This window comes from Rhipicephalus microplus, chromosome 1 (assembly GCF_043290135.1).
Source record: "Rhipicephalus microplus isolate Deutch F79 chromosome 1, USDA_Rmic, whole genome shotgun sequence".
Taxonomy (NCBI): Eukaryota; Metazoa; Arthropoda; class Arachnida; order Ixodida; family Ixodidae; genus Rhipicephalus; species Rhipicephalus microplus.
Window position 1 is genome coordinate 127,080,928 of NC_134700.1, and position 576,716 is coordinate 127,657,643.

At 44.6% G+C, this 576,716-nt stretch overlaps 3 protein-coding genes across 3 annotated transcripts; all 3 read right to left on the minus strand.

The window, feature by feature from the left end:
• Nucleotides 1–194,440: 194,440 nt before the first annotated feature.
• Nucleotides 194,441–206,887, minus strand: LOC119177882 (uncharacterized). Its single transcript, XM_075887328.1, has 3 exons — nt 206,515–206,887; nt 196,707–196,853; nt 194,441–194,767 (listed from the first exon to the last, which is right to left on the minus strand). The coding sequence occupies exon 1, from the start codon at nt 206,885–206,887 to the stop codon at nt 206,516–206,518; it is 372 nt and encodes a 123-aa protein (XP_075743443.1). The 3' UTR covers nt 194,441–194,767; nt 196,707–196,853; nt 206,515.
• A 33-nt stretch (nt 206,888–206,920) lies between these two features.
• On the minus strand, nt 206,921–479,800 carry LOC119177880 (neural cell adhesion molecule 1-like). The gene is made up of 10 exons (XM_075887327.1): nt 479,402–479,800; nt 332,180–332,457; nt 324,037–324,211; nt 285,031–285,141; nt 261,325–261,528; nt 254,182–254,478; nt 244,047–244,352; nt 242,378–242,665; nt 229,662–229,790; nt 206,921–207,075 (listed from the first exon to the last, which is right to left on the minus strand). Exons 1-10 carry the CDS (start codon nt 479,508–479,510, stop codon nt 206,921–206,923), a joined length of 2,052 nt encoding a protein of 683 aa, XP_075743442.1. The 5' UTR covers nt 479,511–479,800.
• LOC142770962 (uncharacterized) lies at nt 348,459–362,942 on the minus strand. Its single transcript, XM_075872703.1, has 3 exons — nt 362,405–362,942; nt 361,208–362,366; nt 348,459–348,517 (listed from the first exon to the last, which is right to left on the minus strand). The coding sequence occupies exons 2-3, from the start codon at nt 362,025–362,027 to the stop codon at nt 348,459–348,461; spliced, it is 879 nt and encodes a 292-aa protein (XP_075728818.1). The 5' UTR covers nt 362,028–362,366; nt 362,405–362,942.
• Nucleotides 479,801–576,716: the final 96,916 nt, after the last annotated feature.

Here is a 576,716-nt window from a genome sequence, read left to right on the forward strand (position 1 = left end):
CTATCTCTTTAGTCTTTAAGTGTCTTGGTTGTTCAATGCATGCGACTGCATTGTAGTGCGTATTGTTGTCTGTGTCCGTTGTTTCGAGTGTGGCTGATTGTACTGTGTAGTACGTTGTTTGATTGGTGACATATTGTCCTCATCTAATGTGTAGTGCGCATTCTTGTGTATGGTTTTCGATCTGCCATTATTGAGAATATAATTGTGTTTTGTTTATCTACTCTCGGCTCTGACTTGTTCTTTGGGCCACAGCTGGCGTCCACTGGCGCGCCAAAAAGGACCACTTCTAAATTGTCCACGCTTTCGTGGTGCGGTTCGGGGGGCCGATACTTCGGCCCTTGGAATTAGCCCGGCGATCGCCTCCCTAATTAACGGGACCTGTGTGACACCTGGTATTGAATGGATGGCCGAAATTCTGAATACACACGCAGTTGAAAATTCCTGGAAACATTTCGTGACTCCTTTAAAAAATAATTCTCGCATCCTAAAACTTCATTAGGTAAATTTTCAATTGTAATCACTACAATCTTCCGTACCTGTGACTTTACTATATAACATTTTGCGAAAGATAGTTTGCCTAAACCATTCTTCCTCGTTCTTCTATAAATTGGGCAAATTCAATTACCACTGCAAGTAAAAGAGTAAGGTACAAGGACATCACATGGGCTAAGCAATCAGGTAGATGACTGTTCAGCCTAGCATGCAAATACAACTAATTTATTCCCTTGAGGGGTCGAAATCACACAGGACCACAACCAAATGGAGAAGAAAAGCAAGACGATGGGGCTACAAAATTTGACTTAAGTCTCTCTTTTTTAGAGAAAGTAAGGCAAACAAAAAAATATATTGTATGTCTGCCATTGTGACCTACATACATAACGTTCTCATTCTCTTAAACAGATAGTCCAGCACCTAACTGTTTCTAATTCTCTTCGATGTTACGTACAGTCGAATATAAGCTGGTAATAAAGGCAGCATATGCCTTTATTTTTAAATCATAAAATAATGCAGAATTGGCATTCACCTATTTGATGTCCTGTGACACGTTATATTCATTTTTGCCATCCTCACACGTGAACACCATCTTTTTTAAATACGTCTATAGCAATTCTAAACAGATTGTTGCACAACTATGACTTAACCAATTTATCGTTTCATTGATACTTTATTCAAAATACGAGGCACACATCTGATGATCTGTAGTAGCAATACTTATATTTGAAGCTTTTCTTTTAACTGAGCTTTCTCATTAAAGCACCACATTACTCTCGCCACTCTCTATACATTACATGGAAACTGTTCAGTGGCCACACTGTTGATTGGTTTAGCGCTGTTGTGAGCGCTAGAAACGCAGTTTTGGTTCAGGAATGTATAGTAATGTACAAAGTTTTCACACCTGCCTATAGCTCCGTACTTATGCTACTCATATCTATTACATACTGTTAAAGTATTGGTGCTTCAAATGGGATAATTATACAATATATCTTAGGGCTATAACCAGTTTTCAAGTTTCACAGCTGCCTATTGAAGGTTTCGTTGTCAATTTATTTCATATTTGTGTCCTACGTGGAAAATTTGGCTTACATAAAATTTGGTGTTGGTTTATATCAGATGGTTGAGTTCACGCGAAGAAGCATGAAGCTAAATCTTCCAAGGCAGATCAGTTGGGAGTGTGAGGGAGAATCTGAAAGCTATCAGAAGACCAAAAGAATAAATCGTTGGTTCATATGCATGTAGAACCAATGTCAAGCGTTATCATGTACTGTTTTTTTGCAGCTGAATATTTTATTTAAACATTGCGAGTATATTCCAGCAACTCCCGTGGGTAACTAACGTTTAAATTAAGACTTATTTTATATATTGGCAAAAGGGCAGTGCGCATCAGATAGATTCGAATTATATCATGAACATAAGTTCACGTGGTTGCATAAACTGGTTGCATAAATAGATGTGATATTTTCTGGAATGGCATAGTCTGTGTTAGATTCACAAACGAATTATCTCTTCTAGTAGGCTTGGTGGCTGTGTAAAGCATCTACTACAAGTAGCGTTAGGAGCCATTTCAGGTTGCCGATGCCAATAAACTCCCCATAAGTACCAGTGAAACATATCTCATATGATGGTAGCATTGTTCCTCAGATGCAAACAATGCAGGAGCTCTACGTATTTATTTTATAAGTTCAAAACTGTGATGTAAAGGCTATATATGAAAATATACAAAAATCTCAAATAAGAGCGTATAGCTATTCCGCAGATATGGCCATATATGACAGTATATAAAGATCCAATATAAGCGTTAATTAAAATTGGGCAGATATGGTCATATAAGGCCTTATATGAGCCCATATAAAGATCCCATATTATGGCATATTAAAAATTGGGCAAATATAACGATATAAAGCCTAAGGTATCTTATAACGCCTTATATGTTTATATTTTCCGAATTGTTAAAATATCATTATATGAATTATTTAAATAATTCTAGATGCGTGAATTTTGTTAGGGCGATCATGATGCGATGAAATATCGCTACACACGCAATATCAGATGTGCTAATTTTATAGAAAAGCAGAACAAACTGCGTTGCGATGAAGTGCACACCTGCGTAACCCTCAAGGAGAGACCAATGCTTCACAAGAGCTTGCTGCGTCATAATATTACATTTGGTTCACTATAATGGCAGCAATTAGCTAGCCAAAAACAAACCTTGCTGTTGGTTTGAAGTGGCTGCTTTGCATGGTCTGTTCTTTACAGTAGCTTCAAATAATACTGACCGCTTTTTTAGTATGCGTGACTGCAACGCAGAATTCTTTAGTTTGATTTCATATGGAACGAGAATTTCTTTTTGTGTCTACCGAGGTTTTCTGCAGCATGAACTTCATAAAACATCGCGGTAAAGAGACATCAGGGGCAACTATTGAATCAACGTTGATTGTTGTGATAGCTGTCCTCAGAACTCGTAGTGTAATATCTGTGCTAAGGAAGACCGTTCCACCGGCTGAAACCGTTGGAAATAAAATTTACATTAGCGCTAAGTTGTATACAAATATATATATATATATATATATATATATATATATATATATATATATATATATATATATATATATATATAAAACGAGCCCTTGCGTATACACTTCTTTCCTCAGTTCATTAACGAGGGTCTCGTACTGGCAGACTTAGTGCCTTTAGGATTGTATACGAGGGACTATTGGTCAGCTGCCTGCTCGTAATAAGTTCACGTGCTACGTGACGCCAAACAGGCTCAAAAGAGTGTACCACACTCGCCGCCATGGCTACTGGTGGCGCTGACTGACACTCCCACGTTTATATTCACATATAAACCCAATAAAGTGGCTGGGGCGATAGGTGCCGTGGTAGCTCATGGGTAGAGCATTGCACGCGTTATTCGAAGGTCGCAGGTTCGGATGCTGCCCTTGGCAAGTTATCTTTTCACCAACTTTTCTTACTTCATATTTATCTTACAATTCGGTCTAATATCTTCCCCCATACTTTCCTTGGCATTATTGTCTGTTAGATCTCACTAATCTGTGTAAAAACACGAAACAACGAGCCCTTAAGTATACACGTCTTTCCTTAATATATATATATATATATATATATATATATATATATATATATATATATATATATATATATATATATATATAGAGAGAGAGAGAGAGAGAGAGAGAGAGAGATTTATTCGAAGGTCGCAGGTTTGGTTCCTGCACATGGCAAGAGTTATCTTTTCACCCACTTTTCTTTCTTCACATTTACATTACAACTGATCTAATAACTTCTCTCCTATAATTTACTTGGCAATATTGTCTGTTAGATGTCATTGTATTGTGTGAAAACACAGAAAAATGAGCCCTTAGGTATACACTTCTTGCAGTTTTATATATATATATATATATATATATATATATATATATATATATATATAAGAATAACTTCGGTTGCCGCAAGGTTATAAATATGAAAGTAGATGCGCTTTCACATAGCAACTGTTTATTCTGCCAACGTTTTTATGGGAGCCCCGTCTTCTTCAAGGCATATTATGCGTTGAAAAAGAAGGGGCTCCCGTCGAAACGTCTGTAAAATAAACATTTGTAATGTGAAAGCGCATCTACTTTCACACTTTCACACACACCCACACACACACACACACACACACACATAAATATATACATATATACTAAACCGTCTATAAGGTTGCTTTTCACATGTTACCACACACGCCCATCAAGAGCCCACTTTTATGCTCCTGCTGTTGTGATTTCTGCTTTCAGCGCGGTAGCGTTAGAGAGCTCGTGTCGCAGAAATTTCACCGTCGACGACGGCACCATTGTTTATGAGCATGAACTCGTTCGTGATCGAAAAGTCAACACAGGCATATAAAACAAAAACAGGCAAATAAAATAGGCAAATAAAACAAAAAATAAAGTTTCGGTTCCATTGAGGATGAAACCCGGGTCGTTCGCATGGCGAGCAGGCGTCCTACTACAAAGCCAAAATGTTACTTACAGCTGCTTAGGGAAAAACACTACATAATTGACATGTAGTGGAAAGAGTCTCCTTTACGCATTTTGTTCGACAGGTGTCAGGAAGAAACAAGCCCGTTCGGCGATTTGTAGCCGCATTTTAGAGGCTGTCAACTACGTCAAAAAAAGCCGGGATAGTGCAGCCATCGTCACTAGAAACACACAAAAACTTAAAAAAAAAATCTGAAATTGAACAACTATGTCCATCTGGCGGAAAACATATCTTGGCTTGCCGGATGCGTTGATCAAGCAAACAGCAAACACTAGATAATGTGCTGCCATCTGTGAGGCATTTTGATACTTTTTATGGCCTCCGAGATGGCTAGTGTACGACGGAAATCTTCGAGGCCATGCGACTCTTGCCTTAGATCAAAAACCTACGTACCATTCGTACGCGCACGTTGTTACAATCTATTTACGTGTGTGTGTGTGTGCGTGTGTGTGTGTGTGTGTGTGTGCGTGTGTGTGTGTGTGTGTGTGTGTGTGTGTGTGTGTGTGTGTGTGTGTGTGTGATAATAACATAATAATAAGTATGCATTAGTGGTTGAAGGGCGCACTATGGGCTGGAATTCGCTATCGGGTTCAAATCCTAAAGACGAAGCTCAAGGGTCCCGCAATTTTTGTTGATCTGCGAAAGATATGCACATTTATAGCTTTTCTTTCTTTCGACGACGCAAACCTCTCAGCCGCATCTGGTGACCTTTAAAATTGATGACCATTGTCTAGAAAAGTGGTGGTTTCACCACAAGCTCCGTTACTTACAAAGTTACTGTTTGTGCTTGCGTCACTAGTCGAGAAACCGGAACGAAAGTCTATATTTTAGAAAACTTCCTTGAGCAATAAGGCTTCGCGCCAATGTATCCAGCCACTTTTTACTCCAGCTGTCTTCTCTGTTTTGTTTTGTTTTGTGTTGCTTTTTTGGTGTACTTTTGGGGGAGCTGATAGCAGTTAGAAATTGTGTAAGAACTCTCCAATAAGGATACTGGCTCTGTCTTGCGCATATGTTTGCGAGCTGCAGTGAGCCTACAGTTCTGTAGATCACGATGAAAACAGCCTAAAGACAGGTGTGCAAACTGAAGTCAAAGAGAAAAGAATGAATGAAGAGCCGTGAAGATGTGTCCAATCATGGATGTAACAAGAGAAGCACCGGCTACATACGTAACCGTCAGAAATGACAGGGGCGTCAGGCCACCTAAATAACTGTAAATTTATAGCCCCGAGAACGTCATATACACCACACGAATTCAGTTGCGACAGTTTATAGTGCCCCTTTGAGTCTCGTTCTTTCACCACATCGTGTGGCCAACGACCAGTGTTGTGCACCGCTGTATATCTTTGTCTGCTCGTCTTCGTCTTCATCATTTTTTGTTGTTATTCTAACATGTGCGCTGTTCGCTTTTATCTATGAAATAATGGTCTGAGAGCGTAAGGCACCTAATGTAGAACTGCGATTCGTAAATGACTTGATCCTATTAAACCAAGCCCTCCCACATGCCAGTAACAGCCCCTCTCTAATATCTCCCATGGGGGGAACACAATTTCAAGTCAGTCACCGTCGATGAAACAAATGAATGAAGTAATGGAACTGTCGTCGCGAACTTTTTAAAGGGGAAGCATTTTTTAGCAAACTTTGGCGACCTTGAGCGTATCTATCTATCTATCTATCTTTCTATCTATCTATCTATCTATCAATCAGTCTATATATCTATCTATCTTTCTATCTATCTATCTACCTATCTATCTATCTATCTATCTATGTATTTATCAATCTATCTAGCCGGCTTGCGTTTGGGGGCTCTTATGATCACCGGATAATTTTGGCGTAAACCGAAATTGGCATGCGACGGTGAGAGGGTTTGACGAATTTGCCGCGTTGGTCAAAACATGAATAATGTCACCTTCCAGTCGCGTACGTCGTGGAACACTTCCCGTCAGATAGTGGCACATACCCATAGGCGATTAAGAGCCACTGATATGCGTGTATGTACCACAGATGATTGACACTTAGTATCTACAGAGGAACGACGAGAACACACATGAGCAATTTTAACGCACGAACATTAAAAATACCTTACATCGGTATTGTCAAGCCGACAAATGCAAAGGATAAATGTCAGGGTACCAGATGGAATCAAACCCAAGCATTATACGAGGCAATCAAGAACTCTGCCACAGAGCTACGCCAGCTTTCGAAACTACTGTTTATATAGACGCTAATTATAGTAAAACGCCAATGGTGGTTGCAGCGCTGCCTATTCAATTTGATAAACATTACATATTTACTCCTTTGATACAGCCTTCACGTCGGGTTATCGTCAATTGTGGTTAAGTACCATGCACTGAAGTTGGTTTATGTAGCAGTGTCCAGGGCCAGCATCTTCGCGAGCATCGGCGCTTCATATCAGCTTCTGGTGCTGCTAATACGCATGTTTTTGTTGGCATTGTTGTACAAATGGAAACAACTGGTTATATAAGCATCGGCATCTCTTCAAAATATACCTGCGAATGCGGCGTTTTTACATCTTTTTAGTGTCATTTCATGACGTGTAGATCATTAAAATATGTGACACGCTCACATTCACTCCTCAAGCTTCGCATAATATCGATTTTTGAAGTACGTGAGATTTGCCGATTTTTTTCATCCTAAGTTCATACTCTCACAGTTTGAGATCAGCCATAATCATCATCTTCTTCTTCAGCGTGTTTACGGCCACTGCAAGAATGAAGGAATGAGTGAAAAAAGGTTACGCCATATCCACGAAGTGAATGATAGTTACGGAGCAGGCTTCATACATTGAATCCGGTAAACCATGATGTCTTCATTCATCCGCTCGATCACTATACAAAAACGTCACGCTGGAAGTGTGGTGTGATTGTATATACAAGTTATGCAGAATGAATTGTTATACACTAATTGATGCACAGTGTACACTATTAATTATAATAGTATTAAAAACAGCTGGCCCATTAATATTGCGAAGTGCCATGAAACTCACGCACATATTTGCCAACATAAGTATGCAACCTCGCTCACCCTACACACACATTTTCAAAGCACAAATAAGGCGTCTCTATAACTTTGCCGCACCGTCTTTTCCTCTCTATCACCAAATAGCAAGTGGCTTAGCAGGCTGCGTTCATGCCTGCCAGTCTGTCTATAGGCCCAGATACAGTGGAAATCCCCTGAATCAATCTAAGCCTGACTGAGTGCGTTAATCAGCCGAGTGAACGCCCCATCAGTTTTCGATGGGTATCGCCGAATAATCTCCAAGAGAAGGGCGGAGTAGCTGTCATATTGATCCAGTGCATCAACAGAAAAGCCTCCTGTGTCTTGGTACTTGTCTGCTAATCGCTTAATTGACGCTATCGAAGGCCCATCTTAGTACATTGGGACACTCAGTTATTCCTTGCTGCCATCGCTAATTGAGCGAAGACTGAATGTCTTTCATCAACGAGTGTCCGTGCCTGCCTTTAACCATAAGGATGGGATTGGGTGCTGGCTAGTTAGCAGTGCTTACCACGTACTAAGTTAAGCAATGGATGTGGCTTGCAGCATCATATTATGCTTACAGTTCGAAACGCATATAACCACTGTTACTTGTAGGGGTACCCGAATAACGCAATACAGGGTAACGTTTGACGTAGGCGCGTGCAAAAGTTGGACAAACAAGGTATTGTTGACGTGGCGTTTCTTCGCGAGAAAATGTATAAAATCAGCCAATACAGAAACGACTAGCTGGGCGTCACTTAGTAAACGTCAAAAGAACAAACAGTATTCAACAGAGCCAATTGATGGCTACTTTAGTGGGGTCAGTCACTCCCCAGGATGAAATATCGCACATGTTGCGGAGCCACGAACTTAACGATCATACTCTGGCCGTATAGAGTGCCCGTGAACGGGCCGCCAAGCTACGTTTGACGGTCTCTGCGTGGGACGAGCCGCGTGGTTCGAGGTCTCCCATGCGTCTTTGCTGCACCAAAATGAAGTCTCCATCATCATCATCATCATCGATGTAAATACGTTGGTGAATGTTGAATTTGTTCCCTTTCTACCTTTATAGTGTCATGTGAGGGTATAAATTGATAGTAGATTGTATAAGAACATCTTTAGGTTCCGTTATGAATACACTGTTTTCAATAAGAGCACCCAAGAAGAAAATACGGTGGATAACTCGTTATGAGTATACTTTAGAACAGCTTACCAGTGCTAAAAAACAATGGCGTCTTTAGCATGATCGCAATGTTTGTGATTGGCCTTCATAAAGTAGGTATATTTGGTCACCTTTTGAAGTTCTCCAACACAAACCAGTGTAGATGAGTGGGCACCAGCAATTCCATGCCTCACGAATGGAAAATGACAATGATAGCATTCATGGTGTCGTACAAATACTTGCACTTCAATTGCGTAGATTCTGCAAATGCGGCTCAGTAAAAAAATTCTTAGGGCAGAGGAAACGCGAAGAAGAGCATCGAGGTTCATTATTCAACAAAAAAATGTGGAATTTCGCCGCCTCTCTTAACAGATGTTCGAGGACCATATTGTGAAACTTTAAAGCCATAATGAGAGCGCATGGCGGGACGTGGCGGAGCACTTTATCAACCAATGGCGAAATTTTTATAGCATTCTTATTCACAGAGTTTATTGATTATTCTAAGTGTGCAGCACTTGAAGGTCTCGGCCTATCGTATGCTGTCAAGTCTTTGCATAATGCAGGGAAACCACGTATAACATATTCGTCTGTTATATACTGAGCGCGGAAGTGTTCTTACTCTTGATGATGACATTAGCTGCGGAAGACTTCATGGCCCGGGATGTCGTAAGAAGCTGTATGCTGTCCCCGTTAGACGTAAGACACGCAATGCCACGTATAAAAATAAAAAAAGAAAGCAAGTGAGAAATAGAGAGAAAGCGAAATAAATGTAAAAATTAGGAATGATACAAATAAATATAAAATAACCTCAGAAAAAAGACACAAACGGGACCAGAGAGAAAGAAAAGAAGATGCGAGAAAAATAAAACAAGGAGAAAAAGTTGGCAGATCTCCCGTATTGTGGAAATTGATGATATGCGAAGCACAGATGAAGAAGGTTGGTAAGACACTTTGAAATCAGCACTACGTTATGAGGTGAACTTAAATTATGCTGTACACAAATACCATGCCAAGATATCATGCTCGGATATGTAATTTATCTTCTTCATGTATTTAGGCCACGTGATACCAAATTTAGCATCGCGTGGCATGATATGTGGAGCTAGTGGACTGGCCGCAAGCACGCCATGAGCGTAGCATGTAGCCATGTTTTACATCACACGCATGTTATCATTCTCACTTTTGGGTGCGTCATTGACCTTAGTCGAATATTCACGTCATGCGATACCATGTTTGATATATGTGGAGCTAGCGAAATGGCCGCGAGCACGCTATGAGCGTAGCATGTACTCATGTTTTACAAGACACGCATATCATGATTATCGTGTTTTCACGTGACATTTGCCTCCGTCGTCTATTCACGTCACGGGATACGAAGTTTGGCATATGTGAAGCTAACGAAACAGCTTCAAACCCATTTTGATCATAGCATCTAGTCCTGTTTTACATAAAACGCATGTCATGATTGCCATGTTTGAAAGTGCAATTTACCTTCGCCGTTCATTCTAGTCACATAATATTGAATTTCGTATATTTCAAGCTAGGGAAAGGGTTGTGATCGCATCATGACCACGGTATGCTGTCATCTTTTAACATGACACTCATGCCATGATCATCATGTTTGCACAAGTCGTATATCTTGACTATTTATTGACGTCACGTAGCACCAAATTGGGCATATGTGAAGCTAACAAAACAGCCGCGAATGCATCGTAAAGGTGACATGTAGTATTGTTCTTACAATACACGCATCTCATAATTATCATGTTTGCACCAGTCATACAATTTCGTCATCCATTCACTTCCGTAATATGAAATTTGGTATATGTGAAGGTAGCGTACTGACCGCGAGAGCATCTTGAGCATGGCGTGCAGTCATGACGAGTCATTACATGAAAATATAGACATGCATGTCATGATTTCTACGCTAAGGTCTGTCACTTAGGTTCATGATACAATCATGTCATACCATACCAGTTTTGCACTATGTCAGTTGAACGAAACGCCGCAAGAGCAGCAAGACCAGGACATGTAAATCATGACATTTATGACATACATATCATGATTTTTATGTTATGACTAATCAACTATGTTTCTCATACAGTCGTGTTCTGCCATACCGATTTTCGTATCGATATCATTATCGAGACGGCCAGAAGAGCTAAAAGCCGCTGGCGGCTAGACAGGCAGACAGATAGACAGACTTACAGACAGACATACAGACATACAGCCATACAAACATACAGATAGATAGATAGATAGATAGATAGATAGATAGATAGATAGATAGATAGATAGATAGATAGATAGATAGATAGATAGATAGATAGATAGATAGATAGATAGATAGATAGATAGATAGATAGATATGCTCAAAGTCACCGAATAACTGCTGGCCAGCTCCACACTACCTTCAATCTTGAAACAAATAGTGCGAAACTGCCTCATTTCACACTCGCGTCCATAGATTTCAATAAGTTAATAATAAAAGTTCGTAATACATTGATTAACAATTAATAATAAAGCACCTCAAAGTTTTCGTCACGATCGTCGTCGCGGTTCAACTTTAACTCTTATGTGCCTCAAAAGTTTATAAAATCCCACAACTCACCACTGTTTCATCTATCCTTACAGTCACTTGAATGTATGTTGTTGCTGCCTAAAACATTATATGCTGCTTATAGCGGTGGCGTAACAACCGAAGAAAGTTGCCAAGGTGCTTAAGCTTCTTACTGAAAGCCACAAACACAATTGTGCTTCTCTATAATAAAACCATTTATTTGAAACTTCATTTCTTGAATCATATCTGTAAAGTGATAGTGCGTAGTAGTGGTCGTAGCGGTCCTTAAACGAGAGAAAAAAGGAGACAATTTCTGTCTACCGGATTTGGCCCCCCGACTACGCTTGTTGTTGTTGAGAAGAGAAGGGGATAAAACGAATAGTAGAAAGGTAAATAAGAGGGAGCACTCACCCCACATAAAGAGAGAGAGGAGATGAAGAAGATATGGGGCAAGGTCGAAAGAGTTCGAGGACGAATGGTCGATCGGTTAGAGCTACACGGCACCACGATATTGCTAACGATGGGCCGATCGGCGAGAGATATGCTGTCACCGGAGATATTGGATGATACAACCACTGAGCACGATATCCACCAAGCAAGTTTAGCGTAAGTGTATCCGCAGGGAGTAAAGCAGTATGCGTTTTGTTGCGAGAAAAACTGGTGCACACCGTCTGTTTCGACCATCTCTAGGTCTAGCGTTAGTGCAGATGAAACATCCTTCTCTTCATGCCAGTTCTTTGTTAGACGTAAACTACGTATCGCAGGCAACCAATGCGTTTTTCTTACAGCCTAGTAAGAAGAAAAAAGGAAAAATTGGAGGAAAGGGAATGCAGAGATATCCCGCATTCCTAGAAGACGAGGAGCACCAGTGGTTAGTATGCCGATGAGCGTCCTTTGCCGGTCGCTGACTGGTATGAAGGGAGACGTCACTCGTACTTGATCGGTTTTTGTTATGAATGCAACCTTACACCATTCGAAGATGTCATGTGATGAGGTTATCATGTGACGTCGTGTTATGATACGTCTAGTGGCATAACGCTTTTTGGAGATTTCTCGCTTCAAGATGACCTTTTATGATGGTGTCACTACGTGTGCGAAATTTCTTTCATCATTCGTGTTGAAGCTGAGGCCACTGGACGCCGGTGTCGATGGTCAATATTCGCGATCAATTACGCATCTGAGGCTTTCGCTCTAATAATTTCGCTGTTCGCACACGTTCTCATTTTATTACGCGTCTATTGGAGCAAAAGCTAGACTCTCTGAATGCAGAATTATTGTTCATTGTGTGTGTAACGACTGATGTGCGTTCGACTGATGTGTGGTTAAGACTCAAAATTGGAGACATGCACTTTGATATTCATTAGGACTCTCTATTTCAAAATCTGTAATTTCTTTACAGCTTAAAGTTTGATACGTGCGAAAAACACCTCCGACTAAAAAATAAAGTAGAAAATGAAGGTCACCTTCACGTTCCTAACGAGGTTTTCACGAATGTCGGTAAACTCATATTACAAACCACTCGTAGCTATGTAAAAAAAATGATGTCGTCAAAGCAGGCATTATTTGCTTTCTTCACCGACCAGTTTATATATATTCATGATGAAGTACCACAGTTGCTTTTCCTGCAAAGCAAATGCAAGAAAAACGACTTCATATTATGACACTTCTTAAGACATTTTACTTAATAGCAGTTGAGTCCCAACACAACAGCCGAAGGTGCGTTGCCTGAGCAGCCTGTGTGCTGCCTATCAGGTCACCTTGCATTGCTTATTTGGGCCGGATACAGGCCCACCTTACGAGCGTGTATAAGACAGCCCAGCTACAAGGTATAATAGGTGCTTTTGGCAGATGCCTGCTAATCTAAAACAAAAAGAGAAAAAAAAACAAGTGTAGGTCACTGCACGGACGTTTCCATAGCTTCGGTGAAGCCCCTATTCCTTTTTTTTTTTGTCGGCATGATATAAAGTGTGCCGTCTGCATGGATAACAAACCTTGTATGAGCTAATAGGGGCCAAGTCCAGGCCTTGCAGGAAGTGCGCTACGAAAAGAGGCAGACTGCCGGAAGACAAACTCTGCGGAAGACTTTGTATAGATTCCATCGCGATGATGTCGTGGTTTGTTAGATTTCTCTTAGGCCGGAACGCTTTTAATATTAGCCAGCATAACAAACAAAGCGTTATCGCTGTTATAAAGCACACATGTGGGCATATTCGTTCGACGCTCGACAACCGTGTGATGCGGGCACGATCTTTGCTGAGCTGTGTAAAAGTTTGGGAATTCTTAAGACTCCCTTTTAAGAGTTGAACGCGATAGCGAAATCCAGCCCCGAGGGCACCCTGCGACTTTCAAGTGCATACTTACAATGTGTTTTGTTACAAACACACAGACACACACACACACACTTGCACACAAATGCGCGCACGTGTAAGCGCGACGTATTGATAGTAATGCAGTGACTGTGCAGTGTGACCACTTAACTCTGCTATAATAGCGCTCTGCTGTAGTGTAGACACGTTTCTCATAATGTCTCACAGCTGGCACACAAACATACACGCACACACGTGCACGTGCGAATGGTACATAAAGGTTTTTCATCTAAAGCAAGACTCACACGGCCTCCAAGATACATGCCACACACTCTTCATATCGGAGGCTATAAAGAGTCTCAGAATGCCTCACACGTGCCAGCACATTATCTAGATTTTGCTGTTTGCATGATCAACGCCTCAGGAAAGGCATGATATTTTTTTCTGCTAAATGTACTCAGTTGTCCACTTTTATAGCTGTTTAGAAGTACCGTGTGTTTTTTAGCGGTGATGGCTACACTATTCCAGCCTTTTTCGACGTAGTGAGGTTACCTCCCAAATATGCCTAGAGATATCCGAATGGGCTCATTTTTGTCGTGACATCAGTCAAAAAAAATGCGTAAGGAGACTCCTCCCACTACGTCACATTCCCACTATACTCCTTCCAGTACATGGCCCGAAGCAGCTGCAAGTAACATCGTGGCTTTGTGGTAGGATACCTGCTTGCCACGCGAACGCCCCCGGTTCGATCCTCCATAAGACAGAAAATTTTATTATTTTCCTTATTTGCTTCTTTCTCAATGTTTCGCTCACGCACAATTTTGCGCTCTCAACAAACAGTGGTTACGGCAACGGCGGAATTTGTGCGACACGAGCTCTCTAAGGCTATCGCGTTAATAAAGACGTGGCGCGCAGAACGTTTCGTATCAGTAGGGCAGTAGCGCCGATACCCTAGCACGTTGCTGGTATATTTAATATTTCGTCCTCTCGCAAGACTTCTCAAAATGTATAATGCGGATCGCACGCTGACGTAGCCACCCTGACCAGGGTGTATATAATATCAAGTATAGTTATGTTTTTATGTGTGCCTGTTTTTTGTATGTTTTTCGATTTATTACTTCATGTGCACACATCCCAGTGCCCCTTAGCATGGCTTCATTACACCAGCCCACGCAGACGTCTCTGGTTTTGACAGAATGGTACGTAGCATGAAACGTTGCCGCGATACGTGATAGGCGTATTCTTCAAATTAATAAAGTGCGGCCCCCACCGAGCCTCGAGATCTCACGCACTGAGCCGTAGCCGATTTGGTGGCCGCTTTCACTTCCGAGAGCGAGGCGATGACATTGTCTTCAGGACAGCAACAACTGGAATGGTCGTTGGGTGATCGCCTGACCACATTCAACGATGTTACACAACAATACAGACTAAACAGACGCAGATACCCACCACCACACAACAAACTGAAGAAAAGACAGGCCGTAACTCTGAGGTTATTACAGACAAATACGTACCCCCGCCCGGCGATCCTACGCCTGCGTTATCTTCACCTATACCCGACGGACGCGTGTAAAATGCGCGGGGAAAGGGCCGCACGGCGGCACATGCTTTGTGAGTGTGCTGGAAAAGTTAACGTTGCTGTTGCCACTGCCTTTGCGGCGCATGTAGACAAAGACGAACTCTGGGGCCGATTGCTGCTGCTACCACCGCGCAGGGGCAGGAGTGGTGGTAGCAGCAGTTGTGGCAGCACTGTTGCCAATGGTAGCAGCGGTGGTAGCACTGTTGCCGATCGGCTGCATCAGCTGCACTGCCGCTGGGAGGCGGCACTCACCAGCGACGAGCTGACCAACCAGCTTTGCGCCGTCCAGCAAGCTGAAAATGCCGCCTGGGTCCAAGGACTTCGAGTGGTTACCTGAGACATCGCCATCATAATCGAAGGAGAGTGGGGAGTGACAGGGGTTAAGCCCCTCTTCTCCCAACTCGCCCGGTAAAACCTGCCGCACTTTAAATCAAATTTATTATTTCATTTATTCAGAAGCAATCAGCATGCGGGTTCTCGCGTGCTTAGTGCCGCTTATTTCTACGCCCAGTAAATTGTAAGTAGAAAAGTGCAAATCACTATTATATATTTAGATCGAAAGAAAGCGTAATCGCTAGACTGGAAAGAATATTCGTTAGGGGAAGACGATGAAACAAATTTGATTGAACCGTAAAGAACAAATCCTTAATTTGCTTGTCTTTTTTATTCCTATTCTGAGAATTTTGAATCGGAAGCAGCGCAAGAAAACTTGAGGTTTAGCGTTGCCCTTTACTCCGACTTCAACAAAAGGACTTCGCTTTTACTTGATTGATTGATACGTGGGATTTAAAAACCAAAAATCGCCATACGATTACGAACGACACCGTAGTGGAGGGCTCCAGAAATTGTGGTCTTCTTGGGTTCATTAACGGGCACCCAAATTTGAGCACGAAAGCCTACCGATTTTTTGGCTCCATTAAAAATGCAGGCGCCGCTACCGCAATCAGATCCCGCAACCGGCGGGTCCGCAGCCGAGTACCTTGGCCATCAGACCACCACGGTGGGGCTCACGTTTACTTGTTTTTATCAGTTTTGTCTCATTGAGGAATAAGTCAGCTCCTGTTCGTCCAGTTTACAACGCGCTAACAATAATAATTCAAGTAGGGGTAACTAAACTGAACAAATGGCAGGGTAGCCCGAGGGGCCAGATGACGTGCAAAAGAACATGAACACATTCCGCTTGCATGCAAAGCGGCAAAGGAGAGCTATCGCGGCAACACTCCTCCCCATGACTCCTACACTTTCTTTCTATCCGGTGATTTCTTTCATAACATCACTAAATAAATGTTTTTTTCTGTGTGAAACGGGCTTTATTGACGTAAGTAGTACTTGCACAGCAGGTCTATTGATGTGGAAAGCGGGAGGTAGCAACGAATCAAGGAATCGCAGTGCTCGAGGCAACAGCTCACGCTCGGCTCCTCTCGCTAAAGGCGTGACCCTCTGTGGCACATAATCTTTTCCTCTCTACAATACCCCGGCGACGAAGATGAACCATCCTGGCAAGTCAAGCTGCCAAGAGTAAGAGTGGGTCGTGATAGGGCTTGAGACGACTCACGTGGACAGTCGAACGACCAAGGCATCGCCTGTCTGTAGATTGCGTGACCGGTTCGATCGCGTGTGTGACATGAGATCGACGTTCGACGACGCGATAAAGACCATGAAACTTGGGGGCAAACTTAGAGAGAAAACCTGGGGAGTGGAAGGTCAGTCGGAGGCAGAGGAGCGAGTCCACGCAGAAGTCTCGACTTGATGGTCGTGGTCGTGGTAGTATTTTTCGAGTGCTTGCTTGTCCGAGGTGCGCGATCGGGCCAACTGACGACACTCATCAGCGTGGTGCACGATTTCAGAAAGAGGGTTGAACTCTGAGACGTCGGCACAATACGGCAAAACGGTGTCAAGGGTGGAGCATGGCTCACGCCCATATAGAAGAAAGAAAGGTGAAAAGCCTGCGGTTGACTGCGTCGCAGTGTTGTACGCATAAGTCACAAAAGGAAGAATGACATCCCAGTTCGATTGGTCGGAATTGACATACATGGCGAGCATGTCTCCTAGCGTTCGGTTGAAGCGCTCAGTTAGACCGTTGGTCAGCGGGTGGTATACTGTATATGTGCGGTGCATCACGCGGCATGCCCGAAGGAGTTGTACAAGTTTGGATAAAAAGACACGCCCTCGATCACTCAGTAGTTCACGTTGTGCCCAATGACGCAGTATGAAGTGTCGCAAGACGAAATTGGCTACATCATGCGCACCAGCCGTAGGTACTGGAGCTGCTTCACTATACCTCGTTAGATGGTCGTCGGCGACAAGGAACCATCAATTCATTCATCTTTTCTCCGCTTCGACCGACTCCCCAGCCTGTACGAGTACCAACGACACCATTTCCAGCAACACAGCAGTGCTATAACAGAAACCCTTGGCGCACAGTTGACTATCGCCCGATCTGTTACGCAAGCGGATATCCAGGTCACGTGGCGCGCTTCTGTCGCCGGCACTTCGCAAAGGGCCCGGCTGCAGCTCCGAGGTACTCTGACTACTATTTCCTGGCCCCGTGCAACGCACGAGAACTGCCCCGTCAATGCGACCGACAATCAGTGGAACGCGACCCATCACCAACCGAACTAGAGCGCCACCCTGCTGCCGACTACCGACCGTTCAGTCCCAGTCGCTCATCCTCACCACGCCGCTCCCGTTCTCCGTCCCCTCTGCGTGGCCGACCGAACCCCGTAGAGACAGAAAACTGACTGCCGCCGCTTCGGAGGCACGAGCTGCGAAATCGTAGCATTCTAGTAGTCCTCGCCCGTCCCTAACAGACGTTCTGTAAGTGTTTGTTGAGGGTCTACGAACTCTTGCGCTTGTTGACATGGGTGCTGCCGTATCTGTGATGAGCCAAAACTCCGCCGTTTCATATGAAAAGTAACGACGACGCCTTCTGATATTTTGCTGAATACCGCGAGCGCGCAACCAATTTGACCAGTAGGGGCATATATGGCGAGAGTAATCATTCAGGACGTCCTGTACAACATCAAGTTTCTCGTGTTGACCACTTGTTCCCACGACGTGATACTTGGATGGGATTTTTCGTCGCGCCACCACGCCGTAATTGACTGCGCTCGGGTGCAGTTGGAATTTTTCGTGTTTTCTGATGCGCCATCTACCTACAATGAGCGCATTCACCTTGGCAAGCTTCTTGTTCCTTCTGACATTGATGTTCCTCCTCTTAGTGCCATCGTTTTCCTCGTCAATTGCACTGAATTGTCCGGCTCTACCATTGTGTTCTCCCCATCTGACGTTTTCTGTCACCGGCATCGTATGTCTCTGCCGTACGCCGTTCTGCCACCTCACCAAGATACTTCCAGAATCGTCGTTTGCAATCCTAGCTCATGCCCTCCAATCTTGAGAGCTCACAAAACACTAGGCTATGTCGTTCCTGTTGATGCCTGTTGAGTCCCACGACCCTGGTGGCCAACAACTTCAACTGAACACTGTTACTTCTCTTTTTACATGGGATGACTACTCCTCGGGTGTTTTCAATCGTTTCATCGACAGCAAGCTTCTTTCGGATCAACGGGACCAGCTAATAACTCTTCTGCATGAATTCCGAGATTAATTTAACATTTCTCAAAAGGCACTGAGTCAAACTAACACCGCCGCTCACACAATCCACACTGGAACGCCCCCTCCTTTGTGGCAACGCCCCTACCGCGTATCGCCAAAGTAACGAGGTGTAATTGCAGAGCAGGTGGACGATATGCTTCAGCGCGGTGTTATCAAGCCATCTTCTAGCCCCTGGCCTTCACCTGTTGTGCTAGTGGGGAAAAAAGACGGTTAGATTATATATTGTGTTGACTACTGGCGACTGAACAAAATTACATAAAAAGGTGTATACCCTCTACCCCGCACCTCGACCACTCCGAAACGGGGTTTATTGGCGTAAGCAGTACTTGCACAGCAGGTCTATTGATGCGGAAAGCGGGCGACAGCAACCGACCCAGGAATCACAGCGCTCGGGGCAACAGCTCACGCTCAGCTCCTTGCGCTAAAGGCGTGACCCTCTGCGGCACATAATCTTCTTTCTCTCTACAGTGAATTATTTTTAATAGCAGGCTCAGCAGTCGCAAGTAGTGAAAGCGGCGCTGCCGCAGCGTATCACATTGTTAGAGTGCGCACCATGGAAGGGACGGGGAGTTTCTGCCACTTGCCGCAGGTGCGCGCTAATAAAACGTTTGCCTGTAACACGCTGTTTGCTGCGTTTTTTATTGTCGCGACTCTGTGACAGTAAAATGTGGCAGAAAAAACAAACGCCATTTGCGCAAAATGCAGTCGTTCAATATTGATCGCTGATTGCGACAACGCCGTCATATAAACTTTGCGATATCAAAACCGAAAATAAACTTGAAACAATCTGAACCCAGCAATAACTAGAAGGACGTTATCGACGTCGTCCCTACAAAGAAAGTTTTTCGCGGCAGTTTGCGTTGATGACAATGGCTGGAAATGAAAGATGAACTTGCACGAATACAAAACTTGGAGAAACGCTGTACTCATCTTTGCTACTGCTTTTTTCGTTACAAGACTGACAACTCGTGCTTCCACCCGTTTTTGTCACTCCTAATGGAAGCGGTTCATTCAAATCTGTGTTTGCGGAATTCCCGGCCTGTCTCTTCTCAGAAGTGATTTACTGAAATGACAAGCTTCAGCGATGCTCGGAACTCCATCAGTAAGACACGCAACCTTTTCTTCTGTCTGCCTTTTTTTTTCATCTCTGCCACCCATACCCAAAAGAGAGGCATCTCCGACCTCATTTATTTCTACTCGTTGTGATGCTTTGACGTCAGTGGTCTGTCCCTTCTTCCTGATTTTCACCTTTCAAGTTTATCTATCAGCTATGATTCCAGTGCTTTCCTATGTGTCTTCATCTTGAGTGTCAACGTCTTTCGCGCCTAGATGGTGCCGTGTCAACGTTGGAAGACTGGTTTTACACTGGTGGTCTTCACTGAAGCTTGAACCATTGCCGACAGAAGAAGTGTGAAAACAGATGGGATCGATTTTTTAAATGTGAAGCATTTCTTAGCGAACTTCGGCGACATTGAGTCTATCTATCTATCTATCTATCTATCTATCTATCTATCTATCTATCTATCTATCTATCTATCTAACTATTTATCTATCTATCTATCTATCTATCTATCTATCTGTTTGTCTAGGCGCCTGTGACTTTTCGCTCTCCTGGCCGTGTCGATAATGGTATCAATAGCAAACTTGGTATGGCATAACATGACCTTATGAAGAACATATTTGACTAGTCATAACACGGAAATCATCACATGTATGTCTTGAATGTCATGAGTTACATTTCATGCTCCTGCAGCTCTTGCGATGGTTTCGTTCACATGGCATGTTGCAAACATGTATGTATGGTACAGCGTGATTGTATGGCGAAAACAAGCGACAGACCCTAAGATGAAAATCTTGACATGCGTGTAATATAACAGCATGACTACAAGCCATGCTACTGATGCGCTCGCAGCCATTTCTCTAGCGTCACATATACCAAATTTGGTATTACAGTAAGTGAAGGAATGACGAAAGTATGATACTGATTCAAACATGATAAACATGAGATGCGTGTCATGCAACAACATGACTGCATGCTACGCTCATTATGTGCTCGCGGCCGTTTCAATAGCTTCACATGTATACACGCAGTATTACGCGACGCGAACGGACTACATAGGTAAATGACACATCAAAACATGAGAAACATGACATGCGTGTCATGTAACTACATCACTAAACGCCACACTGATGATGCACTCGCGGACGTTTCGCTAGCTTCACATATGCAAAATTTGGTATTACGTGACGGCAATGGAATATGAAGGTATGTGACGGGTGCAAACATGATAATCATGAGATGTGTGTCATGTGAGAACATGACTACATGCCACTGTCAAGGCGCCAATACCTTTCAACGTGATGCGGGACGCGTGCTCAGTGGTGCTCATTTCGTCACGTCACGCCGGCGTTGCCACGACAGGCGCCTGTCCTGCCAGATACTCGCAGGCGCGCGCCGCGTTGCGTTGCTGTCAGGCATGCGCGTTTGAGCGCGTTTGGCGTCCCTCCATCACGAAAAGAGGGAGACGCATTATTGTCTATGTAACGCATCGGCGCGAAATGCAGCATGTCGCGTTTCGCGCCAGTTGCCGTCGGGCTGCGCCGACGGGTGATGGTCGCACTTTGCGTCAGACGAGTGCTCGCGTTTTGCTAACGTAGCGTCGCTCTACCCAGCGTGCGCGCGTCAAGGCTACATTGGAGTACATTTGGCTCCTTGTGACATGCTTACGGTCATTTTTCTAGCTCCACATATACCAAATGTGGCATTACGTGACGTGGATAAACGACAATCCTAAATGACACGTCCAAACATGATAATCATGATATGCATGTCATGTAAAAATGAGTACGTACCATGCTCATAGCGTGCTCACGGCTGTTTCCCTAGTTCCACATATAGCAAATTTGGTATCACGTGACGTGAATACATGACGAACGTAAACAACATATTCAAACATTGTAAGCATGACACGGAAGTTACATACGGCATCATTTACCTCCACCTCAAAACGTTGTGCTGTATTTAAGGTGACATTTCAACAATTGTCATTCCTGTTTCGCATATCATCGAATTCCACTGTACGTGGGACCTGCGAATTTTTTTCAGCTAAATATTGTAGCTCTTGGACACATCATCAATATTCACTGAAAATATTCAACGACGAAGGAATGGTGCGAATTATTTATTTCTTGATTCGTGCTTAGGTGGCGTGATTTATTGTATACTAAATATTCAGTTTCACATTTTTTCACTATCAAAGAGAGAATTTTTTAACTTTAAGAAAATTTATCCCACTTGCACGCTTACGGTTTCAAAACTATTTTTTTCATATACTCACATTTACAGGAAATGCGAGTGTAAATCTCGGTAATCTCCGTTTTTTAAAAAACCTGTTTGTGGTGTAATATTGTTTTCTTCGGAGTTATACGTCGTAAGCAAACAAAATAGGTGTGTTCTGTAAATTGGTGAGATATTTATACCCGGAACTAATATAGGTACGTACGTAAATTTGTATTTTTACGTAAAAAAATCTTCAAAGGTGGCAAATTTCGTGTAACGATCCATGTAAAGAAATAACAGCACATCCACAGAGTGAATAGTGATCAGTGGGGCCATGCGTACGTTCCTTCATTCGTCCGTGTGTCCATTCGTTCATGCATGCGTCCATGTGTCCGATCATGTTCGAGAATACAGACGGCGGCGTGCGGGTAACACCGACGAGACGAGAGCTAAGGAAGCTGAGTGCAAGTGTCTTTAACGCGCCCGCCACTCAGCTTCGTCCATGCCCCATCGACAATCCGTCATGCAAGGCGACTATCTAGGAGACTGAGAGAGGCACTCGTTCTCTGCGTACTCAGGCAAAGAGCGCACCACAGCCATTCGTAGAGTAGCGGCACTTCAGAGAGTAGCGGCAGGGTAATGCCATCTCGCAAATGAAACAAGAAATGGTCATCCATTTATTTTTGCCTTCTTTTCTCTCTCGTCTTTTCTTCTCTTGGTTATATGTGACCCGTGACAAGGTTAGACTAAGAGGAGCTCCGCCCCTAAAACGTGAACAATCTATCTTCATAGCACGCTCAGAACTTTACCTCCACTGCTGTAATGCCTCAGTAGCTATTCATGTATAAAACTGTAATGTTCTGCATAAGGTACATTTCCTGAAAAATATTCATATCCGAGAAGCAATGAAGCAGAACAAAATTAGTTGATTGAATTTTATTCTAATTACTCATTTGAATACAACTTTTATATATTTTGAAAATTTATGGGAAGTTTTATCGCCATGACGTTTTATAACATTGCTCTATAGCCAAATTCTGAAACTGATTTTCAAAGTCTTGTCCAACCTTGAAGGAAGGAAACAACAAAAGGGAGAAGGCAGGGAGGTTAACCAGAAAGACATCCGGTTGGCTACCCTACACTGGGGGATTGGGGAAGGGGACAAAAAAGATGAGAAAGAGGGAAGAGAGGAAAAAAAGGAGATACTGACAGTAACTTCACTGCAGCATGTAGAGCTGCACCACATATCAGAGTCGTTCACAGAAGCCCGTCTTTCTTAGGAAACACAGCAGGGCTTTGATAGCCTTGTGGGCTGTTGAGGAATGTCGACGTTGCGGTAATACACCAGCACTGAGAAAAACCAATCATCCAGTCAACGCATTGCGTTGGCAAGTACTTATCTGTCTGAGGCAAATCGAGGACAGTGGCACAGGAGGTGTTCAATATTTTCATCGGTGCCGCAAACATGGCATGCCGCGCTGTCCGTTATTCCAATTGACGTGGTATAAGCTTTGGTGAAAGCAACTTCCAGCCAAAGGCGATAGAGAAGCGATGCTTCACGTCAATGTAGGCCTGCGTTGTAGTGAAGGGTCAAGTTCATGCAGTCGTGTGCGTCGTATGCTTGGTGTGTTCAACTCAGTCAGTGTGTGACTGTGGGCCAGTTAACGAATCTGCCTCGCTGTCTCCACTCTTGAAAGCGGAATCGGAACGCTGTTGGATTCTTCTTGTGATGTGCGAGCAGCATGATCCGCCGAATGATTTCTGCTTATACCACAATGCCCAGCTATCCATTGAAAGACGATGTCGTGGCCTTTTTGTATTTAGAGGAGTTGAAGTTTCATGGTTTGGTAGGTCAACTGGTCATGGCATCCGCGTTGGAGAACTGACCGCAGGCACTGTAACGCTGGTTTTGAGTATGAAAACACCTTGAAGAAAAAGATGAACAGGGTGGTGAGCCAGTTCTCAGACCGATTTGCTACGCTGTTCTGGGAAAGAGGGTAAAGGCAATAGATATGATAGATGATATAAGTTAAAAAAGAAATAAAGAAGAAAAACAGAACAATAATGCATAAGACGACGCTGGTTAAAGTATGCCTTGGAAACTAGTGGCCCGTAAGTAACGCAACAATTATTTGAAAGCTTTCCGTGCCGAGGACGGTTTCAGCCAGTTTCATTAGACATTTTTCTCTGACAATAGGAGATTGTCAAGTATATCGAAAACTTTCGACAGTCTTTACTTGGTACATTGAAGCAGGTGCACACACACACAGAAGATGGGTGAGTGTCTCCTCGCAATTGCAATTATCACGGGCGGGCTACTGGGGAATCTAATCTGAAACAAGTAAGCATTCGCTAAGGCCACCCGGAGTCACAGACGGCACAGAAGCGTCTCCTAAACTGTAGTTATCCCCGTCGTAGGACTTAGCGGTAGACTCGGGGCCAACTTGTGAAGACGTGCGTTGGTAAATTCCGCTGAGTTCCACTGTGCGGGTGTCTTTTCCCGTGCAAGCGAATCATGCCGCTTTAAATAATCGGTTATTACTGTGGTCGGGCTGTGGAATGAAGAAGGGGAGTCGTAGAAACTTAGCCTAATGGGCAGAACGAACCCTTGGCTTCGCGGGTCGAATGGGACACGTGCTGTGGTTTGCGACAATCAAGTAACTGAGTTATTGCCGTGCGCAACGGAAACAACAATGCATAAACTTAAGTTAGGTAAGAACGCATCCACGAAGGCAGTTTTATTCATGCCGAATAAACGAAGTCCACAGAACTTAGTGCTTGCAGAGTGAATAAAAAGAAATCTCGGGATCACTACTTTGATTCTAATTTAGAAGTGTATGCGGGTCGTATGGTCACGACGTGACAGCAGGCTGGCGCGTCGCATGTGGCATGGCACCAGCCACATGCCATGGTTATGCCATGCAAGGAGGCATGGCATAACCCACACCTAGAAACTGCTGAGGGCTATACATGGTGTACGTGCCGTGTGCACAATTTCGCTGGCGTTGAAAATCTAAAACAGAAAGTGTTCGTAGCAATTAAACTTTTTGGGGTGCCGCCAGCGTTGTTTCATGTGACCATTCATCTGAACGCACTTGCAGACACTGGACGTGATGCATAGAACAAGTAGTAGTAGTAGTAGTAGTAGTAGTAGTAGTAGTAGCAACAGCAGTACTAGCACAAATCAGTCGTAGTAGTACTAGTAGTATTGAAGAAGCAGTAGTAGAAAAAACGCTTAGAGCGATGCCGCTACTCCTCCTAGTAGAAACCCACACAGAAGTTTGTTCGTCCGTTTAACCTTGAAGCTCGGCCAACCTATCTTTTGTCCTCATCCTACTTCATAATTGTGACGTCATAGTGACGGACATGCGCAATATAGGTTTGTTCTTCTCTTCCGCGCACCCCTTTTTATTGGTCGGTGAAAGTCAGCGGCAAACACGTGCACACATACCTTAGACCCCAATTCATCTTACACTGCTCGTGAGCCGCGAATGAACATAAATGACTACTGATTCAGCGGCGTCCCGCGAGGAGGTGCCGATGAATGTGACAGCTCAGCGGCATGCTTTGCGTGGTTGTTATTGCTATCACTTGATAGTTTTGAGGTTACTGTAAGGGATCAGGCCCACTTTACGGATATAATATGCTCAAAGTGTTCTACTCCGCCTTACGAGATATGCGTAAGAAAACGTACAGCACGGGGCCTATGCACTACAAAAGGAGAGCTTCTACTGTGCCTTCAAAATATTCTGAACATGTGACCTTTTCTTTTTGAGTTTTGCACGTGTGCGCTGATGGGGGAGTGAACCGTTCGTGTGGGCGTAGTAACTTAGCGTTTTCGGCGTGTTGGTACAGTGGTGAGCACCATTAGGGTGAACACGTGAGCGCGTGGCTGACGGCACTATCAGCGCCACATAACAGCCATCTTTGGAAACATTGCACATGCGCAGTATGTGCTTTGCGAAACACTCTTTCCACCGCGCGCATCACGTCATCGATACGCTTGTTCGTCGTCTGCTAGCCGCATTTTGTGTTCGCTGAGCTGATACCTTCTGCATTTCAAGGTCCATCTGGATTGAAGATTGGTGCGTGAAGGAAAAAAGTGAGTGTAAGAGGGATATTTATTAAACTTTTTATTGAAAAAAATTGCACTGTCGCATATCTAGTTAAACAAGACCATGAAAACAAATATAAAAAAATTCCGCCATATCCACGAAGTGAATGATGATGAGTGGGCGAAGCTCCGGAGGTAAACCTGGTAAACCATGAATCCTCTGTACATTTTGCCCACTCGATTTCATTACATCGCTCCCCCTAGCGTACGTCGCCGCACTAAATCGAACGATTGCCTTCAACCAATGACACGCGCCATATGTGACATCATTCCTATTTTATAAGATCTCGCGTCTTTCATCAACTACAAGTACCGCTTTCTAGTTTAAAACATCTTGCATCTTTTCATCATCAGCTACAAGTACCACCATCTAGTAAACACTACAAGAACTAAACGATAGGTGGCTACATACAGGAGACGGTACCGCCATCTAGTGAACACTGCAAGAACTAAACTAGAGGTGGCTACATACAGGGGACGGTACCGCCATCTAGTGAACACTGCAAGAACTAAACTAGAGTTGGCTACATACAGGCTACAGGGGACGCACAGCCCACGCCCTAAGGAGCTTCGCCCCTAAAACATGAGAAAATCTAATAGCTAGTCATGTGACCACTTAAAGCAACGACTGCAGCTATTATGGACGGTAACGAGTCGTAAAGTGATCGAACATATTCCTGATCGGCTTTCAGCCTTTCCCACTCGTTGCCGACTTGCGCCCACAACTGGTCTGAAGTCGCGGAATAAAGGGGCTTCCTTGCCAAAGAAGCTTTCAGACGGCCCCACACGTTTTCTATCACATTCAGGTCCACTCCTTTCGGAGGCTATTTCAGTAGCTGCATGTGCTGCTCCACCTGGAACTCCTTGCCAGCCCGCGCCTTGTGTAACGGTGACCGGTCCTGTTGGAACAGGTAATCACCGTGTGGGAATAAACGGCTCGCATATGGCAACAGCACATTGTTCAAAATGTTGCAGTATTGTTCCGACGATAAGTGTCCACGTATACGTTGCATGGGCCCTAAACCATATCTTGAAACAGCACCCCCCACGCTCACACTCGATCTCACACAGGCAGAAACACCTTGCACGTTGTCTGGGTCGTTCCTGCGTGGCATTTGGACGTTAACTAAAACAATTGCTTTTCAAAGCAGGAAGTTTCTCTCACCATGTGCCTGGTAGTCTCCAAACTCGCAATCTTCGGTCTTGTCGCGTCAAAAACGTCGACTCATCCGACAAGATGACGTGACCCCACTCTTCTGGTGTCCATGCTTCGTGCAACTCAGCGAACTGCCGTCGTGCGTCCTTTTGTGCCGCCGTTAGTAGTGGCTTCTGCGCTGTGACACGACTGCGGAGGCCCGCAGTACGCAGGCGATGTCGAACAGTGGTGTCCGAAACGTTCAAATCGAAGCCCTCGCGTATTGCTGGGGCTGGCGAGAAAGGGTTACGAACAGCAGCTGCAACTATGAGGGCGTCTTCATCGTCTGTGGTAGCTTTAGGGTGGGGCGCACGTGGTGTATCCTGAATGAAACCTTCACACTTGTAGGCTTGAATTATCCTGTTCACAGTCATCAGGGGCCTAATAACTAAAGCGACAATATACCGCTGGGAATAACCCTAGCCATAATACGATCTGGCGACAAAATGAACGGCTGCAAATGATGTTTGGTTGTTTTATGTACGGCGTTGCATGCACAACGACTTTAAAGGGAACGAATAGACCCGCCCCCATAGATATACAAGTTTTTTTGTCTTTTTCTGTTCAAGCACAGATGTTTAAAGAATTCTTAAAAGGCAGGAAGCATGGGCTTAGAAAACATTAATGTGGCTAGCAGACAACGAACAAGTGCATTCATGACGTCATGTGCGCGGTGGAACAATTATTTCGCGGAAGGCGTGATGCGCATGCGCAATGTTTCCAGTGATGACCGTAGCGGGGTGCTGACAGTGCCGTCGGCCACGCGCTCGCGTGTTCACCCAAACAGTGCTCATCGTTGTACGTCATAGTGTAGTTTTATAGCGCACAAAAAAAGAACACCAGGACAGATCAAGGCGTGGCAGGCGCTGCTTGGAACAATGTTTAATAAAAATTGATTAATATTAGGGCTTTAACGTCCCAAAACCACCATACAAATATGAGAGACGTCGTAGTGGAGGGCACCGGAAATTTCGACCACCCGGGGTTCATTAATGGGCACCCAAATCTGAGCACACGGGCCTACAACATTTCCGCCTACATCGGAAATGCAGCTGCCGCAGCCAGGATTCGATCCCGCAACCTGCGGGTCTGCATCCGAGTACCTTAGGCACTAGACCGTCGTGGTGGGGCTTTATTAAAAAAAAAGGAACCACATACATAACAACATCGCTATTCAATCATTATGATCGCAAGCACTTTCCAAATCCACATACCTTTCCATTCACATATCACATTCGCATTTCATAATGAACAAATCAGCCGTTTTCGGTCTGCGGGTTACCTCATGCAGGTGTTTGTTAGTCTGATTGAAAGCATTTTCAAGTTTACCTCGTCAAATTACTACCGCCAGTCAGCCTAATTCAGATACGGGAATACTCGCAGTAGTATCGTATATCTACAAGTTATCACACCGACTAAAGAAGAAAACAGCGTGCGAACAATAAAGTAGTTTCTGTTCCCACCAAATTGCAGAGCCCATGCAGACTAACCAGACCTGGTTCAGCGAACAAGCAGGCATACAGAAAAGGAGCATAGAAATAGGTTTAGAGAGTACAATGGCGCCGTTGTGCACAAGCTTTTGTTGACATTAGGAAAACGTTATGTGGTTCAAAGAGGGTGGTGTGCAAATAAATGTTGAAAGAAACACCGCTACATGATGAAGAAAAAAAACACAATGGTTTTGTGTATGCTTGCCACAGGCACTGTAGTAATTCAAGTGACAGTGCAAGTGACGATGTGCCTACAAAGTGTACGCAAATTTTTAATGAGTGTTTATTTGCCGGTGCGTGCAGAGATCATCTGACCCACCAAACAATTGAGCTTGAAATGATTGATAGGCTAGAAGATAAGTGTATTTTTAAACGGCAATTCCCCTTTCATGTAAGGAGTGAGCTTATATACGGGAAGATATGATGTGAATTCTTGAAGTGTGTGCTATCATGACCATTGCAAATCGGTGTTGCTTTAGTATATGGTTGCATTTTTCTGGAATAAACGTGTCAAGATGCACCTATCCTGTCTTCATCTATCCGCGTATTTTTTTTGTGCTAGAAAACTACTGTGTGTCTGGGTATCATGAATAGCTGAACTGCCCACCACTCACAAATCGGTCGCATGCACTAGTACAAGACAGTCTGCATGGGAAACAACAAGCGGTCATTTGTGACCATGCCGTGTACTGGTCATGTTCTTAATGCTGTGTACTGAGCTATACGGTGTGCTGTTTGTTATATACGTTGCATTAGACGAAATATTCAGTTAGTCAGAAATAAAAATGTATCTTTTTTTAGATTCCATTCTTGTTTCGTTCACAATACGCGGGAAGCCAACGCCTCAAGAATCAGTCGCATGCACCAACAGCACAAAGACTCTGTTGGAAACAACAAGCGGTCATGTTTTCAAAGAAACTGCCAGCTCCCTGCATGAGCCTGCGACTTGCGTATTGTGAAAACTATCAATGGGACCACGATAACGCAAATATTTCCATGAAAGTTCCTAGCCCAGCTCGTTCATTTTCTCGTTTTTTATTTGCTCCGTATTCTCTTAAATTTCTGAGCCACAGAATTGTTGAAAATATTTGCTTTGATAATAGCAAGGCTATTTCGGAAAATAAGGCACACTCTAATAATAACTTGCTATCGGATGTACCCCCACTGTCATTTTGTAGTTATTTCAGGGTTTTGAAAAAGGTTTACAACACACTGAGGAAAAAAGAACGTGCCGGCGACAAGGAATGTATATATATATATATATATATATTTAAGCGGCGGCCTGAACGGAGCTCCAGGGATGTGTTCTAGAAGATGCTGGGGTGTCCGAGAACGGGAGAGGACGCAGGAACCGGGCAGCACTCTCCACCACTTGTAAGATGGCGTCGAGTACACTCAAGACTCTCCTTTACTGACTCGAGTATGTTCCCCACAACCTAAACTTGACTGGTGATGATCAGTATGTACAGATGAAAAGACGGGGCGCATAAATAATGCTCACAATATATATATATACATATATATATATATATATATATATATATATATATATATATATATATATATATATATATATATATATATATATATATATATATATATATATATATATATATATATATATATTGCAGTGGGAAGAATGGAGGAGATGGGCAAACGGGCAGAAGACGCGAAACATTTTCTTTTCTCAATTCTTCTCAAAGTGAGTGGTTGCTTTGATTCATGCTCGTTGCTGGAGGGTGACTTTGTTACATCGCCATCGCTCGGTGAGCTTTCATTTGGCGATGCCCCAAGCGGCCCGAGATTTCTTCCGGGACGGGACAAGGCGAAATAAAAGTGTTCCATTGTTGCGAGCTGGGTAAAAAAATCATAAAAAGCAATACCCACTAGCCCCGTTCAAGCTCTGGCCTGAAATAAGCAGTTTATGAAGCCGTTCTTCAAGCGGGCATTTCGAGAGGAATGATGAGCGGCCATGCATCATAAAAAAAAGACGCTTGTATGTTAAAGATACACGTTTGTGTTGTACGTTACCTTACAGATGTATTAGCACGCGCACACAGGCACACGTGCACACAATATTAAAATGTCAGATATAACAAGAAATGTAAGAAAAGCAACCGATCAATGTCTCCCCTTTCACCAACTAATCCGCTATTCATTCACCTGGTAATGACCTAGCCATGCTAACTATACCGGCATGTTTGCTTAGGTCAGCGGTGCCTGATTCAGTGTACATCCATAAAAAACAGTAGATAAGAGACACTAGAGTGAGCGATTCAGGGCTAGATATTGATTTTCTCCAAACAGTGCATTACGCGCACCAGCAGTGTTAGCTCTTGTTGCGGTCCACGTTGAATAATACCCGTGCCACATGTGCAGAAAAAATGGCATTTACCCCCGAATGCCTTCAGATGTATTGCCATTCGCGCGGTGCCACACGGGCGAACAAAATGCATTCATCCGAATGCCATTCGAATGCCATTCGCCACCAAATGCCTTCGCCCGAACTCAGTTGACTGAGAAATGCCTACTCTCGACGACACAGCTCGTGAAGTGCGATTTACCTGAAAGTATATAAAACAAATCATATTGAACTAAAAATGAAATTTCCCGTCTTTTATTTGCACTAAAGTCTTAAAAAGGTGCTTTGAACGTTATACAAAGAAAATAAAGTATTGATAATGAAACGCTTGTCAAGTTTAGCGAAACTTTGGCAAACAAGCATGCAACACTGGTATTTTCATCGCCATCGCCATCGAGTTCACTTTCTCCGTGACTCAGGTTGAAATGGTTTGATATTATTTAAAGTTCAATGTCCTAAAGCTGGCGCATAATAACTCATCTCTGCTCCACAATTATTCGCTCTTGAGCACGATGCTTTGCACGGAAACACACAAGTGCTGCCGTGAAAAAAACGAACTCTGCGAACACCTTCTGAGAGATGCGACAGGTGCGATGCATGCGACAGGCGCCATTTTCTATTTACGCTGTGGATCTGACTAGTGTTGGCTTAGGTTGCTACGGTCGGCTGCAACGTTATAAAACAAAGCAAGAAACTAAAACTTAGGACAGCGTAATACGCTTATTTCTACATTTAATGAGTCTTCAAGTCAAATTTCATTCGCTTTGGACGTGTAGCAGCGCCGGCGAAACAAATGTCATTCGAGAACTGAAGGCCTTCGCCACCAAATGTCATTTTCTATGCCCGTTGCCCGTGTGGCACGGGTATAAGAGGTACATAGGTCAAACAACCCAGTAGACGTTTTTGCCCATCTTAAGGCACAGCGCTGGGTCCGTTTTACCCTTCGTTCTGTTTATTTGTGCACTCAAAAATGAAATATGATGTACTGACATGCCCCAGCATATGCGCTCTTGCAGTAAAAGGCCTCGTGAAACCGTGTGTACAAGAGCCTAGTAAGAATGCACACATCAGTTTGTTGTTACGGAAAATGATGTCAACAAAAAAGTTACGAACATTTCATCTTATGCGTCAATTGTTTACTAGTCATTTTTAAAAAGGATGCACAAAATAATCGTTTTTCTGCCTTGATTAAGTCTGTCAGAACGCATCTTTCGAAATTGCAGTAGTGGCACACATCGCTGTCTATTTCAGCCATCTGAAAAAGAAATCGGCATCTTTTTCACGCTTTGAACTATAGGAAAAGAATAAATAAATACCCTCGAACGCGCGAGTCGTAATCGCACTACTGAGAGAGAAAAAGTGCGATGAAGCTATTGGCCATTTCAGTACAGCATATTTAACATGCGAAACATACGGTTCGTCTAGATACGCCTACGAAACTGCACCTAACTCATTGCCTTTTGTTTACCGAAAATACTGTCCTCAAATTAAGCCTTAATTTACTTTTTTTCTACTAAGTGTAGCAAGTATATTGGACACTGTATTTTTATAGGTAATGTAATTTTTGCCTGTCAATTAAACATTTTCTGAGCGAGTCAAAAAGAAATTAATGGCTAACCTTGGATTGTGTTTACCGAATTTTAATAAATACAGCTCAGGAGCAGGATATTCAAGCACTATGGCATTTAGTCGAAATCATCTATTATGCAAGCGTGTTTCACAATTATCAGAAATGATGACAAACTTTTTGCGGGATATATAATGCAGACTATTAGTGACATGTTATAAAAAGCATCATGATACCAAAATGGTGTGTTTTGATAGCGGTTTCCCATATATATGCGTTAACTGCTTTCTACGCGTTCTAAGCAATTTGCTTTCCTTTTCTTTATTTGAGCAAATTGCTTTGTAAATCTTGAAAGAAATTGCGTATACTAGCTTCACGGTTTCTAAATGTGAAGCATTTCGTATCGAACTTTGAGCGTATCTATCTATCTATCTATCTATCTATCTATCTATCTATCTATCTATCTATCTATCTATCTATCTATCTATCTATCTATCTATCTATCTATCTATCTATCTGGCAGCCTACGAATATTAGCTCTCCTGGCTGTTTGGATAATGTTATCGGTACCAAACTTGGTATGGCATAGCACGATTGTATGACGAGCATACCTGCTCAGTCATAACATGAAAATTATTATATGTATGTCATGAATGTTGTAATTTATATTTTGTACATCTGCAGCTCTGGCGGCGGTTTCGTTCAGATACCATGCTGCAAAACTGGTATGGTATGGCATGAATGCATGGCGAACACAAGCGACAGACTCAAACATGAAAATTATGACAAGCGTATAATGCAACAACATCATTACATGCCACGCTCATGATGCGCTGGTGGCAGTTTCGATAGCTTCACTTATAGCAAACTCGGTATTGCGGAACGTGAATCAATGACGAAGATACAATACTGGTGCAAACACGATAAACATGAGATGCATGTCATGTAACAAAATGACTACATGCTACGCTCACAATGCATTCGCAGCCGTTTTGCTAGCTTCACAGGTACCAAACTCAGTATTACACGACGCGAACGAAGGACGTAGGTAAATGACACATCCAAACATGATGATTCCGAAATGCTTGTCATGTCACAACATGACTACATGCCACACTGGTGACGCGCTCGCGGCCATTTCGCTAGCTTCACATGTGCCAAACTTGGTATAACGTGACGCCAATGGATGACGAATGTATGTGACTGCTACAAGCATAATCATCAGGAGATGCTCGTCTTGTGAGAACATGATTACATGACACAGTGAAGGCGCCAATACATTTTGACGTGACGTGGTGCGCGTGCTCGCCGGCGTTCATTTCATTGAGTCACGCCGGCGTTGCCACGCCAGGCGCCGGTGCTGCCATATACTAACAGGAGTGCGCCTAACTGCGTTGCTTTGACGCATGCGCGTTTCAGCATGCCCGGCGTCCCTCCGTCATGAAAAGAGGGAGACTCATCGTTTTCTAGGTAACGTATCGGGACGAAGTGCAACATGTCGCATTTCGCACTGGTGGCTGGCGGGCCGCGCTGACGGAAGTGGTCACGCCTGGCGTCAGCTTACAAGTGCGAGCGTTTTGCTAACGTAGCGTCGCTGTGCCTAGTGTGCGCATGCGTCAACGCTACATTGGAGTGTATTGGGCCCATCATGATGCGCTCAAGGCACTTTTTCTAGCTCCACATATACCAAATTTGGTGTTCCGCGACGTGAATGGATTACTAAATATATGACTGGTGCATACATGATAGTCCTGACACGCGTGTCATGTAGGAACATGACAACATACCATGCTCATAGCGTGCTCGTGGCCGTTTGGCTAGCTCCACGTATACTAAATTTGGTATCACGTGACGTGAATAGATGATGAAGGTAAGCGATACATCCAAACATGATAATCATGACATGGAAGTCATGTAGGGCATCATTTACCTCCATCTCGTAACGTTGCGCTGATATTGAAGTGACATATCAACATTTCTCATTCGTACTTCGGGTATTATTAGTTCTAACTGTACGTGGGATCTGCCAATTTTTTCACGTGGGAATTTTTAGTTGCGTGGTTTAAAACACGTACAACATAGTAAAAAATTGGCGACAAGCGGCAAAAATGGACATAAGAAGAAAACTCACGTGAATTACGCAAAAGACGCCAACAGCAGTAATGCAGATCGCCAACTATTTTGATTGCGTTTGGGTAGCGCCTGCTTTTAAATAAATAGGGTGACTCTGATCCGTCACAAATCTAAAAGAAAATTGTTTTATAAAAAATGGCAGCATATCCACGGGGTGAATAATGTGGGGTGGAGCGAAGCATCCGTCCATTCATTCGTTCTTGCTTCCGTCTATCCAATCGTCTATCTCTGTGACTGCCCGTGCGTGCGTCTGTTTGTGTGCCCGCACGTGTATGCGTGCGTCCGTCCCTGCGTTACACTATGCATCCGCCCCTGCGTTCGTTCATGTGTCCATCCGTCCGTGCAGCCATCTGGGCATCCGTCCATGCATCTGTCTGTGTGTCTGTTCGTCCATCTAATCAACACTCCAAGTACCACCATCTCGCATTTGTTCATCATATATTCCCAATATAGAAGCACCGCCACCCCGCGGACATTGCAAGGGCTAAACGAGAGGTGGCACGCTCACACTTTCTCACGGTTTGCGCTTCGTGTCTACTTCCCACCTTTAAGCACCTCGAGCTCATGGTATAACATAGTTCTCTGTATTCATGGCACTGCGGCCCAACGCTCTCTACACCTTTCTAAAACCAAGAAGGGTACGCCCAGTGATTATAACATAGGAACCCTTTCTTGTCAGACAGTGCTCAATGTAAATGCCATTAGTTGCGAACGGTGAATGAGAGACAGGAGAATTCGGCTTTTAGGTAACGCGCATGCTGCAAATTTTTTAATGTTCAACAACGCACTGGAGAAATCTCCCATCGAAAGCCCCTTGCCGGTCAAAGCGTAAAACGTGTTACGTACTACGACGAGGGATGAATGGGTGCCGCTTTAAGGAGCTTCGCCCCTAAAATAGGCTAGCTAGCGAGCACGGCAAAATCCTGTAAGTCCCAGTAATTAGCCTGTCACATACTCAGAAACAGTAATAAAGAATGCCAGGCATCTATAATGCTTTTCAGCTTTTATATTCTTTATAAAGCAATGCGCCAAGGCAGGGCGATAAGAGGGAATAAAATCAAATCAATCTTAATTTATTAGGATGTGTGCACGGAAGATGCGTACCTAATATTCGGACCAGCAGCCTGCGTGTCTAGTTGCTTGTACATTAGAGAAAAAACATAAAAGTTATATCGCAAATGATGACCATCAAAATGATTGTTTTAAAACATATGGAAGTTTTAGAAATCTACGATCTACGTATAACATAGTGGTTACATCTCAGTAGAGAAGAAAAGTTGAAGCTACGCAACGTTTTTATTTCTACAGTCGCAATTTTCCAGGTTTGAGCTCCGAAAACTTCCAACGATCGTTCACTGCAGTCATTGTTACAGGGATGAATATACAGGAAGACTAACTTTTCAAATAGTCTAGCGTTACAGATCATGTCGAACGCCTTTCCTACATCGAAAAATATTGACAAGGCAATTTCCTGCTTGTTTATATTGGTGTCAATGATTTAGGAAATTGTTGAAACGGAGGTTACAATAAATCTGCATGCTATCAAACCATGCCGCTTCATGAAGATATTGCTATGGTTTAGGAAAATGCATTTATTTGCAGCGCAATGAGTTTTTCGAATAGGCTATTCGTTGTACTGAGAATAATTATTGGCCTGTAACTACGTGGGTGGTTCGTGCCACCTTACTTGTGCACTGGAATGACCATACAAACTTTCAATACGTGTGGGTAACAGTTCTTGCTTACTGCATGATTGAACATGAGGTAGAGGGGCCCACACATATCACTCTTGTGTTTCAAGATCCTACCCTGAATGCCATTGCGTACAGATGCCTTCTTTCCAGATAACTTTCATACGATTGATTTTACTTCAAGTGCTATTTTGCCAAAGTATTTCATGTAAACCTCCCTTCAAAGTTAACAGAGTCGCGTGGTTTGCATAGTCAGCTCATTCACGAAATGGTCGTCACACATCAAGGTCGCTTTGTCGATTCTGGAATCTTTAGAGAAAAGAAGCTGTGAAAGATTCTTACATGTAAGCCCTGGTGCCCATGATTTCGCGATAACGTTTTAGCGTTGGTTCATTGAACAGCTGTTCCACAGGAACACTGTTGCATTCGCGTCCACAATTGAAGCACATGCAGCGAAGTATGTTTTTCTCAGGTGCGTTCATAGCCCCTATCAATAACAGCATTCATTATCCACGAAATCCAAGCAAAGAATATAATATGAAAACGAGCCGCACTCTAGACTGCACTGAGGGATTCTGAGCAAGAATGTATGGTGCGCATCGATATTTGCTGAATGAGCAATACAACAGGAATATGAATGCATACAATAAGTGTTGAAATGTCCGTCAAATTTTCGCGATTGTGAGAGCTAATAAGTATTGTGAAGCTTACTGGTGAACTAAATTTCAGGTCTTCATAATTCATGGTGTATTGTTAACAACCTAGAAATTATTATTTTCTTGCGTTAATTTCTTTTTCTCAACAGTAAGCGGGCCGACGAGCATTGTCATCAGTACACTGAGCCCTTAAACATGTATTATCCGCATTTTTCGCCCTTCAGCACCCCGCCGCACGCAACGAGCATTCCGAAGAACTAGACTGGCCAAGGTTTCGAAACGATAGGGTGCACCTAACCGAGTCAAGCAGTTTGAAAGACTCCTCAGCCAAGTTGCCAAAAAGGGCTGCTGAAAAGGAGTCCATTTTTGCCTTCAGCAACTATCCGAGGGAATGAGTCATTTGTTCATCTTTCCGATAGTTCTACAGGAAGAAAAAGGAAGGAAAATAGGAGGAAAAGAATGGCAGTGAGATTAACTAGCCAATAGGCAGCCGGTTTGCTACCATGCGCATGGGAAGGGGAGGCGGAGATAAAAGATATAGAGCAGAGAGGGAAGAGAGATAAACACAGCACATTCGGCAGCACACGCGCGCACCCTCAGTCATTGTCCAGTCTTGTCTTTCGCGGTGTGTGACATTGCTGTAACAGCCGCTTGTTCAAGTCCATGTCGCGTAGGAATTTCAACAGAGCTTTTGTCACCTTCTGTTGCAATGTCTTCTCTCGGGCACTTGATAGAATATTCTCCACAGACTTTTGGCTGTTGTCGATGCGCGCAAGAACGGATTCCAGTGACTATCTCTGGATGTCATACAACCGACAGTCGTACAGGATGTAGTGTAGCGTCTCTTCGCAATGACAGGCATCGCAGAGAGCGTTGTCCGCCATTCCTATGACAAAGTAATAAGATTTTGTAAATGCCACTCCTAGCCATAAGCGATAGAGAAGGGTGGAATCTCGTCGTTCGAGCCCAGTGGGCATGCGGAGAGCCATCAAAGAGGACATGTGGTGTTGAGGATTCGTCTCGTTGCTTGGTGGAAACCATTATAAAAACGTGACTTTACGCGAAAGTCGTCGAAGATTACTGGCTGCATCGGTCCGCGAAAGTGGTATGGCTTCTTCTCGTGTTCCTGCAAGAGCTGCCTGCGCGGCAGTATTGGCCTGTCCGTTTCCTATGATGCCGCAGTGACTTGGCAGCCACTGAAACGTCACATGATACCCTTTCTCGTGTGAAGTGTGGAGAAGGCATCGAATTTCAAAAACAAGCTGTTCGTACGGCCCACGACGCAGTGCTGAGAGCACAGATCGTAGGGCAGCCCTTGAATCGCTGAAAATCGACCATTGTTGCGGTGGTTCCCAATTGACCACACAAAGTGCAGCGCGCAAAGCAGCTTGTTACGCTGCTGTAAATGCCGTGGAGTGGTCAGTCCTAAAGCTGATGGTAACACCTCTTGCTGGGACAACTACGGCACCTGACGAACACTGGCGGTTCGTGGAGCCATCGGTATATATATATATATATATATATATATATATATATATATATATATATATATATATATATATATATATATACACTGCCCAAGTGTTTCTCGTGCAAGAGAAGAAAAGACAGTTGTTTCAGCACGGGCGATGAAAGCTAAGATTTCCTTCAGATCCCTGGTACACTAAGATGCGCTGTGGGTCGAATGAGACACCAAGAGGGTTTCGATGGTTTAGATGCAGAAGTGAAGCCCCAGGAAAGTTTCTCGTTGTACTTCACAATCATTTTAGCGAGCAATGCTTGGCGCCTATCTGAAGGCAACAGTGCAAGGTGATGACAGGGAGCACGCGCAAAGTGTCTGATGTGCGTTCTCAAGGCTTCTACAACAATGTGAGTTTGTATCGAATAGTCGCCAGCAATTGCAATTGTTGCCTCTGCTGCCGTACATCTGGGAAGACCAAGGCACACTCTCAGGGCTTGGGCTTGTACTGCTTGTAGAACACGAACATTGGTCTTGCAGGTATTGCTTAGCACGAGCAAGCTATATCTCAGGAAACCAAGAATTAGGGCTCTGTAGAGCTCCATCATTGCGTCTACTGACATCCCCCGCGTCTTTCCCGCCAGAAACTTGAGAAACCGGGAAATTGCGGTCAGGCGCTTCTTCATATAGGTCACATGCGGACTCCAACAGAGGTCCCTGTCAATAATTATGCCCAGAAACCGGTGGGTTCTGGCGTTAGAAATCGGTCGCTCGCCGACGGAGATGACATAAGGGGTCATTGCATTGCGAGTGAAAGCCACTAGCGTGCATTTTTCTGGTGATATGTTGACACCTTGTTTTAAGAAGTAGTTGGTAATCATAGTTGCTGCTCTTTGAAGAAGGGAACGTATCTGAGGACGTGTGACTGCCGAAGTCCAGACACAGATGTCGTCTGCGTATATTGAGACTTTAATGATACTTGGCAAGTATTCAGCAAGGCCAATTAGTGCAAGATTGAATGCCGTCGGGCTAAGAACTCCGCCTTGAGGAACACCCCTGGAAGTATAGTGTCGCGTAGTTGGGCCATCTTCTGTTAACACAAAGAATGATCTTGCAGCCAAGTAACTTGAAATACACCGAAAGACTCGACCACCAAGGCCAACTACCGCAAGAGCACCCAAAATTGTTTCAAGTAGTGCATTATCATACGCGCCTTTCACATCTACAAACAAAGCTGTAGATAGTCGCTTACGGGATCTTTCGTGCTGAACGTACGTACGAAACTAGATGAACGACATTGTCAATGGAAGAGCGGTCGCTTCGAAAACCAGCCATAGAATACGGATAAATCTTGTAGTATTCAAGATACCACTCCAGGGGTCTTAGTGTCATCCATTTTATTATTTTCCCTTCGCGGCTGGCCTGTGCTATTGGGCGGTATGAGGCAAGTTAGAGTGGGGATTTGCCCTGCTTCAACACGCGTAACAAGCGGCTTACTTTCCAGTCGTCAGAAACATTGCCATCCTGTCACGAGATGTGGTAAAAGCTCAACAGTTCTCTCCTGACACTTTCCCCAATGTTGCACGAGGCTCGGTTCGGAACACCATCTGGGCCTGGAGAAGTTGAACGCCTGCAGAGAGCTAGTGCCACCTCGAGCTCCGTCATTGTAAAAGGGAGGTCCATGTGGTAGTCATAGGAACGGGGGATGTCACCTTTCACTAGAGAATCTGGACGAGTGGCTTGGTTGGCGATCGGCGCACAGAAATCTTCTGCGACATCGATGTATTGCCTCCCTTGAAAGAGCGTGAGCGCTTTCAATGAAAAACGCTGTTTCGTAGGGTGACGCAGACTTTTCACCGTTTTCGAAATGTCTGAAAGTGGCTTGCAAGGATCTATTGACTTGCAAGACGCTGTCCATCGTTCTGACGCTAATCTATCCATGCGAAGCCGAATCTTGTTTTGCTTCCTCCTGGCTGCCCTAAGATCGTGAATTGATTTTTACGCCGATACCGACGCTCCGCCCGGCGTCGAAGGGCTCGGAGTCGCTCCAACTCTATATCAAAGTCGTTACGTGTGGAAGATATCGTCACCGTGCGAGTGGCATTTTGCATTGTGCTTTTAATTGTTTGCTCTAACCCAGATCATAGGTCCTCGCTGCAAGCATCTTCCATGTCAGATTTGAAGTTGGTTCATTGGATTGCTTGAATGGTCGTCCGTGGACCACAACCAGACAAGCCTTTGATGTTAAGGTAGATTGGAATGTGATCGCTTCCTCGTTTCTCAACTTCTGGAAACCACTTGACGTATCTCGCGAGGGAGTCGGAGACAAAAGCAAGGTCGAGAGAGCTGCCGTATGTCACCTTTCGAAGAAAAGTGTGGCTACTGTCGTTCAGGAGAGCAAGCCCATAGTTGTTGGCGATGTTTGCTAACCTGCGTCCTCTTGCATTTGTCCGCGAACTTCCCCGTGCGTGGTGGTGCGCATTTAAATCACCTATAATGACCCAAGGTGCAGGACACACTCTTAAAATAACCACTAATCTCCTGGAATTGAGATTATTTGACGGCGATATATGGGCGCCTATGAGAGTAAACATGAGTTTATCCTTTTTCACGGTGATGCAGACATACTGATTGTCATCGTGAGGTGCAGTTGGTTGCACAACATACGTCAGTTCACGACGAACAAAGACGATGATTTTGCTGCACGCACCGTCTGTTGAACACATGAAAGCTTCGTACCTCGATAGTCTTATTGGTTTCGACAAATTGGGTTCACAAATGATGATGAGTGGAAACACGTTGGCGCACTTCAGAGTATTCGCCTGACAGGCGTCTTCGGCATGAGGTTCTGCGCAACAGGGACACAGTCGTGAGTCGGGGCAAACGCCCGTGACGTGTCCTTGCCTGAAGCACTAATGACATTGAAGAGGCTTTTGGATGAATACATAGTTCTACAAATAGTTCTACAAATTTGCATACGACACGTGGTCCTGTGGTGGATGTACGACACGATCTCAGGACTAAACTGGAGGGTACTTCCTTCCTCTGTTTTGTTGTCTTAGAGTGTAGCAAAAATCTTGCAAATCAGAATGCTAAATCTGTTACTCTTTTAAGAGAACCCAACTGAAGAAGCTTACCGTGTCAAAACTGCCGCCCAACAAGGAGCTTCATGCTGAATATGTGATGCTGAGTTAGAGCACTGACTCGGTGTTCTGGTGGTAACAGTGCTGCACTGATCAACCAAACGTCGTAAATTTTAATCTCAGCCACGGCAGCCACATTTAGAGATAGGCTAACTGCTAAGGGTTTGTGTGCTTAAACTTTTGTGTTTGTTAAGAAGCTCGTCTAGTCAAAGTCACTCAAGCCCTCTTCTACGGCAATACTCATAATTATATTATGTTTTTCTTTTGTAAAAGCCCCTAAAACCCAACAAAAAGGCCTAAATATAATGGCAAGCTAACTCAACATAAGGATAATAACGTTGTTTTTTGAGGCTTTTGTGAATGTTTCAAAATAGCGGGCCTACCACACCGCGGCAAACACTGCAGATACGCGGATGTGATGCGTGCAGGACGATGGAAGCGCCAGCTTGAAGAAACGAACACATCTTGTCACTTTATTCGGTAAGGTAATGCTCCACGTTCGCTATAGTACTATATTAGAGTTACTAATTGGCAGACTTAGTTGTTCTGGAAAGGAGCTGGTGACGTGCGAAATAAATATGATAAACCTGAGCGTCCCTCGTAAGGCCATAGTGTATTATTATAAGCACGACTCTCTTACTCAACGTTAATGCGATTTACCTAAATAATTTACAACACTTAAATCAGCTTGGCCTCTCTTTCAGAAATATAGTACTTCTCACACTTTAAAGTGGCGCGATGTATTCCTCCCATAAAACTTTTCGGCACTCAGCGCAAGGTAGCGGCATTTATGTTGATGTCCAAAATCTATTCCCTTATGCCTCTTGTATAATTGTTCACCCAGGCAGCCTGTGTCAGCGCTTCACATTAGCGTTGTTGACCATTTCAATTTTTCCGCAACGTATCCCTTCGCATACTACAGTGCATATTCTCTGCTGGTTCTTCGCGGGGGATCTATCTTCTGTACCAGCGAGCAAGAAGTTCAAAACAGCACTTTGAAAAGTAAAGTCATCTTTGTCACTCCCGAAATGTTGTGGGAAAACAAGTTGTTTAAGCACATCGTCATGTATGTTTCACGCCTTGAAACTCCAAAAGCTTGGGGCTAATTGTGGTATACGTTCAGCGTTGAAAACCGCAGCTTTCGTCACAGCGCATGAGTGCTATGACAAGGGCGGAAGCAAACTTTTGGCATACTTAAATATCTACTTGGCCACAATAGGCGCAGTGTGTCTCATCGAGCGAACTTTTCTGCGTGATTTCCCCGGAGTACGCTGCCGAACGGAGCTGTGGCATCTCCGTTGCTTGCGATTTTCTACAAGAAGCACGAGTGGTAATGTTAAAAAAAAACAAAGCGACGTTTTTGTGACCCAGTCTAATCTGTACTGTATTTACCTGAATGGTAGGAAAGTTAATACACAGTGTAGTCGGTAGAGGTAAACGAAAATCCTATTATCAAAACAGTCACCTAGGTGCAGCCTTGGTGCCACTTTCGAACGGTAACCAATTTGAACAAACCCGCCAAATACTACCAAAACAGAGATTAGTCTATCGTGAGCTTTCGGTACACCCAACATTAACCAAATCTGTAAACAACCCCGGAAGCGTTTTCAATAGGTAAAGTCGACAGTATTGTGATACGGTGATGCTAGGCTTAGTGAAAAAAATAAAGTCTATTTGGAAGCCAAGGGGAAGTAACAAAGAATAATGACACCGATATCACAGTCAAGTGTTTATCATGAAAAACTTGACTCAGTCAGCGGGTATTCCATGAGACAAAATGTCATGATCACTGCACGAATGAAACGTCTGATTTCCATTGGGGTCCAGATACCAATGCCACGTTTCACCATTCTGAGTTCTTTCTCTTCCTTACCTTGTTTGAAAGTGTAATCGAGGCAATATTAGTAACTGGCGCCACAAATGTTTCGAGTAAAGTGAGTACTTCCATTAACGAGGGCACAAATATTACTCATACGAGTGAACTTTCAGTAAAAGAGAAGAAAATCTGAAGATGAGGGCTTTGAGCATTATTTCAAAGTGAAGCAATTGCAATTTTCCGAAAATATTTTTCGTCCCTACTTTGACAGCGGAGGTAGCTAATCAGCATCAGATAATACACTAATCAGTTAAAAATTCCTGAAGCCCTGTACTGGACTCAACGATTTAGTACAATACTTCAAAACTTCGCAATATTGAAGCTTCGGGATTGGCAGCACACATTTTGCTTTTCTTCCAACACCAACCGCAGAATTGTTGTGAATATAGCCACTGTTGGTCAGTGGCTTTGGTCCTTCTTTTCAAAGGCCCCGCGTGGAAGAGACACCAGTTACTTGTAAGCTCGAACCACTGGGCCATCAGATTTTCTGCTGAGGCCTATTGAGGTTTCTGCTTTGAAGTGACCGAGTGGAATTAATGGGGTACTCCCGTTTATTATGTATTCGTTTTGTTTCGTCTATTCTCTTGCTCTTGCTGTTCACAGCATTCTTTTTTTTTTCACCTTCATTCCTTTTTCGCTCAAAAAAAGGTAGAAAATCGTAAATTTCAAGTGGCTGACGTTCCTCCTGTAGAATGGAAAGTTGCGGGAGTTGTAATGCTTGAATCAGTGAAGCTGCGCTAAAGACGCCGTAGTGAGAGACGCCGTAGTGGAGGGCTCCGGAAATTTCGACCACCTGGGGTTCTTTAACGTGTACCCAAATCTGAGCACACGGGCCTACAACATTTCCGCCTCCATCAGAAATGCAGCCGCCGCAGCCGGGATACAAACCCGCGACCTGCGGGTCAGCAGCCGAGTACCTTAGCCACTAGAGCATCGCGGCGGGGCATGCGCCACGTTGTTATAAGCCATCACATGCAACTCTCCGGTGCACATTAGGCCACTGTGCTCTACGTCCGGCATCTTGTGCAAAATTTGCTAGTTTAATTCACATAAATTAGCTATAGTTGTTTTGGTCAGATACTTCTTTTCTTTTTTTCAATAGATCGAGGAGCATGGGACCAAAAACTCGAGTGATTGGCAAAATACCGAACCAGTCACAAGTTGGCAAAGCAGCAATACATGACAGACATTCATACATGTAGAATGAAAAATACACTTTACAAGTATAAAATGGCACCAAGTACGAATACAAAAGTTATGAAACAAAACTCCACAAATAGAGAGCGAGGGAATACATATGTATCATGACTTGGCATGAACACTAAAAGCAAAAATCAATAAGTAGAGTTACCAAAATTCCGGGAGAACTACTATTCGGGAAAGTGAATTAGCTGGGCGAAGCATCCATTGTGAAGATTTTGATAATTTAAAATTCCATATACCTACAGCACTATTCCATATACCTACAGCACAGGGGCGTGAGGCCGGCACCAACTAACCGTGCCACTCACGCATTTTTTTCTGCTAACGCAGGTTATCTACTGCTCTGCCGCAAATGCGCATCATCGTAATGGAAGCGCAAGCACTGAGCGACATACATCGGCGACTACACTGTGCAGAGCCGAGGACCGAGGCCAGGACGACGATTGCGGTGTGTGCCCGGGTACCCATTTTGGACAGTGTTAACTGCCGATCAACTTCCTTCGTCTTCGTATCAAGCGCTGTTACAATCGTGCAAACATTCCGGTCTTCGCTCCTGAAGTATTTATCTATAATTCCGTAGTAAATCTTCTAGATTGAAAAAAAGATAATAGTACATAAAAGCATACGAAAAGAGCCAAATGGCACTTTCTTACCGCAGATCTGTATAACACTACGGCTTTCCATCAGTTTATGTAGAAACATTTGGCATGACTCTGCATGTGTCACCGCAAATGTTGTCGAAGGACGATAGTCTTGTGTATGGGGGAGTGAACAAAACGTTTATTTGATGTTCTGTGCAAGAAAATTGGTGAATCGTACTCTGGAGGAACTGCGTTAAGAGTGCGTCGAGCGTGTAGCGGAGGCGAACGAGCACATCGAGGCACGTTAGACATGAGCGCCATCCGGCAGTTTTCTTGAAAAACGAAGGCGTGCGCGGCCGCGGAGAAAGATGCGCGCCAGTCTCGGAGGTGTTAAGGTGTAGAACGCAAAGCGACGGGCAGGTGCCACCACCGTGACATCGTAGCTAAGGTCCCTAGATGAAACAAGGTAGCGCCACTCATTGTTGTCGAGCCGTCCTCCTCACTCTCTCGATTACTCCTCTTTTTCTCTGCCATCCGCGTCTGTAATTGGTGCATTACTAGCGCACCATTAAGTTACTAGCCAGTGGTCAGTGGCTTTGGTCCTCATAGGTGGCAGCACATTATGTAGCGTTTGCTGTTTGCTTGATCAACGCCTCTGAAAAGGCGTAATATATTTTCCACTAGATCAACATAGTTGTCCATTTTTAGAGCTGTTTGAAAGTTCTTATAGTGTATTTAGCGGCAATGGCTGCACTATCATGGTCTCTCTTGACATATTTGGATGCCCTTCAAAATGCGCCTACAAATATCGAAATGGCTTGTTTTCATCGTGACCCCTGTCGAACAAAATGCGTTAAGTAGACTGCTTCTACTACATGGCATTCATGTACTGTTTTTTCTCGAAGTCGCTGCAAGTAACGTCGTAGCTTTGTGGCAGGACACCTGCTTGCCACGTGAACGGCCCGAGTTTGATCCTCAATGGGACAGAAAACTCCATTCTTTAATTTACTTGCTTCTTAGTAATTTTTTTCGCTCACGGACTATTTAGCACTCACAACCAACGGTGCTGACACCGATGGCGGAATTTCTGCGACATGAGCTCTCTAACGCTGTTGCGTTAAAAGGAATCAACATTATTCAACAAGAATACTGTAGGCCTATGTGCAGGCCCGTAAAGAAAGTTGTTAGAATAGTGTACATTAGCATGGGACTAGCAAAACAAAAACAATATCTAAAGAACAATGCTTCAATAGATAATGCTGCAGTAATGCATCAGGAACATCATCCAAAGGAAAAATTTTAAAAGTGAAATCAGCATCAAGAAGCACTATACATTTGCATAAGCTCCTGCAAACATTTACCTCATGGTGCATATGCCTATGTACAATTAAGAAAAATTTCAGTTTTGTAATAAATTCATACACAGATCGACAATCAATAATTCCATTTGGTAATGTATACCAAGTTTCAATAGCCCAAGGAAGAAAAATAATATTTAAACGTGTCACATTTGGCCTGATAAGGCCTGATACGTTTATTATGGCAGCTTCTGACAGTGTGACAGTAAGGTGTCTGCACCTAATCTTGTTTGTTTATATTCATGTGGTTGACTTGCAAGTTAGCCCGCGTCAATAGGAGTCATAGTCTATAAGAATATATACTTTTCGAGGCTGTATTATTAGGAACTTCAATGCTTTTCCCCGCAAGGTAAAGATACCACGAAAATAGGCAATACAGAGGTTTATGAGCACGCAGCTCATATACTTAGCATGGCCGCAATGATTTGTGTGGGAACGCATCAAATTTCATAAAGCGCTATATAAAGTCTACAATAGAAGCGCTATAAATGGCATAATATTCATTCATAAGCAATAAAAAAGCAGCGTTGTAATAGGTGTCATTTGGTCCAGATGGGAAAAGAAAGCGAGGCAAGTTATAAAAGTATAATTCGCGTGGTTTGTACATTTTGAGAGAAGTGACAACGAGGCGACAAAAGCAACGTACTCTTTCTGATAAAAATCTAAAGATTTTTTTTGCTCCGTTTGCCTTAAAAAACCCTACGCCAACGCTGTGCCTCCCCAAGGCTACCTTCGCTACTCAAAAGAGGAAACGAGGCAGCACTGCTTATCACGTTGTATGGGCGGTCTGTGTTCTCACCTGCATCGCAAGTAGCACATGTGGCCTTCGCGTTCGATTCGAACTCGTGTATGCGAGGGCTATTTCATTGCACTTGTTCACTCTTTGCGCAAGGAAATCTGGAGCACTGCCTATATTTATTTTGGCACGCACGGTCACGCATTTATAGGTTTTTGTCATATTCCTGATTATATTCCGATGTTTGTACCCAAAATCATGGTGCCATTTCCGAAACTAACTTTCATGGCTGATGTGCGGCAGCATTCCGCGTTCTATTTGCATTGGCGGAGTCTATTTGCTTGCTACTTATTCACATAGATAGAGATTGAACCCTTTTCTCACATTTTTTGCCCACGGTTTCTTGCTTCCTCCCAGTCGCGCAACATTGCCTTCAAGTTTTCCATCGCCTTTTTGCTGCTTGAATCAGAGCTCAAGGTATTTGCTCTAACGCACGGAGGAATGCATCTCCTTAGCCTTAACGGCACGTTTGTCTCGGGCCACTTTTTGCCGAGTGCTTCTGTGTAACATAATGTTTTTGCCGCTTCATGCTCAGAACTTTCGTTGAGGTGTTCCTGGAGTGCTTGCACAAACTACGAATAGACGGCATGCCGCTCACGCTGTTCAATGCGAAATATTCTCTTCGCCTTTCTGCTTCTATTCGCGCGCTTAGCCTGCGTGACTGCCGGAATACCTGCCACCACACGTGCAGCACGTTCGCGCAATCAGAGTGGCATGCGAAGATGTTTTCTGGCGAAGGTTCTTTCGTAAATTTATTGCACAGGTTATTGAGAACCAACAAGCTTTCCTGCACTTGTCACTGCTTCTCTCCTGATTAACATAACGACCAAGAAAATGTTAGTAGGAGGGGGGTAGTTAGAAAAAGAGGGTAACAACTCAGAGGGTACGATGGGAGAGCTTAATTCCGTCCCGTGGGCCTCAATGTTTACTCATCAAATGCAAGATGTACGTGTGTTTAGAAAAAAAATGTTTAACAATTTCGAGTACTTCATACTCGTTAGGTGAAGCAGAACAGTGTGGCGCAAAAAATATTTAAGATGTCCTCTTGTGCGCAAAGACGTATTCAACGTGAAAGCGATCGTAATCCCTAGTTATCTCCTTCAAGTCAGTCATGTTAATTATACCCTCCTCCTCCCAAGAGTTAGAGTACTTATAGTAGTTTTGAACTTCCTACGAAATGAGCCAATCTTTAACGGGCCGAACATGTTTTGCAATGGCATCCCAAATTTTGACATATGATGTTGCAGTGAAAAGTGGGTGTTTCGTTCTTGAAATATCGTTGCCACTAGGCATAGTCGTTGTTTTGGCGTTGAAACCAAACTGAGATTTCCATAGCACTGAACAAGCAATTTTTTCATGCACTTTTTCATAGTTAGTGCCGCTGATGTATAGTGAAAAATGCTACAGAGACCGACATGCACTTCGCAACCATAGCGTAAGACACATCATCGATGGCTGAACTTTCGTTATTGTAAAAAAAAACTAAGGACGGTTTGATATGCTTAGTGGAAATCGTAAACTACAACCGAAACTTTCTGCTATATAGTTTCACATATTTAGCTACAATGCAACTTGACAGAATAACAGCAGGAGTGAAATCAGGAGAACGTGCCATCACCGCCTACTGCTTTTATCCAGCAATTAGGATTAACACAGGAATCATATAAGCTTGACTATACAAGAAATAATTTTCGAGTAAGTGTTCTCAAAAAACTTGTCTTCATCAAAGTTTAGACGATTTTTCGCAGCTGATGTGTCCAACCAATTTAGATGGCACCACCACACCATGACCGCCTCTCTAAAGGGTCTTGTGGCAGCGCTGCTCAACGTGTTTACATTGTTTTTTCATTGCTTGAATTTACGAGAGTAAAATCAAGCACATGACAGCCCCGGAAAAATAACATGGTGGCACCTTTGGACACAGTTTTCTTCCGCTTTAAATTTATCACGTCACCGTTCTGCGCTGTGTGGCCCGTAAGCTCGCAATCAACGCATTTATTTGATTCTGACTTAGGTCCTTAAACTTGGAGAGCAATGGACAAGTCCGTGTTTGCTTAGTTTTTACGATTGATCGTGAAAGCGTTGGAAACAAGTCGTAGCAGGCATTGCTAAATAAACACAACCAAACTCAGCAGCAAAGACAGAACACCTGGTGCTTTTTTTGCAGCGTGAGATGACTGGAAGGAGCACTTGATTTCGCAATATATTTGTCTCTATGTAGACAGTGGCTGAGTAGCAAGAGTGACTTCGGATTGAAGCGGTCGGTCGTTTTTACATGGGTGCTTCTTGTTGGCTTCTTGTTGGCTCACTATTCATGGCACTTACAGTCACGGCCGCTTCGCAGACCCAATGCGTTGGCAGCGGCTGGACATCTGGCTGGCAGAAGGCCAGTCACTGTCACGTGATCCAATATGGCAGCGCCCATGTGCCGCTGTGGAAACTTGTCTATGCAAATTTCTTCAACTGGCAGCGACTACGTATGTATATGCGTTGGTTGTATCGCGATAAGTTATACTGGGAGGAAACTATCATAAAGCCATCGCATATTGCCACGCATGTACACTGCTGATTTTTTGAGTGTTCAAGTTGCACGCACACACACGCTTAGTAAACTTCCACCAAGAACTTACCACGATTTTTTAAAAGCTTCGTGATTGTATGAGCTCATTCTGTCAAGATTAACCCAAAACGCGGACGCTGAAGTTTATTCAAGAGATTACGAGATTACCAGTGACAACACTGGATGGTTTCATGACCAGTGCATAAGAGACAATGCATTGCGGCGATGAACACTTTAGTGATGGCAGACGTTTTGCTCGCGGCTGTCAGCATACAGCTCGACTTGCATGTGGTTTTACCATTCGTTTTTTAGCATCATTTAGTCTTAAGAAAGAAATAGGTTAGCGAGTTCTGTTGGAATCTTGTTCACCGCCATGATTGATATGATTGATATGTACGGTTTAACGTCCCAAAACCACCTTTTGATTATGAGAGACGTCGTAGCTTAGGGCTGCGGAAATTTCGACCACCCGGGGTTTTTTAACGTCACCCAAATCTGAGCACATGGGCCTTTAACATTTCCGCCGCCATCGAAAATGCAGCCGCCACAGCCAGGATTCGATCCCGCGACCTGCGGTTTAGCAGCCGAGTACCTCAGCCACTAGACTAGTGTGGCGGGGCACCGCCATGACCATGCGACCATAAGTATTCGCTGAGTACTTAGGGTTTTCACGTATGATACAGAGAGAGCATGCTGCGCATTAGTTTTAATGAATGAATGAATGAATGAATGAATGAACGAATGAATGAATGAATGAATGAATGAATAGATTTTATTTAAAGTCCAGCAGTTTTACCGGGCAAGGTGGGGGAAAAGGCGATAAACCCCTGTTTCTTCCCCCTTTTCGTTGATTATGATGGCGGTACCTCAGGTGACCGCTCGAAGTTTTAAACAAAAAATAATTCTCAAACTCTCCCAATAGTTGTAAACGCTATCATACAGGCATGTTTTGCTAAGAAGGTTGTCTAAGAACTGTAGAATGGTTAATAGGTGGGGTAAATGGTGTATATTCAACATGAAATATTGGGACCACAAACTAACGCGACTTATTTGTGTCCGATTATCTTGCGCTTCCTATGTTTTATTATGAGTGTGTCTCATAATATTAGTTGTTTTTGCTTCTTGTAGTAACATAATGGCACTCTTCTCCACCCTATCACACCAAAAAATTTCAAAATAACATGGCACTACTCCTATTTTTGTCACGCACCTTGTTCTTTTCAGACACAGTTCGGAAGAGTGAACCCTTAAAAGAAGCTTTTGTTTCTGGAACAAGCTTTTTCCTTTTCTAATTCTTATAGCAATCATCATATAGCACTCTCAGGCATGTGGAACCATCTCTATTCTAATAATATCGCCATTTCTGCAGATGGCACAGTACAGGTTAATAGAGCTTGTCGAAATGCTGTGCGTGTAAAAAGCCACCAAAAGCCGACTATATATTTTTCTTGAGTGGGTTATCCTATGATGCCGTCTCTGTGAAGTCGGGGTTAGAGTGATGGTGTGTTGCTTCTGCCAGTGGACCTTAAAGTATGATCACCCATTGTCGCCTCTATCTCCGAGGTCTCATTTTGTCAGACATGGCAGAGCAAAGCACGGCTAGGTGTAGCTGGGTGTCGAACCCCTTCTCTCCCCTCGTCTAGCCTCCCCTGTTGTCTCTGGTTTAAAGTATTGCACCAAAATATGCAACAAAGTATTGGCTTGTACTTACCGGTAATCGAAATGTGAGCACAAGGTGTTTCAGCAAAGACGCCACTGGTGTTTCAAAAGCATGACTGATGTTTACCACCGTGGGCTAAACGTACATCTTTGCTGTAAGAGTAAGTAAATAAGAAGATCTAAACAAGAGACGAGATCATTCATTATCATTACATTATTTACAAGCCTTCGAATTATTCGTATATCCATGAGATCTTGAATTCAGGCTTATCGAAACAAAGGAAAATGTGTGAACTGTTGCTTTGTTTTCTTATTCGTGAGTAAATCTGCAGGTATTTAGCTTATGGGCACTACCAATAGAAAAATGAACGTGGAATAGTTTTTCAAGCAAACGCATCGAGAGTGATCCAAGTCAGCGGCATTGTCGGCATGAAAGAATCCTGTCAACATGAAGGCATAGTTTTCTGTATGGCGTCAGAACTAATTCGATTAGGGCACCGATATAGCAACCTATCACCTTAAATATGTCGTATATATAAAAGCATTGAGACAAACAGTCGAGTGAATTTATACTTACAAAAAGCTTGATAAGAAAAAATTGTTGGCCATTCAGGTACATTGTAGAAGTGGAAAGAAGTAGTTCCTGAAGCTTTGGTCAGTTGATGCTTCTTTGTGAATGCAAAAAAATTCAATGAAGCAGCTACTTTTTAAAACAAAGTATTCGGCACGCATAAGGTTGAATACTAGAGAGGCGAGTTTCTGAGACCGGCAGTGGTGGCAGCTCAGAGAGATGCGTGGACGTTTTGACTGTTCGTAGTTTAAGGAAGCTTCGAGAGTGAGACTTGGGAAGGTACGAGGAATAGCAAGAGAAAAGAAATCATGTCCACAATCTTTCCTGGGCGATCCTTTGAAAAGTTGCATGTATTCTTCAAGTTTGTTTGTACGCACTGACGCTGACAGGAACGATGGGGGGACATTCCGACTGCTTGGCTTGCTGAGTGGAAGAGCGGCCGCCGAGCTATGCAAGATGCAGACAGTAAACCGCATGTGAGATGGATTCTGGAAGTGGGCACACTCTATACAACTGCGTGATCAGCATGCTCTGATGAGCCGGTGTTTCAGCGTGCATGCATCTGGTTGCTTTCTTCTCTTTGCACTCGCATTCGTAGTTCCAGTCTTTTTGCTGGTAGCCTATATGTGTGCGTGTTTTTAAATGCGAAGCATTTCTTAGCGAACTTCAGCGCCATTGAGCGGACCTATCTATCTATCTATCTATCTATCTATCTATCTATCTATCTATCTATCTATCTATCTATCTATCTATCTATCTATCTATCTATCTATCTATCTATCTATCTATCTATTTATCTGTCAGCCGCCTACAACTTTTATATCTCTTGGCCGTTTCCATTATGGTATCGATACCAAACTTGGTATGTCATAACATGACTGTATGAGGAACGTATCTGACAAGTCACAACATGAAAACCATGATATGTATGCCATGAATGTCATGATTTACATCTCATGGTCCTGAAGCTCTTGCGGCGGTTTCGTTCAGATGGCATGTTGCAAAACTGTTATGGTATGACATGTTTGCATGGCAAACACGAGCGACAGACCCTAATATGAAAATCATGATGTGCGTGTCACGTAACAACATGGCTCCATGCCACGCTCATGATGCGCTCGCGGCCGTTTCGCTAGCGCCACATATACCAAATTTGGCATTACGGGACGTCAATAGATGTCGAAGATATGCGACCGGTGCAAATATGATAACCATAAGATGCGTGTCGTGTAACAACATGGCTACATGCCGCGCTCGTGATGCGCTGACGGCCGTTTCGCTAGCTTCACTTATACTAAATTTGGTATTGCGGAACGTGAATGGATGACGAAGGTATGATACTGGTGCAAACATGATAAACATGACATGCGTTTCATGTTACAACATGACTACATGCTACGCTCATGATGCACTCGTGGCCGTTTCGCTAGCTTCATATGTACCACACTCGGTATTACGCGACGCAAACGGACGACAAAGGCAAATGACACATTCAAACATGATAATCATCTAATGCGTGTCATGTAACAGCATGACTACATGCCACACTCATGATGCGCTCGCGGCCGTTTCGCTAGCTTCACATATGCCAAATTTTGTATTCCGTGACGTCAATAGAAGACGAAGGTATGTGACTGGTGCAAACATAATAATCATGAGATGTGTGTCATGCCAGAACATGAGTGTACATACCACAGTCAAGGCACCAATACATTTTGAGGGGACGCGGTGCGCGTGCTTGACGGCGTTCATTTCGTCGCGTCACACCGGCGTTGCCAAACCAGGCGCTGGTCTTGCCATATACTCGCAAGCGCGCTCCGCGTTGCGTTGCTTTGACGCATGCGCGTTTCAGCGCGTCCGGCATCCCTTCGTCACGAAAAGATGGAGACACAGTGTTGTCTGGGTAAGACATCGGCGGGAAATGCAGCATGTCGCATTTCGCGCCGGTTGCCTTCGGGACGCGCCGACGGACGCTGGTCGCGCTGGTCGCGCCTGACATCAGATAGAGTGCTCGCATTTTGTTAACGTAGCGTCGCTGTGTCCATGCAGCGTGAGCGTTCGTCAACGCTACAATGGAGTTTATTGGGCCCTTCATGATGCACTCGCGCAATTTCGCTAACTCCACATACAACAAATTTGGGGTTACGTGACGTCGTTATGTGACGAAATATATGAATGGTGCAAACGTCATAATTTTAACACGTGTGTCATGCAAGAACATGACAACATACCACGCTATTAGCGTGCTCGCGGCCATTTCGCTAGCTCTACGTATACTAAATTTGGTGTCACGTGACGTGAATAGATGGCGAAGGTAAACGACACATCCAAACATGATAATCACGACACGCAAGTCATACACGGCATCATTTACTTTACCTCGTAACGTTCTGGTGATTTTAAAATGACATATCAACTTTTCTCATTCGTGCTTTGCATATCATCGATTCCCACTGACGTGTGATCTGCCAATTTTTTGTGTGTGTGTTCTTATCACACGTGAGTTTGTTCCACGCCATGGCACCCCTATAGCTGCTTGCTAGCGTCTGGTTATCTTGTATGTCGTTTCAGCTCTGAGAATACCTTTGAAAGCGAAAGGTCGTTGCTCCTGCTTGTTTTGTTACATTTATTTTATTTTCGGTAAGTGTCGTCACTTGACACAGTATAAAAGAACCGGCCCCAGCGCTGATTTCCAAGAGTTGTTGTTACGCAGGAGCATTTACGCTAAGCTCTGGCACAAATATATATTAGATGCCCATAGCCTGCACATGTTATGGGCGTTTCATGTAAGCATCGCAATGACGACGTTGCAGATCAGAAAGTTCGCGTATTAATTATGAAGCATTTCTTAGAGAACTTCGGCGACTTTGAGCGTGCAAATCTATCTATCTATCTATCTATCTATCTATCTATCTATCTATCTATCTATCTATCTATCTATCTATCTATCTATCTATCTATCTATCTATCTATCTATCTATCTATCTATCTATACGCCGACGACTTTTAGCTCTTCTGGCCGTTTTGATAATGGCATCGATACCAAACTTGGTATGGCATAACATGATTGTATGAAGAATATATTTGACTAGCCATAACATGAAAATAAATGTAATGATTTACATTTCATGGACCTACAGCTCTTGCGGTGGTTTCATTCACATAGCATGTTGCACACAATCAAAGGCCTGCTGTCACATGCACTGCCCAGGTCTTCGATTGCGCTATCACAAAAAGAAACAGGTTTTCTTCATAACGTTAGCACACGTGTTGTTCATGGTGCGTTGTGGCGATGATTACGTAGTTGTTAAATCGATTCTGTTTTCTTTGTTTTGTATTTTTCTCTTTTTTTGTCAGATACTGCCCAAGTATATAATGTGCAGTTCTAGCAAATAAATCTTGTTGTAAGTCAGTGCCGCTGTCTGTCTCCTTCTTTCTTTTGTTTCTCGTTATTGTCGCTGTTCTTTATGTGATTCATGTCGTACCAACTCGCCCAAGCAACCACGGTAAATATGTAACGTACGTTCAATTGATATAGAATTTCAGTATATGAAAATGATTTTGGATGTGTTGTTACTTTTGTTTGCGAAATAAACCTACACTTCAAGGTTAGTGCACAACAATTTAGGGTTAGTGTGCAAATGGCTCAACAATTACTGTTTGCTCAAAGTAATACTGTTAGTGCGTTTCATAATTTAGAGAACTTGCAGAGAAGTAGTGCAACAAAAGTTAACGTTATTAATTAATGCTGGCACGGCGTTTTTACGATATTATGAGGAAGATTATTTTTTAAACTAAGAAGCAACAAGCAATGCATAAAGAAATAATATCTCCGAAAAACGTCCAAAGCCGAAAAAACAAAAGAGAATGAGGAGCGGTGTTTCAAGTTTGACAGTAACAGTGAACCTGTCTCCATGTCTCGTTTTCATTGCAACAGAGGACGGCACACACGCACGCTGGACGTTCATCACAATTATAACGTGGAAAAAGAAACTACCACACTGAGCTTCAAAATGAACATACGTTACTCTTATTTGGGGTTTTTTACGTATGTTTAGGTGCAATTGAAAGCATAATGACTTTATGTTCTTCAAAACGAAAACGGAAGCACCTGTCTGACATCGCCAGGGAATCGACATATTGACACATTGAAATTAACGATGACTTGAAAACTTTTTCCATCGTCACGGTTAGTCATCCCCACCTATTGTAGACTGTTTTTCTCACAGGGTTCTCTAACGCTGGATTGAAAACACTTTGCCTTGTAGTTACTTTAAATGAAGTATTTCCACTTCCCATTTTTCTGGGAGACATAAAACATACAAACGTTTATGAGCTCCAAGCCCGGAGATTTTTAGTTTGAGTGAGAGGAAAACCTCCGACATTCGTTTTAGCAGCATCTGCGGTGAACATTAGTGATTATTAAAAAATACCCACTTCAGTTCAACGTGAAATGAAACGACCTATATGTATACCAATGGGCAATCATAGAATATTATGAGCGTCGGCCTTTCATAACAATATTCTTGCCTCCTCTCGTTCCTTGGGAGACATTTCTCCACTAAAGTTACACTTCTGTATTTAAAACAGTTAACAGAAGAACAAAAAGGAGCTCTTAGCATATAAAAATACATCAAGTACCCAGTTTATGCAGGAGGGAGAATAAAGATGAAAGAGTGGAGCAGGTTGTCAGAAGATTTATATATTAGTGAGGTGCGATTGATTAGCCTTCATGACTTATTTTTTTGCGGCTCACGAATGAAAAGGCAGTTTTAAAAGTACCCTTTTAAATTGTGCCTGATTATGTTTCTGAAGCTAATGCTAGTGAGCGCAAGCTGTATCAAGGACACCTAAAAGGAATGACCTGAGTAATTACAATGCTATAAAAGAAAAAAAAAGAGTTGGACCAGGAGAAATCACTAGGTGGTTCGAATTTCATTGAGACACCATTGAGGAGGTCGTTAGTGGCCACGCCCTTCGAGGCGCAGTGACACTGCTGCCTTATTCGGCACTGCATCAGCCCTAAATGAAGAAAAGTAAGGTCATCGCTGCTCTTGTGACTGGTGCTGGCTCTGTGGCGTTGCAGTCACACTTGCCAAAACTAGAAACAAATCTTCAGACTACTACAAGAGTACGCATTATCATTTCTATTTTCGCCCCTTTTGTCAGCTCTAGGAGTAGCATACATCTCACGCCTGCTTATTCCGGCTTAAGCTTGGCGAATACAGTGATGCACTATCTGCAGTGGCGGCGTAAAGTACGAAGGCGTGCCTAAACTTTCTCTCTCACAGTTTGTTCACAATAGCGCTCACCCGTGTTGCAAGACAGCATTATCACTTCTCAAGTTACGCTGCTCAATTTAAATTTACGTCTCACCCGAGAAGCCAGAGGGTTCCTGGACTAAGGAGCCCTCCCACCTCAGGGTGACATCGGGCATTGCTCGGAACACTGTTTCAAAATAAACGTTTACTTCTCTCTCTCTCTCACCCGAGAATACACAGAAATAATTTTTCTTGTGACAACATTATATTTATAACTAAGAAAATGTTCACCTGTGTTTTTTACTTCTTATAATAAACTTTCACCGCAAAGCTTTCTTAACTTTTTCCAGCAGTTCGCATGCCTCAATCCCAATAATGTTCATTGGAGAGTTTAAACAGACTCGTATAATAAAACACCCACTCTTGGCAAGTAAACAGCAAACTGAAGGTGTGCCAAAACATTTCAATGCGAAATGCATTCGTTGTGTTCTATTCTAGCCCGCTTCTTTCACAAAAGCAGGAGACCGATGAGTTACCGACTAGATTTTCACACACTTCCACTCAGAGCAAAGAACGCATTATTATCAGAACAGAAATACAACGCCTCTAAGAAGCAACGTTTAAGATAATCACTCAAAATATAGTAACACTATCAAACATAATACACCTCAGATTGAGCGTGTGAAGCGCTCACTCTCAAGTTAATTCAGCTGCCGTAAGGTAATGTCAGGTCCAATCTCGATGCATTTAAATTTACAGCATCATGAAACCGGCTCCATGAGGGCTTTTGTTCTCATATGAAATAAAAACTGTTTTTTCCTTGGTGTTTACCTTCATAATAAAGTTGATCATTTTGTTTTACAATCTGCATATTTCCGCACAATTTGTGAAAGCTTGTTCTTTTCTATTTTGAGATGTTGCTTGCGCAATTACGAACACAGGACACTGCTACATACGTCAACTCTAGCACGTGACGCCTAACTACATTTGACGTCAACCCTACGTGATGGCTGTCACCAAAAAATACATATTGATTGTTATGTGGGGTTTAACGTCCCAGAACCACCATATGACTATAAAAACCGTAGTGAAGTGTTTCGTAAATTTCGACCCCCTGGGGTTCTTTGACGTGCACACAAATCTGAGCACACAAGCCCACAACACTTTCGCCTTCATCGACAATGTAGCCGCCGCTTCCGGCGTTTGATCCGGCAACCTGCGGGTCATCAGCCGAGTACCCTAGCCACTAAATGACCACTGCGGTCCTGATATCAAAAGAGTACTTATGTAAGTTTTATAAAATCAGATTGCCAGCAATGCAACCACAACAGACGTTTCACGATTATTAGGGTCTAGTTGAAAAGCAGTTTGGAAGCCTAGCGTGGCTCTGCAGTAGAATGCTCTATTGCTATGCAGAATGCTTGGATTTAATTTGTGCTGGGCCCTGACGTCTATTATTTGCATCTATCGAGTCCACGCTGCCGATGTCAGGTATTTCCTAAACCTTACCCCTTAAGATTTCGCATGTGTGTTCTTGTCGTTTCTGGGTAGATGATAAGTTTCGACCACCTGTGGCTCGTGCATGCCCGGGGGTATGTGCCATAGTCTGACGGGAAGCGTTTGACGGTGTACGCGACGAGGTTGTGACATTATTCAAGTGTTTACAACCACACCTAATACGTCATACCATCTTACCATCCTATACTAATTTTGGTTCGCGGCAAGTTAAGGCGATGATCACGAGTCCATCAAGTTATCAGCGGCTAGATAGATAGATATATTGATAGACACGCATACAGACGCCACAACTGCATACAGTACGCAAATAGCTTATTCACATTTAAAATTCACTGCGTGCACGGTAACTAAAAGTGGACTACGGGTCTTTGTGTCCGATCAGAGTGTTCTGTCAGTCATTGTCTATAAGCAGTAACTAGCGTGTTCCAGTAGGAAACACCAGTCAATCCCTGCGTGCTTCGCACCTCCCTGTTTCCTCCCCGGCACAACGCCGTGATAAGCGCCAGCGTCAACGCCACTAACTGAGTAAGCATTTGCGCCCGCTGCTTCACATCTAAACACAGTTCCGTTCAGTGAAAGTTGATGTAATATATTAATTTAAGGGGTTTTAAATGCGAAGCATTTCTCGGCGAACTTCGGCGACTTTAGGCGTATCTATCTATCTAGCCGCCTACGACTTTTAGCTCTCCTGGCCGTTTGGATAATGGTCCTGATACCAAACTTGGTGTGATATACCATGACTGTATGAATTACATTACTCACTAGTCATAACATAAAAATCACGATATGTATGTCATAAATGTCATAATTTACCTTTCATGGTCCTGCAGCTCTTGCGGTGGTTTTGTTCACATCGCATGTTGAAAAACTGGTGTGGTAAGGCATGATTGCATGGCAAACACAAGCGACAGACCCTAACATGAGGACCATGACATGCATGTCATGTAACAACATGACTACAAACCACGCTCATGATGCGCTCGCGGTCGTTTCGCTAGTGTCACATATACCAAATTTAGTGTAACAGTACTTCAATTGATGCCTAAGGTATGGACTGGTGCAAGCTTGATAATAATGAGATGCGTGTCATGTAACAACATGACTACATGCCACGCTCAAGATGGGCTCGCGGCCGTTTCACTAGCGTCGCGTATACCAAATTTGGTATTACAGTACGTGAAAAGATGATGAAGGTATGTGATTGGTGCAAACAAAATAATCATGAGATGCGTGTCATGCGACAACGTCACTACATCCTACGCTCATGATTCGCTCGTGGTCGTTGCGCTAGCTTCACATGTACCAAACTTTGTATTACGCGACGCGAACGGACGACATAGGTAAATGACACATCCAAACATGACAATCACGATATGCGTGTCATATAAAACATGACTACATGCCACCCTAATGAAGCACTCGTGGCCGTTTCGCTAGCTTCACATATGACAAATTTGGTATTACGTGACGCTAATGAATGACCAAGGTACGTGTTTGGAGCAACCATCATAATCATGAGATGCATGCCATGTGAGAACATGACTACATGCCACATTCAAGGCGCCCATACATTTCGGCGTGACGCGGTGCGCATGTTCACCGGCGTTCATTTCATCGCGTCACGACGGCGTTGCCACGGCAGGCACCGGTCCTGCTTTGACGCATGCGCGTTTCAGCACGTCCGTCGTCCCTACGTCACAAAAAACTCACAAGCATTTCCCCGAGGGTGAACATGGTTAAGTGCGAATGCACGGGGTGATGCTATGAGGGGTATTTATTAATTATGCCTTTATGGTGTAGGGGTTATTGGGAATCGCAATTTGATCACTCGGGGGAGTTTACGTTAACTCACTGGCGAATGCCAACGGATTTTAACTTTACTCCCCCTCATAGCATGCGAGCCCCGGACGAGCAAAGTCCAGGGTTCACACCCTCTCCCGCGCAGCACGTTCACTGGCTCGAACGGCCGGCTTCGGGAACGTCCACTCGCCGTTGACGCTTGACGCCGGCCTTCATCGCCCTTCTCCGTCTGACGCTTGCGTTGTCGTTCCGCTTCTTGGGCCGCGTTTGCGGCTCAATGCTGACGCCTCATCTCGGCCTCGCAAGCGCGCAGTTCACCATCCGCTGCACGCTTCGCCCGCTTGGCCTCGGCCTCGCGAGCGCGAAGTTCGGCATCCTCTGCACGCTTCGCCCGCTTGTCCTCGGCCTCGCGAGCGCGCAGTTCGGCATCCGCTGCACGCTTCGCCCGCTTGCACTCGGCCTCGCGAGCACGCAGTTCGGCATCCGCTGCATGCTTCGCCCGTTTACGTTCGGTCTCACGAGCCCTTCGCAGCGCCGCCTTGTCTTCCAATGTCGGCGAAACCACCGCGGTACCGTCACCTCCAACGACGGGTGCAGTGCTGGCATTCAGTTGTACTGCATTCGTTGTTGATGGTAGCGTTGCCTCCGGGACATCCATCGCACGACCCGCTCTCGACGGGAGACTGAGAGAGAAGGCGGGCGCGCGAAAGAGAGGGTGCGTGCGCAGCTGCAGCGAGCGAGGAGAGCGGAGGAGCGAGCGAAGGGGGATATCAGCGTCGCGTCCGTGGCTTATTCGGTTGAGCGTCGCGCTGCGGCCCGCCAAGTCCTCTTTCTTTTAAAGATAGAGAAAAGACTGCGGACGCCGCCGACGGCGGTGGATGGTTTGGGGTCGCTTATAAAGTGTATTCACACCTAAAAGAGGGAGACGCAGTGTTGTCCGGGTAACGCATCGGCACGAAATGAAGCATGACGCATTTCGCGCCGGTTGCCACCGGGCCGCGCCCACGGACGTTGATCGCACCTGGCGTCAGACTATAGAGTGCTCGCATTTTGCTAACGTAGCGTCGCTGTGCTCAGCGTGCGCGTGCGTCAACGCTACGTTGAAGTATATTGGGCCCTTTATGTTGCGCTCGCGGCCATTTTTCTAGCTCTACATATACGAAATTTAGTGTTACGTGACGTCAATCGATGACAAAATCTATGACTGGTGCAAACACGATAATCCTTATACGCGTGTCATGTAGGAACATGACAACATACCACGCTTATAGCGTGCTTGCAGCCGTTTAGCTAGCTCCACGTATACTAAATTTGGTATCATGTGACGTGAATAGATGACGAAGGTAAACGACACATATAAAAATGATAATCATGACACAAAAGTCATGTACGGCATAATTTACCTCCACGTCATAACGTTGTGCTGATTTTAAAGTGGCAAATCAACATTTGTAATTCGTGCTTCGCATATCTTCGATTCCCACTGTACGTGGGATCTGACAATTTTTTTTCTGCTGGTAAAAACACAAAGTGATGACCACGCCCCTCTCTGGTGTTACTTCAGGCAACCACCCTCCATAAAATAGGCGGCTGGATCCACCTCGGATAGATAGATAGATAGATAGATAGATAGATAGATAGATAGATAGATAGATAGATAGATAGATAGATAGAGAGATAGATAGATAGATAGATAGATAGATCGATAGATAGATAGATAAATAGATAGATAGATAGATAGATAAATAGATAGATAGATAGATAGATAGATAGATAGATAGATAGATAGATAGATAGATAGATAGATAGATAGATAGATAGATAGATAGATAGATAGATAGATAGATAGATAGATAGATACTATTAAAGTGGCTGCAGCACACAAACAAAGGTTTCACATTTGTTAGACGTTTAGTTGGCCTTCGCTGAGGTTATTGTGCACTCAGCTGGCCTTATCCGCGCTTGTGCAGGACCTATACCTACACAGCTTCGTATGACGCATTTGTCATGAAAAAAGCATGAGTGACTGAGTCTTTCGATCAAGGCCTTGGTCCTTTGCAAGAGTGGCTGTGCGTTTTGTACATTTGCATGTATTTTATGTCTTCCTTATGAGGTGACGTACAAAGCGACAGTGTTGCGGGCCACAGCACAAAGAAAAAAACAAACCTTCTGCAACTGGCAGCAAAGTAATTAGAGAAGTAATGTAAATGAAGAGGTTTATGAAGATGACAAGACCCATATAAGGATCGTACCCCCCATAAAAATGCTGCAATTGTGAATAAATCTTCGGTGCCTACATCACTCTGTTATTAATTACATGGAAAATATTAACTGTAAGCGCTCTACTTCTGACCTTAAGTTACTATCGTGATCATGAATGTAAGGTTTCCTGAATTAGGTATTTAGTGGGGTGATTGGCGTCTGTGAATATGCAAGTGTTACCCACTGTGCAGATTCGGTAGTTTCTTTTTGTACCTGCTTTGTGAAGAGAGGAAATGGCGCTTCGCACCGGGGCAGTACATATCCGCTCAACATTCTTGTTCACGTTATCCTCATTATATATCGAGTTATTCTCAAGAATTAATTGCTAAAAATGTAACTTGAAAACATATATGAAGTTTGTGGTGGGAACACGTCACTGTTAGTTCACTTTTTCTGAAGAGATACATTCTTTGTGCTTAAATTTATTGCTTATTTATCAATCCTTTCTATATTTATCTATTTGTTTCAATACCCCCAGCACCAATTCGCATTACAGCGGAGGAGCATTTACAAAAGGTAGAATACAAAAACATACATAGTCAGCCAAACAAATAATCAAAGTCGCCTCAATCACAATCTGCAACACAAATTCGTATATAAATAAAAACTGTAACACAGCCAAAAAATGCAACACACTACTTATAAAATGAAATAAAACAAATAATTTGAGATAGTAAAGGCAATGCTAGGAGGCAGTTGGTTCCATCCTCTGATTCTTTTGGTAAAAAATCATTTTGAAACACGTCCGTCATGCACGCGATTTTTCTTATCTTGAACCTATGGTCAACACAATTTAAGACATAGTACGTTGCAAGTAAATATTCCACTGTATTGATTCCGACTTAACAATAAAAAATAGCATAAAAGAACCCAATTTGAGTTGCGTAAAGAGATTTTCCACAGTGCGTTTATTTAAAACTTTTCAGATGTGTCAATGGAGCGTTCATAGCGAGCCAAAACGAAATAGACTTGCTGTTGACCGTATGAACTGCGTGTGCATTGAATAACTCAAATTAGTTGATAATCAACCTTTAAAGAGTTCTGTCACAGCTATTGGTATGCAAGCTTGTCATGTACAAGTATTCTGACTAAGAATGGCCTATTGCGCGACTGCTAAAACTGGTGTCTATAGGTCTCTGTGCGCGTGGGAACGGAGGCTTTTAGCGATATTTCTTGCCAACGGCACAGTAAAAATGATCTTTTGTAAACGTAACCCACTTTCCAGGAAATTATGCATTGTTAACGTTACAGTGGTTAAGAGCTCGGTCCACGTGCAGACACTCTACACCAGACCTCACTTTTGGAAAGAACTCAAACGAAGCTAGGTGGGAAAATTCAGGCACTGATGTAGGTAGCGATCACTATAACGTGCACATTTGTATAAAAATTCCGAAACAACAGACTAGAACCTTTCGGTGCACTGACTGGGACCTATTTAGGAAAGCTACAGCAAAACAACTTGAGTTAGAACTCATACAAACTGGCAGACAGTCTTTCCAGACCTGGATCAACCAGCTCGCAGAGGGCCTGCAGGAGGCCTCCAGAAATATTACGACGGAAGACAGCATAGAGACCATAGATAGTAGTCTCGCACATCTGATCGAGGCCAAGCAATCTGTCCTGCAAAAATAGAAAACACATGGACTAAATCGAAAGCTCAGGAAAAAAATAGCGTTGCTGAATAGTCAGACAGAGGAGCACTCACAAACCCTCACAAAAGAACGGTGGGACGAAGCTTGCAACCAGGCAGACGGTAGAGTCAAACGTGGGGGCAGTTGGAACCTCCTCAAACACCTATTGAACCTGAACGAAACTAAGTCTAACAAGCGAACGGCCATTGCGAAACTAGTACATCAGGCGAACCAGTCCTGGACTCAAGAGGTAATCATGCAGCAGCTTGCGGGAAAATATCTCCCGCTGAAACAACCGCGGGGAAGCGATCAACACATATAGTACTCTGGACCACCGCACGAGAAAAAATGGACCGTGATTTCACTGAGGGTGAAGTGCGAGCTGCCCTTCATGGTCTTTTTAGCAGATCGGCAGCCAGATTCGACGGCATTACAACCAAAGTGCTAATGAATCTAGACGATGACTCTATCACTTTCTTGACGGATCACTTCACTGACTTATGGAAAAAAGAAGAATATTTGGAGGATTGGAAGTGAGCCAATACTATTCTCATACCCAAACCAGGTAAACCCCTCAGCCTAAACAAGCTCCGTCCAATCTCACTTATGTAATGCCTAGGTAAAGCTACGGAACACGTCATTCACAACAGACTCACGCGCTACGCCGAACAACATCACATACTCCCATATAACATGATCGATTTCCGTACTGGGCTGTCGACTCAGGACGCCATGCTCCTGATCAAGCACTAGTTCATACAGGTTAGCCCAGAGCATGCGATAGCACTCCTAGGTCTCGACGTCGAAAACCTTTTTGATGGCATAGAGCATAAGGCCAACATCGAGGCCTTATCCCCGCTGGGTGTGGGTGAGAGGCTTTTCCGTATAGTCAAGTCGTTTCTTAGTGGTAGACAAGCGAGCCTCACACTAGGAGAATTAAAATCTAAGTTGGGGGCACTGGGCAACATAGGTACCCCAGAAAGAGCTGTGCTCTCACCGATGTTATATAAGGTAGGAATGACCAGAGTTGCGAGGGACTTGGAGCAGATAGAACGTATACACTTCGCAATATATGCCGACGATATAAGCATATCGAGCACCAACGGAAACATAGGCCAAACGTAGACTAGGCTTCAGGAAAGTATAGACATTGTGAAAATCACTCTCGGCGAAATGGGGCTAAATTGTTCGGCGGCGAAGACAGAACTTTGGTTAGAAAAAAAAATGATGTCGGGGTTGAAGACCCAAGGGCTATGTCCCAGGTGAGGGACCCAAGATTATCTTGCGCTGTCAGGACGGATCTGCGATCAAGCAGGTAAAAAACAAAATTAAAGTTCTAGGCTTCTACATAGAAGCGGGAGGTAGCAACTTCACTGCCATTCAGCATATTTCCAAAAAAACTGACCAAGTACTCAGGCTTCTGAAGAGAATCACCAACTGACTCAGTGGCCTTGGTGAGGACAGCGCTCTATGGTTACTGCACACCTTCGCTCTCTGTCACTTCACCTACGTGGCAGGTCTCCTCCAATGGTCGCAGGCCGAGCTGAACAAGTTCAACACCATTATCAGAAAGTTAGTCAAGGATGCCCGAGATATACCCAACAGTGAGTAGAATGAGAAACTCGTGAGCTTAGGCGTGCACAATATTGTGCAAGAAATGGCTGAAGCGCAACAGACGGCGCAGTAGGAAAGACTAACGAGGACACGTGCGGGTAGGCTGATACTCAGGGCAATCGGGTCAGTCCCCAATAGATCGACGAAACCGAAGGAGGTCGAACTGAACGCGAAGCTGACAGACGTGATCAGAAACACTCCCCTGCCGAGAAACATGCATCCGGAACACTATGTCAGCAGGCGAAAAGCGAGAGCGAAATCTTTATTGAAAGAAATCGAAGAGGTAGGACAACAGGCGGCCGTCGTGGACGCAGCCTGGGTGAAAGGCCAAGAGGCCTACACGGCTGTGGTGGACAGTCAGGGACAGGTACGGGGCGTCGTGACTATACTCACTAAGGATTCCACGGTTGCAGAACAAGCCCTGATTGCTTTAGCTATCAGGAACAGAAAATGGTCATACATCTATAGCGACTCCAAAGCAGCATTTACGAGCTTCGACAAGGGCTATGTCACTGGGACTGTGGTTAAACTTATGAACAGAGGTCGTCCTATCGATACTGAAATTCGATGCTGTCCTGCTGATATGGGACGTAACTCAGGTGAACCTCAATGAGGTGACGCATGACCTAGCACGAAGACTTGCTTGCCGTGCCAGTCAGAGCCGATCCGACGCCCACTACCATTACGGGAGCAATAAAGATAGTTTAATCCCTTAAAACGACATCACAAAATATTATTACTTGGGGCGTAGGCAATTCCCACTGCCACACGCAAAATTGAACAGGGCCCAGGCAGTCACGCTACGTTTACTGCAAACCAGAGCTTACTCAACTCCGTTTTTTCTTCATAAAATTCTCCCTGACAGTGAAATTCAAGACACGTGTGACGCGTGCGATGGCATAATTGGGATCAGACACATGCTGGCGGACTGTCCCGTGACTCTCACCGACCCTGAAGAACAATGACTTTACTGGGAGACAATGGTGCGTAGCGCGTCTTATCAAGACCAACTACTGGCAGTCCAGAAGGTCCACGATGACGCCATAAGGCTTAGCCTGGCGGTACCGACGTGGACGGGGCCTTCCTCGGTCTGAAAAGACCGGGCTTCAGGACACAATTGAAGTTTTGTGAATGAATGAATGAATAAATTACATTATATTGTGTAACTATGTATGCGGGTATGTGCAGTTCCTCAAGATAACCATGCCATGTTGCGACATCATTCACAATAATGTTGCCAGCGATGTACGCATTCCAGTCAAATTTACACTTATATTACTCGAATTGTAGATGGTGGAAACAAAATCATGAGCTATTCTTAAGTTTTTTTTTCGTTTTGATTCGTGAGCATTGCACCCTGCTTTGTAGAAGCAAACTAGCGAAAAAAATTTCTCTGCGTGTCCTTATCAAGACACACGTAATTATAAAAAGAAGGGGAACGCAGACGAAGCAAGACGAATTTATACGCAAGAAAAATTCGAACGTGGGCTCATAAATCTCATAACACCCTTGGAGTTGGAGATATGCAGCTGTTTTTTTTATTTGTGATTGTGCAAGTTGTAATTTATCTTTCGTAATTTCGCAAGCGTTAAAATGAGAAAAATACAAGACAAGTATATATACATCAATATATTTGTGAAAAGTACAATAGCACAAAACCCATATTTCCCTTGTGTAGAGTTTTCGATGAAATAGAGCACCTTCTGGAAGGAAAAAAAAAGAAAGTGTTGTCGTATCGTTTAAAGAAAACAGCTTTATGACGTAACCACGATTAGTACGAAGTTATTTACTCAGAAAGCATGCAATGCGCTATGTTTTCTGAGTTATTACGATATTTATGAAAAAAAGGTGCAAAGGTAATGAAAATGATGAACTTACCTTCACATTTAACCAAGACTTGTCTTTCAAGGAGCCTGTTAATCCTGATAAACAATTCGCACCTTAAAGTCACCACGACCATTCGTACTGCTTTTGGAAGAAGTTTTGAAGGAACTCTTGCCCGCAAGCATGGGTGTTCATTCTTTTTTTCATACGAAAAGTTGACGATCGCCAATCCAGCGGCGTACGCACGCACACTCACACAAAAACACTTCAACGTCCATCCACTATTTCGCCACGTACAGCGCAGTAGATTCCTAAGAGCTGCGTGATTATCTTGTGTACATTGGAGCAGTAGTTGAATACGAATTAAGAGCAAGAAGACTCAAAAGTGATAAACTCAATCAGCACTGCACCCATGACTCTGTCGAGCAAAAAAAGCAACAATGGCGCGGATAGATACAGTGCAGGCTTGACAATGAAACATACATTACTCCTTGAGACATTAAATTTACGCGCTTTTCACTCGAACTAAATTTTCCTTAGCTTATTAGCAAACGACGTTACATTATTTTAACAATCATTGACTTAATATATTACCATACGACTGAATGTCTCCGCAAACTATTTTCTACGTCGTTACTTGAAATGGGCTGCAGCACTATCTTTCCTGCTGTGTCGACTGACTGCTGTAGGCCACGGCAGAGTTGCACGGCACCTACGTGCGCTTGTTCGAACAACGTTCTTCGGATTTGCCACCCGTCCAACAGCTGCACCCCGTCAACAGCTGCCACCTGTCTAACTTGCCAACAGCTGCACTGCAGTCAGGCGAGTTTTTTGGGACAATGGACGTCAACTTCCTCCCGCGGGCCCAGAAAGCTGCCGGTGCAGGATCTGTGAGACAGGTATTCCGTGGAGCTGAAATCACTGCTTCGTGTACGCTGGCTACCAAGACGCGTTCCAGCCGGATTTTCATCTTACTTTTCAAGCATTTAAAATAATACCAATATTCTATCAAGTAATAATCAATCAATCATTTTTAACGTATCCATGAACAACCATAGGGTCTTCCATGCAGGCGCGCGCAAAAATAAAATGAAAATAAGAAACAATACATTACAGACTGTTTACAGAAAAGCAAATCAATAAAACGAGCAAAAACGAACAATCGAAAAGAAATCAATGCACAATGGTAACAACAACTAAAAGCGTAGATATTTATGGAATGGGACTAAAAACTTTGAAATATACACAACCGCGCAGAAGGCTTCCTGAAAGACGGAAAAGTGAAGAAATGAAAGAATCTGTGCTGGTGCAAATCTACGTTTGGACAGGGCAGCCCTCACTGACAAAAAAATTACTGTAGACTATGAAAAACATAACAAATCAAGAAAGTTAACGTCAGAGAGACATGGTATTCTGTGAAGGATAGAGTGTTGGAAGAAGCAGGCAGGTACATGTAATGGTCGATTCTCTCTGGATAACTTATGTGGAGTTTGAAAACTAATACAACCGAGAAGGGCAGAATATGTCAACCTGAACTAGTTTGTAAAAAATAACAGCTCAGCGCGATTTCGTTGGCCGTTAAGTGATGACAATGATAATATTCTAGCAGTGTTGAAAAGATTCTAGTAATATGATGGGGTTAAATGCTTATGATTTTTTTCTGGTCTCACTCAGTGGCGTTACTGCTGGATTTAGAAAGGCCATTCCAGATCAGATATGCATTAGTACTCAAGTTGAGCACGACATATCGCGTTGTACAATTTGTAGAAGGCTGTTGGAGAGCCGGATTCTCGAGAGATATTCCGCCAACAGGGAGAGAACGAAGGCCTCACATGGCAGCACATTTAATGCAAGTAGAAAAAGTCAGCAAGCTATCAAAAAAATTCCAAGATCACTGATCTCAACCTTACATAACGACACAATATTGACAGCGTATGGAATAGAAACGTTGGACTTTTTGCGAGATCTAACAATAATAATAATAATAATAATAATAATATTAATAATAATAATAATAATAATATTAATAATAATGAAAATACACAATTATCATTATGAGATGGCCGAAAATATCTGGCCACATTGAAGAAAATGCTAGTGTCCGGGTGCCCATGAATCTCTATACGCGTGTGTGTAATTGCGCAGTTTGGTGGGTATGTACCGGCATACATACTTTATAGGTGAATGCACCACAGTGTTGTCTTGAAAGGATATGTTCGCAAGTAGTTTAATTTATTACGCGCCTGCACAGCAAGGTGCTGTTCACATAATGTTGAGTTTGGCTTAGGAATCACGCCAGCCCCCAAAAATGTGTCATACTAATTGTACTCGCAAGGCAATGTTTAAGCTAATCCAGATTATGGCACGTGCGCATTAGTGACCTCGACCAAGTAATGACAAACCCACACAAAATAGAACGTTTGTAAATTCGGCAGCCTACGTTCAATGTTGCTATAAAGCTTCTGCATTTCAATACATGGCCCATTAAATATGTAGCACGTGTGAATCAGTTGCATCTTTCTTAACGTATTTGTTTATGACGTGAAATTTATTTCACGCTTGCAAACATTACACCAAATTATTTGTTTACTAGTGCAATTATATAAATTTCAAAAAGTTTACTATGCACACAGCCAAGAACATTATGCGTAGCCAAAAGAAACACAAGATGTATTTTTGCAATAAATTAGTACAAGTTCCAAGTTAAATTTGATCATAATGGTGCCTGCAAGTCGCATTCACATAAGTTCATTTTTTTTTTGTTTTTGAAGATACTCTCCTAAACATTGCACTGTGCATGAAATTATGGTAAATAGCCGCTAAAAGCAATCGCAGATGAGGGATCAACAAGATTAACTGATATCCCTAATATGAAGAGAGAATATAGCCATCAAAGGCTTGAAATAATCAGCATTCTTTCCACCAATGTGGAAGCTAAAAATGCATTGAAATTACTATTTCTTGCTACCATTCCAAAAATTGGAATAATGTAAACAATATAGGTTGCATGCATTTCGTTTTCACATAATACTATTTAGGATTGCTCTATCTTAATAGCGAGGTTTGGGAACTTCGCTACGTTTTGTGGCTCGGCACGATTCCTTCCTTATAAAACATGTCTGCTCTCGTACACATTATTTACGTTGTAATAATTGCAACTTATTGTTTCAAACCTAAATGTCATGGAAAATTTACAAGTTAAATTACACGAATGCATGAATAGTTGCAACTATCACGTACACAAATCTGACCTCAAATTTACGTTTTTTTGCAAGGCAGAAACAACATATATAATTAATTTTCTGGTTGTTGTAGAAAATAAGCAGGCCACCTTTGTGTAGAAATTGTTGTATATTACAATTCACGTAAAAGTGTATGATCATGGTGTTAAATATATACGTGGTTCATACCATATAAGGATCCACTTGATATGGTATATATGGTGCGGTCATGCCTTGTAAGGCCGGATTTGACTCCTTATATGGGCCAACCGCGTAATATATGGCTGTATATAACCCCTTACATGAACAGACTTCACCAGATATAAATCCGTACATGGTAAATGAAAGCCACATATGCTGACATATATGCTTATGTGTGGCCACATATAACCTAAATAAGTGTCATATGTGGCATTTCCGTAAGGGTACTTCTTTCTTGTTAATAGAGCTGATAACTCTCTTTGTAGCTGCGCGCCTGCAATATTGTCCCGCTCTGACCTTTGTCAGTTGTCCATGGCTGCAATGTAGGTTGGTTGGTTGGTTGGTTGCGAAACTTTGTGGTCCTGCAAGGCGCGCGTCAGCGCGCAGCGGGCGACTGCCACGTCGGGACCGTTAGGCCAAGCCTATCGGCTGCTCCGCGGGCCTGCTGGATGGCCCAAAGTTGTTCGGCCTCCTGAAGAGGGAGCTGCATAGGGCCACCTCCCACCTGACCGATGTAGTGTTGGGGTTAGTGTACATTGCCTTGCACTCCCAGAGCATGTGCGCCAGCGTGGATACATCCCCACATGAGGGGTAAGCGTCATTGGGGAACACGTCAGCATAAATAGCGTGAAGGGATCTCAAATTGGGGTACTTGTCGGTCTGCAGTAGTCTGAGCGCAAGGGCCTGTGGCCTATTAAGACTTGGATGAGGGAGTGGATATAGTCTTCGCGCGAGGTAAAAATGTTTTGTTATTTCGTTGTAGGTGGCAGGCGCATCGCTATTTTCCACAACCCAGTTGGCCCCGAATCATTGCCCGGAACCGGCGCGGTCGGTTAGCGTGCGCGCGGCCTCGTGGGCAGACTCGTTGAGGTTGGGGAGAGCGCCTTGGACCTGTCCAACATGTGCAGGAAACCAGATCAGTACGTGGTGCTTGATACCGTCGAGGCCACCACTCTAGAGCACGCGGAGGACTTTCTTGGAGACTACACCACGCTCGAAAGCACGAATAGCTGACCTAGAGTCACTGTAGATGACCTCCCTTTCACCTTGCAGGATGGCCAGGGCGATGGCCACTTTTTCGGCAATCGTCGGATCGTCAGTGTGAACCGATGCGCAGTTGCTGATTTGCTGTTTGGAGTCGACGATGACTGCGAAGAAGGCATGGCTCCCACAGTACGCTGCCGCGTCGACAAAGCTGACGCCGTGCTCCTCACTGTGAATCTGCTTGAGAAGAGTGGCAGCTCTAGCCCGTCGCCTACCACGATTGTGCTCGGGATGGACATTCCTTGGTATCAGTGCCACGTTGACGAGGTCGCGAATCTCACGGGGAACCTGTCTCATCTTCTCGTCCACTTCAGCCGGAGAGTGACCGAGCTCTCGGAGTATATGTCTGCCGGTCTGGGAGCTCAAAAGGCGCGCGAGCTGGGCCCGCTCCTGCGCTTCGGCAATCTCCTCCAACGTATTGTGTACTCCGAGCTGGAGCAGGCGCAAGGTGCACGTCCTGATCGGGATACCGAGGGCCCGCTTGATAATTTTTCTGAGTAGGACGTTGATCTTGTCTCGCTCAGCACGCTGCCAATTGTGCATGGCTGCGACATATGAAAAGTGGCCGAGCACAAAGACATTGACAAGGCGGATTATGTTGTCTTCCTTGAGGCCTTGGTAGCGGTTGGCCAACCGCCGAACCAGCCGAAACGCGTTATCCGTCTTGGCGACGAGCTTGAGTATAGTCTTGCCGTTGGAACCATTGGACTCGATGGTCATGCCGAGGACCCAAATGGAGTCGACTCTGGATATTGCGCTGCCATCTCCGGTGAAGAGCTTGATATCACTCTTCGAGATCAGCTGCCAGTTTTTAGGCTTGGGCCCTCGTCTAGTGGGTTGGTAGAGGAGGAGCTCGGACTTGTTAAGGGAACACCTCAGGCCTGTGGGACGGAGGTAATCTTCCGTGGTGTCTATGGCCTCCTGCAGGCAGCGCTCGACTTGCCCATCGCTGCCACCTGTGCACTAAATGGTAATATCATCCGCGTAAATTGTGTGGTTAATGCCTTCGATACATGACAGCCTCTTGGACAACGCGACCATGACAAGGTTGAACAGAGTGGGCGATATAATTGACCCTTGTGGCGTGCCACGCGAGCCCAGCTCGCTCTCCTCAGAGACAAGGTCTCCCACACTGAGTGTGGCTCTCCTACGGGTCAAGAACGATTTGACATATTCGTAGAATCTGACTCCAAGGCCGAGCTCAACAATCGACCGCAAGACGAAAGAGTAAGTAACATTGTCGAAGGCTTTCTCTGAGTCGAGGCCGAGAATGGCCCGCATGTCTCAAGTGTTGCAGTCGATGAATTGGTGCTTGAGCAGCTTCATAGCGTCTTGCGTCGAAAGCTTGTCCCGAAAACCAATCATGGTGTGCGGGTAGAGCCCATTTTCTTCCAGGTACCGAGTCAACCTATTGAGGACCACATGCTCGGCTACCTTTCCCCACGCAGGATGTGAGCGAAATGGGGCGCATGTTGTCCAAGTTGGGTGGCCTCCCCGGCTTGGGAATGAGCACGGTGCGCGCGACCTTTCACGGGTCGGGGACCTCGCCGCTCTTCCATGCCTCATTGATGACTTCGGCGAGGTAGTCGTTTGACCGGTCGTCCAGGTTGCGCAGGGTCTTATTAGTTATGCCATCGGGGCCCGCGGCAGACCTTCCATTGAGCCCGTGGAGCGCCTGCCGAACCCCTTCGTGGCATATCTCGGCGTCCAGTTCAGTGTTGGTCGGTCCCGAGTACTCAGGGTACGTTGTTGCGGGGTTCGAGTCGACAGGGAAGTACTTTTGCACCAGCTGCTTCAAAACCTCCTCTTCTTAAGAGGACTGCTTGGCTTCGTGCATGGCTCGCGATAGTACGCTCCGCTGGTTAGTTTTGGTGTTAGTCTCACTGAGCAGGTGCTTGAGCAGGTTCCATGTTTTGCCATTACGCATCTGACCATCTACCGAGTTGCACACCTCGTCCCACTACTGCTTGGAGAGAACGCGACAGTGCTCCTCGATGGTCTTGTTTAGGTCGGAGATTTTCTTGCGCAACCTGCGATTGAGGCGCTGGCCTTTCCAGCGGGCGAGAAGTGGCTGCTTGGTCTCGAGCAGATGGGCAAGGCGGCTGTCCATTTTTTCAACCGGAAGGTCAGTACTAACATTCTTCGTGGTACATATAACGTCCTTTCTGAACTGGCTAATCCACTGCTTGAGGCATGGCCTGGTTGCAGGTAGGGGTCGGTCGTTGCGGACTTTGCGAAGCTGGTCGCAGTCTGTCCAAGAAAACTCCCGTGCCCTCTTTCGGACCACTAAAAACTGCGTCACCAGGACGTAATGGTCGCTACCTAAGTCAATGTTCGAGTTGGCCCACTGTACATCGGGGAGATTCTTGACGAAGGTCAAGTCGGAAGTCGAGTCTCTGCAGGATGAGGTGCCCAACCGAGTGGGAAATACTTTGTCAGTGATTAGAGTCAGGTCCCTGTCCGTCGCGTTCTGCCACATTTACGCGCCCTTGCTGGTATTGTACGGGTAGCCCCAAGTGTGGTGCGGATCATTAAAATCACCTGCCACAACGAGGGGGTACGGACCCGCCAAGCTGACGGCCTTCTTTATGAGGGCCCTGAAGCGCTGTCATCGGTCTTTAGGGCTACTGTACACATTGAGAAAAAAGATGCTGCTTCGGTTCGAGCTGCGCGGCAGAATCTTGGTCATGACAGATTCGGCGCTGCTGGTGGCCATTTTGATGTCGTGAGAGATGTGTGTGAATAATGCGAAACGGGCTGGTAACCAGTCAGTGTGACGTTTAGGGTTAATATTTCCTGAAGCAGAATGACGAGGGGTTTTCCGCTAGAGCATCTAATGTACTGCTGCAAGGACGCCTTTTTACTGGGGAAGCCCTGCAGTTCCATCGCCAAATGAAAAATGTCTCACTTGGCTTGGCCATCTTGGTGCTCTTGTGGGCTGGTGCTGCCCTCAGATTGGCTAAGAATAGCGTGGACGATGGGGCCTGTAGCGCGAGGCTGGGGTTGTACGACGGCGGTTGTGGTCAGAGCGGGTTTCACTACGCTTTCGAGAAATGACTCTACCTTGGATACTCGGTCGTTTTGCGCGGCCAGGGTGATCTGCAGTTGTGCGAAATTCTCCCCGAGCTTATTGATGCTTTCACTAAGCGCGGATAACGTGTCTCGAAGCTCAGACCTGACTCGAGTCGCTACATCTTTCTGTTCGTAGGCGACGGCCCTTTTCTTGGGAGCACTTTGACCCTCACTGCTGCAGTCGCCGCCGGCTTCAGTGCTGTGCACCTTCATGGGTAGGGGCATTGTATCGGCGACGCATGCGGCTCCGGGCTGCAGTGGTGGGTTCCTCGCGTTCTTAATCTTGGCAATTTCGGACATAAGCCTGTTTATGGTTTCCCTCATCGCTGCGTTCTCGCGTTTCAGCTGGGAAATCTCGCGCGCTCTCTCCGCGTGCTCTGGGAGTGACCCCGACAGTACCTCAGCAGACCCTCCTCGGACCGTGTCGGCCCAGGTTATAGAGCCCGATTTCTTGCTTCTCGCTGATACCCCGCTTGGCTGCTGTTGACGCCCGGTAGACCTGGATCGAGACCTGAAGCGGCTCCCAGATCTGTAGCGCCGCGCTCCTCCTCGGGACAAGGAGCGGCTCCTGGACGGGGAATGGCCCCTGGAATGTGACCAAGAACGTCGCCTGGAACGGCCCCCAGAACCGCGTGACTTCTGGAAGTCCTGCCCATCCGTGGGAGGTGATGGTGGTGCCGTGGCTTGGCCTTTATCGGTGGCGCAAGACTTTTCCCAGCGCCTTCGTCGCATGACATACGGGATCTGAAATCTTTGTCTACAGTCCTTGTCAGCCGTGAGGTGTTGCCCACCACACAGCCTGCACTTGGGGGTACACATGTGTTGTGCGTCAGGATTTGAAGCCCCGCAGCCCCGACATGCGACATCGCCTGGGCTGGGACACACAACAGCATGGTGACCGAGCCGACCACAAGCGTAGCAAATATCTATTTTCTCGCGATAAAGCGAACATTGCACAAGGGTGGGGCCATAGCGTACAAACTTTGGGACTCTATGACCGCCGAAGGCGACGATTACCGTACCGGTGCTGCCCATATGCTTGGCTGCCAGGGCGAGCAGATTTCTTTCATTTACGATCTTGTTGACAATATCATTCGGACTGTCGACAAGTGGAATACCTCGGATCACGCCCTTGCACGTTGAATGAGGGGCGGCCTCGTAGGCACTGACCTCGTATGTGCGGCCCATGACGACGATCCGCCGAACTTTGACGCAGTGGTTGGCATTTTCCCTTCTAGGTGTGCTGGCAACCATAATATTCTGCTGCACGTTGGGGCATAGCGTGTCGCCCCACAAATCTTCTGCGCAGATGCTTGTGGCCGCCAGGATTGTATCAGCCACCACGGTGCAGCCGGTCTTGACAATATTGAAGCCTCCGCGGGGCCTAATCACGATCTTGATATCCTTCCTGGGGACTTGGGGCATCCAGGCCGCGCGGATAATTCTAGCCTTCATGTTATTGCCACTGTTGCGGCCTCGCGGGGCCTCGGCCGTTGTCGACTTCGTCTCGTTGAGAGTAGCACAATTAGGATTAGCGCCTGCCGAGCGCGCGACAGCTCTTCTGGCGCCTGCAGACTGCCAACCTCGGTCTTGTGTCACCTTTTCGGGGGTTATGTCCTCCCCCACCACCTGATATTCCTTTTTTTCTGAAAATAAGCCCTCAGAAAAGCAAAAAGGGCACCCGGGAATGGCGACGCGGCTGGCGTCGCGCCGGCGTGGGCTTACCCCGTTAGGCTTAGCCCAGGCCGTGGCCAGCTCCGGAGAAAAAACGTTCCAAAACGTAAAAATTGTCCACTCACGCAGCAGGTTTTGGTATCAAAAAAGTCCTGGCACTTTCGCTGATGCGACACAAACAAAGCTGAACGCGCACTCGAAAAATTCACTTGAATATCATTGTAGGAAGCAGGACCCACTCGAAGGTCGTATGAACAACACAGACGCCGCCGCAACGTAGGTGAAACTAAATAATACAAGGCCATACACCAGCCTTACGAGGTTGTCTTCTCCAAGTCCCTGTTGCCTATTGGCAATCCTTCTTGTCTGTCTGATGGCATCTTCAGTGTCTTTGGAGGGTCTCGTTAGCATCAGGTTATTGGAGCCGTTCGATTAAATGGTCATACCCAGAACCCGTAGAAAGTCCACCCTGTGAAACATGCTGCCCTCACCTCTCCTGAGAGGGATGCCTACGCCATCTGCTGACTTCCACATTCTTGGTTTAGGGCCCCTGCGCTCGGGCGTGTACAAAATTATTTCTGATTTCCGCGACGAGCACCGAAGATAGGTTGGTTTTAGGTAGTCCTCCGTGACCTTGATATCTTCTTGTAGCACAGTCTATATTCGTTGATTGCTTACTGCTGTTGCCCATATGAAGATATCCGCATAGGTAGTATGAATAATGCCATCGACTTCGGGGACTTTAAGACTGACCAATCTTCGCGGTGTTAGGGAGAGTTGAGAATAAAACTGAACAATGTGGCGTCCCTTTGAAGCTAAGTTTTACCGGATCCGAAGCAAGACCACCAATCATAAGAACAGACCGGCAGTGAACTTCATTCAACCGGAGGAGTTATTGCAAGACTTTCTAACGAGGGGCCGTTCTAACCGCTGGCCACGCCCACGTAGAGAACAGAACGCGGTGACGCTCCGCCCGTCCCTCAACCCTCTAGACTACGTGGATTTGTCTGCTGAGTTCCGTATTTCTTATAGCCCCTAATCATAAGAAAGAGCAGAAGAAATAAATATAACAGACCTGGAGTATAATTTATATCAAAGGGAAGAACAAGGCGTCGTTTGAATTGGATTGAATAAACAATACATTATATTCTCCGATGCAGTTACGATTCTCAACATGAATTAACTACCGAGGCCTTGGAAAACGCTCTCACCTTTGCCCACATGAAAGACATGTGGGCAAAGGGTGGGCGAATTTTTCAACCAATGTCATAATCAAAAACGCCCACGTGTCTTTGCTGACGTTATGTAATTTACAAAACATGATGTGAGAGGGGCGCATTGGAGTGACATTGTCAGTGTAATCTTGCCTACCGAGCGCATGTGTAATGCTTTACTTTCGTTTTTAAGACTGACCCTTGGATTCAGAATGAATGCTTAGAATGAATGGCACAAATATTCTTCTTAAGTACCTCTTATTTTAGAATGGATAAAAACATACAGAGCCGTAGCTCAACAAGCCTTCCTAAAACCTAGCACTCATACAAGCACGCGAAGACACACAACACATACACAAACACACACAAATATATTTGTGGGGTCTATATAAGCAAAAACACAGCAGAATAGTCGTCTGCACTCGCCTACAGATAAATCCTCCTTGAGCCGTGATCACCACATCCGATCTCAATTTCCTCTTCCCTGTAATGATTGATGATACGCATGGCCTACATTGATGATAGATGGGGCTCTGCCTGAAGTTGACCTCTAATTCCTTTCGAGCGTCGGAAATTGTGAAGTATGGCGACAGCGCTTTCGGATAGACGATAATTTTGCGGTTACCGGGAGCTACATTAGGATAATGTTATAGGTCATTTAGATGTTCGACGTATTGTATTACAGTGCCGGTTCACTCTTCACACATCATAAGCGAACAACGAACAAGAACATCTTTTCATATATGTTTTTTTTAAAGTTTACTTGTTTTTACACTCCCACTAAGATAAACGAGATTATCGGAAGCAAATATCAGTGCAAGTGTTTTAACGTTTTTTCTGAACTTATAGATACTCTGTCGATGTTTCTTGACAAGTATCAATACTTTGTTCATTTTGAAAAGTTATCTCAAAACGCCATTGTAGGCTCAGTTATAACTATAAAAGTAAGCGTTCATCTGAGCCGCTTTAAATATGGCGAGTGGCCCATCATTTGCTCTTGCTATATTTGAGACACTGTAGCTGGAACCTTTAGTACAATTCGCGCATTCTGCGCATCAGAATAAAAAGTAATAAAAGTGGGATGAAATGCTAGTTTGCAAGAAAAATGGCATACTCTCTGAGAGTAGCAATGAGATCAGTCAAAGACCTGCGTTCTACCTGACTCTCTGCTGTCTTTCTTCGTTCTGTATATTTGTTGCCTGGATGAGGCATGTTTCTTTATCAGAACTTTCACTTCAGCTGCCCATACAATACCATTTTATATACAAAAAGAAATACTGAAGAAAATACAAATGTGCAAGAACGCTGAGTGTTGCTAGAGTTCGAAGGAGATATGCTATCAGTATATTGCAGATGACGTGTCAGGAATACAGTACTATCAAGAACTTTATTTAGCAATTCCGAGAAGTACGACCCCTGAGGGCGACAGTGCCGGTTGGTCTGGCGTGGAGACAGCTAGAAATGCATAGAGGAAAAAAATCTGGGCACCTCAAGCAAGCGCATCATGCCGAGTAGGAGAAACACTAGAAGTTTTGTTACCATAATTCACCTGTTACATTACCCTCTCATGCAGATAAATGAGTAACAATGCGTGTGTACAGCATATACAATGTGCTGTCATGGCCTCAACTCCGGATATGCCGCTTGTCGACATTCACGACTTGGTTTTTGCGGGCCAGAGAAATTTGATTGATATGTGTGGTTTAACGTCCCAAAACCACCATGTGATTATGTGAGACACCGTAGTTGAGGGCTCCGAAAGTTTTGACCACCCGGGGTTCTTTAACGTGCACCGAAATATAAGCACACGGGCCTACAACATTTTCGCCTCCATCGGAAATGCAGCCGCAACAGCCGGGATTTGATCCTGCAACCTACGGGTCAGCAGCCGAGCACCTTAGCCACAGGGCCACCGCGGTTGGGCGGCCAGACCATTTAACGAGCGCTTTTATTCATTACGAAAAGATAATCTTTGGTCTCGAACGCACTTGTTCATTGTACTGAGTAGTGTAATTGTTAACACTGAACAACAAACAATAGACTAGCCCAGACCATAAGGTTCTTCATCCCGAAAAAACAGAGGCTCACGTTTACTGCGGTTTTTGTGGCATGGGCTGAAGAAAAATCTAGGTCACCCCTCCGTGGTGGTATATTGGCTAACGTAATCGGCTGCTGACCCACCAGTTGCAGGATCGAATCCCGGCTGCGACCACTGCATTTTCACTGGAGGCGAAAGTGCTGAATACCCATCTGCTCACATTTAGCTGCAGGTTGAAGAAAACCACGTGATCGAAATTTCCGGAGCCTTCTACTACCTCGTCTCTCATATTCATGCAGTGATTTGGGGCCTCAAATCTCACACATCAATTATTCAAATCAAGTCAACACCACTCGGGAAATTGCGCATGTTGGAGCACTATGGATTAAACCTGAAATAGTAATATATAAAAACAATCATGACCTGAAGAAGGTCTCTACCGTTGTGGGGTCCCGCGTGTTTTGTAGGCGCCAAAGAAGCTTGCACAGTTTTTCCCTCGCGCAACACAGATGGGTAGCAAAAAGACAGGATGCTCAACGCAGCCCGCCTCACCCTTTGTAAAATGTGCACAAGGAGCCGTGTACGACATACCACTGTGTCGTGGAAAATCATTCATAGGACAAAGTGGTCACTGACTTAATGGCATAATAAGGTAGAATAAGCAAAATCTAAATAAAGTAGAGGGTGATCATCTTTCGTCTAACTGCCCAAAACGCACGTGCGAGTCGATATTTTGTGAGGCCAAAACTCTGGGTTGTAGTAGGAAGAAATCAACTCGTGAAATTCAGATATGCATCATATAAATATTAAAGGAACTACCTGGGTTAGTGGCACGTCTATCTGCATGTCGAACAAAAATGCATTTCTTTTTACATCAGCTCTCGCAGCCTGTTAAGTGGTGTCGCCTTGGTATGTGCACGCCGCGTCAGCATATCACTGCGTTATATATTTCATTGAAACGTTTGCAATAAACTAGTTGTCAATGACACCTGGCCTTGATTTCGCATATCTTTTTCCGCGCTAAAATCACACTTTTTCCAGAACTACTAACCTGCTTGGGTTCTCGGTGCAGGACTCAACCGTGCCGTAAGGAAACAAAAGACTGCACGCAGAGCAATGGCCATTTCGATGCAAAGACGAACACCTATCGCAAGCACTGTTGCTAAGTGGTCACTGCGCCATAATTATTTCTTGTGCGAGTCAGCAAGAGGCCCACTACTATTGTGTAGGACACCACGAGAACTTTCGCAACTGTTCACTTTGTCGGTGTATCTGCAGCTCAATAGTATTCAATACATCGGAGCGCATTGTGGTGGGTGACCCCTTAAAAACACATACTTGTTGAACAGATGTAATCTTTATCACCTGGCGCGATTATACGCTCATGCCACGCATTATATGCTGTGCTAAGGACACTGCTTCAGCTACATGACATTCACATAGTGGTTTTAAAATAATTGCGGTAAATAGCCCGTTTCGCTGAAATTCCGGCATTGGTGTCGGCATCGGCGTCATTCGTTGTGAGCGAAAAATTACCATGTTGTGCCGGACCAAAAAATCGTCATATATACAAATAAAATCAGTAAAAAATGCCAGGCCTGCGCGTAAGGCACAGCACAGTCACAGCGAAAGCTAGAAGAGCAGTCTTTCAGAGCCTTTTCGAAAGACTCATTGGCTAACTATACTGCACGCACACTTGCTTGATAGCCACTACAACATAATTAATAATTTTTTGGTAGTAGGCCAACATTCGTTATGTTATTTTCGTCATTCTTCTGAAAAGTGTGGTTTCCGTTAAACACTTGCAAGAAATTTTGTGCCAATTTTCGACGCTGTGTCTGACGACGATGGGGAATTATGCCTGATGCGGGTATCGGCCAAGGTTAATTAGTGAACAAGAAGAAGCTTTTGTAATAGGTTCGAGCATTGGATGACCCATTCAATATGCTGTTCGCATTGTGCAACGACTGGCTGTGCTTTGGCTGTTTTAAAACGCTTTATAATCGTATTAACGTGATCGCTTTCCCGATATCAAGCCTGCCTAAGGCAAGTTGGCCACAAGTTCCAAGCAGCGGCTTGGCTCAGTGGTTGAATACTGAGCTGACACCCAGTGGACCCGGGCTCGAGCTCCACTTTGGCATAGCGCTAGGTTTTTTTTTCTGATTTCATGCGATGTGGTTGCGGACAGCTACGCTGGCGCGTGACCCGAGTCGTGATCTCATAACAGCTTTCGCTGTAATAATTTCTGTGTGCGAGTGAGCACCGAACCCAGGCCCTTCGCTTAACAAGCAGGTGTTCTACCGCACAGCGTCGCGTCTGTTTGGAAACGCAGTGAATGTAACGTCCTATGCTTGAAAATGCACTGAAAATAACGTTCATGCTTCACAAACACACGCGTCCTCTATATTGGCTTCAGAATGCAGAAACTAATATCGCAGTGATATTGTAGAAAATAGGTGTACACTTAAGAGCTCGCGTTCCTGGTCAGACACACGAATGATGAGATCTTAAATATACACTTCATTCCTTCATTTATAACGAAAGTATTGTTCTGTCAAGCTTGGCGACTTTAGGTAGTATACCATGGATTATCGGTCCGCTGCCACATCGTAATATATTCACGTGCTATGTGACGCCAAACAGGCTGATAAAACGTGGCTTCTGGTGGCGCTGCCGGACGCTCGAACTTTTATTTCACATCTATGCCCCGTAAAGTGGGCGGGGGGGGAGGGGAGGTAACCACTATAGTCGCTCAGTGGTTAGAGCGTCAGACTCTCTTTACGGAGACTGCAGGATCGGTGGCTGCCCATGGAAAGTCACTTTTTTGTCCACTTTTCCTTCTTCAATGACTTCTTATAACATCCCCTATACTTTCCTTGGCATGATTGTCTGTTAGACCTCGTTAACATTCTGTATGACAGTAATATTGGTCGTGCAAGCGTACACTCCCACGGGGCGGTTGACATGTGACTATATCATAATGACTTTGTTGTTTAACTGTGGTCACCCCATAAAGAAACCACACACATCACTGCACGTATTTTCTTGAAAACTTGCAGTGTGTGGATACTATATTTCGAAAGATTTCACCGCTTTGTTCGACGATTAGAGCATGCTACCCATAACACAAAATGCAGTCATATGCGAAAGCTTCACTGACGCAAGCCATTTTAAAGTTATCAATGCGACTGCGTCCAGTAATTTACAATTTAAGCTTTTCGATTGAAATCATACAATAAAAAGTATAAACTAAGTAATTCAAATATAAACTAGGGACACTATATCACAATCGCATTCAACTCCTAAAGGCGACGCTAACGGGTCCCCTAAATTTCTTTTTTTTTGGGGGGGGGGGGGATTCTGCAATTATTGTGGCTTTGTGGTAGAACGCATGCTTGCTACGCGGAAGGCCTCAGTTTTATCCTGACTCGGATCCGCACATTTTTGTTATATTTTGTATTTGCATATTATGAATTTTTCGGTCACGGAGAAGAGTATTTACCTCTCGCACTACTAGTACCCAGCAACGCTGACACCCACGCCTACGCCGGAATTTCAGCAAAAAATCTGTTCTACACTATTCCGCCAAATTTCTTCTTTCATACAAGCCGCATACATAGGATTAGGAGAGAGCATTAGAGACTCACAAAGCAGCAGTATATCCAGGCATCGCTTCCAATTTACGAGAGTGTAGCGACCTTTCACGGTAGGCAATGAACTACTTAATTAACAATCAAAAATGGCTGGCGCAAAGGGACTTTCCTGCAGTATTCAATTGTTTCGTTGGCGCTTTCGTTTATTTGGACGGTATTGCTTCGTTTATAAATTTCCTCCACTAACCGTGCTTTCGAGCCAGCCGGTGCTCAAAAGAATGGTTGACGCTGTGCAGTTTTCTCATTTTCGGAGGGAGTATGTGACGTCTCTACAGGGCTTACCGGCTCACTTGGTTATATCGTATCTACTCACTTAAGCCTCTCTTTGAAAGTAACCTTGATGCGATGGTTCACTGGAGTGACATATTAAGTCACTTGCTCGTCACAGGCTGCGCGTACATTTAAATTAAAAATAGCAGGACCCAAGCTTAGAGGCAAGCTGACTAGGATATTGAGGAGGCTTCATACGGTTGTAGAGAACGCACACACAGGTACCAAGGGCACCTATTAATTCTGTCACCACTTGTGCCGCAGGGCCTGTTCTGTTTTTTTTTTTTTCCTTTTTCAAGGGAAACGTACCATGTCGGCCTTGGTGTATACACTGCTAGAGCTGACGTTGTTTTCTTTCTTATAAAGACAGTCGGCAGAAAAAAAGGGAAGAGTTAATGTTCTCTACATTGCTAAAGGTTTTCTTTTTAGTGTTTTTGAGTCTCCGCTATCATTATAACGTATCTCTTTGTTCAGTTTCAAATTGTTTCCTATTCTTTACATAGACGTGTATTTATTGCTTTTCTTGTTTTTTAGAGGCCAGGTTCACATTAACCTCGAGAGCGTCTCTTGTTTTATTTTGCAATTGTCTCTCTTCTTTACTGGTTATAAAATTGAGCAGTTTTATGTATAAACCTCAAATACTGATTGCCATGATAACTCCCCGCTCAGTGTATGGCTATACATTTCGCTAGGTAAAAACTATACATTTCGCTAGGTAAAAACTTGAAACTGTGCGTCAACGATTCTGATTAATTTGTCGATACGTTTTCATTTTAGAAAAATTGAGTGTGTTGGTGTAAATGTGAAATGTCGCCGAGTGTTACGTAGCTATTTTGAACGAAACGGTTACTGACAGTGTGATGTGATCGTCGTTTCTCATCCGCTTTACTATGAAATATTACACTTTGCGCGAACAGAGTTCTTGCAGATGACGACGTGACTTGATTTCGGTGGCCTAGAAACAGGTCACGTCTACGGTATTTCAGAAACACGGTAAAACTTCTATTAGAGAATGCGTCAATTGCAGCGCTAGAGTCCAGAATTATTATTGCAATTTTGTTTAACTTTTGTCAATGTTGGGCAAGCTCCATTGGAAGGTCACGTATACGCTCTTTTTCACACAATTTCTGCATTTTCATCAAACAACTTGACTCTCTTTGCTTCGCCGTTTTGGGTGAAGATGAGATCCTAGATTGTTTTTTATTTTGTTCACTCTATAAAATTGAGAGTTTGACTGCCGTACGATAATAACATGGATACTCGGGCGCGCTGTTTTCGGGAAAACGGAATAAATAGGATCAAATTCAGCCCGACGTAATTTAGTGGTATTTTCTTTTATTGAAATAGTCTGCCATATATGACGTTGGATGCGCTTTTCTTCTACGATTGTTTTGACTGGATGAATCATGTACTATTTGTCTTTCGCTGGGAGCGTGAAACTCCGCTGCGCCAAAAGGTCGTTTTCGCCATGCTCGAGACTGACATTGACCAGGAGCGCGCACTTTCTGCAATGCCGTCGTGGGCCGCAACTATTTCCAGTGATTGACCGTCTAGTAAAAAACCCTCAATAGTTTTGTTGCTGAGTTAGGAAGACACAATTATGGCAATAACCGGAAGATAGATGAAAGTTAAGCATTTGGCCCTGTAAATATCTCAGAAAAAGTGAACAGACTAACGTAATGCAGGAAAAGCTTGTGCAACTGGTTCTTTTCCTAAAATTTGTATTACGAAAATTTTTTTCATTTTTAATGTACTGTGTCGAGGTTATAAAGTGCAGCGCAAATGTCGAGCAGTAGCTTCACAATGGTGAATGAGATAAAATGTGTGTGAAAATATAAATATTTTCAAATTCCCGTTCTTCCCTCCATGTTTGTGCATGAGCTGCGTTATATAAATGAATGGCCGCTTCTCATATATCACCAAGCTTATCACGGCTTTTCTTCTAAAACGCACTGTATCTAATGAAAAGTATTTCAAATTGCACAACTTTATAAAAAGGCGGCGTAATAACGAATTCTCTCGCTAGCCTGTTTATTCACGAAAAGAGTACGTAAGCACCGAGTCTAGCTACCAGTTACGTAATTGAAAGTTGTCAATTGTGGGCACTTTGTGTAACACCAGAAATCCATTGCTTCAAACACATAACATTTGTAGCAGCTCATCGTCAAAGCGATGTAGGTGGCCAGAATTTGATGGAAGACAAAAGGTTACGGCAGTGCGTCAAGTGTTTACTGACCTATCATGCACATATTCGTAGACTGGAAAACATTCAGTAGATATATGATGGCGCGTTTGCCTGATGTGCTGCAGGTGAAGCCAGTGCCTAGTTCATGAGAACCCATCCAACATATGAAACACAATCGTGCTTCTGATGTAAGACTTCTATAAATATTGGCAAATAGGTCAGTCATAGAGCGGAAACCACAATCCCATCGAAGGCGTCACCAGTGTATCGGACGCCTCTGGTGGCGTCGTGTTGTGATAGCTCTCAATCGCATTGCACTATCTCACACCAGTTTGGCGTCACATCAAGCGAAAAGCTCCGCCTCAAGAGTAACATCAAATATTAACGTGCACCGTGGCCATAATTCGACTGCGTGCCACAGTTTTGACAGTTTCAAGGTCTGCTGACTACGGCTAACGCGTGTCATCTATTTCAATTACACGTGGTTTTCCTTGTCAATGCACTATAGGAAGTCATTTAGGGTTTACGGCGATCCTTGATTTGTGAATGAAGTGATATATGTTTTTACCACAATTTATATCCCGTTCTTTTTCACCGGAATGTAAAGTGGTGCTGCCCAGTCACCCATCTTATTTCGGTCTCAAGATTGTCTTCCGGTGATGTTTTATTGGTCGACAAATATCACTGGGGCCTCGTAATGTTCTTTTAAGCTGTTCAAATAAATTACTATGTTATAATATGCCTACTTTGTTTGTAAGACGCATTTATTATTATCACTCTTCACACTTTGTGCTTGTACTCCGTGCTTTGGAACCATGTGAGCCTATCCTCCTAGGTACATTTCATTGGAGGACATTACAGACAGTCATTTGTTGTTTTGTTATTATTAGACTGGTTGCTGTTCGCTGGTTCTTACCCATCAACCCTCTCTTTGTGCATCATCAAAGTCTATCTATCTATCTATCTATCTATCTATCTATCTATCTATCTATCTATCTATCTATCTATCTATCAAGCAGCCAAATTCAGAGTGCCCATGTCAACCTCCGCACCTTGCAGTAAACCAAAGTTAGTGTGACAGGCTGTTCATAGCACAAATACCGCATCAATGTCATCGCGTTCGTTGTCAATCTCTTTATTCTTGGTACATGTGGCCTATACCCGTATTCCAGGGCCCGCGGGATATGGGTATGGGCCACAAGTGAATGACAGTTTCTATCTACCCAGGAATGGCGAGAGCGACATTCGTAACCCAAATGCGTGAGCGTTAAGAAAAAGTGCCATCAGCAGCGATGACCCGCTAGACGCAATGAATAAATATTAGGGTACTAGCAGGCGTCGAACGCAAGATTTCTGCGTGGCAGTCAGGTACACCACAGAGCCACGCCAAAGCTTGAAGTTGCGTTGCATAAAGATATTGTGCATTGGCAATGTTGGTGAGATGTCAGTTGTGGCTGCAGTGGTGGCAAACTGAGATTATAAACGTTGCATATCCACCCCTATTATGCACGCGTTCCGGCGGGTTAGCTTCATTTGTATATACTTGGGTGCCACACACTGAAGGTATTTTATGCAAAACTAGCCCAAGCCACTGCCCTTACATCCTAAAACACTATTATCAGCTTACTTTCTGTGGTGCTGGTAATACCATTGTTGCGGTGGGCGTGGTCCGGGAATGTAAACAACCGGTGATATAAAACAAACGCCCCCTCTTCCGTGTATTTCTGTATAGACAACATTATTGCTTATCTCCAGCGTCATTTTGTGAAGATAAACAAGAAATTACACCACAGTGAGCTTTGTTTCACATGATTTTCATAACGTCGATTTTTATGGTGCATGGAATTTGCCTTTTTTTTTAAACGAAAGCTGTAATGAGATCACAACTCAGGTCACGCCCAGTTTTCCGGCCGTCGCTGCTGCTACCGCCGATGTACGTAACCACAACGCGCGAAATTAGAAAAAAAAAACAAGCACCAATGACTCGATGGGGCTCTAAGCCGGGTCCGCTCGGTGCGAGCCCAGTATTTCACAACTGAGCCACACCATTTTTTTAATCTTACATGAGCCCCTCTGGAGCTTGGGACTTGTTTTTCGGGACTTATTGGCAAACCTGCTTTAGGCAGGCTTGATGTCAGGAAAGCAATCGCGTTTTTACGGCTTATAAAGCGTTTTAAAACAGCGAAAGAACAACCAGACGTCGCACAATGCGAATAGCGTAACGAGTCGGTCGTCCGATGCTCCAACTCATCAAAAATCTTGTTCTTGTTCCCCAATACCTGGGCGCATACCCACTTCAGGCATAATTCCTCTTCGTCGTCAGCCACTGCATGAACAATTGGCGCGAAATTCCTTGCAAGTGTTTGGCGGATACCACACTTCTCAGAAGAATGAAGAAAAAATAGCATAGCGAATGCAGACCTACTATAAAAATATTAATAATGCAATATGGGGTATGAAGCAAGTGTGTTTGCAGTAGTTACCCAATTAATGCTTAGAAAAGGCTCTGAAAGGCCGCTGTTCGAGCTTTCGCTGTGACTGTGCTGCGCCCTACGCGCAGGCCTAGCGTTTTTTATTTACTAGATGTGTATGATTCCCAAGCTTTAATCATCTGCCTATCAGTTCTGAAGAAGCTGTTTTTGATGATACGCTACAGTGGAGGTTCATTTCTTCTGAAGCGTGTTGGCATCCCGAAAGCTGATGTAGCTCATTGTCACCAACCGTAAGAAAAAAAGAAACATCCAAACAGCGCAGCACCGAGACCGCATCATGTCGTACTTTGTTCCAACTTTTCTATTTCACGTTGCGTCTAGTAAGTACAGTAAAAACGTGTTTAAGTCATTGTTACACGATAAAATTGTTCTCAGATACCAGAAGGCAAGTTATAGGTGACCACTTTTTGAAGCTTTCCGTAACCACCGGCTATTGGCTAATTTCCGCTGCGATATACTATCGTAACCTCAAAGATGTCACTTAAGTGGTGAACTTGCAAAAATTACCTTGCTTTCAAGAGTATCGAGTTAGCAACACTCAGAAAATGATTTTTCAATAAACTTTCACATTCAATGCACAAAAAGCAGGGCAAACCTTTTTAACAGCTCTTTTGTTCAATGAGCGAAATATCCCGGGAAACCAAACCATCCTGAATTAGCTTTGTAACTCTGTTGCTATATCAGAAATGCAAACATGAAACAGCTAGCACTTGCAACGTTGCAGAGTATCGCGAAAAACTTTTCAAGTGAAAAGAGCCAGCGATGCTATCCGTTTTTCGAAACGCCGAATAAGAACACTGAACAAATTTAACACAATATTTTTTATAAGTGGTGTACTCATTTGGGGCAAAGTCTTTTTTCGTCTTATAGCATGTATATCAAAAAGCACTTGTCTTAAGTGCAACCGGATTATCAGGAAACCGATTCAGAAGGCTAATCAATGAACAAATTTCGCCCCTACTAATGTACCTTTCAGTTGACGTCAAAATGATTTCTTCCTTCTTTAGTTTTTGATGCTTTTTTATACTGAAGAATTATCACGTTTTTTGTTCAATGGGACTGATGCATTATGCTCTTTTACGTGCTCCAAAATTTTGTTGCGGTTAACTTGCACTGTGACGTTGTTTCGTATTACTTTATTTGTGATGTCGATTCAAGCCCCGTTACTCAAGGCCTCTGGGTCTGTAGCGTATTTTAAAATAAATAACAAAACAAACAAATATACACTATTTTTTTTCTTAAATGAGGTACACTTTGGTCCCAACACAGTGAGCACAAGCATACGCACTTGCACCATGACGTTCAAAACATCCACATTGCTCTATTGGCATAAGCATGTTCACAGGAAAAATCCTTTAGGATATAGTGCATCCAGAATTTTTTTTCATTTAAGCTATTGAAAATCTCCCTAAGACGTTATAATAATGGGCTGGGAATGCAGAATGAGCATAAAGATTTATTGATTATGTCTGATGTCTTGCTGTCCTTACGGCAAAAGGCATTAAAATTTTACGACAAACATGTCGAGAGGTCAAGTTATTACGATGTTCAATAGACATGCATAGTGCAAAGCGGCTACAGGCGAACTCTTTGGTGACTTGCTTTGTAAAACCGCAGAGTCGTTCGTGTGGTTCTCTGGGCTGATCAGGCTAGCTTCCAACACACTTTCTTTGATACATCTTGCGCACTGTTCCTGATTCTGAAGACTTCGCCATACCTTTGGGGAGCTTCTCGATGGGGCTTCATGATGAGCCTTCTCTCAGCGGAGCGCAATTTCGAAATACCTAATCACATGAGTGGTTACGGAAAGTCGTAAACACAAGAGCCCCTTCGAAAAAGTTATTACTGTATAGTTTTGGACCGACACCTCGAAGTCAAAACGTTGGCTGGTGTACGCACTTTCTTCTTAAGCTGCATGCGTAAAATATGGACATTTTCAGCTTTATTTTGCCACCAGCGTCGACGTTGGCTTCACCGTCATTGACCGTATTACTCTAAATATGTATAATATAGGAAACGCAAGAAATAAAAAAAAATATTTTAGAAAAAAACTCCCGCACGTGGAATTGAACGTCCGACCTCAGAATCCGACCTCTGAAGTGTGAGGCCCTGGCCACTGAGCCACGAAGGAGCACCTCTTTCGATGTTCAAACGGCAAGCTATTTAGAACTACCGCTTACCGCAGGCGATGGGAACCTCGGAAGAACTACTGTGTTTTCGGCATTACCTGCGAGATAGGGCAATGAGTGCGCGTCGCCACCACGACGCAGTGACGCGCAATTCACCCCACACGCCTGCGCTCACTCATCTTTGGTGCGGACGATCCTACGCCTTGGGTTTTCAGCGGAACAATTTCGTTGTAATTACCGGGCGCACAAAAGTCACTGCACTCGTTGCAGTCTCTGTTTGCGAAAAGGGCATGCTTTTCAGGCAAAGTAACAACTGAGATACTTATTCGCGTCCATCTGTACCTTTGAGCACGCTTCGTGCGTCATCTGTGCGGGAAAAACGTGGTGAACGTTTTGATCTGCATGACATTTTTCACGTGACCTTCCGATTAGTTTCAATCGCGTTCATTACTTCGCTTTTGCGGCAAAGCGGTGACTTTTTTATTTCTCTGTCTTTTTTTTTCTTTCTCTTCCTATGTTCACTCTATTTCTGGCATTCTTCTTTTTACCTTTCTCTGTAATTATGCTGTTACCTATCAGAATTGTTGCATCACACGGTGGACCAAACAGAGCACCTGTTCTTAGACTGAATAAGCAGATGTATATAAAAAAGTACGAAGGAACTGAATGCAGATTTATGTTTATGAAATTTATCAGTTAGCTTGACTAACTGTCGAATGAACAGCTTGGCCGTTGAAAAATTGTTGGTTCTGTTTTCCCAAAATTTGTTCAGGGTACATTAAACATGAAACTACCAGATTCTTGAAGATTTATTTGTAATGTTCTAGAATCATGTTCAACCATATCCACAACGTCAAAGACTGCAGGCTGCATGCGTTGTTTTCAATATTTTTTCTGATTTTACAATATTTTTCTGAATATCACTTAAAACAAAACTTTGAGATCACTGAAGATATATTTGAAGATTGCTTGCACTATTATGTGCTTTGAGCATATAATAGTGCAAGCAATCACTATTATGTGCTTTGAGCACATAATAGTGATGTACCAAAACGGACAGAGGACACCACACCCAGTGTCGCATTTTTGTGCTGATAATAAGCAGCTGGCGCTCACAAGAAGCGCTAGTTAAACAGCGCACCCAAGAGATGACATCATACTATGTGAAAACATCACGCATGTCCGACTAGTCACGCATGTCCGACATCACGCATCACGCAACATCACGCATGTCCGACTAGTCGTCGCCACATATTCTGCGCAGAAACCTATATCTGACAATGAAGTAAAAATAATAACGTCAAAATGGACAAGTGGCAAAGTTTTATGTGGCATGGTGAGATAGGGTGCATATATTATCGTACATGCGTTATGCCTGTTAAAAAATGATGGATTTTATCATCTACACTCAATCATGTTTACCCTCAGGCACTACATACAGACATAAACTTTCAATTATGAGATCACTAGAGAAACTTTCAGTCAAACTTGTGAAGAGAAACTTTCACTGCTGCGTGTGTTTTTTATGCAGGCTTCCTTCTAACATGTCGCTTTCTCTTTGTTTGTATGATACTCAACTTGTACAGGCCGGCACGTGGCATGAATGGAAGAGTGCGAATTCCGCACATGATCCATTCTCGTAGTCTGTCTGTCATTGTTTTTGCATTTTTTGTATTCACAATTCCTAACCCACTAGATATGGAAATTCAAAAGACCAAGCATCAAAAGACCTACATTTATAATCAGTATTCACGCACCAAGGTATGCGTAGACTGAATAATAGCGGCTTTCTTTATCAAAGACATAGCAAAGAGAGTAATTTTGCATGTTTCAGCCATTTCTGCTTCTGTTTTAGTATTTGACCAAAGTTCGTTGAAAGGAAGAGTAGCCGTATGTAGTCTAAAAAAAAACACCCAAGTTTAGTTTGCATGAAAAGAAATAAAAAAAATTCAATACCGCGTATAAGTTCAATGAAGTGGCAATCAAGCTATCAAGCACAGAATTATCGCAAGCGCAGTAGCAGATAGTTGCTCTGCACTTACTTCACTTGACATTCCAGTGCACCTCTTCAGTATCGCTTTCCCTTGGTGGCAAAACTGTGAATTTTTACATCCGAGCTTTAAATTGCAAATCTTTTTTTTTTGGTCTATCGTAGGTGACACACAGCTCTGCGTAAGACCGGTACGTTGATTACATTCGCATACGTAGTGTAACCATGACCAGTAAAATGCGCTCCTTCATTCGAGATGATTAATCGGAGCACGCCAAATTGCCACAAGACTACCATACGTTAAACATGACTGTCACTTCTAGTGTCATTGTTTTCCTCTGATCTGAAACCTACTAAAAGTTTATTCAATAATTTAAAGCGTTTGCTTAATGGGTGTGAGAGATAGTCTTGAACACCCTGATTGCCAAATGCACGAAAATTCACTGAAGACTTTCCCAGTAAGTTGAGTAGTTGAGACACAAAAAGTAGACAGTAGAAGGAAGTCTGGAATTAATAAAAGCAAAGCTTCTTGTGATCTGAGGCAGTCTCTCGTCTCTCCGGCGTACCCACTAGCATCTCCATTATCGTATAATAGATGGAATTGTGTGTATATGTCCTTGGAAATATACCTATACGGCTCTAGCGGTTTTCGTATAGTTAGCCGATGGACAGACAGACAGACAGACAGACAGACAGAAAGACAGATGGACGGGCGGAAGCACGGACGAACAGACAAATGGATGGGCGGAAGCACGGACGAACGGACGCATGCACAGACAAACGGACGCTTCGCAAAAGTCATCATCATTCACTCCGTGAATATGCTGCAATTTTTTTATGTTATGACGACGTCATGTTTTTATTTTTTTTTCCTTTTCAATCTTCCATGAAGCACCGGTTTTGACGAATCTCATTTCTGGTAGCACACGCTGATTGGTTTTCAATGACCAGTGAGCCACTGTTCCCGAGAGACCAGCATTCCTCGTGGCCATGAGCAGACAGACATCTTTACAAGGCAGATGTTTTTAGGGTTGTAGAGCAGCAAACAAATAAACGTGGTTGAGAATCACACACACGATGGAAGTAAACTCTTCGTATGCTTGAAACACGCCTGTTCGTGGTTCTCTTTCATGAATAGAAAGACTGCGTTTAGTATTTCGCTGTTTTTTTACCTTTTGTAGGTGCACGTGTCTATATTGATACGTTCGCTCGATAAAACGAAACCGTGTCGTGGAAATATCATTCAAATCGAAATGTCTGATGCCCGGAAATGATTTTTCCAAACACAGATCGGCTCGCTTCTTCACCTAGGTGGCCAATGTTAAGAGGGAGCTATGAAGTGATGCAAAAGAAAATATGAAAACCAGTCACGTATTTTCGGGAGAGGGCGATCAAAGAAACCTTGTTTGTTTGTGTGTGTGTTTGTGCGTGCGTGCGTGTGTGCATGCGTGCGTGCGTGCGTGCGTGTGCTTGTGTGTGTGCGTTCGTGCGTGTGTGTGTTTGTGTGTGTGTGTGTGTGTGCGTGTGTGTGTGTGTGTGTGTGTGCGTGCGTGTGTGTGTGTGTGTGTGTTTACGTTGGGCACAAGGTCGTCACAGAGAATTGGTGAACGCGCTTTATCATTCATGAGAACCCATCTGCCATCTGTAGACGAAATGCCTTCGCCGAGAAAAGACATTTCTGTTCTGGCCCACGGAATATAGCTGTCGACAGTGACACACAAGCTTTTTACCCTGAATGTCACAAATACGGACATGCATTGTTCAACCCCCCCCCCCCAAAAAAAAAGGAACTGTGCTTTTTCTCTTACTGTTTACCCTAGAAGTATTGGAGGTTTATACTGCGATATAATTTGCGCAGATACTGTCAGTTACGTACATTTCTTTAGCTGTTCAGAGGGCTTGTAACTTTGTGCTACCGGTTCAGCCAAGGCTTTGTAACTTCATCCTCACTGGCAGACTGTTTTTGTTTCTTTTTAGTAGCCGTGCTCTAGTTTGCGTTAATTCAAAGAACTGCTTCGCCATGTTGGCAGAATATACTGAATAACACTGATGATAGTAGACCTTACTTTTATTTCTTCATATTGCTGATACTTTATCGGTATCAATTTTGTTATTTTGCCACATCGGTGTATTCATTCAGCACTTATACTTTGTTCCAGCCCTCGGTAAATTTATTGCAAGTGGCATTATACATTTGCAGCTCAGAATTTCGTGCTGCATTTCACACTAGAAGCCAGGTCAACTGTAGACCAAAAGTACTAACTTATATGCAACAGACCCAAACCACAAACTTGGAATGCTACAACCAACCTATGTATGTATTGATTGATTGATATGTCGGGTTTAACCTCCCAAAACCACCATTTGGTTATGAGAGACGCCGTAGTGTAGGGCTCCGGAAATTTCTACCACCTGGGGTTCTTTAACGTACACCCAAATTCGAGCACACGGGCCTACAACACTTCCGCCTCCATCGGAAATGTAGCCGCCGCAGCCGGGATTCGAACCCGCGACCTCCGGGTTAGCAGCCGTGTACCTGAGCCACAAGACCACTGTGGCGGGGCCACTTATGTATGTATGAGCCTTAGGTTAGACCGGAACGAGTTACGTACCAAACAAACCAGGTTTTGTTTTGTTGGTGACTCTCTGTTAATGAAGGTGGGCATCGGAGCTATATTAAGGCACAACTATTCGTGTAAAACTTTAAAAAACAAAACTAGGAAAGTATTTTTTGCCCGACAGAGACAATATTTTTTCAATGCGTTTGTTCCGTTTCAAAGCAAAGGCCTAAAAGAACCATTCACATTTCAGACAAGCAAGATAACTTGGAGACCTGATACGTAAAAAGTCTAGACTGCAAGAGTTATCGAAACCTCAAAGAAAACCAAGAAAAAAGTCGTCTATTCTTGCGAAAAAGTCGCGGGTAAGGCTGCGTAATAGGCGATGTGCGAAGGAACGCGTATAAGGACTAGCACTTTTGTGACGAAAAGCTGTTGCAACCGAAAATGAAATGCGAGCGATGAGTACATATAAATCGGAAAAGGGCCAAGAAAAGCAAAGCAAATGGTTCTCCACATGTGCGGACAAGCCGATGGTAATGTACCAATATCCAAAATACGACTATTCTATGACGTAAGTTACACGCGAACAAAACAGTACAGGTGCTTTCTGTACGCGACCCTTTAGTAGGTTGGTTCCTAAAGGAAGAGACTTGTGTTTTTTTTTTCTGCCTAATTTGTCAACCTGGTAAAGGTGACCATTGACTCCTTGAATGTCGGTACAGGTAACTGTTTACTTAAGCACTGGATGAGAATACGTGGAAGTTACTGCAGCCACGAGGGATTATATTTATCTCTTTTCGTCGTGTTCTCTGTTTATATTGGCGTTTTGTCCGCGCGCGTTCGTTCTGGCAAAAATTGTCAAACATTAGTGACGAGCGCCTTTTCGTAAACACGAAAGTGAGAAACTTCAACTTCTACTAATATAGAGATTTAGGTCATTCCGCGACAAATGTCCCAGACTTTACGGCGGCCACCTCAAATGCTGTCGGAGTTAAGCCTCTGCGCATTTATTGCCTTTAAATAATCATAGTTGTCGTATATTGCACACACAAAGTTTGTGATAAAGTGAGGAATCTCTGTATTGCACCTAGTACCGTCTGAGTGTTGCCGTTCAAAAAGGTTATTCTGGAACATCGTTTATTGTACCAGTAATTATTTCAGTATCGATATTAAACTATCAATTTTTTTCGTTGTTTGAAAGACATTTGCCTTAAGTGTTTGAATCTACAGTATAGTAATGCGACTTTTCTGCAATAAATGAAACAAGAAATATTGCCAACTTTCCCATTTTGGGCACAGCCGCTCCTTTACGAAAGCAGAAGAATGACACTGAATCGCTACCGCTCACCCACCTCTTCAAAAGACGAAGCAATGGCGTGCCAAAGTTATCTGCACGGAGCTGTCACAACTTACCTTTTCGTGCAGTTTTCGTTTCACATTGACATTACAATTACATTTAAAACATTCCGCAAACACTGTTTTGCATCAGCATTACTGTCTTTATTTCTCATTGTTTGTTTCAAGTATATTAGGAAAGTGTGTAAATAAGAAAGCGGTGAGTTTGCCGTCTTCAAAAGCATCTTAGGGTTATCAGATGAAACTAGAATGGTGTCGCCCATTGGCAGATTTGGAGTGCTTCCGGAAGCACTTTTTCTGTGCCACGGGAAGGTTTTTAATCCTCCTTGTATGTTCCAACGGCAGCTCCATAGCTCATCAATCACAAATTCCACTCCATGGAACAACTTTTAGGGGCGAAGTTTCTTAAAGCGGTACCCGTTCATCCCTCGTTGTCGTAGTCGTAGTCATAGTGTGTAACCAGTAATACATTTTCACCTGCAAGGTGGTGCCGGTGGGAGATTTCTCTTGTGCTTTGTTGAACAATAAAAAGTTCGCGCCGTGAGCGTTAAATAAATGCCGAATGCTCCTGTCTCTAGTTCCCCATTAGCAGCCATTGGCATGTACATTGAGCACTATCTGACAAGAAAGGGTTGCTACGTTATACTCGCTGGGTGTAACCTCCTTAGTTTTAGAAAGGTTAAGCGAGCGTTGAGCCGCAGTGCCATGGATACAATGAACTAGTATATAACCCGAACTTGAGGCGGTTAAAGGTGGCAAGTAGACCCGAAGCGCAAGCCGTAAGAAAGTGTGCGTGTGCCACCTCTCGTTTAGTCCTTGGAATGTCTGCTTGTGGCGGTGCTTCTATTTGGGGAATATATGATGAAAAGATGCGAGATGGTGGTACTTGGAGTGTTGAATAGATGGACGAACGGACACACAGACAGATGCATGGATGGACGCATGAACGGACGCAGGGGCGGATGCATGGACGAACGCAGGAACGGTCGCGCGAACAGATGCACGAACAGACGGGCGGATGGACGCATGGACGGTCACACAGACGGACGCATGGGCGAAATGAAGCAAGAACGAATGAACGGACGAATGCTTCACCCCACACTCCATCATTCACTCCGTGGATATGCTGCCATTTTTTTTTCTCCTCCATGAAAATCGGTCGATTTGACTGAAACTCGCAAGAACCCCACCCCTTGGCACGATGCCAACTGTTGGCGCACTAACAGGTGTCGGTCACACATCGCGTCAGACTGTAAAGCACTCACGTTTTGCCAGCGTAGCGACATTTGTGCCTAGCATGAAAAATTATGCAAGAAGGGAGACGCGCGCGAGTATCGCCTTCATTTTAATCTTAAGGACGGGGGTTACGAAAAGGCCTGTCTCCCGGCCCACGCCACCTTTGACCCCAGCAGGGACACTTTATGAAGTTCCTTCTCTCCATCTCATTCTGACCAGCCCTAGCTCAATAGGTACAGGCTTTCTGCAAACAGGACATGGTATTTAGCAAAATAAATGCTTCAATAACCTGTTAATTGAAGATATAATTGAGCAATGAAATAAAAAACACTCAAATGCGAGGGTCACGAAGGCTCGTCGCTTCTTCGTGTTCTTCCCTTTTCTTCGTGCTTTAATTCGCTGCTAATTGACGACTTTAGAAAAGTATCAAATATACCAGCAATCAACATGACGATCAGCATCATCAGCCTGACTACGTCCACTGCAGGACAAAGGCCTCTCCCGTGTTCCGCCAGTTAACCCGCTCCTGTGCTTGCTGCTGCCAATTTATACCCGCCAAATTCTTAATCTCGACTGCGCACCTAATCTTCTGTCTCCCCCTAACCCGCTTGCCTTCTCTGGGAATCCAGTTAGTTACCCTTAATGACCAGTGGTTATCATGTCTACGCGCTACACGCCCGGCCCATGTCCTTTCCTCTTCTTGATTTCAACTATGATATTCTTAATCCCCATTTGTTCTCTAATCCACTCAGCTCTCTTCTTGTCTCTTAAGGTTACACCTACCATTTTTCTTTCAATTGCTTGCTGCGTCGTCCTCAATTTTACCTGAACCCTCTTTGTAAGTCTCAAGGTTTCTGCTCCGTAGCTAAGTACCGGCAAGATACAGCTGTTATATACTTTCCTCTTGAAGGATAGTGGCAATCTACCTGTCATAATTTGAGAGGGCTTGCCAAATGTGCTACACCTTATCCTTATTCTTCTAGTGATTTCAATCTCGTGGTCCGGCTCCATGGTTATTACCAGCCCTAAGTAGACATAGTAGTTTACAACTTGAAGTGCAATATTACCTATCTCGAAGCGCTGCTCTTTTCCGAAGTTGTTCTACACCACTTTCGTTTTCTGCAGATTAATTTTAAGACCCACCTTTATGCTCTCTTTGTCTAACTCCGTAATCATGACTTGCGATTCGTCCCCTGAGTTACTCAGCAATGCAATGTCATCGGCGACGCGCAGGTTACTAAGGCACTCCCCCTTAATTCTTATCCCTGTTTCCATTCTAGGCTTCTGAAAACCTCCTGTAAGCATGCGGTAAATAGCAATAGGGAGATTGTGTCCCCCTGCCTTACATCCTTCTTGATTGGTATTCTGTTGCTCTTTTTATGAAGCCCTATGCTAGCAGTTGATCCCCTCTAGATTTCTTCTAGGATGTTTATATATACTTCATCGACGCCCTGATTCCGCAGTGTCTGCATGACGGCGGATATTTCTACTGAATCAAACGCCTTCTCGTAATTTTTGAAGGCTACGTATAGTGGTTGGTTCTATTTTGAGCATTTCACTATTACCTCATATATAGTATGAATGTGTTCGATTGTTGGGTAGCCTGTTCGAAATCCTGCTGGTTCCTTTGGCTGATTTATTTCTAATGTTTTCTCCACTCTGTTAGCAATTACCTTTGTATATAACTTGTATACTACAGAGAGCAAGCTGATCAGCCTATAATTCTTTGAGTCTTTGTCATCTCGTTTCTTATGTATTAAGATGATGTTAGCATTCTTCAAAGACTCTGGTACTCTTCCCGTCGGAGACACCTAGTAAACAGGGTGGCTCGTTTTTATAACACAATCTGTCCTCCATCTTTCAGCATATCTAATGTTACCTGATCCTCACCAGTAGCTTTGCCTCTTTGCGTGCTCTCCAGAGCTTTTGTGACTTCTTTCATGATTACTGGTGGGGTGTCATCTGGAGTACTGCTAGTTCTTATAGCATTAAGGTCGTGGTTGTCCCGGCTACTGTACTGATCTCTGTAAAACTACTCCGCTAACTTAACTATCCTATCCAAATTGGTAGTTATTTTGCCTTCTTTGTCGCTTGGTGCACACATCCGATTTTTAACAATCCCACGTTTTCTCTTCACTGCTTTGACGCTTCCTCCGTTTTTCAGAGCGTGTTCAATTCTCTCTATGGTATACCTTCTTACATCGCATAACTTTCGCCTATTAATCAACTTCGAAAGCTCTGCCAGTTCTATTTTGTCTGATGTACTTGAGACTTTCATGACTTGACGCTTCTAAATGAGATTCATCGTTTCCTGGGAAAGCTTGCCAGTGTCCTGTGTAACTACACTGCCTCTAACTTCCACTGCACACTCCGTAATGATACTGGTCAGATTATTATTCATTGTATCTATGCTAAGGTTGGTTTCCTCACTAACAGCCGAGTATCTGTTCTGAAGCGAGACTCTGCATTCCTGTACTTTCCCTCTCAGTGCTAGCTCATTGATTGGCTTCTTGCGTATCAGTTTGTGTCGTTCCTTCTTCAAGTCTAGGCGAATTCGAGACCGTAATATTCTATGGTCACTGCATCGTACCTTGCCAGCCACTTCTACATCCTGCACGATGCCTGGTTGTGCACTCCCTATAAAGCCTATTTCGTTCTTATTTTCACCATTAGGGCTTTTCCATGTCCACGTGCGGTTTTCTCGTTTTCGGTAGAAGGTACTCAAAATCCGTAAATTATTGTGTTCTGCGAATTCTACTAGTAGCTCTCCTCTGGCGTTTCTAGTACAGATGGCATAATCTCCTACTGCCTGGTCTCCAGCCTGCTTCTTCCCTACCGTTGTTTTAAACTCTCCCATCAGTGTAGTATACTGTGTTTTTACCTTAATCATTGCCGATACCACGTCTTCATAGAAGCTTTATACTGAAGCGTCATCATGGCTGGATGTATGAGCGTAAGCCTGCACCACCTTCATCTTGTATCTTTTATTCAGTTTATATACAATACTTACCACCCTTTCATTAATGCTACAGTATTCTTCTATGTTGCCAGCTATGTTTCTGTGAATTAGAAACCCCACTCCCAGTTCTCTTCTGTCAGCCAAGCCCCGATAGCAAAGAGCGTGCCAATTCTTTAGCACCGTATAGGCCTTACATGTCCTCCTAACCTCACTGAGCCCTATTATATCCCATTTAACACCCTCTAGCTCCTAGAATAGCACAGCTAGACTTTCCTTCACTGGATAAGAATTTTGCGTTAAGCGTTGCCAAGTTCAGGTTCCAATGGCAGCCTGTGCAGATTCAGAGATTCTTAGCACCAGCTGCTGCGTTGCAGATCTGACCGCCGCCGTCGTCAGTTGCTTCCAAGCTGCTGGGGACTGAGGGCCATGACTTATTTGACGTATGCATGTCGGAGGTAGTGGCCAGATACTGCACCAGGGTGGCCAATCCTTCTCTGGTGAGGGAGTGCGTTCCCGGTGGTGGTTACCGGTGAGGCCAAACCTCAGACCTCTTAATGCAGTTCCATCACCACGCGGATTTTTTTAATCCGGTTAGGAACTCCGTGGCACTGAGATTTGAACCACGGACCTTTTGCATGTGAGGCGGATTCTCTAACCTGTACGCCATCGCCGCTCGCTGTGCTGATTGATGCTTTACGCCAACCAGCAAACAGTTTTGTTATAACCTGTCGTTTGCTCCAGCGGGAGAGCGTGTGTTCTATTGGTGGATTCCCTTTGACTGCATTTCGCTAGACAGAAGTCCACTGGCGCAGAGTTAATCCGCCATCCTAAATTCGCCAAGAAATTTCACTAAAACATCAACAGATACTTAACAAAAATTGAAAAAAAAAACTGATGAAAATTCTAAAGTGTGGTTGGAAGATTTGACGGTTACGGTCACAAGCGTAAAGTTCCCATGTGTTTGAATAGTTGGCTGTAGGTTTTGTGGCTTGTCAGCCCACGGCGGCTACCCAAAAGCACGAGCCGAGACGTCAGAGTCAAAATGGCACATGCAGGGTGCACGTTTTTTTGTCCCCCTCTTCCCTTTCTCCCTTTTTTCTTTCATCCCACTCTCCCTATCTCAAAAGTGCTCATTGATGCTTTACGCCAACCAGGAGCACCGTTTGCAACCGGTGCTGTTGCAGGTGACGACTAGCATAGCTGACTTACAAGTTTCGGGCGTATGTGACCACTGCGACGTCACAAAATTTCTAGATCACTCTGCATTCGCTATGCGTGGCAGTTTGCGGAAAACGCGTTACATTTATCAATTCAGATCCGAAGCGTCTTACAGGCCGAGCTCAATCTTGTGTGTGGCATTAATGCGCATGAGTTCTCTCCTATGCTCCCCCATTTCTCGCCTCGCAACTAACGCAGGCGGCGTCTCGTAGCCAACGCTCACTCTCAATTCTCTAGGTGTCCCACCCCACAGTGTCATGCACCTCCTCTCTCTCCTAGAAACGCTGATGTGGGCAGCGTGCTCTAGGCTCACCTCCTCACATCATGAGCGTGCCTTATAGTCACGTTGTTACATGACACGCATGTCATGATTTTCATGTTAGTGTCTGTCGCTTGTGTTCGCCATACAATCATGCCATAGCATACCAGTTTTGCAACATGCCATGCGAAAAAAACCACCGCGGGAGCTGCAGGACCATAAAATGTAAGTTATTACATTTATAACATACATTTAATAATTTTCATGTTATCATAAGTCAATTATGTTCTTCATAAAGTCATGTTATGACATACCAACTTTGGAATCGATAACATAATTGAAACGGCCAAGAGCGATAAAAGTCGTAGACGGCTAGAGAGATAGATGCGCTCAAAGTCGCTGAAGTTTGCTAAGAATTGCTTCGCTTTTAAAAACTAAAGTAATGCCAACCACACCCCTTCACCTCTACTCGCTATCAACACTGGTCTGGGAGTGCTCTCTAGGCGTGACTCACCCATTCGCCCACTCAAGCAGGCATCTGCCTCAAGATAGAGGAAGAGTTGGCTGAAAGGCTTATGACATGCATAGACGGCTCCGTCATCCAAGACACACGCTCGACCACAGCTTCCTGCGTTATGTGAGCACTTGGTTGGACGGCTTCCTGCCGTCTATTTTTCGTAGCCAGCTCTGCCGCTGCAGAGACAACCAGTCTCCGCCTAGCAGTTGACCTCCTGGCACAAAACTTCCAAAGTGCCTCGTGGCTTGTGCGACTACGTGCCTCGTGCGACTAGAGTATAAAGTTGGGCATGTTGGTAAGACATAATTAATCGACGTAGCGCGTTTAGAAACATAGGACAAGGGAAGGGACAAAAGGGAGTGCTTACTTCCAACAAAATTTTATTTCGAGGAGCGTACATATATAAGCTCACGAAATTCGAATACAACAGACAAACAGATGAAAAACCCTCTATTGCCATGCGCTAAAAACTTATGATCTCAAAAACGACAATTCTTTTTCACAAAGACCGAAAGAAGGAGTGCTGACGCAGTTCAGCCCTAATCTACTAATCTTTTCTGCTTCAATAATCTCCCTTGTCACTTTATTTCTGTTTTTTTATGATTACCGTACCATGAAAAAGTGGTTTGCAGCCACACGTGCTGCAATGTAGTGCCAAAAAAACCATCTCGACCATTTCTTACGTTGCAAGCGTGTTCGCGGAGCCGGGCGTTCCCTTGTCCTATGTTTCTAAACGCGCTACGTCAATTAATTAGTCACGTGCAACTCAACAGCTGTGCTGCCGGCCTTTGCGAAGCCGTAACGGGCACGCTTCGCAACGCAGGTGCTCGTCACCAAACTGCATGCCCTCCATCTCAGTGGTGTCGATGTTTCTCTGCATTGGCTCCCATCTCATGTAAGAATCCAGGGAAACGAGCAGGCTTACGTCCCGTCAAAAGAAGCATTTCACTCCGCTGTCCCTGTGTGCCATACCGTGGTCGCCTCAGACTTTTCGAGGCTCACATTGAGAAGGCTGCTGCTACGCTGCCACTTTGACGATTGTGTAGCAAAGGTGGAACTACCAACCCGGCTGCCTCACCGGGGTTCCACCAGGAGGGAGAGGTCCCGGCTACTTTGCTTACGCATTGGCTGCTCCTGGCCGGCGGCCCGGTGTCATCGGCTTGGCAGGGCCTTTTCCCCTGCGTGCTCTGCATGCGGGGCAGATGAAACCATCGAGCACCTGTTGTGTGCTTGCCCAGCGCTTTGCACACAAGCTGGAGTCTTGCTCGCCGCACTCAGTCGCCATGACCTGCCCATGGCTACACAGAGGGACCTTGTCTTTCCTGCACGGCATCACACCCAGGTCTTCAGGGCAGTTCTTCGCTTCCTTGAGGACACTGGACTAGACAACTGGTTATAGAAGCCGCCCGCCACGTCCTTGGTCATGGACGCCATTTCTCTTCTTCTCTCTTATTCACACTTTGATGCCCTCTTCCCCTCCCTCTCTACAGGCGCTGAGCCGTGCTCCCAATTAGGGCTGCAGATGTTACGTCTTTCCCTTTCCTAAACTTCTCTCTCTCTCTCGCAACGTCCACGCAGGCAGCGTCTGTCCTCGACTGAAAAAAAATCGGCTGATTGCGCTGCGCTACCGTTCACTGGCCACCCCGTATATATAGGCATTGAGTTGTGACCTCTATATTAACACCAGTAGCATCTCCTTGCTTTGTTAGTAGCATCTCCTGCGCTTTTTTCAGCAATAATGATTCACAGTATCACGTTATATAAAACTCGACTGCTCGTTCTCCGGGGCGGACTCAGTGGTTAAAACCGGAATGCGGGTCTCTCTGTCCAATTAGAATGTTCCCTCTCTCATTGCCCATTAGCAGCGATTCCCATGTTGCAGTAGGAAAAACCAATCCATAACTGTTTGCTTTGCGCCTCTCCATGTTTCCGTCCTGCGCAAGGCCACAATTAGCACCAGCGTCAATGCCGTGGCTTGTGTAAGCGGTAGCGCCCACAGCTTTGCATCGTCACATGGGTTCCTGTATCAGGGGATGGTGTAATTTTCCCTTTAGTTTCCGCCTGAAATGAAGGTAGTGTCTATGGATTCTTCATGACACAGCCTTTCATTTTGACTGAAAATCTTGGCAGCCATTATTGTTCACTATCTTTGAAACATTAGTTTCACAGCAAAAACAAAATTCAAACTGATAAAATTGATCTCAAACATATGTGAATATTTTGTGACACATTGTTGAAGAAGATTATAAATGAGCCTCATAATAGCGGAAACACACAAACAGCTGTGCACAAGAGTGTGTACTCTATAATTTCGCAAGAAAGCTTTTCAGCTTCGCTGGATTCTCCTAAGCTCATTGTAAAAGTGGTCTAGCATTTCTTTCTGTACTGCACGCCACTTCATACTATCTATATATCAATCAATCAATCAATCAATCTATCTACCTATCTATCTAACTATCTATCTATCTTTATAATCTAATGTATTTGTGTGCAAGTAAGTGACGTTTACTTCATCCTTCGTATGAAGTGTATCGAGGGCTTCCCAGCGGTGAATGAAAAATAGAAAACCATGATACGAGATGAGGTTCACTATGTGCCTGAACCTCAGCCTAGCGAGCTGACAAGGAAAGTTGCAGACGTTATTACTTTGAAGTTTTGCGGTAGTTGCCTGCTTCTTTGCTTTTACCCGTGTTTCCTTGGCGTAGGACGGTAGCATATCTCGACCTTGAGCCCGATTTAATCTTCTGTGAAGTCTTTCTCCTGTATCTAGCTTTCAGGGCAACATGACTGAATCATTAGGAATATGGAAGTTCACAATTAAGTGACTAGGAGAACATCAAGAAGACTGATTTTTTATTCAGAATCGCTCTTTATTTTTTTTTTGACAGAGTGGGACCCCCTAGGTAGAGACTCTTGCATTAAATGAGCCCTGAAAACGAAGTAGCACCATTTTGTTTCCGTATTATATGGCGCAAAAAGAGCGGCCGAGCTATTGAGAAGTTTGTGAGCACAAGGAACAGAAAGAACATTGTCTTGCGTGCCGTAATTGTGCGCTGAACTTCCGACATGCTTGCCTGCCCTGACGTGCTCTCTTTCCCTTCTTTCCGTGGGCGTATTATCAGGACGGCTCTGTGCAAGAGTGGGCTGTCAGCACAGCACACGCTTCACTGTTAACCCTCCCAACCCGTCTCGTTCGCGTGATAGCTCGAGGCAAGCCTTTTGCTTTGACAGCGTCTGCAGGGACAGTGATTGTATCTTTACCTTCCTGTTTCTTCTAGAGCCACACTTTCTGAAAGCAAAGCTTGCACTGGTAGAACGTCAAACAATACGATAACTTTATATGGATCTCTTCAGACTGCTGAAGACGGCAATATGTACATCTCCCATACAATATTGCAGGTGCAACTCACGTTAAAAAATTACTGCATGAGTGTTTACCTTGACTTTTACGAGTAGTTTTCTTTCTTTTTTTAGATTATGAGATAAAAAACATTCATATTGTCGCGGTACAACGCGAATAAAACACAGATACACCTTGGGACGACGAAAGCAGCGTGTCCTCAACAGCTCAGTCACAAGATCCTCTACTTCAGCCTCGAGAGAAGCTAGAGGCCCACTACCTCGTGCCCACTAAATGCCCCATCATCGTTATCGTCTACATGTAGACACGCGTCATTTGCCTCTCTCCCAAAGAGCATCGCCCCGATGCGCAGTCTGTAATGCAGTTTTTTTTTCTAAATTAAAGTATCATGCGATCACTCGCTGACGTAGGGTTTCATGCGGACTACGTGAACGAGTTCAGGATGGTGCTGGCGACGCCTTGTACTATACGAACAGTCGGGAACAACTTCGTAAGTGACATCGCTCAGTCGTCGCACAACTAGGTACGGTCCAAAGTATCTTCTTAAGAGTTTTTCGGAAAGTCCTCGTTTTCGTATGGGCGTCCAAACCCATACTTTGTCGCCAGTTTGGTAGACGACTGTTCTGCGGTGAGCATTGTAGCGGCCTGCATCGTAGTCTTGCTGCTGGCTGATCCGTAAACGTGCAAGTTGCCTAGCTTCTTCTGCGCGTTCTGTAAACGTGTCGGCGTCCGGGATGATGTCGTCGCCTTCGTGCGGTAACATTGCATCTAACATGGTTCGTACTTCCCGTCCATGAACGAGGCTGAAAGTTGTCATGCGGGTCGTTTCTTGCTTGGCCGTGTTGTATGCAAACGTTATGTAAGGCAAGATTGTATCCCACTTTTTGTGTTCGACGTCAACGTACATCGAAAGCATGTCTTCAATGGTTTTGTTTAGACGCTCTGTCAGCCCGTTCGTTTGTGGGTGGTATGCGGTGGTCTTACGATGCGTTGTTCCACTCAGCATCAAAACATGGTCCAAAAGAGCTGCTGTAAATACGGTTCCTCTGTCTGTGATTACGACGGTTGGTGCACCATGCCTCAGTACAATATTCTCGATACAAAATCTTGTCACCTCCGCTGCTGTACCTCTCTGGATAGCCTTTGTCTCGGCATAACGGGTCAAATAATCCGTCGCGACGATAACCCATCGGTTGCCTGCAGTAGAAGTAGGGAGTGGGCCCAAAATGTCCATGCTGATCTGGTGGAATGGAGTCATTGGGACCTGTACGGGTTGCAGGAGGCCAGCTGGTTTTGTTGGCGGTGACTTGCGTCGCTGGCAGTCGAGACAGGTACGAACGTGGTGCTTCACGGCTGTGGTTAGTCTTGGCCAGTAATACCTTTGCTGTACCCTGGCCAACGTTCTTGTGTAACCCAAGTGGCCAGAGCTAACCTCGTTGTGGCATGCTTTCAGTACTTCGGTGCGAAGGGATGCTGGGATGACGAGCAGATAGGCAGATCCCGTCGACGAAAAATTTCTTTTATAGAGTACTCCGCCAGGTAAACAAAATGATGACAATGCTCTTGCGAAAACTCTTGGCACCTTCCGAGATCTGCCATCCAAGTAGGTAATTAAGCCAAGCAACTCAGCGTCGTCTCGTTGTTGCTGCGCAATGGTGGTCGTGTCGAGGACACCGAGAAATGATGTTTCCTCCTCCTCGGGTAGGGTTGCCGACTCAAGGGGTGAACGGGACAAACAGTCGGCGTCCATATGTCGCTTCCCTGACTTATGTACGACTGCCATGTCGAATTCCTGCAGCCTGAGACTCCAACGCGCTAATCGGCCGGTAGGGTCTTTAAGATTAGTTAACCAACACAGTGAGTGGTGGTCGCTAATTACTTTGAAGGGGCGGCCATATAAATACGGACGAAATTTCGTAACCGCCCATACCACGGCGAGACATTCCTTCTCAGTCGTGGAGTAATTAGCCTCAGCACGTGTTAACGTTCTGCTTGCGTAAGCGATTACCCTTTCTGCGCCATCTTGCTGGTGCACAAGCACAGCTCCCAGACCAACATTGCTAGCATCGGTGTGAAGCATCGTAGGGGCTCGCTCGTCGAAGTGGGCAAGGACTGGGGGTGTTTGTAGTCGCTGGCGAAGATCGTTAAAAGCAGCTTCCTCTTCGTTATTCCACTCAAAGGTGACGTCTTCTCTTGTTAGGCGAGTTAGTGGTGATGCTATGCGTGCGAAGTCCGCGATAAATCGTCGATAATACGCGCAGAGGCCGAGAAAGCGTCTGACAGCCTTTTTATCGGTCGGCATAGGCAACTGTTCTACGGCTGCGATTTTTTCAGGATCGGGACGAATACCAGCATGACTGACGACATGACCAAGAAATCGCAGCTCTTCGTAGCAAAAGTGGCACTTCTCAGGCTTCAACGTCAGGCCCGCGGACTGTATGGCTCGTAAGACCACCTCAAGTCTTTCAAGGTGCTCGTCAAACGTCGCGGAAAACACTATGACGTCGTCCAGATATACTAAGCATGTTTTTCACTTCAACCCAGAAAGCACGGTATCCATGAGTCTTTGAAAGGTAGCAGGGGCTGAGCACAAACCGAATGGCAAGACCTTAAATTCATATAACCCATCTGGTGTCACAAACGCGGTCTTCTCGCGGTCTCTCGGGTCCACCTCGATTTGCCAATATCCACTGCGCAAGTCCATTGAAGAGAAGTATCGAGCATGTCGAAGTCTATCGGGAGAGTCGTCTATACGCGGTAGTGGATATACGTCTTTCTTGGTCACCTGATTTAGCTTCAGGTAATCCACACAGAAGCGCAGGCTGCCGTCCTTTTTCTTAACGAGGACTACAGGCGACGCCCAGGGGCTCTGTGAAGGCTGAATGACGTCATCTTCAAGCATTCTGTCTACCTACTGTTGTATCGCTTCACGTTCTTTTGGAGCCACGCGATAAGGGTTTTGGTGAATAGGTCTCGCCGTTTCCTCGGTAATTATTCGATGCCTGGTTAGAGGCGTGCGGCCAACTCTTGATGTTGTCGAAAAGCAGTCTTGAAATTTGGCCAGTAACTCAAGGAGTCTGCGTCGGTCGTCTTTTGGCAAAGTAATGCTAACGTCCAGAACAGGCGCTGAATCAAGACTTTGCGACTCGTCGACTACCGCCAAGCAGCCTTCGGCATCTATGACATCGTCGAAGTAAGCGACGGCCGTGCCTTTAGGAAGATGCCGGCGCTCAGCACTAAAATTGGTCAGCAGCAAGCCCGTGCGTCCAGCAGCAACTCTGACGATACCTCGTGCGATAGAAATACCGTAGGTGAAGAGCAGCGAGCTTATTCGGTCCGCAACTCCTTCGGCGTCAAACTGAGCAGCGGCGGCCACAGAAACAAGCGTGCATGACCTCGGAGGGAGAACCACATCGTCATCAGTAAGACGCAGTTGGTTTGGTCGCGCCTCTGGGGAATTGGGTAAGCCCGAACTGTTGCAAAACGTAATCAAGCTCTCTGGTATGTTGATGACGGCACCATATTCCCGTAAAAAGTCCATGCCGAGAATTACGTCTCTGCTGCATGCGGCGATAACGACGAACGACGCAGTGAAAGGAGAACCTCCGATGTCAATTCTTGCGGTACATCTTCCTGAGGGCATCAATAACTGGCCTCCTGCTGTTCTTATATGAGGGCCCGTTCACGGCGTCTTCACTTTTCTGAGGCTGTCGGCGAGATCCTGACTGATAATGGAGAAGTCGGCACCAGTGTCGACTAAAGCTGTCACTTTCTGGCCGTCGAGAAGAACACTAAGGTCAGCAGTCACAATTTCATCGTTTTCACGGCTTATCGGCTGTATGGCGTCGTGCTGTGGGGGCTTCTTGTCGTTATCTTTATGGCCTGCAACCTTGCCCCCGGAGGTCGCCGCTCTCAGTTTCCCCGGCGCGGGCTAGGTGACCTTCTTGTATAAGGGTTCGCATAGGTGCGCTGGTGCGACAAAGGCGAACGCGCGGGGGACGGAGAGCGGGACTGACGTCTCGGACCAGGAGGGTGAGCAGGCATTGCCTTCTCTGCAGTGGTAGAGCTGTCCTCAAAGTGATAACGGGCTCCACAGAAAGAGGTGTCGTCACGGCGCGGAGTATATTCGTCGTTGGCACGTCGACCGTCAAACCAAGGTCGTTGAGGAGGGAATGAATCACCTCGATGCCAGCAATGACGGGCAATATGTCCTGCACCTCCGCAGTGAAAGCACAGTGGACGCCTGTCCACGGTGCGCCATGCATCTGTTTTCCGGGTTGGTGGACGCGTCGATGCCCATGGGGTGGCTGTGGACGGCTGGATATATGGCTGTAGCGTAGGTGGTTGATGCAGTGTCTGCTCTTGCGGCGGATACGAAGGGGCCATCGGCACCTGGTGGTACAGCGTCGGCATAGCGGGTGGTGGAAGTCGGAGAGCGGCAGCGTAGCTCATAGGACGCTCCTGAGCATCAGCACTAGCCGTAGACAACGCTTGGTGGATTTCATCGCGTACGACTTCAGCGATCGATGCGATGGGATTTTCAGCAACAGGATTCCGCAACTTCTGCAGTTCCTTGCGAACTATCTCCCTAATCAAGTCTCGCAAGCAGCTCTGACTCTCAGACGTCATGGCGATAACATTGATTGGGACATTGCAGGACATGCGGTCATATTGCCTGCAGCGTTGATGAAGGGCCCGCTCGATAGCCGTAGCCTCCTTAATGAAGTCAACCACGGTAGTCGGAGGGTTGCGCAGTAGCCCAGCAAAAAGCTGCTCCTTGACACCGCGCATGAGGTAACTCAACTTTTTTATCTTCCGTCATGTGCAGGTTAGCTCGTTGAAAGAGACGAGTCATGTCCTCGGCAAACATTGCAACGGTTTCGTTGGGTTTTTGAACCCGTAGCTCCAATAACTGCTGCGCACGGTCCCTTCTATCGATATTGGCAAGGTATCGACGAACTTCTCTCGAAAGTCGGGCCAAGCTGACAGATTGCCTTCTCTATTCTCATACCAAGTACGAGCACCGTCGTCAAGGTAGAAATAGGCACGTGAAAGCTTTTCCTGTTCCGACCAATGATTTACCTTGGCAACACGCTCATAGTGGTCAAGCCAGTCGTGAACGTCTTCATGGGCACCGCCACTAAAGTGATCGGGAACGAGGGGTTGAAAGAGGGTCACCTGATATGGTTGCGTCGGAAAGCTGCCTTGGGGCACCTGTTGCGAGCTTGCGTTGGCCATTGGTTGAGCTGTGCGGTGCCTAGCAGGTTCCGGCGAGTGAGTCAGCTCTGGCGCGAGGCCTCGCAACCGTCAACTAAAGCGATGCACCGGTGTTTCTACAGGTGACAATGCGTTTGGACTCGATGAGCGGCTCCCAGTGGGCGTGTGGAGCATCATCAGACAGGGTTGCGGCCCAGCGCCTCCACCAGTGTCGCGGTACAACGCGAATAAAACACAGATACACCTTGGGACGACGAAAGCAGCGTGTCCTCAACAGCTCAGTCACAAGATCGTCTACTTCAGCCTCGAGAGAAGCTAGAGGCCCACTACCTCGTGCCCACTCAATGCCCCATCATCGTTATCGTCTACATGTAGACACGCGTCAATATATTAACTAGGAAACACCACTAACATTGTATTGTTTACTTGTCAACTCGTCGCCCACACCCGACGATTGCTTCACGCCTAGGGTGAGGTCCTGGAATAAAGAACCCACCAACATTCACTGATTATACTTTATCAAATAATGTTTCCGTCTTTTCGAGCAAGTGTTATCATGCTGAATCCTGTATAACCGTCTGTTGCTACAGACTGTTTTTGTGGGCTCTTGATGTATTATCCTGTTCAAAACATCGAAAGTACCCTAACTGAAAACTGTAAAGTGTGAACTGATTTATTCCAGAGCATGTTTGTAGAAAAAAAAGGAGTAACACCGACAGTCCGACGAAAGTAGGGGCCACACTCTGTGGTGGATACCTTGATCGTTCTTCAGACGCTTTGCCTTCAGTCATATCTGACCCACCTATGCATTTTTATTGGTTTTGCTCGTCTTGATTCCAGGACACAATCTGCTACTCGCAACGTGTGCGTCTAACCTTAAGAGACTGGTTTACCACAATGGCAAAGTCTCCCAAACATTTCTGGTTGACCTGCGCCGAGCGGGTAACAGTTATTGCGACTGAACAACGACATTGTCAAAATAGACAAATAAGCGCGCATTGCACTGACGTTAAAATAAAGCTACACTAAAGGTATCACGTTGATGCAGTGTGTTCTATCTATCTATCTATCTATCTATCTATCTATCTAACTATCTATCTATCTGTCTACTTATCTATCTATCTATCTATCTATCTATCTGTCTATCTATCTATCTATCAATCTAGCTATCTGTCTGTCTATTTATCTACAGGTGAAAATTGCTGTCCCGCGCTGCTCGAGGAGCAGCCGCCACCGAGATACTGCCATAGCAACCTTCAAAGTTCTTTACACCAAGGCTCAGGAACAGTGATTTCAATACATTCATAGCGGCCAGCTTGCGAAATATTCGTGCCTGGTTGAAAACAAGCCAGGCTCTCTATTAAAAGGAGGAAGCGTCTTAGGCATATAGCGCTGCTGTTAATCACCGCTAGCAAAGCACAAATGTCGGAGAGAAGCTCTTTGACAGGAGTCCGAGTGGTTCCTAAATTTTTAAGGTGGTCTGTACCTTTTTATTTTGCCAAGGTAGGTGCAACGTGAATATACTGGTGGCTGTTTCATTTGAATAGTACCTGAGTCCTCCTCTCTCAACAAATAGAAATAATAGTGGAGGTGCACTTAGTAGACCTCCGAGATTCTGCCGGTGCTGCTGCTTCTCCTTCTCCTCCTCAATGGAAATAGTTATGACAAGGAAGCAAACCGAAACATTTGTAAGGCATGATAACAAGCCTTACAAACATAAGGCTTGTTAGCAAGCTAAGCCTTAGCACCCTTACTCTCCTAAACGTTACATCTGAGCCTTACTGTTTATGCAGTTTGACGTTACTCATAGCCCTTTAGGTGCTTTCACTTTTTATTGCCCTGGCAGACATTTATAGGGACACTCTCAGTGGAGTTCTGCCCTCTCTGTCACTGTAAAAAGCACAAAAACGATGTCGGAGCAAATAAATGTGATGCCAGACCGAGTATTCATTCCAGCGAACCATCGCTTCCCAGCCCGCCGCCTTGGTCGATTGCACCGAGCACTATGCATGTGCCAGTAATAATGGTAGTGAGCTATTTGTAGACATAATTAGCCGCTGGTGAAGCCATATCTCAAAGGAGCGTAAAACTATTCTGAATTACGCAACACTCCCAAATTTTCTTTGAATTGAAAAACTCCCGTTGAGACGCGCATGAAAGAGTGGCCTCTTTGTAGCCGTTCTTGGCGTGGTTGAAAAACCGAAAAAAAAAGAAAAAAAAAACGCCAGGCACACGTAGCACTAGGCACCACTTCCTGGCAAGAGAATCACTGTGGTTTGCCACATACTGCTGTTTAAGAGAAAAATAGTTATCTAAGAGCATCAGGTTTTTCATAGTCGACACATGCACTGCACAGCTTAAACACAAAGACAAAACAGTTGTTTGTTCGCCCATGTCCTGTGTGTATCAGTACGTTCTTTTCGATTGTCTTTTGCGCTTCAGCGGGGTGCAGCAAGTTTCAAGCTGCCTTAGTTCTTTATGTTTGCCATTTCAAATAATTGTCGCTACACCAACTGTTTTGATCTTGCAGCCAAACCATTCATTTTTTAAGTGCACAGAACTTTAAAAGGAGAGGATATCGTATGCTGGCCTCGTCGCTTGGCATAGGGGTGAGAAAAACACATGCAGTGTTGCAAGTAGTAGCATATTAGGCATGCCCTCACACCTGGCAGAAGGCTGCATTCTCTGTTCCTCAAGCTCTTTGACGATCATTTACAAGAGAGAGAGAGTGAAATGGAGAGGATAGACAGAGTTTAACAAAGCTTTGGCTTGGTTGGGTTCTGGTGCGAACGCACCATGTGCAACGATGGCTAGAACTGTTCATTCAAGTGATTAGAATGTGAATAGCATGATGATATGTCTTTTTCTTTCTCTAAATATTCGTCATTTTCTCCTTCGTCTCGCTCTTTTTAGACCTTCCCAGCGTCTTTAACGATCGAACATGTAAGCATCCTTCAAAACAATAAACCAGCCTCCTGTGTCTTTGTAGAAGTTTATTTTCATGAGCCTTCAAACGCAGACTCTTGAGAGCTGCTGTCGGCCTGGCAAAACGTTTTTCACCAAGCTCATATTCTCCAGAAACCTTTTTCAAAATTTTTTTCAGTAAAACAATGTCACCTTTTTATCTCATAAATATTTCAGATTGTGGGTTTCAGTATTGCATTAATTATTTTTTTCATATAGTCGTACTTTCGTCAATGCCAGCATACTTTAGTAACCTCATCGCGAAGTCTTCACACCTGTAGAAGGTTGTGGTCCTATGTTTTTTTTTTGTCTACTCCAACTTCTCGCTTTCAGCCAATCAGATATGATGGGCTCAGAAATACCACTTCAACATACGTAAGTGGTCGGTTGTTCGTGACACCTTTAACTTCACAGACTCGGATATCCCTCTCTTTGACATGTAGTAAACAAAGACCAATCACGTTTCGCAGAAATGACATAAAGCTGCGTATGAGCCGTTCGTTGAGCCCCCCCCCCTCAACCATTGTGCATTTTCGGGAATGAATTGCCACTTCATGGGTGGCTGGCAATGAGACTCCTGATTTTCTCACTTTGTAGTGTCGTGTCAACATTGAACTCTTTGTTAGCTGTCTTGAAATCCTTTGCAAAGTCGCTGAAGATGGCTGAGCAGATCCCTCTTCTTGCAATGAAGTGTTGAAAAGCTCCCCGAAAACTTTAAGCTTAAGTGTCTTCAGCTGTTTATAAGAGCACAGTTCTTGTAGCTTCACACCTAAAGTTTATTATGTAAACCTCAGTTGTCTCTCCCTCTGTTTCATCTGCTTGCAGACGACCTGTGATGTCTATTCCATCTATTTCAAAAGGCGCAGTCCTCGTTACCCGGTCCGCATGCAGAGGAGGTATCTCTTCTCGCAGTTGTGCGGAATGATACCTTCAGGGTATAATGCATGTTCTAAGGAAATCTTTTACTTTTTTTCGTCTTCCGAGTACCCAAAACTTCGTTCTTGTACAGGCTAGTGTATCTCCCACTCGACCAAGTAATGTTTCTTCATAAACCTATTCAATCAGTAGTCTTGCTAAACTAATTTTTGAGGTATTAAAATTGAATGCTTTTCGTTAAGTGTTATACTTGCCTTTTTAAGTCATTCTTTGAGTCTCAGTATGCTTTGAACACCTCACATAATCTTATTTTTTATGTGCACTGGCGTTCTTCAGTTCTTTATCAAGTTCCGCATTCTGTTCCTTCTAAATAATACAGGTCTCCATGGCCTCACTCTCTTCAGCTGTTCACCTGATCTCTTGTGGTAATGCACATAAGAGGTGATGGTGTATTTCTTTGACCTATTAGTGTAGTCTATACGTGGTACAAGCTGTACAGCAGATAGCTTCCATAACTTCAGTACGATTACGTTTAACCAGAGAAGTTTGCTAATTCTCAGCTAATTGCTCCTTAATATTGGCTTTGATCCTGTCGTGGCAAACAGATAAATAGTCAGCTTGACACAACAAAGAACGGACTCGCGCATTATTATTGCAGTTAGATGAACGCGGTAACGCAAACCACGCGTGGAAGCACGTGAAAAATAAAAAGAGAAAGAAAAAAGGAATAAGAAAGCAAAAATCAATAAACAGCAGAAAACACAGCAAATATTAGGAAGGTGAACATAAAAATAATAGAGGACAGAAAAAAACTGCGAAATACAAAGGCGGCTGCTTAGCTTCACTCTCTTTTAAGGCTAGACACTACTGGGGTGGAATGGCCTTAACCTTTTTGCTGTCAGCTTGTATTGGCTACGTGGTACAGTCAGAAGTAGTGTTCAGGCAACTTGTCTCTTGATAGTCGCACACATTTTCAAGTGCTCATAATCAATTCATGCACGATTTTAGAAACGTGTATGCCTTTTTCAAAGACGGAAAGTAACCGAAATTATCTATGTTTTATAAAATCAATAATAAACTACATATTGCTTTTTATTTTAACGGTACATTAACCATTCACACTTTCTACTTGTCTTTGTGATTGCAATGTAGCGGCTGAAGTAAATATATTCGGAAAAGATGCAAAACTTTCAGTAACATTTAGAGTATTATCCTTTCTTGTTCTCGGCCTATTGCTTTGTTTTGAGCGGTGAAACACATGCGCTATACTCGTGTCCTTCTTAGGCGTGCTAACTTAGTTTTCTCATTTGCTTTTCATTTCTTGCAGACATACTTTCATTTCTCATTCCTGTACATTTTCTAGCCCAAGTGCGTCATGTGCATCGCAATCCATCTCACACACTCACAAGTCTGCCGCTCCAAGATCCAAGGCGTTTGCTTCAACATTTTACTGCGTGTTTTTCTTGTTTGCATTCTATGTGTTCATGGCTCGTATGTTCTGGCTGATGATCCGACACAATTAATCAAACTGTGGCTTCTGGTGGCGATGTTTTCAAAGAGATGGTAGGAAACTGTGAGCTGACGCGCTATGATAAACTTCCTAAGCCACTCCAACGCTGTAGCAACACCTCTCATATTGTTAACGATAATGCTGGCTATTGCTAACGCTTGACTGGAATCGCCTCGTCATCCGTCGTTTGCCTCTACGTCGGGAGTATGGAAGGAAAGCTTGCAGGTTGCGCAAATTTCCGCAGTACCATTGGGTCATTGCAACACAGTCTGTCTACTTTGATAGAAACAGCAACTTTATGACCACCTATTTATTGAAGAGGCATATTTCGCTACTTTGTGACTCTCTGGTAAAGCCGCCTTCATATGGCGTCTTTGGAGAGGCTCAGATGGCGCGAATCACTGATGTGTGCTGCGGCATGTTGAGCGAATCCTGTGTGTTTATGTTTTGTTTCGATTTGCAGCATATTTGCTTGATACATTGGAAGGTTTTTGCAACAGGTTTTTTTCTGCCGCAGTAATGCACACCTGTGATAGTTTAATAAAAGAATAACGAAAAACGGAGCAACAACAGACGCCGTAAAAAAAGTCGTTCCTATTTACTACCTACATGACACACAGACTTTGCAAAGTGCTAGGTTCACAAAGCGTTAGCTTTATATTCTTCGAAAATATCAAGTTTTTTTACTTCCAAAACAGAAGCATACTGAAGGATCCAACCTCGCCAAACATCTGTTTTTGCCTGTAAAGAGTGCACCACGTTCATAAGTGCATTTTCGCAAGAATATCTGGGGCCGTATTCACAAAGCTTGCTCTTGGCTGCGCATTTTCTTAGACAAGAATTTCTTTATCTCGAGGGATTACAAAAGCGTGGGTACAAATTTAACTTATTCGGCACTTGAGAGAGCTAGGAGAACACACGATAGCCGATAAAACTACGAGGAAAGAAACACGTGTGTGCCGATAATAGCAAAGTAGCACCGAGAGTGTACGATTACAGCTAATGATTTGCTGCATCTCAGTTTCAGTTCCGCGAGTGTCTGCTGCAGCGCTTACGCGATGCCGCGTTGTAATAGACGTCTGGGTGTGCAGTGCAAATTCAAGTGCTTGCGTTTTATCAATGACCGTAACTAAAACAGAAATCGCTCGACGGCCTTCAGAAATTATCCATTCACTATCTCGCCAAGTACAAGTATACCAACACTCCAGGTGCACCACATCAATAAAACCACGCAAAAATTTATTAATGCGATGTTTGAAAATGTGCCCCAAATGTCTTCTCCTGTTTAACGCGACCAGTTACCGTACATTCTGATGAAGGTATGCTGCTACTCAACTAATGCCATGTATTCGAGCACGGTATCAATCAATCAATCAATCAATCAATCAATCAATGTTTCTTTATTAGCATCAGAAGTGTACATTGTAAGTAAGTATGCAGGAGGAGGTCCCAAGGTAATAAACCGCAGGCGGGACCTCCTATGTTATTACAATGAAAAAGCTAAAATATGAATATCGAAAGAGCAAGTCACGGAACATTTTGAACTTTTTTTCTACAAACAAAGCAAGATATCAAAACTTAACAAAATCTAGCAGTTATACGTTTAATAGAGACTTTTTCAATTTCCTCCTAAAAACATGAATGTGCATTAAGTCTTTCACATCATGTGACAAAGAATTCCATAATGAAATTGATGAAAAAACAATGCTCATTTTTCCATAATTAGTGCGAACTTTAGGTAATAACAGGTTATGGGCGACCGCGAATCTAGTATTATTGGAATTATCCAACAAGGTAATAGGAAAGATGTCGATAGTGAGGGTACGGTGGAAAATTTTGAAAAACAAAACACACACATTGTAAACGTACATTTGGGAGATCGGTAATACGTCAAGCTGGCGAAAAATCTCATGTGATGGCGCTTGACGTGAAGCGAAAGTTATGAGTCGAATTGCTTGTTTTTGCAATACCTTTAACGGCGAAATGTGCACCGAATATGAATTACCCCAAGATGTAATGCAATAACTGAGATGACTGTGTATGAATGCATAATACAATGCCTTCAGAGTTTTGATGTTAAAACACATTCGTGACTTGACCAATGCCCTGATAGCGTACGAAATCTTTTTACAAACAGAATTGATATGTTGCTGAAATTTCAGATGTGTGTCCATTAAACTCCTAAAAATGACGTATGATCACTTAAAGGAATAACTACTGAGTTCACATTAAGGTAAGAAATAAATGATAGTTTTTTGTTTGGTGAATAAAAAAGCATAAAACAGGTTTTGCAAGGATTAATCAACAATCTATTACAGTTGCACCAGTCAACAAGACAATTAAGGTCAGCTTGAAGTCTTGACACGAAAGTCGCTAAGTCCAAGTGATGAGAAAAGAGAGTCGTGTCATCAGCGTAAAGTAAACAAGAAGAATAATTAAGGTAACGTGGTAAATCATTTATGAATAATAAAAATAATATTGGACCCAAAATTGAACCTTGCGGAACACCTCTTGTAATGGGGTTGGGACTGGATGTAAAATTATCGACCGAGACCACCTGCAACCTATTAAGAAGAAAGCTCTGTAATAGCGTTATTGCGGGACCAGTTATGCCATAGTACTCGAGTTTGCGAAATAGAATGAAATGATCAATACTGTCAAATGCTTTAGTAAAGTCGACGAAGACAGATCCTGCGATGTTACTATTATCAATGAATGATCTGATTTTGTCAGTGAAACAAGCAATTCCAGTATCTGTGGAAAGACCAGCCCTAAAACCAAACTTGCGGTGAGCAGTGCAGGTGAGCATTGCGGTGAGCAGTGCAGGCCATGTCGGCCACCTGCAGTTTTGCGCCATCTGTCAAAGCGCGCAGACCCGAAATAAAGTGCCTAGAATATACTAAAATAATCTAGCCACCCACCCTATGCTCGTGAGACGTGATCGACCAGATAAAGTAACAACGCTGCATGCCTATCGGTCGGCTGACCACAACAAATACGTATCGGCAGGACGGCAGAACTTTAAAACAAAAATGTGTTGGTGTAGCCACCAACCCTTTGCGGAAAATGTAAGTTCTCTTGCCAGAAACGCGGCTATGGCTTATTAAGGCTCGAACAAGCTCGACGTGCTGCAAATGCCGGCGTTGATTACCTTAGCAGTGGCACATAACAAATATTGGCTGGAAGCTGAGTCCTTGGCTGGAAGCTGAGTCCTGGAAGCTGAGCCACGGTCTTGGCGATAGATATCTAGTACCGTCGCCGGGGCAACGGCTGTGCGCCGTTGTTACTTTATGTGGTCAAACTCCTCTTGCAAGGTAGCCGAAGCAGCACATAGCCCCATGCTGAAAAGGGTGGGTTGGAGGGGGGTGGTGAGTGGTTAGCAAATTTGTTGACTTTCGTTCTAAAGCTGCTTGATTCACCTTTGCCGCGCTAGACCGGTGCCCGCGAAAAAGTGTGTTGAGATTTACAAGGGGCTGTTCGCGATACTGGGACACTTCACATTTTGCTCAGTTTCTCATGCGTTTGTACACCGTCAAATTCGGAGTACCAGTATAATTACCGACGTATAAATAAGCTACTGGCAATCATTTGAAGCAGTGTGTGACATTTATGCTTCTCTACAGAAATAAACTAAATTGTGCGCCAATTATTTTTCACCACCTCTAGTTCTCGTTTTTACTAATCTTCCAAATTTCAAGCTCACAATATCGGCAGATTGATATTGAAATTCTCAGAGTTTGTCAATTGATTTAACAGGTGCAGTAAACGCTAATATCGACTTTATCATTGGTTCCTTAGAGAGGTGGTTCAAAATACTACCTTCATTGAAATAGTAATAAATACTATGCTCACACTACATAATTTAGGTTATGTTGAGTTGTTTATACATGTTTTTTCTCTAAATGTAAGCCGCATTTTTTATAGTGCTCCAAATTCGCTATGTCATGATAAAAATGCATGTTCTTTTTTCCATAACCGGCTCCGAACTTGGAATTTAGTGCTCCAAAAGTAACATTTTGCTGCTCCAAAAATTGCTCCAAATGGTATTTTGGCTGTTGCACCCCGGTTTTAGCACGTCAGCAAATGCCGGTTGGGGTCCAAAGATAAAGTCTGAGCTCAGAGTTTTGTTACAAGCATGAAGCAATGAAGGAAATAGGAGCAAATGGGAATGCTATACAAAGATTAGCACTTGACTCTTCAGATTCAATTTCACAAAACGAAACACTGATTAAAGTCAATGTCAGTGCTGCTGAGAGTGAGTGGGTTTTCGTGCTGTCGGTAGTCTCAACGAATAGAAAGTGCTGAGAGCACACCACGTAAACAAGCCGTGTAGTGATATTGTTACGAGTAACTTCTTTAATGATCTATTTACAGCGCACAGAACTCGACGAGTAAGATGGCGCCAGACCAGCATCCAACGGAAAAACCCACTTCGTCCTCCTCTTTCTTGCAGCCGTGTTTAGCCGCATTTTCGTATCATAACCCCCGGCGGTAGAAGTACCGTCCCGGTGCTAAATTTACGCAGATGATGTCGAAGGGGGGTAATAGGGCTTTAGCCGAGCCACGTGAACGGTGTCGCTCGGAGCTGACGATGACTTTGTGGGATCAGTTGGAACAATCTCGTACGTGACGTCTGTCACTTTGCGAACGATACGGAATGGTCCAGTGTAGGGCGACAACAGTTTTTCCGACAGTCCCACACGCCGAGTAGGTGACCAGAGGAGCACGAGAGAACCCGGAGAAAAGTGCACGTCCCTATGGTGAGAATTGTAGAGCTGTTGTTGGCGCGCCTGTGAAGCCTGTAGACGGTTACGGGCGACTTGGCGCGCGTGGTCGGCGCGGGCAATGGCTTCACCAGCATATTCAGTGGCCGCAGGTAGTAACGTGTCTAAAGGTAGAGTTGGGTCCCGGCCATATAGTAGGTAGAAGGGCGAATATCCGGCAGTGTTGTGACGAGATGAGTTGTAGGCGAACGTCACATACGGCAAATGAATGTCCCAATCGTGGTGGTCTGGCGCAACGTATTTGGCAAGCATATCGGTTAGGGTCCTGTTAAGGCGCTCCGTGAGGCCATTTGACTGGGGATGGTACGACGTAGTAAATTTGTGCTTGGTATGACAAGACCTCAGGATTTCATGAACGACAGCTGATAAGAACGTGCGACCACGGTCGGTGAGAAGTTGACGGGGAGCACCATGCACTAATATTATGTCGTACAGCAGAAAGTCCGCAACGTCGGTAGCGCAGCTGGTCGGGAGTGCTCGTGTGATTGCGTACCGCGTAGCGTAGTCCGTGGCAACAGCAATCCATTTATTTCCGGCTGTGGAGAGTGGAAAAGGGCCCAACAGGTCGAGACCAACTCGGAAGAAAGGCTCGTTGGGAACGTCGATCGGCTGAAGGTAGCCGGCTGGGAGGGCAGACGGCGTTTTGCGACGCTGACAAGGCTCACAAGCGGCGACATAGCGTCGAACAGAGCGGGCAAGTCCAGGCCAAAAAACCCGACGTCGTAATCGATCGTACGTGCGAGAAACGCCCAAATGGCCCGTTATGGGAGCGTCATGGAGTTGATGCAGCACAGAGGAACGCAGGTGCGCTGGGATGACAGGAAGTAAGTCTGATCCGAAGGAATCAAGGTTTCGGCGATATAGGATCCCGTCTTTCACCAAAAACATTCGTACGGACGGGTCGCGTGGCGTTGACTCCAGTTTGTCAATGATGGCTCGTAAAGAAGCATCCCGACGTTGCTCTTCGCCAATGTTTAACAGCTGCGACACGGAAAAAACGTCCGTGATAGCGTCGGTATCGGTTGCTTCGTCAACAGGGTAGCGGGATAAACAATCCGCATCCTGATGTAATCGCCCTGTTTTGTACATTACAGAGAACGTGTACTCTTGAAGGCGTAGAGCCCAACGAGCGAGACGTCCCGTGGCGTCTTTCAGGGAGGCTAGCCAGCAGAGCGCGTGATGATCCGTGACAACACGGAATGAGCGCCCGTACAGGTATGGGCGAAACTTGGCGACTGCCCATACAAGGGCGAGGCACTCGCGCTCCGTGATGAAATAGTTGCGCTCGGCTGGAGATAGTAGTCGACTTGCGTAGGCTATAACACGGTCGTGTCCGCGTTGTTGCTGCAATAGCACAGCTCCAATGCCGTGTCCACTGGCGTCCGTGTGAACCTCGGTTGGGGCTAATGGATCAAAGTGAGCCAAGATTGGTGGCGTTGTAAGCAGTGTCGTAAGTTGCGAAAACGATGACGCTTGATCATGGCCCCAGGTAAACGACGCGTCTTTCTTCAAGAGGTCTGTGAGTGGGCGTGCAATTGTCGCAAAGTCCTTAACAAAGCGTCTGAAATACGAGCACAACCCCACAAAACTGCGGACATCCTTTGTGGTCCTCGGAACGGGAAAGTTCGTGACTGCACGAATTTTCTCTGGGTCTGGACGCACGCCTTGGGCATCGACAAGGTGACCAAGCACGGAAATTTGGCGACGAGCGAAGTGGCACTTGGAGGCGTTAAGCTGGAGTCCGGCTTGGCGAAAAACGTCCAAAATAGCTGACAAACGATCGAGATGCGAGTCGAATGTGGGCGAAAAGACAATAACATCGTCAAGGTAACACAAGCAGGTGGACCATTTCAACCCTTGAAGCAATGAGTCCATCATTCTTTCAAATGTGGCTGGTGCATTGCAGAGTCCAAAGGGCATCACCTTAAACTGATAAAGACCATCAGGAGTGATGAATGCGGTCTTCTCGCGATCCATCTCGTCGACGGCTATCTGCCAGTACCCTGACCGAAGGTCAATAGTTGAAAAATAGGTGGCACCGTACAGGCAGTCGAGGGCGTCGTCGATGCGAGGTAAAGGGTAAACGTCTTTTTTGGTAATTTTGTTAAGGTGACGGTAATCGACACAAAAGCGCCATGTTCCATCTTTCTTTTTAACAAGGACGACTGGAGACGCCCAGGGGCTGCATGAAGGCTCGATAATGTTTTTTGCAAGCATTTTGCCAACTTCATGTTGTAATATTGCACGCTCCGACGCCGACACACGGAAGGGGCGTCGGTGAATGGGGGTTGCATGGCCAGTATTTATGCGATGGGTGACAATGGTCGTTTGGCCTAAAGAGTTGCTGGCAAAGTCGAAAATGCTACGATAGCCCTCAAGAACGTGGCAAAGCGCTGAAGCTTGCTCAGACGTGAGGTCCGATGACACCATTCGCTCAATGTCGGCACCCCAAGAACGTGATGGAGTGGAACCACTGACTGAGCTGCAGCAATCGTCAACTCTGAAGGGCTCGACATGGTCATCTTGGAGAGCAGTAATTTTGGCCAGGGAGATACCCTGTGGCAGAACTTGGGTGGTGACTGAAAAGTTGACCAGTGGAAGGAAGGTGCGGTTTCTCTTAATCGTCAGAATCATATGCGGCACAGCAACCCCATGCGTAAGCATCACTGCAGGAATCGGGGCCACCATGTAATCACCATCAGGTACTGGCGGCGTGGAGGATAAGTCGACATGTGTGACGGAGTTAGGAGGGAGACGCGTGAAATCAATGCAGCAGAGGCTGGTTTGCGGTGGGCTAGGCGGGTCGGAAAAGAGGGGTAAATCGAGATGGAGAGAGCCAGCTGAACAGTCTATGAGGGTAGAGTGCGTGGCTAGAAAATCCATACCGAGAATGAGTTCATGAGGGCAATGTTCGATAACGGCGAAAAGAACGACAGTGCTTCTCTCCCCAATAGACACTCGCGCAGAGCACATGCCAAGAATTGCGGCAGTTCCTCCATCGGCGACTCGTACAGCTCGGTTGAGGGCGGGCGTGACAACTTTTCTAAGTCGGCGGCGAAGGTTAGCACTCATAATGGACACATGCGCGCCAGTATCTATCAACGCACTGACACGAACATTGTCGACAGTAACGTCCAAAAGGTTCCGGTTCGTTGTTAACGTTAATCGAGGATTTCTTACGAAGGTCGTCCACGCAGCTCCACCTCCAGAAGCTGCACGGCCTAGTTTTCCGGTCGGAGATGCTGCGAATAGGTCGGGGAGGCAGCACGGCGTTGTGGGGGCGACCGGGACTGACGACGAGCAGGGGACGGTGACCGGTCGTAGCGAGGTCTGCTGAGAGGTGCTGTAGGAGCGGAAAATGTGGTCGGCGTTGATGAAGAAAGTGATGGGGACGATTGGCGAGCAGAAGTGGTGGGATACTGAGGTGCATAATGGGATGGTGGAGCCCAGCGGCTGCGGCAGTGACGTGCGATATGACCAACGCGTCGACAGTTGAAACATATGGGCCTATCATCAAGGGTACGCCATTGGGACGGATTGCGTTGTATGAGAGGAGCAGAAGGGGGACGAAAAGAAGGTGCAGCAGAGTATACGGCAGGTACAGGATGTAGGCCGACATTCGATAGCTCTTGACGAACGACGGCTTGTATCAAAGAAATCGTGGTCGGGGAAGGCGTAGGCGTCGGTAGTGGCGTGGCTACCGGTTGTGCTGCCTCGACCTCTCGACGAATGATGCGTGTGAGGTTGTCACATGGAGGGGCCTGGTGGAAGACGTCGTCACACGAAGAGGTGGCCGCTGTGTTCGGAAGGCGCACGATGTTTTGGGCTACACGGCGGGCTTTAGCTTGTTCGAGACGTCGGCATTCTTTAAGGATGTTGTCGATGCTCGAGATGTTGTTAAAAACCAGCAGGTTGAAAGCATCATCGGCTATGCCTTTCAAGACGTGGTTAACCTTTTCGTCTTCGGACATGGACTGGTCGGCCTTGGAACAAAGGGCCAAAACGTCAAGAATGTAGGAGACGTACGATTCGGTAGAAGACTGGGCCCGTGTGGCAAGAGTCTTCTTCGCAGCGAGCTGACGACCAGATGAATCGCCAAACAGGTCACGTATCTTTTCTTTGAAGAGATCCCAGCTCGTTATGTCGGCTTCGTGGCTTTCAAACCATGTTCGGGGAGTGCCGTCCAGGTAGAAAAGCACGTTGGCGAGCATGAGCGTGGGATCCCAGCGGTGAGTTGCACTGACGCGCTCGTACCGCTTCAGCCAAGTGTCGAGGTCGATCGTACCATCACCGGAGAAAGTGCCGGGATCCCGGAGGTGCGGGAGTGTGACGTAGGTGGTGGCTTGGATTGACGAGGGCAGCGTAGAGGAAGTACCAGCAGTCGAAGCAGTCGAAAGCTCACCGATGGTGCGACCGCTGCGCGTCTCCATCGAGGTACAGGGGTCGTCCACCTCCACCAATAATGTTACGAGTAACTTCTTTAATGATCTATTTACAGCGCACAGAACTCGACGAGTAAGATGGCGCCAGACCAGCATCCAACGGAAAAACCCACTTCGTCCTCCTCTTTCTTGCAGCCGTGTTTAGCCGCATTTTCGTATCAATATTTATCCAAATAGCACGCACCAGCACTCGTAACTGCGCCGTGATGTTCAATGGTAGCAGCTGTTGAAAGTTTCCATATAATTGCCATTGCAATATTTTATTCTAAATGAATGGCTAGGTAAATCGCTGGACAACTCAAATGGGTTTAACAATGATTGTGGAACAATAGAGTATTGCTCATCACAAGCATGAAACTCAGGCACTCCAGAATATGCAATGCTTCAAGCAATGATTTCGTCACCAGCCCGACTAGTCCCTCCATGTACACTGCAGTATTGACCAGGGGCTCCCCTGCTGCAGTCGGTGAATATTTGTTACTCCTCAGTGTCACTGTGTGAGACTCTCTTTCTAAACACCTCCTCAGTGACTGCACAGCATCATCTATAAAATCTTCATCATAGACTGACTGACTGATGCCCTAATAAGGTGCTATTAGAAGCTGTTTGGTATGCAAAACATCACACTGCATTGTTTTAAACTTTTTCTGGCCAGTGTTTTTCTCGGCAGTGATGTAAGATGATCGATGGTACTACTTAATAATGTAACACTTCTCTGGACAACCGAAGAACTCTTCTATATCATAACACATTGCCCTACCAACTGAACCACTTCTGCATTTACCCTGTCTCTGCGTGCTTATACTGAGCAGCACCTTGCATAGGTTAAAAAGAATTCTGCGGGTCATTCACACTCACTCATAAAATATATTTTTTCTTTAGGCCTTACTAGTAGACTCAGACTCGCGGCTCAATGCAAGTCTGACAAGTCTGGTGAGTCGACTTCCGAGCCCGTTAAAATATCATGATCTTTTCCACACATGGTTTCAATGCTCCTTAATAGCAATATGTTGTATAATTGGTGCTCCAGTTGATGATCTTTTCCACACATAGTTTCAATGCTCCTTAACAGCAATGTGTTGCATAATTAGTGCTCCAGTTACAACCTTTCAATCTCAGACCATTATATAGTGACTGCAACCCAGTAAGGTAATCTCTATTCAAAGAGATGGCGCCTCATATACTTTATGAGAATGTCCCGGGAAGAAATTCACTGGAGCGCATGTCAAGGAACCTCGACTCCCCCCCCCCTCCTTGTAGTCTGGCCTTTCAGCTATAAATATTGAGTCGGTGCACAAATGCTTTTGCATTGAGATATGTGTGAGCTGTGAAAATTGAGAGCTCAAGGCGCAATTTCATGCAGAGGGAGGCCGCTACACTGCCACGAGACACTGCAAGGTGCCAGCTGGAGCACCTATTATGCAATATATTGCTTTTATGGAGCACTGAAACTATAGGTGAAAAAGATAATCATATTTTAACGGACTCGTAAGTTGACTCACCAGACTTCGTCATTGGTCACTAACAACACAAAAACCCTTCACTCTTGGGAGCACTTACATTTGCTTTAACCAGCGTTTTGTTTTGTAGAGTTAAGTGAGATTGAATCCAAAAGAGGTAACTGCTAATATCGATTCTCAATTGCTATACTTCTTGAACAAGGGTGCCAATAGTTGCCATTTGCACCCTGGTTCGAGGAATATTGACATGACTCATCCATGCATAGCAAAATAAAGGCAAAGCCTTGAAATAAATAAGTTTCTTGCATGCTTTTCTCATAGCACTGTAGCGGCTTCCACATGACATTGTGTCCTGAGTTCTCATTTTTTGGGGGGCTTTTGCACCAGCATTTGGTGTGAAGCATGCTGGCTATTGCGCGGTGCCTTCTTTCAGAGGAGGGTGCAGGAGCATGCATGCTTCAGAGAAACAGCTATTGATAGCTCGTGTAGCTGCAAAGGCCTCATTAGGGGCTGTGCTTGGGCGCTTCTTTTTTAATGCTGTTTAAGTGCTCATTTGTGTCGGCTGTGGTTGCATGCTTGTGTGGAATCGCCTTATTTTATGGCTGACTTAACTATAAAATTTTTTTGCTTTTCGGGGGGCAGCACCCAGTGAGGGGACTGCCGCTTACAGTTCTGGCCCTCATAAATAAGAAAATAGGCAGCTGTGCTTTTTTTGAAAATTTTTGTTTGCTGTTGATGCATTAATACTCATCTCTACCTGTTCTACGACATTCCTCATGCAGCCTGAATATGCCATTTACACTCCTGCTGCTTGCACTTATCTTTTTTATATCCATGTACTGTATTTGCTCACATAATAATTGCATTTTCTTCATTTTTGGATAGTTTTTTTTAATTTAGGGTGTGGTTTGTACAGTGGGTAAAGTTTTGGAACAGGTCGACTAAATTTAAAACTGGAAGCTGGAATTGTGATGACTACGTTGTGCCATAACAAAACCATATCAGGTTGAAGAGTTCCTACCTTCATGTCACAGGCACATGTTCGCATTGCCTTGTAATGAAGAAGCCCTGAAAAGCCTTTCCAAGTAATCATCAAATGTTTTCATTACAGAAACTTATTCATCCCAAATCGACTGTTGGAAAAAATTTTGCAATCTGCGAAGTACTAGCGGAGCTACAGGAATTCGTCACATGCTTTACGTACTTTCTTTCACCTTTCGTTCGAGTGAGCTCACTCAAAGCCACGCAGGAGGGGATGACTGGGGGATAAGAAGCTATGCCTATTAGCAACGTGCGTTCTGAACTTGAGCTCTTTTATTTTTATTCCCCCCCCCTTTTTTTTTCTTCAAACATGGGGCTTCTTCTCAGTGTAATCACGAACAGGTGCACGGGCATGTGGCAGCCTCCGGTTTCGGTTGTACACATTGCACTTGAAGCGCAGTCAGTTGAATTTGGAGCCTTATTTGTTCAGGGGAAACAGCGTTTTTCAGGTGACTGATAATAAATTATGAATAACAGGCTGCGTGTTGCCCTATTATGTCTGTCTCACATGTTCTCAGGTGCCTCGACTACCCACGGCAGCATTTTCTGACCATGCTCGAAAAGTGTTGCTGGGCCACTTAAATTGCTTCATGGAGAGTGTTGTGTATACTATACTGAATTTGTGAAATGCCCATTTTAGCATGCCTAATTCCTGTATATCTGCCATCTGCTACACTTGATAAGAACAATTTGAAAACGATATAAGTGATGACAGTAGATGATCGAGGCCCTTAAATTGCTGGACATTAAATGTTACCATCAAGGCACTCGAAAAACAGGAGGAAAAGCTCTCTCTGGTGCAAGTGTGCCCTTAATTGGCTATGCTTTATATGGTTTTGCCTGCTTCAACATCATCAATGTGCTTGAAGAACAAGAAGAATAATTCTCTGTGGCACGAGTGTGCGATAAAATTCTCAACTATTTCTGGTTTTCTCACTTCTCTTGAACTTTATTGTTATAGTATGTGTGCCAAAGTGAATTCTAATATTGAAGTGTGTGTGCAGATTGAATATTTTTTAGAAATTTCTCGAATACTTCTAGAATTTTTTTCAAATACTTCATGTGAAATTCTAGAAAAAAGTTGGAGAGGCTTCGAAAGTTTATTCTTATGAGATGAAAGTCTTCCTTTTGGCAAAATTGATAAGTGTTGGTAGGGTGGCCTTTTGATGTTGCCTTATAAAGAATAAGGCAATGCACAATTGAATTTATGTATGCACGAATGTGTTTATATGCACGATTCATGCAGCCGAAGAGTTGATCAAATTTCAGGTCAAAAACCACTATAAATAAGCCCTTGCCTCTGCCACACCTATCATCTCCTTGTTAGAATCAGCCTTTTCTAAAGTCAGTACATTTGTGACCGTAGCAGAGCCAGAAAGGCAGCTTTCACGCAATACGAGTGTGATGAGGTGAAACATATTAAAAATTTGGAGGGTCCCTTTCAGTCAGACATTGACCCTATTTTGTCTCTGGTAAGTTATAATAGTTCAAATAGCAAAATTTGCAGTACGAATTGAATCAAATAGCAAACATTATTCAAAAGATATTCAAAAATATGAATATTTGCGTGCCCCTACTTATTGTTTACTTCATATTTTTCACCCCATTTTTCGTTCTCAGTAGAAAAGACATGTGCCCTTCTAAATGCTGTGCTAAGGCCACAGATCACAACTCATGCATGTGCCTAGAGCTCCACGCACATTCTTCTGTGAGACCTTCTATTTACCTGTTTGGAGTCAAAATTGTGGAACCTCTTGGATCAATTTTCACTATTGAAACTTTGTTCTTTGAAGTAGTTGTGCTAGTAAGTTTTAAGTGTTAAAGCAATAATTTGAGAGTGAGTGTAACGATGTTAACTCTCACACAAGAGAAAACGATCACAGAGACATTTTTCCCCTGCAGATTTATTTGAGAGGCAGAAGAAGGAGCAGTGGGCTTGGCTGCGGTCGTGATGCAAGGAGGCCACAAAGCTCCTGTGGAGTGTCCTTCAGCTTCAGAACAAGAGCCTCATAGTCGCCCCGTGTTGGAGTATTTGTGCATCAAGAGGACAAACAGGTGCCCCTGAACGGGGCCCTGACAGTGAGAATTTTGGAGGTTGTGGCTAGTGATTATTGCTTAAAGAGGTACTGACGCAAATTTTTGTCTTGCAATATTAACATTGTTGACAGCCTATTAGTCACAATGTTGCGGATTGCTTGCTGCAGCATGGGACAGATGGACAATTGCTGTCTGTTTATTACGGACTAGTTTTTTCTTGGCCCAGCTCTGAGAACACGAGCCACGGAATGCAACAAATGCCAGCTAGTGTGCTAAATGGCACACATAAACGGGGCTTCCAGGTGTAAGCACTTGCACAGAAGATCTATCAATAGTGAAAGTGGGCGGTGACAACCGACACCGTAATCAAGGCACTGGGGCAAACAGCTCCCACTCGGCGCTTCTGGCTTAAAAGATGGCCCACCATGGCGTATTGTTCTTCTTCCTCCTTACACACAGAACACTGACGCACTTCCGTGCTGCCTGCGTTATGTGCTCACATTCTTTTGCTGCTGCATATGCAGCACAATGTCGTTGTCGTCAAATTGATCGTTCTCGTTTGGGTGCAAAGATTTTCTTGGGGCATCCTCACGTTCCACATGTTTACATTAGGCATGGACACAGCAGTCACCGAATCGTAGCCTGCTAGCACAAGTGTGGCCAAAAGGCAACAACAACTATGATGTCAATAATGTAGCTGCGCCAACTCTGAGCTCGGCAACAATGGTGGCACCTGGAAGTTGGGACTTAGCTTCAGGTCACTTTCAGTGATTCAATGATGCGAGATGCGGCATATAGCACTGGTTCAGGCACGCAAACTTTAATATTCATATAATTGGTCGTCTGAGCTATAATTGTTCATCCAATTTGTAGATATACGCATGTTCAAGGGAATCGATGTCGCAGGCTATATTAGACACAAAATTTTGTGTCAGTACTCTTTATGGTATTTTGCTTTATGTTTTAACTTACAGTAAAACTAATAAGTAAAGTATTTAGTAAGTGCTACATGTATTTGCCGAGTACTGTGAAAATGGTTTTGCAAAATTTGTGAATCGGCCAGCAGATATGCATGCACCTAGCAGGCTGAGAAAAATAAACACACTTCCTTGCAAAATGTTTAATCATATAAATTAATTCGAGGATGCAAAAATATTTGTCTTGTTTTTCTCAAATGTCCCGACACTACACTATATACAACACTTCCACCCCTTTAATAAACTGCACTTTCGAAGCACCATTAAATTGCCCATTGCGGCATATTCATATTTTTTACACTTTATAAACTGGCATAGCCTTATTACCATGCTTAGGCAAACATTACTTATGACCCTTACTACTTGCCCAAAGTAACCGGGGTTGTTCTGCTGAAGGACTTGTTTTTGGGCTAGTTTATGCTTGCTTAAAATTATATGGTGTGTGGTTGTGTGTCTGTTCTCTCTTCTTTGCACTATATTATGACTTTCAGCAGGAACCAGAGAATTCCTCGGACCCCTATCACCAATATTACCCACAAACCCTATAACTCCTGTATGGCCCATATACCCCATATGCCTTATAAGCCCTGTATCCCCCATATGGCCCGTAATCCCTGTATCCCCCATATGACCCGTAATCCCTGTATCACCTGTATCCAATAACATCGTATGATATGGGTCCTATCTGTATAGGATTTTTCAGTAGGGTAGAATGACGTCGTGGGTCACTCATGCAAGCACCGTTAGTTCAGCTCGACACGTTTGATTTCCTACAGAAAATAAAACAGAACTAACTCCAACCGGGCTCGACGTTTCTCCCCCTACTCCGCGGAACGTAGCGCTCTAATTCCAAGCAAACATTACTTTCGTTCCAAGGCGATTTTTAAAAGACATGCTCATTATGGAAACGGCAGCACCGGTATCAACTAGTGCAGCAGTACTCACATTGCCTACAAAAACACTCACTTTGTTCTCAACCATTACAACACAAGGGGGTCTTGCGGAAGATGACTTTGTGGCCTCGCCCCCATTGGTCGCACCAGTTAGTTTCCCAGTGGTGATGGCGTCCCCGAGCGGCGACGCGGAGACGGGGATCGCTGTTGGCGTGCGGGTGGTGGGGTAACGCTATGGTCGGAGCAAGGCGAGTCAGAACGTGCTGCGTGTTGCCGTTGGAAACAGCCGTAAAATGGTCGAGACTCACCAGCAGGTACATAGTCCCCGGCGAAGTAGACCTCGTCGGTTGATAAAAGCCGGGCAATGGTGGCCGAGGAGTAAATCACTGTGATGCAGCTTGCCTGCATTCCTGGTTTTCGAGTGGTCATTCACTCCTTCTTTCAAACCGATCGGTGTATTTCGGGCGAGGCTCAAAGTAGCTCTGTCGCATCCGAGGTACCAGTAGTTCACGGGGCTGTTGGTCGAATGCACGCTGATGGCAGACACCAGCGGTGTCCACAGCTTGCAGTTGAGCAAGTTTTTCCTTAACGACTCGTCTTATAAGTGAAGAGATGTTGTCCTGCGATGGAAGGTTGACACTTGCAATCGTTGGCACATTATCAAGACGTCCAAATTTCGGTAGGACTCTCCTCCTCTTTAGTGCTCCAAACGCTCGGCAGTGTCTCCTTAGGTCGGAAGGTGTGTGTAAGTCTTCCTTGGTGATAAGAAAATTGTACACGTCTTTCGCGATTTCCTTGAGCAGATGACCTACCTTATCTTCGTCACACATGGTCGCACTCACGATTCCGCAAAGCTTCAAGACGGCCTCGACGTAGCTGGTGCATGTTTCGCCAGGTAACTGAGCTCTGCGTGAAAGCGTTTGCTCCGCCTGCTTGACCTTAGCTGTTGAATTACGAAAACACCTCTTCAGCTCGTCCACGAAAATGTCCCATGTGGTCAATACACTCTCATGGTTGTCGAACCAAAGAGACGCGGTGCCGACGAGAAAAAACACCACGTTCTCGAGCTGCTTAGCAGTGCTCCAGCGGTTCCTGCGACTCACTCTTTGGTAGTGCTTGAGCCAGTCGTCAACATCGTCATCCGGCTGCCCCGAAAAGGTCCTCGGCTGACGTTTCGGCATGCCGCAGCGAGCTTGTCTTGGCGGGTGAGCGTGTTGCTCATAAGCAATGAGGTTGTTATGGCCTGCTCCCGCGGGATCCATGTCTGGTAGCTGCAGTGGCAAGCCTGCCAAGCGTCTGCTCCGTCGCAAAATCGGTAGAGCTGGGTCGTCCAGATCAACGTACCCGGCACCTTCCACTAAATTGTGACGAGTGACTGTGTTTATTTAAAGATGAGGTGAAATGGCGTTGTGAAAGAACAGCGTACTTCTGAGACAGGCCTAAAACGCTTCACCCAACCATAGAGTCCAAGCGCCGCTCCACTACTCTTCTTCTTCTTCCACGCCCCGTAGGCTCGCGCATCTTCGTTTCAATATTTTTCCCCTCTATCCTCTGTTGATGCAAGAGTGCCCAGTGCCGAAATATCAATATCATACCTGGTATATTACTTTTCACATGTTTGGATAATCGATCAACGGTCAGTCATTACAATGTTTTAAAGAAAATCCAGACATGCAGCCAGCTAATTGCTAGCGTCCAAGTTGACTGTCTTTGTTAAGACACGTTTTCGTGCTAACTTGATGGGAATAATTACATGCAGCAAGGCAAAAAAGCACGGTGAATAATTTTTGTCTTCTCTCGCAACCTGTCATGTTGCGCGCTTCAGTGTAATGACGCTGGTAATGGTTAAAAAGAAATACAGCTGCCAATGGAGTTCTCCTGAGAGTGTCTCCGATCGTCCAGGGCGGAACGAAACAATGGCAAACTGAATTGAGTCATAGAGAGATCCTTTGCTTTTGCATCCTACAATAAATATTCAAACCAAAGCTTATTTTTATTAACAACAGTTTCAGTACGGATGAAAGGTGTATGGACAAAATTTGTGTATTCAGCTTGAGTAGGTTTCTGCCCTAATAGTAATTGCCAACAGGTATTATAACATGCATAATTATCGCACATATGCACAACCACGGGTAATAGCTTGTTTGTTCTGGTTGAAATTGATACGTTGAAATTGACATATTCGACCAAGGCAATGTGTACAAGGTATGCCAGGTAGAGGAGCTATGGACTAAACTAATCTTTGCTGGTCGGTTTCTTTTTACCAGATTTTTTGCTGATGACTGTACGTTGGCAAATAAAACAACTCCTTCGAATGCGCATATTTTGTGTATGGTTAAATTTTCTTTTATGCAGTAAAATAACAACGTTCAACACACATACAAACAGTGACGAAATGTGAAGCGAATCGTCATCCGGCGGAACAATCAGAAACCCCCACGAAGAACTTGGTACTGATATTTTCCATCAGTGAACTCCCACAAACAATAGAAACTGGCTATACTAAGACACCGATCAGAACCTACATACCAAACTCTCGCTGATGTTACCAGTGTAAAGGGTTCGGCCATGGCTCTCAGAGCTGTCATGGTTCACCTGCTTGTGCGAAATGTGGTGCCAAGGTGATGTCTCAGACAAACGTAATGAAACCCCACATTGTGTAAACTGTGACGGACACCACGTGGCATCTTCATCTTCTTGTTCATTGTGGAAAAACGAAAAAGACATTATTCAACTGAAGTTCCGCTAAAACGTCTGCTTCAGGGAAGTGTGCCGAAGGTGTTCGGCTTTTCATGGCGCAACTTATGCTGACGTGGCACGTAAGTTGGCAGCGTCGCATAACCCTCCGGCACTACCTAGGCCCACGCAAAGTGAGGTGTGGTGGCCACCCCCGTGGTGGAAGCAGCGAAGCCTACTCCCCCTACCAAGCCAGAGACTTAGACGACTCTATGGTCGTCTGGTCTACACACCACATCTCATCAGGCGAGGTCGCAAATACGCAGCAGAAGCTCGTGTACGCTCTGTTTACATAACTCCACATTTTCCACTGCACAAACTTGAATTCCGTTGCTTGAAGGATGAACTTCCCGAACGCTATATTGTTCTAGGGGACTTCACTGCACATAGTAGTCTGTGGGGGGACTCTCATTGTGACGCGCGAGGTCGCCTAATTGAGCGGTTCTCTTTCGCTTCCGGCACCTGTCTCCTCAAATGGAAAGAGCCTACATATTACAACCTCACTAACAATACCTACTCCTCCATAGACATAAGCATTGAACATCCATCGCTCCTACCTTCACTCACATGGAAAGTCACAAATATTTCTTACGGAAGTGACCATTTCCCAGTAGTCTTGAGTACACCAATACCATATCAATGTCCGTCACAGTTTTCCAAATGGCTCACTGAAAAAGCCGATTGGAAACAGTTTCGAAAAGATACCCTCTTAACCTGTGCTCACTTATGCGCATTAAGCATAGAGGCTGCCGCGGACTACTCCGCAGCTTTTTAATAGATGCCGCCACCAAATATGTTCCTCCAACAAATGAACTATCTGTCAAACAACGTGTCCCTTGGTGGAACATCGAATGTGAAAAAGTGCGTAAGAAACAAAACAAAGCGTGGAAATCGCTCCGAGAATCACCGGTGGCCGAGAATCTCACAAATTTTAGGAACACAAGATTCCATGGTAGGAGGATGCACAGGCAGAGAACAAAAAAAGGTGGTAAAAACTTTTATCAGGCATCACATCATATACACATGAAGGTAAGGTCTGGAACAGCTTGAAAAGGGTGGAATAAAAACAAGCATATGCGCTCCCTCCGGCAGACGGACAAGGTGATAGCTTGGAAGACCAGGCAAAGCACCTAGGAGCACTCTTTGAGCAAGTTTATAGCTTGTCACGCTACTCTCAAGAGTTCCAATTGTGTAAGACAAGAGTGGAGAATCAAAACCTAGAGACCAAGTGTACAAAATACGAGGCATACAACCAACTTTTCTCGCTAGCTGAACTACAGGCATCTCTAAACTGCTGCAGCACCTCCACTCTGGGGTGTGACTGTGTGGTTTATGAATTGTTGAAAAACCTACCTCTCGAAACGCTAAAAACCTTATTTTATCTCTACAATGCCATCTGGTTTGCCGGTGACATCCCCTCGAGCTGGAAAGAAGGCATTGTTATTTTTATTTTGAAAGAATGCAAGCATCCACCCTTCGTTACCAGTTACAGGCCCATAGCGCTGACAAGCTGCCTATGCAAACTTTTTGAAAAAATGATAAATCGCCGATTCGTGCAATTCCTTAAAACAAACAGCCTACTTGATCCGTACTAGCATGGGTTTTGTGAAGGCAGATCAGCCATTGACCACCTGGTACGTAACGAGGCACAGATACGGGATGCTTTCCTCCATAAGCAATTTTTCCTATCTCTCTTTCTCGATACGGAAAAAGCCTATGACACCACAAGGCGCTTTGGAATATTGCTAGACCTCTCACGCTTAGGTGTCCGAGGTAATATGCGGAACATATTTCAGAATTATCTGTCCAATTGCACTTTCCGTGTTCGAGTGGGGAATGTCTAGTCTTGAACCTTCGTACAAGAGACGGGAGAGCCGCAAGCTGCTGTGCTTAGCTGCACACTTTTTACTCTAAAAATGAATACCTTGAATACCTGTATTCCATGAAACGTGTTCTATTGCACATACGTCGACGACGTGCAGATAGGTTACAAATCATGCAACATCGCAATGTGCGAGCAGCAGGTTCAACATGGCTTGAATAAGTTAGGCAAGTGGATAGACGTAATGGATTCATCCTTAACCCACAAAAAAGCACCGGCGTTTTATTTTCAAAAAGAGAGATCTCCAACCAGATTCAGACATTGGCCTGCATGGTTAGAGGCTAGCAGTGAAATCTGACCAGAAAATTTTAGGCATAATTTTGGAGAAGAAACTAACATTCATTTCTCACATTAAATATCTCAAAAACAAGTGCCTGAAAGCAATGAATGCACTCAAGGTTTTATCGCGCAAATCGTGGGGCAGTGATAAAATATGCCTCATGAATCTTGATAAAGTCTTATATGCACACGCCTTGATTACGGGGCGATCAATTTTCAGTCTGCAGCACCAAGTGCACTCCAAATGCTTGACCATGTCCACCATTTGGGCATCCACCTTTCTACGGGTGATTTTCGCACCAGCCCCGTAGAAAGCGTTTACTTTGATTCAAATGAATGGTCACTTGATCTGGAGCGAACCTACATGTCCTTTGTATATTTCCTTAAGGTGAATGCAGACAAGAAGCACCCCTCATACTTCAATAATAATGATTTGTCGAGCTCTATTCTGCTTCAAAACAGGCTTTCGATGCGGCAGCATTACTCAGTTCTCCTGAAGGGTCTATCTGAGCAAACTAGTGTGTGTCTTGAACACAGTTTAATGGCTCCTGTAGCATACCCGCCACCGTGGCAGTGGCAAAACGTATACTGCGATGTCTCTTTCCTAGAAGTTACAAAACACGCGCCCAATGCCCATATCCGAACATACTTCCTGGAACCTAAACACAAATACACGAGTACAAAGTTATTTACAGATGCATATAGATGTAACAATTCTGTGTCCTACGCTATTGTGGGCCCATCCTTTTCGGATGCTGGCCCTCTATTATCGAGACACAAGTATCTCCCCAGCGGAAGCTTACGAGATACTTGTGGCCGCTAAGCACATCAGGCAATGACAACTACAAAAAGCAGTGATTTATACGGACTCCCTCAGTGCGGTAAATGTTCTGCGAACTCTTAAAAAAGAGCTGTACTCATCTCACTTTACTCTATTTTATGCAAACTCTACACACTAAAACAAGATGCCATAGTGTGCTGGGTGCCAGGGCACCATGAGATCCAAGGCAACGTGATGACTGATGAGCTTGCTGCATCTGATCCCCGAAAGCACTGCCACTAAACCCTAGTCAATCTCGGCCCTTGATCTTAAACCATCTCTCAAGCAAAAGCTCAGAACTACTGGCTGATCAAGTGAGATAGACACACACAAAACAAACTACACGTTATTAGGCCGTATCTTGGTCATTGGCCGCCAGTATCGAAATCAAGTCGTACAGAGTTACCACAAAAGAAGCTCTGAATAGGACACACATACTCGACGCACTCATACCTTTTGTGGGGTGGCGATCCACTATTGTGTGACAGATGTAGTGAAGCTTTAACAGTTCTTCACAGTTTAATACAGCGTGAACAATTAGACACTCTAAGAAGGCAACACTTTCCATTACCCTACCAACAACATATACTATTACACTTTCCTACGTTCGTCGGTAGGGAACCACTTTTCACCCATAAATCTGTGCTAGCTAAAAAAGCTATGTTCGCTTCGATTATGTAATAAACCCAAGCATGGCATAGCGCTATCTCTCAAGACAGGTTGCTGCTGCGGTGGCAACATTTAAAAGCACTTGCCTTACAGCCCTTGGACACAAGGGCACTGCTGAGGCACTTGTGCAAGTGCCAAATATGTTCACACATGCTTTAATTATCAGAACCTTTCACTACCCATTTTTACTATACATCTCACGTCACTGTCAATACTTCATTACTCCCATGTTTTACCCACTTTAGTGCGAGGAATTTCAAGGCCCTTATACAGCCACCCAAGATAATCATTGTTTAAATCTCGTCTAATCTGGCGCTATTCGGCCATCAAATGGCCCTTGCACCACAAAACACCACACATCATAACTTGATTCACACAGTGAATCACAAGCTCGAGAGCTCAATAAGGAATCATAGTATTCGTGCTCTTTCGAAATCACGAGCTTTTCAGCCTCAGATGATTGGAGTTTCATTCATAAGCTGCGCGCCTTCTACTATCAACATTCTCAGTTGGCACTAGCACAAGTGCCTCAGCAGTGCCCTTGTGTCCAAGGGCTGTGAGGCAAGTGGTTTGGACGACGACGAAGTGTAGTTCTGCCGAACGCTGCCTATTTTGTTTGGTGTTTTTTTGTGTGTGAATTTAAGATTTATCCGGGGATCATCGCTCTCCGGTGGGCAGCGATGGATCCAGACCCCACCGTACGCAATCCGGACTTGGCATCACCTTCGACGTCCACATCAAGGAAGCGCAACAGCCGGGAGGACGACAGCACCAGTAACAGCACTGAACTGTACACGGCGAGTAGTGAAGACAGCGACGACGATTTCATCCCTGCAGTGAAGCGTAAAGCTAAAAGGAGAAAGGTCGGTGCGTCTTCACCAGCTAGCGTCTCTACCGTGAAGGCGGCGTGCAGTTCTGAACGCCATACCATACTTTTCGTTCCTGTCGACTCTTCGATCAACCTGAAGAACATGAACAGGCAAGTGATATCAGCGCGTCTCGAAGCTATCGTGGCTAATCAGATAAAGCATATTAGACTCAACCCACGGAAGAATATCTTGGCCATAGACGTTGAGCACCCGGCTGCGCTACATACTATGCGAACTGTCACAGAGCTTGGAGGCATCTATCTCAGAACTTACATTCCGCAGCATAGTGACACGACGACGGGCGTCATTTATGACGCTGATGTTTCCATACCAAACGCAGACCTTCCTTTTCTGATAAAGTCAGCTACTGGGGCAACGGACATATTGCAAGTATGCCGACTTGGCAAGTCCCGTTGCATCAAGGTGACCTTCAGAGGTGATTGCATCCCATCACATGTAAAGGTTGGTCATTTTGGCCACGTTGTCCGACCATACATCCCAAGACCCCTACAGTGCCACAACTGTCTAAAACTGGGTCATGTTAGTGCTGTGTGCAACAACAAGCAAGCATGCCCACGTTGTGCCGGACCCCACAAAGAAGAGGCTTGCCAAGCGACTCTCCTAAAATGCAGCAACTGCAACGGGAACCATGAGACCTCGTCTAAAGACTGCCCAGTACTGAAGAAAGAGAGGAGCATTTTGAGACAAATGGTTGAAGACGGATCCTCACGAAAGGAAGCGGTAACGGTTGTTCAACGACGGCACTCCCGTCGACGGCTGTGCTTGAAGAAAAGAAAAAGCAGTCCTGTGCCGAAGGTACCTTCACTTACGCCACCACCGCCACCACCACCGCCGCCACGACCACAGAGACCTCCCCCGCCCCCGCCACCAGGTGGGGTACGTCCAGAGGTACAGGAAGACACTGTGGCGCTACTGAGAACATCCGGCTCTGACTGGCCCACTTTACCGCGGGTACACGTGTCTACGGAACCGCAATATCGACAGTCAACAACGAATATGCCCCCAGCAGGCAGTCTGTCCACCCAAGAGGTACTAGTTTTTTCTTTATTGAGGTCGTTCATGAGTGTTATTCGCACTCTATTGGATAGTCTACAGATCCCTGCCGCTAAATGCGCACTGCAAATCTTGGACACACTAGAACCAGTTCTTGCCGGACTTCAGTTACAAGTTGGCACACCATAGACCACATCAGCCTTTCCGAGAAAAAGTCAAGCGTGCTTCCATGATTCAGTGGAACGCAAGAGGTCTACAGTCAAGAATGCCTGAGTTCAGACAATTCAATTTCGAAAATAAGTTTCCCATCATCATCATTTGTGAACCGCATTTTACAAAAATACCTCGACTGTCGGGCTATGAATCGTTCGTTTCTTCATGGTGCATTGAGCGAAGTCAAGTTGCTGTGTACATCCGTAAAGAACTAACTTACGTTCTCCAAAGAGTAGAATCTGACAATGGAAATCACTACGTGTGTCTACATGTTAAAAAGAAGTTCTCGTTTACGCTGATAGTTGCATATATAGCGCCGTCACGTCGACTAGATCAACAGATATTAAATGGTATATTTGCAATGACCTTGGATATATATGGGTGACTTCAACGCCCATCATACATTGTGGGGAAGCATCAAGACAAATCGAAAAGGCACGAACCTAGTTGATCTCGCATCAGAGCACGGGCTTCAGGTGCTGAACGATAGCAGCCCTACTTATCTCCGAGAAGTAACTTACAGCAGTTGCCTGGACTTGACATTAGGGTCGCATAGCATTGTCATGAAAGTCCAGTGCTTCACAGATATTGAAACACATGGCAGCGACCATATCCCAATGTACGTGACAGTCAGAGGTCTGGACGATTCTCCTTCCCCTGGACATTCAAGACTTATTGACTGGGAAGAGTTTCAGATATCAGTGGAGAGCAAGTGCATGCACGAACCGCCGGAATCCATTGAAGAAGTGATTAGTTGTGCAATGGAGACTTCCACAAAGATATGTCCGAAAGAATCGAGACGCACGGCTCTCGACCAAGAGTTGGAACAACTTCGAGCGGTCCGCGGACGTGCCGAAAGACGATACAGACGCAAGAATTCTATCTCTGACCTCAGATAATCCAGACGCATTCAGAAAAAAATCCAGCGTCGAATGCACAAACTTCATGAACAACGGTGGAAGAATTTCTGTGACTCGCTAGACCCTCGAAAGCCCATGTCTCCCGTATGGAGGACTCTTCGAGGTATTCACTCGCATCCGCCACAGCTTCATTCCTTCGCCGCTCTGGCGCTACATCAACGTTGCTCACAGCTTGATGTTTCTGGTGAATTTTGTGCAACGATCGCCGGCGACATCTCTATACCGATCAATCTATTGCCACAGGATGTCCCAGTCGCACGAGATCAGCAAATGGAGATTGCATTCCCAATGGAAGAACTTCATGCGGCATTGAACACACGCAGACGCTCATCGTCCCCAGGTCCGGATGGAGTGACCTATACTGCCCTACGTCACCTAGGCCCGAAGGCACGGCGCTGCCTCCTGGAGATTTTCAATAAGTCTTGGCATGATGGAATGGTGCCTGATGAGTGGAAGTGTAGTCGCCTGGTGCCTTTGCTGAAGCCCGGAAAGTCTCCATTCGATTTCGCATCATACCGGCCTATAGCACTAGCAAACTGCGTTGGCAAGGTCATGGAGAGGATGCTGCTTACACGCATGGAATGGTACCTGGAACATTGTAACATCTATCCTGATGCTATGGCTTGTTTTCGACGAGGTCGGTCCTGAGTTGATAGCATTATTGACTTAGTGACCTCTGTTCAGCACCAGAAAGCTCAGAAGCGGCTGTCGGTAGCTGTGTTCTTAGACGTGAAGGGTGCCTATGACAACGTTACCCACGAGGCTGTTCTCAATGCTCTTGAAGCAGCTGGACTTGGAGGTCGTGTCTTTTGATGGGTAAGAAGCTACCTCACAAAGAGATCCATGTTCGTTTTCACTGAAGTTGTGTCTACGAATACGTATTTCACAAGTCGTGGGGTGCCACAAGGCGGTGTTTTGAGTCCAACTCTTTTCGACCTGGTTCTCGTGGGGCTCACAGAAATGCTACCACAAACGGCTTATATAACTCTCTACGCTGACGATATCTGCATTTTGGCGTCCGGCGTGACACGGCCTCAAGTGCGCGCAAGAATACAGAAAGCGGCATTAATGACATCGACATACCTTCGCCAGCAAGGTTTGACTATCGCCACAGAAAAATGCACAGCGGTGGCAATTACACGCAAACCGATGTCTTTCTACTCACTGTGCATCGATGGCAGATTATTCCTATATAAGAGCACTCATAGATTCTTAGATGTCATCGTTGATCGTGACCTAACCTGGAGCCCGCATGTCGCATACCTGAAGAAAAAGCTCATTGGCATTGAGAATGTATTCAAGTTCGTCGCCGGAAAATCACGGGGCCCATTCGTGCACTCCATGTTGCAGCTTTACACAGCCCTTTTTCTTGGAACTCTCCGGTACAGCCTTCCTGTCTTGTCCAACACGTGCAAGACTAACATCCGTGCACTGCAAAGCGTAATGACCAAGCACTTCGGACATGCCTTGGCCTTCCAAGATGCTCATCGACAGTGTCAATTATTGTTATTGCACAAGAACAACCGGTCACCACGCATATCATTGTCGAGACGCTGAGAGCGCACATTTGGCATTTATCACGGCTACCGTCACATCATTTAGCGTGCTTGACAGCTCGGAGGCCCCATTCTTCGTACTGCGGTATTGTGACAAAACTTCAAGACATACTACCGCCTGGCTTCAAACTTGCGATGCATCCAGCAGCTGCGCTATGGAGTCTCCGCCAACCTGACGTGCTCTTATCAGTTCATGGAATTTATAAGAAGGCACGCATGTCAACGCTAGCCTTGAAGCAATTGACTTTGCGTCTGTTGGATGAAAGGTACTTCGAGCGCATACATGCTAACACCGATGGCTCCACTAATTCCAACAGCTCTACAGGAGCAGTGGTTGTTCTTCTGAAAATGTGTTGCTTCAGTACAAGTTTTCTCACACCACGATGTCGACAGCAGCAGAGCTCGCAGCACTTTAAGGTGCATTAAAGTAGCTTCTTCGGCAGCAACCTAACCAATGGGCCATCTTTTGCGACTCCAGGTCAGCCTTACAGTCACTACGGTTTGTTATGCGGTTTGTTATACCGTATATCTCTCCTACAATGAAATACGCAGGGTTTCTCCAACACGCACCTGTATTCGATCGACCCAAACTTGCAACTTCGTTTGCCATCCGGGCTCCCACGATGCGCTGAAACTTTGCTGTGTCGCATGAAGTTGGGCGTGGCATTTACGAATTCGTACTCTCGTCTTCTTGGAATGGCGAGCACTTCGGCATGCAACATCTGCTCCTGCGAGGAAACGCTTGAGCACAATCTATGCCATTGCCCAGCATACCAGACCGAACGACGTATTATGGAAGCCAAGATCTGTCAGCTGGATTCACGGCCGCTTACAGAAGAGAAGATCCTTGGACCTTGGCCGACGTCTTCCCATACGCCCAAAGCCACGAAAGCCCTCTTGTACTTTTTAAGGACCACAAGACTTCACGACCGCTTGTGAAAGAACTGTGCGAGACCGTGCTGTGTAGTCTCAAGCTGACTATTCATGCTTCTCTTTCTTACTTCTTTTATTTTCTATCTCTTTCCGTTCTATTATTCTCCTTTTCCCCCACCCCAAGTGTAGGGTAGCACACCGAGCCAAGCTTGGTTAACCTCCCTGCCTTTCCTCTCTATTTATCTCTCTCTCTCTCTCAGTTATCTCGCAATTTACCTCTAATGCAGTTCAATTATGTGTGATAGTGATAAAGCTATCCACGGCAAGCAACCATGCTTGCGTTTTCAACGCAAGCATGGTTGCTTGCGTTGCTTTCGTTATTCGAGAGCACAAAAGTGCCTAACCACCCGTTAGGCACTTTTGTGCCCTCGAAGCTACCAAGCTACAGTCCTTCCAGATGAAGCTGCCATGCATGCGTCCAGGTTATATATTTCCAGGTCCGCTGAATGATAACAGTGCCAGCAATGACATAGACTTGGACATTCAGGGAGCACGTGTCCTTCCTATTTTTGTACAAGTGCCCCAAGTCATGAAGAGGCTTGATGTGCCAATGCGTGCAACCGATCCATCACACGACCTTAACAAGATCTGAGATTTGTAAAGGGGCAAAAACGATATATTTAAAAACAATCGTTAAAAGCACTCACTTATAATACTCATTTGACGAAGCTATCACTCCGTCAAAGAGATCAAATCTTCTTAATCACTTTGAAACACACTAAAGCGCCATGTAAGATATACATACTATAATATATAGTGAAGTATAGCGCTACCACAACGGTAATGGTCTAAAGAACTAATTTTTTAAAACAACAGGGATTCCTGAAGTGGAACCGGGCTCCTGGAAAACAGATTCACATTAACTTGCCAACTATCATACTTGGTGAACAGACAGGCTCATCTTAAAATTCAAACAATTGCTTGCTTATATCAAATCACAAAAAACTGCTGGCGTATTTGTCCCCCCATCCATAACATATGTATGTATGCAACAGTAGTAGTAAATTTTTCATGCTTGAACTTAACACAAGGAAACATTACAATTGCTGGGCTGAAAACTTGCACATGTTATAGTACTACGTGAATAGCAACAAATTTAGTTCCGCAGGGTCAACTCACCGATGGCAGCATTTAGCAGTTGTCAGCGTCATCAGAGACCAAGTGTGCTTTAGAGCCAACAGGCAAAGAACATTTGCAGACTGGAAGCTGCCTTGACACATCAATGAGAGGCTGGCCAAGCATGCACGTCCTTTGATATAGTGTAAGAACTGGTCATGAACCACTGCTGTCACGGCTATACTGCCGTGCAAAACGGTGGCCAGATGATCTCGAAAACCTTTAGTTAGCCGGTACTGACCTACAAATTTATTCAAAGCAAGACACCAGTGAAGTATTTTTATTTGGAAAAGAAATGACAACAGGGCTGCAACCCGTTTACTTCGTTGGTTCATATACGCTTTTTATCGTAGAGAATTTCATTTCTTTCCTTCATATCAGCTGCTCTCAAGCGCTGTGGCTAATAAATGGGTGCATTTTGGCCCTAAGTGCAACCGCTGCAGTTCAGAATATTTTAAAAGAGTAAATTAGTTCATAGTTGTGCCCTTTTTGTACATATAACACCAATTTTCAATAATTACTGCTTATAGCCTGCACAATGAAGAGAAATACAGTTACACGACATCAAATATGTAGCCATTTACGCATCAACAGTGATTACCTACTAGATTTAAAATAAATGACGCGTTATAAGGCGTCAATATAGGCTCGCGCATTTCTCACAAGTGCTCATAATGATTGTAATATTTCTCTCTCGATTTTCGCTGTTTCAAATATATTTTCTTGCCATGAAACTTAATCGCACGTGCGACTTGTGTGAGGGTTTTTCATTATCAGGACATTTCTTCATAGATATAAAGACTTTCTCTGGAATCACACTGCCTACAATACAGACAACAATATCACAAGACATACATACATACATACATACATACATACATACATACATACATACATACATACATACATACATACATACATACATACATACATACATACAAATAATTTCAATGAAATGTCTGCACAAATGTTCGAAGGGCAGACGATTCCAGCTAGGTGACAGCCAGAAATGCTTGAAACGTAGTGGCTTCCTCAGCTGTCTAGACAGCCTGAACTTTGTCAACAAGGACAAAGCTGTGCTGCAGCGTCTCCCAGCGTGCGTTATTGGTCGTTATATGGCCATGATATTTGCTTCAAAATCTATCACTTCAAATTAAAGAAATATGTCACACAGCATCACATGTGTGACTCATATCAGAAGAGACGCATGCTTCATCTATGAAATACCTAACCTAGACATTCAAGATTTTGATAAGCAACCATTATAACATTTACGCTTCGAGTATGAGTGCTCAACGGAGCTCTTCGCAACATCCATGCCAACTTGGTTCTAATATGAAAACGACACAACGTTATACTTGACTGCCTTGGTTACATGCCTTAATTTTTACAACTTCGCGTTGCCGCAGTTGCATAGGTGTTAATGTCTATGTTGCACGTCGTTGTTTTGTGACCGTGCCTATGTGTCCAAAAAGCCATCTTGGTGTCACTTCCCATTGCACTCTTCAAAACCGAAGTACCACGGCACGCTAAAATGTCGTCACCAAATAGTTAGAAAAGCGCTGCTGTATCAAACTACGCTTCTGGTCATGCTAAGTAGGTCATTAGTTACTTTATGCCCAACATCAAAAGTTTGTTTTGGAGCTCCTTGAAAAAAAAACTCTAAGCAAATAACTAACGCGATTTCTTCATGAGTTCTTGAGCATCACGAAAACATTTGCACTGATTTGAAATATCCCCATTTTTAATTTCATTACTTCTGCCCTGATATATCACCAACTTTTCAATCGCGATTACTTACTGTTTTCAAATATTAAAGAGCATGCACACGGCCAATTCCACATAGTTCTCCGACTAGGTGCCACCACCTATTATATAGGTGCTTATGCACGTATACGCGTAAACACATACACACGCACAAACACAAATCTGAAAATAAATGCTGGCGCAGGAGAAGAATGTTGATTGTCCTTGCCTGGTTAACAAAGATTACTTGCACTCCGAACTATCCGCCTATTATTTAACATTCTAGCACACATTTTGAAATACCGATCACATTGGGAAGAAAACATTAGATTTGTTGGTAGTTGGGGAGTGAGCTAGTTTTTATACAAAAAGAAGTATTAGAAATGTCAAAGCACGAACACCTCAAAAATACAGACACACCTCTGCTAGTATTAGTATTGGTGGTGTAATCCTAAAACGTGCTCCAATAAATGTGTTTGTCGTACGCAAAACATATATTTATCCAGAGGGGCAAAACTCATGGCAATTTCTTTAAGCGTGTCCTATACGAGAGCCTAGTAAAACGGGAATGTTTTTCAGCTCATGGAATTCATTGGGCTGCAGTTTTCGAAATACCTAAGTTTACAGAGCTGTGCATAACAATGTTGAAAATTACATCAATATAAATATTTTTCACGTTTTTATCGTTGGTGCTTAATAACAGCAAATAGGTCATAATGAAAACAACTAAATGGTATACATAAATCAGAACTAACCAACCATGATGTCAAGAGAAGTATAAGGGCTGCCATCGGAAGTAATCGTAAGGTAAATGTTAAGAATGACAAGTGGACGTAAAGACAACTTGCCACACGCAAGGTCCATAACTGCGTCTGATGCCCTGACATTAAGCTACTCTGGCGGTCATCTTCTCGGCCACCTTGAAGGATATATATGTGCATTGAGATGCGAGAGCGTCCGTCAGCGCCACCTGTTGCCCTTGAGGCGATTGCACAGCACTTTTTGAGCCTGTTGGCGTCTCAAAGTACGTAATACTATTACAAGCTGGCAGGTGACCAATAAACTCTTGCATACCTGCGCGTAACTTGCCACGAAATTATGCAGGTGACAACATATCTCTTGGCTTACTTTTCTGCTCTGCCTAGGAAGATTCACTTTCGTGCTTCTTCGCGTGAACCGGAATCATCTGAAATAAACCAACACAAAATTTTATGTGAGCCAAAATTTTCATGTAGGACACAAATATTAAAATCAATTGACAACGAAACCGTCAATTGGCAGCTGTGCAACGTGAAAAAAAATCACAGCATATCCACGGGGTGAATGATGCAGAGTGGGGCGAAGCATCTGTCCGTTCATGCGTTCGTCTGTGTGACCGTCCATGCGTCCATCCGCCCGTCCCTGCGTGCGTCTGTTCGTGCGCCCGCACGTCCATCTGTGCATCCGTGACTGCGTTCGTCCATGCATCTGCCCCTGCGTCCGTCCATGCGTCCATTCGTCCGTACAGCCATCCGTGTGTCCATTCATGGATCTGTCTGTGTGTCCTTTCGTACATCTGTTCAACACTCCAAGTACAACCATCTCGCATCTTTTCATCACATATTCCTCATAATGAAGCACCGCCATCCAGTGGACATTCCAAGGAATAAACGAGAGGTGGCACACGCATTCTTTCTTATGGCTTGCGCTTCGTGTCTACTCCCCACCTATAGCCACCTCTAGCTCATGGTATATATTAGTTCCCTGTATTCATGGCACTGCGGCCCAACGCTTGCTAAACTTATCTAAAACCAAGGAGGTTACGCCCAGCGAGTATAACATAGCGACCCTTTCTTGTCAGATAGTGCTAAATGTACATGCCAATTGCTGCTAATTGGAAATGAGAGACAGGGGAATTCGCCTTTTACTTTCTTTCTGCTTGCGCTTTGTATCTACTTCCACCTTTAACCGCCTCGAGTTGATTGTATATACTAGTTCACTGTATTCATGGCACTGCGTTTCAATGCTCGATAAACCTTTCTAAAACCAAGGAGGTTACGCCCAGCTAGTATAACATAGCAACCCTTTCTTGTCAGATAGTGCTCAATCTACGTGCCCATGGCTGGTAATGGGGAATGAGAGACAGGAGAACTCGGCTTTTTGTTGACGCAAACGCTGCGAACTTTTTATTGTTCAACAACGCACAGGAGAAATCTCCCATCGGCACCACCTTGCAGGTCAAAACGTAAGACGGGTTACATAGAACGGCTACGACTACGACTACTACGAGGGACGAACGGCTGCCGCTTTACGGAGGTTCGCCCCTAAAAACTTAGTACCAAGGACACAGTGGGCCTTGAGTTCAAGTCCGCTGCGCGCAAGCCCACTTCTAACCACTGCCGAACGCTGGTGCTTGGACTTTCTGGCAAACTTGCCTTAGGCAGGCTTGATATTGGGAAAAGAATCGCGGTAATATGAGTAACAAACTGTTTTAGAACAGTAAATGAACAACGAGGCGTCACACACTGCGATTAGCGTAGCGAGTGGTTTGTTCAATGATGTGACTTTTTCGTGATGCTTCTTAATATGGTTTGTCTGTATCTCCCAAGGTGTGGTTTTCGCAGTTACCTTCTCTGGTTTTCTTCTCAGCTATTGTGATTGCTTAATTGCTGCTGGGATCAATGGAGTGGTAGTGCTTAGTGGCAAAATGTTTTTTAAAGGAAAAGTTCTCATGCACTAACTACATAAATGCACCCAAAACAGTTGATTTTAGTTTAAAACAATCACTAAAGCCTCAGACAAACAATAAACTTGAACTTCAAAAGAATAGAGTGTTTAGCGAGTTGCTGCTTTAACATAGAAACCATCGCGAGGTGTTTCATTTTGCTACGCCCTCCCTATGGTTTCTATTAATAAACTTAACGTTCTTCAAACATATCGTTGAAACTAGTGTCAGTTGAAATTTAATACAGTGCTCTTACTAGAACTAATTTCTAACAACTTTTCTAATAAACGTTCTGGAGTGGTAAAGGCCATCACACTGTGCTCACAAGTTGTCGGGACATGGAAGAAACTAACGAGTCGTCCCTACCAGTGGTACGATTCATCTTGGTGGAGACCAATAGTGCAAAAGAAACCAAACCAACAACTTCGTTTTCTTTTACCCCATATTTCAGAAGAGAATGTACTTATTCGCTTTATTTATCATGAAAAGAGCCGTATCAGACAGAAACAGCAAAGATTCAGTCGCCAGGAAGAAACTCGCTCGCATCAGAGTCAAGGAGCCTGGCCTTTACCCGGCCATCTTCCCATATAGGGTGCTTAGTGGGCGGTCTGGCCATTCGTCAATCCAGCACTTTTCCCGAACTAAGAAATGATGGCGCGCTTTCTCATCCCTCGTCTTTAGCGAAATGAATTGCCTGAGACGAAAAAGATGTGCCTTCTAGTTTTCGTGGACACCGCCTGTTTCCTGTTCCCGCTCTTACCTCTAGACACGAGACTTCATCTCACAACTTCTTCGTCCGTGGTTCGCACCAGTGGAATGTTTTATTTTATTGTAATATTTTTTTATTCTGCTACTGTAACGCTTCCGATATCTCTGCAGCAGTAAGTGGTGGAGCCTGTCAAGATTAAGAAGGAGCTATGACACTTACCTTATCAAAAATAAACGACTGGAGGTCAAACTGCACCATCGTCATCACCGGCCTAAAAATCCCTTCTTTCATTCATTGTAGAAGAATGGTCAGATGTAAAGGTCATCACTTCTACAACAAACACTTCACAAAAACAAAAAACAGTGGCAGGCTGTTGAGAATTTTGCTTGCCTGATTTCGTTGGTTGCTCATAGCGAGGGCACACTAGCCGTCTACTTGGACGAGCAGTTAGCTGAAGCCAGTCCAGCAGTGTGTCGTGTGCCTTTCTGTCCTCGTGCAAGTGGTTCGCAGGAGCCCCCTCTTAGGGTGTATTGCCCAAAAAAGGGGCTCTGACGCTTTGTGGCTTCGTTACATCTAAAGAGGCTCCTCCAGAGTGCCACGAAACCCTCAACTTTTAACTTCCACATGAGAACAATCATAATCAGAGGGAGGGGGTGGGTTACATGATATGGCCTTAAGATACTCTCAACCACCTCGCGCGTTCGCCTGCTTTGTTTTTTTTTCTTTATTGCCGAAGGCCACCGCCATAGATGTAGGACTACCAATGTTACATGGACTTGCGATTAACTCCCGGCGTCCCTCCGCGAGTCGCGTATAGCACCCACCGACTGTACACTGCATAGCGCCCAGAAGCGTTAGCCGTGTAGTCACGCAAATCAAGAACCTGGCATACACACTCTTAGAAAAAGGGTGGTAGTACTTGCTAACTTTGAGGTAGTAATAATTCGTCACATATGTTACAACCCTGATAGTAAGCGCAGTTAGTAACAGCGAGGGTGGTAACAGTGACTACCCTTGCTGTTACTACCAGCATTTAGTAACTGTTATTCCCCTAGCCGTTAACACCCATGGGTAGTACCTTTTAAAGATTTTAAGAACGAAAGTAGTGACCGATACTACCTTGTTTATTCATTTTGGCATATTATTTCTCCACCGCTAATGTTTGCCAATCAATGTGCTATTACTAGACAACTTCAGGTTGTGAGCGTGGTGTGTCATGAACGCGAAGAATACACAGACCTAACAAGTTCACTATTTTTCACGCATACGCGTAGTACGAAGTACGCATGGGGTATATATAGCTTCTACTTTGCAGGGGCGTGTCTGGCACAGGGGAGCACTTGTGTTTAGGAATTAATTATAACAAATTTAAAATTAAAGCACTACATTATACTACATGGTTACGTATGTTTGGGGACGTTGCACAAGGCCTTTAATCAGCCTTGATTATAAAAGAATTGTAGGTCATATTTATTGATTATAAATAGGTCACAAAAGACAATATCATGTTTACATATCTCAGTTGCGTAATTTAAAATAAAATGTATTTCTTGATCTATAGATATCCTCTGCGCTATTTTTAAATGAAAATACATCGAGATGATGCCTCTCATAAATGTTCAGGATCGGAATCACACTATTTTAGAATAAATATTGTAGCGATGCTGACGCCGATAGGTTAAAAAAACAAGCGTCTTTATTAGGGCGAACTTGTGCCCACGATTCTAAAACCTATGGTCGTCAAGTTCGAGTAGCCGAGTGGCACAGATCCGACTATCTTCCTCTTCCTCGTTGTTGGAACGTACGAACACGTGGCGCATGCCAGCCGAGCCGGTTCTTGCTGGTGCTGGTGCCACGATGATTGTGGCGGGCTACTTGAATGTGGCGAACCTGTCGCAGCATTGCCCCCCTCCTCAGACGCATCATCCCGATGCTTAATACAGTGAAAAGATACACGCGCACTCTCACTCGTTTTTCGACGATCTGTCATGATAGGGCTGCATGCGAACTACGTGGACCACTTCCGTGGGATTTCGGCGTCTTGAACTCACGTGTCCAGCAGATCTAACTTCATAAGTGACGTTGCTGATACGGTTGAGTACTTCATAAGGGCCGAAGTATCGGCAAAGAAGCTTTTCAGAGAGTCCGCGGCGGCGCACTGGTATCCATATCCACACTTTGTCACCGGGATGATAAAGTGTGTCACTGCGTCGCTTGTTGTAGCGACTAGAATCGACGTGCTGTTGGTGGCGTATTCGGTATCTTGCCATTTGCCGTGCTTCTTCGGCTCTTTGCAAGAAGTCATCTAAGTCAGGTGGATAGCTGCTTTCGTCCTGTAGTGGCAACATGGCATCCAGCGGGGTGGTCACTCTTCGGCCGAATACTAGTTCGAAAGGGGCAACGTGGGTTGTTTCTTGAACGGCTGTATTATATGCGAATGTTACGTAGGGTAATATTTCATCCCACTGTTTATGTTCAACATCAACATACATTGATAGCATGTCGGTCAGAGTTCTGTTGAGGCGTTCGGTTAAGCCATTTGACTGAGGGTGATACGCCGTTGTTCTTCTGTGATCGGTATTTGTCATGCGCATCAGGCATTGCATTAGGTCTGCAGTAAATGCGGTGCCCCGATCCGTAATAACGACGATGGGCGCACCATGTCTGAGCACTATGTTTTTCACTAAGAACTTGGCGACTTCGGCAGCTGTCGCACTGGATAGAAAGTCAGTTTCAGCATAACGGGTGAGATAGTCTGTGGCTACGACTATCCATTTCTTGCCTGCACACGATGTCGGCAAAGGTCCTAGGAAGTTCATGCCGACTTGTTGGAATGGGGCATCTGGAGGGTCTATTGGCTGGAGAAGGCCGGCTGGTTTTATGGGTGGAGTTTTGCGCCGTTGACATTGACGACAAGTTTTCACGTAGCGCTGCACTGATGCGAGCAACTTAGGCCAATAGTATTTCAGGCGATTCCTGGCGAATGTTCGGCTCACACCCATGTGTCCAGATGTTGGCTCGTCGTGGCATGCGTGCAGAATTTCCTCTCGCATGGCTGTAGGCACGACAAGTAAAAACGTTTCACCATTAGGTTCGAAGTTCCTCCTGTAAAGGACACTTCCTCGAAGGCAGAACGCGGAGAGCCCTCTGGAGAATATGCGAGGGACTTGAACGTCGAGACCCTGCAGGTGTTGTATAAGTGCCAGCAAATCCGGGTCATCTCGTTGTAATTGAGCGATTTTGGAGGTGTCGACAACGCCTAGAAACGGGAAGTCTTCCTCTTCAGGTACACTTGGATCGACGGGAGAGCGGGACAGGCAGTCGGCATCGCTGTGTTTCCTTCCAGATTTGTACACGACCGTAATATCATACTCCTGCAGCCTAAGGCTCCATCTTGCTAGTCGACCTGACGGGTCCTTGAGATTTGCCAGCCAGCATAGAGCATGGTGGTCACTGACAGCTCTGAGCGGTCTACCATAAAGGTAGGGTCGAAACTTGTTTATGGCCCAGATGACTGCGAGGCACTCTTTTTCAGTTGCAGAGTAGTTTGCCTCAGCTTTTGATAGTTTGCGGCTGGCATAGGCTAACACTTTCTCTTGACCATTTTGCCACTGGACAAGGATGGCGCCGAGGCCGACATTGCTGGCATCGGTATAGACTTCAGTGTCGGCTGTCTCATCAAAATGGGCAAGTATTAGTGAACCCTGTAGTCGTTTCCTTAATTCGTCAAAAGCTTTCTGTTGTTCGCTTTCCCACGTGAAGGGCACGTCGTCTTTTGTTAGTTTTGTAAGAGGTTCCGCAATCTTTGAGAAGTTTTCCACAAATCGTCTATAATAGGCACATAAACCCAAAAATCGACGCACTGACTTTTTGTCTCTGGTGTAGGGAACCTCTGAACAGCGGCTGTCTTTTCGGGATCGGGACGAACACCATCGGAACTAATGACATGTCCAAGGAATCGCAGCTCTTCGAAGCCGAAGTGGCATTTTTCGGGTTTGATTGTCAATTTTGCTGACCGGATGGCTTCCAATACTGTGCGTAGTCGCTCTAGATGTTTGTCGAACGTTGCAGAGAATACCACTACGTCATCCAAATACACTAGGCATGACTGCCATTTACATCCGGCGAGGACAGTGTCCATCATTCGCTGGAACGTCGCTGGTGCGGAACAGAGGCCGAATGGAAGCGCTTTGAATTCGTAGAGGCCATCTGGTGTTACGAATGCCGTTTTTTCACGGTCCCGCTCGTCGACCTCTATTTGCCAATATCCGCTTTTCAGATCTAAGGAGCAGAAAAACTTTGCGGATCGCAACCGATCTAGTGTATCGTCGATACGTGGCAAGGGGTAGACATCTCGTTTAGTTACACTGTTCAGTTTTCTGTAGTCGACGCAGAATCTAAGTGTGTTGTCTTTCTTCTTAACGAGCACTACAGGAGACGCCCATGGACTATTCGAAGGCTGGATGACATCATCAGAAAGCATCTCCTCCACTTGCTTCTTGATAATTTCCCGTTCTTTCTGTGACACCCGATATGGATGCTGGCATATAGGCCTCGTGTCGTCTTGCGTTATAATTCTGTGTTTTGTGATTGACGTGCGCTGGACCTTCGAGGTACTTGAAAAGCAATCAGAGAATTCTTTTACCAAGGCGTAAATCTGTTTCTTCTGACTGTCCGGAAGGCTCTGATTGACGGTCACGGTTGTGTCGATGTTGCAGGCCACTGGTCGAGTGGTTGATGTCGTTAAGCTGCATAGTTCAGTCGCCATACAGAAGTCGTGTAAATAGGCGATAGCCGTGCCTTGAGCGATGTGTTGAAGCTCATTGGAGAAATTTGTGAGTAGGACATCTGCACGGCCATTCGTCAAGTGAACAAGACCCCTAGCTACGCAGACACCTTTGTTCAAAAACAGTCCTACATTTGTATCCGCTATGCCTTCGCGGTTGTACAATGCATCATTTTCTACGAGCACCATTATACTGCAGCGTGGCGGCACAGTTACGTCATCATGAACAACGCGTAGAGCAGTTAGGCGTCGTTCCTCAGATTCCTCCACAGGTATAGCTCGTTCAGTCGAAAACGACACGCTGGACCTACGCAGGTTAATTACGGCGCCATTAGCTCGCAAAAAATCCATTCCTATAATGAGTTCTCTTGAACATTCTGGCAGCACAATGAAATCGGCCACGTAAATAAAGCCCCGTATTTCAAGTCTTGCAGTACATCTGCCAAGGGGCGTAATAATGTGACCGCCTGCCGTGCGTATCTGCGATCCACTCCACTGTGTCACAACTTTGTTTAGCTTTTTCACCATCTTGTGACTTATCACTGAATAATCAGCACCGGTGTCGACTAAGGCATTCAGCTCCCATCCTTTCATTCTCAACCGCAAATCTGAAGTAACGTTTTCGTTGCTGCACCCATCTACCGGAAATACACCGTCATCACTCTCAAACCAAACTGGAGGATCTTCGCAACTGACGTTATCAGCGGCCTCACCTCCACAGGTCGCTTGCTTCAGTTTTCCGGATGTGGACTTGGAGAGCGATGACCAGGCTGCCTTGAAAGTGTACGTGGGCTGGATGACCGGTAGCGCATTGGCGATGGTGACCGTGACCGGTGTTGGCGTAGAGTTGGCGAGTTCTGGCGCGTCGACAAGTACTCCTCAATCTCCGCTGGTCGTTCGCCGTTTCGGGGGCACGGTGCATATGACGGGAAGCCTCTTAATCCAGCCTGTCGGTAAGGACAGAATCTGTACAGATGACCCGCTTCCCCACAATGAAAACACAGAGGCCTGCGCTCGTGATCACGCCAGACGTCACTTTTCCTGGGCCTACGCTCCACATAGTGATGTGTGCTACGTGCTCCTGGGGGCAGATAGGTAGCTGTCGGTTCCCGTGGACGAGGTGCGCTGCGTGCCGCAGGTGGGAGAGGAGTCGTCGCCATCGCAACTGCTACATTGCTGTGTACCGTGGGTTGTCTGACAACCTCAGAGTATGTTCGGATAGGTCGAACCGGCTGCAGCTCACGCTCTGGCTCTCGTATCGCCTGCCTCAGTTCGTCACGAACAACGTCCGTAACAGATAGTGCAGTTGAAGTCTGGGGCATATGCAGTCTGCTCAGTTCTTCTCTGATAACTGATCTAATTAGCTCTCGCAGGGCTTCAACGTCGTTTCGCACGCCTCTGGGGAATACCTGTGCAGATGCGCAGTTAAGATTCCGGTTGTACTGCCGAGCCCGCTGTTGCAGTGTTTTTTCGATGGCCGTCGCTTCCGAGTAAAACTCTGCAACCGTGCTCGGGGGGTTGCGGACGAGAACGGCGAACAGCTCTTGCTTCACTCCGCGCATCAGATGGCGCACCTTCTTATCCTCAGCCATGTTGTAATCCGCACGCTTGAACAGGCGGACCATGTCCTCAATGTACATAGCAGCACTCTCGTTCGTTAGCTGGTTCCTCGATTGAAGAGCTGCCTCCGCTTTTTCTTTCCGGTCTATGTTCGCGAACGTAGCCACTGCTTGTCGTCGAAATACCTCCCAGGTAGACAACGAGGTTTCATGGTTCTCAAACCATGTCTTCGCGAAGTCTTCCAAGGCGAAGTATACGCGACGGAGCTTCTCTCTTTCGTCCCATCCATTCAAGCTCGCTACTCTCTCGAACAGGTCCAACCAATCTTCAACATCCTCGTACGAGTCGCCGTGGAAAACTGGTGGCTGGTGCGGTTGGCTAATGAACACTTGTGCCGGTGTTACCTGGCTAGTCATAGTGGTGGCATCCATCGTTTGAATTCCCCTTGGTGTGAAGTGAAGAAGACCGAACTCAGGTGAGTCACCTCGAAGACGGCGACTTGCCTCTGGTGTACAGGAGTCACTTCCACGGGGTTGATACGCTGGTCGTCGGAGCTACGCTGTCTTGAGCTCGCGGGGCTTCGGTTCATAACCCAGCACCTCCACCAGAAATGTATCGATGCTGACGCCGACAGGTTAAAAAAACAAGCGTCTTTATTAGGGCGAACTTGTGCCCACAATTCTAAAAACTATGGTCGTCAAGTTCGAGTAGCCGAGTGGCACAGATCCGACTATCTTCCTCTTCCTCGTTGTTGGAACGTACGAACGCGTGGCGCATGCCAGCCGAGCCGGTTCTTGTTGGTGCTGGTGCCACGATGATTGTGGCGGGCTACTTGAATGTGGCGAACCTGTCGCAGCAATATTCAACAGCCAGGTAGCAAAAACGTAGTAACGAGGCAAAAAAGTTAGTAACGGTGTCAGTTACTACCTATTTATTTCCAGTTAGTGTTTACTAACGTAGGTAGTAAACAGGTCGCAAATTGTTAGTAACGGTAGAAGCTAGTAACTGTTTACTAACCTTGGTAGCAAACATGTCGCAAAAGTGTAGGAACCTTCTAAGTAGGGTAGTAACCGCTGCAGTTACTACTTATTTGCTACCAGTTGCTACATTTTACTAATTTTTTTTCAGGAGTGCAGAGACCCGTTTTATTTTTAACTCAGTAAAAAAGAAGGCAGGCCAGATGCACAGCGAAACGGCCAACTGATCGATCGGTCGTAAACCAACGTTTAAATCCTCGCCCACAGCCGGCACGAAGCGACACACCTTTTGCGTACCAAAGCGCATTTTTCGCGTTAGATCAGTGGCAAATCACCGCGTATAAAAAGCGTGCAGCAGCTGACCGACGTAACGCGAGCAAACTCATGAGCCTCGTACAAAGCGCCGAGAGAGAGAGAGAGATAAAGATGCAAGGAAAGGCAGGGAGGTTAACCAGACGCACATCCGGTTTGCTACCCTGCACTGGGGAGGGGATAAAGGGGAGAAAAGAGGTTGCAGAAAGATGAGAAGGTACACACAATCACGAGCACACTCGGGGAGCACACACAGTTTACTGGCGGTCGCTCAGGTTTGTTGACTTAAGGTAAAGTAGCAGTGCTTTAGTTGCTTTCTGCGCAACTGAGGCAGATGCCCAAGGTCCTAGTATCTTCTGCACACAAAATGGTCCGGGGTCAAGTCGATTCAAAACCTTCCGTAGCTGGCATCACTGTGTGTCGTAGCAAGCGCAGCTGCACAGGACGTGTTCGATGGTCTCTTCGTCTCCGCAGTAGTCACATGTAGGAGTGTCTGCCATACCAATGCGAAAGGAGTACGCATTTGTGAATGCAACACCCAACCGAAGGCGGCATAACAGTGTCGCATCGGAGCGGCAAAGGTGTGATGGTAGCTTTAGCTTGAGCGAAGGATCCAGTTCATAAAATTGACACCTTTGGAAGCTGGTAGACGACCAGAACGTGCGTGTGAGATCTCGAGCCAGCAGATAAAGTTGTCTTGCTGCATCATTCCTTGATAGAGGAATCGGGACTACACGGGTTTCATCATGGGCTGAGCGGGCTGCATCATCGGCTAATTGATTTCCGGTAATACCGATATGTCCAGGCAGCCATTGATATATAATATCATGCCCTCGTGCTAGAGCTTCATGATGGCAATGTCTTGTTTCTTGTACCAGTTGGTCATGGCTTCTCCTATGCATGGAAGACTGCAAACTCTGAAGCGCTGCCTTCGAATCACAGAATATGACCCATTTTCCTGGACGTTCTACAAAGCGCCGAAGTTCTCAGTAATGTCGCTATAACCGTTGTGAACGTTCACAATTCAGAATTACAATTTCGATATGTGGATGTGGCGTGCGATGGCTTCGCAAATGTAAAATGGAATCAAAGTTTGGTTGTGCAAGCCAGTATATGAATTGCTAAAGGGGGTAAAACGGGAGTGGGTTACAATCATTCTGGCGGCTCTTGTAACCTCAATGTCCTTCACAGAAACGCTGTGTTCCGCGCAGTCAGAGTTGGCCGTTCTGATTGCAATGCGTGGATTGTGTTTATTTTTTTGCCAAGTCATTCGTAGAAATTTTCAGCCACTTGTTGCGCTTTTGGGGGCTAATTTTCTGTTTTCCAGCAAGTTTAAATACTTTAGTGACAGTCACGTTTGCAAATAGCCCTTCAGCGTTCAACAATAGCGCGTTAGCCGATAAACTTGAATAGTTGAGTATTAAAAATTAGCGTTGGGGGAATCGACGAAGTTTTTGATGCATCAGAATTTAATGAGTGGAAACAAGATCGGGTGAAAGGTTTAAAGTTAAGTATGTGTGTTCGTTTATTGTTGGTTATATTTTTGCTTCACAAAATTATTAAACTAATTTTTTGAACTCTCCTTCGTATCCGAGTAACATTTTCGTACCACAGTTTTAAAAATATACAGGAATGTTAAACAATTATTATATTTATGGTGGTCTCGGACCTATTTAGTGGTTATTCTCGCTTTCTAGCTCGCTGAAATTTGGCAAATATAGCCGGATCCCAGTTTCAAAATCTCTGTGCTAGACGAAAGGAACGTTGCAAATCGTTTAATGAATCATATGACCTTTTTTATGTTTTTTTAAAAGCTTCTGAATGAAAGGACAGCTCTAATGCCACGTCACATTATTCTCAACACATCTAAAACACTATGGGCATGTTTATTCTTTTCTCACAGTTGCATACTACTTTTTCTTAATTAACGCATTAACGCGAGAAATATATTCAAGAAAATATATTCCTGCAACTTAAAATTTCGCACCTGATTACGCATGGTAATGAACGTATCCAGAATCGCATATCTGTAAATCCTGTGTTTTACAGGTGAAGCACGCACTCGCCACTACAGAGTGTGATGCTGGCAGTGTTCAAAAAAACAAAAATACATACCTACAAAGCATTCAAGACACTGGTAAGAACAGTGAGCACAGAGTGCGCTAGACAAGAGAGGAAAGAGATGGATGGCGCGTGCCGCGAGGATCCTAGTTTTGTTTCGCTGGAATAAATGGCGGCGCTTAGGTGCGCTGCTCCATGTCTACAGGCTTTCCCTTAAAAACGGTTCATGTTATAAAGAATTCTTCAGATTTTACAAACGCATGGCGAAATTAAAAAGTTTGATTACATGACTCCTCGCCACCTTTCTAGTAGCACAGGTTATTCGGTGACAATAAGAAACCCGCATTGTTATCAGACACTGAGTAGCGCCACTCCGAACGTGATTTTCATGCCTTCTGTTGGTGTGCGCTGCAGCAAGGAAGGTTGATTGGAGTCAACTCCACCGTGCTTCGTTGTACATTGAAAAAAAATGTAATTTTGGCATGGTGAAGCTTCATGCATTAATAATTCTCTGTTCAGTTGCTCTGACCTTCAAGCGAAACAGGCATTTGTGGCTAGAGTCCGGGCCGCTGCAGCAGCTAGAAGGATACCGGTCTCCATACCTCTCACTGTAAAAATAATCATAAATATTTTCCATCACCACCACCACCACCACCTCATCACTTCGCTTAACTAATAAAATTGTTTCCAGAAAACATATTCAACCAACCTGTGCTCTCACTTGGCCCACGTGGTGTTAAATATATCCATTTTTCTCAATAACACACTGTCTTCCAGAATAGCTTACGCACCTCATCCTGCAGGTGCGAGAAATATTTTCAGGAACGCAGAGCAGACCTCATTATTATATATGACAAATAACCAAACAAAATAATGTGAATCTCCTTCTTTATGATTTTTCTTCTAATCTATCAGTGTTCATGCGTTCATGCCCTGATAACTTTGGCCCAGTGAAGGGTGAAGGAAGTATAAGAAACAGATCATATTTGGTGTCGCACAAAGTTCTGATTTGAAGCATCCCTTCTCAACTTAGCATCGTTTTCTATGCTGCACTAAACGACAGGTGACTTGAAAAGAGCTTTTCATCATTACACATTTTTCTTTGCACTTCCGTAAATAAACAAAAATAGGTCACAAGTTGTGTCGCTCAAACGTTCTAAAAAAATAGAAATGAACAAATGATCAACATACAGGAACCTGAGGCTAATAATCTTAGTAGACGCTGTAAAGACAGGAATAGTAAAACGAGGACTTCATTTGTTGTATCCCTTTTCTTTCAAGAGTCTCCTAGTCTTTCTCTTGAACACGGTACGTGTACATTATTTGCTTCGCTTGGCACTGTATAGTCCCAAGAGAACGTAAAAAAATGTGGTGATTCGATGCAGTGTGGTCCACTTGGCAGGCAAAATAGGGACGGTGATGTACAAGGCTGCCTGAGACGAAGTATTCTGTCTTGCTTATATCAGCTCCCTTCATTCTCCCGAATCCGCGTTTCTCTGGGCGAATGCTTGTGGAGATTGCCGCTGAATATAAATGAGCTCATTACAATGCAGCAAAGTTCCGGTGTTTCACGGTTTTGTTTTATAATGTCCTACTTACTGTTCATTTATTTTTTCTCTACGCACAAATCAGAGTCAAGGAAAGAAATCAGCGGCAAGATATGAGGCACTAATGCGAAATTCCAGAATAGCTGCTACTTCGACAACAAAGGTAACGCTCATTTGTTCCTGATAAACTCGCATACGCTTGCCCCGCTTGTTTGCTTGAGTAGGAAAGCTTGTGAGAGCACTCTTCACTCACATTTTTTCCACTTGTGTTTGTCGTCCAAGACATTATTCAGTTCGGGTTTTTGTATTAAATATAAGCACGCTTATGCATGTGTTACCAGAAGTTTCTTATGAAAAGCAATATATTCTGAAATTTATACATTGATTAGACCTAAACTAGGTGACGCTTGGTGATAAGTCACCCGTGAATAGTGCTATTTCTACGTCGACGCTTGTTTATTCAATAAATTTTTCAGCAGAACTTGAGGACAAATATGAGAAGGCTTGAAAATGTTAGCCGCTCAGGGGCATCTTTGAAAAATTTCTCTATAGTTTGAGTAACAGTGGAGCCTATCATGCCAGAGACCATGCAATGTGAGAATATGGAATGGGCTCTAGAAATGCCAAAGGTGAGCAATTAGTTGAGTTTGCAGAACGCAATGGTTGACATAGCTTGAATACCTTCTTCAGAAAACGGCTTAACCGTAAGTGGACGTGGCGAAGTTCTAATAGCAAAACTAAAAATAAAATACACTTCATTCTGTCCACACACCCAAAAATGTGCAAGAAGTATAGGTAGTTAGGAAGATGCGATTCAGTGACAATAGATTAGTAAAACTTCGAATTCACCTAGATTTAAAAACCAAAGGCATGAATTGATACGCAAGAAGCCAAATATTGAGCGAGCGATGATATGGAAAGTACAATAATTCAGATTTTTGCTTCAAAGGAGATCCAATGCTCTAAATGAGGTAATGGAAGTTAGCATTGACACAATGAATGATAATCTTACAAGTATCATCCTAGAGTGTGCAATGAAATTTGGTGGTATTGTTACTAGACAGGACACTGGTAAGCTATTTTACAAATTGAAAAAAATCTCATTGACAGACGACAAACGACCGAAGCCTCAAATTCATTCGACAATACAGAGCTAGTGAAGATTTCGAAAGTTATCAGTTGGCGCAAAGTAGCCGACATCAGCAGGTACAACGTCGAGAGAGTTCAGCAGGCTGTAAAATGTTGCAGAAGCCTAAAAGATGCAAAGGCTGACTTGTGCATAGCCAAAATCGAATGTATGCATTAAATGACAAGGAAGGCAATCAGGCTAAGGATCCCTCAAGCCATCATTACGGCTTTTTTCTCCGCCTCCTGATACACTGTACTGTGACGAATCAAATGAATACATAAATCAATCATTCAAACGATAAATCAATCAATCACTGTCATCATATGGACAGCATAGCTGATGTGGCGGAGGAGTTCTACGGAGTATTGTTCAGAGGCCAACACAACGAGGATGATATTGTGCGACGCAATAAAAGCCCAGAATAATTCAAAATCCTTTGGAAGAGGAAGTAAAAAAAGCCTTAGAATAAATGCAAAGAAGCAAAGACGCTTCGGAGGATAACGTAGCTACAAACTGGCCACTTTATATACCAGGACCTTGGAAGAACGCCAACATCATTTTAATTCATGAAAAAGGAGACCAGAAGGACTTCAAAATTAACAGTCGATCAGCTTACTGCCCGTTCTCCATAAATTATTTACAAAAAGTAATTCTGATAGAAATAATGCCACATTAGAGTATAGTCGACTAACAAACCATCCAGGATTTGATGAAGAATACTCTAAAATAGACCATATTCATACTGTCAATCAGGTAGTATAAAATGCGCACAATACAACCAACCCCTATACACAGCTTCCATAAATTACAAGGAGGCATTTGACTTAGTCGAGACATCAGCACTAATGCAGGAACTACGACTTCAGGCCATCGACGACCCCTACATATACATACCGGAAGAAATCCAAAGTTGATCCACAGCCACCATAGTTCTCCACAAAGAAAGCGACAGGTTCCCAATAAAAAAAAAGATGTAAAGCAGAAGACACGATCTCTTCAGTGCTATTCATCGCGCATTTGCCGAAGGTTTTCGGACCTCTAGATTGTGAAGTGTTAGGGAGTAGAGTTAATGAGAGTATCTTAGCAACCTGTGATTCGCTGATGACATTGCCTTGATAATTAACTCAGGGACAAATTATAGGTCGAACGATTACTGAAATGAACACGGAATACATCAGAGTAGGTCTAAAAACTAATATGCATGAAATTGAAGTAATGTGTAACAGCCTTGGCAGAAAAGAGCACTTTGCAATAGGTGGAAAGACACTGCAAGTTTTAAAGGATTATGGCTACTTAGGATAGGTAGTAACTGCGGAGCTTAGCAATGAGAGTAAAATAAGTACAAGAAAGAAGAAAGGATAGAACACAATAGGCAAGCATTCTAAGCTGATGAATGTAGTCTGCCACTAACCCTAAAGAGGAAGGTATATAACAGCTGCGTATCACCAGTACTTACCTATTGAGCAGAAACCTGGGGGCTTACAAAGGGGATTAGCTCAAATAAAGGACGACGTATCGAGCGATGGAAAGAGAATTGATAGGTGTAACATTATTTGACGAGAAGGGAGCAGAGTGGACCAGAGCACAAACTGAAGTTAGTGTTGTCATAGCTGAAATCAAAAAGAAGAAATGGAGATGGGCTGGTCACGTAGCTTGTAGTCAGGGTTAGCGCTGGTTATCAAAGGTAACTGACTGGATTCCCAGAGGACGAACAGCAGGAAAGAGATACAGAAAGTTAGGTAAGCCGATGAGATAAAAAAAAGTTCGCTGGTGTTGCGTGCCAGCACAACGAACAAGACCGGGTTGATTGGCGGATTATAGGAGAGGCCTTTGCCCTTCAGTAGGCGTAGTCAAGTTGCAGATGATGGGGTGTCTCTCTGGAAATGATATGTTAAGACTTCGCATACTGAACAGCTTTGTTTAAATGTGAATTATTTTCCTTCTGCATTACCTATCACGACTTAAGTTCCTCAAACCGTTTCCAATGCTTCCGAAATACAATGTTGTTTTTTCAAGTCGTAATACATTTGCGCAGCAATCATTGAACTTCCAATGAAGGCGGAAATGTTGTAGTCCCGTGTGCTAAGATTTGGGTGCATGTTAAAGAACCCCAGGTAGTTGAAGTTTCCGGAGCCCTCCACTTCGGCGTCTCTTATAATCATAAGGTGGTTCTGGGACGTTAAACCGCACATGAAAACAACAACAATAATGGAAAAGCTAATATTACGATGAAGGCGCTTGTTGTGGTCGTTTACTGTGAAAACGATTTTTCACTCCTATGAGGTCTACATGGCACTTAACAGTCATTTTGTCTGCATAATCTATACCACCATCCGGCCTGCTTGTGTTTCTACTGTTAGAACTCTACATTTGGCATAAAGTACATGTTTCAATGGCAAATATTTGTTAACGCGCTGCAGGCACTTTCAGTGTTGTATCTACTTTGCCATCTACGTCGAGCTGCTCTCGTTATCGCCTCTTTAACATGGGGTACAACAAAACTGGTATAGAATAACAGGGTGGTTTTACGAATACGTCCGGCAGGTCATGATATGAATAGTAAGAAAGCCTTTCTAGAACGGTGCCAAACTCTGTCTTGCAAACACGTCTGCCGCATAACCGTACACAATGGCCCATAATAAGTGGGTATGAGCCCCAGCTTATATCTACCTAGCAATTCCGAGAACTGACATTCGTAATGTATTTGTAAATGTAGCGCAAAAGACGTCGAAAAGGAAAACAAAACGCAGTTTGTTTGTGTACTGTGTATTTTGGGCTGCATTTAATAATGAGATATTACCTACTCATCCAGCATGACGCCCTTGTGAAGTTCGTAGTACAAATGCGAAAGCATTAGCCCTGCCACGGTGGTCTAGTGGCTAAGGTACTCGGCTGCTGACCCGCAGGTCGCGGGTTCAAATCCCGGCTGCGGCGGCTGCATTTCCGATGGAGGTGGAAATGTTGTAGGCCCGTGTGCTCAGATTTGGGTGCACGTTAAAGAATCCCAGGTGGTCGAAATTTCCGGAGCCCTCCACTACGGCGTCTCTCATAATCATATGGTGGTTTCGGGACATTAAACCCCACAAATCAATCAAAGCATTAATAAAGAAATCTGCTGATTCCAGGTGTGTTTGGAATTGATGCAATCCGTATCATGCGGAGAAAGGTGGTTGTGTTCAAATTTTATATTGAGTTTTACGTTGCAAAATGACGCTTAAGATATGTGTAGTTGTCGTACACACATATATATGCTAAATATTCGCATGTTTATTGTTGCGTAACGTTGCCAACAGCGACATGATATTAGCAACAATAGAAGCCACACGATTATACGTAGCGCTTGTGCCAACAAGGATGGTGGTCTTAGACACTGCTAGAAAAATGAGGTTCAGTGGGTGGCGCTTCACTACAATTATTATTAACCCGGTGTGGCGGCCGTATGTTGGGAGTACGTATGTACTGCTATCCATCGCGTCCATATAGTGAACACTCCAAGTACCGCCATCTCCCATATTGCATATCCTGCGGCACGTACCCGCTATAGATCGGGTATGTGTCACCGGTGGCTATATGTACGACAACAACGGAGGAAGGACAGACCCACACCCTAAAGAGCTTCACCCCTAAAACGAGGCCGAGCGCCTTCCTTAATGTATAGTTTAACGGGAGGCTCTTCAGAGGAAGTCAGTTTGTTGTCAAACAGCTTAGAACATTTTTGAAGTAGGGCTTTCAACTGCGCTTGGACAACATTTACACACGCTGCACTTTTGGTGTGCAAAATAGACACGCCGGCTTTGCGGAATTCCTCTATCGTATGTAGACCGCAGAGCAGTGGTCCTTGACAGTCCACCACCACTAACGTACTGGTATATGTCATTGTCTCAAACTTCACGTCCATCGTTATCCTGCCGATGATATACAGGGGCCCAAGAAAGCACTGGAGGCGCAGGGCATTATATGTGAGAGCTGACTACCACCTTCTTTGTCTCTCGTATACACAAATTGAACTCACACTCACCGACGAGCCCGTGTCGATGATAATTCCTAGTTTCTGCCCTCCCCACGTCAAAACTTTCTCGAGAGGCCGTGAGACGTCTCTGTCAGTCGGAATTTGTGCCACCACGGCAAGCATAAAATTTCCGCTTTCGCTTTCATGTTCTTGTTAACTTATGTACCTGAAGTCCGGGAAGGACTCCTGTTGCATATCCTGGCCGGTTGACCTTCCCTCCCACGCTGACAGCATTCAGTGTTCCGATGACGGCACACGTTGGAATCAAGCGGTCTGTCGCAACGTTCACGCAGTTGGTGTCTGCCTTCTACGTTGTTATTCGGCCGCCGGGCCTTATATCAACGTATTCGCGGCAGGGCGTTCATGGTACCACTTCCGTTGCCCACGCATGTCTTTTGCACGTGTCATGTACGTCTTTCTGCGCTTTCTAGAAGCCCTCAGCCTTTTTCAAGCTCAGCTTACCTGCATCAATGAAAAATGCCGTGCGTCAACGTCCCGACTCCCGGATTTACGAACGGTGCGTTATAGTAGCATACGGCACATTGTAATACCAAAGTGGCGGCTTCCGGCTAACCGACCAAGTCTCGGAATGAACTCTCGCACAATCTCGCCTTTTCGGTTTTGGATAAAGAACGCATAACTGGCTGTAATTTGATTAGCTTGTTGGTTGTACTTATTTAGACATTCCCCAACCTTTTCCTATATCTACTAGAGCTCTCGGAGCACGTCCTTGTAATAGTCGTGCAACGCTGTCGCTAGGCAAAGAAATAAGCAAGGCACGGAGCTTTCCGGGATGCATGTGTTGCTTCATGTCCCTAAAAGAAGGCTTCAAGACGTATGCGGTACGTAGCCTATCTTCCCGCTGCTCCACTGATAACTGATGGGCGAGATTCCATGCCTTCTGGTTGTCAGTTTTCAGCACAACGTTTTAGCAGAGTAGTATTCCATCTTCGTCGCCACCGAAGTCACGTAGCTGACACAGGCCAGGGCCACAAGCGAAACGGGTTTATTCCTAAGACATACGGTCATCTTCTTCGTCAGTCTACGAAGAGCTATGTGCACAACACAGCCCGCAGATCTGCTCAGACGCAGTTGCACCATTATTGCAATACAGTAACGTACATTTAACTTTCGAGGCTCATTGATAAGTGCAAACAAAATATATTTAGTTTCAATTGCGTTAAGCTGCAACTTCTTAACTTTAAGCCAGCAAGCCAATGCATTTAGATAGCCCGCCGCAGTGGTGTAGTGGCTGAGGTACTCAACTGCTGACCTGAAGGACATGGGATCGAATACCGATTGCTGAAATTGCATTTTCAATGAACGCGAAAATGCTGTAGGCCATTGTGCTCAGAATTCGGTGCACAATAAAGAACTCCACGAGGTTGAAATTTTCGGAGTCCTCCACTACGGCATCTCTAGCAATCATTTGGTGGTTTCGAGACATTATACCCCAAATGTCAATCAATCAAGTTATTTATATATCTTTCTACAATCCTTTCATGTTCAGACATTGACAAACCAGCGAAAATTGTAGCTGCCCCCAATTTTCGCAGGAATACCGAGGCTGATTTCATTTAATTCTTTTACCTTGTGCCCTTTTTCTCTTTGCATGTGCTTTCCCTTCATCGTTGCACCAACGCGAAAAATAATATGTCGCAAGTGAAGGCAATGAAAACCGCCCTGGGGTAACTTGACAAGAGGTAAGAATATTCTGCTCACATCTTAACCGATAGGTCTTGCACTCAACATAGTTCATCATGTGGATTATAGACATCGCAAAAACAGTCTGGAAAACATGCGGTGGGCGAAGATAGCATGGGCTGTAGATATACTATTGGCAGGAGGAAGGAAGGAGGATTGAGTATAGTTTCCAGAAGGTAATAATTAACGCATCTTCAATGTTTTCTACAGAAAATTTGCTGGTGTAATTGGGCGTCGAAGAGCCAGATGCCGAAATAAAAATGAAATATGCTTCATTCGGTGTGAAGAAGCAGGCATTGTACAGAATATAGAAGTAGTTGGCAGTATTCGATCTATTGCACATAGAATGTCGAGATCTCGAATTCACGTATAATAAAAAAGCAAACACAGAAAGTGATACGCGAGATGCTAATGAATGGGCTAGCAATGAGAAAGAAAGTATAGGAATTCAGGGTTTCGCTACTAAATAAATATCTGGCCCAATCGAGGAAACCGACATTAGCATTGACAAAATGAACGATAACTTGAATAGTATAATTTTGGAACGTGCAATGAAAGAAGTGCAGCCAGTCATTAGACAGGACACTGGCAGGCTATGCCAGGATACGAAAAACGTTATCCAGAGATATCAAACAATGCAAAAGAAACAGACAAAATATAGCAGGCGGAGCTTTTCAAGGTAATGATTGAGCACAATGTAGACGACATAAGAAAGTATATTATGGAGATAATTGAACAGCCGCAAAGAGTGGATGAAGCTTAAATTCCGTGAAGCCAAACCTGTGCATAGGCAAAGATCAGATTTATGCATTAAGGGAAAATCATTGAAAAGGTCACGACAAATATAATAAAATACTGGGGAGTTTCATGAAGATCTCTACGGCAGCCGATACAACCAGAATGATATTGTAAGAAGGAGCAATAGTCGAGAGGAATCTGTCATCCTACCAATAAGGACAGGGTATTGACGTATTCGGTTGGGCGTTTGCCAACGCTCTAGAGCACTCTTAGAGGTGGCTGTGCTTTCGGTTAGTACAATTAGAGTGCTCGGGCTACCTTCAATTGGCTCTTACGGAGCGTTACTCTCTGACTGAGTGAGCTCCGTCCCGTTCTGTCTTCAAAGTGATAGCGTGGTGCGATTTTACCGGTAGGACAGATCACGTGACACAAGCAAGCAAATCAAGTGGCTGCTGGCAGGTGAACGAGGTGAACAGCATCAACAACCCAACCTTGGGAAGAAGAAGGAAAGAAGGAGTGAATGAAAGAAGCTCGTAACTTCATTTCGCCTTCTAAATAGAAGTATTTTATTGAGTTCAGGGTCATTTTACAGTGCGTATGGTGGGTGAACTATCTCCAGAGTACAGAGTGGTAGCTATACATCGCTGACTTGTTGTTTCACTATGAATCAAGTTCGAAATTGCCCCTCAGTGGTCCCGTGCTGGAACAAGACCGGGTATGGGGGACAAGGAGAGGGTGCTAATGCCAAGCAGAGCTCCGCTTATTTATCCCGCTCGACTTCAAGTTGCCACAGGCGAAGCAATGGTAACGACGTCCCCTACGGAGAACAGCGAGGCCTCGCAGTGTAAGAAGGGGCGGGAGAGGAGGAAATGACGCCACATCGACATACACCCTTAATTACCTGACACAGATGAATACAGAAGCACCCAAGGAACACGAGGGAGATTACACAACGGTCTCGCATCACGAAAACTAAGCTGTGGGAACACCGATAATGTTCAGACCAATTGGCGACAAAGACTTTTTCTGGAAGGTTAATTTCAATCGCGTGGCAATAGAGGTAATCGCTGCAAATAATGAAAAAGCGCAATCGTTAAAGTTCAACAAAGAGGAGAGTTTTTGTGTAGGAGTACGGTCTTTGTATTCAGCAAACAATTTGCTGTTGATCAAGAGTCTGGCTGGCTTGCCTGTGCATGAGATGATACCTCAGTCTTATATGAATACCCTAGTAAAGGTAACAAGTGTTCCACTTTATTACAGTGAACATGACCTACTGCAGTACGCCAAAGATGTAGCAGTTATCTCAGTCACAAGACAAAACAGATTAGGAAATGAAGATGGAAGCGCCACAATGCAGCCCATACATAATGTGTTGCTTCAGTGCATACATGACGTTCCATTGCCAAAAAGAGTTGCTCTCGGCTGTACAGTTCATACTGTCGAGACATACATTGAGCCAGCTGTAAAGTGCTACAACTGCCAGCGATATCAGCCTAAATTTTCAGGTGTCATTTTAGACTGGAGAGTAACATGGTCGCCTCATGTTGATGCCCTGGAACAAAGAGTGCATGAAGTCACTTGAATCCTCTGTCATCTCTGCGGGGCTAAATGAGGTGGTACTACAGAGTCGCTGTTGGCCCTGCACGCCACGTGGATACGCCCTATTGTGAGTTACTCCCTGCCTCTACTGCATGGTTTTCCAGCCTCCACTGAAATAAGACATCACTTGTAATTGACAATGAGCTTGAGGGCGAGTGTCAGGTTGCCACGGTGAACTTACAGTTATTTGGTGTATGATAAGCCTCGACAACTACCGTCGGCAGTACTGTGAGCTAAAGATACATCTAGAAATTTATTTAGTATTTTCACGCTACATAAAAGTCATTTTTTATCTGGTGAACAACCACAAAGGACGGCAACGCGACTACAGAATAGTTTATCATTTTGCGCAGTAGTAGGTCCCGGACAGAAACAATGTAAACCATCGAAACCATCATCGAAGCTCACGGTTTTGAACGTTAATTCGAAATTGATGGCATACCGAAGAAATCAGGCATGGCGGCTCCAGTGGTGGCAAAGATGATGCTTCATCATTTTCATGTGATGCACAATGAAAAAACGAAGATGTATAAATATGGGCCATGCACTGAAGAAGCGTCAGCTTGTGGGGCCTCATACCCGAAATTCAAGAAAAAGAATGCACAAACTATTGCACAAATCTTCATCAATGACATCAGAGTGGTGGCTCGAAGCAGTTATCTTAATCTTCGAAAATTCTGTCACATGGAAGTGGGTGGTATGCATGGGCAGCAAAGCCGCCTTTCAGCTAATGAGACATGCGAGATCACCTCCCAAAAATGGCGAACTAGCACAATGTATTCCAGAAACTTCAACATGTGCCTTGGCACAGGGTCATAACATTGTATTCCAGCGAATACCCCGTCCTATTGGACTAAATGGTAATGAAGCGGCAGACAGCCTCGTGAAGAATGCATTAAACGAAGGACGGGATTGCGCAATTTTTATGTCTGGGTCAGATATTCGACATTTTATAACGTAACGAGCTAATCACTGTTCTATGGAGAAGAGGTTTGATAGTTTTAAGGTAAACGAATCAGTACTTAATGAAGTTGATCCACATCGAAAATTTTCAATTAGTTACAGATCTTTTACGACACTTAGAGACATTAACCAACAAACTTCGAATCGAAGTAGCATACAAAAACAGCTTCCTGCGCAAAATAAATCGATGCAACTCCCCTGAATGTCATTGTGTTCGTGAAGAAGAAAATGTTCACCACATTGTTTTGGAGTGCGTAAAGTATCAAATGGATAGACAAAATTTAAGGAAGACACCAGTAAGTTTGGATAGACGGCATTTCGTATTGCAAAAATTACTCAGACCATGGCCTGAGAAACATCTTCAAAAAAAAGGCGAACATGTTTCTGACAGACCTATTAGAGGAGACAGGGCGGAATAAGTGCTTGTGATATACAACCAGGAGTTGATATATATAAAATATTGTGTTAGTGCATGTACTGAGTGTAGGAATAGAAAAATGCGCGTGTGAACATTTTATGACAGTGTGAACTGCTGCAAGCAAACTGTACATTGACATGTTATTTCAACTAGTTTCACCGTGGTATTATGTGTTGGTTTTTCTTAGTGTTCATTTTCGGGTATAATTCAGTATTATTTTTTTATTGTTTTCGGCTACAGAACCCATTGATAGAAATTAGCCAAGTGAATATGGATCTCAACCTTTTCAAAATAAAATAGTTAAAACAAAACAGAACAGCCCCAAAAGCACCATTTCTCAATGCTGCTCAGGAATCTTTACCCGGCGGCTTCCTGCGCTCGCTGCACGGTGGCGCTACTCATTCGCTGCCCTGAGATTGCCGACGTATTCGATTGGTAAGCTGCCTGTTGTGCTCTGATTGCAAGCTGCCTCGGCATCTGGCGACTCGGAGCCAGAGTACTGGAGTGGCCGGCCGAATACGCCATAAGTAACGAAAACTTTAGAGGGAATGATGCGAAGAGGCGATGCCAATGGTGAGTATAAGGCAACATCAGACCTGTTGAAAGATGGAAAAGAGATTGCGCCAGAAAAACAGGCCACCCTGTATAGGAAGTGACTCTTGACGGGCAGGGCACCAAATTTTTCCAAGAATGCTGGCATCATCTTGATGTGTAAGAAGGGGTACGTAAGTTGCCTGAAAGATTACACGCCTACCAGATTACTGTCTGTTGCCTACATGCCATTTATTAAAATATTGCTTATAGAAGTAAGACTACAAAACGGCTTTATCAAACAATGCCTAAAGAGTATTTTGCACGGGCTACTGAACAATAGACCACATTCATTTCATCAGTCAGGTGATACAAAAATGCACGAAATACCGCCAATCGAGACAACAACAGTGGTACAGGCACTAGGTAATCAGGGCATCGACGAACCCTACGCAAACATACTGAAAGAAATCTACAACGGATCCAAAGCCGTCATAGTCCTCGATAAAGAAAGTGGCAGAATCATAATAATAAAGAAGGATGTAAAGCAGAAAGACACGATCTCTCCAATGCTATTCACTGAGTGTTTAGAGGATGTTTTGTAGGCACTACATTTGTAAGAATTAGGGAAACTGTTAATACAGATTATCCTAGTAACCTGTAATTCGCTGATGACATTGTCTTGATGAGTAACTCGGGCACAAATTAAAGCTCATGACCACTGAAGTCGACATGGAAATGAGAAGGGTAAGCTTTAAAATTCATATGGTCAAAAATGTGCAACAGTCGGAGCAGAAAACATTTTAAACTAATTCAAAACTTAATTTTACGTGTTGCGCTATGACGCTTCGCTCGCATGTCAGTAGTAGCAGCGACTACATAACGGAAGCATTTCGTGAACTTGTTCAAAGATGTTTTATAAAACCGTATTTTGTATTTTACCCATTCAGATGTATAAGCAATGAAAAACGCGTTGAACCGCGGAAAATGAAATCGACTACGAAATGTTTCACCTCAAGATAACTTTCTTGGTTTCATGAACTGCGACATCAAATCCAGGCTTCGGGATAATTATCCTAGTATCTATGGGTCAGTTTATAACTAACTGGGCCTGAACGCCACATTCATCGATAGCTCTTTGTGCCACCTGAGTTCAAATACTTACGCATATAGTCATAACTGCGAACATTAGAAACAGTGAAACATATTTTGTCAGAATTCCAGGGAAACAGAGAACAAAGAACTTGTCTGTTGAAAAGGATCTGCTCAACCCCGGAAGTACCTTTATATATCGTGACAATACTTGTACCAGTTTCATCAAATTCGCACAATTGTCCAGTTTGAGACCACCTTTTTTTGTTCCTTCGGACGTTACTTAATTTGATAAACTCTGCTTACGTGAAAGATATTAAGTTTACCATCTCACCAATACACCTAACACAACACATTGCCTATTTTCATCTTTCCTTTTTTCCTCCCCATCGCTGTATGTACTCAATCACCCTGCTCTCACATTTTGCCTACATTTGTGTAAGGCGGCAGAGTTATGTGTACTACAAGACAGAGCGTTCTCTATTTTTATATGATTGCGTACTACAGTCTGGCATCTTCCTGTCTTGCTTACCGCGTTGGTGACGCGACGCAAACGTTTACTAGTTTCACTAGTGGAGTCGAGAACGTCATTCTTTTACATGTTTGAGAACCTGTGTAAATCGCAGGTAAAAATCAAGCATAGGCCAACTGAAAAACTGACATCATAAATGTTTTGAAGCATCAGTAGACGCGTTGCATTTGTGGGAAGAAAATGCTCTTCTGCGTGACCCTGTGAGAGCATGAGCACGTTCTCATGTCTGCGCGGTGGCAGTGCCATCCGTTGAACGTTACGGAAACTGCGGAGATGCATCAGATGGCCTCGGGATCAGGATACTTTCACGCACCTCGTAAAAATGAGCCTCTCCAAACATTCTGGGCTTCTTGTGCCATCTGCCGACAAATGAGAGAAGTAGGCATTGATTATTTTTGCATTGCACGTGATCCTTTTTTTTTCGATTCTCCTTCGCACAATGGTCGTTAGGTGGAGCCGGGCCCTGCAAAATGCCAAGCCCATCGATTCCCGCAGAGGGCAAAATAATCAAATGTTGCGAGTCATATCCAATTGCGCTAATAATGGAACTACTTATACGTCGTTTCACGGTCGTCTAGGTTTCATTGCCTTTTTTTTCCAAAGGCCCACGATGTACCGAGTAATTTTTCTTTGTTCTGAATGCATTCAGCAAGAAATAAAGGCTTAGTTGCTATGTATAATGTTTGCAGCAAAAATAAAGGTTTAGTTGCCAGGTATGTCATTTTGAATAGAGCAAATAGGCATTGCCTTTTTTGTAGTAGTTGAAGATTTCTAGATCACCCTGATACACTAAAAGCAGCAGCCTATAGGCATAGGTTGTGTTTCGGTGACATAATTATTTCAAATGGTACGGTTGTCGTTTTCTTTGATGAGCATTACTCAGTTTCGTTTTAAGTCAGCTTTTGATAAAGCAATGCGAGCTTGTGCGCCAGACTAAACATGCCCCTGCGAGAAGAGCGAGCTTGTCTAAACCCTGCAAATCATGCCAGCTGAGACACTGCCCTGACGGCACTATTTCTAGCTTGAAAATGCCACGCTCTAAATGCTTGCTGGCTACCTACAAAAACGGTATAACCACGCACCATGTGCGGGAGCGCACCATGAGCAATAACACACTGCTTTGGGCTTAAAATGTACCTTTCATTATGCGACATTTTTTTAACCTTAATGAGATTTTATGATCATATATCTGACACGAAGCAAAGCTCATAGATCTAAGAGAAATAATATTTGCTTTATTCTGACACGTGGACATTGTACACTTACACATCATGCTATATGCCAGCGGGATGAGGCGAACAGAACCAGACATGACTGTTTTCTAACTAGACTAGCAATTCGGCTCGAAAAAAAAACTTGAAACAGTAATATAATCTGCTAGAAGCATTGGGGTACAGGGGAGTTCAAACAGATTTTACGAAGATATCACGGAAGTCCAACACCAATTGAAAAAGAAGTTTTATGGCAGAAGTACAGACAAATTCAAATCATTCCTCAATGAGTGTTTTCAGAAATGGAAAGGTAAATATTCAAGTTTGGCTCAAAGTGTGCATACCTTACAATTAAACGAAGTAACACAAAATTAAACAGAAGACAATGGAAGCGGAAAGACGCAATCGCATGAAATAAGAAAAATCAATGATACTTTCTATATTTGTGTACTTCGTGGGAACATTTCCGTAAATATATCATTACTGCTAAGCTTTGTTGCATCAATCAAAGAAAACATTTCCCTATATACGTAAATTGAGTCGGCTTCAATAAACGCTCTCAATGCATTTCTACATATTTGCAACTTACCAGTCATAGCTAATACATTTAGGGATAAGATGAAGCGTGCACAGTCGGGCACTTAGCCTGTTTTTTATCCTCTAATTGCGATTGGCCAGACATGGAAACAAGTTACAAACAATAAATTGTTTGTGCACGCCATATCTTTTTCCTGCAGCGTTCTCGTATGCGCCCTTCCTAATAAGGAATTACCTATTTATTCATTATATAATAGTGATATTGTAATTAATTATGTTAATATTATTATTATTATTATTATTATTATTATTATTATTATTATTATTATTATTATTATTATTATTATTATTATTATTATTATTATTATTATTATTATTATTATTATTATTATTATTATTATTATTATTATTATTATTATTATTATTATTATTATTATTATTATTATTATTATTATTATTATTATTATTATTATTATTATTATACATTCTTGAAAAATTTCCCCAACCGCTCAAACTAACACTTTGTATTTTACTAAAAAAAGCAAATTTATTCAGAAAAAAATCGTCAAAACGCCCAGATTCGTCTTTAAGCGAGGGGACTACGTTAGTTTGTCTTGTCCACCATAAATACTGGTCACTGGTAACAGACAAACCCAATTTGATGATGAGGTCGATCAGTTTACGAAACTTATGTTGGCCAGCATGCGGAAGTTCATTCCCAGTATACACTTAATCATTGTAAATATCCCTCCGAGTTGTTATCGAAAATTATAGGTGCACTGAAACATAAAAATCGTGCACAAAAGAAGTATAAACGTTCTCCATCAACTCATTTGAAAGAAGAGTGCTTTCCTTTTCGGGCTCTTTGTACACGCCTTTAAAAGCGGGATCATAGTCTGCATATTTCATTTTTAGAAAAAAATTGCGCCTGACAGGACAGTTGAGTTTTGAAAATATGTGCCCAAACGGTCTAGCGAAAACGGTGAGTCCTTCTAGATACTGGACCCAAATGAACTAGAAGTTCAAGCCGTTGCTGACTGTTTCGCCACGCAGTTTTCCTCTGTTTATAAATCCCTAGACTATGTAGGTGGCAACGGTTGACATGTTAACGCAGTTGGCGCAGCTGATGTTTTGTCTCTAGATGAATATCTCATTTCAGAATGCATTAGGCGCCTTTAACCATCCTTTTCAGCTGGCCCAGATGGCATCCTCTCTGCCATAATAAAAGCCTATGGCAGTATACTTGTACTTGTATGGACTACCATATTTAATAAGTATCTGCATGCTTCAACTTTGCCTAGCATGTCGAAAACTGCTCGGGTTTTCCCAGTGTATAAGTCTGCTTGTAAAAGTTACGTCTCGAACTACCACCCTGTTTCTCTTCTTAGTGCCACTTCAAAATCTTTGAGCCTGCTCTTCATAAAGTATTGTCTTTTGATGTAAAAAACTAATTATATGTGAATCAGCATGGGGTTCTCTCTTGCTGATCAACTGTCACTAATCTTGCCAGTTTCAGGATGCAAGTCTTCACGCATATAATTCGCAGAGAGGAAAGGTGGACGCTATTTACTGTGACATTAGCAAAGTTTTTGATGTAGTCACCCATTCGCTGCTTTTTGAATAAGCGTGCAGACTTAAATTGTTGATTTTTCAGTTGTAAATCTCCTCCATAGCTATCTTCTTGATAGATCATGTTATGTGGCCGTTCATGGCCAAACGTGCTCTTTGATTAAATGGGCTTCCTCAAGGGTCAGCACTGAGCCCTCTCCTCTCTTTATTTGGTGTTAATGATGTTTCTTCTGTCATTCGAAATTATTCTTTTCTTTTGTATGCCGAGGACATAAAGATATTTAAGGAAATTCATTGAGTTGTCGATTGTCGCTTGCTGCAATCTGATTTGTGTTTTTTTTCTGAATTGTGCAAAAGCAATTACCTCTCCCTAAATATTTCTAAAACCAAGGTAATTACTATCGAGTATCCCTCAAAAAACATGTAGTGTGCCATTTTAATATTCTGTTAATTCTGTGTCGTTGTGTAAGATATGTGGGATCAATGATATCGGTGTTCTTTTTAATAGCACTTTACAGTTTTCTGCTCACCCTAGGCGTGTTGCTTTGCGGGGTGTTCGCACCCTAGGCTGTGTTTGCACATTGTCTAGAAAATTCCGTTCTCCTGTGCCCTTCGGAAAATTGTACACCGCGCTAGGCCTTCCTCAACTTGAGTATGCACCTGCGATCTGGAAAGGCATTCCTAATTCCAGTACCAACGCCATTCAGCGAGACCACAAAGAATTCCATTCACAACCATTGTGTTGCTGGCGATGACTCTGGATCTCGTTCTAACACTGCTGGATTATAAACATTGCCATAACTTTGCTGCCGACGAAATCGCTCTGATATTTTATTTCATATTCTTTTCTATCCTTTTCATATCCTTTTCTGTACTGCTCAACTGTCTTAATTTCCGAAGTCCACGTAAGCTCACCGGAGAGAATAAACCTTTTCATGTAACCATCTGCCTCTGTGAACATTCGAAAACTGACAGGATACAACATCTTTACAATGTTGACGTTTTTCAAAGCTCGCAGTCGTTCTTCTGCTCCGAGCTTTGCACTTCACTTGCATAGCCTCGTACACTGTTGACATTTTTTTCTGCCAGTATATAGTTGTACATGGTCAATTTTATAACGCTTTTCTTTTTTGATATTTTATTATAATAGTTAGTTTTCGTTTGCGTCTGTTTTCGCTTTTTTTCGTGAGCCAGAACAAAGACCTCATGGCTGTTGCTGGGCACAATAAATGAAGGTATGATTGATTGGTTTGATTTACTATTATTATCATTATTATTTTATCCTCAGCCGTTCATTGGTCACATCTTACTGACAACCCAAATCTTGATGAACAAGTTGAGGAGTTTACAGAGCTTGTGGTAAATAGCACGTGTAAGTTTATTCCGCAATATAAACATAAACACCGTTTTATAGACCTAAACAAACCCAGAAATACCCTCACTGGTTCTCCCCTGAACTTATAAGTGCCCTGAAGCAAAAGAATGGCGCACTTAAGAAGACTAAATGTTTTCCATTAAGCAAGTTGAAGGAAAAGTTCAGTTTTTTTTTCTGAACTCTAAGCGCAAGCATATACAAATATTCTCACAGTTTATATATTGCATTATTATAAAAACTCGCTTCTCACTGGCCAGCTGAGTTTGGGAAGTGTGTACGCAAATGTTCTAGCAAAAGTGGAGAGTCCTTCAGAGTACGGCACTCAGACGGTGTTGAAGTCCTTGCTGTCGCTCACTGTTTCGCAACGCATTTTTCATCAGTTTTTAACGCCTCAGATTCTAGGACTCATATAGGACAACAGCACAAGGTAATCAGCACATCTAGCGGTCTGTCGCCGGATAAAAAGCTAATCTTTTTATGCATTAGCCGCCTAAACCATCCCTATTGTGTAGAACAGAAGGCTTCCCTTTCACCGTAATAAGCCTTATTGGAGTATAATTGCCCTAATGCTAACTATAATATCAAAAAACTACCTCAACACTTCCGCAATTCCCAGAATGTGCTAAATGGCACGTGTTTTTCTAGTCATTTCTTGGGCCGCAAAACTGATCTTTCTAGTTATCGCCCAATTTTTCTACTGTGTGCCATGTCGAAGTCTTCTGGACAGGCTGTTCACAACGTATTGTATGTTAATGTAAAAATTCATTGATTCCTATTCAACTACGGTTTCTCACTGGCCGCTCAACTACCACATTTGTTGTTAGTGTGAAGATGCAAATCTCCCCCCCCCCCTATCTTTCAGAGAGGACAGGTTGACGTAGTGTACTGTGACCTAAGCAAGGCTTTTGACATGGCCAGTCAGTTACTATTTTTGGTCAAACTTGCGAAGTTTGATGTTGACTCGTCTGTTGTGAATTTCTTGCAGAGATATCTGCTAAATAGATTCTGTTATGTTGCCGTAAATGGCCAAATGTCTGCTTTGTACAAAGTGGCTAGTGGAGTCCCTGAAAGGTCAGTATTACGCCCACTCTTATTTTTTTATTTACATAAGGATGTTTCTTTCGCCATTGAACTTTCTTCTTTTCTCTTGTATGCGATGACATTAGGATATTTAGGGAATATTTCAGGTAACAACTGTCGCTTGCTCTAGGGAGAATTGTGTTCTTTCTCTCAATGTTGTGATGACAATAACCTTTACCTGTATACCTCAAAGACCAAATTCTTGAGTGTATCTTGCAAAGCGAAGTTCGGATTCACGCAACATTGCATTACCAGCCATCATCGGAACACACCCTCCTTAAGGTTGTATTTAAAGGACAGACGAATGACTGCTCAGCACTACCAGCTGCTTTACATGCACTATAGACGCTTTTCCGCGGCTAGTTTTCTAAGCAAAACAAGATGGCGTCACCGCACAGAAGCGCTATGGATGCGCAGCTACTCGGAGGCGCGGCCGCGGTATGGTATGTAACGGATGATGCACTGCAGACTACAGCGACAAACGGGCGGCACGAACTATGCGAACACAAGTGAACATAGCAAGAAAATTTGTCTCGTTAGCAGTTTGCCAAGCACGGCGCGCTGCCGAGCGACGATGTGAGATTGTGATACACTGGCGCCCACTGCACTGACTCTCATGTCAAAACTTGACCGCTGCGCCCGGCTTGCAGGCCTTCGAACCGGGAGTGGCGGTGGTGAATCGGCCGGCCATCCGCGACGAAGGAAAAGTGGAAATAGAAGGCCGTTAGATCACGTGTTCAAACGCAGCAGCGCTCGTTCACCACTGCGGAAAACCGCCTATAAGTGCATAAACATTTGTAGGAGCTTGCTCTTTTTGCTGGGGGTTTGTCTCGTCACTGCGCCGGTGTGTACGCAAGTGCAGATTGCTCCCGCTTGAGGTGGAGCTGTGCTCTTTGTTTCAATAGCGCTCTCTAGATGGCACGTCACCGCTAAGTCGATGCTCGCTCTACTCTCGGCGCGAGCTTGAGCTTTTGAGTTTGGTAGGAGACTGCTGGGTGGTCGCGCCTATATACAGCACTTGCTCTCGGCACGCTTCCTTTTTTTTTCGCTGTACATCGCTCAGTGATGAACACTGCAGGAGCCGAGCTGGCGACGTGGAGGGCTGGCAATGCGGCTGCAGCTCGGGCTCGTCCTCAGGACCCTTCTCGAACTTTCCACTGCATTTTATATTTTAAGATACTCTGGCTTTATTCTTTTAGAATCACAAAGACATTAAACTATAACTAAAACGTTCCTCCGAGCTTACGTGATCCGTAAATAATCTCTTGAACAAAATGTATAAACCCCATCAGTGTGTGAGTATCTGTATATTGTACATTTATTTGTAAATAATAAACATTCTGTATGTAACGTGTATAAACAATCAGACCACAACTCTCAAGTCACGTTTCTATATGATGATAATTGACCAAATTTACTCAGGATTCATGATTTCCAAGATTTAACCTCTCGAGCGAGCTCCTTTCTCCTATTTCACTTCGCAGATATGGGGGAATTTTTTTTGTGTTGCTTTCTATTCCTCTCTTGCTGTCTCTGTAGTTGCTCTCTCTTCTTCTATACGTTTCACTCTTTCTTCTCTTTCTTTTTCTCTTTTTCGCTTTTTTTTCTGTCTGTGACACACGCACTCCTGAAGCCTAGCTGCTTTGCTGCACAAATGCTACAGCACGTACGCGCCACGTAATTTGCACAAATGACACTACTCCCCACACTGGTACACTAAAATGTATTAAAAAAAACGAAGAGCCAACAATGATGATCATGCGTCTCAGGCTGCACCTTCTCTTAGTGAGCATCTGTATAGACTGGTTGGGTGGGATTTGAGCGCGAAACGGTTCATGATGCTGGTCATTTTCTGTATATGACATACAGGAAATCTCGACCATGACACCTCGACCATAACAGCGTCATACAACTTGAACACTTTTCTCTATCGTTCAACAGATTTATTTCACATTGGATGAGCGGTTGCTAGTAACGTGATTTATACATTATATAATAAATACTTGAACATGAGAGGGGTATTGCAGTTCGATGCGACATAATGAGCTCCTTCAACGTCAGTGTTACCTTAATATGGCAGCACTTGTGATGAGGTAAATCAGAGGCGTAATACCATAGGAGTGATATTCAACGCTGTTAAAAAAAGTGCTGACTTTCCGTGCCCACTGATGCACCTTCATGGACTACTGCAATCTGAAGTGTGTAAATCTAACTGTTCAGGCAATAAACTAAGAAATATAAGATTTCAATGTTTAGATTTAGCTAGTTGTACTAAAAACAGGGAGCTTCCTTTAGAATTTCTCTTTTAGGTCAATGTGTGAATATGATATTCTGTAAACATTGTGGTAAACGGAAACCACTGCTGGGCAGTATTGATGATAAATGCATCTTAGATACTGTTGAAACAAAGAAGAGACATACACCTGTGTTGTCTTGGCGTAATACATTTTTTTTATTTTGTGCTCACGAGAAGTCTCACCTTACGCCCGCTTTCTCACACGTCTTGTGTGCAACACGGCGTTTCGCGCGAACGTATTACGGCGGCAGATTCAACATCCTCCCAGGGCCGCGGCGTGGTCGCTTGCCTCCAAAAGGTACACCTGATGAGTGGCACGCCTGGCCGTGTGAGAAGGCATTCTTGAAATATTTTTCGAAGTTATTTCAGCCTCAAAAGGCTCGACCAATTGCAGAACTTCATCTTCAGTGCAGGGGCTATCTCGTCATTAACATTCATCAAGTCACGAACACGCATATGGGACAAAAACAATGGCTCAAATTATGATCGGGGCATCAAAGAAACTACTTTTCTTTTTTTTCATTTTGACAGTGCAGGAAATCATCTGGTAGTTCATGCTGGTAGCCGCACGACTTGCTTGCTGTTAACGAGGTATGATGGTTCCAGTGCTCATAGACCAGTACTCTCCTCGTAGTGTTGCGTTAGAGGAGAGTCATGTACTATCATGTCTCGATGACATTGAGACCTGAACTGGATACAACCTGCAATGCGAATGACAGTCTAAAGTTCTGATACCGTCTTCAAACCATTGGTGGAAGTTGGAAAGCGTACATTGCAATAGATTTGCTGCCACCTTAGCTTTCCGCGCCTCCTCTCATCAATGTTGTGACTCGACAATGATGAGTTACGAGTTTGGAGGTGCCATCGAGAGGACACGTACTCGCTCAAGACCATGAATTGGCACGTAGCAATGGTGATCGTGCTGTAAGTGCTAGGGTAAATGGTAGAAGAGGCAGTGTCGCGATTTCTATTGCCTTGCGGCCCGCTGACGAAGTGGCATCCTCATGTAACCCTCCTTGAGACTTTCCACATCGCCTTGAAACAACTCCGGAATTGCGTTGACTTGCTCCCCATCTTCTGTTGATGGCCTCGCAGAGTCTGCGACGTCTGTTTCAGTCGTTGTGCGCTTACTGCAATGACTGCCTAGTTCTCTGGCAATTAGTGCATCACTATGTGGCGCGTAACAGCCAAGCACTCTGCAGACGGCATGCCATGGCTGTCCAAGCTACCGGCCTTAATCTGGGTTTGCTTATACGACGTTCAAGAGCCTGGATTATGGTAACGATCACTCGAATGGTTGAATAACAAGCAGGCTATAATGTGATCTTTAATTATATCTTTTGAGTTATACCCATTGTCGGGCACCTGTACTGTGGCAGTGTAGTGCTCAACCAAGATTGTTCCCGGGTGGCTTGCTTCATGGCACTGGCCGAGTGAAGCTTCAATGTTTCAACGCGTATTAGCTGGGGGTGTGTCTGAATGATCCCCTCTTAGTGCCCCGAAACCAGGCACCTTATGGTAATTGGTGCTGAAGGCGGGTGCTTGAAGCTTCGGCAAAGCATCTTGAAGGCCAGCTGCTCGTGGCCTATTGTGTTCGGTCAAGGTTCTATCGTTGTTTTGAGAGTGGGCATGTAGAATGAAGTTTCTGGAACCATCACTTGTTCATGCGAGTTGGACTGGTTGGCTTCACCTATGGTAGAATACACTGGGGCACGCATACTCATTGCGGATCGGAGTCCGTGGATGGCTTTCATCCTTTTGTAGTGGTAGGGCAGATCACCAATATTGGCTCGTCAAACTCTTCACCGTCGAGAGCGTCGGCGATCTGATTCTCAAGTTCGGCTACAGCTGAGTCTCTTTCACAAGCCCGTCGGTGAGTTCCTGCAAGTCGGCGGACGGCGGGAAGGTGTCTTGCAGAATCTTGTTCACCTCGGACAGGAGTCGGGTATCAGCACAGCGAAGGATGCCTCGACGCCTACGTAACCGGTCCATCTTGGGAACGTTTCGGTGTTGAGGATCTCAGCCTCTTCGAGGCTTGTCAGCACGAATAACGTTGAGATGGAGATGAAGGTGACATTCTTTCTCCCTGGTTAAACACTTCATTTGCTTTATTTTTAATTGGTGTTCACGAGCCTTGCGTTAGCTTCTTTGCATGTCTTGTGCGCAGCATGGTGTTTCTCGCCGACGTATTACCACTGCGGATTCAATAAATACCTATAGATATACTTTTGGGGGGATCTTGCTGCTGTATCACAGTATTTATTACAAAACGAGTGTCATAACTTGAATTACCGGCACATAAAGCAATATGTCGGGACATACGATACGAGATACTGCAAAACAGCGCCATGCGAAAGAAGGACCAACTGCTGAACTCCACTTCTTGAGCTGGTAAGCTGATAACGCTCTTGGTGGTAAAGCAAATGCCATTGGTTTCATGCAGTTGTGACTGAGCACTTTTTTTAAAATATTAGTGGCTCTATTTACGGAGAACAACCTGTATACCTAATCACTGTGGCGGTTTAAAACGCAATCACCATGGTATTTGACATGGACAAATTTGTTTTAAATGCCAATAATTTCTTAGCGAATTTTGGCGAGTTTGAGCGTATCTATCTATCTATCTATCTATCTATCTATATATATATCTATCTATATATATATATATATCTATCTTTCTATCTATCTATCTACCACTTAAGTTTGGGTGCTCTCGGGGTCGCCCCCTTAAGTTGGCGTGAACCAAAATTAGCATGGTAAGGTAAGATAGTTTGACGAATATGACGTGCCAGTCAAAACATGAATAATGCCCGAATCTCGTCACGTACGTCGTCAAACACTTCCCGCCAGACAGTGGAACATACCCAATGGCGGGTATATGCCTCAAATATGCGGGTATGTGCCACAGGTGATCGACACTTAGTATCTACTCGGGAACGACGAGATCACATATGGGCCACTTTAACAAGCGAGCGTTAACAAATAGACACTTCGGTATGGTCGACCCGACGAATGGGAAGAACAAATGTGAGGGTCAAAGCTGGAATCCAACCCAAGCAATCTGCGTGGCAGTGAAGCATTTTATTACAGAGCTACGCCAGGTCTCGGCACTACTTCTCAAATAGACGCTAATCTTCATTAAACACCAATAACGGTCGCAGTTCTGTCTACCCAATTTTAAATAAACATTACATGTGTACCTCTTTGACACAGCCATCATGCCGGGTTAACGTCAATTCTGGCTAGTTGCCATGCACTGAAGTTGTCTAAGTAGCAGGGTCCAGGGCCGGCAGCCTTGCGAGCATCAGCGCTTCATATCAGCTTCTGTTGTTGCTAATACGCACGTTCCAGTTGGCATCGTTGCCCAAGTGCCAACAACTGGTTTTATAAACATCTTGAACTTTTCATCTTATGTCTGTGCGTGAAACATTTGTACATAAGTTTAGCATCAATTTATGACGTGTCGCTCAATACCGAAATTGCAACACTGTCACCTTCTCTCCGCATGCTTCGCATAATGTCGATGCCTAGGTACGTGGGATCTGCCGAATTTTTTCTGATCCAAGTGACTAATTCTTTTCTCATTTTCACAAATGAACGGGTTCTCGGAGCTTGAAGTGGCCATTGGAAAAGAGCAGTGGTATATGACTCAATATGAAAAATTTATTGTTACAAAATTACCATATGATTAGGAGAGACACCGTAGTAAAGGGCTACGGAAATTTCAACCACTTGGAGTTCATTAACGTGCACACAAATCTGAGCACACGGGCTTACAGCATAACATTTTCGTCTCCATGGAAAATGCAGCTATCTTAGCCGCAATTCATTCCTGCGATCTGGGGCTCAGAAGCTGACTCAACCACTGGACCACCACGGCGGGACACAACAACGATATACTGCAGCGTTGTGAGTCAATAGGATACACCCCAGGAGTGTCTGAGTGGCACAATTCTCTAGCGGAAGATATCCACTAAGATTGCATGTTAGTGAGTACGTTGCTAACGAAGACACTACGCGAGATGAATAGTAGGATAATAAAACTTATTGCTGTTTCATGTCATAAGTGAATTGTGAGCGCTGACTCTAGTTATCTTCATCACATAATGAATTACAGATGAAATCGCTGCCAGCATTGTTGGTGCTCTATACCTGCGAGTTGATGAGGTATTACGTAAACGGTAATGCCCGGTAAGCCTTTTTGTGAGTTTCCTACAAGTACATGGCAATCTTCTAACCGATCACTAAGCAGAGCAGGGACATTCATCAATTACAAATAATAGGTAACCTCTAACTGCACGTAGCACGTAGGCAGGATAGCCGCCGGTCATTGAAAGTAACTGACTGGATTCCCAGAGAAGAAAAACGCACGAAGGGGAGGCAGAAAGTTAGGTGGGCTGGTGAGAATAAAACGTTTGCAGGTATAACGTGGCAGCAAAAAGCACAAGAGCGGGTTGATTGCCTGATCACGGGAGAGGCATTTGCACTACAGTGGTTGTAGTCAGGCTGCTGTTGCTGCTAGTGATACTGCTTCTGATGATGTTGATGAACAGCACTGCGTAAAAAGAGCTGTGAAGAAATCCTACTAAATCGCTCCAAATTGAAAATAGTATGTCTTGCTCAAGAAAGACAGAACTTTGGGGATGCAAACATATGTTTCAATACAAATTTAAAAAGTTGATATCCGTTAAAAAATCTTATAAGTAAACATTTTCCTACGAATGTCTGCTGATTTTTAAAATCAATCTATAATTTCGAACTTGCCAATGTGTCGAAGTACCTTAAGATGCATTTGGGAAGGGTCGTATTGCGTACAATATTTCCGGAAGTATCAAACAATTTTGACCACACTGATTACAGTTTGTGGCTTTGTTGAGCCATGGTTCGTTGGCGATGAGGTTCCTGACTTAGCTTGACCTACCTGTAACAATACGCAAGCCTCCCATTGTAAGCTAATTTTATTTTATAGTACATCCGCAAAGAAACATTGCTTCGCAGTACTTGGAAAACAATACTCTCATTAGCTTCTTCAAATTAGTCGTTTGCTTCATTATGATGCAAAGTTTTTCTACTGGCTTTTTGTATTGTAAGAACAGTGCATAAATTTTAAGGGCTGGTTTTTCTTCTAAAGGCTTACCATTATTGAAAAATAACAGAACGTAAAGCCAAAGAAAGCATGGGAAATGCTATTTGTTCTAACTGTGATATAAATGAAGAAATAAAGTGAAAGAAAGATGACTTCTCGATGAGCGGAAGTGAACCAAAATATTTGAATAACGTGTCCGATGCTTTAATATTTGAGCTACGGCAGTGATCATCTTCTGTTCCAGTTGATCAGGTAGGCCTGTGCATTTAAACCTCCGGAGTTAATCAGCGTCACTCGAGCTATGCTGGTGTGTTTAGAAAAAGTTGTTAACGATTTAGAGTACGATGTACTCAACTATGGGAGAGCAGAAAGCCGTCCCGTGTCTGGTAAACTAGAAGCAGAAATGCTGGTGAGCGCGAAACAGTCGGTTTTTTTTTTGCCTCCTGGCATCACGTAGGCCATGATCCTATTACGAGATGTCACCTGAACAGTAATCTGTCACAGGTTACTGCAGACAACCCTTCCACTAGCTGTACCTTGCTTTCTATAAAAAGAAAAAGATTTTTAAGGGACTCTAATAATTATTGACACTACGACGTGCCAATATATGCTATAATGATGCCCTAATAACGAGGACGAAGGACTGACACAATAATATTTTATAAAAACTTACCGTTCACATTTATGCTTTAACTTCAATATTGTTCTTTCTAATTTTTATTTCTTGCTAGTTTCGATTTCCTGACAATTTACTTGTAGTGAAATGGCCACAGACCACAGCGATGGAAACTTACCATTTGCTGTGTGTTCATGATGTATCTCACAGCCTTTTTTTCATGTAAGTTGGACAAGTCGATGCATGCGTTCCAGATTATGACACTGGTAGCCTTACCCAGTGAAATTAAATTTGGCTCGATGTTTTGCATTCTTTTTAGCGCACGTAAGGGTATGTCTCTACCTTTTCTGTTTGAAAAGAAGTTTTCGTTGCAGCACTATATTCATACCACTCCCCACGAAATATGGTAAACCTTCGGCCTAAAAAAAAAAGGCAGATCCCACGTACAGCGGGAATCCATGAAATGCGAAGCACGAATGAGAAAAGTTAATATTTCACTTTAACATTAGCCCAAAGTTACAAGGTGGCGTTAAATGATGCTGTACGTCACTTTTGTGTCATGCGTAGCATGTTTAGATGTGTCGTTTACCTTCGTTATCTATTCACGTCACGTGTGACCAAATTTTGTATATGTGGAGCTAGCGAAGTGGCCGCGAGCACATTTTGAAGGGCTAATTATTATACTCCAACGCAGCGTTGAAGTGTGCGCACTCTGGGCACAGCGACGCTACGTTAGCAAAACGCGAGCACTCTATAGTCTGACGCCAGGCCCGACAGGCACGACCAGCGTCTGTCGACGCGGCCCGACGGCAACTGGCGCGAAATCCAACATGCTGCATTTCGCACCGATGCGTTACCCAGACAACACTGCGCCTCCCCTTTTTCGTGACAGAGGGACGCCGGACGCGCTGAAACGCGCATGCGTCAAAGCAACGCAGCGTGGCGCACGCCTGCGAATATATGGCAGGACCAGCAACAAAATGAACGCCGGTGAGCACGCGCACCGTGTCACATCGAAATGTATTAGCGTCTTGACAGCGGTACGTAGTCATGTTCTCACATGACACGCATCTCATGATTATCATGTGCGCACCAGTGGCTTACCTTCGTCATCCTTTGGCGTCACGTAAACACCACATTTTGTATAAGTAAAACTAGCGAAACGGCCGCGAGAACATCACGAGTGTGGCATGTAGTCATGTTGTTACATGACACGCATGTCATGAAATATCATCTTTGGATGTGTCAAATACATATGTCGTCCGTTTGTGATGCGTAATACCGAGCTTGGTACATGTGAAGCTAGCGAAATGGCCGCGAGCACATCATGAGCGTAATATGTAGTCATGTAGTTACATTACACGCATCTCGTGTTTATCATGCTCACACCAGTATCATACCTTCGTAACCCAATCGCGTTCCGTAGTACCAAATTTATTATAAGTGAAGCTAGTGAAACGACCTCAAGCGGACCATGAGCGTGGCATGTAGTTATGTTGTTACATGACACGCATCTCATGATTAATATGTTTGTACAGGTCACATACCTTTGTCATTCATTCACGTACCGTAGTACCAAATTTCGTATACGTGACGCTAGTGAAACGTCCGCGAGCAAATTATAGGCGTGGCATGTAGTCATGTTGTTACATGAAGCGCATGTCATTATTTTCATTTTAGTGTCTGTCACTTGTGTTCGCCATGCAGTCATGTCATACCATACCAGTTTTGCAACTTGGCATGTGAACGGAGCCACCGCAAGAGCTGCAAGACCACGAAATATAAATCATGACATTCATAACATACATATCAGAATTTTTATGTTATGATTACTCAAATATCTTCTTTATACAGTCACGTAATGCCATACCAAGTTTGCTATCGATACCATTATCAAAACGGCCAGGAGAGCTAAATGTCGTAGGCGGCTAGATAGATAGATAGATAGATAGATAGATAGATAGATAGATAGATAGATAGATAGATAGATAGATAGATAGATAGATAGATAGATAGATAGATAGATAGATAGATAGATAGATAGATAGATAGATAGACTCAAAGTCGCCGAAGTTCGTTAAGAAATGCGTCGCACTTAAAAAAATACAGAGGCGTGGAATACAGTGGCGGCTGCATATTTCCAAAGACGAGAAATTATTTACCGGGCAACATTTAAAACCCAAGCATATTACTACAGTTCAGGCTACATTATTGGGGGAATGCATGACAGGTCTTTTTGCGCAATATTGTTAGCTATTCGCAGTCGCCCCACTTGTTCTAGATATTCGTGTTCATATCAAGAACATTTATTTTCACTTGGTCCACTGCATAAAACTATCGCAAGGCTTCATTCGATATCTCTGATAACGACTCCCGCCTTGTGATTTCTTGTCGGAGTGACACAGAAAAATTTGTGTTTGTAAACAGTTAAAGAGAGGACTTTACCCAATGGTAGTACTTTGCTCCAAAGGCATTTTTTTTTGCTGTAATTGTACTGATCACTGCAAGCGTTTACTATATTTTGTGACGGCTGTTTTTACGAAAATGACAATTCTAATAATCAAGTGTCCAAAATGAAGATTCACACGCGCTACTTGCATGTTCTGAAGACGTCTGCGGTAAATCCTAATAAATATTGCGACAAAAACAGCCTTCTGTGGCGCATGACACTACTTGGTATCATAATGCAAGCGCACAAAGAAAAGGAACGTAATTCCTCTGCCACTCGGCACACATATTGTCATTTAAAGTGATTGTAATTCATTTTTAATGTCATTTATTTGCTGTCACACGGCAAAAGTAATGCCATTCGATGAGAACACCATTTTCTGTCGAATCAGTTTGCGAAACCTCTTCGCATTCGATTTATATTTGAATAAACAGTCTCAACGCCGGTGACGTTTAGGAAGATGTCTGTTAGGCTATCTATACGCAACTTTTATCAATATTAAACATCTGCGTCTTTACTAGATTAACCGGCTACTGGTTTATGATAGTAAGCACGAGCGCTTCTAAAAAAACTACTCTTAACTGCAGCAGCTGGACGCAGACCATTTTTGATTCTTGCTCTGTTGCCGTTGTGTCCTGTATTGTTGATTCTGATTGTTTGATTGCACGTGTTGTGACCAAAGAGGTGACTACACGAAATCGCTGCCGCCGTCTCATTTCTGCTGTCGTGAAATCAGTCGTGCGCCCCATTGTAGCTGATTGTAATCCCGCTTAGTTGTGCATATCGTCGGCCGTTTTGGTTTTCGAGTGTGTCGTGCAGCTATGGCAAGCTGGGTAAGACGGTCACGTTTATGTTTTAGGAGCACCTTTTTACCCAGAAAAATTATTTTTGTGTATACGCGCGTGTTGACTACAAGTCTCAGTGCATTTTTATTTCTCCCAAAGTTGGGAACTCAAGAGGGCTAATGTCATGTTCATTATTTCAAAATAAAATTTATTTTCACCATGTGAAAACATGCAGGTAAACTGACGTTAGGTACATTTATTGTTATTCGCTCTAAATGGCATTATATTTGCCGTGTGGCAGGGGTACAAGATAGGCAGGTCATTACCAACGCAATCGTTGCCGGTTTTAGTAACAAAGCGTTTTTTTTTCTTGCACCGTTTGGTGCCCTTTCGTGCTAAGGCGTTTCAAGCTGCCTTCAGAAAAACTACGAAATTAATGCTACACGTCCGTACTTTTTATACTGTTAATAGTGTTGATGAAGATAATTTGTGGGTAAATTAGAAGGATTCAAATGCCACTGTAGCTTTCATCGTGTTTATGGCACTACAGCTTTCATTAGTTTTAGTACTATAGATTAGTATATCTTGACATTTCGGAAAAAAAACGAATTGTTTTGTGTATATATCACGGGTCTTGGTGCTTCCACCAATCATTCCAGCCTTCTGGCATATATGTTTACAAGCTTCGTTGAACATGGCATGTTATCATACAAATATTTTTATTTCTGAATAAAGAAAGGTATCTTTAAAAATCATGCTAATTTTCTCTTTTCTTGCTTTCTGGAACGTCTTTTTCTTTATGCCGCAGCTGTGAAAGTCCAAGTTAAATTAGTTCAAGAAAATGTATGTCTTGTAAAAAATACAAATCACAGCTTTGCCTCTTTCAATGATTCTGTTGAACAAACGGGTATCTGGAAACAATCTAGTAATTCTTAATCCTGTGAATTTTTAGTTTCTTTTAACACAATACTACTTCATCTCTGCATTATCTCGCGTTTAACCAATAACCTGCTGTAATAATTCAGCAGCTATGTGAAAATAATTTTTTAGAGTACAAAAAGTTACCTCATTGTAGTTAGTTATCATTGAGCAAAATGCATTGAAGACGATTGTCAATGTAGTTTTCTACCAGGCAATGTTCTTACTTCACGCATTCATTGTTGATTTGATGTATTCATGACTGAGTAAAGTTCTGCTCACAAAGTTTCAAGCTATATTTGAAATATAACAGTTGACTAGGCGTGTGTGTTGAATTGTCAAAAGTTTGAACAGTTGTCATGCATCTCTGTTTGAAATATCAGCTTGAAGCAAAACAGTATATACCAGCTATGTCTTAGGAGACATACTCATCTGGACTTCAGCTGACGTGCTGGCTAACCTGTTCGGCTGACTTGCCGCAAATGTAATAACTTCAAAGCATCTGTGAATAGGATGATTACTAGCATAGATATTCACCATTTCTATCAATGTCTAAAATATACACAAAATGAATAGGAAGATGCATGAACAAATAAAAGTGTAAAACACATGATAATGTGTGTGCAGCAAATATTTTAAAATGTCACCACAAGAACAAATATTTTAGTTTTAATTATTTAGAATGTTTCATAGAGCAATACTTACAACGGAGCAGGTATGATAGGATAGTTCGCAAAGTTAGCTTCATGGTATAATAACACTCACCTTCCTTTATTAGGAAAACGAAAACTCGATTCACAAATTAGTGTTTATATTCCGTTCCTTGCGTAGAGCCAGTGACGGAGACGGTCTGGTAAGTACACTATTGAATTGTGAAAAAGACGAAGTCTTATTGGCTGATACTAGAAAAAAAAACATGCACACAAACTTCTATTTACGTCTATACAGCACCGGTTGTCAGTTTGGTGTTGCCGTCCGTGTATGTACGAAATTATTTATACTATATACCCAAAACAATTGTCGATTCCAAAACACGAAGAAACATGATAATTAGGTATGTCACGAAAACGCTATTCACCCAACACGCTTTGTCTAAGAATTAAATATAATAAACATGAATTTGAATAGTGCACAGTCTCTGAGGGGAGTTCTGTTGGTTTGTTTTGCTACCTACTTTTTGTTTAGTAACGCGCACAATATAGGGGGAGAAGAAACAGTTGTGAACCCAAACTCTGGCATTCTACGGAGGTGTTTCTTTTGCTTCAGTCTGTTTGCTTCTACTCGTAACTGTTGTTTCTTCACCAACATCCATGGCAACACTTTCCTGGAATTCATTTCAGTTTTGAGGATGAACTTCCAAAACGTAACGTCTATCACCGGAAGAGTTGTCCATTCCTTTAGTCTATTTGAATTTTTAGTTCACTGCACACAGATCACCACTCCGAAGGAGCTGTTGCTTTTCAGTTGCTTTCTGTAGATATGCCCTGTCGCAAGACGTCTTTGTATATCTGTAAAGAAAATATGGCATGATTAAAATTAGTGAAAATTTCAAATTGCACAAGAGTAGGAATGAATTTATCAAAGGGCTCCGTTAACAACATGAATTCATATGTAATTACTTGCCCATGCGCACCTTCTCTAAGTAATTAAAAATGAAGAGCACGCAAACTCTGCTTCATCGCTTAGAAGGCAAACAGAAATAAACTGCTTGTGTACCGTAAGTTCAACGCACTCGCGTGAGGTAAGGTAGAGATTCCCAAATGATATGTGTGATTTCAAGCATCAGGTATTCCTCTTCAAAGTTGAATGCTGGTAGGAAAATACGTGAATAGAAAATTGCTGCTTGTAGTTTTTTCACTATTTCATTAGAATCAAAATTATTTATTGAAGACAAAAAAAAGGTCGAATACGTAATAGGTATATGCAGAAGGAAGTGTCGTAGTTACATATTGAAATGGAAAGTTTTGTGAATTATAACAAGATTATTGAAATAAGCAAAAGATTTTTTCGGAAAATAATGTGGTTTTGTGCACACAAAAAACAACATTAAAATGCATTTTTTTGTTGTTTTGCGGAACTTCTGCTTTTATAGCAATTATGGTAAATGCGTGACACGGCCTTTCATGCACTGTCGGGTTTCGCTATCTCAGACAAGGCTCTCTGCATTTTTATTTTTGAACAAAAACAATAAACAGGAAAATATGTTGCACCATTTGAGAAACTATTGTAGAGCGCTAAGACCCATCTGATTGGTGTATGAAAACGAGGAAGGACTAAATATTTGAAGGAAAAGATAACAGTTCACAATTGATGCAAGAATGAGCTCACTGAAAGCCTAATTAAATTAATATCCATCACATCGGCTTATATCAACATACGCGAATCTTACTAGTAACTGTTGTCTAAGGCCGCGAACACTCACTTTCGCGACCAGCGTTGCAAGAAGCCCAACATGCGGACAAGTTCAGTTAAGGGACCTTTTGATGGTGTACGCGGCTAATGGCAATAATACTAGTGTATAACTGTGCCATCCTTCTTTTTATTTTTACCTGATTAACGCATAATACAGACATACGCCTTCGTTTGTAGTGAGCCGAACAGTGTCGCCACCGTCAATTGCTTTTAACAGCTACGCAAGCCTTCAGTTCGGCTTAGATGGTTATCGTCCTGGAAAGGCTTCGCTCATGATGCTATGCAATTGAAATTATTTCCACGTCGTCTTTCCTCATACCCTTCTCCGTTAATGTGGCTGCAAACGTTTTTCCAGTGGTACTTGCCGCTTTCGTGCGAACGCTTGCATGAAACCATAGGGCGTTTTAATTGCACGTTCGCCGATTGCTATTTGCTCATTCGACCATGCACGTCAGAGTAGAAACGTGCATCTGGAGTAGGCAATACGTCATTACCTCTACTCAGCCGTGTTACGGTTATGCTGCGGCAACAATTCAGAGCAATACTCACTCATTAGTTTTAAGCGTTTTCTGTCAGAAGTTGCCCTAATGTTTCACATTTTCCCCGTAAAGTATTGAGCCCACTCCGCAGAAATGGGGCTGGCTTAGGGCCATATTTTTTGGGTGGGCCATTAGCATAGAACGACCAGCTGTACTAGTTCCACTGTTAAGAATATCAAACCTTTAAGACCTTCTAATGTCGTTGCTGACATAGCCTTGTGAGCTATATTAAAATTTCATGTATGCTTCGATTGAAGAGGTGAGTGTAAAGAACTTGAAGTGGATATCTTCTAGCGGTTCTTCAAATAAGCATTGAATAAACAGATTTCTTGGATATGAAAGAGCAACAAGAAATGGAACTCATTCAACAGAGGAGTGGATATTGATTTGAATATTTCTGTTTCCGTATTGCAGCTTCAGCAACGCGAAGACGAAATGCAAGCATAAAGGGTGAGCACGAAAAACTGCGAGACAGCGAAAATCGAGGACCGCTTACCTACTTTCTTCTCAGAGGTAGCCTTTCGCAGTGTTTCTTTGAAGGAAAAAAGAAGGAGTGATCGCGGATGATGAAATAGTACACACGGGAAAGGAGCTTCTTGAGCGGCGATAATACTTCAGAATAAACGCATAAGGCACCTTGTTTCTGCAAAGAAGAAAAGACAGAAATGAAAAAAAAATAATTACAATCTTAATACACATCTATTATGAAGAGCGTGTACTCGCAAGAAATGGTAAAGTTTGCAAGTGAAATAGAAAAACAACGTCAGCATTAGAGTACCAATGAAAGTAGAAGTGGAATCTATAGAAGTATTGAAGTTTCGCCTAACTGCGATCCATTCATAACATTAGCAGTGTATTCGATAGTCAAGTGCACTAAGGTTTGTAGTCTTATTATTCATGTGCAAAATCCTTAGCATTTCAGCAATGAGGAAAATAATAGGCATTGTTATCTTTACGCTTGGGCCGACATGGTGCAGTACAGACATGAAAATGTCCATCCCCTATATTGAGAAAGGTAGCAAAATATTTTGTACTTGCATCAACCTACGATTTAGAAGTCATGTTATTCTTCAAGCTATGACAACTATAAGAAAGAGGAAGAGTAAAACTGGAGAAAAAAAGACCACTCAATTCTTGGCCGATTCCCTAGAGTGGGTGGGTGGCGCCACAGTCAACAGGTGAACAGGAGCGAGAGGGAAATCAAGCTGACTGTATGTGTTGGCTGCGGCAGTGCTTCATTTTCTATAAAGAACCTTCTGTCAATCATAAAAGGTGCTTCCAACTGAGTTCTGCGCAGCAGCACACTGTTTTATTACAATTGTAGCAGCCAAAAAGCTAGCGGACTGGTATTGTTGCCGAAACGTGGGTTGTCACTGAATGCGCTGAGGGAGGAAGGAAAGCAGCAGTAAAAGAAAGAGACTGCCAGAGATTCGAGTGGCTCACCGAGTGCTGTTATGCGCGGATGACAAAAACGTTCACAAGGACTAGGCGTACGGAAAAAAGCACTACGATGCCTGGGCTACCTTCCATGTTGCAGCACAGAGGGCACATCACGAACATTCTGCTGTTGTTTCCGATTCATTTTATACAAACAGAATTGTACGCGAAATGGAGAACATTTGACCCCGTGAGCGGTAGACGTTACCTTTTTTGCAGAGAACATCATCAGTTGTATTGAAATAGTTATTAGATGCGTCCAGCTAACGTAGGTGCCACGCGTGGATTCGCTACTGATGCAAATTTTGCTAGAAGTATGAGCAGCAATTATGCCACGTATCACTATCAGCCACTGATAATTGCCATGCCACTAAGTTCTGCAACGTTCGGGGTCGCACCTGACATAGTATATTTTGACGCGCATGTCCTTGATGATAATGTGTCATTCCTATTTTCATGTGCTGTGGAGAAAGATGATATATCACACCAACGACACATCCACACAAATATACGGTCATCCTTTTTATTGTTCCACTGCACGGGGTAATAATCCCACCTTGCGTTTCCTTATTTTTTACTCCTACTTCTGTTTCAGTATGTTTCGTAAGGTCGTGTAACTAATATTGCGCGTAGCAGGAAGTAAAACAAGAAACGAAATGCGTCGGCTTTGGCTCAGGCACCAGAGCTATGAGAGAAAGCAGGCAACATAGCGAGCGACAATTTGACACGCATCCAGATCCATTGGATAACAAGAAATCTTTCTACCGTAAAGCGGTGACGCACAAATAGACATGCAAATGGAGTCGCTGTAAAGCCATTACTCCGCGTGACCGCTTCAGACGTAAGGGGAAGAGGCACGGCGGGAGTCCGGGTGGGATACGGGCTTTTCTGCGGACGTTGTACTTACCGCAAGCAGATGCTAATGTGCTGGCTTCTCCTATTAAAGTCCCGCTGTGAACGCAATTTTGGCGCTTCTCGGCTTTCCCGTTCTTTTTTTGTACATCTTTCATGCACGAGGCGACCCCCTTTCCATCTCTCAGTTTTACTAGGGTAGCTCCTGTAGATTAAACCCCCACCAATGAAAAAAAAAAAAGAAATGTGTACAGGACACGGTTCGTCACAGTACGGTGTTCTCCCCATCTGGCCCACTAGCTCGGAGCATTAGTTTGTGTTTTTGTCTATTTCCATGCTACGTTCTATTCGCTCGGTTCACTCGAAAGCGACATGAGCCTGGAAATGAAGGCAAACTCCCGAGTAGCCAGCTTCCAATCTCCTCTCTTCTTTATTCCCCTGCTGAACAGCTTGAACAAGATGAAGGCGGCCCGACGTGTTTCCGCTGAACTGGTTATTCGCGCTCAGTGGGTGACCGCAATTTGCTCAACTCCTGAGCAGTTTGGTGGACGTGGTGCGTAATGGTAGGGAAAGCAGATGCCTACCAGGATTACGTCACCTATATTGTTCAAATGTATCCTTTCTACCCCAGCTTGTAGCTGTCGTTATTGCCACTTTCGCGCAGTGATTCAGACGCATGTCGAACGAATCGTGTACTAGGTGTGGTTGCTACATTCTGGCGTGCAATACGTCGTTGCTAAATAGGGACACCTTTATTTTTCTTTCTGGCGCCTACGTCCCTGAGGTGCTGGTAACATACATCATTTACCTAATAGGTCTTAGCGACAGAGCTTTAATGTATGAATGTGTTGGAGAGCTCCTTGTGATTCTCATATGGTAGCCATTTCTAATGAGAAAAAAAAACAGGAACGAGACAGATATAAAATAGAATGAGCATAGGTCATTATTCTTTTGCCGTAAACTGGTGTTTTTGCAAGTGCTTTTGATACATGGGTAATCGGGTTCAAATTCCGCCACGCCCAAAAATTTTGTTACGTTAAATTATTCTTTTTTGCTTCTCTACACTCCTCTTCTCTACTCCTCCTCTTTTTCGTTCTCCAACGCGTTGCTCGGCAACAGTTTGTGAGATAATAACTCACGGAGGTTTCTACGATTACTAATTTGGAACCGTTGTCATTTTAAACAGCTCATCTATTACATGTACACAATCACTCCAGGAAGAAAAAGTAGTAAGCCTACATACAAAAACTCCCGCTAAGTTTCAGCCTTTGATTCGAAAAGTGATTCCAAGAGAATATGAAGTTTCGGTCATATATGCGTCTATACGAAATACCGCAACAACACACTAAGGAATCAACTTTCTTTTTCTAGCACAGCAAAAAATTATCACTGATACCACGTACCGCCGTGAAACTGTTTGAACACATGGTCAACGAGCGGCTTACCACACACCTTGTAGAACATAGTTACTTCCTTAACACCGTGTTTGGCTTCCGCCGTGTGCTCTCCACACAAGACGTCCTATTCCAGTTAAAAGAAGAAATCGTTCTCCATTTCAGCAAACACAAAGTCATCAATTCTAGCTCTGGACGTAAAAGGTGCCTTTGACAACGTGAGTCATAAAGCCATCCTCCGTAAGTAGGAAGACATTGGCTGCGGCGCCAAAACATACGCCTTTATGCTCGTTTTCCTCACCAACCCTGCGGCTACGGTGGAGATAGGCAACATCCGGTGCAAGCCTTTCCCCTTAATTTACAAAGGTTTGCTGTAGGGTTCACTGGTCTCACCCTTCTTTTTCAACATGACGCCTCTCAAGCTTCCCCTCTCATAGATACTGTCCCAGGGATACAACATGCGTTTTACGCTCATAATATCGAAATGTGCACAAGAGGAGCAAGCTCGGCTGAACAGGAGAACCGCCTTTAGGAGGTGGTTAACATCATTCAATGATACCTCAAGACCTGCGGTCTTCTGTGTGCTCCTGAAAAATCCTAACTGTTAGTCCTTGAGGCACGCAACCGGAGCAGAACACCACGTTAGCATGTACCGAACCCACAAGTCTTTGTTATCTTACTGCAGGCTGCTTAAAAGACGAACACTTGGGATGAAAAACTAGACGGACACAAGCGCAAACATTCAGCGCAAGCACAAGCCCAAGTGTTCGTCTTTTAAGCAGTGTACAATAAGATAACAATGAATAGCTACCAACATGCCCAAGCACATACTACAAATCTTTTTACAAGGCATCCAAATACTCCAAGTAGACTCGCTTCGATTCTTTGGGCTCCATATATGTAAGGACTGGTCCGGCTCTGCTCCCCTACCTCGGCTTTAGAACAGAGTCGCACATGCTCGCTCACCTCATCTGACTGGCCAACCACCGCAGTGGCTTCAAGAAACATGATACCCTGCGAATAGTACAAGTTCTTCTACATAGCCGCATAACATACGGAACTCTTTATTTGAATCCAAAGACAGCGGAGAAACAAAAACTGAATTTACTTATACGAAAAGCCATGAAGATTGCCCAAGGACTGCCTCAAAATGCTTATGCTTCAACCGACCGATTGCTTCAAATGGGTGTTTACAACACATGGGGAGAGCTCACCAAACCACACCTCACAAACCAGGTCGAGAGGCTGAAGCTCTAACCCACTGGCCGAACAGTCCTCCGACGCACAAGATACACACCCGTCCTAGAAACAGACAATGAACAGAAGTGCAAGATACCATCGCAGATCCGCAAATGCCTGGAAGTTAAGTACATTCCTCGCAACATGAATCCTGAACTTCATCGAGGAAGGCGACTTACAAGGGTGAACCACGTCCGGAACAATCACAGCAATGACCGGCAAGCACGATACGTGGACGGTGCCAAGTATCCGAAACGTAGCGCTTTCGCGATTTGCGCCACAGGTCACAAAGGGGCGTCCCTAGTGAAAGCGACTACCCTGCCAAACGCGCGGATACAGCTGAAGGGGCCGCTATAGCACCGACCACCCATACGAGCAACAATCTCATAATGGTCTTTACAGGCTCTCAAACAGCGACACGCAACTATCTCAAAGCAAGAATCTCCACGAAAGCGATAAAGTTTCTGAACTTTTATTTGACCAAGGTTAAGTCCATCAGAATTAGTGTCAGCGCTAACTTGAATGAGTGCGCCAAAAATTATGGCAAAAAAGGAGCCTTTTTATAGATGTGCTGAAGGCTGACTTATCGGTTTCTTCTGATATACGAAGAAATTGGTCTTTTATTTAATTTGTACCATATGTAAAGGCATACGTTACATTTTTTACGTGTACTGGCCACCTGTATTCCTTCATGTGTTTTTGCGCTTGTCTTTTTTATAATTCGTATGTTCTATGCATGTTATTGTTACCCCGTGTATATATGAAATAAGTCATCTCATCAAGTTCACTTATACGCTCTTAAGTACAATATTTCGTATTTGTAGCTCACTACACATTTTCCCATGAACGGAAGATGAATATTTTAAGATAAATATGTGCGCACGAATGGGTTAACTGTTCCTTTATTCTTGTGTAAATAGATAAAATTAGATATTTGATGTAGATTATAGCCAGATCTGTGTAATTTGCTTGTTGGATTTTATATGCTGCGACACTTAGAGGAACCTCCTTAAGCCGCTTTTGCTTTAGCCTTTTCTTTCCGTACGAGAGTGTCCTTCTTTCTCTGTGTAAAGGCAAACGTGTGAAATATGGCATATGGAATCCTTATTCCTGCTGACGAAAGCGATAGAATGAAAAGCTTCCTCAAACCTGCCACTGTGAAATTGAAAACAAAACGAGAAAGCTCGTTGCTTTCGCGGTTCTTCTTCTCAGTAGCTGAAATAATAAGTGGGTGTGCCTGGAAACCCTGTTCTAACGAGCATACTGAGAGAAATATGAAACTGCAGACTCATAACCAGAGCCTTGTTTGCAGTCTTTCTTTCTCATTTTTACCACCAACTTTCTATCTGTGATCGCGAAGCCGCAATATTTCAGTGCCAGCTTGATTATACGTTTTTCTTAAGGGCATCTACCCAAACATTTCTCGCTTCATAATGTGCTCCTCACGTTGCACTGTAGCTCATCTTCCATCCTTCTGAGACTGTGATGGTGATTTCCCACCCCTGCCGTGGACATCACTAGCGCACAGCACCAGATAAGCTTACCGGACCCTGGCACCAACATCTCCCAAGAATTTGCGCCGTAAGCAAAAACCAACCCGGAAAAATAACGCTTATGATACGGTACAAAACGCCCTCCCGAGAGGTCCTCAGAACCTGGTGGGCTGCACGGTAGCTCGAACAGGCAAGCGTCTTTATGTACCTGAAGTATTGAGCAGTTCAAATTGGTAAATGATAAAGTTCCGATTAACAAACAAAAACTGCACAAAATTAACCTAGAAAGAAAGATTAAGGTGTAAAAAGAAGACTCGTATTCACGTAGGCGATGCAATAACGAACACGCTATCCCGGAGTACGTCAGTAGTGCTACACAACGCTAATCCTGGGAGATAAGAGTGTGGAGGAGCCTGGTGCGTCAGACCGCGTTTCGCGCTAGTCCATTTATATAAGTCCCCTCGCTGCTTGATAAATGAAGCGGCCTCGCGCGGCGCACCAGCAAAGTGCAGAACGGATCGCAGGGGTGCATATTTTGAGTGTGCCACTGTGTGTAGTCGGCGAGATGAGTCGTGTTCATGCAAAGCCGCATTAAGGGAGCCCACAAACTTACCGTTATGGTTGATTCTCGCTACGCGGCCCGCGCTTTTCTCTCTCCCTGGCCTTCTCCGTAAGTATACGTTTGCTCATTAAAATTTATCTTCACAGTTCTCCCCCCCCCCCCCCCGTGTTTATGAATAAAAACATGTCTGAACATACGTTTTAGGTTCTCGTTTTTAACTAATTCGGTTTGTGCGATGTGAATAAATGCTCTTCATGAAGTAACATAGCTTCACATATAACATAGATATAACATATAGCAGAGCTGGAGATATGAAGAACATCCTATGGATAACGGGCACTGCCTGCTTTGAACGGCATCCGTTGCAGTGATGCGAATTCTACTGTTGAACATAATTCTTGGATTTGGCGCTGTTTCTTTCCTATATTTTTTTACTCAACTATGAAATCTGAGTGTAAGGTTTTTGTTCACCCGTCAAGTCACAAGCGCATTACTCACCAAAATTTTTATGAATACTGAGAATAATATAACGGCTCCTAAGTGATGCTTCAAGCAGACCTATTCTTTATTTGTATTTAAATAAACATTTTGACACATATTTTTTACTACTTTTCGTTAGCAATTTTACGGTACAACATGACTCACTCAATAATTTCCTCCAAAACTCTTGGTCCCCTCTAATGTTTATCATTAAAAGTTTGTGTCACCGAGCATGCTGAAAAAAAATTCATTTCACTGAATAGGTAAGATATTTCTCAAGCAGAAAAGGTGCCTTTATCTCACAACAGTGCTGCAAACAACACTGTCTAGTTTGGATAGCGTTATCTGAAACATAGCACACTGTGTCCCAGTCACAATAAATTTTGAATTACCCCAAACACGGTTTAAATGTTGCGCAGATATCTACAAAAACAAAAACACAAGAGACTGTGATGCACCAGTAAATATATGCTTTGCTGACAATATGTGTATATCACGAAAAATTGCCGTGCGCTGCCCAGCTTGCCTCGAACCTCCTACCATTCACCCTGTGCTCTTGAGCTTTCAGCATGGCCAACTATCGCACTTTTCGCGAAAGATGTATCTCGTGTATGTCATTACTTGCTGCGAGGCACATCTGTTGAAGTAGATGCATTCATGGAAGAAAATTCACTGTATTTTTGATTCCTCATTGCATCGAAACCTCATTTCAACTAACTTTATGAGCAGTACATGTATGTTTAAGGAATGTTGTCACAACAACCGAGCTGATGACGCTAAAATGCACGGTTAACCACATTTTGAAAATGCCTGAAGATAAAGATGAGCGTGCACAATTACAATATGACACTACACACAAGACGTTCTTACACGCTCTTTACTCTCACTCACAACTTATCGAGTCCAGAATCACCTTTTTTATTTACGGAACTATTCAAAGATAATCTTCATTGTGCACGCACACCACACTTTGGAATGTACTAATTCACACTAGCGGCATAGCTACTCGGCAATTAGCACAATTTCTTTTCGAATTTTTAACCTTCTTGCAGCTGTCATTACTATTTTGAGCAGACACCCTTATCTTGGGAGATTTTAGCATACTGAATATACTTACTTTTGCCAAAGACTGACAGAAAGTGATCGTTACGACAAGGTTTGGCACTGCTTCTAACAAGGGCCCAAAAAATGGCGAAATGATGGCAATTTAAAAGTATATTTACTTGTAAGAGTCAATGGAGTCGTTGAGATCCAATATTCTACGTTAAGAAGTTTTTTTTGTTTTTTTTAGACAGGTGCGCTGGAAGTTCAACAAATATTTCCTATTGGGCATACTCCCGAGTTTCCAGCTCATAGTGCTTAGAATAGAGACGAATGAAAAAAAATACCTGTTCAGGTACTTGCAAGCACACCATCTAGAGGCGTTGCTCGAATATTTTTTTAGAAGGTTTGTACCGCAATTATGGATCTAGTGCATGTGCTCCTATGTCTGCGCATGCAGAAAGCATGTAACATCGGGTAGAGAACTTTCGACCGCACAATTGATTGACTGATATGTGGGGTTTAACGTCCCAAAACCACTATATGATTATGAGAGACGCCGTAGTGGAGGGCTCCGGAAATTTAGACCACCTGGGGTTCTTTAACGTGCACCCAAATCTGAGCACACGGGCCTAAAACATTTCCGCCTCCATCGAAAATGCATCCGCCGCAGCCGGGATTCGAACCCGCGCCCTGCGGGTCAGCAGCCGAGTACCTTAGCCACTAGACCACCGCGGCGGGGCTTCCACCGCACAAATCAATCCTTTAATTAGACCATGGATGCTAACTGATCTAATGGCTGCTATGAGACTACTAATTGTCTACGTTGGGCTTATTATGAATGTTCAGTGGTGAACTTGGTAGCCTTAATAATTATTTGGAATTTCACCCAAGACACCGCGTGATTTCCCGTAAAATATTAAATAGCTATTTCCTGAACAACAGTTATGGGCAGTCCAACGGGCCCGCGACGCAGCATAGAGACTTCGTCTTTCTATTCTGACGTGGGAGCGGCCTGCAACGTACTAAAGCGCGTTCCAAAGGGCCCATTAAAGTCCATTCATTCCTGCAGTTCTCCAACAAAAAGCACATAAAAGAAAAAAAGCGTCAGCGCTTTTTACCCCCTTTGAAGCTCTAGGTCATCTTTGGCAACTGGCTTTGAGTGACGCAACATTATTCGCTAAACTGAATCAATACGCGCTGTAATAATAGCTCATTTTGGCCCGTGCCTTTGTCCTGAATCCTGTCTCAAGACTGCAACACTCGCAATAAAATATTCTTCAAGTCTAAAATAGCTGTTTTCTCCCTGCATGTCCTCACTATTCCTCCAGCGAGCTTCCCGTTTCTTCCACTCTCCTCTATTGCCCTCCATTCGAACAGCATGTGAAAACATCTTTTTTGCCATATGATGGCAGTCTTGAAAGAAGTCCAAATTATCTGTTCGTACAGTGCAAGTCATCAACGATTCACAAAAAAGTGCGGTATAACACATTGGAAAGTTCAACTGACCTTATTTCAGTATTTTTATCGTCAGCGTGTGTGTGTGTGTGTGTGTGTGTGTGTGTGTGTGTGTGTGTGTGTGTGTGTGTGTGTGTGTGTGTGTGTGTGTGTGTGTGTGTGTGTGTGTGTGTGTGTGTGTGTGTGTGTGTGTGTGTGTGTGTGTGTCTCACCTAGGTCGTTTTGTTTTCTCGAATAAATCTGCTTTTGCTGATTGGCATCATCACTACCATGCAACTTGCTTTTTGTGTGTGCGTCAAATACCTTCTTTCATTTGAGTCTGTCCCGTAAGTCGGTGTGGGCTCGTACCTCAAACTCCATAACCGGTGTCGACACCTCCATGGGTAGCCGCCACTCTGGCAGATATGACACAGGCGGCCTGCTGCTGATGCTGCGGCTGTTGCTGCTGGAACCGCCGATGCAGCTCGAGCTCGTGCAGCGGCATGTGCGGCACGAGGTGGAGGTGCTGCGGCAACCGCCGCTGGGGTGGAGGCTGGCCCGCATGAAACGAGGCCAGCGCCACAGCCTTTCGTTCGGGAGGCGTGTGGCCCGGTGCAGGCATCGCCGCGGTGAGCGTCGTGTGGCGTGCCGACGTGTCTGACCACCAGCACGGTGGTGCGGACATGGGCGGCTGCTGCTCGACGGCACGCTCGGGAGTCGCCGAAGCCGCTGCGTAAGCCATGGCAGCAGGCGACGGTGACTCCGGGCTTTCCCGCTACGTGGTCGTCTCGCGGGTGATCCAGTAGTCGTCCGCCTTGCCGTTGCTGTGGGATCCTTTGCAGCTGCCCGACTTAGAGCCCACTTGGGGGTGTGACTGCTGCTGCCGTTGCGACTGGTGGTGATTGCTGGTCTTGGGCGTCTCTGGGCCTTCTGTATAGGGGTCGAGTGAAAGTAATACACCCGTTCACCATGCTTTCCGCACCAAAAGACAAAATATAGACAAAAAATTGTGAAATATAGCCTGAAAGTAGCGATCTTGAGGCGAAGGCCATAAAAGTAGCCAATATTAGCCCCTCTTTATTAAAACTTGTTGGGCGAACTGCCGGGTTGTTTCCAGGCGTAGTTGGTTTGCGCTGTCTAATTTCTTCTACCAACGTGTGTCTGAAAACAGCTACAATATTTTGTGTTACATGAATAAATGTGAGAATGATTCAGTAAAAGATATATACTTATAGCAAGAACCTGTGAAGATCACAGTGGCTGATATGAAGGCATGCATTGTAGACTTGGCATTCATATAATACTAAATGGCGAAGTCTAATTAGCTGTTGCAAAATTGATACTCTCCTAACGTGTATTACATGGCTTTTCTTCAAAGGCAAAGATAGTGTAAATGGGGATAGTGTAAAGGAGTACTGCACGGGTGTACTCAAACTCAACGTTTTTAGCATTCAAGCGTAACTTGTAACCACTTTCACACTCGATTCGCGCTACGCAATCTCTATTATTCCTCTGTAAGGGCGAATAAAATTGCATCAATTACAGGCTCAATAGGCAGAAGACGGTGGTCTGGCCCCTACTTCAAACCAACACCTGTCTTATTCCAGGAGACTACAGACGTTATCACCCACACAATACGATGGCAAATGTCAACTATCAAGGGGAAGGACAATTCTGAGACCCATTCTGTGCGCTTACCCTCAGGTGTCCCTAGAGGGTCGCAAAATAAGCAATGCTGAGCAGTGGGGGGTCGTACTGCCAATATCGAATCCGGAAGAGAATCTCTGGGCCGTCCAGCTGGACCAAAACGTCACCAGGACCCAAGGGCTACTGGCGGTCGTTTAGGCGAGGACGAGTTCCCCGCCTAAAGTTATTTTTCTTTCTTGCGTTCGATGACGACGTTGGAACAGTTACGAATGTCAGTTACAACACGTACTTAATTTTTATGAATAACACAAGCAGTTTGTCAGATATCTTATCTCTAATGTTGACGAGTACAGAGCGTCATGAATGCGGAACGATTTCTATAGCCTTGTGAATTTCCAATTACAGTTAAAATTTGGGTTCAGCAAAACAACGCCGGCGAAATGAAGCCGCAGGAAACACTTTTCCCCCGAGTAGCAGCTAGGCATCCGCAACTCTGTTTTTGTTCGTTCAGTTAACCAAGCGCAAAATGCAATTTCAGGCGCTGGGAAAACTCCCATGTCATCATGACCGCATGCAAAAACGCCAAAGGCGGAGAGGGTAGAAAATATTGGAAATTTCGTACAAACTGAAGAAAGTAGTATGCAGCAAGTACCCGAGCCTGCGAACCTGGCCTTGAACTACGTACGTGTTAAGGCAGTGAACAAAGAAGGAAACGTCATAAATATTTTATTGCATGTACCACATCGGCATCAGATGAAAAAAATGCACTGGGGGTTTTATTATATGCAAATATGTTTGGCGTTTATAAAGATGCTTAAGGTCTTCCTATTGTCGAGGGGAAAAGTGATGGCCCACATGAGGTGCTTAACGTTAGCAAAAGTGTGATCAGATAGGTACTGCTGATAAGCAGAGGATCTGGGTCTTCAACATAGTTTAGTAGAAGAGCCATGCGCCCCTTCTCTATTAACCTTTTAATATAGCTATTGCAACCAAGAACTGCGAGCAGATAGATGCAAATTGAAGTGGTGAACACGAACAGATACGTAGTTAAGGAGGAAATAAATGTATAGCAAATATGCACAATCATAACAATCTTTCTGAGATTGGCATCCACTTCATAGGAAAAAAAGATATACCATGAAGCAACGACAAATTCATGACCCCTGAACACTTTTTAATGCGTTTTCCTAGCACAGCTAGAAATGCAGCTGGTGCAGATTGAAAAAAGCAGCTGCAGCAGCTAAGTCATATCAATGTGTCCACAACTTCAGTTAGAACATAAATATTGCTTTATAGATGACGTCCTCTCTACAATATGTGATAAAAAATGAGGAAACGTGAAGGCATATTCACGTTTTTCTTATTTGCAATATTAATTCATGTACATATCCACAGTTGAGATGAGCTTGCTTCGTTCAATAAGAACGGAGGAAAAAAAGTCAAAACAAAAGGCCCGAAATAAAGAATAAAACTCGAAAAACTAAGCGAAAACTTTCTCATTCTCAATAGCCATAAGCCCCCTACACTTTAAATTTATTTTTTAATGAGCGATCGCAACTTTATGAAAACGGCGCTCCTCTCCACTCATTTAAGTCGAAGAGATCTTGAACGAAAGTCTTTTATCGCACACTCTGAAAGGACGCGATTATAAGTTTTGATGGCTGATAAATGATTATTGCACAAATTTATTTGAGCGACGGAGTGCCGCTGCATTCCTGCGTAAGTGCTGATCTCCAGTGTGGTGCAAGAATTGAAGCCAAGTCGCAAATGTACTCGGCTGTGTTTGAAATGTATTTGGAAACGCGTGTCAAAGATCGTCCAGACTACATTGTCAAGCATTACTCTGAGAAAGGAAACACGACAGAATTGCCACCATTACGGATATGTTTCATCGCGAAGTGTACAGTGAGTGAGGCGAGAAATGCAGGTAACTGCTTCATATTTTGTGTAATGTCTGCTCGCTTTCAAAGGCTGTCAAGACGTAGCTAATCCTATCACCCATCACTCAGTTTAATGAATAGGCTACAGAGTTTACACAAGGGCGTATACACACCTCATATACTGCATTCATAAAACTATTTTCGCAAGCCGTGGTTTCCCTTTGTGCAGGCTTCAGTGCTCGAACTATTGGAAAATCTGCCAAGAAACTTTTTACATCAACGAATCTACTGAAAGCGCCCGTCAAGCTCCAGGATTTTCCAGCAGGGCAGTATCAATCGCGCCCGGCAAATTCGATCTCGTCTACCGCTTCACGATATGAGTTTGGCCAATTGAGGCCTCGCAAACAATGGTGTGTGCAAACAAAGCCCGCATGCAATATTCGGTGCGCTTGCAAAGCCAGTGCTGGACCAGCCTAGCCAACGTTCGCTAAGGTGCGTTACTCACTGTAAGGTAACTCATTAGAGCAAAAACATTCAGTGATTGCCCGCTCTTTTAACGTCTCGGTTGCGCTACATTCCCGCACTCGGGACAATATCTCGCCCGCAAAGTACATGTCACTTTTTTTCTGTTCCTGCCTTGGAAGCTTCAGTTAGTAAATTAAGGTTTATGCAAACCTCTCCCCTAGACACTCCGTCAAGACAATGGTGGTATTGGAAAGAGAAAAGAAAAGAAACATATGAGAAAGCTTACTGAATTTTAAAGTTTAGAAGAAGATCTACGCTTGAGACTAGATGTCCAGCATGCGGAAACACATCACCTTTCCCGGCGGGACCTTTTCAATTAAAGTAGCGGCATGGTTTCTACTCGGCGACCACGACCAAATTAATTTAATCCAAAAGCGGCCACGTAGAAGCTAGTTGAGATGAAGAGAGAGCCCTAGTCACGCAGGCTCAACGCTCGAGTCAAAACGGGAGCGGCTGTGGCCTGAGTGTGATGATGTTGACCGGGTGCACCGCGAAGTTAGAGTGCAGGACGGGCAAGAAGAAAATAAAGAGAGAGGCAAACTATGGTGGAGGGCCTCACGCTTCTGCAAACGAATTCCGAAATGGAGCGCCGACTCGACGAAGAGAGGTGAGACAGGAAGAAAAAAATACATACTTGGGACGTCGCGTATCAGGCACTGAATGCTACACTGAAGAAGCGTTCAGTCGAGGAGCCCGTCCAGCCCCGTGAAATGGCAGAGATTGGGAAGAAGAGAGACAAGAAGATAGCGAAACGAAAGGACAAGTTACATCAAAGAAAAACAATGTACGAAAGAGGAAAAGGAGGAAGTCGTGCTAAGGTGCGTAATTTTCTTTACGAGTCAGCCCTGCGGCTCTCGCTTGCGCAGTAGCGAAAACTGAGAGTGTAAAATGAACGATGAAAAAGAGTTGGGGCGCCTGAGTGCTCAACCATCTCCCAGCGCAGGTCAGGCCTCTTCTCTCGTCGTAAAACGCTCAGTCAGCTTCGTCTGTCTTCCGAGCTTCTGCTGAGAGGATGAACGAAGTTGGTAAAGGGCGGAACGGGAAGCCGGGGTGTCATTGTTTTTTCTTATTGTTAAGCTTTCCCGATTTTCGCCCTTTTTTCTTTGCTGGGTGACCGCGGATTTAGAAAATTATATTTACTGCAGTGTTTGTGAACCATTCGCATCGCTCGCATGAAGCCTTCCATTTTTAATCTTGTTTCGTCCTCTTTAGTTATCTCTCTTTTTTTTCAACCACCAGGATAAAATCTAGTTTTAATCTCGCAGTGATAGGCCCCCTCCCGCACCATCTTCGTCGCTGCGCCATAAACAGAGTTTACTTTTGAAGCAGCAGCGCCATGAGCCTCTAAGTTCACACAGTGTGAGTTCACTCCTTTATTTCGTCTTCTCGAGTTGCCGCGTCACGTCCGAGAGAGGTCTTCGCTCCAGCTATAGGGTAAACGCGAAAACTTCAGTTCTTGCATATAACGACATCGAAAAACGGTCTCTCTAAGGCACTCAGGCTGAGGGGGAGAGATAAGGCATTATAACTAAACAGTAGCTTTGATGCGCATAACTAATTGTGATTGTTGTGATAGAGAAGAGCCTGACACCGCCGTTGCCCTGGTTGAACACCTCGTTCTTTTTGTACTGCGTGAACACAATCAGCCCGGCCTTGCGCTTGCTGTTTCGGGCGTTTTGCGCATCATGGCGTTTCCCGCCAACGTTTCCCCGTGGCGGATTCAATAATGTGCATTAACGTCAATTTGTGACTCGTTTCAGAAGACGGCTTTGATGCGAAAACCAAAGAATTTTAGTGCGGTTATATACAAAGTCGAAACCGTTTGATGCTTCGCCAACTGCAAAAATATACAGTCAACTACGAGTGCAGTTTGAGTGCCCTTTCCAGTACCATTCCGAGTACCGAATCCCTAAAGCTACAAACCCTTGCCTCACGTGCTCGAGCTCTGTGTTTAGTGTTTGCATGAGCGCAGGTGCAGGTTACCCTATCACTTTGAGCCGTTCACATTGGGCCGTTCATCTCCTTAATTTGTGACCACTTGTTGAGTTTTCTATCAAATACCGTGGCATATTGTGTGCTTGTTGATGGTACTTTGCACGGGATTCACAATACGCTGTGTGTCAGTATATGTAAGAGTTCCAGCTGTCATAATGGTTATACCCTATTCATGGGTGTCAATAGTCGAGATGGAAATGTGCCACTGGGTGTGAACGTTGGTTAACCGATGTCAAACAATGCTATAGCTGGAAAGCATGAATAAACGTTGTACGAGCAATCATATATAACTACACAACAGGCACTATTTCCGCGCAGGCAGTATTTCCTTTGTTGTCATACTTATTTCTAAGGCAGAGTGATCGGCCAGGTTTTTCTAATTTATTCTCTAATAAAATGGATTTTTTTCGAAACATGTAAGTCTTGGATGATGCATGGCCAGGGTTGTACGTGATCAAGACAGGGGTAATATTCTATTGCGAATATATCATCGGCATGCAGGAGTGGAAGGCCATGTTAGTCTGGCAGAATGACACTCGAACTTCGACGTTATGACCAACGTGTCGTTCAAGACACCAGGATGGTGAGAAGAATGCTCGTTTTAGCTAACAATTAGTAAAAAACATTTCATTAAGAGGCATAGAATGAACTCACAAAAATAAATATGTCGATAATTTACGTTTTCCTTTAGTGCAGAGGATTTGAACATTGCTTAGAGAAACATACTTGTCAAAAACCCAAAACGTTTACCTTGCTTAATTTTTGAAACATACATGCAAATATTTCCTGTGAACTCCATCTGTTAAAGCTCACGCTATTTTACGAAACCCTCAGTCTAATTCATCACCTCGGCTAAGCTTACCCAAACGTGAAGACGAGCTTTTTTTTCTCCTCGATAAATTCTCGCCAGACGCCGCCTACAGAAGCCTTTCTGCTTTTCAAGTCACCTTTCATGACCTTCGCGATTTGAGGCATTGCAAAGTTCCTGCACCAAGCCTGGTTTCACACCGACTCCGAGATCGGCGCATTTTTGACTAAGTGACAATGTCGTGTAATGACGTCCCTTTGTAAAGTCGCGTAATATGACGGCATGTGGATGCCGCAAATATCTGCGATCTGTCACCTCTTCGTGATGTCAAACGGCGAAATCACCACGTGATGCGCATCACTCATGTTGACACAGCCAGCGCACGGGATGACGCCAATTGTCAATTTTCGTGTTTTATAGGATCATCTAAGGCTTTCGTCCAAATATTTACACTATATGGTCTCTGCGTATTGACCTCGCATTCAGGCTTACTCAGCGTTGACGTTCGGGTGTTGTATATTCTGTGCCGTTCGGAAACTTGTGCACCAATTGGAACACTAAAGTAATCTGGTTGTTTGGCCCGCATTATCCTGCTCACTCACTTCAAAGCACTCGCATAACTATCCTATTGGTCTAAAAATAGGGGAAGGGTCCGAAAACGATTTCAGATAATGACATGTAGGAAGGAGTACGAGGGAAAAAAAGACAGGCATGCATTGCAGGAGTACATATTATGCCAAAGAATAATTTGCGAAATAGTTGCCCATGCCATTAAGTAAATAGGTACCTCTGTCGTGCATGTAGTCCTTCCCTTGAATTTTACTCCAAATGACGCTAGTTACTGTTCGTTTCCGATTGATCTAGGCGGCTGCCCTCGGTTATAAGAACAGCCGTCACATTCAGTGATTAAAATTCAACTTTTGTTTTTCGTTCAAGAACGCGCGGGTTAACAAGAATCTCGCAACTGATGTCGAAGGCATGCTTTCTCGCGAATAGAAGAATATGTACCACAATGTGCCAACAAGTTATTCGGCAAAAACTGTTAGAGAATGACGTGTATATTGCATGTCCTAATTTTCATTTACGTAGCAGTCGCGGGAAGATGGAATAAATAAGCTTCAAGCAAAAAGGCCGCAAAAAAAATACTTGGAATTAGGAAGAGGCGAGCCCCAAACCCAAACAAGGTTCCGCACATAATGTGATTCAGTGATGATCTAAAACGCTTAAATTAGGATATGCGGCGGAAAGAGTATAGGAACATCATAAAAACACGTCAACTGCGATGTAAGTTGTAACGAAAACAAGCACTCTAGACTTAAAGTAACAAAACTAAATGAAACGAAGTAGACATCGGTTCTGTGATCACTTCTCAATTTTACCAGTTCTTGGGCAGTTCATAACAGTGCGACTAAACTTACAGATTGAAACGCGCATACTTTGCACCATAAGTTTTTTTTTAACTGCGCTTTATATACTGCGTTTTTTATATCTTTGTTTTTTTTCGATTTTGCCCTATGCAGTATTATGCCTGCTGGTGAGCGAGTCCTTACATAATGTTACATCACACATTGCAGGTACCTCGAGACATCTTCAAATGTCTAGATTTCTCATCTACTGCGTAAATATGCGTACCCGCATTCTTTTTACGATTTTGTACTGATACTAGTTAAAATTAATACTACAGCGTGTAAAACAGATGCAAGCCATATGATGCCACTTCGTTCGCATCATAATGTCGAGTGCACTAAATGCTTGGTTATTTCGAACACTTTTTTTTCTTGAATGACGTACGTATAGGCCACGAAGTTTCCTGATGACACACTAGAACAAACTTTGGCTTTGTGTGTCCATGGGAGATGCAACGCATGACACTTCAGCCAGCATGATAATGAGGGGTAGTACATGGATTCGTCTTATTTTCGTTATTTCGACTCCCTTTGGCTTCGCGGGGCCCATAACCGCTTTGTGACAAGACAAAGTTCAGCAAAATGCTCAGTAGCTCAGTTTGACTTCACAACCTTAACATTTTAGGGTCCTCAAGACCAATGAGCAAATTAAATTTTCGAAGCTCGCTTCCTTTGTTTAATAATTTATTTCAATGTACAACAGCCGGAAGAAGTATTCTGTATTTCAATAGTGCGAAGCGAAATTTGTATTTATATGCATTTTCCCGGAGATATAATTGGGAGACTTGTTGAGATAATCTGGTGGATGTTACTTTATAGGGTGTGATGTAGTTGTTTAGTGAAAGAAATCATGAACAGTGAAGATGGGTGCAAAAAGTTTAAAGATTGAGTGTGACGACGAAAAAAAAAGAGGGGTGAGCTGAAAGGTATCAAGATGAGAACTAGGTGAAAAATACCTGTCGTAGCGACGACAACGCGTTCTGCTTCCTTCTACAGGGCTTGAATTTTTTTCATGTGAGATATTTTGTGGGGACTGCATATGATGGAGCCGTAGTCGAGTAGTGAATGAACGAGGGTTTTGTAAGTCAGGAGTCTTCTGTTAGTTCGAGCGAAATGTAGAGTGCGTTGTAGGTACCCTAGTCGTCTGAGGAAATGGCTACATATGACCTCAATAGGATGTTAGCAAAACAGTTCCTTCGTGAAAAATTAGTCTAAACATTCGTATTCACATGTATCTTCTAGAGGTGAACCAATACTTGAATAAGTACAGAAAAAGAAATTGAGCGATTACTTAACGACATGAAGGCTATTTTATGGAGCTTATTACATCTGGTTGGGTTAAATCATCACCATTTTTCTTCAAAACTATGATAGTAAATCTCTGAATTGCTTTTTTCACACGTTCCAAAGTTTTGAAACTCAGCGTAAAAGACTACTGAAAGAACCTCTTTGAATAATGGGCTTAAATTTGACACTTCGTGTAATTTTTTTTGTTTATTACTACCACACTTAGTTTTAGCCACACAATCATTATCGGCGCTGTATTTATTTTGCTACGAGAAGCTAAAGTGTTTGAACAATGAGTAAAACTGAATTCAGTTTCTTTTTTGAACATTTATTTTCTTCATCGCACATGTATATATATATTTATTTTAGATGTTTTTCTTTCAATTTTTTTATTATAAATAGGTTATAGTGTTAAGGATTATTGGCTAAACTAATAATTCTTCAACCTGTTCCTTCAGCAGGTGCACTAAATTCCCCGTCTGAATGAACCATTTGATTCATGGTCTATTCTCGGAGGTGAGTTCACGAAATATTTGAAAAAGAAAAGGAAGTTCATATGCATCTGTCAAGTGTCATACGACGCATGAAGTGTTGAAAGCAAATCATGAAGGATGGAGTGATTATTTGGCGTTTCAATTGAGTGGTACAACACACACTCATTAGCGTACATGCGGAATTTGACAGGAACATAAAATGTAAGAATTTAATACAATTGAGAAATTGAAGTGGGCCTAATATTGAGCCGTGATACACGCCGGACGTTACTCTGAAGCAGATAGCTGAAAGGACTGAAACTGTACACACTGAGATTGATTCGACAGAAAAGGAGAGATCCTGTACTATATGATAGGTGGTCAAGAATGGCAGTGAGATTTTTTGTTATATTGGAGTCTGGCACACTATCAAGTGCCAATTTCTCAAAATCGGTGAAGATCACGTGAATTTGTGCACCTACTATACAATTTGTGATTATATCATGAATATGTTTACGGAGGTAGGTTAGGGCACTGTAATCACAATGAAATTCATGTTGATCATGACATAAAATGTGATTTGACACCGCAAATTTAATCACGTGTTCTGTATATTATGTGTTCAAGTATTTTGCATGAATATATATAAACGACATTGACTTATATTTCAATAAGGCCTGCTTTTTTCCAAACTTCAAAAAGGAAGGATTTTTCAGACATCTATAATAGATCAACACTCGAGATTGAAAGGGATTTTGTAAAATGATGGTAAAATGGCGACTAGTTCACGTTTATTTCTTCGGTGATGAACACGTTGTTTATTTTTCCCAGATTACTTATCTTTCAGGAATCCAGTTAATGTTCTTGTTCCTTGATTGAAAACAAAAGAAATTGAGAGTGCTTAGATGGACCATGGTCTGCTTAGATGGACCATAGGTAACACAAATAAAAAACGTCAATGGCCCACAATGAACTTTGCAGCAAACGCGCTCAGTTTGCAACAGAAGTTTATGTACAGAGAACTTAATGTCATTGTGCAACCCCTGCACGTCTACCTTCGTCTCTATCAGTTTTTATAACCACATTTTTGTGACTTCAATGGTAAAATGGAAGTAAAAGAAACATAATCAAAATAAACTGAAAAATTCATTAAAGAGTGCTAGTATTGATGTTGAAGGTTTTTAGAAAAATGACAGGGATGTCATCGCAGGTTACCAGCAGTAGCTGGATAAGGCACCCCATTGCCTCGATTAAGAGACTTCGCAATCGGGTTAGCGTCTGGATCGCACTTGTAGCACACATCATCAATAAACACGTGGTCGTATAGTCTGTGCAAAGAGGAGCAACTTTTGCGGTACAGTATGGTTGCCTCCAATAGCTTTCTTCTGACAGTCGGTAGGCTGTCTGAAAAGTCATCTGATAAGCGTTGACCAGACCCTTATAGCTGACATGCATATTTAAGGATTGAAGCTTTCAGAAATGCAGAAGATTCGATTTATATATATAATGATGCCGGTGCCACCTGGAAGAGCTCTGCCAACTCAGAACTGGCTAACCTCCCTGTCCTTCCTCATTTATTCCTCGTCTCGTCTGCCAACTCAATGACATTTTTCGATTTGTGGGCAATCCATGCGGACTGTTTCCGTGAAGTTTTTCCAAGTGGAGTTGACCTTCGTCCCACTGTCATCATTTGGAGTTTCCGCGATTATTACATGCCTGTAGCGTGAAATTAATGCGGCACAATCTGTTTTCCAAGTCAGCTTACTGACCCGTGAGCTGGATGATCTTGTCACTAAGATACTCTGTGGTGCTCTGTAATTCATCTGTAATTTGTTAAGAGATACCAGACACACAACTTCATCACTCAAGAGCAGAACGACGTGACTAATGAGCCTTGAAATCAAAAGTGAAAGAAGAATGATTGACTGAGCAAGTGATCTGGCAAAGAATGGTAAAATCACATCATAAAATGGAAATATTACCTTTCGATCATTTACGACAGCAAAAATGACACTTGCGTTCATGACGTCATTCACTACACCTTGCACTTTCATATATTGTGAGCGCTGATTGTGTTGCTTATCATTTTCACTTTCACCTGCGCATACAAAGCACCGTGATCATCATCATCGTAGCGGCTCGCTGCTTGTTCGGTTGCTGGCTCGCGCGTCTGGGTTGACAATAAAACGGTCGCTCCTTCGTACCTGACGTCGTCTCACAAGTGGTGGAGCGTGCTGTGATTCCCAAGTCCTCGTGCACTACCGGTCACCCCTGGAGCTCCGATCAGGTCGACGGCTGTGCTTGCCAACAGTGATGGCGCAAAACGACCCACCCCCTACCGCCTTCTTCGCACCACCCGCTCAGCCTGCTGGGCCTCACCGCACCGTGAGTACCTCGCAACGAGACCCTCCAGTGTTTTCTGGCCTTCGCGGTGAGGACGTAGAAGAATGGCTGGACAGTTACGACCGTACCAGTGCTTGCAATTACTGGGATGAGGCACATAAGCTGCGCTATGTACCCTTTTATCTGAAGGAGGTTGCTAAGACGTGGTATCATAACCACGAACGCGACTTTCCTGATTGGTCAGCATTCACGGTGCAGCTGCGTCAAATATTCGGCACTTCTACAGGACGCTCTGAGGTAGCTAAACAGAAGCTCGCTACCCGCATCCAGGGGCCTGACGAATCGTACACATCGTACATTGAAGACGTTCTGGCCCTCTGCCGCCGCGCCCAAAAGGACATGCCGGAGGCCGATCGTATTCGGCAAGTAATGAAAGGCATCAACTCCGTCGCCTTTAATGCTCTTGTCATGCAGAGCCCGACAACAGTTCAGGACATTATTACCACCTGCCAGCGCCTGGACGCACTTTACTCAATGCGCCTTCCACACGCCTCCTATGACACTCGTCTTACTGGCGAGCATGAGCTGCGAGCTCTAATTCGCACCATAGTGAGAGAGGAACTTCACAGCCTTGTTCCTGCCAGCGCACCGACTTCACCTGCCCGCTCACCCCCTCCTAACCTGCGGGAAATTATAAAGGACGAATTGGCGTCGATGACGAGCGTCGCACGTGCCCCGCCGCCTGTGCCCTTACATGTGCCTACGTATGCCGAAGTCGTGTCACGGCCTCCTCCACCTACTCCACCTGTAACTACGGACGTCGTATACGACCATTTGGCTGCGATGGCAGCCAAGGCACCACCACAACCACACTTCCCTGCCTGGCGCCCTACGCGCCCCGTCTGTTACTACTGTGGCATAAGAGGACATATCTCCCGCTTTTGCCGTCGGCGCCAGCAAGATGAACGACGAGGTTATTCTTCGTACGAGAGTGACCGGGCTGCGCGGTCTGACCCCTACGTTCCAGGAACCTACATTCCCTCGTCACGACGTTCGCCTTCGCCTCCTTTGTCCCACGGTGAACCTCGTTCTTCCCGCTCACCCCGCCGTCGTTCACCATCGCCCTTCCGCCGTACTACTTCGCCTTTACGTTCTGCCCTGATGCCCCTCGACAGCCACTCGGAAAACTAGCAGCTGCAGTTTTTGGAGGAGAAACTGCCTGTCGTCGAATTGTCCCAATTCCTCCTGCGCGCCCTGCAAATTTACTAACTGTTTGTGTAGAAGGCATTTCGGTTGACGCACTCGTGGACACTGGAGCAGCCATTTCGGTCATTGATCGCGAACTATGTCATCGTCTACGAAAAGTGCAAACTCCATATGTTGGTCCGGTGTTATGTGGTGCTAATGAAAATAGAATTTACCCTATTGGACAATGCACTGTTCGTGTTCTGATCGACGGAATTCGTCACCATATACAATTGGCTGTGCTTTCTTCATGTGCTCATCCGATTATATTGGGCTGGGACTTCCTGTCAGCCGCTTCCGCTGTCATTTCGTGTGGTCCGCCCGTTATTCGCATTACGGACACTGAAAATTCTAGTGCTTACGATTTTTCGTCGCCTCACCTTGTTGCAGCTGCAGACTTTGTACTGCCCCCGGCCCAAGAACGTATCCTCACCATTAGATCCAGCGATACCATTGACGGTGACGCAGTGGTTGTCCCCGATCAGCGCTGCATTTTCCGAGGAATCGCCATCGCATGTTGTCTAGTGCGGTTTTCGCGTGGTCATGCCAGTCTCACCGCCTACAACACGACAACAGAGCCACAACTACTGCCAGAGGGGTCCACTGTTGCCAGCCTTATCGACATAGCACCGGTATGTGTCGTCACTGTATCGTCTCCGCCGTCAGTCGCTAAGTGTACGCCACCAGGAGGCTCATCTAATGCGCTTAAAGCCACTTTGAGTCCATATCTCACTCCAACGCAAACTAATGACTTAATGGCCCTTTTAACAAAACACAAGACTTGTTTTGACGTTTGTTCGGATGGCTTAGGTCAAACTACGGTGACCTCTCATCACATCGCCACAGACGGTTCTCGTATTATCCGCCGTCGCCCTTACCGCGTGTCGTCTTCAGAACGCAAGGTCATCGAGGAACAAGTCAATGACATGCTCGCACGCAACGTTATCAGACCTTCCACAAGCCCTTGGTCTTCTCCTGTTGTCCTAGTTAAGAAAAGGGACGGATCAGTGCGATTTTGCGTTGATTACAGGGCACTAAACAAAATTACGCGCAAGGATGTATATCCTATGCCTCGAATTGACGATGCACTTGACACCTTACAGGGTGCAGAATATTTCTCAAGTCTCGACCTACGATCTGGGTATTGGCAGATCCCGATGCATGAGTCTGATAAAGAGAAGACAGCGTTTGCTACTCCTGATGGTCTCTTCGAATTCAATGTGATGCCTTTTGGGCTCTGCTGGCTCGCGCGTCTGGGTTGACAATAAAACGGTCGCTCCTTCGTACCTGACGTCGTCTCACAATATCAATATTTTCATCATTTTTGCGCTTTACCAGACTTGCCGCATAACACAGTCTCAATCTTCCACTTACGAACAATGCTTATCGAAAACGATTACTACAGTTTTCAAATATCAATACCTACAGTGATACGCTGTAATATATAAAAGAAAGCAAACGTTTCTCCTGTGTGCCTGAGAAAATGCTTTCTTCGGAACTATGAAAAGGCACACTTCCACGTACTTTAGCTACAAACACTGCTTCATATAGTTTATATAGTATAACTGACATAGTTTACATACCTTCATGTACTTATATTTCGTGTATATCATACATCCAGTCTTTACCTTTCACATAGCATGTTGCACTCTACTGCAATGCGTATATATTAAACTTTTTCTTGTTTACGTCTTCCTCTATAATTTCTTTTTCTTGTAATCATTGAAGCATTCTTTATATATCTGCGTTGTTTGAAAAAGAAGTTCCTTTAAGTGCATACTTATTTAGACCCCTACTTGCGAGAAGCTATGGGTCTAACCATTCTCCACTATTTTCATGTACGAATGAGAACTTGAAACAAAGAATGATCCTTTGATTGATCAATTGAAACTGAAAGTTCACTGCCAAAAGTTTCCGAGTCACTTTCGTTACTTCCCACAGTCACACCAGACAATGATGCAGGCAAACCTGTAGCAGTGCTAAAATTTCACGCTAACTTATCCTTGTATGCCCTGGAGCCCGGCTTGAACAGAACATGACCACTCATGACCACGTTTATCCTAAGCAAACGCCGGAAAAGAACAGCACTCAATGCCATGACTGATTAGGAAAATCCGTGTACTACCTATCACTACTGGTTTAATGCTCACGTGGTAATTGAATACTCACATCGCCAGAGTTCTCTCTAGTAAATATTGTAAAAAACTATATGGTAAAACCTGCATTGCATTTTACAGGGGGGGGGGGGGGCGCCGCGATCATGCACCGGAAAAGGAATGTATGTCCTTTGTGCAAGACGACATAAATTGATATTCTCGTGAAGCTTCAAGAGCACCAACCGAACCGTTCTCATTCATTTGCGTCTATCGTAGACACGTTTGATTTGTTGTTGATTACACAACGGCAAGGTTAGAGTCCGATACGGCCGCACTGAAACACATCCGCAATGTAGTTCATAGACTGCCGAATAACGCATGCTACGTGCGAGCGTATTTGGAATCGCGTAACTTCATCTGCGCAGTGTTGTCATATACGTCATATGTGCGCACACATATTTGCACAAACAGGATGTCCTCTGGATAATGGGCTTGCGCTGCTCTAAGAAAACGATAAGAGGAGTGCTAGGCGGGGTCCACTCGCGCGCCATTCGCTCGCTGGCACGCTCATCTTGTCGCGGTAATTGAATTGGTATTTCTCTTCTTCAACGCGCGAAACGGACGACATCACAACGGCCGCTGCTCGCCTAGCTGCAACCACGCCTGGAGCGTATCACCAGCGAACAGCGTGGCCTCTCGGTTGGCGAAGGCGGAATGAACGAAAGAGTTATAATTGCGCTGGAAAGAACCACTACGATCCAGATGCGCCTGTGCGAGAGAATGGAAGAATAAGCTCTTACACGAGAAGCTGGTGCAAAGGGTTTGAAAGGAGTTCGCGATTAACATTACTTCTTTGCACATTTATGTACCGTTGTGGGAATGCTCTTAAAAGAAGCACGCGAGAACAGTCGCCGACGCGCCTCGTTCGCGCAGATTAATGTTTCTCCGAAATTTTGGGAAAGCGTGGGCAGACTTTCTCTGCTCGCTGGTGGACAATTATCCTAGCCCCGCCCTCATTTATGACGCGCCCATGCCAGCGCTGAATTATTTCTACGGTCATCTCGCTCAGTCCGTTTTGTTTTTAAACGGTTTCCTGGTGACAACAGAACGCAAATGCACCAACATTTTATTCGATTTTGTTGTTATTATAGCTGCAGCTGTAACAGTAGCAGTAACTCTTTTTGGACAAACGAGCGTTGGAATATGCGGAGTGCCACAAGTTCCGTTGAGGGCAATAAAAAAAATGGGGCTTTCTTTGTGCAGAGGTGATTTTGCAGCACTGCTTTAGAGTTATGCGGAAAAGCCTGCTCTCTAAGAATATAACGGGATTATTTTTAGAAATTTTATCACCAGTTGGTGCTGAAAGTACGGGTTACATGTCGTTAATCAGACTGGAGTATACTGCGCCGCTCAACAAACAATGCCATTCGTTGCGTTTGTGCTAACGTAACGCGATTATCCTGCATACGACGGCGATCTGAATTTGCGCTGGGCGTTCCTTAGAGAACGCGTACTAGCATATGATGCATATAGCTCAGGAAGTATTGCGAAAAAAAAAAACGAAAGCATGATCGGCGACGGGACAGAGCGACTTAGTGAAAAACAATTAGTGAATATGAAGCGAAAAATTGAACATTTTTATGCATCTCCTTGAAGACTGGAACGATATAGCGACATCCTGTCACTAGTGTGCTTAAGGCATACTTTTTAACCACTTAGTGCATTAGTGTATTAATCCCTTAGTGCATACTTTTTATTGTATATCTGACTCGAGAAGTCGAAATTGTGGATTACTGCGAGGTAATCGATAAAGTTCAGAGTGGCTTGTGTCGGTAAAGCTTGCACATGCGGCTGCATCCTCTGTAATGGGTAGCACAATTTAAACAACGGCTCATTATGCGCGCTAAATCTTTTCAGGCTTGCTACACACCCACCACGTAGCCTTAAGAGAATAGACGCCGTAACGTGTGTGACTTTTGAAGTGGATGACTGGCTTTAAAACATGAAGCAACTATGTGTGTCACATGTTCTGATGGACGATGGCAATGTGCGCTTGTACAACGCATTACTATACTGTGATAATACCTGTTGTGTTGCGAAACATATATGCAGGACACGGGTGTTTGTATAGCATGACCGTTGCCTTCCCAGTACTCACAAGAAGAGAAAGGTATTTTCACTGAAATTTTAACCCGACGCGTGGCTGCATGATATAACACATGCTTGCCATGAAAACCACGCAGGTTCGATGCGCAGTCGGACAACAAAATTTTATTACATTTTATTTGCATCTTTCTCCGATTTTCGATCCCGTACAGCATGATGATTTTTTCGCTCACAAACAACGACGATGACGCCGCCACCGGAGATTAGGCAAAACGCTCTCTTTAACGATGTCCCTTTAAAATAATTGTGTACTCTCACACCACAGGGGTGATTAGAGTTTGCCGACAGTCATTCTTTGGCTCGACGAAGATATAAACGCTAAATATAGTCAGTTTAGTGCAGAGGTATTGGATATAGAATGACGATTCAAGTTAGTTTTTTTTTTTGTTGCCCCGGAAAGACGAGAGCTATAACAGGCACGAATCAGTAGAAAACGAAGGTCACTACCAAAGACAAAAGAGAAAAAGCCGATGGGGAAAAGGACAATTAACTGGCAGTGTTCTATAGAATTCTGACAGAGTCTGTTTCTGTCGGACGCCGACGCAGCAGGTCGGTAAAGACCATGCGTACTTTCTCTCCCGAAGTCTCTCAGTTTCATCGTTCTTGGTCCCCACATAACGAACCATGCTCCTTATACCTCCGCTGCCCCAAACGAATGGCAGATGAACGCCATTCTGACATCCCTCAAGGCCAATCTTTGAAGCAGGAACAATTGATCAGTGGACGGCAGAACACGTGTACCTTCGAGGCAAACAAGACCATCGAAACGCGGAAGTGTTCTGCGCCTCGTAGCTATATCGGGAAACATTAAGGACCTCACGCTTGGCCGTCAGCGAAATGAAAATTGTCGCTCCTTCTGTGCCAGTCTCCGCGAGTACGCGCGTGTTTGAGTTACAAACGGCTTCACGATTATTATGCACAGAAATATTTCTTCAGACATTTCTACGTGTGGTAAAGTCTTATTGTTAGGACAAGCCTGTAAATGAGAAAAGGCAGCCCACTTAGCACAAAGAGTCATTCTTTACTAGCAGATTAATTTATACGGCAGCTCTCCCAATATAGCGTTGTTTGATGCTCAAGCTAAAACGTCGCAATGAACGCACTACCATTTCAACAATAAATTTCATCGACTTTGGCTGCACGCACACACATACGTGTGCGCATGCACAAGCACACTAGAGACTGAAACGTTGGGCACTATGCAAATATGCATAGATAAAATTTTAGTATAGAGAAACTTGTAACTTATATTGATTGCCGTCGAAGGCTGATAATCAATGAAGTGTGTTTAATTGTTTCGGAGGCTGACAACGCTGCATATTAGCTAAACAAATGTTTAAAACACCAGCGTGTGAAAATAAATGGTCTAATTGCAAGAGGGGTCTGAGCTATCACACACCGAGATTTAAGAAAACCATTACCCCACTCAACGGAAGCCTTGCGCAGCGGTTAGTTTTTTTTTTTTCTGAGAGCGTGAGCAACGACCACCATAATAGACCCTTTCGCTGCTCACAATAACGGGCCCTTGATGACATCCGGTTTCGTGCACCGATGTGCTTTGCACCGATGTGCCTTGAAAGCATCGGTAGAAAATAAAAGCTTTCGAAAATATCCCTGTGAATTTATAGAGTTTCCTTAACTTATTTGGCAAAATATATTCGAATAAATGTTTTTGTGAGCTATATAAAAGTCAAGAAAGATTCCCTTGCACTGAACGCAAATTTCTTTTTTTTGGAAAAACGACAGAGAGACTTTCCTTACCTTTAAAAAAAACTTCAAAACCTGCTTTCAGTATCGACACTAGGAGCTGGTTGATGAGGTGACCAGAAGGTTTTTGGAATACAATGCTTTTAACCTTGAAACCGTCTTTAAGTGCCAATTCCTGGCGTTTCGGTCTCCGGTTCCCGGAACAGCCTTGCAGAAGGTCGTTACGCATGACTGTTCATCCGGCCCATGTCCGTGTTCTGGTTCATTTTGGCGGCATGCTTTATTACACGGCGCTGCCCCGCCACGGTGGTCTAGTGGCTAAGGTACTCGGCTGCTGACACGCAGGTCACGGGATCGAATCCCGGTGGCGGCGGCTGCATTTCCGATGGAGGCGGAAATGTTGTAGGCCCGTGTGCTCAGATTTGGGTGCACGTTGAAGAACCACAGGTGGTTGAAATTTCCGGAGCCCTACACTACGGCGTCTCTCATAATCATATGGTGGTTTTGGAACGTTAAACACCACATATCAATTATTACACGGCACCTGTCGACCGCACGGTCGACACTCGCGCGCTCATTAAAAAAAAGTTGAGTGGCTGTACCCATTGGTCATACTGCAAGTGAGAAGCTGCTGGTAGTTTTTTTTTTTGTTTATTGCTTTCTATTATGAACCTACATAAATATTTCACTCGATAAGTACTGTTCTCATAACAAATGCATTTGTAAGCATTCCAGAAAAAAAAAACATTAGGCTGTTCATTTTCAGCGAAATACGAATTGTGTGGTGATTTTTACTGGCTGACGAAGAGTGCCTGTAAGTGAAACGAAGTGACAAAACAGCGGTGGCAACCCGGCAGTAGAACATTTTATTATAGTGACTTTGAGAGAGCCAGAAATAATTAATTAAGAGAAAAAAACGAAAAAACCTTGAATACACATGCCATGAATGTTTTTCTATTTCATAAGCTTTATTTTCTGCCAGTAAACAACTCAGCCGATTCGGCGGACCCCATGACAAAGTTGTGAGAATTTTCTTCATGCGAATCAGTCAGCGGCTAGCTTTGTATACTCCATTTCTTTTAGCTTTAAGTCGAGCGTTATGAGGAGCATCGTGGTGTTCCTGCGTATGTATTGGATATGTGCACAGGACAGTATCAGGCACGTCGACTATACAGATGCGTTCAAAGGGTACCTTATGGTGTGACGTAGCGTGAACACTAATGTTGCGACAGAGGCGTCGATTTTATCGAAGTGCATGTTACGGCGCGATGGTGTCAACATAATAAATAGTATTCGTTAGCGTACTCGCCCGAAGTCGAGCAACATTTGACTACAGCTTGTTGAGTCATGGGGGTACCAGATGGCGAAATCTTTAGCTATTGTGCTTGAGGGGCAGTCTTTTTCGGCGTGAATTCGCCATATGACTGTATTAAATTTCAAAAAAGCTGAAGACAAGTGTATGCCGTCGAAGCATTTTTTTGAACTCCGTTATAAAATCGGTTGCTGTGAGGCAAAACAGTGGCCGCTGCGCACAAAACCTAAAGTTATGGCCGACTGTACATATATCCAATGTTCATTAGACAGCTATAAAATTGGAGCCAGTGCTAGAATCACATGCAATGTTCACCTTATGTCTGGCCCATAAGAATACATTAGGAATGCTTGTTTCTCTGTTTTACAATTAGGTAGCCTGCACTGCAAGCACAGTTCACTTGAGGTCTCGGCTGCATAGAATATTTTTCCAAAGCAGTTTCCCAACCTAGCGCGGTTTCATGGCAGAATAATTGAATCCTACGCAAAATTCCTGGCTTCAGTTTTTGTTGAAGTCCTGATATTTCTTTGCATTAGTTGTGTAAACGTGATTCATGCAAAAATTTCTGGGCGCTCTCATGTTTAAATAACCGATTCCTGTTCTTGTCATTTATATAGAAATGCATAACCATACAATGGCGATTGTAGTATATGGGTATGTGCCAGACGTCATGAGAGAGAGAGCGCTTCCAAAAATTTTCTGGTTATTCAGACAGCCACGTTAATCCTACCTCCTATACCTACAATTATGATTTTGGTCGATACTAATTTAAGGAGGCAAACACTAGAGCTCCCAGGCATAGACAGAAAGATTCATATCTGTAGATAGATAGGTTGAAACATTCAAGTACTTTGGACTTGCAAACAAATGCTACGCATTTTATATTAGTTTCCGCTTATCAAGCTGCCTGAGATGCTACACATATACAGGAGTGAAACTGTCAATGGATCACTGACCATTTTACCTAAATATTTAAATTGTGCCAATGCCATCATAAGAAAGTTACTGAATGCTACTTCAATGTGCTGGGGTTGATATATTCCTGCTAGTGAGGTGTTATTAGGAGAAAGCTCAGCTTATCACACTAAACTCCGCATTTCTCGAACATCGACGTTTATAAAGACATTTCTCGAGGCTTACGTGCATTACGCCCAATGCATCTGTGGGCATCGCCCCACCATGATGAAATAAATTGGTGTGCGGTGATTGATAACTTGATAACTGACTCGTAATAAATAATTGACGTTGCTGTTGCCTGAGTGATCGGTTCAAATGATGTGCGTCCTCCCAGGTACCTCAACTCCCGTTTCCCCTGTTAGTCGACGAACCATGACAAATAGAAAAATTCCACTAAATTATTTCGTATTTTCGCAGTTATTCTGCCCACTTACACCAGTTTACAGACCATTGACACATTGTGATGTCAGTCAAAAGGACTGTGTTTTATTTGTTGCAGGTAGACGAGGAATTACCCAATGTGCATCCGTCATTTACATGACGCGTAGAGAGACCAGATTCCTGGACAACACGTGCACTCAGGTAAACGAAATCGCTTATGCACATCATCATCAGCTTGAAGTAACACGTGAAGGCATGTGCGTTTGTTACGGTCGGTTTGCTTCTAAGTGCAATATAACGAGCCCGGAAACCACCGTGTGAAACGACTGTCCACAGACCGATGCGTGCTGCCCATGTGCTCTAAACAGGAGTGGGCAAACCTTCGCGACGTAGGCTACTGTACATACCTAATTTGAATGAACGGCAGAGCTTGCTCCATGGGTTGGCCGTAGTAGATATGTGCCATATGTTACACTATTTGAGTGAACACTGCTACAGAAGCTGCTCGAGCGACTCCTATGACTCTTTCTGCTGACGGGCCCCTTTTGTATGGCCTTCTTGTTCACTTTGTTTCTTCTTTTGCACTAAAGTAAGCAGAGTATTGTTAAGTAAGAATATACGAAGGCCAGGTTTTTTTTTCACTAATCTGGTTAAAAAGCCAGTCAGGGTTATTTTGGTCATTTTCTCCATAACTTTGTTCTCCGTCGGTGCGCTCACCACTCTGGCTCACCAATATTGCAAGATATTCGCTATTTATGCCATAGATGCCGAGAATCGTGCTGTAACAACAAAGGTTTTCAAAGACTGTTCACCGCAAATATATCCACAGCATTTGGGGTAATTTATGAATTATTCACCAGCATGTGATTGTGACTTTCAATCACTGAACACGAAAATTTCTCGATTTAGAAATTTGTACTCCGAAAGAACGCAAAAACGGTAACCAGTGATGATACTTCCTTTTTTTATTTCTTTCTTCAAGATGGAATTACCTTATGCACAAATATATGGTCTGGCTTATTCAATTACTTTCTCAGATATGTTGTGTGCAAGGTCAAAAGAGTGCACTTATCATACGTCATTCATTCGTATGTATAATTTTTCCTGGTAACTTTTTATTCCTCGTTTTTTGTAATAAAGAAGACACACGTCTTATTTTCGTGTATTGCTTCACGGTTACGTCTATATAATGGCAGAATAGCACAAATAGAAGGGTTTTTCAGAACACAAGACGGTGAAGACTAACCGACAAAAGTGGAACGAACAGGTGAATTTCAATCGCGCTTACCTTCTTCTTCGTTTCTCTTGTTACGCAGCCGCAGCGCAATTACGATGCACAGCGGCAGCAGAAAGAGCACTGTGACCGCAGAGATGAGCATCGTCAGCAGAGTCTCGTCCGAGAGCTGAAGTCTTGTTCCTGCGTTACGGAGACGAGCACATCAGGATTTGGTGTCAGCGAAGCCTTTTACACCCCCCCCCCCCAAAAAAAAAAACATTACCGAGTTTTCGTTTTATAGGAAAATTGGGGCAAGCTAAGGTTGGTGAGTGCGCACCTGGTGCAGCCCAAAATGTTTTAGCTTTTTTTTTTGTTCTATCTCACAACTTTCGCATTGACCCTACCTAACTGCTTCCTTTTCAAGTACTTTTCCACGTGTTGAAACGCCGGAATACACAATTTGCTACAAGCAACAGCAATGGCCATGCGTTGACAAGGAAGCAAGAATAAGATCAGCTGCGTGCAATGAGAATTCACATCGATAGTCGCAATAAAACATGAGATTTCCTAATCAGCAACGACTGAACACCAACTTTCATACGGTTGCAAAAACATGAAGTGTTGAAAAACGTCGCATGCAAATACGTGCGTGAACTGCACACCTTGGAGAGGCGGTTTGTGTACAACAAATTACGTCGTTCAGGTAGCATGAGAAGCCAGCGCTGCCCAGGTGACTCGCCTATACAATGCGAATGCGCCAGTTCACGGTCCGGGCGTAATTTTTGTCGAAGCGGCCTCATCAATTGTGAGGCTCAAGAACGGCTTTCAGCTCTCCCATAGTAGAGTACTCACTACTCTGAAGCAGTAACCACTTTTTCAAACACCTTTACACTATACGCCACCCTGGTGAGCTGGGTATAAGAACCAGCTAGTAGTTGCTCAAGCAACACTGAGGTGGCATTCGCCCCAGTGACAGCTGTTTTGAGCGAAAATATCACATTGACGTCGTTGGTATTCGCAGCTCTTGCACTATATATTACAGAAACTGCTTCGCAAAACGATTTTTTTACGGTGCGTTCAACGGCTAGCGTGCATAATTGTTTTAATTGTAATGTAAGCGGCTAACGCTGTCTTTAAAATAAGTGTTTGAATCTGATGGTGAATCGTGAAATGAATGTCTCAGGCAACCTTCATACGAAAGGCCAATGCATAGAGAAGAATAATGGTGTTAGCAGAAATTCAAACATGTTGCAGTGGTCGTGCTTTAACGAAGTCGACTAGCCATCATCTGCAGACCGTTCGCAAGCTTGCGGTCCACCGTCGTCTAAGCCTTATACTTTAAACAGACACCTTTGAACAACCTGGTTTCCGACGCGACCGCTCTTCTATTGACAATGTCGTTGATCTAGTTTCGTACGTTCAGCACGAAAGATCCCGTAAGCAACTATCTGCAGCTTTGTTTCTAGATGTAAAACGCGCTTATGATAATGCACTACTTGAAACCATTTTGGGTGCTCTTGCGGTCGTTGCCCATGGTGGTCGAGTCTTTCGGTGGATTTCGAGTTACCTGGCTGCAAGATCATTCTTTGTGTTAACAGAAGATGGCCCAACTACGCGACGCTACACTTCCAGGGGTGTTCCTCAAGGCGGAGTTCTTAGCCCGACGCTATCCAATCTCGCACTAATTGGCCTTGCTGAATACTTGCCAAGCACCATTAAAATCTCAATATACGCAGACGACATCTGTGTCTGGACATCGGCAGTCACACGTCCTCAAATACGTTCCCGGCTTCAAAAAGCAGCAACTATGATTGCCAACTACTTGTTCAAACAAGGTCTCAGCATATCACCAGAAAAATGCGCGCTGGTGGCTTTCACTCGCAAAGCAATGACCCCTTATGTCATCTCAATCTGCGGGCGACCGATTTCTTACGCCAAAACCCACCGGTTTCTGGGCATCATTATTGATAGGGACCTCTGTTGGAGTCCGCATGTGACCTATATGAAGAAGCGCCTGACCGCTATTTCCCAACTGTTCAAGTTCCTGGCAGGAAAGACGTGGAGGATGTCAGTAGACGCAATGATGGAGCTCTACAGGGCCCTGTTTCTTGGTTTCCTCAGATATAGCTTGCCCGTGCTTAGCAATACCTGCAAGACCAATGTTCGTGTTTTACAGGCAGTACAAGCCCAAGCGCTGAGAGTGTGCCTCGGTCTGCCCAGATGTAAGTCAACAGAAGCAACAATTGCAATTGCTGGTGACTATCCGATACAAACTCACATTGTTGTAGAAGTCCTGAGAACGCACATCAGACACTTCGCACGTGCTCCCTGCCATCACCTTGCACTGTTGCCTTCAGAAAGGCGCCAAGCATCGTTCGCCAAAATGATTGTGAAATACAACGATAAACTTCCCTCGGGCTTCACTCATGCATCTAAACTATCCATACCACCTTGGTGTCTTATTCGACCCACAGTGAATCTTAGTGTACCAGGGTTCCAGAGGAAATCTGAGCTTTCGTCGCCCGTGCTGAAACAACTGTCTCTTCTTCTTTTGCACGAGAAATATTCAGACAGCATACATGTATACACCGATGGTTCCACGAACAACCAGTATTCGTCAGGAGCAGTAGTTATCCCAGCAAGAGGTGTTACCATCAGCTTTAGGACTGACCACTCCACGGCATCTACAGCAGCGGAACTAGCTGCTTTGCGCGCTGAACTTTGTGTGGTCAATCGGGAACCACCGCAACAATGGTCGATTTTCAGCGACTCAAGGACTGCCCTACAATCTGTGCTCTCAGCACTGCGTCGCGGCCCGTACGAACAGCTTGTTTTCGAAATTCAATGCCTTCTCCACACTTTACTCGAGAAAAGGCATCATGTGACGCTTCAATGGCTGCCAAGTCACTGCGGCATCATAGGGAACGAACATGCCGATACTGACGCACGGGCAGGCCTTGAAGGAACACGAGAAGAAGCCATACCACTTTCGAGGACTGATGCTGCCAGTAATCTTCGACGACTTGCGCGTGAAACCACGTTTTCACTATGGTGCCCCCCAAGCATCGTTACGAATCGTCAACACCACCTGTCCTCTTTGATGGCTCTTAGCATGCCCACTGGACTCGACCGAAGAGAAGCCACCCTTCTTGATCGCTTATGGCTAGGAGTGGCATTTACAAAATCTTACTCCTTTGTCATAGGAATGGCCGACAACGCTCTCTGCGATGCCTGTCATTGCGAAGAGACGCTACACCACATCCTGTGTGACTGTCCATTGTATGAAATCCAGAGGCAGTCACTGGCGTCTGCTTTTGCGTGCATCGACAACAGCCAAATGTCTGTGGACACTATTCTGTCAAGTGCCCGAGAGAAGACGTTGCAACAGGAGGCGACGAAAGCTCTGTTGAAATTTCTACGCGACACCGACTTGAACAAGCGACTGTAACAGCAATGTCACACACCGCGAAAGACAAGACTGGACTATGACTGAGTGTGCGCGCGTGTGCTGCCGAATGTGCTGTTTCTCTCTTCCCTCTCTGCTCTCTTTAATCTCCCCCATCCCTCTCCCATGCGCAGGGTAGCAAACCGGCTGCCTATAGGCTGGTTAACCTCCTTGCCTTTCTTTTCCCTCTATTTTCCTTCCTTCCTTGAACAACCCGGTGGTAGTTGACATAGCGGTAGTTCCGTTGTTGACATGAAGTATGTAGTCAGGAATGAAACATGCGTAGGTCATCACTGCTTTTCTAAGAGTCATCGTCTTCTATGGAGATGTTCACGTGACAGTTAGATATAATACCTCATTAACACAATTGCGACGCGAAAATTTCATTTATACTTTAAATTGTCGCTTCTTAAGCCGACGCTTTGAAACTTAGTACTGAAATTCTATTTTTTTCCTTCCTATAAACGTAAGTAATCGTAACAGCTCGCGTCACAATTGAGTAAATACGGTGTGTGTAATATTCGGCGCAATGTTTACGCTACCTAAAATTTCATGTGCTTTCTTGATCATTTTAAACGCATGTTTTAAATAAAATACTTCCGATATTTTGCGACTATGCTTGCGACTCTTTTGCGAATACTTGCGACTATGCTTGCTGTCGATTATTTTTTTCCTGTCATTAAAAACTTTGTGGTTAAGGAATTTGTGAGTACAACAATAACGCCGGTCTTAAAGCTTCTTTTTTCTCGTTCGATCATCGCAAACAATGGCACGGTTCACCTTAGCATTTGTTTCTACGCCCAAATGTTTCGGGCCACGCTCGACAGGGCGGCGCTCCATGTCCGCGGAAATTCTTGCGCTGGTTCCCCATAGTGTGCCAATCGTGTCCCGGTCAAATATAATATTTTATTAGCAATATTAGTCAGGAATTTCTCCTAATATTTAAAATAAGGTATATAAATACACTTCGGAAGCATGCGGCTGACGCCTGTGTTGTGCCAGGGACAGCGCTGTACCACCTCGCCAAATGCGCGATTGCTCTTCCTATTGGCGCCTTTCCGGCGCTGCGTCGCTACACAATTGATGTGGGAAACAACGTGACGGAAGCCGCTGTACATGACACGTATCTGAAGCACCGTAACAATCGGTAAGTCGATAAAGCGCTGGCATGTCACACACAAAACTTGCACATCTGCCAGACAAGATTCTGTTCGTACCTGGAAAGCCAATTGATTGCTTGATATGTGGGGTTTAACATCCCACAACCACCATATGATTATGAGAGATGCCTTAGTGGAGGGCTCCGGAAATTGCGACCATTTGGGTTTCTTTAACGTGCACCTATATCTGAGCACAAGAGCCTACAGTATTTTCACCTCCATATAAAATGCAATTGCTGCAACCGCGATTTGATCCCGCGACCAGCTGGTCAGGAACCAGCTACTTTAGCCACCGACCACCACGGCGGGGCTACCTAGAAACCAGTACATTTTTGCATCGACAATGACATCGTCGGAAATTTCGGTGAACGGTAAAGTAGAAAGTCTACGAAGAGGAATCACGAGGTGTCCGTGCTGAGCTCTTTCTATAGTCGCACGCCAGTGGAGCTGCAGGAACAGCCACCGCTGAGCAGTCACGACAGTGGTGGCGGTTCTTCACAGTCTCCCCCACCTCTCATTAACAATGAGCGTTGCTCTTCCTTGTAAATAAGGGTAAACTCACGAAACGTTAATTATCGAGGTTGTCAAGCGATTCTTGAAGAACGGAAACATTCAACTCAAGATAAAAAATGATGGCGTTTTGCGAAAAAAACGCGCACTTCTTTTATAGCAGTTAAGCGAGTTCATTTTAGCAGAAACTTGGTAAGAGGAAGTTGCCAGTTAGAGATGCGTGTAAGGTAACCATATAATTCAGCTACGTTGATGCATATAAAATTACTCTATTATCAAAGCTTTCGTTCTTGCCCGAACCACTGATAAATGTATCGAAATAATACCATTATTATTGCATCAGAATGGCACGTGTTTGCTTTGAGAATTGTTCCTTCTCTATGTATTTATATTGATACAAAAACGCCGCTAAACACGGCTGCAAGAAAGAGGAGGACGAAGTGGGTTTTTCCGTTGCATGCTGGTCTGACGCCATCTTGCTCGTCGGGTTCTCTGCGCTGTAAATAGCTCATTAAACAAGTTCCTCGTAACATTATTGGTGGAGGTGGACGACCCCCGTACCTCAATGGAGACGCGCAGCGGTCGCACCATCGGCGACCTTTTGACTGCTTCGACTGCTGGTACTTCCTCTACGCCGCCCTCATCAGTCCAAGCCACCACCTACGTCACACTCCCGCACCTCCGGGATCCCGGCACTTTCTCCGGTGATGGTACGATCGATCTCGACACTTGGCTGAAGCGGTACGAGCGCGTCAGTGCTACTCACCGATGGGATCCTACGCTCATGCTCGCCAACGTGCTTTTCTACCTGGACGGCACTCCCCGAACATGGTTTGAAAGCCACGAAGCAGACATAACGAGCTGGGATCTCTTCAAAGAAAATATACGTGACCTGTTTGGCGATTCATCTGGTCGTCAGCTTGCTGCGAAGAAGACTCTTGCCACACGGGCCCAGTCTTCTACCGAATCGTACGTCTCTTACATTCTTGACGTCTTGGCCCTTTGTTCCAAGGCCGACCAGTCCATGTCGGAAGACGAAAAGGTTAACCACGTCTTGAAAGGCATTGCTGACGATGCTTTCAACCTGCTGGTTTTTAACAACGTCTCGAGCATCGACACAATCCTTAAAGAATGCCGACGTCTCGAACAAGCTAAAGCCCGCCGCGTAGCCCAAAGCATCGTGCGCCTTCCGAACACAGCGGCCACTTCTTCATGTGACGACGCCTTCCACCAGGCCCCTCGATGTGACAACCTTACACGCATCATCCGTCGAGAGGTCGAGGCAGCACAACCGGTAGCCACGACATTACCGACGCCTGCGCCTTCCCCGACCACGATCTCTTTAATACAAGCGGTCGTTCGTCAAGAGCTATCGAATGTCGGCCTACATCCTGTTCCTACCGTATACTCTGCTGAGCCTTCTTATCGTACCCCTTCTGCACCTCGCATACAACGCAATCCGTCCGAATGGCGTACTCTTGATGACAGGCCAATATGTTTTAACTGTCGACGCGTTGGCCATATCGCTCGTCACTGCCGCAGCCGCTGGGCTCCACCGTCCCATTATGCAGCTCAGTATCACACCACTTCTGCTCGCCAGGCGTCCGCAACGCTTTCTCCATCAACGCCGACCACGTTTTCCGCTCCTACAGCACCTCTGAGCAGACCTCGCTACGACCGGTCACCGTCCCCTGCTCGTCGTCAGTCCCGGTCGCCCCCACAACGCCGCGCTGCCTCCCCGACCTATTCGCAGCATCTCCGACCGGAAAACTAGGCCGTACAGCTTCTGGAGGTGGAGCTGCGTTGACGACCTTCGTAAGAAATTCTCGATTAACATTAACAACGAACCGGAACCTTTTGGACGTTACTGTCGACAATGTTCGTGTCAGTGCATTGATAGATACTGGCGCGCATGTGTCCATTATGAGTGCTAACCTTCGCCGCCGACTTAGAAAAGTTGTCACGCCCGCCCTCAACCGAGCTGTACGAGTCGCCGATGGAGGAACTGCTGCAATTCTTGGCATGTGCTCTGCGCGAGTGTCTATTGGGGAGAGAAGCACTGTCGTTCTTTTCGCCGTTATCGAACATTGCCCTCATGAACTCATACTCGGTATGAATTTTCTAGCCACGCACTCTGCCCTCATAGACTGTTCAGCTGGTTCTCTCCATCTCGATTTACCCCTCTTTTCCGACCCGACCAGCCCTCCGCAAACCAGCCTCTGCTGCATTGATTTCACGCGCCTCCCTCCTAACTCTGTCACACATGTCGACTTATCCTCCACGCCGCCAGTACCTGATGGTGATTACATGGTGGCCCCGATTCCTGCAGTGATGCTTACGCATGAGGTTGCTGTGCCGCATATGATTCTGACGATTAAGAGAAACCACACCTTCCTTCCACTGGTCAACTTTTCACTCACCACCCAAGTTCTGCCACAGGGTATCTCCCTGGCAAAAATTACTGCTCTCCAAGATGACCATGTCAAGCCCTTCAGAGTTGACGATTGCTGCAGCTCAGTCAGTGGTTCCACTCCAACAAGTTCTTGGGGTGCCGACATCGAGCGAATGGTGTCATCGGACCTTACGTCTGAGAAATCTGCAGCGCTTTGCCACGTTCTTGAGGGCTATCGTAGCATTTTAGACTTTGCCAGCAACTCTTTGGGCCAAACGACCATTGTCACCCATCGCATAAATACTGGCCATGCAACCCCCATTCGCCGACGCCCCTACCGTGTGTCGGCGTCGGAGCGTGCAATATTACAACATGAAGTCGACAAAATGCTTGCAAAAAACGTTATCGAGCCTTCATGCAGCCCCTGGGCTTCTCCAGTCGTCCTTATTAAAAAGAAAGATGGAACATGGCGCTTTTGTGTCGATTACCGTCACCTTAACAAAATTACCAAAAAAGACGTTTATCCTTTACCTCGCATCGACGACGCCCTTGACTGCCTGTACGGTGCCACTTATTTTTCAACTATTGACCTTCGATCAGGGTACTGGCAGATAGCCGTCGACGAGATGGACCGCGAGAAGACCGCATTCATCACTCCTGATGGTCTTTATCAGTTTAAGGTGATGCCCTTTGGACTCTGCAATGCGCCAGCCACATTTGAAAGAATGATGGACTCATTGCTCCAAGGGCTGAAATGGTCCACCTGCTTGTGTTACCTTGACGATGTTATCGTCTTTTCGCCCACATTCGACTCGCATCTTGATCGTTTGTCAGCTATTCTGGACGTTTTTCGTCGAGCCGGATTCCAGCTTAACGCCTCCAAGTGCCACTTCGCTCGTCGTCAAATTTCCGTGCTCGGTCACCTTGTCGATGCTCAAGGCGTGCGTCCAGACCCAGAGAAAATTCGCGCAATCACAAACTTTCCCGTTCCGAAGACCACAAAGGATGTCCGCAGTTTTGTGGGGTTGTGCTCATAGTTCAGACGCTTTGTTAAGGACTTTGCGACCATTGCACGCCCACTCACAGACCTCTTGAAGAAAGACGCCTCGTTTACATGGGGCCATGACCAAGCGTCATCGTTTTCGCAACTTACGGCATTGCTTACAACGCCACCAATCTTGGCTCACTTTGATCCATTAGCTCCAACCGAGGTTCACACGGATGCCAGTGGACATGGCATAGGAGCTGTGCTATTGCAGCAACAACGCGGACACGACCGTGTTATAGCCTACGCAAGTCGACTGCTATCTCCAGCCGAGCGCAACTATTCCATCACGGAGCGCGAGTGCCTCGCCCTTGTATGGGCAGTCGCCAAGTTTCGCCCATACCTGTACGGACGCTCATTCCTTGTTGTCACGGATCATCACGCGCTGTGCTGGCTAGCCTCCCTGAAGGACCCCACGGGACGTCTCGCTCGTTGGGCTCTACGCCTTCAAGAGTACACGTTCTCTGTAATGTACAAAACAGGGCGATTACATCAGGATGCGGATTGTTTATCCCGCTACCCGGTTGACGAAGCAACCGATACTGACGCTATCACGGACGTTTTTTCCGTGTCGCAGCTGTTAAACATCGGCGAAGAGCAACGTCGGGATGCTTCTTTACGAGCCATCATTGACAAACTGGAGTCAACGCCTCGCGACCCGTCCCTACGAATGTTTTTGGTGAAAGACGGGATCCTATATCGCCGCAACCTTGATTCCTTCGGATCAGACTTCTTTCCTGTCATCCCAGTGCACCTGCGTTCCACTGTCCTGCATCAACTTCATGACGCTCCCATGACGGGCCATTTGGGCGTTTCTCGCACATACGATCGGGTACGACGTCGGTTTTTTTGGCCTGGACTTGCCCGCTCGGTTCGACGCTATGTCGCCGCTTGAGAGCCCTGTCAGCGTCGCAAAACGCCGTCTGCCCTCCCAGCCGGCTACCTTCAGCCGATCGACGTTCCCAACGAGCCTTTCTTTCGAGTTGGTCTCGACCTGTTGGGCCCTTTCCCACTCTCCACAGCCGGAAATAAATGGATTGCTGTTGCCACGGACTACGCGACGCGGTACGCAATCACACGAGCACTCCCGACCAGCTGCGCTACCGACGTTGCGGACTTTCTGCTGTACGACATAATATTAGTGCACGGTGCTCCCCGTCAACTTCTCAGCGACCGTGGCCGCACGTTCTTATCAGCTGTCGTTCATGAAATCCTGAGGTCTTGCCATACCAAGCACAAATTTACTACTTCGTACCATCCCCAGTCAAATGGCCTCACGGAGCGCCTTAACAGGACCCTAATCGATATGCTTGCCAAATACGTTGCGCCAGACCACCATGATTGGGACATTCATTTGCCGTATGTGACGTTCGCCTACAACACATCTCGTCACAACACTGCCGGATATTCGCCCTTCTATCTACTATATGGCCGGGACCCAACTCTACCTTTAGACACGTTACTACCTGCGGCCACTGAATATGCTGGGGAAGCCATTGCGCGCGCCGACCACGCGCGCCAAGTCGCCCGTAACCGTCTACAGGCTTCACAGGCGCGCCAACAACAGCTCTACAATTCTCACCATAGGGACGTGCACTTTTCTCCGGGTTTTCTCGTGCTCCTCTGGTCACCTACTCGGCGTGTGGGACTCTGAAAAACTGTTGTCGCCCTACACTGGACCATTCCGTATCGTTCGCCAAGTGACAGACGTCACGTACGAGATTGTTCCAACCGATCCAACAAAGTCATCGTCAGCTCCGAGCGACATTGTTCACGTGGCTCGGCTACCTCGGCTAAAGCCCTGTTACCCCCCTTCGACATCATCTGCGTGTATTTAGCACCGGGACGGTGCTTCTACCGCCGGGGGTTATGATACAAAAACGCCGCTAAACACGGCTGCAAGAAAGAGGAGGACGAAGTGGGTTTTTCCGCTGGATGCTGGTCTGACGCCATCTTGCTCGTCGGGTTCTCTGCGCTGTAAATACCTCATTACACAAGTTCCTCGTAACATTATGATTACAGGGACAACATCTCACAACATTGCACAAACGTTGTTACATTAAGATTACAAGCAGAAAAAAACACACATGACAACCATTGATAATATAAGGAACGTCAGCTATTCCAGGCAGATGTTAGAAACCTTAACAGAACACACCTTGTTTTAGTAGGAGTAAGTGCCATGAGATACAACGAGTGAATTAACGCTATCTCGCACTCGTCATTGCATTACTGTGATTTATATAAACCGCAATGCAGACAATTGATCTTGCGAAATTCCTTCGTGAAACAGCTCATAACACCTGCCATTTTTATGTCCAGGCTAGCCGGATATGAATAAATTAAACTTGTTCCACAGGGCGTCAAATTGTAAACTAGCGGATAGCGAGTGTTGTATCCCTCTCGTCCACCCTCCGACCATCCACAAAGAGATACACGTACACAAAGAATTGCTTCCCCGTCTTCAATAAAAAATGAAGATGGCGACAGTGACCGGACATGACTTGACTGTACAAAACCTTGACGCTGTTACCCCGTAAGTCATTTTTTTATTTCATTCTCTTAAAAATAGGTGTGCTTTCGTAACCAATTTTTACGCGAACGCCACGTGGCACTGCGATTCGCGACGCTACCACCCAGTAGAAACGATAAATAATGCTCACAAAGAAAGTAGACTCTCTTCTAGCTTTCAGTCCGGGAATATTTCATTCCGTCGCCGGGTCATATTTCACTGGCGCTCGCGCATTTATACGGGCTGAGCGCCTTTTGTCAGGCGAATACCAGAAATCGATGTGATACGCCGTTGCATTTGAGGGAAAAAGTGGAGAAACGAAATTGGATAAGCGAGTTGAGTATTGATAGGAGCTGACCCCTGCTGAATGCAATCGCATAGGCGTATTGACTTCTTTTTTCTTCTTCTAAAAGAGATTCGAGAGACGTCAGCAAAGGTTGCGAGAGTCGAAAGTCTGGAACGCAGCATGATACGAATTCTTAAAAAGGTTACGTCGCCGAGCAGTTACGATATATCATAGCGCTGGAGTCATAAATTGTACTCTTCCCTCCGGACGTTTCCATAAGCGGGACGCTCCAAATCGGAAGCGTTCGTTGTCGCGGGACTCTTACGCAACCGTCATGACAGTGCCATTTAAAGTAAATAAAAATAAGTAAATAAGTATCCTGGCTTACGGAGCCACATGCGCACAAGAGGAAATTTGGGCACTGCGCATTACAAAGGATTGCATAGTAATGAACAGCTCGTACATTAGAGTGTTAAATAAAGCGACCTTAGAAATCCAATCACCGACATAGAAATATAAGGACTACTACATTGCTTTTTGTTATAGCGCATGAAAGTTAAACCTTCTCTAAGTGTCAATTTTTTGCAGAGAACTGAACTCTACAAACCAATGTCGATGTGGGAAGTGTGATTACAGCAGAGGAAATAACTTAAGCATAAATCCTACGCGCTGGAACTTTGCTTCCGACGTTTTATGAGAATAATGTGTGCCTACGTGTTGACGTCACTGTGGATATACCTGCCAGAATTCGAATTTAGTATTAGAAATATCTCTGAAATCTGCTGCCACATGCATGATACCACACTTGAAACGCGTTAAGGGTCGCGCAGAAAAGTGGTCAACACTTTAAATTGTTTTACCCATTTTTATGTTTAGAATCAGCGGATTACAGCCGCCTATGAAAGGAGACACTTCACAACGTACAAATTATCAAATTATTGCTTGACTATTGCATTGTTTTTCTTTTCGTACTGGCAGCTCCATGACATCCTTTTCATGCGCCTTCACACTAACGTTATGTTTCGTTGCTTAACGGAGCAGAAGTTCTGTTTTTGTGAAACATAAGTCTTGTTTACGATTTCCGACCGATTGTGATCTTGTACACGATGACGTTTCATTTCGCGATAGTATCCGAGCGTCTTCTGGCCAGTCACTCAACTAGCGCACACGTATGCATTGCTCACAAACACGCAAACATAAAAAACAGAAAACACATTGTCAGACCGAATGCGTATAGCACAACATATCCGCCAATATTTGTGCATCGAGAACCTTTGGTATGCCGGCCGACCACTTTGGGCATTCGGTGATCAGGAATTCAGGACAGCGGCGCCATAAAAGCGACAGAGACAAGCAACTCGTGTGCCGAGATGCCGTGTTATTGCAACGGGACTGCGCCAGCAGCGGGGTGACCGCCGCTTTGACTCCGTCCACTCACCCTGGGGCACGACGAGAAAGACGCACGGCTGCTCCTGGCGTCCCACCTCGTTGCGGGCCCAGCACAACAGCGTACCATAATCGTCGGTGGAATGCGCCGCGTAGCGCGCCGTGCTCTGGGTGCCGTTCCAGTGGACCGAGTCTAGCTGGTGGCTCTGCAGGCTCGAGTTGAAGAGCCAGAGGAAAGTGACAGCCGCCGGGTGGGCCTCCACCTCGCAGGACACGTCCACTTCCTCGGCGCGTGCCGCCGTGTACACCACGCGCTGGTGGGATCGGCAAACCGGAGAGTCTGCGAGCCGCGGTGTCAGTTAGCACATTTTACGCCGGGACAGCAGAGCCGGAACAACAGTTAGCAGTCGCTGTCTATGGATTGTTGCGGAGAGAAGCTGGCAAGACAAGTAATAAACAACAAACAGTTTGCATACAAACGCCTTGAAAATATTTATACCGCTAGACGTATAGCACAAAACTGCCAAATAGAGAAGAGAAATGAGCCTTCAATTGCCTTGAAAAGTATTCACTGCAGTCCCGGCATTGTTCCGATTTCCAGCGTTTTTCCACAGCGATGCTATAACCTGCATGCGAGTTAAATATACAAGATCCAGGTGTGACGCCTCATAGTTTACAGGTGCATTTTCAGCTAGATTGACATGAACCGGTGGACCAAAATTCAAAAAGAAAATATATCTGCTTTGTCCAGCTGGGGTACCTGCCAGACTAGTTCACTACATAATCACAAAGTCCTCATTTACAACTTCCTTACTGTTCCTGTCTGTACGCTCACTGACTGTTCACTGTGCGTTAACCGGCTTACTTTAGCAGGAAACATCTAACCAAGTGTTCTAGTATGCTGTTTTAATTTTTGCAAGTAAGAATAAGTAAGGTAATACTTGGAATATGCTTTGGTTTACAATGTAGTCGTCATCATACTAATAAATGTTTTCGCACTTTAAAAATCATCATTTTTTACTTCTTTTTAGCGCTTCTGCTATTTAGCTACATGGCAATGTGACTCTCTACCATCTCCCCAAAACGACTAGAGAAAGACTATTGAAACACCTCCGATCAATGAAGAGTGATAGGTACAGTCATCGTACATGCGCCACTCACCATGCATGTATTAGCAAGCACTGCATATGTACGTGGACCACTGGTGCAGCCACACGGCTGTATGCGGTGTTCGCACCGCCCTCAATCCTTCCTCACAACCCCCAATAATTCTGTAATTGTCACAATTTGCAAGTATGTATGTGTGCGCACACATACACAGGAACTAACTTGCTCTCTTCAAATTAACAGATTGCGCGAAAAAAATGACACCTTTACAAGCAAGGGTACCGAGAGAAGCACTCATCTTTGCTCCCTCGCTTGTCAACGTGTCTTTTTCACGCACGACCTTATCATTTCAACTATGTCGAATACACTGGGTCCAGAAAGAGTTTTACTACAACTCACTCCTATCTCCGCAAAATGACTTCTTTTATATGCCCCTGACTGGAGCAATAAATACCCACTGTATCCACAGCCTTATCTGACCTCGCATTAAGCCGCCACTCACGTGGGGTATTTCTTTTTCTTTTATTTGTTGCAGTCACTTCTAAAGATATTGTAGTCTGCCAAGTTCTCGGTTTATCAGGCTTAGCTGGTTAATCGAAAGTACCACAACGTACGTTTGACGTGTACGTTGACCTCAGGGCTCGAACCCACGCCTTCGGAGTTCGCTCCAAGACACGAGTAGTTTCCCGAGTGACTCGTGCCGATGTTGCGAATGACGAGGTTGTTGCGCGTGGGCCGCTTCCCGCCGAGCATCTCCACGGCCGTAGGAGCGGGCCGCAACTCTCGGCCGTTGAACATCCACTGCACCTCTTCGACCGCAGGGTTGGCGTCGATCACACACTGAAAGGTTACGTCCGTCCTTTCACGGATGTTGTCGAACGACATCTGGTGACCGAGGCGGAGCTGCACTCTCGGTTTGTCTGCAATAGAGGAAGGCAGCAGGGCTCCGCTGCGTCACTTTGGCCCAGAACTATACAGTCAATTCTAGTCAAGAGATACTTTGTACCAAGCGTACTGACTCTAAACTCGCTTGTACTTGCTGCCGAATGCTTTGTACTCGTGCTAAGCGGTTCAGCAAATGCACTTTGAAATATGTCACGTAAGTGTAATGGTTGAGGGCTTTAACTCCAAAACCACGATGTGAATATGACAGACGCCGTGCTGGAGGACTCCTGAAATTCCGACCTTCTGGTGTTCTGAAATGTGCGCCTAAACCTAGGTACAAGTGTCTCAAGCACTTTCGCCTCCATCGAAACTCTATCCTCCGTGGCAGGGATTCGACCTGCGACCTGCGGGCCAGCACTCAAGCGCCTTAACTATGACACCATCGTGGCGGGTAAAAATATACTGTAAGAGCCCCTGCATATGATTACTGTGGTTGCTGCTCACCACAATGTCGCGGGCTCAATCCTGGAAAAAATCAATTTTGCCTTCATCAGCCCTAAAACAATTGAGCTTGAGCCATCTGCACGAAATGTACAACAACCACGTGCACATATACACCGATGGTTCAACCATAGCGTCTGGTTCTGGTGGTGCGGTGGTGATTCCAGCTAGAGGAATCACTCTGCGAATCAAACTGTCACATGTCACTACGTCCACAGCGGCAGAACTTGCGGCTTTGCGTGGCGCCATAGAGTACATCAAATCCCAAAGACCGAGTAAACGGGCTGTGTTTTCCGACTCAAAACCAGCCCTACAGAGCATGCAGTCAGTCCTTCGACGAGGTTGCCATGAACAATTAACTTACGAAGTTGTCAAGCTCGTTCACCACGTCACAGAAACAGGCCACGAGGTCAAGTTTCAGTGGCTTCCTGGCCATTGTCGGATCAGTGGCAATGATTCCGCAGACAACGCGGCTCGCACATCGCACCAAGAAGAAGACACCCTTTCGATTCCCTTGTCAAGGACTGACATTGCAAAGCAACTTTGTCACCTGGCACGTAGTCTGAGTCTGCAGGAGTGGAACACCCCAAGCATAAGACATACGAGACTATACCAAATAAACCCTGGACTGGAACTTCGACCTCCATCCGGACTTCGTCGACGTGAAGCTTCACTTCTTTGTCGCCTTTGGTTGGGAGTTGCTTTCACAAAAGCATATAGAACCCTCATCGGATTGACCCACAATGCGGAATGCGACGTCTGCTGCACCAAAGAAGACATCGACCATCTGATATGCCATTGCCCTCGATTTGCCTCTGAAAGACAGAAGCTTTCGGACGCACTGCGACAATTAGACGATCGGCCACTCTCTGTGCAGATGCTACTGGAACACCTTCATCGCCTTTCGTCGGCTCAAAAAGCAGTCAAAGCTGTCGTGTGCTTTTTGAGGACTACAGGCCTATGTGACCACCTTTAACTTTTGTGTAGTGCCACCGCTGCATACGCGCCAGCCGATTGACTGACAATCCTCCTTTTTTTCTCTCTCTCTCTCTCTCTTTCTCTTCTCTTTCCTCTCTCTCTCTCATCTTTATGCCCCCTTCCTATACCCCCAGCGTAGGGTAGCAAACCAGGCATGTATCTGGTTAACCTCCCTGCCTTCCCTCTTGTTGTTTACCCCCCCCCCCCCCATCGTGGCCGTGGATTTTAAATTCTAATTCAGGAGAAATTCTCAAGGCCTATTTGTGTGCGCCTGTGTACGCTAAAATTATCCCGAGCTCTTAATTACGGCGCCTGACGTAGCCTGAGCCCCGTCGTGGCGTTAAACCCGATAAGTCAACCAGTGGATTACTAGAGCGCTTCGTTAAGGTTTTATAACCATATACTGACTCGGAAGAACACACACTAAAAACGACGTACAAGAAAAGTACATTTACTCTAAGTTCGGTGAAGAGAACGTCTAACCAACTCGCATAATTATTACTTCTTTCCAAAGCGTGGCATAATTGATGTAATGGTGTTCTGACGTGAATAAGGTCACTAAACTATTCTATTCTCCGCTCTGGCACGGGCGTTCTGGTGGACGCATAATTCATTACTACTTGTAATTATGTTGTACTCATAGTAGCTCACATCATGAGTTATTCTATGCTGGAGAAATTTTAAGCGGGGTGTATAAATCACTATGATTAGTATGGGAAAAGGTTGAACACAATGAATGAAAAAAAGTGAAACAAGTGAATGAGTCATTCGTACGTATACTTAGTGCCTCAGTTTAATTTTTTTTTTTGCGAAAGCTCACTTTACTGAGGTTGTGGAATATAAAAAGGATTCGTACTATTATTTTCAGTCTTATGCTGCTGCACGTGCCTTAAGATAGCTTACCACTTGATGGGAGCTTTATGTTTTATTTACTTCCGTCTACTTCGACATTCACAAACAGATGGCCTTTCCACGAAGCTATTCCCCATCTCCATTGAACCTACGTATGCATCAATGAAAAAGTTTACAAAATGCGAAAGAGTGCGAGAGAGCGTAATTTTAATGAGTACTGAAGATGCTAGTCATGCAAGATGTCTGCCGTGCTTTACATTCAGGAAGTTCGGGAAAAAAAAACTGGTGAATCGAGTGCTTTAAGGAGTAAAAGCGTGGTGCGCATGAATATTCCTCCTCGGAGACGAGACGTGTTTTTGACAGGACGTCTCTGTTGCGATTCTTAGAGAAGCCAGAAAAAACTTCCGCGTTTGCGAAATTCTGGCGGTCTCACGAATCGCTACACAGCAAGGTAGTATGTACGCCCTGTGATAACTTGCGTCTTAGAACAGCGCGTCTCTAAAAATTTCGAGCTGCAGTACATAGAGCCACTTCCGATATTCTGTTCGAGGAACGCGACTACCATTAGTATACAGGTTCATTAGTTGTTCTTCAACGTGGAACACAGAACGAAATACACGTTCCGCTTTTGTATGCTCCTCAGTTGCTCAGTAAAAATTGTGTATATTTATTATTATAATTATGTGATGGTCAATAGTATAACCATAATTCTTTATTTCGTGGATTATGTCAAGTAGCGAACGAGAACTGAAGCTCGTGTTTCCTAAAGATGTATCAATAAATTAGATACTGAAAATTTTATCACAAAGGCGCAATAATAGCCTTATCATGAAAAGTCATTCTTAAGTAGGAAGGTTAGAGAGGGCAAAATGACAAAATACTTTTGCTATCTTTGAACAGAGTAAAAAGTAATGTACTCCCGCGTAAAAAATGGCTACACCTTGTTGTTAAAAAAAAGCAGTATGCACTAAGCGAACACGTACTTTATTGACTCGCAGAATAATTTCGGTGGCCGTGCTAATGACAGCTGCCTTGATGAAAATTCTACATATTGAGTTCAGTATAAGTTCTGTTCTTTAAAGAAAGAATTACATGAGATTTCCCAATAACTAAACATTTTTATATGGGCTGAAATATATAGGTGAACCTGAAAACCGAGTGAGACAAAAATATTTGTTTTTTATGTGGCGTAGTACACAATCCGGTCAGACAGTTAATGTCAACCTCACAAATGACTGATGTTACTCTATACGTCGGTCATAAAAAGAAGAAAAGTGGATGTTTCTTGTTTTATTCTAAGACTACAAATATTCGATTCATTTTTTATGATAAACAAAAAGGATGTAGATGTTGATGTTGCCATTTTGATAGCCTAGACAACAGTGTAAGGTACAAACAATGCACCATGGCTTGGACATATTTCATATTCGTAGGTACGCAGATGTCAATTTTGTGCCACACTCATAAAAAATGTGGAAAAGACTTTCGCTTCGTCAACTCCAATTGATCTATCTTATCTTTTTTTCTGCTGTAAAGAAGCACAGCTTTAAAAATGTGTACGATGCTTTCACCCAACACTGACATGGGATAGCTCTACTGCCAAAAAAATGAGCTTTTGTTCCACTGAATGATACAATACAAATTAGTTGACCAACAGCACAGAGCAAAGTCTGAAATACTGTCTGTAAGTTTCACGCGCGTGATTTGCAAGCTTGCTATTTCAGCGAACATATTTAAGTGTAAACAAGCCAATAATCCCTTTTTCGCCTAATGTAACATTTGTCCTGCCCCACCCCGTGAGCTAGTGGTTATAACACTCGACGGCTAACCTCAAAGTAGCGGGGTCAAATCCCGGCTTCGGTGGCCCTATTTTCGATGGAGTAGAAAAAGTGCGAGGCCCGTGTACTAAAATCTAGGTGCATGGTAAAGAACCCCAGATGGTCGAAATTTTCAGCGCCCTCCACCATGGTATCTCTCATAAATATGTCGTGGTTTTGGGATGTTAAACCATTAACAATAATAATGGTAAAAATGGTATTGTTAGGACTTTGTTATATTTGGAAGGTCGCCTTATCTTTTTTCTTTTTCTTACCGTTCATTCCTTACCCACCAGAACTCGATTGTAGGGTCTTTTTGAACATAAGTTTCATGCACCAGCGTGGCTTCTAACCAGAGAACCTGTGTTCAATCCCATGAAATACTAGTTATTTCAGATGCTAAGTAGAGGAGGTTTTGCTTGGGGTTGTGTCTGTATGTCCCTAAGGCGTCCGTTCCCCCACAACACATGTTCCAACTCTAGCACTCCTCCTCCTCCTGTGAAGGTGGCGCTAGCGCTGCTTCCGCTTTCGTTATCCTCTCCCATTTCCTCTATCAGCTATGGGTGTGCGCTTGTATATACAGTTCAACCCCGCTACAACAAAACTGGTAGGGCAAGGAAAAAATTTCGTTGAAATGAGAGTTTCGTTGTAGTGAAATTGAAAATATATTGCTCACTTGAGCTTGCAAAACAAATAGAATTTTATTCCCAAGAATTCAAAGTGCCAGCTGCTTCCTTAACTTTCTTAGCAACGTCCCAACGTGATTCTCACACATGCATAGAGACTCCATGTTACAAAACATGGCGAAAAAACTGTGACAATAGCTTTAGTGAACCGAACAGTCGCACTAACATGCTAACACCAGCAGCTGTCCGCCGTCAAAATACGGCAACGCCGAGATGAAAGTGCGGTATCGCGCAGTGGGGATTTATGCCTCATACTATGCTATTGTTATTATCCACTAGTTGCAGCTGGCTGATTTTGTTGGAGACAGACGAACACCCGCTCTCACTAGTGACTACACTGGCCAAGTGCGAAAATATCTTAAGTCATTAGCAATGATAACGGCATTTTTCCGTGACTGCATCCAGCATCAGCATGCACGAAACCCAATGAACTGAGAGACTGAGCTTCAGCTTCAGATGGTCTACGGCTCAGAAGCAGGGTGGTGGCAAAACTAGGGTTGTCTCATTGCCATTGTTGTCAATCAATGGTGGCCCGCATGCTCATTAAACAGCCGCGGCTTTTGATGGTTCCAACGGGCATTTTAGATTTCGAAGACAAGATCGTGTATTCTAAAAATAAATCAAAATATTTGAGACTGTGACGGCAATGAATATCCGAGCGTAGTATTGCATCTGTCAATTTTATTGAAGCCGAACGGCAGAAGCAAAAGTGTTAGTTGTGGCGAGAATATCTATGCCTTGACTCATATGAACCGCTCATGGGGAACCGAAAATGTTTCGTTGCAGCGGAAATTTTCTTCGAGTGGCGTTCGCTGTAGCGGGATTCAACTGTGATTCGGCATGCCGCTTACTCCCATAGCACTATCCATCAAAACTGCGCTATGGACGTCAACGTTGGCGCCAGTCATAGCTGCATCGGTAACGTAAGTCCCGGCAGCAATGCAACCAGGGAAAGCATTGGCCTAGGCAACACCGCTGAAAAGAAGAGGGGTCGGGAAGCAGAACGCAAACGGCAACGCCTGCAGACGGACCCGCAACTTCGAGCTCACGAATCTAAATGTAAACGGCAATGCCGACAAGAGAATGTCGAAGCTGCGAAGTAACGTGAAGCCAACGCGCAACGAAACCATCGAGCCAAGGACTCCGAGACTGTGAGGCAACGCAAAGCCAGAATGCAATGCAGCGGAAAGGCCGATCCGAAAATCACGAAGCGACTAGGCAATGCGAGTCTCCGGCCAGGACATCGAGGTGTTCGTGACAACTACAATAATTGGGAACTGACTGAGCGACCACGCCACTCAAGTGGGGCTTTCTCAAAGAGCACTACAGATGCGGCAGTGTGTGACACCGACTTTGGTTCAACCACATTCTGGGCAACGTCCGTAAAACGCAGAACGAACAACATCCTAACTCCGCCGTTGGCGTGCTGCAAAGAGCCACCATCATATGCAGAAGGAGTGTGGAAAGACTCTTCGAGAAGGCTATTGTGCAATACAGTGAACACCAAAGAAACGCACCCTTCATACTCGTGGGTTATTTCCCCTGGAGTTGCTGAATACGAATTGGCTGGTCTAACACACGATACTCGTGTACAGGATACGCTGTTTATCGTACGACCACAGACGTCCAGATGTCAGATGGACCTACCACCAATTACTATACCTGCCATGGCGTCCCTCAGGGTGCCGTATTAAGTCCCACTTTATTTAACCTCGTAATGGTAGGCCTTCGTGAAATTTCGCCAAGTACTATCCTCATATCCATATATGCTGACGATATTTGTCTATGGACTACGGCTGTAACTCGTCTACAAGTACGTGCAAGAGTCCAGCAGGCTGCCACCCTGACATGCTCATATCTCTGCAAACAAGGTCTTTCCGTCTCAACGGAGAAATGTGCATTGGTTGCGTTTACTCGCAGAGCCATGACACAATACCCCATTACCATTAATGGACAAAATATTCCATACCAGAAGAACCATCGCTTCCTGGGTGTGATTCTTGACAGGGACCTTTTGTGGATTGTCCACTGATATTACCTGAAGAGAAGTCTAACTTCCATCGTCCCTATAATGCGGTTCCTCTGCGGAAAATCTTGGGGCACATCAATATGGTCAATGATGCACCTATACAGGGCACTATTTCTGGGGTTTTTGCGCTACAGCTTGCCGCTACTGGCAAGTACGTGCAAAAAGAACATCCGCACCCTCGAAAGTCTGCAAGGACAAGCACTACACGTGTGTTTAGGATTGCCGCGATGCACCTCAACCTACGGGGCAATTATGATCGCAAGAGAGCATCCAATTCAAACATACATCACCACTGACAATCTGAGAGCCCACATAAGACACCTTTGCCGAGTTTCTGGTCATCATGTTGCAGTGTTGCCACTTCAAAGACCACAATCGATGTTTTCAAAGATTATTTCTGCCCATAGAAAATGCCTTCCTTTTGGCTTCACTCCAGCAACAAGACCAGCGTCGCCTCCGTGGTGTCTACAAAAACCACAGGTGCGCCTCGCTATTCCGGGAATAACCAACAAGAGCCGTCATTCAACAGTGGTCCTCCGACAGGTGACATTGTCGCTACTCAACAAAAAATACGGCCAGAGGACTAACATTTACACCAATGGATCGGTCTCGGCTGATAGTTCCACAGGTTTTGTTGTCATCCCGACGTACCAGGTCACTACAAAGTTCAAACTGTCGCATAGGACAACATCCACAGCAGCGGAGCTCGCCGCCTTACGCGCTTCTATACTTTATATCGCGGAAGCCCAGCCTCAAAAATGGGCTGTGTTCTGCGACTCCAAGGCATCGCTTCAGAGCTTGCAATCAGATTTACGACAAAGGGTGCATCAACAACTAGTGAATGAAATACGAGAAGTACTTCACAAAGTTTTATCGAAAGGAGGTGACGTGGTGTTTAAGTGGTTACCGGGACATTGTGGTATTGTCGGTAACGACCTTGCTGATAATGCTGCCCGATCCGCCCACGCAGACGCCCAGACAACCCCAATTACATTGTCGAGAACCGACGCTGCAAGGGGCCTTCACTCGTTCGCTAACATCATGTCGGAAACTTGGCTGAGTGACCCCAGTGTCGGGAACCACCACCTACACAAATTGGACCCATCGAGAAAACTTCAAGTTCCATCAGACCTCTCCCGCCAGGATGCAACTTTAGCGTGCCGCCTGTAGTTGGGAGTAGCTTTTACGAAGGCGTACTCCTTTCGCATAGGAATGGCGGATAGCTCCCGACGTGAATCGTGCCACACTGACGAGACAACAGATAATCTACTGTGTTCATGTGAACGTTTTGCGAGCGAACGCAACTTGCTACGCGTAACGTTAGAGACAATACACAGTAGACCTTTCTCCGAAGAGAAGATCCTTGGTTCATGGCTGTACGAATCGCAGGCCAGCAAAGCGACGCGGGCATTGCTAAGTTTTCTAAAGACGACCGGACTACGCGACCGCTTATAAGCGTGCAATGAACAAGGTCAAATCTACACACACGTTGCCCTTCACTTCTCTCTCTCTTCTCCTTTACGCCCCTCACCCCTTCCCCCAGCGCAGGGTAGCAAACTGGACGTGCGTCTGGTTGACCTCCCTGCCTTTCATTTCTTTCCTTCCTCCTCCTCCTCCTCCACAGACCTCCAAAAACCATTCGGACTCGCTCGCTGCATTTCGTGCCGACTGGTTGTGCCCCCACGATCTCCGACGACATCGCCTGGCCGACTGGGCTCCCCCTACGCCATCTTCTGCCACCGAAATGACATCTTGCTGAGCGGTGCACATCCTGGGACTCTTAATACCGTGTCCATCTTTCCTGTCTCCTCTTTACTTCCGTCGCTCACTGTCCCTGCGCCTAGCTCTCTCCTTCCTCTCTCTCTATGTACCTTTTAATCCTATCTTTTTAATCCCTCCTTACCCCCATCCCTTGCGAGCTACTGTTGAGGTGTCGCTCTCCGATGCAGACAGTTACGGGGCTCACTTTTCTCTCCTTTTCCCTTTAGGAGTCACATAAAGGTCACATAAAAACATTCGAGAATCGTGCATATATTTTGTATTCGTCAAGTTTACAGTAAAACCTTTGCAACATCCCATGGAACAGCATCAAATATTGAAGCTATCTTTCACCGAGAAAAAGGCTGACGCTGGGACTTAGGCACGATCTCTAAATTGAAGACGCAGCAACAACACGAACTCTAGAAATTGCGTATGCGGCGTCTAAAACTAAGACGCAACAAGAACACATACAACCGTCTCTCGCACTTTATTTCTCATACCAAAATAACTACACCATCTCCGACTAAATAGAACCACGTGGGATGCGAAGCAGTGATGGGTGTTCACTTAGCGGAGCGATGAATACCCACAAGGTAATACACACAATAGACGGGGTGGAGTGGTACATAAGCGGCACAAAGCATATGCACCACTCAACACGTAAATAAAACATTCCCAGAAACATGTAATTGTAATAACAATGGAAACCCAAGTGAACACCATTGCTGTTTGGAATCCTCACACGGTTCCCTGAAATATGAGAGTATGTATTTTTTTAGAAATGGTATTTTATGACGTGCATGGTCTACGCCCCTCATGGCGCTTGCGACGGGGATCACGACACCACACAACGCAGGAAGGAGTGCCTGAAGGCCTGGCCATTCATACTCACTGCAGCACGTGACTCGGCGTTGTGTCCTCTCCAAACGGAAAGAGACGGCGTGCCGCTTAGCCTACACGCCACGCGCTGACGTTCTGCAACGCTTACACATGGTCTAGTTTTAGAAGCTACGGTCTAAAAAAGTTCTTAGACTTCTCAGAGATCAGAATATTCTCGTCGGAGACTGCTGAGACCCAAAAGAGAGCTAACCCGTTTTCCTAAAGAGAGTCAAACGCATCGCAAGTCGGGACTAACAAAAAATAAAAAAACTCACATAAACTACACTTTTATATTGTACCATGCGTCCCACGAATGCCACATTTTCGCTTTGCGTGCTATGCCGCTGCTTCCCATGCTTACAATGCACGCTGAGTTCCCACTGGTCCTCGCGTGCACTGTTCCTCAAGCGCGGGTTCTGCGCGCGGCACACTAGCATCTGGCCGTTGTCGGAGCGTTGAGGTGAGAACGCCACCACGCTGGTGGTGAGGTTCCCGTCCTGCGACACGTGCACGAAGGTCTGGTTCAGCCGCTCGCTGCTCTTCCACCAGGTGATTTCCGGCGGCGGCCGCGAGCCCCAGACCTCGCACAGGATCTCGGCTGTGAGGCCCGACGAGATGGGAGCCTCGCTCTTGCGGATCTGCACTGAGGTCGGTGCCACTGAAAAAAAAACAAGGTAAATAAAAAAGGGTTCAAAAGCATTCAAATCCGAGAAGCTGGCTGAACAGCCAAGCTGTTCAGCGCACAAACCTGAAGTAACGCAATTTTTGACAGAGGTATGAACTCCGTTATCCTTCTTTCAGGCGTTAGCCGACATGTCAAGGTTTCCTTTAAGAGGGGGCATCGAATTGTTTTGTAGTTGGAATTCTAGACGTCAACTTTCTTTGCCTTTCTAGGCATGGTTTTATTACATTGCTAAAGAAGTCGCGATATCTTTCATGGATTGTGTTTTCTTAAAACTTTTAATTTTCAATTTCAGCAAAACGCACAAATACGGTTCAGATATACTGGCGTTTTTTAATCCTAGATGTGTGACACAGTGCTTACCGGAGCCCTGAAACACTTTTCAAGTAACAATGGAATGAATTCACTGCAAGAGCTTATTGCCTCACGAATTCAACACCACAAAAATTTTAAGAATCTGTCCAATGCAAGTGCAGTTAAAAAGGTTTCGCATGCTGCAATTGCATTCTCTCTTCTGTCGTTCCGACGAAAGCGCTGGAAGCTAAACAGGGAAAGTTGGCAGGGCTACAGAAAAACGTCACGCAAGCCTCGCGACCTTGAGAACTTTTTTTTTCTTCCAATGCGCCGCTTCTTCAGTGTGGTCGCACATGCATATTTTTTGCAAAGCTTGGTGCACAATTAAAGGCCTTGCTTTCAGTTGTCATACCCGTGGTTCTCATACACTGTCACTTGTCACAACATATAGTCCAGTAATATGCCCACATATGCCACTGTAATGGGGCTAGCCCTATACCTCCGACAACCGAGACAGAAAGATAAACTTGTTTTTTATTAGTTATTTCAGGTGTGGTAGATGGTACCTGTATCCCAGCCCCTCCTTTCCCCTCTTTGAATAACCCTTTATAGATGACCGTAGTGTCCAGTTGGCTTCCTTTTTCTAGTTTCACGAATCGCGCAACTCACTAACAGCTGATGAGAGTGTTGCTCTGCGGAGGCAAGACGGCAGTTTCTAAGCCTAGTGTGTACTTGTACGTGATGTTTTGCAGCTTTGGTGTCACTTCGCACTACGCACCTATCTTGCCATATCTGCTGAGGTACATTCTTTATAACCTGACTAGAAACGTTGGAAAGTGTTTGATTGTAGGCGGCGCCACTGTTGAGCTTATTTCCTCTTTAGGTTGAGGCTAGGGGACGATGTATTTCGCCCGACTTGCGTTTGGTATTCCTCTAGATGTCTTACTGGGCTTTTTAGTCCGTGGCTGGGCTTCTGATGTCTCTGCTGTAGCTGTTTTGCTGGGGAGAGGTTGAAGTCTGTATTACCTTAACTAATGCATATCGTCACAAAGAAGAAAAAAATTGGGTGACCCTTAGGCTTCACCTTCAAGAATTGAACACGATAGTGAAATCCGACCCAATGTCTCACAATGTCTAAGAGCTGGCACACAGACACACACACACACACGTGCGCCCATGAAGGGTACATACAGGTTTTTGATCTAAAGCAAGAGTCGCGTGTCCTTCAAGATACACGCCGCACGCTCGCTATCTCAGAAGCCATTGTTTTACAATGCCTCACAGATGGCAGCACATTATGTAGCGCTTGCTGTTTGCTTGATAAACGCCTCTGGAAAGGCATGATATGTTTTCCGCTAGATGGTCAGAGTTGTTCATTTTTCGAGTTGTTTGAAAGTTCTTGTGTGTTTTTAGCGGCGATGGCTACACTATCCCGGTATTTTCGACGTAGTTTTATGGCCTCCGAAGTATGCCTTGAAATCTCTGAATAGGCTCGTTTTCGTCATGACAACTGTCGAACAAAATGCGTTACGGAGACTCCTTCCACTACATAAAATTTATGTAATGTTTTTTTACGAAGCAGCTTCAAGTAACATTGGAACATTGACGTAGGACACCTGCTTTCCGCACGAACGGCCCGGGTTCAATCTTCTAAGGGACAAAAAGTTTTATTTAGTTGGCTTCTTTCTCGATTTCTCGCTCACCGACAATTTTGCGCTCAGAACCAACGGTACCAACGCCGACGGTGAAATTTCCGCGACACGAGCTCTCTAACGCTTTCACGTTAAAAAGCATAATAACGCATTGAACCACGGTAAAGTATCATAGCATTGTGTAATATGATTGCAGAAGTTCATCCTGCCAAAAAATGTTCACACGCACATGATTGTACTTTTACTCACAGTATATTTACTAACACATCATTTCAGACATCAAAACACCTATCTGTATATCACAAGCGCTTATCCAGTCTGGTGTACAGTAATAACTCGTTCAGGAAAATATTCACTTCTCAGGGCATGGTCCAGTGAGTGAGTGAGATTGTTTTTAATAAACATAACCTGAGGAGGCGGAGAAGGGGCCATTCCGACCCTTAATTCAGCCTGGAGGCTTCGCCCAGGATGGCGCTGGCAACCGATGCTTGTAGCAATGTCGCGGGTCCTCTGGACCGCCTGCAGTTACTCCACCAACTTTGACTGACAGTACTATATATAAACACCAGCTTCCTCCACAAAATAAGTTGCTCCAGCTCACTGGAATGCCACTGTGGACCAGAAGATGAAAATGTTGGTCATATTCATTTGGAGTGCGTAAAGAACGCAAATTTGATACGTTAGAAAGAATTTCATTTAAACATCCAGAGAAGTGCCACCCCTGGAAGGAAAACATTCAAAAAGAAACTAGCAAGTTTGGAAAAACAGCCCCCCCCCCCCCCCATAGTGAAGGAAATACTTGGATGATGCTCTCTTCAAGAGCAACGAATACAAGCAGGGCATGGTCCAAGTACTTTCTTTAATGTGGGGGGCCGGCTCTCCAAACTTGCTAGTTTCTTTTTTTAAATTTTTCTCTTACAGAGTGGCACTACTCCGGATGTTTAAATAAAGTTCTTCATACCGTACCTTATTTGCGTACTTTACGCACTCCAAAAGAAAATGACCCCCATTTTCATCTTCTGGTCCACAGTGGCATTCCAGTGAGCTGGAGCGATGTATTTTGTGGAGGAAGCTGTTTGTATATGGTACTGTCAGTCGAAGTCGGTCGAGTAATGGCTCAAAGTGTTGCGGGAGATCTATCACGATTGAAAGTTTTCGGTGCGGATCAATTTCATAAAGAAAAGATTGCTTTGACTTAAGGTCCTTGCATTATAATATTTCTAATACCCAGCCCAGACATTGCAATTGCACACTCCGTCCTTTGTCTAAGCCTTGCTTGGCGAGTACGTCTGCCTCTTTATCACCTTTAATTCAATACGAGTGAGCACCCTTTAAATTCAATGTTGATACCCTGCATCCAGGCATATTTCACAATTTCAGCAACACAATCAGCGATTACACCTACTTTTTGAGGTGACCTCGCACGTTTGATTAACTGAATGGCGGCTTTGTTATCCGCGAATACTACCCACTGCCGTGTCCCTTGAATGTCGCAGATAATCTTCCCAGCTTCCTCAAAAATAGCCACTTATTTTGATATCGTTGTTGAAGTTTTGTGCGAAAATATATACATTCTCCTTTTTTGAGTTCTTGTAAAAAGAGCACACAGGCCGACGCTTCTTCTGTGCAAGACCCGTCTGTATATTTATATATCTTCATCTTTGCATTGGTCCTTCTATGAAAATTATCAAGCACTTTCTGTACCCCTGCTAGAGGCGCCATGTCCGCTTTCTTGGGAATGCCATCTAACGTTCAGAACCAGCTGAGTCCTAGGTGGTTTTGATGATTTCCGTTGTTTATACGCTGGTACCATTGCTTGGAATGATGCACACTGTCCTGTAGCTGAGTTACCGTGCTGTGTTTCGCTTCACCAGATAAAGGATGGCTGTGATACTGTGTGAAAATTCTAAATAAATTTCTAGGTGTTTCTCGTCATCGGAGTACTATCCGAGGTGGTTGTCGAGCTTCTGCATACACCAAATCTCTAGAAGACAACCATGGCAGCCCAAGACAAATGCGCAGGCTTTTTGCATATAGAAAATGATGTCTTCTTTCGGGGCAGGCTGAAAGTCCGTGCAGCTGAAGCAGGGAGTAAGTCGCCATGAGGCAGATCCACGCAACTTGTAGGACCCACAGCGGCTTTGTATTACCTCCCCCTTTAGCCGCGCAAAGATGAAAGAGGATTCGAATGGCTTGATTCAGTTTTTGTTCAAGAGACTGAATGTGAGGCGGCCGTATTAATCTCCAGTCTAAAATCACGCCTCAAAATCCATGTGTTTTACCATTTGAATAGGCTAGTTTTGCAGAATATTCTGGAAATATCCAGGTTTTTCTATTGTAAATCGTAGTATGGCTGTATTTGCCAGACTCAGAGTCACACCTCTTCTTGTAAGAAATTGGTCGACATATGCTACTCCATCTGGTGAGGTTTGTTGTATATGCAAACACGACGAACCGTACGTCCATATACTTATATCTTTAGCATCTACTGAACATTTGACGTCAGGGTGAAGACTGTATGGAAGCTGCGCCATGGCTGTATTAAAGAGAGCGTAGGAATCAGCATGCTGCCCTTTGGCACTCCTTGGTTGACTACATGTTCTGACGTTGGGTCCTCCTGCGCAACCACAAAAATTTCGCGGTGATTCAGGAAGTCAGTGATCCGACGCAGAATTTTTTTCCTTCAATTCCTGCAAACGCTAGACCCTCTAAAACATGAACGTGGGTTACTGTGTCATATGCTCGTTGGACATCAAGAAATATAGCAACAGTGATGTTTCCTCGTTTACGTTGGTTTTCCACATCTCGTACCAAGTCCAAAATGCAGTTATTTGTGCATATACCTCTTCTGAAGCTGACTATGCTTTCTGGTAGTGATTTTTCTATGTCTTGCCACCATAAAACTTGTTCATTGGTCATTTTCTTTGTTGCTTTCAAAATACGACTTGTATACTTTGCTAGCCAAAACGAAGGTGCTATTCTGGACACTGTCGAATTCCGTCATATTTTCCAATTACGTAATGGCGGCATTTTAAGCCAATGAAAGAGGTCGTGGCAGCTCACTTGGTCAATCAGCATTGATCAATGGCAGAATCTGACAACATGGGGGAATTCGACAATGTCCAGAATAGCAACCAGAGTTCAACTTCACAGGGCTCTTTCCTGGCTATAGCAATGATGATGCCTTTGATACCATCCAACTTTCTCGAAAAAATTCTTCTTTGCAACTTTCTGCAAATGTCTAATAGGTGTAATTTTCCTTTCTCACGCAAATTTGCAAGTTCGGAGAAAGTAACCCCATCTGGTCCTGTTGAACTTGTTCGCTTCACTGAAGACAGCATTTAATGGAGCTCCTCTGTTGTGAAGTTGTCGTCCTAAGTTTTTTTTTCATTCACATACCCTAAGGACCCATGCCAGGCAATACATAAGGGGGGGTGGGATACAGTAAGCGGGGTGAGGGGGAGGTTACGTTGGAAGAAATATACAGTTGGTAACACCGGCATAAGCAAGGCATATAACAATGAAACCCTATCTTGCACAAAGCAATTCGGAAGGTTCAGATATACAGATGAAATTTTTTAAGCAATAGTGAGTGAACTTTTCGACATTTCTACAATCACATAGTGGTTTTTCACACGCACAATATTGTGTGGTAAATCGTTCCAAACACGGCTTTAGCACAACAGAGGCAATAGTAATAAGAGATGTTAAAACGCGCATATAGAATTAAAACTCTGAAGGCGTGGTCTATAAGCGACAGTTAGCGATGGGCAGGCATATGTAGTTTTATTAAAAACGACTGATTATAATAAAGTTGGTGAAAATGAGTCATCAGGGCCAGGAATCTCCTTTTCTCAAATAATTGGAGACTCAGTTATGCTTGGATATTAGCGATGTTCGAATGACGTAAGTAGTTTCTGGTTAAGAATCGAACATCTTTACTTTAAACTGATTCAAGTTTGTGTTTTTAGTATATTTGATGTGGATTCCAAATGAATGAAGCATATTCTGTTTTAGACCGAACAAGTGAGATGTATGCTGTAATTTTTGCATTCCAGTTTGCTTGATGTAACTAGCGCCTATAATGAATACAAATGTTCTCGATGCTTTAAAAGTTATTGCTTCAATGTGGGCATTCCATGACAGGGTCGGCGGAAAGATGGACGCCTAAATACTTTACTGATGAAACGTGTTCTATTAGCAATGCATGAATCATGAACTTGCCACACAAAGCTTCGTTACAACCAATGAGGCCGATTTTTTTGGTGAGTTATATTAACTAATTTGGACGGCCACTCCATTGCTCAATATTGGATCGCACAATTCTTCGGCAATAATGCGTTCCCTAACTCTTCGAGACAGCGCAAGAGCCTGGAGTGGTCTCGATTTGCCGGAGGGAGCATAGCATGTTCCAAAATTGAGTTGATGTAGTAAATGGAAAAAGGGAAGCGCAGAGTTCTGGATACCTTTTCGTCGAAAGCTTCTGCAGTTGATTTTCCATTGCAGAACATACTTTCTGGGAAACCTTGACATCTTCCAAACTTTTCGATCTCCAATATTTTCTTTCAAATCTGCGTCGTATTGCACATTGCACAACAACACCCTTATCCAGCGTCATCATTCGCAGAACACTCTTGATTTCTAATGCACGAGTAGCTTTCGTTTATTTTACCTTCGCTGCATAATACATACGTTTCTGCGTCATAACAAGACTCAAGATTTGGCCCCTGTATAGTTTTCGAATGACTGTTCAATTTGTAATTCTTCTTATTAGGTTACCTCTCTTTTTATTCAACTTTAAATATATTATAAATAACATGAAAAAGGATCACTGATCCTCGTTATCGTTGTATAAATAAAGGTTATGGTAACTCACGGTTAAGTTCCAGTGTGACGGTGACTTCCATGGGAGTGGACACGTTGTTGGAGGAGACGCACGTGTACGTGGCCATGAGGTCATTCCTCTGCAGGGACGACAGTGTCAGTTTGGACTGCTTTACGTCTCCCGCGACTGAAGTCAACGTCTTGGTTGGGAAGTAGCTGCCGTTCCGCTTCCACGTGAGCACTGGAGAAGGCTTTCCTGTACGTAGAAATACCATCAACTTAAATGGGCTGAAACATCACCGTCGCGAGTTCACAGAGTAGAGGGGTAAAACACAAAGAACACAGTCTCATGGACATTTATCCGCACGAATTTGTTCCAACATTCTAGATACCACTCGCATGCGTGAAAACTTCGAATGTTCTTTTACATCGTGTTCAAAATGCCAGTTTTTATAATTAGCTGTATATCAATTTTAGTAAATATATTAATTAGCTGATTGCTTGAATTATCCTAGCTGGCTTACATACACTAACTACTAGAGACTCTTTTGGAAGACAGAACATGCAGAAACCAGTAGGTATATTCATCTTTATTTTCCAGTTGTTCATAACAAGCAACGCAGAAAACCGATAATAATAAAATCGAAACAGAAGTTTAGCGTTGTACGAAATATGTATCGTACGAGCGATATATGTTTTTCGGTACAGGTAGACGTCCTGTACTATTCAGGACCCATTCACTTTGAAACTACTACTCGTAAGGGTTCGTGTTTGTTTCGTATCATTTGTCGACGTATCTCTTCTTGTAATAAAAGTAGAATGACAACTGTATTTCATGTTTGGAGAATTCAGCGTTTTTTAGCAAATCAAGTATTTTTGTCCATAATATTCATATAAAACTGTCACAAATATCCCGCATACAAGCTGTATTCTAGTTCAGTAGTCTCGTATTTGTGTTTGGTTTATTCTCGTAAAAAATCAGTGTCCCGTAGCAGTGTTGCCTTGATTGAATTTGAAATCGTTTATTTTTACCAGCTTAAGATATCTAGGTTGCGGGAATATAACAAACAAAAGCCGTCCGTGGACAACATAAATACCGTACAACCCTTTCATTTTATTTCGCATTAGCAATATTACACGAGGACTTATATTCCTTGAAGAAGGCCGTAAAAAAATGAAACTGTACGATTCCTAGTTGTTTAATTATGTACGTATTGTACAGTGAAGCCTTTGTATTGGTTGTTTGAACGTGATGCTTGTATACTAACCAACCCTTTAAGGGTTTGGGAGCATGATTTGGAGCTTTTTTTTATTTGAGTGAGACTTCGGTGGTTGTTGATACTCCGATGCTTTTTTTTTGTTTGTATATATGACTGAAACTTTATCTGTACAAATTACGTACCGGGATGATGCCTAAATTGTTTTAAAGAAAGTTATTAATGATGCTTGTTAACAAGCGCGGTACAATGGAAGGGATATTTTTTTTCGTAACAGGTAAATAAATTCCAGATTGGTGTGCATTGTTGCACCCGATATTGTTTAATAATAATTCAAGTTTGATTGAAGAAAGTCCAGTATATATTAAATGTCTATTACATTTAGAGACAATGTAGCGTAAACGACCTTCTGAACACGTTATTTTGGTTACATTTATAAGGACGTAATTAACATGATTATCTTATTAGATGTTTGCTGTGATGATGACACCCAGACATTAAAAAATTCTTGGTAGTTCAAATTACATGAATAGTACAACATGTCTTGTTGTGGAGGCTTGACTTTTTTGTTGGTTAAAATATGCCTGCTTTTGTGTTGTTCACACTTATTTTAATTCAATTTATGTCGACCACACATCTAGATTTTTGCTTGTAATGTTACACTCTTACACTAGGTCATGAGTATTGTGAGCATTTGCGATGCGCTTCTTGTCATCTATACATTATCATAATTATCATGATTCATCTGGAGTTCTGTCCTGTTCTTCACCGAGTGTCACTGCTAGCATCGTAGGGTGTGCGCGTACTCTGCTTCAGACTGCCCATTCGCTGCTGGGTTCATGAGCTGAATAAGCGCCGTCTGAACCACCTGACCGCACTCTGCCAAGATGCTCTGAATGCCTTCTACCCGTCACACTAGCACTCGCCCCGCTCGGTATTCTATTACTGGGGAGATCGCAGCCACATTTCTTGTTTCTGCCAGAAGCACCAGCAAGACGAGCCTCGCAGCAGTGTCTGACCCTGCCCTGAACACAGGTAGCCCAACAGACCCTCCCGTACTGGCTTCCACATCTCACGATGCTGCGTCAGTGAAAAGGCAGACCTAAACCCGGATGCATGTGGCGCACCACTAAAATCTACTGAGAGCATGGCGTCATAAAGAGGCAGCCAGCGAGATGACCAGAAGGACCAGAAGAAAACAAAAAATCGTTGTCGGATATGCCGCAAAAAGGTCGGCCTCATGGGCTTCCAGTTTCCCTGCGAGGGTCTCTTTTGAAGCCTCCACAGTTATTCGAACGATCATGACGGTACGTTTCACTAAAAGGAAAAGAGTGCTCAGGAGATCCGAAAGAACAATCCTATGGCCGTAGGGGACAAGATCTAGAAGACATAAGGGCCTGCATCACATGTAGAATGCTGCATTTTTTATTAATTTTGGGGCAGTGGGAAAGAGGTCATGTGCTCACAAGAAGAAGCACATAACGAATTCCTACAATCCCCTGAAAAGAACAGTCATGCCATACACGTAAACATTAAAGTTTCCTTCAGGGTTAATATTCATGATATCGTTCAGATAAACCTTGAAAAGTCGAGGCCCCAAAAATACTTCCCTCTGGTACTTCACAGTGGGCGGATATGGCATTAGATGTTAAAGTGTGTATATCAGGGGCACATTTAGCAAAAACATCGACGTCGAGCTACTAGAGTTGAACCCAAAAAGAAGCTTACTTTATGTTTTCTTTGAAAAGAAGGTATACAAATAAACCTAATTTTAGCTTCTAAGTTACTTTTTAATTTTCTTTGTTTTCTGGCTTGCTTTATAGCTTGATTTCTCCCAACACAGTCAGTGGCAGTCAATCTCACCCGATCTTATAACGCTCTTGTGCCTTCGTGATATGTCAAACGGCATTGAGTAGACTTAATCAGGCCACACAGTCGCTTGTGAAAGCTAGACCCATTTCAAAAGGGGTATTTATGAGGATTCATGTTACACAAAACACAATTTAATTCTGTCCTACACGAGTGCCACGTTGCTTTCACAATTTGTGCAGACACAATTGCTAGTAATCTTGATTTATACTAGTTTCATAACCATCAAAGCGTATTCATTGCCATACCAGGCGTCTTATCGTCTTTGAGGCTACGATTTATGAGAAAAAAAATTGGCAGATCCCGCGTACAGTGGGATTGAATGATATGCGAAGCACGAATGAGGAAAGTTGATATGTCCCTTTAAAATCAACAGAACGAGGTGGACGTACGTTATGCTGTACATGACTTCAATCTAATGAATATCATGTTCGAACGTGTCATTTGCCTTCGTCATCAATTCACGTCACCTGAAACATAATTTGGTACATGTGGAGCTAGTGAAATGGCCGTGACTGGGCTATGAGCGTAGCATGTAGTCAAGTTTTACATGACACGCATATCATGATTATTATGTTTTGACCTTTCATTTACATTCGTCGTGCATTCATGCCAAATTAATCCCAAAATTGGTATGTGTGGAAGTAGTGAAACGGCCGTGAGCACGCTAAGAGCGTAGCATGCAGTCATGCTTTACATGACACGCATATCATGATTGTCATGTTCGGACATGTCATTTACCTTTGTCATCTATTGACGTCACGTAACACCAGATTTGGTATCATCATCATCATCATCATCATCATCATCATCGTCATCATTATCAGCCTGACTACGTCCACTGCAGCATAAAGGCCTCTCTCATATTCCGCCAGTAAATTCGGTTATACCCGCAAGCTTGCCCCGCCGCGGTGGTCTAGTGGCTAAGGTACTCGGCTGCTGACCCGCTGGTCGCGGGTTCGAATCCCGGCTGCGGCGGCTGCATTTCCGATGGAGGCGGAAATGAAGGAGGCCCGTGTGCTCAGATTTGGGTGCACGTTAAAGAACCCCAGGTGGTCTAAATTTCCGGAGCCCTCCACTACGGCGTCTCTCATAATCATATGGTGGTTTTGGGACGTTAAACCACACATATCAATCAATCAATACCCGCAAGCTTCTTAATCTTATCTGCCCCCCTAACCTTCTCCCCCCTAACCCGCTCGCTTTCTTTAGGAATCCAGTTAGTTACTCGTAATGACCAGCGGTTATCCTGTCTATGTGCTACATGCCCGGCCCATGTCGATTCGGTATATGTGTAGCTAACGAAACGGCCACGAGCGTATCAAGAGCGTGGTTGATTGTCATGTTCTTATATGACACGCTTGTCATGATCATCATGTCTGCACCAGTCATATACTTTCATCATCTATTCAGGACATGTAAAGTCAAATTTGGTATATGTGGAGCTGGCGAAACGGCCACGGGCGCGTCATGAAGAGTCCAATAATTTTCAACGCAACGTTGACGCGCCCGCGTGCACGCTGGGCGCAGCGACGCTACGCTATCAAAACGCGAGCATGCCGCAAACGTGTGCCCATGACACTACACGGCTGCTATTGCTAGATCGAGAGAACAATTATATGGTTTCCATGAACGTCAACACAGCACATCGATAGCGTACGCAGCTTCATGTCAGCAGAATGAGACTTACCTCGAGGCTTACGTCGTACACGGTATTATCACGGGTGACCCGAGAAATGCATTTCGCAGTGACTCGGGCGTCCTCGCGTTCCGTCGTCTGCTCCACATCATAAACTTGACTGACTAACTTCACTCCTTTTGTTACATTAGCTTCTCGGAAGTGCTTCTCCAGCTCAGAGATCTTTATGTAGCCACACACCCAGGTGGTACATTGCGAGGTGACTGAAACGCAGCGCGCGCTCTCTGAACGAGCACTTAAGCGAGCTGCAGCGAGTTGAAGGGAAGAGAAAACGTGCGATATGCATCATCGATTTCTACTTTTCTATTAAAAAAGGCGCTACCTCTCCAGAGTCGCAGCGCCACCATGCGTTGCTATGGCTTCCTATATGGCAGGCAGATCGGCGCCTGGTGTGGCATCGCCGGCGTGACGCTACGAAACTGACGCCGGCGCGCACTCGAGCCGCGTCACGTCGAAGTGTATTGGCACTTTCAGTGTGGCAATTTGTCATGTTCCTAAATGACAAGCATCTCAAGGTTGTTTTCATGTTTGCACCAGTCACATAGCTTCGTCATCCATTCACGTGACGTAATACCAAAGTTGGTTTATGTGAAGCTAGCGAAACGGCCATGCGCGCCTCATGAGTGTGGCATGTAGTGACGTTGTTGCATGACACGCATGTCATATTTATCATGTTTGGACGTGTCAATTACCCTTGTCGTTCGTTGCGTCACGTTATACCGAATTCGGTACATGTGAGGCTATCGAAACGGCCACGAGTGCATAATGAGTGTAGCATGTAGTCCTGTTGTTACATGACACGCATCACATGATTATCATGTTTGCACCAGTCGCATGCATACCTTCGTCCACCATTCATGTCGCATGATACCAAATTTTGTATATGTGAAGCTAGTGAAACTGCCGCAAGCGCATCATGAGCGTGGCATGTAGTCATATTTTACATGACACGAATCTTATGATTGTTAGAAACACACGTACCATATTGTGGACAGTGAAGAAAGAAGACGACGTTGAGAGAAACTCACGTGGAGTTTATGCCCTGTGTGGCGTTTCGTAGCCTGTGTGGCATGTGTTTTATTATGTATAAGTCAATTGTTCTTTGATTACATCCGTAATACCATAATTGGTGTGTGTAAGGCTAGTGAAACGCCCGCGAGCACATCATAAGTGTGGCATGTAGTCATGTTGCTGCATGACACACACGTCATGATTTTCATGTTATGGTTTGTCGCTTGTGTTCGTCATGCAGTAATGTCATACAATACAAGTTTTGCTGCATGCCAGGTTAACGAATCTACTGCAAGAGCAGCAACACCACGAAGTTTAAATCATGATATTTCATGACATGAACGTAATGATTTTCATGTTATGACTACTCACTCATGTTCATCATACCGTCATACAGTCATGTTATGCCATACCACATTTAGTATTGGCACCATTATCTAAGCGACCAGGAGAGCTAAACGTCATAGGCGGCTAGATAGATAGATAGATAGATAGATAGATAGATAGATAGATAGATAGATAGATAGATAGATAGATAGATAGATAGATAGATAGATAGATAGATAGATAGATAGATAGATAGATAGATAGATAGATAGATAGATAGATAGATAGATAGATAGATAGATAGATAGATAGATAGATAGATAGATAGATAGATAGATAGATAGATAGATAGATAGATAGATAGATAGATGCGACTAAAGTCACCGAAGTTTGCTAGGAAATGCTTCTCATTCACTTGCTGAAGTGCTCGCATACAACGAGTGCTCCCTGTGTCGTTTGTGAGAGTAGATGATGCAAGTCAATTTTCGATCGAGCAGCGCTTTCTGAACAGTTTCTCTAGTTTTTCAGCACGGGAATATCTTTTTCCGTCGCAACAAAAGCCACGATATTATTATGAGGGACACCATATAGGAAGGGTTTCACTAATTTTGACCAGCTGGTGTTCTTTAACGTGCACCTACAATGCGTAGTACACGGGGCTCGACCGCCTTCATCGATATGCAACCACCGTGAGTGGGATCAAACCCGTGACCTTTGGGCAGGCAGCCGAAAACGGCTGGCGCTGATCCAGCAAGGTGGACGCAGTGCTAAACTACGTTAGCAGAATAAAGAAGTTTCCTTTCGCATTTCAATTGTCTTTGGCGGCTGCACGACAGACGTATAATATCTCAACAGAAATAATCAAAGCTTTCTTCATGTCCCTGGACCCAAACTTCGTAAGCCTCACCACAGACAGAGATGCACCTTCTAGATGGTATGAACACAACACATGATTATCCGGCCACTGGTTTTGTTTATTGTGTGTATCCACATAAGTATAATTGTGGTTAGGGTTATCGGCTGTTGACCCGAAGGCCACAGGTTCGATCCAAGCTGCGGCGGTCACATTCCGTTAGAGGCGGAATCGTAGAGGCCCGTGTACTCTGCGACTTGCGCCATCGCAAGGTAAAGATCTACAAGTTGTCAATTTTTCCACAGTTTTCCACTACGGCGTCTCTCATATTTGCATCAGGGTTTCGGGACATAAAACATCAGCTATAATAAACATTAAATTTGGTTGATTGTTTTTTTTTATTTAACATATACAAATTAGGTTGTTTTATAGTTTTTCAGAGTTTTTATCAATGCTGTTTCAATAAAAGTGGTTTCTTGCTTGTGCTCGTCTTCTGCCCTGTCTGCTATGTTCAATGTCCTTTTTAAAACGCTGTACATCCATTCATCCTGGCGTAGCAGTTTTCGGAAGATATCAATATTCGATTTTTATATATTTACGTGAGCCATTGTTAATAGTTCACTTGTGTCGTGCTTTTGAACCCAGGCGAAAGAAGACACAGCCCGAAGGTCTCTGCCACAGCTCTCATTTTAGGAAGAACCCTCTATATAGCAAACGAAAGAAAGCCTAGGGACGTATTGCTTCTCTAATGCTTGCCCTTTAACTGCTTTGAACGAGCAGATCTCGTCCTGCCAAAACTGTCACCAAACTGCTTTGGACGAGTAGAACTTGTCCAAGCAGAATAGGTGTTCCCCTCTAGCGTTCAGGTGGAAAAGTGTGCATTTACGAGTTACAATGCGCGTCATTTGATAGATGGCAGCATTTTCTCGGGAGCTTAGTTTTCTCCTGCAGCTGAGTTCGGTATTTGTATGAAAAGACGGCGTGTGGTGGTGGCGACCTATGCATGTATAGCTGGCTCATGAACGCGAAAAAGAAGCTATTTGGATTTGTTGTCCCTTGAGAGTGGCGATTATTTGAGTACATATATTCATCCATCTAGTGTCCAGAAGTGCAGACAGTGATGAAGGTGAATGAGTAGCTCCTCCAGTGATGATGAAGACAGCTTGGACGTGAACATTGCGAGTGCCCGCCAGTGAAGTCGCCTTGCGTTATTCCGCGTTTTGAAATTTTTATCCAACCCCGAAGATCCAGGAATAAAATGCGCCAAGGGTGCTTAGCCTACAAAAGGGAAAAAAAAAGGTGTGACGTGTGTAGCTGTTTTGTTAAAAGTTTCTTTTTATTAGCCCCACGTAGCTGCTATTCTATGTATTGTCCAGAAATAAGGTTTACGCCGTTTATTTACAAAGTATGTGGTGAAAAACGTTTTCAACACCGTCTAGCTACTTTTTAGTACAATCAGAATTGAAATCAGCAGTAAAAAACACACTCTTTGAGCACCATTTTTTTAGTGGGCAGTTAAGGGGAAAAATACCTGTTCATACAAAACGCAGGCAAGCTTCGTGTTGGATGCTCATCGTCTATCTCGGCTGCTTGCCCCATAATTGAGCGCGTTGATGAGGAAGGAATGTTCTTCAGGAAACTAAATAGTTCCGGCACTGAGCGGAAGCAAGAGGCCTATAAAAAGGCTATAAAAACGAACAGACTAAGAAGGCTGTCAATTCATTCTTAATGGAATTTCCGGCAGTCTACACGGTGAAGGTAAACGCGTAAAGCAGAAGCTGTCTTTTCTACATACGGTTAGCAAACTGGTTTCTGTTCAAGAAAAACACTTTTCCACCTTCCGCAGGAAACATGAGCGCGTTCTTTGTGTGAAACGGATTTCTTTTGAGGGAGAATTCAATGTACATAAATGCTCAATAGCTTATTCGGGAATTTTTTAGTACCTAAGGAAGTGAGGCTGAAATGAGTGTTAATGCAGACTAATTGTTAAACCCTTTCTAGCACTGGTACCGGAAATACATTGAAGAAAAATCGTGTTTTGTATCAGTGTTGACTCATAGAGGGCTGCTACAGCTCTCTGCACTTCTACCTAATTTATCCTAGGCTGAAACGTCAATCAGCGTTATAGAAAGCGCGCTCAGTAAACATTGACGAAGTGCTTGAGCATCGCCTTCATGGACCAAACGCAATAGTGTATTCTGTTTTTGGTGGATGGACCAGTCATGCCGCAAGGAAACGAACGCTTGTGCACGTATCGTTGGCCTTCTGAAGCTATCCTATAATGCACACAGTAAGTACAGTTGCCCAGTGCCCACTGGGGTATGAAACTTCCATCTGCGAATCAGTGACGGGCCCAATGCGCGTACTTATAAGGCCACACGTGAACCTACCACACTGCAGACATTTTTGATGCCTTTGTCGATGACGACGACTAAATATGTCTCAGCGTTTTGCAAAGGTTCTGCTACTAAAACATTCATTCGTTGCGCAATTCTCTTCATTTGACGCCTGGCGCAATTCAACAGGTTTACCACGAAATATTTTGTAGGTAAAGCGTACTACTCCTACGACATTCCTACGGTGTGTTTTCTCCACACATTGTAAAGCAGTCACAAGGCTCTGCAGTAGCACACATGCTTTCTACGCAGAAGGCCTGGGTTCCAATTTCCAACAAAACGATTATTTTCATTGTTTATTTTATTGGTATCTTTTCATATCGTTGATTACGAGCAATGCTGACTTTTCGCCCACAACCTACGGACCTGACACCAACGTCGACACCAGGATTTCTAACCGGAAGTCTCCGTAGTACTGCGGCATTCCCACTTTGAGTGTTTATTCTGTACAATGCTGCACATATGCACACAGGGTAGTGCCCCCTGAGGGCGAAAACACTTCACATGAAACCGAATCTGGCAACAACGAAATCAGAACCGAAACAAACACTGTCGAGCTATAACGGTCACGGGGCGTTAACACAGAATGCTTTTTGTGTGATTGTTTCGTTTCATGGGTTGACTTAAGTATACTTCAGTTAACACTCGCGCTTCCTTTGAAAACCCTGTATGCTTATGAAATCACGCTTGTGTCAACCAAAGCACTATCTATAAAAAAAAGGCATTTTCAGGCTGGACATTTCAAGCAGCCTGTGCATGCCGACCGCAATGCCAAATGCAAGCACGGCCTAAAAGAAAACGACGACGGACGACGGGACCCGGAAACGCGTTGGATTTCCTACGAAGTAGGTAGCTGGAATCAACGAAGTGGGATGATGTTGCACGTGGTGGACGTAGAGCCCTGGGAGCAGCGATTCCTTGATTAAGCGTTAGCGGTGAAAGACTCGTTTCAACGCCGCCGTTAATGAAAAAGGAATCAGGAATTTCACTTTGCCCGGCGCGTCGTAAGAACGAACCAACTCGCTCCGAATACGCATTGGAGAAACGGGAAAAGGAGATTCGATTTAAAAAGAGATGATAGAAACAATCCACATAAAGGAATGAGGGAATACCGAGGGTTCACCAATCTTCTTTTTGTTTCTGGCCTTCCTCTGTGTTCCATGTAAATTGTAATTTACTGTTCTAGTGTCCATGTTTTACGTTTATATTCATGGTGAAGCGCGAGAGATGAAACATTCTCGCTTGAATTAAAATAGGCCAGTATTTCACTTGAAGTTCCCGGCGCGCGACGGTGTCAACCCGGCCTGAAACGTGACTTGTTTGCCTATAAAGAAGGGGAGTTCTGGATGCCTCGAACGTGCGAATGAGAAAAATAGAATCAAAACGCAGATCGAAGAGAAAGAAGGTGAGGCAGAGAAATGCCGAGGAACCACTCGTTATTATTTGAAAATTGCAGCGTCCTTTTCTCGCCTCAACCCCTGTCCCTCTCGTCACCTTCTCTTTCACAGTGGGCTGCTCCGTCGACCACCAAGTGTCTTCGGTAATAAGGTTTACCGCTCGCATTTCAACGACCAGTTGCCACGCTCTCGCCTTTGTGTTTACAAAGCGAAACAGAACAGCGCGCCAGAGAGTGGGAGGTAGACTTTGTTTGCATATAAAGAAAACCATTCTGATCACGTTTTTCCAGGCGTTTGCAGTTCTTATTTTATTTTGTTCTCCTATGGACCACCTCGGAATAATTAAAAGGTCACGCTTCATTTCATGAACCATTTTTTTTTCTTTTTCCGCGCTCTCCGTCTTTCATCTCAGCGCGTAGTTTAGCGAGTACCTGATTCAGACTGACCCGATTTTCGCCTTGTCGCCTTGTTAATAGCGATTTTGTTTGTGTGTGTGTGTTGCATGGATGCACCGCGCTAACACCTGGTTGAGCTCCCAGGAAAAGCACCGCACGTCTTTGCCGGTGAGCTAGATTATATTTTTTCTTCTTTTTTTCGCTTTGATTCATCTTTTTATCGAGCTTCGCGAAGTGCGCTCGAGTTGTTTGAACTTTGTCGCGGAGCATTCGCATTTGTGCGACACTGCGCTTGATGCTATTAGCGACGAGAAAAATGCGTCCAGAGCGCGTGTCATAATATTGAGGGTTAATAAGGCATGATTTCTGCGTACGAGAGAACGGAAAATAAAATATGATCAATAGTGGCACAGTGTTGATGCATGCTAATTTTATCAGGAGGATCGATCGAAGAGAACATGTTATAAAAAAATCAATAGGTGTGTGCTTCGTATGGTAATGAGTTACAAAAGTGTGTTGAACAACTTTTGTAGCATCGTTTTGTGTCATTTTCTTTCTCCATAGGAAGGCGTCAAGAACGGCATGGTTGAGCAGCATGAATTATTCGTCAGTGCATTCCACAATCAAGGTACTTGCATCTTCGCTGTCACGCTTTCGACGCACTTTACGACGCCCTTTTTTGTTTATCCTTCCCAGTCACAATGAACTGTGTGAGAGTTAAGTTTGTTGGCGATGTTCAACGGCACGAGTGCCGCAACGTGCAACGTTTTTGTGCGCTGAAACTAACAAGAAAATTCTTAAGCTCCTGCGTTGCCGTTTGCTTCCATGGAAGCCATATAACTTTCTCTATCACTACTCCTAAAACGGGTGTTCATGTCGAGCTTGCTCGGTTCCCTTATATGGTATTGGTTGCCGATGTCGCCCGCACAAATACCACTTACCATGCAAGGGGTCAACTCGAAGACAAGTTCTCTTTTAAGCGCTGTGCTGAATTTATTTTGCTCTTGTGATAACGTCTTCATAACCACGCTTTTACTGCTGGTATCTCCAAAATGTGAAAGGTTATAACTTTTCGCCTAAAAAGTTACAATTAACAGCCAAGGCACTGGAAAATACCAAATTTAGTATGAGGTAGGTCTTTGTAGCCTACAAGGAAGTTAGCGGGGTGTAATACGCTTTTCGCCACAGGAAAAAGAAACGTACTTCTCGGACGCAATGAAACCTGAAAATAAAACTGCTTATGCAAGATGTTCGAACGTCGCTGGTTGCCTGCGTTGTCGGTGTTGAGTTAAAACTCAAAATATAAGAGACCACGTAAGAGACGACGTAATGTTGCTGTCAGTTTTTGGGCAAACCAGTACACGATGATTTTAATATTCCTGTTGGGATAATCAATGCTAAAACACTTTGGCTTATTGTGACAAGTTAGCTCACTTCTAATGCACTGTCAATGCATAAATGAGCTGCTAGTTATGCTTTGTCATATAAAATTGCTTTGCTGGTCGAAATTGTTCCGTTAATGTGAACATATACCTTGACGAATTTGGCTATCCTCTGATATTGTTACGGGAGAGAAGAGACGCTGTATTGACGAGGCTGTGGATGAAATATATTTCAAACCAGCAGCAGTGGCGTGACCGGCTGACTAGACTGATGCTGATGCTGATGCTGATGACCTCAGATGGATGGCGCTCACTCACAAGGGGGATGGGCCAAGAACCGGGCGGCCGAATACTTAAATAAAACTAATTTGAAATTAAAGCCAATCTGAAAAATTAGTTTAGAGATATAACAGCCAAAAAAGTAAAGTGTTGGCTGAGCAAGCGGTCAAACCATCTCTTGTTCCTGACAGACATCGCTACGAATTATAAACTAAAGATCTGAAAAGTTTAAGGTTCCCTAGCACGGTAATCTTTTAGTTACTGAGCGGAGACCACACTTCGTCCTCTTCTTCTTGCACACACGCGCATCGTCCCTCAAAACGCCAACATGCATGTAGCAATATCATTACCATGCCGGTTTTAGATCTCGTGTGCGGATTATTTTTTTTCGCTTTTTCTTTTTTGTGTAATCAGACTCACACCAATACTTTTGCATTGAAAAACAGATTGAGTGTAGTGCAAAAATAACTTAAACTATTTGTACATGTGAAGAGTAGACATGTTTTTTTTTTTTTCATCTGCATGCAAAGTGTATTTCTATAGGGAAGAGACTATCAACTATCTATGTCAAGATCTTACGGCCTCAGGCAAGAGTTCTGGACCTGTTTGTTACTTTCACTGCAATAACAACCTGCATCAATATTATCTAAAAGTACGGCCATAGCAGCGCGGTTACTTTGATCTTCACAAGGCTTACCAGAGTCGGAAAAGGTTACTTCGCCGCTCACACCACAAGCCGTATCTTCCTGCACTATATGGTTTGAGCTTTCCACCACGAAGAAGCTAACGAATGAAGCCTCCAAGCAATTCGGTTCCGCGCAAGCGGCTTTCGGATAACAACTGTGTATCTAGGAATACCACAAGGTGGCATCATCTCCTATTCCTTTTTCAGCTCTTCGTTTTTCAGCCACCTTGCTAAGCATAAACAAACAGAGAGCTTTATTTTTTTAGTTTCTCTATGATAATTCCACTGCTTTATTTTGAAGCGAGCTTGTCTGCCGTGAGCTCCAGCGGCTGATGCGAGTGTGGTCGAAAGAGCAAAAGGCGAATCAATTGAAACTTTGCCGTTTCCATAAAGCAACACGGAAACGTCGAGTGCCTCAACTGTTCTTCCGTCTTGTTTCTTCTGTCAATTAATCCTTCTCTCTTGAACTAATGCATTCGTTTTGATGAATCCTAACTCAGTTCATGCGGTTTTACGTACATCTTACGTAATTTAACTCTTCGTCTTAAACATCTTGCGTTTGTTCGGATTCCATTCTGAAACATTTAGGCTGCACCGCCAACTCAAGCACACATGTGTATAGCCATGGTTCCGTACACCCTGCCAGACTAGGTCGTGATAGATTCAGGTTGAGTTTCGTTAGTGTGGGTTTTCGCATTTGTTTTATACTCGACAGGGTCGGTACCGTGAAAAGTCGTCGAGCGAATCAGCCATTCTACGCCTAAACTTGTCCTTTCGACGCGAGATTCCAATTCCACATGGGACATATACGGGCACCCGGATAGGCCAGAATGGTTTGTCGTTGCGACTTTTCATTTAGAGTCCTCGAGGGATACTCCCCGTGGGTCCACCTTCCCTACGCCGTAGCCGCGGCTCAAACTGCCATTTATCATTCGCCCGTCAAACATTAATAACGGAACCCCACGGAAGTCGTTCCCCAGGCTCTTTGCCGTTCCCAATTTTTCCCTCGCGTTTCCTTCTCGGGCTGCTGTTCCGTTATGCGGCTGCGCTTCTTTGGCGCCTACTTTGTCGCAAAGGTAACTGAGTTCATTCACTTATTGCCCAGGATTGCCTCTCATTCCGGGCGGCGAAGCACCGTGTAGCGTGACATTACTCGGGAAAGTCCCGGACGTGCAGGCACACCCATCCGCCGACTTCAACTGCGACTATACTTTTTTTTTCCTTTGAGCTTGTTCTAGGTCACGGAGAAAAAATTGTGCCCTCGCCCTAACTCTAGAAAGGCTGTTGGTGGAGGAAAAAGAGCTAATCTTGCGAGGACCAGGCGTGAAGGATTCTTTCAGCGACTACGCGTAGTGCCGAGAACGGCCTTATAAAATGTTTGGCTTCACACATTTCCCCCTCACTTCTTCGCAATATGATGAATAACACATGAAGTTTATCGATCGTGAAATCCCTGTTAAAATGTAGCCAAGTTGGCGTGAAAAACATCGTTCCTTAAAACGTGTACGCGCGGACGGATCAAATTACACAGGATACATTTTCGTATTTCCGACACTTGAAGATTCGTTGCAATAAATCAAAACTCGCGCATCAAGCGCTGGGTGACCAACACGATAGCATCATTTACGTGAGTAGCTGAGAACACTTGGGCACGTTAAAGTTATCCGCCGTTCACCATTCTCGTTGAACTCTGTTGGAGTATAACTGCATATGACAGCACGTGCCATGCGAAACGACGAACATGAACAGAGAACACTTGTGCTCTCCTTTTGAGTTCGCGTTCGCCGTAACCACTGGTGTGCACCGTCGTGTGCTGCAGCAATGAGCCAACCGGCCCACAAGTACACGTTAATTAATAATATAGAGTATTCCCGCAGTTCGGATAACAACAGGCAACATTCTCTAGAGAACCAGCGTGAAAATAGCACATGGCAAAGAGTGTGTTACTTAAACAGGACAACCGCTGACTTTTAACTGAAGTTTTATTGACAAGAAGGCTCTTATAAATGTTCGAGTAACCAACAAAAATTGCGAAAAAATACAATGAAAACCTGTGCAAAGATACGAAACTACTATGCTTGTGGGCAACTTTTCTTGGCAATGCAGCGAAGGCTACAGAGACTATTCACGCGTATCCTACCGCTAATGGCTGTAGCCCAACAATTGAGCCCATATTTTTAACGCGAGATAAAAAAAAATACTGCATCCATTCTTTTATATGTAGCTCTTGGACACAGGACGCAGCTCACACCTGTAAGATATTCATATTTTTTCAATTTATCGAGTGTTTAAACTCGTGAGAAAGCTGTGTTTTTGACGTATAATTGGGACGGCTGCGTCCGCATGAAGCGCTGATCGCGCACAGCCATTCCATTCCACAGCGGTGCGAAATGCATGTCATTGGTATGTGCAGAAACTCCCCCTTGTAAGTTTGGCTTCTTTGCCAAGAAAATTTGTCTGCAGAGAGAGACGCAACTTTATTAAAACAAAAAGTCCGGCGAGTTGATCAGGGATCCGGGCATATATCTCCGCCTAGATATCGGCCACGAGCCCTTGAGCTCTGGCGGTGGCCTCGGCCCGCTGGACGGCTCACAGTTGGTCTAATTTGTCCGCAACTATAAAAATATCAACAATCACTGGGGCCTGCTGCACCAACCCTGGCATCTCAAGAAGCAGAGATTTCGGTCGGATGGCTAGCTTACGCACTCGCTCCTTTTACGCGCCATCTGAACAGCATCACAGGTTATGCATGCATGCTCATCTCTAATCCTATCCTGAACTGTGGTCCTTTAAAACTACACAGTGCACCCACACGTGCTCACGTGTAACGCCAGGAAGCCATTTTTGACAGTATGAACGTTATTGGCGTGTTCCCGTAAGCGTTCGTTCAGGCATCTGCCCGTCCGGCCCACGTAACACGCAACGCAAGACAATAGGATTCTGCACACCACGCCCTACACACTGTCGACAAACTGCATCCTGTGCATGATCAGGCATTGTTTACCGCACCTCTTTACCGAGTAGGCCCTGTTTGCCAACAGGGACAACTTCTCAGGAGCACGGAAAACCACTTTCAGGCTGAGGCATTGTTTTATTTTCTTAAGGTTATGATGTGACACAGTACATACATGGAATACCACCAACATTTTTCACTCTTTTTCGAAAAGGGTCACACTGTTGTCCCTTCTATTTTCTGTCTCCCTGTGTTATTTTCGCCCTGTTAACTTCACGTATGCACAACCAACAAGCCCAGTCACTAAGGCAACATTCATTGGCCCATGCACATTCAGGTGACTCGAAAGGTAGGGTACGGGAATGACGTATCACGCAAGGAGCTCGCTGAACCAGCATCTACCACCTCTGAGCTGCATCAGAGGTGAAGCAGTCAAGGCTTAATACCAGTCTTGACTGCTTTATTTACTTTATAGGGGCGACGTGGTGTACATAGGCGCAGACGCTCAGTTGAGAAATGGCATGTTTGTCGATATTTTTCTCTGCAATACAGCGCGTAAGTTGGCTTTACACCCTAAAGAGTGACACCCACCTCCCTATTCCCATTTATGTGTTTTCTAAGCGTACTTGAGCAAATGAGCGAAGAGGTTTGTTGTAGGTGAAATCAAATATTTTTTTGCGCTACATAGTTCACGTTTTTTGCAGGCCAGCTTAGCAAACACGACTAGAGAATGTCGCTCATCTTTCTGTGTTTCCATGTTTTTAAGTGGGCAAGAGGCGAAAGTATACGGATGACGATGAGCATACCCTCTAGTTTTCCCGAGCACTATCGAACAGTATCGATTACTCGAGCACAAGTGTGGCGAATATAGGGGAGGCCCTTGTATATCCAATACAATGTATTCTCACAAGGTTCTATTAGGAACTAAATATTACTTAGTTCAACATTAATCAATATTGTGAAGTTATATTACGTATGTTACCTTCCTATATTCGCGCTATTAGCCTATCGGCATTCATTTCCTTCCTACAAAAGCTGCAATATCAAGAATGCCACTCTCTATACAAATCGCCACCTGCTGTAATAGAAACACTACGTTCCTGCACGTCATCACATCTGTTAGGCTTATGGGGAGCCTTTTAAGATACTGTGGCCTCAACTGCACTCCCGAAGGTATTAGTAATATCGAAAATATTTTGCTAACCCGGATAGAAGGCTAAGCATATGCTACAAAAAAATAATAAAACTTGAAAGCAAAACGGCACACCTCATTTTGTTTCTTGAGTGTTACTTGGGTGTAGGCTCCTACCGTTTCTCTTAGCATTAATTTTGATATACACCATCCATAATTGGCACTATGCGACTGTGACAAAGCCCCCTTATCCGCTAATACGGCTCACTGACGAATGAAGAAAGAATCCACTATGACGGCGGGAAAGCGATTTCGTGGGGCGATTGCTATCTGCGCGAACATCCACCAGATTATCCTTCCATTAACGGTTTACCGCGAAAGTTCTTCATCAGAGGCGAGCGCATTGCGAAGTGCACTGCTCTTCGGTGTTAATTCTCACCGCGTGCTGATTTTTTCGCATCCGGGGTGAACCGGACTGGCAGAAATGGCTCAAGAGCCGTGGACGCCCATTGGTTTTTGAAATGAAGTAGGGAATCTCGTATTTCCAGCTGCGCGTTTCTTAGATAAAGCGAACAATGTTCCCATCGAGTCGAAGTAATAAAGTTTTACTCCCGCTTCTATCGAGTGAATGGCGTCCCGCATGATTCCAGAGCCTTTTCCGGTCCGAGAACGAATGTCTGCTGATGCTTCCATCAGTGTTGGATATCCGTCTTTCCTAAACTAGAATATTTCGCTATGCTGGAAGCTTCTTCCAAATGCACTTCTATTTTACAATTTCGCTTCATAATCTTCATCCCCATTTTTCCTATATTTCTTTCTATATAGATTGCGCTGGCACATGGTATTATCTTTTGAAACTGTCAGGCATGTACTGCATTTAAAAAATTTCAACAACGCCTTTTGTGCCAAAACACAGATATTTATGCTGCTGTTTGCGTTGAATTCTAGTTTATGAAAACTAAAGCTTGAGAAAATAGAGTTGAGTTCAGAGATCTCTTGCAGCTTAAAAACTTACGAAGATATCTTGGCAAACTGGTTGAACTTCTAGCAGACAGAGCTTCGTCGACTTCAGTCATATGTGTATTTGCTCCCTCTATACCTAATTTACTCTACTGAAACTCTGCAGCTATTTTTTTCTTCTATAGGTCGATGTATAGAGCTTGCTGGACCTCTGCGAAAGCGTTCTGCCCCCAAAGTTGTTTGGCAATACCTCCAGCATAGGAGACTTTGTCAGCTTCCTGCCCCTCGCCTTGGTTTCCACTGCCTGTGGTGACGTCACAACGTGACGTCACTGTTTATGAGCTCAGTATGGCATGATGCTGACGTCATATGGTGACGTCATTGCGTAATGATAATTTTTGGATCTCTCATGTCGACACCACCGTCGTGGAACATCCGTCAGTCTCCTCATGTGATAGCCTGTTCAAGAGGACGCTCAACAGAAAGGACGATTTCTCGCGTATTAGTAAAAAAACAATTCCGAAATCCCCCACAACATTCCTCTTGACACAACACGACGGCATGTAAGTGAGAGAACGCACGAAAAGAAAATGTGGGTGGACACGCTTCTTGAGATTCCCGTGCCAAATACCATGACGTCATAAATTTCGATGGCACCTACTGGGTCCTGCGTATGTTATAATTGGTAAAGGTGAAGCAAACTTTCATCTGTGGATGCCATGGACCTAGCTAACGAAGTTTCAGAAAATTTCATTACGCCATTGTCACAAAAAATTAAAAATAAATTTTAAAAGTTGTTACGTCATGCGCGGAGATTTTGGTGGTACATTCAAGAGTAAAATTTCACCCTGATGCTCTCTGATAAAAATGAACTTATGAGAGTCAAACTAATAGCATTAGGGTTATCAGAGTGCCGCTTATCAATCTTAACTAGGTTACTGTTTTCTTTAGTGTCCGTTTAGGGCGTTCACCTTCATGATAGTAATATTGATGATAATAATTTTCTTATTTATAATAATATTATTACTGACTTGTTAATAGCTTTATGGATTTCACATGCCAAAAGCTTGATAACACTAAAAGGCAGACCGCAATTGGAAGTGTGTGCAATTTCTGAATTCTCTGTCTTTTTAGCATTGTTCTAAACTGAAGAAGTATTTTGCGACGTCATCCTAAACCACAGTAACCGTCTATGTCTTGTTCACTGAATTCATGAATATTACTTTCTTACTTGAGCGTTCCTCGCGGTAATTAGGCATATACACAAATTTTCGCAATATAGACAGCAGAAGAAGACGCGTGAATAAAGTAGTGGCACAATTTGTGATACATCTAAGTGAATTGCTGGGCCAGTCTGAAAAGCTTCTCTTACGTTGAATTTACCTACCCCGACAATGAACCATGTAGAGGCTTAACTGTTCATCTCTCATACTGCCAACCAGCGAGTGCTCTTTGATGGGGTTGAAGAAAGGAACGAATCACGCAAAGAGGTTATTCAGAAAGACATCCAGTTGGCTGCCCTACATTGACGGATTATGAAAGAGAAATATAAGGACGAGAAAGAGGAGCACAGACGAGAAGGAAAAGAAAAAAAGGCAGAGAGGAACTTGACAGAACCGAACGTGCTGCTAAGTCAGTAGGACCCAATTTTAAGGCTTCCCCAAAAATAGTCACCCAAATTATCCATGTTTCACTAAAGTTTTGCTGTTTTCTTCTATCGCTGTGTTCAATATAATTAGGATTCCGTGGCTACATCTTCTCACAAACGTTAATTTCTTTTTTTTCTAATTTCACAAGTTTTAGTTCATGAAAACTTCATTATAGTTTTGGCATATATCTCTAATTTCTTGTTTCGGAAAACTTGGAAGGAGTCAGGCTAGAAATGTGCTAACGTTTAAGAGAAATTCAATGCGAAGATTCCAGACTTGAGGTAAACACACCACTTACAGGAAGTCATTGCGCACTCAATGAACAAGGGTGAGCAAACCGACGAATATAGGCACAATTGCCGAGCAAAGAATTCCAGTCCATCACAAGGGCCAACCAGTCCATTGAGCTGTATTGCTTAAATAACAGTACCGAGTGTGCTTACTTTGCATAGAGTCTTGACGGGCTGCTGTCGTGCACTTCAAGAGGAGTGGACGGGATGAACCAGCCGCTATGCATAGCTTTTGCTGCGGCAACATTACGAGTGTGATGGCGTCAACGCGTATAAACCACTTCAACCACGCCGAGCACGTCGATTTGTTTGCTATGGTGTCGGCATTTCTCCATTCAGGGCACGTAGCGCGCGAACCAGACGAATGAAAATATCGTACGAGTGTGTAATTGTTTAGTGTGCTCGTGCACCACAATTTATCGCTATGGTTTTTTCTAGAGGGAGAGGAGACTTGCTAGCTTTCCAAAACATGTTCTTTAGTGCGTGAATTCCACGACCTGGTGTTGTTTAAGTGTCATAAGCCAAATGCAAAAAAAGCGAATCCAGCTAACGAAGCCTGGACTCATGAAAAAAAAGATTTTCTTAGCTCGGACTTCTGTTTTATACAATCATGACTGGACATGAATTTATTCTCATACTAGTGAGAGTCGAGGCTCCATAGCTTTCAGGTTTGCAGAGTGTGTATTCCAGACGGGGAACTTTATATTGGTTTCTCGCCGGGAAGTCCGAATATTTTTCATGAAACTACTTGCCTGAATAAGAAAATGCTGTTTATTTTTGTGGTAGGCTATGTACAAGAAAGATTTTCTAAGGGGCCAATTGTATCGTTATTAGTCACGTTTAGCGTGAACTTAGTGTTCTTATACTGCTAGTATGCTCACGGGGAGCATGACTGTTAACGCTAGAAAGTTGTTACTTCAAGAGTAACCATGGATATTTTTAATTATAACTACAACACGACGTCCTTGAACTTCAGTCTTGGCGTTTACATTGAAACGTTATTTATTCTCTATAACAATCTAACACCAATCACAAGGGCAACATTTGCAGTACACAGAAAACATGGGGGAGCGAATGAACGCAAGATTCAATCTGCAGGAAAGTATTTACCTCACTTGAATGCTGCGCAACAATTTTCCGCACCGATGAGTCAAGTACAACATGAGGAGGCACAATAATTCAAACCCAGATGATCGAAACACAACCAGCGGTTGCCCCTCCGTGTGACTAAAATAGCTTCGCATTAGGGCCGTCATCCAGGTTGTGCACCCTCTCCTCTGAAAAGGGGAGGATCAGTTTTCTGCTTATTCGTTAAGTTTGGTCATCATCATTGCCCCGCCACGGTGGTCTAGTGGCTAAGGTACTCGACTGCTGACCCGCTGGTCGCGGGCTCGAATCTCGGCTCCAGCGGCTGCATTTCCGATGGAGGCGGAAATGTTGTAGGCCCATGTACTCAGATTTGGATGCACGTTAAAGAATTCCAGGTGGTCGAAATTTTCGGAGCCCTCCACTACGGCGTCTCTCATAATCATATAGTGGTTTTGGGGCGTTAAACCCCACAAATCAATCATTGGTCATCATCATTATGAATAGCCGGACGACTGATGACGTCAGTTTATAATGCACGTCCATCGGTGTAGGCTCATATGCCTTCAACAAACAAATGGCGTGGCCACCTAAAGATGTACCGGGCTGCATAATCAATAAACTGATTTACCGAGAGGTGAATGCTGTTATTGTGGCTGCTTAAGGAATTACTTTTTGCGCAAGATATGCTTCGTGACTCAGAGTTTGTATTTTTGCAATGACAGTTGCACAGCAGTCTGCGAGCTATAAGTAATCGCATTACCTCGGCTGTGATTTGTGGAACAACCAGCTGTTGACAGCACTTTCTTCGCAAGAGGGGAAATTCGGGCTAGTTTGTAATAGTTCATTTTCGATAACTCATTGCTCAAGAAGGACGCAGACAAAGTACAAGACAACACAAGCACTCGTGTTGTCTTGTATTTCGTCTGCGTCCTTCTTGCAGTGTGAGTTATCGAAAAAGTAATTTATTTATTTTGTATTATGCTTCAGTTTACACCATGGTAGCGCAATTTCAAACCAAAATTAAGCGTATTGCAGAGGATAATGCTAACGCAACGAAGCGTCGGGATTGTGTCAAGATTGTAGTTGACCGTGGCAAATCCGCCTGAAAGTCACTACATCAAAGTTTGTTAATATGGGGGGGGGGGGGGGTGTAACGTCCCAAAACCACCATATGATTACCGCATCAAAGTTGGTATTTAGTAGAGACTGGAAGGTTCAAATGGGAGGGGCATGCAATTCAAACACGGACACCTCAAGTACTCCGAGAAATGCCCACATGAATAACTCCTGTTTGGCTTCACTGTGCGCAAGTGGCTAATAACCATTAGGCCGCGCGCTTCTGAGTCCCACCATCGCCCACCATAAAACAAACCCGCAATATAAACAGATCATGAAAGCAATAAAACAATTCCGCAGCCCAAAAAAGTGGAACAAAAAATGAAAAAGGATACCGGATGTTCGTTAGGCGCAGAACCCATTCTCATATCTGCACCGCGACACTCGGATACATCGTCGACGCTGTCCTCCATGTTGTCGGGGGCTTCCTAACTCCCACCGCTGAAACCGCGCTGGCGACTCGGTGCTCAAAGTGGTGCCTAATTCTAAACCGCGCCTTTGCTTAATGGAAGGCATTTAGAATGCGCTGCGCCTCGTCAAGTTCCTTCTCCTTCTCTCCAAGCACTAAGCACCCGCTGTCTCTCTGCTACTCTCGTAACACGCTCCACTCGCAAAAAGACCACCGAGTGGCGATGCAACACACGCTCTCTCCAGAAATGCCATTTTTTCTCCTCCCCCACCTCCTCGTTTACAATTCAAGACAACAACTCATCCGCGCCGCTCACTGCCATCCGACGCCTCGGCTTGACTCGGACGCCACGTGTTTCTCCGCCTCGGTGCTCGTCTAGGCGCATCCCAGGAGGCGCGAGAAACTGCCCCCGTTAAGAAAGGAAGACGCGGAGACGCGGCGGTGGTGGCGCGGATGTGGTTAAAGATGTTGCACGCCGTTAGCGCGAAGACGACTCCAGCGGCCGCGTTTCTTCGAGAACTGGATCATTAGCACTAACGTAGCGCGTTCATTAGGGCCGCGTGCTCAGTCGCTGGTGTGACGAGCTTCGCGCCAGCAGCGATGCCGCCATGCGGCGCGTAGGTGGCGGGGGCGTCAGGGCCGAGACTCACCTCCTTTGACCCGGCAGAGGAGTGTGAGGCGAGATCCCTCGTCGTAAGGTCCCACGGTGCCGTGCAGGCTGCGCCCGGATTCATCCACGATCACGGGCAGCTCCGGTGGCACTGCGTTTAAAGGAAGGGGTTGACAGATATTAGACGGGATGTGAATGATGAAGAGAGGACATAGCGAGGTTTATTTGGCCTGAACCTGTGGCACGCCCACGATGACCGACCATGAGGACCTCCTCTAACACGAGATAATTACTACCATACTGCTACGGCAGCTCCACTTTGTCGAATGTAACTTGACCATCGCTGTATAGTGTTCGTAAGTGAGACACGAGATTCACGCCTACATGCTTAGATTATTGTCATTGGTCGATTTCATCCCTACCGGGAATTTTATTTACATTATTACGCCGACGTTACTTAGCAAAAGTTCAGTAAGCCAGTACCTAATTGTCTGAGATTTCAGAGCTCTAATTACCAAGCGGTACATGTATTCAGCGTTTTTTTATTGCCCGGAATTCCGCAGCTCTAATAACCAAGTGGTACAAGTATTTGAAGTGTCTCACATAGGTTTTACCTTTTGTCTGAAGCTATTTTATTTTCTAAAAGCCCCGTGGAATGATATCAGTCATGCTTGTTACATTTATCACCATATTTCAATAAATTGTGGCATATTCACTAATATATTGGGGACAATATCAAGCAAACGAGGCACGTACACACGTGAAGCACAGGAAGAATTTTTCCGCCAGCGTTCACTAAATAATCACAAATATAACGAAGTACACACCGTCCATGCTGCAGAACTAAAACAACACATTCAAGCATTTTTTATAATTAACAACTAAGTATAATTAGGGCAGAGGCTGGCATAGTATTGGTTCAAATTCTGCGACAATGAGCTTGAGACCTTATGACAAACAAAACTGGAAGTCCACTTAAACACAGTGTTCAGAATGTACACCTTTCCTTTTATTTTGTTAACAAGAGATTGGTGTTGTTAACAAAAGCCATGGGCCCTTCTGTTGCCGGGCATGTACCAGTAAAGTAAAACATTGCTGCCTAAATAATGAACGAGTAATTAAAGAAACAGAGCACGGCGTACAGTATAGTTCAGGCAAAATTTGCCTGGTGTTTCGGCTCTGTTTAGAGGTTTTTGGATCAAACTCAGTTTCTCTAATAAAAACTTAAAAATAATTTAAACTATATAAAACTAAACGCACTTAGAGCTTGACTATCTAGTGCTGAATGTAGTCAAGGCAGGCTGATCTATATAAAATTGAAAAATGAAAGGACCAAGTATTAAGACTGATAAAAGCTCAAAATATTGAGGTCACTTTGCCTTTCTTAGATTACTTTTAGGTACTGCTGATAGAAGATTTGCGTCTATTATGCCATGTTCACCGTCTTCTGAATAATTTCCGTCTCTATATTACTTTTGGCGACCGGATGGCTTTGTGGCCCCCTTGTTGCATTTCATTATCTTCTTAACGTATGCTTTGCTGCTTCGAAAAATAAATTACCATGTATATAGTCAGCCCATTCAACTAATCAGCAACAAAATATTGACTTTGGCTCCTTCTGTACTCCTTGGCTTGTTCTTCTACTAATGCCAGTCTACTTATCGTTCCTATAGTTGACAAGAAAAAAAAACAAAATCTTGCGCACTTTACACAATTCGCGGAAATTTGGCGACATCTTTAATGCTCTGGCACTACTATAAACTGAATGAAAGTTAATGCTCGTCTTCATCCCGTCTCGACTCCTAATCTAGTTTTGCGATACGTGATTATTTAGTATAACCATTACCTGTGTTATCACTCACCCCTAACTCTCAAGGTAGCCCAATCAAGTTGAAGTTTTGGTTGGTTGGTAAGTTTCAGAAGTTTAGTGTCGTCTCAAAGCGACTCATGCTATCATAGGCGCCGTATTGGAGGAGTCCGGATGGTCAAAACATCACATAAGTGTGGTCTTCTGGAGCCCTGAACTGCTATTTATCTCATATCTTGAAGCTAAACCACCCCAGGCAAGCAGTCAAGCAAACGAACTAATTGTGTGGTCTGTGCACGACCACTTCAAGCTCTCCACCTCTATATGTCAAGTCAGTGAACTCAAAATTTGTTTCATCACCGTCCGCAAGCTTTCAGCTCGCCACTGCCATACATTTCCTGAATCAACCTCATATTCCCCTTGCTGAAATCATAAAACATTTCTATATTTTTTTGTCTCTTTCTTTTTCCTTTCCTTCTTTTTTTCTTTTGTTCATGCTTCCTTTCTATTTTTCTCTCCCTCTTTGTTTTTACCTTCTTTCTTTTTTCTATCTTTCCTTATTCCTTTCTTTCTTTCTTTCATTCTTTCTTTCTTGCTTCCTTTTTTCCTTTCTTCCTTCCTTCCTTTCTTCCTTCCTTCTTTCCTTCCTTCCTTCCTTCCTTCCTTCCTTCCTTCCTTCCTTCCTTCCTTGTTTCTATAGTAGCAAGCTCTAAGCAGGCTTCGCCATATAAATATCCCCATTGCAAAAAAAAAGCTTTCAAGGTAACCTTATTAGAATGTTCTTCTGTTATTTCTGTGCTTCAAGAAACACATATGAGTCATTGAGTCAGTGCTAACTAGTGCTGGTGGTTAGGAAGCTAATAATGCCCCGCCGCGGTGGTCTAGTGGCTAAGGTACTCGGCTGCTGACCCGCAGGTCACGGGTTCAAATCCCGGCTGCGCTGGCTGCATTTCCGATGGAGGCGGAAATGTTGTAGGCCCGTGTGCTCAGATTTGGGTGCACGTTAAAGAACCCGAGGTGGTCGAAATTTCCGGAGCCCTCCACTACGGCGTCTCTCATAATCATATGGTGGTTTTGGGACGTTAAACCCCATATATCAATCAATCAATTAGGAAGCTGGTAATTTCCGCGATACCACCACTCCATCATAAATAAGAATAGACGTCAAAATATGCTAACATAAAATTCGAATATTGATCACAATGTACAAAAGCGAGATGGGGGCGTGAAGGTTTCGAAGCTCATTATTTTTACGGCGAAACATTTACATGTCCCATAAAAGATGAAAATCAGTCATCGGCGTCGTCAACACGAGTGTTAAAAGAAATCATCATTTCGAGATGACGCCCCTATAGGGCCTCATTCAGATGTCACCTCTATAAAATATCTATCAGGTCATCACGACGTCGTCATGACGTGATTAGTATAAGATGACATCATTATGACGTCAGGACGTCAATATTATAGTCTCGACCTGACTTCACCACATGGCATCACCACTGAGTCAAAGGTGCGCCAATCACTGAGGCGGTTCAAAATCAGGTGACGTGCGAAAATCTCGCTATGTTTCTGATCTTGGAGGCCGTGCAAAGGCGCTTTAGGGAAAGGAACCTCTCAGAGGTTGCCTAATAAAAGGTCAATGCATCGATTGATAATCGTGTTAGTGATATGCATGACTTTCATTATGAACGAATATGCACCTCATTAAGCTAAGGGCTTCAGAATTTTGAGGCTGAATAATGTCAATTCGCCACTTGCTGATAATGAATATGACTGCTATGTCATGTAAAGGTATGCCTAAAACAAATTACACGACTCTAGCACGGAAGCAAATTCTTTTTTCCAGAAATGCCGTTACAAACATGTGCCGACTAATTAGTAATCACGCTCTATACATGGTATTTCTCGTGCTTAAACACATATAAAGATACTTTGTTCAGTTGGTCGAGAATACCGAGTAGAGAACATCCCTGCATGACGCGGGACATTGAAAAGACTATTAGTACACAACAACCATTTTCATAGCCAATAATTACCTTAGATCAAGCTTACGGTCGAAGTTACCATTAACTTATATACCAGCTATATCAAAACTACAATTGATAACATTGCTGAAACATTCGAGCCACCTTATATCAATTTTGCACAGTATGTCTCATTTAACGCTCTAAAAACAAGTGAAACGCGAGGTTTAAACTGGGCTCATTTGTCAACTAACGCACGTGAATATATCGGAGAAAGTGTAACATGTTACCTGGAACGCCAGGGTTTATTTAGGAGAAGTAGATTGCTCAGATAACAAATGTAAACCGGTCTCCATTTGTATCCTAAGTATACTATATTGTTCATATAGTGCATGCTTGAAAATTCAATAATTCTCGCTTTCTTGAGGATATTGAAGTGCGTGATCTTTTGCGTGATCTTCTGCGTGAGCTATACCGAAGGTTTCTAAGTTTGTTTGTTTTTTTATCCGCTGACTCCTATTGAGCCGTTAAGAACCTGGGCAAAGACAAGCCGTCATGCAGTCGAAATGTCGAGGCTTGTCACCAAATATGTACAATGAAAGGAACTTCTCTAATCCTACTACATGTGCAATGTGATATTCAGAGAACCGACGCCTGTGCATGATGTTGTCTACACTCTTGTAAGGTAACTCTTTTTTGTGGTGACTTTGTGTTCAACAGAGTTACACTTGCAATTATTTTTGATATTATGTGATTCTTCGCACTTACACTGATGTGATTATAGAATGCGGATCATATTCCAGCTTAGTTTTTTTTTATGAGTGCGTCTAATGTACAGGCAGAAGCTGCATCATATCATGATAACTTCACCGTAAGCAAGAACTAGCCAAGATAGGAGTTTCTTTGGCATATCAGCCCCCGAAACTCGCCTGACCCTATTATTTACTCCCTGGCGCCGAGTGAACTCGGCACATGTCGTCGTAAAACGCCCCCTGCTTAATGACGGAGTTTATGAACGACACGACTTTCTTAAACTCCCAATGCAGTTTCAGGTCACGTGGTTAAAAATCCTTTTTTTTTGTCGTGACGTGCGTGTGTGTATATGCTTGTGTGTATGTATGGGCATCTTATTAGCACGTCGGTGTGAACACCATGCAGTGGCTTATATGGCTGACTGACCGTGTGAGCATCAGTCAACAGGCAAAAAATTATCATTACAGCGAAGATTTTCAACGACCGATTGGTGTTTAGTGTGAATGTTTCAAGCTATTTCGCACCGTTGAACAACGCTCGACATCAGTCCGATTCCTCAACAAAACGCCGCGAATGTCTCGCTTGATACCGAGTTACAAAAAAAAGTTTTAAGTATAATTTAATGGTAACAAAAGTAAGCTGTTTAGATCGTCAGCGATTGCTCGTGGAGTTTCACCGTCTAAAGCTTCGAAGCGGTCCGCAGCAGGCTTCGCTTGACTACGGCAGGTTGGCCGGTATAAACCGATGTGAGAGTTGCGCTGGCGACGCGCTCACCCCGACACTGCCGACGGTGGCTTCTCAGAGCATCACCGGCATTTCACCGGCTGACATATCTAAGCCGTAAGAAGGCCTCGCTATGCCGTCGGTGTAAAGCCGGCGTCTAAGTGAGCTCGTTCTGCGCGCCAGCTGCCGTGGCGAGCTCTACGAGCTAGCACCGAACACCAGCGAAGCAAAGAATCGGTATCACAAAAAATAAATGCTTCTCCGATTAATAACAGTCTTCTGTGCATTGCGACCGAAGCTGTCCAATTACTAACGCGAAGGCAAGCGCCAAACGAGGCGGAGACACACAGAGCCGGCGCACGGCATGCATGCCAATGCAATGCATACGAGCAGCAATAATCGGGACTGCGATCCGTCTCGTTTCTTTCGCTTAAGTCCATCACTCCATAGCTTAAACTGTGTGGATAGCGGACACCTATTTTGCTGCATGGGAATAATAACGAGACGAAAACTGCACAGCAGCGAGCATTTTGTGATCGCCAGCTGTCATTATTCGCATAACCGTGCCGTACTCCTTAGTGAGGCTTAGTCGTCGAACGCGGTAGCGGCGGTGTATCTCGGTTCATCAATGGAGCTGCTGAATGTGCATCGTTGAAGGGTTAATGCACAGCCGCTCGGGCTTGGTGCACGATTCAGTGCATTTTACGAACTCACACAGTACTGATAATGCAAATTCAGCCCGTACGACAAATAACTTACGCTATAGTTGAAAAGTGCTGATTATTAGGCGGGCTTAGAAAAAAACGCATGTGTGTTTATTAGCTTACATAAGGCCACCGCAAATTTATACCTACGCCGTGCGTGCTCATTGCTTAATAATTAGAAGTGTCCCTCCAGAACGACCTACATAGGAGGTCAGTATATGTGCCTCAATATATATATATATATATATATATATATATATATATATATATATATATATATATATATATATATATATATATATATATATATATATATATATATATATATATATATATATATATGGCACAACGGGAGCGTTGTCAACAAGGATCACTACTCCCATTACCGTGCATGTTCATATCCCATACCTTCACGAAGACTAACTGGCCCATTGAATTATTGCTCCCACTATATATATATATATATATATATATATATATTTATTTATTTATTATTTATTTATTTATATAGCCAGTCGTCGGGTATATTACCCGATATACCCGACGACTGATGCGTGGGTGTGCATGGGCGAGCGGCAAGTTGTGGTGAGTGTGAGAGGTGTAATATTACGTGAACGTTTTGTGCATGTTTGTATACTGTGATCAGCCCCGCCGCGGTGGTCTAGCGGCTAAGGTAATCGGCTGCTGACCCTCGAATCCCGGCTGCGGCGGCGGCATTTCCGATGGAGGCGGAAATGTTTCAGGCCCGTACTATTTGGGTGCACGTTAAAGAACCCCAGGTGGTCGAAACTTCCGGAGCCCTGCACTACGGCGTCTCTCATAATCATATGGTGGTTTCGGGACGTTAAACCCCACATATCAACCATGTACTGTGATCAATATTATGTGCTTCGAAGGTAGTTGAATTAAAGTTCCGTTTGCGCTTGGTATGGCTGCGGACGTGAATTTTTTTTCTCTCAGCGGATGTAAAAATTTACTCCCATAATGACCTGAAAACGTCCCCCGGTGTACTTTACTCCCATACTGACTTGACAAACTTCCCCGATGGATGTAAATAAAACCTTTCTTATATACATCCAAAAAACCCCTTCTGTTGGGGAGTAAATTTTTAGGGGCGAAGCTCCTAAAGGCGTGGGTCTGTCCATTCCTTGCACGTATGTATGTATGTATGTATGTATGTATGTATGTATGTATGTATGTATGTATGTATGTATGTATGTATGTATGTATGTATGTACGTATGTATGTATGTATGTATGTATGTATGTATGTATGTATGTATGTATGTATGTATGTATGTATGTATGTATGTATGTATGTATGTATACGAGACCGCTTGCCTATACACTTCTACCTTTGCCAACTGCCCACTGCCTCGTCTTTGCAAACATTTCACTACTCCCATTACCGATTCAATACTTGACCGACCATAAAGCAAATACTTAGTCTAAAATAAGCAAAGTAGTCTAAAATGCAAGATGGTCGTGTACTTGTATTCAGGTGCACGTGAAAGAAACATAGATTGTCCCACTGTGTCCATTCCTTGTTTGTGCGTGACCGCCTATTATAAAATCTTTGCAAACTGCCCACTACTTTGTTCTTGCAAACATTCCCCAATGCCCCATCATCAATCCACCACTTCACTGACCATAAAGCCATCAAAATGAAGGGGGAACAACAACAATGTGTACCTACTCCTTACGAATAATAAAATTTCTTGTGTAAATATATACAGTGTTTGTCACGTCTTTGGTAATGTCGTGGGCGATATTTGTGGATGCTTACCGGTTTAGTGATAAAACCCTCCAGCGCTTCGGCCCACTCGTCATCATCAACTTCGTGAATATGCTTTGATTTTTTTAGTTCCTCCGGACGGCGTTTATAAAACCCCATCGGGGTATGCGCTACAGGACAAGTCGTTTACTGTTATCTCGGCTTATTTTTGTTTACAGTGTTTATTCTTTCCTTTGTCCTGGCCTTCTATATCATCTCGAATGAACCATCGTCTACACTATTTTCGGTAGCCATCCACAGGGAAGAACTATATTGCCGCTGATACGAATGTGTTAGAAAGAGCCAGCTATTTTTTTTCATCAAGTACTTTGCGAGAACACCATAGACAAAAAAGTACATCGCGTTGGTTAAAAAAGCGTTGAAGATGCTGTTACCTTGCAATAGACGTCGTCTGGCTGCTGGTGCTAATGATGACATATTGTGAATAAAGATTTCACATGTAGTTACGGCCAGTTTCAAGGTAATCAATGAAGTGGTGATTGTTCACTCACTATACAGTATATTTCATTAGATTTTTTTCAGTTCTGTCAAAGTGCATTATCGTCAACCTTAATCTATTATTTTTGGTGGGTCATTGTGCCACTTTTGTTCAAACTTTATAGTTCTTTGAGCTGTTGTCGCGTAAACTGCGGATGCGTGAAGAGAAGTAATGTAAAATAGCGCAGAGCTAGCGCCGAAGAAAGCCGTTAAGCTCTTGCAGTGACGTGTCACTGGTGGCCTGGCGCTTGACTTGCGGGATTTGGCTCACTAGTCTCTTCGTCCCGACTTTTAGAACAATCCCCAACTTACCGTGTCTGGCGCAAGTTGATTCTATTTTAGTCCTGCAGATTCCTCAGTTTTGTTCTTGCACGCTATCGTTTGCCCTCCTCGCCCATCGCCTCCATTCCTTGGCATCTATTTTGATGTTGTAACAGACTAACTATCATCAGTCCTTTTCATGTCATTTTTTTTCTCTTCCCAGATCCGTCCATTTCAAGTCGACTGCCACTGTTTGTTCTCTGATCCACTGTTGTCTTCCGAATGCTTAGGGTTATGCCTATCACTTTTGATTCAATTGCGCACGGGGTGCTTCTCAGATTTATTTGAAGTTTCTTTGTTTATTTCTAGGTTTTTACATTATGTGTACAGTTTATGTTTTTGTGGCGTCGTCTTTGCCCACAAATATATGTCATCAGGCTTTGTCTAGGAGAAGTGCGTGCTTTCATACGACATTGGTAACTCCATTTTGCATTTTTTGGGTGTCTGGTGTCTTAGCTCATGGCTGCATCTGCAGAGAGCTGATAGACGGAGCGGACAAGGTGAGCTATTGTGTATTCACTGCGACAAAGGCATTACATATTCGGCACTGGCGCCGAGAGCTTATGGGGCTCGCATCGACGTACGACGCTGACCCGGGATATCTTCAGTCGTTGTCCCTCGTCTTCGCACAGCTTGGTTCTTTTATAACCCCAAAAGACCCTTGCATCAGCCAGTAGTTCAAAGCATCCAATCATGAACTGCCGCTGACCGCTGGCTTGAATCAGACCCGTGGGTAAAGGGGCTTGCCGCGCATTCACCGCAAAAGATGCTGTGGATTGCATCAGACTGTCACCTTGGTTGATGCCCCTTGCATCAGACAGCTCGCTCGCTCATTTTGGCGCTGGTTGCATAGCCAGTCTAGCGATGTTGATTCCAGTTACATTAGACGATACCAGCTTGAACCCTTCGCAAAAACAATGCAGTTCCGGTTAGCCTCCCAGGCATAACACCTTATATGAATTTAGTAAACACGACATTCATGAACGAAAACGAAGTAAGATCACTCGTTAATGGGACTTATATATTTCGGCTTGGAAAAAAGAATAGTCTCATACGCACGAAATTGTATAACCGCAAAAAACAACTGAAAGTACATTCAAGTACTATAACACTACAATTCACCTACAATGCATTTATATACAGACGAAAAATAACCCAAACATTCATCTCAATCATAAATGAAAAGATTTAGAAACATCCAAGACAGCGACCACTGTTAGAGGTGTCTCTGGTTCTGGTATAATAGAACCTAAACATGATCAATAGGCATCCTTTGTCAGATAGGAAACTCCACATGTACTCGATCGGAAGTAAGTGGTTGCTTCATCGTTCAACACCGATGCAAGCACTGAAGCAGAGTGAATAAAACAGTGATTGCCCTTGGTGATTTGAAGCTGTATGTGAAACCTCCGTGGCAGTTCAGAGGTTAATATGCGGCGCTGTTAAGCTCGAAATCGTGGGGTTCGTTCTCGGCCATGGCGGAAATATTGATATATTGAAGACATATATGAACACCCGTGATCCGCGATAAAAAGTTCCGGGTTCTCCTATTGTTTCGCACCTTCAAGTCGTATCGTCATTTTGACACCCAACAGTCCTGAACATGTTTTGTTGATGATTACGTGTCTTTTAATTATGATGCAGCCCTGGGTCGACTAAAAAACAATCAGTCACACTGCCAAAAGTATAACGTTCTTCTTCAAAAAAAAAAAAACGTGATTGAGACAACACGACAAAAAGTGCACCATACCTCGAAAATAAAAGCAAGCAAACCAAGCCCAAACAAGCAAGAACGCATTACTATTTTATCGGACAAAAAAATTACAACCGTGCCTTGTAATGCTATCAACAGGGTGAGCAAAGTGGCAATTCAGCGTTTGCTCAGATGGGCAGCCAGTACGGTCACGCGGCACCCCGCCGATCACTCTCCCCTATACATTCGCCCGCAGCAGAGCAATACCGACAAGCAAGACAAGCAGCAGCAATCCATGACGCTGCGACGTTATACAGCGATATAGGTGGGTGCTGTGGAGAAGGGGGGACTAGGACCTTTTTATCCATCTCGCACACGCTGTGCATGGTCGGCGCCATCTGTTTACGATGGGCCGCAAACAAAACTGGACTTCTGCGCTACCCTCCACAGTGTTCTGTCTGTGTGTGCCCTTATATATGTTCGCTCAGCAAAGAAGAAAAAAAAAAGCAGCGTCACCCTCTCGGCTCGATTGTTGCTTCACAGGCCATACGGTAAGAATGACCAGAGCTCGTTGCCCTCTTTATGGACTTGATGACAGCGTTTTCAACGCTGAGTTGGTTGCTGGGCAGAATCGCACCATTTCATTTATTAGTGCTCAAATTTGTCGAAATACGACGCAGAAAAGGGATTTCGAATCGGAGTGCGCGAGATTTTACGTCATCAAAGGTATAACTAGTTGCTTTGTTTTGTTTTTCATTGCAACGTCATAAGAAACATGTTGCTTTTAGGCCTTTGTGGATCGCACCGCTCAACGATTTCAAACATTAGTAAACACTGGCTAACGTTAAGAAACGGCTGTAAGCATTATTGGCCAATACTAGTAATACCCGTCAGGGAACCTCTAACTTGTAACATTGCGTCTTCAATCACGAAGCTATTTAACAAAAACACTGCCTATCTTGTTTAAAGATTGTTTTGCGTATTGACTAGTGTTCTGTTTTCATGGCCTGCATGGTGTCTCTTTCTTTGCAATTCTAGTCAGTTCGTTAGTGCTTTTGCGTGAGGCAACAAACAGCTTGAGGAAACACAGTTTACATACCATAAAAGCTTTCATTTAGAGATTAACTATAAAGTAAAGCAGTGATGATTGTCGCACTGCGAAACATAGATTCAATATGACTATTAATATGTACCTAAAACTAATCGGTTCCTTAACACTAGCTATATAGGTCAACGTCACTGTCTTAGTTTTTGGAAAAGTATTCAAGCTATTGGCCTGCAAAACACTGAGGGTTGGAATTAGCGATGAACATTTAGGTAGCCTATGATTGGCACGTGACATTGTTCAATTAATTTCAGTACTGGTGTAGATGTTTTCCAAAAAAGAACCCAGAATCACAGCTGAAACGTTTTAATGAAGTAACAACGAAGCTAAATACTTGCTGTTACCCTGCCTCTATAGCATGTGTACAGAGGCACTTGTCAATTATTTACATATAAAGGACCTAGACCTTGACGAATACACTAAACAAAATTTGACTTCACCGCACACGGGTGTAATGAGCGATGCTATTGTCGTTTGACATAGTGCGTCACTGGCGGCACCACTAGTACTGGTATATGAGGCAGAAACTTGCTAGTGAAGAAACGAATGAGAACTTCGGGTACCCAACATGCGCAAGCTTTGCGTACCCGACATGTCACAATGGGCACTTTCAGATAGGCAATAAACGCCCTCTAAAAACAGCACCACACTCCACTGCCACTTGAGGTGAAACAGCTTTCAGGGGATGTCTCTTCATAATATAAAGGAGGTCTTGATCGTTACGTTGATATATGCACGTCACATTGATGCCCGCATAGTAACAGGTGGCCACGAATAAACCTATCTCCACATAGGCTTCCGTGCGAAACGCGCTGATGTAGGCGGGAAATCCACATCTGTTTGATATAAAAAAGTCATAGATTGGCCCGGGAAGAGGCATTGGGGAAGGAGGAAACAAAAACCCTCCTGATAGCACCAAGACAAATTTATGCAAGTTATGGGGGTCCAATTTAAAAAAAAAAACTTGGTCCTCTTTCAGAAATTGAGAATTCAGGGGTCGTGACAGCGCTAGTGTTGGAAAATGAAGAAATGTATTTACGTAAATTTTCCAGTCACTTCTACTTTAGCCGCTTGCACCGCCTTAGCATGAACGTAACAGAAACGTATGCAAAGACCCCCACAGTTTAAGATTAGGTGCACATACGCGCTTTTATATAGTTCAAAAAAGACGTCAAATGAAGCATTTGCGGTTGCCTCACACATGACGACTTGCACGTTGCTTTCGAGCGGCAAATGCATTATTCACGGCAGGACAACACCGAAATTCGAGAAGGCAATTTCACTTCGCCATGCTTCGCTTTCGGTCACAGTTGTCATGGTTTCAACAGACATGACAGAAACCAGGCAGCCAAAGTTTTGTAGGACAAAAAAATACAAACGGCCTTAATAATAATAATCAGTCCCTGTTTGGTTTTGTGAAACTGTAAAATAACTATTCCTGTATTTTATTCTTTGCGTTAAACGTGGTATTGTTTGTTTTCTTATCACAATTGATACAGTTTTAGTATCACATTGTTTTAGCATCACATTAGAGACATCGCCTTCAAGGTGCACATTATTTATTCGCAGGCTCCAAGATTTTCATGGCGGGTGGTGGGATTTCAACTACAGATATACTGTTAAGCTAATGCTGAAGTCCGTGACTTCACAAGTTTTATTATTTAGCTTTCGTTTCCTTATTACGATATCAAAGAAGTATTCCAATAGACTGGTTACGTGCGTGAAAATTATTGCCAATGTTCAGGCAGTGTTTCATTAGTAGAGTGGGGGCATGAAACAAAATATGGGCAATGCCACCTTGCGGACGATGCTAATATTTATTCTTGTAGGCTGTCACCGACTACAGAAGCCTATTTTCATTTTGTTACTGTATGCAATTACATTCTGGCATGTACAACTTTGCGATAACGCAGCGATTTTCAAGAATACTGTTTGGGAATTTAGTATAACAATCTGCTTCATCCGTACATCATCACCATCACAATGCGTTGGTTATGCATCCTCATCGTCGTCGCGTATAAGCAGCATTGTGCGTTCCTTGTAACGACTGGCTACCTGATTTTCGGGTCAAATAAAGGTCATCCGAACAAAGATCTCTCAGTAACTTCACTTAATTGCCCTACTATTTGCTGCAGTGTAAGCTAGGACGAGTTCACAATAGCCGCCATCGCCGCCCGTTTTCGTCGCAGTTTTCGCGCACATTGACAAAGATACCAAGATTAGGTTATTCCTGGGAACTCAGTCTCTTCGCGTTGAAAATACCAGAAACCAGGCCATCGCATCAATAATTTTTTTGTAAGGGTGGGTGAAGACGCTGCACAATCGCCATACATAACGAGAAATCACGTTAATGATATGTGATACTACATGACCATATGCGTACGCAGGGTTCCCCTTCAGGGGGGGGGGGGAGGGGGTGGTTGAAGATTAGTCACAGTGCTGCCTCCCAATCAGGTCAATGTCTGGGACTGGCTATGCACCACCCCCCTCAAGTTGCCCCCATCCCCCATGCGCACACCTATGTGGAGGCGCAAAGGTAGAATCCCTCCTGGTGTCACACCATGTCGGTTCCGCAACGAGTGGGAGGCGAAAAACAAAGGCACCAGCCGTAATTCATAGTGCCACAGCGCATGTGTCAGGATTTGATATTTACCCATTACCCATTGTTATGTGTGCTGAAAATACTGGAAATAGAAGTGACACTTTATCAATCTTGGTGCGTTTCATCAAAGTAATTACACACACATCTTTTGGTGTTTCATTAAATTTTTTCATCGCTTTTTGGAAAGAATTCTGTTATAAGTTCATCCTTAATGAAAACAAAAGTACACAGTTCTACAAAAGTACAAGAGGTCTACCTTATCATAGGAAACAGACCAAACCAGCGTACAATACAAAGTTGAATATCCACTCGAAAAAAAAAAAAACGAGAACACAACAGGCGTACAAATGTGTCGATTTGCATCGCCTGCGTCTGACGGCCGTACTGACACATTTCCGCGCCTATTCGTCGGACTCCGGTGAGCACGCAAGTGCGAAAAAAAAAACAACCCGATCAAAACCTTCTTTGTTTCCCCTTTCACGTCACCACACCCGCCATCAAAGTAACAGCGGTCGGAGCCAGTTTCAAAACCTCCTCCGCCTATATAGAGCCTCAGAAGCAGGCGTCGGCATCTTGTAGAGACACGTGCATTATAGCAAGTGCAATCTGCAAAGGATGATGAACGCGCAGTGGCGCGCGATAAGATTTTGAAGGATGCGGAGTCTATATATATATATATATATATATATATATATATATATATATATATATATATATATATATATATATATATATATATATATATATATATATATATATATATATATATATATTTGTGGCCGTATGAAACACCGGCGATTGAAACAAGGGCTGTTAGTGACAAACGAGAAGCAGCATGCTCATTGTTTTTCACGGGGTTTACTGTGCAAAACAACAAAAATAAATGACCGAAAAAAAATGACGAAGGCTAGACGCGACGGGAAAAACAAAAGTGCTCCCGGAGTCGCCGTTTTATCTCGCTGGTGCGGTCCACGCTGAAGACGATGTTGGTATAAAATGTAGGCAGGCGGCGATGAAAAGGGAGCTTTGAAGTGGAGAAATATTATGGGCGGAGAAAGAATAGTGGATAGGAAGATTGCAGAAAGAAAACAAATGGAGCCTCACGCCTTAGAAACAGAAGCAAGTTGGCGAGGAAAAAAAAGAATAGGACAAAGCCTGCCTTTGAAATATTTACAAGCTTACTTTGTTCTCGCGGCCACATGCGCCTTTTCACCGTAAAGGGCGATCTGCTATCGCAATAAAAACACCAGCGAGGAATCGAATAAAGATTCGCGTATTAGAAAGAAGGTCTCATGCTGCGGGGCTTGCGGCTATTGAGGCGGTAGTGTTTTCCATTCTTGAAGCGTCCTACTTGGTCGGGCCGCGCACAGAAGGAAGCACGATTCAGAGATTCTCTTTTCTTTGTACCCTCCTGGCACGCTTACGTTTTCAGATGGTGTTGTCTACCGTCTATTTTCTGCCCACCGATGCCCGCTGTTCGGAAGGGCAACATTTCAACCAAGCTTTTGCAGCGAATCGAATGACAAAAACGACACAAAATATTAGTAACCGTGGACCTCTACCCCGTGCCACCGATCACCACCAACAAGGGTGGACCTCCAACCACGCACACTTCTCCGCTCCGCAAAAGCCTTCTCAGAACACTCTTTATTGTTCCTGTCTACTTTGTCTTCCTTTTTTTTTGCATCGCCCAGAATTCCAAACAGTTCACCCTGGGAAAGATGGCAGAAAAGTGGAAAAATGAACTCGTTGAAAGAGTGAGACAGTGGCCGTCTCCGCTGCCGAAGCAAAATAACTTTGGCCATATCCTCGAAACGATGGACGCTGTTGAGTCACTCACTCCCTTTCCTGCTCCTCGGCGTGCTATGAATCCACCGAGAAACGCTTCATAATGTGAAATACGAAAAAAAGCGATCTACAACGCGTACGAAATCTACGAGAAGACGATGAAAATATTGCTCACATAGGCATCAACGCGCCTGTAGATCGCACGAAGCCGCGCGTCCGTGTGTGTGAGAAGGAAAAGCGTGAGAAATGCGCGGACAGATAGATAGATGTATGGAGCGAGCCCGCTGACGTGTTTGTGGTTCAAATGGGGTGTTGTTTGATCGATCAGCCACGCGTGGAGTCTATTCCAGAGTCCTCTTTTTCGCGAGCCCAACGAGCTCTTTCCAATTTGGTCTAGCCCTATCTCGCGGTATACTTGTGATACTGACTTCTCTTTTTTTTTTGTTGTTGTTGCGTTTTATTGTCCCTGATATATCTGAAAAGCCTAAAGTTAGAGGTATTGAAGTTTGGTTACTTCGAGTTGCTGAAGTTGGGCTACTAACTGGGGCCGGGAATGTTGCAAAAACACTGACTTCAATAAAACTTCGGCTTATATAGAGGCCGTTGAAGAGGATTTTTTTTTTTTTGTCGCAAAGTTTCCGCAATAGTGAAGGATACGAAGATGCGGCGGGTCAGTGGCCTTGACGTTATTTTTTTTATTTTCCTGCAATTTTTTGTGGCGCTCTGAAGGCAACGTTGAGTTTAAACTTGAGGCCTTTGAGCATCACTTGAAATCCGATGGTTCTTTCTGACGGGCCGAGGAGAAGTGCAGGGTAAAAAAAATACAAGCGTCAAATGTCTCCCCCGAGAACTGCGGCTGCAATTTATTTGTTCTAACCATCGCTGATCTGCTGGATCGATAAACTAAAGACGCGTGCAAATCAAGCAAGTTAGGAAGGCCAGTCCTTCTATCCGCGTGTGTTTCTGTCGCTTTAAGAAGAAAAATGGTCATGCTTGCAACATAACTCGAAAAGGAGAAAAATGTTCTCCTTGGTGGAACAGTGGCTGCGGGGTTCGGGTGCTGACACAAAGGTCGTGGGTTGGATCCCGACCATGGCGGTCGCATTTCGATGACGGCGAAATAGTGGAAGCCCGCATACTGTGTGATGTCAGTACACGTTAGGAACTGCGAGATCATCAAAATTCCTGGAGTCCTCCGAAACGGTGCCTCTAAGATTTACGTGGTAGCTTAGGCTTGTGAGGCCCCAAGTATTATATTATTAAAAAGGAGGAAGCAGGGCTGGTTTGCAGCCAAGATCCTTCTGCAACCTGCTAACCTTCCTCATTTGGTACATTTACACACTTCCTACAATGATAGGAATGTCCTATGAGATTTGTGCAAGCGGAAGGTGAGCGATCAAGAAAGGCAGCACCAGAAGTTATATTGTTTATTGGTACCTGAATATTGAGCCCAGTAGTTTGACGTAATGTAAATATGTATTATTAAGTCCTAACTACCACATCATTGGGAGAAACACCACTGTGGGGAATTGTATGGATTAATATTGGCTACGTATAGGCTCATTAACCCCTAAATTTAATCATGGTAGTGTTTATTTTAATTTGACATTTTTCGAAAGGTGACCATGTCGCCTGAAATCCAACTCTTTGTCTAGTTTCCCTTTTGAAAAAAAAAAAAAGATCTAACTTTTTTATAGAAGAAGTTCTGATGTTATGCCTCTTCTCACGCTTACAACAACAAAGGGCTAATGAGTGGCATAGAAAATTGTACAACCAGTAAGCAGACCCCTACAGGGCGTTCGGCATACTATGGTGAGAATGCGATGACATTTGTTGTCCTTCTATACACCAGCGTACAGATACGTAGACAGGACATGGAAGCTACGTACCCCTATTCTAAATACCAATCAGCCTAAAAATCGATTTCAAGAATTGGCGTTACTTTATTATGCTATAGGAACGTGGCTAAAGGGCAATGGCTATGAAAAAACATCTATACTGTGCCCAAAAAATGCGGAGTTTTCTAAGGTTACTCCTTAAGGTATGAGTCTAACCATACTGCGATAGCAGTTATATGAATACTGCAGCTGAATTTTCACCATCGCCATCACTGTAGGTTTTCTCGTAACATTAATTGTAACGGCCACATCGATGCATAGCCCGACGCGTCGCGCGTTCTACTTCCGAGTGAAAGTGGGCGAGGGGTATCGACGATCGTTGCTAAACTAGAAAGGAAACACGCAGGTCATCTTCGGTGTCATGGCCTCTGAAATTAGCGCCAGCAACGCGCCGTTGAGCCAAGGCGCATTGCTAGAGCTAGACTCCGAGGCCACGTGAGCGCGCGAATGGGGTCATCTCAGAATGTGCAATGCTGGGCGTGCGTGGCTCTGACCGGAACTGTGAACACTCACCTGCCAGGCGTAGTCGACGCTGAACGTGGCTGCACATATTGATAAGCACCAGCAGACATAGCAAACTGGTGCACGTACAGTTCTTTCATCGCAAAGTTTGCGTAGAAGCTATGAGCGAGCACGAACGCCGCTGCGCTTGCTGCCGCGACGGAATCTTCAAGGGACAACGTTCTTCTTCAGTGTCGCCATGCGGAACACTAGACGAATGAGCTACTAGCCTTAACTCGCATAATATTTCGGTTTGCTGTCATTGCATACATCACTTCCGCCTTGCGGTGAGACCGTGGCTTCTTTCGGATAAGTTCATGTTTGATTCTTTTCAAGACACATAACGGCTTATCTTATCTTTAACTATTCTAGAAATGCGAACAGTGCAAGTGCTGTTATGCGAGAAGTCGCGGCGGTGCACAATTAGTATACACTAAGCCTAGGAAGTTCCTCTGAGATGTTGATAGGAAGCCAAACGGAAGCTGCCCGTTTTGCTGTCGTGCAGTTCAGCCCACAATAAGCATCCTTCATGAAGAATAGTAAGCATTTTGTAAGTTTTGCTTAACGTTCATTTGCATATACAACACACAGACAAAGGTATGAACACGTACGTGCCAAGCTTTTGAAGTGGCCTGTTGGGAAGAATGTTCTGATTTCGAGAAATGTTGATTGAATGCGTTGAAGCAAAGCCGTCATCAAGCAAGAACATCAAGAATTTTGATGATGGAGATGCTGATAAACACGTTAGTGGTGAGTGTGACAAAAGATGAAGAAAGAAAAGGTAATTATGATGAGCAAGCCGAAGCATAGTCGTTAGAAAACCAGAACCTCCTGAGCGATGATAATGAAGAAGATGAGAGTCACGTCTATGATTGCTACAATAAGTGTAGATAATTCGGAACAAGTCCAAACAGAGCAGTCTGCAAGCAATTGTGCGATGAAGGATGACTATAATAGTGCTTCTTAAGAACTCGTTCAACATGATGATAAAGGAAAAAGCTTTCTCTACTATAACGCTGAATGACTTTAAACGCAGGCTTCGTCGAAAGGTACCATGCACAGAAAGGAACAATGTTTGTCTTAGTGTGACTGTCGCTTTCTGCATAGACACATGCGGAGATTTGTTTTGTTCATGAAGTAGTCTTCCTGGTTGTCAGAGAATTCTATGTCTTGCGTCTATGCAATTTATTATTACGTTGATGCGTGCATTCGCTTCTCCTGATGAAATAAAATAATTCTAGAAGTAAATTTTCTAGAATTTTTTGGCTTCATCAAGGGAAGCGAAAAAAGGTACTTTTTCGATGGCCAGTGTGTTATCTGTTGGTCCCCCTCGTTTATTCTTTGCACAGTTTCGTTTTCTGTAGCGCAACCATTGCATCCACATCACTACGTCGCAATAGCACGTGCTTTCCACTTTTTGTGCTACACCAATAGATGGTGCTACTTAAACTGAATTACGCTTCTAATGAATATGTCCTTCTCACTTAATGAACTGAAAGCGTATATATGAACTCCTTTGGAAATTCATGAGTGTGTTTGTGTCCAATTTGCACCTTCTCACTTACAATGCAATGTCATTTTATTCACTCGTGCTTGCAGCTGCAGCTCTGCACACCACTGCAAAATCAGTTGGTTATGTTCTTGCCTTGCATGAAGTAGTAATCTGGCTGCTGCATCCTGCAGGAATATCTACCAGGCACATCTCGAAACTGGTCCTCTGTTTCGTTGAAATGGCCAATGGGCAACTGCTCGCTACCTTCACCCAAATCTCAACGACGCTCAGTTTACTGTGGTGTTTCGCGGCAGTTAATGGCTAAATGAACGACACCATACCTTCCATTTGCTTATTTGTTGCTGGCAGCAACACAAAGGCGTAACTTTGCGATGTTCGATTGTGTCCACAGCGCTTCCATTCTCTGCTGGTTATCTTGTTGCACCAAAGGATTTGAGAGATGGTTGTATAGAACATGGTCCATATCCACAGATTTGGGTTCGCGAGTGAGTTTGTTGTGTCCAGTCCAAAAAGTCATTTGTGTGAGTTCGTACACAGGTTGATAACGTGGTTCTTTTATTTGTCAAGAAACGTTCTGCATGTCAACAACTGACCCAATTTATAACATCGATTTGATTTCCTCCCACCTATGGGGTCACTCTTCATTAGCTGTTTTTTTTTTTATTGTTAGGGCACTGTGGTTTAGATAGACTCTAAAAAAATCAGACGAGCACTCGCCGGTAAACTTTCTGACGATTTGGATTGGTCTGATAAGCTCCAATTTGAAAAAAGGTCATTTTCAACTTTCAAAAGTCGTTTTCCAGGGTGATAATGATAAAACGCCCCTGCATTAGCGGCAGTAACCTTGTACAGAATATTTCCATCCATTATATCAAGTTTTGTCCTTGCAATACTAACAAGCACTGGTGTTTTTTATTCAAGTATTTCGGTGCTTATGTCTACATGGGCTAGCATGTTCAAATTTTTCATACATTTGAAATACACTTTGTCAGATATCAATTCACCTAAAGTTTCGGAGTATTGAGAATAGCTCTAGTAAGTGGTCCCTCATATTTTCATCGAGAAGACCAGGCAGGCTGGGAAAAAAAGGTTCAGAAGAACATGACTAGTTTGTGCTCCACTGATAAGTACACTTAGGTGAGTTCATAGCAGTGCACAAGAACAGGCTTCTCATTAGGGCTGAAAAATCGGGAAGCAGGAAAACATTAAAGAATGGAAAAAGAGAAACATCCACTGCTATGCAACGCATTTTAATTGAAAAAAACTGATAAAGAGACATTGAAACAAGGTATACGATACAAATTTAGATGCCGAACTTCGAAGAATCAAAAATTTATGTGAAATTAACTCTGAGAAATGCCGAATATTCAATAAGAAAACTCCGTAAACGATCTTCCAGATATCAAGAAAAATAAACTCTGAAAACGAAGATAAATACTTAGATATACGCGATTTATTTGTGAATGAGCCAAATGTTCTCGCTATAGCTCGCAAAATGTGTTATGTTATATCACTTGCGTGCCACGTATTTGCATATGAGATGTGTTAATCTCGAAAAAGTTAGGTTTGGCGGGGGACAGGGGTGGTGATTAGAAGATGTTACACTAGCTTGTTTCCAGCGATGGTAATTCAGGTGATACTTGTTAGGTATACTTACGTTCATGGAAGCTGGCACAACACGTTAATCTCAAGCGCACATGTAAAGTAATTCAATCAATATCATTTGTACCAAGCGAGAGCCGTGCCATCAGAATCCGACCTACTAGCTGGAATCGTGCCGCTGCAAAAACTAACAATAAATCTCCAATATGAGTTGATAGCTGTTTTTTGATATTGCTTATCTGACAGATAAAGCAACATCCCTGTCATTGAGCATCGTGGTGTGAAGGTTTTACTGGCCTGACTGACCACTAAATTAGCCCCTAGAGGTTATAATTTGTGTCATTGTTTTAGCAGTAAGTCCTTCATGTCAAAATGACCGTCGGTGCATTCATATTATAACGCTGCGACATGTGTGGCATTAAAGATGAGTGGCGAGAAAAAGCGACGAAGGCGGCGAATAGGCGGTGGTGGTAAAGTGGCCTCTGTAAATAAACGAAATGAACTAACCAAAGAGTTTCAATGGCAAGATTGAATGCATTGCCTCCACTTACCTGTGTGCCATTATCTAACGAAAGCACCATAGGGGCCCACGCGTTCTAAAGCGAAAGAAAAGACTCTTGGTAATCATGTTTACACACCCGGTGTGCTTTAGAAACATGGACGATTTCGCGTTCGTGTCATAATCGCGAGCATTCACTATCGAGGTGCTAGTCCTGCTGTAAGTCTGTAACAAACGTGTATACTAAATGCAGAATATCATTCAAGGCAGAGAGCGCAGAGTAAATAAAGCTTGCTTTGTTTACTCTGCGTAAATAAAGAGTAAATAGAGTAAATAAAGCTCGCAGAGTAAAGAAAGCTCGCCAACATGCACCCGAAGGTGAAAGTACTGCAGAGAGCGTGAGTGTTGCGAACGTATCTTCTTGGTGAAGTGCTTCTCGAAATTGGAAAAAAAAAGAAATGTGAACCCCGAAACGGTCTACAGCTAAGTGCGACACTTCAGCAGTGGTTCACAGGGGAAGGGAGGGTGGTAATAGACTAGAGAGGAAAGGGGAAAGAGAGAGCGGGCGAAAAGACAGAAAAGAAAGGAGGGACACACAGATCGTCTACTAAAATCACGGGGTGCGAATTCTCTAAATTTGCTCACACAGTCCGCTTCCGTCAAGACAGTCCGTGAGCCGGCGCAAGTGCTGAGATGCGCATTTATCGGAGTAAAGGTGTACGCACATTTTCAATGCACCGCCTTGGATAACATGCTGCGTGAACCTGATGCCATGCAGACGCGTATGCACCATCGCATAGGAAAACTAATTGTGTAGTTTGCGCATCCAGTGTTAGTGCTCCTTCAGTGTATGTTATTTTTTCTTTATGCAAAAAGAGAATGATACCGCACCACTCACGATGATCTAGGAAATGATGTCTGCTCTTGGAAAACAAAAATAGCTGCACTTTTTTTAGAGCCGACAACAGGCGTGCTACTGTAGAACATATCGTGTAAAATTGTATATCATCATTCCCGTTCAATTCGTATAAAGAAAGAAATCACATTGAAAGGAGCAGGTAGGTGTTTTCTTAAAGATGCTTTAGTGCTGGCAGAAATATTGTGAAAGCGGAAAGAGAAAAAAACAGTACCAATAAGTTCCAAGCATAACTACTACTAACTACTACTACTTATATAATAATATAATAATAACCTAATCAATCCTTCATTTAAATTGCCCCGAGAAGACCATGAGGTCTTTGTACGGGCGCACTAATAATAATATTTGTAATAAGAAAAATTATCAGAGTTCGACGCCTCATGACGATTCATGAGGCAGCGTAGTGGTGGACTCTGAAAGTTTCAGCCACCCAGGGTTCTGTAATCTGCAACAAAACCGACGGACACGGGCTTTTTGCATTCCGCCTCAAGCGAAACGCGGCCGCCCAGGCGGGCGTTTGGTCCTGCAACATTCGCGTCAACAGTCAAGTACCTCAACAAACATACCACGATGGCGGGTCGTTCGAAGCATGAAAACATGAAAATCCGTAACTGTTTACTCAGAAAGCAACCAACTGAGGTGAGCAAGAAACGCAGAGCTGCACAGTAACTTAGAAAACTCAGGCGTAAAACACACAGAAACAAAAAAAAGTTACAATGATGGAGAGCATAAACTGATTGCCTTATTTCAAAATGCCTTTTAGATAGCCTTTTAGTTTCGAAAAGACATGCACCGAAAACAAGCAGTAGTCGTTGTCCACAGCCTTGAAACATGCTTTCAAAGGCAAACTGTGGTACCCTGATTGCACGTACAGAAATATTGTCAAAAAAGTAACTCTGGAGCAAGTTAAACAAAAACTACATAACAAAGTGATGCACTCATCGTATGAACGTCGGGGCAGCGAATAGGAAGGCAGCCACTGAAATGGAGATCATACCTCCCGCGCCTCACTGCCAGACGGAACACAAAGACACTACGACGTTTTACGTAGGAGCACTAGCACACCACAGCCCTGCGAACTAAACATGTGAACGTATGTCTCGTAAAACCACACATACGTGTAAAAAGCATTAGCAGTGCGAGACCTATACTTGGTGCCCCAGCTATATTTTGCCAGAGTTCAAAAATATGTCAACATACGTAATTACTACGAGACAAAATGCATATTGCTGACAGTGTCTGGAACGATTCAGACTATTTTTTGTGTTCTGATCAAAGGTTTAATCAGACCCTCTTATCTAACTTACGAAAGATTCGATGAGAGATTTGTAGATCGTTTTGCAAAATGTCTTTTTAGGCAGTTCCTCACGTTATGTCGCCTAATTATGACTGCTTCTCTGTTATCTACAAATTCCCACAAAAATACAAAAAATAACACGTGATGAACCTACTGGCTCACCTACGCATGCCGTGATTCTGGTGCTCCTTAATGTTCCGCATACAACCGAATGCTTCCTTCGCACCGGTTCATGACAGTGGTAAGCAGTGACAGCTTGATTGATTGATATGTGGGGTTTAACGTCCCAAAACCACCTTATGATTAAGAGAGACACCGTAGTGGAGGGCTCCGGACATATCGACCACCAGGGGTTCTTTAACGTGCACCCAAATCTGAGCACACGGGAAGCAGTGACAGTGGTCACAGCGGTTATAACTTGACGCCGATAGCAAAATGCGTTTCCCGTAAAGCCACCACTATCGTTGCGGCCCTGTTGAGACAGCGTAATCCGGAAAATGCTATGGTCGTTCGTACGCGGAACGTTAGGGAGCACTTGAATCAATCGTGCGCACAGGCGCGCAAGCCGACTTGTCACGTGCTGTTTTTTGCATATCACGGGCACTTGAAGTTATTAGGAAAACACTGAAAATTAACAGATATGAAGCTCAAAACTGTCAATGCGGAAGGTTTGCAAACCAATGAAAAATATCCTGCCTAATTTTGTTGCCTATAAAGTTAGTTAATATAAGTGACCTAATTTGGCAAATATTGACAACATGAATAGTCTGACTCACTTCAGGCAACTGTCAGCAACATACCGTCGTTGCTTGTGTAGGCATATTTTTAATCTCTGGCTGAAGATGACTGGGGCACTTTGTAGAAATTTATTTCTCTACGAAGACGGCCATTTGAACTTCACTGGGTCTCACCCCCTCAGATATGTGAACTTGCTATAGCTTTGCGGTGTCTCAAACATGCTACACAACAAGGTGATGAAGCCTCTGGCGTAAACACACCAGTAACGCGCACCATATCCGAGGCTCAAGGGAGCAATAGCTCCTCAATTGAAGGAGCTATTGGCATGAGCAGCCTGTGACCCTTTCCGTCTTCGCATTTCAGCGCGGCAGAAAAGGCTCACAGGCTGCTCATGCCGATGGTTTACTGGAATGAAGACCGGCATGAGGAAGTCATTCTCTTGTTCGTAGGAATAGACGGAATTCGTCATGCTTATCTTTAAACGGGCGGATCTCAAGAAAAAAAGCAGTTGTCAGACGCCTTTCACGTCCTTTCTCATGCAGGTTTTATATGTTTTTTTTTATTTTTTCGTGTTTTTGTGTACGCTTATCATATTCCTGGGTGCGGATTAGCTAGCTAGCCTTATAGTGGCTATTCAACTCGGAACGGCGTCTTGATTTCATCTGTGTATGTGTGTGTCTTTTTCTCCCTATATAGCATAGGCGGTTGAGTGTGTTTTTATGTCAGTTGTGGTTTACACCAACAAACCGCGATAATTTTTCCGCATACGTAATTCAATATTCACGGTGTCACTAGGTTGCTGTATGGTTTATACGACAAAGTCACTTTCAATTTATTCCTTCTCTTTCCCCCCTACTGGTTAGAATGCCGGATATACTAAATGTAGTTAGGGTAATAATAGTAACAATATTGTTATAGAATGCCTTACGTCCCAAGACCAAGTTATGATTATGAGAGACGCTATAGTGAAGGTCTCCACAAATTTCCACAATATGGTGTTGAATAACGCGCGCGGAGATCACCCAGTACGCCGACTTGTTGCAATTCGCCTTCATCAAAGTGCAACCAGCGTGACTGGGATCGAACGCACGACCTTGAGATCAACAACCGAGCACCATTAACCACTCGCTCCACTGCGGCGTACACTAAACTGGTTCGAATTCTTGCCTTTCCTCTATCTTCTGCTTCTTTATTTCATTGTGGGCGCCCCGCCACGGTGGTCTAATGGCTAAGGTACTCGGCTGCTGACCCGAGTCGCGGTATTGAATAACGGCTGCGGCGGCTGCATTTCCGATGGAGGTGGAAATGTTGTAGGCCCGTGGGCTCAGATTTGGGTGCACGTTAATGAACCCCCGGTGGTCGAAATTTTCGTGGCCCTTCACTACGGCGTCTCTCATAATCATATCGTGGTTTTGGGACGTTAAACCCCACAAATACGTATTCAATGTGTGGCATTATTTTTTGCCGTACCTCATTACTGATTTCAAGTGTGCTCAGCACCTACACTACGCTTCCTTAATCTTTGGTCGTGCTAGCTAGCGCTTTTAAACACATCCCACAGTATTTGTAGCCCAAGAAATACTAGCTGGACGATGTGTTTGTATGTTAACGTCAAAATTGATGTGCAACATCACCACTTTTACCACAACTGCTATGTAATGCCGCTACCTATCTCTATAATCTTGCAATGTCATCTTTTGCAATATTGAGCGGTGGGAAACATTGTGGTAGAAAGACACTATTTTGCTACAGTACAAATGTACAAAAAATTTAATAAAAGCACGCGTGATAGACATCTGCTTTCAAATGTTCATCGCACTCAGTTATTTGCTGGTCAGAACAGATGCTCACATAGTAGGTCTTCAGTTATTGCGGCCAATGTGTCAATTATGTTGCAACAAGACTGTTTGCTGGCCGAGTTGGTACTTGCTTAACGACATATCTATTTTATTTTCGAAATAACACAGAGAGCAAATAAGCACACAACGAGAAGTACAGGTGGCACTTCTATATAAACTAAAGTGAGCGTGAACCCATAAGTAAGTATACAACATGCAGACATGCGCAATATTCACACAACCTTACGGAATCGAGCTATGAAACAATGTCTTTTCCGATACGCACAATGTCACCGTCGCGTCGCTGATACACCTTTCTGCTTTATGTAACAGGCTTCCATCAGCTGTAAGGAGACATGCTGAGTAGTGTTTCTTTTGGTTGAAACTCTCCGCAGAATATATAGGTACGGCAATCTAACATTAAAAACACGTGGGCAGAGATTACATAAGCTAAACAAGAATTAAAAGAGTTCGGCACTTCCCATAAATGTAGTCGATTTCTCTCCGGACAGAACAACTGGCAAGATGCTGCTTTAATCTGTGTATTTATTTTTTGGCGGTAGCTTCTATGATGACGTGAGCAGCCATGTCCTTCCTTTTACTAATAACTTCCGTGCTGTCAAAGCGCGATCGGCACCCACATGGCAGAGAATGGGTTGAGAGGTTGCCTGTGACTGCGCACGCCTTGAAACTGTTCGCGTGTTCTCTGGCTCTGTCGTTCACGCAGCGTCCTCTCTGTCCAATGTACACCGACCCATATGACAGTGGTATGCTGCGTGCCACCTTATCAGTTGGCATACAGCGGCCCCTCAGTTGTGCTGTCTCGGAAAGAAGTTTACTACCTTCATGACAAGTGCCCCACTGATTTTATTCTTTTTTTATTCTAGCAAACTTTTCTCACGTCTATTTAAATGTAGATTGCTGCACCTATATATTCTGTGGAGAGTTTCAATAAACTGCCCGTAGTTAGTGTCAGCACTCTCCTCCCATTACATTGTACATAGGTTTAACGTACGCTGCGACCACTCCAGCCCAAATGAAGATCCTTCTAATGTAGCACCACGTTTATCCCAATAATAATAAATATTGGCATAGTGAATGATTCTCTACTGAACGAAAATTGGGTAATTTATGGCGTACTACGTCCTCGCAAGTGTTTCTGTGTTCATTGCCAAGAAATGACGTTAACATATCAAATATAGTGCGGTAGCATACTAAAATAACGCCCAGCCGTCACAGAATGTGACTGATGTCTCTAGTGGGTTGTTTACAGCTTTTAGGCTGCTACAAAGTGCTCAGTCATGATTCCTTGAGGTTTCTGCCCCCACATCTACAAAGTACACCTAATGGCTTAGAGATGTGTAGCGCTTGCATCGCTTCTTCGCAGGATAACCAATAATAGCAAAGATAGAACCTTTCGAATAACAAAACGTTATGAATATTTATGGCGTAGTGGGTATGCCAGTTTACCTGCCAGTCTAACTTTGGAAAAATAAATGTGAAGGATACATAACCCAAAGGTTCGTTTTATTGCATACGTGTAATATCCGTAGTCTTCTTGATAAAACGGTCTTCTACTGTTTTGGGGTCATATCATGCAATCATGCCATTTTTGCCTTTTAGTTTGTGATTGCTGCACCAGAGTTCATATACATACAAAGATAAACTCGAACAAATGGTTACATAAGTAAATATTGCACACATATGCTGCAGTGTATACTATGGAAGCATACGTACTGAAAAGTTTCCGACCAGTCGTGTATGTGGCGTTTCTAACAAATCTAATGCTACGTGAGAAGATACACTAAACTTGGTCGTGAAATCTTAAGTTTTGATACGCGTCTCTCATAATCCTATCGTGGTTTTGGGACGTTAAACCCCATATATCAATCACTTAATTTTTGGTATTCTTCAAAACCACAGTGCTCTTCAGGGTTGCGTCTTTTTTTTTCTTAACTTTACATTCGTTTACATGAAGCATGACTTTTTGCACTATAATGACTTCTGGGTATTTCCACAATCTATAGCTAATCCTTTCAGATGAACCTTCACCTCAAAAGTGACGATCATACATCAATTAAAACAGCACTGGGTTCATTGTTAAAGACTTTCAGTCCAATAACTGCGTTTCAGCTTTACTTGCTATTGGAAAACTGTTTGCAGTAGTTGAAGGGATAGATTAATGAAGAAGGCAATGCAGTAATAATGCGTGTCCAAAGTTATTTCTCTATGTGCTCGTGAAACAGTGACATCCTATTTCAGGCAGCTCTGAAAAAATGTGGCCTATAGCGCAAATGTCTTGCATTTTATCGCGGCACGTTCTAAAATAATTGCACAGAGCGCCTGCCCACACTTTAATGTCACCGTTGAAGGAAGTACCTTCAACGAACGATCCTAGAGCGCATTGTCAAAACGCCCACTGTAATTACTGAAGGCTCTCCACGTCGCAAAGATTGTTCTCCCGGGAGATAAGACACGCACTTAAAACAAAAATACGACGCAGCTTGCAACGTGGCGTTTCCGACGTTGCAGCTTGACTGCGAGCGCTGCCTAGAAACTCAGGACTCTTCCGGTGTGACACGCTGTCTTGGCAACTCCTTGATTACTGGTTGAACATATGCCTCGCTTGTTATCGAGTGCCGCTGATATGACTACTAGTGTCGGTGCGATAGGACAGTTCGCCAAGCTCGTGGATGTACAATGAGAGAACAGTTGTTGTTTTTTCCTGCGTCATTGCAAAAGGGAACCAAGGAACAGCCTGGTTGGCTGAGTCAATTTAAGCTCGGATGGTTTGATGAATGCTTCCTCTGCAACGTTGACATCAGAAAAAAGAAACTGGTCATCTTCAAACCTCGGCAGGGAGCAAAAAGAGAAAGAATGCGCTAGTGAAAAAAAAAGTAGCGAAACCACTGCAAAGCTATCGCGAAGGTAAAAAAAAAGTGACAGGTTTGAAAAAGGGAAAAAAAGTGTATTCTGTACCAGGTCTGTAGAGGGAAGATTTAAAGGGAGCCTTAAAGGAACACCTCTTCTGTATACCACCTCCTGCTGGTTTTGAGCGAAGGCCGTTCGAGAACGTAGCGTATATAAGGTACACCCCCAAAGTTGGGTGAGGGTGTGGTGCACTTCTGGCGACTTTGTGTTTGTGTCGCGGCTGTGCTTCGCTCTCGCCTCCTCCTCTCGGGCTGCACAGAATGTTCGAAAGCATGGAAGCAGAGAGCGTTGCTTGCAGAACCTTGCCGTTTCAAAGTGACCCATTCGTCTTGCACGCCCGAGCTGAAACGAACTCTCAGGTCTCCTGGGTGCTGCTCGGGTGGCTTCTGCACCCTCCCCCCCCCCAAAAAAAAAGAAAAAAATAGAAAAAAAGAGTGGGTTTGAAGTGGCGAGCGCAGGGTGGTTGAAGCGCAGAGTCTGAAGAAAAAAAAAGTTCTATTGGGATTCTGAAATTGGGCCATGCCCAGAAATAGCCGAACGAAAGGCGCTTAGAAATTTGATTTCAAACTATGGTTCTCTCTCGCGAGATATGGGAGCAAATCTTGCCGGCCTTGCCCGAAGTGATATCTGACGCTAGAAAGGCGATAATGGATAAAAGTGGTGTGTCTTCATGGACTCGGGAGGTTATTTATCAACGAATTCGTTAAAACTGCAAAGAAGTTTTGTAAGGTGTGTATCAGAATGCCACTGCGAAAACACGAATCTTCACGTGAAAACTTTCAATGACGCCGGTCAAGTTGTGAATATGTTTCCTGCGGCTTTTCGTATGTTACGCGAATGCCTTCTTTTTTAATGAATTGCCAAATAAGAAGATCGTCTTTTGCATTATAGTGCATGTAGTAAGGTGTGGGAGTATGTGGGATGGAGGTTACGATTGTTGCGGGGGAGAGTGTGTGTAGTCTTCGGGATAGGAAGTGATTGAAAATAAAATCACTAACTTCCAAAGAACGCCCGCGCTGCAGCAGTGATGCTCCGCACTACGCCTGAGAGTTCCTATTTCGAGACATGAAAATTCCTTATTTTAGGCATTTTCTTCTGCATACGCTGACAGGATTCCCAGCATATTTTTCTGTTCTGGTATGCGTGCGTCCCTTCACACACATACACACACAGACACACACGCACGTACATACACAGTGTGTGACATGTTTGCGACTATGCAAATCAAGACTAGTGTCTGTGCTTCGCGCAACAAAACCATGGTTGTCCTAACACGTGCGATGTAACTGCATAGAACACAGTGGGCGTGGAGTCCCCGCCAGCAGTACACTTTGATGATTTACCTATATATCAAACTAACCTCAAGGGCTATGCTTGGATGCTGCAGGCGCCAGAACTAATCGCAAAAGCCGGAGGTGCATTCTTGAAAGAATATTTCAGTCCGCATTGGTGAATATTATATTTTCAAAGTTCTCTGCCGTATCGCGAATATTCACTTTTTTTTCTTTTATACATAATGATGGCTGGAAACTCGCTGAAAGAGGGGAAATTCCTTGCACGGAACATCACTGCGCTGCATCAGTTGATCTGGTGACTCATGCTATACTTCTTGTGGTGACCGTCAAAACTTAGCTTGGAGAGCAACAGCACGCAGATAATGCAAGAGCTCTCAAAATATTGCAAACATATTGCAGAGACTATGCTTTAAACATGTACTCAAGTAGGCGGATCTATAATGTTGTTTTGTATGTTACATTCTATACTATGTTCAAAGCTACACATTTCGAGAGTATTATCGCAATCTACTTTTAACTGGGATGAAATTATAACATTTCCTTTTATTTCTTCCAACATCTTCGGGTACATAGGAGAAAAGTAATTTGCTATGCTGAAAGCGACCACTGTTGTTCTTTAAATTTCGAGCACTTCTTTCTAGTTACAACCTCTTTTATGATTCGCTGATGGCAGTGCTTGATCGCAGATATACAGCATGATACTGTTCTCATTGTGGCTCTTTTTTTCATCTGTACTATTCATACCACGTTACCCCATTCCCACTTCGGCCCTCCTGAATTAGTGCTAACATTCATACATTTTTTTCTCTTACTTGCGGCTGCACTGAACGCCATGCCGACACGTTAACCATGCCCTCTTATAGCGAACAGCTTTCAGCAGCTTTATTTCCGCCTCGGCAGTTAGTTGCTTGGCTCCCAAAAGAGCCGCGCATGATATTGGAGCACATCGCGAATGGCGGAACGAAAAAATGAGGTCGTCGGTGCATGTCTATTAGTTATATTATCAAGAAACAAATATATTAAATTGCCCTTAGTTTTTGGGGCTTGACGTCCCAAAACAATGATCTGATAATGGGTGACGCCACAGTGGAGGACTTTGGAAATTTCAACTACCTGACTTTTCTTCACATGCACCTAAATTGAACGACGCGGGCCTAAGGCATCTTCAGCGGCAGCTATAATGCGGCCGCCGCACCCAGACATTGAATTCTGAAAACTTCGGCTCAGACGTCGAACACCATAACTACTAGGACACCATTGCAGTAGACATAACCAATAACATGTTTCCTATTTCCGTTCTATGTGATTCATTGTGCAACTCTATTTTCAAAGATGTCATCTACCCTCCACATGCTTGAAACGATGGCATAGCCCACTCCTTATTCCTACAGCCACTTCAATGAATTCCAACATGCCGACATTGTGGCGCCACCTCTACGGTAGACCACATGCTCTGGCAGTGTCCCTCTCTGCGGAGTTCTCAACGCGCGACCGAAGAGGAATGGAGCTCTACGATCAGAAGCTCAGAAATTTTACTTCAGCTATGGGATATCCTGTAGGCTCGGGAAGCGGCGATGAGGCACGACCTACGAGTGCCGACGTGTTAGCGGCCCGCTGCTCTACCGCTTTGAGCACTTTTGTTTTTCAGGACCTTACAGCGCCCCTTAACTACCTCAAGTTCAAAGGTAGTTTCTTTGTCGCTTTCAGTTCCCTTCCTAAAAAGCTATCTCCTACTCGAAATCTATTTCTTTATAAAAGTCGCGGAATGTAAAGACTAAGCTTTGATATGAAGTTAGGATTTCGTACTTTTTCACTACACGCGGGTATCTCTGCTTGCTAAGCTGCAAACGCCAAAAACGAAGTGAAATCTGTTTATTGTGCCCATTAGCCATGCAATAAAAGGCAGAAACGTGCAGGCGACTGCACCGTAAAGACCAGTCCGAAACAGTTCACAACATCTCTTTCTCTCCTATGTGGACCGATTGAGAGCTTATTTCATCGTGACGTCACGTGAACAAACTGCTGATGTCAAAAATTGTGCCGCAAGAACGGCAAATGCCGGGAGAGAATAAAGCGTGCGTTCTATGTATTTGCAGAGGCTGTTTAGGGGCCCTTCAATAAAGTTATGTGTCTGTTTTTTTCGAAAGTAGACAACAAAGGTACTGCCTCGCACGCTTCGTTTACTATTATTACGTAGCCGGCCATTTACACGTAGCAGTTACTCGTATAACCATTTCCTGGCATGTGCTGCACTCGAATGTCGAACATTACCAAATATTCTGGATTGTTCTGACAAGGTTGAGTACACAGCGCGAACAGTACACTGCTCTATAAGTGAGGCGACCACCAACGATAAGGCTGCAATCATCTATGCCACATGGATTCAGATGCCAACATTCCTTACCGCTGGTGTGGATTACACACAGCCGCCGGCTGACCAGCGCTATCACTGCACATCGGTGCTATCGTTGCTCGTTATGCGACTGATTATAGGGGCGATGCTCCGCTTAGTCAAACCTTGTCCTGCGTGTGGCGTAACCGAGAGAACGAAAGAAGAGAAATTAAGGAATGCAGTATCTCTCGAACAGCATAATAGGCGGCGCTGTCTCATAGGAGTACATACAAACTGCAATTAAGTGAGGACATTCTAGATGGTGGTGTAAGGCTACTCTCCGATTGGCTACTGTGCGGATGATGCCTGTGCGCGCGAGGCAGGAGTGCCTCCCTCGATCTCCTGGACAGTCGCCGTACGTGGCGGATTGTTGGTGGACGCACCAACGGACCCATGGATTGACGCACAGACGAACGGAAGCAAGAACGAAAGGACGGACAGAAGCACGGATGGACCTACAGACGCTTCGCCCCACTCATCATCATTCACTCCGTGGATATGCTGTTATTTGTTTTTCTTTCACAAGTTTCACCCAATAACAATTTTCTGTTAGCAGCCCGTCTATCACCTCCTACATCGTCACGACCACGTGACAATACAACACCCTAAAAAATGTCGAGTAAAAAGGGTGTCTTATCGTCCTAGAACAATAACCACGCACTATCCGGTTTGCTTGGATTTTTCTTCCTAAAAACTTGCTTTTGGCCACTTTTTTATCAAGAAAGCTGTGTCACGCTCATAACGCGCAGGTTGTTCGGGATCTAAAAGCGCCGAGAACACCAATAGTGCAAGGTAAAGAACACAAGATAGATTAATATTGTTTTGGGAACAAAATACGTCCTTTTTACTGGAAATTTTCTTTGAGTGAATGTGAATGCACGCACGCTTGTGTTCGCGTTTGTTGTGCGCCTTTATTATAAGCCTCTTTTTGTACCCTAAAATGATAGTTTCGAACATTCATGAGTGTGCTCTTACCTTAAGTTCATATTTAAAAAAAATATGTTCAGACTTCTGAAATGAAATCCTGGATATAGAGATACACAAAGTTCAGTGATGTCTTTTTCAGTACACTCAATAATAACGACGGCAGCATATACATAAATATACCAGACAGTGTCGTCCTATAATTGCTAGTCTCCTACTGACTATGTAAGGCTTTTTATGACGAAACGTTATTTGCAGTGCAGTAAAGATCATCTTCCTCAGTTGGACAGGGACACCGAAAATTTTGCCCCTCACAAACGGAGCCTTTGGGGCATGCAAAAAAAAACTACTTGCAACCAGCCCAATGTGAGTACCACATAATAGCTAGCTGGTTCAAGCGTCCACCGGCCGACAGCCCTTTTTCGCGGGTATATAGCCTATAAGTTGGTTACAGGCGAAAATGGGGTGCACAGCATTGGTTCTCCTAACGCCGTGCCCCGGCGATCTAGTGGCTAAGGTACTGAGCTGCTGACCCGCAGATCATGGGATTGGATCCCGGCCTCAGCGGCGGCATTTACCATGGAGGCGAAATCGCTGTAGGCCTGTGGGCTAAGATTGCGGTGCAGGTTAAGGAACTCCGAACGGTCTTAATTACCAGAGGCCTTCACTACGGCTCACTCATAATCATATATAGTGGTTTTCGGGTAGTAAACCCCACATATTATTCAACTGGTTCCCTGAATGGTGTAGTCAAGACAGCCTTTAGAAAACGTAGCCCTCGAGACATGAGCCCGGAAGCAGCAACGACAACAGGACAATATGTGGGATGAAAATTGGCAGGCACACAATAACTAGGCTCCCAGTTTTCAGCTGCTATCGCATTCAAACAGACGTCTCCAATTCCTATATATGATAGCGCAAGACGAAACTCTAGGACTCAATTTCTGTCGATCACGATCCGGCGGGCGGAATAAACCGCGTATTTCAAACGAATAGCGAGCGCGTCTAGTAATATTTTTTGTTGTGTGGTAGAGAAGGCGATTAATCGAAATGCGTTAACGATAACTTAGCTTCCTTCATACGCTCTCGTAAACACGGTAAACCACAATTAAGGTGAGTTCGTACGATTCGTCCTTTGGCCAAACGACTATATAGGCACGTGCGGTACAAGCGCGATCTTTTGAAAGTTTGGCACCAACCAACAAATATTATAATTTCGCATTGGTACCTCAATTGTGCTAATCCTCTAGGATCTATGTTTTTATGTCATATGCGAGTACATTTCACGCAATATTGCGCACGTAGTGCCCGTAAGAAGTCTCTCGTTCACATAGAGAGCATAGTAATTTCAAAACATTGACACTACGTTACCGCAATGAGAGCTTTGCGTGCGATGATTGATGGCCCGGGTAAATGTACCGCCTAACTTCGGCGTAATTACTACACAGTATGAAATGAAGGAGATGGAGAATAAATTGATTGCGAGGACTCGTTATTGGTAGGCACAAGACATTGTCGGACGGAGCAAATCTTTCACTGCCTTGAAGCCTAGCACAGCTCTCTCCCTTTGTTAATCAATCATTGTCATTTATCTCTAGGGCCAGATGAGAAGCATACCGCACAGAGCGCCATGTTACCAAGCGGCCACGCAACTGCCGGCTGAAACCGTTGTGCCGAAGTGCACCGCTAAAAATTTGATCGTCTACCTCGACATTAGTGCGCTGTCACAAATGAAGCTATAAAACTGCAAATCAGGATACGATTTGATTTTTCTCGTCTTCAGGGTTGGCAGATGGTACCTGGCCAACAAGCAAACAATCTTCACAGAAAAAATGCCAACAACTCGTGACCTTCGCAAATAAGCCCGGAAGAAGCAAAAGTTTAATGACTGTTCTCGTTTTTGAAAACATTTGTAACTTAAAAATACCAATAAAACTTGAGGAGGAATTTGAAAAATCACTCTATTCTGGCGGGCGGAATTAACCGCGTAACGAAAACGAATAGACAGCGCGTCTTGTAATATTGTTTGTTGTGTGGTAGAGAAGGCAATGAAGGAAATAATTCAGTGCAAACATGCTCTACTATGACTGAAAGCACATATATTAATGAGATCTAACAGATAATCATGCCAAGAAAAGTATTAGAGATTTTATTAGAAGTAATTTTAATGTAAATGTGAAAAAAGAAAAATGAACTGAAGGATGATTCGCCGTGGGCAAGGACCAAACCTGCGACGTTTGAATAACGCATTCGATCCTCTATATACCAACTAAGCTACAATGGTAGCTATCCCACCTCCCCTATCCACCTTATAGGGTATGTACGTACGTGCTTTACACATAACATCAGTCAGCGCCACCAGTAACCATGACGGTGGGCGTGGAACACTTTTTGCTGCCTATTCGGCGTCACGTACTCCGTGGTCTTATTGCTAGCTGGCAGCTGGCCAATAATCTTTCGTATACTACATCAAGGCAAAACGTCTGTCATAACGAGACCCTCGCTATGAAGTAAGAGTATTGTTGTACTTTTGAGAGCTCGTTTTTTCTGTGTTTGACACAACGTAATGAGTTCTAATGGATAATCATACTAAGGAAGGTATTGAAGAATATATTAGCAGTAATCGCACTGTAAATGCGAAGGAAGCATAGTGGACTAAAGAATGGCTTGCCTGGGCTGGCCCCGAACCAACGACCATCGAATAACACGTCCGATGCTCTACAAGCTGAGCTACCACGGCGGCACATACGTACATACACATACGTACATATTTTCTAATGTGGACAGGGGACAGCTGCAGTGGTACTCTGTTGGTAGAACATCGAACACGTTATTCAAAGGTCGCAGGTTCACTCCCTCCACGCACCAAGTTATCCTTTAGTCCAGTTTCCTTTCTTCGTATATACATACCAATTACTCCTAATAACATTCCCTATGCTTTCTTCGGAATGACTGTCTGTTAGATCTCCATAATACTTTGTAACACAAAGAAATTAAGCCTTCAAAGGCGGACTTCCTTCTATCATTCAAAGAACATATATACGTTTTAACAATATCTCCAGGAAAGCCTCCATTTGGTCAAGTGCACCTTTTCTAGTGCCTGATTGATGTTATTTGTTAATTAGCCCAACGTATGTGTGACATAAATGCTCAACTATCATCGGGTACAACTTTAGAAAAGATGAGAGGCCCTACCACGATGAGTGAAGCGCAACAGCCCGTTCACCCTACGACTAAAGAATTAGTCCTGCTCAAAAAATTGTGACTGCTTGTAAAACGCGTATTCCGATAAGCAGCGTGCCTCAAACATCATACTCCATTTGATAATTGGCATAGAAACACATCTCCATTCTCGCATGCCTGAATCGAAACACTATTCCTCCCTGACTATCGTTGGGGAGCTCATATAGCTCGTTCGGGCAGCTGCATGCTCAGCTTTCTAATCACAGTGCTGCCAACGATAACTGGTTTGTGCGCTCAGCTGTAAATAACGAAGGCAGCATGTTCTCTGTCGCAGGGTCACCGGCCGTCCGCCCCATGACGTCACCCGAAGGGTGCACCCATTGACAGAGACTCGTGTGCATCTGCCTTTGAGGGGAAACTGCCGCTTCCTTCTAAAGTTTCACTGACTGTAGTTTTTTTTTCAAAGTCAAGATCATCGAAATAACTGTATTTCATGGAAAATTGAAAATAAACAAAAGAAAACACGACAAGTGGCTGTATAGTTTCACAAGCGACCTCACGAGAAAAAAAAAAGAAGCCCAAATATGCTTGTTATAAGAATAACCGGCTACTCAGGCTATTCCCCCTTTAACACTTCAGACCCCACTTTGTGCGTTCAGAAGACGGTCATAGCATTAGGAATAAGCCATGCCAAGGAATGTGAGCAGGTTCCTGCTCACGGCTGCTTATATTTCCACCCACTTTTCTTTCTTATTTACGTTTCATTGGTTCTAATAACTTCCTCTGTACATTCCTTGGCATTACTGTCTGTTATATCTCATTAATATTGTGTCAAAACACGGACAAACGAGCCCTTAGGTATACACTTCTTTCCCCTCCCTATATATATATATATATATATATATATATATATATATATATATATATATATATATATATATATATATATATATATATATATATATATATATATATATATATATATATATATATGTGTGTGTGTGTGTGTGTGTGTGTGTGTGTGTGTGTGTGTGTGTGTGTGTGTGTGTGTGTGTAAGCGCACCCTTCCGATGCTCTACTATTAAGCTACGGTGGCGGTCACCCCCTCGTCCACTTTATAAGGCATAAATGTAGAATTAAACGAAGGAGCGTCGGTTAGCGAGACCTGTTGTCATTACGGCGAGTGTAGAACGCTCTTTTTCACTTGTGGCGTCATGTACTACGTGATCTTATTACAACATACAATCTGACCAATACTCCTTCTCATAACACCTCTAGGCATCAAGTCGGCCAGGAAGACCTTCGGTACGAAAGAAGAAAATTGAAGTTTTAAGGGAACATTTCTTTTGTTAGACACAATATTGATGAGAACTAACAGAAAATAACGCTAGGGGAAGTACACGGGCTGTTGCTTGTTTTCCGTCTAGTGCATAATGTTGTCATAAGTTGTCATAGTGCATATAATGACGTTTAGGAAAATTTCTTTGAGCCAATGTCGTGAAACTGCGAAAAATACGTTTAGAAATTTCTTACGTCACAAACGAAGATTTCGGCGTGAAACGTAAAAATTAAACTTTATGCCTAGCAATCTCTGTTAATAATGACCTCTTGATAATGAAACCTATAGCTATAATGCTATTACATTGCATTTTGTCAATCTAACTGAACCGTTGTTTCTCTTTAGTGTCATTTTAATGTGATGGTCCTGTAAGAACGCAAGATTGATTGATTGATATGTGGGCTTGAACGTCCCAGAACCACAAACGCAGGGTTCATCCTCCTTACCGACGACCTGTAGGCGCACGCTGGCGTTGCGGCCGGTGCCGTCCCGGAAAGTGACGACACAGACGTACTCGCCGGTGTCCTCGTACCGCAGTCCCGTCACCTTCAGCGAGAACGGGTAGCCCACCATGTGGAAGTAGGCCCTGCCCTGCCACTCGGGACGTGCCCAGCGGACCACCTGCGAGACGATGATGAAATACTCTTCACCACATAATGGAATATTTACGCACAGATGGACCGGCTTGCGTTGTTCGTTGCCCGAGAGTGATTAACTAAAAGAGTCGGGGTCGCCCGCGCTCCATTCATCATTCCTGTTTGCCTCGGAAAACAGGTGCAGCAAACCACAATTTTTCTGCGCTCGTTCTTTTACGTATGGGTCAACATATCTTGAAAAAGGAGGCGTTTGGGCTCGCTCGTAATTACAAAGGCTCAAGCGCGAGCTCTATGCAAAGAGATATGCGTATAAACGGTAGAGGTTAAAAAAGGGTGCGAAAAACTAAAGATATAATTTAGAAGCTCAGTGGCTCCAGAATAGTTGGTATACTTGCCTCTATCTCTTCTTCGCTCTCGCTTATTTTTTGTGGTATAAACCTACATACATAAAGCTAGCGCATAATTTTTTTAATCCACTATCACCCAGAAAGTGGTTTTACATTATCTAATCCTATTCACAGTATGCCTGCTACTCAATCTTCTGTTCATTTCGTTAGAGTTCTTTCAGGCATCACGTGCATGAATTTTCTTCACTGGCCGGTAACGCATCGCACGAATAGAGAATCATTTCATATCCGGAAGAGCCAAGTTAGTAGAGCTGCTATCCACCTCTTCTTTGAGGTTATCATACGCGTTATTAAAAAGGTGAATTAATACTTTATGCTTCATGATTTAAATACGTACGATCAAGCAAGCTTTTTCTGTCTCTTCTATTGTATTCAAGCATAACTTTTTATTGGGCGACTTGATGCATGTTTTCGGAAGGAATAAAACGCAAACAAGACGGACAAAAGAATGTGCAACAACTAATTTGGACGCTCAAGGCTCGTCGACTCCACGCTAGCTCTCCAGACCAAAGAAACGTATCTACTAACGCGAGGATTTTAGTCAAAAGGGCTTCAGAAATCAACAGCTGCCTATCAGTTCCTGAAACCTTGGTATATTAGAAAGACCCTTATTTAAATACATTCAACCTGGGGGTCAAACGCCGAATAAATGTTTTGCTGCCTTACATTTACCATCGTCCAAATAGTAAACTATTTGCCACAAAAAAGCCTAAAACAGAACTTTAGGTTTAAGATGGATCGCCTTAGTTCTCCACAAAGTTCCACGAGCTTTGTGTAATCTTCTTCGGCGTTCTCTAAATCAATCGTCTTATAAGGTCCTCAAAGAATGCGCCCGTGATGTGTCGGATATAACTTATAAATATCCTCTTTTTGAACAGAACAGCCACTCAGCTATGGTAGTGCGTGCGTCTCAAATGCATTCGCGTAGTCATGATTAGTTCATAGTCAATGGAATAAAGATTACGCCCTGCTAGGAAGACTGCTTTCAAGGGTTGTTTACTGGGGCACACCTGAGTTTTTTCGTTCAGCTGACTTTAAACCATAGACCCAAAAACTTTGGCAGAGAGGCCACGTTACTAACTAGATAAATCTGTGCTAGCAATGGTGCAAGCATTGAGGAGAACATTATCCCCGTATACATAAAATTCCACGACAACGACACATAGAAGCAGGATTCCTTTATATTTCTTTTTCATCTATCCCTGGATCCCGCCAAATCTGTCCCTAGTATCAGCCCACTGCACTCTCCGGCTTTTTATTTCATCCCTCCGCTCCAAATAAGGGATGCCGTTGAAAATGGCTGCTGTTTCCATCAAATCGTTTTCCGTCTTGTATCCGATGGTCTTGAGCACTTCTTCTGTTGTGGCAAGCTTTGTGTTTATGCAACCATAACCTTTCCGCACCAGAACCGTATCGCCGAGTGCTATCACGGGAATATTTTTGTTGACGTTTTCCAATGCTTTTTAATCGCTTCTCTGTGCTTCTTTCGCTGTTCAGACGTCTTCTTTGTTCCCTCAAGTGAAGCTACTCTGATATGCACAGTATGTCATTCGCAGGTAAATAAACAGGCTCTCCGAAGGTGGCGTACGTATTAAAGGCTGCACCCAAGAGTGCTGGTATGTGACCTGTTGTAGTGCGACACAGCTGATTGGAGGCAACAATTCCACCCTCCCGGGAATCCTGGGTACATACCTGTAGTATTTAAGATCTCGTATTATGTGCTCTGCTAGCCCGTTAGCTGATGCGTGGGGAGAGGCTGTAAAATTCAGGGCCATATTTTTTTCTATTGCCCACTTTACGAATGCCTGACTCTTGAATGCGGGTACACTGTCGCACCCAACACACTTCCCCCCTTTAAACGTGTCCCTGCTCAAAAGGGGCATGACAACAGCAGCATTTTCTTCTCCGGGCTTGGCAGCTAGTATACGCGATCATTCATCAACCCACACTAAAAAAAAGGATATCTGTTCGGCAGTCCCTCACTTTTCTTCTTCAGTTAAGCGAAATGAACATGCAACATGCACGGTTTCAGACAGAACATTCGAATAAGGCGGAAATATCATGCTGTATATATTTCGCTTATAATTTGCTTTGTTCACTTGACATTTCTCCCAAGAGCTAATGTAACCTGCAATATATCTCTTCATGTCGGGCTTTGTAAATCTCCTCATTATATAATATGTCCGCCAGAAGTCGTCTTGCCCTCCTCATTCTGCGCTATCGTGATGCAGGTCAAGACGTTTTTTTTCTCAGAGTGTCCGGTACGTGAAACTTTCCGTCTATATCCTTTTCAGCCCTGGCGTCTCATAAAAAGGATATGAAGTAATTTTGCTGCCAATTGTGATGTAATGAAGCCAGACATTGAAAAAGGTTTCTTCACTATCCTGAATACACCTGCGCGAGCGTAGGCAGCAATTTTTTGTCGTCATTTTCTTTGTAACTCTGCAAAGTAAAATACAAAATGGTGGTTTGCGATAATGATCATACTTGCCACAACAAAATAATGACGCCTTGATGGTTAACTATCAGATCATATTTTTTCATGTTGTTTCTAAGATGTGTAACTTTTTAATTACAAGGTGGGTCTTCCCTAACACTAACGTATCGCCTGCAGCAGTACACAATCTTCATGTCCTAAGGCTGTGTTCCAGCCCCGCCGGGGTGTTCTAGTGGCTAAGGTACTCGCCTGGTGACCCGCAGGTCGCGGGATCAAATCGCGGCTGCGGCGGCTGCATTTCCAATGGAGGCCAAAATGTTGTACGCCCATGTGCTCAGATTTGGGTGCATGTTGAAAAACCCCGACCAGGTGGTCGAAATTTCTGGAGCCCTCCACTACGGCGTCTCTTATAATCATATGGTGGTTTTGGGACGTTAAATCCCGCATATCAAGGCTGTGTTCTAATTCTTAGACAGCACGTAGACAGTCTACGCAGACTGCTTAAAAGACAGCACCGAGCCCATGCTGTTCGAGAATCGGAACACTTCTGGACGGCTTTTACGCGGCGATGCGCCACCTCGCGTCGAGAAGAAAAAGCTAATATAAAGAAACGTAACAGTTGTTATTTTTGGATTATTTTGTGTTGAAATCAAAAAGAAATAAACGTTACTCACATTGAGCGTCTGGGAAAGCGTCTGCTTGTGGGCCGACGATCATTTCGGGGAGATTTGATCTATCTGAGCGATTTGCTGAGCCGCCATCTTGTTTAGACAGAAAAGTAGCCTGCATCGTATTTGTCTATGATGCGGTCTTCTCGGAGCTGTCTATTTGGCGGCTACTTGAGAATTGCAATGGGACTTAAGATGGGCGCCGTCCATTTAGCTGTCTGTTTAGCCAACTATGGTGAGTATCGGAACACACTCTAAATATAGAACATCAGGGCTCATTGGTTGTCAGACCTCTGAATGCATTCAGGCTAATCTAGATGTGCAGCTTTTGTAAAGTCTGCGATTTCTTGGTAATCTAGTCTAAAAACGTGCCCACGTGACTTCGATAATATGTAAGGGGTTTCTAATGGCGAGATAGTATGTAATGAATTTTCATTCGTTTTATGAAATATAATAGGAGTGTGTGATGAAGCTAATGATGATTGTTTAATACGTGAGGTTTAACGTCCCAAAACCATCATATGATTATGAGAGACGCCGTAGTGGAGGGCTCCGGAAATTTTGACCACCTGAGGTTCTTTAATGTGCACCCAAATCTGAGCACACAGGCCTACAACATGTGTGATGAAGCTAAAAGAAGACGACGATAAACTGTAGTTCAATCAGCTTCTGAGAAACTATATGGCTTGCCCTAACAAACATGGGCAGAAATAATTCTGGCACTGCAAAACAGTATTCGGCAATATTTTATGATGTTGGATCTTCGAAAGTGTTAAATAAGTGGACGGTGGCCGTTCAAGTGCAAAGAGGAGCTGTGTATGACGAGCACAAAGACTTGCTACTGGACAGTTTAGGCGCTGTAACTAATACGTGGTTTCTCTATGTCTTTTTCACAACGAGACCTTGCACTAACAGGGTTAAATGAATAGATATATTTAAATTCACCATATTTCACTTTAGAACGACTAAGCCCTGGAGTCCTATATATAGGACATTGAGCCATTTTTCTTGTGCACTGACTCGATGCTCAGAAAACAAAATAGTTTTTTTTTGTTCATTGAGGATGTGGTAACTCCACCTTAACGAGAAACAAGAATATCGGCTGGTTTAAAGAATTCAGGGCTGAAAGGGATTTACATCAGCTTCTCGGTGCTTTCCCATAATTAAAGTGAGTACACCTTCTCGTCGTCCGAACAGATAGTGACAATTGGAAGCCGATAAACGACGTAGAGTCTGACAAATCTTGTCCATTTCTGTGTGCCATCTTATAATGAGACTGTTGAATTTCACTTATTCATCTAGTGACTCGGCCTTTCGGTTGAGAGCCACTAAACAAATGGGTAAAGGCCAGAGGGTCAGTGAACAGCTCGAACTTCGAGCCTTCTAGGTACGATTGAAATCACATAGTTGCCATTACAACAACCATGGCCTATTTTTACAGTCGCGCTGTAATTTTGTTCCGACTTCCCGAAAGCATAAGAGTAACATCCCATCAATTATCGTCTTTCTATTTCAATTTCACTTGTACCTGTTCGTTGGTACATCACCTGCGCCGTAGTTCGATGCGTTCGTTGTGAGTTCAAATGGAACAGTGAAATCCGGTAGTGTGACAACTGGGTCTGATGCTATGGCTAATACCAAATCTTTGTACGCCCTCTCATTCTCTTCCGTCCAGATAAAATCTATGTCTTTACGAAGCAAGTTGCTCAGCGGCTTCGCTCATGCTGCAAAATCTTCTATGTAGCTTCTAAAATGCCCTGCGAGGCCAAAAAACACTCTTACAGCGTGCACGTTTTCTGGCTTCATCATCAATCGTACACGTTGTACGAACTCTCCTTTCGTATATTTTGTAGGCCCGTCTGAAATGCGCCCGAGAAATGTAATCTTCTGTTTAAAACATTCACTTTTCCTAAAGTTCACTTCAAATTTGGCATCCCATAATGCCATTAAGCAGATGTCACGTGCTCTGCGTCTGATGTTTCATCATTGGAATAAACTATGATGTCGTCTACGTCTACAATGCAGAACAATACCAAGAATGGCTTGAAAACTCTATTCATCATCTTCTCAAACCATGCATGCCACACTGTTTTTCCTCCCGAATGTGAACGATATATTCGAACACGCAAAGTGGTTTGACGAAAGTCGTGTATATTTTGTGTTTCTCTTCTAGCGGACTCTGCTAATATCTTTTGCGGAGGTCTCCACAACAAAACATGTTGAAACGTCCAGTTTCTTCATTTCATCAATCCTGAGGATCACGAAAGGAAACAAGAATGTTTAGCTATTTAAAATCCGCTAATCAGTGCACAGCCGCAAATATCCGCCTTCTTTCGGAGCCAAAGTGATATGCTAGGTGAACGTAGACACCGGTCGCTGTGTTATTCCCGCATCTAACACATTTTCAATTTCAGTTTTCAACCAAAGTATGTTTTTGCGGGACATGCTGTAAGGCTTTCTTCTGACTGGCGGAATATCTAAAGAGAACAGTAAATTTTGTTTACCTTGATAGACAGGTTCAGAAAATTTTTCCTTTACGTTTTTCTCACCCTTGGCAAGGTGGTCCACAACGTTGAACGACACCCACGCCTCTTGTGCCACAGTTACTTTGTCATTTTGATAGTGATTTAATTCATTGTTTTTATACCAGATTTCTAAAGTAGTAATTTATAGTCACTTTCTTAAACGACAAGCGCGTCAATGTTAGCCTTACAGCCTTGCTAAGAGAGTTGTGTTCACCGATTGATCAAATCTTTGCCTTATCTGTGAAAACTTTGTACCTGCACAAATCTCACTTTAATCATTTCCTCATTTTCAACAAGGGCCGGATTTATCACTGATACAGATGCACCGCTGTCAACCAATGCGTCAACACTGTTACCATTGAAATTGAGATTGATATAAACAAGAATAAGGGCAGTTAGAAACACAGCCTCAAATTCTGTCGTCAGGTGGGAATGGACACACTATTTTAGTCGTGTTTTCGTTGCGCTTCTATTTGCGAGATGTCTTGTTCCGCGAAAGTGCTGGTATCAGAGATTAAGTGGCCACTTGATTCCAGCCATGATGCTTTTCGTGCTCACGAGACCTTGCTCCATGGTACTATTGGGAAGTCTGCTCAGTCCGACGCACATTTTATGATGTAAAATTGGTACAGATGTTTTTAAAACATCCAAGTAGATCCTCGATAGTTTTAGGGATCTTTACTTGCACCTGCCTCTGCAGTCGTTTAAATAAGCCTTGAATAATCAAAAGCGCTGATTCAAACTCTGGTATTTATGCGTTTTGCACGTGAATAAGTCGTCTTTTTTATATAAAAGTATTCTAGTGACTTTCCCGAGTGATATCTAGATAAGATAGATCAATATCACCTTTCATCCAGTACCTGTTATATCATCTTTCATTCAGCTCCATGTACCCGTCGTATGTCTAGCGTAGTGGATGTCCTACTACTTTTTGGAGAGTCCACTGAGAAACTGACGAATGTTTCTGATACGATCAAATGATTGATGCCAAGAAGTATACATGCTAGCTCATAAAACTGCACCCAAGTGTCCGGGCTTGATCATTTTTCGTCAAAATATCCGGCTTTACCACCTGGGTGTCTTGTCGCTGATAGGCTTAAGTACTTGTTAAAAGATTTTCTATAAGTTTCTCTTATCACTCAGCGTGTCAGTCTTGCAAGCGAAGCATTTCTAGGAGGCGCGTGTCCAAAGAGGAACTGGTTTGGCTCGATGAAGTTCTTGTCTCTAGGTGCACCAGCGGCATCAAGTTGTGTTCTTTAAATTTGTAATCCTTCAAAACTATCTCCACTAATGCTTGAAAGTAAATCTCCTACAGAGTCTTTCCTCCGTTCTGAGCAATGAACTCACGAAGCTTGGGAGTCGTTATGCTTGCAGGGAAATCATACTTTCCACCTTCTTCCACTTGACACGTTGAAAAATGCGACTGGTAGTTTGAGTATCTCGATAGGCTTTGTGTTATTCACATATGAGGGGCTTCTTTTCTGTCAGACTGCGCCAACGTAACGTTTCACAATGACAAGGCACAGGCCCAAATCACGATCTCTTTATTCTTCTTCGTCTTTCGTCATTTACTGTTGCGTGCACCATGACTGTATTGAATCATTGTTTTATCCACCATGACTGCAACAGCGTTGAATATCACACTGGGTATGTTGACCGTCCCTTCCTGAAGATTTAGCTCCCAATTTCACGTCGTATCAGAGCACAGCTGCTTCTTTCTCAGAACACCAACAATCCCCACTACCCTCCTCCACCCCTCTAAACATTAAGCTTCACTTTTGTGCAATCCGTAGATTTTCGTTGGAACTTCCTGCTATGAACGAACTGACGACCTGCGGAATGAACCTTGTTGTAACGTAAAAGCTTTTGCGGGATTGAGTGAACATGATCAATTCGTGAAATTTAACAGGTAAAAAGGCATTGGTTGGGAATCAAGAAAAGAAAGCGAAGGCATACCTGCAGTAGATTAGCTCTAGTTCCAGTGGCGGGTTTTCCGGCGGAATCCTTGGGGGACCCGAAGTCCACCGTGTAGATAGCTTGGCTAGAAGCACTGCCAGAGGCAGCGCCCGAAGAGTATGACTGGCTGTGCTGGGCTCTCCTATGTGGTCCCAGGTGAAACCACTCGACCCGTAGAGCATGTTGGGTGCTGTTGAAGGTTGGGTTGCGTGTCTCGCATGGCAACTCCGTTTGCTGACCCTGGTTGACCACGATCGCAGGTCGGCCGTGTGATGTCTCTGCGAGCGTACAAGAAACACAAGGAAGTGCGTTTAGGTTGACTCAAAAGAAACCGCATCTTGTTTTATCATACACTGAACAGTAGCATCCACGAATATGTGTGTTAACGTGCTTCAATAATAGGAGGATGGTGACCATATCCTATCTTCTACTTCCAGTCAGTGACGTTCTTCTAGCTGTCACATCATAGCTTTCGCTGCTTACGCTCTAATCGTGTACATGAGATGGCTCATTCAACGGTGCATTACCCTAACTAATCGCGGAAATCACGTTTGAACCATCCACGATGCACGTTAGCTCACTGTTTAAGCTCATTTTTCCTCCACCACTAATGTCTGAACTTTCCATCCGAAGCTCTGTAGCAGCTTCATATTAAAGCCTAAAGTGCAAAAAAACAACCAAAGTTCAAATGCGCTGCAAAGCATGTACGTTTCATCATGACAAAGGTGCACATTAAACCTTCAGCCCTGAATTCTGTTAACTGAAAGCAATTTTTTTCTGTTGTTGAGTTGGAGATAAAACTTACAGAGCACAAAAATATTTTTTTGTGAAAGATTTCTTAAATTTCAATAATTTTGTGTATTTCACCCTCTTGGTGCAAGTGGTCGTTGTGCAACGAACATACAGCAACTACGTATTAATAAAAGTGCCTAGGCCGTCCAATATAACGTCATTGCGCTCGTGGTGCCGAGCTTCTTATTGCACTTGAACGGCCACCATCTGATAATTAAGCACTTTCAAAGATCCAACATTATAAAAGATTGCACAATTCTGTTTTGCAGAGCCAGGCTTACTTATGCCCAGTTTTTGAAGGGCAGTTGATTGGACTGCTCTTTTTCAACGTCCTCTTCCAGCTCCAGCACGCACCATTTTTATATTTCGTAAAGCGAATTAAATATCATTACGTACTATATCACTATTAGACACCTCTTACATACTACCTAAGTGATGTGAGCAGGTTTTTGGACTAGAATAACAAGAAATTGGGAATTTTTACAAGAGCTACACATCTCAATTAGCCTGAATGCATTCAGAGATCCGACAACCACAGATCCCTGGTGTCCCATATTTAGGACATGATTGTTCACTGCTGCGAATGATACATTTATGTTAGGGAAGACCCACTTTTGAAATAGCAAGTTAAGCATCTCAGAAACAACGTGAAAAGGTACAGTACCTACATATAATAGTTAACCAGTAAGGTGTCATTATTTATTTTGTTCCGGCGAGTTTTAACGTTATCGCATTGCGCCATTTTGTTTTCCACTTTGCAGAGTCCCAAGAAGATAACGACGAAAAAATTACTACGCATGCATGTGCAGGTGTATGAAGAATAGTTCGGACACCTTTTTCGATTTCTGACCTAAAAATGTCACGTTTGGCAGCCAGATTTCTTCTTGTGCTTTTTATATGACGTCATGGCCGAAAGGGGTAAATAAACTGACCCACAGAAAGTAAGAAGCAGAGGAAACTTTTGACGAAACCGGCGAATCAATATTCCTTCTTGTTTTTTGCTTTTTTGTTTTGCGAAATCTGTTTTTAATCGTCCTTCGTTACCTTACCCCCTCCTTTCATTCTTTTCTTCGTCTTGCTGTATTACGTTGTACGTAAATTTTTATACTTACTTTATTATTATTTGCAACGCTTTAATTTTGGTGGATGAAGTGGTGAGCTATGTTTACAGAGGAATATTACCTACCCTGTTCCTACCTTTTATTTTACCTTTTGTCTGTTTTCCTGACAAAAATGGAGGACTTAGAGCACTATAGAAGTTAACTAAGCCTGACACCCATCAAAACGTTTTCAGTAATGACTGGTGTTTCATGCTTAGCACAAATTGAATGAACGATTGATTGATTGAATGACTCGGTGAATCGTTCATTGTATGTTTGATTGGGTGTTGCGTGGTATGTAAGAGATATTGACGGCACGCCAGTACGTAAAGCTGTGAAGGGATTTTTCTGCCACTTCCACAGCTTCTTCACAGCTTCCCGTGTCTTGCATTACCACAGTAAATGCAAAGTATTATCCTTGCCAAGAATACCAATAACCTTTCATGTGGCGAAATTTCAGTACTGATTGCTTTGTGAATAAAGTGTTAATTATAGATCGCCTTCCTTTACATGTTTTTGTGTCACATGATATCGGGTCATTTTGTAGGTTTTAACAGCTTTGCTTCATAAAGTTAATATGGTAAGTGGCCAAGCATCATTGCTGAAAAGGCGAACCTGGCAAAGTACAGGTAATTCTTATAGATTTTGGGAGCTTGGCTTCCGTAACACGAGTAAAAATGCAGCAGAGCAGGGTGAGCTCTTCTGGAACCATCAATACGTGCCCAAAAGTTATTGAGACCAAGTGCTAACGAATATTGACGTAGCTTGTTCCACGCATACGCATAAGCTAACAAATGTTACCATCTGGGACAACTATTAAACTGTCTGCTCGAGTTTGACAGATAAAAATTTTCTTCTTAACTGCAGAAGACCGGACATAGGATGAGGAACTTAGAAAAGGTGATGCATATAAAAACGTCTTAATGAGTTAAGTGAAGTCCATGCCTAGAAGCATGTATCCTCGTGTTCTGAGAGACAGACGTGGTCTTCGTATTTCTCAATGTTCAAGGCTGAATGAACAATAACGACGTTAATCGGGCTTCTTGGTCGCAAAATATGGTAACAACAAATTCTTGCTCACTCTTTTTTTTTGTTTACAGAGAATACGTGAGAGACTAGAGCTACGTTTTCCTGGCGAATTTCAGGTTTTATATTGCGTCATCACAGGAACCATAGAAATTTAAGTGCACAAAAACGCTCAGAAGGTTTCCGTGCTCTACTGCGAAAACTCAATTTCATTGATAAATTTCAGGCTCCAATTATGCATGATGCATGTTCCCAATATATCAGAAGTATTCAGCCACCTGTGTAGTAAATTGCTCTGAAAAGTTATCAAGCATTTGTAAAGCTTCATATAGCAATGGCTCAGGAAGTTTTGAAATTGTCTCTGATCTGCATTAAGCGGCGTATTTTGCATTTTTTGTCAGTTGTGGAGATTTGGTTTGTGAGAAATCCACAAGCTAATAGAAAGTTAGCCGATTTGTTACAGTTTTAGAAGATACGTCACGTGTGTAGGTATGTCGTAGCATTTTTTTTTATTTTATGAGCAGTGCATATTTGAACTCAACGTGCTCACAAGTAATGACGGAACTTGACCCCAATTGTGGAGAAAACTGCAATATTTATGAGAATATGAGGGCATCATATACAGATGCTCAGAAATATATTTGCCAGCTTGATTGATATGTACCTTAACCGCTGTTGTTCATCAGGTGTTTCATGATATATAAACAGACTTACCAACCAATCAAATCGAAACCTTTGCTCCCGCTGACGTTCTTCAAGAGGACGTGCACATGTAAATCAAAATATGTGTCTTGCTCCTAAGTTCCTCAAAGTTTTTCGCTTCTTGTCACACATTCTTTATGAGCGTTCACTTGCTGCCAAAGGGTCGTGACACTACACCGCAATTGGCTGATCTCTGCGATTCTGCCGTGATTCGTAATGAAGCACCATCATTGCGGCTTAGCGGCAATTCGTTGCGCTGCGGTTATTGGCCGATTGATTTCTTTCCCACCGCCCCGATGACCCTGTTGGAATGAGGCAAAACAGAATCAACGACAGTGCGCTTCGACACATTGCATGGCAGAGCACGTAATTAAGGTTGACAAAGTTTTTTTCGGGGTCCTTCACCTCGGGGTGTCTGATATTCATATAGGAGTTTCCGTGGTCTCACGCACTAAATGTTATAGGATTATCCACGCTCTCAAGACCGACCACTCTCCCTTACCTCTAAATAAATACTTCTTCTTGGCACATATATTCTTCATTTCGTTTTTTTAATCCATCTTTTTTCCTTTCTCTCTTTTCTCCTTATTTTTTTTCTTTGCGGTACCTACAATGTCAACCTGAGTTCCACGTCGCTCTCGCATTTTTTGATGTTTTTCTTCAGGCACCCTCCACAGAGTACCGTGAAGAGCAACCATGGCTGAAAAATTCCTAGAATTGCATACGTCAATTTTAGCAGCGGATCTGTTTAAAGCGAGCGTAACTTGTCTACTGAATGGGAAAATTATCATGATTATGAAACAAAACGCGCTTGTTTGCTGCTATTTGTGCAGGTGGCGGCTCCTTGAAATAACTTGGACCGGCAAGGAGCTCGAGAATAGGCTTCGCAATGGCAGCTCGAAGTGCATTAGGTGCTCCAGAGACGCTCCAGAGCCAGGTAGGTGCTCCGGAAAGAAGTCAGCCAGAGACGAAGCGTTGGGACGTTCGCAACTGTTTTCTAGACGTTCCCGAACATGATATGCATAGCAAAGGTAAGCTAGCCAGAAACGTGGAGCGCAATAATACGCCTATAAACGGCTACATAGATGTTCCAGAGATTAGTAGGCGTTCCAGAGGTCGCGCCTGAAATGACGGTGCGCCAGAACTTTGGATCACGTTAACACTTGTAATCCTTTGTAAAATCTGGGTTTGGCCTTTGCCAGACTTTTTGAAAACTGTGAATAAGCTCGCTGAGGGTTGGAAATGGGCTTTGATCTTGCCTCACGGAGTTGATTTTATTTAGTGGTATACATTGATAAACATTGAACGATGTACATGGATTATAAATGTGTGCGCTTGTGCGAGGAGGGTCCATGAGTAATCAGTGTTGTTTAATTTCATATTGCATAATCATTGTTACATGAGTGATCAAGCTTCAGGTGATTTGCCTAACTTTGCAATTCTTCGTATATCGTCACGTGGCGAAACCACAGCAGGAATCTACCAAGAACTTCGCAAAACATTGAATAAAAAATATAGCTCCAATGTTCGCTAGCCTTACGAACAGCAATGCTACGCAGAGCTAGACACTTGCATTTTTTTTTCTCGTTTATAACTACGTAACAAGGGCTCTACACTGTCACACTGTAGCTTATTTACAACATGGTGATAGTGTTATCACTACCGCGCAAAACCTATCGAGACCATGTTTTTTTTTTCTTTTTCATTTCATCGACATCATACCCCCACATTTCAGAAACTATCGCCCATATTTCCGAAACCATCAACAGCCGATGTGTAGAGCCACGCTGGGATGTCCGACGCTGGGCCCAAGCGTGCGATGTGACCCTCGAAACGGTGATCATAGCCGTTCCTTCCCACCAAGCGACATCATCACGAGACCGCGAAACGAACTCAGTGATGCATGGTTTACGAGGGTGCTACTAGGGGAGATTACTCCCCAGTGTACTATCAGCCAACGTGTGAAAATAAGAGACTGAATTTATCACCGTTATTCCCAGATGTGCCCGCAAAGTGTGGCACTTCGCTACTAATTAAGCGCCATGTCCCAAGAATAAAACAAGAAACGCGACACCACGGTGATACAATTTAAAAAAAAATGAAATTTGTAAAACCTACTGACGACACCCTACCCTTCCTTCTAAATGTAAAGAATCTTGGTATTGTAGAAGAGTCCTCAACTGTTAGGTATATAAAAAGACGCGGAAGCTTTTTTTTTTCTTTAGTAACTATACTCGTAGGAGAGTAGTGGAATCCGAAAGATAGTAAGGTTGCTTTCCAAAAAGATTCATACACGTTGCAAGTCCAGTCTTCCGGGGCGTAGAGTAACACATTACTCTTTTTTCCGTTTTCAAGTCTGTCGACCGTTATAGTAAAGATACGTGAAGGTATTTAAATGCGAAGCATTTTGTTGCGTCAGGCAGGCACTTTCAGTATCTATCTATCTATCTATCTATCTATCTATCTATCTATCTATCTATCTATCTATCTATCTATCTATCTATCTATCTATCTATCTATCTGTCTATCTATCTATCTATCTATCTATCTATCTATCTATCTTATCTATCTATTTCTGAATATATATCTTCTTATCTAGCCGCCTACGTCTGGGTGCTCTCGTGATCACCCCTTAAATGGGGTGAACCAAAATTACTATGGTAACGCGAGATGGAATATGATTCGCTGGTCATGACAAGAAGAATGTCACAATGCCGTCGCGTACATAGTCAAATCATTTTCACTAGACGTGCTGCACATGCGCGGGCGGGTATGTGCCCCAGGTATGTGGGTATGTGTCATAGGTGCTTGACAGTTTCATCTATCCTAGAAAGGCCAAAATAAACATGGATGTTCTTAATGTGCGAACGTCATGACATTGGTGAAATCGGCTGCATTGAGCCGACAAATGCAAAGAATAAATGTCAGGGTCTCAGCAGAAATCAAACCCCAGCATTACTATGATTAAAACGATTTTCGTACAAAGAAGACACAGGGAAGACTCCACGCCAACCGGCTGGTCCCACGTATTTTTTTTACAGGTCCAAGGCAGAATTCGGAACTGTGTGTTTAGAAAAAGTGTTTAATTATTTAGAGTTCGAGGTACTCCGCTATGGGAGAGCATACAACCGTCCCACGGGCCTTCACCTGAGTGTAGGAGAAAACAATCACCACTTCACGAATAGACACTAAGGAAGGAAGGAAGGAAAATAGAAGAAAAATAAAGGCAAGGAGGTTAACCAGCCTATAGGCAGCCGGTTTGCTACCCTGAGCATGGGAAAGGGCAGGGGGAGATGAAAGAGAGCAGAGAGGGAAGACAGAAACAGCACATTAGGCAGCACACGCGCGCACACTCAGTCATAGTCCAGTCTTGTCTTTCGCGGCGTGTGACATTGCTGTTACAGTCGCTTGTTCAAGTTGGTGTCGCGTAGGAATTTCAACAGAGCTTTCGTCGCTTTCTGTAATAGACACTAATGTATGTGAAATGCCAATAGTGATTACTTCTATTCAATTAAAAAAAAACAGTACGTATGTTGGGATGGGACACAGCCGTCCCGTTGGGTTAACATCAGTTGTAGTTAGGCGCCATTCGCTGAAGTCGACTTATGTAGCAGTGTCCGCGGCTTAAATTCTAGCCAGCACCAACGCTTCATATCAGCTTGCCGCTTCTGGTGTTGCTAATATCTGTGTTGTTGTTTGCATCGTTATGAAACTGTAAAAAATATATTAAACATATGCTGCTGTTTGCATGTCTGTGTGTGCACCTGTGCATATATTTAGCGTCATACGATGACATTTCGCTCAATAAAAGGATTACAACTCAGTAACTTTACACCCGCATAATTCGCTGAACATCGATTCCCGAGGTACGTGGGATTTGCCGAATTCTCATGTACAATGCGTAAATCGATGACTTCGTCAAATATTGCAATACGCGTGTTTTCTTCTTCGTGTCACTGCTTGGAACCAAATCAAACTTGATCGAAATGTCACTTCGCAAAATCAACCTACCAGAGAACAAGGAACTTTACGGCTTCTTCGGGTCATCCAGCAATGTAAAAATTCAGTTATAGCAAAAAACCGTAAGGTTCAGAACACTATGAGCCATCGCCATCTAGTGCGCCTGCATGACGAACCAGAGACGAGTGGGAGGTGACCCTGCTCGGTTGCTCGGATCTTCAAGCCCAAAGGGCCCTGGTCCAGAGGACTAGGTTAGCAAGTGTCACCAATGGGGTCCCGGAGTAAGAACTCCGCCTACTATGAAGCCACTATATGGCTGTACCTCTGTTCTTGTTTTCAATAAATGTTTTCACTCTCTCACTCATGACGAAATCAAAGTGAGCCAGCATTGTGAGTGGGTAGACCCGTAAAGGAGTAAGAACCGTGGGTGCTATTCAGGATGGCCTAAGTGTCTCGGGCAGAAGATTTTCTGCGAGCTTGCTCTACAGCGATCATGGCGTAAAGACAGTGCGGGGCGCGTGGTAGCAGCGTTGATAAAAATAGCTAGAAAAACACGCGTGGCATAGGAAACGCATGTAGACCATTTGCAGCTCTTATATATATATATAAAAAACTACGCGTGTGAACACATCAGCACCGCCACTAAGTCAACTTGTTAACAGTGCAGCGACGTCAGCGTGATTGTCGCGCTCTCTTTTAAACTACTCGACACACGCCTCCCACAGGCGTGTTCGTGGGCGTATGTCCCCTTTCGGGCCGATTTCTTCGTTCCACCTGCAGCATGGAAATTTCCACTCTCGAAGGCAGCAAGGGTGCACACGGAGCACTCTCGTGCTTCTTGTTTCGCTTCTAACCAATATCGCAGATAAATGTAAGGGCAGGTGGTCACCAGTGGTGCTCGCATCCTGGCGACAATCATAGAATTTCCTAAAATTAAGTAGAGGGGACTTTGACACTGTGTTCATTCAGTCACCATAGGAATTAGGGGTAGTACACCGATTTGCCTAGTATTTGTACTTGCGGGCGGCGAATCGCACTTGTGGCTTTTATTGCTGTGCTTCAGTTGGGTTTCGACGGAAAGAACGAACCCTTCTGAATTTCGTGCCCCGATTTTAAATAGTATGCCCAAAAGAACAGGGTGGTAAAGCGCAACTGCTTAACATTTGCTGATTTTAGCTTCATAAGAAAATTGCTCCAAGCTACACGAACACACGCGGAGCCAGAACAGTGAAGATTAGACAAATTCGTGCAGTACCCATCAATCCCATGCTCACTGAATACCGTGTGTTGCAGCTTCCACAGACACTAGCGCAAGAGATTCCTCTAGTGTACATTTAGGAAACACTATGGTGGCATGCCCCGCCGCAGTGGTCTAGTGGCTAAGGTACTCGGCTGCTGACCCGCAGGGCGCGGGTTCGAATCCCGGCTGCGGCGGCTGCATTTCCGATGGAGGCGGAAATGTTGTAGGCCCGTGTGCTCAGATTTGGGTGCACGTTAAAGAACCCCAGGTGGTCTAAATTTCCGGAGCCCTCCACTACGGCGTCTCTCATAATCATATAGTGGTTTTGGGACGTTAAACCCCACATATCAATCAATCAATCACTATGGTGGCAATAGAGCGTTTTTTTTTTTTTTTTGCAGTGGCGAACGGGCGCTATATACCACGTTTGAACACGTGATCTAATGGCATCTCCTTCCCACTTCTTCACCGTCGGTGATGGCCGACTGATTCACCGCTGACGCTCCTAGGTTGACGGCATGGAGAAAGCTTCCTCTATGGTTGAAGGACAGCAAAGCGGGCGCAGCGCATAGTCCGCACCACCCGTTTTTAAAAACGATAGTCTCTCTTGGGGACCATCGATGCAAAAAGTTTGGTCTGTCGGTCTGTCTGTCTGTCTGTCTGTCTGTCTGTCTGTCTGTCTGTCTGTCTGTCTGTCTGTCTGTCCAGTTGTCTGTTCGTCCACATTTAACGGTACCGGGCACTTCAAACAGCACCAGCGGATACCCCAAACGGCTGACCCCATTCACAGCACCCACCAATGTTGCTCAAGGTTCAGCGTTCATATTTGTGTGATTGTCAAGTAAAAAAACAATTATCGCACATATCTGAGGCATCATAACAACGCGTATATTTTATATGGGCGACTTTTGCAAGAAAAGGCATACATAACTTATTCTAAGGACCGTAGCGTTTATCACGCGGCGCTGATTATGCAACGCTTGCCCGAAAAGGGATGTGTTTCCAACGCTTTGCTAAGACGACACAGTGGTGGCACCCACTCGTCGCCTTGCGTTCTACGCCTTATCACCTCTGAGACGGGCGCTCACACACTAAAAAAAGAGCGAGTAAAAAGGGTGTCTTTTTGTCCCACAACAATAATCCTCATCAGACTTGCGTTCCATCCTTGCGCTATCGCCCCGCGCCTGGTACATTCCGGTCACGATCGACATGCCCATTATCAGGGTTACATTGCATTCTCGATAGGAAAGTGGCCAGCGCCGAGTTTAAAAAAAAGCGACGCAAGCCTGACGACGATTATTTTTGTGGGACAAAAAGACACCCTTTTCACTCGATATTTGTTTAGAGTGCACGCCCGTCTCAGAGCCACGCAGTTTGTTTTCCAAGATAAATACCAGATAGCGCTCATGCCTCACGTGTGACGTGACTTGGTGCGCTCGTTCGCCTCCGCTGCACGCCCAAGGCACTCTAACGCAGCGCTTCCAAAATACGATTCACCAATTTTCTTGCGCAGAACATCAAATAAACGTTTTGTTCAATCTCTCCAGACTCAATACTATCGTCTTCCGACGACATTTGCAGATTAACATGGAGATATGGGGCCAATTTTTTTTCTCTGTCCAAAGTAAGGCAAGCCTGTGCAACGCTGCCCTTCTGTACGGAATGCACCGGGTGCCGCAAGTGTTGGCGCGGTACCAAGTTGGTCACGCCGCTGCTGTGCGTTGACGTCACCCTCCCCTCGCCGTACGCTCTGATGTCACTCTCTCTCTCACCTGCCTTGCACTCGCCGAGGCACTCCAAGGAGGTTGTACTAAATGTTTTAGCATAACCTCGTTGAGGCACTCGCTGCTGCCATCTCGTCGGTTCGCCAGCAACACCTGCCGCGACTGCCGCTCGCTACATGTGCACCACTGACTCGTCGGCTCAGACGCAATAAACCTGACGCGCTCCTAACGTACGCGTTGAAACATGTCTGTACTTGTAACCTACAATATCGATTGATTTGTGGGGTTTAACGTCCCAAAACCACCATATGATTATGAGAGACGCCGTAGTGGAGGGCTCCGGAAATTTTGACCACCTGGGGTTCTTTAACGTGCACCCAAATCTGAGCACACGGGCCTCGACATTTCCGCCTCCATCGGAAATGCAGCCGCCGCAGCCGGGATTTGAACCCGCGACCTGCGGGTCAGCAGCCGAGTACCTTAGCCACTAGACCACCGCGGCGGGGCCCACCTACAATATCTACGTCAGCCATCGCTTCAAGGTATCTTCCAGCGCTCACCGCAGTGCCGTTCAACCCGTGACTGCAACCATGCGTAACGCTGCTGCTTCGCATCCCATCAGTGTTTCCTCCGGGGAGATGGTCCAAGTTGTTGGTTTTCTCACGAAAACCCAAGCTGCTGAGATAATTGGTACCCAAATTAGGTACCCAAATTAAACACGCGTTTTGCAGAAAAGTCGCTTTCACGGCTGGAATGGCAAGATCAATTTTAAACCTATCGCAAAAGAACAACAAAAAACGGATTAATCGTACAAATTTTATAATACGTCGAGTCCTTAATGTGGTGCTGGAATTGCTTTCTGGCTCGTTAAGCACGTGCGGCACTGCCGACAAATTCCTTCAACTGATATAGTTTGGTTTTCAATGCAAAAAAAAAGGCAAATCATCAAAAGAAATATACGCAGCTTCAAGTAGCGCTAAGTCTTTCAAGCACGTGCTGGTTTCCATTAACGACAGCCGCCAGGCACTCAAGCCTGCCGCTAAGACTATTCCCGCTTCCTTAATTAATACGCAATTGAGCGACACAGACGCTTAAGAGTAAGGGGCGCTTCACAAATGCGCAGAATATGAACGGTGTGCGAGACGGTATTGGGCGGCTCGGTCAGAACAAGAATGTGCCGGGAGAAAAGCAGAGATGTGAACATTCGTCGTTATTTATTTACGCACTTATTCCACCATTCGTTGGGCGTTTAAGTGAACTCTACGTCACCCCAGTGATCTTCCGAAAACTTCACTCTAAACTCGTGAGGACTTTCTCGGCCCTCACGATCTGCAGGTGGCTCTCATATTTATCCAAAATCCCCATTTCGGTTCAGTTAATCACTAAATCAAATTTGTCATTGTGAACACAATCGTCGTGAGGACTTTTCCTGGTGATAAAATTGCGCTCATATGGTTCGCATTTTCGGTTATTTTTATTTTGTTAAGATGCTTTTACCGTTTACAAACACAGGCTCTGGATGGCGTCCTGTTTCTTTCACCGATGTGCCTTAATGGCATTGGTGGGCAAGAAGACCTTTAGAAAATAGCCTGCTGAATTTCTACACTATCCTTCCCTATTTCGACAAGACATATTAAAATAAATGTTCTTTTGACGTACATGAAATTATAAGATATTTCCTGGAACTTCAAGCGCGTCCCTTTTATCTGAAAAAATAAAGAGAGGCTTACTTTATATTTCAAATAAAATTGAAAATGTACGTTTACTTCGACGTAAGGAGCTGGTAAATAAGGTGACTGGAAGTTTTTTGGGGTACGACGTTTGCAGTCTTGTAGGTTGTTAACATACTTAAGCTTGACTTCCGTCCTGCTCTGTGCTACATCTCGGTTAGTAAGCACTGAAAGGATCAGAACATTATCAAGCACGCTGCAGTGTTTTTTACGTTTCGCCAACATCGAAATGAATGGGAGAGTCAATTTTCTTCAACAGGTTGGGTGCATGCCACCTGAGAAGCACCGTCTAGTATGACATCATCAGCGGAACGACTCGTCACTGTCGACCCGGATTTTGGCAGTAGCAATGCTGGCATATTATTAAGTAACGAGGAGCAGTAGGACATAGGCATGCATACACGTGTCACATTTATGCACATAGTGAGATCGTCCACCATGTGGTCCCATCCTCCTTGCGCCGAAATGCCAACAGACTGAAACAGATCGAGGCCACGAAAAGAGAAGCACTAATACGGCACATCTGGACGTTGTCGCCAGGTTCTCTATACTTTATTGCACTAATGAAGGGTATGCTGGTAGCAGATGCATGTAAAAGCGTAGCTGAAGGTACATAATGGCTCAGTTGTTTCAAAGCAAATGCTCGCTGCTTGAGAAGAGATTCGGAAGGTGTTTCTCAATACAGAAAAGAATTTTGGTCAGCCCGATTATGGCCTAGATCAACCCATCATTGCTTCATCATCGATCCGTGTTCTCTTCACGACATCTAAGGCAACTCCCAGAGGCGCGCTTCAGCATGTAGCAAATATTAGGCTTACTGCAGCATCAATAGGAGTGCTATCTATGGCGTGATGATTTTGCGCAACCTGGTAACGATAGTAACCTAACTGTTTGGATTGCCCAACGCGCTAGCATTGCTTCGTTCGCATTCGGCACGACGCCTTTCGCCTTCTGCTATACGCTAATGTCGGTACAGGAGCTTTCCAGAAACGATCGGCACGGGCTGAGCATAGCATAGTTAACGATATCACCTATACGCGAAAAATCTCAGGCTCACCCTCGCACTCGTGCGAAAGCGAAGCCTGTTTACGGAACACCCGCAGGCACAGACAGACGCACGCGCTTACGCGCACGCGAGCACGAGCAAGCGAGGCTGCTGTAACGACCACTCGTTCTGGATTGGCTTCGTTTATGAAAGAGAAATACTGAACGCTCGCATGCAGCGCACATGGACAAACACACGTGCTCTCATGCACACGCTGTTAAAGGGGGCAGCGATTGAGGCAAAGCGGACAACTTCCCGGCCATGCCGATGCTCATTACTGCGTGGTCAGAAAAGCACGGGGCAATTTTAGCGCGCGCTAACAGCTAACATAGCGCAGCGTCCGCGGTGTCGTTACGCAGGAGCAGTTTGGTCGTCGCTATTATACTCGCTATGGCGTCGTCGCTTGCGCTGAACACTCCCCTTCCTCCGACTCGTGCGACGCGGGACGGGTGAGCGACGTCGTCATGGCGAATTCGCACCGCACCACGGGCCTCGCGAAATTGCTCGGCCCCGACGCAGACCGGTGGTATTTTTTTCCCTTTCATTGCTGCCTTGTTTGCTTGATTATCTCCATAGTTTCCTTTTACGCATTTCTATTGTATTCTGCGCTTCTTCAATACTCTGTGCTGGTTTTTCCCCATCTGCGGTCGGATGGTGCGACGGGTCGCGAGACATCTTGACGTTCGGATAGCGCTGACGTGCCCGTATAGCGGATTTTACAAGGACGACCGCAGGGCACAGTTGATAATTAAGGCATTTGCTAGTCATGGCTACAAACGCTTTGCAGCAGAAGCTTTTTCTCCGAGGTTTTGTTTATTAATTCTATCCTGTTTACATGTATAGCGAGAAGAGCGCGTTGCTTAGCCACGGCGAATTCTTCTTTTTTTTTTTTTTTGGACGACTGTGGTCGTATGTTGCTTTGTGTTTGACACGTTAGTGGAAAATGTTTTTGCAGGAAGCAAAAGTAAACATATTTCAAACACTAGTGAACAAGTTAGTTTGATATTATTTACCCAGCAAAAAAGACAATTCCCAAAGAACAAAGAGAGGCGGTACAACTATAGTTAGTCGTTTACTGCCGGGTGCGGAGTATTCTTAATCTCACGCTGCCTATCAGGCTGGCTTGCACGCAGTGTATTACAGAAACATTCTCAAACCTTAACCTAACTTCTCTCTAAGCCTCTAGGGGAGAAGCACCAGACTATCATGTATATTATTCTTCAGTCAGCGCATAAATCTACCTCTGAACGTACTACATATATATGCGCGTTCACCCTGCTATAAAAAACGACGCGCTTTTCAAGCCTTGAGGTCATGGTCGTTACGTTGCAGCGATGCCAAGCTCTCAATTCCACGCTACGCTTATCTTCCACCGTTCACGGCCGGATGATCTTAATGACAACGCTGAGGAGCGTCGCTCTTGCCGCTGAGGACGCACGCAGAGAAATCGCATTGAAAAGGGCATCGCTGCAACAGTTCATTTTGGGTTTGAGTTAAATATATTTTTATGCCTAAGGTCTTGCCAAAGTAACCAGTATTTTTGAAGGATCTCCTCGAAAGTGACGCCGGTCACAACCGCACAGCGAGCGAGATTTTCAATGCAGAATTATTCTGTTCTGTAGGTAACGTGTCTTATCTATATATTTGTTTATTTATCAATTTATTTATTTACCCATTCATTTACTTTTCTTCCGTTATGTTCGAAGTCAGTTGTTGTCCTGACTTTATTCAAATATACGTAGGTTTTTTTTTCTTTGTATTGAAAGCGCGCAAATGCAGCTAGAATTCTGCAGTACTCTCCCACCTGTCTTTTCGTGCATCGATTATCGAGATGTGAGTATTCCCTTGTTGATGTAGTGTGATCGAAGTCTTGGACATTACGAACAAAGTACAACCGTTTTTTTCTGAGTTTGATGTTTGTCAACAGCATTCCTTTTCATTCTTCCGCTACTCCTCGTGGTTTATATTGCCTGTCTATTGATTCTGAAAGAATGCTAGACGTGGAAGTTTCGTGTCTAGGAGAGCTGCACGTACCACCAGTTGCCGATTACTTTGAAATAACTATATTGTTTTGTAATCAAATGCTGGTAATCACTATTTAAAAAATCAAGTTGTAACAATCTTTCTAGGGCATTTCTTGTCCTGTAAACTATGTAACCACCATGTTACGACACTAGCGTTTATTTACATCGTAAATAGTCATGTTTGGCTGTTGTTGGCGCACCGTTATAGTGTTGCGGATAAGGCCAGGGTAAAGGTGAAAAACAAGGCGACAGCTTTTCTTGGCACTGAAGGGAAAGCTCTGGGGGCAGAGCTTCTGCACATGTAACACTACGCAAAGTCGTTCGTCATGCTTAGCCATGACGAACGACTGTCGAAAAAAACTAGGGCACACCATGAGCCTTTCTTGTAGACGCAAACGCCGCTAAGCGTTTGAGGTACACGTAAAAGGGGACAACTTGTGGGCGCGTTGTAAAACGCAAAGTCACAATGAATAAATTAGAAGAAATACAAATATCTTACTGGTGTGATCCGTATCCTGTCTCATATAGCTCCGAACTATTATATTTTCCGTTGAAAATACGGGCACCACTGTGGAACTGTATTCACTAACGGAATAAGATGCACGTGATTTGGCCCGGTAGCCTTCGCTTCCATGTCAAGAAAAGTTGCATCCGAGTATAGGAGGCCCGTCCTGTCACTTACAACACAAACTGCGCAACTACGAGGTCACGACTGAGGTCTTTCTATTTTAATGCCACCCTTCCTTCCGTCGCATGCTTTCAGGGAGTGCTCACTGTAGCAGCTGACCTCTCAACAAGGAAACGTAGGAGAATTAGCGACAACATTGGAGAGAAAGAGAGAGAGAGACAACTTTATTCAGGTGAAACATTGAGAAAGAACTCCGGTTGGAGATCAACAACGTGCAAAACTAAATCCCCAGTAACTCACGTCAGTCTTCACGCCTGCCTATAGCCTTCATCTTCCATGAAAGCTTCAGTAAGCTTTTTTTGTTGTGCTGCGGCAAAACAAAATGTGCGAAAGTAGCACCTAAAATCTAGTCAATTGCATTTTTGTAATAATTTATTTACTTTTTGGCGGCTGTAAATGACCACTCTAATGAATGATGTTTTCAAGGGAGTAACTGTAATTCTGATCACCGAGCTATGTTCTGCAATGGGTACAAGAGTAGTGTATATCTTGAATTTACTACCAGTCAAAGTTGGGTCACTTCCTCCAAATACCGGGGTCGTAAAAATTGCTTAGTTCTTCCCCGTGTGAACTTATTTCCGCGCGTGCTGAAAACTATGACGTCGAAATTAGAATCTAAATTTATTACAATTAGCGGAACACTTATATATAAATAATATACAGAACGAGGTCCCGACGTCAGAGAGTGCATTCAGACCTTTCTTGTACTATGTTACCTTCACTGTGTTATTGTAATTCTTACCGCAGTTTGGCATTGTTTGCCCGTCTGTTGAATTCAATAAACCGGAGCTTCACATTTTGGGAAGGCGTATACATACTTATTATCTTGCAGTCTGAATATTTCTAGCTTTTCACATTGCCGATGCTAAATGTTATTCTTCTTTCACTCTCACGCCTTCTTTGTGCTTGCATGCTAAAATTTGGTATGTGCAACATATATTAATTTCGCTCGCAAACGTTTTCTTGGGAGAATAATGCTTCTTGAAAAGAAACACGCTTCTATATTACAAAACGAAAGTGTGACAATCAATAAACACTTCCTGTGATATGAAAGTAATATTGAAAACGACAAACTGACTCACGTCTATGTTTTGCGAATCTGAGCAAGAAAAGCAAAAACAGCAGTTCCGTAAAAGGTGCTAGGAAATGAACCGACAGCGAAATCATCATAGAATCTACTTGGATGGATCTTGGCAAGCACGGGCGTAGGAAAAAAAAAGTCAATAGGGAAAGGCTCGGTGGTGAGCCAAGGACCATCCATTCGGGTAGAAATGTAGTCGCTGATATGAATTGTGCTCCCCCGAATTTTCTTTTTTTTTTCACAAAACGCATATGAGCAGAAGGCGGTGGCAGTGTGTCGTGCCGGTAATTGCGCTTCACCTGTGATTTCTTTCTGTCTGAAGGTGATGACGTAGCACTACGCGCTAAAACTGGCATATCGATGAACATTCACGTATTAGTCCCAGTTCTTCAATACAGTTGGCAAGAGACGTGAGCATGCGCAGTGGGAGTGTATACGACACCGCCGATACCGGATTTGCAAGTACGTGCAATTGTAAAATGATGCGCATTTAAAACTAGGCGGGAGTACTGTACACTGGCTTAAGCCGTGCTATCTCTGCGGAGCAGAATGTAAGCGACGCTCCGCTGAAAACGCCTAATTTGAAACTCTACATATGGAATAATCTATATCCACCCGTAAATATTTTCAAGAAGCATCGATTATTACGTATATGTGCAGCACTTTCACCAGATATGGTGTAGGTCGTTTATGGTTCTTGCGGAATGTGTTAGATACGCCTGAGCCCGAAGTCATGACGGTTCGACAAATATCGAGAGCCTGAGAGCTACAATTATTAAAAATTTTGTAATGGAGATTGAAAGCAATATCGGAATCTTCAAGTGGCGTAAAACTTGTACGTGACAAGTCGTGTACAAGTAAGATTTATTGCGATGGAAAACAGCGAGCGTCCCGTACTCGAGGTGCTTGGTATAAGGGGACTGATTTGACAACTGTCGAAAGACTTACGCCAGCCTATGTAGTTCAGCCGTGCATGGGTATTTATCAAGCAAGGATGATGCTTCATGATTTAGATGCAGGAAATTATACACGGTGAACAGAGGACGCCGTCTATTGCAGGAGCGAAGATAACGCTAGTACATGCAATACCTAAACAGTTTCACCTGTGTCGCTGGATGTGTCAATACGACAATATAATTAGGAGCCGTGCCATGGCGGGCTACTTGAAGTTAGGTTCGACATCCTAGAAATCCTTACGACCTCCTAGAAATCCGCTTACAGGGCCATTCTTGCATTTACCCCATACAAGAGTGATTGATATCCTAGGGGAGTTTATTTATCTCCCTAAAGATTTGTACATGCTTCAAGCAAAGGCTGGCACCGAAGGGCCAAAGGCCCCAACTTTTGTCTTGTAGAAAAATGGAGGGGGGGGGGGTCACCGCTTCAAAGTGCAGACCAGCATACTACAAGATAGCATATGATCGAATTAAATACCTTTCACCTTTCTCTCCCTCTTTCTTGGAATGTGCAGCTTTTCGCACTGTTACATTTTTTTTTTGCCCGATTGCACCCCGCCTACTTAAAAGTTATTTGTGTCCCGGATATACATTAACAGAATTCATTCTACTTCATCTGTATAATTTGCAATTTTTAACTCCTCCCTAAGTCACTGCGACGCTAATGCATTAATCAAGAAGTTAGCGAACGCTAAAGAAAAATGGCGCTATTTAGTGCTAGCATTCTAGCTTGTAAAATATGTTTTACTTCTACGATCCCGCCGACCTCTCTAAGGTTGTGCAATTCCAGAAGCAAGGACAACAGGGAACAAAAAAAAAACAAGACAAAAAGAGTGCGATGCCCCTTACGCTCGCAGAGACTTAGATTCAAATTCATGCGGCCCCATATTTCGCCGGTAATGCACCGAGCGTCGAGTTGTGATTTACGCCGGAATCCCCGCGCATAAACAAGGCTCGGTATCGGCGTCGCCCGCATCTCTTAAGCACCGAATATGCCCTCAGACACAGCAGTGTGCGCCGTACGTATGCACTCGCGAGACAAGTGCAGAATCTTCGATGAGCCGCCGGCTTTATGTCGACGTCATACCGACACGAGTTGATGGCCCGCCGAGCCAGCTCCGTCCGGTCGGTGGGCTCTTCATTGCCAGTCGCTCGTGCAGCGCCAGAGCGCGCGAAGAAGTCTGATATTCAATGGCGAACAGGAACAAGAACAAAAACAATTAGAACTTGTGGACAAAGAAGAAACGAATGGCTGGAATAGCGCTGACGAAGCGCGTGGGAGAACTATACGTGAAGGGGGCAGACAATGACAAGACACAGGAACGTAAATACTTTACGACAATGCTTCGCTGTATACAGACGAAGCCGACTGTTAGAAGTAGAAGGCGCCTGCCAAAGGATAAGGGAGACAGAACGGGAAATGTTCGGTGCGGCCGTGCCACGCAAATAAAAGAAAAAGAAGGAAAAAAGAGAGAAGCCTGGTTTCTCTCACTGTCGTGTTCGCCCGTCCGCGCCTTGACGCCCCCGCTGCGTGCACGACGCATTGCGTGCGAATGGTACACGCGGGCGGAATTTTACGCTGGCCCATAAACAACCCAGAACTGCTGTATCGGCTTCAAAGTCGTTCCCCGTCCTCGTCACCATCGTGTTGGTGCAACGCAATGTGTACTTCTTCCCTTTCCCGACCTCTTGCTCGTCTCGCTGTTGTGCGATGAGGATGGCGCATCTTTGCGACCGAGTTATCTCTAGTCCGGGCAATTTGTTTGTAGCCAGTAGGCCGTAGGAAAAGAAGCCTCCACGTTGTACTGGACAGGCTTACATCACGTTTACTACATCCCTGGAGCACACACACGCAGAGCAACACTCTTTCCTGCCCCCCCCCCTTTTTCTTTCTTTCCCGTTCGCTCCTGTACCTCTGCGCTCACCCGTCCTCACCGACAACTGCGATCGGGCCGCCTCTCGTCGTTAGCACATATACGCTGTGTACACACGTGGCTTACATCCCGTCGTAAACGTGTCTCAGGAGCCCGAGGAAACCCGTTCGAACAGTTCGCCAGGGAAAACAAATGCGTGAATGGCATATATAATTTATGCTGCTTCTCCGGTGCATTTTTTTACTTTGTTTCTGAAGAGGCTGGAAGTACTTAGCGTAATCATACAAAAAACAATCTTTGATGTGATGAAGCATGGTATTACGTTTCATGTTCGTCTTCTAAGACGGACGACTTTGCGTAGTTTGTGATTTTGGCTTGATTTCTACAGCTGCAGTGTATTACATTGTATATTGCTTTGTATTTTATTTTTTGGATATTTCATTTTGACATCCCGTACTCATTTTTGTTCTTGTAATATTGTTTATTATAGTTTTGTATAGTATAACAACAGTAACTTTGCCGTGTAATGGCCTGAGAGCCAACGGTATGCGAAAATAAATAAACAAAGAAATAAACAAACAAATAAACGAATATAAAAATAAAAATTCAATTAACTAATAAAAACAAATGCTTTAGGCTCACTGTGTTATGCGCGATTTCCACTTGAATAATCCTTGTTGCAATCAATGAAATACACAATTAAAAATGCCTAAGACGGAAGATGTCTTAATGCTCGACTTAACGAGACATTTTCCTGTGGTTTGGTTTGCTTGAAGCAAAGTTCTTAAAACTTTTATTCGGAAACACGACTAAAGCTTGAGTATTTGCTTGAAACTATAGATCGAAGAGCAAACAGGGAAATAAAAAAATACACTCAAAGAAACAGAAAAAGAAGTAGAAAACGAGAGAGATTTGTCCTAATGTATGTTTTCCTGTCCAAAACCTGTCTCCCGTTAGAGTGATTTGGCTGAATTGTGATCATATGTCTATTCCAATACCAATTGCGTAGGGGCATTTTTGTGATTCAATCACAGCAAAAACAGGCTGTTTCAATACAAAAAAAATGAAACATATTTTACGTCATGTTCGTATCCAGCAGAAAATTATGAGACGAACATTAATTACTCTCGAGCATCGTACTAACAAGTGTACTGCAAGCACGAATGGCTGCTGCTGATTACATCGCTCGTAATGTTACACTCCTGCTTCTGCCGCCCTGTGGATAGAATTTTTTTTAATGCGAAGCATTTCTTCGCAAACTTCGGCTAATTTGAGCATATCTATCTATCTATCTATCTATCCATCTATCTATCTATCTATCTATCTATCTATCTATCTATCTATCTATCTATCTATCTATCTATCTATCTATCTATCTATCTATCTATCTAGCCGCTTAGGTTTGGCTACTCTTGTGGTCACCCCCTTAACATGGCGGGGACCAAAATTTGCATGGGAGGGTGAGATTGTTTGACAAATATGACACGCTTGTCATGACTCGAAAAATGTCTTAATCTCGTCGCGTACGTCGTCAAACACTTCCTGCCAGACAGTGGCACATACTCACGGGCGTGAATGTGCCGCTGCTATGCGTGTATGTGCCACAGGTGATTGACAATCAGTATCTACCCAGGAACGACGAGAACACACATGGGCAATTTTAACGCGTGAGTGTTAGGCAATTTCCGACATCGGTACCGTCGACCCAACGAAGGCATAGAATAAACGTCAGTGTTTGGAAAAGCCTGACATAGGCAGCACTGAGCCCCCGGCGAATGCAAATAATAAATTTCAGGGTCCCAGCAGGAATTGAACCGATGTATTCTGCGTGGCAGTCAGGCATTTTACTGCAAAGTATATACGCCAGGTCTCGGAACTACTTTTCGAATGAACGCTATATCATTCGTGAAACGTCAATAGTGGTTGCAGTGTTTCTTACCCAATTTTGTAAACATTACATATGTACTCCTTCGATGCAGCCATCACGTCGGATTAACGTCAATTGTGGTTAGGCGCCATGCGCTGAAGTCGATTTATGTAGCAGTCTCCAGGGCCAGCATCTTCGCGAGCATCAGCGCTTCACATCAGCTTCTGGTGTTGATAATACTGGTTAATACTAGAGTTCCAGTTGGCATCGTGCGCAAGTGATAACAACTGTTTATACAAACAATTGTAACTCTTCAAACATTGTACATATATTTAGCGTCATTTCATGACGTGTGCCTAAAAAAATTGCAACACGGTCACGTTCCCTCTGCATGCTTCCCTCCGCATGCCGAACTTTTTTCCGCTTCCAATGCAGTAAAAAAAAACAAAAAAGCAAAGGTAAATGTTAACCCAGGCAAGTTTTACAGTAGTAATTTCTGTGACAAATTATTTTTGAAGGGTGACACAGTGCACGCCAAAACACTCTCACACGCATCAATTCCAAAGTTGCACTTTTTTGGAGTGAATAAAGATAAGTGCTTGCGCATTTCTGCGCCACACAGTGCTAGCCTTTGCAATACACAATAACGTAAAATATTTTCTGTGATTGTGAAGATCCACTGCATTTCGATAGACGTTGTTGAAATCAAGCAGTACTGCTTCTATGACAGTTCCTTTGGGTCCCAAGGTTATCGTATATATCTTGCTGAAACGATGAGTAGTCCACAATGGAAGCACAAAGAAAATTGCAATGAAATAGAAATCAAAGGAATTAAACAACGGGAATTTCTTCTTTTCCAGCATTCTTCACGTAGGAGGCAGAAATCCTTGATCATAAAAGGTGAGTTACAGTTTGCGGCAAAACATTATAAGTATTTGCTTGCGCATCACAACATTTAATAACATAAACCGGCCAGTCACGGGGTAGCTCCAGCACTGGCTGACACTTTAATCTTGCAACTGAAATACCCGAGAAAGAAAATTAGGTAGATGTCGCAGCAAATAATACACTATAAAATTTTTTTTGTCTCAATATTTTTCCTGAACGTTGCAGAAAAAGTGACTAACATCTCTTCGCAAGATTTTTTTTTATTTCTGAGTTGCTTTTGATAATATGCCGTGAAACAAGCAGTATTTAGAAGCTTGTCTCATAGCAGGGGTCGGGAATCTTTCAATGCGCAGGGCCAAGGGGCACGAAGCCGATCGAGCAGGGGAGCACTACCAAACGGAAAGTTGGGTGTGGGAAGAGTTGTTGCAGGCAAAGACATAAAACTCCGCGAACTATAAGTGACAATAATGTAAAAAAAAGAAAATGGATTAGAAAACGCGACTATTCTCAGCACGAACGCCATGAAGGTCTATTTTACAAATATAGATTACATGCAAAAACCTGATTCCACGTACGTGCTGCCACGTGTGACTTCAAATATGAAGTGACAAGGAAAAGAGGGAGCGGGCCTGACATGGTGCATATAATATTACCCCGTGGGCCACATGTTGCCGACCTCTGTTTTATCTATAGAGCACAATTTAAGCCCAAGAATCTTTCGTCAGTACCAGTTGACCGAGAGGAAGCCAGAGCAACGCATGGTGGCGCTGCGAATTTGGACAGGCAGTGCCATCTTTGGTAGAAAATAGGAAATTGGAGATGCATATCGCACGTGTTCCCTTCCCGCCAATGGGCTGCCGCTCATTTAGGTGCTCGTGCAGAGAGTGCGCGGTTCGTTTGAGTCAAATCATAATTTCCCGCCTACCGTGCGGCTTCATAGAGATCTCTGAGCTGGACAAGCACTTCCGTGAAGAGAATCTAACAAAAGGAGTAAAGCTCGTTAGCTAAGTTTATGACGTGGAGCAGACGACGGATGATGAGGACGCCCGCGTAACTGCGAAATGCATTTCTTAGGTCCGTGACAATACCGTGTACGACGTATGCCTCGAGGTAATTGAGTCTTATTCTGCCGACGCAAAGCCGCGTACTCTATTGATGTGCTGCGTTATATGAAAACCATAAAATTTTGTCTTGATGAGGTTTCTAACAATGACAGCCATGTAATGTCGTGTGCAAACGTTTGCGGCGTGCTAAAAATTAAATAAAAGCTTAAGTTATATGGTGATGGCATTAGAATGTCCGAGACGTTTTAAAATCGTCTTTCGTGCCGCGGGAGCATGACCTCTTGACTACGCCGCAAAGTAGCAAGGTGAGCTTTACCCAAGTAAGTCCAATTCAAGTGCTCGTCTCTTTCTTTTTTTTCCGGCTCTCGTGTCATGCTTGCTCTACCTTTCGCGAACGCGGCTGTGTTCGCCGGCTGTGACTTGCTGAAACCTGATATAGCCTTACGCGTGGAGAACGTCCCTTGGTGTTGTCTGCACTTTTGTGGCAGCCCACAACACAACATTACTTCTGACCTCGCCGACGCTTCCGTGGGGCCGCTTCTACCATTCTGGAAATGCAACTTTGCCCAGCGAGCATCCCGTTTAAAGGCTGTTTCACATGCCACGATTTCAGCGAAAAAAAATCGTTCTGTTCGCTCCATTCGCCCTGTTCGCAACCGCTGCTAATAGCGGTTTCTTTCACATGGTATGTGATTTTCGCTCTGCGACTGGAGCGGCGAGTTCTTGCCACCCTTCTTTCTGGCAGACGCCGCAGAATTTTTCGAACGTAATGTAATGACTTGTGCATTATTATATCATTAGGTTCTATAAATGGTAACGAAGGGCCCGCACGTTTCGACGTTTAAGAGCACTTCTTAATCTAAATTAAATTTAATATGAACAGCATCGGCCATTACTAAAACAAACACGTTGACGCTATTTCAACGGCTTAGCCGGCCCGGCCCTATTTCGACGGCTCCCGACCGAAAAATCGCTCCCGCCGTTGCGGCGAGAGCAAAAATTTCTAACATGTTGGAAGCTCGCCGCGGACCGCTCCGGCGTGAGCGAACTGGCCTTTTTTTTTTCCTGCGAGCGGATTCGCGCACTGAAAATCGCTACCCTTTCTCTCATTTGAAACGGCCTTAAACGCGCAAAGCTGACGTCACGGCGCCTAAGTTGCCCAACCGACTGCAGAACGTGTTCCGCGCGTGTCGCACGCGCTCTGTTTCGGCGAAACACATGGACTCGCCTGCGCCCTGCCCCGCACCTACCCTCAAGTTTTCTGGAGCCCGCCGCCAGGGCCACGCACGGCGTTGTCGTCGCTCCGCCAACTTGAGCTTCGGTTTCCTATAGACCTCTTCCATGTTTGTAAACAAGTGTGGGTGCATTCGAGATAATCAGACGCTTGTAGCGACGCGTAGGCACCGCCTAGCCTAAAGGTCCCCACTGCCTTCTATGGTTAAATGACAACTGTTACCACAGCCGCAAAGTTTCCTCCACGCACTGCCAGTAGACACGTAATAACAGTACTGAAAGTTGGGCGAGTTGGTACTCATTCATGACTTCTTTGCGCCCGTGTTGTTTGCCTCTTTTCCTTGTGTTCGTGTACGTGTTTGCGCAAAGAAGTCATGAATGGACACGTAATAACACAGGACGTTCGCGAGCTTCAAGCTGGGCGGAGTCTACGTGGCGCTATAGAGCATCTCATTGTGTCGAACGTACCCAAACCAGTTTACAAACACGGAATAGGTCCATGTGATGGCTGATGCTCATGCGTGAGTCTGTCCTTCTCAAAAGAAGCTGCTAATCACTTGTGACTTCAGGTGTCACGGTTGTTCGCGGGAACCCTCGCACTGAAGAGCATACAGAGATGCGTGCCTCTAATGTGTGCCAGACAAATGCGTAGTTGTAGGTGCCTGTTAAATATTATCGAATATTTATTAGAAGAAAGAGGACAATGAAGTATGGGCACGAGAGGAGTGCTTGTGATTGTGTGCGCCGAAAGTCTGCCGGATACTGGGCGCGTTTGTAATATCTCTGAGCCATTAACTTATTGCTTTTGCTCGCTCCACTGGTGGAGACACCTTTCTTTTACATTTTATAGTGGTGTAACCCGGGAATAAACCAGGGACATTTAGCGTTATTCAGCCCTGAGAAATACAGCTCATGAATGAAAATGATGAGGGTCACTGCATGAATCGCGTGCTGTTGCGAACGACGGACCAATCCCGCCGAAGCCACCACTGTTGCGAAAGACGGCGACGCCAACACGGCCTCGAAGGCGCCACTGCTTTCAACTCCACCGGGAAGGTCACCAGCCGTTTGGTAGCGTATGTTTCTCAGCTCGCGACTGCTGCTGCGCAGAGCTGATAAGACGAGCGGACGAGACGACGGTGAGTTAAATAAGGTTTATGTACAGCATATATACAGAGGCGTTACAATTTCGGCACTGGGGCCGACAGAGACTCGAAGAGCCGAGCTCTCCTCTCTAACACATAGATCAGCCTTTCGCCTAAGACCGCTGACTCACACACATGTCGGCTCTCCGACATGGGGACTCCTCTTTCGTAGGACTGCCGATCGCGACGCGCCGCAGGGCTTCTTTTATTTACACCGGGTCCAACCAAAATGTCCAATCAGAAGCGCCGCTGGTCGTCAGGGCAGATTCCTCCAATGGGGTTGCCGCGCCATGCGTCAGACCACCAGACACGAGGACGCCGGCTCGCTGTCACGTGCGCAGCTGACTCACTGCACGTGGGCCAGAGGGGCGCCGCGCTTGTTCCCGCCGTCGAGTTGATCGCGCCAGGCGGACTGCGGGCTGGCCTTGACCCAGATTGCCTTTTTCAGAGGCACGGACGTTTGACGAGGACTCGCTGGCATAACAGCACCCCCGCCGCCAGACAATGCACCGGAAAGACGAGCTGCTTCCACGGGGCTCGGATGTCAGGTGCGCTCGTTCGCCAGGTCCCTCCAGGTTCGCCTCCAGGGCCATGGGGAGACTACAGCTCCAGACTGTTCCGAAAACACATCCAATTTTCGACGACGGATCCCAGCTCCACTGGCTTGTCGCCACAATTTGCTGGCCAACTTCGCTCGTCTCTTCTGACCATCTTCGGTTTCAGCACTTGTCGATGGTTCTGCAACTTGCTAAGAACGGTTCGACAACAGACAACACACGACACAAGCAAGTGCCCTCGGTCACCCGACAGAACACCAGACAAAGTATAGTACAACATATACCTATCTACGTGTCTATCGGAATTTTGTTCCCTCTACATCAAGAGGCACATGTGGGACACAAGACTCTTAAAATGACAACTCAATTTTTTTTCCACGTACAACAACGTAACGAATTAGAATACCACAAAGTTGGCCCCTTGAGATCACTCTGAACGAGAGCGCTCAGCCCAGGTCGTGATGAGGTCAAAATTTTGCCCCGAATCGCCAGCCAGAAACCGAAAGGTTGAGAAGTTACTAGCTGGAACGCACTGCTCAATGCACCTGCATTAGCGTTTACCTTTCTTTTTTTTTCTTTAGCGAACGTCAAAGTTGCGCTGTGGAGCAACATGCTTCACTTCAGTAACCGGCCACTTTTAGGCGACGCTACCTATGCGGCACCAAGAGCGGCTCACACTTTCGACGTTGCACCGGGGAACAACGATACGGCTTGCTACGGATTGACTCCTCACCGCTTAGCTCGATATCGTGTTCGATCACCCTCGTGTTTCTGGGGCGGTCCGAAAACACGTCTTCAAACTCGGAACCAATCTTTCTCAGGTCCTCTTTCTCAGGTCCTCCTTCACTTAAGCTAGGCTCCAGGTTCAACTGTTCCCAGATTACTTCCGATTTCCTTTCGATTATCTCACTAGAACTAAAAATTTCTGCTTCCTCTTCCTCCGAAGCACTTAAAAGTAAATTTACGACTGCTTTCAAGTTACTGTGATAAACTTTGTTCGGCCGCCTTCCTAATTTAAATTCACAATTGGTATCAGAAAGCTTCGATACTACTTTTGCGGGCCCTTCCCAATCAACCTCAAGCTTGTTCCTTTTGGACGGCTGCAGCAGCATTACCTGATTATCAACTTCAAAAGCACGCTTCTTCACCGATTTCTCGCAGTGCTCCTTCGACAGCACTTGTGCCGCGTTTTTGTGGCTTTCCACTAGCGCTTCAATCGAGAGATTTTCACGCTGCTCTCGAATGAGCGTCTCTCGATCAACTCTCGGCAGCTCGCTCCAACTTTCCGCTACAGGCGAGAGCGTTGCAACCCTCTCGCTCTGACTCAATGGCGCCACGTCGTCTCCCCCAGCGCATACCGCGCCGGCCGCTCCCGCGACGGACCGCTCACGTGACTGCTCACATGACTCATGCGGAAAATTTCCTTTCTGGGGTTCCGTGGACCCGCCGACAAGGTCACTTGAGAGTTCACCGCATTGAACCAGATCAAGCTGCCGCGATAGCTTCTGCGCTTGCGATCGCGTGAGGGCCATGCACGCAAAGTTGGGGAAGAACGATTTGCCCTGCTCTTTGAGAAGCTGCTCTGAGTTGTTGGAGAATAGATAAGGAAAACGATCATTTAGCGCGGCAGACACAGCTGCTTCGGTGCGAAGCTCACCCAAAGGGCCTTCAATGACAACCGTGGCGATTGGTAAGCGAACACTCTGCTCCTCGGCGACTTGCCTGATCCACGCGCATTCTCCTGTAAAGTCATCCGGAGATACCAATGAAGGATGGACAACGTCCATGGTTGCCGCTGAGTCTCTAAGTGCTCGGCACGTTTTTTCATTCACCCTAATTTCTTGGAGATACGGCTCCAACAACCGCATGTTTTTTTCTGATTCTCGGATTGTTGCGAAGGCAAACTTTTCCTGACAGTTTCTCGCGATGTGCCCTTCCTTTTTGCAGTTGTAGCAGATTAGCGGCTTCCGTTTGTTTTCCGATTCAAATGCCTGTGTGGTAGAAACCTCACTCGATTTCTCCGCTTCTGTTTGCCCTTCCCCTACACTATCTTTCGTAAGAGACGGTTCCTTCTTGAAATTACGGTGCGGAGCGGGTTTCCGTTGATCAGGTTTCCTTGAAAAGCCCTCTTTTCTCTCATACTTTTCAACGCGCACTGCCCTGCTGTGCAACTTTCGGCGAGTATAATACTCCTCAGCTAACTCTGCTGCCTTGTTTAGCTGTACTTCACCAAGTCTGTCCTGCAGCAAAAGCCTGACATTATCTTCGATGCAGCGGTAGAATTGCTCCAATGCAACGCATTCCACCACTTTATCGCGGTCGTCATAAACACCTTCGCCCTTGAGCCATTCAATTAAATCGGCTTTAGGACGAAACGCGAAGTCAACGTGTGACTCATTCCCCTTTTCAGCATACCGGAAGCTTTGCCTGAAAGCCTCGGGTGACAACTTATAACGTCTCAAGAGCACTTCCTTAACCTCGTCATAGCTCTCAAACGCTTCCCTCGACAAGCAAGTTATCGCGTCGGACACTTCGCCGGGAAGAAGAGCTAACAGGTTCTGCGCCCAAAGAGACCGCTCCAAAGCGTTTCGCTCACAGACGTGTTCAAACTTGACGAGATACTTCGCCATGTCCTCGCCTACTACGAACGGTGGCAGTTGATCCCGAATTCTAATACCGCTGACCTGAATCGTCGGAGAAGCTGCGCTAGGCGCCTGCGAACACTGTAGGATTGCCAATTCTATTCGTTTCATCTCGAGGCGCTCCTGTCTCTCGGCCTCCTCGCGACGTTCGCGCCTTTCAGCTTCTTCGCGAGCTTCGCGCCTTTCAGCTTCTTCGCAAGCTTCGCGCCTTTCAGCCTCTTCACGTTCGCGAGCTTCTCGCCTTTCTTCACGTTCGCGAGCTTCTCGCCTTTCAGCTTCTTCACGTTCGCGAGCTTCTCGCCTTTCAGCTTCTTCACGTTCGCGAGCTTCTCGCTTTTCAGCCTCCTCGCGGCGTGCTTTGATATCCACCCAGGCCTCATCGACTTCCTCAGCCGACACTCCCTCATCCTTCATGATCTCAAGGATCGCTTGCTTTCGTTTCGCACGGCCCAAAGTAATGCCGAGTTCCTCACAAATTTCGATGAGTTCCTTCACTTTAAGGTTCTCCATCGTTCACACTAGCCTCTTGCTGTTTGCCCCTGTTAACAATTTACTTGCCGTACCCACTATAAGTCAACTAGCAAGACGCGCAAGCAATTTTTCACTCTCCCGTGTTTACCCCCTCCGCATTAACTTTGGTTTCAAAGCACTTCGACTTTGCTTGAAACGATCAAAGCTCACTCTAATGCTTCACACAGCCCTTCTCTAAACTACTACAACCTGAGCTAGAGTAGTCTGGTGAACTGAGGGGAAAACATCAGGCACTCACCGCATCGATGTCGCTGACGCCGGCCGATCCCGCAGCTGCCAACCACTGTTGCGAAGGCGGACCGATCCCACCGAAGCCACCTCTGTTGCGAACGACGGACCGATCCCGCCGAAGCCACCACTGTTGCGAAAGACGGCGACGCCAACACGGCCTCGAAGGCGCCACTGCTTTCAACTCCGCCGGGAAGGTCACCAGCCGTTTGGTAGCGTATGTTTCTCAGCTCGCGACTGCTGCTGCGCAGAGCTGATAAGACGAGCGGACGAGACGACGGTGAGTTAAATAAGGTTTATGTACAGCATATATACAGAGGCGTTACAATTTCGGCACTGGGGCCGACAGAGACTCGAAGAGCCGAGCTCTTCTCTCTAACACATAGATCAGCCTTTCGCCTAAGACCGCTGACTCACACACATGTCGGCTCTCCGACATGGGGACTCCTCTCTCGTAGGACTGCCGATCGCGACGCGCCGCAGGGCTTCTTTTATTTACACCGGGTCCAACCAAAATGTCCAATCAGAAGCGCCGCTGGTCGTCAGGGCAGATTCCTCCAATGGGGTTGCCGCGCCATGCGTCAGACCACCAGACACGAGGACGCCGGCTCGCTGTCACGTGCGCAGCTGACTCACTGCACGTGGGCCAGAGGGGCGCCGCGCGTGTTCCCGCCGTCGAGTTGATTGCGCCAGGCGGACTGCGGGCTGGCCTTGACCCAGATTGCCTTTTTCAGAGGCACGGACGTTTGACGAGGACTCGCTGGCATAACAGTGCTTTGTGAACAACTGCCACATGATCAATCACTGCCGGAATAGGGTATTACCGACTCAAGAAGTTAAACAAGCGGAACACATTTGCTTTCGACAAGCCCAAATAGACACATACGGGAGCAAAATAGTTCAACTCAAAGTTGAGCACAATTTGGCGAAGAGTTCATTGATACGTGAATTAACCCATTCATCGACGAAAAGAGTGTTATCAGGGCACGAACACGCCTTGCCAACGTGGATCTCACGTGCTGCGAGAAGACACCGGTGCTGCGATTGTGTCTTCTCGAACTGCTCTCAGACCCCGAAATGTGTTGAATATTGTTGAATATTTATTAGGAGAAAGGGAACAACGTAGTGTGGGCACAAGAGGGGTGCTCATGGCTTGTGTGCGCCGAAAGAACGTTTGCCGGAAACTGGACGCGTTTGTAATATGTCTGAACCATTAAACCTTTGTTTTCGCTCACTCCACCGGCAAAGACACCTGTCTTCTACAGGGCCCTTTTAAAATAACTTATGCTCCTTCGACCGTGAGCTTGTCGGGGATCAGTCGTTTTTGATATGGCGCTTAGGTCCCTTCTCGAGGTTGGTTATGAATTTCACGTGGCAATATTTTTGCTATTATCTATAGCTATGAACGCATGACCATCGTGTTTGGCTGCAGCAAATGAAGTGTTGAATTCTTGAGCACGTGCGTGTAGTTACAATTCTGGCATGGGGGAAGAGAACAGTTGCGAAGGAGCATCGGAAAATGCAGAGAAAAATAACATGAAGGAAGCAATGAAACAAAAAAAAAGACAGAAAGAACGTGGCGCACGCAGGCGCAAAAGATCCGTCCGTTTCTATTCATTTGTTCTGTACGACAAGGACTTCATTATAATTTGTCTTCGTAAACCTCACGCATCAACGAGGCTATTATTGATACACCATGCACTCGTGTGTGAACTAGGCATTGTTCATACTCAGAAAGTATAGCGTGGCCCTTCTCGCCGCGCATTTCATTCGCGGTCCGTGAGAAGACAAGCGCAAAACCAAATTAGGATTGGCCTGTTAGGCACGAGAATAGCAAAAACTGCACGCACGAGATCGGGAAGTTATGGACGCATAGAGTTTCCTAAAACTAAGTAGAGGGGACTCTGTCGCAGCGATCATTCAGCGACCGTGGGAATGTTGGGTAGTACGCACATTTGCCTAGTCTTTCTACTTGTAGGCGGGGAATCGTACTTGCGGCTTCGTTTTATTGCTCTGTGTTGGTTTGGTTTTGAAAGAAAGATTCGACCCTTTTGAACTTTGTGACCTGGTTTTTAAAGGTAAGTCTAAAGGAATGAGGTGGTGAAGCACAATCGCTGAACATTTGCTGATTTTTTGTTTCTTGAAAAATCGCTTCAAGCCACACGAACACACACGGAGCCAAAAGCAGGCCAGAAGTACAAAGATTAAACAAATGTGTGTACTACCCGTCATTCTCATGCTTGCTGAAGCGCCGTGCGTTACAGCTCCCATAGACGCTAGTACCAGAGTTCCCTCTACTGTATATTAGGAAACTCTATGAACGAACCAACTCCTGGAAACTGTTTCATCTCTCTGTAGTTCTCTGCCTGGTAAGCCATCATGAGTCTTGTACGTACCGAAAGCAGTCACATGTTCCTTAATAATAGACATATTATGCCATGGCGATTACTAACCACCTGGTTATTAGGTTAGCTGCTAATGTTTTATTTGTTAATAAATCAAATATATCTTTTCAATAAAAAGCGAGTTTTTCCTGGTGATAAAGAATGAACAAATACTGAAGGGGGGGAAAGCGTTTTGCACTTTCAGCAACCAATTTTATGAAACTGGCAATAATTCTTCTCCAGACCGGCTTGGTCAAATAGCAGAGGCCTATTGTTTTAGGGTTCGTTCCAAACTATTTTTTCAGCTTTTAATTTCCCAAGAATCTTGTGATTACTCTGAGCTTACCGCATTTAGATAAAGACTCTTTCAGAAAGTTAAAACTGACGGTTATTTTTAAGGTACGAAGCCATATGGTGTGCCTACAACAAAGAAAATTGACATAAACTACAGTTCTGTGTAGAAGTAAATGATGAAAATAATTTGATTAAATTAATTGAAACATGGCGAGCAGTTTGAGTTTTGGCGGCTCCTAAAGAAGCCTGTCTCAAGTCTGCGATTACTTCTAATGGCCTCTGAGATTGAGTTTGGCAGCCTGCCAAACAAAACGTCGTCCCAACAAATACATAAGGGCACGCTGACGGCATCATCTTTATGCTGCTCCCTTATTCATAAATGAATAAGTATACGTTGTCGTCAAGAATATTTACCATATAAATGTGCGTAAAGCCGGCTTCAGGGTGGCTCAATCTTGACCACGAATTTTAACCACTCGAGGTGTTTGTTGGTGACATGAAGTGATCGTCGAGGCAATTCCCAAAGGTCATTTGTCCTTCGTTGCAAATTAAAGCGAATAGTACATTGTCACACCTGGTTCAAATAGATAGTTTGCAAGTGACTGCGCCGTATTTGGTTTCATGAAGTGTGTGCAACATCACGGAGAATGACTCAAGCATGAATACCATATTTCCGCTGTGCGTTGAGTGTTTAATAGCTGCGAACGCACATAAAACTCTATTCGCACAGTGGAGTACAGTAAAACATACGCTGGTGTCTATTCTTCTCAAAGAAAATGCAGAAAGACGTATCGTAGAGTGACTGTTACTAGAATATTCTCTGGGAACTTGGAGGTTGATACTACATGCCTTTCTGCCTTCTGCAAAGTAGCTTCTTTAGAATTCAAACGGAACATTATATTTTTTTATGAAAAACTGGCACACACCTACCCATTATCCAGCTGAAGTTACCTTTTACAATCCTAAGGTAACTACTTGACTCTGCTTAAGAATTCTGGAAAAAAAGTTCCAGGGCTCTTTTACGTGCGCTAGCTTCGCATTTTGCAGTAACTATAGCACAGCTTTTGATTGATGAAGAAAACCAACTAGACCAATACCTCACTTTGTTGGGCAGTAAGCATAATCCGTCACACGCATTACTGAATAAACTTTAATATGAGCTTTTCATGTTTGATGACTACGCCAAGTATACGTTGTTGCACATACTGAGCGTGAGGTACATCTATAGTTCGATCATTATCATATCAGTATGATATAAGTGCAACAGTGCATGTGAACATTGCAGCCCTGAAGAAGTCATTGAACAAGTTTTATGTCAGTGCCCTTAGTGCAGCTATCAAAGACATTCTCTCACCGCATTGTTTGCATGACTCGACGAAAAGCCGTTTCCGGAGAAATCAATGTTTGAACACCGAACTTCATGCCTGAAAGTGACGAAAGCGCTGCTTAAGTTCCTGCGAGCGACCCACCTCGAACGAACGATTGTGACGCTTCCTCTGTCTGTTTGTGTGTGCGTTTATACATCAATTCAACCTTCCATCAATTTTCTCTTCCGTACTTTTCTGTTGCCCATGACCTCATTCCAGTGCAGGGCAGACAACCACATTTTTTTTTCGGTTAACCTCCAAGCTTTCGCATCACTTCTCTCTCTCTCTCTACACTAATGTTTAAATATTGGATGCGAAGCAGCTCTTTGACTAGCCTATGTGTAACGCTGTCCCTCCGTATACTCCCACTGCACATGCTCGCGTCTGGTGCCACATGTTCGCATCTCTTGCAAGCCGAGGAAGACACCCGCAACACTGTCGCTCCTCTCCCCCTCTCTCTCCTCGCAAGGCCGACGCAGACAACATCTGCTAGTAGAGAACCATCTTCTCGCGCTGCACAAGCAAGCCACCTAGCTACCCTGTATATATAGGCACTGTACGGCACGTTCAAATATCATCTGAGGGCGTCTCCACTTGGCTTTCGCTTGATGAGCGCCAGCGTCAACGTCACCGCCAGCGTAAGCGTTAACGCCCACTGCTTCGCATCAACACATGGTTCCCTCTAGCGGAGATGGTCAGAGTTTTGTCATCTAGCAAGTAACTTCGTCGTAGATAGATAGATAGATAGATAGATAGATAGATAGATAGATAGATAGATAGATAGATAGATAGATAGATAGATAGATAGATAGATAGATAGATAGATAGATAGATAGATAGATAGATAGATAGATAGATAGATAGATAGATAGATAGATAGATAGATGAAAATGGGGCATAGAAAAGAAATGAAGGGATTTTAGGGAATTAAAAAATTTTGTAAGAATAATTATAAACATGTAAAAACTTAATCATAAACGTGTAAAGTTTAACATATGACTAAGAACAACCGTAGTCTGTTTAAACACGTGTACAAGTTATGTGAAGTTGAATAGCGAGTTCATGTGGCGAGATTAAACCTTATCCTCCACGCTGCACACTGCATCAAAAAACGCAGTCCTGTTTTTATATACATCGTCATATTAATTTGTACTTGCTTATTTCAATTTATTCAGAAAAAGAGTGTCGAGGCCAAAAACCTAAGATACTGATTATCTCTTCCTAAACTTTTAGGCCATTTGCATTCAAACATTTACATTTACTGTAAGTGCAGACTTTTTTGTACAAAGATATATTCATACTTGGTACAAAAAATCTGCAAGCTATTTAACAAAAAAGGCGTAATACATTGCTGTTACCAGGTTTTCGTTGTTTGAACAATTCAGCGAGGAATTGCACCAAATCTCAATCTGTACTTTTTATCTATACTTTGCTCTGGAGGTGTTGGTACTCTTGTACAGCGCTTGCTCCTGATTCTAACAAAAATTATGTTGTTCGAAGCTGCTGATACGGAACGATAGCGCAAGATACCTCGCACGTGGGTGAAAAAAAGACGTGGGTCTATAGATGTCTTCTTCAATGAACAGTTCGACTTTTTAAAGCAAATATGCCAAGCATGGCGACTCGCTTCATTGTATGGGTGGTCAGAATCGGAGAGGCAATCACGAAACATTACCCACATTACTACAAAGGGGGGGGGGGGGTGCAAAGTCACGCAAGCGAAGGTCAAGAATCACTGCGTGCCACCGGACTGCCTGGCGACGCTTAGTAATTAAGAGCTGTGTCGAATTCGCCAGCGGTCGTCGCGACATATGTGCGGCCCACCTATAAGCGAATGCAGAACACTCATTTAATCGCGCGCTTTACATATTTAGGTGGCTCTGCCGGTGCCGCAAACTCGACTGCACCGCATTAATTAAATGTGCTCGAATTTCAGCTGCAATTTAATAGACAGGCGTCGCCCGGAATGTGAGAAGAAGCACGAAAAGTATAATATGAAGCAAGCGGGAATCGTCGCGATGCTCTCAGCGGCGAGTATTACAATTTTGCTAGGAAGACCTGAGGGTAAGGAAGAGAAGACACAGATATAAGTGAATCGATACGGCTTCACGTGGACGCAAATGTAACAGTGGGGGCGAGCGCTCAGGCGTTCAGAGCGATTGCCCTCGGGCCATGCTGAAACGCACTGATGATCCGCTACATGCGATGAAACGTGCACACGCCCACAAACTGTGGTATTTGGTTTTAATTACCGCATACGCCTGACTTGCTTTTCTCATTTTCCATTCAATATTTGTGTTTTATATTTTCGGAGAATATATTTCAGACTGCTTAGTTGTGCAAGGAGTTCTATAAATGCATGAGCGGACTAACTAATAGCTTATGCTAATCAGATCAATTTTTATAATAAATGAATATCTCTCTTGAAAACAATCACCCATATAATTCTTGGGACCCGTTTCAATATTTTTAAAGATCTGGAAATGTGACTCCGGTTATCTACCTATAAATGAAGCTCCTCAAAAGATGAAACTGCAAATTTGTGGGCTCAAAATATTTTTATTGGACATAAAGAAAAAACACACTCTAACAAACACTCTCTAAACGGCATAAAGTTGAATAAATTCAGGACAAATATACATGTGAAAGCGCGTGGCGACAATTTTGTATGTTCCAACAACTCACCATCGAGCATTGTTGGTAGGTTTGTCACAACCTTGTTTCAGCACATGAAACTTACTCAAATTTTTTACTCAATGAAAAGTTTTCATATGTAAGAGCATCGGATGATGTTGCGACGATGCATTGAAAGAACTTGGTAGGCTGGTTCGTTCCTCAATATTTTGGCGGAAACTCCAGGCTATTAGTCCACGAATCGGACGGTGCCAAGTTTAGTAAATGAATTCGCTTTTTGCACATTGCGAGCAGCGAGCTTAGGAGCGATACACCGACAAGTATTTTCATTTTCTCGAGTATGCGCCCCACAGCCTAAGTTCGACGGATGCTTACTGAGTACACGCGAAAATATGAAACACTTGCGTAATGCTGACGTCATATACGAAGGTATGTAAAACGAAATTAACGGAGCTCATTCAGTACGCTTCCTGGTTCGCTATCATCAGTGCTTAGAGAAGAAAAATTGTACAACTTAGTCCTAGCGATGCCGAGCCTTGAGTAAGTGCCGAGCGGGGAAGCCTTACTTTTTTTTCTTCTTTTTTCTACTTAATTGCGCCTCTCTTTTCATATGTGCTGTTTTCCTATCGCTTTTTGTTCGTGTTTTTTTTTAATTCTATTTATTTCTATCATCATTTCCTTTTTTTTCTTTCTCATTACTTCTATTTCTCGTTTGCTTCCTCTTTATATTTCTATAGGTGGTTTATGTTGCAGTTTTTATCTAGCCAGAGTACTAATTTTCGCCTTTATATAACCACCAAGGCCCTCGAAGAACAAGAGCACTTGCACGCGCTTTCGTGCAAGCGCTATCTGTTCTTCGGGCGCTAATAGCACGTGCAAGCGCTATTGCACGTACTTAATATGCTACAGTTAGCTGTGCTATATGTAGGTCTGCCTGCGTCGCGCCAAGCGACAATGACAGCATACGGCAGCGTACGGCAGCAGGGACCCCGAAAGTGATGTCCGTTTAAAACCACTAAAAAAAACAATGACAAAAACGTAATGAAAGTGTAATGCTAGTATGCACCACCGAATAGTTATAGCGGATATATATTTGTTCTGTGTACATTATTGTTTTCAAATATTCCCAAAGTGTCCTGCTAATAAAACTTGATAACCTCACCACCACATGACCAGAGTCATACCTTAGTGCATAAGCTTATAACTATTGATGAGTATGCGAAGTCTTAATAGTCACCTGCCACTCTTGAGACTTCATTAAACCCATGTGCTTTCGATGCTGCTCTTGTGCAAACAAAACGCTCCCATCCCTTGTAGAGTTCTTCGTTTGTGACTCCCGTAGAGCAGTGGACCATGGATTCTTAAAGTCTAACGCAACTCCTCCAGCCTTGTAAGATAAATTTTATGTGGTATCACAAGTACAGTTGATATTAAATATCAATGCTTCCCTTTGCCAGACGCTGTGCGTGGCCTGGCTTGACAGTGAATGATCACGTATTTGCATACGTTTCACTAGCACAATCATGACCAACCAGAGCTGCAAGACTTTCACTAAACGTATCTGGAACTGCCATTCCATCTGCAGCAGAGTTTGGGTGTGATATGAATGGTTCAAATTTTACCGCCAACGTAACAAATGAACAGAAGTGGGCGAACATTTTCGACTGTTCAGAGTTTCATTTGTCAAAAGGCTGTGGTAAGAAAACACGACGTTAACTTACGGGTCTACTGATGAATGATTGCTTTCATTCGTTTACTTTCCCGCATCTCTAGTGCAAGGATTGGGACGGTCTGGTGAGCATTCATACGAGTGCACCTCTAATAATTAGGTGCTCTAAAAAAAAGAAATAGTCTCGAGCGTCTCCTTGAATTATCCGTTCATGCGATGTCGTTTGACAGCGCCTGGCGCACTTAATAACTCGCCAAGCAGTCGAGCCAATGCCGATTTCACTAATTACGACTCGTTCAATGACGAACGAGTGGCTTAGACGGCATGGCTAATCAATCAGCATCAAAAGTACAAAAGCAAAACGTCCCTTGTTTCACTGTTGAACATCAGCTCTATGACGTTAATGAGCCATTCTTATTCATCCCATTCTCACCCTTGTGTCTTCCTTTCCGTCTTTCACGATCATCATTGCAATCTTCATCAACCTGACTGCATTCACTGCAGTATGGTAAATATATCTACAGAGGAAAAGCATCTTCCATGTTCCACCAATCAACTCGTTGTACTGCTTTCTGCTGCCACGCAATACGTGCCGACATTTTATCGCAGTTGCCCGCCTAACGCTCTGTCTGCTCTTCACACGTTTTTCATCTCTGGGAATCCAGTCAGGTACATTTGGTGACCACAATATGGTGTGGCAAATTGCTAGTTTCTCTTTTGGTTAAGCTCTTCGCTTTTCGCATATCATTCACCTATCTCTATATTATCTTGCCGAGTTTTTTCCGCGTTACTAAGTCGCTGCAGTAACGATAAATGTCGGGCAGCTTTTGGGTGATGACATTGGCGTCACCGATACTTTGTCACGCTAATACCATTTTATGTCAGGTCATCACCGTCGTGCTTCCGTCACGAAGGGTGCCTCAATGCGTGCTACTGAACCGCGTCTCGCGTAGACTAAATGGCCCGTTATGCTCGCGATGGGTTTATTATGCGCTGTATACGGCATCCACCGACGCCAGTTCTAAATCAGGGACCAGGTTTATGCTGTGAGAAGAGACCATTTCGAGGCTATAGAAAAGAGGATATTGCTGTGGCTGCCACTATTGAATTTAGGCGCGTGTGTGCGACATCAGACCGATATACGCAAGAGACGACAAAACATGGGAGCAGATATTGAGCAGCATAGGTTCATCTAAAAAAAAAAAGAAACTCACACAGGATTAACCGAAAACTGACCTATTAGTTAAATCGCTTCCCTGAAACGCATTCCGGAATGTGTATGAGTTGGGCTTGGAAGCGGCTAGTGCGATTTATTTTTGACTACATTTACTAAGTCTTTGTTTACCTATAGATTTGCAGCTGTCTACTCAGTATTCGGACCACAAAGCCGCATACGAAGTATTTTGAACCATCGGAATCGACTGTCATGTTCGGGTGACTACGGTACTCGTTCTGTGGGTGTTATTCGATGTTTTGTGGTGTGCGTTTTTCTCGCTTTGTTATTTTAGGTGCTTTCATCCTCTTCACACTTCCGCTTTTTTAACTACTTATCAAGCGGAAAAAGAAGAGGTTAAGTTTAAAAAGTGATCGTTCAGTCGATAATTTCTATCATTTGTTTAGGACGTACACCAGCGCACTAGTTGACTACTCGTGATAGCCTATAGCAGTTCGCATTAAAAACATGGACGAGGTCATATTAGGATAGTAAAAAAACGTGAGACCAGACATTCCCCTTCATTGTGTATTATTTCGCTTCAGTGTGTCAGCACTGCATCAGGCTGCAGTGCTAACACACTTTGTATATACTTACTTTTCTTTTTTGTGCTAGTTTTGGGACGCATGCTGCCGTAAGCCTTGTTGCTTTTTTTGCTGCCGTATTTATATATGTCTACATGGATTCAAGGGCAATTCTAGTTAATGGCTTAATTACACAAAGTGAATTCGCCTTCTTGAAGGGACCCTGCGTTGTTTCTTTACCTGCCTTCTGCAGCGCTGAAATGCACATACCTTTGTCTACTGATATGAACTTAAAACGAATAATGAAAATCGGTGCTCGTTAACTCAATTTATTAGCCTTACAGATTTAAAATAGCAGCATAACAAAAAAAAAAAACACGTGCACTTTCACAGTTCACCTTGCCACGAGTGTGACAAGATTCAATTACCACTCGCTCCTCATAGAGACCTACCAGAAGTTTTTTCTCATGGAGGACATTACGAAGTGTTTCTAGAGTGGTTTTGCAATAGTTTTCAGAACTTTCATAAAAACGGACACACTTTTGTTCGTGGATGACACTAAATGAGTCTTTTTATAACTTTATTTGGGTGCTCAATTGCGTAGCTCAGCTGAGACAATCCGAACAACACATGGGACTTTTCGTATCAAATCAACGGATACATGGCTCGGTTGCAGATATTAGGAAAAAATATTTATGTAGGTCTCCTTCTCCACAGGCCTGTCAATAACAAAAAGCACAGTGGAGCTCGTAGCCTCTATTGTTGTGGCGAATCACGCCTGCAGAATTACAGAGCTACGGCCAACCGCTCGAAGAGAAGACCAGACTGCTTTTCACATACTTCAAAACTGGATGTGCAACATGAGCTCTCCATAGCAACACAGTGCGTTTTCAGCAACACATGTCATTTTCAGAGCATCCGGATATATTACAGGTGTAGGAAGTGAACTTGTTTTTACATCTGTTTGACCCGCGATGGTGGAAATTTTCTGAGCGTGTATGTTTACTGTCTTTTGTACTTTTGACAGGTTACTTAAGCATGTTGTGTATGCTCAACTTGTTGAAAATGTTATTTTACTTACATACATACATACATACATACATACATACATACATACATACATACATGCCTGGATACATACATACATACATACATACATACATACATACATGCATGCATGCATGCATGCCTGGATACATACATACATACATACATACATACATACATACATACATACATACATACATACATACATACATACATACATACATACATACATACATACATACATACATACATACATACATACATACATACATACATACATACATACATACGTCACCGCTATATTCATTCAGTGCCAGCAGGCTGGACAGCGTTAAAGTCCCGACTTAGGTTAAGTCATGACGATAGTTATAGCACGAGAACAAAACGACGACACAGAGACAAGAAGGACACGACAGACACGACCTCTCGTGTCTTTCGTGTCTTTCTTGTCTCTGTGTCGTCGTTTCGTTCTTGCGCTATAACTATCGTCATGCCATACCAACTATCCCAAGCTGCCACACTTTTAGGTTAAGTGTCACAACTTACAGTGAATACGGGGGCGAGTTCTCGAGATTTGATCCTTCAGAAGCATAAGCTTCTATAGAGCTAAACGCGAGTGAGCAGGGAAGCACAATGTGTCAATAAGCACAATGTGTCGCATTTACTAAGTTGTGACTCTCTTCCAAGACGTTGCACTTTCATCGCGAATGTCATAATATTTAAAGCGTTCTACAGTTTACATTATTCGTCATCTTTTTGTCATGTCGAGCATTTTTTTTCATTTTTAGTGAAAGCATTAGGTTGGTGTTTTACAAATTTATTTATTTTTGTTTCCGCTGATCGTCTTACCCGTCACTCCGTCAAGCGCGGCGCTTGAGTGGAGAAGACGTTGACACGCCCTGCGTGCACTTACACTCATAAAAACCGGCGTAGGAGCAGTCTACATAAGCAGCAGCGAAACCGAACTATAGCAGATCTGCAGCGTTCGAGAATCAGTAACTCATAAACAAGCGAAGACATGTCACCCTCTTCGATTCGTCAACTCTGCCATTGAAAAACCATTTTCTTTTGCGCCTATCCTTACGCGTTTATTATAACCTTCGGCACATTTTTGTTTTTATTTTACCGACAGCAATAATTTTTCCATCAGTTTTTAGACCCGTTACAAGACCTTGGACGTCGATTCGTGACCGCCCATCAGTGCTGTGCTGAATTCCCGCGCTCCTTTTCTTTTTTAAAGAAAATTTATGAAATCTACAAAAAATTAAAATCAACAAAAGCTGACTGCTTCAAGGTGGTTTTTCAAGAAATCACAGCTAAACGCATTGCACGATTTCGACCCTGCTTCAGAGAGATATGCTCTCGGGTTGGGGGTCGCGACGATTCTTCCGCGCTCTCTAGCTACGAGCGTTTTACTCCTGTTGTAGTGTAAAGTGGAAAGGAGAGGGAGAAAGAAGATGGCGAAAGTAGGCCTAGCTTGCAGCTCCATCAGGGGGCTTTCCCAAAACCCGCCCGCTACTTCGGCACTATTCCGCGGACTCTCTTTCTCAGTTACATTATTTCATTTATGTTTCTGCGAAGCAATTTATATAGGATGAGAACGCAGGAAGAGGAGTCGCTGCATTTCCGAACGTCGCGTGTGCGTGTAGAGCGGCGCGCACTATGACAGCGCCGGAGCACGCCAGAAGCGCAGCATCACGAAGCCCCCCGCTTTTCAACCCGGCAATCGTACGCGCTCGGGCTCCACCCATATGCGCGCCTATAGAGACATGCCTCTACTGCCAGGAAAGCGAAATAGTCAAGGACTGGAAGAGAACGGCAGAGAGAAGCGTCGCGCTTAAAAGCGGCTTCCTCGTGACATTGCTCTCGTCGTAAGTCTCGAACAATCCTGAGATTGTCTATTTTGTTCTGGTTGTGATTCAAGTGTAAGTTTTTGCCACAAAAAAACCTTTTTGCGCGAAGAAGCAAAGGGCGGTTGATATAAACACGACTCAAAGGTTGTATCACAAGATTTTTTTTTCATTTAAGCAATGTCTCCTGATGTTAACATTTATGTTGCTGTGTAGCACATTCGTATGTGTCCACTGTTTTGTTTTTTAACAATATCCAAAAAATTCTGCTGTGGCATTTTACTTTTTTTGACAGAATAACACTGAGAGAAGTATGCGAAGTTATCGTTGAGGCACGATTGCCATGACATAATTGAATGACCCACAAAAGCTATATGAGTTCTCGCGTATGCATATTTATGTTCTCGTGGCATTGGAGACGCGTAAATAAGAAGTTGTGCTGATTTGTCGGTAGACGTTTTGTTGAGCCTTCTTCTCCTTATTGGTAACTGATTTTAGTTGATGCCAAGCTGTAGCTTAGCAGCTGTGTCGACGGTACAATGAGTGGGCACAGAATTGTAGATGAAAAAAAAAACAGCAAGACAGAACAGACACGCAAATAGAAGGTGATGTGAAGGTGCTAAAACTAGCAGCCAAATCGAATGCCAGGATACAAATCATTCAACACCTTCAGCAGTCACTCGGTGCATTAGCGGGAGCCATCGTAGAAGAGCAGCCAAGCACGACGCCAGAGCGAAATTACGCAATAATTACGAAAGGTTGACCACTTTTATGAACTGTACTTTAATGCTGCTAAAGCGAACATAGGTGGCGCCTACACAAGCATTTCCTGGCGTTTAATTGTAAAAAGCTTCCAAAATCTCCCTTTCCACTCGGTTTATCCCCGGCTTTAAATGCTGGTTGCTGTTAAACATCGCCGTGCACGACACCGGTGTCCCAAGTAGAAAGGCGGACATTGGTGATCCTTCAGGTGTTAATAACATGACTGTAGTGTACGGCCAAGCTTCTGAAGCTGCGTTAACTATTTTGAGCGTGCATTATATGCAGCCCCAGCTGACTATATATTTCTGTTTCATCGGCCAATTTTTTGTTCTACAATTTTTTTTACCACTTCATGGCCACTTTATTGAATGCGTCAAGGCTTGCTAGTGACGGCATGTTACCGAAAATGAATTTGTTGCTTTAAAATATTTTTTCATCGTTCGGCGGGATTATCACGCAACTACCACACTGGTGTAGCTGTAAAGGTGCTCGGCTGCTGACCCGAAGTCGTAGGTAGCCCGCTAAAGCGCCGCGTGTTGCAGCCCCCATACACCCTAAAGGTATAGTTCGTACGAGACTATTTGTAAGAAACTTTATGGCAAAGCTAGTGGCTAAGTTGGAGCTTTCCTTCTGCATAGGTTCATTCGCCTGACACAGATATAAATATTTCAGAACTGGCTGCGTAGTTTTCTTTAAAACGTACGACAAATTTCAGCTTCATAAATGCAGGACCGTCCAACGCATAAACTTCCCGGTACGCCGCTACTTGGAGCCCTCATTCGGCAATTTCTCTTCTTTTTTCCACCCCATGCACGCAATACGTGCAAATGAAGCAGCGCGCGTGTAGTTTGTTTTCTCTTCCAGGTCATATATGTTCAGGAGCTGTACATGTACGATGTGGTTCAGCCAATGAAACGTACCCGAAGTTTAGCATGCAACTTCCGTGCACGCATCCTGCTGAGCGCTCGCCAAATTAGAAAAAAAAATAATCTTCTGAATGCAGTGTGCGGTACAGTTTTCTTTCCGTTTCGCCGCCGAAACAACGAACGAACGGCTTGTTACCTTAGTCACGATACCGTCGAGCACAGCTAATGGAAAAGAGACCATCGTACGACTGCCGCACAAGTGCTGCGGCTGCCAGCGACGTTTGCGTGAGCCGCCACAATTTACCAGGCAAGTCCTTGCCGGTACCATCATCAAGCATGTCAGTGCGGCTGAAACTGTTCATCACGGGCTAGCACGTTTACGCTGTGTCAATACTTCTGCTTGGCATTTTAACTCTATTCCTCGTGTCTGCGTTAGGTCGCGTATCGACTCTTATACACTAGCACGCTATGGGAGACATCGCTCAAACACGTTGTCAATGGTGACGTTGATGAAATAGAGCTGCCATTCCGTAGTGCACGGTATTGCACGCGCTCTAGTCACGGAATATATTGTCACGATGAGTCACAAGTACTGGGAGATATATTGAACAACCGGGTAGCTAGCTCTAGGACGATGCGTCAGTCGTGGCTGGCTCTCGAGCCGAGAAGAGACACGCAAATCTTCTTCCTTTCCTCCAGATGGTAGAGCCGCTCTTGCAGTCGACCCACTACGTGTGGGTGGCATTATCCCCCCTTTCGAAAAGAAAAAAAAAGTCCCAAAAGGGGGAAAGAAAAGTACATAGCACCACCACGATGTTACGACATAGGCACGTGGAAAAAAAGAAATTGGAAATTCGGATAAAGTAAAAATAGAAATGAACGAGCGTGCCAATATAGGAAAAATCAGTGAACGAAGAAGCAAGTTCACAAAAATAAATAAATAACACAAAGAACGCTGTACGGCAAGAAAAAAGTTATGAACAACGCGCAATAAATGGTTTCATGCGCAACACATGAACGACATCCGACCTCGGTCGTGTCCTACTCCGTGCCTGCGATGTTGAGTCCGGAACCACTTCATAGTTCACGTCACTGACGCGACGTAACACTTTATAAGGGCCAAAGTACCGGCTCAGTAACTTTTCACTAAGGCCACGGCGGCGGACGGGCGTCCACACCCAAACTTGGTCTCCGGGGTTGTAAAATACTTCACTGTGGCGGATGTTATAGCGCCGTGCGTCTGCCTGCTGTTGCTGGCCGATGTGTAGTCGCGCGAGCTGCCGGGCTTCCTCAGCACGCTCTGCGAATTCATCGGCGTCAGTTGTCAACTCGTCTTCGTCTTGACACGGTAGCATAGAGTCCAGCATGGTCTGCACTTCGCGGCCGTAGAGAAGCCTAAATGGCGTGAATCGCGTGGTCTCTTGCACGGCGGTATTATACGCGAAGGTCACGTAAGGTAAGATCCGGTCCCATGTTTTGTGCTGTACGTCGATGTACATTGAGATCATGTCTGCAATGGTCTTATTCAGTCGCTCGGTAAGTCCGTTGGTTTGCGGGTGGTACGCAGTTGTCTTTCGGTGTCTGGTGTTGCTCAGTTTGAAAACCTCGTCCATAAGCTGCGCCGTGAATGCCGTCCCTCTGTCCGTTATTATAGTGGAAGGAGCACCGTGTCGTAACACGATGTGGCGCATGAAAAATTGTGCTACCTCAGAAGCCGTGGCTCGTGGGATCGCCTGCGTCTCAGCGTAGCGTGTCAGATAGTCGGTCGCGACGATCACCCATTTGTTGCTGTCCGCAGATAGGGGGAATGGCCCGAGAATGTCCATGCCGACTTGGTCGAACGGCGTGCAGGGTGCTTCAATGGGCTGAAGCAAACCAGCTGGCTTAACAGATGGTTGCTTTCGACGCTGACATTCCCGACAGCTCTTGACGTACTTCTTGACGCTTGTCGAAAGTCCTGGCCAATAGTACCTCTCACTCACTCTGGCAAGTGTCCGTGAGTAGCCCAGATGACCGGATGTGGGTTCGTCATGGCAAGCGAAAAGGACGTCGTCTCGCATGTCTCGAGGAACCACCAGGAGGTAGGTACGGTTGTTCGAACGAGCGTTCTTCTTGTACAGCACACCCTCTCGAAGGCAGAATGACGGCAACGAGCGGGATAAATGACGTGGTATGATTGTGTCCTGGCCCTCTAAATGATCGATGATCGGACGAATCTCTACGTCATCCCGCTGCAGTTTACTCAAGTCTGATGAGCTAATGGCGCCCAGGAAGCCTTCGTCTTCCTCTGCTTCCTGACTGACGACATGAAGGGGTGCGCGTGACAGTGTGTCAGCGTCTTCATGCTTACGGCCGGACTTATGGACGATGGTGACGTCAAATTCCTGCAGCCGCAAGCTCCACCGTGCTAGCCGTCCTGAAGGGTCGCGCAGGCTTGCCAACAAGCAGAGGGCATGGTGGTCCGTCACTACCTTGAAGGGACGACCATAAAGGTACGGGCGAAACTTGGTGATTGCCCACACGACTGCGAGGCACTCTTTCTCCGTAGTGGAATAATTCGCCTCGGCACGGGATAGAGAGCGGCTGGCGTAGGCTATCACCCTTTCGATGTCGTCTTGACGCTGAACGAGCACTGCACCAAGCCCAACGTTACTAGCGTCAGTATGGACCTCCGTGTCAGCATCATCGTCGAAATGAGCGAGAACGGGTGCTGATTGCATGCGCTGTCGCAGTTCATCAAAAGCTGCTTGTTGCTCGTTTTCCCAGACAAACGGCGTGTCGTCCCTTGTGAGACGAGTCAGAGGTTCTGCTATCTGTGAAAAGCCATGAATGAACCGGCGATAGTAGGCACACAAACCAAGGAAGCGCTGGACGGCTTTCTTATCGACAGGAGCTGGTAATTCGGCAACAGCGGCAAGCTTGTCTGGATCGGGCCGGACTCCTTCAGCGCTAACTACATGTCCAAGAAAATTCAGTTCTTCATAGCCGAAGTGGCACTTCTGTGGCTTTAGAGTGAGGTCCGCCGATCGGATAGCCTCCAGCACGCTGCGCAGGCGCTGTAGGTGCTGCTCGAACGTGGCAGAGAAGACCACCACATCATCAAGGTAGACAAGACAAGTCTGCCACTTGAGCCCTGTGAGGACAGTGTCCATCATTCGCTGGAAAGTTGCCGGCGCTGAACACAAGCCGAAAGGGAGTACTCGAAATTGGTATAGGCCGTCTGGAGTCACGAAGGCTGTCTTTTCGCGGTCTCGCTGATCTACCTCGATTTGCCAGTACCCGCTTTTGAGGTCGAGAGAAGTGAAATAATGGGCACGACGAAGTCTATCCAGCGAATCGTCGATACGCGGTAGCGGGTACACATCCTTTTTGGTCACGTTGTTGAGCTTTCGGTATCTTAATAAAACTTGTTGTTGGGCTAGTTGGTTATACATCATATACTTAGAAATTTGGCGCAACCTCGACTCACGCAAACACTCACACAAGCACACACACTTACACCAGAGCAACACACACGAGCGCTGCGTGTCGTGTGTGTTGCTCTGGTGTAAGTGTGTGTGCTTGTGTGAGTGTTTGCGTGAGTCGAGGTTGCGCCAAATTTCTAAGTATATGAGCTTTCGGTAATCGACGCAGAAGCGTAGCGATCCGTCTTTCTTTTTAACAAGCACGACTGGAGATGACCACGGGCTGTTGGATGGTTCGATAACGCCATCGTCAAGCATCTCGCGAACTTGCGTACGTATCGCTTCACGTTCTTTAGCCGACACGCGGTAGGGGTGCTGGTGTATTGGGCGTGCGTCCTCGTACGTGATGATCCTGTGCTGAGTGATGGACGTCTGGCGGATCTTTGAGCAACTTGCGAAGCAAGACCTGTACTCGAACAAGAGCGCTCGCAGCGCAGTCTGGTTATCGGTGGACAGATCAGGATTGATGTCAATGTTGCTCATTGATGTGTCTGCGTTATCCACTATTTCTGACGTGGGACAGTTGGTTACGTTTGCTACTTCGTGGGCAAACGCTATCGAAGTGCCACGGAAAAGGTGTCGATGCTCGTTGCTAAAGTTGGTAACGAGCAATTCAGATCGGCCGTCGCGAACGTGAATTACACTTCTCGCTACACATATGCCTTGCTGCAGGAGGTGTTCTAAATTTGTCTCGGCCACCACATCACCATCGCTCAAACCACAGCATCTTACGTCGACTAGAACACTGGCTCGGGGAGGAAGCGTCACGCTCTGTTCAGAAATACGGAGTATGTCGACACGCATTCCGTCATCCTGCACGTTGATTGCTCGCTGGGCTGAGAACGTGACGCGGCGCTCTTGCAGATCAATGATAGCTCCATTTTCCTGTAGAAAATCAACTCCCAGAATGACGTCACGGGAGCATTCACGTAGAACAAGGCAGCTTGCTACGAATGTGTACCCTTGAATCTGTACTCTAATTGTGCAGGCACCCAGTGGAGTTACGACATGGCCACCAGCTGTCCGAATCTGCGAGTTATGCCACGGCGTGATTACTTTCTTCAGCTGCGTTGTCAGTTTCCCGCTCAGTATGGAATAGTCTGCGCCGGTGTCCACTAACGCATTAACTACACAACCATCAATTGTTACTGCTATGTCGAGTGAAAGACGGCTATCCTTTGCAGCAGCAGGTGATGTCGGACCAGTTTCTGTACGGTTCTGCGTCAATAGGAGGTCTTCAGCGCTTCGACGTTCAGCGACCCCGCCCCCAGAGGTCGCTTCGGCTAGTTTTCCCGGCGGGGGCTGGGAGATCGTGCGGTAGAATACCGCTGGGGCATTGATGAAAATCGCCTCGGTGATGGCGAGCGCGACTGGCGCCCGGCAGACGGTGGTTCATGCTGCTGGGAGAGGTAGTTTTGGATGTCGCGTGGTCTCTGACCGTAACGGGGGGGCGGCGAGTACGCAGAGAAGCCGCGGAGCCCAAGACGGCGATAAGGACACTGGCGGTACAAGTGATCAGCTTCTCCGCAATGGAAGCATAGAGGCCGGTGATCGGGTGTGCGCCAGACATCAGACTTCCGAGGATACGAGTGCCGATCGTCGATGTACTGGACCGGTTGTACCGAACGATGGGCAACAGAAGCACCACGGCCAAAGGGCAGGGGCGGTGGCGTGTACGTGCCTTCGTAGTATGGCATGTGCTGCGCTGACTCGAGTGAAACTGCAGGGACAGGATGAACGAACAAGGGCGGCGATGCAGCAGGGCGTTTCAGGGCTTCCGCGTAGGTTGTCTTACGGTGGTATTCAGCAGGAGCTGGCGCAGCTGTGTCAGGAGGCAAGGTGTCCCGGAGGGCCTGGTGCAGCTCATTTTTGATGACGGTTGCAATAGAGCTAACCGTAGGATTAGGTGTTACACCAGCCTTTTGCAACTCCTCACGTACGATATTACGGATGAGTTCACGTAAGGAGTCATTGCTGGTCCCAGCGGCGGCGAAAATGTCAGCAGAGGACATGCCTCTGACTTGCCTGTCGTATTGGTTTGATCGCTGCTGTAGCATTTTTTCCATTGTCACGGCTTCAGACAAGAACTCCGCGACCGTCTTCGGAGGGCTTCGCACGAGGCCGGCGAAAAGCTGGTCCTTGACACCACGCATCAAGTGACGCAACTTCTTGTCCTCCGTCATTCTTGAATCTGCCCGTCGGAAGAGACGCGTCATGTCTTCGACGTACGCGGTCACAGTTTCGTTTGGCGACTGGACGCGGGCAAGAATAGCTCGTTCAGCTCTTTCTTGGCGGTCAGCACTGGCATATGTCTGCAGAAGTCTACGAGAGAATTCTGGCCACGTCGTCAGCTGCTCCTCTCGATTTTGATACCACGTGCGAGCCCCGTCTTCGAGATAGAAGTAGACACGACCCAGTTTCGCCGCGTTGTCCCACTGATTCAAGTTGGCTACGCGCTCGAAGTCCGCCAACCAGTCCTCAACGTCTTCGCTCTCCGTACCATGGAACGTCGTCGGTGCCCGTGGGCTTTCCAACGTATATCGGTTCGACGACGTGCTTCCCGTGCCGGTTGGCAAGGTTTGTACCGAAGTGCTGGTCATGTTTGTTGACGTGGTGGTAGCAGTATCGTTGACTTCCGGAGGCAATCCCCTGATTCGGCGGCTCGTCCGATGCACGGGAGTATTGACTGGCACTGGACTCGTATTACGGCTTCCTGGGGGAGTCTGCAGCATCCGTGAGACTACCCAGCACCTTCCACCAGTTTGTCACGATGAGTCACAAGTAGTGGGAGATATATTGAACAACCGGGTAGCTAGCTCTAGGACGATGCGTCAGTCGTGGCTGGCTCTCGAGCCGAGAAGAGACACGCAAATCTTCTTCCTTTCCTCCAGATGGTAGAGCCGCTCTTGCAGTCGACCCACTACGTGTGGGTGGCAATATGAATGGCGTACACTTCTTTTATAACCAAGAGGGAGAAGAAAAAATATCAGAAAGGTAGGGAGGTTAACTAGACCAAGTGCAGTTTGCTGCCCTACAAAGGGGAGAGGAGAATCAGGGAGAAAAAGAGAGATGAGGAGGAGGAGATACACATTGCACCTAACACACACACCGCACACACAGTTCAGGTTCACCAGTCATAATTTTTTCCTCGAGAACATTGACTCAACATGCGCGAGTAAATGGATTGGCAGGCTTTTTGAGCGACAACGACAAAATTAGTCGGTGGGTGCACTTCCTTCCGTTACAGTTGTTTTCCAGGGTGGGCGCCTCTGAATTGCGACATGCGCTACTTATGAGCCAGGTGACCACATAAGAAAAAAAAATTGCTGTACTTTATTTTTTATCCAGGCTTTACACGCTAAATATAAAGAAAAAATGAAGCTGGCGCATATTATGGTTATTCGCGGTAGTGCATGCTGCTCAAGAAAGTTGAAATTTCGGCGGCTTAAAAAATTGGGGAACCCTTCGAGCACGCCTTCTTAGCTCGACTACCAGATTACCTCGAAGGCAATGAAGTTATCCCGTGCACTATGTTTGGTTTCCGAAGGCACCTTTCATGCCAGGACACTATGCATCAATTGATGCACAAAATCGTATACAGCACGACCCGCTCAAGCAAAGCTATACTAGGTTTAGATCTTAAGAAAGCATTTGATAACCTTACACACAGTACAATACTCCACTCGGTCAACGCCTCAAATCTCGGAACTCAAACGTATAACTACATTCGCGAATTCCTTACAAACCGACAAGCTGTAGTCAAAGTGGGCACACTCACATCATCTGAGATACCCATAGGAAGGGCAGGAACTCCATGGGGCTTCATGATATTACTAATGTAATTCAACTTAGCTCTGCGCGATTTGCCTTCAATACTGTCCATGATTCCCGGGCTTCATCACAGCATATATGCTGACGATATTACCCTCTGGATATGTGATGGCAGCGATGGTTCTATAGAAGAACGGCTACAAGAAGCGGTAAACGTAGTGGAACAACACCTACGCAGAACAGGGCTTTCGTGTTCAGCGGAGAAGCCCGAACTCTTCTTATACCGCCCCAAACTCAGAGGCTTACCACTCAAATAGTAAAGTTCCACAAGCTCATACACAGACATTACCCTGAAGACAGCTGATGAACGTGTCATATTGACAGTCAATAAAATATGGGTTTTAGGACTTTTGGTTAAAAGCAAACACACGAATGGTGAGACAATTTGCAAATTAGAAGCCAAAGTTGCGCAAACAATGCGACTCATTAAAAGAATAATTATTAAGCATCAGGGCATGAAGGAAAGTAGTATTTTCCGGCTTGTCCACTTCTCTGTGCTCAGCCATATTACTTCTGTCACTGCCTACCATCGATGGTTCGCAGCGGAAAGAGCCAAACTTAACGCGCTCATCAGATGAGTTTACAAACAGGCGCAAGAGCTTCGGCACAATACCAGCACGGAATTCCTTCTTAGACTAGGCCTTATTTTTATAATATAAATTATAACTATAACTAAATTATTTCTTCAACACGGTTGAAGAAATAATTTTTCACGGTTCTTCACGGTTCAATAATTTCAACACGGTTGAAAAAGAAATAATTGAAGAAATAAAAAGAAATAATGAGAAAAATAAAAACAACACGGTTGAAGAAATAACTGAAGCGCAACAGATCTCGCAGTACGAGCGCTTGAGCAATACGAAAGCAGGTCGCCGAATTCTCGACAGTCTCGGCATTTCTTACCACGCACAGCATGGTATGAAATGCGACATACCACGCAACCACCTTTGCCAAAGAACATGCACCCTGAGCACAGCAAATATAGAAGAATCAGTTGAGCCAAAAATATGCTCTGAACTTATGGAAGCAATAATAGGCGGTCTTCATCGATGCAGCGCAATATCTAAACTATCGCCGTTTTGTTTCTGTGGTTGCAGGCCATACGCACGAATGCATACCCACCACTTCAATCAATACAAATCACGTGGATACTGCAGAGGAGGTCGCTATAGCGCTCGCCATAGCTCACACGCATGTCCAGAATATTATCAGTGATTGACAAACAGCAGTCCGAAATTTCGCAAATGGTAGGATTTCCACAGTGGCGCTGAAAGTCCTTACAAAAGTCAAAACCCGCTCTGACTACCAAATCGCATGCATTCTTTGGTTTCCCGCCCACACAACCGTCGACCACACGTAGGTAAATCTTGAAGAGGTGGTGCATGACGTGGCTCGGGGTCTCACGTTCCGGGCAACGTCAGTGGTTGACACCACCCGTACGGACTTCCCTCTTGTGGAGGAGTGGGAGTGGGGGGATAGACTTACCAAATTCAACGACATTATCCAACAATATAAGCTTCAACAACGGCAATACTCCCCGCCTCAACCCAAGCTCAACCGGGTCCAGTTCATTCAATGGCGGCAATTACAAACAGGCACCTACACTAATCCCGTAATTATGAAACAGATTTACTCCGAATTGCATATGACCAATTCGTGCAAGTATTGTAGTATTAGAGCCACACTAGCGCGTATTCTCTGGAAGGGTCCAGCACTAATTGGCAAAACGAGAGACACGGCCTCCAATGAGGACCTTCGGGAGCGTTGGCGGACCGCACTGCTCAGCTCAGGACTAGATAATCAACTCTGAGCGATCCAGCAGGCCAAAGAAGCTGCTGAGAGACATGGCCTCTCAACCAGCTCCTATAGCTAGGTGGGAACACAGCCCGGTAACCTGCAGGAAGAGAATAAAGTTGTTCACTCACTCACTCACCCCCTTCGACTTCACTTTTTAAGAGTTAACCATCAGAGTGATATCCTTTTCCTTGCGCGTACTTCTCAGTGCATACTTTTTATTGTATTACGCAACTCGAGAAGTTCAAGTTTTAGAATAAAACACTATATAATCGATTATGTTGAAAGTGGCCTGGGTCAGTGAAGATTTTGAATATGGCTGCATTTAATGCAATGGGTAGCATGCTTTACACCACGAGCAATTATTTGCGTGATATACCTTCGAACTCACTGTTCACTCACTATGTGGTCTTATGAAAAGAGGTTCAGTAACGGGTGGGCGTTCTTGGTATGGGTGGCCAGATTGCAACCACGATATTGGTATGATAATGACTTATTCTGACACCCAGTGGCACTGTACCGTACAATATTGTATCATTCATTATTAAGGAAATATTACATGTTTTATTTCAAAACATGAATACAGAACGCGTGCGTTCGTAAAGCATAAAATTTATTTTAAATATTTGCAACCAGAGGAAGTTATTCTCACCGAATTTTTAGGCAGACGCGTGGCTGCAAGGTTGAACACTTGCTTTCCACGCATCCACTCGGACCAAGAAATTTTCATTGTTTAATTTATTTGAATCTTTCTAGTTTTATAAGTTTGGTGGTTCTGGGACGTTAGACCACACATACAAATCAAATCACTGTTTTCTCGGTTACAAACATGCAGATGATTTTTCCCTCACAATCAATGACGACGATACAACAAGTGCTTTACCGCTGTCGCGTTAAACTATACACCACAGGGAACTCAACAAGCTTCGTCTGTGGGAGGATGCAGAATTTTGTCACGGTTCGTGCTGTTTTTGTACAATCTCGCATCTTTGAGAATTATTGTGAATATATCCAACCAAAAGTTGTAGTAAAGTAACCGTCAGCCTTTTGTTTGTTGTAAAAATTTCAATTCATGAATTAAGTTCATGAATTCTTACCAATCTGAAGCGTTATGTTTGGTGTAATTTATGTTGCATGGTTGCTTGCATATCTCCAAAGAAACAGTTTCTGTCAATGTTTTTATTTCGTTTTAAGATAATAATTGTGAGTGTTTAACGTCCTAAAATTACCATAATAATATGAGAGACACTGTAGTGGAAAGCTCCAAAAGTTTCGACCCCTGGGCTTTTTTAAGGCGCACCTAAATCAATCTACACCCAGAGGCTTCAAGCGTTTCCACATTTATCGAAATTGCCACTGCAGTGGCAGGAATTTGATGCCGCGGCTGATAGGTCAGCAGCTGAGTGCCTTAGATACTAGACCACCGGTTCGTTTTTTTTCTGTATATTACGAAAAGTTTCTCTATTCTACGATTTGACTAATTACATTGTCGCCGGATTGAGCAATTATGAAATTACATGAACTGTACTATCTGAGTAATGCGTAACTGGTTATGTAGCTAGAAAAACATATTGACGCAGGAAAAAGGAAGGGACGCAGGGTGAGGTCCTTCCTTCGGCGTGTGTCAAATATACTTTTACGCTACATCATCACTACACGCCGCCCAATTTCATACTCTTGTCCTGAGTAATCCTATGCCTTTGTTATAAATAAAGTAATAAAGTACGAAATATTACCTAATTGCTCGTTATGGCGACTCATGTTTGTTTTGTTTTTCTGTTTTGTTTGTTTGTTTTTTTGGCCTATATGTACCTGCCTATAGTATTTCCCCCCCCCTAATGACCGCGACTTGCAGACTTCTGTGTTCTAATGTCGTCATTGGTCGGGTGTGCTTCAGTGGCGTATCCTCATGCATACGATGCAACACAACAACGCAATCTAGAAGCCGTCTGCGTTATCCATGAGAAATGTTCACTGAGCTCTCCAACTTTCAACATTATTGACAAACGGCCTTTTAGCCGGTGGTAATTGACTTATTATACTTGAAATGAGTGTATTATGTACGCGCTATAGGTTAACCACATCTGCAGAAGTCGATACTAAAGCTTTTTAGGACTAAAATCAGAGACCTATGAAGCACGCAAATGGGTCTGCCGTTGTGTACGTGCGTAGCTGGCTGCCACTAAATTGCATCTCTCATTCTCCTCCTTTCCCTCTCGCTCTGGGAACCCGCTTTGCATTATGCACTGTGTTCTCGTCACCTCGACGCGCAGTATCGACGCCATTGCGGGTTTGCGTGACCACAAATGGTAGCAATTTATGCGTTACCTAGGGATTTCTAATCTTCGTAGTGGACATTAACCTGATTTTTCATCTTCGCAAGGAAAGAGAGCGGGGGAATAAGGAAATGGGGTCGGTGGTGTGTAAGACGTAATTGTAAGTGAACCGGCATGACACGTACACTACAAAAGCTCGATAAATGAGCTTCACGACTTGGCTTGATCCACTTGTATTTGCAATTCAAATTAAAACGCCACAATCGATCATTCATGGGGCGGCTGACATGTTTCTATTGCGTCGGTTGGCTCGGAAATGGCACTCCCTGTAATGCATGTAAATATGCTTTTGCGTTCAAAATATATTACATATGCTTGAGGCAGTTTGCTTGATCAGCAGGTAAGACGTCGACTTTAAAATGTGGAGCAATCTTGGTGGGGCGGGTTAGCGAGTGATGAAGATCACTTATCATAATCAGCAAAAAAAAAAAAACTAGTGCGCTTGGCATAACCCAGGAAAACAACATGTAAAAGTAGAAAGAAAGAGGGAGTGGCGCGAATCAGAAAAAAGAGGAAATGGCAAAATATGCAGAAAGATAGTATGGCAATAAAGAGAAAAAAAAAGATAACTAGAGAGGAAGATAATAATAGACATAAAGACGGCGAAAAAGAGAGAAAGAATTCACAGAATATCTAGTGGGGCAAAGCGTCCTTTTGTCCGTTCGTCCATCTGTCCGTTCGTTCATCTGTCTGTCTGTCTGTCTGTCTGTCTGTCTGTCTGTCTGTCTGTCTGTCTGTCTGTCTGTCTGTCTGTCTGTCTGTCTGTCTGTCTGTCTGTCCGTTGGTCAACTATATGAAATTGTGAACTGTAGACGGTTTCAAGATAGCAAGCGTTGCGTCCCAGAAAAAGTTTTGGTTACCTCATATACCAGCTCGTAACGTCGAAACTGAAAGAAAATTTTCACGTTTTTTGCAGGATGAGGAAAGTCTCTTATTAGTGTTTTATATAAAAAGAACTTGCGTAATATTCAAGGAGATCTTTTGTAGTTTTTATGTAGCTCAAAAAACGTTTATTTGAATATATTTTTCCAAATACGCGAAGGACAGTGTATAAAATCAGCGGGCTATTTTCTAACATACTTCTTGGCCACCCAAGAAGTGCGTTCACTTCTTGGCCACCCATGCTATACAGGCACATCAACGGATGAAACTGGATGTCATCAATGGTCTCTGTTTGTATTCAGTGAAAGGCTCTATACAAAAACTAGTAACGCCATCTATTGATAATATTCGAGAGAACATGATCAAATCACACTTTGTTGAGCAGTTCATAAACAACAGGTGCCTACTTACTACTACTACTACTACTACTAGAACAACAACTACTACTAGTACTACTACTACTACTACTACTACTACTACTACTAGAACAACAACTACTACTTCAACTACTACTACTACTACTACTACTACTACTACTACTATGACTGCTACTACTACGACTGCTACTTTTACTACTACTACTACTGCTACTACTACTACTACTACTACAGCAAAGGAGAAAACAACACACACCCTAAGGACATTCGCCCCTAAAACGGAAGAGGCCAGAAAAAGGAAACCGAAGACAGAAACGAAGAAAGGCGCCTAGTTCCGCACTCCCTCCAGGCTTATCACGCCTAGTTCACGGTTGCTCTAATTTATTGTAAATTGCATTTCATTAGTATGCCCCACTGCAGTTTGTTAGTTTCAAAACATCGATGGTTGCTCTAAATGCTTGCTCAATCATCGACACAACTCGTCGAGTATCAAACTTATACATTTCCCCACAGCACTTGATATATGTCACTTTCAACGGCTATCAGTAATCACTGCGCTTTCAAGAAAGCCGCGAAACAACTTGCATTGTATTGATATCGATTTTTCCGGGTCACCTATTGCAGTCGAAGAGACATGTGCATCATTTATCTTGGAAAATAGCCTTATTGTAAAGCACGTGTCCCATTTGCGACGAAAGTTTTATCGAGAAAATGTGTTAAATAGCATTTGCTATTGTAGAATACTGTACGGTGTTTTTTATGCTCCTATTTTTACATACTCGACAAAGAGCCACAAAGAGCCCCCATCACCAGCTCCACAAAGAGCCACCAGATAAATTAATCATGATAGTACAAAGAATACGTTTTCGTAGAGAGATATTTTATACGCAAAATGTTTTACTAAGCGCAATGAGATAGCGGAGAAAAGCTGTGCTATACAACGTTCAAGAAACTGTTAAGTACACGTTCACACAATCCTTTTGTTGAATGGTTATAAAGTTGTTGTACGTGGTTTAAAATGCATAATATACGCTGCCCACACTTTATTGTAATCGAAAGTACTCTGTATTTTAAAAAAAGACTTTCCTTTCTGACAGTTTATCTAAGATCATTATTCATATAAAACCATTCTTGGGACTCTACAAAATTGCTTCACGAGGTGCTAGCTCCAAACATAAAGAAATAAATCTAAAATGTGTGTTCTGATAATAATCACACTTCGTCGTTTGAGGCGCACAACACGAAAAAATAGGCACATTTACACTTATTCTAGTGGCTCAAGTTTTAGGGGTGAAGCTCCAAAAGCCATGGGCCTGTTTCACCTAGGTCGTACGTGACCGCCTGGTTCGATGACTCGCTAAGCAGGTGCGCACAGATGGGTGCACAGACAGACAGACAGACAGACAGACAGACAGACAGACAGACAGACAGACAGACAGACAGACAGGCAGGCAGACAGACAGACAGACAGACAGACAGACAGACAGACAGACAGACAGACAGACAGACAGACAGACAGACAGACAGACAGACAGACAGACAGACAGACAGACAGACAGACAGGCAGGCAGGCAGACAGACAGGCAGACAGAGAGGCAGAGAGACAGACAGACAGGCAGGCAGGCAGAGAGACAGACAGATCCAGAGACGGATGGATGGACGGACGAACGGACGATTAAAGTTTACCGGTAAAACCCTCCAAAGCATCACCCCACTCATCATCCTACACTCCGTAGATGTGCGGTGATTTTTTTTTTTGGTTATGCACAAAAGCAGATTGATATGTGAGGTTTACGTCCCTAAACCACCATATGGTTATGAGAGACGCCATAGTGGAGGGCTCCAGAAATTTTGACCACCTGGGATTCTATAACGTGCGCCCAAATGTGAGCACACGGGCCTGCAACATTTCCGCCTCACAAGAGCACCCCCCTATTTCTTGGAGACGAAAAATGCATTGGATTGTTCTTGATGCGTTTTTTTTTTTGGGGGGGGGGGGGGCTGTGAATGTATGCGTAAACATTGTGCCGATAAGAGGGGTCAGTAGTGAGGTCAACTAAATTTAGTACACGCTGATTTACGGCTCCAGATTTTACAGCGGGAGGGGGGGGGGGTGATTTAAATGAAAACAAGAGAAAAGTGAGCCCCGCAACTGTCTCTCAGGGGGAGGACACATCAACAGTAGCTCACGAGGGGTGAGGGTAAAGGAGGGATTAAAAATTTAGGATGAAAAGGTAAAGAAATAGAGAGAGAGAGGAAGGAGAAAGCGAGGCGCAGGGACAAGGAACGACGGAAGTGAGGCGAAGATAGAAAAAGATGGACACGGTTGCAGGGGTTCGAAGACGGGGCGCCACTGGCGAGAGCTATTGCCGGCGTCAGGAGATGACATAGGGCGAGCCCAGTCGGCCAGAGCTACACTGTCGTCGGATATCGGCGCCAGGAGTTAGCGTAGGGCCAGCCCAGCCGGCTAGAGCTGCGCTATCGTCGGAGATCGCGAGGGCACAACCGGTCGGCACGTAATGCAGCGAGCGAATCCCCATTTTTCAGCGAAAACTTTATATGGGTAGAAGAAACGAAAATTCTTTTGGTAGTGGTGTCATGAGCGGTCTCCATTGGCTGTGCTTTGAGTTACGTCATTACCAAGCACGCGCGTCGTTGGCTGCGTTGTGAGTGACGTCCTCGCAGCCGTGGCACCGAGCCCGCGCGCAACAGGGGCAGAGACCTCCCTGCTGAGTTGCCTCGCGATGTCAGATGTTCGCAACAACGTGGCGGTGTGGTGTCATTGTGATGATGGCGGGAGCACATTCGCCGGGGCGAACGGCGCTTTCGGTGGGAATTGCTCCAGTGACACTTTGGCTTCAGCTGCGACGGCTGTGACCGCCTGTAGTTCGAGAAAACCCCTGTGATTAAGCATCGCGAAACGAATTTAACCGCTCATACCAATTCTCCATTACAGTTTTTATGTGGGCACATTGTGGGGGATGCGAAATAATAATTGTGATCAATCTGAGTGATAGATTGTATAATCTCATTAAGAAGCACCATCATGTAACCAGTTATTGTTAAACACTTCAGTTCCACGTCGGTTTGAACCCACCACTAATAACCGGGGCCCCACGCTTTAGCTTTCTCTAGTTAATTATTTGTACGGAGTACTTGGGCAGTGATTTTTTTTCCCTGAAGGGATAGCACATGCTATAGTAGACAGTGTTTCCTTCTATCTGCCGTACTTTCCTTGTTTGTAAACAATGGACCAACATTCACCCATTACTTAAGCAAGAAATATTACTGTGTTAGTCGATGACACCCTAATATAACAGTTGTCCTTCCATCTGCTATGTTTGCGTAAGGTAAGGTGAGCCCAAAGTAATTTTCCATAGATTTGTTTTCCAGTACCAACCACAACTGTACTTGGTACCATGTCTTAAAATTCGTTTCATGATTCTCTTTCTGTTGTAACTGCAAATGAGGACGCAGTACGACGCTACTATGGAGTATGCGCCAAATATATTGCTACGTACTGCGAAGTCTCTTAAGGGGGGTTATATGGACAATGACACCGCAGTAACCGTAGAAAGATCGTCGTTTTTTCCCTATCCACGCTTCTCTTGTTTTTCACTGGCAGTGACACTTCGTGTGAGAGTTTGAGAGCTGGAGACACAAGGCGCTGGGCACTCAAGCTGCATTGGGTGGGGGGCTCTTGCGCTCGGGGGAACAACAGAGTTGCGCTGAACATACGGTGCGACACATGTGGCCGAATTAAAATTATGCGAGACCCAGGCCCTGCAGCCACGTGACTCGCGCTACGTCTGCTTTAACTCTGGCGACCCAAGGTGCCTTGGGGGCCCACGCTATTAGATGCGAAGCAGCTCTTTGACGCACGTGTATAATACGTGCGTCCGTACGAACGGGCCACAACGCGTTCCCCTTCTGCAGGTGTTGGAGCGGTGCCAAGTAGGTCACACCGCAGCTGCGCTTTGACGTCATTCCCCCCTCGCAAGTGCGCGCTGATGTCACTCTTCTTAACTCACAGCCTGCTCGCCACAGTGTTCACCCCTGCCAGCTGCACTGCCCACTCGCAACACGTGCACTTCTTTCCCATGACGCTGCGCCGTGCTCTCTTAAGGGCTGCAGAACCTTCTCCTCGTTCCTCCTAGCAGTGCACGAGGACGTCACTCTCTCTCTCACTGGCCACATGCTCGCCACAGCACCCGCAGCTGCCGCCTCGTCCATTCGCCCCCAACACCTGTAACTGTCACCACTCGCTACACCACTGACTCGTCGGTTTATGCGCAATACACCTGAGGCACGGCTAACGTACGCGTTGACACATGTCTGCACGTGTCTCAATACTAACGTCAGCCATCGCTCCAATCGAATCTTCCAGCGCTCACAGCAAAACCCGCGTTAGCGCCATTCAAACCATGATGCCACCCGTGCGCAACGCTGCTGCTTCACATCCCACCCATGTTCTCTTTGGGAAGAAGCTGTGAATTTTTTTCCATTTTCGGGCCTTCGGTCAACACCACCGCAAAAGAAGAAGATTGGCTTGTGTTCTGGCATGCGTCCTGGAGGGTCGCAAATTTCTTCGAACCCAAAGCTCCTTGAGACCCCAATTCTGTCTTTGTTATTTTATGTGAGATTCCATCTCCATAAGGAAGAAGCATATTTGACTTTATTGGACGTCGTAGAAAGTATGGTGTGGAGAGAGCTTCACTACCATTCTTTATACTCATTATTAGACTATTCCCCCTCAATTTCTGCTTATTTGGTTGTCCCTTGGCGACACTCAGATCGATGTTTGTAGAAAAAAACAATTTTATTACTACTAGTGTCACATTTTTTTTCCGTATGCTTTTTTTTTTCGGGCTCCTGCGTGCTACATTTATTCTGCGCTAATCTTGTTTTTGTTTGTTAATTGAGTTTTTTTTTTACTTTGGCTACACGCTATACAAAACGTTGGGCTGCGGACTAGTCAAGCCACCGACAAGCAAGTTTTTTTTTTCGTTGCTCTCCATTTGTATCTACAAAGCAGAAATAAATATTTTATTTCACTTCATGTGTCATGCATGTCTGACATTGCGGCAGGTGCAGCTTGGCAACACTGCCGAAAAGACATGGTAAATGTACAAGTCTTTTGACGATGCTTATGACAAGCGATGACATGCGTAGACACATCGTATGACAGATTGACGTTGGTGTTTTATCATTCAGATTTTCCTCAACAACTTCTTTCTTTTCTACGGATTGAAAAGGAAGGAACTGGGTAATAACGTTTCGAAGATTAGGACAGCGTGAGCTTGTTCCAAATCCTCTCGAATTGATTGTCTCCTGTTAATTATTGAATATGTGTCTGCAAATATTTCTTGCGTTCTCGATAATTTAAGAAAGCCACGTTTGCTGCCTTTATCGAAATGAAGAAAAAAAATCATCGAAGAAATTATACATGCTATGGATCAAACTTGAATCATAGCTTTTCACTAACTCCGCAAAGAAGGTCCAAGAATTACGTTGTTGAGCCCTCAGTGAAGAACGGGTTCATCGTATTGTTACTATCGATGTGAGCCTGTTCCTCCTACCCGTTTCATTTTAACTTAACGTGTCTCGCACAGGTGAAATGAAGTCGATGTTCTTACTCGCACATCCAGTCGCATGATTTAGTGAGGTACTACGAAACACTTTTAAGGCATCAAAGTACACGACTTAAAACCGTAGACTAAATTACTGTCCGTCTTGAAGTTGGTTTACGCAAAACAATATCATGAGTGAGTTCTTAAATGTTCCTAACAGAAAGATTAAAAGAAAGGCCACTATTCATTTAGCTGCGCCTATTACAAAGCGCGAATGTTAGGAACTTGCGCCGGCGCACGCGCAAGCTCTTGCGAAAGAACATTACCGCGTGTGGGCCCCCGTAGCGCAAAGATGAAAGATTCGTCCGCGGCCACATCGGGGTTATCCAATAATGCCAAATTGGATCGGCACAGTGAACTTTTGTACGGGTCGGCCCTAAGCTCTCAGACCGACCACTCCGCCGCCAAATATATCAGCAGTGCGACGTTGATGCATGCGACTTGGATGGCCCACCCGGTGCAACCGCGCCCTCATTTCGACAAATCTGGTCCAGATGAGCGCCGTGGTAGAAAACAAAAAAATCGGCGACTAAAGGTTATAGGTAGATAATGGAGAAATACAGAAACATCTATAGCAGAAAGCAAGGAAAACCAGAAAAACCGTTTCTCACGTTGAGCCCTCTAACCATTTAGCATTAACGAGAAAAAAAGGTATCGCTTGGCAGTTCAGTGAGGTAAAAAAAAAAATGCTTGCAAGGCGAGACGAGAGGGATTGACAGTGCTTTCCCAATTAAATAGATTGCACTTCGATGTGGCCGTTGACCCTTCAGCCCTTTAGGGGCCAGAACCTCTGGGTATACAGAAAAAAAAAAGAATGAATAAAAGTTAAAACCGGCCTCGTATACAGCCCCGGTTGAACTCTTTTCCTCTAGAAGAATCGAGTTTATACTTAATAACAATTAGCCGGCGACAGAGTTTTGCTGGAACCTGAGAACCTTCTGCTCATTTACAGGTGCTTTACATAAGGAGCTACTTGAAAGTAATTGTTGGGATTTCTAGGGGGCTAGGGCCCTGAAAAGACTCGAATCTCTTCGCATTTTACGTTAACGATTGCTTCCTTTCAACTCATTTCTCAAGCCAAAGTTATTATCAAAAAGTAGTGCTACACGCACTTCCACTACATAGAAAACAAGTGAACATGGCTCATCGAAGTACTAACATTGAGTGTCATATTGTTTTAAGTTTTCATATAATATTGAAGAGCACACACTATCATTGATAGCGGAAAAAGGAGACTCCATCAAGTCAATTATAATACGTTCCAGCTTTTCACGCTGCAAGGAAATAAACAAAGGACGCGCAACGCTGTCGAAGGAGTCATCCTGACGGAACGCCATTTTCTTTTAATAAACTAATTCAGCCTTGATTGATATTTTATCACGAAACATTCATTTTCCTTCGACTGACGGCACAAGAACTATAGCGTAACAGCGCCACACAAAATATTCGTCTGGTCAATTTGTAATTGATTATTACAGCTTAAAGCACCTTGTAACTATCTCATGACATCGTAGCGTTCTAATTGCTAATCGTAGCCGACATGACGCGAGCTTTTTAGAACGGATTTCGTATGAGTCATCACATGGCCACAGGCAGAAGGCATCCCCGATAGCTTTCTCATTATGACATATCTTGCATTCTTTTTTATCTCTCATCTCGCCAGCGTAGCGTACTGCACACGCATTTGTTCGTTTTATATTTTCTTTCATATTTGCACCCGCATTCTCGATTTACTTCGCGGCAAGCGCTCGCCCCAAACATAACAATCCGACGGGGCTCACATTGCTGAGAGTGAGCGAAGAATAATGTCAGAATGGGCCATACCCAATTTCCAGTCGCCTTCGATACGCCAAGACGCCACTTATTCTGTTTTTACTCTACGTGTTTTTTATTGTTTATTTCGTTTATTTCCGGTCGCACCGTGGTGATCTGCCAACTCCTTCGGGAGCCGTTGCCCTGAGTCTGAGAGGAGCCTTAGCGCCGAGCTATGTGGGCGGTGCGTGTGTGTTTGCTTCCGTGTACTTTTCACGGTGCTCCTTTTCTTGTCTTCTTTGGAATTTCTCTATTCGGCACAAGGAAGAAAAGGAGTGGTGTATCTTCGATGGGCAGCAGCAGCGTAGAAGGGGTCCGATATCTAGGGGACAGGAGAAATAACACCCCTCCTTTTTTTTGTCGAGCATACCAGCAAGAAGTAAAAAAATAAATAAAATGGAACACTAGACTTGAGGGCAGGCCGGCCCAGGCGAAGCCGTGTGAGTGTATGGGTATTGAATCGCTTCTTCCGCTGTTTGCCCGACTCGGCGCGCTTGGCGGGTATCTCGGACTCGGACTCGCGTTCAACGGGATACGAGAGGATGGAAAAGAATGAAAGTTTGCGGATGCTCGCATCCCACTCTCAAGCTACCAGCCATGCACCGAGTCTAGCTTGAGAGAGAGAGAAACAAAGTGAGATGTGACTGCCGTCTCCTCATCCCCGACTTCGTGCTAGCTAGCGCGCTCTTCCGGGGTCTCTTCGGAGAACCGTAAACTTTATGGTCAAGCCCCTCTCTCGCCGCGTTTCATGCATCTCGGGTGAGCTCGTGCTCTTCCCCGAATTTTCCGGGGATACGCTCTTTCTTCCCTTCGTCCTTGCACGATGCCTCTCGGCTCTCTGTGAGGCCCCACGAGCTCCTGGATTTGATGCTGGGTCCCAATGTTCCGATAGAAATAAAACATGCGGTACATGCTTATCCCTTTGTTTTTTCTTCAACTAATTCCTCTAGGAGGCGAGCTCACCACACCATCACCAACTGTCCTCGTCACTGTATTCAGCTGGCTTTTTGTGGCTTTCTTTCGTGCCCACCACCCGTTCCCAACGCGTAACTGTCAAGTATACGAGATAAACTGAGAAAACGCGAATGTGTTCCTGTTCCCGCAGAAGGCAATGCTCATGTACTCACCTCCTTCTCAGTGCTTCGTTTCCTCTGCAGAGTGAACGCCTACCGTGCATGTTTTGTGTATGGTGCCAATTTCTTATTACTTTTACCGTGTGCATCTCATGCTGTGCATCTCATGTTCTTCTGAAATTGCTCCATGCGTCACCATTTGCTTCTTCGTGTTTGCCAGCCCGGGTTACACTGGTGCAAACAGGCGTACTGCGGTTTCCTGCGGCCACTCGAACGCAAATTTACGACCCATTCGTCTCTATTACAGCCCTGCGAGGTGGTATACGGCCTAGTTACTTGTGCGGAGAAAGAAATAAAAGACGACTGAGTGGGTGATATCATGCCAGTAAAGGCGCGCCACAGTACCCGCCAAGGGAGCCGGCGACGCCGAGCCGGGCTTTCAACATTGACACAGTGCCATAAAACTGCTACTTTAGCGAAATGAGCGTACGCTGAAGGATTGCAACAGCATTGAGTAACAAGCCATGTGAAACTTCACTGCGTATATACTGGAGACGCGCTGCTTATTTCTAACGCGAAAGAAATTTAAACTAGGCCCGCTATTACACCAGGGCTCGACAGACACAAGTGAAGGTTTGACCGAGTTTCATCTCTCTGTCTTTGATGGACATAAAATGCATCTCGTAAGAAGTCAAGCGGACAGAATCACCAGTTAGTACTGCGTGCCTTGGTGTCCCGGATGACAAGACGTTTGGATTGTGTAAATATGACACATGGGTTGCACGAGAAGGGCGGCGCTTGCTTTTTTTTGAACAATGTGCATGACTTTGACGCTCATTTATAGTGACCGTTTCACGTTGTTTTGTTCAGTAGCATTCGCTTATTCATTGTTTATAATTATATTGCGTAGACATAATTACAGTATGTTTTTCCGCGTAATGGTTCAAAGCATATGTGAAGAAATGAATGGTCGATATAACCGATTAGCATTGGCAAAAGTAGAATGATGAGCCACTGCTTAGACTTCCTCTCTTTTTGAGTGTAGTTATGCAACAACAAAGAAATCAGCAACACGACATCAACAACCAAGAACAACGGTGACCTGCTTTGTGCAGCATCTCGCAAGTACAAGTAAAATTCTTTATAAAATTTCTGCATAAAACGTGCCCCAGAAATGACATTATGTTTTATTTCTGTAAGATGTTCGTATTCTCAGACTATCACGTGTCGTATAGCTTCCCGTGGCCATCATTGCAATCATAACCGTTGTGTGTGCGTGTGTGTTATGTGTGCATACGCGTGCTTGGGTGTTTCTAGTTCACTCTTATTTTTTCTGTTTTACTTTTCTGTCTCTCTTGGCCCATTCCAGGGCAGTAAATCATTTATTTATCTTTCCTTCATAATGCGTCTCCCTTTCCTCATTTTATTTATCTCTTTCTGTCAGTGCTTTTGTCCAAGGGTGCCTCTCATAATCTTGTAGCGCTACGCAAGCTTCCTCCAGCCGGCCACGCCGAAAAAGAAGTGAGCCGCAAGGTTTATGTTGCGCAAGCCACGAGAAATTTCAGAACGGCTGAGCTCCTGGCCTGGCTGGATGCAGCAGCTGGAAACCCATTTACGCTCGCGTTCCGAATCAAAGCTGAGGCCACGGCATGACCTCATCGCCACCATCTCGTCGCTCGTTTTTCAGCCAATCTGTTCGATCAACCGCTGCAGCCATAGTAAGAAAAAAAATGTCTTTACATCTATTTAGCAGGATGAATTCAGAAATTAGTGCACCTCTTCAATGCTTCCCCTTTGTACACACAACTACATAGCTCACCGTAGTAGAATGAAGTAAAATGGAGATTCTGATAAATGCGAGATGTATCTACTTCATTTCGGTGTAGCAACATAGCATTATCCAGCACTGCTGCACACACAGTAAAAAACATGGATCCTGGATTTCACAAAGAATAAGGAAGCGATTGATTCGTTATTGTTCTTTTACATTGCACTAAAGGAAGCAAAGCTTTAAAGCAATGGCGAGCCAGTGCAGCGCAGAATAAACATACTTGAAAAATGTAAGCACTGCGAGACACACGTTTATCTACTTACATAAACAACCGGTACGCGATAAGTTGAATTTTTTTAAAGGATGTAAACAAAATTTCACACATAACTATTGCTTCCAAACCAATTATTCGCACGGCCATTGAGATCTGATTCGCTGATTTGAACTGAAACTTCGCCCCACCGCGGTGGTCTAGTGGCTAAGGTACTCGGCTGCTGACCCGCAGGTCGCGGGTTCGAATCCCTGCTGCGGCGGCTGCATTTCCGATGGAGGCGGAAATGTTGTAGGCCCGTGTGCTCAGATTTGGGTGCACGTTAAAGAACCCCAGGTGGTCGAAATTTCCGGAGCCCTCCACTACGGCGTCTCTCATAATCATATGGTGGTTTTGGGACGTTAAACCCTACAAATCAATCAATCAACTGAAACTTCAACCTGTGTGTAATGGCGGGAGACTTTGGCAGGTAATTTTTATAAAGCTATGTGTGGTGGACGTATACCTAAGAGATAATTATCCTCACCTGTAAGCAGTTAGAAATGTTTTAATGCAACTACAGTCACAATCGTTTAATACTCCGAGAAGCAACGTATCATGGCTCATTCGTGGAAATCCGAAATCAGTTGGGTTGGTGACGAACGGAAACGTGTCGTCGAATATTATACCATGAAGGGGCCGACAGACGTCTTGATAAGCGTACGTATTTTCGCCAGTGACTGTCCCGCCATTTTGGTCTGGTTGTAGGCTTTTTTTTTTTAGGTTGGGCGGTCCGACGCCAATGCCAGTAGGTCACCTACAGACTTATTGCATGTTCGTAAACAGTGGAATGCGCCGCAGACATAATGAGGCGCTTATGGCGATGCCGTGGCACGTAGGATTCACGCAACTCAACGCCAGAGGCTTCCCGCAGTGCTGTGCACAGAGGCAGCTTTGATGCTGCTGTTCCAGTTGTCACGTGATCATAATGAGCGGTGACGAGCTCTGAAGTAGGCGAAGCCTGCACGCCACGATGTCACTATAAGCACGTCATTATGTTGAGGGCACCTACCAATCTTTATAAACATAGAATAGTTTTATACGAAAAATGGCCATGAAACTGTCGGCCAGCCCGTCTGAAGAATTTTTTTTTCGAAAGTTCATTCTCACTAGACTTTGACTGTTCACTCATATAGTAAGAGGATTAGCACCTGCGAAAAAACTATTAAGCAGAACACTGCAAACTCTGAAGTGTGTTCGGCCATGTGTGTGTGTTTTTTTTTGTGCATCTAGAGTGTTCTTTATAGGCAAACCTGCTTTCTATATCCAGCGTCCTGCAATACTTGTATAGCGTTTCATATCGGCGAAATCCACATTCTTCGGGTGCTTCTCTAAACCGTCTGCCGCAAAATCACCTGCCAGCGCTTCTGCAACTCTCCTGTGAAAGACAGTTGCGCTATCTGGTTTCTGTTCAAACCTGAAGTACTGTTTGCCGGTGATTAATTGGGGACACAGGGCAAAATCGACTGAAATGTGATTTTTCAGTTTTCATGGCACAATATTCGTGCATTATTTACAAGTGCTTCCACGAAGGACTGTGTTTTTATACGGAGTAAAAAACATTTAAAAATGACCTCAAATACGCCCCATCCGGCAACTGCACTGCGGCACATCTAAATATAAATGCCGTTTTCTCGAAACACTGCTTTTCGCAAGATAATTAACAGTTTTTGTGTGAAAGCACTGCAGCTACCATGCACAGATTTTTGTGACTGTTTTTGAATAGAATGCACCACCATGGTAGCAAATAAATGGTGTTTCCACCATACTTGTAATTTTTACGAAAGTTTTTTTTTTTTCAATACGAGAGCCCTACGAAATTTTAAACATCAAACATATAAATAATCGTCATGCCTATATTTATTATATTCGTTCAGGAGGTTACCCTGGGCACACGTAATAGCCAGAAGAAATTGCACTATTTTACATGCGAAATTTTTCTCCCAAATGTCCCTTCATAAAATAAAAACATGATTTTAGTTTATAATACTGTAGATTGGCTTTGTATTATCTGTCATACTCACAAAACATGGAATAAAATTTCTACTCAAGCAACTTGCAAAATTTTGCGTGGTTTTCTTAACAATGCCGTCGGTGTTAGTAGTTGCACACCTGTCTTTGCTACCCATACCCTTTTGAGCATTGCGCACATTATTAAGTAAAGGTTCATCATTACAATTTCCAATGTAAGATATAGCTGAGCACAATGGAAGATTATGGAATGAAGTTGTCAAGGACGTCCATTTCCATATAAGAAACCAGTGACATGATTTTGGGTCTGTGTCATTGCGGGTGCAGAGGTATTTCGGGTTGGACCAAACGGAGCGACTGAAAAGCAACTGTCACGCAACTTTTTGGCGATCAGTACGCGATCAGTGTACACCGGTAGCACCAAGCTCTCCCACTGTAGAGTACACCATACTCTAAATCGTCGAGCATTTTTTCGAAACACAGGGATGACTCACGTGTTGTTCTCCAAATGGTTCACTATTTTGCCGAACACACACACGTTGCGAGACTACATATAGGTGCGAAGCAGCTTATGGCGAAAATCGGTCTGGTTGGCGACGTCACCAACCTTACAGAGCATGCACAGCAGCTGGCCCAAGCACTGCCAGAACTGACTACTGTATTTTGTCCGTCCGATCTGTGCAAGGGGTTGGGTAAGGTGCTGTGGCCTCTTGCTAATACACTCCCTCGGCAGTCATGTGATGGCGTCGAGGAACTAGATTCCGAAGAGGCGTGATGAACCAACACGTTGAATCCAAGTCAGAGCGCGCTGGCACGCGCTAGCGGGGTCGGGATTGCGTAAGTGGCTGTGCAAGAGGCTGTGGCTTCTGCCCCGAGATTCTGCAGACGATTCTGCAGACACGCGTTTCTTCAGACGCGTGATGAACGCACGTGCTCTGACGTGGTGTTCTCCAACAAGAGTTCGGGACGAGTAACAGTGACAGAAACTACAGTGACTCTATGGTGTGCTCCACTTCCAGGCACGAGTCAGCATCGTTCAAGGTCCAAGGAAAAGGTATCCGGCATGGTGCTATGGTCCCACGTACGTGCGTGCGAGACGTTGCTTGACTGATCGAACCACGGAGATGCAGGTACCATACATTATTTGGCGCACGCCTCACTTTCGTAATGAATATCTGTGTACACAAAGGCGCTACTTTTGCTCGCTAGCACAGGTTAGCTACCATGAAACTATGATCCACCGCTAACATTGGGCCGTTTTTTAGGGCCGAAGCTTCTTAAGTCCTGAATCGTGCATCCCAATGTATTTATTAAAAATAGAAGTAGTAGTAGTATGTATATAGCCACCTCTCATTTATACTTTGGAATGTCTGCTAGATGGCAGTATTTGTATATGATAAATGCATAATGAAAAGATGTGATTTGGTGGCACACTAGATGGACAGATGGGCGGACAGACGGGCGGACGGACAAACGGACGGACGGATGGACGGACAGACAGACAGACAGACAGACAGACAGACAGACAGATAGATAGATAGATAGATAGATAGATAGATAGATAGATAGATAGATAGATAGATAGATAGATAGATAGATAGATAGATAGATAGATAGATAGATAGATAGATAGATAGATAGATAGATAGATAGATAGATAGATAGATAGATAGATAGATAGATAGATAGATAGATAGATAGATAGATAGATAGATAGATAGATAGATAGATGCACGGGCGCACGGACGGACTGCTGGACGCCTCGCGCACTCGTCATCATTCACTCCGGGGATATGCTGTAATTTTTTGGTGACTCTTTAGGCTCGTCTTGTGCAGATGGACGGATGAACATGAGGATAAGACATTAAAGTGCTTCGCCTTTAAATGGGTAAGTTCAATTTGCAGCAGAAAATCGCGTTGTTTCTCCGGCATATTAGCGAATAGACAGAATAACCACATAGCTCATAGAAACCTAGCAATTATCTTTAGGTAACCCGAATACAAAATGGAATCACTTGACCCATTTTCTACATGCTTAATTTGCATGAATGTGTGGGTGTGTGCATCAGAAAATGTGCCACTTTTTTGCTCGAACATTTTATACACAAATGAGCAACCAATATAACTCATCGACACTTGACCCACTGCCACTTTTTCAACTAGAAAAATAGAAAACTATACCCTCCCCCTTTAACCCGATGGAGGCGGAAATGTTGTAGGCCCGTGTGCTCAGATTTGGGTGCACGTTAAAGAACCCCAGGTGGTCTAAATTTCCGGAGCCCTCCACTACGGCGTCTCTCATAATCATATAGTGGTTTTGGGACGTTAAACCCCACATATCAATCAATCAATCAATCAACCCTCCCTCTTAACCACTCACATCTTTTTTTGCGCATCATATTGACCATTATATTTCAGGAAAGTTATGTAACCTAATCACCATAGCATAGCTTAGCGCTCGCATTAAGGACAAGATAAAGGACTCGGAGCGTAATTACTTTGCCTCTTCTTAGGCTGCGGCAAAAGCACCTGCTTGCAACAGGCACACTTAGATAAAAATAACAAGATAACGGTGCTACACAGCAATTCGTCGTGCACAACAGGCGCCCTCTTTCTGGCTGACTTCCAAAGTTCCTTTTTTTTTTACTATTTGCAGTGGGCATTTCGAAGAAAGAAGCCTCCAGTTTGCGTGTGCAAACACGCTCCTGTTTTTGTGACTAGAAACGGCGAGCTTTTAGAAAAATGAGCGACGCTTTCGTGAAATTGAGAACCTCGCCAGGCAAGCGCCAGCTTCGACAACGTTGTAAAAGAAACATTCGACGATCTCTTTCGCCTACGAGAACCCTGCAGCGTCGGCTAGGTAAACGATGCATTCGCTTGTTCCGCACGAAAGCCTTTTGCCAGGAGAAGCAAGCGCTCATTATTTTTTTGCGTCGAGCACGTGAGTTCTGCCCAGAACTGCTATACAAACAGACCACTTGTGACTAATTTTGGTGCTATGCTTCGTGCTTCAGCTGATCTTCGGGTATGTTTTTTTAAGTTTTTTTTTTGTCAATGGCACACCTGTTGCTTGCAAATAATCTTGAGGTAATGCGGGAATCACTTCACGTATGATTTCTCATAGATCACTGTTGCTTCTAGACTAAGTAACTTGAATAACATCACCATACATGTGGCTGCAGTAGGCATCACTTGGCTTGCTCACTCCTGGTTTGGTATAAGCGCTAAATGTATTTTATGAAATATAAAACAACAATGGCGGAGAGTGTGACTTGTGCAACGTATCCAGGAAGACAGCCCGCTCTGCTGGGTCTTGTAAGCTGCCTAATCTATATATAGTGCTAAACTGAATATTCCCAAATAAAATCATATCTTCCTTTATAGATTATCGTACACCGGCGGACGTTACTGCGATTACTGGTGCACAGCCGAGCATCTATGATAATAAATTACATGCGTGATCATCGAGCTGAAAAACAAATCATGTATAAATAATGCTTTCTAGTGCCTCTCAGTGAATCCTGTAGAAGAGATCGAGTGGGAGCCGAAAAGTCAAGTTTTTTTTTTGTTTTTGTATAGTGAAAAACATTTTGCTTTCAGTCAGAACCTTGTTAGGCTGCACTGTGTGTAAACCATAAGCACCTTGCGAACGCGGAATATTCTTGTCAAATGTTCACGTTTAGGAGGAGGAAGCAACAAAAGGGAGAAGGCAGGGAGGTAAACCAGAAAGACATCCGGTTGGCTACCCTACACTGGGGGATTAGGGAAGGGGACAAGAAAGACGAGAAAGAGGAAAGAGAGGGAAAAGAAAAAAAAAGGGTGAGGGAGAGACTGACAGTAATTTCACTGCAGTGTGTAGAACTCTACCGCATGTCAGAGGCGTTCCCACAAGCCTGTCTTTCTCAGAAAACACAGCAGGGCTTTCACTGCCTTGTGGGCTGTCGAGGCATGTAAATGATCAAGGTGTGCTATGTTGAACCCATGTTCTCTCATTTTTCTTGTTTCTAGCAATCCAGCACGTAGCGTACGTGCATGGCTAAACTGCACGCCCCATTTCACGGCGTGACGACAAATTTAGCTGAGTGATTGTCACATTTGCTTTGATACAAGCGAAAAACAGGCAGCTTACGCTTGCTGCTCACTATGACAGCTTATAAAGCGCAAGTATGTCCTCGGCTAAACTTCTCCTTCGTTTTCATTGCAGTCACAACCCTATGGACACTCCAGAGGCGTCTTGCTATATACGTTGAAGTCCACGTCGGTGTAAGGTTCTGTGTAAAGCCCAGCATGCGATAACATGGTCTCACTCACTGCGAGTTTTATATACGAAAATGTGAAAGTGTTTGACGCCTACCGACGATCACGGCTCGAGCGGAAATGAAATGTGCTGCTCATCGCCGTTGCGAGAAGGAATTGTGGAATGCTAGAGGAGGTGGAAGCACCTCTCCTACGCTTCCATAAGTATGGGTGCTGCGTCTCTCCTGCAGTGAGTGCCTACTGTGACTGACAGGCAGCGGTTTCCTGCGCCCTATCATAGCAGAGGTCGGCCGAGCGTTTGTACCTTTCCACTACTTCTGTCCTCGTCATTGTTGGCATTGAAGTGACTTAGAGCACGAGGGTCACTTCACTCGCTATAGCGGCTGCGTTTTAGTTAGCTCGTTTTTTTTTTTTATTGAGAAAAGATGAATTGGATGCTAAAGGATTTCGCTTATAGCTTTTCATCACAAAACAATCCAGTTTCTTGCTATCCCATACGTGGCTTTTCTTTTGCGGTGAAACTTCTTTTTTGTCACCTACGCTGCATAGCTGTAACATTCTGAGCGGTCGGCTGAATTATGTGCCTATGAAGGTGGGCTTTGTGCTTTGTATCATACTTTCACCTAAAATTACTTGGAACAAGGGTGTTTCCGTAGTATTGACTTTCTCAGTCAGTAACTTAGTACCAGATAGCCCATTACAAAATACCTTAAAACCTCAGGGAACATTGTTCAGTTTGTCTGTTCTAATGATCCGTAAACCGGGTATTCACTAATAAATACTTCGATGTATCATAACAACTAGCGTCTGTAATTATATTTGTTTTACAAAACCCGAGACCCGATGATCTTTATTTCTTTTTTCATACAAATCTGTTTAGCTGGAACTCTTATGAATTAGAAAAAGCAAAGCACAATACTTTTATTTCGATTGCGTACAGTGCATTTTATGTTTTTATGTCGCTGTCCTTGCTTTAGACTTTGTAAAACCTTCTGCATGTTGTAGAATCCTTCGGATAATACACATTTCTTTTCATATTACAGCTTTTCATCAGCCAAGCCGGCATCCGCGGGCACAGTGCTTCACGTTGTGTTACACTCACTCAATTTAACGTTCCATAATATTCACGCGAATAGCACACTGCCGAGGCTGCACCAATTTTACGAGCACTGATGAACACCGTACAAAAAGTATCGCTTGCCGCGTTGAATTACAGGGATTATTTCTTGTAAATCATTACAGAATTACGGCTTTTAATGTGCGCTAGACCTGTTAAGAAAATATTGAAATACAGTCTTTATGGCATAGTGTTACAAAGCAAAACACAAAGCAATGTCGAGAAGCGATTGCAACCAGCGTTGGCGTTCGAAGACAGAGCTGGTCTTATCTTAATGTCTTCTCTTATGTACTTACATAAGTCAGCGGGTTTAGGTAAGCGCATTTACCCTGAGATAGTAGTCAAGTCACTACTATTAGGAAATTCAGTGAAGTACATATGACATTCTAGACTGTATTTCTACTTTAATAATATACGATTTCAGTGCTTAACACAGTAACTTCCCGCTTTACGTTTATTCAAATCACAACTTTATATATGGCAACCTCTTTACAAATAAAGATTTAAACAACGCGAACTGGGGAAACAGTTAACCGCAGAGTTTTCTGGAATTAGCCAGCGGCGAAAAAAAGTACCATTGACCATACGAAGCAATACCTATATGTACGACGTATACAGCTGGCATATTTCACAAAATAGCATATGAATATGGAATTCTCGCGAAGCGCTTCATTTATCGAGGTTTTCCATAAGAAGGCACCGCAGTCAAGAAATACCACAATTACTGGCAATATTCATAATAGGGTTTATGCCATTCAATACAGCAAGCTTTTTGTTGCGCTTCATTTTGAAAAACCTGGATGCCTTTAGGCTATATTTATTTTCTAAGGGTTCCGAGCGAACAATACCATAATTACCATGCTCCTCCACGCCAGCAGTATAGCTTTATTGATTGTTTGCTAGGGCGCTTGCAGCAGTTAAACACGTGAAACCAGCACAATATTTAACCAGGGTTTCAATAAGTGCTGCATTTTTCGTGATTATTCTGGACGTATACTAGCACCAACAGCGACGCTGGAACAGAACTCAGAAAAGGCCACACTGAAATGCGAGATAAAGGAGAGGGGCTCGCGGAAGGGTTTCGACAAACGCAGCTTTCGAATATAGTTCAGCTACCAAAAACATCGCGGGAAACAAGACCAAACAAATAAATGAAAGAAAATATTCGACAGCCATCGCAAGCACGCCACTCGTAGGCCGCCTTACCAAATGCCGATAAAATTCCCGCACGCCACGACTGCGGCCTCGGCGTGCCCCGTCTAAGTGCACGCGGTGTGGCGCTTGCTTTTTCGGCCGTGCCCGGGCACTCAGCGAGTTGGAGCAACGTAAATGACAGCCAGAGGTGGGGATAAAAAATGCCGGGGCCAGAATGGCAGAGATAGAGCAGCGGGAGATTCTGCGGCAGCCCACGAAGAATGGACACGAACCCTTGGGTGTGCTTCGCAATGCACCAAGGAGTAGCGGCGTCAGGCGTGTAAGACTGCTCTCTTTGCTGCCACTGCAGAAAAGACCACCCGTGTTTATGCTACTTGTGGGCCGTGCCTATACAGACATTGGCAGGAGAGAAGTAAAGAAGAAACCCGGATTGAGACGGCGGTAGCAGGCGAGGAAATGCACGCAGTACGTGGCAGACACGTGCGTACATAAAACGAGGCAACCAGACACAGCAGTAAACAAACGAGCAAGCCAGGCAGAGTGTGCTCCCGTCTGGTCGAAGGCGCGGGACAACGAGAAATACACACATGCGGGGCCCGAGCATGCAGGGCAGAGAGGGCCTACCTGAATATTTCATAACAGAGCCGCGCATGGCCGAGTTTTTATCACTTTTTTTTGTACGGGCGCACGCAAGCCCACATGTCTGCGCTGTGGCCAACTGCTACGGCGCGTGTACGCGTACTTCCCTCATCTCTTCGTACACTCGGACAACCAGAACTTCTCTCACCCCACTTACTTGGTGCCCAGAACTCCGAGTATGCACCGTATGTTTCCGTGCCGCGCAATACCCAGAGGCCCTCGCGTCCATTTTCTTCCCGCAATCCACCTCCTCTCCCACTTTTATCTCATCCGTTGTTCCTGAACGTCTGTGTTGCCTGCGCGGCGTACTAGGCAGAATAAGCGCACGCACGCTGTATACAAGACGGCCCAAACATGCGGCGCCCACCGTGCCAAGGGAACACGACGGCAAGGTTTCGTTTTCGAAATTACCGGTAGCCCCACTCGGTTCCCGGTGCGAGGTACTGTGGCGCAGTGGTTTGAGCACCGAGGAGGCAGCAGGCATTGTCCCCGTTTGCCTTTTAGTGGCCGTGGGTGTTCTGCTGTGTTTATGCGTATATGCGCGCAGAGTGCTTCACTGTAAAGCGGAAGAAAATAAAGGGCAAATACATCTAGGGCGGAAGGAGCAGTTGGCTGTGAACCCATCTTAAAGGGTGCGCTTATTCGCTGGTCGCATGGTACGCGGAAAAACTGTTTTGCGGCCCCCTTCTCGGTTGGCGCTTTAGCCTTTTCTTAGCGTCCTCTCTTCTCCCTCATTTTCCTCTCCCTTTTCCCCCAACTCCCCTTAAGGTATGGGGTTGGGTTAAAACACGAAACACTTGGACAGTGCTGCCGCTCTTCGAAGCAAGGTTGCGCCGTTACGCGGAAGTATTCTGAATGCTTGTTCATCTGCCTTTACCCACTTTCTTTCCTTCTTTGTTATCTTTTTCTGCATGTCAGAGTACTTTGCATGATTCTTGGAAAAACTCATTTTGGAATGTTATAGGCTGACATAAAGCATCATTTTTATCTTCCCTGTTTTTTTTCTTCACAAGTATCTGCCGGACTCTAAATAAAGTTTTTTCATTCATTCATTCAAGCATCTCCCCCATCTTTTATGACACCTCTCCCACGGATAAATGTATTTTCTAATTCATTTGAGCTGATGCAACTTAGGTCGCATAAAATGCATTTGCGTGAGGATAAGCTGCGAGCTTAAGTAAAGGCATAATGCGAGAAGCTCAGCTGCAAAAACCAAGAATAATCGTGTAAGAGAGTGCAAGCGAATGAGCGGGCCAAGCGGAAACAAAGCATTCTCGTCCAGCTTTCTTTTATTCCGTAGTAAACCGTCGTCTCACTCGTTTCAGAAGTAAAAGCGCACCGCCTTTCTGCATTACTGTCCCGCAAGCATCTGCGTTAGCACGCGTGTCGCTTCTTGTAGAACGGTGGCCCTATTACCTTCGTCCCTATTTGGCAGAAGGTATGTCATACTTACCTGTATTGAGATAAACAGGAAAAGCGAGCCTCCCGCGGAGCACTTGAAGAGAGCCTCGCCCCAACACTAAACGAGATTCCTGGAGCCCACTTTCCAGGGTGGGTCACCCTTCCGCAAATACGGCCACGCAGGCGAAGGCATAGCAGACACCTTTACATTCTTTTTTTTTTGCGCGTGTGCCGGTTTTGAGAACTTCCTTATCATATCGTCTACGCAGCCTGCGGCTGCTACTGCTTTTGAGGCTGCCGTTGCATAAAACACGCGGCTGTCAGTATCTTCTTTTGTTTCTTCAACTTTTCCGTACTTCTTTACCTTCAGTTACCTTTCTTTGCTCGCTCCTCTCCCCTTTATGTATCTTTCCCTTAACTCCCTAACTTGACTCTCTCGCTTGTCATCTCCCTTTAATATTTTCTGATGCATGCTGGTCAGCGGCGAGCGGGCTTGGGGCCACGGCGGGAGCCGCCTGTGGTCGATTTATCTTAATTTACCAGTGTTCCGTGGAACATACATACGCGCCCGTGTCCGCCCCGAGGAAAGGGCGAAGAAGTGAGAAGGATTTCACAACACGTAATTTTTGTTTACTTTACAATTCCCTCGTTTCTTTTTTACATCGGCTTCCTTGCTTCTGTGCCCCGATTCTCGTATGCGTCCGAGAAAAGTCAGCTCGGGGCCACTTAAAACTTTTGCCTTCCCTTTTATCGTTCACCTTCCCCCCTCTCCGCTCTCCTCCCCGCAAAACACACCTAGGCAGGCGCAGTCTTTGAGCCGCTCTCGGTATGTGTGCGCGGTTGTGGTGGGGGGCTTGACTGCAACGCGCTGCGCCGCCGCCTCTGGGTAAAAAAAGTCTCGAGGCAAAAAACGCAGAGCCGAAGGGAATGAGGTATGCACTTTCGCCGAGATGTGGACGGCGGTGCGAGCGCGAAGCGTTAAAATATGAACCTTTATATTCTTTCGTCCGAGGCCGCGCCATGAGCCACCACAAAAGCCGCTCGGCAGCTCTGCTAGGCGAGCAGCGAGCCGGCCAGCAGGCGGACGAAAGCGGCCGCAGCTTGTGTGGTGCCTGCGTATATATGTGGTATGTGCGTCTGTGCGCCAGAGCGCGCTGTAATATGCATCGGATTACTTATTCAGCGAAAGCTTCTGCAGCGCGGCCACGGCGTAAAGTCGATTGTAAAGTACGCGCTGCCGCGTCCCGAGTTGCGTTGGAAGCCGGGACAGGGGAAAAAAAGGGATAAACGAAAAATTGGGAACAAGCCTGGATTCCTTCTTCCCTTCGTACTGGGCCTGTCTTTTCACATTTTTCCGTTCAACCGGGTCTCTCCACACTTGCAGTTGCATAACCACTGGACATTGCGCAATGGTCAAGGGGTGATGGTGTTGTGTGGATGGTGTTGTTTGGAACCGTAATAGGGCATGAGCTGCTCTATCACGGTTGCTTGCAGCGGCAGGTCCGGCCAGGCATCCACTGGACAACGTGCACTCTATATAACAAAACAAAAGCAGAGCCTTCTGGATCTTTTTGAGAGTTTTGACTATGCTCATGACACTCGTCTAGTAGACATGTTAACTCCCTTGGGGTATTATTATACTCTACTGAGAGGGTCATGAGACTCCAGAGTTCAAGCGCCTCTTTAAGAGGAGCCACATATATGACAAGCCAGGACTTACCCAGAAAAGAAACACATACTCTTTTTTTGTTTGTTTTAGAGTGCCTTTGTGAATTTCAGCGGCACATGGTGACTGCTGGGAGGCTTTTTTTTTCACTTATTCGTTCGTGTATCAATGATGATGATGAACAAACTTTATTCATTAGCAGAAAGATCCTCCTCCCCTTTCAGGTGCCAGAGGAGAAGGGAGGACCAAACCTAGACGACGGCCATGATCTCATGGGCCTGGCGGCGTCTTCGGCCTACCGTATTAAGCGGGCTTGTAATTGAGAGTCTAAGTTGAGGAGCGCGGTATTCCATCCACTCCCGTCTGGAAATTCGCCTCCCGTGGGGGCTTGCGGGCATGTCCATAAAATGTGGCTCAAGTCCGCCCTGCTGTGGCAAAATTTACACTTATCCGCATGAAGTTCCGGCACGCAGCGTTTCATTGTTACCGGACTAGGAAACGTGTGGGTATCGAGTAGGCGCCACGCCACCACCTGTCCTTTGTTCAATGACCACTGTGCGGGAGGATGAATTTTCCTGCTTAGCCTGTAATACTGCAATATCTCAGTAAGTGGTCATCCGCTTAAATTTATGGATTAAAGTTTTTTTTTTATTCAGCAATACCGTGATGCTTCATTTTTAAACGATCCATTTCTCGATTTAGTGCGTAAACACATTACTCTAAAAGAAGCGATGAAACAGAAAGTACATCCACACACATAGACTCACATAGAAAGGGCAGCGCAAAAACTCGGGAAAAACGAAGGACAGTAGAGACAGAGCGCTAACAACTGAATTTTTTTTGCCATCACCTGTACATATATATGAGCCTAAAATGTGATTGAGAGGAGGTTTAGAAGCAAGAAAAGAAGGCTGGTTTTAACCGGCGATAAAAACTGCAAACGATAAAATCTTCAAAGGAACTCGCGCAAGCGTGGTGAGTGAAATGCATCAGGTCATGATAAAGCAAAAGACACAGAAAATCAAAGAAAGCCTCTAAGATAACTGATTTCAGCGTCAGACAATGATATGGAAGGCCTGCTCACGCATTTGTCACCTGCTTCATGAATGAAGAAAGCCTCAACAATCTCGCGCTCTATCTTATCCCCCCCCATTTAAAAAAAAAAAAACGGGTACTACGAAAGTCAGGAGAGCAGCCACAACGCCTGCAATGGTCAGCCAGAAAACCGCTGGTCGTATTGCGCGCATTATAGTCATGCCCCTTCGCCCTTTCATTAAAACACCTGCCAGTTTGACCACTGTTCTCAAGTCTGCAACTTAAAAGAAACCTATAAACTACATTGGAAATACAATCTGTGAACCTGTTCCTGTGTTTGGGTGTGCACTCAGGGCGTTTTTCTCTGTAGGCCATGCCACAAAACCTCGAGATTTTGTAGGGCGCGGACAGTACAACTTGCACGTCATGCTTCGATGCGGTTCACAGATTGTATTTCCAATGTAGTTTATAGGTTTCTTTTAAGTTGCAGACTTGAGAACAGTGGTCAAACTGGCAGGCGTTTTAATGAAAGGGCGAAGGGGCATGACTATAATGCACGCAATACGACCAGCGGTTTTCTGGCTGACCATTGCAGACGTTGTGGCTGCTCTCCTGGCTTTCGTAGGACTCGGTTTTTTAAAATGGGGAGGGATAAGATAGAGCGCGAGATTGTTGAGGCTTTCTTCATTCATGAAGCAGGTGACAAGTGTGTGAGCAGGCCTTCCATATCCTTGTCTGACGCTGAAATTACTTATCTTAGAGGCTTTCTTTGATTTTCTGTGTCTTTTGCTTTATCACGACCTGACGCATTTCACTCTTCACACATGTGCGAGTTCCTTTGAAGATTTTATCGTTTGCAGTTTTTATCGCTGGTTAAAACCAGCCTTCTTTTCTTGCTTCTAAACTTCCTCTCAATCACATTTTAGGCACATATATAAGCACAGGTGATGGCAATGAAATTTCAGTTGTTAGCGCTGTGTCTCTACTGTCCTCCTTTTTTCCCGAGTTTTCGCGCTGCCCTTCCTTTGTGAGTACTATGAACCAACTAGCCCAAACCAAAGTACTTCTCGAGCAAACATCCACACAGCTGCGTTCGTGCGTGTGACGGTAGTGTACCATGTCATAAAGGTTCGTGAGAAAACACTAGAGAGATGTGGCGCTAGTGTCCGTGAGAACTGCAACACGTGGCACGCTTCAGCCAACCTGGGATTCATGAGTAATCAATTATTTTCCGAAGCCTCGTTCATTCGATTGCATGCCACAAGACAAACTTCAGCAAAAAATAAGTTACGGCAGTTCAGGAAACCCTCTCCGCCATCTTGTTCATCTTACGCAAATAAGATGAGCAAGTTCACAGGGAGTGTCAATTTATTAAAAAAACAAAAACAAAAACGCTGTAAACAAAGCCACAAGTTTGTTAAAAGCTGCTAGCTCCAAGACAAGGCAAATCCATTATCCATAATTTCCGTGTGTGCTTGCAGAGTGATCGCAGAGTCACAGCTTACTTGTGAAAATATTGTAAAATCTTTACGTACTGTGTAGTTCCTGTTTTAAACTTACTTACGGGATAGTTGGTAAGTGATTATGGCATATATGACAGCGCACACCAGGATACACAACGAACACACACAGCGGGACGACACAAGCGTTGAACTTTAATTCATATAGTCCCTGAATATCTTGACGCGCATAGAAATTTAATGCTAAAACGGTGTCCTTTGAAGAGATCGAGGGTACATATTTCGTTTAGCCGCCCAAGGGGCAGAAAAAAAGAGATTAGGTTTACAGAATGACATAAAATATATAAGGTGACCATTGTTGCTCCCCATTATGCAACAAAACAAGGAAAACATTGAAATTTATTGCTTCCATTGAGGTCGAGTGGGAAAGCAAGCGGAAGAGAAGAATGCCGGCGGGTGAAATTTCCTGCCGTGGCTGAGAATATTAATTGCCAGCCCAAAAACAGGAGCAAGCGGCGTAATGTGCTGCTGCAAAATGGGTATTCTTCCTGCTTCTTTGTCATGCTTGTGCCTTCGACATTTTATTTGCTGCATCCTTGACACGTAAATGGCTGAGGGAGGGCAATGGTAACTACTGCTTTGACTTTTTTTTTCTCTTTTCGCAATGTGATAGGTAAAGGTACAACAACCGAAGGGTATAACAACGGGCGTTTTGCATCTTGAGCCGCCATCTCCTATCTAGACACTATCAATAGTATTTGCTGTGATTAACTGCTTTAACGGACATATTAAATTGACTCGTCGCCTCTGCGGGCGCGTTCTTTAAAGCTTTTCGGGAAGTCGGGAACAAAGAGATCACGAACGTTAAGCCCCTGAAATGGATTGCATCTTTCAGACGTTCACTGAGGAGAGCACCGGTTAGGCAGACGCGTCAGGGTCATTTTTCTTGAGTGGTTATTCATCTCGTTCTCATTTGTTTCTGTTCTTCAGTGACTTTCAGTGCAAGCTGGTCATCTTGAATATTTCACTCGCTTTGTCAGGCGCCTCTGATCAGGCACGGGCTATGAACATGAGCTAATTGTAAATGATGGTTTTTTTAGAATAAATGTATTGACGCGCTACTGCGAGTCTTGATAACGAAAAGTGATAGCTACTGCACCCCAAGTGCATCCTACTTTCAGTGTGTGTTTATGTGTTTGTGTGTGTGTTTGTGTGGGTGTGTTCGTGTGCGAGCATGCATGCGAGTGTGTGACCAGAAACACGCTACTTGACTTCACAAAAGTTTTAGCATCGTCTTTTTTCATGGTTTACTATATCCGTATATACTTCGCTTATTCAAAAAAATTTTAATTGGCCCGTTTTTGTGTCACCTTCTTTCGTCGTCTGTTGTCACTGTTCTTTTTTTCTGCTTTTTTTTCAACTTTTCAGTTTGTGAACCTCTTCAGCTGGCCTGCAGCGGCAGCGATCGTGTATAGGGGTGGCTGGTAACATTAAATATCTTTCAGAGCCTTTCTTCTCTGACAGAAACGCAATTGTTGATGACAAAGAGACATCACAGCTGGGCATACAAGGTGACTGCCTCATAGGAGGGAGAGGAGCGTCGGCTCAGAGCCGCCTTGTACAACAACAGCTCAGGATAGCACTCGGCTTTGTCTTCACGCCATGTGCATTGGGTTAGAGTAATTAGAGAAACTAAAGCCGCTGTGCAGATTTCATACTGTCTAGGCGACACGTGGTACCAACTGTAGAGTCAATGAACCGTTGCAATCAGTTCACACAGTTGTTAGCACGAAGTGAGTAGTGAGTACAAACAATCTAATTCCTTTGAGCAAGGGGAAACTTCTTCTTTCTCTTCTTCTTCTTCTTCTTCTTCTTCTTCTTCTTCTTCTTCTTCTTCTTCTTCGTAATAATAATAATAATAATAATAATAATAATAATAATAATAATAATAATAATAATAATAATAATAATAATAATAATTTATTATTATTATTATTATTATTATTATTATTATTATTATTATTATTATCATCATTATTATTTTATATTATTATTATTATTATTATTATTATTATTATTATTATTATTATTATTATTATTATTATTATTATTATTATTATTATTATTATTATTATTATTATTGAATATATTTTGTGTTTATTACTTGCCTCGACCACCAACCCGCTTAGTCTTACAGTCGTTAAGCGATAGCCTTTAACCCTTGAAGTTTAGAAGGCGATAATTTTGTTCTTTTTTTCTGGTTTGCTTTTTTTCGCAGACTCATCAACACACTGTTTTACATGTAGAGTAAATGCTTTCATATGAGTAGCTGTTATTTTATTTCGCTTCTTGTTTATTTTGTTTTTGGTGTTTAATTTGTTAATCTTAGGTACATCAGTTAATTCTTTTCATATGGGGCGTTTAAACATTGCTTTCTTGCTGGTTTATTTGCGCAAAGACTTCCTTTTATGAGGTTATTATTGTTGAATTTCTTTCGCGGCACGAACGATGCCGTTCAGCTCATTTATACGTGCCACCCGCACCTGTGCCGCACTCCTGCATACAGGGGCCCTCTTGAACTTCTCAAAAATTATTTACACTGTAAGTGTCCAATGAGACACCCCAATTCTAAACTCTCGCGCGCTGAAAACCGGCCTGACAAGTACAGCAAGTTCCTAAACTCTGGCATCGCCATAATCTGTGATAAAGTGGCTCGTAACTCGGTTACGCAGTAGAATGGCGAAAAGAGTAAGGCTGCAATATGCGCTCACTAGATACCTCGCGTAGCGGGTGAGTGGCAAGTTGAATAAAGTAGTGTAGACGTGAATGAAGCTACCACAGAAAAATGCCGCCGATGGGTCAGCTTGTTACTCTTTGGCTATTCAGAAGTTGGTAACGAGGTTATGTAGACGCAGAAGTAAAAAAAAACAAAAAAGAAAAAGAAAACTCGATTACCTTGTTCTGCTAGCAAGCCTTGATAACCCTGTCTCTACATACATTACACCACAACTGTTCAAGGCAGGAAAATGCAAATGAGCTCTTTAGTTTGACGTACAATGGAAGCTATGTATGACCGGCCTGCTGACAAGATTTAAAGACGCTCAAGACAGGTTATTATTTTTTAACGACACTGATGAGCGAATATGTCAGCGTATAACAATCATGTGTAATTTTCTTTTCTTATTAGAGGTCACAGGAGCTGCTTACAGCAAGTTTACTCCCAGTTTCTTTTCATTCACGCTTGCGTTTGTTTTTTCTAGTCATCTGTTATATGTACTTTTTCAAGCAACGTTGAAGCATGCCATGAGAATCTCTTTAGAGCCCTGTCTGATAAACCGCAACACGTGTACGTGCTAGCATGAATTTTCAAATAATTTTTATGCCTGAAAGTCTGCAGCTACCACCAAACTTTTAGAGGCATCTATCCTACATTGCGTATCGTTGTTGTTATCGGTATCCAATTATAAGGAAATACTGAAAATATGGAATTTTATAAATGCTCTCACTGCATTCTGTCTTTTTGTTTAATTATTTCCTTCGTTAAATGTACAGGCTGCTAATCGTCATAGAAAACAAGTATGAGAAGGTAAGCTGCCGTGACTTCCTAATGTAGGGAAAAAATAAGTTAATTAAGAAAAACGAGCATAAGCCCCATGAAAAAATCTGACTGATTGGTAAGCATCACTCATCGCAGCACTCGTTGCAGGGGTGGGTTGTAGGCACCAGGGGGTCACCAGAAATTTTTTTCACGGTGGGATTGACCTGACTGAGAAGGGGGAGGTGGGCAAAGGCATGAGCTTTTCTTTCTGACGTGATTTATCAGTGGTAGTTTGAGTATATTATGTACACGTACATAAGAGTCATAAAACCCCTCTGTCCATGCGTATATGCTTGCGAGGATAGTAAGCGAAAATAAAGTAATAGCAGGAAAAAATGCAGTAAATAGCCGCTACGGTGATCGTTTGAAGCAACGGCCTCTCGTCACACCATTGAATGGACCAGTCTTCGCGAACGCACCCATCATTCTGACGACCCGGCCGAACGGAAAAGCATCGTTAATCGTTCATATCTGTTAGCGTAGATGGAGTAGTCCTGGTCAGGACGAAGTGCGTTTCACATGTCAAAGACGGATCGGCTCACAACGTGGAATGAGAGTGACTGCATGCCTATGGGATTTATTTATATGTTAAGCTCCATATATCAAGCAGCCATGGCGCAGTGATAGCTCTTAGTCAACATTTTTTTAGTTTGCTGCGAGCACCACACATGCTTAGGACAGACCATAACTATTTCTATTTTAAATTACGCTTTACGTTGGCAACACAATTTGGAGCACGTTATTTTTAAAGCAGACTTCCTCGCAACCATTGTTAACATTACAGTTGCACTGTGCATTTTGATATCAATGAAGTACTCCCATCGCAGAGGGTTTATCAGGCAATCTACGAGGGTAAGGTAATATATGTTGAGAAATGTTCACTTGGTCTCAGTTGAAAACGCACCTGGGACCAGAATGTATACCTACTCACACAGAAACAACTTGTTCACGGCGTATATGTGCTAGAAAACCTAAATACGTGCAAAAACACCTAATGTTCTGTTTTTTTTTTTTCTCGCAGCTTTCTTCACTCTTGTCTTTGAAACGATAGCGTTGCGGCAAGGTGTCATTTGTCGTTTGCAAGGGTGCAGTCGTCTTTTCTCGATATCACAACAGATAGAGAACCGTACCGAATATTTGACTGCGAAGCATCGATATTTAATACAATATTCTACGTACACACTAATCTAACTATATTGTGCATTCATTTTTGCAGCACTAACGCCGGCGCGAACAGGAGCAACCTCGTACCACACGAAATCTCGAGTGATCGCTTCACTAGTGATGAAGGAATAAACCCTGGTCTTGTTGAGGGGATAGTAAACCATAATCAATTTCTCAGAACGCGTGAACTCCGACGAGAGCTGCCAGCGCACGCAACACGGGTTCACTTACGCTGTACTGTCCATCATCCATGCTGGCTGTTGTCTGTTTACGGGAATTCTGATTCGAGCCACTGGAGTTTCACTGTGGCATCAAATCTTTCGCGTTAATATACGTTTGATGTGCGAGATCACAACGCAACATAAACTACCAGCCTTCCGTAGACGTGCAATCACAAACGTGAGGCGTTTCGCGTGCAAAGTTACTGGGCAAGCGCGACCTTACCGGCACCTGAAAGGAAGCGGGAAAAAGGTATACCTGCGAATTTTTCCTCCAAGAGAGAAACGAGCGCTAGTGTTTAAGGTGGAACTTTACCAGCCGACATGTATCGTCGGTAATGTTCCCGTTCCTCGTATTCAGTGTCACTGCCCGAAATTTGCTGAGCACGTGGCTTCCTAGCGATGCGAAGATACCCCTTTGAAATACGCTCTATACACGCATTGCTAGTTATAGTTCGTGTTCTATGTCTATCATCGCCCTTCTATGAGACTAGATAGCCGCCATAGAGTACACTCTAGCCGCGCCGAAACGCCGTAATGCAACGCTTGATGATTATTTCTCGAAAGTCGAAACTGCAAGTGCACACACGACAACTATATCGTAAAAGCTACAGCAGCTGAAGAAACGGTTCCCACCTGTAATTCTACGCTGCCTGAATATGACTGATGTGCTGAGAAAACGTCTATATACCAATCAGAGCATGATGCATGTACAGAAACTGTGACTCCTGACCACATCGGTGCTTCTGTGTTTAACGGATCAAGACACCAGGAGTTGCAGCACGACGAGTCTAGACAATGTATGCTAATAATGACATGAAAACCAGGCGCTAACTACAGCTTTCCCTCAGTCAGTAAGCGTGAGATGAAGTTCCAACCTTACCGACAGGAAATCTTTTACTGGCTGCTGGTGTATTCCAAATAGCATGAGGGAGCAAGACATGTGTGTACTTTGGAAAATAATGTTCAAGCAAGAGAACTCACCAAGTTCTTGATACAAGCTTGGTCCCTTCTTCCTTCACACGTCTAAAGAACGCCCTCGAAAATTTCAGGAGCCACAATGAGTGTGACTGTCGCAAGACCACTGCTCTATACACCACAAGTTTTCTAGAAGCACTCAAAAGTGGAACAATTGTTAAAAAGGTGGAGTCATCAGCGCAAGCACATAATGAGTTATACAAAAAAATCTGATCTCCATCACAGACACGGTGATTTTCTGTGGGCGACAAGGTGATAATAAGAGACGAATATGAGAACCACAGCATAATTATGAGAGACACCGTGGTGGGGCACTCCTGAAATTGTACCACTTTGGATTTTTATTGTGCACCTAAATGAAAATGCATGGGCCTCGAGTATTTTCGCCTACCTTGAAAACACGACAGGAATTTCATTCCGCGACCTGTGGGCCAATATTGGAGCACCATAGCTACATAACCATCGTGGCGGGTAGTAAAAAAAATACGCTTTGGTTAGAATCACTATGTGGTACTTTGCATCCAGATGTAAGGGCGCAAGTTCAACTGATTAAGATATATTGCTGAAAATCACTTTCACACCTTGGCACAATAACTCCGTTCTCTCCCATTGCCCATACTCTTTGCTTTTCGATGGCACCTTTCAATTGCAGACGTGGTTCTCGAATACGTTAGGTGTGAATGGCGACGCAACAAGCCAAGTTTGCATATTTATCTATTTATTTTTATTTATTTACAAGCACCTTAGGGAGCATTAAGTAAGGGGAGCATCACAAAAAGGCATGGAAAAGAATGCAATACATGAGTCTGAAAAGTGCAACAGTAACACACTTGCGAAACGGTGAAATAAATTAAATTACATGTGAAAATAATACTAACAATACGGCCAACTATTAACTAACAGCACAATAGTATCAAAACAATACTCAGGAAAAGTAAATATAAGCCCTGAACTATTAACCAACAGAGTAATACTCAGAAAACAATACTCAGAAAGTAATGAAAAATAATACTCATTTTTACATCAAGAGTGGCACGCAAGTCGTGTAAAAAATGTACATCACCTGTGCATTCATCGAAACAAGAAAACAAAGTAGAAAGGAATTCGTAGCACGGAGCTTTGCACATACTTTGCACAACGAAAAAAATGTTTCTGCGACGCGATATGGCTTGATGCATATAGTTATGATTGCGAATATTTGTTACAATGAATACTGCAAGGTCAAGAGTTGTATAAACTTATCCTTATCTGCTGCGCAGTAGTGTCACTTGAAAGCGATTTACATAGGCGAAGGGTTCGTGGTAAAGCTGTAATTTTCAGCGCAAACCAGTGCCTGCAGTGTTCAAAAAGCTGCTTGGCTGTAGTATACGATTTACTTAAGATTATGCGCATCACGCGCACATTACAGATTATTCTGGAACCTACGTGGTCGCTAGCGATAACACTGGGATATTCAACGGTACATGTATAACTGCCTCCACGCTTCACCACTTGTGATTTTATCAACGGCCGGTGCTCTGTTCGCCGCTATCAGTGCAGGTGTGTCATTTCAATGTTATTTTCCATTCACCAATTTCAAGTTTGGCCAGATAAACAGTATCATCTTCCACCTGCAGTCTAGTCCCTTCGTCAACGTAACGATTCCGGGAAAATATCATGTCTTTGCATTCGTAGCGTGCGTAAAGTTCCTGCATACATCTGCTTTGAAAATCAACTACAGCCAATACGAACAAGCCAACATTCGAAAGCACACGGCCATATTCATTAGAAACATTGTAACATGAATTCGAACGAAACAAAAAAATTGAAACTACGATTTGCCTCATCTCCAGATACACGGGCCCAGGCATAGATCTGTTATCCCGGCTGCGGCGGCTGCATTTCTGATGGAGGTGGAAACGTTGTAGGCCCGTGTGCTCAGATTTGGGTGCACGTTAAAGAACCCCAGGTGGTCTAAATTTCCGGAGCCCTCTGCTACGGCGTCTCTCATAATCATATGGTGGTTTTGGGACGTTAAACCCTACATGTCGAGGCATAGATCTGTTCTATACTGAAGTGAACGGCATACGTATTGAGCTTTTTGCGGGACAACGGAACTAAATGGGATACATGCAATCGGCAGCACGGGTTGCATCGCAGTTACCTACAAAACTTTTAAGGCCTTGCCTGTAGCTGTGTAGCAACGCAGCTAAAAAATGTTAGCACTTTTCCCAGAGGTCCGCTACACATGAGCAGTTGCCTTCTTCGACTTCAGGCTTATACTAGACAAGTTCTTCAAGTAAAACTTGAAGTAAATCGGACGTGGTTCGCCGAAGAGGCTGAATACTTGCGTGCACAGCACCACAATTTCTGCTGTTTGACGAGTAAAATTCTTTATGAGGCGGTCAGCAGCGACCTACTTTCCACCATCGACGAAGCAACGCGATCCAACGCCACAACAAAGAAACTTCATCAATGCGCCAAGTGAAAGCGCCGCGTTGGCCCATGATGATGATGCTGATGACCTCAGATAGATGGCGCTCACCCACAGAGGGGAATGGGCCAAGAACCGGTCGGCAGGATACTTAAATGAAACTAAAATGAAATTAAAGCCAATCTGAAAAATAAGTTTGGCGATAATACTGCCAATAAACAAAAATGTTTGCTCAGCAAGCGGTCAAACCATCTCTTGTTCCTGACAGACATCGCTACGAATTATAAACTAAAGATCTGAAAAGGTTAGGGTTCACTAGCACGGTAATCTTTTAGTTGCATTGATGTAGTCAAACACAGCTAGTGGAGCATATATCCCTATGGCAGTAACGAAATGAAGTGCCACCAAGTGATAAATGTACTGGTACATTTACTTGTATTCCTAGCTTTTCTAATAGGGCTACTAAAAATCTTTTTCTCTTATAAGAGTAACGACGACCGAATAAAAAGAAATGTTCAATTGTTTCAATCTCGTTGCGAAAAATGCACAGCGGGGACGCCTTGAGTGGAGCTTTGTTAAGGTAATAATTTAGTTGTGTAACTGCACAGCGCAATCTGGTATTAGTGACCTCTATCTGGCGAGACACACACCACTGTTTTTTCCAGCAATACCTCAAATGCTCGAAATTTTTAACTTTATCCAAATTACCTATTCCCCATTGCAAACAAGCATTTCCGAACCTTAGCGCTGTCACGTAAGCCATATCTGGCAAAACTGGGATGGTGGGCCCACTGAGGGAAAATGCTGCTAAAGAGTCCGCCATTTCGTTCAAATATAATCCGCGGCGGCCTGGTACCCATAGCAAATGCAGTTTTTTTTACGTTTTTCAGTACTAAATGCCGAAACGTATTCATCAGCTCTGCATTTGCTGCGCATGTTAAGCGAAGCCATCACTTCTTTTTTTCAAGTAGTGTTGCCAGCTTACGGAGAGTTTTGTTCGGTTGCGAATAAGTCGCTCGCGTGTGCTTTCAGTAAAATTATCTGATTGCTTACCTGAAAAAAGTAATAAATTAATTTTCATAAAACAGCTGTTGAAAATGAGGAACATTTTTTAAAGCGGGTCGAACCCAGAACTAGAACTTGCAAAATAAGGCTGTTTTGGCATATAAATACTTTCAACTTTCCTTTAAAACAATAATAATAGATTACTAATTACAGTAACTAGCTTATTATCAATGTTTTGAGGAAAGCTATATGTGTGCCAATAGAGCCTTATTTGAGCTAATCTCGGTTTTGAATTTCGCCCATTAAAAAAAATCCTCAAATGTTCACTTCTCAACAACACGTTACACGAAAGCCTAATCTTAGCAAGCACAGTTACATGGACCCTGCATTCTTTTCAGCCTGCAATGTATTCGTCTCCCGAACAGTACTTAATATTTATCCAGCTGTATCGAAGATGACATACCGTGGAATTGAGACAATGAAACCAGACAGCAACGCCTATCGTCTAGCTGAATTTATTATTAGAGTTAGCGAGAACACTTGTGTACTCAACAGCATCAGGACCGTGAATATTTTATGGACTCGTCGCTGCTTTAATGACGTACATCAGCGTTGTAGTTATGCATTCTAAAGCGAAGTACATCTTTCGGCAATGTGTAAAATTTATAAATCATTAGTGAAGTATGGCAGTCCAAATTTAATTTCATATTGTGACTACTGTCAGCCGAGACGATATTCAATGAAATTCCTGAAGAAACGAGTGTCAATTGGTTTTCGAAGGCCGTCTTTTTATGTGCCTTTTCACTACTTCAAATACTAACGATAACTCGTCACCAGGGCCCGGGAGACGATTGCAGCCATAGAAATCCCGGAATGCGGGCCCTTCCCACCTAGAGTGACTAGCTGGGGACGAGTTTGGGAACATTCAATGTTTATTTCCTCCTCACCGTTGTCAAATCATAATAATAATATTATCTGATATTTTACGTCCTAAATCAAGGAAATGATTATGTCAAACGCCGTTGTGGAGGGCTGTGGAAATATTGACCACATGGTGTTCTATGACGTACTCTGACATCAGACAGCTACAATCCCTTCAACCATTTCGCCACCGTCAAAATGCGACCACCACGACTTAAAACCTTCAGGACAGCAGCCGAAAACCTTAGCCACTGTTCCACCGGCAATGACTCCTTATTAAATGCTCGCAAGTACACCACTAGCAGACGTACGTCCGTTGTCTAAGCAGCCTGGAAGTATTGATGCTGGCAAGTTTGTTCGACCACTCAATTCCTGACTTTGCAGCTATATTTTGCTTCTTTTACATACTTCGAGATATCGCTGCGTAAGCAGAGAAATGCTGGCGTGATTAATGTTGCCTCACCTGAACTATTGATTGATTGATTGATATGTGGGGTTTAACGTCCCAAAACCACTATATGATTATGAGAGACGCCGTAGTGGAGGGCTCCGGAAATTTCGATTACCTGGGGTTCTTTAACGTGCACCCAAATCTGAGCACACGGGCCTACACCATTGCCGCCTCCATCGGAAATGCAGCCGCCGCAGCCGGGATTCGAACCCGCAACCTGCGGGTCAGCAGCCGAGTACCTTAGCCACTAGACCACCGCTGCGGGGCTCACCTGAACTGTTGATAATTATATAAATGCATATCATCCTGGATAGGCTACAAGCATACTGTTTGCTACCATTTCCACCATCGCAACGCATTTATCGATTCTATACGCATCTTCATGATTTTTCCTGCTTGATTTCGTCGAATAAACAAAGCGCTTCTACGCACTCAAGTAAACCGAAGGCTTGCGCTCGTAACCTTGTGATGCTGCGGGATTAAATGGGTAGCGCCGCTCAATTGGACGTTAGGGATCAACTAATACTTAAAAGAGCCGAGGTGAATGCTCTGCGTCAGGGAAGCTATTCCTCTTCTTCTTTTTCATTTCTATTTATGAGAAACAACGTGGCTTTTGCTCCGATGGTGAACACAGCTAAAAGGGCCGGAGAGAGGGGCAACGCAGAAATCTGATTTGCCGTCTAGAGTACCAAGAACCTCACCAGTTGTACTCTTTACTGCCAATACACATAGATAACACTAAGCGAAAAACAAGACATATAAATATTAAATGACTGAAACGTCATGCAAACAAAACGACCTGACGATGATATGTGGGGTTTAGCATGCCGAAACCACCATATGATTATGGGAGATGCCGTTGTAGAGGGAGGGAGAGAGAGAAGTAAACGTTTATTTCGAAACAGTGTTCCGAGCAATGCCCGATGTCACCCTGAGGTGGGAGGGCTCCTTAGTCCAGGAACCCTCTGGCTTCTACTGCCCTCTTGGCCCTGGCGACGAGTTGTTGTTGCTCTTCCAGGTCCTCAGGGGCGAGCTTCGCCTCCCACGTTTCGGTTAGGTCTTCGTTCGTCCGTCCTGCTTCGTTATCAGTCGTGTGTTGTTGCAGATTACGTCTGGTAATACGCTGGCATGCAAGAAGCAAGTGCGCCAGGGTGTCCGGTACGTTGCAAAGCGGACACATAGAGCTATATCTCGTTGGGTAGAGACGGTGCATTAGGGCCCCATGTGTGTATGTGCTGCTTTGCAGGCGTCTCAGTATTACGCTTTCCTCTTTTGTAAGTTTTGGGTGTGGTGGAGGGTATACTCGTCGCTCCAGCCTGTAATGCTGGAGTAACGACGAGTAGGTGTTTTGAACAACTTCCGTCTCTTCAACGACGGATCGAATGTCCTGTGGGCAGGGGGCAGCCCGGCTGACGTGCTCGCGGGCAGCGGCGTGGGCCGCTTCATTTCTCTGCAGGCCCTTGTGTCCTGGCACCCATAATACACAAGTGTATGGGAGTGGAGTGCTTCGCCTTTTCAAAATATTGATGGCATTGGCTGAGATACGGCCCTTAGCGAAATTCCTGCAGGCGGCTTGTGAGTCGGTGAAAATCACCGCGGCGTCTGTACATGTTGTGGTTGCTAGGGCGATTGCCGATTCTTCTGCAGCGTCTGAATTGAGTGCGTTGACCGTAGCTGACGCTAATACTCGGCCTTGAGAATCGACGACGCTGACAGCGTACGCGTTTCTATGCGGATACTTGGCTGCGTCAGTGTAGCGGGCGTCCGGGTCTTGCTTGAACTTTCGTCGAATAGCTTTAGCTCTAGCCTCGCGTCTACTTTTGTGGAAAGTAGGATGCATGTTGCGTGGAATAGGTGAGATGGACAGCGACTCTCTAATGTACAGCGGGATGCGCTTTTTCTGGTCTGCATCGGCGATGAACGTGTCGCTGTAGTTGAGGTACCGGAGCACCGACCTCCCCGTAGGCGTCAGCTTGAGCCTCTCCAGCTGACTATTCCTATGCGCTTCAGTGAGCTCTTGCCACGTGTTGTGGACGCCCATCTTTAGGAGACGTGTGGTAGAGGCCATTGGCGGAAGTCCCAGGGCAACTTTAGTGACCTTTCTTATCATGATATTAGGTTTTTCAATTTCAGCGGTTTTCAACTTTAGGTACGGCGTGCCGTACCCGTTGTAGAGGGCTGCGGAAATTTCACACTCCTGGGGCTCCTTAACGCGTACCCGAGTCTCAGCACACGGGCCTACAGCATTTTCACCTCCATCGAAAATGCAGCCACCGCAACCACGATTCGAGTCCGCGACCTGCGGGTCAGCAGCCGAGTACTTTTGCCACTAGACGACTTCGGTGAGGCACGATTCAGACCAAACAATAGGTTCTTCAGTCTTCGGGATATAATGTGACGCCGCAATTTATTCTTTATCTTTGCTATTTTTCTAGCGGTATATTAAACTAATCACTACACTAGTTTGGTGCATCTGTATGAAATGAACCAAATTGTAAGAAAATCGATTAAATTTTAAACGGCAAACGCTGCATTTAATGTGGAAGAGCTCTGGTCTATCACATTCGTGCTGTCTGGAACGAGTTCGAGAAATTGCGGCCATCAATCTTGTAAACGCATAATTGGAGCCCGGACCGTGACGTTTCAGATCTCGAACGTCAAACTACATTCGAGAATGCTCGCAAAGAAGCACCAGAATAAAGAAAAGCTACGGAAAGAAGAGAAACGGAGTTGAAACGCGTAGTTACCGGGCCACACTTATTAGTGGAAGTGGTCGAACGCCGAGTATAGAAGAGCAATTTACGTTTCTTTTAGAAAGGCGGCGAGATTGAGACCCACAGCGATTAGTCCATCCGACGCGCCGCTTTACCACAGCGCACCAACTTTCTCACAAGCACCTACCCCTGTTTTTGTTCTGTTCTTTCTGTTCACTTTTCTGGCTCCGCTATACCCGTGTGATTAACGTTCCAATCAGCACGCCATGAATAGCTGTACTAAGAAGAAAGACTGAACCTTCTTCTTTTGCTTCATTGGTTTTTTTTTCTTTTAACTTTCTCGCTTTTAGCCTCTGGCGTGCGCGTGCGTGGCTACTCCGGCTATTACATACTCCGAAAGTTCCGGCCACCATACGCCCAATCTTGTGCTCAGTGGGAGCTAGTTAAGCCTCCCTTCGCTCAGTATTCAGATGTTCTGTATTGCCTTTTCAACTGTCGGTTGAGGCTAATAGCCCCACTCCTGCAGCAGATACACCGATTCATTTGCTCGAATTGAGAGGTGCCTGTTTTGAAAGTGACGCCAACTGGCACGCTCGCGTGCGCTGTTGCCTCGGTGCACTCCCCTCGTTGTCCCTATGTTGCAACTCTGTTGCAAAGCGGCTTTCGGGATATTAATAGTGCTTTCTTCATCAGGCGTTGGTCCTTATATACTCATTATTTCTACGAATGCTTAGTGCACGCACACGTAGGTTGCTGTAGTCCACCTCGATGGTTATGCTTCTCGGCTGCTGAACCGAAGGCCACAAGTTCGATTCCAGCACGACAGCGGCATTTTTATAGAGATGAAGTGCAAGAAGTCCACGTGTACTAAGCGTTGTCAGCGCACCCACCGTTTAGTCGACATTGTGGGAGACCTGGATTATGGCGTTCCATATAATAAAAGCTACTTATGACTAGTAAAACATGAGGTTGTGTAATAGTGTTATTGCGATAGCAATTATATAGACATTCTCGGCTAGATTTTGCCACCGACGTCGGCGTCGGCATTGGTGTGGGTGTCGTCGTCACTCACTGTATATGTGTAGGTATCTATATTTATGAAAATAAAGAAATAAAAATTACAGAAAAAGATTCCGGCGTGCAGAATCAACCCTTGAACCTCTTGAATGGGGCTGAGAGGCGTTAACCACTGAACTAAGGAGCAGCCTATCCTTCGAAGTTCAAATGGCAAGCTATTTATATCTACCACTTACCGCTAAAGTCCCTAGAACTTAGCAAAGTAGCAACGTACATGGTTAACCGTGTGCCTCCTCTCTTCTCTCTCTCCTCTTGCCTCTCCGAGGCCAATGCCACATCGGTATTAGCCAACTTCTGTCACGTGGGACGGCGAGGAGATTTCCCGTGTTTACCGTCGCCCGAGACAGCCATCTTTTCTAGGGGTGCGGAAGCGTGGACGCTCTAGAGCGCGGCACCTGTGCTTATACCCACACTTCATGCATGCGTGCTTGCCATTCAACTTGCGGTGTGTTCGGAGATACTTAGTGAACAAAGAGAACCTCAGTGTCGGTTGCCAAGGGCTGCTGCTGAACCTTCGGATGCCGCTACAATTTATGCGGAGGCACGTGATTTACCATGGTTATGAAACAGATAGCACTTGTTCAAACTCATGTGTGCGCGTTATGTAGTCAGTAGTGTAACTATGTGCGCGGAGACTATAAACAAAAACATGTGATGCATAAATATTGGGAAAAAATGGCTTACTTCCAGCTTTTGTATTCAATCCTAAATGGCATGACGTGTCTTATTCTTTTCAGTTCCATCACGGCAAATGAGCGCAATAGGGGGTCCGATCGGAATCTTCTCTAACCTGCTGACATGCCTAAAAGTAATGTTCTCAGCAGGAATTTAAGCTAGCGTGAGAGAAATTATGTCGCAGTTGTAGCTTATCGAGCGAAGTCCAAAAAACTTGACTGCCTTTAGCAGGTAAATCGAAGTTCTAACTTTTTAACTATAGCATAATACCGCCACCACCTATTGCCCATGTGTTTCTTGCACTCCAAAAACACTTGGCACCCTTCGTGGAGTCTTATTTGTTCCGCATAAATAACAGTAATCTGACTAGATGACGCTTTCTTTCGTGATAACTCGGCACTCACCACTGTCCTACCCAAAATGTCTTTTTAAGCTAATAACACGCATGCGATTTACGACTTGCAAGTACCGCGCTCCCGGCAATAATGGAAGGAAAGGCACGTGAAAATTTGATGTATCTTTTGTGGCATAAAAACACGCCCCAAAATGCGGTTTTTAGTTTTGCAAGATCGTTATTAGCCCACACAAAAAAGTGAGTGCAGAGATCTCGCGAAAAAAAAAAGGAAACGACTGAGCGAGCGAGATGCCCGTCATTGTTTTGTGGGGTAAAGACGTCCCAAATACGCCTGTTGTCTGGCGGTGTACAGTACGATACATGAAGAGACTCGTGGAGTGGCATTAGCTATACTATACCTAACAAATCCATCAAGGCGCGTACCCCTCCTACACACTGGTAACTCCAGTGAGTCATCACCTCACGAGGATGACGGGAACAATGTATGCTTCAGAAAGTCTCTTGCAGAGTGGAGTTATAACTTACTTCATCATAGGTGTTTCTCGTTCTTTTTTTTGCAATCAGTCGCTACAAGAAGGGCCAATACGAAATAGGCAAATATTGCGTAATCAATTGTATACCATATGTCGCACAGCAGTGGTGTCATGAACCACCGTTACGCTCGTGTATATAGCTTTTGGATTAGTTATCAAAACAGCATAAAGTGCAGCTAATAAATTTTTATGGGGTATCAGAGGCAAATAGTGTGCTTTACAAAAAGATACATCAACACTCCCTTGGTGCTCTTACATGCAGTTCTTTCTTTCCTGCGATTCTCACAAATTCTGCCTGCAAATAGGATTGTGTGACGCTATATAAAAGCACTAACACCTCCTCAACAACATATGACTAAAAAACAAAACATACCCAGAGTGAGACAGCTAGTTGAATGCTTACAGCATGCTGCCTGACACGCACCGTTCACTTTTTGAGGGGTCATCTGTTACGCAAAGGCAACGTAGGTGGCGCCACGTTCGAAAAGAGAGGGGGAAGAATTGGATACTGAGGAGGAACGAGAGCAGAGGAGGCGATTGTCGCTGCTTAACAAGTTCTAGGGCCTTTACCTTACAGCTGGTGACGGGCATCTTGGGTAGGGGGCTATTGTGTTTTCAGCATTGCCAGCAAGATGGCGCCATGAGCGGGCAGCGGCACGTGCCCCTCGCCCATGCGTATTTTGCCTCGCGGAGAGGAAGGGGTGGACGTAAAGCCCCCGAAGGCTCACTCGCGTGCCCTTATCTCGCGTTGGGGAGGATCGTACGTCTTGGCTGGCCTTTCGCTTTCACCAGAACGAATAATTGTTGCACAGTCTCCGTTTGCGAAAAGAGCGCGCTTTTCAGACACAGCGAAGCAACAACTGAGACGCTTATTCTCATTCATCTGTACCTGTGAATGCGCTTTGTGCGTTAATTGTGCGTGAGCAAAGCGGGGCATGTTTTGACCTGCTGGCACTTCTGCACGTGACTTTTCAATTTGTTGCTATCGTGTTCATTGCTTCGCCTTTGCGGCAAAGCTGTGACTTTTACTAAGCGAGCGTATACGTTCGATATTAATAGCGTGTTTCAACCATACGTTCCTGCCATTACTTTACCGCCCTTTTATATACTGTATAAGATAACTTGAAATAACTACAACGCGATGGTGTGCTCAGATGATTGCAGTGAGCGAGATGTATAAATATTCTCGCCGTTATTGCACCACACATGTGCAGAGCCTCACGTTCCAGTTGATGGACGTCGCTGGAATAATCATGCGGCTTGCAAACCTGTGTTTATGCTTAACGCACTCACGGCACTACTATGATTAGGCATTACTAGGGAAGCGTCGGTTTTCCCATATCAAATAAAAAAAACATATTGACGTCACGTTCATATGCCAACGCCTCTATACGGCCACTTCCAAGCAGTCCACATTAAAAAAAAACAACTTCTTTGGCTATAGATAGATCACAAGAAATTGCAAGATTTATGATTTGATAGGTCAGGTTTAACGTCCCAGAACCACCATGTGATTATGAGAGACGCCGTAGTGGTGAGCTACGTAAATGTCGACCACATGTGGTTCTTTAACAATTACCAAAGACTAAGCACATGGGCTTATACAACATTTTCGACTCCGTCGAAAATGCAGCTTCCGCAGCCGGGATTGGATCCCGCGACCTGCGGGTCAACAGCAGAGTGCCTCTGCCACTATAGAACACTGCAGCGGGCATTACACCTCAATGTAGGTAGCTACGCATCTTTTTAGGCCCATATGACACGGATCATGCTATATATGCACTTTCGCAAATCAAACTAATTATTATTATCGGCCTGCAGGAAGGGGCAGTATCTGAAACAAAAAGATACTCTAACTCTTAAACCCACTAGTTGTGTACACTTGAAGTAGTTAATTTTTCTCTTTAATGGATACTTAAATGAAGTTCTTTGTACAGTATGTATGTATTGGCCTTTTTCATACGAGTGTACCTCAAGTCTTTTAATTACGTTGGCCTTCCTAACGAAAATCACAGCGCATACACGGAATGCACGATGATGAGTGGGGTAAAGCGCGTGTCCATCTACCGGTTCTTTCTTGTTTCCGTCTGTCCACCTGTCTGTGCGTCCGTCTGTGCCACCGTCTGTCTGCGCGTACTATCCGTGCATCCGTCCGTGCATCTGACCGTCTGTCCGTCCACCCATGTAGTAAATACTCCAAGTACCACTATCTCACATCTTTTCATCATATATTCATCATGTAGAAGTACTGCCATCCAGCGGACATTTCAAGGAAGAATCGAGAGGTCGCTACCTACTACTACGACGACTACTACTACTACATACATCGCGGACGCACGACCCACGGCTTAAGGAGCTTCGCCCCTAAAAACGATAAGAGACTTGAAGAAGTTTTGCCCCGCCACCGAAGTCCACTGGTTATTGTACACGCCTGCTGACCCACACTTCGAGGGATCAAATTCCAGCCGCGGTGGTCGCATTTTCGATGGAGGTGGAAGCGCTTGAGGCCCATGTGCATTCAGATTTAGGTGCGTGTTAAAGAACCCCAGTTAGTCGAAATTTACATAACCCTCCACTGCAGCATCGCTCGAATATATCGTGTTTTTAGGACGTTAATCACTAACAATAATAATATTATTATTAGTACGAAAAATGTACTATTGGTATTGAAGGGATCTGTCACAATGAAAGTACCCAAGCAGAGCAGGCATGCATTGTACACTACTTAGAAGGCCAGTTTAGAAGGCCAGCAACGGCTTGTCAATCCCATCAGGCGAAAGCTTCGCAGTCTCGCTTAGCTGTCACGACACGTTTCCGCGTAAATCCTTCGCGCTAGATTAGCGAGGCTTATAAGCTAAAATGTATCTGCTATACTCGATGACGCCTGCTCAATTCCTTGATTCACCGGTATCGATTCTTTGGGAGTGCAAGAATCGACGGAGTGCATGATGATGAGTGGGGTGAAGCGTCCATCAGTCCGTCCACGTCTTCGTTCATCCGTTCGTCCTTACTTTCATCCGTGCGTGCATCCGTCTGTGTGGCCGTCCGTGCGTCCACCCGTACGTCCATTCTTGCGTCTATCCGTGCGTCCGTCTCTGCGTCTGTCGGTTTGTGCTTCAGTCTCTGCATCCATCCATCCATGTATCTGTCCGTGCGTCCGCCTGTGCGTCCATCAATTCGTTTGTCTGTCCGTCCACTCGTCCGTCTGCCCAACCATCCGTCCATCTAGTGGACACTCCAAGTACCACTATCTCGCATATTTTCATAATATATTCATCATATAAAAGAACCGCCATCCAGCAGGCATACCAAAGTTTAAACGAGAGGTGGCATGGGCGGACCAGAGGAGTGGCACGCGCGCTTTTTCTTACGGCCTGCGCTTCGTGTTTAGTTCGCACCTTTCGCCGCCTCTAGTTTATGGCACTGCAGCCCAACACTCGCTAAACCTTGCCAAAAGAAAGGAGGTTACGCTCAGTGATTTTAGCGTGGGCAACCCTTTCTGGTCAGATAGTGCTGAGAGTGCGTCCTTCTGATACTTGTTTTTTTTAGTAAGCATCAAATTAAAGGCAAATTTTATTGAAGATTTGGTCATTGATACTCATCTCGGTAGGATAATTCATCAGAAACGATTATCTCTTTATTTACGAATAACGTGCCCGGGTTTCCTCCTGAATTCAAAAGAGTGCGCACGTGCCACTTCTCTTGTCCGGCCTTGTAGGTGGCTACCTACCACTACGACGACGACTACTACACACATCGCGGACGCACGACCCACGGCATAAGGTGCTTCGCCCAAAAAAAAAAAAACACCCCGGTGTCTAAATTTTGGTGCATGATAACGATAAGTAGGCTCCAAAGCCATGAACCCACGTACGCGTGGCAACGCGTCGGCGCGAGGCGCGTAAACGCTGCGCTGCGTCCTGTGTCTATGGAAAAAGAGGGCGCGACGCCGTTATTACACGCTACGCGCTGACGCCTTCTAACGCGTACGTGTGGTTAAAGCTTAATCTGAAGACACTACCTCCGGCATGCCTGCTAGTCATGTTGCCGTTTTTAGGGGCGAAGCTCTTTAAAACAGGGAAGTTTTTTTGCTAGCTGGTAACAAAATTTCAGGTCAGTACAACTGTCTGGTGTAACAAAATCACTTCTGCGGCCTGTACAAACAAGAGAACATAGACAGAATGTAACACACAGCACTTAAATATTCTCACGGATCACGAATCATTAAAAGAAACAAAGAGAAAAAGAAACGCAAAAAGCACAAAGTTGGAACAGATTGACATGTTACGTGCGACAAGAAGCAATTTCCCCTCCCTTTTCCGAGTTCAAATGGCACCAAAGAAAGTTCAATATTCCCATCCCGAACTCCAAAAAAAAAAAAAAAAACGTGTATGCCACCTTCTGATAAAGGCTTCTTCACTCTGAGTTTCAATCTGTTCGGTATGGTACCGAACCATGATCATTCTAATCTTCTGTAACACTGGATATGCAGCTCGTTGGGGTCATCGCCGTGCTTCGGCCATACAGCGGCGACGCCACAAGACGAACATGGTGACGTACAGTACGAGTTGTTTAAATCAGCCCCTTCTGCGCGGATCGCTTTAAAGTGGCACCCATTTGTCCCTCGTAGGAGTGGTACTCGTAGTCGTAGTGTGTAACCAGTCTTACGTTTTGACCTGCAAGGTGGTGCTGGTGGGAGATTTCTCCTGTGCGTTGTTGAACAATAAAAAATTCGCAGAGTGAGCGTTAAGTGAAAGCCGAATTCTCCTGTCTCTCATTCCCCATTAGCAGCCATCGGCATGTACATTGAGCACTATCTGACAAGAAAGGGTTGCTACGTTATACTCACTGGGCGTAACCTCCTTGGTTTTATTTATTTATTTATTTATTTATTTAATTTATTTATTTATAATACTCTCAGGGCCAAATGGCATTACAGAGGGGAGTGGATTACATTCAATAACACATGGTATCTGGTGGGGAGGGAAAAATACAGCGTTAGTACGAATATAAGCAAAAGTCAGCGTACAAACAAAAAATACATTAAATAGGTCCTGCGTATACAATGTCAGCTACGGTATCACGAAAAAGATGGTTGTCATTAATAGCAACAATTTCAGGGGGAAGGTGGTTCCTCTCGCGAGAAGAACGAGGCAGGAACGACTGCGCAGCTGTGTTAGTACGATAGGTGATAATTCCAACCTTGTGACGGTGATCGACACGGTTGGAAAAATACTGGGGCTGCAAAATAAGTTCGTCGTGCAAGATTCGTCGTGATACAATTTATGAAAAGTTGATAGGCGGGAAACTTTTCTTCGAAGTGACAGGGTAGGCAGGGACAGATTATTTTTCATTGCAGATATACTGGCAGTGCGATTGTAGTTCGATAATATGAAGCGTGTGGAATTATTCTGAACTAGCTCAAGCGATGCAATTAAATTAATGTGGCTGGGATCCTAAATCGATGAAGCATATTCTAGTTTAGATGGTATCAATGTTATGTACAGGGCTAATTTCAATGAAGATGGAGCTTTGGAAAAGTTACGGCGTAGGTACCCCAGCGTACGGTTAGCTTTGTTGATTATTTGTTCGACGTGCATTGCCCAAGAGAGATTGGATGTTATGTGGACGCCTGAGTACTTGTACGAGTTAGTAGATTCAAGAGGTATGTCGTTTAAGTAGTAAGTAAATTGACTGCAAACACTGCGGGACACGCGCATGACTTTACATTTCTTCATGTTCAATTCCATTAACCATGTACGGCACCAGTTATCAACAGTGTTAAGGTCTGATTGAAGAGTACACGAATCAATTATGTTATTTACCTCACGAAAAATAACGCAATCTTCAGCAAATAAATGAGTTCTGGATTTAATGTGGCAGGGGAGGTCATTAATATAAATTAGAAATAAGAGAGGCCCAATAACCGATCCCTGAGGAACGCCGGAGTGTACTTCAGTAAAACAAGAATTATACCCGTTAGCGTAAACAAATTGTGAGCGATTTGTGAGAAAACATTCAATCCATTTAAACACGTTATGATCAAGTTTCAGTTGGCTTAGTTTGTGAAGTTGCCCCGCCACGGTGGTCTAGTGGCTAAGGTACTCGGCTGCTGACCCGCAGGTCGCGGGATCAAATCCCGGCTGTGGCGGCTGCATTTCCGGTGGAGGCGGAAATGTTGTAGGCCCGTGTACTCAGATTTGGGTGCACGTTAAAGAACCCCAGGTGGTCAAAATTTCCGGAGCCCTCCACTACGGCGTCTATCATAATCATATAGTGGTTTCGGGACGTTAAACCCCACAAATCAATCAATTAGTTTGTGAAGTAAAAGTTTATGACATACCTTATCAAATGCTTTGGAAAAATCCAAAAAGATGCAATCAGCTTGTGATGAGTTGCCCAAAATGCGGTGTAATCTGTTAGTAAATGATACCAGTTGTGTATCACAGGAGTATGATTTACGAAAACCATGGTGAGATGACGTGAGGAAGGAATTACTTTCAAGGAAATTTACAAGGTTTGTGAGTATGATGTGCTCTAATAGATTACAGCACGTACTGGTAAGGGAAATGGGACGATAATTAGCAGGGGAACTTTTACTACCAGATTTATGAATAGGAACTACTTTCCCGATTTTCCATTCAGATGGGAGAGTTGAGGTGTCGAGTGATTGTTGGAATATCTTGGCTAATATGATGGAACTAATTTCCACAGTATTTCTTGAAAATTTACAATTAATCGAATCATAACAGGGGGAAGAATGGTTGCTTAATTTGTTGATAAGGGAAGCGATACCAGAAATGTCTACTAAAATTGGTGGCATGGGGAGGTGATTGTAGCAAAAGGTGGAAGGAAGTGGAAGATCAGATGTTTTTGTAAACTGGGCGGCAAATGTGTTGTTGAGGGCTGTTGCAAACTGATTGATGGGAACTGTGTCACCAGATGAGTCTTGCAATAAGATGTAATTATCTTTTGGGGGATTGATAACGCGCCAAAACTTTTTTACATTTGTTTTTAACATTGACGGCAATACATTAGAGACGAAGTTATCTTTAGCTTGTTTGAGTGCCCTGACGTAAATACTAGATGTGGTATTGTAAGCGGCCCATCGTTCGTTAGTTGGCGAGCGCTTAGCTGAACGATAAAGGCGTTTTTTCTTGTTAGACAGGCGTTTGATATTGGTATTATACCATGGCGATTGTGAGTGACTAGCAATAGTGTAGGTTGGTATGTGCTTTACGGTGAGGCGATGAACTTCGGCCGCAAACATATCCCAGTTAGACTGAACGGAACGGTTGTTAAAATCGGTCAGAAAGACGTCGGTAAATTCAGATAATTCACGATTTTATAAAGGTTTAGCGAGCGTTGGGCCGCAGTGCCATGAATACAGTGAACTAGTTTATACCATAAACTCGAGGTGGTTAAAGGTGGGAAGTAGACCCGAAGCGCAAGCCGTAAGAAAGTGTGCATGTGCCACCTCTCTTTTAGTCCTTAGAATGTCCGCTGGATGGCGGTGCTTCTATATGGGGAATATACGATGAAAAGATGCAAGATCGTGGTACTTGGAGTGATGAATAGATAAACGAACGGACACACCGACAGATGCATGGACGGACGCACGGATGGTTGCACGGACGGATTGACGCATGGACGAATGCAGGGACGGACACACAGAGGGACGTGAGGATGCACGAACAGACGCACGCGCGGAAGGGCGGACGGACGCACGGACGGTCATACAGACGGACGCTTGGACGAACGGAAGCAAGAACGAATGGACGAACGGATGCTTCGCCCTACTCTCCATCATTCACTCCGTGGATATGCTGCTATTTTTCGCACATACATACATACATACATACATACATACATACATACATACATACATACATACATACATACATACATACATACATACATACATACATACATACATACATACATACATACATACATACATACATACATACATACATACATACATACATACATACATACATACATACATACATACATACATACATACATACACAAAACGCGCGTGGACCATGTGCTATTGCAACAGCTTGCTTGCGACGCGATATTGCAAAATAATGCGAACACCCACTTTTCACAGCCGTACACACGCAATGGGTCAGGCGTTCCTAATATAGCGGCCGTGCCAACGTGCATCGAGGATGCATTTTTAGGTACAAGAGGTGCGCCGCGCTTCAGCAGACTGCAATACTTCCACAAAACGAATGAATATTTGATTTGGTTTTCACCCGTGCAATGCGCACTCTACTGCGGTGATTTCAGCGCCGTGATTCATATTTCTTAATATTTCCTGCTCCAACTGCTCGTGAGATAAATATCTTGCCACGTCACAAACACACAAAATAGAGAGGAACTGAAGCCCGTCAGCAGAGCATTTTAAGCCGAAAAGTAAAAACCCTTAAAAGAAGCCAGGTGTTTTCATACTCTGCATCAGTCTTATAGTTTTTTTTTTTTTTCTTTTCTTGCACGTATCACACGTTTTGTAAGAGAGCCTTGCATTTCACTAAGAAAAAAAATCGTCCACTGGCTGAAATCGACCGAGTTCACCAGTGGCGCGCAACGCAGGTCAGGCGGCGAAGCCCCCAGCCGTCCTTTGCCGAGTGGATGACGGAGGCGAGACAAGCGCAGATCTGGAGACGGGACGTAGGCGAGGAGGTTGAGAAGAACGGTTGCTGTTGGGAACGTGTACACACTAGGACGTGAGGGACGACGTGGATCTGAGCTGGAACTAGAAGAGCACACACACACGAAAAAACGAGCTTGAGAGAGAACTACAGAACTAGGCGGTGCAGCGAAGACAAGGATGGTATGCGTAAAGGTGCTGCAAGAAGGAGCAGCAGTTTGGGAAATGGCGAGACGGTCCGATAACAAATATAGACTTCTTTCCCAAGGTAAGCACAAACGCAAACACACTACAACCGTCTCGGAAGGGCTGGTCGCGAGTGCATTGCCCCGGTATCTCTCTTTCCTCTGTTTCTCTTTCCGATCACCTTCTCTGATTCATGTATCAACTCAAAAAACAATATTCAGGAAAAAAAAAGATACAAGAGCGATTCCCAATGTGGTGACGGAGACAGTTCCGTGTATACTGATAGAAAAAAAAACGACCGAACGTGTCGCGCGGAAACAGCAAAAGTCTCGCACGCGTGCGCTGGACAAAATTAGATTTAGCGCACTATACAGGAAAAGGGAGGTAGAGGGGAGAGAACGCGATGAGCTTCGAGAGCATGTGAGGGAGACAGAGGGCCTTGAGCCCGAACCGCATTCCGATGTGGACACTGGCCAAAGGTGGCAAGCATCCGAAAAGAAGAAAAAGAGGGGGTGGATGGGAATGATCGGGTCACTAGAAAGAAGAAGAACAAGGAACCTTGTAGATAGGAAGAAATGGCGGACTCCTGTCTCCATTGCCCGTGCATCGAAGGAACTGGAAACAAGTTGAAACGCAAAGATCGGACGGCGAGGTGCATATAGGTAGCACCTTGCGCAGAGGCCGCATGTCACGAGGCGCTATCTCCTTCTCGTGAGCCTACAAGAAGCGCTTAACTCGAGTATAGGCTCACAAAACACACGCGCGCGCTCAGAAGCCAAGAAAGCGTGATAGGGAACTTGGTGAGATGAGCATTCAGGAACACCAAGATACTTTAGCTATCTGCTATTTTCGTTATTCTTGCGTCTATTCGTTTATTTTTGTTACCGCGGTGGGTGGCAAAACGAAAGCAGAGATATGGCTGGGTGTTTAGGGTGGAGTCGCTTTGGTTTGTACCACCAATTGCTCTAATTTTTTTGTTTCTTTGCTGAGTCGACCGTCATCCGGGTTCCACTGTTCTTTCCCTCCAGTTTCCAGTCCTTCCGCTCTTCTCCATCTCACTTCCGATTTCCTTTCCGTTCGCAGTTGGCCTAGCTCCTGACTGTCCGTCGTCCAGTCCACATGTCGTTCTCTTCCACACGCACGCTTCACGTGTCGTTGCTTTTTTTGTTTTTATTTCTTCTATAACAACTGACTTGGACTCGTCACGCAGGATACCAGGGCCAAGAAAAGAGGGGCGTGATGTTTTCTCTGCCCCTCATTTCACCTCACTTTGTTGTGTCGGTGCAATAGCTTCGCGTGTAGCATTTTCATTTTGTGGCACTGTTCTCCCTTCGTGTCGATCATATGGTTTTTTTGGACGCTCACTTTTGCTGGGCGCTTGCCGCTGTTACATTGTGTCCTGTTGGCGTGTTTCCTATCATGGCCATTTCGTGGACACCGTCGTCCCGCGTTGTTTGAAACAGATTTCTTACTCAACCTTTTCTGTACTCCGCTGACTGTACAGTATTGCCACTGCAGTCCTTTTGTGTGATCAGAAACAGCAACGCAACAATGAAAATAAATAGATAATATAGGGTGATCATCAAACCTGCGTGTTTCAGCCCAACAGCCTGGCAATATAGCTTGTTGAACAGAACACCATGCAATGCATGATTATATTGTTCCGGCTATAATACCTTGAGACCTTGAGACAGTTGGCACATGCGTCAAGTCGAGGTGCATGTGCGCGCTGTACACAGCAGAATCACGTTGACGTCCAATCTATGCGTTTTCGATGCACACTTGTTTTTCGCTCTTCTTTTTATTTTTCACGTTACGTTCTGCATCCGACATGTTTCTCAGCTTGCGTCAACACCCCGTCACATCCACAAACACTGAAGCCTTCACGCAGTCGCTCTCTCTTTTCGAGTCGCAATATCTCTTTCTTGTTGCGTGTCCAAACGGTAGGTTGGTCATCTCGCCTCAGACCGGTTTCACCTTTTCGCTGTCTGAAGTACCACATCTAATCTAGGCGCCGTGTTTCGGTTCCCGACCACATCATCAGTTCTCTTTGTTTCGCAACGTTTTTCTTGCTACCTTTAATCGGTCCACACTCTAGGCTACCAACCGTATTATACCTTAACTATTCTGTTTTCCTAGTGCTGGCAAAAAGGGAAAGATTACTTAGGTGTTCCTTGTTTGTGGCCCTTCCATCGATAGGATACTAATGAAGGAACCGAGATAAACAAGAACAAAAAGCCTCGCCCCTTTGTACAAGCAGAATATACGAGAAACAAAAAGCAAACTCAGAAAGGTAAAGAGAAGAAACATGCCACGATGTAGGCAGTAAGGCGACACACAGACGCACCGTGCTTACAAAGTGGGTCCCCAAGAAGACCACCAACGTCTAACAGTAGAGAAAAAAAAGTGTCAATGCAGGTGGAGCATGAAGCGTAAGGTCTCTGAGCAGCGCATGAAAAGCGAGAAAACTGCTCTTTCTCGAAGGCCTCTTTGCATTCTTGGTCATTTTTTTCCTTCCTCATCCTCTTTCCTCTTTCTCCTCTCTAATCTTTGTTTCCTCTGTTTCTTCCCTCCTCCCGAAAGAGTGAGCAGGCGTTGTGCCCCTCCAGGTGGCAGTTGCTAGCTTGCTCTCTCCCTTTTTCCTCTGTGTCCTTGTGTATTTGTGCATGCAAATCAAAGATTAATAATAATAATAATAATAATAATAATAATAATAATAATAATAATAATAATAATAATAATAATAATAATAATAATAATAATAATAATAATAATAATAATAATAATAATAATAATAATAATAATAATAATATTAATAATACTAAGTAATATTATTATTATTATTATTATTATTATTATTATTATTATTATTATTATTATTATTAAAAATACATTTGGACTCCCTCTTGCTTCGTATTGCCCGTTATTGTGTCCTGTAGCGAACACTCCTTTGTATGTCTCTTCTTCTATCGCATGCACGTGCTTTCTTTCCTCTTGCTAATTTCTTTTTTCGTTTTGCGCAGTTCTGCACAGTTGGCAAAGCATTGCTGCAGGCGAGAAAAACGAAGCCTCCTACAATCACCCTTACGTCCACCGTCTTTTTCCCATCTCTCGGAATCAACAATCTTTTTATTTTCTATCTTACGCTGCTCTCCTTTCTTGTTGGCGAGCGAGTCTTTTGCGTGTCCAAGCGAAGCCCAACGCGTGAAACGAAACACAGGGGGCAATAGCTTGCGCGACAAATGCAGCAGAAACAACACAAGGAATGGTCGTGCGCTGCAGTAATTAGGAACGCTGACTCATTTCAGGCAGTGACGCTCTGCGAAATGGCGTGTTTGTCTTCGTTTACACTCCTCCTTCCTTGCGGTCGCGAGCGAGCGCCACTTCAGCAGCGTGAGCTGAAAGATTTGGTCGCGTTCAGCAAGCTGGCCCGTATTCTACACCGTCTCTTTTTCTCACGCGCTACCACCACCTCCTCGTCCTATCTTTCCTTCCTCACAGCACTGAGTGCCGGCGGTTCGTCCTTGCGAGCCTCTTTGTGCAAGTGCACCGCTGGAAAGCGGGTGAGGGTACAGTGTGTGTGTTCGTACAGCCTGTCCTGCCATGTAGCCGACGCGGCATCGCTACTCTTCCCAGCCAGTCAGACCTCGTCGTCCTCAGAGGGGGCCTTCCTATAACAGCCTGCGTAGCGAGCCTCAGCTTCGTTGTTCTTTTGCCCAGACCGCAGCACCTACGCCTCTTACTGCCAGTCGCATTCCTCTTTTTTTCTCTTACGTTAGTTTTTTTTGTTTTGTTTTTTTACTGTGACGCAAGTATAGTACTTTCCAAGTACGGCTGTTTGACCGTTTCCCGTGGCACTTCTATCCGTACCAACAACTCTGCGTTTTTCCGGAGCCTGCACAACCACGCTTTTCTGCACGAACCCACGAGTCCCCCCCTCTACCCTTTGGTGCTGCGTACGCAGAAGATATTCTTTTCAGCTCTTTTTTTTCTGTTTTCTCTATTCCTCACATCTTGTCGGGGCTTTCTTCTCTCTTTATTTTATGTACAAAATCGGAGGTTTCTCAGAGGAGTGCCGAGTAATGGGTTTCTGCCTCCGCTTGTCCTGGTACCACCTATCCCCTCTTCTATAGGCTTCGGACGTGTCGTGTAAATCGCGCAGTTTCGTTTCCCGAGGCCACAAGAAAAGGAACAGTGGGAGAGCCCAGTGAGAGAAAAACAACAGAAAGGCTGAGTAGTGATGCGAAACTGACAACCTGTGAGGCCCTCCCGTCGTGCCCGACCGCCCACCACAGGCCCACGAAGAGCCATCACTTCAGTTACTGTCAAGTCGTTTTGTTTTTAATTTGGTAACTTCTTTTTTATATTGTCCGGGATCCCAGTACGCCTGCGATCCTCTTGTCTCCAGCCACGCGCCTCTAGCGTTAAGTTTGCCATCACATGAGACACGGAAGACGAGCAAAGTATGCGGAAAAGCAATTAGCGACGAGCAGATGGAACTCCAACCACTGAAATTCGGTGCATGTGTCAATAAGCATTTTTCCCATTCGTATAACATTCGGCATCACTCAATTCCTATTACACCGTACTCGACAAAACAGTTCTTTCTTGTCTTTCCGTGAAGAAAGGGGTTTCCGTCATTATTGGTGGGCTGGAGAAAGGCCACCAAAACGATTGTATAAACAAATGTAGGGCTCATGTGCACTCTCTTTTCACCAGCTCAATGTAATTGGCCCTTACCATCGATGTTTTCTTTTTTATCTTTCAATATATAGCTTCGTCGGTTGGTACATTTGAGAAAAGACGAAGTAATCGCTACGGTATAATAATTAGATGTAAACATTAAACATTTCCACATGTGAATATTTGAGGGGATGAGCGAGCTCAAGTTTAGCTAGCCCTCACACGAAAGAACCATTTACATGAGCAGGATTCGCGGCCACGCCATGAGGCACGGCCACCACCGAAACGACGACAGCGCACTGCCGGTGCTGAAAAAAGAACGCCATCTTAGCCTTTTTTGACAACATTATTTGTAAGAGTGTAGAATGATACGCCTAAAAAGTGCTTCTAGATTAATTTTAGGCATTTGTAAGGATGAATAGTGCGAACGCGTTGAAGATTTGAAAGTGACCCACTTTAGATGGGAACGCGAACTCGAAAACGAACAGTCGGGCCGCATTGCTCGTGAAAGGCAAGATACGTTGATATTAATTACAGAAAGTTTGTCAAATACTGTGAACGAGATGTTACGACATATTCAGCTACAGAAGTGAAGGAATTTTATTGGTATACCTTTACTTGCTGCAATGAATGTTTCATGGAGTGCGATGAATATATCAGCCAGCGCTGGACAGCTTCTGTGCTCCGGGCATCTGCGATGGGGCTATGCGCAGTGTGCACCTTGTTTGCACATGAACGCTGATGCTACATATTGTTCACTGCTGTATATGCTAAAATGTTGGACTCACTCGCTGGATTCCGTCCTACCGGTTGTGCCCTCGCGATCTCCCACGACAGTGGAGCTCTGGCCGACTGGGCTCCCCCTATATACGCGATCTCCTAACGCCGATCCCCGAAAACGACGACAGCGTAGCTCTGGCCGACTGGATTACTCTTACGCCATCTCCTGACGCCGACAAGAGCTCTCGTCGAGTGTTGCCCCGTCCTCGCACTCCTGCGACCGTTTCCATCTTTCCTATCTTCTCTTTACTTCCGTCGCTCGCTGTCCCTGTTCCTCGCTCTTTCCTTCCTCTCTCTCTCTCTACATATGTCTTTTAATCCTATCCTTTTAAGTCCTCCTCACCTCCATCCCTTGTGAGCTACTGTTGAGGTGTCGCATCTGATGCAAACAGTTACGGGGCTCACGTTTCTCTTCTTTTCCCTTTAAGAACAACATAAGAAAGAAAAGCTAAAACGTTACACACGTGGCCTTTATTTCATGTAAACATCGATGGATTTGCAATAAAACAAATTATTGCCGCAAGTTTGTGCGATCCGCGTTGTCGTTTCACTCGGCCTGTATGCGGCATCACTGACTTACTAAAGTAATTATACTTGTGAGCTTCTAGTAAGCTGTTTACTGCATTGTACTATATGTAAACGAGAGAAATTCAGACAGGGAGCTGCTCCAACGAGTGGGGGACAGCCATGACGCAGAAGCAGACGACGACAGTTTCGTCTGCAATGCGAATGGCGAGTCTCCATATTGAAAACCGCTGGTGCTTTGAAACCAATTTCGTTTTGCCAAAAGAGTGAGCAGGCGTTGTGCCCCTCCAGGTGGCAGTTGCCAGATTGCTCTTTCCCTCTTTCCTCTCTGTCCTTGTGTATCTGTGTATGCAAATCAAATAATAAATAACAATAATTTATACGTAGCTACAAATTATACAAACATTAGGCTCAGTTATTATTTTTTTAAAAAAGATATTTTGGTGCAGAAGATAATAATAAAAACTTTTTCCGTTGTCACTAAAATAGTAATTGTCCAATCTTTGTACAACTGCTCCCAGAATACAGACGGTGCTATCATTGCGTCCAATTTTTCCCTCCATTGGCTCTATTGACATGTCGCTCCCTTGTCAGAATGTAGCGTCAGTAGCAAGCTGACGATGAACAGAGAAGCTTCTTCCCGTGTTATTGATGGTGAGTGAGACAGGAACATTAATGCACATAATGGTGCACAGGTATACACACATCGTCGAGTTTCTCGCACGCTACATTTCATTCGCTAAGTGAGGACAACATAAACGACAAAGACAAGATGGACATATGGGAAACTGATGCAAGCCTGGATGACAATGAGTAGTATGTCGATGACTGCCAGCCTGGATGACAAGAAAAGCATCGATGACTGGTACACAGTATAGTGGTTCCACACTTCGTGAAAATCTACGCTGCATGACACGCTCAGTTGCGTGACAATTCAGCTTATCCACTTTGCTCTCTCCACGGTCTCTTTTCTAATTTATAGTGGCAATCACGCAAATACTATTAGTTTAATTTAGCAAGTTTGAACGAATAATATACTGATAGTTTTAATTACTACTTTATAGCCTCTCTTATCTAGCCTCTTTTATCTAAAAGAAAAAGAATCTCTAATGCACCGACAAACTTGTGACAAAAACAGATCTCTTTTCCCGCTTTCAAGTGCTCTGAAAGTTTGCCTACTACAGTTGTTGTGAGTTGTCAATAGTTACTGTTTCGATTCATGCTGTACGTACAGTGACTGCTTCCTGGCTCTAATTACGAGGATATTCTTTCATTGTCCGGTTCTCGAGGTTCCTTTTAAGCGTACGCTTGCGAGAAACTCTGCTGATTCCTGTACCATGTCATCGGTGGTTTAGAGATGCGTAAGCATTCAGCCAAGTGTAGTACACTGTGAATCCCCCACTATTACTTGGCGCAAGGCACATCAGAAAATGCTTCGAAAGACACGTACCTCATGGCGTTCATCTTTTCGGCTCTTCCTAAAACTGAAGACAGTGAGGTAGAAAATTAGCTTTAACGGTAAAACACGACAAAATATTGAGAGAAAGATCGAAAAAGAAACCTTTACTGCGAAATCACGCTCTGAGGAATAGAAAGCACACTAACATGATGGACAGGTGGGCCTGTTAGTACAGCATATTTGAATAAAACTCAGGGAGTGAACAGAAAGACGCAGGGCACAGTATACACACAACAGCGAATCAACGGAGGTCACGTCCTGCTCTCGAAAGCTGACGCACCCTGTTCCCGCCTCGCCTTCTTCTCACGACACGCCTTTTCCTTACAGCGCCCGTCGAACATAAAAGAGTTTGACGTGCGCGAGCTGCCTGTGCCGCTGGTGCCTCGCCGACCCTCGTCATCTCGCACTTTTGGCTCGCTCTTCCAACACCATCGCCTTCGGACCCGAACCCAATAGCGAGCGGAAACAGCGCGGCAATGAAAAATCGCTTTCCTGAAGCGGCGCACAGTGCACCGCCGTCGCCTAATGAAGTAATAAGGCATCTCGCGCCACACGCGTTTCAACGTCATGTGCTTACACACACACACAGACGCACAAGTACACTGACCATACGGCAGATCGGCCAGTGCTTCCCTCTGAAATGTGCGTACACCGCTCTAAGCCTTCACAAAAGGGGAAAAAAGAGGAATGGCCTGCTGCGAGAGCATCGACGGCGGCAGCACGAGGCGCAAGAAGAAGAAGCGAGCGTCTGATCGCTCAATACGCGTGTCCCAAAGGCGCTTCGGCTTTATCGAGCCGTATTGACAAATGATTTCAGCCTGCCGTGTTCCATTCTCCGGCGCGTGAGCGTCAAATGCGCCTTGATCGACGGCGCCGCCGCCGCAGCACAGATGGGCTCAGAACGGCCGCCTTGTACGATGCGTACGGCCCTTTTGTCTCTTCTTTATCATGACGCTCATCCTCACCCATCCTTTCTTCTGGCTCCCTACACCGACACTCTTTTCTTCGCACTTCCTTCGTATTTCTTTACTGACCATCGGACCGGCTGTTGCTGTTTTAAGCTGCCGTCGCACCTGAATCGATGCCCGTGGCTTCATTGTTTCGATACGAATCTTTCCTAATGTCTCGGTGTAACTATAGCCTCAGCAGAGAATCCTTGGCATTCGATATAAGCTTGCGTTCTTTTGGATCAACGTGAACGCAACATCATACGCTTCCGGTGAACGATCGAGTGTATATATTTTTGCGACTCCGCATGGTCATTAACTGCAAAACAATGACTAACGATCTGTTACATCATGCCCCCCCCCCGTAATGCAGCAGATACGAAGCGTCGTTCTTGGCCAAAAATACAGAAATGTCAAAAAATTTGCTGTGCAGTTGTTGCTGTGAATATGTCGCTATTGTGTAAGCATGTGAGAGACCTTTTTTCGTGTCAAGGAATACAGACTCTCGGATATTTTTGTCCAGGCCAAGTCATCTTCGAAAAAAAAGTGGTGCGTCCAAACTTCCGTGGCAAGCTTTATGATCACAAAGCACTAGACATTTGTTTAACCAGAAATAACAAACAACGCTGTTAATGTAGGTTAGTTTTTCTTAATACTGTGTCTAACATAAAAAATGAGCTCTGACTTTGACCTCGTTTTCAACAAACATATGTTTGCCATATGTATCACATAACAATCAAATAAATAAAGAGAAGAGAGCAACGCGAATTTGTTTTAACACCATTCCACTGTCCCGTTTTTTCACAGATATTTTTTATAACTTGAGACCAAAGCCTTGGCAATAGTGATATTTTGTAACATATACCATAGTAAACGGGAGAATTTTTGTTCCTAATCATACATCGCATTATTACGCGAACAGCATATGTTTAGGTGGCTACCGCAATGGGCAATCATTTGTACAGCGAGCCTTGGAAAGCATACACGCTTTGCATAGCTCTCCTTGCATCGCTATTCCTCTGGTTGATAAGCCTGCGTAAAAAACACAGAAAGCAAGCAAGTGTACGACGTTAGATCGGCTTCGCAAGGGGCAAACATAAAAGCACACTCATAATGAGAGACGCGCAATTCAGGGGCTTTAGTTTACAGCATATCTACGGAGTGAATGATGATGAGTGCAGTGTCCGTCCTCCCATTCGTTCGATGCTTGCTCTAGTGTGATAGAAGCGGAGGGACAGGCAGACTGACTGACAGACAGGCACATGAACGCATGGGCGAATGGACAGACACACAGACGGCGGATGGACAGATAGATAGACGGACGAATGAACAGAGAGACAGGCAGACGCAGGGACGGGCGGATGGAAGAGCGGACGCTTGGTCCCACTCATCGTCATTCACTACGTGTATATGCTGTGAAATACCAGTCGGTGACTTCAGTGTCGAGATTGTGGACCTAAAGACCTAGCTTCACTCACTGTTGATAATTCTCTTCGTGCAGATGCTTGGAGTTTTTTTTTTATCAAACAAGCTACTGATTTTACTACAGATGTAGGCACGTGGCACTTGGGCTGTGTAGTATAAGTCAATATTACTCATTGTCTTTCCATGTACTTTTCAGTTGCACGCTGGGAGGTAAGTCCTTTTTTCATCTCCTTTACACGTTGAACGTTTTATTTATAGTTCTTCGAACGTTCTCAACTGCACTCGGCAAAAAAGACATCAAAACGATTTACGCTTCCGAAAACACTGAAAGTTAACACTAGAAAACGAGAAATAAAACTACAAGATCGCGTCCAAATCCCATTCATAACGTTACCTTAGAGATAAAAAAAAAGCAACGAATACATCAATTAAGAAAACGACCACGTGAACTAGCATTGAGATATTTTAACGGCAAGAATTAATATGGTGCTTGCAGTGAAACTTCGACAATGAACGATTATTATTATGTTCTTAATCGGCCAACCCTTTTGAACATCTCGTCGTTTTGCTTACAACATATATCAAGATGAGGCTTTCGCATAAAGCGTAGTAGAAGGAAGTGTCAGCTTTAAAGACAATCAAGATTCTTTCTTCAATAAGTGCAAGCGTGTATGTGAGAGAGACAGACAGATAGATGGATGGAAGACAGAGAGGTGGAAGGAACTATACAACCACAAAGAAAAATGGGATAGAATGCTATATATTTTGCAAGGAGTCTATCATTTCTAAGCAACAAGAGGAAAACAAGCTTGAGTACTTCGTTTCATATTTGTACACTTCATCACCAGGCGTGCCTTCCTTATTTCGCTGTTTTTCAATAATTTTATCTCACTCTGAAGTACGCAGCTCCGAGTACTATTGCCGAGTCACAGTGAAATTAGAAGCGGCACTGACTCACGCACGTCCAATTTCTCTCGCTTTCCTGTTCTATGCGCTCAACAATTGCAGTTTCTTCCAACTGAAAACTTCACACCTAAACAAGTAGATGTTAAAAAAAAAATATCATTATTGAGAGCCTGGCGCCTCTGTTTGTGACGCGAATAACCTCGCAGTTCTGCTGAAGCAGACGCACCGCACGGTGGAAAGGTTGGTAAAAAATGCTTTCCTTTGCTATGCTTTACAAACTGGATCATCTCTATTTTCTAAGGGGGAATCGCTTAGCAGCGGCCAGAGTAAATAAAGCAGTTGTTTCGAGTGCTACAAGAATAAGGTGCTATAGCTTTTTTTTTCGCTGTGAAATCTACTATTGACATTTTCATTGTGATAGCAATCATATGAACACTCTCGACTGAATTTTGGCGTTGACGTCACGCATCGTATATGTATACGTATATATATATATATATATATATATATATATATATATATATATATATATATATATATATATATATATAAATATTTATATATATGTATATAGATATATATAAACGCAAGAAAGAAAAAAATAATCCACAAATAGACAGTGTCGCGTGAAATCAAGCTTAAAACCTCTGAATTGTGCGAGTGAGGCGTTAACCACTGAGCCACGCAGGAGCACCTCCTTCACTGTAAAAAACAGCAAGCTATCTATATCTACCCCTTACCACTTCTGACTGGCGTCTCGGGCGAGAGATGGAGGAGGACTATCGTGTTTTCAGCATTACCAGCAAGATGATCCAATGAGCGCGCGTCCCCACATCACCACGACGCGGCGGCGCACGCTGTCATCTCCCACGCGTAATTTGCACCACGGAACCGAGGGGGACGACACTTTGAGCGTATCGTCTATCTATCTATCTATCTATCTATCTATCTATCTATCTATCTATCTATCTATCTATCTATCTATCTATCTATCTATCTATCTATCTATCTATCTATCTATCTATCTATCTATCTATCTACCTATCTATCTATCTATTTATCTATCTATCTGTCTATCTATCTATCTATTCATCTATTTATCTGTCTATCTATTTATCTATCTATCTATCTATCTATCTATCCATCTATCTATCCGCCTACGACTTTTAGCTCTTCTGGCCGTTTCGGTAATGGTATACTGAAATTGATATGCAATATCATGACGGTATGATTACCATCAGTGACTAGTCATTACATGAAAATAATGACATGTATGTCATGAATCTCACGATTTGCATTTCATGGTTTTGCTGCTTTTGCGCAGGTTTTGTTCACATGACATGTTGCAAAACTGGTAAGGTACGACATGACTGCCTATCTCACACAAGTGACAGAACCTGGCGTGTACATCATTACATGCATGTCATGAAAGTCATCAGTCATGACTACACGGCACGCTAATGTTGTGCTGGCCGTCGTTTCGCTAGCTTCACATGTGCAAAATTTCGTAATACTTGACGTGAACAGATGACGAACATATCTGATTGCTGCAAACATGGCAGTTATGAGGTGCGTTTCATGTAACAACATGACTACATGCCAGGTTCATGATGTGCTCGTGGCCTTTTCGCTAGCTTAACGTATACCAAAATTCATATTACATGACGCGAGCGGAAAACAAAAAATAAATAACACGTTCAAAAAGGATTATCATGACATGTGCGTCATGTAACAACATGAATGCATGACACACTCGCAATGCGCTCGCGGCTGTTTCGCTAGCTTCAAAATACCAAGTTTGGTATTGCGTCACGTTAATGGGTGACGAAGGTTTATGACTGGTGCAAACATGATAATGATTACACGCATGTCCTGTCAGAACAAGACAACATACCAAGCTCATGATGTGTTCGCGGCCGTGTCGTTAGCCTCACAAATACCACATTTGGTATTACGTGACGCTAATGAACGACGAAAGTAAATGACATGCCTAAGCATGATAATCACGGTATGCATGTCATGTAAAACATGACTGCATGCTACGCTCATAGCACGCTCGTGGCGGTTTCGCTCGCTCCACGTATACAAAATTTGGTATCACGTAACGTGAATAGATGATGAAGGTAACTGACAGGCCCAAACAAGATAATCATGATAGGGAAGTCATTTACTGGGTTAATTCACGTCCACCTCATAAAGTTGTGCTGATTTCATTGTGACATATCCACTTGCCTCATTTGTGCGTCGCATATAATCGATTTCCAGTGTACGTGGGAATCGATCTGCCATTTGTTTTTATAAGACCGTTTGTAAGAAATAACGGGAGTTGAAGGCGTAAATACTACGGCTGAGTAAGCTGCTGTGTTACTGTTTGTCTCTGTAATGTTTTTGGCTATTCTAAGATCTGAACAGTTGCGTGCGTGAAAAAAATAATAACTCCTTGCTTCGTTTTTTTTTTGGTTTTTATTGAACAGCCTTGTCCGCCTTTTGAAATACTTACTGACGATTTACAGTGCTTCCTGATGAGAAATGTAAGCACAGCACTGGACGCGCTTTCATTTAGTGATGCGCTGACGCAGAGGAGTCAAGACAGACATGTATGTACGTAAACTTAAGGTAAAACTTTACCTTATAATAGTTGGCAATACTTTTTATTGTTTTGCATTTGTATTATCATAATTATGATTACTAATATTAGTGTGGCTTCTTTTTAATAATATTGCTGTTATCATTATTACTTTGTTATTTTGTTTGTGTTTTTCGCTTGGATGGCGCAAAATGTAGTTACATACAATAACCTAATCTTGAGTGTTTAATTTCTTGTTATTTAATTTCTGTTTATTTTTAGGTTCACTTTCACCGATCAAGTTTTCACAGAAATTGAGCCGGTTTGGGCAAGAGAAATTTATTGCACGGCAGGACACGCGCGAGACACGGGGCGCATACGACGAGGGCCAACAAGGCACGGAGCAGAACGCAAAAACGGGCAAATGAGTACTGCGCTTTCAGAATGTTCAACCGCAAAAAGTTGTTGAAGAGATAGGCCTGTAGACAGGAGTATACGCGTTGCGGGTCATGCTGTGGTTCTCATATGCACCCTTAGATGGCGTAAACGCCTCGGTCATGGAGGATACGATAGGCACAACGCGAAACGCAGTGCGAATTGACTCGAACAGCCTTTTACCCTTCCAGTTGTTGCTATAGTGACGGTAGAGAGAAGGACGTAGAAAATAATGATGTGGGAAGCATATGGACGTTATCTTATGGCGTTAATATACAGGCGTCATAATAAAAGTGTGACCCATACAGCTAGGAATCTTTGAGAATGAATTGTTTTTTCGCTAAGAGAAAGCCGATAGAAGGCGTGCGTGCAAGGCAGCGGTGGGGCGCGCTCGAAGACGGAATCTCGATGTGCGAGTGCGCGAGGCAGAAGCGTGCTGTGAAGTCGCGCGGCACCGCCGACAAGTTTACGGCGTACGAGAAGGGGAGGCAAAAGCGATGCGGCAGCGGCCTGCGGACCCAGCTTCGTCCCACTCTACACCATTCATCCTGTGCATATGCTGTTATTCTTAAGGGCGAAGCTCCTTATGTCGTGGGTCGTGCGTCCGCGATGTATTTGGTAGTAGTAGTAGTAGTAGTAGTAGTAGTAGTAGTAGTAGTAGTAGTAGTAGTAGTAGTAGTAGTGCATCATTGTAGTACGTAGCCACCTCCACGCCCGGACTAGAGGAGCGGCACACGCGCACGCTAACCATGAATCAAAAGATAGTTATTTTTAATAAAATATCCTACAAAAACGAATATCCGCGACTTATTCTGCAAATATATATGCCTTGAATTTGATGCTTACTAAAAAAAGTCACACCTTTGCCCCAAATGTAAGCAATGAACACGATAGCAACAATTTGAAAGGTCACGCGCAGAATGCAAAGGAGATCGAAACGTGCCTCGCGTTTCTCGCGCACAAATTACGCACGAAACGTAGACACAGGTACGGATGCACGTGAATATACGTCTCGTTTTTTACTTCGCTGAACTTGAAAAGCGCGCGCTTTTTGCGAACGGAGACTGCAATATTTGTTGTGCACCTGGTAACTACAACAGAATCGTTCCGCCTAATGCCCGAGGCAAGCCAAGGCGTACGATGCTCCCCTCCTCGCCAACGCGAGATAAGGGCGTGCCACAAAGTCGGACAGAGTACGCGTAGGAGATTCGAGTGGGTGCCGCTACGCGATATGGCGACGTGCGCTCATTGTGCCATCTTTCTGGTAATGCCGAAAACACAGCAGCGGTAAGTGGTAGACATAAATAGCTTGCCGTTTGAATGGTGACGAACGTTCTCCGGGTTGGCTCAGTGGTTAACGCCTCGCTTTCACGACGCAGAGGCCCCACGTTCGAGTCCGCACGCCGGAGTGCTATTTTGTGGATTATTTTTCTTTCTTGCGTTTTCACATGTATGGATGCGTATACATATACGGTGCATGACATCCACGCTATGGCAATCAAAACTAGTATCAGAAGGACGCACTTTGAGCACTATGTGGTTGCTACATTGAACCCGCTGGGCGTAAGCTCCTTGGTTTTAGCAAGGCTTAGCGAGGGTTCGGCCACAGTGTCAAGAACTAGCAGCGGCAAAAGGTCGGAACGATGCATGAATTGACGGACGGATGGACGGTTGCACAGTTGGACACACCGGTGGATGAAAGCAAAAACGAAAGGGTAGACGCCAGCGCAGATGGACTGACGGTTGCTTCGCCCCACTCATTGTCATGCACTACGTGGATATGCTGTAATTTTTTTTCTTTCTCTCACTCTCTTGCTGTGCAGCAGCCGTCTATTGATCAATTTCAGTGCTACATACACCTTCACGACGACAATAGATTCTGTGTCACATTATGCTGAACTCGAACATCTTTGCGCTAAAAAAAATCTGCAACATAAGAAAAGCATCCGATAGAAGAAGTCCGGACGTGAGCGCACAGAAAGAACTATATTTAACTTCAGTCTCTAACCTTTACTAACCTGCCTATATCTGAGACAAGATCTATCTTGCCAATTTTTTGTTCGCTCGTTTCTTAATTTCCGGATATCTCTCTATCTAGCATCCTACAGTTAATCTCACTCCCAATTCATCAGCGCTGGGACAGCTCATTGCTCTTTCATAGTAGAGCACGTGGTACTTTATTTCATCGTGCATTTATTTTAAGCACAATATGTTATAAAAGATGTAACTGCGGCTTACAAGCCTTGCTCATCTTAGATATTCCGGACTGATTGACAGTACCTTCTCTCCTCATAGCTCTCCAATTACCCAGCGAAAAAGTGATAATTTATGTTGCACTTTCAAATTATCCGTCTTCCCCCGCAGCTTCCGTATCGAATTCATCCACGTAATTTTATTTTGTAGTTCCTCCAAGCACGTACCACAGCACAGAACGGGAAGTTGGGACTGATATATATTAGGAGCGTGTTTTCCTGTCATTTCCGGCTTCCGTGGCAATAAAATTTCTCATTACCGGGGACGCTGTGTCTAAGGCTCCATAACGCTAGGCTCCGCTTTTTGGTTGCCTGCCGCTTTCGTCTGGCGAGTCTTAACGTTGTGACGGCATGCGAGCCGGTTATATTTTTCACCGCCTTCTGGAGGAGCGCTTTGCAGCTGATCAGTGTTGCCGTGTGGCAGAGCTATCTTGTGGAGTGCCATGCAGGGTTCGTTTTCTGTCTTAAGTGGCCACTTCGTAAATACGTAACGCAGACCTGACGGCCACCACAGAAACGTTAGTGCTGGCAATATACTGATTGAGACCAGTAAAGCTGTTTAGCTCCATTTTCATTTTTTGTTCGCCGTGAAGGCGCAATAAGAAAAAGAAATACGGGATCGTGATTCTTCGATTCAGCCACGGTCGCGTGGCTTCGTTCGCGTTATTGTTATTGCAGCGGTGTCGTTATGAAATCACTGGCTATTCCACGGGCTGCAAACCATATCCCGATCACTTGACCTGGGAGCTCGCATCTCACCTTCGAAGGTCGTCACGTAGATTGAGGAAGAGAAAGAAGGAACTGGAAAACCAATTACTTCAGCGTTTGCGAGTTTGTCATGGCCAGAACACGATGGGCCGTTAAGGGCCAATTCTGGTAGCATGTTTCTTAGGAAAATAATGAAAAAAGGAATGCGTATATATGGAAGTCAGAACTTTCTTTGGACGTGACCATGAACTTTCGAGCTTTCTTCAGTGATGACCAATTTTTTTCGAGGTCCTAAAATTATTCTGAGCAAGTCATTGCTTTGATTGAATTTCACTATATGTACAGTAAGGAAGCGGAAGTGGGACGACTGTCGTGAAACGCATATCTCTTTTCAATTGATGTACTGCACCAGAAGGTATGAGGTAGGCGTAATCGAATTGTATTTTCTGGGGATACCAATTAGGCGGACAATATCGACGGGTTATTGCCGTCACCATCGCCATCACGTTTCGTAAAAGAATCACAGCATATCCACGGAGTTAATGATGATGAGTGGGGCGAAGCATCTGTCAGCCCGTCCCTGCTACCGTCCGTTCATTCTTGCTTTGATCCATCCACGCAACCGTCCGCGCGTCCACCCGTCCATACGTCTGCGCGTCCGTCCATCTGTCTGTTTGTTTTCTAGTCTATCTGTCCGTCCGTCCATGCGTCCATCTGGTGAACACTCCAAGTACCGCCATCTCCCGTCTCGCATCTCTTGTGGCACATACCCACTATAGAGCGGGTATGTGTCGTCGGTGGCTACGTTCAACAACGGAGGATGTACAGACTCGCACTTTAGGGACCTTCGCCCCTAAATGTCTAAATCATTAATATTCGCTGCACCGTATATATGTTCCCATCGTGGAGACAAATACGACTGATGCAGTTACGAACTTAGCCGTCCCGTAACCCTCCATCCGATAGAGGGCGTGGGTGATAACATCACCTTGCGTGCGAAGCCTGCCTTTGATTGCCACTCAAGCAGGCAGTCATGAAGGTGACCGAAGGAACCCAGGACTGTGGGGGGTGTGCTGCTTGGGCAGGAACAGTCACTTGTCATCAAAATGGCACAGTCACGATGTCGGGCGCGCATGCAGTCTCGGCAAATATAAGCAGACAGCTAATATACCCTTCTATGTGCTGTGCTCTCCACGCGAAAAGATTGTCCGGAAAGCACAGTTCTCCCTGGAGCGGTCGTATCATCTTACACCAGCGTTCTACAGAATTATGCGAGATTGGAGCCTTAAAGTTTGCGCAAGATTACAACGTATTGATATCACATTCATTGCTTCGCCCGTGAAGTGAAACTGTGATTTTTTATATATATTTAGGTACACGTGGCAAAAGTGAGGCACCAGCAGAACTATCTGAATTCAAGTCAACCGATCGACTAATTCTGTACTGAAGGTAAGTGATGGGCACAACTTGCCTATAGCGCAAAGCAACCAGCCGAACTGACGAACAACGTTGTATTTCCGTCTTCTACTTCCTCCTTTGTTGTCTACTTTGTTAATGAAACGTAAGCTGCCTCCTCTTTTACTAGCGTCCCCCACACCAACCACAACAAAAAATAGACAAAAACAGAAAAACAAAACGCATGGATTGAGACCGTGCTCTGTTATTGATCGGTAACTTCGATTTTGGTACGCTAGCAGATGTTTAAAACACCTTAATTTCGTCGATTTGTATTCATTATTGAGGCCAATGCCATAAGTATTTATAGGTTATATGCTATAAAAACTCAAACTTTAACACACACGTGTGCTTAAACATGCCAAGAAGGCAAAAAAAAGAAATGTGCCCGAAGATGTGCGACAAGAGCAATCGTGCGTATTCCTGCGCTTAGAATCATAGTGAATCTATTGAAAATTAATGTGAAAGAGCAAAGCAGTCTTTCATGAGGAAAAGCTGTTCTTTTACGCGTGGCAGCTATGTGTAACGCTGTCATTTATTGGTGGATTTGAAGTGACCCATGAACTCCACGCCGGACCACTCAACTCTAGCGAAGGGCAACACACACATCTCTTTAGAGCAAACGGCATGGTCAGCTTACCTGCCTGACACTCACTTCAGATCAAGGTGCACCTAAATAAGAACAGTTTCTTTACACCCCTGGCAAAGCTCCAACATGCACATCGCAGATACACTTAGTTAGTCAATTAATCTCACGATCTTTTAAAAATATTATCTTGAATAGGCTTCCCTAGAAGCTAGACAATTAAGGAGCACTATAGCATAATGAAATGGCTGACATCAGCGTGAAGCAGACTTTATCTGTAACTATTTTTCTTCCATTAGTGACAGACAGTTGTACTCACCTCAATTGTTGTAACCAGTTTGCAATAAACTTCCCTGTCTAAGTGACAGAATAGACGTGTGCGTAACTTTATTTGTCATTTGTATTTACAAAAGACTTGATAAATAATTAGGTGCCTAACATTGCGAAAAATTCATGTTGTGGTATATGGGCCAATTGTTTAGGCTCACAAAACATCGCTCACGATTTTATATTGCTGAGCCAAACATAGGCTGGCAACGGGCATTTTGTACAATGCATTTATCCATTCGTACTCTTATTTCAAAAGACTGCGCGATGCTAACACTGTCGGCAAAAAAAAAAAAAAGAGGAAGGAGGCACGTGAGAAAGGGTGACAGAAAGTAGACTTAAAGAAAGGAACTATAGATCAGCTGCTTTATTTGTGTGATTGTACGGTCAGTCATGCAGTTTGCGTAGATCGTAAAAGTATGCTTTCAAAACAAGTTTCTTTCCTCTTTCAGATGATAGTGCTCGCCCCGTTGAAAATGGCCATCTTCACATTGAAAATTCGATTAAAGCCATGAGAATAGGTTGGAACGGGTCATCAATCCTCACCTTTTGTTCTCTTTTACAGACGCCCTAATTCAAAACCAGCTTTCTAAGCACGATCTTTTTTTTTTATTCCGAAACACAATAGCCGTAATCAGAATCTTCGGAGTTCGGGCTACAATGTAACCGGGGCCTGATGTTGCCATAGCGCAAGGGTGACACTTTTGTTCTAAAATATGCGCTTCAACCCATTTTTTTCTTACGGATGATGTGCCCGGTAGTTCAATCCGGCGATAACTGCAATTTTTACTACTGGACTCATGAATCGTTTATGCACATTTTCTGTGAACGTGAGGTTATAGGAGAAGAAAAGGTAGTTGCCCCAGATGAAGACACGGTGTGGTGGATGACAGTGCAGCTCAGCTTGACAATCTAATGATCAACTGTGCATGTGATCAACACTCCGGTCCTCTTCAGGGGCGGCGCTGGCCTAGTACGCCGGAGTTCTCAAAAATGTTGTTACCACCTCAGCCTGAGAAGTATGGTTTTTTCTCTGTTACACTAAATTTCCGCGATAGTTTCAATGTTATGCTCGAAGCCTGCTCACCAACGAACACTATCTTAGTTGTTCGCTAGTAATCCAGGATGAGTGGTAACATTAAATATAAAAAAACATATATGCACGGATAACCAAGGCAATTCTATAGATATCATGTGAATATAAAAGAATGCCCGTGTTACGATTGGGAAAAATAAACAAACTAAAGAGTATGAGATTAGACATGTCATAACTAACAAGAGAGTCACATGTCGTTGCGAAGAGCTCTGGATCATTTATACCCCCTGCAGCTCTTTAGCGTGCACGGAAATTGCAAAGTACACAAGCCTGCGGCACTTCGCCTCCATATAAATGCAGCCGCCAGAGCCGAGATCGAGTCTCTGCAAGTGAATTCATCAGCCGAGTATTCTGTAAAAACAGAGCCACTTCGACTGCAGCGTGTTTGAAGAAAAAAATGAATTATTTGAAGCACAAAAGTTTGATGAACAACCCATTGATGCCTAAATAAACATAAAAACACAAGTTGAAGCCCACAAATGATTTCTGTGGCCTTAGCGCTTATCTCAGTGCAGTCGTAATGAAGTACATAGCACAATGTATTTTCAGATAAGCTTGCGGATTCAATACAAAACATTTTTTGTGGTCTCTGAATTTTGTGAATTGTAGCACTCTGAAAATGTTTCCAAATAATGGAGACTGGTTACACAATTCACAACTACGTAAACCTTTTTCCAGTTTTGTCGGAACGTTTATATTGAACATGCCCGATGACTGAAATAAAGCGGACATGCACATCACGCGATTCAAGAATTTACGCGATGCATATTTGCACAAGCGAAATGTTTCTGCTTACAAAATGATGCGAACTGCGTAACCACAAATAAAAAAAAAAACGTACGATAAACGGTGTCAACGAAACAATTAGGAAAGAATAAAAGTTTCTCCTTGCAGTTGAAAATTGTGTTCACTTGAAGTCACTTTTTGGCGACCGCAGCTTCAGCTAAAGGGGCGTTGAAATAGACAATAAATCAGATCAAGCTCACCTGCAACTACGTCATACTACATGTAAAAATGTTTTTTTGCCACATGTTTGTTTGAAAAAGGATAAATGAAGGTGAAAGTTTCAATTTATGAAATAGTTTATATCCGAAAGCGGCAAAGAACAAAAAACATAACACAGGGAAGAACAAAGCGCACAAGGTGAGCGCTAGGCATCAAATTACTTTGATTCGGGAAATGCACCAAAAAGAATACCCACTAGTCGCATGCATTAAGCTTATAGCTTGTTGGTTAAGAAACCAAATACTAAAAAATTGACTTCCCATTTGATAAGTAAAAGTGTCGCTAATACGCCTTTGCTGTGAGACACCAGCACATCTCTTTTAAAAGTAGGAGTACTTCAACTTATAAGATCTTAATCGCACGAAAATGAAGTGCACACGAGCAAGCAGGGAAATGAAAAGATAGGGCAGCATGAACTTTATTTTTGAGAACCAATTCATGTTACCAAGCACGGTCAATAATAAAACTACCAATTTAGCCTGTGTGGGTATTCCAATTCGATAATGGTAAGTCATACAGAACGCGGATTGTGAACTCTGCTAAACCCTCGCATGTTTCATTTGGCTTCTATTCTTTTTATTTTGGCATGTCTGCGCTTTGGAGGGCCCAAATTTCTAGGTCCGGTGAGCATGACTGGGAGCCATAACCTGTAAATGTACGGTGCCACTTCAGGTTCGCCATCCCACTGTTTGTGCGTCTCTGATACGTCGTCACGTCTCTCCTGTTCTTCAAGATGCTCTATAATGGCAGTGCACAGGTAAACGGCTGCACATAGCCTCTCTAGTTTCACTTCAAAGTCGCACAGGCGCACTATGCACGTCAGCCTTGAATAATTATACTAAGGATAGGTGTAACGATTCAGGCCGCAGGTGAACCCTTTGAATTTTTTGTGAGTTGGGGCACAAGTAAATTGATAAAAAATGTTGTGAATGAATGGGAATTGATCACTGTAAGCAAATTTGGTAATTAAGACTTTATTAGAAAGAAAATGATGAACAGGAAGTGGTTTGTACCAGGATGCTTCGCCAAAATTTTTAGTATAACCGTGCCATTTTACTTTGCCTGGTTCATTTTATACAAGAAACAAGTGAATTAACAAACAAAATATAGTAAAATATATCAATAAGCTACGAAAATTTTTGCAGCGTAGAAAAAAAATAAGCCATTAAAAAAAAGGAATTGTTTGTTATATGCAGCAGTAGGCAGTGTCTTATAGATTTGATGTAAACCTCGGAAGCTAAAGCTCATTGAAGCAGACTTACCTTTTTCCACTTTTTATACGACGTACTTATCTTAATAAAAGTTGCAGCATTGCGTTATGGACGTAAAACTTTGTTTTGACATATATTTATGCGACGATTAATGTCAACGTGTCTACTCCATTCGTTGCTAGCATGTCAGCATTCGAAAATATGCACAGCCAACGTGCTCCACGAAAAGTTATTAAACACCATTAAAAAGGTCTAGCGCTGTTCCTTCATTTTGTGCCTCACTAAGCCAGCCTAAGCCGGAGAAATTGATAAAAAATAAAATCAATCCATCACGTACATCCAACAACCACCCAACACGTGGCTATAGTATTTTGAGAGCTTAGCGCGGTCCTTCGCATGACGGCTACCGTCGGTTCACCCATTAGACCATAATGCGGTCGACAAGCCCCGCTGTCGCTTCCACAGCGCTTCCCCCACGTGACACCGATCGACTAACAACAATTCACTGTCTTGTTGGCGTGTAGTTTATGCGAGCGTCACACCAATGCTGTACTTTTTCTTCACTTTTCGAGTTAAGGTCTGCGTCGTTGTACGCGGTTGTCACGACAAACTCGATATCGTCGCCGTGGCGTTTACCTGCATCGACGCGTTGCCATGGGCACATCGCCCCGCTACTGTGGCGAGCGTGCGCGACGCAACCACTGCGTGCGTGATAGGTGTGCGTGCCTAAGTCTGAAAAACGGCCCGAGGGACGGACCGCGATACGCGAGAGTCTCCCCTCGTGCGCCCCACGAATTCTCCGCCACCTGCGGCGTTTAATTTCATAAATGGGATGACCATGCGTTGGGAGTGCGGCGAAACTTTCTTTGGGGCATATTATTTACGACCTCTACGTACGGAATCCACGCCACTTATCTTCACGCACTGCGAAGTTGACCCTGCGTTCGGACGACGGCGGCTAACTTGCTCGCACTTTTACTTCTCCTTGACCACAATTCTTACGTCGCATATCTTCGCCGTGGCCAGGCTAGTAATGAGGATACTGTGGTTTGAAAATCGCATCGGTGGTTGTACCATGACAAAAATGTTATGCTCGTTGCACGCCCAGGAAAGTGCGTCTCTAAAAACCCTTGGGGGCATGGCTACAGCGCACCAGCTCGGCTTGTTTGCGAGGTCGGTCTTATTCTGCTTTTTTTTTTTTTTTGCTTCGAGTACGCTTTCACTTGACACATCGCTGTAGCGAGTGCTTTGTAGTGGTGGTGAAGATGATAAGACTATGCTGTTTTCATATGAAACGCAGTTCGTCCCTGTTGACGAAACTGCAATCTGGCATGCTTGGTGCCTATGTCGTGTTAGAGACACAACTTTTTATCGGCCATTATATCTCTCTTTATGAAGTAGTGCTACTGACACGTACGCTGGAGGGAGGTGAGGTCTGGGCAAGCCAACCGTGAAGTAGCAGTAAGCGTTCACGCGCTACATGCAGGTTATTGCACGACATAGGTTCATGCATAATGAAGTTGTCTGGTCTATATTAACAAGAAACGTGCTTGATAACGAATGGTGGCTCCGCGAGCCCGTGAACTAAGAGAGCACAATGCCCTTTTTCTCATAGCGGAATGTTGTAAGTGGTTTTCCGTCAGGAATCCCTGCGGCAAAACATTCGTCCAGGGTCAATAAATACTGTCTTCTAGTTTTTTTTTTTCGGCAAGCCGTAAGATAAATTTTTTGTGAGCGGTACCTAACAATTACACGTCATGTGCGTAGCCCACAGGACCAGATGCATTGGCTACAAGACACACATATAGTTCCTGGCAATTTGCGTTTGTGAAACTGAACAGTAAGAACCATATAAATATGGTTCTTACTGTTCCATATAATATGAACCATATAATATGGTTCTTATAAATATGAGACTTACTATAGCTCCATAAATATGGAAAGCTTTACCTTGTAGAATTAACGAAGTGTTTAAGTAAAGAAATATGATGTGTAAAGAGTGAGTGGCTGGGCCTGAACTAGAAACCCAGATCTCTCAAGCGTAGAACACGATGGCTACATGAGACAAAAATGTACAAGAAGCACACACATAGACATGTATGTACCTTCTAGCGTTTTGTCGCGTCTAAGTGCACTCTTCCATGCTCAATATATATGATCTGGCCACCAGCAATCAGTGTTATCTGATCTTCTCACTGTGTCTCTTACGCACTTCGTGCGTTTTCTACTGCGCCCTAGCGCTTTACGCCTTTTCCGCAAGAACTTGTATATATATATGCAAGAAAAACGTTGGTATTATTTAAATGTACTGTTAATGAACTAACCCTTAATCGACACCAGCCTCGTGAAAGACTTGGGCTATCAGTGTAGGGCTGTTTATTTCTTCTTGCGCTTGTCTTTTTTTTTCGCCGAAAAACATCGCACCATACTAAAACAAAGTGTACATAATGTCTTACAGATGTGAAGCAACTACTACGCTTCTCATCAGAATGAAGATTAATGTCATAGTGGGTCCTTACATAGTAGACCAAAAATAACTATTTTGAGTAATGAAGCGGCTGATACCATGCAAGCGTAGCCCTACATCTATTAGCTGTCTCATGAGTGTTGAGAAGAAGCTCTATAGAGAGGTAGCTCCTGCCACTTGCGCTGTGAATGTGCTCATTGTTCTGCACAGGCCTGATATCCTTTTTCCGGTGTTTGTTCAGTATTATTGCGACAGCGTTAAAAAATATTTTCGCTAGAATCCCGACGTTGGTGTCGGCTTGGGCGTCGTTGGTTGTGAGTGAGGAGTCATCATCTTGTCCACGACCGAAGAATCGAGAAAGATGCAAATAAAATGAATTACGGAAATCACTGCGCTCGAATGAGGATCTAATCTTGGTCGTCTGGGTGGGAAGTAAGGGTGCTGCCATCATAATTTGTGCACCACCAAGCCACCATTATTGTTGATACTGATTCAAAAATAAATAAATAAACATCATTTGAACGTAACGTCATGGAAAAAGTATGCTTTGGCAGCATATTTTGCGTGGCAGCAGCGAAGAATTGCGCCAGGTGCAAAAAAAAGTGAATTAAAAAACGAGTGGGTAGTTCAAAGACTCACATAGTACAAAGCACACATACATATTTAACAATCATCAGCAGCAAAACCAATCCAAATGTGAACAGCACTGTAAGTTTGCGAGTTTCCTTATGAACACGCAATGGATCTTTCACTGAATCGAAAAGGAATTAAATATAGTGCGGTGGGCACTTGCCACTGTGCTTAAAAAGCAATTATTGAGCATATCCGAGGCACCAAAACAACACGCCAATATTATGTATGTAAATGTTTTGCTAGAAAAAGTATACATAAGTAATTCTAAGAACCGTAGCGTTTAAACACGCGGCGCTGACCATGCAACGCTTGCACGGAAAGGCAAGTGTTTTCAACGCTTTGCTATGACGACATGGTGGTGGCACCTACCCGTCACTTTGCGTTCTACCCCTTATCACCTCAGAGACGGGCGCGAACACCGCGCGCTCTGTTTTCCAGGATAACTGCCAGACAGCGCTCATGTCTCACGTGAGACGTGACTTGATGCGCTCGTTCGCCTCCGCTGCACGCTCGGGGCACTCTAATGCAGCGCCTCCAGAATACCATTCACCAAATTTCTTGCGGAGAACATCAAATAAATGTTTTGTTCCCTCTTTCCAGACTGGTTCGGAAATTGTTGCCCTGCGAGGTGCCTTTGATCATATCAAGCAACAGCCGGCTACTCGATGGGCTCCAGGGCGGCTCTACAATGTCTTTTGTCGGCACTTAGTCGTGAGTCGTGCGAACAACTGGTATGGGAGATCAGAGAAATGCTGCACTATTCGACCAAACAAGGACACAACGTTGTGTTCCAGTGGATACGAAGTCATTGTGGTATCTCCGGCAATGACATCGCCGATGAAGCAGCCAAAAATGCACACGTACAAGGAAACCCTGTGTCCGTACCTTTATCTAGGATTGACTCGACTACATACCTAAGTAAGGTGGCTCAGGACATGACGCTCCAGAAGCGGCAGTCATCACAGTTCGCACATCATCGACTATATTCTCTCGATCCATCTCTACGATTGCGGCTACCCTCTGGTCTTTCAAGGGAGGAAGGTATAGTGTTGTGCCGTCTGCGTGTGGGCGTAGCCTTCACCAATGCCTACTCATTTAAGATAGGAATGGCCGACAGCGCGGAGTCCAACAACTGTGCTGTCGATGAGACTAGTGAATACATCTTATGTTACTGCCCGGCATACACAACCGAGAGGCTTCACCTTCGAAGTGTTTTAAATCAACTGGACAGAAGTGATTTCACTGTCGAGAAAGTATTGGGACCATGGCACTGCCCATCCAATTTCCGAAAGGCAACGAAAGCACTGTTGCATTTTTTCAAAGACACCGGCCTGTTTCATCGTTTGTGATGGTGAAACTCTTACGCGTCGGCCCACTGAGTGACCTTGTCTCTCCTCTTCTATATCTTTCCATCCTCTCTCCTCTTCCCCAGTGCATGATAGCCTACCGGGGCTCAGCCCTGGTTAACCTCCCTACCTTTCTCCTTGTGTTCTCTCTCTCTCCAGACGTAAGACTACCATATTTCGACGACATTTGCAGTGTAACTTGCACATACGAGGCCAATTTTTTTTTACCTAATAGAGAATGCAAGAAAAACTACTGAACGTTACCTGCATTATGTTCATACGCTGCTTTGCTTTTATATGCTTTAGGAAGGAACTGTAATATTATTTACTAAATGAAAGAATGAATGAACGCATGAATGAAGGAATGAATGAATGATTGATTGCGTCAATTACCTTGGCTTTTCAAATGTTCATTGCGATACCTTCAAGCTGCTGTTTACCCACATCTTTATTTTTCATATGTTTATACACATAAAAACTGTAGGAATATTGTGACGGGGAATGGAACTTCTACACTCAATGGCTGAATGCTTAAAGAAAATCCTCACCGCAGTGGTCTAGTAGCTAAGGTACTCGGCTGCTGACCTGCAGGTCGCGGGATCGAATCCCGGCTGCGGCGGCTGCATTTCCGATGGAGGCGGCAATGTGGTAGGCAAGTGTCCTCAGATTTGGGTGCAGGTTAAAGAACCTCAGATGGTCCATATTTTTGGAGCCCTTAACTACGGCGTCTCTCATAATCATATGGTAGTTTTGGGACGTGAAACCCCACATATCAATCAGTCAATCTAAAAAATGAACCATATCGGCTATGATTGTAGACGATGAGGTATACTCTCCATGGAAGCCCTAAAGTGCAATAAAAAAACATGAAGCATTAATATACCAAATCTATAGAAGTACGAATAATCTGGCTTTTGCTGCTTTCTTCCTTGGTTTCTTTATTTTGTTCACGTAACTCCTATCTCAAGAAAAGAATAAAAGAATGTAAACAAACAAAAGGTTCGCATAATAAAATTCACAATAGAACTTTCATGATATTTGCATGTGTCAAATTAACTGAATAAACAAATTAGGAGTTGCTGAACGCTGCGACTCAGTGATTGTGGTAGTGAGCACTCTGTGGCCCTACAGAGGTAGGTATGGGCCCTATAAATATAAAGCGAGACAGAGCTGAATGTAATGTAAAAAAGAAATGAATAATCCAGCGCTCTTTTTGTAATCGATTAAACGAGTTCTCATACCAGCTTCTTGCGTGTCGTTAATGTCCCACGTGTGTTTTGTTTCTCTCGTCCTCTTGAATTCATTATGAGTGAGAACGACCGACCTCCTGTTATAGCTTTTCGCATCTTTTTTCTCCCGGTAAACAATTTTCGTTCCCGCTATGCTATAGAAAGCAGGCACACCCATTTGAGATTCAATTCTCTGTTATGGAAGACTCAAAATATTACGTTAAATCAGCACGTTACCCTATGTTGTTCATACATTTTACTATTACCATTGAACCAAATTATGAAGTAAATAAACCGATTTGTGTGTGGTTTGAGCAAGTATATATGCCTATTTATGCCATACATTTATAGTTCAGCTTCTTGAAATAGTCTCGCTTTATCTTATTGCTTATTAGAGGGCATTCATTGTCATATATTGTTTTGAGGTGTGATTTAACAAATTATTTTGTTTTCTACAGTGGACGAAGACCGCTCCGTTCAAAATGCTACTCAAACACGTGGCCCAATTACTAATGACGCTCAAGATGCTTATGCCTAATGGGAAGTGATCATTCGTCATGATCGGATGCTGAACAACGTTTCTTATATATTTTTAGGTTGGAAGAATAACTGACCCATGGCAATCAGCATGACAATGAGCCTTTCAGGCCTCTCTAGACGTGATAAATATAGATCAAACTATTCCGAGGAAACCCACAAAACTTTAAATATTATCCGGTTGTCATCTTTATATGGTTATTATCAGACGTACGAAAGCACTGACATGCAAGGTATAGTTGTACATGCTGTGTCTCTTTTGATTGAGCTTATGCAGACTACTAGAATGATATGATGAAGCAATCTGTTCGTGAGTATGGGTGGCTAAGAAGGAATACTATTATGTCGTTTAGTCTTGGTATATGCACATAACAAGTCTAATCTGTTTTCTTTTTCTCTCACCCTCTTCCGCCCTACAATTGGGAGAGAGTAAACTTAGCTTACAAGAAGGCAATACGACTAGCGACACACCAGGTGCAAGAATATTTTATATATACTTGTGACCATGCGGTGCACGTAATGCACACATAATTTTTTCATGTGCAGCCTTCACGCCCTACGTAAGTCAGTAACGCTTCACAGCTGCATCGATTTCCTTTCCAAATGCGGCCCCGCCGTGGTGGTCTAGTGGCTAAGGTACTCGGCTGCTGACCCGCAGGTCGCGGGTTCAAATCCCGGCTGCGGCGGCTGCATTTCCGATGGAGGCGGAGATGTTGTAGGCCCGTGTACTCAGATTTGGGTGCACGTTAAAGAACCCCAGGTGGTCGAAATTTCCGGAGTCCTCCACTACGGCGTCTCTCATAATCAAATGGTGGTTTTGGGACGTTAAACCCCACAAATCGATCAATCCTTTCCAAATGCGGCCACGTCTCATCCCCCTGTAAAGGTGGCTTTGCGGAGTTCTGTAAAGTCTCAGGAGAAGACATTGTGCTTAACTTTTATTCAGGTAGCACCTTATTGTGGGATCAATTGAGGACCTGTTGTTTTCTGCTTTTTTGCTGACAACCACATAATGTATACAAATGATACGACAGATTATTCAGCCTTGGGGAAAAATTCTGTGCCCCTTCAGGGTAGCGGTCGACTACTCAATAGAATAAAATTACGCTGATCGTTTCTGTTTGTTCTAGACAGTCTCTCTCTGCCAGGTTTACTGGGGCAAAACATAAATTTGTGGGGACTAAGTGATTTTTTTGTCCTATAACTACGCAGAAACTGCGAAGCTCAGTGCCTTGTTCATATAGTTCTATAATAAGGGGAGAATCTTGGTTGCAGATTTACTCTTTCACAACTGAGTTCACAGTCTTGTTTATTAAAAGCAATATAATGAATTATACTAACAAAATAAACAAAATCTACTGCAGCTGTTGGCGTGCAATTTTTTGAAAGTATTCTCGGTGCCCACATACTTAAGCTTGTAATATTGCATACCACGGAACTGTTATAATAGTGACAAAAAATGCCGGCAAAATTCTAAAGAACTTAAGGAGGGAGACTTAATTCCGAGTCTGAACACAGATAGTAACTATCCCCACATTCACCAGTCTCTTGCTTAAAAGAAACGAAGATATAACTGAAACAATCTTGCATACTTTGTGGGCCACAGTTTATCTACTAACTTCTACATAAACATCATTCGAAAGACTGCCTTAGAGAAACTGTTAAGATTCTCAGAGGAAGCCGCTCCCCCTAACCCTCTAACCATTCTAAACACAAGTTAAAATAACAGTACGCTACACTCCCCACCATATCCTGGCGTTCTTGTTTTCCACCATTAGCTTCAAGGTGACATGGGCCGGGAGGTGTGCGGTAGGATAACTAATGGGATAGCGTCGTGGAAGGTGCCATCATCACAATTATTATTTTCTAAGCTGTAGAATTTTCTAACACTATGCGTCTTTGCGGCGCTGACTAGGAAAAATTCCGCCACATGATGTGGGGGACTTTACACATTTCGTCATACTCCGCTTCGGCTACATGTTTCAGGGCGGCGCGTTCTGTTACAGAAGGCGTCCTCAAAAACCTGTCTCGGTGTATAACCAAGCCGCTTGCTTTTCCGGTGTCATCACTCATAACGTGACCGCCGAGAGGAATGTCAACACTTCACCTCCCTCGCCGGTGTCCGAGCCCGACAGGAGGACCACAAGATTAATGTGCGAACGTCGGACCACCACTGCGGCTCATTCTGCGGCGGCTAGACGCTGAAGGTCGTTATTTATGCATCATTTGCTTGTTATTTATTTCATAAGAACCCGACACTCACGTTTCAAGCATCGCATCTCAGGCCGAAAAAAAAAGCGAAGAGCCAACTCAAGTGGCTCCTAGAAGCGCGTGACCACTCACGTTGTTTCCGTTGCCTCTGCTTCCATATATAATAGAAGAAGGGCGTGGAGTTTTATGCGTTATCTTCTCGACCCCTTTAAGCATTATTTTTTAGTGCGACAGCCTTTGTTGCAAGGCTGCCCCTTCGTGACAGGGACTTCTAGTTGCTGCCGCTGTTGCCTTCGCTGAAAAGCCTTCGTGCTTACTCTCCCATTCCTGTCAGTCTTTTCTTCATTGTTCATAAGCTGCGGCACCGGTGGGGGTTACGAAGAGTTCATTTTATGGAGTCAACCGGGCACAAGGCCGTCACATACGCAGTCGCGAGCTCTGGCCCCAGCTCGAGTGGCATGCGCGCCACTCTCTGCTCGGGCTACGTCACGCCTGCCCGCTGCACTCGTCGCAAAACGCTCTCGTGCTTGTCACGCTCCGCACCAAGGAGCGAGTAATTAACGCCCACTCGTGGAGTGAGGATAAAAAATATAAAGTCTCGTATGGATGTAATTTGGCCATGTCCCTTCATAAAGTTACTGTTCGAGATACTTCAATGTTTTGTAAACCGAATATATTTGTGTCACTTTTTCTCTTTTCAGGCAATCTAAAGGACTATTGAGTTAGTAAGAAAATTAAAAACAATAAATTGTAATTGTGTGACAGTGACTTGGTGCCTTGTATTTTACACGTAAATATTTTTCTTGCATTACTTAACTGTACATTGGCTGGTTATTTAATGCATGATAACACTAAAGAAGAACGCGAGGAAGGCAAACTGTTGACTTCACCAGTGCACAGAACATCAAGTTTACTTAAAGACACAAATCATAAGTTTACGTGCTGCGTTCTCGACTACTTCAACCTAATCGCGCAATCATTTTTTTCTTTCTTTTAGGCCTGGTTAAGCCTCAACTAGCTAAGATATTCTCCTTGTTGCGCAACTACTGCCGTATGTTGGTAAAAGGTACATTAAGTTTTATATATTTCATGTCTTTTATATTGTCGCCTTTAGCAGAAACGACGGAAAGGCAGACGCCCGAATGATCATCTGGTTATAACTTCTCAACGGTACACACGCATGCATAATACAAAACTATCCACGTTTTCTGCACTCACTGTCCAACTTGTAAACTAACTGTCTAATTAGGACCCAGAATTGTTGAAAACGTGAGCCACCTCGTGAGGATGTCACAGCCCTTTCGCCGCAAAACACGGTCGACGACGCAAATTTTCTGCTAATTTTATTAGTTTTTTTCTGCACAGCTGCCATGAAACGCTAGTTTGTGAAGACCACATGGCGGGTGAACACGCGGTGGTGACCGAGAGACCGTAAGCGCATTATACAGGGTGGGTACAGAATACACCCGGTGCATGTACTTAGTAGGTTTTGTATATTACATACATGCAGGCATAAAGGTAAGCAGTTTTATAAGAGAAAAAAAAAACATCCTCAAAGGCATTTGTCTCTCATCTATACTAACTGCCACTCCATGTTCTGAGCACCGGGAAGCCGGAACACGCGCTAAAATGAAGACGTCTTCGCGTATCTTTGAACATAAGTATTGCCCCGCCGTGGTGGTCTAATGGCCAAAGTACTCGGCTGCTGACCTGCAGGTCGCGGGATCGAATTCCAGCTGCGGTGGCTGCATTTCTGATGAAGGCAGAAATGCTGTGTGCTCAAATTTGGGTGCAAGTTAAAAAAACCCAGGTAGTCAAAATTTCCGGATTCCTCCAACAAGGCATCTCTCATAGTCATATCGTGGTTTTGGGACGTTAAACCCCACAAATAATTCAATATAGTTTAAACATTTATGCGCTTTGAAGTTATCATTGCAGTCGTTTTACGTTGTCTTCTCTGAATGCTTTAAACGTAGTAAGAAGGTTCTCACCGGCTTCACAGTAAAGGCGGTAAATTGAAGTACCAAGGTTAATTTCAGAGATTATCAAAGATAAGTTTGTTGGGCCTTTCTGCAATTATGTAATTTAAAGAAAACTACCACGTGCATGTGCGCGATAAACATGGTGCAGTACAAAACAGATTATCGCGTGGTTTACCATCGAGGATAGGATAGTTACTAAGGACGTGGTTACTGTAATGCTCTTTATACAATACAAGCACGGTAAATGTAAGTTGCTGGCTTTGTGGAAAAGCTTCGCGCTAAATATATTTCCACCGCAATAACTGAGCCAAAACATCCAAGGTACGGTCCACTTACACATTCCCTGAGCGAGGCCGGGAATACGCTGGGCTCACAGTTGCGAAACACTTCGAACGTTACAAATTGTCCTAAGAGATTGTTTCAGCTAATCATTATGCGCAGTATATGTGTAACGAAACCAGCTGGCTAATGAACGAGCATTTTTAGCGTTCCATCTCAATTTTTTAAAGTAACTAAATGTGCAGTAATCATGGTTTATTGTTTTATTGAAGGATATAAAAATCAGAGAGTGAAATTACAGCTCTTTTGTACCATATGTCAGCGGAAGTACGAGTTCTCTCAGAACAACAGTTACTAAAATAATTGACGCGAGAAGGCTTGTAGTATTGCCGCTATGCAACTTGCCTAAAATGTTTCAAAATTTCGGCCTTTGTGGCGAGTGAGGTTGTCTATTTGCATTTCGCACTCGTTATTGTACTCAATCTATCAATGTGAAACCATGCTTCTGCATACAGGTCAAATTATAGGGCAAGTGTAACGCCATAGGATGAATACTCATAACGCCAATAGTATGTCTACATGAAATTGATAGGAGCTATACTCTACAGACGTGAGGTCAATCGGAGCGGTGAATAAGTGTATCTGACCCTACATGAAAAAAAAAAAATCAGTGATCAGAAGAAACCGTTTGCCGTATACCCAAAGCATACAAAAAGGACGGCTAGTGCGACTTAAACGGTATCGCGAAGTAGGAACAACGTGAATAAGCGTTTATATTGCATTGATGCGAAGTTCAGGAGCTTACAGACAGCGTCTGAAGCTGCTCCTGTGTCTACCACTGTGGATCAGTGGTTACTGTGTGCTCTGCAGCTGGCCCGAAGGGCGGATGGTCAATCCGTACCACGGCAGTCACTGTTTGTTTATTTTTTCATTTATTTATATTTTGATTTACGTTGTGTGGCCACTTTACATAACTCAACTATGCTAATTGTAAGGGCAAGCGTAGAAGGAATCCAATGCGTAATTTGAAATTGTTCTTTAGCGAGTGTAACTTCAATTTTAAAACTAAGAATGCTTTTCCGTAAAGGAATGGTGTCTACAGAAATAAACACTTCTGCTCCGCGCAGCTTGAGGAGGAAAGGTCCGTAAGGAAGCTCATAAATAATTTATTTAACCCTTTTCTGCACGATTATCCTATGCATCTTCAAAAGATGTTAGGCAAGCTGTCTGAATCCACTTTCGTTCTTTGTGCATGTCTCGTTGAAGCCTATAAAGCACCGACACCGACACATTAGCGCCAAGCTCCTTTCATCTGCACTTTAGTTGTATTTGCTGTTTGGCAACACGTACTATAGGAGATAACGAATGCATTGGCTATATTTGCCGGAATACGTTGTATGCTTTTGTTAACTATAAAAGTGGATGTTATTGCCTTGTGGCTAATGGTATTGCACAGGGACAAGAGATCGGTCAAGCTGCCTATACGCAGCTTTTATCACATGTGCACTATCTTTGATCATTGTCCATATTTTGTACCCATGTGACAATGAACTTACAAGTTCAACTTTAAACATCACAAGCCTACAACTATTCTAATAATTATGTTAGAGTTCACACATGTGGTATTAGGTGATGCACATCTACTCGTCTCATTAAAAGCGCTAGCAACAATTACAGCTCTCTATGGCGTTCAAATTTCACCGTATAATTGGCGAAACTTGGTACTTTCTTGGTACGTCGATTAGAACAATGAAAATAATGTCCGTTTCAGGATTAACAAAGCTTACACTAAAACCCGAGCTTTCTTTATTGGCGTAGAGAAAGTGAAGCTGATGAGCTCTCTTCCCTTTGCCCATTCACGTCGTGCGGCCCCGAAACGAAGCCTATATCGCGACCTGATTACCCCGAACGCCTGCTACTAAACCCAGGCGACGGCTCATTTCACTCAAAACAGCCCGCCTAAGTGAGCCTGGCCTGATTAGAAAAAAAAAGAAAGGAAAAAGTTGGAAGATGCAGGCATAACTGTGCAGATATGCGACCTGAAAGTACAGATAAAAAGAAATGAACAAAAAAAAAGGCTCGACTATTACACTGAAAATAAACCTAATGATAAAAGCATTTTACACTCCAGTGATTCAGTTCCCGAGAGTCGTTGAGTTTCAACCCTACGGAACACCAGGTCGCCCCCCTTTTTCGACGTGTAATATTTTTGTTTCTCAAAGATTACTTCTAAAGTAATTGCCTTAGAGACAATGTCATTACCTTCGACGCAAACGGGTACTATTTAGAAAACACTGCTTCCGTTTTCAAAAGCTACAGTTATCAGCAATGACATTCCTCGGAATTCAATGCATGTAGACAGTACCGAAATACTAATCGTAAACGAACGAGCACATGCTCATACATTTGGTGCCCGTGCGTCATTGCTTCACCAGTGCTGAAAGATAATGCAGGTTACCTCAGCGTCTACGTGTCACAAAGTTACTGAGAGTGAGCGATGCACACCGCTGTCTAAAAATTGCCGTGTGTTTCGAGCAGATTTGTATGTTGCGAGGAATACAACCTCGCATTTGACTGTAAAGGTTAAGAAACGTTTATGATGAGAACTAGTTTTTTTTTGTCTTAGTTTCGGTCAAGTGAGGGATCACTATGCCTGCCGAAGGACAGACTAAACACTACGTGTAGACCAAAACTGAAAGGGATGGCAATTAGAAACTTGTGGTTTTGAAGAGGCACTGTGATGCGCGAATTTCCATCACCTGCAAAAATGACACGTAAACAATTTGTACCTTCATTGGCAATGTGTCGCTTGTCGTAGCGAAAGGTAAGGAAATGGTAGTACTATTCACTGAGAGATGCCGCTTTCGAGTCGAAATTCTGTACGGTACGCCGCTAATAAAGCTTGCAAGCGGAAATCTAACTTATTATGTGGAATATGTATTGCGAATGAGTGGAAAGTGCTCAGATAACAGAGGCGCGGTATTGCAATGCAATTTTTCAGGACTCCCAGGGAACCGAAAGGTTGCCCATACGATAGCCCACTTTCTAAGAATTTGAGCGTTGTTAAAGGATAGCGTTATGTCTTTGTTCTCACAAACAACACAGCCTTTACCACGTTAAAGATTTAGCAAATACCTAATGTCATTTCTTAGCGCTTGTCATTCAGCTGGATGTTAATTCTAAGAACCTCCAGATTCGAATTTTAAGGAGGTCAATTAGGCTTAGAATTTTGGTGCGTGGGAGTTGTTTCATGCATGGCTATATGCAGCGCACCTGAGTAAAACACAGAAAGTGCATAAACAGGGTTCGCACGCACCTGTATTAGTCAACTCCATCTTAACTACAATGCATGCAACTAATTAGGAACTTTTGAAATGTATCTGTTGCAATAAACTGTATATGCCAGTTTCCTTCTTTATTTAGAGCAGATTAGTGCCTTAGAAACCACGCCATCTTCAAGCTTTCACTGTCCAAGTGCAAGTATTTACTTCTACTGGGCGTATGCCTAGCCTGCAGTGTACGACATACTTGCGACTTCCTCAGCGCAAGTTATCGGGGTTCATAACTATAGAGCACTAGTTACGGAACCAACGGTTCGAAAGGCAGTCTGTCTTGTCCATTCCTTCTGCCACGAAAGTTATTTTTGTGCAATATCGATCACTCATTAGGCATTAAAACAAGGACAAATCTACGCACTACTGCCGCATTTAGAAAGTCCAAATCTTCAGTACACAAGCCGGTCCTCAGCGTGGGCGGTAATTTGCCATGGTCTCTTTGACAATTATAAGGCATTGCCACACGGGTTACGGAAATAATCGGTGACAGACGAATGAGTACATCACCTTATGCGGGCGCTATGCAAGCGGGGCAATGGATCGGAGATTCATAACCTGAGTGGAGAACCATGTTTGGATCGTCAGTAAAAGCTAATGCGATCTCATGCATCGATTGAAGGCTCATTGCTGGTAGCATGATGAATAGTGGTATGGTCGTCATTACGAGGGCTTCCAGTTCATGTGTTTTAAACGTGCACGAAACCGATTCTGTGATTTGGCGTTCGCCTGGGACATAGCATCCGTCTTACGGTTAGTATTGTGGCGTATAATATCGATAGTGACGTTTTGCCTAATGCGGTTGCGCTTGCATTAGTTGGACTTTTTGAGCCTTAGGCTGCATTTTGCGTATCTATAAGTGCGGCGAAATCAATGCGAAAGAGAAAAGGAACGACGAGTGGGCATTCGTGGTAGCGGGGATCAAATGGGCTTCGTGAAACTGAGAGGCCTGTATGTGAGGGGTCTGTGTGTGACAAATTATTATATAGGTGGATTCGCTGACTCTTTCAGGTGGCCGCGGCGCCGTTTTTCGATGCTCTGAATTGTGTTCTGCAGGACACAACGTTCATGCAATTTATTAAAAGAACTAATTATTGTAATATAGTACAAGCGAAGGCGAGCTATTGAAAGTGATTGCATGTGAGGAACGCTTACACTGGCGCATAAATTTAAAAAGGATTTGGTGGGCCAATAAACCGATTATTTAGAGAACAAAACTAAAGAACATTAAGGGCACTAAGGGAACATTAGGGAACACTCACGTGATTAGGGGCGCTGGAGGTGCGTCAACCGATCAGTTTGTATCTGATTCCACAACTGAGAATTGTAAAACCTGCTAATTTTCACAGCATGCTCATTTCGCATTCATTTCGACAGGAAAAATGAAACTGAACTAAAGACACAAACACAGTGTAACTGGATGTCGTGGGAATTCGCGCGGTGATAGCGAAACGTAAAGTCGCTAATGAAGGGGTGCGTGCTGACTTGATTGCATACTATAGAAAAATTTGAATATATGTTTTCGTTCACGATAAAAAGAAAACTTGATTGCGTCCTAGTTAAGAAACCAGCGATCATATCCTTGTTTTGCCTACGTATATGCCAGGCTTAATTTGAAGTGTGTCTTATCTTCCTTCGTCTGTGGTAGCATCTACCATGTCTCGTTTGAGACTGGTATAGCTTACTTCTCTCCCATAGTAGAGTGCACCATACTCTAAATTATTGAACATTTATTTAAACACAATACTAACACTGAAAGTTAAACCACTCTTGATGACTCCCAAGGATACGAGTGGATGCACTTCATTTGTTTTCATAATTTTTAAAAATTAATTTCACCCAGTCACTTGGCTTCTAATGCAATTTTTCACCCAGATACAAAGCGATGTTGGTTACCGTTTTACATTACTATTGTTTTCAGACATATATCAGGTTCTGACAATATATTTATATGTTCATTCTTGAGACAGCCCTTCAGTTGGAACTAAATATTTTTCCTTTTGACATGTGTGCACAAAATCGTCTGATTTATTAAAACATGATGATATCAAGTATGAAGTTAGAACACTGCTCTAAGGCTCACTATTCAATAATCTTCGCTATCAATGTATTTTCTCAGGCCCGTGTGCTCAGATTTGGGTGCACGTTAAAGAACCCCAGGTGGTCTAAATTTCCGGAGCCCTCCACTACGGCGTCTCTCATAATCATGTAGTGGTTTTGGGACGTTAAACCCCACATATCAATCAATGTATTTTCTCACTCAATGCGCATTTCCCCCTTCGCATCATAATACAATAATACCTTAGGCTTTCCATCCCGAAATCGCGATATGGTTGTAAGAGATACCGGTGTGGAAGGCCCAGAAGCTTATACCAACTGGTGTTCTTTTATGTGCGCTGACATCGCATAGTACACGGGCCTCAACCATTTCACGTCGACTAGAATGCGACCGTCGCTGCCGGGATCGAACTCGCGACCTTTGGGTCAGCAGCAGGAAGCTGTAATCACTGCTACACCACAGTGGACCATCGTTGCATCAGTTCAACGAGTGTATTATCAAGAGATTTTCTGAAGTGACATCGCCAAGGTTATAAAAATAACATTGCTATTGTTTTAAAGAAAAATTATTAATGACGCATCACTGTAAGTAAGTTCACCGGTAACAATTACTTAATTTGCATTTCGGTTTCTTAAACAGCAAGCTAATACCTCTTGCTTAATCGAAACAAAAAAAAATAGACGAGTGTACACTATCTGTTGCAAGAGCTATTTGATAATGTGCGATATAATGAAATCTTTCTCAGATGTGTAGCCTCCGGCAGGTTTCATACATTTGAGAACAACGTTCACAAAGGGCCAATCTTTCTACCGGACTTGGCCCGTATTTTAATTAGAAAAAAATAAGAAAGCCCGCAAATATTGGCATCAAAAGCACACCACTTGCCTACTTGGTAGAACTTCTGGTTAGTTCCCAGCATTTTAGTTTTCGTAGCTCGGATGTCTTAGTTTTTAGGGAGCTCTAATTCCCTGGTCACTACAAAGATGCAATGTATTTTTCATTCAGCTAAAAATAGAAAAAAAAAGCTGGAACACCATTAAGACACCTCACAAACATTAGCGCAAAACGTGGTCCAAAGAGGAAGTTCGCAGCTGCGAGTTTTCTTTTTTTTTCGTTTTACTTTGGGTATTTGTTTTGAGTACTCACTGCTGTCTTGCGCGGTCACCACCAACTGTCCCACTGTGGCGAGGAAGTGCAGCAAGGAAAAGGCGAACAAGATGCGTCCCGGTCTCATAGCTGCGGTGCTCCGCTTCATGTCAGAGGAGCCTCTCTTGAGCCTGTCTTGAGCGCTCAGCAGTTCCAGCGGCGATACAGGGAAGCGCGTGCTGAGTGCGCGACACCGATCAAAGGTTCCGAACCCACTGCGCTCGGCGGACGCGTCCGCAGAGCACGCCGCGGCCGCTCATCACCCCGACGAACTCCGCGCTCTCTACTGTCCCACCTGGGTAAAGGGATGTGAGTGGTTCTCCCTGCGCGCGGCTGCGATCAAAGCGGAGCAGCGCGCCGCTCTTTCCCTCTGCCCGGACAACAAAAACTGCGCGCGTCTTGGGAGGCGAACACGCTTTTGGTTCGTCTTCCGGAGAGGGATGAATCAGGGAGCGGCGCTCCCGAGTCGACAGAAGCACGCCTCCTGTCCGAGTGCCGCGCCGAATATCGCGCGCCCGACCCGCACGCGCTGGGATTCAAGCCGGGGTGTTGGCGCGCTGCCCTTTCCACTCTTCATGCGCACAACGCTCTCCTCCTCCTCTTTCGTTGTACCTGACCGAGCGCCGCCGCACCCGCTATCGCCAGCGCCATCCGGCGGCGCTCGCGGCAGAAAGAAGAACCGCCCACGCCGCCGGGGGTGCCCCGACAAACTAAACAGCTAAGAGAGTGCACCGCGTGGAGGCGATGGCGGGTGCAACAGCTGCTCGCTCTTCACCTCATTGGAGACGAGGGGTTCCCTATCGCCACCGTTCCTAGAGCTCGAGGTTGGCTGTCCTATAAGCGATCGTCCCCGCATGTCGTCTCGGGGAAACAGCGAGGTTGTTGAGGAAGAGTTTGGGGGAAAGCTTGTGGTGTAACGAAGAGGGGCTGGGCGAGGCGGCTCAAGCGAAACCCGAGGGGACACAAATTGTACACGCATGCCCAGGCCACGTACACAGTTATTTTTATGTATACACGCTTGTGAGATAACACGTAGAAGGCCACACGGCGTTTTATTTTCTGTCAGTCTGGTTAATGGGAATTTCGTTTCAAACAGATATAAGTCGGTGCACGTGATCAATTCTAACATTTGGGGGAATCCGGGCTCCCTCAAATTTTCTGCAATCGAATGTAGACATAAAGCTTGATTAGTTAATATCACCGTAGTATTTATTTTAACTAACCACGTGATGATAAGCCATAGAATTATGAAATAAAGTGAGTGAAATCTGCGAAGCATTCCCACCGCTATGAGCAAAAAAAAAAAAACAATTGACATTGTATCTGCATGTTTCACTGCTAATGTCGTAGAAAGACGACAGGTTTGCGCCTGGAGAGAGTGAACAAAACGTATATTTGATGTTCTGTGCGCGAAAATTGGTGAATTGTATTCTCAATCCGTGCAACGAAGGCGAACGATTGTATCGAGGTACGTTATACATGAGCGCTATCTTGCTGTTATCTTCGAAAACGAAGGAAGGCGTGCGCGCCTGTCTCGGAGGTGATAAGGTGTAGAACGCAAAGCGACGGGCAGGTGCCACCGCCAAAGCGTTGGAAACACTAGCTTTTTTGAGCATCGCGTTGCATTGTCAGCGTAGCGTGATAAACGCTACGGTCCTTAGAATTACTTATGTCTACCTTCTCTAGTGTAAATACACACATACAAAATACTGGCATGTTGTTATGGTGCCGTAGATATGCACAATAATTGCTTTTCAATTAACAGTTGTAGAGCTACGAATGCTTAAACTTGAGCAATATTAGTGGGTGCTGTGGATGAGGTTGGCCGTTTGGGATATCGCTTGGGCTCGTTGTGGGTATCGTTACGGCGGATAGACAGACAAATGTACAGAAAGACAGACCAATTGTTTTGCGTTGAAGTGCCTCAACAAAGTTTATCGTCTTTATTATTCTGTAGGTTTACATCAGTGTCCGAACAGTGAAAACTACATCTGAATTTCTACTTCGTGGTAATCGTTTTGCCCAACGCCCTGCAGGGTACCTAGTAATGTTCTTGTGAAAAGATGGCTGAATTACCATTTTAGACAACAGAAACATTTTATGCCTATGCCAGCTGCAGTTGACTTCTACACATTCGTATGCTTTCGTTTATGGTGCTAGCTTGTGCACAGTTTGTCGCTTGTTCGGATGGTCGAGAAGAAACATTACAAAAGGAGATAGGCCACTGAGTACGACTGGTTGCTCAAGCACTTCGCACTGCTTTGACAGCCACTACAAACACATCACATTACTGTTAGCGGAGAATTGCAATAGCAGTGGTTAAAAGGAGTTGTAAAAAGCTGCTTCGAGGACAACGGAAAGCGCACGTACGCACATCCATAGACAAAATACGCCCCCTACCATTCGCCCACATATCTCGCGTGCAGAGCTCCATACTTATTGAACACCTTACGTAGTTGTGAATTTCCGAATATTTCATCACGACTTGATCTCTTTTGTCTTTTAGGAACGTTTGATTGATGCTTCTTCTCATGTCGTAGTAATAAACAAATGTATAACCGAGAATCTTTGGTGTTCCAGGTACACATTTTTATCTTGTGAACCATCTCTGCAAAAGACATTTTGTCTGATTTGTTTAACCCCTATTTCTTCTCCTTGGTGTTTCTGCTGGAGATTTCAGGAACGAAATATTTTTTTCGTGAATAGGAGTACCAAAACGTGATTACCTAAGACACTCTGTTACATAAATTTTCATTGCGAAGCAGTATTTCTGAGATAGTTTAAAATGAAGCCCTTGAAGCAGAATTTGTGTTAAACCTTTATACCTGCGAACGAAAAAAGTTAAGCAAGACCCCACTTACAAGAAAAATAAGCGAAATCAAATGAACGGGAAGAACTGTTTCCGCTTACATCGCGAGGCAGTCATCTTTCGTACTGTTTGTGTGCTGTTCCCCTTTTTCGTAAAACAATCCGCATAACATAACAGTTTAGTTGCCCCATGCGATCACCGCGCCAACCGAGCGAGGAGGAGCGCCAGAAGAAAGAAGGAGGAAGACACTGTGTCGCAGGCGTGTCTAGCCTCGCGAGCTATGCCAGAAACTGTCTTTCTGATACGCCTTCCTTGAACGTTTGGAGAACTTGGACGTCGTTTAGAGGGGTAGTGCAGTGAGAAGTTCACTCATGGGGGCACGACGCGCATTCTGTATGAACAGTGGATCGACACTTCGGACATGAAGTTTCATACAGTACACCTATATGAAAGCCGATGGCCTCTGAGGTACTGCGAGCACGACACTTCATCGAAAGACCCTGGCACGCCCCTCTGAAATAAGTATGCCAGCGTTTACTCATTTCAGTATGTGTTCGTATTACATAAGATACATCTGTAGCAGTCTATAAAAGTAGTAGTAATAGACTTTTATTCAGCCAAATTTACAGGCCGAGCATTTCGACCGCCTGTGCGATCAGTCGACGCTGTTCTTCTTCCCCTTCGGAGCCGATCCAGTCAAGCCAGGAGGTGATGGAAAGGGATGGGGGAGGGTAATAGCTGAATTGCTGAGCAGTTGGGCAGTAAAACAGGCAGTGTGACAGGTCAGCGTATGGGGAGGGACAATTAGGACAGCAAGGGTTAGACCTATATTTATAAAAGAAAAGGCGAGAGGGGGTTATCAGGCAGTTCATTTGGATGTGCCGTAGAGTTCGAGCCTCGAGCGCAGTGAGTGATGGATGAGGGAGAGGGTAAAGACGCTTGTCGAGCCGGAGCTGGAGATAGACCTCCGTGATAGTGTGACACAAGGAGATCTGCCCATCGTTATTCGCGGAGCTCTCACTGTCTTCCGAAGGTGTGGGCCAGGGAATGAACGGTGCCCGGTGCAATATGTCGCGAGCAAGCTGATGAGCTAGCTCATTGCCGTTAATACCCGAATGCCCAGGAACCCAGCGGAGGAAGACAGCGGAGGGTTGAAGAGCAGAGGCCGCTCGCTCGACCTCCTGTTGAAGAGCACGGGGCAACGTGTTGTTCTGTATGTGACGGATGGCGGCGTGAGAGTTGGAGTAAATCGTGTACTCGGGGAGAGAAGGGAGGGAGGAAAATGACTGCATGGAGTGGAGCATGGAAAGGAGCTCGAGCGAAAGTACATTTGGTGGGTGTAAGTATGGCCCGCTGGTGTGCGTGTCAAGTGCCGAAAGGTGTGAATGGTAGATAACGCAGCCACACGAGCCCCGAGGAGCCATGTATGAGGCATCCGTGTAAGCAACTCCATGTGTAGAGAGAGGAGGAGAATGATGCTGTGCTGCTGCATGACGCCGGCTGGCGTGGAGAACGGGAGACATATTGGATGGGAGGGGAAGGATGCGAAGGTTAGAAGTAGCGGTGCTAGTGGCAGAAGGCAAGTTGGGAACGGAAACGGGAATGTGAGGGATACCGGCTTGGGCTAATAGCCATTGGCCTTGACGAGTGAGAGAAAGACGGGCAATCTGAGAGTCGTGGTGCAGAGAAATGAGAGAACGTAATGGATGGAAGAGGCCTGTGGCAAAGAGCTTAGTGGCAGAGGTAGTGAGAGGGAGGTTTAGAGCTGCCTTGTATAGGCCTAATAGAGCTCTTTTGAGTGTGTTGAGTTGCGTTTCGGTGAAATGAACGTAGGGTACAAAGTACAAGAACTTGTTAAGGGCAAGCGCATGTGCAACCCGGCGCGCATGAGCCTCGTGGAGCCCCGAATGCCGAGTGACAACGCGTCGCAGGAGGTGGGTCACCGAGTGGCAAGTCCTCACAGCTTGATGTAGGGCCTGCGCGTTCTTTGTCGCGTGGAAAGGGAAGCCAAGAACTTTGCTTTGCTGAACAGTTGGGATGAGAGAGCTAGAAAGATGTAGGGAGATAAGGGTATTGTGGGAGCGCTGGTATGCAGACCGGTTTAGCAAAAGTAGTTCACATTTCTCCGGTGCAGGAGACAGACCAGCAGTAGCGAGAAAGAAAGCGATAAGGTCAAGGCCACGTTGCAAAGTATCCTGCACGTGGCCGGGACATCCAGACGTACACCAGATAGTGACGTCGTCTGCATAAAAAATAAGGTGGAGGTCAGGTATTTGGGACAGTTGGGAGGCAAGGGGGCCATAGCCATATTAAACAGAGTAGGAGATAGTACGACACCTTGAGGAGTGCCGCGGGTGAGGGAGTGTGGGTTAGACAAATGAGTATCGACTCTAAAGCGAGCAACTCGATTGGAAAGAAATGATCGGATGTAAGAATACATGCGGGGGCCACATGACAGGGAGGAGAGCTGAGCGAGTATGTGGTCATGAGTCACGCCATCGAAATGATTTTATCGAGGCGAAAGAGTTTTCCCTCCTTCTCTTATTGGCTTCCGACGACACGTTTGTGCGCAGGACATGTTCCTTGTTCTTCAGCATACTTTTCTTTCACCTTCTCGTAGTCAGATCCGTGCGCTTGTAACCGTCGATGTGCAGTCTATATACGCCCTGTTTGGTGTTATGGTATGTTGTCAACGTGGACAAACTGCGGTGTTCACTCGTATGCGTGGAGGCCATCGATACAACTTTGCCTGAAACTAGAAATTCTGAAACCTGTTACGCATCTAGCTCAATCTAAAAGATGATTCTAGATATCATAGTGGGTGTTACAAGGCTTATTTGTACCGCTGCGAATTTCATAGTCTAGTGCCATTCATGTATACAGGGTGACCACTCCGCACAGAGGCAATAATACTGAAACCTCTGGTCTTATCGGTCTTTTTTTGGCAGTGCAGGTGAAGCGAGAATCAGAATAAAATAACATGACTCATTTCAGCCTGACGAGACTAGAAAAGACATTGAATGTTTCTAGGAGATCTTTATACTTCATAGAGGTTTTACGCATCATGGGCAACTATCTCAGCCATCAATTAGCCTCCACACTTGTATATTATAAAAGCTTACAGAAAAGTATGGCAAATCCAATTATGGCGATCGTATTACCATGGCTAAATATTCATCGTGTCTGCTGCTAAGTGATCAATAGCCGCTTTCAAAACTTCAATGCAGGCTCTTTGGCTCATAGCTAGTGCTGCAGCATATTTCAACCCCTATCCCCCTTCCCCTGTGCAAGGTAACACACCAAATCTAGCATTCGTTTAACCTCCCTGCTTTCCTCTTCCCTATCTGTCCCTCTCTACTACGCCATACAAGACAAACCTATTTAGGGCTCGCTCGAGTGCGATTATGTAATGTCGGCCACACGATGCAGTCCAGCATAAGAGATGTGTATAACGTTTATTAGTGATGCAATCACAAATGCTGCCGCCACTGCTTCATGCTTCATACCAATATACACGTCCATGGAGACATTTATGTATTCATCTCAGATCAAAGCGTGCCTTCAGATTTCCAGGTTACCACGAATACGCTTCTGTTATAACAAGTGTGGAAAGCTTGTTCTCCGTCCGAAGGATCGTGATCTGGCCACTCATGTTTTCGTATAACCAAGGTAGCTCACGTTACTGCCTTCCTTTGAATAACTTAAAGAAAATAGCAGAAGCAATAGTGAGCGACACGTAAACTAGTTACTCTGCATGCGGCCCAGGGCGACATCAGAGCGCTCGATCTTTTCTCGATTCACTTTATGAACGCAGCTGGATTAGTACTTGCGAAAAGCCGAGGAGACAGTGTGGATGCGGCAGAAACCTCCCTTTTCCTTTTCCTCTGCTGCCCCCGGCCGTTTTAGTAGGGTCATGAACTGCCGGTACAGCCAAACGAAAGCCTTCGAGATCAAGAGACGTTGTGGAATCTTTCTACTACGAGAAGGCTGCATGAACTTCAAGAACTTCACGCTATGTACCACATATTTGCAATGGCAGGGCAGCCTTTAGGCTTTGACGATGAAGCGTCTACAGCCGTTTCATATATAGAACGACTACACTAGCAAGATGAGATGCAACTGTAACAGCAGGTGGGTGGTAATCATTCATGTGTGCAAATATGTCACCGTCCATTCGATAGTGGGTGACTCTCCTGGCTTGTGCGTCTAACTGTCGGAGGTCATTGTACAGGCATCCATAATAACCTCCGACAGTTAGACGTCGGCCCACGTACCATGAAGTGGCAACTTGCCGTATACATTACAGTAGGAGTCCACGTACCATAGTATGTGACCTACCACTTTAATGTATACGGCAAGATGCCACTTCATCAAGGAATCTAGCATGGCTTCAAACCTTCAATGTATCATGTGGGTACATGTTTTGTTCAATTTCAAAGCGTTACTTGGCAACTCCATCGATGGCATCCGATGTCAAGGGCCGAGAAACAGATAAACCCGAACTTTTTAGTTGGAAATTACAATCGTGCTCATGCAACGTATACATGTGCGTGAAATATGATCAGTTAGGCAACAAGTGCCCTTAGTTCATGCTGCTAGACTGTTCACTGTAGCTGTAGTCTGTTTGTATTGACACTCATTTGTGCTGCCTTTCAGACTTTCGTGAAAGCCTATTGTCAAACAGTCGTGATCACGTTGAACAACACAAACGAACGAACGCTGCCCTGCCAGCACGCCCCTCGTGGTTTGCAGGGAACTACTGAGCAAAGTATACACTGTACTTGCATTGAGCGCCCACCAAGTAATACTTGAAGAAAGCGGATATGGTGCCATGTGCCACATTTCTTGGGCCACAGCATCACACGCCTGAACAATCAAGAGCTGAAGATACTCCTTTGATACGGCATGCAAAATGACCACCAGCCGAAGTCAGTCGACAACGAGAAGTCGGTCTTATACATTTCTATAAAGATACAGCACAAATATGGAACCACTTGCGCTACTTCATTACTTCAAAGAATCACTGCATAGCCAAAGACCGGAATGAGAATGTCTATGATTGAAATTTTTATACTCATGACAGAGTTCGACAATACACCTGCAAATTATGAATATGCATCATTTGTCGTAGCTCCCAAAATTCAGGCTGTCTATTTGTGCGCTTCTGATATACATAACTTCTTGAGGAAAACAGAAACTAAAACCTGACTCCGAAAGAAGCTCTAGAGGAACAGTTTGCAAGCTGTCGTGCAAGTATTCTTCAATATTTAGCTGCTGTAAAATATTATATGAAAAGTCGCAGTGTAAAATAAACGACACTGGGAATAAAATAGAACTTTGCACCTCTTTAAAATACAGCACGTCCTGCAAAGTCAACCACGCTACAAGATGCCCGGCTACTCAGAGGCCGATGAAGCACAAACTGAGCCGTAACAAGCACGAAAGAACAGCGAACCAACTTATCTCTACGATTCTATGCGGTCAAAATACTGCTCACAGCTTTGAAATCACGTTCACGCAAAACGTCGTTCCCCACACGCAATGGCAAAGGGAAAGGTCGTGCTAAAGCCGAGTCTTTGTGGCTTATCCCTGGGACACGTTCCTTCCCTTGGGGAAGGATTTTCAGGGGTTGAGCGGGAGCCACTGCGGGCCAATGCCCACCATCACTTCGTCTTCCCTCGCCCCACCATCCTCTTGTCCAAAGTGAACCGCCTCATTCAGCAGCCGTTTCATTAATTTCCCTACCGTGCTCCCCTCAGTCTTGCCGAAAGGTTAATTCTCAGGTCTACGCTGTAAGCGAAGTAAATCCCTGCCCTGGTGCACACGGCCATTTCTTTTACATTCTCCTCTCCCCTTAAGTGTGAGGAGGACGAGACGAGCTCTCCGGTGCGTAAACCCTAGCGGTCCCCTCAGGCTCATCCCCGAAGACAAACGGACGCCCGGCTGCACGATTAATAACAATCTTTCTCCTCGCGCGCGATAGAAAATATCGGTAAAGTGGTTAAATATAACGGCACCCGCAGGGTCTGCAACCGTGCACCGCCACCGCAACTGTATACCTCCGTGCCTCCTTTCCCAGGCAGCGGCGATAAATCCCGCCGATCCGCGATTCTTCACTCCAGCCACTCAGCCGGCCGGGGAAGGCTCGGTGGCGCGAGCCTCTTTCCCTTTGCCAGTTCGTTGATTTTTGCTGTTTCACTCTGCTAGTGTATTCCGGGTGAAGTCAATTTGCGCTCTCGTTGTAACGCACTGAAGCGCGCACGGGCGTCTGCATCCCCTGGGGAAGGAAGTTTTCCGTCGAGGTACACAAAATGTGAACGGCTATAGAGATCCTGTTTCCAGCGAATCTAAATTGGCGCTCCTCGAGAAGCAATGGGAAAAAGACAACCGCTTCGTAGTCGGTAGAGGTAAAGGAGGAAGTTAAGGAAAGAGAAGAGGGAGCGGCTGGTGTGGTGCATGAACGCGAGAGAATGCGTTCACACGGGGCTTCTTTTATTTACGCCGCTTTGCTTAGTGTATGCGAAACAAATGCGACCGCCTCCGAACGCTGTGCGTGAGGAACGGCCGATTGAATCGTTAGCGTCGCGGCATGACAGACCTTGCAGCTGTAATCATTTGTCGCGTACTTTCTTCAAAGGCGCCGAAATGTTGAAATGGGCCTGCGCGTGCTTTGAAAGTAAATAGTTCAGACTGTGGTGCTGTTGGTTGGCAAGAAATTTCCAGCACTCCTCTCTTTTTTTTTTCTTTATCGAACCAAGGAATGCAGTGCCTCATTAGAGAAGAGTTGCCCCGCCATGGTGGTCTTGTGGCAAAGGTACTCGACTGCTGACCCACGGCGGGATCGAATCTCGGGGGTGGTGGATGCATTTTCGATGGAGGCGAAAATCTTGGAGGCCCGTGTGCTCAGATTTGGGGCGCGTTAAAGTACCTCAGCAAGTCAAAAATTCCAGAGCCCTCCCCTATTGTGTCTTCCATAATCATATGGTGGTTTTTGTAAGTTAAACCTCCCATATCAATTTAATCAATTAGCGAAGAGTTTTAAACAGCTTGGATCACTGGTACATTGTTGAGAATTTGCAACGAAAGACAGAAGACCTTATTTGCGTAGCCACTATTCTTGCTTCACACACACTGTCGTTTCTATTTTGTATGCTGTGCATTTTAGGAACAAATGAGAATTGCCTGTGTGAATGTGAAATGGGGGTTAATGGCGCGAGGTTTTTGTCCGTGCACTCATAGAATCAATCTGTGTAAGGTGACACTCCCATGACTACTGACAGAGAGGGCTAGTGCACTGCAGCCGCAGTATTGAAATAAAGAGGCGCGAAATCATGTGGGCAAATAAATTAGTATGGTATACAGGTCTCGAGAGAAAGCAAGATGTTTAGCGTTCATAAAAACTTACCTGAAATAACTAGCAATGGCCATTTATGTATAACGTGTGTAGCGCATTTAAAGACTGTTCACATAACAAAAAAAACGGTGCTTTTAATGACGCATTTCATGCCACCAAAATATTTGGCAAGCGTTTACTTTGTTTGACTGTGTAATTCTGTAAAGGACAGCGCATATACGCACCCCTTCAGTATGTACGAAAAGGGGAGGAGGCAGTGACAAAAGATTGCGGGGGGGGGGGGGGGCTATTTTTTTGTTGAGTTTCCCTACGCATCACAAAGAACTTGGGTTCCTGTACAGGCCGAAAGGCCCGGATTTTTTACGCGTATGCGCAGCATGTATATACGCCTGCAAAGCATACTGTCTTCGTGTGAAACTTTCAAAGTAACATGACTGCTACAGACACGATTAGGATGTCCTCGAGCCTGTATTTTCATTGGTGTGGTACAACATATGTGATACACGAAACAGTGAGATACAAAGAGCCGCTAGCCAAATTATTGCCGTTTTTCAAAGGACAACCACGTTATTCTTATGCATCGAACAACTGCTTCCATGTTGGTTAACGGCCAAAAATAAAACAGTGAAACTTCTGTCTGTTTTTTTGACATTGGCGATGTTTCACGGGTGATATTTAACCTCTTATTGCTTGCTGTGCCGCGGACACACATGAACAAAAGCGATGGTAGTGACACGCATGTGTGCACAGGAAAAATTTCTTTCAGATCCAACGTACCTTCGTAATCCATGTTATGTGAAGCATTCGAATAGAAGGTGACTGTGTTGTAATTTTTAATTGTGCAAAACGCTTCGAAGCGGCAGTAATGATCTGCAAAAATGAAAGACATGTTACATAGCCGCGTGTGTTTTGTGCAATCAGTAGTTACAGGTTGCGTACCAATTTCAACTGTAACATGGATATTGGCAGCACCACAAACGGTAAGCTGATAGAAGTGCTGGCGCTCGCGAGGATAGTAGACCTGGACACTGCTTTATATGTCTCTTTTAACAGATGACGCCAAACAATACAATTAACAATAAGCCGGCGTGAGTGCTGTATTATAGAAGTACACATGCTGTGTTCATAAAATTGTATAGGCAGCGCTGTAACTTGAATTCATGTTTCACCAACATTGTGGTCTATTTGAAAAGTAGTTCGGAGACCTAGCGTGGCTCTTGGGTAGAATACTTGATTGCCCCGCACAATGTTGGGGTTCGATTCCTTATGGAGCCCTCACATGCATTATTTGTAGTCTTTGGTTGACACATTGAAATTAACCCTTTCACTTTTCGCCGATCATGGGTCGATATAAACTGTCAATCACCTGTGGAGTGTGTCCGTATGTCTGTGGCTCATACCCGCCGCGATGAGCGCCAGTGTCAACGCCGCCAGTGTAAGCGTACTCGCCCGCAGCTTCGCATCTGCACATGGTTCCCTCTAGCGGAAGACGGTGCAATGTTTTTAACAGCTGAGCTGCTTAAACGGACACTAACGCAAAACAATGAATTCGTTTAGATTGAACAAACGTTTTACAAGAACTCTATTGCTGCTGATCTTACTAGAATAAGTTCTTACCAGCGCAGTTTCCGGTAAATCAGGCATACCAACAGGTAAAAGCAGATAGTCGCGTTTTCCATTACCTGAACAAACACTGACTGGCAGAAGCAATACCTCCTGTGAAAATTAGCCTTTTATACTAATTATGTGACAATTCGCGGCCTTTTATTGAGAGTTCCATAAAATAAAGCATTTACAAATGCACCTATTATTTAACAGCTATTAGAATAAAGCGACAGGTTTTGTGCCGACGTATAACTGCACATTGTCGCAACTTCCTCTCAGGAAGTGAAACTATTTAAACCTACTATTACTAAGATGTAACATTCCGACAGCATCACTATTTTTACAATGTCTTTCTCGAATAGCGAAATTAAGATATTTGAAAACTCGATGTCCAGAATTGTGCATGTGGGTATTTAGACTTTTTTTTTTCATTTCACCTAGTAGCAGTCAGCTTCAATTCTTCGACAACTTTGAGTACTGTGTCCTTGCAATCATCGTTGACAATTTCCTTATTACAGGTTGTGCGAATTTTCGGTTATAAGTAACTGCTAATAGATTGCATGGTTCTCTTGACCTTGCTAATTGAGGCACCAGAAGGATATGGTAAAACACAAATAAATTTATTGTCACATGGTGTTTATTCCCTCTATAGACACGCATTTTTAAATAAAAAATTACATCTCTTTATATCAAATTACATGGCGCCATCGTCTTTAAATGCCTTTATCGAGCTCACGTAAAAAAATTGTGCCTGTATGGTGACTAGAAAAAAACACTCATTTTTGCTTCGTGTGTCGCTAATACGAAAATAAACTTCGCAGAAAAATTTATCTCTATTTCATATGACTATAGCGACTGACTTGAGAAAACATAAAAGATAGCCAAATACGAGAAATGAACATTGTCACAATGAGATAAAGGCTGCATTTGCTATGCAAAGACATCAGAATGTTCGCGAAAAGAAGTAAATTGTACTGTCGTGCTTGCAAACTGTACTAAATAAAACAGGCAAGAAATGGTAGTTACACTTTCTCTTAATGCTTTTTGTTTTGCATACTCATGCATGGTGATAGCTCTGACGCATGAATCACCTTCTTGAATTGTTTTAATTTATGCGACTCACCTTGGATAAAGGTTTATCCTATTTTTTTTTGCGACCGTAAGGTGATGAATGCTGGCTGCATAATATGTAATTACCTACCGGTATAAGGTGACCTCAACAAAGCAATAAGATTGAATTTTTAATCATGGCTAATATTTGACCAAAGAAACATGCAAATACATGACTCGCAAATACATAATCGAGTTTTCTGTGGCGCTTATGACATGCTTCATAGAGATGTAGCTTTTTTTTTGTGCGGGAAATTTGTTGAGTATTTCCATTTTTCAGCATCGATTTGTTGACACTTTCCACGCTGAATATCATACCTTAGCAAAAGACAAAAGTGAAGGAATATAGAGCAATTAAAATCAAGTTATTTCACGCGATTCAGTATCGATTCAGTGTCGCGGCTCGCCTTGTTTAACACTCCTCGGCGTAACGAGTTCTCTGACCCGCACTGCACTACACGGGCCGAGTAAACAAAGAGGTGACAGTTACGGTGCGGAAGAGGTAGTTCAAACTCATTTCCGGGCCATCGTTCGAGCTAAAGAACAAAGCTGCAACCGTCCCATCAATTTTCTTTTTTTTTTGCGAAGCGAACCTGGTGGCGCTACAGCGTAAAATGTGAAGCGCGTTCACGCGAACCTTCGATTGGAGAATGAGCTTTTAACAGAGTATGTACCCCCTCGGGGGGACACTCGAAGAGTGTTAGCACAGCCATCTGTGGCGCGCTCATATGCAGTGCGTGCGTCTGTGTGGTCATCAGATGAGAGCTAGAACACGTGTGAAAATACAGAGGGAAGGGGGAAGGGGAAGCGGCGGTACTTCGCGTTAAGCGGAGGACGCCGAATCCGACAGAGAAGCACACGGTGCCCGGGGCTCCTGCAGTTCAACCATTCGTCCGCGTTTATCATCAATGCGTACGCCTTCTTCTTTTTTATTTCCTTCTCAAAATTGCTTTTCTCAAGTTCCTCTCTCCCATTTGAGACCCGTGAAGAAAGAAACAAAAAAAAAACGGGATGGTGAGAAAAGTGTTAAGCAGCAGAAAGGGTTTTCTCGATGACGTCCTGAGAGACAGCAGAAGGAAGCCGGATGGATGGAGGGGCGTATCTTTTCCCTAAGCCGTCACTCAAAGGGGAAAACAGGGCTGACGGCGAAAAACTCCAATTTCACGCGTCGTTGGCAAATGACTCGAGATGCGCGCTTTTAGTTTCCTAGCCCCCTCACTTTCCCCTCCGCCTTCCTCTCCATTTGCTTTCTGCTTGTTACCACCACGACCACCCTTCCTCGAAGAAGCCGCCCATCTCGGAGCCTTTCTTCAAGCGCGTCTTCGTCGCTGCATTTGTTGTCCGTGTGTTTGTCTCGGACGTGTTACGCGGACGCGACAGCTTCGCGAAGACATCGACTCGCAAATTTGATGCAGCGCTGCGACGAGCACCGAAGGTAAAACGTGTCCTATTCCTGCCACTTAATCATCACGGCAGTTGGCATATTATCTCGTGAAAAATACGATCACTGATTATTCATTGAGGGCTTTTCAGAAATCACTCTCGGGTGACTCACAATAAACTTTATAATTTCCCACCACGTGCTTTTCAATTTCACCAGTGTGTTGTCTTCAACGAGCGACGGTCATAGAAACCTGCGCACATATGAGTTTAGGCACGAATGTACGCAGGGGCAGATGCGAATGGGAGGTTCTTTACAATGCAGCTTTCTTTCTATCCGCCCTGTCAATCCGGAACAATGTTCCTTGATCAGCACTGCACGCATTTGTTTTTTTTTTCGCGACAACAACCGAGAGTTGTCGTCGTTCCCGCGCCATCGGCACAGACTACAACCGGCAGCGAGTGCAAATGTGAAGAGCAAGGATAAGAAGAAGCACTCAGTACTCCGCCGCCGTCAGAGAATGGGACGAAAACTGCCGCGCTGACAAATTTTCATGGACTTCGCGAGCGCACTCGCGCTCACGCCATAGCACTTCCCTCAGCCATCTCTCTCTCTCTCTCTCACACACTCTCTCTGCCTCATCGCCTGTCGGCAGCATTGAAACGACCTTTGGCGTCGACAATGGGGCCACTCTTAGTGCCTAAAGCTTCTTTTCTTCACCTATTTTTCCCTGTTTCCGAGAGACAAAGGAATGGGCAGCGCACTTTATAGTTTACCACCATGTTCGATTATTTCGCTTTCACTTTTTTGTTCATCTTTTTATTTAACTCGAAAACTGTTGCGGTGACTCCGCAACGTGGCAACTTCGACCCTCCCTTGAAGAGACAAAATCAGGATGACGAAAAGATAGGGAGATGAAAAATAGACGAGAGAAACAGCCAACCCCAATCTTTTTTATCTGACAACTCTCGCAGCTCCTGCCATCACTGAAGTAACGCAGGCCGTGTTCTGGGCGAAGGATTTCTAAAAACGCGGAAAAATGGGTCTCTAGCGAAGGCACTCTTTTCAGTTTCCGCTTCCCCCTCTCCCCCCTCCCCCCCAAAACGAAAACAATGCGCAAAAAAAGGCAAGAAGCCAAGAAATGGGAGGTTGCCTAGTTCTTTCACAGGCTTTCCCTTTGTATCAAAAGCCAACAATGCCAGAAGAATATATATCTATATATATATATACGGGTGGTTATGTGTGTGTGCATCTTGTTACGGCAGTATGCAATATATACAGCCAGCAACGCCTGCTGCCACAAACTGCGCCAGCAGCTGGTATTTCCATCCTAGGGGCTGTATATAATACTTCTTCCTCTTTACGACCCCTTTCAAAATGGGCGCAATGTTTCCTGCAACTTGACAAATAAGTTCTATTTGTCACTTACCCTCACTACTCCCGTGCCGAGTCTGTGTCACTGTTTCTGTTGGAAATGTCCTTTGCTTATTGTGGAACCATCTGAAGAGGGTGGCACTCGCTAATCCTACGGTTGATTTTAGACTTCGGAGCTTTTTTGGGGGCTTTCAAATTAAGGCGTGTGGTCAGCGTCTACGTGAGAAGCTGCCCCAACACTTATTCGTTGATTTATCAAACGTGAAAACAACTGCATTAACACTTTTGTTGCTAGCTTCAGTTGAATAAATGAAATATGCGTATGTCTGGGAAGGATGAAACGAAATGATTAGCAGAGAGTTTAACCAAGTGCGTGCTCGTGTGAATACCCTGCACACTAATCAAAGAAGAGTCATGTGACTCTTTTTTGAGAGTTCTGGTTCCTCACTTAGTGTCTCTCTTTACAGCAGCACGTGCACACTTTCCGTGGATCATTATACCCTCGCAGAGCCGCCAGACCCACAAGAAAGTTAACGTGCGTATTTAAAGATTCATATATGTGGCAATCAGGACTACTCAATAGGAGTCACACATACTCTTGTTTTTTATACCCCATATTCAGAAACGCTCCTTGACTTGCCACCGGCTTCGATGCAGCGAACTTGAAACGCGTTTGTGCTACCTTGGCACCACTAAAGCAGTGCGCTGAAAACACGTTCACGCTGCATGGAAGGTGGCTGCAATTAAAGTTCAAGCTAACTAGCGTTTCTGAATACTAGGGTGATCCTCGTATTTGTGGACACTCCTTAGCTTGGACTTGGCTTGCCACCGACTTCAATGCAGCACAAGTGCCTTTTGAACGCACTGCTATTGCGGTGCCAAGGTAGCACAAACGCACAAATGCGTTTAAAACACGCTGCATCGAAGCCCGTGGCATGTGAAGTTTTTTAAAATGATTGTTTCTGAATACGGGGATTAGTGTGTAAAATTGGTCCCTAATCAAAAAACGTTATAAAGTGGAAAAACATTTATGAACTATATCAGTACATTGAAGAAGTATTTCTGTTTTACTCTTCTGATCTCACTCGCTGATTGTCGACTTAATGTTATCGTTTCCTTCTCATTCGCTTGGAACAGCTGTCATCATCTGTATCACATTCCCACTTTGTCGTACATACCAGCCGCTTCAGTCATTCAGTTGTCTCACACTAAGTGGAGTGGTATTCTAACGTCAGGCTTGAGCACCCAAACTGGCCGTGTATTCCATTTCTGTCGTGCACACAGCAAAAGCAACAGGCTGTGTCGTAGTGTCCGCAATGATATGCTTCGTGCGGCCATAAGAGGTGAGGAGCCTTCAAGCCAACCTGCCCCGAGATGACAACCGACCCCTCTGATTTATGTGTGGCGTGCTTTCAAGCCCGTGGTGGCAGCTGAGCCTATGTAACTGAAGTATTTCTGTGGAGAGTGTTACAAGTTCTCCTTAAGTGAAAGCAGAGATCAGGTATGCTCGAAACACTCGCACACTCAAAGGCTTGTTGTAACCTATCAGTATTCAACTGAAGTGAAGCTTTTTTCCAGGAAGCCAAAGATGCAGTAAAGGATATCGACTTGAATTTATGAAGTTTTGACGAACAGCGAGATAAGCTGGATCAAGGGACATTCTCCGTTCAACAATTTCTCACTACGCAAATGTTTTTCGATAACGTACATGCATACACTCACATCTCTAAGATTGTGCATGAAGCGTTTGTGCTTATAAGCCCCCGAATATGCTGTTGCAAGTGTGCTCTGCCAAGTAACTAGAGAGGCCACATGGTGAGGGCAGTAAATGTTCAACTTAATGCATTGCGGGTTCAAATGTCACGCAAGTTGAGAGAAGACTATAAAATTTGTGAACTTACAAGTAGTCTAATAACAGTACATGTAAAACAAATGCACTGCCATGCCACTGAAGCGCGTAGACAAACACAAACACGCAGCACAATCAAGTGCACACACACACATACACACACACACTTAACGCGGCGGAAATGTTAATTCGAGATGACAGTTGTTTACTAAGGCAAGAAGTGTGCCGCGCTTCGTGAATAACAGGTGCTCCTAGATTTTGCCAGAAATGAGCCAGCACGCCTTTCGTTTGTGCTTTCGAGATTTAAAGCAAACCAACTCACCTACCTAATCTCGTCGTTCGTATTCGTTCGCGTAGCTTCAAGAGCATCCTGAAGCAAGATGCTTCGACCCCAACTTACCCACCATGGTACTTTAGTGATTATGGTGCTCACCCGCAGGTTACGGGATTTGTTCCTGGCTGCGGCGGCAGCACTTTCGATGGAGGTGAAAGCATTTGATGCCCATTTACTTATATATGAACACATGAAGAAACCCCGGGTGGTGGAAAGTTCCGGAGCTTTTCAATATGGCCTCTCACATAATCATATCGTGGGTTTGAAACGTTAAACCCGAACAATTGTTATTCTCGGCAGCAACTGCGCAAGACAATCACAAGCCCCCCCCCCCCCCCCCCAAAAAAAAAATAGGCGAATAGAATTGGTAAGAGATAAAAGAATATGCTCAAGGCAATAATAATGCAGCTTACTAGAAGACCAAAAAATGCCAGACCTGCGTGGAAAGCACCGCACTGTCACAGCGAAAGCTGGAAGAGCAGCCTTCAGAGTTTTTTTCAACACTCTTTGAGTAACTACTACCATGACACTTTATAGGTACCCACTACGCCATAATTAATCATATATTTTGTGTAGTAGGCTGGCATTCACAACGCTACCCTTCATTATTCTTCGGAAAAGCAGGGTATCCGCTACGCACTTGCTAAGAATTTTATGCAATTTTCGATGCAGTGGCTTAAGACAATGAAGAATTATGCCTTAAATAGGTATGCGCCATGGTTAATAGGTGAACAAGAGCAAAGTTTTTTTAATTGGTTGGATCATTAGACGACCGTTTTTTACGCAGTTCGCATTGTGTGACCAGTGGTTGTTGTTTTGTTATTATAAAACACTATACTACTCATTTTAACGCGATTCCTTTCCAGACTTCACGCGTGTCTAAGGCCTGTTGGGAAATAAGTTGCATGCTTGACATAGCACAGTGGTAGAATACTGGGATGGCACGCAGCGGACCCAGTTTCGGATCCCATTGTGTTCTTGATATTTTTATTTACTGTTTTTTTTTCTATCCCTCTCGATACTGTTTACGAGCACCAGCGGCAGCGGACAACCACGGCCCTGCACGTGACCCGTGTTGTGATCTCATAACAGCTTTCGCTGTAAAAAAAAAAAATTGGAGCTGTATCGGCATGTTTCATAGAAAATGTCGTCGGAAGAGGATAGTATTGCGTGTGGAGAGAGTGAACTAAACGTTGATTTGACGTTGTTCGCGAGAAAATCAGTTAATTTTATTAACTGATTTTCTCGCGAACCTATGTGAAACCTATGTGAAAGATGCTGTACTGTCACATGTGCTGCGTGTGCGTACAGGTTCATCGAACAAATAAAATTGATGTCATCAATCACTTGCTTCCTCTGCTAATTTTATGCAATATTTAGTTTTTCGTTTTTTTTTTTGCTCTCACATTCATCAACCTTCTCTTGATCCAAAAAAATTGTGCTTGTTTTGTGAATCATTTTGACTCATTGCTACTATAGTGTTCAATGCTCCGTTCAGCCGTGCACCAAGCAGCCTTCATCTCAAAATGATCTTCCAGAAAGTTCGCTAGACGAGCAGAAGTCCCCTCCGATTTTCTTGTGCTCGTTGTTGAACTTTAGTATGGTGAAAGTTCCATTTGTAGCTTTTGCTGGCGCAGAGAAGGGTTCTCACAATTTCTGGATGAGTACCTTTGTTTCGATCATCATAAAGTGGACTTCTTAAAAGCTGCACAATGAATTGAGAACTTGGGACAATATCTATCTATTTGTAATGTCTCAGTAAAATGCTGATATCGGCTAACACTATTGCACTCGCACAGACAGATTCACAGCCGCTCAGGCAAATTTCCCAACATTTTTCTATCTAACTTTCCCAACATCTATCTATCTATCTATCTATCTATCTATCTATCTATCTATCTATCTATCTATCTATCTATCTGTCTATCTATCTTGCCGCCAAGGACATATAGCTATCTTGACCATTCGATTGATGGGATCTACACAAAAACTGGTGTGGCATAACATGACTGATTGACGAGCATAATTGACTAGTCAAAACCTGAAAATCATCACATGTTAGTCTTGATTGTCATGATTCAAATGTCATTGACTAGCTGCTCCTGTGGTGATTTCTTTCAATTGGTATATTGCAAATTTTGTGTCGTATGGCACGACTGCATGGCGAACATAAGTGACAAGCCCTCACGTGAAAATCATGACATTCTTATCATTATTTCCATGTAAGACATGACTGACTACACATCAAGCTCAAGGTGCGCTCGCGGTCGTTTTGTTATACCAATTTAGGGGTTACGGAACGCAAACTGATGGTGAAGGTAAATAACTGGTGCAAACAGGATAATCATGAGATGCTTGTCATGTAAGTACATAGCTACATGCCACACTTATGATGCGGTCACGGCAGTTTTGCTAGCTTCACATATGCCAAACTTAGTATTACGGGATTCGAAGAGACGACGAAGGTAAATGACACACCCAAACACGATAATCGTGCGTTATAAAAAAATCCTGGCTACATGCTACGCTCATAGAGTGGTAACGACCATTTTGCTAGCTTCACATGCGAAATTTGGTGTTGCGTGACGTGAATGAACGACCTGGTACATGACTAGTGAAAACAGGACCGTCATTATATGCACGTCATGTAAGATCATGACAACATGCCACGCTCATGATGCGCTCGCGTTTGTTTCACTAGCTCCGTGTACACCAAATTCGGTATTACCTGACGTGAATGGGGGACGAAGGTATATGAGTGGTGCAAGCGTGATAACCATGGCTTGCGTGTCATGTGAAAACTTGACTACATGCCATGCTCATGATGCGGTCGTGGCCGTTTCCCAAGCTTTACATACACCGAATTTGGTAATACACGACGCGGATAGACGATGAAGGTGAACGACACGTTCAAGCATAAAAATCATAACATGTATGTCATGTTTAACATGACATACATGTTATGAGTGCTCATAGTGCTTCGCTCTTAGTGCGCTCACGGCCATTTCGCTAGCATCACACATGCGATATTAGGTGTTACGTGACGTTATTGGATCACGAAATTATGTGACTGGTGCAAACGGGATAATCATGATATCGGTGTCATGTTATAACATGACTAGATACCACACTCATGATGCGCTTGCGGCCGTTTCGTTAGCCTCACATGTACCAAACTTGGTATTACGTGACATGAATAGACGACCTTATAAATGACGAGTCCAAATATAATAATCATGACATGCGTGTCACATAAAACATGGCTGCATGCGATGCTCACAGCATGCTCGCGGCCGTTTATGCTAGCTTAAAATATACCAAATTTGGTATTACGTGATCTGAGTGGACGACTGAGCACAAATTCCAGGTGCTCATAATGATCATGACATGGAAGTCTTGTGCGGAAAAGTTTACGTGCGCCTCGTGACGTTGTGCTAATTTTAATGTGACAATTGAGCCTTGCTTATTTGTGCTTCGCGTATCATTTATTCCCAGTATATGTGGCATGAGCCAATTTTTTTAACTTGTGCTTTCACGCTTATTTTGCATTGAGGTGGTAGAGATCTGAAAAAAAAAAACTCGCTCGCAGGAGCGGTTGTATTCTCTTTCCTCTGAGTTTTGTAAAACTACGGGAGATGGGGTTTGAAATAAAAACGTACGAAAAAGAGCAAATATTTTTAATCATATTGTCACGGGGTCGTGACGTGGCCGAAGACAGGAGACTTCGTGTTGGGATTTAACTGTTTATTTGGGCGAACCTGTGCCCGGTAAACGGAAAGTTCAATTACAGCAGTAGTCTTGCACAGATAGCAGTCTCGGACTGATAGCGGCGAAGGGAGCGTCGGCCTTCGATCAACAACTCACAAGCGGCGAAGCGCGTGGGCATTTATACTCTTGCTGTGGAATGTTCTAGCGTTATCGCTGGCGGTGGTGTAGGTTCCAGAACAATCTTTACCGTTCGCACAGTGGGCGTGATCTTATCCAAATGATCTACTACAGTCCGGAACCTTCTCGAAAACTGCAGGCGCGGTTTGCGCTGAGAATCGTGTGGTGTTTTGGGACGATAACAAAAACTTGGGAAATGGAACGTGGCATTGCCCCCCTCTGAAAAAAGGCATCGTCCCGATGCTTTAACTAAATATGAAGGTACAATAATAATGCAAGAAAGTACAATGAATAAAGTACGAAACAACAATAATACAAAAAAACATTGTTTCAGTTTGTTAACGTGCATGAAACGGCTTGAGGCGCGCGACATGTACGACTTCAGGTCGCGATCGGCGTCGTTGAGAGTTCGTGATGCCGTCGGGGACAACCTCGTAATCAAGTGGGCCGAGACGTCGAACCACCCTGTACGGTCCGAAGTACCGTCGCAGAAGCTTTTCACTGAGTCCACGTCGGCGTATCGGCGTCCACACCCAAACACGTTCACCGGGCTGGTATTCCACGAAGCGTCGTCGAAGGTTGTAACGGTAACTGTCGGTCGTCTGTTGATTCTTGATACGGAGACGCGCAAGTTGTCGGGCTTCTTCGGCGCGTTGAAGGTACTCGCTCACATCGAGGTTTTCTTCGTCGGTGACGTTGGGTAACATGGCATCGAGCGTCGTTGCCGGGCTCCTTCCGTAAACCAATTTGTGATATCTGCGTCGTCTCCTGCACCGCCGTGTTGTATGCGAAGGTCACATACGGAAGAATGGCGTCCCACGTCTTGTGTTCGATATCGACGTACATTGACAGCATGTCGGCGATCATCTTGTTAAGCCGCTCGGTGAGGCCGTTGGTCTGTGGGTGGTACGCTGTCGCCCGGCAGTGGTTTGTTTGGCTGTATGCCAAGATCGCTTGAGTTAAGTCGGCAGTGAATGCCGTTCCTCTGTCGGTGATAAGGACCTCCGGGGCGCCGTGACGTAGGACGATATTTTCGACGAAGAACTTAGCTACCTCGGATGCACTGCCTTTTGGCAGGGCTTTTGTCTCGGCGTAGTGGGTGAGGTAGTCGGTAGCTACCACGATCCACTTGTTTCCGAAAGCCGACGTCGGGAACGGCCCCAGTAGGTCCATACCAATCTGCTGGAAAGGTCGGCAAGGTGGATCAAGTGGCTGCAGAAGTCCCGCTGGCCTAGTCGGCGGTGTCTTGCGTCGCTGACAGTCCCGGCATGTCCTCACATAACGAGTGACGTCGGCGGGAAGACGTGGCCAGTAGTACCTTTCTTGTATCCTCGCGAGCGTGCGAGAAACACCGAGGTGCCCTGCCGTCGGATCGTCGTGCAGGGCCTGCAGGAGTTCTGGTCGCAGAGCTGAAGGCACCACAACGAGGTACTTAGCTCGAAGCGGTGAAAAGTTTTTCTTTTGTAGAAGACCGTTTCGTAGAAAGAACGACGCAAGTGCACGCTTGAATACCTTCGGGACTTCGGCGGTCCTGCTTCGAGGTATTCTATTAGGGCCTTAAGTTCCGGGTCGGCCCGCTGTCGTTCAGCGAAGTCGTCGGTAGTTATCGTTCCCAAGAAGTACTCGTCATCCGGGTCGTCGGGTAGCGGTTGGTCGACAGGCGCACGAGAGAGACAGTCGGCGTCGGAGTGTTTTTTGCCGGACTTGTAAATGACAGTAATGTCATACACTTGAAGTCTCAGGCTCCATCGTGCGAGGCGACCTGAAGGGTCCTTCAAGGTGGCTAGCCAACACAAAGCGTGGTGGTCGCTCACAACTTTGAAGGGCCTGCCGTAGAGGTAGGGGCGAAATTTCGACGTAGCCCAGATGATAACGAGGCACTCCTTTTCTGTTGTGGAATAATTTGCTTCTGCTTTGGATAGCGATCGGCTGGCGTAACTAATAACCCTTTCAAGTCCGTCAGCCCTCTGCACAAGAACGGCGCCAAGACCTACGCTGCTTGCGTCAGTACGTATTTCTGTCTCGGCGAATTCGTCGAAATGGGCAAGTAACGGAGGCGTCTGGAGGCGATGTTTAAGCTACTGGAAAGCGTGTTCCTGTGGCGTTTCCCACTTGAACTCCACGTCAGCCTTGGTAAGGTTAGTGAGAGGATGGGCGATGCGGGCGAAGTTTTTCACGAACCGCCTATAATAGGCACACAGGCCCAGAAATCGGCGCACGGCCTTCTTGTCAGTGGGCGGCGGGAAGTCGGCGATGACGGCTGTTTTCCGTGGATCGGGACGAACTCCAGACTTGCTGATAACGTGTCCCAGAAACAAGAGCTCCTCATACGCAAATCTGCACTTTTCTGGCTTCAGTGTGAGTCCGGACGTCTTGATGGCTTGAAGTACAGCTTCAAGGCGCCGAAGATGCTCGTCGAAACTCGAGGAAAACACGACGACGGCGTCCATGTACACAAGGCAAGTCTGCCACTTCAATCCTGCCAGTACTGTATCCATAACGCGTTGAAAAGTTGCAGGCGCTGAGCAAAGGCCGAAGGGCATCACCTTAAACTCGAAGAGGCCTCCGGTGTTATAAACGCCGTCTTCTCTCGTTCTCTTTCGTCGACTTCGATTTGCCAATAGCCAGTCTTGAGGTCCATTGACGAAAAGTACTTGGCGTTATGGAGCTGATCAAGTGCGTCGTCTATTCGTGGGAGACGATACACGTCCTTTCTGGTGATTTTGTTCAGGCGGCGATAATCGACGCAGAAACGTAGGGTCCCATCCTTTTTCTTCACTAACACCACGGGGGATGCCCATGGACTCTTGGACGGCTGGATAATGTCATCCCGCAGCATTTCATCAACTTGTCTCTTCATGGCCTCACGTTCTCGCGTCGAAACTCTGTACGGACTCTGATGGAGTGGTCTGGCATTTTCTTTGGTTATGATGCGATGTTTCGTGATTGGGGTCTGCCGAATTTTCGATGACGACGAAAAGCAATATTCGTATTGCAGGAGCAGGGCCTTGAGCTGTTCTTGCTTATCGTTCGGAAGTCTCGGATTGACGTCGAAAGCTATGGGAGGGGCTTGGTTCCTCTGAGCAGGTTCCGCAGAATCGGCGAGGGCGAAAGCACTGGTGGCTTCGACAATTTCTTCGATGTATGCGACCGTTGTTCCTTTGTTCACATGTTTTCACTTATTGCTGAAATTCGTGAGCATAACCGTTGCTTCCCTCCTCGCAGCTCTGCAATTCCTCTTGCGACGCAAATATTTCGGGTAACCAACAGATGCTGACTGCCTTCAACGACGCCTTCTAAGTCAGGTGATTTAGGAGCGCCGACTGAAATAATGACGCTTGAGCGAGGCGGAATGGTGACTTGTTCTTCCAGCACATTCAAGGCATGGTGTCCTGACGGCGTGCGCGGTGGTAGTGCTTCTTCTGTGGATAACGTTATCGACTTTGTTTTTAGGTTGATGACAGCACCATGGAGGCATAAGAAGTCCATGCCAAGGATGACATCTCTCGAGCAATGCTGTAGGACTACGAAGTCTGTAGGATAAATACGGCCGTTAATGGTGACTCTCGCTGTGCAGATTCCTGCGGACGTTACGAGATGACCTCCGGCTGTGCGGATTTCAGGGCCTTTCCAAGCTGTCCTAACTTTCTTTAACTTCGCGGCGAACGACCCACTGATGACAGAATAGTCGGCTCCAGTATCGACGAGAGCGGTCACACTGTGGCCGTCGATAAGAACGTCGATGTCGCTAGTTCGCCGTCTCGCATTACAGTTAGGGCGGGGCGTCGGGTCACGGCTGCGTCGGCTTGTTCCGCTGCTTCCATGTTGCGTCGTCAGGCCACCTCCGGTAAGTGAGCTTTCGCCACCAGGGCTTTGCCTGGTTGGCATTGTGTTCGGAAAGCTTCGTCGCGGCGTCGTCGTCGTCGGAGGATCTTCGGTAGTTCGTCGCACAGCAACCTCACCTCCACCGGTTGCTGCCCTTAGTTTCCCGGATACGGGCTAGGAGACCGGCCCCGCGTTGGGCCGGAGTACTGCCGGGGGTGCGGTGACATGCGGCGGCTGGGCGACGGCGAACGGGAAGGACTTCGGGGTGTCCATTGAGTTCCTGTCAGGTAGTCGGCGATGTCACGTGGCCGTTCCCCTGGCTGCGGACGTGGTGCATCGACGGCGAAGCCACGCAGTCCCATCTGTCGGTACTGGCAACGGCGGTGAGTGTGCCCGGCCTCGCCGCAGTGGTAGCACAGTGGGCGGTGGTCAGGGGTGCGCCAAACGTCGGTTTTCCTCGGCGCACTGCGCTGGCCCGTTGGTGAACGGTAGGTCGTCGGTGGGGGTGGTGGCGGCGGTGGTGTCTGGCGACGGAAGTGCGACGGGGCGGCGTTTTGGCGTGGACGGGGAGGAGCGTTGTGGCGCACTGCAGCGGCGTAGCTCATAGTTTCTGGCTCGGGCAGTGGTGTTTGGGGAATTCGAAGTGATTGCCGAACTTCTTCTCGCACAATGTCGCCGATCGAATCCACTTGAGGGTGCGCCGAAGGCAACAGTTTGCGCAGCTCTTCCCGCACGATCACTCGGATTGTTTCACGCAGGTTTTCGGAGTCGCTGGTTTGAGCAGCAGCGCATTCTGGAGTCAGGCGACGATTATACTGTCTGGTGCGCATGTCAAGGGTTTTTTCGATGGTTGTCGCTTCGGATACAAATTCTTGGACGGTGTTCGGTGGATTCCTCATTAGTCCCGCGAAGAGCTCCTGTTTGACCCCTCGCATGAGGAAACGAACTTTCTTCTCCTCAGGCATGTCTGGGTCAGCGTGACGAAATAGGCGGGTCATCTCCTCTGTGAAAATTCCAACCTTCTCATTTGGTAGCTGAACCCGGGTCTCTAGTAGAGCAGCGGCCCTCTCTTTGCGAGCGACGCTCGCGAACGTTTGCAGAAATGCGCCGCAGAAGACATCCCACGTTCAGAGCGTGGACTCACGATTCTCTAGCCAGGTCCTTGCGGTGTCTTCCAGGTAGAAATACACACGACGGAGCTTTTCTTCGTTGTCTCAGTGGTTGAGGGCAGCCACACGGTCGTATGTTTCTAGCCAGGTTTCCGGGTCTTCAAACGATGACCCATGAAACGTTGGTGGTTCCCTGGGTTGATGAATGACGATCGCGGGCTGGGACGCTCCGGTTGTCATTGTCGCTGCAGTAGAGGTCATGGCCTTGGCCTTCCGCGCCTTGTCTTGTAGAAGCCCGTACTCCGGTGGGAGACCTTGCTGTCGGCGGCTTGTTCGCTGCTCTTGGTTGGCGTCGGTGTCTTCTCCGCGACGTGGGCTGGGTTCACGGCTTGACGGGGGCGTTCGGTACATGAACGAAGCAGCACCTCCACCAGATGTCACGGAGTCGTGACGTGGCCGAAGACAGGAGACTTCGTGTTGGGATTTAACTGTTTCTTTGGGCGAACCTGTGCCCGGTAAACGGAAAGTCCAATTACAGCAGTAGTCTTGCACAGATAGCAGTCTCGGACTGATAGCGGCGAAGGGAGCGTCGGCCTTTAATCAACAACTCACAAGTGGCGAAGCGCGTCGGCATTTATACTCTTGCTGTGGAATGTTCTAGGGTTATCGCTGGCGGTGGTGTAGGTTCCAGAACAATCTGTACCGTTCGCACAGTGGGCGTGATCTTATCGAAATGATCTACTACAGTCCGGAACCTTCTCGAAAACTGCAGGCGCGGTTTGCGCTGAGAATCGTGTGGTGTTTTGGGACGATAACAAAAACTTGGGAAATGGAACGTGGCAATATTGGGGGTTTTACGCCAGAAAGCCTTGTTATCAATATGAGAGACGCTGTAGTAGAGGACACCCGGAATTTTGATCACCTAGTGTTCTTTATGCACTGGAACTGCAGAGTACACGGGCCCCTATCATTTTGTCTGACCATCCATGCATCCGTCCATATTGGCATGCTTGCTATTTTGAAGTGAATTTTTTAAACGAGCAAACACTGTGAGCAATACTCGGCGCAGTTCGCTCCTTAGTGTTAAAGAAGCTTCACATTTGTAAGATTGTTTTGCCAAGATTGCTCACAGGATGCGAACACACAAGATTATTCCAGAACTTGCGCGACCATCAGTGGTATGGACGAAAAAATGTACAAGTTATGTATAAAAGACTGTGCCAAGTTATGTATAAAAGCGATAACCAGTTGATCGACGGCCAACGCTCAGTTCACCATTGTCAGTGCCAGAGTGTATTGCTGTAATTTTATGTTCCATTTACCGGCTACAAGCTTGGCCAAATAAACTGTTTTATCTTGTACTCACCACTGTCTTTGACAACGCCACTACATGGCAATATTTCTGTCCTTTTCGCCGAAATAAATGTAGATATTGAAGACATTAAGACCCACCTTTGCTCCACAATCAGCATTCACATAGCAGAGCTGCAGTGATTTTTTTTTTCATTATAGATACATACAGAATTTTTAGAAATGAATTATTTTTTCTAGTTATGAAGTATATCAGAAATATTTGCAATGCTGCACAGTTACTGCCTTGTATCCGAGGCACGGTTCATTATAAGCTTTATGAGCTCTGACTGGCCACACCAACTGTCTGCGAGTAAAACAAACGCCAATGAAACTCAGTAAAACTTGCGTTGGGTCTAGTTGGTACATAGCACAAAAAAAGAAGTTAACTTCTTTGGCGCAAACAATACGGAAAAAGGAAAAAAGAAGGCGAGGAAAGAAACAGATTGACGCCAAACTAACAACTGCTTTATTCTTCACACAGCAACGCATATATATGCCGAAACCACATACATTGCATGCGCACGCACAGCTTCTTATCGTATACGTAAAAATGAAAATTCCTTAAACCTTAATACAACACACCACACACCTGAAAGTACACGCGTGTTGTCAAATTACACTTGTAGAACACGATATCTTAACCAAGATGTGTACGCAAAAATTCATATTCGATGGCATGCAAAGAAACGGAAGTATCACTGATACAGTCAGCTCCGCTTTTCTTAATATGATAAGCCTCCAAAGCAAGTCTTGCATCTTCATTCCTGCTCCTGCCCAGAATCATCGTATCATGAAACCGTGGCGAACATCCAATGCAGGACTGCAAGTGAGCAACAAGATGTGCCCCTTTGTCTACCTTGTTAACTATTTTTTGCGCATGTTCCCTAAGACGCTCGTTTATGCAACGTCCCGTTTGCCCGATGTAGATCCTGCCACATACCAGAGGAATGCCATATACCACACAGGTGATGCAAGAAATAAAGCAGACACCGTGTTTTATTTTGCACCCAGTTTTGCTACTACCGCAGGTGCGGGAGCACAACTTCAAGAGTTTGTTGGGCGCAGAGAATACCAAGGAGACCCCATGCCTGTTAGCAACTCTCTTGAGTTGATGTGTGACCTTATGTAAATAAGGTATCACAACAGGCCTGAACGTATCACGTTCACATGTCGCCTTCTTTCTTGTTTTCCTTTTCTGAAGCAGGGCTTCAGCTACGGCTGTAAGGAGCGTCATAGGGTAACCTGCAGCCAAAATACGGCGTACCTGATTTTCAAAACTCTCCTGCATTTTATGAGCGCACGACTTTCTGAGAGCTGAATCTATGCAGGTTGAGACTATTCCTCTTTTAACCACTTTCGAGTGGGCCGACTTAAAATGTAACAGCTCTTTCTGTACACGGGGACTGTAAGCCCAACACACATGCCGGTAACATACCTCTAGACTAAGGTCAAGAGCTTGTAAGACATTTTCCTGGGGCAGCTCATGCGTGAAAGTGAGCCCTTGTCCATGTTGCTTAAAAGCATTTAAAACATCAGTCACCGTATCACTGTAGTCAGAGCCAAAATTTAAAAACACAATAAAATCATCTACATATCTAAAAACTCTTAAAACCTTAAAAACTTTAAACACATTTTGTAGAGACCTATCGACATGGGCTAAAAAAATGTTGACAAGTACAGGAGCAACACAGGATCCGATGCAAATGCCATCACGCTGAATAAAATGCTGGTCATTAAAAACTATAAAAGTGACCTTAAGATAGAATTCTAACAAACTCATAAAATTCGCCACGTTCAACCCGACCTCGTTCTGAAACGAGATAGCACCGTTTTCTTCAATGCATTCATGCACAGATAACAATAACCCTTGCTGCGGTACAGAGTAAAATAAATCCTGGACATCAACCGAGAAAACATAGCCCACTTCTTCGTTCCCACTACAAAATTTTACTATATCTTCAGAATTCTTAGTGCGGAACGGGTCGTTGACACTTAACCACCCCAGCTTTTTCTGCAAAAATTGGCTTACGTTGTGTTGCCAACACCCAGACTCACTAATAATGGTTCTAAAAGGCGTTTCAGGCTTGTGCGTTTTTGCTGTGAAAAACACATTTAAACAATTGGCTTTACTTCTCTGAATACTTCTCGCAAGCGGCGCGAGCGCCAACTTGTTACAAAATTCCACAAATCTTGATTTTACGCGAATTTCGCTTTTCTTAACCGCTACAAAATTTTTTGTCACTGCTTGTAACGCTTTTTCATTAAAAGCCCCCCTTTCTACTACAACAAAACCACCTTCCTTGTCTCCCTGCAATAGACATAGGTTATTATTCCTTAAGTAGGACAACGTATGTTTAACACTGAAATCCATGCGTTTTGCTCCTTGCTTAGACACAGCTTTATCTAGGCACTCCACCCCTTCAAGTAGGCATCGATCGCGCACTACTTGCTGTGCCTTTGAAGCCACATTTCTATTGAAAGCCACCAATTCATGCGCAGGAATACTGGAAGGCATGCAAAACTTGGGCCCTTTGGACAACAAACGAGAAACATTTTCAGGCAGGCTAACATTACCTATTACTTTGACGTTAATTTTGGACCTAGGACTGTCCTTCTTTGCTGCAATGCACAAAACCTTTAAAAAGCATTTCCACCTAGCTTCAATGAGCTGGCCCGCAAGCCGAATCAAAGATCGTCAATCTGTTTCTTTCCTCGCCTTCTTTTTTCCTTTTTCCGTATTGTTTGCGCCAAAGAAGTTAACTTCTTTTTTTGTGCTATGTACCAACTAGACCCAACGCAAGTTTTACTGAAGTTCCTTTCTAGTACAGTGGGTCCTTCTTTTTGTGTGTCTCCACCATATTCTTCCGCGGACGTCAATGCATTGCTCGACCACATCATTCATGCAACCTGCAGAGCAAGAGTGTATGGTTTTTCCCTGCGCAAAGGATTGATTCCGGCAGATGTGAGTGCTTTGTTTGGACCCATATGTCCCTCGTGGGCTCACACCAAAAGACTGTGTAAACTTCTACGGTCAGAGATGTGGCGACAAGTTCGTTTCTTCCGGGACTGGCTTTGGAATATGTGCCTTTCCAGTGTCCCCTACTGGCTGGCTCTTAAAAAGTACCGATCTTTGATTCGGCTTGCGGGCCAGCTCATTGAAGCTAGGTGGAAATGCTTTTTAAAGGTTTTGTGCATTGCAGCAAAGAAGGACAGTCCTAGGTCCAAAATTAACGTCAAAGTAATAGGTAATGTTAGCCTGCCTGAAAATGTTTCTCGTTTGTTGTCCAAAGGGCCCAAGTTTTGCATGCCTTCCAGTATTCCTGCGCATGAATTGGTGGCTTTCAATAGAAATGTGGCTTCAAAGGCACAGCAAGTAGTGCGCGATCGATGCCTACTTGAAGGGGTGGAGTGCCTAGATAAAGCTGTGTCTAAGCAAGGAGCAAAACGCATGGATTTCAGTGTTAAACATACGTTGTCCTACTTAAGGAATAATAACCTATGTCTATTGCAGGGAGACAAGGAAGGTGGTTTTGTTGTAGTAGAAAGGGGGGCTTTTAATGAAAAAGCGTTACAAGCAGTGACAAAAAATTTTGTAGCGGTTAAGAAAAGCGAAATTCGCGTAAAATCAAGATTTGTGGAATTTTGTAACAAGTTGGCGCTCGCGCCGCTTGCGAGAAGTATTCAGAGAAGTAAAGCCAATTGTTTAAATGTGTTTTTCACAGCAAAAACGCACAAGCCTGAAACGCCTTTTAGAACCATTATTAGTGAGTCTGGGTGTTGGCAACACAACGTAAGCCAATTTTTGCAGAAAAAGCTGGGGTGGTTAAGTGTCAACGACCCGTTCCGCACTAAGAATTCTGAAGATATAGTAAAATTTTGTAGTGGGAACGAAGAAGTGGGCTATGTTTTCTCGGTTGATGTCCAGGATTTATTTTACTCTGTACCGCAGCAAGGGTTATTGTTATCTGTGCATGAATGCATTGAAGAAAACGGTGCTATCTCGTTTCAGAACGAGGTCGGGTTGAACGTGGCGAATTTTATGAGTTTGTTAGAATTCTATCTTAAGGTCACTTTTATAGTTTTTAATGACCAGCATTTTATTCAGCGTGATGGCATTTGCATCGGATCCTGTGTTGCTCCTGTACTTGTCAACATTTTTTTAGCCCATGTCGATAGGTCTCTACAAAATGTGTTTAAAGTTTTTAAGGTTTTAAGAGTTTTTAGATATGTAGATGATTTTATTGTGTTTTTAAATTTTGGCTCTGACTACAGTGATACGGTGACTGATGTTTTAAATGCTTTTAAGCAACATGGACAAGGGCTCACTTTCACGCATGAGCTGCCCCAGGAAAATGTCTTACAAGCTCTTGACCTTAGTCTAGAGGTATGTTACCGGCATGTGTGTTGGGCTTACAGTCCCCGTGTACAGAAAGAGCTGTTACATTTTAAGTCGGCCCACTCGAAAGTGGTTAAAAGAGGAATAGTCTCAACCTGCATAGATTCAGCTCTCAGAAAGTCGTGCGCTCATAAAATGCAGGAGAGTTTTGAAAATCAGGTACGCCGTATTTTGGCTGCAGGTTACCCTATGACGCTCCTTACAGCCGTAGCTGAAGCCCTGCTTCAGAAAAGGAAAACAAGAAAGAAGGCGACATGTGAACGTGATACGTTCAGGCCTGTTGTGATACCTTATTTACATAAGGTCACACATCAACTCAAGAGAGTTGCTAACAGGCATGGGGTCTCCTTGGTATTCTCTGCGCCCAACAAACTCTTGAAGTTGTGCTCCCGCACCTGCGGTAGTAGCAAAACTGGGTGCAAAATAAAACACGGTGTCTGCTTTATTTCTTGCATCACCTGTGTGGTATATGGCATTCCTCTGGTATGTGGCAGGATCTACATCGGGCAAACGGGACGTTGCATAAACGAGCGTCTTAGGGAACATGCGCAAAAAATAGTTAACAAGGTAGACAAAGGGGCACATCTTGTTGCTCACTTGCAGTCCTGCATTGGATGTTCGCCACGGTTTCATGATACGATGATTCTGGGCAGGAGCAGGAATGAAGATGCAAGACTTGCTTTGGAGGCTTATCATATTAAGAAAAGCGGAGCTGACTGTATCAGTGATACTTCCGTTTCTTTGCATGCCATCGAATATGAATTTTTGCGTACACATCTTGGTTAAGATATCGTGTTCTACAAGTGTAATTTGACAACACGCGTGTACTTTCAGGTGTGTGGTGTGATGTATTAAGGTTTAAGGAATTTTCATTTTTACGTATACGATAAGAAGCTGTGCGTGCGCATGCAATGTATGTGGTTTCGGCATATATATGCGTTGCTGTGTGAAGAATAAAGCAGTTGTTAGTTTGGCGTCAATCTGTTTCTTTCCTCGCCTTCTTTTTTCCTTTTTCCGTATTGTTTGCGCCAAAGAAGTTAACTTCTTTTTTTGTCCAATGAAACTCGGTCTCTGTCTCCACTGCGCGAGCTGCATCATCAACCCAAGCTTTTTTAATTAGTGTACTAGTTCGGCAATTTTGTGTTGCTTATTATAGCTCTAGAAGGAAGAGATAGTACCACATTTCCAAAGGACAGAGTAACTTTATTTCAAGGTCATGTTTTGAATGCGGATCATTTTTATCGAACTGAAGTCACTTTAAGAGTTACTATGTATACGTATCTATCTTATCTAACCACGCAAGTCTGGTGCTCTCGTGATGACCTCCTTAAAGGCGCTTTCACACCGAGCGCGGAGAACGCAAGCAGGCTAGCGGATTTTCGAAGCGGTAAAGCAGCAGGCACCTTCTACCCGTTCTAGCGTGCGCACGAGACAACCCACCAATCCACGGTGGGTCTGTCGCCATCTTGCGGCACTACGGGATACTGAGAGCGCGTGGCTCGAGCTCTGATTGGCTGTGGCCAAAGCGGCTAACTTTTACGCGCGGACAAGTTTGGTCCGGGAGTGATCCCGAGAAGCGGCCATGGATTTCGCGCTCTTGTGGATAATCTGCGTCCGCATTCCGAATCCGTGCTCGGTGTGAATGTGCCTTACAGGCTTGCAACGAATTTCGAGGCATTCATAAAATTGATTCACTAAAGAAGCCTATTGTCTCACGAATACACCACTGTAACAACTTTTAGCGGTGAAGCTCCTAAAGTTGTGGGTCTGGTCATGCATGCGTTTTGTGACCGCTTCATACCCAACTAGTTGTATGACTTCCTCAGCACGTGGCACAAGTGTGAGTGACAGACAGACGGACGGGCAGACAGACAGATGGACGGATAGAAGGATGAACAGACGACAGACAGACAGACATACGGACGAATGGAGGCATCGATGGACGGCTACACAGACGGACGCACGAACGAACGAACAGATGCATGGACGCATGGACGGACGGTTGGACAGATGCATGGACGCACGGATGAATGCACGGACGAATTGACCTCATTTCCAATGACTGCATCGTGCAGCACATGATTTTAAAATACGGACTTTCCGGAAAAAGGAAGAACCTTTTTCGCTTCATTTCAAGGATCATAAAGACACCTGAATGAAAAGACTTCGCAATCCAGCCGCCATGACAACGAAGAAATGAAAAGAACAAGCGAAGAAAAAACAAGCGAAAATACAAAATAAAAGTTGACTTGTATCATAAACACACATCCTTACGTCTTGCTATTGATGTAATGAGCTAACTTCTCACGGAAGAGTTACGGTTCACCGATGATTTCTCCTTCGCGAGCTTCGCCCACTTATCGTCATTCATTCCGTGGATATGGCGTGACACTGACCTTTTGCTATAGACAGCCGCAGTATCTGGCGCCGCAGCTCAGCGCCGGTGAGAATAAGTCTGTTTCCTATAAGCTTCAAGAGAATTGGAGTGAATTTATGGTATGTTTGCACACAGCCCCAAAAGACAAAAATCTTTTGAATTAAAATTGCCTAAGATACAACGACTTATTAATCTGCGATTCCCATTTATTATTTGTCAAGCAGTGGTACGGGATGAACTGCCACCATAGTGCTCCACGAATGAAGTGCAGAATATAATAAAAACGGGCTGTAGAGAAGGGGATACGATCTCCACAGCGCTAATTACCACGTGCTTACAGAAGGTTACCATCGTAAACTGCACTTAGCCAGTCACATTGCGTTACTGAGTCCATAGGACACAAATTGCGATTCGTTATTACTGAATGAGGCATGTTAGCAGAAAGGTAGGCCTTAAAATTAATCTGTAAAAAATGAAAATTGTGTACAACAACCTTGGAAAAGAACACCGCTTCTAGATAGGAAGCAGTGCACTTGAAGTTGTAACAGATTGTCTACCTAAAACAGATAGTAACCACAGAGCCGAACCACGGGATTGAAGTAACTAGAATAATGAGAATGGGGTGGAATACGTTTGGCAAGTATTCTCAAATAATCAATGATAGATTACCACTATCTCTCAAGAGGAAGGTATATAACAGCTGCCTGTACCGGCCCTTACCCACGGAACAGAAACATGGAGGACTACAAAGAGTGTTCAACCTAGGTTGAGGACAACGCAGCGAGCAATGAAAAGAAAAATGATAGGTGTAACTCTAAGGGACAAGAACAGAGCAGAGCATATTAGGCAACACACAGGGGCTAAGAACATGATGGTCGAAATCAAGAAGAAGAAATAGTCGCGGGCAGGGCACTTAGCGTGTAGCCAAGATGGACGCTGGTCATTAGCGATTCCAGACTGAATTCCGAGAGGGCAAGTGGGTGAGGGGGGGACAGAAAGTTGGGTAGGGAGATAAGAAGTTTGCGCGTATAAAGTGGCAGCAGCAAGCACAGGACTGGGTTGACTGGCAGAACATGGGAGAGGGCTTTGTTCTGCAGTGGGCGTAATCAGGTTGATTGTGTTTATAATAATGGTATGGGCCATGAGTGTTTTGATAATCCATTATATGCTTAACTCCTCGGGGGAGTTTTAGCTTGAACATCAAACTTTATTGGGTTTCTGAGTAAAAAAATACCCTTTCACCTTAATTTGGAAAGTTTTATTTAGGAAAAAAGCTGTTTGCTTTTTCCTTCCCCCTTTCTCTTCTTTTTTTTTTACTGCGACAAGTGTTATGAGATCACAAGACGGGTCGCGTGCACGCCGTAGCTGTGCGCCGCTGCCATCGCCACCACTGTCCGTAACCACTATCGCAAGAAATCAGACAAATCTGAGTAAATGAAAAAAAAAACACCAAGGGCACGTCACCTAGCGGCAATTCACAACTGAAAGAGGTCGTAGGGGGACAAACTGAACACGTCGATAAGAAAAGCGGTAAAGAGAGTCCTCAGGCTTTCCATGTGTACGAGCTCGACGAGGCTGCTCTATCTCAGCGTGGAGAACACGCTGGAAGAGATAGCTAAGTGACAAGACAGTACCAGTTCACCAGACTTTCTACCGCCAGTGCCGGAAGAAACACCCTGAATGAGCTTGAAGTTCACCCGATAGAAATCAATACAAAATTCTGCAGCGTTCCTCGAGAACAAAGAGAGCGTATTACTGGGCCGATACCTCGCAATAACCACACTGAATACACAGTTAGCCGACGACGGGCTAGATTTAAAGCCCTCTTGGAGGGTGCCCATGCACATGCACGGAATTGCTGCTTTGTTTACGCTGCACGGTACGCAAACGCAAAAGCAGTCGTTGCAGCCAATGTTGGTTATGATGCCATCATTACTATCTCTTTGATGGTCCGGACCACAATGACCGAGGCTGTCGAACAGGTCGCACTAACCTTGGCCCTGCTAGATGACGGGAGAACAACAATATACAGTTACTGGAGATCAGCAATCCGAACATTCAGTGGGGGTAAAATCTCGTAATCAGCCTTGTTAACCCTGCGAAATAAGAAAGTAGAGCAAAACAATCGTGTGGTTCCAAGCTCACATGGGACAGATTGAGGGGGCTCCGTCCAACCTCAACGAGATGTACCACAGGGCTACACGAGCAGTCGTCGACCGTGTAGCTACTGGACGGCGTGGCGATGAGGTTCTGGATAACAAAGATTTCCCCAACAACATACAATGAATTTACTGAGAACTTTTATCTGAGGAGGCAATATTATCTGCCACCACGCATTAAAAAGAACAGGCCTCAGGCATTGACGCTCAGACTCCTGCCAGTCGGGGCATATCCTAGTCCCGTACTCTTGCACAAACTTTATCCTAAAATTTACACGTCAAAAACATGTGCGCTTTGCTCAGACTTTGCTCGGATCATATGCTCTGGAGGTGCCCTGCCTTAGGGGTTGAAAACATTACATCGTTAAAGTAGAATGCTGCACCGTGCAGTATAGATTGATGGACGTACCTATGGGCATTCCAAAGGGCCCACCACGTGTAGAAAAAGTTCGGCTTACCTTTCCCGACGTTGATGTGGTCCACTACGTGCTAGTTTATGCCCGGATGGACGCAAGCACTGTTTTTTATACCATACCCAGGGCACAATGACATTCGAACCCGGGTCTCCTGCGTGCCAGCACAGTGTTCTAACACTGAGCTATGCTGGTGGCTTAGAAGTTCTAGCAAACTGGTCTTAGGCAGGCTTTATATTGATAAAACAATCGCGTTAACATCAGTGAGAAAGCGTTTTAGAACAGCAAAGGGACGACAAGGTGCCACATAATACAAATTGCGCAACGAGAGGGTTGTCGATTGCTCAAACCTTTTACAAAAGCATGATTTTGTTCACCTATGAAATGTGACACATGCCCAGTGAGGGGAATCGGGGCGATTACAAAAGCTTCTGACAGAATTTTTTATCTTCGTGAGTCATAGCACAAAATAAGAAACTCCCAAGAATTTCCCCGAAGGTGAACATGGTTAAGTGCGAATGTACGGGGTGATGCTATGAGGAGGAGAAAAGTTAAAATCCGTTGGCATTCGCCAGTGAAATAACATAAACTCCCCCGTGTGATCACATTGCGATTTCCAGGAACCATTAGACCCTCTCGGGAAATCTTGCTGAGTTTACGCGTATATATGAGAGTAAATTCACACTACAATGATGTTTATGTCCGCGGCCCGCTTCGCCCGCTTGCGCTCGGCATCACGGGCCCTTCGCTGCGCTGGCTTGTCTTCAACCGGCACGACATCTTCAACGACGCATGCAATGCTCGCATTCGATTGCGTTGTACTCGTTTTTGGAGGTATCGCAGTCGAGGTTGATGCCTGGATGGATCCATACCTATGACGACTTGCCGATCTCGAGCAAGTCGTGGCTGCGCCGCGCAGCCACAGAGCGGAGGGCGGAACGTGCGCAATCACGTGGTGTGTGACGTCGCTGCACCGTTGCTACAGACTCTCCTCTCCACTCCTTGCACCGTTGCTAGGGGAGATGAGAAGGCGCACCGCGGACGGCGGATTCAGAGTCGCTTATAAAGTACATTCGCACTTAAAAAATGTGCCAACTTCCTTGCAAGAGTGCAGCAGGTACCACGCTTCCACGAAGGTTGACGAAGGATGGCATAGTAAAAGCCTGGCTACTACAATGATTAATGACGTAGTAGGCTCCCTACAAGTGTGATTGCAGCAGCTACCCAAAGAGTATTAGAAAAAAGGCACTGAAGTGCAGTTCTTCCAGCTTTCGCTGTGACAGTGCTGCTCGTTAAGATCTGACCCCACGTATCCGTCGCAGCGCGTCAGCGCGTCAGCGCGAGGATTTTGAACGCGGCGCCTCTCCCTATATAGTGTGTGGTCACGTGGCTACGCAAAGCCGCACGCTCTCTCTCCACATGAAAAAGGGCTAGACGCCACGTCATTTGGACACCCGCAGACGCGCTGCGATGGATAAGTGGGGTTAGGCCTTTAGGTGCAGGCCTGGCCGTTTTTTTCGTTGTCCTTGTATTGCGAAGACATAAAGTGCAATATATTGAAAGTGTTATATTGAAAGCATTATATGAAAGCACTTGAACATGAAAATTATATTTCAATAAACACATATACAATGTAAACTCCAATCTGCCTCACAATTGCTGGTAAACTAAATGCGGTGGGAATTGTAAATCATGAAGCGGATATTTCATCGCTCTTCAACAGTTCCATAGTATCCTGTGTGTCGGCCTCTAGTGCTACCCGAAAGACCTTCAAGTAGTAATTTCATTTCACTCATGCCTTCCAGTATATAGACTGATCTCTGTATTCAGCTTTTCAAAGCTCATAGGATTTAACGGCTCTTCGAAGCCGGCTCAGAAGCCAAAGGTGGTCGAAAGCAAACACTCGAGGCGACTCTTGTACGATATGCCACTCGTGTTTGCTCAAGTCCCACACATCGTCTCCCTATTCAAACGAGCTCATACGTACCCTGGCACAACCCTCGCAAACTGCATGTTTCTTATGTTCCGTCGCATGCACAGAACCTGTGGCACCTTCACTAAGGCTATGGCCGACAGTCCAAAGGCTAAACCTTCAAAGCGCTTGTATAAGAAATATGCAGTGATGGCTCGGTCAGAACCACTTAGTGAAGAATACTCGCTTGGTGCTTCTTTTTTTAAATCCCCTGTGAACACGAGGGTCCTTCAACATCCAAACGGAGATGAGGGATGCGCTCACTTCGAATACGGAGTTTATGTTTTTGCTGCTCCGCGCTAGCGTCGCCTTCATTCGCAACCTGCGTCAAACTCCTCTACCTCGGCGCGGCACTCTTGAGCAGTGACGCTAAAATTGCCTGCTCTGCATGGCGCAAGCAAAAACATTCCCATTCCCATCCCGCACCAATCTCGACACGCGGCCACTTCGTATTAGGTTCCCTCCAATTCGGATCACTCCCTCCCGCCGCCACGTCCTTTTAGCTCTCGGCGCACCGAAGGACGCTGCCGGGGGCGCGTCGGGCTCAAGCTTCTTTCCTCGGCGGCGCCATCAGTGGCCCCGTTTCATGAGCGCCGCCGCACGTGTACCGACACGTCACGCCGCCACCCGAACCCAAACAAGCGACGCATGCCAGTCTACGACGCAAACGCTACGAAATGCTCTACGCTTCAGCGCCGCTCGTCACTCACGAACAGGCTTGCCCGGTTCCGCGGGGAAGATAGGAACACCGTAGTCATCTAGCGGCTGACGTCACACTACGCTCCTCAATTTCCCTCTTCCCCACCACTCTCATCCTTCCCGCTCCTCCTCACAGACCTTTCCTTTTATTTTCCTTTCCTTCCTTGCAAACTTATGCCAACTACTGTATGTGCTGTCGTTCAACTGCTCGCTTTCAATCGTTTGTTATTTCTTGAAAGAGCAAACTTGCCTTGTATTTCACGTGGGACCCGCTCCCCCCCACCTAACTTTGTCACGGGCTCAAAGCCCCGTCAATGGACTCTGCCGGGTGGTCGATCGGTTTATGCGAAAAGCCGAAGGAGCTCCGTGTACACCGCAAGCTTTTGCGAGCTTGACAGCGGAGTTACTGGGTGAATTATGCTGGTGTATGTGTGTGTATGTGCACGCATTTCAATCTGTTATGCTTGTTTGCGTTGGCGTCTGTGCGAGTGGCACGGTGACACGCGTGAGCGAGTGGCCAAGGAGGAAGGGGGAATGGAGAGCTGTGGGACAAAGGGAAAGATATACTTCAGCCGCTCAATACGCGACGTACCGGGGTGCTCCAACCAGCACATAAGCTGCTTTCCGCAAGGCGCCCATTCATCAATCCCCGCCTGCCAAATAAGCGCGGAACAGTCGACACCCGTCACGGCGTTTGCTTTTCATTTTACACCGTTTCTATTTCATTAGTTTTTCGCTCACGCTCTTCGGAGTTTCCCATCTAAACTTTGTTGCTTCCTTCCCATTTTTTTTTACTCAAAGCGTTGGAGAGTAGAGAAATTAATCTGAACGAAACAGCGAACGTGTTGCGACTTTATCCGGTAGGAGCCATCCGCTTCTAGTTGGAGATAAACCTCGATTTGATGCCGTTACCAGCGTGCATTTTTTTCATGTTTAACAACGCTGTCATTACAGTTTTTTTTTTCGGAGCATTCGATATTGTAAGATACGTGTCAACGCAGGCTATTCTCATTGGATCCAGCAGACATGTTCTCAAGCCTAATAAAATACATTGTATTCAATATTAACAAAGAAAAAGAGGAAAGAATAATAAAAACCAGAAATACAGAACTTCAAGAGCCTGAGACTTCTCAACAATATCAGTGGTGGCGAAACAATGCCGACATGTAAAAACAACAAAAGCAGAATACCATGTGGTTATGTGTCATACAATGTCCTATGAATTACTGAGAAACTAGTATAAATTCGGGGGACTGCCACTGTCGTGAAGTGCAACAGCGTCGAATGCCAAAGGAACTTCAGCTCATTTAGCGGAATGCTCACGGGCTCAACTCATCCTGGAATGTAAAGATGCCATCACTAATGGTTGTTAGTTAGCGTGCACTAAGCATCGGATGTATAAAAGTGGGTGTTTTTTCTCAAAATAACAGCTATGTGGCCCCTATGTGCAGGTTCAAATCACTGATAAAAGAAGACCATGTGACAAAGATTGCTAGCTACCTTTATGACATTTTCTTTAGACCTACGTTGGTGATGTTTGGTATGGGTGCTTGTGTGTTTGCCAAACGTGAATATTTCTCCAGTGCGTGCGTGCGTACCTGTTTGCCTGTGTGGTTTCCTTGTACTACTGTATGTTTATTTTCTTGTGTTTTATGCTGGATTCACTAAAGAGCTAAAGAGTATCCGGCACTTCATGTGTGCGCTGACATCTCCTTTTACATCATATTGATAAAAAGCAGATCTCGGCCTGGGAGCACGAGACCTCGGAGTGGTTTTGCCATTTTTCAGTGTTCACTCCCATTTTCCGAGCACATACGCTAGCTCACTCACATGAGCATGCTGTAGCTATCACTGTTCCTGTACTGACTTTAAAGTTATGCGATGGCCTTGTAGGCTCCCACAATTTTATTATATTTGTATGTGCTGCCAAATAGCAAATTCAAACTGGAGAGCATATCCAAAGTGCAGGGAGTGTATCCAAAAGGTACGAATGGGCGCGGAGGACCCACCCTACAGTGGAACTGTACACAGAAAATTAAACAGAAACAAAAATGAAGAGTTTGGCTGTAGTATGTTATAGAAAATATCTTGAAAGCAAAGGAAGTAAACTGATAAAAATGTCAGTTTTTTTAAGGTGCTCTCTTCACGACGTGCGTGTGTCGAAACAGAGTATACAGTGGCAGGCGTTTGCGACTCGCTCGAGGCGCTTCCCGATTACTCGGGAGTACAAACAAAAGACGCACACGAAGGGAAGGTAGACTCTGCATCAGACGCCCGGATTTGGAGAGGCAGAGCTGAACGCGACAGTATGGAGGAAGATAGGCCGAGGGTGTTCGAAGCTTCGCAATAGCCGGTGGCGGCCCGCGATAATCTTTACGTGCCTTTGGTCCTCATATTCCCAGAGCGACCATAGGGACGTGTCATGAGGGTGAAGCCTCGACAGGGGGTCTGCTCCCCGTTTCGGATTTGAGGGGAGAGAGCCCATTCGCTTAGCCCTCTCACCGTACCGTTTCCTCTTTTGCCCAATTCTTTTGAGTGCGGGGTTCCAGCGAGGAAAGGTGGTTGGCCGCCGAAGCGTTGTTCTGCCACGCCGAACCCACTTGGGCGCCTCTCCTGATACCGCGCTCCACACTGAAAATTTGCCCCGTGTTGCCCTGAAGCCTCCTTCTCTCTCCAGACATCGCTCGTCATCTCAGGCGTCGCAAACTTCTTGTCCACATATGCGGCATGGAGCACTGCATATGTCCACCATAGTTGGGTGCACGAAGAGAAAAGTATGCTTCTTCCTCACATGTCGAGAAATCATGGAACCCAAACGAAGGTGAAAAAGTTACAACGGGGACAAAGTAATATGCAGGCGAACGCTGACAGTACTATATACAAGTGGAACCACGTGCGCTGGTTATCGAAACGGCCCAGGTACATGGGAAAGGTTGCAAACATATGAAAAGATTCAGTGAAATTCGAAAAAAAAGCAGCAAGACCAAACTAGGTCCTCAGACCCATATTGGTGCGCAGTGACTTAACACATCTACATAGTTGGGTACGCATTTGTAAAGTTTACTTCACAATATACAGGAGAAAGCGGCGTTAAAAGGTGGTACGAAGAAAGGGCACAAATAACCGCGCCAACTAACAATCAAATGGGATTCTAGTGTTTATTCAGCAGTAGAGAAAGCCAAGCTGGTTGGTAATTCATTGTGAAATAGTGCAAAAACACACGGAGGCAGCAAAAAGATGGCACGTGCGCCCACTTTCAGCTGACGTGGTATTTTTATTTTTATTTTTCAAAAAGAGAATATATATATATATATATATATATATATATATATATATATATATATGGAAAGAGGTCATTCGCAATAACTCCGCCCAACAACACAATATGTAAATAAAATCTGCAATTTCACTTTATCATATCACAGCCCTGACGACAGCAAATCTATAGTTCCTTATTTGACATTGATAAACGCAAGTGGTTCATGCATTTATCACCTAAACCTGCAATGAAAAAGATTTCAGCTACTATTCTATACCTATGATCACCGTTCACATTGCCCCAGTTTTCGTGCCCCGGTATAACTTTATGAGCCAACCCTGCAGCCCCCGCCACCACCCTAGGCAAGCCTTCCCGTAGAAAACAACATCCTGGCCTACGTGGACATCGAGTCGCAATAGAGGGCGTTGTTGCGGTTTCTTCGTGAAACTGGTCTGAATGACGAAGACCCCCCCCCCCCCACACACACACACACAAAGAACGTTATTGCGTCCTAGTTGCACGGTGGTACCTACATGACTTCACACACCATAAGAAAATGGTCAAATATTTAAGGAGAATTCATAGCACATAGACGTGAGCACCCTCTCGCTGGCTCGTGTTTCTTGCAGGCCACGGCTCTCACATCTACCCTAGCAAAGGTGCCATGTCACGCTCATAGCGCGCGGACCGTTAATGACCAGTAAGTGCCAGGTGAGCGGAGATTCAATATCGATTGCAAAAATACTGTCATTTCGTTACTCTGTCTTTTTCCTTCTCAGATACTGAATATGTAACCGAGGATTTTTTTTGTTTACCTCCCCCTCTCTCATTTTTTTGAGCTGTACACTCTACAACATGCTTCATCATTTAGATCAAAGAGCCACATTCTCCACAGAATCTCTGTTCTGCAGAGATAATAAAATAAAAGATAATAACGATGTGTACTTCGTTTAGGTAGCCTTTCATAATCGTAAACTATGCGACTGTTTTTTAAAGTCATCGTGGAACAGCATTCGCTTCTTCCGTGTTCAGCGAAGTTCTTGAAGATTAACATTCTCCTTTGCGAGGATTCCCAGAAGCCATCCGATGTAGGTACAATGGGCCCTTTATGCGTAGTCACTAAGAAGGTGTACCTAATTGACGAGCGTGAAACAACACTGACATTTCTCTCAAATATTGAAGGAGCAGACAAGAATGAGCCAGCTAATGAAGTCTACTGAGAAGTCAGTGCTCTCATTAGGTAAATTTTCTAAAAGTATTTTTTTTCTAACTCCTTAGTGCTTGCAGTTTTCGGACCTCTTCTAGGGAAGGACCAATGCAAGGTTAGCATCTGCAGCGGATAAAAACTTTTATTCGTGATGAGGGCAGAATCTCTCACTAATTGGCAATTACTGTGCTGAACACTCATTTAGCAAAATGTTAGAAAGAATCGATGAAAAATAATAGACCAATTCACCGTTTGATTTGAATATTCAAGAAAAGCCTTAGCTTGTGACATGTCAATTCTACGGTGAAGGAAGAAAACAAAAATGGGACCGCTGGATGAAACAGAACATTTACGATTCGATTTTATGATCGATATGTTTTATGAAATAAGCACCAGTCTGGTATAGTTTCTTCGTTTTTTATGCCATTGAGTTATTTATTACCTTGCGAGCTTTCATGCAGGTGCATTAGAAGGGGGGAATACTTTTGCTTGGCAACTATTACAATGATTTTGTGTTTTACAGCGAAAGATATTATGAGGTCACAACTCGGGTCACGTGCAGTTGTGGGCCACCGCCACCTGTGTCCGTAACTACACCGCACAAAATTAGAAAAAAAAACATATCACCAAACACACAGTGGTCGGGCTCGAAACCAGAGTCTGCCGGGTGCCAACCGAGTATGTATATACCGCTGAGCTACGCTGGTGCTGGTGACTGGTTGGCAAACCTCGCACTAAGAAGAACGGGGGGCTTGAACCCGGGTCTACTGGGTGCCAGCCCAGTATTCTGCTAATAAGCTACGCTGGTGCTTGGGACTTGTTGGCAAACTTCCCTTAGGCAGGCTTAATGTTGGGAAAGCAATCGCGTTAATACGACTTATAAATCGTTTTAAAACAGCGAAAAAACAACCAGTCGTCGCACAATGCGCATAGCGTAACGAGTGGGCCGTCCAATGCTTCAACCTATTACAAAAGATTTTTCTTGTTCTCCTATTAACTGAGCCGCATACCTACTACAGCCATTATTCCTCATCGCCGTCAGCCACTGCATGAACAATGCGCACGGAATTTCTTGCAAGTTTAATTTCTTGCACAGCTTTAACAGACAAGTTGTGATTGCTTACCCAGCATTGCAACTTGTAAGTTTGTGGTAGAAATAATTACTACCGTACTATTGCAAATTCCTGCATTCCCTAACACATTCGGTGCATAGTTTTTGAAATTGGCAAAAAAGAAATCATTTTACCACTTCGTGTACTGCACATGACGCTACGTCTAAAATATCGTTCTGTTATACAATGTCGTAATATTTATGGCGGGTGTTTCAGTATCTTTACCCAAAAACTGTCGCAAACATTGTAAATGTTGCTCGGAACCTGTAGGACCATGTGTTTCTTACGGCTGTATGTGTTTCACCCAGCATTATTTGTAACTATTAGAAATTTCACTGGTGCAGCTAAACTTTCTATTTTAGAGCCGCACGCAAACTTCCGTGTTATATGCAGCTTCCCAACCATGCAAGAGCATAACGGAAAGGGCACAATCGCGAATGGAAAACAAAGTAACTCGGCATTGCGCGTGATCCTTGCGTGCCAACAGCTTTCATCCTGGATACATTCTTCCCCTAACTTGCGCCTTCGCAGCTCTGTATTTGCAGCTTTAGAGGTGCATGACTATACCCTTCAAGAAAGAAATGAAAAAGTTGAACTAGTGGAGGTGCCATTGAACATGCGTTTATTTTCAGCTTTTTTTAAAGACAGAAAATCATTTAGCCGTTTCTAATGAAACGGTTGCCTGTTGGAACCCTTAATATTCATGTGTGCTGCGTATGCAGTCATGAATGAGTGTACTAAGTCACCCAACTATCAGTACTCTTGATTATAGGAGTGTTTGAAAATAAACGAGGTCATCCCCAAAGGACAGCCCTAACACAGCAGAGAAGTTGCAGCTAATGACCACAAATAATAATTTGCACGACATGAATTCGGAACAGTGCTCTGTAAAACAAACCTCTATATTTTGTTTTTTTCAACATGTGTGTTGTAATCCGACAGCTGCTTACCCCTCGGTAGGATAAGATATATAGCAATTAGTCCTGTTATTCGTATATTTTAAAACCAGCAATAAAAAATATTTTCAATGGTGTCGGCCAGAAAAACTCATTATCACTTGCGAAGTCGATTTTCCACTGCACAGTTAACTTTCTCAGTAAGATCATAAAAAAGATGTTTTTCATCATGTGGTACGACACAAAACCAGAGTTAACCAAAGTGTTAGTCTAATAATTTTAATACCTTAATGTGAAGACACTTTCGTGCATTAAAATAACGCTGGATGTTCCGGATCTCTTGAATTGGCTGAGTGAAAAAGTACACAAATATAACAAAGTTCAACAGACCATGTCAACTAAATATTGCCACACAGCATTTTCTCAATGAGGTCAAAGCAAAAATTATACGTTGCACATTCAGTAGACAATTCAGGTTACGCAATTGAAATGTACAAACTACTCAAAATGTCGCTACTGATTGTTCGTAATGATGTATCTATTCGTCAAATATGATTACGCAAACACTCCTACTGCCAGGTCATCAGGCTCTCCACCATTTTCCTTTTTGGAAACCGTGACAAATGGCGACACTTCAGTTAACGGCATGTAAATCTGGCGCATTTGTTTTTGAAGCATCGCTGTTAGCGTTTAAATTGTTTCGTGCTCTAGGGTTTCCTCGCACAGTGTAGCGTTAATATTGGATCATGCGTACCGAAGAAACAGCACTGGCTGCGCGACTTGCTATCAGATACACTTTTGCGTTGATCGCTGTACGTTAAAAATCTACATAGAAAATACGAGGTGCGTGGTCAGTCCTAGAAAGGAAGTTACACTAAAGCATGATTCATTCGCCTCGTTCTGGAAACAAGGTAAGCTAGTCACGTCAAACCAGAAGCGCTTCAATCCTCATTGACCAGCGTTCTTTGCAGAAAGTTTGTTGTTTACCGGTTTGCACTGTTACCTTTGCGGTTAACCTTGAGTGCTATTACGTTGTGTTTTTTTGTTCGTTCGTTACCACGCATCGCGTAAACCCTGTGTTGGAAACTCCCACGATTCTCCGCATCCCCCCTACAGGGAGATGGTGTATTACGGGTGAAGCTCCTTTATAGGGTGTGGGTCTGTCTCACCTGTGCTTGTATGTAGTATGTATGTAGCCACCCCTAGTTTGTGAATGGCTCATTAGATGGCTTTGTGTGTATAGGTTCTTGAAAGTAATATCACTAGATGACATCAGTAGTTTTCGTATAGTTGACATTGAAAAAGGATAGATGGCACTGTTATAGTAAGACGTTCTCAAGATAACCATGGAGTGAATGGTGATGAGTGGGGCAAAGCGTCCTTCCATCCATCCGTGCGTTCAATGAGTGCTCTAATGTCATTGCAGCGAACAGACAAGAGGGATATGCACAGACAGACAGACAGACAGACAGACAGACAGACAGACAGACAGACAGACAGACAGACAGACAGACAGACAGACAGACAGACAGACAGACAGACAGACAGACAGACAGACAGACAGAGAGACAGACAGACAGACAGACGAATGACTCAACCAGCTCACGATCAATCACTCCGTGCCTATGCTGTGAATGTTTTAGTCAATTCAAAGGTTACAAATGTTTAGGGACGAAGCTCCTTAAGCCGTGGGTCATGTGGCCGTGATGTATGTAGTAGTAGTAATAGTAGTCGTAGTAGTAGTAGTAGTAGTAGTAGTTGTAGTAGTAGTAGTAGTAGTAGTAGTAGGTAGCTACATCCATGGCCGAAATAGAGTAGCGGCACGAAAGCACCCTTTTGATTTGAGGAGGACACCCATGGACGTTATTTATAATTAAAAAAATGGTGGTTGTTAAATAAATAACCTACGAAGACGAGTATTGGTGACCTAATTACGAATAAATTTTTGCCTTGAATTTGATGCTCACTATAAAAAACTAGTAACGATATGACGCACTTTGAACACTACCTGACCAAAAAAAGTTGTTACGTTAAACTCGCTGGGTGCAACTTCCTTGGTTTTAGCAAGGTTTAGCGAGAGTTGGGCCGCAGTGCCATTGAGGTGGTAAGAGGTGGAAACTATACACGAAGCGCAGGCCGAAAGAGAGAGCTCGTGTGACGCTCCTCTAGTCAAGCTGTGCCTCCTATCGTTTGGTCCTTAGAAGGTATGCTATATGGTGGTACTTCTATGTGATTATTAGAGAGCCTACATGATTGGGCTTCCTAATGATCAATATATGATGAAAAGATGCGAAATGGTGGTACTTGGAGTGTTCACAAGACGTACGGACGCATGAACAAACGCATGGGTGGATAGATGGACGCATGGATAGACAGACGCATGGACGGACGAACGGATGGACGCATAGACAATTGCATGGATGAACGAACGCATAGGCGGATGGACGAATGCAGAGACGGACGTATGGACACACGGACGAACGCACGGACGATCGCCGGGACAGATGCGCGGACCGATGGACGGGTGCACCAATGGACGCATGGACGGACGCATGAACGGACGGAAGCGTGGACGGAGTGATGGACGCTTTGCCCCACTCATCATGATGCACTCCGTGGATATGCTGTGATTTTTTTTTATTGTTCAACAGCGCACAGGCAAAATATCCTACCGGCATTACCTTCGAGGTCAAGATCCAGTGCTTAAATATATGGGGTGGCGAGTGAACGGTTAAAAGCGTGAGCAGACTAGTTTGAAATGCGAAGCATTTCTTAGCGAACTTCGGCAACTGTGAGCGCATCTATCTATCTATCTATCTATCTATCTATCTATCTATCTATCTATCTATCTATCTATCTATCTATCTATCTATCTATCTATCTATCTATCTATCTATCTATCTATTAAATGAGATGCATTTCTTAGCGAACTTCGGCGACTTTGAGCATATCTATCTATATCTAGCCGCTTACGACTATTAGCTCTCCTGGCCATTTCAATAGTGGTATCAATACCAAACTTGGTATGGCATAACATGACTATGAGGAACTTATCTGACAAGTCACAACATGAAAATCATGATATGTATGTCATGAATGTCACGATTTACATCTATAGGTCCTGAAGCTCAAGCGGCGGTTTCGTTCAGATGGCATGTTGCAAAAGTGTTATGGTATGACATGATTGCGTGGCGAACACGAGCGACAGACGCTAGCATGAAAATCATGACGTGCGTGTCATGTAACAACATGGCTACATGCCACGCTCGTGATGCGCTGACGGCGGTTTCGCTAGCTTCACTTACACCAAATTTGGTATTACGGGACGTGAATGGATGACGAAGGTATGATACTGGTGCAAATATGATAAACTTGAGATGCGTTTCATGTTACAACATGACTACATGCTACGCTAATGATGCACTCGTGGCCGTTTCGCTAGCTTCATATGTACCAAACTCGGTATTACGCGATGCGAATGGACAACATAGTTAAATGACACATCCAAACATGATACTCACGACATCAGTGTCATGTAACAACATGACTACATGCCACACTGATGATGCGCTCGCGGCCATTTGGCTAGCTTCGCATATGCCAAATTTGGTATTACGTGACGCCAACTGATGACGAATGTATGTGATCGGTGCAAACATGATAATCTATACATGCGTGTCAAGTTAGAACATGACTACATCCCACAGTCAAGGTGGCAATACATTTCGACTGGACGCGGTGCGCGAGCTCACCGGCGTTCATTTCATCGCGTCACACCGGCGTTGCCACGCCAGGCGCCGGTCCTGCCATATTTCTCGCAGGCGTCCGCCACGCTGCGTTGCTTTGACGCATGCGCGTTTCAGCGCGTCCGGCGTCCCTCCATAATGAAAAGAGGGAGACGCAGTGTTGCCTTGGTAACGCATCAGTGCTAAATGCAGCATGTCACATTTCACGCCGGTTGCCGTTAGGCCGCACCGACGGATGCTTGTCGTGCCTGGCGTCACGTTTTGCTAACGTATACCGTCGCTGTGTCCAGCGTGCGTGAGCGTCAACGCTACATAGGAAGATATTGGGCCCTTCAATATGCGCTCGCCGCCATTTTGCTAGCTCCACCTATACCAAATTTGGTTTTATGTGACATCAAAGGAGGACGAAATATATGACTGGTGAAAATATGATAATCCTGACACGCGTGTCATGTAAGAACTTGACAATATACAAAGCTCATAGCGTGCTCGCAGCCATTTCGCTAGCTCCACACATACTGAATTTCTGGACGTGAACAGATAACGAAGGTAAACGACACATCGAAACATGATACTTATGACATGGAAGTCAAGTACGGCATCATTTACCTCCACCTCGTAAAATTGTGCTGATTTTTAAGAGACATATCAACATTTCTCATTCGTGCTTCTCATATCATTGATTGCCACTGTACGTGAGATCTGCCCTTTTTTTTTTCAGTCAAGAAACGTGCTAGTAGGCGCTGCTTCCTTCATCTTTGCGAGACGCCTCCGGGAGGAATGCTTAGAGGAGAGTGGGGAGCGAGCGTAGGTTAGCAGACGCTCCCTGCGTCGATGTTGAAGGCTGGAGAGAGGGCATATGAGAGGAGAAAGATGGGAGGGGACGCGCATGTGCAATGGGGGTGCGAGCGCAAACAGGGGGTAAAAGAGAAGTGAAAAGAGTGACGCGCAAGTGTTGGAGAGAGGAAAGGAGGAGAGTCGCGCATGCGTAGTGTGAGTGCAGACGCCGGGCGCGTGACATAACCGTGGTAAACAGATGCTTTGCACCTAGTCTGTTTTCACTGAACATCAGCCCAGAAAGCCTCACGAACCCTGAAGTGAAATCTGTGCCCCTCTCCTTTTACTCCCTTACACTGCTCTTCAATTATAGGATAGCAAACTCTATGTAATCTCATAAAATACCTAGCTTTCATATATTGTTTGCCTCTATTTTTTCTCTAAGGCTGACCGACATGAAAAAAAAGAAGGTGTTTAATGAGAACAAGGAGGAGAGGTCGGCCTTGAAAGCGCGTTTCTGACCTGCTACTCCGCACGGGGGTAAGGAGAAAGAGGAAACAAAGAGGAGGATATGATGAGGGGTGATTGTGGTATAGGAGAATGAGTCACTGCACACAATGCCTCGTTCGGTGTAGTACACGCACAAAAGTCTTTACCTTATCAGATTCTCTAAAGACGGGAATCTAAACATGTCTTGCTTAGAAATGCGAGCAGGCCGTTTAAACTGCGTTGAGCGTGATCCACACGTTCCCAAACACCCAACAGTTTCTCCTACGAAAAGGGTCGGCAGTCTAGGTCATTTGTGAGGCATTTAAGGGATTGTCTTTCAACTGCGTATAAAGGGCACACACACAGGATGTGAATAATAGTTTCGGACGAGTTACACAAATTGCAGTTAGAATTCTCCTCTTGTCCTATCATGCATAAGTATCCCCGCGTGTATGCAACACCCAGCCGCAGTCTATGTAGTAGCGTTTCTTGGTCTCTCCTTAGTCAGAACGGAAGGCGAAAAACACGACAAGACGCAAGCCTGCAAATGCGCTTGTGGCGATAATCCGGATCATTTCTTAGTCCTTGCATATATGTCTTCATACCTTTAGACAGCAAGGCGTTGATGTCCTATCAGGAAAAGTGAATCGATATCACTTCCTTCACCACTAGTATGCGCCATTTTCGCTTCTGCATCAGTTCATTCCCAGCTTTGCCACAATGACTAGGAATCCATTGCAACGCAACGGTATGTCCGGATTGAAATGCCTCATTCAACATATTCATTATGTCCCACACCAGAGGACTGTATGGAGTGTCTTGTTTCACGTAGTTTCTAATTAGCTGAAGGGCCGGCTTGGAGTCGCAAAATTATGTCCATTTCGCTGGAATCTGCTGTAAAATGTAGCACTCAGCTTGTCGGATGTCGGTGAGCTTGGTGGCAGTAGATGATGTCCGGTGTGCTATTTTTGAAGCGTTGATTGATTCCCATTTGAGGCGAAGTGAAAGCTGCTGCTGAGGAGGTCTGCGTAACAGAGCCATCTGCAAAACTGTGTACTGTATACCCGTACATATAGTCAATATACGACAAAGATAAATGCTTAAGACCAACAGTTGGTATTTTTGACCTTTTTGTTATTCCTAGTATCGAAAGTCGGACGATCGGCTTAGGAATCGTCCAGAGGGGTATGTCGAAGATAACATGTGGTGCATAATTAGAAAACAGCAGACCTCGCTGCGACATAATGGCTTTTGAGTATGCAGCATTGGGTCGTGTGTTAAAAGTGTCTGCCAATGGATGGTCTCAATGCCTTGTCAGTAGCCTCATATGAACTCGTAGTGGTTCGTGCTGAAGATAAACACAAGCTGGACAAGCACGTGCTTCTGAAATACTCTGTACACAACGTAAGCGTTCAACACAAAACGTTTTTCGCACACTGTTATGTCACACCCGTCCCGTTTATTAGGGAGGCGATCGCCGGGCTAATTCCAAGAGCCGAAGTATCGGCCCCCCGAACCGCACCACGAAAGCGTGGACAATTTAGAAGTGGTCCTTATTGGTGCGCCAGCGGACGCCGGCTGTGGCCCAAAGAACAAGACAGAGCCGAGAGTTGATAAACGAACAAAATTATATTCTCATTAACGGCAGATCAAAAACAATACACACGTATGCACACTCCACAATAGTTACATACAATACGTCACCAAACAGACAATGTACTACACAGTACAATCAACCACACTTGAAACAACGGACACAGACAACAATACGCACTACAATGCAGTCGCATGCATTGAACAACCAAGACACTTAAAGACTAAAGAGATATAAAACCTATTCAGTCCAAAGTCCTTGGAACAAAAGTCTGAATGATACTCTTCCGAGAATCACTCACTCAAAGTCCAGCGTTGTTGTCGTTCCGCAGCTCTCGAAGTTCTCTTCCAGGAAACCTCCCGTCTTCAATTGGCCACTCTTCAAACTTCAACTTCCTCGCCGGAAATCCGTCGGCTTCCCACACGCAGCTGTTGCCCGCGTCTTCGCTCGATAGCGGTAAACCCACGCTCTTGCCTGTAGCTCGAGCCGTCCCTACGGACCAAAAACTTCCCCGACTACACGGCGGAATCTCTACGCACTCTGGCGCTCACTTCCGTCTCCTCCTGTTCTGTCACTACGGGCAGAACCTTCGCCGACTACACGGCGGAATTCCTACGCGCTCCGGCGCTAACGTTCCGTCTTCTCCTGATTTCTCGTCTCGGCTGCTCGGTTAAATACCTTGCGCGCGACTTTCCAGATCTTTCTCGTCATTTCGTCGGCGCGATACGCAGCGAAGGCTGGGGAGAGGCGAGACGGTTTGTCTGCCCTCCGCGTCGGATGACTCAGCTCGGTCTGACCCCGCCCCGTTCGTTCGAGAAAAATCGCGGTCTTGCTGGGCCGCAGATGTGGGGTGAGGAGGATCGTCTGCGAAGCCGTGCTTCTGCGGGGAGAGCGCGCGCCCGGGAGCCCTGGATGTTTGCTTTCTTTTTTTTTTCTTTTTACCTCGCGGCGTTTCTTTCGCCCGTTGTCGCAAGTATTTGGCGGCGCGCTCTTGTTTAGCGCTCGTTCTGTGACACTGCCCCCCACTTTAAGAATATTATCTCATAATATTCAAAACCACACAAACGAGCGCGAACAGTCACCACACATTCTCACAGACTGTAACACAATCCGTCGCTCATGACACTTCACATTCACAATATATCACTCAATACAATCGTACAATGTAGTTCAATTCCACAACACATGAAATATAGCCACAGGTACATGCCTACAACACTTCATCACACATTCTAAACAATACCAACGTACAAAGTTCTCTCATTACAACAATGGTCCAATACTATACATCACATCACAGCACAAACACTTCGACACTTGTGACACATGGTAACAAGAACATTAACTCAACATATGTCACTCAGCACAGCCCAACACATTCTGATTCGACCTCAGCACTTATCCTGAGTACTTCGAGCAGCGCTTGCGCCCCTTTTTGCGGTGCTCGCTCGATCTCTTCTTGTGCTTCCACGTTCTTTTTCGGCGAGCCCTTTCCAACGACGATATCTGAGGCGTCGTCTCAGCCATCGTTGTCTCTTCCGACACCGTTAACGCGTCATTACATTCGACGGGTCCTGTCTGTTTATTTACCCGCTTGATAATGCCTCTACTTTTTGCCCGGCGGGCCAACTCCGTCTCCTTTACACTGTCGGTCGGTTGAGGTCGTGCAGACGTAAGTCCGGTTGCTCGGCCCGTGAGCTTATTCGACACGATCGTCTTCTCCTTCGCTGTCTCTTGCGCCGCAGCTTCACCTTGGGCTCTAGTGAGATCCGTCACGGGATGTTCCTCCACTGTATCTCGCGGCCGCTGTGTTGGCGAGGGCTCTATCTTCGGGTCTTCTCCCAAACATTCTGGATCACTTGGCCCTCGCGCCCCGTCGATGTTTCCGATGACAAGGTCATACAGGGGGGTCGTCATGCATAACGCAGTAACCTTCCCGCTGAAGTACGGGGTTTCAACCTCAATTTCTGCTTCGGGAAGCATCCGAACCGTACGGTCAATTAGGCAAACCGGTTTCGTTCTGCCTGTCAACTCTCTTTCCCGTACCAAATTTCTCCTCACGATAACTGTGGAGCTACCGGTGTCTCTTAGAACCGTAATCTTCTTGCCTGCAATCTTTCCAGGAAGTGTTGGCATTCCCTTCGTAACACCGGTTGGCTGTTTTGACATTACAGCACCCACAATCGGAATTTTCTCCCCATTTTTCAATTCGACGAATCCGTCAGTGACGGCATTATTATCAGATTTCGGTGCTGCTTGCACACAGGATACCAGGTGAGTTTGGCTCACTCCGTTCCGACATGCATCTGCTTTATGCCCAGTCTGACCACACTTAAAACATTTCACTACCGTAGGGCTCGTAAAGATCGTTCGACAGTTTTTCGCGCGATGACCCACTCGGTTACACAGAAAGCATCGCTGAATGCTCTCTGGTGCACGCTTCTTTTCTTCGGGAGCCAATTTCTTCGAATCATCGGGGCACTCCTTCTTTACCTTGGCCAAATTAGTGCCACCTTGCGCTTCCAAGAATTGATCAGCCAATTCAAGCATTCCTTCAAATGACTCCGCCTTCCTCTCTTTCAAATACAGCGACAGGCTTGGGTGGCAACTAGTAAGAAATTGTTCTTTAATTAGCAGCTCTCTAAGCTCATCGTACTCCTGTGCTGTCCCTGAAAGTTCAATCCATCTGTCGAAATAGTGGCAAAGTCGGGCAGCATACTGCGTAGCTGTCTCACCATCAGCTGGCTTTCCTGTCCGAAATCTGTCCCGGAATCCTTCCACAGTGAATCTAAATCGCTTCAACAAAGCAGCTTTCACCTTTGCGTAGTTGGCTGCATCGGTCGGCGTCAGCCTACCGTACACACTGAGCGCTTCACCACTCAAGCAGGTACTTAAAGCAGTTGCCCATTGATGTTCCGGCCAATTCTGGCTCTTCGCAATTGTCTCAAATCTGTGGAGGTACGCGTCTAGGTCGTCCTTCCTTTCATCAAACGCTACGAGCAGCTTGCTTGGGTTCAAGCGGAAGCCGTGATCTTCCCGTTCGCTGCTCTCAACTCTAGCTTGGACGGGAGTTTCGCTTCGCTGTTGCAAACGGAGCCGCTCGAGTTCAATTTCGTGCTGCCGCTGCCGTTCCCTTTCAGCCATCTCCGCTTCTCTTTCTTCTTTCAGCTGGCGCTCCCTCGCTTCTCTTTCTTCTCTCACCCTTTCAGCGGCCAGCCTTTCTCTCTCCAACTCAGCTGCCTTTTCTTCCTTGGCCCTCTCTGCCGCCAACCTCTCTCTCTCCACCTCAGCTTCTTTTTCCGCTTTGGCTCTTTCGACCGCCAACCTCTCTTTTTCCAGCTCGGCTGCTTTTTCTTCTTTGGCTCTCTCTTTTTCTTCTTTTTCCTTCTGGGTGACCCACTTCCGTAGTTCGGCGCCAGAAAGACCCATCTTTTCACCAAGAGCAACTAACTTTTCGAGATCCATTGTGTCTCGTAACTCGCAAATAAAACCTTGCCGTGTGCAAAAAGTATCTGCCTAGATCAGTCTATCGGAACACTCTCCTGCACTCGTTAACGAGAACACTGAACAACACACAAAATCGTTCCGATAGCACTATCAACAACTCGAGGCTCTTTCTCACTACTTTGGACACACTGTGCACCAAAAGGTCCTGTCGCGGACGCCAGATTAATTGTCACACCCGTCCCGTTTATTAGGGAGGCGATCGCCGGGCTAATTCCAAGAGCCGAAGTATCGGCCCCCCGAACCGCACCACGAAAGCGTGGACAATTTAGAAGTGGTCCTTATTGGTGCGCCAGCGGACGCCGGCTGTGGCCCAAAGAACAAGACAGAGCCGAGAGTTGATAAACAAACAAAATTATATTCTCATTAACGGCAGATCAAAAACAATACACACGTATGCACACTCCACAATAGTTACATACAATACGTCACCAAACAGACAATGTACTACACAGTACAATCAACCACACTTGAAACAACGGACACAGACAACAATACGCACTACAATGCAGTCGCATGCATTGAACAACCAAGACACTTAAAGACTAAAGAGATATAAAACCTATTCAGTCCAAAGTCCTTGGAACAAAAGTCTGAATGATACTCTTCCGAGAATCACTCACTCAAAGTCCAGCGTTGTTGTCGTTCCGCAGCTCTCGAAGTTCTCTTCCAGGAAACCTCCCGTCTTCAATTGGCCACTCTTCAAACTTCAACTTCCTCGCCGGAAATCCGTCGGCTTCCCACACGCAGCTGTTGCCCGCGTCTTCGCTCGATAGCGGTAAACCCACGCTCTTGCCTGTAGCTCGAGCCGTCCCTACGGACCAAAAACTTCCCCGACTACACGGCGGAATCTCTACGCACTCTGGCGCTCACTTCCGTCTCCTCCTGTTCTGTCACTACGGGCAGAACCTTCGCCGACTACACGGCGGAATTCCTACGCGCTCCGGCGCTAACGTTCCGTCTTCTCCTGATTTCTCGTCTCGGCTGCTCGGTTAAATACCTTGCGCGCGACTTTCCAGATCTTTCTCGTCATTTCGTCGGCGCGATACGCAGCGAAGGCTGGGGAGAGGCGAGACGGTTTGTCTGCCCTCCGCGTCGGATGACTCAGCTCGGTCTGACCCCGCCCCGTTCGTTCGAGAAAAATCGCGGTCTTGCTGGGCCGCAGATGTGGGGTGAGGAGGATCGTCTGCGAAGCCGTGCTTCTGCGGGGAGAGCGCGCGCCCGGGAGCCCTGGATGTTTGCTTTCTTTTTTTTTTCTTTTTACCTCGCGGCGTTTCTTTCGCCCGTTGTCGCAAGTATTTGGCGGCGCGCTCTTGTTTAGCGCTCGTTCTGTGACATGTTAGCAATCCCATTGCTTCCGTGCCATCTCATTACCACTCATATCTGTTTATTGTTTGTAGCCATATTGCCATGGTAATTAGTTTTAGGCTATTTATCTTTCAGATGGGTCACAATGCATGTCGGCGATCTCCTTTAAGTGTCGCTGTTCTCACCTTTGCAGCTTGCCGAACTAATTTGAATTTATTTGCTGAGGATCAGCGTTGCCTCAAAGAAATGCCCTGTTTGCAGACTTCGTGTCCACAAATCATTTGAGAATGACTCTACCCAATTCGCATGTTCGCCTGGTGTGTTTTCATGTGTAAATGAAGAATGACGGTGAGCGTGTACCAGCTCAGACAATGGCCTTTGCGATCGCAACTTGGCGCATTTATTAGACTGTGGCTTTCCCATGCACTGTGTAATCTCAAGTAGCTGTCCGATGAAATATTCGAGCAAAGAATTCACGAAACGCTATCATTGTTGACTCTTTTTTGGCGTGATCTAAGATCGACTACAGACTAAGTTCATCACAGGGCGGCACTGACAAATTCGACATAAATGTGGCTAGTGTCACTATGCTACGTTTTCTCCCCTTAGATACACAATTTGGAGATGAAACCATTCCAAGACACAAAAAAGCAAGAAGACCTAGCCTTATTTTCAATAGCTTAGCAAGGGGTAAGAATTCGACAGGCGAAAGGGTAAAGTCCTAGCCAAATCACATCAGCTAGATGTTCACCAGTGCGGCTGTGACCGAGCCTTGATCAACTTACTGCAAGCTGAGTAATTTTTATCTCTTTTGTTATTGCTTCAGCATGGACGCAATATAATATTTGCTCGAAAGTAAGCGTGCTCATAAATACCAAAAAACACTTTTTTATGTGACAACTTACGGTAGAGAGCATAATTACAATTCTTAAAAGGCGGAACAACTTCCTAAGTAGATTTGACAGCGAGGCCTTTTGTATAATAGACGAATGCCTTGCATGTGAGGTTTCACATCGCAAAACCACCACATGATCATGAGAGACGCCTTAGTGAAAGGCTCCGGAAATTTCGGCCACCTGGGGTTCTTTAACGTGCGCCCAAATCTGAGCACACGGGCCTACAACGTTTTCACCTCAATCGAAAATGCAGCCGGTGCAGCCGGAATTTGATTACGCGACCAGCGTGTCAGCAGTGGAGTACCTTAGCCACTAGACTACCGCGATGGGGCAAATGAACTAGTGGTATTCTTTTCATTTTGCATTTTGAGATGCAGAGAAATTTCTACTGAAATGCTGCAGATGTAAGCCTGCCTAACCACCTCACTTCATAAGCGTGCGCCAGGTTACCCTACAGAAGGAGAAGGGGTGAAGGTTCGTCGCAGCGCCCCCCTGCCTATCCTGTCAATGTATGTGGCTGGCTTTGCGCCTCCCCCCCCCCCCTCTCACCCACCTGCCCCCATTCCCTCGATGCGTGCGCTTATGCCTACATGTTACTCGAGCTGCTCGGTGATTACCGAATCTGCGTATCTTGCGTAAGCGGCGCAGCGTACAATGTCAGGCACGTTTGTCACACCACACCTGGTGCTTTCTTAATCACTTATTGCAATCATCGTTTCCGAAGCTTTTGTGAACAACATCCACAGCTTGGTCCTCTTGCGATCAGTCTCCTTGATGACATGAAAAATGAAGCAGTACACACACAAATCTAATAATTGGTTCTAATCAGCAAGTAAGCACCGCGTACATTTTCCCGACAGTTAACCAGCGCACGATAGAAGAAGGTGGGTGAGAGCAGGTTTATGCAGTAAGCTCTGTGTGATGGGATGCCAGCAAGTGCACTTCTGTCTAGTCGGAGGGAGGCCCGCGCATTAAGCCTTGGGGAGGGTTGAGAGCTTGATGCCGTAGGCATCTGACTTTATTTCTCCTGCATGGGGTAGGGACGCAGGTGGCTTCGGCTCGTTCTAGAAGCATACAAATTTGAGCTCGACTTTTTCATCTTGCCGCTCCGCAAACGTCTAGTTGCTAAGGCACTCGGCTGCTAACCCGCAAGTCACGGAATCAAAAGCAGGCTGTGGCGGCTGCATTTTCGATGGAGGCGTAAATGCTGTAGGCCCTTGTGCTTTGGGTGCACGTTAAAGAACCCCAGGTGGTCGAAATTTTCGGATGCCTCCAGTACGGCGTCTCTTGTAATCATATGGCGTAGTTGGGCCGTCAAACTCCGCATAACAATCACTGATTACAGGGTCTTGGCATCGTTCGCCTCGCATTCATGCGCATCGGCCAACGGGTGGTTTCCAGGAGTGCAGTGGCAGTAACTGATTATTTATAAAAATCATTCGATTAATGCAGGTAATGGAAAGGTGGAAACCGATTCCCATGCACCTTTATTAAATTAGTCGTTCATCAGTTTTATCATTCCTACCAGCATTATGCCGCCAACACCAATGTTCGGACCCAGATTAGAGGTGCTTGAGAATGAATAAATCATCGAAAATATCTTCATTATCTATGGCGTGATTCAAGTCAAAAGAACAGATAACGCTTCTTCTCGCAAGGAGAGCGCTGAAGTCACCATTTTATGACAGCTGCATTGTTACTGTGCACCTTGTGTTTGTGAATGCGTAAGTGCCATTACGAAGCCTTAAGAAATATTTGCTTATTTCGCCTACCGGCTACTACCACACTATAGGCTTCATATACTCCCTGTAGCTGTTTCTAAATGTATCTTTCAGACTACCATGCTTTCTCCGGTACCATAAAGAAAAGGTTGCATCGTCAAAGTGATCAGGTTGGCTCTCTCCTCAAAGGCTAATAACCCGAAGCATTGTTGAGCAAGCTCGCGCAGGGTTTTGCGAAACATTGTGAAGTTTTTAAAGAGTTGTTGTAAACCTTAGTGAAAGTCTCATATAGGCAACACTTCAACTGATGTATGTACATTGTCCCATACAATCCGTCTCCTTAGATGCGCTGATTTTGGACTCTCTTATCTGCAAGCCTACAAGCAGTATGCCTATGCTCTGTACATAATATCACAATCAGTGCAATCGGTTTAATATAGCAGACCTATAATCTTGTTGTTTATCAATGTTCTTGCTTCGGTGAACCTGCTGAGTTCGTCTCAAAAGTAAAGCGATGTTCAGTATTGCAGTATCTGCAAAACAAGCTCAACATAGCAAATACGTCAGATAACTCAAGCTACACGATGGAAGGCTATTCGCGCATGAGAACACGTATCTACTGATGCCACCTAATTATTGTTTCAAGTTTTGGTTCGTCGTGTCGTCTCAGGCATTTCGCAACAGCCTCAGATACCTGTTGAAACGTTCGTTTATCTTGTCTACCAAACATACCGACACCTAGAAGTGAACACATAACAAGGAGGCAAAAGGGTCTACACGACGTGGCATGGTCACTTGCGATTCGTGCTCAGAAACTGAGTATACGAACGTACTCTCACTAGTCGTCTTTCACATATTGTTCTTCCTGTGCGCCAAAGCCTGATGTGTTTTTTTTTCTGAAAGGCTGCAATCTCTACATGCCCCACTGCAAGCACGCGTCCATGCGTTAACTTGCGACTTATTAGGAGGATTAGCCTACCTTCGATCATTCTAGCAAATATCTATCGCATTCCTTTTCTGTGTTTTCTTGAACGTTAATGCAATTATGATGCTGTCTCACAAGCATCCTGCTGTAGGGAACCCATTTTTCAGACCAGGCACAAGTGAACAAGATCTCTGGGCTTATTAGCCAGCACGTATGTTAAACTTGATTGAATGAAATGTTTCGAAAATTGCACGGTTATTCGCACCAAACATTTTTCGTCGGCATCTCCTGGGGCGACGTGACAAACCCTATTATGCAAGTTACGAATAAGTTTGACATGAACTTCGTCGTGTACTGACGGTGACTGATATTCCCACTATTCTTTCGGTGAACATCTCGTGCAATAGGCTAACAACCATAGATGCTCTGCTATGGGAACGTAATCTATGGCGTGTTATATATAGCTTGCGAAATGATGCCGTCGCAATGTTTATGCGACCAGTTAGTGAGTGACATTAGGTAAGTTTGCCGTAGTTTTCAGGAGAGCGACTGCAGCATGGTATACTGACGAGTGGGTTATATTGAAATCGAGCGTAATGTCAATGTCTTCTCTCGCAGTTGGCACTTCCCTCCTCTACGGTAATTTTCAGGCAGATATATTGCCTCTGTTATGAACAATCGCAGCCGTGCAACTGGGATCGCTTGCTTGTATTATGCCGCAGATGAACTCCAACTACGCACCACCTCTTCTTGTCCCCATCATCACCCTTCATCCCTCTTTCTTTCCCCTTTCCCTTATCCCCTGTGTAGAGTAGCAGGCTAGAGCGAACTAGCTCAGGCCGACCTCTCTGCCTTCTAATAAATTCTCACTCACTCACACCCAACTGCCTCAATGGAAGCAAAATCTAAGTGAATCAATCACTCACGTTATTATTAATTTTGCACTCCATCCCAATAAAGCAGAAAAAAAATGTCGCATTGTTCTCTATGCCCGTTCTTAGGATGATTGGAGAAGTAAAGCATCTTCTCTTTCTTTTTTTTTCTATTCATGTGCTCCGCTATATTGATACCCAACCTACCCCGTAAAGCTTCCTGCATTCTATACATGTTTTTTTTTTGCCTCCCGACAGTTCCTGTTTCCTGCACATCGAATAGCTTAATCTTGGGTGCTCGGTACGAGCTAGTTTGTTCTGATGATGCGCTAGAACGAATAATAATTGTCTGGCCTCTTAATGAAAGTCTACCATAACTGCAGGGTGCACCACGAGAATATGAAAAAAAGACGTATTAAAATAATCAAATAGAGATACTGCAAAGTGGGTCAACAATGAGGATTTACTAGCACTCCAAACACAAACCGACATAACGAGCTATAATAATGTCGCTGTACATTAAAAAATGCCCCATCTCTCCGATTGAAATAGTCAGAAAATGCGCAGACATTTTTTTCGCCGAGAGAGCGTGCCATTGCCGTCAGACATTCGACTTCGCCGACTGCTGCTATCACATTGAGAGGCGCCCAGCCAGCGAACGATCGAGAGTGAGGAGCGAGCGGACGAAACAGTAGTGCGCCAGCATTCTCGGCTCGGCGTTGGTGTTTCCAAGTGACGGTTCCAGCCCACATTTCAGGATGTTCTTGAGAGGCGCCCAGCCACCAAACGATCGTGGGTGAGGCTGTTGCGCCTGCGAGTCCCCACCGAACGTCAATGCCTCTGCAAAGGCAATCTGTGTCAAGGCCAGCAATCGAGCCCGCCCGACGCGATAAACTCAATGACGTCATCAAGCGGCGGCGCCGGTCTGTCACGACCGCACCGCGAGCCCCCTCAGCCCACGAGCCCGTTGAAGCAATCGGCGCCTTCCAGTCTGGCGAGTCTTACGCAATGCGCTGCAACGTCACTCGTCCTTGGGCGCAACAACGCGCAGCGGCTCCGGATTCTATGAGCATGACGCGGGCCAGCGGCGGGCCCCATTGGAGGATTCTGACATCACAACCAGCGGCGCTTCTGGTTGGACGTTTGGTGACTCAAAGTATCCACCCGGTGCCTATAAAAAAGCCCTGCAGCGCGTCGCCAGCAGTAGACCTATGTGTCAGAGAAACCTCTGGTTGCTTCAAGGCCCTTTCGCAGTCGGCACACCGATGTCCTTGGCAGCGGCGAGTTTCGTGGCACCCTTCGTAACCTCGTCGGCGGTGCGCTTCGTAACAGCGTGCGAGGGAACCCATCTCGGCTGTTCGAGTCCCTAAACTGTCGGCCCCAGTGCCGAATTTGTAATGCCTCTATTTCTATGCTGTGCATAAACCTTGCCTTAACTCACCGTCGTCTCATCCGCTCGTATATCAGCCCTGCGGAGAAGCAGTCGCGAGCTGAGTAACACACGCTACCAAAGGCTGGTGACCATGGCGGAGGAGTTTGGTGCAGTGGCGCCTTCGGGATCGTGTTGGCGTCTCGCTTTCGTAACAAGGCGCAAGCGGACGGGAAAGTGAGCGCAGAGAGGAGGGAAAGTGAATGGCGAGAGCCATTCACTTTCACTAAACACTACCCCTACCACCACTTACACACTCTCACACCACATGCACTGGTTACTAGGGGTTAGGATAAGCTAGTTAGTTAGTTATATTGGGTTTATTGGCGCAAGAGCAACTCAGGCTAAGCTGCGCCAAACATGGGGTACCTAGTGATAGCCCGTGTATACATTTTAATCCCGAAGCTTATGGAGGAATCAACTTTTTTTTAGGGAATTGATAACGTTAGACAGTGGAACATTTGAATCATCTCCTAAAATTTGATTCGGCTGCATCGGTGTGTGGTGTTTCTATAGTGCTTTAAAATGCTTTCGTCTTTCTGTTTCAATGTAAGGACGCGCGTTTAGAATATGTAAAAACGTTAATTGCTGTTGACATCTTTCACATTCCGTCAAATCTTCTCTTCTAAGTATTAGGTTTTGAGTGAGGTGAGTGTGTCCAATGTGGAGTCGGCATAGGATTACCTCATTAAATCGTTCTTTGTGAGCACATGAATTCCATTGGCCCACTGTGGGCTTCACCAATTGCAGTTTATTACTCGTGAAGGAGTCCCAATATTGCTGCCATTTTGATGATAATGCTACATGAATAGTACGTAGGCTATCTTTAAGGGAAATCTTTGTTTGTTTAACTGATGTCTGTACTGCTAAGAACGCACATTCGTCCGTCTTTACGTTGCCTGGTATCCCTAAGTGGCTTGAAAACCAACAGAAACGGACAGTCATATTCTCATTATTTGAACAATAATATGTAGGATATCTCCTAGTAATGGGTACCACTCAGATTTTAAACGCAGTGCTTTCATTGAACCTAATGAATCAGTGTATATGATGTGCTTGTCTGTATTCCTCAGTGATGATACTGTTTACTACTTCCCAAAAGGCGTACGTTTCAGGGCTGAAAATGAACATGCACTCTCGTAGTCTAAGTCCGACAGCGCTTTCTTCTGTCACCATCTTAATGCCAACATGGTGTTTTGTTTTCGAGCCATCTGTGTAAATGTCAGTCTAACCTTTTTATTTTTCCTGGATTGCGCGGAATTCTTGAATTATGGGTTGTGGTGTGGTGTCGTTTTTCCTAAATCGGGTCAGTGAAAATCGCACAGTTGCGCCAGATCTGCTTATGGCGGCAATATTGGTGGTTTGATGGCGACCTTCAGTGCATCATTACAAATATTTTGGGTGTGGCAATGCTGTTCGAAGCGTAAAATCGATGGTTTGATAAGGTTTTGGCTGTTGGAATAGTGTAAGCGTGAGTGGCGTTGCGTGGTGATGTGGCATATATGTTGATACTGTGACCTAATCTTTAAAACATAAGAGAGGGTTGAAAATATGTGACGCTGTCACAGTGGAGGTTCATTGGAATCTCTGTACAAACTCTGGACTGGGGATGTTCTATAAGCACCATTTGATAAACACAGACTGAGATTGTGTACGGGGTCTAGACGGCGAACGTAAGATTCTCTGGCCTAGCCGTAAACAATGCACCCATAGCCTAAAATGCCGCACAGAACGGAACAATGAACCTTCAGTAGGCATAATCGATCAGATCCCCAATGCTTATCATAGAAAACCTTTAAAATATTAAACGCTTTATTGGCCTTGATCTTAAGTGCAATATATAAGAAAGAAAGCTCTGTTTACTGTCAAATGTAACCCCTAATAATTTTCGTTCATGCTTTATCATGTTGTTTAATGTAAGCTCTGGATCTTGAAATAATCCTCTTTTCAATGTAAATGCCACAGCAAGCGTCTTTTGTGTAGAAAATAGGAAGTCATTTTTGTCAGCCCAATGTGTTTGTTTATGGTAACTTGAAGTTGCCTCTCATGTTGATAGGTTAGAAGAACGAAAAGCGATTTGAAGGTCGTAAAACTATAGAGAGTGCATGATTGTAGGTGGTATCACCGTATTAATGGAATTCGTTTTTCCTATAAAGACAGTAGTGCTAAGGACGCCGCCTTGAGGTACGCCATTTTCCTTGATAAATGCAAGTGAAAGTACAGTGCCTAACCACACCTGAAATGTTCTGTTAGTCAGGAAATCGGACAAACATTTTAGCATTTTGCCTCAAATGCCTGGCCTAGCAAGGTCTTGCGGAATTCTGTGTCGCCACGGGGTATCACAGGCCTTTTATACGTCGAAAAAAAAAACCGCAAGACAGTGCTGCTTGCGACGAAGAGCCTCTCGTATTTAACACTCCAGACGAACAAGATGGTCAGTGGTTGAGTAACTTTTTTTATACCCGCACTGATGACTGTATATCAAATTTCTGGAATAAATGATAGTACAGAATGGAAGTACAGAATAAATGGAAGTACAATAAAGTACAGAATAAATGGAATAAATGGAATAAATGGAATGGAAGTACAGAATAAATGATAGTCTGCAATTTCTGCTGGGAAACCTTGCGAAGCGATCGAGAGAGCTCATTTACGTTTCGTCAACTTTGCGGCAAAAACAAATATTTTCTTCTGTTAGGAGTGGCGTGATGCTCCAGGCTTACAAACACTGCAACTTGGAATCGTTACAGCAATACGCGGATGATGCGAATTTGGCCGGTATACGCGGGGGCATATGCAAAAAAGGTGCCTTATAATTGCTGCGATACGTACATGCGCCGCAAAAATTCCGTATGCTCAGTATCTGTTAGGGTAGCGTCTCTCCGTGCCGTCTAATCAAGCGTTTTATATTCAACGACACCGAAACATACCACGGCACACGCTACAATTGGGTGCACGCTGCACTGGTAGAAACAGTGCGTGCTCCAGTATTCACCAGCGCATGCCAGTGAAAATTCCAGTGCTCCCAGCGCTTCGCAGTGCGCACCAGCATCTCAGTGGTTGAGCCAGCGCCCCTACCGGTGCGACACAGCTTTTTCCCGGTGCGCCTAGCGAAGTGCCAGTGATTGCAAACGTGTACCAGTGTCAAAAAACGTACTGGCATCACGCTGTTCTTGCAATAGGGCATGTAATCATCTCATGCCGTCGCATCGCATACTAGTCGTCGTCACGAGGCAGCAGGCCTGCGTAGCTATACGCCTATATAGGTGTCCGGGGTACCTACTTTCTGTGGCACAACAGGGATGACCATGCGTGACGTTGCTGCACAGCCTCCGACTGAAGACTGGTGCTTAGGCCCTCGGAATCACCGTGAGTGGCTGAAGAACCATCGAGGAGCCTCTTCCAAACATTATCAAGCATTTTGAGCAAAGTGCCATATAACATTGTCAAAACGCCTTTTAGATGGAAAGCAGCTTAAGATCGAGCTGAATCCGGTACACGTGGCCACCTTTAGTGCACATGCGCAACAGCTAGCTCTAGCACTGCTGCAACGTGCTCCCGCGCTAGCACGTTTGGTCCACTGTAAGCTGGGTAAGACGCTGTGGCCACTTGCCCTTACACTCTTTTAGCAATCGCGGACTCGCGACGGTGATCGAGATTCTGCAGAGCGCGAATGGCGCATGTAATCTAGCGTGGCATGGCGATGAAGCCGTGTGAATTTCTCTGGCAAGAGGTCTGCACGACTCAACTACAATGAATTCATAGTGTGCTCCACTTGCAAGGACGCGGTTAGATCCGGCAAGGTGCCCGGGATGAACGGACCATTAGGTCGACCTGTATGCTGCTTTGCATGCTACTCATGGTTCCCTCTTGTGGGACATGATGTAATTTTTTATTATCTGATACATCGGTGATATCTGAACGGAATTTGGCGTAAATGTTTGATGAGATTTTCAATAGAGATTACAAGAATAACTAAAACTCTGAAAAAACAAGACCAGACCCGTTTCTGTAGCTTTGAGACGGACACTTAAGCAGTGTCGGCTATGGTATTATCGCTACAACCCCCTTTATTTTTCTTCTTCTTTTCCGTAGCATCTGACTTATGTCCCCTTTCGTTCCACACTTCTCTGTTCTAGGTAAGTACCTGGGGGAAGAACTGCTTGCTTGCTTGTAAATACATGTTGTGGCTCATACCTACCATGACGAATTGGCCAATAATGCAGCGGTTATTGTAATTGAGAAAAGGGGGTTTTCATATATGATGAAGAAAAACAATTACTCAGACATCTAGGGAATATAAAATTGGACAATCAGAAGCTTACCTACGAATAAATCAGGTGAAACTATTAATAATATCAATAAATAAATGATAATTCTAAAGAACTATGTCTTCATTTGTAAAAAATCTAAAAAGCAAACCATCTTGCTTCCCTAAAAAATTCGTAAACTGCAATTCATAGGCTTCTGTTGATGTGGTCCAGAGAAAATATCCCAAGAGACCGGATATCATGCGAATCAACAGTAATGCCTATTCTTCTTAAGTAGAGTTTCACAGTGTTTCTTTCTATGGCTTGCGAAACGTCGGCAAATAAGTAAAAAATGATCGACGTTTCCTCGCTCTTGGCAGTAAAAGCATAAGGCAAATGGTACCTCAGCAGACCTGTATCATTAAAGATGAAGAGGTTAAATCCGGGGAATAGTCTAAACTTCCCGTTATGTTGTTTATATCCTCCACCTCCTCCTACTCTTCCTCCACCACCACACAAAGAAAGCGTTATTGATTGCAATAGCCTTGAAAATTACGCGAACATCATTAAGCACTTTATTAAAAATTTAATCCTCGGGAAGTCGCAGCCCGCTACTGAAATTTGCGTGGACCGCATGTGGTCTACGTCTCGTGTGACCCAACAGCTACCAGAACCTTAATTACTCTCTGAAGACGACGCCACTTGACTACACTGAGACAGTGATCATGGTCAAAACGAATCCCCACAGGCGATGATAAAGCAGCTGCATGTGGCGATGACAATGAAGAAAAATGTGTACATTAAATGCCCACCGTATATTGAGTTTTACAAAAATTACTGAAGTGACAAGCATAAAGTATAAAATAGGCCAACATATCATTACTTTTTATGCATCACAACAGTAATATATGTATGCTCTCGTAGGTAACCTCTTATAGAGACGTCGGTGTACAACACTAATAGGCTTGTTCATTTGTTTAGCACTCAAGATAAGCATTTGTACACTAATCAGTAGTCTAACCCTCAAGTGCAAGCTCGCCATCGTCACGTAAGGCACTTCGAGGGTCCCGTGTTTGCTCTCTAGTTACACAGCAAGGGCTCCAGCCTTTCACACCATGTCCACTCCGTAGCACCCAACTTACCATTCCGACAATGATTCGACCACATCGCTGCTGCACCGCCCTCTCCGTGCATGCTGTGCAAACTTTCCCTCATGTCACAGACCCCTCTCGGCGTCGGCGGCGATCTCCCAAATAGCCATTGGGTTCGACCCTCCCGCCAACACCGCCCGCCAATCTCTTCCCTCGCCAAATCTCTCGCCCAGCTCCCTTTCCTTGGACATTGGGGAGACGTCAGTGGGGGAGGCACGGGAGATTGCTCTTGGGAATAAATAGAAATCCAAACCAACGCGTGTTCTCCCCTCACGCCCCCATTGAAGGGACGGCGTCCCAAAGCCCGGTCGGTCTCCATTCTGCCGCGGGGCGTGTTACGCATTGTGTGCATTGCTGTTCTCGCGTTCCTGGGAAGAAGAGAGAAGGGGGCGAGGGGTCTGGATCCTGCTCCATTCGTCCCCCTTCTGGCCTCCCGCAGTGTTCGGCGTCACCTGAGGGAGAAACACGGTAGTTGTTGGAACCCAATACGCCGGGGACGGTCCATACAATGGCCGAGAAATCAGCCTTGCGAGCCCGAGTTCGGTCTAGCGGGGAACTTGCAAGATTATACGAATGGGTGATTTCCGCTGAGGCTTACCGCGTACATGTGTTTGATACGGCTGGATGGTGTACAGCAGTGAACATTAGAAAGAGAAAAAAAAGTGGTGGGTGGACGAAGTGCTTTAATAGTAATTATTCGAGCCCAGAAGCAACAACTACGCGGGCTTGCTTCGATCAATTTCCCATGCCTACTGGTAACTTTGGGGAGATTGTAAATACAACCTGTAGTCAGATGGAATAAAAACACTTGGCTGCTACCATCACTGTAGCTTCTCTATAGAAGATACAGTATGGCTCAAGGGTTAGACTTCAAAACTTCACAATCGCACTTTGCACGCGACTTCCGCACAATTCATCACTTACCCGCAATTGCGCATGTTGTCCTCCTCGAAATAAAACATACCACTCAGAACCCAACACCACACCTCCCTCTACCCATTGGCTGTCGGAAAATGTGAAAGGACTGTGTGGTACTAAATTTTAACTATAGGTTTCGTGACTCATATGTATTAAAAAAACAATATTTCTGTAAGGGCACAGCTTATAGTTTGATTGCTTGAAATTTGGTTTATTTTCTTGCTGCATATGTTGTTTTAGCACGAAAGCACTCACTTTGGGATATTGTTTAACAGCATCAGCTGTCGTGAGCTCTCAAGTCCATTTTGGTGGTGGCGTTGCCACTGCAGTAAGTGTATGTCGTTACTGGCGCGTACTATGAGAAAAAAAGTGGGTTTGAGCATGATTAAAACCAGTGCACTCCACGTGACACGGTGGCTCTAACCCAGAGCAACAATGATCATTGAAACATCTTCGCAAATAGACGTTGCACAAGCGTGAAGTCATGCGAGATATCTCGTAAGCCGATGTACTGTTGCGTAGCAGAAAAGTGAATTGAAGCGGGGTATCAAGCTATGCGAAATGTGCTGTGAGTGGATGATTTGAAGCCTCCCACCTCGTAAAACAGACTAAGCCAGAATTCATCAACAGCAGCATTGTTATTTGACAGAGCAACAAAAAGTTTCACTGCAGCGCTGAAGCGAATAATGGCAGTGTTGACGCACGGCGGGCATGCCGTTACATAAGAAAATGATGAATTATGGTATAGTGGGATCTTCAATACTTCACGAAATTATCGCAATGGTATTGTGGGTACTTGGAAACTGCAGTTGCAATATTTACTTTAAGCGAGTGTACAACAGTCCTTAGGAAGGTCGCTCCTACAACTTACGCTTTGAAATGTGCTCCGTGTTCTGCGCAAGCCTGACCTTTTTTCCCCCTTTTTTTTTTGAAAATGTAATCTGCATAATAAGCACCATTAGTTTATTCTTTGTTAATTTACATTGATGTAACAGTTAATAAATGCGAATAAATTTGTAGGAACAAAGATAAGCTTGACAGGACTTCCGCTGTCAAGTTTGCATATTTTCTCACCATAGGTACAGCTATAGCTGCAAAGGTGCATGTTCGAACAGTTTACTGAAGGGACGTTTCTTACACGGTACAGGAAGCAGGCATACAAAAACACGCTCATATTCAGCATCTCCTTCACAATACTTATCTTTGGAGTCTTCCTTCTCGGGCTACCGCATACATGGTATACCGAAAAGTTTCCTCCGGCACAAATTATTTTGAGAAAGGCCAGACGCAGCAACCTATGGTTTTTTAGATTCGTTTTTGCAGTTGGGCAGTCAATTTTCAGCGTCTCAGTTTAAATTACAACCATAAGCGTGTGCGCTGGTCTATCAGTACTCTTATTCATCATATGCTCACACTTTTCAGAGAACATGGTGTTTTAAGAGAAATACTCCTTGGCTTAACTTGAACAGCTAACACTATACTTTTAAAACAGAAGGCTGGTTATTTAGTTTCACCCAAGAACAGGAATTGTATAACCATCAAAACCAAGAAGCCATTTTCGATGTATTATTGCAGATACTAAGATTTATCAACGGACGTTTGACAGAGTTCGTTGCGTACCACCGAAGGCTGTTTCACCAACGACCATGCACGTGAACTAACGACAAAATATACGCAAACTGTTCAATTCCAGAGTGCGTAGGAAGTTGTTTCGTGGACCCAACTGCTCAATTGCCCATTTAAACTGGACTGTTGTAAATGTCACTGCCTTCAATATCCGCGGGGTGTTTTCAGATTGCATTAGGTCCGAGTAAGTCATGGGCAGTGAAATATCATCAAGTGCATTTGACTTCCCTACTGGCTTTGAAGGCACAGTTCCAAAGTACGTTTTGTACGTAGGATAATATAGATGAAAAAGAAAACAACAACTCAGAATACTGAAGAACTCAGGTCGATACAGATTACTCTGACTCTAGGGCAAACTAATGCGGGCCGTATTTTATCCTCTTTCGCGTTTCGTTTCATTCGGACCCACCCAGCGCCTTTTCAAGCGCAAGTTTGAGCCACCACAGCTCTTGCGCTCTTTTGCGTTTCTAACCGTACAGTGAATTGGACGAGAAAACACGCTCACATCTGAACTGGGATATCGGTTCCGACGTATACATCTCTCAGGTGCGACGTGAAAAAAAATTTGTAAGTATTAGCAGAACTAAATAAGGAAGCGCACACACGCCCCAAAAAGAAAAAAAGAACAACGTGTGCAACCAGCCCTACAGGAATGGTCCGTGATTAAACCTGAACGCAGCGAGCGCCAGTTGCTTCGGGGAATTGGGAGTGAAGAAAAATGTAGACAGGAACTCAGGGACCCTTCCTGCAAATTCTGAGGAACGAATCTAGCCGAGAAATGGGTGGAGAGGCTGTCTGGAGGGGCCGGGTGGAGGAGGCAACCAAATCCCTGTTTCTTCCGCCTCGTTGCCAGGCCTGCATGACAGAGGTAGCGGGATAGAAGCAAAAAATAATAATAAGCGAGGGGGTGGGACCACTGAGGGGATTAGCGAGAGAGGTGGCAAAACGTGCTGATGAAGAGCTAGAATGATGGGTGAACAGCGGCGAAGGGAAGGAGGAAAGTAGGGAGACTGCTAGACACCTTTAGCAGCAGGAACTGCTTTTAATTGAGACCGATTTATTTGCGGCAGGGAGATGAAGAGGGAGGTTGCGCACCCGGGCTCATCTCTCAAGCACGGACAACCCGCTCCCCAGCCTGGTCGAGGTGCCGGGTTGCTTATTGATTGAAAGCCATTTCTGAGCACCGAACGGAATTCGAGACTCGCCTATAAGGGAAAGCCGAGACGCGAGCGACACCGCCTCCGTTTGATGGAAGGTGACGTTAGGCCCACCACCAGACCCGGCGTACTGATAGCCCACAAAAAAAATTATGAAAGAAAAGATGCTACCGTCACCCTGCCTGCTCGCCTCTTGAGCGCTATAGTCCTTTCATGCCAACGAGACTTGCCAAATGCTCAAAAAGACTTTGAGCGAACAGCGGCACTCAACCAAGTTGAATGCCGCTCAAGCATCAACTCGTGTTCCGGAGTCTTATTTCACTCAGATTTTGGTTGACGGCCTTCGTGTGCAAAGACGACGAGCGTTTCGTCGTCAATATTTGGGCCAAGGCTGCCTACTCGACAGCGCATACCTTTTTTTTCTGCACTGCTCACTGGCCTAAAAGAAGTTGATATTGCAGTTTTTTTGTCTCTGTAGGCAATTTTGATTTTACAGTGACGCAGCTGACCTATTGTCGAATTTATTATTATGAAAACATTCCAATAAGGAATAGGTTTTCACATTTTCAAGTATATTAGAAAATGAAAACTAGTTAGGTCCTGCACAGGTTCATCAACATTACAGAATTGAAACATGATTTATACCCCTTATGCGTTCTTTGTGCATACATGACACTAAGGGGCCCCATATGAAATGCCACGGGCACGCTACGGTGACATCGTTACAATAACATCATAAATGCTGTAGCCGCTATATATCTTTCTTGAAAGTTTAATAAAATCAATCAAGAAGGAAAAGTGTAAGGTGAGTTATCGCGTGGGATACAGCAGAGTTTCCTATTGAGATGACCAGACAACCACTTTGACAATGACATCATAAATGCTTTAACCACCATATACCTTCCTTCAAAGTTTAATAAAATGAATCAAGAAGGAAGGGCGTAAGGTGAGCTATTGCGTGGGATACAGCAGAGTTTCATATTGAGATGAATAGACTATCATTTTTTATGTGATGACCACGAAAAGAATTAGGCGTTTATATTATTTTGGCACATTATAGTATTTAAAGATTTAGAAAGCTTTTTAATCGCCATGCGTTGCACGCGGTGTGCGGTTAAGCTTTGCAGCATTCTTCGTCAAAATATGAGACAGCTTGTTTTTGTTATGACAAAGTATTGAGCTCGGTATTAATAGTTAGCACTTCTGGCCTAAGTACGGTAGAGCGTATACAAATAAATACAGAAATGATTTCATTGTTTTTTGTCATAATATAATAGTGACACACACGGCTCCCTTGTGTTTCTTATGGACTTTGCGTGATTATATCCATCCAGCCCGAGGACATGTGAAGATAAGGTACTGAAGATGACGCGATGGCTTCCGGGCTTAACTCGGAAATTCTAGTTGCCTTGTTCTACGGTATGAGCATTTTAAATTTAGTGAGAGTAACTAGAGAACGGGCCGAGCTACGTACAGAGATGAGAAACCATAAGAGCAGTGCGATGGAAGCGCTCGTTGTTGTCACAACGGCAAGAACACGTTTTTACAGACTTCCATGTGGACGCAATCGCAACGTGAACGAACAGGATGCATCCTGCCACACTCTGTCTGCCACTGAAACGAATGCTGGGGACTAACATGGCACCACTACCTCCCTCCACAAGTACTCACTTTCGGCGGGCAAGACATCCTCTATATATTAAAGCTTCCCCAGAGACCTCTTTGCTATATGTTAATTGCGAGCTGCCTTAAAAAAAGCAAACATACACCCCACCCAAAGTCTGTCACATGCCCGAATACACGTCTGTTCTCTGCCGCTTTTACAGAGCAACCACTTCTCTAAGCGAAGTGAGAATATCCTGATTTGTCGCAAAACAAGGTTCGAGGGTCCAAGGTTTATCGTGCGACCCCGACGCAATCTTTTGTATTCTTAATTTTTTTTCCTGACACTGAGTCCCACAACCCCACCCATGACAACCTCCCCCATCAGCTCGGTTGGCGCTGGGGTGGTCGGCATAGGCACGTACGCGGACGCATTCGTGCGACGCAACCCCCTCACTCGATGGGGCTTGTCTCGTTTTCCCCCTCTGGCACTCCTTGCTCTTGAGAGATGGCGTTTCATTTGTACCCGGGACCCACAGTCATCAATTCCTGTGTAATTACAGCGACACGCCGTTGAGATAAAGAATAGCGGTGGCGTACTTTGGCTGCGCACACTGATCACTTCGCGTGGCACGCGCGGGGTTTTCTCCTGTCCAGTTGAACCACGGACACCCTTCTGGAGATGGCGGCACTTGCTTCGCCACATAGGCTAGTGCTCCGCGCAGCTAAGCATCGAATAGTTTAAGGCATTTCTCTAGTGACTTTGTGCTCTCATATTGGCTCTGGTTCTGACGGCACCCACTGTGATCGGAGGTGTTGTACGCGTTCTGTTCATGCAGTCTTGTTTTCTCTTTTTACTTGAACTAGTTATGTGCGATGCAGCTGATGTTTGCGCTCGCAGTTGTATGAATTAACACTAGACATGTGCAGTTACCAAAGCAGGCAGGTGAACGTTTACGCTTTAGTATAACTAGACTTTCACCGAAAGCAAAACAAAAACAAAAACATGATATATTACTTGGATATATGATTCGAGTGAAGATGAGCCATGAGTCACTCGAGTTGCATCAGGGGCACCCATGCATACCAAGCATTCTTATTTTCCTTGGCCTGCTTGCCAGGCTCCCACATATCGATCGTATACATGCAGCTTTTCTTCAGTGCGGAAACACCAAGATTTGTTCTTTATCAGCCCAATCTAACAAAACAGGAGGTTTTCTGAAGACCAGTTCATTTCTGACTCATTTCTAAAACCAAACGAGTCTTGGTCTGTGCCCTATGCACGTTTGTTCATTTTTTTTTGCAGCTTAGCTACTAAGGCTTCAGGTCCCTGATTTTATAGTGCTGCTGAAGAAGTCCACTATTGCGCATCTGTAAACATTGGGGACAAAACCATAGCTATGCTAGAAATACAAATCCACACGTGCCTCTCTATTGGCCGCGAGATCGAGCAGAGTCGCCGCCTGGTGGCAACTGGCCGAAACGGTGAAGTATGGATTGTTCCTTGCGTCGTCTGCTAGCCACGTGCGTTGTGTTTCTATGTGCGCGTGCGTCATGCACGTTTTGAAAGTGTGGTTTAACCGGTCATGTGAGCACGAGTGTAATAATTTATATGTATGCCTGAAACAACGTACGATAGCATTTGGTCTTGCTCGGTTGCTAATGCATTGTATTAACACCGCCGATCGCAACTTTCAAGAGTGGAAATCTGATTGTAGCCGTACCCTCGATTCACCAGAATAAAATCAGAGTGGTAGCTGCTTTCTGTTTCAAGGACATCGCTCATTGCTCTTGGCAACCTCCAAAACATGAAGGCTATCAAATGGTGTGTGGATGCAGCGTTTTATAACGACTCGGTCGTAAGAAAAAAAAAAAGCTTGCGCGCTGTTGGGAGGTGTACAACTACGGCACTGTAGTTTGTCGTTCATGCAAGGAGCCTTCATCATCATCATCATCATCATCATCATCATCATCAGCCTGACTACGTCCACTGCAGGACAAAGGTCTCTCCCATGTTCCGCCAGTCAACTCGATCTTGTGCTTGCTGCTGCCAATTCATACCCGCAAACTTCTTAATCTAATCTTCCCACTGAACCTTCTGTCTCCTCCTAACCCTCTTGCCTTCTCTGCAAATCCAGTTAGTTACGCTTAATGACTAGCAGTTATCCGGTCTACTCTCTACATGCCCGGCCCATGTCCATTCCCTCTTCTTGATTTCAACTATGATATTCTTTAGTCCCTTTGGTTCCCTAATCCACTCTGCTCTTTTCTTCTCTGTTAAGGTTACACCTACTATTTTTCTTTACAATGCTCCCTGCGTCGTTCTCAATTTAAGCTGAACCCTCTTTGTAAGTCATCAGGTTTCTCCTCCATACCTAAGTACTAGCAAGATGCAGCTGTTATATACCTATCTCTACCTGTCATGACTTGTCATGATCTACCTGTGATTATTTGAGAATGCTTGCCCAATGTGCTCCACCCCATTCTTACTCTTCTAGTTACTTCAATCTCGTTGTTCGGCTCCGCGATTATTACCTGCCCTAAGTAGACAGAGGCTTTTACAACTTGACGTCCACTATTACCTATATCGCAGCGCTGCTCTCTTCCAAGGTTGTTGTACACTACTTTGTTTTCTGCGGATTATTTTAAGACCCACCTTTCTGCTCTCCTTTTCGAGCTACGTAATAATGAGTTTGAATTCGTGCCCTTAGTTACTCAGCAATGCAATGTCATCGGTGAAGCGCAGGTTACTAAGGTACTCTCCATAAACTCTTATTCCTAACTGTTACTGTTCTGGGCTTCTGAAAGCCTCCTGTAAGCTTGCGGTAAATAACACTGGGGAGATTGTATCCCCATGCCCTACACACTTCTTGATTGGTATTCTGTTGCTTTCTTTATGAAGCAATATGGTAGCAGTTAATCCCCTCTAGATTTCTTCCAGTATGTTTATATATACTTCGTCGACACCCTTATTCCGCAGTGTCTGCATGAGTCTTGATATTTTTACTGAATCAAACGCCTTCTCGTAATCAATGAAGGCTATGTATAGTGTTTGGCTATATTGGGAGCGTTTCTCTATTACCTGATTGTTAGAATGAATGTGGTGGATTGTTGAGTAGCCTGTTCGAAATCCTGCTTGTTCCTTTGGTTGATTGAACTTTAATGGTTTCTTAACTCTGTTAGCAATTACCTTTGTAAATAGCTTGTATACAACGGAGAGCAAGCTGATCGGCCTGTAATTCAAGTCCTTCTCATCTCCTTTCTTATGTATTAAGATGATGTAAGCATTCTTCCAAGACTCTGGTACTCTTCCCGTCAGGAGGCATATCGTAAACAGAGTGGCTAGTTCTTCTAAGACAATTTGTCCTCCATCTTTCAGCTGATCTGATGTTGCCTGGTCCTCACCAGCAGCTTTGCCTCTTTGCATGCTCTCCAAGGCCTTTCTGACTTCGTCTATCATTACTGGCGGGGTGTCATCTAGGTTGCTGCTAGCTCTTATAGTATTAAGTTCGGGGTTGGCCCGGCTACTGTACAGGTCTCTGTAAAAATTCTCAGCTATTTTAACAATCTTATCTTTATTGGTAGTTATTTTGCCATCTTTGTCCCTTAGTGCATACATCCGATTTCTGCCTATCCCAAGTTTCTCTTGACTGCTTTGACACTTTCTCCGTCTTTCAGAGCGCGTTCAATTCTCTCCATGTTATACCTTCTCACATCCGGTACCTTACGCTTATTATTCAACTTAGAAAGCTCTGCCAGTTCTATTTTGTCTGTTTTACGGGAGACTTTCATGCTTTGACTCTTTTTAATGAGGTTCGTCTCCTGGGATAGCTTGCCAGTGTCCTGTCTAAGTGCCGTACCTCCAACTTCCACTGCACACTCCGTAATGATACTCGTAAGAGGAGCCTTAGTTGTGCTTATCTCGCCGTGGTACCAGCATACATAGAAATATTACTATCACATAAACTGTGAGACTTCGGTACTTACACTGTACTTAAAACCTTGCTCAACCATGTGCTTATATTTAACAACACTTCGAAGAGCCCCGACGTTGAAAATAATTCATATGGCATCCCTTATATATAATGTCGTGTAAAGTGCATTAAAAACTTACCTTTTAACATTGTTTTCGGCTTTTCTGTGGTATTGTTAGTGATCGATGGCAAGCAAGGGTAATTTCCTGTGAGAACAAAAAACACGCTTGGCCTATTAACCAGACCTAAATTTGTTGTAGCACCGTTGTGCACGTAATCGATCGTTGAAAGTTTTATGATGAACTCTTATATAAGATATTTATTGATCGAAGAACATGTAACTACAGTGGTAAATGCACTGTAGCGCGAAGGACTGTCAGCCACTAAGCTTTCCTAACTAGACTTATTGACTGTTCCAAATTTCGTGGTGAACATAATGAGAAAAAAATAGGCCCCGTATCTGCATGTTACACTGCAAATGTCGTCAAAAGACGATAGTCTTGCGTCTGGAGAGAGTGAACGAACGTTTGTTTGATGTTCTGCACAAAAGAATCAGTGAATGGTATGCTGGAGGTGCTGCGTTGGAGTGCCTCGAGTGTGCAGCGGAGGCGAACGAGCGCATCAAGTCCCGTCAAACGTGAGACATGAGCGCTATCTGGCAGTTATCTGGGAAAACGAAGCGCACATGCCCTGCGCGCCAGTCTCGTTGATAAGGTGTAGAACGCAAAGTGACGGGCAGGTGCCACCCCCGTGTCGTCTTAGCAAAGCGTTGGAAAACTTGCCTTTTTGCGCAAGCGTTGCCTGGTCAACGCAACGTGATAAACGCTACGGTGCTTAAATTACTTATGAGTGCTTTTTCTAGTAAGTGACACACATGCAAAATATTGACGTGTTGTTCTGGTGCTACAGATATTCGCAATAACTGGCTTGTTATTTGACAATCACACGTATGAATTCTGAATCTTTGGCACTATTGATGGGTGGTGCGGATGGGGTCGGCCGTTTGGAGTATCGTTTGGCCAATTTGGTGCCGTGTAGGGTACAGTTAAGGGCAGAAAAAAACAAATATACAGACAGACAGACAGACAGACAGACCAATATTTTTGCGTTGAAGGTCCCCAAGAAAAACTATCATCTTTAAAAAAAAAGTCATATGCGCATAAGGTGCGAACGGTGGTACAGAATGAATCGCACAGATATGCGTGTTTTCTACGATCTTTGTTTCTTTTTTGTAGTATCCAGAAAACAAAGATGTAAATAAGTAGTTCAGTCACGCTACACCAGCGCCTAGCAGGCGGAACACAAGCTAACCACGCAAAATAACACAGTAAATGCGTGATTTATATCTAAAGCGTGAAGAGAGTCACCTTGGGCAAGCATCCCTATTAAAGACAGAATGCGCTTTACATTGCATAGCCGTCGTGCACCGATCCAATAGAGAAGAGCGTAGATATTAACAGTAAACTGTGGTCAACGCATTTTATCCGCTGACAATCGGCTCAGACCGCGCGCAACGAAGCGCTGTTGCGTTTATTTGTATACGCGCCGCTGACCACATATCCACACAAGCGCGGGATGGTGCTGCCACTATAGCTCGATCTCGTCGCGAACATTTCAAGCAGAATACCCTGGCTGCTTGGTCAGTGCACGCTGGTGCATTCGCCAGAACCATCACAGATGTGTCGTATGCAACCTGTGTTGTACACTTTCCTTCAAAACAGGAACGTATGCTCGTTCCTGTTCTTCTTTAATATGGGAACGACTTCCCGTTGCAAGTTTTCTGAATGACAAAAGAACTCGTTACAGTTACATTTCGAAAATTGTAAAATATGTTGACTATGGAGCCATTACGATTATGGAGGTTAGATGAACAAGATATTTTCCTCACTACGTAGCTATACCGAGTCCCGCTTGAGTCGCACCAAAAGTTCTTTAGTTATGACTGTTGCCGCAACATGCATATTTTGCGCATCATAATTTTTAAAAACTGCTTTTTAACATTTTAGCTGTTTAATTTCCTTATTATTAAAATTTACCTAAACCCTACAATCTCAAACCATAGGCACGGGTTTTGGACTAAAACTGTAAAGCCTTATCTCGAAGGTCGTGACCTACCTTAACATTTGTCTCCTTACCGGGTCATACAACATACAGTGCTTCTAGCATCCCAAAAAACATAGGGATGAAACTGCACAAGTTACGTACCGAATAATCGCCTTGAAATTGACACCGGACCAGCACAACGTTGTGCAGAAACCTCTCGACTGCCTGAATATGGACGATGATGAAAGCAGTTTCTTAAAGTGTACATTTTTCCGACAGTACGATCTGAACGTCAATACATATAGCCTACTGAATTCAGAAATGTACCATAGCCTATGGCAGGATCAGTACAAGCAACTTGAGAAATTGAATTTGCTGTGGATAGGTGACTTCAATAACAGTCATACCTATTCAGGTTACCATGCCTTCTCGGAAGCCAGAATGACTTTTCTCGATTTGACAAACACACACCACCTATCTCTTCACAGGGATGCCAGCGTGCCCACTTGAACCGGAAACTCTCAGAAACGTGACACAAACCTAGTTCAGGCGTGAAAACATTCGGCAGTGATCACTGTATTCTCGAAATCACAATTCACTTACCTAATTGCCAAAGGGGTCCCAGGCGGGGTACTACTGAATACCTTTAGGGCTCACAGACTGGGACGCGTTTCACAGGGTCACTGCAAAAGTAGAATCATCCTAACTTGATCGTTGCAACCAATTCATTCTTGAAAGTAAACATTCGCCAGAAGTCTGCCTGGTTGGGTATGAAACTGGGAGATGATTTCGACTTCAACGAAATGTTTTGAAGAAACCCGACGTTTCGGAACCGACTTCGTTCCTTCCTCAGGGGTTTCTGCGGAAGCTACTAGCAGCATCGCCTTCAAAGTACTCGCGGGTTGGCTAATGACTCCCCTCTCTCTCTCTCCAGTTTTGCCGTGGAGGGCAGTCCGTGTGAATACACTGGGGGAAGGGTTCCGAGAGAGCGGTTGACATTATAGGCTGTCCTCTGTATGTGCCACAACTCGAGTAACAGCCTTCTCCGGTTCGGCTCGCTTACAAGGATGGCCATCACTTCGAAATTTATTTTGTGATCTAACTTCTCGGAATGTTCGGCGACTGCGCTGCGCTCTTTGTAGAAATTCCGCCCATCATGGCGTGTTGCTTCAGTCGTTCTGGTAGGTTTTTCGTCTCGCCGACATACGACGAGGGACACTCGGCACACGGAATTTTGTAAACGACACCGGGGCGCCTGTCCATTGTCGGCCGGTCTTTCGGGCGGGGGAGGAGGCGGCCCAGCGTATACGAAGGCACGTGCATGAGGCAAAACGCTTCCTTCCTGAAGGTCGACGCTAACATCTCTCTGGTTCCCTGAACGTATGGAACCGGTACGCGTTTCGGGGGGCTGCCAATTGAGGTTGATTGTTTTTTTTCGTATCCTCTGTTGATCTGCGTCGCGGGTGGTGGCTCGAATGAAGTTTTTTTGGGTATCCGTTTTTTCTGAGGTCAGCAATTACGCGGGCCTCCTCTTTGTTTCGCTTGGTGTCATTAGAGCATGAGTTCCTAGCTCTCTCGAGTAGCGTGGCCACAACCGAGGCCTTGTGGCAGGCGGGGTGGGAAGAATCAAACTGAAGGTAGCGGCCAGTGTGCGTTGGCTTCCTATGAATGGAGAACTCCAGGCCGTTGTGCTTCTTTGCCACCTGGACGTCAAGAAAGGGCAGGCAGTGGTCGCTTTCACACTCGGTCGTGAATTGCAAGGCTGGGTGCATGGAATTTAGGTGTTGTCTGAAGTTTTTAACTTCAGCCGTCCTAATGACGCAAAAGCAATCGCCCATATAACGCAGAAAAAGCTTGGGTCGCGGCGAGAAGGAGCTGAGTGCTTTCTCTTCTATGTACTCTATGGTCAGGTTTGCCATCGCGACGGAGATGGAAGCTCCCATCGCGGTTCCACTGTTCTGCCTGAAAATAGTCCCTTTGTATGAGAAGTACGTACTGGAGAGTCCGAACTCTAGTAGACGACAGAGCTCGTCAACTGCCAAACCAGTCCTTTCACTCAGGCTTGCGTCCTCCTCAAGTGCAGCACGGGCAGCGGAGACTACAAAGAGCGCAGCGCAGACGCCGAACATGCTGAGAAGTTAAATCACAAAATAAATTTCGAAGCGACGGACATCCTTGAAAGGGAGCCGAACTGGAAAAGAAGGTTGTTACTCGAGTCGTGGCACATACAGAGGACAGCCCATAATATCAACCACTCTCTCGGAACCCTTCCCCCAGTGTATTCACACGGACTGTGCTCCACGGCAAAATTAGGGAGAGAGAGAGAGAGTTCATTAGCTACCCCGTGAGTGCTTTGAAGGCGACACTGCTAGTAGCCTCCGCAGACACCCCTGAGGACAGAACCAAGTCGGTTCCGAAACGTCGGGTTTCTTCAAAACATTTGGTTGGAGTCTAAATCATCTCCCCATTTTATTCTTACAGCACGCAGATTAACCACCAAAACAATTCAAAGCAACGATGACAACCCACATATTAACCGGCACCTTGTAGTCCTCTGGCAGAGAACACAAGCGCAAATTAGGAGATCAAAATGGAAAAAAATGAACAAATGTCTCAAGTCCCGCATAGAAGAGGTTAGGCCAGAAGCGTAAGAGTATGCGGACAACTTCACTACCAACAATTACCTGAATATTTGTAAGCACGCAAGCAACAGCTTACACAGGATCAGAAAGTTATCTATTTCATGCACCTTGCCTAGGGAACCCAGACGAAAGAACCACACCCAGGCAATACAGCTGAAGAAAGGAAGTGAATGAATCGCAAACTTTGGTTGAACTAATCACCGACCACTTCTTTCCAACAACTACGACAATTCCTTCTCTCATTCTTTCCCAGTATTAGCTGACCACACCTCTTCCGATCTCGACCATGCTTTTCGAATGAGGAAGCTGCATATGGCTATCGACGGCTTGAAACGGCAGACAGAGCCAGGCCGGGATGGGTTAAGCAGTAAGATGTAAGGAATCAGCCAAACTAAATTGAAGTTTTGATACCATCAACCGCAATCAATTGAAATTGACACCATCAACCAAACTTGGGAAACAATCAATATACCCGCCAAGTGGAAAATACCCATCGTCCTTTCTAGTCCCAAGCCCAATAAGGCATCAAACGTAAGTGTGTCCAGGTAAACCCATGGAGTGCATGGCGATAACGCGACTACTCCTGCATCCCGAAAAAACCTGTGCGGTTGACCCGCGCTTCATTAGTTAGCGAAAACATATGTCTACACAAGATGCGACGATTGCTTGCAGGATCTGTACACCGAATAGACCACCTCTCAATTGCTCACCGTAGTTGGCCTTGACATCAAGGGTGCATTTGACCACGTAACTCACGCAGCGTTTCTTGAGGGCCTCAAGGCGATCCGACCAGGCCTAAACATACAACTTCGTCAAAGATTTTTGTACCAAACACACGGTTGCCGTGCCGGTAAATTCAGAAAAAGCACACACGTAGTACCTCTAACGAGGCGTTCCGCAATGGTCAATTCTGTCACCGACACTCTTTTTTCCTCGCTTTCAATGGTCTGACGCGGGGACTCACGGCTGTACCAACCTTTATTTACCAATATATGCGGTCGACATCACTCTCGGGCCGGAAAGAGTTCCCCATCAGAAATACAACACACGCTACAGTCGGCCATTGGCACAACTGCTCGATACCTTAAAGAAAGGCAGCTCAATATATCCGGTGCCAAAGTTGAGTAATTCATCGTCATAAACCTGAAACTTCCAAACGCTTAGGAAGACTGGTACTTTGTTTCACTCTCCGCACAGAGTGACCGTATACCAAGGAAGCCCGGTTTAAAAGTGCTAGTTTTCTGGTTGCAAGATGACGACAAGTCAGAGGAGTGGCCTTGACATACAAGACAAAATTTCCAGCTAGTACAACGTCTTTTTAAACTTACCACGTGCAAGTTGAGGAACATAAAAGAGCCCAAACTCAGGCGCATGAAATTGGCTCTGATCATTTCCCGCGTTATGTATCAAAATCAATATTGACCTTACCAGGACCCAAAATCCAAAGTCGACACTCTTCTTAGTCAGATTTCTCGATCTAAACTTACTCCTCCTAATTACGCCAAGTCTGATAGGGTTCTAGAAACGACTATTCTTCCAAAGCTTGATGAGTTAGCTTAAATGCACTCTGAATTACAATTCGCGCACCCTAAACGTTCTGCGTGAGGATACGCCCTTCTTCGTGAATTAGGCTACGAAAATCTCCACCTATGCCTGTCGCAGTTAAAGCAACCCGGCAACCATGGGCAACGCTTGACTAGGTCACCGTCGAACCTGCACTGAAACACATAGATCGAGATACCAAAACAGGACCATGCTAAGGACGTGTGCAGCATCTCCGAGAAACCACAGAAGAGTGTATTTTGACACGGATGCATTTCCGTCTCGTACAGGTGTCACACGGGCATTTTCAATCTCAATCACCGCCGATCCGGATTAACCACAACTCGTATTGGGTGCTGCTACACGGTCACTTTTCATCGTAATCAGGCTCATCGACATCAAGACTATCGCGATCGGCACATCGCGATAGGCTGGGAAATCGCGATTTCGCTGTCGCCTGCCCCCCGTGGCCGAGCTTCTTGAAAGCACAGTAAACGAGAAAATTGAGCGTAGTAAATAACAACACTATAAACAGCTAGTTTTTCATAGAAAAGCAAATTGTAAACTGTTTATTTTAAACAATATTCGAAATATTGGGTATTGTAGAATTCGTATTGACCGTATGTAGTTATGGGAGAAGCAGACGATAAGCAGACGACCGTTGTCTTCCGCGCTCAGTTCAACTTTCGCATGACCGGAAAAGTTGGAGCGCCTCGAAGCAAACTGATAGGAGTGTCGCCAGCTTTTCGACTACGTCGCAGTGTACGCGCACTTTATGGCCGAGTGAAGAGATGTTTAAAGTAATCTACCATTGCTAAGAGCGACTGTGAGACCTGAGGAGCCAGAAGTGCATGTACTTCTAGCCTGAAGGCGTTTACACCGAGATTGCCACTCCGCTGCGTGTAGAAGGCCACGAGTGGTTGCCAACAGATGAAAAGTAGAGATAACTAACGCACCAATACAGGTAAGGGCAGGGAAAGCTCCATCGATTCATATATTAATGAAATTGTTTTTGTAGTGGCACGCAACGTTTCGATGATCAAGTGGTTCTTGCACTGATAATATTGCTGATGAAGGGCTCTATAGAAATATCGTGCGCTGAGTTTTGCCAGAGACATGTTTTAGGGCACACTAGTGCGACCTAGCACATTTAATTTGACCCAAGCTTGAACCGGATCAACTTTGGCCGTGTAGCAGTGGTCATAAAGTTGATCGCGATCAAGAAAACCGATATGGATCACGCTGTTCGCGATAAAATTTCCAGTGTGACAGCGGTAGCAGACTGCCGAGGGCTTTCAAAAGGTAATAGCTTCCGATGGACTACCACTGTGATGGAGCTTCCATTATGACAACAGTACGCAACGCATTGCAGAAATCATGGCCATACTAGAGACAGTTGGCCTGCTAAACGTAAACCACCGTTGCTCACTGATACGCACTGATATCCAAGCAGCCTGACGCCACCTCGCGGCAAGTAATATTCCAGACGCACTTTTCAGAATCCTTATAAAACTAGATGACCTCGTTAATTTACGTGCTCTAATAAAGTGGATACCTGGTCACTCATGGACACGAGGAAGTAAGTGGCACAAGCCATGTCCTTGTTAAAGCTCCTGGGCCTTACTAAATTACTTGCTATAGCACGTTTAGACCAGCGTGGGTGATAAGATGATATGCGCAGTAACCGCCAGGTTAGCCCCGATCCACCTCACTCCATGACGAGACATGAGGCGGCCCTGGTGAGTCACGGTCAAACGAAATCTTCAATGACACCCCACATTAAGCACTATGTAGAAGGCTAGAACGGGTCTCCTGCCTGCGTTGCCTGCGGTAACTTTCTGGATAACGCTCACTTTCTGTGGGACTGTGCGGGTAGGCGTGCAACCAAGAGCAAGAGCCTCAAGCACGCACCTACAAACCTAGAACCTGAAACCCTGGAGCAGTGGTTGGCGGACTCCTCACCATACACCGTGAAGGCGCAAGTCATACGAAGTCATGCATTTGGCGCTTCAAGGCCTGTCTCATGAAAGGCCTTGCTTTTTTTATTACTAAACCAGGACGGGTGTTTGTTATTTTTATTAAAATAATTTTTCCTCTGCGACTATATAACCGTTGCTGGCGCTGCTCTCAAACAGTGCATCAAGGGAAACTTGGAAGAGAAAGAGTGGCCTTTGTGACGTACGGTAATATTGTATGTTATAATATGTTATTCTCTGAAATAACACTACACCACAGCCACGCGCGAGGTTTGACCTGAGTATTGGAGCTGAAACAGGTTTGTGTTAGAAAAAGCAAGCTTTCATCATACAAATCCAAAAGTCAGTTCGAATAGTCCGGGATCATACAGGACCTTCACGTAAGGTGATTGCACTTTTGCGGAGCTTCATTACGAAATTTTACTTTTATGTGAGGCTACTCAATGTTTTTTGCGCAGTAATTGTGCGTACTATTTCTAAAACACACGCTCAATTTGTCATATTGACACGCTTTGTGATGAATTGTAAGTGACTTCTATATTTGCTGGATTTGAATTGACAACACTGTTGTACACAGAGACAGCCACATAACACACAAATGCCTTAATTGTCGAAGTTCAAAGAGCAGGAAACCTCTACCTCATAAGCATTCTGCAAGCCTTATCAGCATAGTTAGAACACTTCACGGGTCTGTGGTCGAGGCTCAAGAGAACGCGCATGAAATGCTGTTTAGCGCCTCATGCTGTGCATAATTCACAGGTAGTTCTCAATGTCAACTAAAAAAGAATTTCTTTTTCTACCGATAATCAGTGCCACAAAATAAAATCACCATGCCATAAACCCAAAGTACACAGCTACTGAGTGATAATTAGCACAGCCACCACGAGATGGCACCACGTTCTCTCGCACTTGCTCGCACTCACACGGCAACTAAGGCGCACCTTCGCAGAAAAAACAAAAACGAAAACAGTGCTCAAGGTTGAACGTGCTGACAAAGAGGCGCACCTTGCTTCTCGTATGCCTTACACCCGTCCCTCTCTTAATCAAATTTCAGTGCATGCCGCGGTGCAAAAAGTTGAAAAGAACACCCAAAGCTGGCGACAAATTTCTTCACCTCCTTTGAACTTGAAGAGTATGAAAATTTAGCAGCAAGTATTTAATGAGACAAGCTCTTTTAGTGAAGCCATTGAATGATTAAATGGAAAACTGCCGCAGAGCTCCTTTAAGAATTTTTCATAAACAAGGTACATCCTTGATATTCATCCAATCCTGAGTTTATAAATTTAATATAGAGATGTGTAAATTAGTGGGTCAGGGCTTTAAGTCAGAACAGTAGCACGAACAAGCACACGATTGGCGACAGATCCAAACAGGACACAGCGGTAACAACTATAAATGTATATGTGATCATGTGTATTTAACTCTTAGTTGTTAACTAGTGAAGTGTTTTGCCTTTATCTTCCACTTTCCACGTGCTGCTTGGTGCTGTTGCTCTAAATAGTGTGAGAACAGCAGTATGCATCCCAAACCTTTCAAAGGGCACTGTCGAGGCTCACATTCTTCTGACAATAATTACGTTTTAAGGGCGAAGCTTCTTAGGGGTAGGTCTTGCGTCTCCTTTATGTAGTAACCACCTCTTGTTTTATTCGTTGGAATATCTGCTGGATGGCGCTACTTGCATATGATGAATATGTGAAGAAAAGGTGCTAGATGATGGTACTTGGAGTGTTCACTAGATGCACGAACGGAAGGATGGACAGACGAATGGACATGCAGGCAGACGTACGGATGAATGGGCGGACAGTTGAATGGGTGGACAATGGGCGGACAGACGACAGACAGACAGACAGGAGGACGGACGTGCAGACAGACAAGCAGACAGGCTGGCTGACGGCCTGATGGACGGACGGATGAACATGCAGACCTACAGATAGACAGACGAACGAATGGAAGGACGTACATAGAGAAACACGGAAGAACACAGGAATGAACGGACAGACAGACACAAGGACGGATGGATGGAAGAACTGATGAATGGAGAGTGTGATAAATAGAAGGACAGACAGACAAACTACGAATGAATAGACGGATGGGCAGACAGAAGAACAGACAGACGGATGAAGGCGGCCAGCGGATGATGCAGGATTCACCGATAAAACCCTTCGAAGCTTCGCCCCACTTATCTTTCACTCCGTGTATATGCCGTGATTTTTTAGAACTGGTTTGGCGAATTAGTTGAGTTCGAAATTCCATCCGTCTTCTTTGTACTTCTACCACCTATCACTGATGCTTAAGTACTTTGTGTACTTGCTTCAAGAAAACAAAACCTTGAAACAATGATCAATTAGTACCACCCTTTGTCTATAATTTCTCTTATTGCGGAATTCGTGGCTTTGTCGGGTTCTCAGTGCCAAGTGCCGCGCATACTTAATATGCGCAGGCTGACTTGTTTACGGAAGGAATCTGGCTCGACTCGCACTGATGATTTCTGCCTAGAAAAGTCATTGCTTCCCTGAATAATTAGGCCGACGTTAATCTGGCGTCAATTAGCGGAAAAGTCATTTGAACTCGATTTACGCAGTTTCCCGGAGGAGCGCTCTTCACTTAAGCCTTTTCCATTTTCTTACTGTTGATCCCTTGCTTCTAAAGTCTGTTTTGAGTAGGCGTTAACTCTGACGCTAAGGCGTTTGCAAATGGTCGTCACCCTTCTCATTCGTTGAAAGCAGGCGGCAGCAACGACGAGTTTTTGTGATGTCACTTGTTTGGGGCAACGTGTGAACTAACTCGTCTCTCCACCTTTCTCCATTCAATCTGTCTTTTCCTGTCCTCGAAAGATGCACGCAGATGAGCGCATGTGAATGTGCGTCTACGCATCATGTAAACGATCATAGATATGCGTGCTCCCAGAAACGGAGAGAAAACGTGTGTGTCAAAAATACGTCTTGCGAAAGCGTGATGGTAGGACACAGCTCTTCGCAGTTCGTCTGTCATTTCAATAAAAGAAAAAAGAATCACGACAAAAAATAAAAATCTGGTTCTGCATTCTGCACGTTAACCGCTTGGAATGCTCAATTAGGCGTGCTGATGTTGAGTGCACTCTTTTTCTTTGTGGTACTCGTTAGGCCTTGGAAACAGAAGTGGGTGATGGCTAAGCTTTCATTTTGTACAATTCCGCCAAAGTCGTGGCCATGTGCAGACGCATATTGATGCGCTACGGTTATACAACAGTTTTAGTGCTCTTTTGGCACAGCTAAAAACGAAAAGTATCCCTGATAGAGCGCTGCAATCACAATCCTTGCAATTTGGCCTTTCTCACGTATCTTTGATGAGCATTTTAGCATGATTAAATTGCTTCCGGAGGTATTGAAGCATTTCTGCCATGGGATTCTTCAGAATGATTGGATTAGACATACTTCATTGCGTCATCGACCACAACGTCCGTAAGAAAGACGGCGACAATACTTTCTGTTTCACTCAGTTTATCAAAACAACACACAAACATGAAACACACAACAAGCACTGGTGATAACTAAACACCCTAAAACCTATGCAAGGAATTATAAACCATTGCATAAACAAATATACATCAAACATAACTGAAACAGGCTCACCGGTGAGTGGTACTACTATTGAAGCGTCGGGGACGTTCATGGAGAGCAGACCCAGGCCCAGGGATGCCATCGCAGAAGGAACTCGGCGAGGAGGAGGAGGGCTACGCTCAGGTGTGTGCACCGATGGAGCACGTAGGTACCAAAGACGGGGTCGACGAAGTCCGGTAGTTTTTTCCTCAGCTGCGCGGACCAGAACCACAGCCAAGGACTCGGGCTAACGCTTCACAGGGGACCTGGTGAGTGCGGTAGCATCCCACTGGCTCTGTGGACCATCGAGGCTTGAGGTCAAATGAAGCAGGCTGCTCCGTCTCTTGACCAGTACCAGGCACACGGGGCAAACCACGATCGTGACGCTGGCGACCTGCTCCATCATGCTTCTGCCCGAACGACCACCACCTTGCCAACTGCGTGGCGCTTCTCGGGTCGACTCAGCAGCTTCTCATCGAGACTTTCTGGGTTTCCGCGTCAGCAAGTGAATGGTGCTGCTCACTTATCGTCGTGCCCAGATATTGGCCCTTAAAACATCTGTAGTGAATTAGTATTGGGCCACTTGCACGTCGATACCTTGCGCCACGCGTCTCGGGATCGACATTCCTTTAACGTCGTCATTGTCTTTGTTTTAAACGCCATCCGCGCACACCATTCTAATAATGTTGTTGACTTCAAAGACGCATATTTCAAACGCGCACCACAGATCCCACAGGCCCCCACTTAAGTCATATGTTCGGCGGCAAGAAGAACAAAAGACGGCTTAAGCTCGCGTAACACTGATACAACACTCTACAGGCGAACGAGACAATCACTACAAAAACACAGATAATCCAAATAGTTTTTAAAATCACACCCTAAATGCGAAGACGAAACTTCTTTAAAACATCAAGCTGGGATAAAGTTCGTTTCATTGCCAGGTCGGATACAAAAGAATGTCTGGTTAGTTGAACACCAAATTCAGGTAATTGCGTCCCACGTGAGACGACCGGGCGCGTTTCAGCAGCCTTGATGCAAGAAGTATCGAGGACGTGCAGCTGCGTCTTTGAATGGTTATATACGTGAAGAGGACCAGTTCAAATGTCATGCATCCTTGGGATAGAATACTAGCCTTGATTGGCAAATGACACTTCATGCGAAAGCGTTCGAACCACGTGCATCGCAGGAAACGCATCGGAATGATCGCCTTCAACATGTCTATATACTGTCTTATCAGGCAAGTATTCAATGCAATCACTTTGTGAACAGAACTAGCTGCACATTCACATCGTCGGACACAACACGCAACAGTTGCCTCGTTGCGGACTTGAAGCTGCACCAGCATTGTGCTGCTGTCTCCGAGATCATTATTTCTTTATCGTTCCCCTTTACCTGAATGCTGTTTACACTCGACATTAAGCCCTTCAGTAATCATCACCTCCTCCCTGCGCAAAAAGTCATCTTAATCTCTTGCACTAAAAAAACACTTCATCCATCATCATCATCATCATCATCATCATCATCATAATCATCATGATCAGCCTGACTACGTACACTGCAGGACAAAGGCCTCTCATAATCCGCCAGTGAAATCTGTCTTGTGCTTTCTGCTGCCAATTTGTACCCGCAAACTTCCTAATCGCATCTGCCCATCTAATTTTCCGTCTCCCCCTAGCCCACTTGTTTTTTCTGGGAATACAGTCAGTTATCCTTAATGAACAGCGCTTATTCTGCCTACGTGCAACATGCCCGGCTCTTCTCAATTTCTGCTTCTTGATTATATTTATGACATCCTAACCCCGGTTTGTGCCCTGGCCCACTCTGCGCTACTCGAAGACACTTTTTTAATATTCACCCTAGAGCAATGAAACTTGAGCTGTTTATTGAACTTTTTTTGCTGATTTCAAATATATAATTAGTTTTCTTGCAAGTTACACATTTTTAGCTCTGCAACATGACAAAGTGAAAACCCAAACCCTTTTGCCCCCCCTCCTCTTTTCACACCAAAACTTCTGTAATTTTTTACCATTCATAGCTCATAATACTTCAAATAAAGTGTAGAGTGCAAATAACTAATTAGGAAGCAAATATACAATATGCATGAAAAATAATAGATGTAAAAAGTCCGTATTTCAGTCACCCTAGTAAAGGTGTACGTACAATTTTTTATATAATGAAGTATTGAAAATTACACTAGATAATTGCATTTTTCATACTTTGGAGAACTTATGGGCAAACTTTCATGCAGATCCCAGCACTAGAAGTGCCCGAAAAAGGAGGGGAATATTGGAAAAAATGGCAAAATTTGTGTTTTGAGAAAAACTAGTATTAAAGTTAAAATTGAGTTTTTATTTATGAAAGATATCATTAAATCAGATGAAATTTGCACACAAAAAATAGCACTTTTTCTTTTTGTGGCAACTTCGACTAAAATACGCCAGCACCATGAGTTTCTTCCTCTTGGCTTTTTCGAGCCCACTCCTCATAGACATTTCGCTCACAGACAGGGCCATGAAACGCTTGCCAAATTTCTGCTCCATCTGGCAGAGCATCGTGCCAACTGCAAGCTAGGAAGAAGTTCAACACTACTGCGCAATACAAACTAAGTCCAGTGTCATGTCATTTTGCAGCCATGTTTGTGCCACATATTGTCGAACACAATGGCAATGTCGTCCCTGCTAAGTTTCCTCACTGCGAGCTCTTTCGACCTCTCAAGATTGGCGGTGACGTCATCCATTGCCGCATCACGAGCTTTCCGGCTGACGGATGTGAATGACTTTTGATGCATTCGCTTTTGCAAGCCAAAAACTGCCGCAAATTGGGCCAGCTGCTCGCAGCCTATTCCTACAGAGCGCGCCGCACAACGGCTTTCACTTGCGAGCAATGCCTTTTTTCATTCATAATGGAGATAATTACACGAGGAAAGCATTGTTCAGCTGCGCTACTCGACAAGACATGAACCCCGCAAATAGGTTTCACAGCACATACAGGCGCGCAGCGGCCAATGGCGGTCCCCGATTCGTACCGTGTGATAAGCCAGTCGCGGTACTCAAAAAACGCGCAGAAGAGTGCTTCTTTTTATTATTTCTTACGCTTCATCAGCGAGAAAAACTCTTGTTATTTGAAGAGTGAGGCTCGACTCTTCGACTCATGCGATCAACAATGGCGAGTGGTGGCGCATTATCGGCAACAAGGTGCTAAAAGACTGCACACTTTCGACCTTTTAACAGACACCCTGTGCTCTTTAGATGCAATTTTAAAGCATTTCTAGTTAAGTCTCGACCTGTATTATTTTTTCGTAACAGTAGAGGTACTAAACTTATCAAAACAGGCGAAAATATAAAATGGGTATATTTGAAAAAAAATAACTCGCGTTTTTCGACCCGCATCTCCCCTTAAGATTACACGTACCATTTTCAACTTGATCCCTCACTGCATAGTACTCAATTTAAGCTGGACGTTCTTTGTAAGCCTCCAGGTTTCTGCTTCGTAGGTGTCTATACTGGAAAAATGCAGCTGCTATATACTTTCCTCTTAATGAATAGTGACAATCTACCTGTCATAATTTAGGAGTGCTTGCCGAATGTGCTCCACTTCCTTCTTACTCTTCTAGTTACTTCCATCTCGTGATTTGGCTCCATGGTTATTACCTGTCCTAAGTAGACGTAGTCTTTCACAACTTCAAGTGCACTAGTACCTATCTCCAAGCGCTGCTCTCTTCCGAGGTTGTTGTACATTACTTTCATTTTCTGCAAATAATTTCAAGACCCAATTTTCTGCTCTCCTTGTTTAATTCAGTATTCATGAGTTCAAATTCGTCCCCCAAGTTCCTAAGCAATGCAATGTCATCCGCGAATCATTGGTTACTAAGGCACTCTCCAACTCTCCAGAAACTATTATCCCTAAACTTCCCATTCTAGGCCTCTGAAGACTTCCGATAAGCACGCGGTAAATAGCATTGGTAGGATTGTATCCCCCTGCCTTACATGCTTCTGATTGGTATTCTGTCGCTTTCTTTATGAAGGACTATGACTGCGGTTCATCCTCTGAAATTTCGTCCAGGATGTTTCTATATTCTTTGTCAACGCCCTCATTTCGCAGTGTCTGCATGACTACTAATATTTCTACTGAATAAAATGTCTTCTTGTAATCTATGAAGGCTATGTATGGTGGCTGGAAGTATTATGAGTATTTCTCTATTGCTTGACTGATGGTATGGATGTGGTCGTTAAGCAATGGCGTAGTGATTAGAGTATGAGCCTTGCGTGCAAGAGGTCTTTGGTTCGAATCCTGGTGCTGCGCAGTTCCAAACCGGGTTAAGAAAAATCCACGTGATTGCAGTAAAAGGCCTGGGGTGCAGCCTCACCGATGACCACCGCGGGTAACACACTCCCTCACCAGAGAAGGATTGGCCACTACCTCCCCCATGTATAGGTAAAATAATACATGGCCCTCAGTCCCCAGCGGCTGCGAAACAGCTGACCATGGCGGCGGTCAGACCTGCAAAGCAGCAGAGGGTGCTAAGCATTCCTGGGTTCGGACAGGCCACCATAAGAACTTGGCCTTGGCAAGATTGAACGCTAGAACCCTATCTAGTGAGGAAAGTCTAGCTGTACTATTCAAGGAGCTAGAGGGTGTTATATGGGATGTAATAGGGCTCAGTGAAGTTAGGAGGGCTAGTTTTACCTATACAGTGCTACGGAATGGGCATGTACTTTGCTACCGTTGCTTGACTGACTGAAGGGAACTCCACGAAATATAGCTGGTAACACAGAGGTATATTATAGCACTATTGAAAGGGTGGTAGGTATTCTTATCAAACTCAATAGGCGATAAAAGGTGAATGTGGTACAGGCTTACACGCATACACCCAGCCATGATCTTGTGCTAGTTGAAAGCTTTGTGAGGACGTGGATTCAGCATTCAGTATAGTAAAACACGGTATGCTATACTGATGGGTGATTTCAATGCCGAGGTAGGGAAGAAGCAGGCTGGAGACCACGCAGTGAGAGAATAAGGCATTAGTACTAGAAATTCCAGAGGGAAGTTAATAATAGAAATAGCAGAACGCAATATTTCGCGGGTCTTGAATACCTTGTACCGAAACAAAGGAACCGTAAGTGGACATGAAAGAGCCCTAAATGATGAAAGTGAGAACGAAATAGGCTTTACACTGAGTGCACAACCAGACATCGTGCAGAATGTCGAAGTGCTTGGCAAGGTACAATGCAGTGATCGTACAATGGTACGGTCTCGAATTCGGCTAAACTTGGAGAAGGAACGACAGAAACTGATACGCAAGAAGCCAATAAATGAGCTAGCACTGAGAGGGAAAGTACAGGAATTCAGGGTCTCGTTTCAGAAGAGGTACTCGGTTCTTATCGAGGAAACCAATCTTACCGTTGACACCATGAATGATAATCTGATGAGTATTGTTATGGAGTGGGAAGTAGAAGTTGGAGGTACAGTTGTAGGACAGGACACTGACAAGCTGTTCCAGGAGACAAAAAATCGTATTAAGAAATGACAAAACATGAAAGTCTCAAACACCGCCGACAAAATAAAACTGACAGAGCCTTCAAATTTGATTATTAAGCGTAAGGTATCCGATGCGAGAAGGTATAACAGGAATATAATTGAACACACTCTAGAAATTGGAAGAAGCGTCAAAGCGGTGAAGCAGAAACTTGGGATGGACGAAAATCCATGAGTTTAATTCGACATGCGGACATCTGAGCGTTACCCTGCTCTCCACCGGACCTCTCCATGCACGTGTATGCTCGCCGTATACGTTTGCAACATCTCAGAATACTAGCAATCACCGACGAGATTGTTCCACTTATGGTTGGACTAGACTGGTCTTTGCAAATGCTCAGAGCTTCATACATATGTTGTAAGATGTTTTGTTCTCATTAGTGCGCATTGTGTGTTTTATGTTCGTCTGTGTTCCGAGAAAGTGAGGGAAACAGAAAACAGACTCGTGGTTTTTTTTACGGACGCTGTTGTCAACGACACAACGAAGTCCGTCTAATCCAAATATTCAAAAGTACCCCATCACTATCTCTAAGCGATTAACTGAAGAGTTGAACCCTGATGTGTATATCACTTGAGGTTACAGAGCTTCAAATGTAGCTCAGTGAAGTAATAGCAAATGAGGATCTGCTGTATTAATTCAGCTGCCTAAAGCTGTAGGTGTGCCAAGAACTCACTTTCCCAGTAATAAGCGATGCCCTAGTGGCCTGTAGTTGCGCGGTGCTTCTTCACTTAAAGAAACAGTGAAAAGAGAGTCACGGAGGCCTGATACTTTTCCCTGAAGTTGGTGATACCCTCGTGGCCTGTACTTGCGTGGTGCTTCGTCACTAAGAAAACATTAAAAAAAGAAGCACGGAAATCTGACTCTTTTCGTCTATTCACTTTAGCCCATTTGCATGTAACAAGCATTTCAATTAAGTTAACGTTTCCACAAGAACCACTTGACACTCGTAAGGCGTGTTTCGATTTGTTTCCATGTAGAAGATACCGCCGTTTAGATCCAATAAAACACGTCGCTGTGGTGCCATCCCCGCTCACCGTCAGTGTTGGGCGCAACGGCACCGACGGCTCCTCCTCCCGCTGTGACCCTGTCTTATGGGGTGTATTTTGTGCATGGGAGGTTCATGTTGGAGAAAGCGGGCACATATTCGGTTTTGGTCACGCTATATTGTACGCCGAGGCTCCGTCTTCGAATGCATGCTAGGAGTTTGCATATTCATAGAGCTGTGAACGCGGACAACGTGCGCCTGTTGACGTGAGTTAGAATTAATTACACAGTTTTTGCAGGGCGTCTGCTGCAGCTCTGCAGAGGTAGGCTGCAAGCCCTTTCCAGAGGCACACCAAACCAGAAGACTAATACAGATGCCCAGCTAAGACTATCTATTTAAAAGCTCAGAATGTTATGCATGTTGTTTTATAGTACAAAAAGTCTGGTAGTATGAGTAATACAATCTGCTATTCAGGGCGATTGTTTACAAATTACAGATTGTGCCTCCATTTCTGAAAGACCCAAGTGTTTTGAGATGCGCTTTTGTGCAAGCCATCATAAGATTACCATCGACATTCTGTGTGCAGCGTGCGTCCA

Bases quoted from the DNA above. Each gene is read 5' to 3' on its own strand.
- LOC119177880 (XM_075887327.1), bottom strand. From the start codon at position 479,510: ATGAAGCGGAGCACCGCAGCTATGAGACCGGGACGCATCTTGTTCGCC. The intron at 242,666-244,046 runs GTACGTTGTGGT...CGCGGCTCGCAG, and splicing joins GGTCAACGTACACGTCAAAC to ACTCTCCGGTTTGCCGATCC. The intron at 229,791-242,377 runs GTGAGTGGACGG...TCCGTAACGCAG, and splicing joins CTTTCTCGTCGTGCCCCAGG to GAACAAGACTTCAGCTCTCG.
- LOC119177882 (XM_075887328.1), bottom strand. From the start codon at position 206,887: ATGGCTTACGCAGCGGCTTCGGCGACTCCCGAGCGTGCCGTCGAGCAG.
- LOC142770962 (XM_075872703.1), bottom strand. From the start codon at position 362,027: ATGGAGAACCTTAAAGTGAAGGAACTCATCGAAATTTGTGAGGAACTC. The intron at 348,518-361,207 runs GTGTTTATGACG...GTTTTGCCGCAG, and splicing joins TGAATGGCTCAAGGGCGAAG to CACAACAAAAAAAGCTTACT.